Source organism: Camelus dromedarius, chromosome 5 (assembly GCF_036321535.1).
Source record: "Camelus dromedarius isolate mCamDro1 chromosome 5, mCamDro1.pat, whole genome shotgun sequence".
In the NCBI taxonomy this organism is placed as follows: domain Eukaryota; kingdom Metazoa; phylum Chordata; class Mammalia; order Artiodactyla; family Camelidae; genus Camelus; species Camelus dromedarius.
Genome location: NC_087440.1, coordinates 18,968,647 through 19,493,149, shown reverse-complemented (window position 1 = coordinate 19,493,149; position 524,503 = coordinate 18,968,647). Strand labels below are relative to the sequence as shown.

General features: G+C 42.1%; 15 protein-coding genes, 3 long non-coding RNA genes, 3 other non-coding genes and 4 pseudogenes across 43 annotated transcripts; 17 read left to right on the top strand and 8 right to left on the bottom strand.

Annotated features, from left to right (window-relative positions):
- Positions 1 to 3,372: 3,372 nt before the first annotated feature.
- On the top strand, positions 3,373 to 8,962 carry B2M (beta-2-microglobulin). The gene is made up of 4 exons (XM_031453156.2): positions 3,373 to 3,523; positions 6,640 to 6,915; positions 7,447 to 7,474; positions 8,455 to 8,962. Exons 1-3 carry the CDS (start codon positions 3,457 to 3,459, stop codon positions 7,458 to 7,460), a joined length of 357 nt encoding a protein of 118 aa, XP_031309016.2. The 5' UTR covers positions 3,373 to 3,456; the 3' UTR covers positions 7,461 to 7,474; positions 8,455 to 8,962.
- Positions 8,963 to 15,635: 6,673 nt separating this feature from the next.
- On the top strand, positions 15,636 to 24,874 carry LOC116153457 (E3 ubiquitin-protein ligase RNF4-like). The gene is made up of 2 exons (XM_064485643.1): positions 15,636 to 15,771; positions 20,799 to 24,874. The coding sequence occupies exon 2, from the start codon at positions 21,062 to 21,064 to the stop codon at positions 21,626 to 21,628; it is 567 nt and encodes a 188-aa protein (XP_064341713.1). The 5' UTR covers positions 15,636 to 15,771; positions 20,799 to 21,061; the 3' UTR covers positions 21,629 to 24,874.
- On the top strand, positions 15,652 to 64,511 carry TRIM69 (tripartite motif containing 69). 3 transcript variants are annotated; one of them, XM_010994987.3, is made up of 7 exons: positions 15,652 to 15,771; positions 50,881 to 51,357; positions 52,156 to 52,251; positions 54,808 to 55,041; positions 55,819 to 55,841; positions 55,924 to 56,048; positions 63,915 to 64,511. In XM_010994987.3, the coding sequence occupies exons 2-7, from the start codon at positions 50,983 to 50,985 to the stop codon at positions 64,454 to 64,456; spliced, it is 1,395 nt and encodes a 464-aa protein (XP_010993289.2). In that variant the 5' UTR covers positions 15,652 to 15,771; positions 50,881 to 50,982; the 3' UTR covers positions 64,457 to 64,511. The 3 variants fall into 3 exon arrangements, with proteins under 3 accessions (XP_010993289.2, XP_064341711.1, XP_064341712.1); XM_064485641.1 differs by lacking the exon at positions 15,652 to 15,771 and having other exon boundaries at positions 50,982 to 51,115; XM_064485642.1 differs by lacking the exon at positions 15,652 to 15,771 and having other exon boundaries at positions 51,232 to 51,250.
- LOC135321278 (tigger transposable element-derived protein 1-like) lies at positions 44,671 to 48,899 on the top strand (annotated as a pseudogene).
- Positions 48,097 to 49,705, top strand: LOC135321362 (tigger transposable element-derived protein 1-like; annotated as a pseudogene).
- Positions 64,512 to 69,202: 4,691 nt separating the features above from the next.
- Positions 69,203 to 87,457, top strand: TERB2 (telomere repeat binding bouquet formation protein 2). The gene is made up of 7 exons (XM_010994911.3): positions 69,203 to 69,508; positions 69,611 to 69,692; positions 70,457 to 70,596; positions 73,464 to 73,525; positions 76,689 to 76,774; positions 82,066 to 82,154; positions 87,309 to 87,457. Exons 1-7 carry the CDS (start codon positions 69,445 to 69,447, stop codon positions 87,449 to 87,451), a joined length of 666 nt encoding a protein of 221 aa, XP_010993213.1. The 5' UTR covers positions 69,203 to 69,444; the 3' UTR covers positions 87,452 to 87,457.
- Positions 87,458 to 95,122: 7,665 nt separating this feature from the next.
- Positions 95,123 to 129,495, bottom strand: LOC116153456 (uncharacterized). Its single transcript, XR_004137201.2, has 3 exons — positions 129,385 to 129,495; positions 112,345 to 112,579; positions 95,123 to 95,913 (listed from the first exon to the last, which is right to left on the bottom strand). It is a non-coding gene; the product is annotated as an uncharacterized LOC116153456 (long non-coding RNA).
- Positions 96,312 to 97,002, top strand: LOC105101751 (CDK5 and ABL1 enzyme substrate 2-like; annotated as a pseudogene).
- LOC135321388 (oligosaccharyltransferase complex subunit OSTC-like) lies at positions 111,237 to 111,762 on the top strand (annotated as a pseudogene).
- Positions 129,116 to 165,015, top strand: SORD (sorbitol dehydrogenase). 2 transcript variants are annotated; one of them, XM_010994909.3, is made up of 9 exons: positions 129,116 to 129,334; positions 139,796 to 139,829; positions 142,977 to 143,141; positions 149,069 to 149,228; positions 152,897 to 153,015; positions 155,948 to 156,013; positions 156,844 to 157,019; positions 160,223 to 160,344; positions 161,260 to 165,015. In XM_010994909.3, exons 1-9 carry the CDS (start codon positions 129,272 to 129,274, stop codon positions 161,423 to 161,425), a joined length of 1,071 nt encoding a protein of 356 aa, XP_010993211.1. In that variant the 5' UTR covers positions 129,116 to 129,271; the 3' UTR covers positions 161,426 to 165,015. The 2 variants fall into 2 exon arrangements, with proteins under 2 accessions (XP_010993211.1, XP_064341710.1); XM_064485640.1 differs by lacking the exon at positions 129,116 to 129,334 and adding an exon at positions 129,669 to 129,750.
- An 8,449-nt stretch (positions 165,016 to 173,464) lies between these two features.
- On the bottom strand, positions 173,465 to 192,781 carry DUOX2 (dual oxidase 2). Its single transcript, XM_031453133.2, has 34 exons — positions 192,735 to 192,781; positions 192,095 to 192,171; positions 191,718 to 191,807; positions 191,284 to 191,448; positions 190,507 to 190,694; positions 190,148 to 190,349; positions 189,859 to 190,025; positions 189,382 to 189,442; positions 189,175 to 189,271; positions 188,640 to 188,730; positions 188,261 to 188,363; positions 187,623 to 187,786; positions 186,915 to 187,090; positions 186,580 to 186,698; positions 186,085 to 186,222; positions 185,751 to 185,864; positions 185,344 to 185,546; positions 184,868 to 185,053; positions 183,704 to 183,929; positions 183,532 to 183,625; positions 181,655 to 181,842; positions 181,064 to 181,133; positions 180,561 to 180,644; positions 179,844 to 180,022; positions 179,464 to 179,694; positions 179,231 to 179,330; positions 178,485 to 178,534; positions 178,073 to 178,200; positions 177,712 to 177,865; positions 176,337 to 176,569; positions 175,932 to 176,090; positions 175,433 to 175,588; positions 175,149 to 175,277; positions 173,465 to 174,865 (listed from the first exon to the last, which is right to left on the bottom strand). Exons 2-34 carry the CDS (start codon positions 192,162 to 192,164, stop codon positions 174,743 to 174,745), a joined length of 4,638 nt encoding a protein of 1,545 aa, XP_031308993.2. The 5' UTR covers positions 192,165 to 192,171; positions 192,735 to 192,781; the 3' UTR covers positions 173,465 to 174,742.
- Positions 192,782 to 192,946: 165 nt separating this feature from the next.
- On the top strand, positions 192,947 to 196,793 carry DUOXA2 (dual oxidase maturation factor 2). The gene is made up of 6 exons (XM_010994906.3): positions 192,947 to 193,414; positions 194,512 to 194,569; positions 194,869 to 195,003; positions 195,249 to 195,462; positions 195,823 to 196,037; positions 196,395 to 196,793. Exons 1-6 carry the CDS (start codon positions 193,268 to 193,270, stop codon positions 196,586 to 196,588), a joined length of 963 nt encoding a protein of 320 aa, XP_010993208.2. The 5' UTR covers positions 192,947 to 193,267; the 3' UTR covers positions 196,589 to 196,793.
- A 332-nt stretch (positions 196,794 to 197,125) lies between these two features.
- DUOXA1 (dual oxidase maturation factor 1) lies at positions 197,126 to 207,183 on the bottom strand. Its single transcript, XM_010994908.3, has 8 exons — positions 206,958 to 207,183; positions 206,548 to 206,622; positions 200,912 to 201,145; positions 200,512 to 200,569; positions 199,696 to 199,830; positions 199,278 to 199,491; positions 198,783 to 199,000; positions 197,126 to 198,084 (listed from the first exon to the last, which is right to left on the bottom strand). Exons 3-8 carry the CDS (start codon positions 201,056 to 201,058, stop codon positions 197,831 to 197,833), a joined length of 1,026 nt encoding a protein of 341 aa, XP_010993210.1. The 5' UTR covers positions 201,059 to 201,145; positions 206,548 to 206,622; positions 206,958 to 207,183; the 3' UTR covers positions 197,126 to 197,830.
- A 2,216-nt stretch (positions 207,184 to 209,399) lies between these two features.
- Positions 209,400 to 238,807, top strand: DUOX1 (dual oxidase 1). Its single transcript, XM_031453135.2, has 33 exons — positions 209,400 to 209,510; positions 211,507 to 211,590; positions 211,786 to 211,950; positions 212,712 to 212,899; positions 213,057 to 213,258; positions 213,381 to 213,547; positions 213,964 to 214,024; positions 214,135 to 214,231; positions 215,120 to 215,210; positions 216,222 to 216,324; positions 216,568 to 216,740; positions 217,856 to 218,031; positions 218,241 to 218,359; positions 218,930 to 219,067; positions 219,698 to 219,811; positions 220,547 to 220,746; positions 221,362 to 221,547; positions 223,665 to 223,890; positions 224,146 to 224,239; positions 224,517 to 224,692; positions 226,557 to 226,626; positions 227,059 to 227,190; positions 227,749 to 227,927; positions 228,103 to 228,333; positions 228,908 to 229,007; positions 229,306 to 229,355; positions 230,796 to 230,923; positions 234,563 to 234,716; positions 235,138 to 235,370; positions 235,617 to 235,775; positions 236,946 to 237,101; positions 237,257 to 237,385; positions 238,090 to 238,807. The coding sequence occupies exons 1-33, from the start codon at positions 209,453 to 209,455 to the stop codon at positions 238,210 to 238,212; spliced, it is 4,662 nt and encodes a 1,553-aa protein (XP_031308995.2). The 5' UTR covers positions 209,400 to 209,452; the 3' UTR covers positions 238,213 to 238,807.
- Positions 238,808 to 240,425: 1,618 nt separating this feature from the next.
- Positions 240,426 to 266,222, bottom strand: SHF (Src homology 2 domain containing F). 5 transcript variants are annotated; one of them, XM_064485639.1, is made up of 7 exons: positions 265,912 to 266,222; positions 250,351 to 250,492; positions 247,932 to 248,138; positions 246,363 to 246,503; positions 244,908 to 245,079; positions 244,643 to 244,762; positions 240,426 to 241,215 (listed from the first exon to the last, which is right to left on the bottom strand). In XM_064485639.1, exons 2-7 carry the CDS (start codon positions 250,382 to 250,384, stop codon positions 241,029 to 241,031), a joined length of 861 nt encoding a protein of 286 aa, XP_064341709.1. In that variant the 5' UTR covers positions 250,385 to 250,492; positions 265,912 to 266,222; the 3' UTR covers positions 240,426 to 241,028. The 5 variants fall into 5 exon arrangements, with proteins under 5 accessions (XP_064341709.1, XP_031309009.2, XP_064341706.1 ...); XM_031453149.2 differs by lacking the exon at positions 265,912 to 266,222 and adding an exon at positions 259,299 to 259,828; XM_064485636.1 differs by lacking the exons at positions 246,363 to 246,503; positions 265,912 to 266,222 and adding an exon at positions 259,299 to 259,826.
- TRNAH-GUG (transfer RNA histidin (anticodon GUG)) lies at positions 264,774 to 264,845 on the bottom strand. The gene has a single exon. It is a non-coding gene; the product is annotated as a tRNA-His (tRNA).
- Positions 266,223 to 266,354: 132 nt separating the features above from the next.
- TRNAH-GUG (transfer RNA histidin (anticodon GUG)) lies at positions 266,355 to 266,426 on the bottom strand. The gene has a single exon. It is a non-coding gene; the product is annotated as a tRNA-His (tRNA).
- A 619-nt stretch (positions 266,427 to 267,045) lies between these two features.
- Positions 267,046 to 325,809, top strand: SLC28A2 (solute carrier family 28 member 2). Of its 3 annotated transcripts, XM_064485634.1 has the most exons (19): positions 267,046 to 267,119; positions 268,706 to 268,840; positions 295,727 to 295,854; positions 299,125 to 299,213; positions 311,188 to 311,279; positions 312,625 to 312,808; positions 314,251 to 314,392; positions 315,037 to 315,150; positions 315,498 to 315,575; positions 316,018 to 316,098; positions 316,533 to 316,613; positions 318,009 to 318,134; positions 318,217 to 318,347; positions 318,869 to 319,037; positions 319,245 to 319,442; positions 320,043 to 320,124; positions 321,475 to 321,573; positions 321,739 to 321,850; positions 324,217 to 325,809. In XM_064485634.1, exons 2-19 carry the CDS (start codon positions 268,816 to 268,818, stop codon positions 324,332 to 324,334), a joined length of 2,049 nt encoding a protein of 682 aa, XP_064341704.1. In that variant the 5' UTR covers positions 267,046 to 267,119; positions 268,706 to 268,815; the 3' UTR covers positions 324,335 to 325,809. The 3 variants fall into 3 exon arrangements, with proteins under 3 accessions (XP_064341704.1, XP_064341705.1, XP_031309007.2); XM_064485635.1 differs by lacking the exons at positions 267,046 to 267,119; positions 268,706 to 268,840 and adding an exon at positions 295,283 to 295,455 and having other exon boundaries at positions 295,612 to 295,854; XM_031453147.2 differs by lacking the exons at positions 267,046 to 267,119; positions 268,706 to 268,840 and adding an exon at positions 298,894 to 298,990 and having other exon boundaries at positions 295,539 to 295,854.
- Positions 267,103 to 267,174, top strand: TRNAH-GUG (transfer RNA histidin (anticodon GUG)). The gene has a single exon. It is a non-coding gene; the product is annotated as a tRNA-His (tRNA).
- A 964-nt stretch (positions 325,810 to 326,773) lies between the features above and the next one.
- On the top strand, positions 326,774 to 416,119 carry LOC116153454 (uncharacterized). 8 transcript variants are annotated; one of them, XR_004137197.2, is made up of 8 exons: positions 326,774 to 326,911; positions 340,443 to 340,768; positions 341,366 to 341,481; positions 356,491 to 356,568; positions 389,654 to 389,787; positions 391,109 to 391,250; positions 397,850 to 398,029; positions 416,014 to 416,119. It is a non-coding gene; the product is annotated as an uncharacterized LOC116153454 (long non-coding RNA). The 8 variants fall into 8 exon arrangements; XR_010380861.1 differs by lacking the exon at positions 416,014 to 416,119 and having other exon boundaries at positions 326,777 to 326,911; positions 397,850 to 398,869; XR_004137195.2 differs by lacking the exons at positions 397,850 to 398,029; positions 416,014 to 416,119 and adding an exon at positions 392,768 to 393,057 and having other exon boundaries at positions 326,778 to 326,911.
- GATM (glycine amidinotransferase) lies at positions 384,186 to 396,058 on the bottom strand. The gene is made up of 9 exons (XM_010994903.3): positions 395,875 to 396,058; positions 394,145 to 394,363; positions 388,885 to 389,080; positions 387,936 to 388,126; positions 386,821 to 386,958; positions 386,517 to 386,681; positions 386,191 to 386,254; positions 385,615 to 385,731; positions 384,186 to 385,238 (listed from the first exon to the last, which is right to left on the bottom strand). Exons 1-9 carry the CDS (start codon positions 395,941 to 395,943, stop codon positions 385,126 to 385,128), a joined length of 1,272 nt encoding a protein of 423 aa, XP_010993205.1. The 5' UTR covers positions 395,944 to 396,058; the 3' UTR covers positions 384,186 to 385,125.
- A 628-nt stretch (positions 416,120 to 416,747) lies between the features above and the next one.
- On the top strand, positions 416,748 to 433,482 carry AFG2B (AFG2 AAA ATPase homolog B). 6 transcript variants are annotated; one of them, XM_031453139.2, is made up of 9 exons: positions 416,755 to 416,923; positions 417,388 to 418,919; positions 419,924 to 420,109; positions 425,265 to 425,423; positions 428,113 to 428,322; positions 428,840 to 429,014; positions 430,568 to 430,656; positions 431,720 to 431,845; positions 433,201 to 433,482. In XM_031453139.2, the coding sequence occupies exons 2-9, from the start codon at positions 417,825 to 417,827 to the stop codon at positions 433,366 to 433,368; spliced, it is 2,208 nt and encodes a 735-aa protein (XP_031308999.1). In that variant the 5' UTR covers positions 416,755 to 416,923; positions 417,388 to 417,824; the 3' UTR covers positions 433,369 to 433,482. The 6 variants fall into 6 exon arrangements, 4 of the variants coding, with proteins under 4 accessions (XP_031308999.1, XP_031308997.1, XP_031308998.1 ...); XM_031453137.2 differs by having other exon boundaries at positions 430,526 to 430,656; XM_031453138.2 differs by having other exon boundaries at positions 428,840 to 429,032.
- Positions 433,483 to 438,295: 4,813 nt separating this feature from the next.
- Positions 438,296 to 441,437, top strand: C5H15orf48 (chromosome 5 C15orf48 homolog). The gene is made up of 5 exons (XM_010994901.3): positions 438,296 to 438,430; positions 438,568 to 438,629; positions 438,787 to 438,872; positions 439,796 to 439,856; positions 441,053 to 441,437. Exons 2-5 carry the CDS (start codon positions 438,594 to 438,596, stop codon positions 441,119 to 441,121), a joined length of 252 nt encoding a protein of 83 aa, XP_010993203.1. The 5' UTR covers positions 438,296 to 438,430; positions 438,568 to 438,593; the 3' UTR covers positions 441,122 to 441,437.
- Positions 441,438 to 481,986: 40,549 nt separating this feature from the next.
- On the bottom strand, positions 481,987 to 512,564 carry SLC30A4 (solute carrier family 30 member 4). Of its 2 annotated transcripts, XM_031453130.2 has the most exons (8): positions 512,392 to 512,558; positions 511,777 to 512,281; positions 503,420 to 503,566; positions 490,243 to 490,396; positions 488,815 to 489,016; positions 487,990 to 488,095; positions 487,101 to 487,235; positions 481,987 to 486,485 (listed from the first exon to the last, which is right to left on the bottom strand). In XM_031453130.2, the coding sequence occupies exons 2-8, from the start codon at positions 512,165 to 512,167 to the stop codon at positions 486,331 to 486,333; spliced, it is 1,290 nt and encodes a 429-aa protein (XP_031308990.1). In that variant the 5' UTR covers positions 512,168 to 512,281; positions 512,392 to 512,558; the 3' UTR covers positions 481,987 to 486,330. The 2 variants fall into 2 exon arrangements, with proteins under 2 accessions (XP_031308990.1, XP_031308991.2); XM_031453131.2 differs by lacking the exons at positions 481,987 to 486,485; positions 487,101 to 487,235; positions 487,990 to 488,095; positions 488,815 to 489,016; positions 490,243 to 490,396 and adding an exon at positions 499,313 to 501,428 and having other exon boundaries at positions 512,392 to 512,564.
- Positions 512,565 to 512,771: 207 nt separating this feature from the next.
- On the top strand, positions 512,772 to 524,230 carry LOC116153452 (uncharacterized). The gene is made up of 5 exons (XR_010380858.1): positions 512,772 to 513,132; positions 513,241 to 514,729; positions 516,230 to 516,290; positions 516,370 to 516,488; positions 523,736 to 524,230. It is a non-coding gene; the product is annotated as an uncharacterized LOC116153452 (long non-coding RNA).
- The last annotated feature ends 273 nt before the right edge of the window (positions 524,231 to 524,503 follow it).

The window sequence follows — 524,503 nt, the reverse complement described above, 5'->3', positions numbered from 1 at the left end:
TCAGCTCAGTAGAAATGTGGACAAGTACCTTACCTCTCTGAAATTGTCTCCTTATCTGTAAAAGAAAGACCTACCTTCTGGATTGTAGTATAATTTGGGTCAGCAGCTACACAAACTTTAACATGTATGTAAATCACCTGGGTTGTTTAGAGTGCAGCCTCTGGTCTGCCGTGGGCCCAAGAGTCTGCATTTCTAAGAGCTCCGAGGTGTTGCTGATGTTGCTGATGGCATAACATTTCAAAGAGCTCTGGCACAAATGTCCTACCCATGCTTGTTTCTCTCTTTCCACTGGACCTGGATTTTCCAGCTGTTTGATGAACCCATCTCAGAAAATTGCTGCGTGAGATCCGCTGAGGTGGAACCCAACTCACCTGAGCTTTAAAGTCTTCATATTTTCTCCCACTTCAATATCCTTCTTTATCTTTCTGTTCAAGGACTTCATTCTTCTTTTGCCTGATAAAGATACAGGTACTTGTGCTTTTAGGTATTTTTGTTTATTGTTGTTCTTTGGGGGGGGGTTAATTAGGTTTGTTTATGTATTTTTAAATTAATCAATTATTTTAAAAAATTTTAGTGGAGGTACTAGGGAACCCAGAATCTTGTGCATGCTTAAGCATGCACTCTACCCCTGAGCTATACCCTCCCCTTAGGTTATTATTTTTTTTAAAGGAGCTTTATTGAGACATTATTGACACACCATAAACTACATTTAAAGTATGCAACTTAACAAGTTCTACTACATGTATACACTGGAGAAACCATCACTGTACTCAAGATAACGGACATATCCATCACCCTCCAAGTTTCCTTATGCTCCTGGCCCCTTCCACTGCCTGGAAACCAACCATCTGCTTCTGTTACATAAATTAGCCTGCCATTTCCAGAGTTTTAAATAAAAATAATTGTACAGCATACCCTCTTTTTTGTCCGGCTTCTTTTTTCTCAGCCTAATGATTTCATCCATGTCATTGTATCAATAGTTAATTTCTTGTTTATTGTTGATATTATTCCATTGAATGGAAAGCTACCACAATGTGTTCATTTACCTGTTGATGGAAGTTTGGGTTGATTCTAGTTTCTGGCTGCTACCAATCAACCTGCTTTGAACATTTGTCTACAGGTCTTTGTACAGAATTGTACACTGTCATTTTCTCTTTTCTCTTGGGTAAATAGCTAGAGGGGAGTGGTTGGGTCATATGGCCAGTGTATATTTAACTTTAAAAAACCTCTCAAATTCTTTTCCAAAGTAGTTGTACCTTTTTACATTCTTGACAGGAGGGTATGAAGTTGAGTTTCTTCCACATTCTGGAAAATATTTTGAGTAAACATTCATTGTAAAAAATTTTTTTTAGAAAAATCATTAAGCAAAACAAACAAACAAACAAACAAAAAAACAAAACAAAACTATCTGCCCATCCCACTACTGGGAGATAACACTAAAACTGCCATGTTTGTAGATTTCCAGCAGTTTGCCCTACTAGGCAAACAGTGATCTCCTTTTCTTTTATATCTCATTTTCACCTTCACTATTCAAGACACATCATAAATGGAAATCCAGGAAAAACATGGAAATTCCCCAAACACAAAAAACTGAAAAATATACTTCTTTCTTCACTGTTTTTTAAAGTGTTTTTAAAATTGATTTTCTAAGTGAATAGGTCAGATCCTATCTTTAAAAAATTTTAGTACTACAGCGTTTGTCTGTGACCACTAGCTCTGTCTCTTCCTATATTCCTAGAGCACCAGAAAAACAATTCAACACCAACATTCCAGGCCTGAAGAGCCTTAAATGAGTTAACCACAAGCAAACAAAAGGGAGAGGCAGGAGTGTCTTTACTCATAACTTTATGCCTAGCAATTATTCTTTCATTTCAAGAGAGTTACAGACAGAGCTGATAGAAAAACTAGGTAAATAACATCAGTAATCATAGTACACTTGTTAAACATTACGGAGCACTCACTATGTGCTAGGAACTTCTTGGGGGCTCTCTCTGCATTATTTCCTTTCATTAAGCCTGTTTAGAGTATCTGCTTTCTCTAGTTTAGACGCAGCCCCCACAATAGGGATTATTAAATTGTCTAAAATATGTAAAAGGAATCCAGATGACATTTGTTGTGCTCTTTAGGGAAGCACAACCCAACTTCCTTACTGCAAACCGAGGTGATTTCCATTATTTCTGCTCCTCCTCGCCTCCATGGTTCACTTCCTCTACTGGCTGTTCCTTTCAAAAGACCGTGGACTTAGCCACCATGTGATGGTAGCATCTTTTTTTTTTTTTTTAAAGCAGTGGGTTTTGTTTGTTTGTTTTTGTGGGTTTTTTTTTTTTTAAGGTATCTCCTGAGTGTAGGTTTTCTTAACGAGTCTCTCTAACATTTATAAGGTCTTAGAGTCCGTAGGTTTAACATCTTTGGCTGGGCCCAAGGCAGATGCAACTCAAATTCCCACTAAAACTGCAGAGCCCTTTATCTTCCAACTGTCATTCCAAGAATGACAGCGGAATCAGGCCAGAGTCTTTGCTTTCTCGTCCATAAAAATGAATGGGGCAATTTCTACCTCCTAGAGTTTATTCACGTATTCGCTCGCATGTGCGAACGTTCGTCCGTTCACTCGTTCCTTCTTTCATGCAGTTTATTGAATACCCACTTCGTGCCCACCACCATTCTAGCGTGGTAACTCGCAGAGAATGATGTCCCTCAAGGGGTCTGTAAACGTTAATGCTCTAAGCATTTACTGCTTTTATACTCAGCGGGCGTTTCCCCACAAATCAACGAAACACAAGTTACCTAAACAACAGCGGTAAGATACAGGGCTGACTTTCTTGGCACAGGGCTTTCCAAAACGGAACTTTCCCCCGAACAGATTCAGGGAGCAAAAAGTCCTCCTTCATTTTGGACAGTTCTCTGAGCCGTCCTCAGAGGCATAAAGGTTCCTGGAATATTTTTTTCTTGCCCAAACAATCTAGAAACCTACAGGCTGTTCCCAGGCTGCAATTGTGAACCCGAGTTCTCAGTATGCCCAGCACTGTTCAATCTCTGTCCTGTTAACCTTCCTGAGCTTCAGTTTCCCTGATTGAAAACCGTAGGTTCTAGGCTCCTAACTAGATAGGGCATGGTCAGCTAGTCCCAGAGTGCTGTTAAAAAGCGAGAGTGCTGGCTGACGTTCTAGGACGGGCGGCCTGCGTCCCGAGCTCGGGCGCGCACCCCAGAATTGGGGGCGTCGATGTACAGACAGCAAATCCACCAGCTCCAACACATTCACTCCCAAGCATCACGAGACTAATACGAAAATGAAACTGAAAATGGGTTAGTCCCTCTTTCTAACCTGCTCTGGCATCGCTCGCTAGGAGACGGGTGACCGCTGCGCGGGCAGGGTTCTGATTGGCGGCGAGAACGCGCAATATAAATGCGAGCGCGGAGCCCTGCGCTCACTCCGTCGCCCGCGCTGCTACAGTAGCGATGGCTCGCGTGGTGCCCTTGGTCCTGCTCGGACTGCTCTCGCTGTCCAGCCTGGACGCCATCCAGCGTGAGTTTCGCCTCCTCCTCTTCCCTCTTCGATCAGCCCATCGGGTCCCGCCCGACCCATTTGGCACTCTTGGCACTAACTCTGTACACCTCGGTTCCTCTCCCCAAAGTTTCCTTCCTGGCTTGGTACGCTAGTCCCTGGGCTTGTCTTGGGATGGGGAAGCGGTTGGCTGGGCGAGGAGAGGGGACGGGGTGAGAGGCCGGGAGGCCAGCTGCTCTGGGATGGGAAGGGGACCTCTGGCACGCTCGCGCTTCGCGGATCGAGACAGAGTTTCGGGGTGTTGACACGCTTCAGAGCAATCGAGGTGGGGGAGGGGTTCCCTTCCGCTTGTCCTCGGGACCTCTGGCTCCAGGCGCAGCTGGAGCTGAGGGCAGACAGGCGAGTCTCAAAGGGCCGGATTAGGGGCTGTGAACGCGTGGAGACAACTCCTGGGCTTTTAGAGAGGCTCCGGCAGAGTATATAAGTCCGCTGGGAGCCTGAGGGCCTCGAGCTTCCTCCAGGCCCCCGCCAGGTTCGCCTTCCTCTCCGCGCTTTCCTTCAGGTGGGCACAAACCACAGCGAGGAATCCCCACTTGACATTTGTGGAATGCCTTGAGGTGTCTACAAAGCGCTTCACATCGTTAATTCTCTTGTTCCCATTACAAGTCACTTTTAATAATAATCATAAGAGCTACCGGTTGACGCTGTGTGCGGGGGGACGCTATGTGCTGTCATTTAACTGCGAAATGCGTCTAGATTGTAAACACGATGCCTTATTAATAGCATGTCACAGATGAGGAAACTGAGGCACGAAGAGTTGAAGTAACATCACACAGGGGGTAAATGGCAGACAATGGAGCCTGACCAGAGAGTTTGGAGGAGGTGTGCGCTCTTTGCCTCTAATCTGTCCGTTTTTCAGAACCGCGTCCCTACCTTCTGGGGTGAGATTCTTGGGAGCAAGCTGGGTGGTCATGGGCCCCTGTTGCCTTTTCTTCACAGAGTCCTTCCTCTTTGGCTCCTTGCCTGGTTCTTTCCAAGATGAACTGAGTCTCTACTTTCAGTTTTGAGTAAGAGAAGGTTTATCACTCAGAAAGGTTGTAAACTAGAGATGAGTAATTAACATGGTTACCCACGCTGTCTGTTGTGGACACTGTGGATCTTGAGCATGTTTTAAATACCCGGCAATATACTGGACCCTCTCATTCTTTTCTCTCACAAAAGCCTCTGTGAAACAGGCTTTTTGGGGGCTTTTTTTGATCATGAGAAAAACGTATTTAAAATTTATTTACAAAATAAAGCATAATGTATCATCACTATTATCGATATTTGGTGGTGACTACAAACTTCTTTTGAAAAGTTACAAGCCGACATTAAAAACTATCTTAATTTGAAATTTTCCAAAGTAATACATGTCTGGAAGATACACAAGACCATTTCTGGAAGATATGCAAAAAATAGATAATGGTGATTGCTTCTGTAGGTCTTATTTTCTGCTCTGTTTGTGGATTTTGTTTGTTTCACTCTGGGCATAAATTAATTTTTCATTTAAGCTACAGATGCTCAAATCACTCTCCCCAAAACACAAGGCCAGAAAGTGACTGAACCCAGATTCAAATCCAGGACTGACTGGTACTCCTCCTGTTGGAAGAGATTATTGTGATGTTCTTGCAAAAACCTGCCTGGCTGCCTCAATGAGAGAATACCAAGTGGGATGAAACTCTGCTTTCTTTACTGTAGCATTTATTATGTTCTGATTATTAGAAGCTCAAATGCTAAGAGGTTTCTGATTTATCGTCACTTCTACTATGAAAAAATATCAGGGCTTCGTGGCATTTCCAGCCTAGCTACTGGTGGGGCTGGTGACCTTTCCTTTGATGATAGGATGTTTCTACACAGATGTATCTGGTCAGAGTGGCCTGGTACTCCTCCTAACCCCACCACATCCTAGACATGGAGGAGGAGCTGCCCTTTATAACCATGTACCTTGAAGGTGTTTCTATTTAAAGGTGGATTATACACAAGTCAGTATGTATATTTAGTAGCAGTAACACTTATCTTCACTTTGGAAGAAAAATATAGAAATACAGCTTATAACATTTTCTTTCCACATCCCTGAGGATGGTCTAGTCATGCATCCCATTTTGGAAGCCACTGTTCTGTAGCATTATGTGTACTCTCAACCTGGCAGATTATGGCAATCATGTGAGAGCGCTAATTAGAAATAGGAATCCCATTCTCACATGCACTACTCCCCTTGGTCCTAATGGAGAGTAAGTTGTCTCCCATTTGCCACAGTCCTCACTCTTCCCTCTTATCTTACCCAGCCCAACTACTTCATTTAAGGTATCTGCCATCTTCTGTAGACTTTTCAGTTTTGTGTCTTTGTTTTTGAGCTCATGAAATGAGGTACACAATCGGATAGGGGTTTGGTGTATAAACTCGGGGCAGGATAAAGAGGCTGTGTTTTGTAGGAACGTACTTTGAATTGACTCTCAGGTCTCTGAACAAGGAGGTAATAATAATAGTACCGTACACTTGCAGAGAAATGCTGTGTGCCAGGCACTGCACGAGGTACTTAATACATATTGAGAGGTCTGATGGGTGTGGATCTAGGCAGGAGCCAAAAATAGAAAGGCGTAAACATAAAAAAAAAATGGATGGGGCTGGAACGGGGTACAATAATGTGAGTTGTTTGATATGGTTATTATGGAAGCTGTGCGAAGTGAGAAATGCAGCTTGACAAGTAGAGTGGAGCCAAATCATGTAAACTCATGTGTGATAAAGAATTCTGTGGGGGCTGAGAAGCCATGAAAAGTTCTTGAGGGCCTCCAGAGAAAGCTTCTTAAAGATTCAGCACAATGTCCAGTGACAGAAAAAGATCCCACTAGACATCTGCTAGGAAAAGCCCAAAGGCATGTGTAGGGAAATTATGTGGGCAAGATACTAAGTCATGGTTTATCCCTCAAAATCGAGGCTGCCTTTTGGAAAAGTGGAAGCTCACTGGGCCCAATTTGAAATGGAACTGGGAGAAATAGATGATCAGCTTTAAATGCTTGGTGCCCGATCTGGCTTTAGAGCAAGGCAGCCCCAAGTGAAGTACTCTGCAGTTTCATCTCTCTTTCCCTGACACTCCTCAGGTACTCCGAAGATTCAGGTTTACTCCCGTCACCCAGCGGAGAATGAGAAGCCAAATTTCTTGAACTGCTATGTGTCTGGGTTCCACCCACCACAGATTGAAATTGATTTGCTGAAGAACGGGCAGAAGATGAAAGCGGAGCAGTCTGACCTGTCTTTCAGCAAGGACTGGTCTTTCTATCTCCTGGTCCACACTAACTTCACGCCCAACGCAAGAGATGAGTACAGCTGCCGCGTGAATCACGTGACTCTCCAGGAACCCAAGATAGTTAAGTGGGGTAAGTGTTCAAGTGCTTTTCTTGGCTGCTGACAGTTGTATCTGAATTACAGCCACAGAATAAAGCTGCTTTGATATAAAAATATCTGCATCCTAGGAGGATCAGTGAATGTTAGTAAAGCTCTGATTGGTGGCACCTTCTGAGAGACCTCTGCACAGCATGGTCCTTGAGACAGTGCTTTCCCTGCAGCAAGAGCAGGGAGCAGAAGCAGCACTTGCACAAATGCACACACCCTCTGAACTGTTCTTCCCTTGTGGCCTCCTTGGGCTTTCCTGACAGCCTCAGGGATACTTAGCACCAAGGAGAGTCCCAGGGAGGCACAGGCCTTTGTTAGGGTAGCACTGTCCAATCCTGGACTCCTGTGGAACTCTCTGGCTGGGGGAAGATCTGAGGCTAGCAGGCAAGGTTAGGTCCTACCGGGTTGTTCTTAACAAGACATTCATGGGCAGGGACGGAGGGCTCTTCTGCTTGCCTTATTTAAAGGTAAAACTTACTGATTTTCTTCTTCTTTCTCCCTTTTCTTTTTTATAGATCGAGACCAGTAAGCAGCAGCATGGAGGTGGGTTTCTAGCCTTTCTAGCCTTAAGAAAATCCTCTTTAATTTCACTATCCTGGGGACTGATACTGACAGCTGTAGTATGACCACCCTCATTGTCTGGAGGACATTAATGAGGGTAGCAATTCAGCAGGCAAAGAAGAAACTCATGGGGTCACATTCCTTCTGTGGAGTGGCATGAGGAAGGTGTGTGGCTCTGACCCTCTAAAGGGAGGACAGAGGAGCTGCAGGTGTGGCTGACGGGACGGAGGCAGCGGTTACCCATGGCACCTGCAAGAGTTTGCTCTTTTTTCTGCTATTTCTACATTGGGCATCTCTGGGCCTTCGAAAGTGAACTGTCCCTTCCTCTGCGTGGCAGTTGCTTTATTATTCAGCCAGAAGAGAGGAGTGACATGGCTCTGTAGACATACCGTTCCTTTGTGTGTGGGCAGTGTATTTGCCTCTATAGCTCACAGTCCAATAGAGGAGAGAAATGGAAGCTGATTGTTGTAACTCAGTGTAAACATTCTATGACAGATGTAGCTTGCAAGGAGCTCTAGCAGCATGAATCAGGGAGGAACTGGACTTCTCTGCATCTTCAGTTGGAGTCCAGAGGCAGAAAATCCAGCTTTTCTGGGAAATTCTACTCCACAGGGTTCATTGGCACTAAAATCTATTCAAATATCTGTTATATTCCAGGACAGGGTAATTAATTTAAGAGAGCTCGGGTGACTGTCCCAAGGTCATATAGTTACTAAATGGTAGAGCCAGGATTTGTACTCTAATACCAGCATCTTTCCTCTAAGGTTGTGGGAGAACCAATGGGATTAACTAATTGGAGATGGTCTTTTTAATATATCTGGTAAATTGTCTGCAGCTACTTTTTTTTTTTTTTTTACTAATGGTGATTTATACAGCACAAGTTAGATAAGTTTGCTGGTGCTATGTGCAATCCAAATAAAATAAATGTATTTGCCAATAACCCTTTTTTCCCTTTTTTTCAGGTTTGAAGATGTCACAGTTGGACTGAAGTAACTCCAAATTCTATTTTCTTTCTTTTTAATAATGATATGCTTTATGCAGATAAATTGGAAGTTATATTGCTGTTATCACAAATACCATCTTCTTTATAATTCTTCTTTGTGCACTAAGTCTCCATATTTGATTCTTCTTGGCATGTATCTGTAGTGGAGGCACTGGCAGCTTAAAGGTGAGAAGGAGAGAATTCTCATGTTCAGCATCAACATCTTCATCAAATATAAAGTCTCCAGTGTCTTAGGTACACAAAACTGGAAAGATAGCTATGCATATTTAGAGTAAAACTCCAATTTGTAATTTTGCTTAGAATTTTGGAAAGTTTTAGAAAGATAATTGTCAGAATTATTGGAAATTTGTTATAGTGGATGATGTTTGTCATATATAATCATATTAACTTTTTACATCTGTTATGAGACATGGCTTTGCTGATTTGATTTTATTTTTTTCACCAATTAAAATAATCTTAAAGCTTAATGTGTTCAGTACTTATATATCATTCCCATCCTAAGCCGTTTCTTCAAACAGTGAAATGGTCTTCCAGTGTCACTTGGACAAGACTGTAAACTCCTGATGTATAGGGTTTGGCTCACGGTGGAAGGGGCATCAGTGATCTGCATTTTACAAATGAGGAACAGCATCCTCAAGAAGTTAAATGACTTATCGTGACACAGCTCTCTGCTGGAAGACCTGGCTTCTGTCTTTTAGCCAGAATTCTGTTCCCTATGCCAAGATATGAGAAATGTGCAGACTCTAAGAGGTAGCAAAAGTATCTGGAGGAGTTCATATTTTAGCAAGCAATATACTTAAATGAAAAATACTAGATTGAGGGGAGTAGACAGTATAGCTTAGTGCTAGAGCAAATGCTTGGTGTGCAATCCCCAGTGCCTCTGTTAAGGGGAAAAAATATACTAGGTTTTTAAATTTTAAGGTACAATTTACACTTGATGTCCAGCTTTGTGCATTTTAAAATTCGACTATGAATTTGAGCTAGTTAGTGCTAGGTACTGACAAGATGAATAAAACACAACACTGCTCTCGAATTGCTAAGGAGAGGCAGACATGTACTCCACAATTGAAATATATCCTGATAAAGAGTATAGCATAGTTATGCCCAAAGAACTAGATGACAGGAAAATGTGTTCAGAGAACAAAAAACTTTAGGTAGATTGTATGCTAGTTCTATTTTTATTTCTTATGGAACTTCCACACTATTTTCCATAGTGGCAATACCAATTTACATTTCCACCAACTGTGTATAGGGTTCCTTTTTCTCCAGTATTTATCTATCTTTCTATTTAGCTAACTAACTTTGTTTATGTATGCATAAACAAAAACTTCAGGTAAGTATTAGGGAAGCCATTTGCTTGAGCTGAGACTTGATGGGTAGTGATTCTTCTAACTGGTAAATGGGGCCCGAGGTAAAGAGGTAAAATTATGAGAAGTATAGAGGTATGACAGCTGTGGATAATTCCAAACAGTGGAGTAAGGGTGCCTGGGGGAAGACTTGTAGGTACTCAGCTGAGCAGATTGAGGGGTAACTTATTTAGACTGGTAACTCTCCACCCTGGATGCACATTAGAATCACCGGTGGAACTTATTAAACAATACCAGTTGTAAAAAATAAAGTCTATTTAAAAAAAAGCAGCTTTCCAGGCATCAGTCCAGACCAACTAAATCACAATCTGTAAGTATGGAATCCAGATTATCAGTATTATTACTGTATGTTTGTTTTTTAAAATTAAGACCTATGTTTTTTGAGCAGTTTCAGGTTCACAGCAAAACTGATGGAAAAGTGCAGAGATTTCCCATATACCTCCTGCCACTACACGTGCATAGTTTCCCCCATTATCAACATCCCCCACCAGAGAGGTACATTTGTTACAATTAATGAATCTACACTGACACATCATAATCAACAAAGTCCATAGGTTGTTGCTCTAGGTATTTTGTTCTAAGGGTATATACTGTGTATAATGACATGTATACATCATTATGGTATCAGAGTATTTCAGTGCTCAAAAAGTCCTTTGTGCTCTGCCTATTAATTCCTCTCACCTGTGGCAACTACTGATCTTTTTACTGTCTCCATAGTTTTCCCTTATACAGAATGTCACATCCAGAATCATACAGTATGTAGCTTTTTTCATACTGACTTCTTTCACGTAGTTATACATGTTTAAAATTCTTCCATGTCTTTTCATGACTTGATAACTCATTTTTTAGCTCTGAATAATATTGCATTGTCTAGACATACCACAGTCTATTTATCCATTCACTTACTGGAGGACATTTTGGTTTGTTCCAAATATTGTCAATTATAAATAAAGCTGCTATAAATAGCATGTGAAGATTTTGGTGTGGACATGAGTTTTCATAGTATTGTTTGTTAAAACCTGTAGATAGTTCTTATGTACAGCCAAGGTTGAGACCCATTGGGTTAAATCATAAAGAACTTTTTGTTCCATGTCATTCAACAGAACTATTTTGTGAAAAGCTGCTTTGCTGGTTGATGATCTAGGGTAATGCTCCTTTGGAGCATGCCTTTCTTTGGAACATGCCTTAGCCTCCCATTTCAGAAGAAGAGACCAAAGTGGAGAAATACTGGGGTTTAATTAAGCTTATTAAATATAACTGCAATGCAAATTAAAAAGTCTCAATTTCAGTAATAAAGAATTAGATTTTATATACTGACATGGAAGAATACCCATGCTATATTGCTGAAACAAAAAAGTAGTTTCTAGAAAACATATTGTAAGCCATTACATATACACATATGCATTTTATATTTGTATTACACACAAATGTAGGTCTGGTAGGTGATGCCTTAAATTCTTGTTAGTGATTACTCAAGGCATGGGTTAGGGGTAAATAAAGAAGAGAGAGCTGACTAGACTGTTGGAAAACCAATTTGCTAAAAGCCATTTTCCTGAGTTTCAATTGGTGTTTTTCTGAAACCATACATATGTAGGGGCAGTAGTCGGGGGAGGGATTTTGGGGTGGGATAGAAGTGGAAAAGTAGAAGGGGAAACATGGTAGGCTCAGACCCTAAGCAGTGGTGTTTCCCTCCTGCTGCTCACCATGGCCAACAGTAGGGCCTATGTCCTGCCCTTCTGTCCTGGGGGATGTGGCAGCTGAGCCAACCCACCACCTACCGTGGCCTGGCCAGATGGAAGAGGGTGGAACCCACAAGACCCCCAACTCTCTCAGGCAGATAGCTGGTCTCATCCTAGATTGTGTTGGTGGAGGGCCCAAGGAAGCTGTCCTTAGCTTGATGCAAGTTGATTATTTGAAGAATTACTTGGCTAATTGATATACACATTTTTTTCTTTTAGAAAATTGATTTTAAAATTATTCTAAAATTGTTCCCCTCATCATGAAATAGTGAGAATAAAGAAAAAAAAATCATAATCCCCTGCAATCTCCTATAACAAGATTACCACCTTCGGACCCCATTGGATTCTCTCACCGTGTACCCATCACACTTCATTTTATGCTATGGCTATTTTTAAAATTTAATCTTTGTTAAATTGTTTTCCTTGCACTTCCTTATAATTCCTCATTTAGAAGAATTTAGAAAGGTCCAAGAAACCAGGGAAAGACAGCTTATGGTTGAATGTAGGTACCAGAATTGTAGGGACAGTCTGGGGGGACCCCATACCTTAACTGACCAAAGCAAGTGATCGTGAGAAAAAGCTGTAAGGTAGGAGCCATGGCTTAAGGCAATTTACCAAGGTAAAAGAAGAAAAAACATACATGGAAGAAAGAGTCTAAAGAAATATAGAAATGTGAGTTAGAACTTACCAACTTTAACCAGGAACTGCTCTGTTGACCCAAGGACCTACAAGGAAACATCAAAAGGTGAGACCATGGCTGTTACTTAGTGACTTGTGTATAATATTCCTCAAGAATGGTGCTCAGATCTTGGCAGCATGGCAGTCATCCTGCTCATCCCCCCTTTCAGGTGTCAGCATTTGCCTATCTCAGGTTCTCCAAACTGAGGTGCTACCTCTGATCTCATTTATATATATAGTACAACAAACTATATTAGCCTTTTTACTTTTTTCCTCAATGTCTCTAAGCAGATACACCCACAGGAAAAGGTCCACAAATAGATACAACAATCTCTTAACAATGTTTGTCTAGGGGCAGGGGCTAAGATGACAGGAGAAAGATATAGGCAGACTTTTAAAATATAATTCCACATACTTCTATATGATTTAATTTTTACAACTTTTATTATTTGAATATATGTTCATTATTTTTAAAAACAGGAAGTTTATACAGGCAGAAAAAAAAATGTTAATCCCACAGCCCAGAGATGATCACTCTTTAATGTTCATTTTGGTTTGGTTAGCTTTTCTGGAGATTTTAACTCTTGTTCTACTTTTAAAAAAAATGGTCATTGTTACTATTACTATGTTTATTTTTAAAACTTGAAAATAATAATTTTTATACTTCACTTTTTTCACTATCCCCAGTGAAAATAACGGTATAAAAGGAAACAAAACAGAGCTGGCAAATGTTCTTTTCTAGTTTTCATGAACAATTACTCTCTCAATATGTTTGGGCTGTTGCTCTTTACTTATATTTCTTATATTGTAAACTCCTGAGGTAAAACTAAATCTTTGTTTAATAAAGTCACTATTTTGTCTGTGATGTAGCCTAGCCCAACTGAAGACCACAGTGATGTGCAGGCTTCCCCTCCCCCATGGGCCACTTCCTCTTTTTATTGTTTTCACTTAGAAAAGACAGAGAGGACTCCTGATGGCATACAATGCCATAGCATTATTTGAAGTGGTTTTCTAGGTATGCTCAGCTGTCTGCAAGAGTACATATCATTTTCGTTAGCTGAAGAGTCAGTGAATGTCTTTGGTTGAGTTCTTGCAGAGGCAGGCCCTGAGCCAAGGGTCTAGATGTAAGTGATTTAATATAAGAAAAGGCTTCCAGGAGAAACCATAAGGGCATGGGGGATGAAGGATAGGGAATGGGAAGAATCCAAATGAGGGTGTGATTTCAGGAGTTCGACACTCAACCTACTCCCACAGGAGTTCAGAACAAAGGAATATACCTCAGAGTTTGTCCTGCCTTGAAGCAAAGGAGCTGGACTTTGGTATTCCACATCAGCCTGGCTTAGGCTATAGGTGGCCAGGAGTGTGAAGCAGGGTGAAACATAAAACTCCCAGGTACTTTCAGCTCACTCCAGTGCCTGAGTGTAATTTTCAGGTCTGTGGGTAGTGTGCAGGTGCTAACGGTTAGCAGCGAAATATGAAAAAGCTGGGGATGGGCTCACAGAGCATGTGTGGGGCATCAGTACGCTACTGTGAGTTTCCTGTTAACCTCCTCTGCTGGGCTCACAACACATGAAATCCCAAACTTCCATTAAAAGTTCAAAGTTTCTAAGGGGCTAGCACTAGTGTGTGGATGTCATTGAACTCAGACGTGAGTTTAAAATCTAATTCCACAAAAGGAATGGGAAAAGTCATATTACTGTTTTAAGTTTGAATCCACAAAAGAAACCGAAAAAGTGTTAACTATTGTCTTAACTCTGTCACCATATCCATAAAATGGGAGAATCAGCCCTACATCATAAAGTTTCTTCATTTACTTGCTTAATCACTCATTCAGTAAACATGGAGTGCCGATTCTGTGTCAGGTTCTGTTCGAAGGTTATTCTGAGAAGGGGATGGTGATAAGAAGAGCTCTGTAAAATGGAAAGCTGTAGGTAACTGCTTTTACTCCCAGTGGTTATTTATTTTTCACAGCTCACTGGAACGCATAAAATTACCTAAAACTATAGCAAGGAGATACAGGAAAAACTTCTTGACACTGAGCCAGTGGAAAAAAAAAAAGAAGAAATGGAAGGAATTCCTTTTTCTAAAGGCCTTTCGGTAAAAGATGGTCCTTACTCACTCTGGATGGTTCCTACAAAGGTAAGCCTGTAGGCAGAGCTATCTTAGGCAGTCTCAGGATTTCTGGGAATGATCTTGCTCAGAGAATTCACAAAGTCTACTTACATGTTTCAGAGTGTCTAGTTCTACCTCTGTCACAGTTCATCCTCTCAAATCTCTTAACATTTCCTGGCCTTGATTTCCTTACCTGTGGAATGACCGGTTCTCAGCCACTAACTAGTGATGCCACAGTAAGTAAGTAGGTCACTTTTATATTGGAGTTTTTTCTGCTAGATTTCTAGGATAAGGAGTCAGTACTCAAGCTCAGGCTTGGTAGACTGAGTTGGGTACAGTCCCTAGGGCTCCACTGTAGTTTAGAGGTTTCAACTCCAATCAGATCCAACACCTCCTTTTTATAACTGTTTAATGATGGCCCTTTTACTAATTTGATTATGAAGCTAAGCAAACTTAGTATGTGAATATTCTAACCTGTTTTCACTGGCTAGTCTAAAGAAGTGTCAGATGCTTGCAAGGATCTGCACTGGCCTGGGATCTCTGTGACCCAAGACACTGAAAGACTCAGAATTGTGTAATATTGATGGCCCCAATTCAGATATGGTATTGCTGCCTGTGATACGATTCTCTGAAATGGTGAAAATCTCTAGGTAAAGTTCCAAAAACAAACAAAAACCAAACCAAAAATATATATTCCTCTGAGTTGCCTGGTAGTTGCAGTCCTGGAAAATCCAGTGTATATGGGCCTGGCATAGTAAATGATCAATAAATAATTAAGGGAAAAAGTAATATAATTGCAAAATAAAACACACGTTTACTCGTGATTATAAACCCAGATTATAAGCAAGCTTTTCAGAGAGACAGACAGGCAGGAAGGCGTAGGGTGAAACAATGTCTGTGTAGGCTGGGGTTCCCAGCCCACAGTCCTTAAATACCCGTAGTGACCCCATCATTGGAACAACCAAAACAGCCCTATTAATTTCCAAAACCTCTGCTGGAGAGGCGTACTGCCTCCACGGAGAACCATTTTTCTAGAATGTGAGAGTTGCTGATCTAGTGACTAGGTGGGGGAAGAAAAGCCCACAACAACCTGGCCCTTCCCCTTTCTCGGAAAACATGAGACTTCGGAGAAAGGCTTGGGACGGGAAAGTCCCTTTTTCTAACCTGGAACAGCACTTTCTGCCCAGAAACTGGTGACGAGCTACCACGGACTCAGATTTTGATTGGGCACTTGAGAAGCTAAAATAGCGGGTTAAAAGGAGAGGAAAACCCCGGTGTTTTCCGCCATCCGGTGGTTGGGAACAAGCGCCGAGGCTCCCGGCTTCCTGACCTTGCACCTGTGCTTCACTGGGCGCTGCTGCAAGCCTGGGCGCGTCCACCGTGAGTACCCGCTCCGGGGCTGCTCCCTCCCTCTGCTTCTCCCTTTCTATAAATCGGTATATCCTGGCCTCTGGCTCCTTGGATCTTTTTCTCGGTCCAGTGTAGACAGGTATTCGGGTTCGGCTCACTCAGGCTCAGTCCTGAGCGGACCGACAAGCCGCGGAGAGGCCGTAAAGTGGCAGGCCGCTGGAGCGCACGCTTCCTGTTCTATTCCCGTTGGATAGCTACCTAGGCAGGACTGGGCAGAACAGGACGAAACATCTAGGTCACTGACGAGCTGCTGGATGAGTGGTTGGCACTGCTTTGCGGGGCTGCTCGATGTCACCCTGAGGTTTCTCTTTCCCTGGACACAGAGCGGAGGAGGGGGCAGGTGGCTCAAGGAAGTAGCGACCCGACGAAAGGCAGATGTGTGTGTGCGTGTGTGTGGGGGTTGGGGTCCAAGACTAAGGATTGCCTCAGGTCGGCGTATCTGGTGGACCGTTGAGCACTGCACCCTCCTCTGGGCTCCCCCCATTATCTTCTGGAGCTCCACACTTCCCCACCAGGTTCTAGGGCTTGTGTCTAAATTTAGAGAATTTCACAGTTTTGTGTAACATTTCTAAGGCATCTTAGATGTTTTGGTTAAAGCTTTACTAAGATATAATCCACAAACCACTCAGCCGGTTTCAGTATATTCAGAGTTGTGCGGCCATCATCTCAACTTTAGAACATTTTCATCATCCCCAAGAGAAACTGATTAGCCATCACTCCCTCATTTCTCCCCAATCCCCTCAGCCCTAAGGAACCACTAATCTTTCTGTCTCTATAGATTTGCCTATTCTTGATATATCATATAAATGGAATCATACAGTATGTGGTCTTTTGTGATTGGCTTCTGTCACTTAGTATGATGTTTTCAAAGATCATATTATAGCAAGTTATCAGCACTTTTATTCCTTTTTATTGCTGAATAATATTACATTGCATGAATATACCACATTTTGTTCATTCATTTGTCAGTTAATGAACATTTGGGTTGCTTCCACTTTTTGGCTATTATAAATAATACTGTTATAGACATTCACATACACTTTTGGTATGGACATAAATTTTCAATTCCCTTGGATATATCCCTAGAAGTGGAATTTCTGGGTCATATGGTAACTATATGTTTAGCATCTTGAAGAACTGCCAGACTGCCACACCGTTTTAGCTTCCCACCAGCAGTGTATGAGTTCCAATTTTTCTACATCTTTGCCAACACTTATTTTTTTCTTTCAGTTTTACTCAGATATAATTGACATACAGCACCATATAAGCTTAAGGTGTACAGCATGACTTGACTTACATCATGAAATGATTATGACAGTAAGTTCAGTGAACATCTGTCATTTCATATAGATGAAATTAAAGAAAGAAAAATTTTTTTGTGATGAGAACTCAGGATTTACTCTCTTAACAACTTTTATATATAAAACATTCTACTGTTAATTATATTTATCATGTTTACATTACATCATTACACTTAGTTATCTTATAACTGGAAAATTGTACCTTTTGATTGCCTTCATCCAGTTTCCCTTCCCACAACCCCCCCACCTTTGGTAACCACAAATATGATCTCTTTTTCTATGAGTTTGTTTTTGAAGTATAATCGACCTATAACACTATTTTAATTCCAGGTGCACAACATAGGGATTCAATATTTCTATATATTTTAAAAGTCACCATAAGTCTAGTTATAATGTCACCATACAAAGATATTACATAGTCATTGACTATATTCTCAACACTGTACATTTTTTAACCCATGGCTCATTTATTTTGCAACTGGAAGTTTGTACCTCTTAATCTCCCTCACCTATTTCTTTCCTCCTCCATCCCCTTCCCTCTGGTAACCACCTACTTGTTCTCTGTAATTATACCTCTGTTTCTATTTTGTTACGTTTATCCAATTTTTTTTGATTTTTAGGTTCCACATATAAGTGGAATTTGTCTTTTTCTGTCTGACTTACTTCACTTAATGTAATATCCTCTAGGTCCATCCATGTTGTCACAAATGGCAAGGTTTCATTCTTTTTTTATGGCTGAGTAATATCCATTGTATACATATACCACAACTTCTTTATCCAGTCATGTATTGATGGGCATTTAGGTTGCTTCCGTATCTTGGCTATTGTAAGTAATGCTGCAGTGAACACAGGGGTGTATGTATCTTTTCTAATTCGTGTTTTTGTTTTCTTTAGATAAATATCCAGGAGTGGAAATGCTGTATCACCTGATAGTTCTATTTTTAATTTTTAAAGTAATCTCCATACTGTTTTCCATAGAAGCTGCACCAATTTACATTACCACCACCAATTCACAAGGATTCCCCTTTCTTAACACCCTTGCCAACACTTATTTGTTGTCTTTTTGATAAGAACCATTCTGACAGGTGTGAGGTGATATTTCATTGTGGTTCTGATTTGCATTTCCCTGATGCATCTTTTCATGTGTCTGTAGCCATCTGTATGTCTTCCTTGGAAAAAATGCCTATTCAGATCCTCTGCCCATTTTAAAAATCAGGTTTTTTTTTTTAAATGTTGAGTTATATGAGTTCTTTGTATATTGTGGATATTAACCCCTTATTGGATATATCATTTGCAAGTATCTTCTCCCATACAGCAGGTGGCTTTTTCATTTTGTTAATCATTTCCTTTGCCGTGCAAAAGCTTTTTAATCTGATGCAGTCCCATTTGTGTGTGTGCTTTTTTTTTAAGTTGCCTGAGGAGACATATCAAAAAAAATTACTAAGATTAATGTCAGAGAGCTTACTGCCTATGTTTTCTTTTAGAAATTTTATGGTTCAGGTCTTATATTTGTCTTTAATCCATATTGAATTAATTTTTGTGCATAGTGTGAGAAAGTAATCCAGTTTTGTTTTTTGCATGTAGCAGTCTAGTTTTCCCAACATTATTTATTTCTTCTTTTTCTTTTTTAAATTGAAGTATAGTCAGTTTACAATGTGGCATCAATTTCTGGTATACAGCATAACATTTCAGTCATACACACACACACACACACATATTCCTTTTCCTATTCTTTTTCAACATAGGTTACTACAAGATATTGAATATAGTTCCTTGCGTTACACAGTAGAAACTTGTTTATCTATTTTGTATATAGTAGTAAGTATCTGCCAATCTTGAACTCCCAATTTATTCCTTCCCACTCCCTTCCCCCCAGTAACCATAAGTTTGTTTTCTATCCTAACATTATTTGTTGAAGAGACTGTCTTTTCCCCGTTGTATATTCTTGCCTTCTTTGTCCTAGATTAATTGTCCATATAAGTGTGGCCCTATATTCTGTTCTATTGATCTATATGTCTGTTTTTGTGCTAGTATACTGTTTTGATGACTGTAGCTTTGTAGAATAGTTTGAAGTCAGGGCATGTAATGCCTCTAGCTTGTTCTCCTTTCTCAAGATGGTTTTTAATTATTCAGGGGTTTCCATACAAATTTTAGAATTATTTGTTCTAGCTCTGTGAAGAATGACATCGGAATTGTGATAGGGATTGCACTGAATCTGTAGATTACATTGGTTAATATGGTCATTTTAACAGTATTCAGTTATGAGCCCGGTATATCTTTCCATATGTTTGTGTCATCTTAGTTATATTTAGTCCTAGGTATTTTATTTTTTTTTGATGCATTTGTAAATGAGACTGTTTTCATAATTTCTCTTTCTGGTCACTCATTCTTAGTGTATGGGAACACAATAGATTTCTGTATATTAATTTTGTATCCTGCTACTTTATCAAATTCATTGGTGAGTTCTAGTAGTTTTTTGGTGGCATCTTTAGGATTTTCTATGTATAGTATAATATCATTTGCAAAGAGTAACAGTTTTACTTCTTCCTTTCTAACTTAGATTCCTTCTATTTCTTTTTCTTATCTGATTGCTGTGGTTAGTCTTCCAATACTATACTGAATAAAAGTGGCAAGAGCAGGCATCCTTGTTCCTGATCTCAGATAAAATGCTTTCAGCTTTTCACCACTGAGTATGATGTTAGCTATGGGCTTGTCATATATGGCCTTTATTATGCTGATGTATGTTCTTTCTATACCTACTTCATTGAGAGTTTTTACCATAAATGAATGTTGAATTTTGTCAAAAGATTTTTTGAATCTATTGAGATGATCATATGATCTTTATTCTTCAATTTGTTAATGTGTTATATCACATTGATTGATTTGTGGATATTGAACTATACTTGCATCTCTGGGATAAATTCCCCTTGATCATAACGTATGATCCTTTTAATGTATTGTTGAATTTGATTTGCTAATATTTTGTTGAAGATTTCTGTATCTATGTTCATTAGTGATATTGTCTGTAATTTTCTTTTTTGTGATATCTTTGTCTGGTTTTGGCATTAGGGTGATGCTGGCTTTGTAGATTGAGTTTGGAAGCACTCCTTCCTCTACAATATTTTGGAATAGTTTGAGAAGGATAGGTGTTAACTCTTCTCTAAATGGTAGAATTCACCTGTGAAGCCATCTGGTAATGGACTTTTTTTGTTGTTGTTGGGAGTTTTTTGATTACTGATTCAATTTCATTACTAGCAATGGTCTGTTCACATTTCCTACTTCTTCCTGGTTCAGTCTTGGGAGATTGTACATTTCTAGGAATTTGTCCATTTGGAAGTTGTCTTCTAGGTTGTCCATTTTATTGGCATATAATTATGTGTAGTAATCTCTTATGATCTTTGATATTTCAGTGGTGTCAGTTGTACCTTCCTTTTCACTTCTACTTTTATTTGGTCCCTCTTTTTTTCTTGATAAGTCTGGCTAAGGTTTATCAATTTTGTTTATCTTTTAAAAGAACAAGCCCTTAGTTTCATTGATATATTTTTTTAAAGTCCCTATTTCATTCATTTCCACTTGTTTAATGCATAGTTACCAAAAATTTTCAGTATACATTTTTGTCTATATATCTCTATGTATTTTATACTGCTGTCAATCTTAAATATTACTAACATTTAATTTTTCTCTCATGTTTTTCAGTTAAAAATTCAGATTGAGCTTTCTCATATGTGGCTCCCAGAAGACTCACCCCACATCACTGTGGGAACACAGCAGTTGAGGAAGTGGAGACAGGAATGGAACTAGAATCAGAGTTCAAACATATTGGCAAATCTTGGTTCTAAGTTATTCTGTAAGTAAGAGAGTGACTGACCAACAGCTGTGAGACATTGAGAACTTTAGCATTTTCTGTAAACTTTGGCACAGGTCACTTACTTCTCTGAAGACTGGGTCCAAAAAGCACAATGAACACAAGAATGTGCTATGGTAACAGGGTGAACTTCAGACAAGCACGAGAATTCCGTACAGCTGGGGAAGGAGACACAACTCCTGAGGTGATCTTGGAAGCAGAACTGATAGATCTTGGGGAAAATGATGAAATAGTTGACCTTACCTGTGAATCTCTAGAACCTGCAGTGATTGACCTAACTCACCATGACTCTGTTGTGTTTACTGAAGAAAGGAGGAGAGCAAGGGGAAACACAAGGTCACTCCAAGGTCAAACTGGAAGCTGTGTGGTAAGCAGTGATGAGGGGTTAATAAGGGACAGAGATGTTTACATGACCAACAGTGCCTACCATAATGTCCTGGAAGAAAAAACTTTAAAATGCACAGTACCTGGTTATATCCGGTGTCGAATATGTATGGATGGGTACTCGGAGATTGAACTAAGTAAACGACAAATCTACTCTACAGAATGTGGCCACATCTTCTGTAGTCAGTGCCTCTGCAATTCCCTTAAATATACTAAAAATTGCCCAGTTTGTTTGAAAAAAATCAGCTGCCATCAGTACCACCGCATTTATATATGATGTGTGCCATGTTGCTCTGGACAAACAGCGTGGCTAGATTTTTCCATGTCCTTATGCAGAAACTATGGGTTGTTGGAATTCAGTGCAATGAACTCAAAAAACCTGATTTTAAAAATTGCTCTCTGGAGTATATAAAAACTTTCATTTCCCACACACTGTGAGACTACCTTTCAATTCATTTTGTTTAATGCTCCAGGGCTGGACTTGGTTGTCATAGTGTGCCAGAGACTGGTGATTGTCCTCAAAGCAAAATTTCCTCTCTTCCTCATAGCAATCTATTTTCAATTGGCCACATGTGGGTATTTTGGGTCATGTGAATAAAGGCAACATCCTAGAGATGCTGGAGCAAGTAGATCAAAGGAATCTGAGAGACTGACAACTTTGCAAACCAGAGCCACCTACAAGTTTGGGATTTTACTTGAGAGAGAAACTTCATTCTTGTTTAAGCAACCATTATACTGGGTCTTGTTTAGAGCAATGGAATCTTTATTTTAATTAATGGACCAGGCAGGGTGATATCTCCTGGTTTCTCTGGATTTCCTGACTCCATTGGAGTAGAAGGAAGTCAGTCCTTTCTGACCACCTCCCCAACCAGCAGGGTGGAGGTAGGTATACGGGCAGGCATCATGTCCTGCTGGGACTCCTAATGGCCTTTGAAACCAGTCTGAGTTGTTGCCTAGGCACACTAGAATCTGGAACTGTGGTTCTATGCTCTCTGACCTACCGTGTCAGAGAGAGGCTGCTTTCACCTAGGCTTTACAGGTATGCCTGCCTTCCACCTCTGTAGTCAACTAATCAGCAAGTTAGCATGGTTCTCTTGAACAAATATGTCACTGTGTCACCATCCTAGCTGCTGCAGCAGCCTGGCTGGGCCACAGGTCTTGAGAAAAGCTCCTCACCACTGCCCATCCCCCACCACCCCCATACACACATATATAGCTCTTTTTTCTTTTGAAGAAAATCCCATAGGACTCACAATTCAGTCTGCACTTTAGAATTAGAGATGTGATTTTTACTGTGCTCTCTCCGTTTCCCTTAGAATGAAAGGTGCAGTAAACTTTGTTCTTTACTTACAATGGTTGTAGCAGTGTTGCTTTCCTCCATGGAGGCTCAGTCTGCCCATCCTAGTGTTACGTCTGTTCTACACACAGCATTCTCGGGAAGTCCCATATTCCAGACCTCAACTGCTTGACTTGCCACAGGATATGCACGATAAATACGGAATATGCCCTTCTGTGGGTTTCTTTATATGTTCTAAAATGAAATGAGGAAGAAAAATAACATGAAAATTAAAAAAAAAAGGAAAAAAGTTCTAAATATTAGATGTAGAACTTCCTACATTTCAATAGATCATCTTGTGCACTCCAGTTTTGAGACTATTAATTGCTCTGTGACATAGCACAGTGTATCACAAACTTGGCTAATGACTGAAACACCCGAGGTGCCTATTAAATATAGATTCTGCTTTTGCATGTATTGTCGACGTGCTAAAGAAAAAGAGCATACTCTTGCCAGCAGCCCTTGACCGTCCCTGCTGTGTTCTACCCCACCTGCTACATATTTACCTTAACCTGCCAAACTCATATAGACAAATTTGAGTTTTTGATCTCTGCTTTAGGGGAAAAAACAGAGGGAATTCTGACTTTTCGGAAAAACTGAGATAAATTTTACAGACAGAAAAATTCACTGATCTTAAGTATATAATTAGATGAGTTTGGGCAAATAGGTACATTGATATGACCAATCAAAATATAGAACAATCCCATCATTCCAGAAAGTTCCCATCTAGTCAATTCCCATCTCCCACAGGCAACCAACTTTTTGATTATTATCACCACAGATATGTTTGAGGACACTGACTTTTATTACTTCATTGCTAGCCTAGCTCATCAGGGAGGAAAGTTTGATAGGGAAATTTGGAATATAAGCAAGGCAGAGATCAAGGGCTTGTTTTAGTGGGAGCATGACTTGTATTACCTCTTTTCAGAATTAAAGCAAGAAGGTATTAATGATGACACCTACTATTTATTAAACAATAGCTATGTTCCAGGCACAGTACTAGGCACTCCATTCATCACAGGCAGTCAAGGCATACATCTAGGCAAGAGCAGGAACCCAACAAGATGTAAGAGCAAGAGTTGAAGGGAGCTGTCACCGGGCATATTAGTGTGAATACTTTGGCTGCCTATTGTGCATGGCTGTGGGAAGAAGTGAGAACTAAAGCTAAAAAAGAAGAATAAGTCCACATCATGAGTAGAGCATGTGTGCTATGTTATGGAGTTTAGATTTTATTCTACAGTTGGTAAAGAACCATTAAAGGCTCTAAAGGAGAGCCTCTAGAGAAAGATTCTTAAGGATTCAGCATAATATCAGTGAAGGTTGAAAATACTTTGAAAATTGGGCTGGGGTGGGGGTGGAATATGGAGGTAGAATTAGAAGGAAAGATCCTGGTGTTGATTTTCTTCTCAAAGTAGAAGTGACTTTATGAAGTGTATATGAAAAATGATGAAGTAACCTTGGTCTGAGGAATGTGGTACTGCACTGGTACTCTCTTGCCCTTGATGTTAACAGTTTCATTTTAGCACAGCCAGCAGAGTTGTGCAAAGCTTTTTGAGCTATGGCAGCTCTTGGGAGATGACTGTTGATCTGAGGTGGCAATGATAAGAATCCAGGGAGCAGTTGTGGCAGGTTGGATTTAGCTTTCAGGCATCTTTTTGGAAAAGTGGAAGTTCATTTGGCCAGAGTAGAAAGAAATGAGATTGGAAGAGTTTGGATAATCAAATTTATCCACTTAATAACTAACCTAGCCTTAGACCAAGTTAGTCTCACAGTGAGAGAATCTGGCAATTTTCGTTTGTTGTTTCCTGATGTTCCTTGAGGTTACAGCAGAAGACTAAAACCAAATTTCTTGAGCTGCAACATGTCTGGATTTCATCAACCACAGATTAAAAATGAGCTGTTTAAGAAAGAGGGTAAGAGACAGAGTGGAGGAGTCAGAGCCACCTTTCAGCAAGGGCTAGCCTTTCTACTGTCTGGCCCACATTAAATTCATCCCGGCTGCGAATGTTAAATATACCCGCCAGAAGAAACAAGTTACTTTCCAAGAACCTAAAATTGTTAAGATGGATAAACTTTTAGGTCATTTCCTTAGCTACATCAATTAGGTCCCACTGATTTGATATTAATCTGCATACTGGGATGACTATCCCAGGGAGTGTTAATAAAGTAAGTTAGGTTTCCATGATATCATTGCCTCAGTGTCTTGTTTTTTCTCTAAAATGATGATTTCCCTGCAGTGAGAGCAGGGAGCAACAGCAGCACTTGCACAAATGCACATGCACGCCCAACCGTTCTTTCCTACTGGTTTCCTTGGATAGCCACAGAGATACTTAGCGTCAAGCAGAGTCTCAGGGAGGCCTCTGTCTGTAAGGTCTGCTATCCTAGTGCCCTCCAATCCCGGACTTCTAGTAGACAACGTTAGGTCCTAACAAGGCATTCTGGTCAAGGACAACAGGGTCTTCTGCCAGACTTATTTATAATAGTTTTAGACATTTGTTGGTGCCTAGTATTTTGAAAGTAAAACATGGAGTTTCCTTTTTCCATCTCCAATTTCATAGTTCAGTTTCATAGTATTATGCACATGGGTTTCTGACTTCGAGAAAATCTTTTTTGTTTCACTATCCAGGGACTATTTAGACAGCTCTAATAAGCTAACCCTCCTGCGTGGAGGACATTAATCACGGTAGCATTTGATATGGGCCCTTCCCTGCCCCCTTAGCTTTCAGCAGGCAAAAAGATCCTACAGGGCATATTCCCCTCTCCTGTGGAGTGGCATGGAGAGGCATGTGGCCCCTAGTGTGGCCCTGCCAGCATCACTGACCCTCTAAAGGGAGGGCAAGGGGGCTGCCGGTGTGGTGTGACAAGATAGAGGTGGCAGCCATCCACAGCACTTGGCTTCCCTGCTGAGAGGAGAGCCTTTGGAGAACAAACTTCTCTCTTCCTTTCTTCTGAACAAGCCCAAGCCACAGAAACGGCAGCAGCCCTATTCTCCAACCAGAAAAGACAAGGTGCAGTATACTGCTGGGCATAGACCATTCATTAATTCATTCACTCTTCTGCTCAGTTACCTGGTACTTATTAAACTGTGATAGCGTGGTGGGCCTATGTAGTTAAAAAGATGAATAAGACACTCTCCAAGAAGCTCACAGCTAGTTGGGGAGGATGTGAAAGTAAATAGTTAAAATACAATGAAATAAATAATGCAGTGTAATAAAAGCTATGATAGAAATATTTGCTAGGTGTTGTTGAGGCATAAAAGAGGAAATAACTGACTTCTCAGTAGCTTCCCTGGAGTCTGGAGGATGGAAAACTAAACTTTTACATTCAGCTCCATTAGAGTCACTGAAGATTAATATCTACTTAAATCTCTCATTATATTTCAAGACAGAAAGTTAATTTGAGGGAGCAGAAGTTTTGTAAACTGTTTTCTATACCAATGTTAGTGCAATAACAATAATAGCTATGACCATTTACTGGGCACTCAGTATGTGACAGGGGTTGTTAAGCACATCATTTCATTTAATCCTCATAACAATCCTATGAGGTAAGTATTATCATCTCTAGTTTATATGTGATAAAATTGAGGCTTGCAAAAGAAAGGCAACTTTGGTTTATGGCTTTGTTTTTGTTTCCCAACCCTGATACCAATTATATGGTAAACCTGGTATGTAGTTTCTTAAACATCACTGTCCTTTCCTGCACCAAACTTTATTTTTAAATAGTGAAATAAAAATCTGAAGTACCTCTTTGTGAAATGTGGGGCCTCCTGCTCCATAGGTTTTGGAATCACAAACTTTGGAGGTGGAAGAGGAGTCTTAGGAATTCATATCTTATAGATGGAATAACTGATGCCCAGAGGAGTTAAATATCTTAGCCAAGGTTATTCAGTGTTCTGATGGGAGACAAGGCTTTCATCTTCTAGCCAGTATTCTTGCCCCAGGCCAAAGACTCAACAACATGTAAACTTCAGGATTTAGTACAACCATATTTACTGAATTTTGTTAAACGTTTTAGCCAACAACAAAACATTCAAGACGAAACAAAAAAAATTTGTTTTTACTTAGGGACATGGTTTCTAGGTGATCATCAGCATTTCACAGCCATTTATTTAACAAAGAATTTGATCCAATGAATGCCATGTACTGTCAAGGTAAGCAAGACACAGCACTACCCAGTAGTCCACAATTTAGGGAAGGGGCAGATGGGCAATCAACTAATTAAAATAATTATGTACAAGCATGTACAAAGATCTAGGGTACCACAGAAATGAGTAAAGAAATAGTTCCAGCTAGGGGTGTGTCCTACTCCCACAACCTCAGCAGACATTTGGCAATGTCTGGAGACAATTTTGATTCTCACAGCTAGGGTGATTCTACGGGCATGCACTGAGAAGAGGCCAGACATGCTGCTAAACACCCTAAAATTCACAGAACAGCTCTCCAACAACAAAGACTTAGCCAGCCCAAAATGTCAATAGGCCTGAGGTTGAGAAACTCTAGTATGGAGCCAGCAAAATATTTTCTACAAGGGCTGGGTGAGGGGAGAGTGTAAAGCTTGAGGGGCTGGTTTATGGAACAGATAATGACTGGGGTGGAGGAGGGAGCATCCCCAGAAGAAGGGGACAACATGTACAAAGCCACAGAAGCATAGCATATTTGGGCAGTCCCACATACCAGGGGAAGAGTTGTGGGCATTAAAGCTGGACAGCAAGGCAGGAGCTAGACATTCAAGAAAATATACTGAGTTAGAAGAATTACTGTAAGAAAAACTGGTTCCATGATGGCTCCTTAGAGGTCACTCAGGAGCACAGTCTAGGTATGTATTTCTATGAGCTAAAACTGCTGAAAAAAGCTATTTGTAAAGGCTTTTCTCACCTCACTTCCTTAGGGTCTGAGGTTTCCCAGGCATTTGTTACTTTCTCAGAGACAGAGTCTAGGCTGTTTCAAAGGAATGTGAGCTCTGAGAGGTGGAGTAGCTCTCTTAAAGCACGTAAGCTGGTGTCTGAATGCTATGATGAAATCACGAGCAGGGATGAGGTACTTACTTCTCATGCGTTAGACTTATAGTCAGATGATAATGCTTATCTCCTCTTTTGTAGAGCACCCTAGGCCAGGAATGGGGATATGTGACCCTTAAGATTAGACTTCCACTTTGAATCTAAATGAGTTGCCTTCCCCTCCCCAACAAAAAATGGTGGGCAGGTAGGCCATTCTAATCAGAGTTTCCCTTTCTCTTAAGCTAATGATGATCAAAGCAACTGACAAACTGTCACGGAACTGCCAGATCTCACTCTGGCCTCCCCCTTCTCCCAAGCTCCTGAACTTTCCCTCCTTCCCCCATACTCTGGGCCCATTCTTGGCAAGCGAATAGATCACAGACTCCTGGTCTGCAGCCATCCTAGGCCTGTTGAGCTCTGGTCCAAGTGCCTGCCTCTGCCCCCTGGTGGCCTAATGATAGCTTCATGGAGGTGAGTTACCTTTTTCTAAGTCAGCTGGTTTTTCTAAGCAATAGTGTGGACAATCGGATTACAGAAGAGGGTGTAAATATTAGATCATGAAAGAAAATTAAGGGAAATAGTTCACTTGTGGCAGCTTATAACTTCTATATTCTCTCCACGCCTTGAAATAACTGAGAATTTAGATAAGAGAAGTTGGTAGGGAAGTAATGGAACCCACCACAAACTTTTTGAGAAAAATTAAAATAAATGCTATACAAAAATGTACTTTCCTTATTAATGTAATCACGATATTATTTTAGATTGAAAAAATTTATTATGTATAACTTGATTTGCTTATAATATCACATTTGGTATTTTATATTTAAAGCAGAATTGATTAAGCATTTTAAATTGAATTCCTTCCTTTAAGGTTTCATTAGAGCTAAAATAACTGCAGTTTTATTCTGAACTTAGTGTTTTTCTGGTTGTCATACAGATAAAATTTTTATTTACAAGAAAGGTAAAAAACTCACTAAAATTCATCAACAAGAAATTGTGACACATGAGCCCTTATGTTCTGAGCTAACCATTTTCATCAGTTTCCACTTCCTATAAACTTTAATTATATGAGTATTAATCATTAAGATCAGGTTCTAATTTTCTCTATGGTGAGACTTAGACTTGTTCTTACCCTTCTGTCTTTAGCTGTTGAAACAAACAAAAAAGGTATAAGTATTTTGTTTATAATCTCTAGAGGAAAAAATAAATGCTATTGCCTATTCTTATTACATTCTTATTTCCTTAAGGCAAGGTGAGTAAAAACAGACACTATTCCATAGAAGTTAAAAAAAAATCATTTGTGTAATAGCGAGTTTCCTTTTAGCTCAGAATCTCAGGGAGAGTCTGGAAAGGACTGAATTAAATGACTTAAGATCTCTTTCAACTCTAAGAAGTTCTGATAAGTTAAAAAGTTCATAATCTTTCCTTCTTATGTGAAAATGGCAGGACATGTCAAGTATATACCTTGCTTTTATGGTTGAGGTGGCTGTGCAATGTTGTTTATCCTCTATAGATGAATAGTATCTCTCTGCTTTTGAGGTTAATTCTTCAGAAAACCTGCCCATCAAAGTTTAAAAAATTTACTTCGAAGGAGTAAAAGCTGAGCAACAAATGCTCTTAAATATGCAACAAAGGCCCTTTCAAAGCAGCAAATTCCGTTATAAATTTTATTAACCATAATTTCAAAAATCACAATCCAAAACTTCTCACAGAAAAAAAAAAAAAAACTTCAGGAAAAATTAAGTATCTCTTCTACAAGTTTCCAAGGACTTCATCATTCCTTGCCTTTTCTCTGTTCTAGGAGAATGCACAAGGTGAGTGGGAGGAGGGGGATAGGCTTCCTTAGAAAGGAATTCCTGTCAGCCAGGGGCTTTAGAAGGATGAATATCAATCTGTGACTTGGATTTCTCTCCCTCTTGCCTTAAGGTTAGATTTTCCTTAAGGGGCTGGCAGTGGGTGTGACTTCCTAAGATTTCCAGGTAGAGATATTTCAGAATCTTCTTTGGTTTCCAATTCGGTTCCTTCCTCTAGAGCAGTGGAAAGTTGTTCTAGCTATTTTGCCTCACAAATTTAATCCATTTAATAAATTCAATTGCATAAAACATTGACTGGTTCTCTAGTGATTCAGCGATTAGGATAGTGGGCTTTGGGGTCAGATAAACAGCTCAAATCCAGGCTCCACCACTTAGTTACTGTGTGACTCTGGCAAGTTATTTAACCTAAGTTTCAATTTCCTTAAAAATGGGATAATACCTATCTCATAAGTCTATAGGAGGGTTAATGTATGCAAAATGTTTTGCACAGTGAACGCTTGGTAAATATTAGCTAATATGATTAAAATAATTCCTTGATTTATAGCAGAGGCTATATGCTTGAAAGTCAGTGTAACTGGCAAAACTTCAATTGGCAAGATGAATTAAGAATCCGCTCACATCAACAATTAATAACACTAAACATAGATTTTCATCCTTCTAAAGTGTACAATTCAATAGGGTTTTTTTTTAGCATATTCAAAAGGTGTACAATCATCACAACTTTTATCTAATTTTAGAACATTTTCATCACTCCAAAAGAAATTTCATATCATTAGCAATCACTCCTCACTCCCCTCTTGCCCCAGCCCTAGCAACCACTAACCTACTTTAAATATATTTATAAAACATATTAAATAAAATTCCTAAATGGCATCCATTTCCAAAAGATACTGCATTTACAAGGATTAAAAACCAGCTCTGCTAGGCAAGCCTCTCTCTTAAATCAATTGGCCAGGTTCTCCCACAAGTTTTATCTTATACAGAATGTATCTAATTTTAAAGTTTTCAAGATAGTTTGAGTGGCTTAAATGCAACATTTTTTGTCCTTTCATATTCCCTGATAGGTATATTTTTCTGAGTTTGACCTTCTAAGTATATGCTGAGAGAGGGTGGAGAATAAACATATTGTTTTCCTCTTTATTTCCACAGAATTTCCCATTCAGTCTAGTACAAAAATGGAATAATCTTTTAGAAACTCATTTGTTATCTTTGGTTGATGGAATTAAATGAATAATATGTAAAATGATGGTAAATTTAAAATTCTCATTGTACAACAAAACCGTAAGAAATAGGACTAGAAATACGGGTTTGCAACATGTAGAGAATTCTGAATTCTGGGGCCCTTAAAAAAACCACAAAACTTATTTTGGTAGGCTATGGAGAAGAACAGAAGATTTTGGAGGCAGAGGAGGGTGAGCATTTATTTTTCCTATTAGTATTATTAATTAGACTTTGCAACTGATTAGATGATGGAGAAGGAGGAAGAAAACACTCAAAGATAACTTAAATTTCAAATCTGAGATATTGGTGGTGCAATAAATAGAAATAGGGAAGTCACGAGAAGGAATTGATTTAGAGAGAAAGACAAGTTCTAAGTCATGTTTAGTTTCATTTGTGGGCTCAGATTCAGATTTGGGCTGTATATGAAGTTATGGGAATAAATGGCTCACTTGGTAAGAAGAGAGAATACAACCAGAAGAGAGCTGAAGACAGTCCTTGGTGATTATTCACATAGTGAGAAGAGGAAGAGAAACCAGATGAGGCAAGGGAGTGGTCAGAGACAGGAGAACTTGGATAATATCCTATCACAAGAGTCAAAGGAGAGAATCAACACATCAAGGAAAATGAAGATTTAGAGTAAGTCATTAGATGATTGTTTAGCAAACCCCATGGCAAGCTTTAAGAAAACAGTTTTTATAGAGTGCTGGGGAAGGGGGTTACAAGAGCAGAGATTCAGTCAGATTACCGTAAGCAAAGAGGTAACCTCACTTATCCTGAGGATAAATATCCATTCCTCCAAGTCATTTGTTGAGCCCCTACTATGGCAAGGCATTGCGTGGGGACAGGAATCCAGGAAGAGCCAAAGGGACAGTGCTGTGGTTAATGTAACACAGCCACTGTCCACATTTGTTTCTCTATGTAATTCTTGTCTCTACCAAATAACGCTCTCCATACTGTATCTCTGCATTTTTTCCTGCCTTCTGATAACAATTCATCTCCTAAATTCTGTTTCCTTATGATTCTCCATGCCATGACCTTTCTGTCCCAAACTCTATCTCATGGAAATCTTTAAGCTTTTACTTCAACTGCCTATTTCCTGGTTCTCTCTTTGTTTCCAGAGCTAAATTCACAAGAGGTTCTGGTTTGCCCATATCATCTTTTTTCATTGAGTCACATCTTGGGTTGTTGTAGTCTATGGAATGGGTCAAAAACCCACCTGTATTTTTATCACCTGTGGCCTGGGGGGAGTGGAGGCCACATTGTGTGTGTAGGCTTGATCTTTAGCATGGATTATGGTAACAACAGCAACTGTGATTAACACATCTAGTAGGTATTGGGGGTGAATATTAGTTTAAAAATTCAAATGTGCAAAGAATATTGCATAGCCTTTTCTCTAACACTGCTTAATATTAACTTTGAGTCTCTATTCCTGTGGCTGGAGGGAAATTCAACTTGTAATCTTTGAAGAGATATCCATATTGATTATTGCTGCAAGTCCATTACTCATTCTGGTTAAGATGGCATATGGAAGACATTTGAAATATCTTCCTCCTTCCCTCCTCTCAAGTCCTTCTCTAAATACATAAAAGGTTGTTTAATGAAAAAGAATATGAAAATAAATATATGTATATATATGCATGACATTATGCTGTACACTAGAAACTGACACTTTGTAACTGACTATACTTCAATAATAAAAAATGCACTTATATACAAAAAAGGTTGGGTAAATTGTCAAGAACAATTTAAGCTTTGGTTTTCAAATGGTAAAATAAAAATAGTGATTTTTTTCTCCTCTCAGAAATTCATCCTTCTTTAACTCAAAACTACAAGGAGAATGAAAAATAGACAAACTTTATTTGTGATGTAAGTTGAGACTTCTGTAAGCCTGGAGTACAACATATAAGTTAGGACTGCCCAATATAGTAAAAGTCAAACAGGAATGTGATAATGGATGCCTCGGGATGCAGAAATTATACAAAGTGAGAGTGACATAGCTCTCCAAAGAAAGTACCCCAAGACCCACAAGCCCTTGTAATGAACAACGAGAATAGGTAAGCAGGCTGAAGTAGGAGCTTTTTAAATACCCATTTGTCACAAAGATTTGAAGTGTAGGGAAGATGAAGATGAACAAGGACAAAGCCATTTCTGTGGGAAGCAGTCTGCTGGTGAGGAAGAGTGAAGGACAAAGACTCTGCATTGTAACAACCCTGCAATGCTGATCATGGGGACAAGTAAGGGCTATAAGAACCCATGCACATACTGTTTCGTAAAGAAAATAGCCTTAAATATGGTCCTGCCTCCATCCTCATGCAAATCTCTTGCAAACAGCTGATTTAGGAAGAACTCACTTCATTCAATGTTTAAAGAAACAAAAAAAAATTAGTAGCATCTATATAACAAGAGTTGGGGGAAATGTCTAGAGCAAAGCAAAAAGAACTATGTAGTTAAAGAATATGAAAAGGAAATTAAGAGAAACGGAGGCTAGAGTGAGAAGCTCTGGCATTTGTCTGATAGAAGTTTCAGAAAGACTAGGGAGAATAGTGGAGAAGTAATATTCCAAGAGAAAATGGCTACACTAGGTCCAGGCAGGCAAGACCCACGTTTGGGGAGATCAGGAACACAGGCAGTGTGAGAAACTAGGGGGCAAAGGTCTAAGAACTCAAGTCAAAGCATTTCAACAGAATGAGGTGAAAACATAGGTATGGAAAGAGAGCAACAGAAAGTCATCAGCGAGAATGGAGTTTGATGGGTAGTGAGGCAGAGGATTTTTATTTGTGTTCCCTTGGCTAGAAGAGACCTAATTACGATCGAAACTAAGCCCACAAGTAGAGGCAAATACAAATTTATAACTGGGAATGGAAAGTTAGGAATGAAGAATAAAGCAGCTCTGCATATTCAAATTCTCAAGGGGATGTACAGCAGATGGAGACAGCTCTGGTCTTAGGGTTAGAATTCTTTGGATTTCCTTGATTCTACCAGTGACTTAAGTGTCAGAGCAAGTTCTGAGTTCTAGTTTCCCCTTCAAGAGCATGAGAGTACCCATGGACCAATACTCAGGGATTCTGCCTCAGAATATGTCTTCTGTCTATATTTAAGTTTTTCATTCTTTAGAGCACATGATGTGCAAGTTGAAAAATAATCCCTGTACATTTAACATTTCTTTTTCCCCCATAATAATCTCACTTTTGTCTGCCTAAGATCTGATCCTTCAAGTCCCATCTTAGATACCCTAGACATTTCCTTTGGCCACATTCCCTAGTCAAGCATCAGGGGCCCATCTATTATGCTTCCCTAAAACATATTTATCTCCATTATACAAATTATCCTCCAACTTTGAGAAGGCCTCATCTCAGTCCCCATTTTTATATTCCTGGATCTAAGCCTTTCAGCTTTAGCATTTAGGAAAGGATAAGAATACATAGAGCTGGTAATGGTATATGCTGGGAGCAGTGGATGCTGGCATTTAAAAGTCTAAGGTGGGCAAGGTCATTTCCAGAATTCCAGCAGAAAACTCCGTAGAAAGAAGAGCCCAGGATCCTGGAATCTTGGCAGTCAATAGGGACAACAAGGTCCTCCAATTAGCTAAGTCAGGCAAACCCAACAGGGACCCTGAGACTCCAGGATTCCAGTTCTGGTAAAGATGTGGCCTGTGAGATGAAGCTCCAGACTTGCTTCTAGACTAGTCTCTCCTTGCTGATTTTAGAGCAGAGACAGGCTCAACCCATGGCTAATACTCAGATGAGAAGGAATAAAGATGAGTGGAATGGGGAGGGCAGTACCACCCCAAACCCTGGGCAATGAGGGAGCCCTTCCCTTGGCCCATGCTATAAGGCTCCCACTTAGACCCTCCAGCTATGTTTCTCTTTACAAGAAAAGGAGTCTATGAGACTGTAGAATCTACACTCTCTCCTACTTTAAATAACATGTCACATATCCAGGACTCTAAACTCCTCTGTCCAAAAGATTGAGTCCACTGTTAAGGCCTCCATAGCTCCCACAGGCAACTGTGTGCCCAAAGAGCAGACGTGTGCAAGTTGTGTGTGTGTGTGTGTGTGTGTGTGTGTGTGTGTATGGAGCTTGGTTGTGTGGTTTGGGTTTTCCACACACATGCTTATGAGGTATGGGACAGGGTGAGGGGGTTGGGAAGGGAAGAAGAATGGGCCAGAGGCTTCTAGTTGTACTTTGCCTTGACCCACAACTGCTAGTGGAAACCCAGATGTTAGCAGCTCATGGGCAGAGCCTCTATTCTACCCACTTCTATGCCCCAGCAAGTAGGAGCATTAGAACAGAGCTGGAATTATTGAATGTTTATTTCATAAGACTCTTAGATATTGAAATCAAAGCCACTTCTGGTGGCTACTATTTGATAATGGTAGCTATAATAACAGCATTCTGCAAAGCAGGATACTGTTCAGTATAAAAATTCTGGCTCTGGAGTCAGATATAGCTTCAATCTTTTAAAACTGAGGTAAAATGTACCTAACATAAAAGTAATCATTTCTAATTTTTTACTTTATTGAGTTATAGTCAGTTTACAATGTTGTGTCAATTAAAAGTAATGATTTAAAAACAATTTTAAAGTATACAATTCAGTGATATTTAGCTCATTCACAATATTGTACAACCACCATCTCTATTTAGTTCCAAAATACTTTCATCACCTCCAAAAGAAACCCCATATCATTAAGAAGTCATTCACTATTTCTCTTTCCCCCATCGTCTGATAACAACTAATGTTTCCTGTCTCTATGGATTTACCTATTCTGGATATTTCATATAATGTGTGAATTATATGTTACCTTTTATGTCTGGCTTCTTTCATTTAGCATAATGCTGTTGTAGCATGTTATCAATGCTTCATTCCTTTCTATGACTGAATAATCTTTCATTTGATGAAGAGGCCACATTTTGTTTATCCCTTCATCAGCTGGTGGAAGTTTGGGTTGTTTCCATCTGTGGCTAACGTGTATAGTGCTGCTATTAATGTTTGTGTAAAAGTTTTTGTTTGATTATCTATTTTCAGTTCTTTTTGGTATATACCTAGGAGTAGAATTGTTGGATCATATGGTAATTCTATAGTTAACTTTTTGAGGATCTGACAAACTATTTTCCACAGTAGCTGTATCACCTTACATTTTCAACAGCAATGTACAAGGGTTTCAGTTTCTTCATATTCCCACCAGTATTTGCTATTTTCCATGAAAAATGGTAGCAATCCTAATGGGTGTGGAGTGGGATCTCATTGTGGTTTTTATTTACATTTCCCTATTGATATTGAGCATCTTTTTATGTGCTTGTTGGCCATCTGTCTATCTTCTTTGGAGAAATGTCTATTCATTGGAGAAATGTCTATTGAAATCCTTTGCTCATTTTTAAATTGAGTATTTGTCTTTTTGCTGTTGATTTTAAGAGTTCTTTATACATTCCAGATACTGGACCCTTATTAGGTATAGGACTTTCAAATATTGCTCCCTACCCCAGACATTCTGAGTTGCCTTTTCACTTTCTTGTGAAAATTAAACTAAAGTTAGTTTCTTTTCTTGTGATGTCTTTATCTGGCTTTAATATCAGAATAATGGTAGCCTCATAGAATGAGTTAGGAAATGTTCCCTTCTATTCTATTCTGGAAGAGCTTGAAAAGGAGTGATGTTAATTCTTTAAATGCTTGGTAGAATTCACCAGTGAAGTTATCTGGTCCTGGGCTTTTCTGTGTTGGGAGTTTTTAAAATACTGATTCAATCTCTTGTTATAGGTCTGTTCAGATTTCCAGTTTCTTCTTGGGTCAGTTTTGGTAATTTCTGTGGTTCTAGGAGGTTTTTCTAATTCATCTAAGTTATCCAATTTGTTGGCATACAATTGTTCATAGTATTCTCTTATAATCCTTTTCTGTTTCTGTAAGGTCTGTAGCAATATTCCTACTTTCGTTTCTGATTTTCATAATTTCAGTCTCTCCACTTTCCCCTGCCCACACTTCATCAGCCCTGTTAAAGGTTTATCAATTTTGTGGATTTTTTTCCAAAGAATCAACTTTCAGCTTCATTGATTTTTCTCTATTGTTTTTCTGTTCTCTTTCATATTTCTCTAGTCTTTACACCATTCTTTTTTGCTAATTTTGTGTATAGCTTGGTCTTCTTTTCTAAGTTCTTTGAGGCAGAAAGTTAGGTTATTGATTTGTGATCATCTTTTTTACTGTAGGTGTTCATCAGTATAAATTTTGCTGTTAGCACGGCTTTTACCAAATCCCATAAGTGTTTGTATTTGTGTTTTTGTTATCATTCATCTCAAAGTTTTTTTCTAATTTCACATGTAATTTATTCTTTGACTCATTGTTTGAGTGTGTTGTTTAATTTTGACATATTTGTTAATTTTCTAGTTTTCCTTCTGTTATTAATTTATAGTGTCACTCCATTGTAGTCAGAGAAGATAGTTTATATGATTTTGGTCTTCTAAAACCTACTAAGACTTTTTTTGTGACCTAACACATAGTCTATCCTGGAAAGGGTCCTATGTGCACTTGAGAAAAATGCGTATTCTGTTATTGTTGGGTACAGTGTTCTATATATATCTGTTGGGTCTAGTTGGTTTACAGTGTTGCTCAAGTCCTCTGTTTCCTTACTGATACTCTGTCTAGTTTCTATTCATTTTTGTAGATTGAGTATTGGAGTCTACAACAATGAATGTAGAACTATCCATTTCTAACTTCAATTCTGTCAGTTTTTGCTTCAAATATTTTGGTGCTCTATTGTTAGTGGTGTAATGTTTATAATTACTATATCTTCTTGATAGATTGACCCTTTTATCAATATACAATGTCCTTTGTCTCTTGTAACAATTTTTGTCTTAAGTCAATTTTTGTCTAATATTGGTATCGCTCCTCCATCTCTCTTTTGACAAATACTTGTATGAAATATCTTTCCCATCCTTTCACTTTTAACCTGTTTATGGCTTTGATCTAAAGTGAGTATCCTGTAGGCAGCATATAGTTGGGTCATGTTCCTTTTATCCATTCTTTCAATCTCTGCCTTTTGAAGAGAGGTTAATCTGTTTTTATATAAACTAATTACTGATAAGGACTCAATTATGCCATTTGTTATTTATTTTCTACATGTAGTATCTTTTTTGTTTCTAAATTTCTCTATTACCACATTCAAATAAATTTTTTCATAGTGTACCATTTTGATTCCCTTTCCACTTCTTTTTCTATATATTGTTTAGTATTTTTCTTTATTGGTTACCAGGGGATTAAAATTCCTATCTGAATTTTCTAATAATAAAGTGTGAATTAATACCAACTTAGTTTCAATAGTACACAAAATTCTGTTCCTTTCATCTCCATTTCCCCTTTTATGTTGTTGTCACAAATTACATCTTTATACATTGCATGCCCATTAACTTATGTTTATAATTATTGTTTAAAGAATTTAAAAATCATAAGGAGTTAAAAACCAGAAACTAAAATAACTTTGACTTTTATATTTACCTATGTTTACTACTGTTCTTTATTTCTTCATACGTCTTCAAGTTACTTTCTAGTATCCTTTCATTTTAGCCTGAAGGACTCCCTTTAGCATTTCTTGTACAGTAGGACTACTAGTGATGACCTCCAACAGTTTTTGTTTATCTTGGACTGTCTTAACTCCTCTTTCAGTTTTGAAGGTTAATTTTGATGGATATAGCATTCTTAGTTGATAGGTTTCCACCTCCCCGCCACCCACACTTTAAATATATCATCCCACTGCTTTCTGGCTTCCATGTTTTTGAAGGAGAAATAACCTGTAAATCTTATTGAGGATCTCTCTCTTTTTTTTTTTTTTTTAACATTTTTTATTGATTTATAATCATTTTACAATGTTGTGTCAAATTCCAGTGTACAGCACAATTTTTCAGTTATACATGAACATATATATATTCATTGTCACATTTTTTTCTCTGTGAGCTACAATAAGATCTTGTGTATATTTCCCTGTGCTTTACAGTATAATCTTGTTTATCTATTCTACAATTTTGAAATCCCGTCTATCCCTTCCCACGCTCCACCCCCTTGGCAACCACAAGTTTGTATTCTATGTCTATGAGTCTATTTCTGTTTTGTATTTATGATTTTTTTTTTGTTTTTGTTTTTTAGATTCCACATATGAGCGATCTCATGTGGTATTTTTCTTTCTCTTTCTGGCTTACTTCACTTAGAATGATATTCTCCAGGAGCATCCATGTTGCTGCAAATGGCATTATGTTGTCGGTTTTTATGGCTGAATAGTATTCCATTGTATAAATACACCACCTCTTCTTTATCCAGTCATCTGTTGATGGACATTTAGGCTGTTTCCATGTCTTGGATATTGTAAATAGTGCTGCTATGAACATTGGGGTGCAGGTGTCATCCTGAAGTAGGGTTCCTTCTAGATATAAGCCCAGGAGCGGGATTCCTGGGTCATATGGTAAGTCTATTCCTAGTCTTTTGAGGAATCTCCATACTGTTTTCCACAGTGGCTTAGCAAACTGCATTCCCACCAGCAGTGTAGGGAGGGTTCCCTTTTCTCCACAGCCTCTCCAGCATTTGTCATTTGTGGACTTTATTGAGGATCTCTTGTACACAATGAAATGCTTTTTTTTTTCCTGCTTTCACCATTCTCTTTGTCTTTGTCATTCAACAATTTCACTATAATGTATCTTGACATGAATATATTTGAATTTATCCTGTTTGGAGTTTGTTGAGTTTCTTGAATGTATAGATTCATGTCTTTCATCATATTTGGGAACTTTTCAGCCATTATTTCTTCAAATATTGTTTCTGCACCTTTCCTCTCCTCTCTTTCTGACATTCTTGTTATGCTTATGTTAGTATACTTGATGGTATCCCACAGGTCTCTTAAGCTCTGTTCATTTTGTTCATTCTTTTCTCTTTCTTCTATTCAGTGAATTTTTAATTTGTTGCTGTACTTTTCATTTCTAAATTTTCTATATGGTTCCTTTTCATTATTTCTATCTCTTTATTGATATTCTCTATCTGATGAGACATTGTTCTTTTGGCTTTCTTTAGTTCTTTGTCCATGGTTCCTTTAGCTATCTGAGCATATTTAAGATAGCTGATTTAAAGCCTTTGTCTAGTACGTTCAATGCTCGAGTTTCCTTAGGGAAGTTTTCTGTCATTTTTTTCTCCTGTGAATGGGCCATAATTTCTTGTTTCTTTGCTATGCCTTTTCTGTATAAAACTGGGTATTTTGAATACTATATCATAGCAATTCTGGAAATAAGATTCTCTCTGTCCCTGGTATTTGTTGCTGCTTGTTGTGGGTTGTTGTTTTTATACTCCATGACTTTTCTAAACTATTTTTGTAAAGTTTGCTATCTTTGTCATGTGTGGCTCTGAAACCTGTGTTCCGTTAACTTTATGGTCAGTTAGTGTTTTGACAAAGTTTGGCTCAAATGCTTGGCACCAAGAATAAAAAAAAGAAAAAGAAAAAAACTAATCTTCCAGTCTTTGCCAGTTGGCTCTGTGTTGGGGCACTTCTTCAACACTTAGCCAGGCCACTTACATCTCTGCCTTAGCCTTTACTTCTTGCTCATGTGGATCCTGATGGTCAGCTGGAAGTGAAAGCACTGGGTCTTCTCAGTCCCTTTCTGAGCATATATCCAGACCTGGGCATGCACTTGGGCTTCTCAATTCCCTAGTACACATGGGAGCTTTTAAAAGCTCTTGTTCCCGATGTATCTTATTTTCCAACTTCTTCCTTCCCAGGCTTTTTGGGTTTATCCTATTATCCCTTCCTATAGGCTGCTGCATCCAATACTTTTGCCTTTAAGTACCTTCAGAAAAAGCCTCCCAGAAGCTTCTCCAGCCATGGGAACTCTCTGGGTTGGGCAAAACAAAGGGCAAGCCCTTGTTCTGACCCTTGGGGGAGCCACCAGACAGAGTAGCAAACATCACCACAATTCTTTTGAGAATAAGGTCCATATTTCCTCTGGCACTAGCAACTTGCACCTGCCAAAGGGTACACCACCTGCCATCTTCATGGCTTCCACCAATTTGGGGAGTGAGGAATGGTAAGTGAATGATTGAAAACACTATAGTACATTCTTACTACAATGTGGCAGCTTCTTTCCTCCTTAAGTTTTCCCCTAGTTGTTATAAGTTTTTTGGCTAGATCCTAGTGTCCTGCAAAGATTGATTCTGACAGTTTTTGCAAGTTTATTACTTGTTTTTGAGGAATTTTCCCAGGAGATCCCTACTCAATGATGTCATCCTGAGTTGGAAATTTTAATCCACTGTATTTAGTACTTACATTTAAAATTTAGGGCTTAAGCATATTTAGTTAGGCAAGGAAATAAAATGAGTCAGGCAGCTGGTAAAGGCCCAGTTTAATGTTCCTCTGGAGAAAAGTGAGTAATGGTTACCATTTCAATCAGTAGAAAGGATGGGGTCTTTTTTTAGTTTAATGCTTTGTCTGACCTATCAAAGCTACTCTTTTTTTATTGGTTGATGTTCTTAAAGTCTACTGAAGCCTCTGCTGGGTCCCAAAATTGAAATCCCCAAAACGTTAAGAACTACAAATGAGGGGTGGGAAATACTAGATAATTATATCACCTGCTTGATCCATTGAGTTTGGACTTAAGCACCTGAATCTAGATATAGTGAGGGCAGATTTTCTGACTCCAGAGATCAGTTTGAGAGTAAAAAAGAAATCACTCAGAACCTGGGTCCTAATTGGCCAACTGGAAAAGAATCTTTCCTACCCTTTGCTCTTCTTTCCCTCTCACTTTTTCTGTGTTTTATCCCCCCCGCCCAAAAACTTGCCCTTGATTTGTGGCCCTAACCTTACACACAGACAAAGAGATGGGTCATGTAAATGATATAGTTAGAGCAGAGCCAGGAGAGCAACATCTAAAAGAATACTAGAGCCTGAGATTCTATGATTTAAAATGTTTTACTTTGGAATACCAGTTCAAGATGGCAGGCTGCACATACTGTCCACCTTCTCAAAATCTTATAAAAAGTTCATGAAGTATATATAACAAAGAATAAATCCATAACTGTGCTAGAACATAGGGAATAGACAGCAATGCTACCAAGAACTGGGGGATTTTTACACAATATAAAGAAAATGGGATTTGGTGATATAGAAACCAAACTGCTAAAAAATCTGCAACAGAACACTAGAGAAGGAGAAGACTGCTGAAGTGTTAGACTGGACAAAACTTTTACATTACTCTAAGTTCAGTGATGGCTGTAGAAGAATAAGGCTAAAGAAATGTCAGTTGAGTATTAACTGAGAGATTGGAAGATGGACCAGTTCTTAGCTCTGTGTAAACGGGCATTGTATTAATACCAGGTATAGCTGGCAAGAGCTTCTCTCTAAATAAAGCAGGATAGTGCTGTCAATGTGGGAGTGAAATCTGAAGAGAGAACAGGACAGTGCTCCAGGGAACTTCAAATTCTTACAACAGATGTGGAAACTTGACATGCTGAAGGGATGTTTATATGTTGGCACATTCCATCTGATTCATTTAAATCTTCCATTTCACTAACTTCCTAGAAAACAAAGACCTCTAATGTGCCAAAGAGGCCCACAGAACTGCAATATCAACAGATCTAGGCTCTCCTTTTAAAAGACAGATATTTAAGAATCATCAGATATTTGAGAAATACCCACAACATGAAAGAGAAATCTCAAATTACACTAGCAAAACCAATAACCAGCAAAGAAACCAAGTTACTACTAAAAAAAAAGAGAGTTAAAAAAAATTAATCTCTATCTCAACAGAGATTAAAAGAGAACAACTTTATCCTGGAATATTTAAGAATGGAATAACTAGAGAACAAGAAAGTACTCTTAGAAATTAAAAATGATTGCCTTCTAGCCAAAAACAGCTCTGAGAAAAGGTTGAATATCAGAACAAATGCAGCCAAAACTGAATTAATGGGTTAGAATATCAAATTTAAGAATTCTCCTAGAACATTGAGAGAGGGAGAGAGAGAGAGAGGAGCTTTAGACAAAAATTAAGAGACAAAGAAGTTTTTAAAGTTAGTAGATTTAATGTCTGTGTCATATGAAGTCTAAAGGAAGAAAATAGAAGATAAAAAGGAAGAAATAACCAATAAAGTTAAATAAAAATTATCTGAGCTAAACAATGTTTTGACTGGTTAGGCTAAAAAGATCACTTAATACTGAGAAATACTGAAAAGAGAAATAAACTTAGAGTTATCCTGCTTTAAAAAATGCAAATTTAAAGATTAAAAAGAAAATCCTACAAGTATCTAGAAAGAAATTGACTCATTCCTAAAAGAAATGAGAGTCAAACTGGCATTTGATTTCTCACCTGCAACACTAAATGCAAATAATAGAATCAAAAATTCTAAACCTACACAAACTATTGTTCAAATGCTAGGGCAAAATAGGGTTGTTACTACTGGAAATGAAATTACTCCAATGGAATATACTCCTCATTCAGTTTTTCTTTAAAAATTACTAGAAGATATATTCCCTAAGTTCAATTTCTGACAATACTGTGAACCATTTATCCTGGAAAACCTACCACTATAAGACACCTAGAAATGACAGTTAAGATGTAACAAAAATCCTTTGAAATGCATACCTGAGTGTACAAGAAAGTAAAGAGAAATTTCCAAGTCAATAAAAGAATATAGTATGGAAAGCAGTGTGATGGGTTGGAATTACTGAGAGCTGTAGCTGCACTGAGAGCTTTTGTGTATCTCAGAAGAACCCAGATTTAACAAAGTTTAAACACACACCAAGTGGGTTTAAATTGGACCTGAGACACTGGAATAAAGGTAACACATTTGAAGAGCTACATCCTCAGTGAAGGAGTGGTAAAAAGAAACAATAAAGAATCTTAACTATCTTGATCTGGGGTCTGAGTGATAAAAAAAAAAGTCTACTTGGAGAATTTTTAACTAGAAGCTTGCCCTCACAGAGTTAGGCTTAAAATTTACAATTCTCCTATGATCTAGAAACTTGAAACCAATACTATTAACACAACATGGTGGAGGGTTGGTAGTAATCTGGATCTCCAAACAGAAATAAACACATATATTCCCTGTAGGGACGTACCTTTAATCTAGGCAAAATATAAAATAGAAGAGATTTATAAACTGAATTACACCATAATTAAGAACTTCTGCTCATGGGAAGACACTATAATGGGGGTGAAAAGACAAGCCATATAGTGAGAGGTGGAAGAAGACATTTAAAACACAAATAACCAAAATAGTATAAAATAGTATCTGAAATATATAGAGAACTAGTAAGAAGCAATAAGAAGATAAACAACTCATTAGAAAAATGAACAAAAGACTTAAATAAGTATTTCTTCTCTTAACAAAAGAGGATCTACAAACACATTTTAAAAATGCTCAACTGCTTTAGAAATCACAAAAATGCAAGTTGAAGCTGTACAGAGGTACCATTATACATTTGCTGCTCTGGCAAAAATTAGAAAATTTGACAATAAGTGTTGATGAAGATGTAGAGCAACCAAAACTCTTACTCTCTGCTAATAGAGTGTAAATTACTACATTCATTTTGGAAAACATTTTGGTATTATCTAGTAAAGAGTTGCGTATTCCATGACCTAGCAATGGTATTTCTAGGTACAGATCCTAGAGAAATTCTTACACATGTTCACAAAGAGATATATACAAGAATGTTATTAATATCATGTTTGTTTTTCACAAATTGAAGGTCTGTGGCAACCCTGCATTGTGCAAGTCTACTGGTGTCATTTTTCCAGCAGCATGTGCTACTTTATGTCTCTGTATCACATTTTTATAATTCTTGTAATACTGTGAACTTTTAAATTATTATATTCATGAGATATTACATTATATATTATATTATTAAATGTATAACTATATATTATTATTATATATACTATCACAGATATTATATTAGCTGTGATCAGTGATCTTTGATGTTACTATTGTAATTGTTTTGAGGTGCCACAGACCACACTCACATAAGATGGGGAATTTAATTGATAAATATTGTGTGTGTTCTGACTGCCCCATAGATGGGTCATTCCTTTGTCTCTCCCCCTTTCCTCGGGCCTCCCTATTCCCTGAGACACAACAATATTGAAATTTGGCCAACTAATAACCCTACAATGACCTCTAAGTGTTCAAGTGAAAGGAAGAGTCCCCTGTCTCTCACTTTAAATAAAAAACTAGAAATGATTAAGCTTGGTGAGGAAAGCATGTCAAAAGTTGAGACAGGCTGAAAGCTAAGGCCTCTTGTGCCTGTTAGCCAAGCTGTGAATGCAAAGAAAAGTTCTTGAAGGAAATTAAAAGTAAGTTAAGTATGCTACTCCAGTAAGCATACAACTGGTAAGAAAGTGAAACAGTCTTATTGCTGATAATGGAGAATGTTTCAGCGCTCTGGATAAAAGATCAAACCAGCTACAACATTCCCTTAAGCCAAAACCTAATCCAGATCAAGGACCTAACTCTCTTCAGTTCTATGAAGGCTGAGAGAGGTGAGAAAGTTGCAGAAGAAAAGTATGAACCTAGCCGAGGTTGACTGATGAGGCTTAAGGAACCATCTTCATAATATAAAGGTGCAAAGTGAAACAACTGCTGATGTAGAAGCTGCAGCAAGTTATCCAGAAGATCTAGCTCAGATCATTAATGAAGGTGGCTATGCTAAGCAACAGATTTTCAGTGTAGATGAAACAGCCTTATATTAGAAGAAGATGGCATTTAGGACTTTCATAGCTAGAGAAAAAAAGTTAATGATTGGTTTCCAAGCTTCAAAGGCCAAGCTGACTCTCTTGTTAAGGGCTAATGCAGCTGGTGACTTAAAGTTGAAGCCAATCTTCATTTACCATTCTGAAAATCCTAGGATCCTTAAGAATTATGTTAAATCTACTCTGCCTGTGTTCCATAAACAGAGCCTGGATGACGGTACATCTGTTGACAATATAGTTTACTGAATATTTTAAGCCCACTCTTGAGACCTACTGCTCAGAAAAAGATTCCTTTCAAAATATCATTGACAATGCACCTGGTCACCCAAGGACTCTGACGGAGATATACAATGAGATTCACATTGTTTTCATGCCTGCTAACACAACATCCCTTTTGCAGCTCATGGATCAAAGAGTAATTTCAATTTTCAAGTCTTACCAGTTAAGAAATACATTTCATAAGGCTATAGCTGCCATAGGTAGTGAGTCTTCTGATGGATCTGGGCAAAGTAAATTGAAAACTCTCTGGAAAAGGCAAAAAAATGGACAACCTAGAAGAAATGGACAAATTTCTAGAAACATGCAGTCCACTAAAACTCAATCAAGAAGAAATAGATAATCTGAACAGATTGATCACTAGAAGTGAAACAGAATCAGTAATTAAAAAAACCTCCCTGCAAACAACAGTCCAGGACCAAATAGCTTCACAGGGGAATTCTATCAAACATACAAAGAAGAACTTATACTGATCCCTCTCAAACTCTTCCAAAAGACTAAATAGGAGCAAACACTCCCAAACTCATTCTATGAAGCCACCATCACCCTGGTACCAAAACCTAACAAAGACACTACCAAAAAAGAAAATTACAGGCCAATATCACTTATGAACATAGATGCAAAAACTCTCAACAAAATATTAGCAAACAGAATCTAACAACACATAAAAAAAGAACCATAAGCTATGATCAAGTTGGATTTATCCCAGGGACAGAAGGATGGTTCAACATAGGCAAGTCAATCAATGTGATACACTACATCAACAAAAGAAAGGACATGAATCACATGATTATCTCAATAAATATAGAAAAAACATTTGATAAAATTCAACATCCATTTATGATGAAAAACTCTTACCAAAGTGGGTATAAAGGGAACATATCTCAACATAATAAAAGCTATTTATGACAAACCCACAGCCAACATAATACTCAACAGTGAAAAGTTGAAAGCCTTCCTGCTAAAATCTGGGACAAGATGAGGATGCCCACTCTCATCACTTCTATTCAGTATAGTATTGGAAGTCCTAGTCATAGCAATCAAACAAGGAAAAGAAATAAAATGGATCCAGATAGAAAGAGAAGAGGTAAAATTGTCACTATATGCAGATGACATGTTACTATATATAGAAAACCTTAAAGACTCTACACAAAAACTACTAGAGCTGATAAACAAATTCAGCAAGGTAGAAGGACACAAGATTAACTTACAGAAATCTGTTTCATTTCTTTACACAAACAATGAAAGATCAGAAAAGTAAAGTAAAAAAAAATCTCTTTTAAAATTGCACCCCCCAAAAAAAATTACTTAGGAATAAATCTGACCAAGGAGGTAAAAAGACTTATATGTGGAGAACTATAAAACATTGATTAAGGAAATTAAAGATGACTTACAGAAATGAAAAATATCCCATGCTTTGGATCAGAAGAATTAACATTGTTAAAATGGCCATACTACGCAAAGCAATCGACAGATTTAATGCAATCCCTATCAAATTATCCGTAACATTTTTTACAGAACTAGAACAAATAATCCTAAAATTTTTATGGGATCACAAAAGACCCAGAATTGCCAAAGAAATTGCCAATGCTGAAGAAAAAGAATGAAGCTGGAGGAATAACACTCCTAGATTTCAGACAATACTACAGAGCTACAGTAATTAAAACAGCATGGGATTGGCACAAATACAGACATATGAACCAATGGATCAAAATAGAGAGTCCAGAAATAAATCCATACACCTATGGTCAACTAATCTTTGACAAAGGAGGCAAGAATATATAATGGAGAAAAGACAATCTCTTCAACAAATAGTGTTGGAAAAGCTGCACGGCCCCATGTAAATCAATAAAATTAGAACACTCCTTCACACCACACACAAAAATAAACTCAAAATGGCTTAAAGACTTAAACATAAGACAAGACACCATAAACCTCCTAGAAGAGAACATAGGCAAAACATTTTTTGACATAAAGCTTAGCAATGTTCTCCTAAGGCAGTCTATAGAGGCAATAGAAACAAAAGCAAAAATAAAGAAATGGGACCTAATTAAATGTATAAACATAAACCATAAACAAAATGAAAAGACAATCTATGGAATGAGAGAAAATATTTACAAATGATAAGACTGACAAGGGCTTAATTTCCAGAATATACAAACAGCTCATGCAACTCAAAAAAAAAAAAACAAAACAAAACCCAAAACAAAAAACCCAATCCAAAAATGGGCAGAAGACCTAAACAAACATTTCTCCACTAAAGACATACAAATGGCCAACAGGCACATGAAAAAATGGACAATATTGCTAATTATCAGAGAAATGCAAATCAAAAGTACAATGAGGTATCACCTCACATCAGTCAGAATGGCCATCATTAAAAAGTCCACAAACGAAAAATGGAGAGGCTGTGGAGAAAAGGGAACCCTCCTATGCTGTTGGTGGGAATGTAGTTTGATGCAGGCATTATGGTAAAAAGTATGAAGCATCCTTAAAAAACTGAAAAGAGGGTTTTTTTAAAATTGAAGTATAGTTGGTTTACAATGTTGTGTTAATCAGCATAGTGATTCAGTTATACATATATATATATTCCTTTTCATATTCTTTTTCATTATAGGCTATTATAAGATATTGAATATAGTTCCCTGTGCTGAATATCCCACCATAGACTTACCCCATGATCCAGCAATTCCACTCCTGGGCATATATCCAAAGGAAACTCTAATTCAAAATGATACATGCATGTTCACAGCAGCACTATTCACAATAGCCAAGACATGGAAGCAACCTAAATGTCCACTGACAGATGACTGGATAAAGAAGTTGTGGTATATATATACAATGGAATACTACTAAGCTGTAAAAATAAATGCCATTTGCAGCAACATGGATGGGCCTGAAGATTGTCATACTAAGTGAAGTAAGCCAGAAAGAGAAAAACATCATATAATAGCTTACATGTGGAATTTTTAAAAAGGGCACAAATAAACTTATTTACAAAACAGAAACAGACTAAGACACAGAAATTTTCAGAAATTCATAGACATTAGACATATTTTTGCTATAGCTACCAGAAAGGAGAGGAGAGGGTGGAGGGACAAACTGGGAGTTCAAGATTTGCAGATACTAACTGCTATATATAAAACAGAAAAATAACAAGGTCGTACTGTATAGCACAGGGAACTATATTCAATATCTTGTAACAGCCTATAGTGAAAAAGAATATGAGAAGGAATATATATATATTCAGTATAGTATTGGAAGTCCTAGTCATAGCAATATATATAAATGAACCACTATGCTATATACCAGAAATTAACACGACATTGTAAATTGTTTATACTTCAATTTAAAAAAAAACCCTCCAGAAAAAATTCACCATTCTAGATGCCATTAAGAACATTCATGATTCATGGGACGAGGCCAAAATATCAACATACACAGGAGTTTGGAAGAAGTTGATTCCAATCCGCATAGATGACTTTGAGGGATTCAAAACTTCAGTGGAGGGAATACATGCAGATGTGGTGGAAACAGCAGGAGAACTAGAATTAGAAGTGGAGCTTGAAGATGTGACTGAACAGCTGCAGTCTCATGAAATTTAACAGATGAGAAGTTGGTTCTTATGGATGAGGGAAAAAAGTGGTTTCTTCTCCTGGTGAAGATGCCGTAGAGATTGTTGAAATAACAACAAAAGATTTAGAATATTACATAAACTTAGTTGATAAAGCAGTGGCAGGGTTTGAGAGGACTGACTACAATTTTGAAAGAAATTCTACTGCGGGCAAAATGCTATCAAACAGTATTGCATGCTAAAGAGAAATTTTTCATGAAAGAAAGAGTCAATCAATACAGCAAACTTCATTGTTGTCTTATTCTAAGAAATTTCCATAGCCACCCAAGCCTTCAGCAACCACCATTCTGATCAGCCAGCAGGCATCAACATCGTGACAAGACACTCTACCAGCAAAATGATTACCACTTGCTGAAGGCTCACATGATGGTTAGCATACCTTAGCGATACAATATTTTTCAATTAAGGTATGCATATTATTTTTTAAGACATAAAAGCTACTGTACATGTAATAGATTACAGTATAGTGTAAACATAACTTTTATATGCACTGGGAAACCAAACAATTCACATGACTTGTTTACTTCGATATTCATTTTATTGCGGCAGTCTGGACTCCAGTCTGGAAACCAACCACAGTATCTCCAAGGTTATGTCTGTATTCACCAAAAACATTAGCAGGAATGTTCTTAGCAACACTATTTATAACAGCTCTAAACTAGTAACTACTCAAAAGTCTATCAATAGTAGAATGGAGAAAATAAATTATGGTATTCCTACACAATAGATGCTGTACAGCAATGAGGATGAATGGACCACAATTACGTAGAACAATATGGATAAATCTCAAAAATATAATGTTGACAAAAGAAGCCAGAAACAAAAGGAGTATATATTACATGGCTGCATTTATATAAAATTCAAAAACAGGCAAAACTAATGTGTAGTGTTGGAAGTCAGGATGGGGTCAATCTTGATGAGGGATAGTGACTTGAAGCAGGCATATGGGGGTGCTTCGAGGATGCGAGAAGTTTTTGTTTCTTGACCAGGGCAATGATTACACAGATGTGTTCATTTTATGAAAAGTTGTTGATCTGTACACTCATGATCCTGCATTTTTCTGAATAAATGTTACTTCTGTAATGTGTTTTTTAAAAAAGAAGGGGTGAAGGGCATGGAAGATATTACAGTTGATGATATTATGCCACTGACTGAGGAATCTGACTAATTTTCCAATTCTTTGCACATGACTTCCAGAAAACGAAAGAAAAAGGTAATAACTAATAGAACAGAAGTTGAAAGTACACCTTTCAACTGATATATGGAGAAAGTGAATGGAAGAAGTGGCATACAACAAAATACACTTCTTTGGTTGAGCACACTTTCTTATTCTGCTTTTATTTTCTGTTAAAGTTTAATAGTGTTGAGAGTAGTAATAAACCATGATGTTAGATAACACTGAACTTATTGATTACTTTCAAAGAAGAGATTATGGGGCTTTTACTTTGGTTGCACCAATTCTCAGCTCCTTTAGGAATAGATCACACTATCCTGGAATGCTGAAATGAGCAACAAGAAAGAGACTCATTTTAGCTGTTCTTTTCCAAAGGTATCTTCCAACCCTTCCTCCAACATTGACTCAGACAACTACGGTGAAGTGAATGATTTCATCACCCAGATACCCTCTAAAGTGCAGATACAAGATATTACCATGGAGCTACACTGCCCACTGTGTAATGACTGGTTCCGTGATCCACTGATGCTAAGCTGTGGCCACAACTTCTGCCAGGCTTGTATCCAAAACTTTTGGAAGCAGCAAGCAGAAGAAACATTCTGTCCTGAGTGTAAGATGCTGTGTCAATATAGCAGCTGTACATTTAACCTTGTTCTTGAGAAGCTAGTAGAGAAGATTAAGAAGCTACCCTTACTCAAGGGCCATCCACAGTGCCCAGAGCATGGAGAGAACCTGAAACTGTTCAGTAAGCCAGATGGGAAACTGATATGCTTTCAATGCAAAGATGCTCGGTTGTCTGTGGGACAGTCTAATGAGTTCCTGCAGATCTCTGATGCTGTCCGTTTCTTCACGGTGGGTGAGCTCTGGGCCTTAAGCAATTCCTTAGGAAAGCTGGGAGAAATATTTTGCAGGGTTTCTTCTCTCCTTAGAAAGCTCAGAGTGCTCAGAAAATACAACATATCTTCCAAAGTTCTTTCTCTAGAGTTGCTGATTACAGGAAAGCAATAAAGGAGCTCTGGCCTACTCCCTCAATCAATCAAATATTTACCTAAACCCTGCCATGACAGCCTAGATACTATACAGAATATGGACACGTAAGATATTGCTTTTGTTATAAAAGTCTTAAAATTTACTCAGATTTAAAATGAATCAAACAACAGAAACGATATAAGATAATCTACTATTGAGAGCTAAATTTTTGTCACATTTGTAATTCACAAATACATAGAATTTCAGAGATTAGAGAAAACTGAAATAGTTAGGGGATACATGGTGAAATAAAGCTTAAACTGGGAAATCATTTGAATTTGGATAGGGAGAAGGAAGAAACGAGTGTTTTAAGTGAGAACAATGTAAGTAAAAGTATAGATAGTGGGAACAGCATAACTATAGTAGAAAATGTATAGAGTTCTGTTACCTTCCTCAAACCCCTGTAGTTAGCTGATAAGAGGATAAAACTAAGTTTTCCTGCTGCTTGTAAGCTTCTTCACAATTCTTGGAAAAGGCAGGAACTACAATAAAGGGGAAAGGAGACTTCCACAGCAAGAGCTCGCTTTTTTTTCTCTGCCATCCTGGGGCTTTAGGGGAGATGTCCCTCATGGCCCTTCATCTCCCAAGTCAGTGTGGGTTAATTCTATGTGGTATTCCCAGGAGGAGCTTACCATCCATCAGGGTCAACTGGAGGCAACCCTGAAGGAGCTTCAGTCCCTGAGGAACATGCAGAAAGATGCTATTGCTGCTTACAAGGTGAGGAGCAGGGTACAAGGGTTATGAGATAGAACTGGAATATACATTCCTTATAACTTCAGCTATGTTCTATAGGTACTTTCCCACATACTAAATGGCATCTGGGCTATAGATGTAGAAAACAGACACTGCAGGGTGAAAAAATATGGCAGTGGAGTAGGTTCCAAATAGTTGATCAACAAAGAGAGCAGACTGACTTTTCCACTAAATATGCTGATCCTTTTGATGATTTAGTCCCTAGATGATTGTTGTAGGGTTTGTGATCTGTCTGATCTTTCCCAATATCTACGGCAAAATAGGAATTTATTTTTAAAAATCCACTAAAGATGGCTCTGTCCAAAGGAATATCTTTCTTTTCTTTGGGCTTAAAACCAGGTATCTCTGAACCAAGTTCTCTCAGATTGCTGGCTTTTCTCGTCTGATTTGATATTTCCTAACTTCTCCAAAACTAAATAAAACTACTGCTTACACTTTCAACTTCACAGGAGCTCTAGAACAACATTAATGGTTAGAGACTTGGCAAATCAGTTCCTGGGTTGGGAGATAAGTTGGGAGTTCTGTTTCTTCATTAATTATTCTGTGGAGGAGAGTCTTTGGTATTTGGCATAAAGAAGAAATATGTACAGTGAGAGAAAGAAGGATAGATGGAAATAATGATGTCTCGAGAGAATCTTATTCCTATAAGAGTTCCTAGTTCAGCTATTACAGTCAACATTCATTCATTCAACAAATACTGAGTGGGTCAGGCATTATACTAGACACTATACTCCCACTATGACAGGAGATAGATCTTAATGAAATGATCCCACCAAGAACAATAAAAATGACAACTGTGATAACTACTATAAATGAAAATACAAGGTGTATGAGAGCATATAAATGGAGAACCTAATCTAGAAGAATTACAAACTGAGAATTGAAAGGATAAATATTATCCCTAGCCAGGTGAACTGAGTGAGGGGAGTATGAAAGAAATGGCCTGGAGATGTTCTATGCAGAGGAAAGGGCATATGGAAATGTCCTGAGATGGGAAGTTAGTTGCTATATTAAACAGAGAGAAGGCCAGTTAAGCTGGATCACGGTAGGCAAGATGAGACTGGAAGAGGCAGATATGGGGCCAATCATGTAGGCCCTTGTAGATAATGTTAGGAATTTTGAACTTCATCCTGTGAATAATGAAAAGCCATTAAAGGATTTAAACAGAACATAGCTTCATCTCATTTTGAAAATATTAGTCTGGTGGCTGTGTGGAGAAGGGACTGGAGAGAGACAATGACAAGGATCATGGTTAGAAGAGGGCTACTGCTGTGATCCCAGAAAATGATGATAGCTTGGACTAGAGAGGCAGTGGAGATAGAAATAAACAGCTTAAGTATATGCTTTGGAGATAAAAATTACCTGCATGTGGTGATTGGTTAGATGTGAGAGGTGAGTGAAGATATTAAACAGTCAGTGGTATATAGGAATCTGGAGCTCAGAAGTTGGTCAAGGCTGAAAAATAATTAGCAAACAGTATGTATTTAAAGTTGTGAGAGGAAAGGCTATTACCTAGAAAGAGAGTGTAGAATGAGAAGGGTAAAGAACTCAGGACAGAATATCAGGTAATGCGATATTTAGAGCTTGGTTACAGGAAACAGAGCCAACAAATAAGACTGAGAAATAGTGGTGAAATAGGTAAAAGGAAAACTAGAAATATGTGATCTAGAGGACAGAGAGAGTTAAGACAATTTTAAGAGTGCAATTGTAATGACTGACTATAGAATACAAGATGGATAAGAGGAGACATGAAGACAGAAGAAGCTGATGAACAGAAATGGAGGGGTCAATGAATATGAGGATTCAATGAGACCCAACAATTGTTGCAACAGGGGCACCTGAGTAAATGAGTATAAAAAGTTTTGGACATGGTGCAATTGCTGGGAATGATAAATCCTCAGTGTGACTGTGAGAATGAGTAAATAAAGGTAAAAATCACTAGAAATGAGGATGAGGAACTGAGAAGCCAAGTTGTCAGGTGGCTTGCCATGAGGATATTAAGGCCACCTAAAAAAAGAGCTGCCAGTGTAGCAGTTATCAATTTTAGTGCTTCAGACATTGCTCATCTCTTGCTTCTATATTATCCTGGCAGCAGGAATGGCATCTCCCCCAGTTCTGATTTCTAGATAAGGACAGTTCTTCCAACCTCTTTATGGACCCAGTCTAACAGCATCACCTGATAGATACTGGTTTGTACTTCTGGATAGGAGGGTATTATCATTCACTTAAAAATATTTGGTTAACCCCACAGTCTTATTTAATATGACACTGCTTGCCACCTCAGTATTGCAATAGGAATCTAGAGACTTTTGATTATTTTGTGCTAAACCATTAACCCGGGGGAAAGGAGTAAGTCTCCCAAAGTGCTCCTTTTAATATAGTTGAATGTTGATACTCAGCCATTTGTATACATTTTCCTCTTATGGTATTTCCCAAGTTGTGTGAGTGTTGGTGGCGTGGGCCCCATCCCCAAGTGCTAGTTTCGGTAATTACCATGGTGATGATAATGGAGGTTTCTAGGAAAACAAGCTACATCTGCAGCAACACATCTCCTTGGAGTTTCTAAAGCTGCATCAGTTCCTGCACAGCAAAGAAAAGGACATTTTAAATGAGCTCCGAGAAGAAGGGAAAGCACTGAATGAGGAGATGGAGCTGAATCTGAGCCACATTCAGGAACAGTGTCTCCTAGCTAAGGAGATGTTGGTGAGCATCCAGGCACGGATGGAACAGCAGAACTCCTTCGACTTTCTCAAAGTGAGACTCCATACCAACATGATTATGGGTACAAAAGAGGGGGAAAGAGGGTTGGAAAAGGTGTAGAAGCAGGTTTTCCCCTCTAGGAGGGGAAAAAAAACCTACTGTAGTGCTTTTAAGATTCTCTGGGAGGAAAGCAGGAGGCAACTTTTGCCTTACACTCAGTTGAAAGCTTTACTTTCACACTCCTAGGAAAGAAGATAAAATGCCATTAAAATTAGTATGTTTTAATATTTCTCCATAAAGAAACCTGAAGCTTTATTTCTCAAAAATAAGAATGTTGCTGCCTAAGTTGTATCTTTCCTGGCTTTCAGCAATCACAAATTGACCTGTTTGAAAAGCTGTTTGCCAATCTTTGCCATCTGACGCTTTACCTCTAAAGTAGTATTGGTTACCTCCTCAGCACTCAGAAGCTTAATTTGCCAGAGTAAGGAAACATGGCCTTGAGGCTGGAAAACCTATTGTGTTTTTCTCCTGCTACTATGTGGCAGTAGAGGTAAAAAATAACTTAACCTTAATTTCTTTCTTGTTCCCTGTAAAAGAGAACTCTAGAAAATCAGCAAAATAAGCCAGTTTATCCTGGGATAGATGAAGGATACAGATAAGAAAAGGCATATGGAGGATGAGAGAGAGGAGTTGGTGGTGATGGGATGGGGACTATCTTCACACGATCGCAGTATTGACAATCAAATTCTGGTGATGGCCAGTATCACCAGAGAAATTTCTGGAGCTGATGAACAGGCATCTAACCTTTCTATTTCTCCTTTCCTCTTCTAGGACATAACATCTCTCTTGGATAGGTAAGTGTTTCCCTGTGGTATTAATACCCTTCCTTTAGTCCTTGGAGAATGTCTAAGAATAAACGGTTTATGTCTCCTGCAGCTTGGAGCAAGGAATGAAGGTGCTGACATCTAGAGAGCTTATCTCCAGAAAGCTGAACCTAGGCCTGTACAAAGGTCCCATCCAGTACATGATATGGAGGCAAATGCAGCCTACTCTCTCTCCAGGTACTAGTGGGTAATAGCTATTGGCTCCTGGGGCTCCTAATTTATGTTTCATCTGTGGGACCTCTTCTGTGGACCTAATTAGTACTGTAGACAGGAGGAGGAGTGAAGTTTAGCCAAAATAAGGCTAGTTGGTATGACTAAATTTCTTCTTGTACTGTGACCTATGAATTTACAACATTGTACTGGTAAACAGAATCTGATGTCAGAATTACTTCTTGGCCTATGATTTTGTTTGATTATTCTATCAAATGTGGCAACCAATACTTTAACCTGTTTTTTCTGAAACAGATAAGGCCCTGGAGCTTTCTCGCCCTGGAGGAAGAGGTTACTATACATACTTTTTGCATATAATAGGGTCTTTATAGTTCCTCTTGTGCTTGGTGTTCATAACAGAGTATAACATCTTAGGAGATTGTTTAGAGATCTTAAGTGCTTCAAAAGGAAAACCAATAATTTCACTAGATGTGCCTAATAAGAACACTAAGCTTTTGTCATCCTGCAGATACCAAAAGACTGAGCAGGACAAAAAAACACAAATGGCATTTCAAGAACATAAAATAAAATTCTAAATAAAAATCATTACAGAAATAAAGCTCTAGTTAAAGCTTTTTATAGACTTCCTATAGACTCAGTATTATTGTTTGTAGTTACTGATTTAATGAAAATCACAAGTCTATCCTTTTAATTCTTCCAGATAATTGACATTGAAAAAAATCAGTTTACTGAGGTATAATTAACATAATAAAATTCACCAACTTTAACGTACAATTTGATGAATCTGACAAACATATACACTTATTTAAACATCTTTAAAATCAAGATATAGAAAATTTCTGTCATCCCAAAATGTTCCTGTACACCCCTTTGCAGTCAGTCATTTCCTTCCCTTCTCAGCCCCTGACATACACTGATCTACTTCTCTGGTTTGTATAATGAATATTTTACATTTAGTGTGATACATTTTTTATAGTTAATGAACCAATACTAATACACTATTATTAACTAAAGTACATAGTTTCTTTAGATTTCCTTAGTTTTTACCTAATGTTATTTTTCTGTTCCAGGATCCCATCTAAGGTACCACATTACATTTAGTTGTCATGTTTCTTTAAGCTCTTCCTGGCTGTGACAATTTCTCAGACTTTCCTTGTTTTTTGATGACTTTGACACATTTGAAGAGTACAGGTCTCCTATATTTGGTAGGATGCTATATTACTGCAATTTGTCTGATATTTTCCTCATGATAAGACGAAGGTTCTGAGTTATTGGAAGACTACAGGGTTAAAGTGCCATTTTCATCACATTATATCAAGCATACATACTGTCAACATGATTTATGACCGTTGATATTCACTTTAATTACCTAACTGAAGTAGTGTTTGTCAGGTTTCTTCACAGTAAAGCTGCTCTCTCCCACCCTCCCTTTTCCATACTGTATACTTTGGAAGCAAGTTACTACCTGTGGGGGGAGAGGGGAAGGCACAGCTCAGTGGTAGGGTGCCTGCTTAGCATGCACGAGGTCTTAGGTTCAATCCCTAGTACCTTTATTAAAACAAATACATAAACCTAATTACCTCCCCTCAAAAAATTGTTTTTAGAAAGTTACTATGTGCAGTCCACACTTAAGGAGTGGGTAATTATGCTCGCTTCTCCTTAAGGGTGGAGTACATCTCAAAAATTATTTGGAATTCTGCATGGGAGATCTGAGTCTTCTGGATGGTGAATTTTTATTGGATGTCAAACATGATCAATTTTACATTGTTATTTGCTGAATTTTGTTGTAATCCTTTAAGCTCTATAGACTTAATTTGGCATTTAGTGAAGTTATTTGAAATAACTTTGTTCCTTTTGACAGTTTAAGTTTTGTTAAGCCTTTAAGCTTTGTTAGAGTGGTTCAAAAGCAGCCTTTAAACTAAGGCTAACTTTGCCCATTTTTGAAGGTATTACCCTTCTGAGTACTCTGTCTGATGTTCCACATACTGTAACATTTTCCCATTCTGACTGGCAGGATTGAAAACTATTCCCAGTTTTGTGTGAGCTCTAGAAATGGTTCAGTTTACTGCTTTCTCTGGTCTTAACAGGTTTCACTGCACGCATGTGGCAATACTCAGTCACAGACTTGAGAGAACCTGTTTGTAGATGTTTGGAAGTCTCTGTGTAGCTCCCTCCTCTGTTACTCTATTGTGCAAATTCTAGCTGTCTCAGGATCACAATAGTTTTCTTCCTGTACACTCTGCCCTGTAAAATCAAACTTCACTTCTAGCAATCTGACTTTTTCTTTATTTTTGCTGTAACTTTACATCTAAAAAAATCAAATGGAATTTATTTAATATATGGCTATTGTATTTATAATGTAACTGTGGTCAAACCTTGGTAAAATATAATTCATACTTCTTATTTCTAGGCCTCTACTTATTGTGTAGGTTAATATTTTCTCATTTCCTGCCTTACAAATGAGGCTGTTGCCTTAGTGCAGGGGCTGGTACTTTTTCTGTAAAGGGTCAGATAGTAAATACTTTAAGCTTTGTGAGCTGTTTGGTTTTTGCTGAATCTATTTAACTTTGCCATTCCAGTGAAAGAGCAACTCTAAATAATATGTAAACGAATGGCCATTCATGTATTCCAATCAAACTTTATACAAAACAGGCCTGCTGATTGTAGTCTTACCAATTCCAGTGTATGGAATCATTTAAACTAAAATAATTTTAACATATTTCCTTTAGTTTTGTGTGTATCAGTAAAATATCATGAAAGTTCACTCATTCATTCAACATACTCTTATAAAGTGCCTACTACATACTAAGCATTAAGTAGGACTCCAAGGATATAGAAATAAAAGACATAGTTTCTGCTCTACAGGAGAGGCTAGAAGACCAAGTTAGAGTCTGTAGCAACCCTCTAGGTGAAAAGAATGAGAAAGAAAAATGAAGAATAGATTCCAGAGACAGAATTCCAGGAGCTGAAATGTACAGGACAGTAACTGAGAGTAAGGGATGGAGAAAGGTGATGTCAAGGATGGAAATATAGGAGATGCAGATTTTGGAGGGGGTTGATGAATTAGTTCAGTTTTGGTCATGTTGTGCTGACCTACAGGACAACTAAGTGACTATATTCAAATGGGTGATTATTCTAACTGGAGCTTAGGGGAGAGGTCAGGACTGGAATAATCAGTATAAAGTGGGGGTAGCTGAAGCTATTGATGTAAATGGGATTTCCTAAGGAAAGTGAGAACATACAGTCAAGTAGAGAGCATGTTATAAAGAATGCCAACAGATAAAGGGCAATGAAACCCCAAAAGGGCTTGAGGAATTCTGGCAAGAGAAATAAGAGGAAAACCAGGAAATGAAGTTGACATGGTATCTAAGGAAAGAGAGTGTCAAGGAGAAAGGAGTAGTCGTTCATGTCAAATGCGAAGATCAATTTAGAAAATGACTGGAAAAAAGATGTTTTTAACAAAAATTGGTGACTTTCACAAGGGCAATTTCAAGAGTGGAATGAGTAGAAATTATTCTGTATAAGGGTTCTGTAGTAATTTGGAATGAGGCAGTGGTGAAGTGAGTAGATCATCCATTTGAGAACTTTCACTAAGAAGGGAAGATGTATGTGTGGAAGCAGAGACAAAAGAGGACTTTTAAAAACATATGGAAGGGAAGCAGCCTGTAGAAAGGCAGAAATCAACAGTGTAAGAAAGGGAAAAAATGGTGGAAGTAGTAAAGAGTGAGATCTACAACAAAGAAAGGTATTGACTTTCCTCAGTTTCCTCTGAAAATGGAGAGGAGATAAAGATGGTAGAGGCAATTTTATCAAATGGGGTTTGCAGTATGAATGGGAAGAATGGAGGGATTCCTATAAGATGTACTGTAGTTTCTCTGTGAAATAGCAGATGAAGTCTTCTGCCTGGGAGTGAGGAGGTAAGTGGTGGAATAGAGATTTGAGGAGCTGAAGGTTTGAAATTGCTGTTGTAAGGAACTGGAGAGGATTTGATTTGGAAAATAGAGGAGTTCTGGGCAGTGCTGATGGTCAAGCATAGAGTGGAAATAATGAATTTATAGTGGTTTCTGTATGCACAATTTTGTGATTTTTTCCCCCCAAGCAGTGGCCAGGAATTGGGATGTTAATTTGAATAGCTGAATAGACCAAGGTTGGAGAGTTGCATGGCAGACGCTACAAGGATAGAAACATAAGAGGATAAAAGGTTAAGGTTATTGGCAACAAAACTGTCAATGTTAAACTGTTTAGGGAAGGATTTTAAGCCAAGAAGCAGATAGATTAGGATAATAAAGAGAAATCAGGTACTAGAGATGTTAACAAAGTCAAGTAATGGTTATAGGGGGAGATGAAAGTGAGAAAGCTCAAAAAATAAAGAGTATGGCATATCTGAGTTGAAGATATTAGAGAATGAATAGCTCTTGATGGCTATGAGATCCAGAATATGGTCATTGAAATGGACAGCTGAAATGTCAAAGTCACTAGTAGTAAAGTCAAGGACCTGCAAGAATGGAAGAGTAGCTATATCCAAAAGAAAGTAAGTAAGATGACTGGAGATAATGGGCTACATTAGAGGTACAGGAGTAAGGTTAACCCAAAGTGCAGGGGTGTAATCGGGAAGTTGTACATAACAGCATTGAATAGAGATAGAGGGTAATATGAAATGGAATGACAAGAGCCTCAGATGAAGAGTGATTTCTTTTACATGAGGATGAGGAATAGAGTATAGATCTGGAAGCGGCAGTGGTGGTTACTGAATCTCTGGCATCTGAATTTAGAAAATGAATAGTCCTATGAATTGTTGGAGGCTTTTTTTAAAGTTTGTTTTTTGGAAGAACCAGCTGGGTTTATGTTAAATTAAGGAAGTAATCGAAGAATTCTGTAAACTGAGGATGCAGGAGAGTTCATTAGGGAGGTAGTTCCAAAGGGCAGAGTGGAAAGGGTTGGACGGGAACAGTGCGAGGATGGGTGAAGGCAGAAGAAGTAAAGAACAGAATAATGGGATAAGAGTACAGCACAGAATAAATCATTAGAGGGGTCTACATTCTGGGCATCGGCCAAGGATAACAGGAATATGAGGCATGATGAAATTAGCTGGTGTCAAGTTTTCAAATTGAACTCTAATTCAAGTTCATTTATTTGTTTAACAAATACTTACGTGAACACCTAGGAACAGTCCAAATTTTGAAGATATATGGGGAAACAAAACAGATAAAGTTCCTGCCCTTCCAGAGATTACATTCGCATGGAAGAGACAGACAATGAACAAGAAAATAATTTCACAAAGTGATAACCATTGTGAAGAAAATGAAACATGGTATACTCAATAAATAATTATTCATAAGAGAAGATAAAGCGGATAAGAGTGCAAACAGTGATAGATGAACATGCTATTTTAGATAGAATAGCCAGAGAAAAACTCTCTGAGGAGACAACTCCCCTCCCACTACATTTTATTTGGAAATTTCTAAACATAATGAAAAGTTTAAATAATTTTACAATGAGTACTCCTATACCTACCTAAATTCTATCATTAATATTTTATTGAACCTGCCTGAACAAAGGCCTGAATAATGTAAAGGAGTGAATCATATGGGGACAAGGAAAAAAACTATAAAGTCCCTGAAATAGGAATGAACTTCGTATGTTCAAGGAACAGCCAAAAGGCAAAAGTGTTTAGATCAAAAAAAACGAGGGGGTGAGTCATGGGAGATGAGGTCAGAGAGGCGGGTAAATCATGTAGGTCTCATTTCCTCTGTAAGGAATCTGGATTTTATGGATTTTATCTAGGTGATGGGAGAAATATGAGTATTCTGAGTAGGAAAACTAGATGATCTCATTTCTGTTATGGACAGAAAAGGTTGCAGGCAGGCAAGAGTGGAAACAGAACAGTTAAAAAGCTATTGCAGTAGTTCCAAGCCAATGGTATTTTGGAAGTTATCTGTCTCTACATTCTGAGTAGGCTCAGAATATATTTTAAAGGTGGATTTGACAGAACTTACTGTTCGACTGAATATGGCATAAGAAGAAAAGAGAGGATGCAAAGCTGACTCCTAGAAATCTTCAGAGCCAGGACCAGCTCAGCTACCTGGAGGTGTCAGAAACTTGGTGATGAGAGCAGACTGGGGTTCTAAAAAGGTTAGCAGGACTTCCTTATGATACCTCTAAAAAAATTCTAGTTCTCACATTGGAAAGAGTAACAACCCAAGGTGGATGAGGATTTGTGTAAGAGATAAGATTCAGCCTATATGGGAAAATTTCAGGATTCTTCAAAGTCCTCTGTGGGAATGAAAAAATCCTTGGGATTATGGAAAAGACTCAGGCTTTTCTGAGAAGAGAGAGATGGATTGGACTGATCTTGCTTCCAAGGATAAATAAATCCATTAACAACAGAAGTATTCATATATCTTATCTGTGTCCATGATGTGAACATACATAGTTTTTGTCTTTCCTTCATCAAAATTTGTGCCAAGGTTCTATTATCTCACACCAGAATTTGTGTCACCTTCTTGCTGGTATGCTTTCAACCTCTCTTCATTTAGAAATTCTTCTTTATACTGCTGCCCATTGATTTGTCTAAATCAATACTTGTCAAATTATGAAGGAATAGTTTTTAAAATCTCAACCTGCCATGGACTGACACATTTATAAAAGACAATATAAATTAATTACTCAAAAAAGTGGAATTTAAAAATTAAAGATTAAAAAGTATAAGCCCAGTCTTTTAATCAAATCAACTGACATAAATTACTCTGTCAGATATCTATGAAAGAGCTTCCTTTCAATTTTTGTACTATCTTGTCCCAGACTTCTAATTACACAGTTTGTGAACCACACTGTGATTATCAGTGGCATTAATCATTTCAGGCCTTAAAAGTCCCATTGTCTGTTAAACCAAATATAAACTGTGGTGGTGGGGTAATGAAATTTTCATCACATTGAGATTGCAATGCTCATGGAATCACAGGGTGAATGCATACAATGTAGTTGGGAAAACAGGTCTGGAGAGTTCAGGAAAGAGCCCTGGGATCATCATGGTTGAGCTTCATCAGTCTGTAAGTGGTCACTGACAAAATGAGTTTTGGTAAGTGCACTGGGGGAAGATACCTAGAGACAGAAGGGTGCCAACACTGAAAGAACCAGTCATCAGGAAGGAAAGGAGGAAAGAGAGAGGGAAGGAGCGAAGGAGGAAGGGAGAAGGGAGAAGGGAAGGAAAGCAGGACATATGGGCCTGGGAGATGTGAGAGGCCCCAGAGAGGGGAGAGGCTAGGAACACAGCATGCTGAAGGTTGGCCAGGGGAGGGCTGTGCAGCTGCGTGACCCACCACACTTACATGCCATCAGTGACAGGAGAATATCCTGGCATCATTCCTGCTTCCAGAGCACAATGAGGCCCCTCAGCTACCACTCTTCCCCCTTACATGTTTAGGAAGTTGAAAGACATGCAAGCTACTGTTTTTAACCCATTCCTTTTTCTGTCTCTGTTTACCCAAAACATATTGATACATCTCATAGATGTTGCATCAAAACTGACATACTTATCGTCCTTATAAAGCTTTCCTAGGACACACTTACCTAATCTTTACCCTTTCAACATTTGTATTTTCTTATATTTACGAGTACAGATTTATGTTATTTGTATTTTTTATTAGAGCATAAATTGCTTTAGAGTACAGTCTGATTTTTACCACAAATATAAAAATGTCTAGAATATAATCACATGGATATCAAAACAATAAAAAGTATAAAAGTAATTCCCTGCCTAAGAGTATATGTATATGGGGAGATAAAGCACTGGTGTCTATGTAAATACTGTCTATGGGAACCAACATTCACTCCTTTTACCCTACGCCCTGCTTTCTCTTATTTTCTTACCAGGACTATCTCCTTTAACCCTGGACCCTAAAACTGCTCACCCAAATCTGGTGCTCTCCAAAAGCCGAACCAGTGTATGGCATGGTGACATTAAGCAGGTAATGCCCGATGATCCAGAGAGGTTTGACTCAAGTGTGGCTGTGCTGGGCTCAAAAGGCTTCACATCTGGAAAGTGGTACTGGGAAGTAGAAGTAGCAAAGAAGACAAAATGGACAGTTGGAGTCGTCCGAGAATCCATAATCCGGAAAGGCAGCTGTCCTCTAACTCCTGAGCAAGGATTCTGGCTTTTAAGACTGAGGAACCAAACTGATCTAAAGGCTCTAGATTTGCCTTCTTGCAGTCTGAAACTGACTAACAACCTCAACAAGGTGGGCATATACCTGGATTATGAGGGAGGGCAAGTGTCCTTCTACAATGCGAAAACTATGACCCACATTTACACTTTCAGCAACATTTTCATGGAGAAACTTTATCCCTACTTCTGTCCTTGCCTTAATGACGGTGGAGAGAATAAAGAACCATTGCGTATCTTACATCCACAGTAATCTGTCATACTATTGTATAAATTCAGAGCATTATTAAAGAGGCATTGAAATAGTTTACCAGTCTCACTGATTTCTCTTTCCAATTTATGGGGAACTCTCGAATGATGAAAAGAAGATTCACGAATTGAATTCCATTCTCAGAGTTCCAAGTGGATTTCACTGGAGCTTTTCAAGATGTCGTTCTAATTTGCTGGGGTCTACTATGACACAAGGGCCACTCTCATGAGTGTGACCATCATTCCATTGCTACTGGAGCAAAATGTAACTTGAATTTTCGATGCTCACGAATCCTTTTCAAACATGTTCAGAAATTCTATCATCCTGTCTTTATTCTCCAGCATAGTGACTCTAAATAGATTAATTTTTAGATATGTATTCATCTTCCTATTTAATTATCTTTAATATAAATTTTGTAACACATTTCTTTTCTGTAACTTGTTACTGTAATTTTAAAAAACTGTTCCAGAGATTTAAAGAACAACATAGGAAATGGTCTAGGCTTGTTTACAATTTTATCTTGAATTCTCTCAAGATACTTTTTAGTCCAGTAAATCTCTGACTCTTTCTCAGTCCCTTTTTCTTGCTTTACCTATCTATGGGGCACTTGCTTTTCTGTATTCAAATACATTTATGTATTTTATCCACTTTTGACTATGTCCTTTAAATCATTCCTGCCTGTAATTTAAATATCAGTATATTTCATCTTATCCTCTCCAATATACTCATCCTCCAACTTGTTCCTTCTAAGTCTCAAGTTCTTAGGATTATTGATCTCAGCAGTACCCCTTGATGAACCATCCCTATTTCCTTTCCTTGGAAGTCCCATATATCTGGGCTTTATTCTCTATATCTGACAGGTTTTTTGGGGGAAGGGGGTGGTATTTAGGACCTGCAGTATGGCCCTCTAAATTACAACTAGCACAGCACTTTTGGCAGGGTAAAAGCCCCCTATCCTATCTGTCATAATGAGAAGCAATGTACACACTACAGGTAATAGTCATGTAGTGTTGGCATATACAATATACATACATTTATAGCTACTGATAGGTAAATAGTCACAATATGTTATGGCTATATTTAAGAAAACCCTTAAAAAAATTAATTCACTTCAAGCAGAGTGTAATGAGGACCTGTTTTGTGCCTGGAACCTTGTTAAATGATGTGAAGGATATAAAACAAGTATAAAAAGAAAAAATTGTTCATCTCAAGAGATTTAAAATAAATTCAAATCACCTAAAATCAATTAAATAAGAATTTCTAGCAAGTGGGGCTCAGACATTTGCAGTTTCTAAAAACTCTCTAATGTGTGGCTAGGGCAGAGAACCACCGAACTAAAGGAGCATGATTTCTCTTTTTTTAATCTTAAAAAAATTAAACTTAGAGAAAAATTGCATATTTGTATGATAAACTCCCATATACTCTCTACCTAGATTACCAATTATTAAAATTTTGTCACATTTTCTTAGTCTCTCTCCCCACATCCACCCCATATGATTTTGTGTGTGTGTGTATAATTATTACTAATGTTATTTTTGCTGAACTGCTTGAGATTAAGTTGCAGGCATTATAATTCTTATTCCCAAATACATCAGCAAGCATCTTCTAAGAACCAAGGTATTCTTTTACATAATCACAGAATTAAATGATCAAATTCAGAATTTAACACCAACACAATAGTACTTACTAGCTAATAACATTTTATCTTGAATTATGTATATAACTAGTTCATATTAAATAAGTAAATACTTGTAATGGTAGGGTTTTAGGCACTGTAGTACAGAATTTTAAGTAATATGATAAAGAGTTTGGGGGATAGAAGAAGAGGACCTAGTTAAGTCATACAGAGTTCTAGATAAATGATATCTAAAGTCTGTCCTTGGGGACAGACAAGTGCTGTAGAGATCACAGAAAGAGGAGGTCAATATTCACCAGAACAGGAAGAGAAAATTCTAAGGAAAAGATGTGATTAAGTTAGACACAGTGAGAGATGAGTAGGAATGAATATAAATTTGGAAAATATACTTCTTAAAAATGATGTTTTGTGGTGATGGTTGCATAGCATATGAATGTAACAGAAATGAGTGAACTCTAAACTTATAATGGGAAAATTTTATGAGATGCAAATTGTACCACAATAAAATTGTTTTTTTAAAAAAGGAAAAGGAAAAAAACGAATGTTTTATTCAGATCACCAGGGGAATTAGGACAGGCCACAAGTGTGTACATATTTTCCACTATCTGTAGGAGTCCACCTTAATACTTTCTCTGACATACTACCTTAGCTCTCCAGCATTTATTTTAACATAGATGACACAAGTTTATTTCCTCACAGTTTTCCCAGATAATTGGTTATTCTATATCAAATGATTTGAACAATCCGTCTACTTAGAACTTAGATTATAATTAAAGGCAGGAATCCTTCTAATGAGTATGAATTATAAAACACCAGTATGGGACTTTCCTGCTAGAAATAGGCTCTGAATAGTATTCACTAAGAAGCGTGATCAGGGCTATCTCATATACTATTTTCTCTCAGACCACAGGAGATGAGGCAAATAGTGACAACAACAACAGAAATCCTTGTATGAAGTAGAAGATAAAGAGGCCCCATTTGTGTATTGGAATTCACTGAGGTGAGAACCTCAAAGGAGAAAGCCTTGTAAAATACATACAGAAGAGTGTATGTAATGCATATGTAAGGTTTAGATAATAACACACACAAAAATTCACTAATTGACCGTCTAGCTTTGGAAATAGAACAGAATCAAAACATTTGAAGGCCTCCTACTACCTCTCCCAGCCCTGAGGTAATCACTCTTCTACATTTTGTATATTCGGTTTTTTCCTTTTTGCAAATAATTCATGGATGTATCTTTCTAACAAATGTACTGTTCAGTTTTTTCCATTCTACATATATAAATATTCCTGAAAAGTATGGCTTCATCATGACTATTCTTCAAACTTTAAATGAGTGGAATCATGTATGTCTTCCTTGGCTTTTTAAAAATTCAAACTTATGTTATATTCCAGTGTACGAAAATCCAGTAATTTAAATATCCAAACTACTGTTAATAGGTAAGAAGTTGTTTCTAGTCACTATTTTTTTCAGTTGTTGCTGTTGCTGTTGCTATTAGCAACAGTGTTGCCATAAACATTATTGTACATGTGTACCTGTAAATGGGAGCAAGAGTTTCTCTAGGTTTATATCTAATAAGTGCTGGTTCATATGGTATGCACATCTTCGAGTAATGATGAATTGTTGATCAAAGCAATTGTGCCGATTTACACTGCCATCAGCAGTGGGAGTGCCAATTCAATTTTTATCAGTAAGGTGAGTACATAATGGTATCTCTTAGTTTTAGTTTGCATTTCCCTAATTACCTCTGTGGTTGAGCATCTTTTTATAAGTATCTTGGCCATTTAAATTTCCTCTTCTGCAAAATGCCTATATAGGTGTTTGCCCATTTTGCATCATATTGTGTCTCTTATTGATTCGTAGGGTTATTTATATTTTCTAGATACCAATTCTTTGTTGGTTATTTGCACTGCAAAATATCTTCTCCTACTATTTCCAAAAAATCTTTCTCAGAGGCCAGAGATATTCTCCTGTGTTCTATTCTATGTTTTAAAGTTTTGCCTTTCATATTCAAGTGCTTAATTGTTCAATCAACTAGAAAAACAAGTGTACATTTGCATGTACCTAACAACATAATTTCAGTATACATAAATAAAAAATTAACAAGAAGGAATTGAAAAACCCACAAATAAAGCAGGTTTTTACCATGCCTCTCTCAGTAATGGATAGAATAAGACAATATGATTAACAAACTTGACTCAATGAACATATGTAGAACACCATACCAGGCAAACAAGAATATCCAACAGCTGCAGGACATTCTTTACAAACACACATGGAACACTGATCACATACTTCAGTCATAAAGAAAATTTCAACAAATTTTAAAGGATTATAATCACACAATCCATATTCTTTGATATTAATACATTTAAACAAGAAATCAATAAAAACAAGACAACTAAATAATCACATGAATTTGGAAATTTAAAAAATATTTTAAATAATCCATAAATCAAAAAACTCAGTTGGAAATCTGAACATATTTTGAATTGAATGGTAACAGAAAAAGTGACATCTTTAACTGGCACACAGTTTAAAGAAAATTTACAGCCTTATATGCACATATTAGAAAAACAAAGGATGAAAATAAGCCATCTCTTTCAAGAAATGAAAAAAAGTACAGCAATTGAAAGCTAGAAAAGTAGGAAATTATAAGAGCAGAAATGAATGATACAGAAAAGAAATGTATGAGAGTATCAACAGTGTCAGAAGTGTCTGAAAGGCTAATAAAAATGACAAAACTTTGGTAAGACTAAGAAATAAGAAAGCACAAGTAATTAATGTCAGAAATGAAAAAGGAACCATTGCTACAGAGCTACAAACATTAATAAATATTATAAAAGATTTTATGGTGAACTTTATATCAATATTTTTGAAATTTTAGATTAAATCGACTCAACACCAGAGAAATATAGCTTTTCTGTAAGGGGGTTTGGGGGTGAAACTGCAAAAAAATATATATATAATTTGACCACTGGTGATATATGACTATATTAAAGAATTATTATTTTTTAAGTGTGATAACGATGTTGTGTTATGAAATGATAAAATGGTTTTTGCTTCAAAATAATAACAAAGAACAATAACTTTAATACTCAGGGTTTAAAACTTACAAGCACAACAGACCTTCCTCCTCCGCCATAACAGGCAAATCTGAGAGGCTTCTCCACAATCTCAAGAGTCGCTCACCACAGACTAGTAGCGACAGAACCTTCTTCCTCGTGCCTCAGGCCTTTCCCGCCCATTACCCTGAGAACCAATCATGGAGCGTGGCTTCAGACCTGGGGCCAATCAGCGATCTCGACTCCCGGCCGCCCCTCCCCCACATCCTCCCTTGTGAGGCGGCGCCATGTTTCAAGGGCAGCGGGGCTGGTTTTGCCGCAGCGTCAGCCGCGACCTGAGGCAGTTCTGGGGTAGGAAGCTAGGCGGAAGGTGTGGGTGATGTGGTACACCTCCCACTGGTACCTTGGCTCCAGGGTACTTACTAGGCTCACCTTGTGCCTTTGCCTCCGCAGTGGCTGAAGGGGGGACGATCAGTGACCCGAGGGACGCCGACTTCTTGTTCAGCTGCGATGCGTCACACCCGGACACGCTGAGGTACCTGAAGTCCACCTGGCAGTGCCATTTGGGTCATGTTGAGCCAGGAGTTGAAGACAGAAGTTGCAATGCACCAATAAATACTAATAATAGGAAGAGACTGGAAACGCCACTTTTTCAGTCCTAGACGTGCTTGGGGCGGGATGGTGGCGGCGGCGGGGTTAGGGGGCGGGTGTGGAATAGGTAATTTTCTCTCTCCTTTCTGTCTAAATGGCATGGCCTTCTACCTAGCCCTCGAGTCTCTTCCCGAGTTCCAGTTGTGTGTGTTTCCAACTGCCTCTCCCACATCCATGTGGCGCCTTGGAGGGCCCTCATATTCAATATGGTTAAGTCAAATTTCCTGATTGCCCCTCATAAAACCTTGGTAGTTCCTTTTGAATAATAACTCCTACACCCATGAATCCATTAATTAATCCATGGCCAAACACCACGGATTGTACCCCTGTAAATGTTCTTTGTTCTTACTGCCACCACCTTAGTATACACTCTAAGTTACCTCATTTCCTACCACAGTAACTTTCTGAGAGGATGTTCTGCCTCCAGTCTACCTGTGATCCACCTTCGCATTGCTGTCCCATTGTGTTTACAAAACAGAAGTCTGATCACTTTCCTGGCTGCCCCTCCTCACTCCTCACCCCTCACTGCACCAGTCTCCTGAATACCTACAGATAATTCTACCTGCTTCCACTCATTTACTTCTTTTGAAAGGTTGAATACATTCTTGTTCATTTCATAACCTAAAATATTTCCTTCCTTTCTCCTAGAATTTATCAGAGTCTTGATTACATAGAAGATAATGCTACAGTTTTTCATGCCTACTATCTCTCTGCAGTAGCTAATGCTGAAATAAAAAACTCGGTGGCTTTAGGTCATTTCATTCTTCCTCCTGCATGCCTGCAAAAAGGTTAGTGAAGATCTTTCATCTAATCCCTAGATGGCCAAATTTAGCTGTGTTACCCAACTTTACTGATCTTTGTTTTCAGTCAGAGATTTTTGTTTTGTATCAATTAATGTAAGTGGAAATGCATAGACTTCAGATCACTTTTCCTTGGGTGTGTATACTAGCTTTGTTTATTGTTCATTCATGCATTCACGGAGCTGCTACTGTGTGCCATGTTTCAACCCAGGTACTAGAGATTAAGTGGTGAATAAGACAGACACAGATCTTGTCCTCACATTGTTCACCGGCTAGGATCCAACATTTACTAATTTTGTGACCTAGCAATTTCTCTCGAGTTGTTTTGAGGATAAAATGAGATAATATATTAAGTAGGCTGACCTGTGAGTATGCAATAAAGGTGCTTTGCTAGTTTTGAATCTTATTATTTTTCTGGATTTTTTTTTCTGATATTTCAAGATTCAATGCGATAATAAACCCATGTGTTTATATTGTTCTTTATATTATTGAAAGCACTTTCATATTAATTATTTCAGCAACCTTGTGAAGTAAAGGGCAAGTAAATTGCTTCTGAGATTAGTTCTTTTAGTTTTCCCTTCTTGGAACACCCTTTCTTATCCTTTTCTGTCCAACTCCTACCTGTCTTTTATGGGCTAACTTTAAATATTCCATTTTTGTAGGTCTTGCATTATTATCCAGTGTTTCTTTTTTTTTAAACATTTTTTATTGATTTATAATCATTTTACAATGTTGTGTCAAATTCCAGTGTAGAGCACAATTTTTCAGTTATACATGAACATATATATATTCATTGTCACATTTTTTTCTCTGTGAGCTACAATAAGATCTTGTGTATATTTCCCTGTGCTATACAGTATAATCTTGTTTATCTATTCTACAATTTTGAAATCCCGTCTATCCCTTCCCACCCTCCGCCCCCTTGGCAACCACAAGTTTGTATTCTATGTCTATGAGTCTGTTTCTGTTTTGTATTATGCTTTGTTTGTTTGTTTAGATTCCACATATGAGCGATCTCATATGGTATTTTTCTTTCTCTTTCTGGCTTACTTCACTTAGAATGATATTCTCCAGGAGCATCCATGTTGCTGCAAATGGCGTTATACTGTAGGTTTTTATGGCTGAGTAGTATTTCATTGTATAAATATATCACATCTTCTTTATCCGGTCATCTGTTGATGGACATTTAGGCTGTTTCCATGTCTTGGATATTGTAAATAGTGCTGCTATGAACATTGGGGTGCAGGTGTCATCCTGAAGTAGGGTTCCTTCTGGATATAAGCCCAGGAGCGGGATTCCTGGGTCATATGGTAAGTCTATTCCTAGTCTTTTGAGGAATCTCCATACTCTTTTCCACAGTGGCTGCACCAAACTGCATTCCCACCAGCAGTGTAGGAGGGTTGCCTTTTCTCCACCCTCTCCAGCATTTGTCATTTGTGGACTTTTGAATGACGGCCATTCTGACTGGTGTGAGGTGATACCTCATTGTAGTTTTGATTTGCATTGTATAAATATACCACATCTTCTTTATCCAGTCATCTGTTGATGGTTTTATGTGTTTCTTGATGGGTATGTGTCCATCTCTAGTAAGACAGATTGAAGATAGTACAAATTCCCAGTGAGCAGAGTATTAAAAAAAATTGAAAAATATTTCTATAGAAGAGTTTTAGAAACCCCAAAGATTGGGTTCCTTCCATAGTTGATGTCCTGCCGAGACCTAGTTATAACTTACAACAATAAATTGTTCTAAGTGATTATGCAAATAAATGACTGGATAGAATTGATTTACTCAAAAACTGAACTAATGAATACCCATCTTCAGGGAGCTTATATTGTGGAATGACTATCTGATCTGATTTTAAGTTATCACTTCTATTAACTCTTTGAGTTTAGCATCTTACATTAAAATGTATTTAAAATTTTAAATCTGTTTTAAATGAAAACATGCTCCTTTTAAAAAATAAAAGGTATATTTATTTATCTAGGCCAGGATTGTCTAGTAGAAGTGTGAGGGGCAACTGTAAGCCATATACTAATTTTAAATTTTCTAGTAGCTACATTAAAAATAATAAAAAGAAATAGATGAAAATAATTTTTAAAATATACTTTATTTAACCTGACATATATAAAATATTTCAATATATAATCAGTATAAAAATTATTGAGATATTTTACATTCTCTTTTTGATACCAAATTTGAAATCTAGGGTTTATTTTAAACACAGCACATCTCAATTTGGCCCAGCCACATATTTCAATATGGTACCCACATGTGCCTACTCTAGTGGGTACTATTTGGACAGTTTAGGTCTAAAGGAATGTTGACTCTTTGTCCTTGAGTGGGCTACTGTAAACTATTGAGATAATTGATTTAAGATGACCACATAGTCCTTTGTCATGCTGAGCATTGTAGAATTCCAGCACTACCATGCACACTAGACATGTTGGTCATCCAACCTTCTTTTAGCAAAGTAAGTTATTGAATTCTTAAGGATCTCTGCTCTACAAATTTGGGGATTTTATGTCTTTTATTTTGACTGTAAAATTATCTTCTTTATTAATGCTGGGCCTAAAAACACTGACATCTGATGGAGATATATATATTATAGCAGAAAAAGTTTACAACAATTGTTCTCATAATGCATTGGAATCATCTGGAGAGTTTGTTAGAAATGCAAGTTCCTGAGCTTCTCCTCAATGATCTAGTTCAGTAAGAATCTGCATTTTAAACAAGTATTTCAGGTAATTTTGATTCAAGTGAAATAATGCTGACCTAGAGATTTCAAGCCTCAAGCAATTAGAAAATTCTGCAAAGTTACTTTTAAAAAATAGTATTGGATTTGTTTTTATTACAGAAATAAGAAGAAAAATTGGTAGTTTTATTTGGGAACAAGGCCAACATTTTCTGATGGAAAAGGTTAGTAAATTAAGGTACTCAATTAGAATCTACAGTTTCAAAAAATTTTGAAAGCAATGTAATCTTAAAAATGTGTACTTGTTACATGTTAGCACCAATGATTCAAAGGGATTTAAAGGACGTGCTTTTATTGAACATTATCTAGTTTGACCTTGTTTTTATACTAGTACAAGTAAAATTGAGATATTTTTGAATAAGTACAATTATTCACATTAAAATTTTGAAAATTTCCTTCTCTCAGTAATATTAAGGGACTAATAGATACACAGTATTTACTAGTTCTTTACTGCCAGTGTAGATTCTGATTAATTCCTGTGTTGTGCCATTTGTTAAACGTTATGAATAATACCCCTTAATAAATGTTTGCATTACTGAAAAATTTTTGGCTTTTGCCATCCTGCCTCAAATTTGCCTATTCTTTTGACTTACTTCAAAATCTTTATGCACAGCCAAAAGGGATAATTTTAGCATCAAAAAGAATGATGGCAATGAGATGAGAGAGTGTATGTACAGAACTTACTATAGATGGTTCACAATAAAAATAGCTTAAAAAACAAAAATCTATGTTTTTTTAAACCTAAACAAAAGGAATAAATTACTAGTTGTTGGGAAAAAAAGAATAATGCCAGTAATGGATTATAATACATTAAAATTTTGAAAGTCCTGATTCTGTAAGGGATACTCCAAAAGCATAAAGAAAGAAAAAAGGAAGAACAGAGGAAGGAAGGGAGGAAGAAACATGGAAAAGAGAAAAGGAAGGAGGGCAGGAAGGAAGATGTGATGGAAGGAGGGAAGGAAGGAAAGAAAAGATGGGATAAGGGAAAATTTCCTTTCAGAAGAAGAGCTAATAAATGTAGAAAAGATGGGATAAGGGAAAATTTCCTTTCATAAGAAAAGCTAAAAAATTTAGAAAAGATGATACAATAGAAAATTCTCATTTTACCACCCCCAATAAAATAATTGGTTTAGGCAAGGATCATTAATGGATGTTAAAACTATGATCTAAAACTATCACCCCACAGATTACTTATTAATTACAAAGGAGAGCAATATACCTTTACAATAAAACAATCTGGCAGACACCGTCTTAACTAACATCAAATTTGGCATCACCAATGTTGGAATAACTTCTCATTATGTTCAGCTTGATGTGATATAATAAAAAGTACACAGTATTCTCTTATAGTGTTCTTGTTCAAAATGCTGAACTTAATTATGAGTAAATACTCAAACAATTCCAGATTATGGAACATGTCATGGAACAACTGTCTTAGACTCTTTAAAACAATGTCATAAAAAACTAAAAAAAGCAAGAAAACTATTCTAGATTGAGACATAACAACCAAATGTGATGTATGAACTTTGATTGGATGCTGGATTTTTTTTAATTTAAAAGAATAAAAAAAAGAGAGTTTTGAGAACAGTTGGAAAAATTCAAATATGAACTGTATATTAGGTGATATTGAATTAGTGTTAATTTTCTTAATTGTGATAATGGTATTATAAACATAAAAGAATGTTTTGGGTTTTTTTTTAGAAAATGCATGCTAAAGATTAAGGAGTGAAATGTCATTAATATCCACAAATATTTTCAAATGGTCTAACAAAAATAAAAAATGAGAGGCAGAGGGCATGAAGGGTGGCAAAAATGTTAACAACTTGTGAATCTAGGCAAAAGATACATAGTACTTATTGTATTATCCTTTAACTTTTTGATAAGCTTGAAATTTTTCAAAATAAAAAGTTAGAAAAATCTTTATAATATGTGTGAAGCCAAGCAATTAATTTATACATTTTGTATTCCTTTAATTGTTTTTTTCTTCCTCAGGTGTCATCATCTGAAAATAATAGTTCTTTTAGTATCTTTTGCTATGTTGTACTAAGGATCAAATGTCTAATCCTTGACTTGTCACAGTGTTTCCAGGGACATGAGTGGTGATAGAATGGTTATTATTTGACAGTAGTTATTGAGTATACCAAAAGGCCCTTAAAGATCATTAATTTAATCATTCTATTTTAGAAATGAGAAAACTGAGGTAAGAAGATAAAGATCTGACTTATTGCACACAGCCAGATATTAGCAAAATGGAACCAAATTTTCTCAGCTCCAACCCAATCCAATGTTTTTTCTACTAAAAAATTAGTAGAACATACCTGTATTGACTATTGACTCTAGAAATTGTATGATTATATGATAAAGGACTTTGTTCTTTCAAATATTGATTGATATTTAATATTAATGAATTATAATAATGTAATCATAGAATATATGTATAGAAAGTACTTCATTCAATGACAATAATGTGTAAATCTGGAGAGTAGTTTGGGGAACATTATTATTATTTGGAATGACCTAAATTATTACAACCTAAATATAGAAATTTCCTAATGGCGTATTAAGTAAATATATTATGTGATAGGTACCAGTATCTGAGTCACTTTCACATAATCCTTTGGACAAGCTTAATATACATTTAGTTCTTTTGTAACTCCATAGCTAAATACTCCACTTTGATTTTGAAGAGGAAACATAATTTGTTCAGCTTTCTCCATATTTTTGATTTCTAACACGCAGGAAACCTAAGAATTTTCAAGTCAAGGATTTTAAGAAAGTTTAAATTAACACTATTTTGGGTTTCCTTATATTTTTTAAACTAAAAAGTAATATGACCACATTAGGCAAGTTTTCAAAAATTAAGAGAATACAATAAGGACCTACTATATGGCACAGGGAACTATATTTAGGATCTTATAGTCACCTATAATGGAAAAGAATATGAAAAATAATATATATATGTTTGTACATAACTGGATAACTTTGTTGTACACTGACACTACTGCAACATTGTAAATCAACTGTAGTTCAATTAAGAAAAGAAAGAATAAAATCAGTCAATTTCACTATGTAATACAACCATAGCCGGTATTTTTAAAATCCTGGTTTATTTCTTTATCTCTAAAATAGATAATATTTTTATTCTGTGTGTGTACAAAATTTTGTAAGTTTTTCCCACCAAACTAAATGGAATGGACTTAAGTGTATAAATATTTTTGTGATTCTTGGTGTATATTACCAATTAATTTTTTGCTTTTTCAAAACCGGTATTGATTGGATCATTGGTGTGCTTGTTTTTTAAAGTGTGATTTCTTTTTCTATCCACAGCATGATGGAGTAACACCAAATGAAATAAAGGCCCTTAGGGAAAGCAGTGAACTAACAACAGATAACAAAAAAGAATTATCCAAAAGGTATTGAATTCATATACTTCATCAATATTCAATTCAGTATAGACATCTTTGAACACTGTGTGTTTATCTCATTTAATTTTCACAGTCATCTTGTGAGACTGATATCATTATCACCATTGCCATTTTACAGAAAAAGAGATCTAGGATTAGATAGATTAACTAATTTCCCCGAAGTCATACAAACTTAATAATTGAGTGGGGAAAAGCAGGATTTGAACTGAGTCAGTCTAATTCCATAGCCCATGCAGTTAACTATTATGCTATGCTATCCTTGAAAAACTGAAACAAGAATTTTATGTATATTGTGATCACTGTTACATTATTTTTAGAATATGTATTTAATAATAAGGAAATAAACTAAATATTAGCAGTAATTTTATTAGGATTGGAAATTCTGGGTGATTTCCCCCTTTTCTTTCCCAGTTGTTTGTAATGTGGCTACTTTGGTTTAAGAAATTAAAATTAAATTTAAAAAAACAAACATGGACTTGACATTATGTTAGAACCAATCTATGAGAGCTGCCTTTGTTGCAGGCTTATTCATTACCTAGTCCATTCCATATTTTCCAGTTCAGTGGTTTTCAAATGTTTATAGGGAACATTAGCTATTCCAAAGTCTGGTACTTAGCTGATGAAATAAAAATGATCTTCCTTCAATATAAAAATTAATGAGTTTAATTTATATAGTTTTTTTCAATTTTAAGTTTTTCTCACATAATTTTTTCTTATACACTTTGGTACATTCTGTCTGGTTTGTTATAATTTGATATAAGTTGTTATCTGATTAAACAAAGTTATATATTTAATTATTTTAAGTTTAGTAAACTATTGCTTCATGGTTCTGTGACTTGTAGATATTCTACCACCTAAGATTCAGTATCCATATTCTAGGTCTTTGAGATTTCTATGTATAGCGCTCCTTTGAACTTATTATGCTTTTTGAGATAAGAAACCGATAAGGAAAGGAGGAAAAATGAAAATAGAAGAGGTGAGACCATGAAGATATTCTTAAGCAATTGGTAGAGGAGAGAATGGTTATCAAGTGACGGTATAACAAAAGAATGAAAAATAAAAATGAAAGAGTAACTCCCAGTGATTCACTTAACTAGGAAAGACATCAGATATATAGTTTTTTTTTCAAGAAATGATTGTCCTACAAAAAGCGGAAACCATAGGGGAAAGGTTGATAATATGACTACCAAAAATATTTTAAACTTGTACATGGCATTAAAAATACCATAAACCAAATCAAAAGAAAGTATATACTTGAAAAAGCATTTCAGATAGGCTAGTTTCCTTAATATACGAAGAGGGCTTACAACTCTGGGGAAAATATGCCCAATACTTTCCAATAACAACAAAATAGACAATAACAATAATAAAAATAGACAAAGGTAGGTGTCTACCTAGAGCCTTTTTCCTTACGGAACCACCAGAGGGTGCAGAGTGAACATACATAAAATACACTTTGAACCTACTCATGTGGTTTATTTTGTTGGCATGCTACCTACCAGTGATATTGAGCACTAAGTGGTGAACTAGTTATTGAACACTTGCCAAATACAGGACATTTGTGAGCTAAGCAGTTCACAATATTTCATTTGATTCTCACAACCTTATAAGATAGGTAAATACTATTTGCCTTATTTTACAATTGAGGAAATAGTTTTAGAGACCTAAATAATTGATCTAATATAAATAGTGAAGCTCATTTGAAACCAATTCTAGCTGATCTAGAGTCCAAACTTTTAATCACTATGCTATTTCCTTTCCCCATATGTTCCGAAATCTTCTGAAAATGGCATGAATCTTTGTTTATTTTTCTTGTTCTTAATTATTTTATCATAAGTATAATGCATGTAATTTGTCAAAACAGAAAACACAGAAAAGAATACAGAAAATTTAAATTATAAGCAAACTCACCACTCAGAAATCCACCATCAACATTAATACATTTCTTGCTAGTATACAGATACGCACATTAAGTAGAGTTGATTTTAGCATTCTACGGGTAGTTCTCTATTTTGAAAAACCTTATTTGATACTATGATTCGTAATAGCTGTATATGATATTTCATCTTATTGTCTGTTTAACCACCATCCTTTAAAATTAAAAAAAATTATTTATAACTTGTTACTCTTGTGGCACCTTCATAAACATCTTTTTAAAAATAAATCTTTCTCTACTTTTTAGATAATTTTCTTAATGTAAATTCTCAGATATGGAATTTACAGTATTGAGATATGAATGTTTTTAAAGGCCATGAGGCCTATTGTTAGTTGCTTCCCACAGAAGTACACAGTGTTGGTCTCACCACATCCTCGTCAGTATATTGAGTATTAGTAAGAAGTCTTGTGCTAATTTAATAGATGAAAAATGGCATCTTGTTTTAATTTGCATTTTTCTTTGATTAGTAATAGATTTGAATCTTTTTAACTTGTTTATTAGCATTTTACATTTCTTTTTCTGTGGTTTGTTTTTACCCTTTTTCCATTTTCTATGGGGAGTCTTACTGTTTTTCTTATCAACTTGTCTGATATCTTTATATAATAGCTATATTATCTTTTTTGTCACATTATATCCTCAGTTTGTTGTCTGGCTTATATTTCTTAGAGATATGTTTTAAATTTTTACGTTGTTAATCACTTTTCCCTTATAATTTCTCCTATTGCTTTTATGTTCAGAAAATTCCTTTCCCGTTCAGAGATCAAATAGTTTTTTAATTCTGCAGATACTTATTTTGGTGTATAGTAATAGGTGAAGATTGAAATTTATTTTTGTCCTACAAATAGGAAACTTCCACTGGCTTTTTAAAATAATAAATCTATCTACAACTGATATGTAATTTCCCATTGTCATATGTTGTTTTTGTGTCTGGAGATCTATTTTTAGACTATTTGTTTTATTCCCTTACTCTGTGGATCTATTTTTATATCAGTACAATATTCTTTTAAGTTATATAACTTTATGTATTTTAATACCTGACAAGGCAAGTCCCAAACTTGTCATTTGCCTTTTAAAAATCTTTTCTTTACCACTTCATGCTTTTCACTATTTTTCTATTTTCAAATTTTAATTATTTTTAATAGGTAATATATTCATATGATTTGAAATCCAAGATATACAAAAGGGGATACTATGAAATATATTGTCTCCTAGCTAGCCAGTTTCCCTCCCAGAGGCAACCAATATCATCAGTTTCCAGTATATGCATATACTAGCAAATCCAAATAAATATTCTTTGATTTCTCCTTTTCTTCACAAATAGTAATATTCTATAAACATTGCTTAGCACCTTTCCTTTTTTCTCTTAAAATTTACCTTGGAGATCATTCCATATTAGTACTTAAACAGTTTTCACTTTTTTTGTATGGATTTACCATAATTTAACTATTTTACTGGACTTTTAGGTGATTTCTAATTGGATGTTAAAAACAGTGCTTCAGTGATTGATCATGTAATGTCATTTTGCATGTGTGTGAGTATCTGTAGGGTAACTCTGAGAAGGGGAATTGCTAGGTCAAAAGGTGTGTACATTTTATATCCTTGATAAGTCTGTTAAATTGCCCTCCATAGAGGTTAACCAGTTTACAATTCTACTGGTTGTGTATGTAAGTGCCTTTTCTGGGCTAGGGTAACTAACCAACCATTGAGGTTTGCTTGGGTTTGTCCTGGTTTAAATGTTGAAAAGCCCCATGTCTTTGGAAACCCCTCAGTCTAGGGTAAATTGGGATGGTTAGTCACCCTTCTTTCTTCTATACTTTCTCCAACACAGTGTGTATCATATGTTTTGGTCTTCGCTAATCTGATAGAAACAAATGGTATCTCACTCTAGTTTTCTGTCTGACTTGCTCTTATTATGAGTGAGGTTGAGTGTCTTTTCATGTTTAAGAACAGCTTACATTTCCTCTTCTGAACTGTTTGTTCATATCCTTTGCATGTTTTTCTATTGACTGAGTTATTTTTTTTGGCTGAGACCCCTTTGTTTTAGGAGAATGAATTCTTTGTGAAATAAATTACAATTCTTATCCTATTGGTTGTCTTTTGACTTAAAAAATGTTAGGTTTTGTCATGCAGAAATTTTTTACTCTGTGTATTCATTCTTATTAATATTTTCTTTAATACGTTTTTGAGTTTTGTGTCATAATTAGGAAAATCTTCTCTAAGATTATTATTGTTATTTTGCTATTTTTCTTCTTGATGGTTTCTTCATATCATTTGTTAATAATGAAAATTGCTTCTTCCTTTTTGCTAGATAACTCTTCCATTTTACTAGATGTCTTTTCCATTTCTTTCTTTCCCCTCCCCCATCTCTTTTTGCTTGGCCAGAAATTTTAGAGCCATGATAAATAATAGTGATGATAATGGGTATCCTTGTTTAGTTACTAACTTTTCTGGGAAAACTGTTTTTGCTTTATTTGTAGGATCTCATCCTAACTAAGCCATAGTTTTAAAAGAGTTTTGATGAAATCTAACTATTAAACAAATTGAAAATAAAGCCTTTGTTATCACTCAGTATAACTTTAGGTTTTTTAGGAAAATAATGAATTTAAAGATGACCCCAGTTTCTTATTATTGAGGTTTTTATTTTCATGCAATTGTATTATCTATTGGCTATTTGTAGTCTAAATATAGTAAACATTGTTATTTGGCACAGTTAAGAGATAAGATGTTTTAGTTGAAAACTGCTTACCTCCTTAAAAATTAGAATATAATTAATTTTACTCTACAGTGATATTCAGAATAATTTAACTTTTTCTTTTAAACTCAGAAGTCACTTAGTGTACCTCATGATTTTTCCAGACACCATTTTTAATGTATTTTAAAGTATGTAAGTACTAGATAATAGCGTTTCAATTATTTGAACACTAAATAATGGTAAATTCTGTGATTATTTAAAGTAGAGTCTTTTCTTTTTGCTTTTTTTTAAGCGTATTTAAGATTTTATATGTGTGTGTGTGTGTGTGTGTATATATATATTTGATCTAATTATGAAGTGTTAGTAAATTACTATGCTTTCAAGAATATTTAGGGAAAAACCCAGGCCTCTGTTTACTCAGTAAATACTTGTTTATGATGCAGCCAAGAAAACCAAAAATATCTGTATGGGCCCTTATATTACTTAGAAGCACTAAAGAGGTTCATAGTTAACATTTTCACACAGTGAGACTGAAGTCTGATGAAAGAGCATTTAGATTACTGTGTATATTGTCTGGAATAATTTCTCATTTGTAAAACAAATCCAAAAAAGCAAATATGAATATGACTTTCTATATGTTTTATTTTATAGGACAGAAAAGTGTTTTATATGGACTCCAGTTGCAGAAAAACAGATGTACTTCCCTCTTCAGAATTATCCAGTGAACAACATGGTAACAGGTACTTTAAAATAAAATTTAGAGTCAACCTAAGTAGGGAAGAAACAAGGGAATATTTTGTACAGTAAAGCTGTTGTACTAGCCTAGCAAGAAGAGCCCCCTTTTATTATACATGCCAATAGGAGACATCATTCACACATTAAATAGATTAATCTGCAGATATGACCTGTATATGTATTTGGGTTTCCTAGTGCCCAAAGTAAAGAGAAGATAGCTAACTGAAGCTGACATTGAGAGGGTGCAAACAAGAGAACTAGTTGAAATGTGGACCACCTGGATTTGGATAGTGCTAAGTGAGGTAAGGTGAGAAAGTTATATTTGGATAATTTGAGCTGGGTAGTATTCAGTAGGGTCATTATAATTTAAAAAATAGAGTTAAAAACTGTTTCTAAAACACTACAGTTTAAAAAGTATAGGTTTTTGACATTTTATTTAAAAAATAATTTGTGTATTTATCATTTTCCTTTATTTAGCAGTGTCAAAACTATCTCTTGTAACTAGCCTACAAATTCCTAAATGTCTTCTCTCGTGTTACTATTCTGTCTAATCAATTTGTCTAGTCGTTTTTTTCTTCTAATCATTTGAGTAATATAAAATATGCTTTAGAAAAGCACTTTAAAAAGAACTTTTAATGTGTAGTTTTGGGCTGAGTCTTGGAGACATCAAAGAAAACTGCTACCTAACTACGATAGTAGAAAAGTCAGTTCTGGGATTCTTAGGAGCAATAGTGGACTGCAGAGGACAATGAACTAAGTAGTACAGTTGACCTTTGAACAACATGGGTTTGAACTGAGAGAGTCCACTTACATGAGGATTTTTTTTTCAATAATAAATGCGATAGTGCTACATGATCTGTGGTTGGTTGAATTTGTGGATATAGAACCATAGGTAAGGAGGAACCTTGAATCCCCAGGACCAGCTATATATTATAAGCAGATTTTCAACTGTGGGGACAGTTGGCGCTCTTAATCCCCACATTATTTGAGGATTATTAGTCAGAATCTTTAAAGTATAATTTTGACCTTTGGTAATCTGTTGTTGATTTTATTGATAGAACTAAAGTAAAATTTTCTGACGTTTTTATTTGCTCAGTTGAATAATTATTTTCTTTCTTTATATTTGTACATTAAATTTTAAAATAGCGCTTTCTTGGAAGAAAGCTTTATTTTTTAAAACACAAGTCATTTGTCTTTAATCTTGATGTGACGTGATAGAACTTCTTTTTTTTCATGCTCAACTGCTTGTACAGGAAAAAAGAACTTGTTGGGAAAATCAACTTGTGTTAATTGAAAATGTAGAGAATGAGAGTTCTACATTTAGGCAATGGAATCAATTTTTGTGGTTATAACCTGGCTGTCTCTTCCTCAAAATAGGTTAGGTTCAACTCAATGAATGTTAAATCTCTTAAAATAGAACTAATTAGACTTTAGAAAATACAAGTTGGAGCTATACCCTAGAACAGGGTTTCTCAGTCCTGGAACTATTGGCATTTTAGGCCAGATAATTTTTTGTTGGAGAGGACAACCCTGACCAGTACCCACTAGATGCTAGTAGCATCCCGTCCAGAGCCTCTGCTTCCTCTTCCTCCCCATGACCCCCTAATTTGTGACAACCAAAAATATCTCCAGATATTGCCAATGTCCCATAAAATATCAAGGAATTTGTGTGTGTGGGTGTGTGTGGGTGTGGTTTTTGTTTGTTTATTTTTTGCTTTTGACTAGAAATAAATCCTCAGTCTGATAACAATGGTTATCGCCCATCTTAAGAAGTTACGATTAACTGCTACATGTGTGGTTAATAAAAGGGGAAAAATTACTAGTAATTATAAATATCTTGCAGGCAAAAGTCCTCAAACCAAAAAGTTCTGATAATTAAAAGTTTGGAAAGTTGTAATAGATACTGTATTAATTATCTATTTCTGTGTAACAAATTACTCCAAAACTTAGGTTAAAACCATGAACACTTCTTATTTCATAGTTTCTGAGAGCCAGGAATCCAGGAGCATCTTAGTTGGATACTCCTGTCTCAAAATCTCTAATAAGGTTGCAGTAAAGTTGTTAGCCAGGCTGCAGTTATTTCAAGGGATAACTGGGACTGGAAAATGCATTTCAAAGCTCATGCGTATGGTTGTTGACAGGCCTTGGGTTCTTGCTGGTTTTTGGCCAAAGATTTAGACTCCTCACCAAGTGGATTTCTCTGTAAGGGCTGTTCACAACATGGTGTTTGCTTTACTCAGAGTGAGTAATGCAAGTGGGAGAAAGAGTGTGCCCAAGACAGAAGCCACTGTCTTTTTTATGTCCTATTCTCAGAAGTGACATACTATTACTTCTGTCAAGGGCTGTTGGTCATATAGACCAACCCAAGTACAAAGTGGGAGGAGACTATACAAATTCATGAATACTAGCGGACAGGGATCATTCAGAGCCATCTGGAAGGCTGGCTACCACAGACTGGTATGGAGTTGTCCACCAAGAAGGCCTTTCCTAGGGATTCTCTTTTCTTCCTCCCAATTCATTTGGATTGTACAGGAACAGTCATTTTCTAAAATATGAGCTAGCTCCTACCCCTAACAGTTGCTTTAGGAGTGAATACCTGATTTGAGCTGGCCAATCTCAGATCTTTCTCTGTATTTCTAGACATGGAATGCAGCAAGTCACGTCATTCTTACTCAAGTGATCATAGTTCTAAAATGTAAAACTTGAGAGCTATCACCTGCCATGTTTTCTATCATGTAAGGAAAGCCAACTTGTCTCAAGAGAGGAATATGAAACTAACATGCAAAGGAAAAGCTGGAGACCGATGAGATGACCATGAGAGCTGGTTCTAGTTATTTCTGAGGTCCAGCAATATGTCTGCCTTTTTCACAGTTTGGTTGTGAGGTTGATAGGGCAATGTCCTTCCAGTAAACTCCCCTTTTGTTTAAACTAGTTTAAATTGGGTGTCTGTCAACTTCAGCCTAAAGTTCTAAGTACTTCAAAACTGCTACAGTAATCCATTTCTGATACATAAATGTCCTTTTATAACTTACAGAACTATTTTTATTAATATAGTACTTACTTTAAAAATTTCTATCCTCACACGTATCTTTAGAAACTTTACACAGTGTTTGTGTGCAATTAATTTTAAACACTAATATTTTTATGCACTAGTTTATTTTATGCAGAAATCTAGCCATAGACAAAGACCATGAACCATATGGGGTATAGTAATAGTGCTTTAAAAGATTTTCTGAAGTAAATGGCTATGATTAAAATATCTTTAAAGATACTGATCGATTTTATATGATTGGCTTCATTGTTAATTTGTTAATTGTGAATTTATTTCTGTTATTATAAATGATCAAACTATGTGCATAGATATCCTGTTGATGATGTTGGTATTCTAAATTCAATCATCCTTGAGCTCTATCAGAATTTTTTCATATGATATTTACTTTTAAATTAGGTTTCAATTTTAGTATAAACCACAAGCACTTATATTACACTTAAAATATTATCACTCAGATAAGCAACAATAAGGTAGTGTTGCTTAAAGTCATTAAGTCCTTAAGCTCTCCCCATTCTAGGCTTTCTTTTTGACACTCATATCTATTTCAGATTATTAATGATGTCAGAATTACACCATAATCTCTGTTGACTAGCAGTGACATGTATTTTCCCATTAATTTTTATATTAACAGTATTGAACTTTACAAGCCATTAACATAGTATATCCCCCTTTTATTTCTTTTGCTTCTCATCTTAATATATTTTTATTGAAGTATGGTCAGTTTACAATGCTGTGTCAATTTCTCATGTACAGCACAATGCTTCAGTCATATAGGAACATACATATATTCATTTTCATATTCTTTTTCACCATAAGTTACTATGAGATATTGACTATAGTTCCCTTTGTTATACAATATAAACTTGTTGTTTATCTATTTTATACATATTAGTTAGTATCTGCAAATCTCTAACTCCCAATTTATCCCTCCCGCCCTCCACTGGTACCCATAAGCTTGTCTTTTATGTCTGTGAGTCTATTTCTGTTTTGTAAATAGATTTGTCTTTTTTTTTTTTTTGTATTCCATGTATAAGTGATATCATATGGTATTTCTCTTTCTTTTTCTGGCTTACTTCACTTGGAATCACATTCTCCATGGCCATCCATGTTGCTGCAAATGGCATTATTTTATTATTTTTAATGACTGAGTAGTATTCCATTGCATAAATATACCACAACTTCTTTATTTAGTTATCTGTTGATGGACATTTAGGTTGCTTCCATGTCTTGGCTGTTGTAAATAGTGCTGCTATGAACATTGGGGTGCATGTATCTTTTTGAATTAAGGTTCCCTCTGGATATATGTCCAGGAGTGGGATTCCTGGGTCATATGGTAAGTCTATTTTAAGTCTTTTGAGGAATCTCCATACTGTTTTCCATAATTCCCCACCAACACTGTAAGAGGGTTCCCTTTTCTCCACAGCCTCTCCAGCATTTACCATTTGTGAACTTTTGAATGACAGCCATTCTGACTGGTGTGAAGTGATACCTCATTGTAGTTTTGATTTGCACTTCTTTTATAATTAGCGACATTGAGCATTTTTTTCATGTGCCTATTGGCCAATGGCCAGTTGTATGTCTTCACTGGAGAATTGCTTGTTTAGGTCCTCTGACCATTTTTGGATTGGGTTGTTTGCTTTTTTCTTATTAAATTGTATGAGCTAATTTTTTATTAAAGACTTATCTCAGTGTTACAGCAGTGAAGGAAAGTGTTGCCTGCTCTACTAGTGAAGATGAAGAGGTTGTTTGTGAGGTTAGTAGCTAGTTGGATAGGTAGGTCTAAGTGATTACATTCTAAGCCAGATACACTTCCCAGTTATTTTGGTCCAGGTACTTTTATGTTCCATCTCCATCCTGTATATCACACTTTCTGTAGTCAAAGTGGCTAATCAAGTATCTGTGTTTTAAGAGGTGGTAGGAGTGGTGAAGCAGGGAGGAGGGTATTCCTGATAATTACCAAGTTTCATGGAGAATCTTCTCACTGGTATTTCTTCTTTACACTTCTTTTCTAAAAACATTCTTTAGAAATCTTAACTCTAATACATCAAAGACACTGAGGGCAGATAATACGACAGAATTTCAAATATATATATTTTTTATTCTATAGGTTATATATCAATTGATGCCATGAAGAAATTTCTTGGGGAGCTACATGACTTCATTCCTGGAAGCTCAGGTTATTTAGCATACCATGTTCAAAATGAAATTAACATGTCTGCTATAAAAAACAAATTGAAGAGGAAATGTTAAGTTAAATATTGTCCTTCTTTCTATCTGGGCATTTTTTTTTTCTGTAAAATGTTACAAAGATATACATTGGGACAGGGGGATGAGAAAATGGGGAAGAATTTTTCTCTTTCTTCCTCAAAATGTATCTTTGGGAAATTCAGAATTATTTTGGCTCTGTATTTTGACAGGCTGGACTTTTCCCCAGCTTGTAATGTTATGTTCACAAATTCTGAGTGTACAGTTCTTATGGAGTAATTGTCATTGAAGCATACTTCATAAGAAGTTTCAGTCTCTTTCTCTCTCTATCAGATGTTCTTTTGGCTTTAATATTCTATTAATTATATATATATATTCCTAGGTTTAATGCTGTGAATGCTAAGTTTTATGATTCTGGTAGTCGTATTTTGATTAAAAAATTAGAATGTGATAATTGAGTTTTGAATTACTGTTTCTGACTTGAAAAATATGTAAAAAAGTAAAAGCAAAACATTTTAATAATTCAAATTTCTTATGTGGATAGTTTCTGATAATAAATGTATCGGAAGTGATTTAATGTGAACAAGTGTTATGTCATCTGAAATGAACCCACAAGGCACCTTAGAATCAACAGTGCTGGAAAGGATCTTAGGGAAGAGTGAGTCCAACCTGTTTGTTTTAAATGAGGAAATGAAGGCCTTGAGAATGTGTCTTGCCTACAGTGACTAATGAGGGGCTAGACCAGGACTGGAACACAACCCTCTTGATTATCCAGGTCAGTGCTTCCCTGTTCTCCCACATGGTATATGCTATAGGTAGCCTTTGTCAGATATAATAGCAGATCTGCAAAGGGGGCCCAGGAACTTTGAAAATGAAAATGACTGGCTTTTTAAATAAGCTGAAATAGTATTGAGATTCAGTGATTTCAAGTAGGCAGCTTCTTATCTTTATTCATACAGTCATGCTGTATAGAATCTGGTGAGTTTGTTACATTTTTGAGGTTTATAAATGGCATATTATCTGTGACTCTATCGTTTTGTTAAAACTGTACTTTCTCCTACGAAGTGCATACCAGTTGTAGAATTTTCTAAAGAAAATGTACCTTTTTTAGTGTTTGGATCATTTGGATGTACATGGGTCTTGGCCTTTCTCTTAGGACTCAAATTTCATAATACAAAAGTTTAACACTAATCTCAGCATTAGCTGAGAAAGTTCTGTTTTTCCCATATGGTAACTTTTGCTTATATAGCTTCATATTTGTGGTTAAACTCTTTTGAACTTGTAAATTTAAAAAAACACCTAAATATTAACTATCTTTTCCTGAAACATATTAAATATTATCTCTCCCGAATACTATTTCTTAGTCACATTCAGTTGATTATTTTTCTTAAGTAAAAACCAAGCCTGTCTTTGTATCTTAAATTAATTATTAAAAGAATTAAGTAAATTTACACTAAGTTATGTATATTGGGATTTCTTGGGAGTGTTCAAGTATTTTTAAAACATGTGTACTATGTATATATTAACATAGTAAATCAAAAACTACAACAAAAGTGACTCCCAAACAAAAGTGATTGTATAAAGGTCAGATGCAATATATTATCCTTGAAATAGAACCGGATGCAATAAAATCAGTAAATAATATAAGCCTTCCAGGAATTAGAAGCATTTGAACAGTTCAAATAAAATAGACAAAGATGTTTTGTTAAGAATCTGTTGTCCTAATAGGAAGTGAAAAGCAGTATGATTTTTATATTGCACATTTAAAATGTTTCTTTTTATTTGCCTTTGTGTATCTGATAGATATAGCCTCTGGTTCCCATTTTATAAAAAATTATCCCCCACATTAAAACTTTCAGTTCTCTACTTTTTTGCAGATGTGTCTGCTCTGATGCTTTTCACTATTAGGCATAGTCATTCCTCATACTTTTTATTTATGTGTATTCTTAGTTCATCTTATTTATTTCATCCTTTGTGATCAGATTATTTTTCTTTCTAGCTTTTTGTAGGGTTTTATGTCATTAGATAAATTATGAGTTATTGACAGAGTCTGCTACTTATTTCTGAATGTCTATTTCCTTTTCTTCTATGATGACAGAACCTCTCATTTCTATCTGGGCATATACTACCTAGAATAAAGACTATATTCTCAGTCTCATTTGAAATTAAGTATAGCTATGTAACAATGTTTTGGTCAGTTGATACACAGTAGAAATGGCATCTGGGAACTTTTCTTAAAGACATCTGGCACATCCCCTTTGTTGCCCTTTCCTTCCACCTCCATTTTTCCTGCTTTTTTCATCCTGTTGCTTGGAATAGAGATGTGATGGCTACCATTTGAACCATAAAAGTATACCCTATGATTGGCAAAGCAGTAAGACTAAAAGGAGCCTGGGGTCCTGAGGACATTGTGGAGATCTGCCATTGCAGTCCTGGTTTCCCTACCTCTAGACTTTTGTGTGACAGAGAAATACACTTCTTCTTTGTTTAGGCACTGTATTTTTCTGTCTCTTACTGCCAAACTAACCATAAATGAGGCTTAAGGACAGACTACTGACCTTGTTTTATGGGGGAGAATCGTGTTGGAGATAACTAGTTCTTTATATCTGTGAAGTGTTAATGTTGAAGTTATAAAGGTGACCTTAGTGACATCATATGTCTATTTGATTTATAGCAGCTTTCATAAAAATTAGTTCTTTCAAATGGAGTGTTTAGTTACTTTATTACTCAGCAGTGTGAAAAATTGAAAATAACCTCAATGTTTAATAATAAATGAATAAAGTGGCACCTTGAATCAAATAGCATCAATTTAATGGAATAGCTATTTTTTTCTTTTTAACAGCTTTATTAAGATATAATCACATACTATACAAGTCACATTTTTTTTGTTATTTTTTTTAAATTGAGTTATAGTCCATTTACAGTGTTGTGTCAATTTCCAGTGTAGAGCACAATTTTTCAGTCATACATGAACATACATATATTCATTGTCACATTCTTTTTCACTGTGAGCTGCCATAAGATCCTGTATATATTTCCCTGTGCTATACAGTATAATGTTGTTTATACAAGTAACACACTTAATGAGTACAATTTAATTGTTTTTAGCATAGTGACAGAGTTGTGCAACCATCACCACAATCTGACTTAGAATATTTTCATCATCTCAGAAAGAAACCCCTTACCCATTAGGAGTCAATGCCTATGCCCCTCTCCCACACCCATACCCCCAGCCATAGGCAACCACTAATCTACTTTATGTCTCTACAGATTTACCCATTCTGGACATTTTATATAAATGGAATCATAACACATGCTCTTTTGTGACAGGCTTCTTTCACTTAGCATAATGTAGAGTTCATCTGTATTATAACGTGTATCAGTACTTCATTCCTTTTTACTGCCAAGTAGTATTCTATTGTATGAACATACTATATTTTATTTATCTCTTCATCAATTGATGGACACTTTAGTTATTTCCATTTTGGGGCTGTTAGGAATAATGCTGCTGTGAACATTTCATCTACAAGTTTTTGTGTAGATGTATGCTTTCATTTCTCTTGGGTATATATCTAAGAATGGAATTGCTAGATCACATGGAAACTGTGTTTAACATTTTGAGGAACTGCCAAACTGTTTTCCAAAGTAGCTGTATCGTTTTACATATCCATCAGCAATGTATGAAGGTTCCAGTTTCTCCATATTCTCACCAACACTTGTTATTATCTGTCTTTTTGAATATAGTCATCCTTGTGGTTGTGAAGTGGTATCTCATGGTTTTGATTTACATTTCCCTTATGGCTAATGATGTTGAAAATTTTTTCACATGCTTGTTGGTGAGTTTTTAAATACCTTCTTTGGAGAAATGTCTATTGTTGGGGGACATAGTTGGTCATTGTGAGGATGTGACCACCTGGTTGACCCATGAGTTGGCCCTGGGTAATCAGAGGCTTCTCACCCCATTCTCTATCTTTGGAATGTGCTCTCTGTCCACTGTTCCCACAGTGGGAACCATTTTCAAGGATGCAACCTTGAGAGAGTAATGTGTTGTTGAGTCTATCTGGGCAGTATATGTGACTGAACTCAGTCAGATAAGGCCTCTTTATAAACTTGTAAGATTCCGGTGGGTGGGTGTGGAGATCTGCTCATGTTGTGGCCACCCAAGACAAGCTTCATGTGTAAGTTCCTTTGCTTATTGATCCTGTCACCATCTAATCTGGAATGGCCTGCTTTTTCCTTTGGTCTCTCCTTACCTCCATGTACGGGGACCAGGTACAAATTTCACCCAGGAAGCTCCCAAGTTTGTGAACCAATAGCTATTCAAGTCCTTGGCCCATTTAAAATTTGGGTTGTCTTTTTATTATTGAGTTGTAAGAGATGTTTATATATTCTGGATACAAATCCTTTATCATATATGTAGTGTATAATTATTTTCTTCCACTATATGGGGTTGTCTTTCACTTTATTGATGGCAGTGTTTGCAGCCCAAAAGTTTTTAATTTTGGTGAAATTCAGTTTTTCTATTTTTATTTTGTTGATTATACTTTTGGTTTTGTATCTAAGAAGTCTTTGCCTAAGCCAAGATCATGAAGATTTAGTCCTATGTTTTCTTCTGAGACTTTTATAGTTCTAATTCTTACATTTAGATCTGTGATTCATTTCAAGTTAATTTTTTAATAAGGTGTGAGGTAGGAGTACAAATTCATTCTTTTGCATGTGGATATTTAGTTGTTCTAGTACCGTGTTGAAAAGACTATTCTTTCTCCCATTTAATTGTCTTAGTAGGAATAACCATTTTATTTTTCTGATTATATGTGATGTGTTCTTATAAAAACTTAAATGGCATGTTAATAAATAATATAAAAAGTAAAAGGCCCTTAGAATGCCACCTCCAAAGAGAATAACTGTTAGTACTATAAATGAGTGAAGTGAAGTAAGCCAGAAAGAGAAAGAAAAATACCATATGATATTACTCATGTGTGAAATCTTAAAAAAAAAAAAAAAAGGAAAAGAAAGAAAGAAAAGAAAGAGAAAGAAAGAAAGAAACAAGAGGGCACTAATGAACTCACTACAAAACAGAAACAAACTCTCAGACTTAGTAAACAATTTTATGGTAACCAGGGGAGAGGAGGTGCAAAGGGATATATTTGAGTTTGAGATTTGTAAAAGTTAACCACTATATATAAAAATAGATAAAAAATAAACTTCTTCTGTATAGCACATAGAAGCATACTCAATATCTTGTAATACCCTTTAATGAAAAAGAATATGAAAATGAATGTATGTATATATAAGCACAATGGACACATTATGCTGTACACCAGAAACTGACACATTGTAACTGACTAAACGTCAATTAAAAAAAAAAAAGGAAAAAAAATACTCTAAATGACTGGCCTGGAATAGCTGATCTCTAAGGGACCTTCCAGAGCTATGAGTATATAAAATTTTGCACAGTACAAATTATTCCCAGAAATACTATTTAGCATGAATGGTTCCCTGAAGTACTCAAATGAAAGGCCTGCTGGCCCAGTGGCATATCTGTCATCCTGTTACTACTGTATACCAGGAGAATCCACTTGAAACTATTAATACTTTTATTAAAATATGCAGATCTTTCCTGGAATACCTGTTTGTTTTCTATTTACTACGCATTCTTCATTATGTCAAAGCTAACATGCTCAGAATGACACTTGCACTCACCCTCATCACTGGAGAGGACATCACATCTCAATAAAAAAGAGTGGCTAAGAGCACAGAGTAAGACTGTCTTGGTTTAAATTCCAGCTATAGCACTTATCTAGCGGTGTGATCTCGAACCAGTTACTTAACCTGTCTGTGGTAAATGGGAATCATAATGTCAAAATTATAGGGAAATTGTGAGGATTAAGGAGGTAATACATGTAAAGTGCTTAGGACAACACCTGGCACTTAGTAAGAACTCAGGTAAAGAGCTATATAGTTTCATCACTGTTATTACTAGCATACTCTGGTTCCTGTTACAAAGTAGATGATGAATAATCATCAAATTAGTACTTTCTAAACTCAAATTAGGGTTACTGAGGAACCCTAATTAGGAATTACATAAATGTAGGCAGCTCTTTATTATCTCCTGTAAGACACAAAGAGTTCAAGGCAGCTCCATTTTTTCCCCTCAAGGGTTGAAAGATTAAGAGTCCATGAATAACTGAAGGTTTAAAAAAAGTATCAAAGACAATTACATAGTTGAACAACAACTTTGAAAAAGCTTGATTGACAGAAACAGCATCAATGTAATGCATCTCATTTTTTCCCAAGGGAAAAAATTTTCCCTTTTTAGGGGAAGATAGATAGTAGAAATGTTAATTATTTTACCCTAAATATATCAAAAATTACCTTTCAGGTAAATGGACTAAGTACTTTGATTAAAAGATCACTATTGGAAGTTTGGGTTTTAAAAATAATTGTATGCTGTATGTGGGACCAGGGTTCAGTGTGGAGAGCCCTTTGTCCTGGGACATGGGGCCAGCCAGAAAGGTGGCCACCTCTGTGCATGTCATACAACTGCATGTTTGTGGGGAACCTGGTAGTAAACCATTCATAGACCTGCTTCTGGGTCAGGGTTTCCTACATAGCAAAGCAGCTCCCTCACTGCGATCTGTTGAAAGGCCAGCAGCCCTTGACACAAGGGTTTGTACATTAAATTTTAATTTTAAAAAGTTTAGATTTAATGGAGTTCAAATTTGAAATCCTAATCACATGGTCCTTTATAATAGTCCCATCTAAGCAGCCTTATTTTCTTTCCCATCTTTGAATAGTTCCAAATTCCATTTTCTGCAACTGTCAACAAGTCTATGCCTTTGAAATACTTTACATAGTAGCTAAACATTTATGGAATATATAAGTGACAAAATAAATTTTATTTGGGCCAAAAATATACTTCTCTTTAATGAGAGAATAAAAAAATCAGATTATATAAGCACATTTATAGAGCCCTTTGGGGATGGAACAGGGTACCTTCTTACCCCTACATTTTGATCAATGGCCTCATAAGAAATCTGGTGTACAGCCCAGAGTCAGATTACTGACCACACTTGTGAAGTCAGTCACAGAGTAGGTAGATAGGACAGCTCTCCAGAGTGGCTAAAAACTGGAGTCAGGTTTCCCAAGTGTAAGTTCTGGTCAGTAATAAGTTCAGACCACTTATTACTTAATATTTGACAAGTTTTTTAACCTCTCTTTGCCTTTGTTTTATCTTTCATGAAATTAGGTGAGAATTGGATGAGTTTGTATATGTGCAGTATATATACATATACTTGACACATAATATATGCTCAATAAATGTTATCCATTTTGTACACACTGGAAAAGTCTATGGATCCAGACTTAGATCACACATGTTACTTTGTAAATTCTTCCCTTCTTGTTTGTCATAAGGCAAGCCTAAAAAAGTTAAACTTAAATTAAGTGCCACTGTTTCTCCAATACAGAATCTATTCATTCATTCAAGAAATACTGAATGCATGCTGTATGTCATGCTTTGTGCTGAATGAAAAACAGAAAAAATAATTATATGCTATTTATAAAGACATTTAATATACAACGATGTTGAAATGTTCAAAAATATATGTATTTTTATACACATATTATACATATGTGTATAAATATATAATATAAGAATCTTGAAATATTGAAAGTAAACCAGTAAAAAAATGATATACCATGAAAACACTAACCAAAAGGAAACTGGTGTAGCTTTATTAATATCAGACAAAGTAAACTTTAAGGCAATAGCATTACTAGAAATAAAGAATACCTAGCTATGATAAAAGATTGTGTTCATCAGGGAGATATAAACTTTAAATTTGTTCTCAGCTAACAACTTAGCCTCAAATAAAGCAAAAATTTACAAGAGAAATGAACAAAACAAATACAGGATCATATTGATAAATTTTCAAAATACTTCTGTAAGTTATAGACAGCAAACCAAATTATTAAGAATATAGGTTTGAATATACAAACTAATGAACTTGGCTTAATTGACACATATAGAACATTGCACCCTCAAGTTACAGTTGTTAATTCCTTTTAAATATGCACGGAACATTTAAGCATATTGACCGTGTTCTCAATAACTGTTGCTACATTACAAATTATCATTAAATATAGAGCTTAAAATAGCAATTTATCATTATCTTTTAAGGTTCTGTGAGTTGACTGGGGTCAGATAGGTGGTTTTCACGTGGGGTCTCCTATGTGACTGCAGTCAGTAACAGCTGGAACGAGTCATCAGAAGTCTTGACTAGATATCCAAGATGGCTCCTTTAGTCACATGTCTTGGCATTTTGGTGCTCCTTGGCCTCTCTTTCTCTTCTCAGTATATCTCATCCTCCAGAGTCTTTCCATATGACTTGAGTCTTTCACAGCATGATGGTCTCAGGATAGTGTGGTCTCACTCTTTGCATGATGGCCATCTTCCAGGAAGTGGGAAGGCCAGCTGTTTTATCTTTGTTAGTTACAGGGCCTTCCTAGATGAAAGGGGATGAAAACATAGACTTACCCCTTGATGGATCAGTGGCAAAGTCACATAGCAAAAGAATATGTGGCATTGGGGTATTATTCTGTCCATCTTTGTCCATTCTGCTACAGACCATATACTGGGTCATAAAGCAAGTCTCAACAAATTTCCAATAATAGAACTATTCAAAAGTGTGTCCTCTGATAGAAATTATTTCAAGCATCTCTTCCGACCACAGTGGTATGAAACTAGAAATCAACCACAGAAAGAGAAACAAGAAAAAAAGATTGCACAGAGACTAAACAACAACTAAGAAACCAGTGGGTCAATGATGAAATCAAAGAGGAAATTAAAAAATACTTTGAGACACAGTGGCCCTGCGGTAAGCACAAGCGCGTCCTCATTTTCGCTTCCTACATGACCATGGTGATAGAGTATGTGAAGCCCTCCGACCTTAAGAAGAACATGAACGAGACCTTCCAGGAGAAGTTCCCGCACATCAGGCTGACGCTGAGCAAAATCAGGAGTTTAAAACAAGAGGTGCGAAACCTGTCTGAGGAGAGTGGCCTGTAGCCCGTGATGGTGTCCATGGCCTACATGTACTGTGAGAAGCTGGTCCTACAGGGCAAGCTCAACAAGCAGACCCACAAGCTGTGCGTGGGCACCTGCATGCTGCTGGCCGCCAAGATCAGCAGTAACCTGTGCAGGAACGACGTGAAGCAGCTCATCAGCAAGTTAGAAGAGAGGTTTCAGTTCAACAGACGGGACCTCATCGGGTTTGAGTTCACTGTGCTTGTGGCCTTGGAACTTGCTCTGTACCTTCTTGAGAGCCAGTGTTGCCTCATTACTGATGCCTCACGCAGCAGTTATAGCCTGGCCCACCTGCCCCTGCACCCCGGTGCCCTGGCACCCCGGTGCTGCGGCACGCACGTGGGCCCAGGGGTGACTCCAGGCCCTGCGGTGAGGGTGCGCTGGCCTCCCTGGCTGGTGCTGCTCCTCCTTCCCACCCTTGCTTCCTAGGGGGATTCTGCTTTCATTCCAAAGCACACCACACCACCACAGTATCTCTGAGAATCTTCCTGCATTCTCCCAGAACAAAATGTAGGGTATGTTACTGTTTCTTTTCTTCCTGTCCCTGAGACTGGTCTGGCACCAGGACTTTGATTTGCGATGTGCGGTGGTGAATCCTGACTTTGAAACATCTTTTTCCTTCTTGGCATCACCTGGCCTTCTGCAGACTGTTGTAGCCACTTCACTAGCATCTCAGTGGTGATCTGGGTGTCCAGATCTTCCTCAATACACTGAATTGCTGAGTTAACCTGTTGAAGCATCAATCTTGGCTAGTTCTGGTCGGTTTGGAAACTGCACTGTGGAACACACCCACCCTAGCCCTGCCCCATCAGCCTGACTACCTCCCAGCCCAGCCCCTGGGGCTTGTCCGCCCACCTCCCTGCATCCCACAGACAGAGCTCTGGCATCTGCCTCAGCCAGCGAGAGCAGGCTGTGGTTTGTCTTGATCTCATCTTTTACTCTTGGACCTGTTCTTCTGAGAATTGTGTCACTATGAAATCCCAATGCCCCGAGTGTCACACCCCTCAACAACCTCGCCCACCCCGTGCAGGGGCCCACCCTTCACCTCTCAGCTGGAAAACCCCTCTTGCCTGTGACACTTTGGACCTTCAGGATGATGGGACTGCCAGCTCTTAATCTTCCTAAGTAATATTGTGGAGAAAACAGCTTATTTTTTGTCATTTAGGATGTAGTTCTGTGGTTTTTTTTTTTTTTTTTTAAGATAACAAAAACTGGTTAAATGAGGTCTGCTGAAGCTGTGACTTGAACCACACTTGACCCCTGAGCAGGGACAAACTGACCTCACAGCCCTGCCTCCCCAAAGGGCTGGTGCCCGTGCCTTCCCCCTGGGCAGGAAGGAGAAGCTCATTGGCCAGTGCAGCGGGCCCCAAGCAGACCCTGAGGGCAGGTCTGTGCCCACACGTCAGCTCCTCTGTACCATCTCCACTCACAGCCCTGCCAGAAATACTGAAGACCAAGGACTGAAGTTTCTCCCTTCATGGGTCAGCTGCTCTAAGAAAGGACCATGTTGGCTGGGCCATTAATCTGCTTCCCCACTGCTGTCCTATCAACTTGTCACTGGAAGGGCCTCGGGACAGCCTGCCCTACATGCCATACATGAGGACTGGTGCTTTTGCAGCAGGGAGATGCCAGCTCTCATCACTGCACTCAACCACCAGCAACTCGGCCTAGACCCCAGCAGAGGTGCAGGGGGCTGCCTGCAGACACGCTCTCACCGTGTTGGCTGCTGCTCCTCCTTCCTCAGTCGCTCACTTCCCAGGGGACTGCAGGATGGAGCATGAAGCCCAAATCTGTATTCTACCCGTATTGAGGAGTGCCCCTTCCCTGCCTCCCCAATATGGCCCCCCAAACCTCGATGTGCACCAAGGGGGGCTTGGAGGATGAAGCTGCTATGCCCCAGGCAACTCTTCTGGAAAGTGACCTGTCCTGCCACCACAGCGTCTCAAGTCTTAGTGACACTCCTGTTACAAGCACTGCAAGGGACTGACTTCCAAAACTTATGTCCTGGTTTATACTTAACCTTGAGGCACACACTTTGGGAATTTCTATATAAATATTAGAATGGCTGATACAATAATTTAAGTTTGAATATTTATGTAGTGAGATTTAGTCATTTACCAAACCCATCTGTAACCTTCCCTTTAGTGTGTCCTTTTTAACAATGCAAGAGCTGCCACCATGTGGTATTCGAGCAAAGCCAATATTTAAGGCAAATTTCAGCCTAAACCGTCTCCCTCTAGAGCCAGCCCAGCTCTCCATGCATCCAAGGGCCTGGTGCCACCCCCTAAGCCCCCAGCAGGCACTGTGGATTTAAATGTGCTAAGCAGGTTATCAGATCTCAATGTCAAGTTGTGTGTCACGGATCTGTTTGCAAATAGTGATGCATTTGTCCTTTAAGTAAATTTGGTTTTTCAAAAAAAAAAAAAAATCACCTTAAGACAAAGACAATGAAAACACAACCACACAAAATCTATGGGATGCATCAAAAACAGTCCTAAGAGAGAAGTTTATAGAAAACAAGAAAACAAGAAAAATCTCAAATAAACAACCTAAACCTACCAACTTAAAGAATTAGAAAAAGATAAACAAACAAGACCTAAAGTCATCAGAAGGAAGGAAATAATAAAGATCAGAGAGGAAATAAATAAAATAGAGATTAAAAAATAGAAAAGAATCAATCAAGCCAAGAGCTGGTTTTTTGAAAGAGAAAACAAAATTGATAAGCCTCTAGCCAGGCTCATCAAGAAGAAAAGAGAGAGGACCCAAATAAACTAAGAAATGAAAGAGGAGAAATAACAACCAATATCATAGATATACAAAAAACCCAGAAGAGATTACTGTGAACAATTATACGCCAACAAATTGGACAGCCTAGAAGAAATGGACAAATTTCTAGAAACATAGAGTCCACGAAAACTGAGTCAAGAAGAAATAGATATACTAAAACTACTATATATAAGCAACAAGCTTCTGCATAGCACAGGGAACTATATTCAATATCTTATACTAACCTATAATGAAAAAGAATATGAAAATGAATATATGTATGTATATGTATGACTGAAACATTATGCTGTGCCCCAGAAATTGACACAATATTGTAAATTGACTGTACTACAATTAAAAAAAGAAGAAATAGATAATTTGACCAGACTGATCACTAGAAGTGAAATAGAATCTGTAATTTAAGAAACTCAAACTGTAGTCCAGGATAGATGGTTTCTGCGGAATTCTACCAAACATACAAAGAAGAGCTTATACCAATCCTTCTCAAACTCTTCCAAAAGACTGAAGAGGAAGGAACACTCCCAAAGTCATTCTATGAAGCCACCACCACCCTGATACCAAAATCAGACAAAGACACTACCAAAAAGGAAAATTACAGGCCAGTACCTTTGATGAATATACATGCAAAAACGTTCAACAAAATATTAGCAAACTGAATCCAACAACACATAAAAAAGATTATATACCATGATCAAGTTAGATTCATCCCAGGGTCACAAGGATGATTCAACATACACAAATCAACCAATGTGATATACTACATCAACAAAAGAGAAGACAAAAATCACATGATCATCTCAATAGATGCAGAAAAAGCATTTGATAAAATTCAACATCCGTTCATGATAAAAACTTTTACCAAAGTGGGTATAGAAGGAATATAACTCAACATAATAAAAGCTATTTATAACAAATACACAGCCAATATAAGACTCAATGGTGAAAAGCTGAAAGCCTTCCCACTAAAATCTGGAACAAGACAAAGCCACTCTCACCACTTCTGTTCAACATAGTGTTACAAGTCCTAACCATAGCAACAGATGAGAAAAAGAAATAAAACGGATCCAGATAGAAAGAGAAGAGGTAAAATTGTCACTATATGCAGATGACATGTTACTATATATACCCTAACAACTCCACACAAAAACTACTAGAACTGATAAATTAATTCAGCAAGATAGAAGGATACAAGATTAACTGACAGAAATTTGTTGCATTTTTTCACATGAACAATGAAATATCAGGAAAGTAAAAAAAAAAAAACAAAAAACTCTTTTAAAAATCACATCAAAAAAATACTTAGAAATAAACTTGACCAAGGAGGTGAAAGTCATACACTGAGAACTATAAAACATTGATAAAGGAAATTAAAGATGATTTAAAGAAATGGAAAGATACCTCATGCTCCTGGATTGGAAGAATTAATTGTTAAAAATGGTCATACTACCCAAAGCAATCTATAGATTTAATGCAATCCCTACCAAATTACCCATGACATTTTTCACAGAACTAGAATAAATAATCCTAAAATTTATATGGAATCACAGAAGACCCAGAATTGCCAAAGCAATACTGAGGGAAAAGAAAGCTGAAGGAGTAACCTTGCCAGACTTCAGACAATACTACAAAGCTACAGTAGTTAAAGCAACATAGAATTGGCACAAAAACAGACATGGATAATGAAACAGAATAGAGAGTCCAGAAATAAACTGACACATCTGCAGTAAACTAATCTTCGACAAAGGAGGCAAGGATATACAATGAAAAAAAGATAATCTCTTCAACAAATAATATTGGGAAAGCTGAACAGCTGCATGTAAATCAATGAAGTTAAAACACTCCCTCACACTATACACAAAAATAAACTCAAAATGGCTTAAAGACTTAAACATAAGACAGGACACCATAAATCTCCTAGAAGAGAACATGGGCAAAACGTTCTCTGACATAACTCGTAGCAGCGTTTTCCCAGGTCAGTCCCCAAAGGCAATAGAAATAAAAGCAAAAATAAACAAATGGGACCTAATTAAACTTATAAGCTTTTGCACAACAAAGAAAGCCATAAACAAAACGAAAGGACAACCTACAGAATGGGAGAAAATATTTGCAAATTATGTGACTGACAAGGGCTTAATTTCCAGAATATAAAACTGCCCATACAACTTGATAACAACAACCAAAACCCAGTCAAAAATGGGCAGAAGACCCAAACAGACATTTCTCCAAAGAAGACATACAGATGGCCAGTAGGCACGTGAAAGGATGATCAATATGGCTAATTTTCGGAGAAATGCAAATCAAAACTACAATGAGCTATGTCCATCAACAGATGATTGAATAAAGAAGTTGTGGTGTGTATATATATGCAACAGAATGCTACTTAGCCATAAAAAAGAATGAAATAATGCCATTTGCAGCAACATGGATGGACCTAGAGAATATCATACTAAGTGAAGTCAGTCAGACAGAGCAAGACAAAAATATGGTATAACTTATATGTGGAATCTAAAAAATGAAACAAATGAACTTATTTACAAAACAGAAAGTAACTCACAGACATAGAAAAAACTTGTGATTAAAAAAGGGGAAAGGGAGGGGGGGGTAAATTAGGAGTTTGAGATTAGCAGATATAAATTACATATAAAATAGAGAAAAAACAAGGTTCTACTGTATAGCGCAGGGGACTACATTGAATATCTTGTAGTAACCTATAATGAAAAAGAATATATATATGTATAACTGAATCATTATGCTGTACACCAGAAACTAATACAACATTGTAAATCAACTGTACTTCAGTAAAACAACAACAAAAGAATATATCCTCTGACCACAGTTCAATTAAGCAAGAAAACACTAAGAAATAACCAGAAAACCTTCATATTTGAATTTTAAAAGATATACTTCTAAATAATCCATGCATCAAAAAATTAATTGCTATGGAAATTACAAAATACTTTAAATGATAATAAAATATAAAAGTGGGATACAGCAAACAAACTATGTGGGATGCATGCTTTGGGAAGTTAAATACATACTTCAGACAAAAACACAGACTAAAAATCAGTGATCTAATAAGGATCCATCTCAAGAAACAAGAGGAAAAAATCACCAAAAAACCCCCAAGGAAAATAAAAGGGAGGAAATAATATAAGAGGAAATAACTTAAGAGGAGACATTAATAAAATAGGAAACAAACCTATAATAGAAAGGAACAACAAATCAAGAAAATGTTTCTTTGAAAAGACTAATTAAATTGGTACAGTTCAGGCAACACTGGTCAAGAAAAAGAGGAAGAAGTGTATATAACCGATATCAGAAATAAAGAGGAATACATCTAAGGCCCTACAGACCTTAAAAAAATTATGAGAGAAATCTGACCAAATTTATGCCAATAAGTTAGAAGATTTAAATGAACTGTCTAAATTCCTAGGAAATATATTTTACTAAAACTGACACAAAAAAGAGAAAATTTGATTAGTCCTATAACTATAAAGTTTATAAGATAAAAAACTTCCTTACAACCCCATGAGTTACTAGTGTTGTGATCTTGGCAAGCTATGTACCTGTTCCCCCATCTGAGAAATGGATAATAATATAATGTCATAGGTAAAATTCTGTGAGGATTAAATGAGATAATGCCTGTAAAAAGCACTTTGCACATTGGCCTAGTAATTGCCACACGCTCAGTGTATGCTAGCCATTTAGTCTCCTTTACAGCTCTGGATGTGTATAACTGAGTCCAAAAACGTGTTCTGTAGGCGCCCTGGTATGCATGTTCTGAAAGGTAAAAGGGCCTGGTCTCTCTTTTTCTGAAGTAAAAGTGCTCGAGGGCAATAGATGCCTCTGAAATTTTAAAACAAAATTGAAAACAAATCAGTCTTGTTCTTAAATCAGATTCTCTGGTTTCCTTCTGTACACCTGCCTCAATGCCAGTTTTGGAATTTTTCCTGCTGCTGTGGGTGCAACTTTTGTTTGTATGCAGAACTGCCTACATACCTCCAGGCATGAATCCCAACTTTAGTGGCTTGGAAGAGGCTATCACAACTTATAATTTACACTCCAACCCAGCCAATGGCTGTTTGCATCTTCTTTTGTGTCCCAGGTTGGTATCCTATTCCTGTTCTGACTGCTCCTGTGATCCCCTAGGCATGCAGTACTTTCTAGCCAGAATATCGCCCGTGTCTTCTGTGTCACAGAAAGTTCTTTTTGACTTATCTGATCTCTTCTCATACTTTGTCGTTCTGGGACTTTGCTCAAATCTGGTTGTGTAACATTCTTTAGGAGATTCCCCCTGCCTTGATCGGAGGGCTCTTCATTCCTCTAGTCCCTACCTCTGCTGCTATCAGTTTGTGACATAGACCTACCTCATCTCCTCCTGGAACTCCCAGCCTCGCTCCTGAGGAGCTCTTTGCAGCATTGCCCTCTTAAACAAGGGTGCCTGACAGCTGTGGAACCCTCACCCCTCTGATAGCATTTGTTTCTCTGTCACCCTGTTGTAATTTCTTCTGTTCTGCTCTTTGGAGTCCATTTCATTTCCTTGTCCTAATTAGTTTCTTCAACACACCTCCTCTGTATTGTGTTTCTTTCTCATCTGTCCGGTTTTTTAAAGCTATTTCTTTCCCTCCCTCCATTGCAACTATTCAAATCCTGTCCTGCCTGCAAGCATCATCTCAAAGGATAAGTCTGAATGAAGCCTCTTTTACAGGTTCCTCTTTTTGCTCCTCTCTCCACAGGACTCTTAATCTACTTTATAGCACTTTGGGTACTCAACCTAAAATGATAATTGTTTGTGTATAATTATTGTGTATAATCATTTGTGCCCTCTATTGGATACTTAAGGACTTGAGGGCAAGGATGTTTCTTACTCATCTTTGCAGCTCCCACAGCACCCAACATGGTGCCTGGAACATGAGAGTTGTTCAGGAACTATTTGTTGAATTGTATTTATGAACATGAGACCCCAAAGGATAAAGGCAAGTGTTTTCCTCAGTTTCCAGGCTGAGACCAACAGTGCCCTGAGGGGCTTCCTTGTTTAATCAGGAATTGAGTTGTGTGAACCTGGAGGTGCCAGATGAAACAAAAGCTTCCTTAAAACATGTTCATCTGTCTCTTAAGAATTGTATCATTCATTCATTCAGCAAACATCTATTGATGACTAAGTGCTAAGCTTACTGTGAAGAGAGATGTCAGGGAGTAAGACAAATGCCATTAAAGTATTAGTAACCTAGTTTAGGAGTTTGAAACATAAACATCTGACTGTAAGGCAAATTGAAATGCTATGATAAAGTATAGACCAAATTCTCTGAGAATACTAGTCCTTGATTTCAGGAGGGGAAAGAAGAGGGACACTGGGGTAGATGACAGTGGTTCAGAAGAAGAGAAACTTAGTTTTTCCCAGTGGACTCCTATCATCAACATGACAACAAGGCCCTTCAAATATTCTGGCCCACCCCTCAAATTCCTGCACCTGATGGGAGTGGGAGGTAAGGTGGAAAGGAGGAAGCTAGTCAGGTTACTGTAGACCTGTGCTGTCTAGTACAGTAGCCATCAGCCAGATATAGCTATTATTGGGCACTTGGAATGTGGCTACTCTGAATTGAGATATACATAAGTATAAAATAGGCACTGAATTGTTGAAAACTTAGTAGAAAAATAATTTTATATTGACTACATGTTGAAAATAATATTTTGGATATACTGGGTTAAATAAAATGTATTATAAAATTAATTTCACCTATTTTTACCTTTTTACTATGACTACTTGACAATTTAAAATAGACACAGAATTAGCATTATACTTCTGTTGGACAGCACTCTTTTTAAGTCTGTTCCCCAGGTTCAGGGAGCCTAGAAAATTTGGAAAACATTTGAAGGAAACAGATTTTGTTACTGAACCAGGACCCCAGCCCAGTGGTACTTACTAGTTCTGACCTGGATCTAACCCCTAGAGACTTCAGTCATCACTTGGGTCTGGGCTGGGGCAATGCCATGTCAGAGATGGGAAACTTGGTTTTCTCCCTACAGCATTTTCCTGTGACCTTAGTCACAGGGACAAACGTGATAGGGAGTTTGTTTGTTTTCTGTGTTTCTTTCAAGCAGCTTCCTTGAAGCTTCTGAAAAACAAAGGGGGCTGGTCTGGTTGAGTCTTCCATAACAACTAGGCCTTTGATCATTAATCAGTTAGGTTAGTATACTGCTTGCCCAAGGTAAGGGCAGGGTTTGTATCAAATTGTGACTGATCTTTAAATATCTTTAAGACGATATGCATTACTAACAAAAACTCTGAGGTATGAGAATAACAAAGCCTTAGTGGAGGAGCTTCAGCTCCGTTAGCACAATAAGCTGCCCATCACTGCCATCTAGATTCCCAGCTACCCTACTGTACCCTACTGCATTTACCCTTTGGTTCTGACCTGTCACAACCCTCTGACTAATGCTCTCAGATTCTGCCCACCCACCAATAATACCCTTAATACTTTCTCACCTCCAAGCCTTGACTCCTGATATTCTCTTTGCCAGGAATATTCTCCTGTTTCCTTATGCATTACTGTTTCATGATCTATTTTTTTAAATGAGATGAAACTACCACATGTACTCTTTTGTTTTAATCAAGCTCTTTTGCAAGAAATAAGGATTAATAGTACAGCTCAAGTAATGGGAATTTATTTTAAGATGACATATGACAATAAGGAAGATAGGCAACCATAAAAATGCAAGAACAGGAACTCTTCTGGATGCATGATGGCTCTAGGAATCTCGTTAATGGATCTTTACTGTACTGTTATGCCATTTATATGACTTAGTTACTAAAACTTTGCTTATTGGAGGAGTTCCCACTTCTCCTGACTTCCTCAGCATCCATTCTATATCTCTTCTTGACCTCATTACTTTTGCATACTCAGAACATGTTCCCTCATAACTTAGTCCTACTCAAGACCTACAACTTGCTTCTGACCCCACAACTTCCTCCCTCCTTACATCTTTTTAGCTTCAGTTTCTGCCCCTAATTGCCTGCTTCTCTCCTTTATTTCCTATTTTAGATTCTCGAGATCAGCCTGTTGCTGTCTTACTTTTTAGGCAGAACTTTCTCTACTAAGCTGCATTGTTAGTATCTGATCAGTCTGTGGATCTGGCTGACTTTGGGGAATCGAGTGCCCACACATGGTCCAATCAACTGTGAACCAACATGGTGGCCCGAGTTCTCTCTCAGCTATGTCTATGAGCATACCAGTCTCTATGATTGCTGTGTCCAGGACACTTTAACTCATATCATCTTATTTTAATCCTTGTAACAATCGTGACAATAGGTATCATCCTATTTTCTATAGATGAATAATGGAGGGAAAAGAGAGGTTACCCAAGGCAAAACCAGCATTCAATTCCAAATCTTCCCTCAGATATCACCATATAGAAGCCTCAATGAGGCATGTTAAGTGAATTCTATTGAAACAAAATTACAAGGCAGAGAGATGTGAAGGGTAGGACTACTGCTGCCCTCTGTTCTTCCCACAACTGCATAAAGGACAGGTTTTCCTAGGAGAACTCACCCATAGTTGGTGAATGTGTGTGTATGTGTGTGACTGTCCTGTGGGTTCAAACCAGGGATATTACTTAGAATAAAGCCTAGTGGATAAAGTCTAAAACAGATCCATCTTGTACCATAATCCACCTTAAGGTAAATGGTAAATACAGATATAGCATCTTAACCTAATATAAAAATCTAGATTTAGAAAACAAGTCAATGAAAATATAATTTTTTTTTCCTGTTGAACCCTGGGTTATAGGATTAGTATGGGAATGGTTTGAGGAAAAGCCCTAGGCTTAAGGCTCTTCAGATTCCTCTCTATCCCAGAATAAAGCAGTCAGGAAGATTCTGCACATGTGAGTACAGGGTATGTGTGGTGGGGCCAACTGAAGATGGTAAATTAGTTTCTACTTACTAACACACCTCTCCCTGATTAATGAGGAGATGGGAAAAGGTGAGAATTGGGTGAAATATTGAAAGGGAAGCCGTTAGAATAATGCCTGACTGTATTAGTTTACCATGGCTGCTCTAATAAATTACCGCAAACTTAGTAACTTAAAACAACACAAATTTGGGAGATGGCAGAGTAGGAGACTCCTGCCTCTATCCCTCTACAAATATCAATAATTTGACAGCTGTGCAGGAATAAAAACAGCTGTGGAGTTCACTTAAGAAACTTCAGCAACACAGTTGAACAAAAAATTTGAAAATAACCACCCAAAAAGGGAAGGAAGACATCTTCATTTGGCCTCCATCATCCTATCCCCCATGCTAGCATTGCTCAGCAGTAAGACAGAACTCTGCAGCTAGAGCTCACCAGGAAAAGAACAGGTTGAGCAACCAGCTTCCTCAGCCTTTGGGGGCACTACGTGAAGGACCTGCTTCAATTTCACCCCACTCAGACTGGCAAAGCTGAGATGTATAGAGATGACTAGGGACAAGAAGGAAAAGCAAGGTCTACCAGTAGTTGTCAAGCAATTAGCACAACCACAGTTCCCAGTAACCTGCTCTGCAGGTGACCCAGCAGCTTTCAACACTGAAGGAACCAACAGCCTGTATAGCTGCTGTGGACCCTTAGCAGATTTCACTGGCTTTTTCCCACGGGTAGTTGCATTTGCTAATGCCAGCTGCCTGAGTCCTTTTCCCTTGCTTACTGGAGCTCAGGAACCACACTGGCAGCCAGCCCAGGCCTCTGCAGCTGCGACAGTGCAAGATGCCAGACTCAACCTTTGTGGCTGAATCCCAGCACTGCGTGTGCTTGGGGACAGCCTCTCCAGCTATGTGCTTGGTCACCACTGGCCTGATGCCTGTCACCAGACTCCAATCCTATGTAAATGTCCATGGGGAGACAATGCAGCCAAGGGAGAACACACCAATGGCGTGGGGTCCTGCAGCTGCTTGCGGGCCTGGATCAGGCCCTGTCTTCCGCCGCTGGCCTGCACAACAACGCTCACCAGCAGTTAGCCCCTCCAGCTATGTACCTGCCTGCCCTTTGCCCAGTTCCGGTCGGGCTCCATTGCCATGCACCCTTGGTGAGACCCAGCAGCCACAGCAGTACACATAGGTGCAGGTGCCAGTATGTACACAGTTGGCCCAGCCCTTGCTGCCTGCCCTGGTCCCCCCACTATGTGTGTTTGTAGCTATACCCTGCCATTATGGGAACCAGCAGCTGGCCCCCACAGCTGGTGTGTGCACACCACCAGCCACCACTGCTGCTTACCTTGGTCCCTAGCTTCTGAATCTGGAGGCAGTGCTGAAGACCCCAACAGCCCTTGCAGTCTCTACAGACTCCCAACAGCACTTGCCAAGGGCCATGCAGTTGTCGATGATGTGGACACCAACGGCCTGAGTCCGTAAGTCACAATGACCACCAGACCTGGTGCTACCAAAGAGAGTTTATCACCAGTAGACCTGTCTTATTAGTAGAAATGCTGAAAGGAGTTCTTCAAGCTGAGATAAAAGGATGCTATCTAGTAACAAGAAAACATATGAAAATAAACATCATACTGGTAAAGGCAGGCATATAGTTATATTCATAATACTCTAATACTGTAATATGGTGATGTATTTGACCACTTAATATAAAGATTGAAGGATGAAAGTATTAAAAATACCTGTGGGTACAATAGTTTGTTAATGGATACACAATATAAAAGATGTAAAGTGTGGCATTGAAAAACAAAACATAAAATGGGAATAAAAAGTTAGAGTTTTTGTATGTAATTGAAGTTAAGTTGTTATCAGCTTAAAATAGGCTGTAATAGCTATAAGATGTTTCAAGTAAGCCTCAGGGTAACGAAAAAACAAAAACCTTTAGTGGATACACACAAGATAAAGAGAAGGGAATCAAAGTATACCACTATGGAAAAACGTCAATTCACAAAGGAAGACAGCAAGAAAGGAAGAAAGGAACTGCAAAACAGCCAGAAAACAATGAACAAGATGACAACTGTAAGTCCTCTCTTATCAATAATTATTTTAAGTGAAAATGGGTTAAATACTACAATAAAAAGGCACAGAGTGGCTGAATGGATGAAAAAACAAGATCCACCTACATGTTGCCTATAAGAGACTCACATTAGCTTCAAGGACACACATAGGCTCAAAGTGAAGGGATGGAAAAAGATATTCCATGTAAGTGGAAATGAGGAGAGCAGGGGTAGCTATACTTTCATCAGAAGAAATAGAATTTAAACCAAAAACTATAATAAGTGGCAAAGAAGTCCAATATATAATGATAAAGAGGTCAGTTCATCAAGAGGATATAACTGCAAGTATATACATGCCAATTATTAGAGCACCTGAATATATTAAGCAAATATTAACAGACCTGAAGGGAAGGATAGATAACAATACAGTAATAGTAAAGGACTTCAGTACCGCACTTTCAACAAAGAATATATTATCCAGACAGAAAATCAATAAGGAAACACTGGACTTGAGCCATATTTTAGACCAAGTGAACTTAACAGACATATATAGAACAATCCATCCAACAGCAACAGAATACACATTCATCTCCAGCACACACTGAACATTCTCCAGGACAGATCATATGTTAGGTCACAGAATGAGTCTCAGCAGATTAATAAAGACTGAAACTATACCAATTATCTTTTCCTACCACAGTGGTATGAAACTAGAAATCAATAGCAAGAGTAAACTGAAAAATTCACAAATATGTGGAAATTAAATAACAGTCCTGAACAACCAACGGATCAAAGATTAAATCAAAAGGAAATGAAAAAATAAATGGAAACAAACGAAAATGGAAATACAACATGCCAAAACTTATGAGATGCATCAAAAGCAGTGCTAAGAGTAAAGTTTATAGCCATAAATGCCTACATTGAGAAAAAAGAAAGATCTCAAATAAACAATCTAACTTTATACCCCAAAGAACTAGAAAATGAAAAACAGACTAAGTCCAAAGTAAGCAAAAGGGAGGTGATAACAAAGATCAGAACAGAAATAAGTAACTAGAGAACAGAAAATCAATTTAAAAAATCAACAAAATGGAGGAGGATATAGATATAGCTCAGTGGTAGAGCACATGCTTCACATACACAAGGTCCTGGATTTAATTCCCAGTACTGCCATTAAAATCAATCAATCAATCAACCAATTAATCTTAAAAAAAAAAAAGAAAAAATCAACAAAAATAAGAGTTGTTTTTTTTAAAAGATAAACAAGACTGACAAAATTTTAGCTAGACTTGCCAAGAAAACAGTGAGAGGACTCAAATAAATAGAATTATAAAAGAAAAATGAGACATTACCTTGTAAAGAGACATTACAACTGATATCACAGAAATACAAGGATCATGAGACTACTATGAATAGTTATACACCAAATTTTTAAAAAACATAAAAAAAAGAAAAAATTAAAACCCAATAAATTTGACAATGTAGAAGAAATGGATAAATTCCTAGAAACATACAGCCTAGTCTGAATCATGAAGACAGAAAATCTGAACAAACCAATAATATGAGATTGAATCAGTAATCAAAAACCTTCCAACAAAGAAAAGCTTAGGACCAGATGGCTTCACAGGTCTGAATTCTTCCAGACATTTAATAAAGAATTAACACCATTTCTTCTCAAACTCTTCCAAAACCTTGAAGAAGAGGAAACACTCCCAAATTCATTTTATGAGGCCTACATTACCCTGATGCCCAAGCCAGATAAAGACATTACAGGATGTGAAAACTACAGACCAATACCCCTACAGACCAGATGAATATAGATGCACAAATTCTCAACAAAATACTAACAAACCAAATTCAACAGCACATTAACAGGATCATTCACTGTAACCAACTGAGATTAATCCTTGGATGCCAGGATGGTTCAACATAATGCAAATCAAAATGAGTAAGTTTTGAGGGGCAGATCTGTTTCCTGGTGGCACGTGAGGCTCCAGGCCAAGAGCTGCCCCTGCTGCCACTGACATGGAGAGTGTGTACTCAGTCCTGTTCTTAGTGCTTGAATTCCCCAACTTGAAGCTGAAGAAGCTGCCCTGGGTGCACATGCCATCGGCCATGATGGTGTATGCTCTGATGGTGGCATCTTACTTCCTCATCTCTGGAAGAATATGATGTTATTGTCAAACCTCCAAGTTTTGGCTCTGTGACTGATGAACATGGACATCAGAGACCAGTAGCTTTCCTGGTCTACAGAGTAAATGGACAATATACTATGGAAGGATATGCATCTAGCTTCCTGTTTACAATGGGAAGTTTAGGTTTCACAGTCCTGGACCCGTCCAGTGCACCAAACATTATAAAACTCAATAGATTTCTTCTTCTATTCATTAGATTCATCTGTGTCCTGCTGAGTTTTTTCATGGCTAGAGTACTCATGAGAATGAAACTCCTGGGCTATCTGATGGGTTAGAGTGCTTTTTGAAAAGAAACATGTGGATACTGAATTTGCTCCTGTTAATGAAGTTTTAAAGGCTGTACCAATCCTTTGATATGAAATATGGAAAAGGATGAAAAGTAGCAAAAAAAGAAATATCTAATGAAAACATAGGAAGCATATTAAATCTTGGACTAGAATATCTCCTTGGTATCAAAGAGACAAGCTTATCAGTATTTCTTCCTGCTGGCCTATCCCGGTGTACCAATGATGTTAAGTGGCATTTTCTTCTTCTTCTTTTTTTTTTTTTTCATTTCTTAAAGAAAATGTACTTCATTTCTACAGCTACAATATTGAAAAAGTGATTGTTTTTACAACCCCCTTTAAAAAAATGAGTACATTTTGGAGATTTTACTGTACAGCTTGGTGACTACAGCAAGTATATTTGTATACTTGAAAGTTGCTATGAGAGTAGAGTTCTGATAGTCTCACCATAATAACAACACAATGGTAATTATATGAGCTAAAGGATGTGTTAACAACCTTACTGTGTAAACATCTCAATATATATATGTATCAAATCATCGCATTGCACACCTTAAACTTATACAATGTTATATGTCAATTATATCTCAATAAAGCTGGGAAAACACCAGCACACATTTATTCTCTTACTGTTCTGAAGGACAGAAATCTGAAATCAGTTTCACTGGGCCAAAATCAAGATGTCCGTAATGCCATGCTCCCTCTCAAGGCTCGAGGGAAGAATCTATTTCCTCATCTTTTCCAGCATCTAGAGCTGCATCTTTGGTGGCACCTTCCTTCATCTTGAAAGCCAGGAGTGTAGCATCTTGCTTCAGTCCTCACGTTGATAGTAAAAGCTCTCTCTGCCACTCTCTTAGAAGGATACCTGTAATTACATGTAAGATCCATCAAGTTAATCCAGGATAATTTCCCCATCTCAAGATCCTTAATTTAATTACACCTAAAAGTCCATTTGCCATGTAAAGTAACATTCACAGATTGCAAGAATTACTACCTGGATATATTTGGGGCCAATATTCAGCCTGCCGCATAAAGTAAATGCTTAAGAAACATTAGCTATTATTATCACTGTGCTAAGAACTTTATATTTATTATTTCTTTTCATCTTCAGTACAGCCCTATGAGGTAGAGACTATGTTTATCCCTGTCTTACAGAGAAAAGATTTGAGAGTTTACGTAGTTACCCAAAATCAAATGGTAAGTGGAATTCCAATACAAGAGACTAACTCCAGAGCCTCTAACTCTTGGCCTTTATCACAGGCTGGCTATGAGGAGCACATCTGTTACTCCCCTTGCAGTAACAGTGAAGCTCCATCCTACTTTTCTTTCTTTTTTAAAAAATTTATTTATTTTATTTATTTTTAATTGGGTTATAGTCAGTTTACAATGTTCTGTCAATTTCTGGTGTACAGCACAATTTTTCAGTCATACATGAATATACATATATTCATTTTCATATTCTTTTTCACCATGAGCTATTATAAGATCTCATATATATTTCCCTGTGTTATACAGTATAACTTATTTATCTATTCTATATATCCCTGTTATTTACAAATCTTGAACTCCCAATCTGTCCCTTCCCACCCCCCTCCCCCCGGCAACCACAAGTTGTATTCTATGTCTGTGAGTCTGTTTCTGTTTTATATTTAAGTTCATTTGTCTTCTTTTTTTTCTTTTTTTTTTTTAGATTCCACATATGAGTGATGTCATATGGTATTTTTCTTTATCTTTCTGGCTTACTTCCCTTAGAATGACATTCTTCAGGGACATCCATGTTGCTGCAAAAGGCATTATGTTTTCATTTTTATGGCTGAGTAGTATTCCACTGTATAAATATACCATAACTTATTTATCCAGTCATCTGTCAGTGGACATTTAGGTTATTTCCACGTCCATCCTACTTTTCTATTTGAGTCATTTGAGTTGATGCATGTTTTCCTGGGGAAGGGAAGTCCTTCTCCATATATTAGCATCTTTTTCAAGACAGAGAGTCTGTCATGCACCTCCCCTTGTAGTTTAGTGCTATACTTGTACTGAAAACAAATCAATGTTGTTGATTTAACTGCTAAAGTTGGAGACCATAAAGATAATTAGTACTGCAAACAGTACTAATGAAACAGTACAAAATCTACATCCTTATTGTGCCAACCCTTAAAGGTTGACACAGTGAGAGGGATGAGTTGAAACTGAGTTTAGTTTCATTTTCTAAAATTCAGTTGGACTATTGGTCTGGGACATGTAGTGATTAGAACAACTTTTCTTTAGGAAAACATCTTCTCATTTTGTTCCAGGAAGAATACATAGTGGTTGTTTTTTTGTTTGTTTGTTTTTTGTCTTTAATTTTTGTTGACATATAGTTGATTTACAATGTTGTGTTAATTTCAGGCATACAGCAAAGTGATTCAGTTATACATATACATAAATGTGTGTGTGTGTGTGTATATATATATATATATATATATATATATATATATATATATATATATATTCTTTTTCATATTCTTTTCCATTATAGGTTATTACAAGATATGGAACACAGTTCCCTGTGACATACAGTCGGTCCTTTTTGTGTATCTATTTTATATCTATTGTGTGATGTGTATATGTTAATACCAAACTCCTAATTTATCCCTCCCCCAACCCCTTTCCCCTTTGGTAACCCTGGTTTGTTTTGTGTATCTGTGAATCTATTATTGGTTTGTAAATAAGTTCATTTGTATCTTTTTTTTTTTAAATTCCACACATAAGTGATATCATATCATATTCGTTTTTCTCTGTCTGACTTGCTTCAGTTCATATGATAACCTCTAGGTTCATCCATGTTGCTGCAAATGGTATTATTTCATTCTTTTTATGGCTGAGTAATTTTCCATTGTATGTATATATATATACCACATCTTCTTTATCTTTTCATCTGTTGATGAACATTTAGGTTGCTGCCATGTCTAGGCTATTCTAAATAGGGCTGCTATAGACATTCGGGTGCATGTATCTTTTCAAGTTAGAGCTTCCTCCAGATATATGCCCAGAGTGGGATTGTTGGATCATATGGTAATTACATTTTTAGTTTTTTAAGGAACCTCTGTACTGTTCTCCATGGTGTCTGCACCAATTTACATTCCCACCAACAGTGTAGTAGGGTTCCCTTTTCTCCACACCCTGTCCAGCATTTATTGTGGATTTTTTAATGCTGGCCATTCTGACTGGTGTGAGGTGAAACCTCAATGAAGTTTTGATTTGCACTTCTCTAATAATTAGCAACGTTGAGCATCTTTTCATGTGCCTATTGGACATCTGTATGTTTTCTTTGGAGAAGTGTCTGTTTAGGTCTTCTGCCCATTTTTTGATTGAGTTGTTTGGGGTTTTTTGTATTAAGTGTATGAACTGTTTGCATATTTTGGAAATTAATCACTTACCTGTCTTTGTTTGTAAATACTTTCTTCCATTCCATAGGTTGTCTTTTCATTTTGTTTATGGCTTCCTTTGGTGTACAAAAGCTTTTAAGTTTGATTAGGTCCCATTTGCTTATTTTTGCTTTTATTTCCATTACTCTAGGAGATGGATCAAAAAAAATTGCTATGATTTATGTCAAAGAGTGTTCTGCCTGTGTTTTCCTCTAGGAGTTTGATAGTATCCAGTCTTACATTTAGGTCTTTAACCCGTTTTGAGTTTATTTTTGTATTTACTGTTAGAGAATGTTGTAATTTCATTCTTTTACATGTAGCTGTCCAGTTTTCTCTGCATCACTTAACGAAGAAACTGTCTTTTCTCCTCCTTTTTCCCTTTGTCATAGATTAATTGACCATAAGTGCATGGGTTTATTTCTGAGCTTTCTGCCCTGTTACATTGATCTATGTGTCTGTTTTTGTGCTGGTACCATACTGTTTTGATTATTGTATTTTTGTAGAATAGTCTAACATAAAAAAGCATGATTCTTCCAGCCCCATTCTTCTTTCCCAAGATTGTCTCAGCTATTTGGGGTCTTTTGTGTTTCCATACAAAATTTAACATTTTTTGTTCCAGCTCTGTGAAAAATGCCACTGGTAGTTTGATATGGATTGCATTGAATCTGTATATTGCATTGAGTAGTATGGCCATTTTAACAATATTGAGTCTTCCAGTCCAAGAACACAGTATATCTTTCCATCTCTTTGTGTCATCTTCAATTTCTTTCATGAGTGTCTTATAGTTTTTGGAGTACAGGCCTTTTTCCTCCTTAGGTAGATTTATTCTTAGGTATTTTATTCTTTTTGATGTGATGGTAAATGGGATTGTTTCCTTAATTTCTTTTTCTGATATTTTATTGTTAGTGTATAGAAATGCAATAAATTTCTATATATTAATTTTGTATCCTGCCACTTTACTGAATTCATTGATGAGCTCTAGTAGTTCTCTGGCAACGACTTTAGAATTTCCTATGTATAGTATCATGTCATCTGTAAATAGTGACAGTTTTACTTCTTCTCTTACAGTTTGGATCCCTTTTATTTCCTTTTCTTCTCTGATTGCTGTGGCTAGGACTTCCAAAACTATGTTGAATAAAAGTGATAAGAGTGGGCATCCTTGTCTTGTTCCTAATCTTAGGGGAAATGCTTTCAGTTTTTCACCATTGAGTGTGATGTTAGCTGTGGATTTGTCATATATGGCTTTTATTATGTTGAGTTATGTTACTTTTGTGCCCTTTTTCTGAAGGGTCTCTTTTTCATCATAAATTGATGTTGAATTTTATCAAAAGCTTTTACTGCATCTATTGAGATGATCATATGGTTTTTATTCTTCAATTTGTTAATGTGGTGTATCACCTTGATTGATTTGTGGATATTGAAAAATCCTTACATCCCTTGGTTAAATCCCACTTGATCATGATGTATGATCCCTTTCATGTATTTTCAGATCCAGTTTACTAGTATTTTGTTGAGGATTTTCACAAGTATCTTCATAAGTGATATTGGCTTGTAATTTTCTTTTTTTGTGATATCTTTGTCTGTTTTGGTATCACAGTGATGGTGGCCTCATTGAATGAATTTGGAAGTCATCCTTCCTCTGCAGTTCTTGGAATAGATTCAGAAGGATAGGTGTTAACCCTACTCTAAATGTTTGGTAGAATTCACCTGTGAAGCCATCTGGTCCTGAACTTTTCTTTGTTGGGAGTTTTTAAAATTATTTATTAAAGTTCAGTAATGGTAACTGGTCTGTTCATATTTTCTATTTCTTCCTGGTTCAGTCTTGGGGGATTACCTTTCTAAGAATTTGTCCATTTCTTCTAGGTGTCCATTTTATTTGTGTATAGTTGCTCGTAGTAGCTTCTTATGATCCTTTATAGTTCTGTGGTGTCGGTTATAACTTTGTTTTCATTTCTGATTTTATTGATTTGGGCCCTCTCTGTTTTTTTCTTGATGACTCTGGCTAAAGATCTATCAATTTTGTTTATCTTTTCAAAGAACCAACTTTTAGTTTCATTGATTTTTTTTTAGTCTCTATTTCATTTATTTCTGCTCTGATCTTTATGATTTCTTTTTTCTACTGAGTTTGAGTTTTGTTTATTCTTTTTTTTCTCTAGTTGCTGTAAGTGTAAGGTTAGGTTGTTTATTTGAGATTTTCTTGTTTCCTGAAGTAAGCTTGTATTGCTATAAACTTCCCTCTTAGAACTGATTTTGCTGTGTCCCCTAGGTTTTGGATCATGGTGTTTTCATTCTGATTTGTCTCTAAGTATTTTTGATTTCTTCACTGATCCATTGGTTGTTTAGTAGCATCTTGTTTAGCCTCCATGTGTTTGTGTTTTTTTGCAATTTTTCTCTTGTAGTTGATTTCTAATATTATAGTGTTGTGGTTGGAAAAGATGCTTGATGTGATTTCAGTTTTCTTAAATTTACCAAGGCTTGCTTTATGGCCCAGCATATGATCTATCCTGGAGAATGTTCCATGTGTGCTTAAAAAGAATGTATATTTTACTGCTTTTGGATGGAATGCTCCATAAATATCAATTAAGTCCAACAGATGTAATGCATCATTTAGGCCTGTGTTTTCTTATTGATTTTCTGTCTGGATGATCTTTCTGTCCATTGATGTAAGTGGGGTGTTAAAGTCCCCCACTATTATTGTGTTACTGTCAGTTTCTCCCTTTATGTCTGTTAGCAATTGCTATATATTGAGTTGCTCCTATGTTGGGCGCATATATACTTAGAATTATTGTATCTTCTTCCTGGATTGATCCTTTGATTATTATGTAGTGTCTTTCTTTGTCTCTTGTAACAGTCTCTATTTTTAAATCTATATTGTCTAATATACTTATTGCTACTTCAGCTTTCTTTTGATTTCTATTTGTGTGAAATAGTTTTTCCCATCCCTTCACTTTCAGTCTGTAGGTGTCTCTTGTAGGCAACAAATATATGGGTCTTCTTTTTGCATCCATTCAGCCAGTCTGTATCTTTTGGTTGGAGCATTTACTCCATTTACATTTAAGGTAATTATTGATATATATGTTCTTATTGCCATTTTGTTAATTGTCTTGGATTTGTTTTTTAGGTTTTTTTTTTTCCCTTTTCTTCTTTTGTTCTCTTCTCTCATGATTTGGTGACTATCTTTAGTGTTATGTTTGGATTCCTTTTTCCTTGTTGTATGTATAACTATTATAGAGTTTTTGGTTTGTGGTTACCATGAGGTTTTGGTATAGAAGTCTATATATGTATATATACACACACACACACACACACATACACACATGATTGCTTTAAGTTTCTGAGCTCTTAATTTCAAGTGCATTTTAAATACTGTGCATTTGTACTCTCCTCCCCTCATGATTACTGGTTTTGATATCATATCTTAGATTTGTTCTGTGTATCTCTTAACAGCTTATTGTGGATACAGATGATTTTACTGCTTTTGTCTTGTAACTGTCCTCCTAGTTTGTATGTGGATGTTTTCCTACTTTTACTGTATATTTGCCTTTATCAGTGAGCTTTTCCATTTCATAGTTTTCTTGTTTCTGGTTGTGGTCTTTTCTTTCCTGCCTTGAGAAGTTCATTTAGCATTTGCTGTAAAGCTGGTTTGGTGGTGCTGAATTCTTTTAGCTTTTGCTTGTCTGTAAAGCTTTTGACTTCTCCATCAAATTTGAATGAGAGCCTTGTGGTTAGAGTATTCTTGGTTATGGATTTTTTCCCCTCTCATCACTTTAAATATATCATGCCATTTTCCCATAGTGTTTCGTTAATGCAGCATATTCTGATCTTTCTGGCATGATAGAACTGTGTTTAAACTCAATGTAGCATAGGGATGGGTAGGAGATGGACATCATTCAACATAAGGTCAAACCAGGAAATGAACTATGAAGAAAGAGGTATCCACAAGGTCAAAGTGATAAGTATTCTGAGTGATGATGGGGAAAAGCACTGTGTGAAGGAGAAGAAAAGTAGTGGCAGTATGTGATGTGGAAACTGAATTCCTGGGAGATAATGAAACATGATAAGAGAGAAAAAAAAAAGGTTTAGAGCTAGGCAAACAGAAGGAGAAAGAGTTTGATTAATACAAGATTTTGTCTAAAACATGAGAAAAAGAACCAGAAGTAGCCATATAAAAATTAATGGTCCTGTATTCCTTTAGAAGGAGTAAGTGCTAGTACGCCTGAAAAATTATAATCACAGCCTTGTCGTTGATGAATCATGTAGCAGCTACTCCAGAAACCTGAATCACCAAAGTCTCCTGTTCCCTTCTTATTGCCACATAACTTGACTAGATCGGGATAGGAGAAGAGCAAAGAAACTACAAATAGTAACCAAGTATTCTCACCAGTGGGGGTGGATATAGCTCAGGGGTAGGGTGTGTGCTTGGCATGCATAAGGTCCTGGGTTCAATCCCCAGTACCTTCACTGAAATAAATAAAATAAATAAACCTAATTACCACCCCCCCACCACCAAAAAAAAAAAAAAAGGGAAAAAAGTATTCTCACCAGCATTTCCAAGGCACTAGGAGAAGTGAGGTGGACAAAGTCCTGGTCTAGAGTTTAGAGTTCCACCCATATAGCCCTAAGGAGATTGATTGGCTCACCAGTGCCTCCCCTTTCTGTGGGCAAATCTGTGTGGAAGTCAAAATGTCATCAGAAAGTAGCCAGGGAGCATGAAACCAGGGAGTGGGGAAGGGGTGTCCTGGATGGTTCCAATGGCTGATGCCACCCTGCTTCGTGGCCTGATGCCTGTATATCTGTCATCAGGATATCCCATCTGTAGGGACTGGCTCCTCATACCCTCAAGTCAGGAAACTATCTCTCCAGGATGTTTTTGGAAACCAAGTACCCTTTCTGCCAGCACATTTTTCCCTTCCCACATTATTATGCAACTAGTGTAACCTAATCCAGTCCCATTTGGTTCATATTTTCCTGAGATGACAATATATCCATGCCAGTTTAATTTGACCTGAGTGTTTCTGAGACTCATCTACTACACATTCACAATAATCCCTTTGTGTCATTTCTACTGGTGTCTGATCTCATCCCTTTTATATAGGTCTTATTGATTTTATTTTAAGTTTGAGGATACTTTTGAGTGTCAACCCAATGTATTGCTCATATAAATACTGCTTTATTAAATCCACAAATGAACGTTATGGCGTGGTATTATTCTCATTTTAAAGCTGAAAAAACTGACATTAAGACTTGTCCAAACTTCATTTTTCTCAGAACTAGAACAAATCATAATAAAATTTATATGGAACCACAAAAGACCTAGAATTGCCAAAGCATTACTGAAGAAAAAGAAAGAGGCTGGAGGAATAACTCTTCCAGACTTCAGACAATACTACAGAGCTACAATAATCAAGATAGCATGGTATTGGTACAAAAACAGACATATGGGCCAATGGAACAGAAAGAGAGCCCACAAATGAACCCACAAACTTTTGGTCAACTAATCTTTGACAAAGGAGGCAAGAATGTACAATGAAATAAAGACAGTCTCTTCAGCAAATGGTGTTGGGAAAACTGGACAGCAGCATGTAAATCAGTGAAGCTAGAACACTCCCTTATACCATACACAAAAATAAACTCAAAATGGATCAAAGACTTAAACATAAGACAAGATACAATAAACCTCCTAGAAGAAAATATAGTCAAAACATTATCTGACATACATCTCAAAAATGCTCTCCTAGGGCAGTCTACCCAAGCAATAGAAATAAAAGCAAGAATAAATAAATGGGACCTAATTAAACTTACAAGCTTCTGCACAGCAAAGGAAACCATAAGTAAAACAAAACAACAACCTATGAAATGGGAGAAAATTTTTGCAAATGATGAAACCGACAAAGGCTTGACCTCCAGAATATATAAGCAGCTCATATGACTTAATAAGAAAAAAACAAACAACCCAGTCCAAAAATGGGCAGAAGACCTAAACAAGCAATTCTCCAAGGAAGAAATACAAATGCTCAATAGGCACATGAAAAAATGCTCAATATCACTTATTATCAGAGAAATGCAAATCAAAACTACGATGAGGTATCACCTCACACCAGTCAGAATGGCCATCATTCAAAAGTCCACAAATGACAATGCTGGAGAGGCTGTGGAGAAAAGGGAACCATCCTACACTGCTGGTGGGAACGCAGTTTGGTGCAGCCACTGTGGAAAACAGTATGGAGATTCCTCAAAAGACTAGGAATAGACTTATCATATGACCCAGTTATCCCACTCCTGGGCATATATCCAGAAGGAACCCTACTTCAAAAAGACACCTGCACCCCAATGTTCATAGCAGCACTATTTACAGTATCCAAGACATGGAAACAGCCTAAATGTCCATCAGCAGATGACTGGATAAAGAAGATGTGATATGTTTATACAGTGGAATACTATTCGGCCATAAAAACCGACAACATAACGCCATTTCAGCAACATGGATGTTCCTGGAGAATGTCATTCTAAGTGAAGTAAGCCAGAAAGAGGAAGAAAAATACCATATGAGATCACTCATATGTGGAATCTAAAAAAACAAACAAACAGAAAACATAAATACAAAACAGAAACAGACTCATAAACACAGAATACAAACTTGTGGTTGCCAAGGGGGCAGGGGGTGAGAAGGGACAGACTGAGATTTCAAAATGTAAAATAGATAAACAAGATTATACTGTATAGCACAGGGAATATATATAAGATCTTATGGTAGCTCACAGAGAAAAAAATGTGACAATGAATATATATATGTTCATGTATGACTGAAAAATTGTGCTCTAAACTGGAATTTGACACAACATTGTAAAATGACTATAAATCAATAAAAAATGTTAAAAAATAAAAATAAAAAAATAAATGATTATTATTTGTCACATTTAACACGTGTTTGTCCAAATCTTAACCTTTCCTGATATTAAAATTATCTCTTGATATTAAAATAACTCTGCTTTCTTCTTGTTTGCAATTGCGAATTATTTTGTTTTGGGTCTCTTGTTTATAGCATAGAATTGGATTTTGCCTTATGATTCACTTTCTTTTATTTTAATAAATTAGTTTGGTCCATTTATATTTATCAAATTGACATATATTTAGTCTTATTTCTGCCATTATTTGATATGATGCCTCCTATTCATAGATTCTTTTAAAACTTTTTGAAAATGTGGTATGTGTTTTTATTTTTTCTCAAAACTTGGGAGACTTATTTTTTTGTTTTGGTGGGTGTCTTTTTAACTTATACAACTAATATTCATTTCTTACTCATTATTTTATTAATTCTTTAATATGGACAAATAATGAAATTAGTATATTTTCTTTTCTTCTTCTCCTGCCCTCCATAGTCCTCTTTTGTCATAGTTTTCTCATTTATCACTTGGTTGGCTTAAGTTCATCTTCTAGTAGTTACTTCAAGGAAGGCTCATGGAAACAATATTTCTTGAATTCTTCCATATGCAAAAATGTCTCACCGAGCTTTTTTATATGAACCACAGTTGGCTGGATATAAAATGTGCAGGTGACACTTAATTTCCTTGAGAACTTCCTAGGCATTGCTCCTAGCAATGAATATTTCTATGAAAATGTCTAAGCTAAGCTTGAACTTTTCTCCCCTTAGAATTGACTTGATTATTTGCCTAGCTGCCAAAATAATTCTTTATTTATCTTTGAAATCAAGTAACTGCTTCTCGGTGTTGACCTTTTCATATTAACATTTCCTTGGCTATGGTGTGATCTCCATAGATTCAAATATTCTTTTATTTCTGGAAAATATTCTTGAATTATACATTGAAATTATTTTCTGTTCTATTATTTCAGTTTTCTTTATCAGGGAATCCATTATGCAACTACTGTTTCTCTTTTGCCTATTTTTCATTTCTATCATTTAATCTCTAATCCTTTTAAACTTCTCATTTCCATTTTATTTTGTTTACTTTCCTTAATCCTGTCCTCTGTGTTCTTCACTGTGTTTTTGGCAGTGTCTTTACTCCTTTGTGATACTTCCAATTTTGCTTTCCTTTTTTTTTTTTTTTTTTTTTTTTTTTTTGATGGCTTCATTTTATTCCATTTTTCTTCCTGAGGTCTTCCAGCTCACATTTCATTTCTTTCTGATATTTCATGATTGCTTCCTTGAGCTTTTTCATCTCTGCTTTATGCTATTTTTTTATAAAGGCAAGTGGATTATTGAATCTCCCTTTATATTTATCTTTAAAATTTTATTTCTAGAAAAATTGCAAGTGCAATACAAAGAACTTTATGTCCTAACCCATGGAGTATATATTGCCAGCGTGATGTCCCATCAAAATCAGTATATTAACATTGATATATAGTATTACTATCAGCTAATCCTCAGGCTCCATTCAGATTTTACCAATTGTCCCAATAATGTCCTTTATAGCAAAAGGATCCAATTGAGAATCATGTGTTGAATTTAAATATCTTTTTAGTTTTCTTCAGCCTGAAACATTTCCACTGGCTTTCTTTGACTTCCATGACATTGACATGTTTAAAGATTACAGACCAGTTATTGTAAGATGTTGCTCGATTTGGACTTTTCTAATGCTTTCTCATTATTAGATTCAGTTTATGCATTTTGGGGCATAAATATCTCAGTAGTAATGCTGTTTTCTTCTCATTGCATCCTGTCAAGTGATACATAACTACAATTTGTCCCGTTGCTGATGATACTAACTTTGATTAAGGTGGTATATGCCAATCTTCTCCATTATAAATTTACTCTTTTCCCTGTATAATTAATAAATTCTTTGCGGGGAAGTGCTTTGGGTTATGTGACTACTTATCTTTGTCAAACTTTCAAAGTATTACTCCATTTTTATCAGTATAGGGTTGTGGCTTCTTATTTTATTCAATGAGTTATGATCTGTTACTGTTATTATTTATTTTTATGCTCAATTTGTCTCTGATTTGGCCAGTAGAAATGTCTTCAAGCTGGCTTCTCTGACCTGTAATATATGCCATCATTCTTGGAATACTTCCTTACTTTCTGGCACAATAAGGTATTACAGGTTCATCTTGCACTTTTATTTTCTAGGTACTATATTAAGTCATTTCCAAGTAGTCCTAGTTCCTTTTAGTGGAGAATGGTATTTAGAAACCAAGATTTGGGTGTTAGATGTGCTTTTTGCTATTGGGTGTCACTGTTTCCAAGTTCTTTCAGTAGACAGAACTATGGAGTGTGTGTGTACACATACAGATATTTATATCTATATTTATTTTTGTCTATCTATATTGAAAACCATGAGTTCACACTGATCTCTTCAGTTTTATCCAACGCCACACAGAGTTCTGTTTTTCTCTCTTTCCATGTTTGTAAATTCCTTCTCCAACAGTGAGAAAACCTCCCATAATCCTTGATATATTTACTTATTTTATCAATCACCATATCTCCCAATCTCTTATCTCTGTGGCTTTCCCCTGACCTGAGCAAATGCTGTCCCCAGCTTACCCAGGCTCCCTTACCCCACACTGGCCCTGCCCCATGGTCATCCTCTTCATTATACTCAGTCTCCTTCATCTCACACTGAGCTGCGCTCCCCACAGGTGGACTCCTCCTTACCTTTTGAGTGCTTTGACACTACATATTCCTACACTCCCCTGTGAGGATGCCCTTCTCATCCCACTCAGGATCCCACCCCCTCATTGACCCTCTCCACATTAGTGCCTTGAACATTAGATGTCCTCTTCAGTTTTATGACACATTCTTCTATCACAAGTTTCATTTACTCCTCAACAATATTTTTCTGGTAAGTTTTCTTTGTCTGCAGTTTTTCCCTTTTCCTTTCTTCCTGTATCGTGTTTGTATAGTTCCTATTCTAATCCTTTATTGATAAATAATTTCTGAGTAAAGTAAACTAATTCCTGACCAGCTATTTGTAGACATAACATGAAGAGGACAAGGCTGAATTCTAGGCTAACAGGAATTTCCCCTATAACCCAGATTGTCTGTAAGAACTCTTAGCTCCTATTTCTCCCAGCCACAAAGATAGGCAACAGTTGGGATGTTTATAACATGGCCTATCAGTTCTTCCCCACCGCCTCCTTGTCCACAGAATTCCTTATTCAACCCCATCTTGTCTAATTCTCAGAACCAAAATAGTTCTGGGAGTTTCTACCACCAAGCTATGCTCCTTGTTCTTGCTACAAAATGGACTTTGTCCTCAGAGTGAACTCCTCACCTTGGAGAAGAGTGATTTTCTAGCTTCGTCTCTAAGGTCTTCAGCCATAGGCATTCTCACCACATTTCTTCTCACACTTCTGCATTTCCAGCAATGTGAAACACCAGAAGACCTCTGGGTTGGATCCCCTTGTTCACTGTGACCTTGCCCTACTGCTGACTTTTAATGACACCCTCTTCTCCATTAAAGACTCCATGTGTGTGGTTTCTTCAACCTGGGATACATACTCTCTCCTTAACCTCACTGATGTGACTACGCAAGTCTTTTAAGAACAGCTTATATATCACTTTCTTGAGGCAACATTTTCTTGCTTTCAAGCTAGACTGAGTTCCCTTGTTATATACTTTCATCGTATCCTTACCTTTTTCATCATAGCCTTTACCATTATTATGGATAAGTCATTACTTTTGTGATTATCTATTTAATGGCTTCGCCTCCCTGAAGTGGAGATTGTGTTTGTCTTGTTCATTGTCTCCCAAACATCTTGTGCCTGGCATGTTGTAGATACTTATTAGATATTTGCTGAATGAATGGATGAATGATCCCAACCTAATATGGCTTCTACTCCCATCTTTGCATTAAACCTCTTTTCCATGATCACCAATGACTTCCTTGTTGCTAAATCCACAAGGTACTTTTTGGTTTCCACCTTGAGTTCTCATCAGTATTCAACAGTTGGCCACTTCCTTTTTAAGACATTGCCTTTTCCTATCATAGCTTCACTATTCTCAGAATCCTTTGATGATCCCTCTTTCTCTTCCTCGTCCCTCAATATTGGATGCTCAGAGCTTAGACCTGAGCTGTGTCTTTTTCATTCTATGCACTCCCCCTAGATTATCTTATTTTATCTGTTTGCTTTAAATACAGTCTACACACCAATGATTTCCAAATTTAGTGTAGACTTTTCAAGCTTAGACTCTCCCAAACCCTTATATCAAACATGCCCTTATATCACTTGGTCATTTCACCTGTATTTCTCACAGGTGTCTCATACTTGGTCTATCCAAAATTTTCTGCCTGATCTTTCACCTAAATCTGCTCCTTCTCCCTTAGCACTGCCCGTATCAGATAATATAATCTCATCCATTCATTAATCATGTCAGAAATCCGGAAGTCAGCCTTTCCAGTAACTTCCCCTCAACTCTTATGAGCCAATCCCTTACTAAGTCCCATGGAACCTTCTTCAAAAGTAAATCTTGGATCTATCCACTTCACTCTATCTCCACCTTTACATAAGTCCAAGTTACCATTCTCAGCTGACATGTGCCAGTAACCTTTAACTGGTCCCCTTGCTTCTACTTTTCTGTGTCAGCAGCATTGCCACCACTGCCACCAAGCACCTGTCTCCCCTAGACAGTTCTAGACTAAAATTTCTACTTTCTTAGTTCCTTTTCCTAACCCTTCTTAATCCTTTCTTAAGATTTGCTAATGGCAGGTATATTACTAGTTCCTTAGGGAAGCTCATTAATCTCATCCATTGCATGTGGATTTTACCAGTTTAACTCATTGGTAACTTTTATTTCTGAGGTCTGCAGGAAGCCTTATGGTTTCTTTTTGTTTTTTGTTTGTTTGTTTTTGTTGTGTCTTTCTTTCTTTTGTTGTAAATAACCAAGTTTGAGTAATTGAATAGTTGATGACCAAATGGAGAAATCTGGAAATCAGAATTTTATAACTGTTCTGACCTTTAGAACACTAAAGCCCTGCGGCATACTGATTTTTCTTGTTAGTACACTGTGTAAAATTCCAGACCTGAAGTAACCCAGTATCAGTGATAGGATGTTCCCTGGGCTACAGTCTCCTTTTTTCTAGATGTAACTACAGAAGATACACATCTTGTGATTTAATTTTTCAATTCCAAACAAGTTTTCACAGCAGAATTTTATCGACAACTTGTTGAAGTTGTATTCAGTGGAGAGAGTGCCTAAAAGTGCTGTGCTGTTTGGGAAAGTTAGGCAGAGGCCCAGAGAAGCTGTGCTAAGCAGGTCATCAGCAAAAGCAAAGCCAGCATTTTATCCTTCATTCAGTAAAATGCCTAAAAAAGTTTGTTCCTCACCACTGTGAATGCTGGTCTCTGTGAGGAAATTATGTAGAAATGTCGCAACAAGTTGTTTAAATACTGCAATGACAACTTGCTTTTTTATTTTTAAAATGTCACTTTCTTAAAATCCTCATCAACTCACCTTGTTAACTTTTCTATAAACAGCGCTAGTCTGTATATATATATATATATATATATATATATATATATAAAATACCTTTTAAATGTGTCTCCTACCCTTTCAAATCTCTAGGCCTCCAGCCAACAACCTTCAAGACAGTTTCAAAGTGCTATTGCTCAAGAGAAAATATATATACCACTCCAAGTGCAGCAATTGTGTCATCATTTTAGTGATTTTGCTTTGGTTCTGGTGTTCTGTTTTCTAATTTAAAACTGAAGAAGTGTCTCCTTCAAGTAGTCCTCAGCTCTTAAGCCATTCCTGAGGCTTTCTCCATCTTCAGCTTTACTCATTGGAAAGACATGCTGAGAGACTGTGAGGAAACCCCACAAGGCAAGGAGGGGAAGCTGAGTTTTAAATTCTAGTTAGTCACCTCTCCGAGGCCTGCTCGGGAGCTGAGTGCAGGAACAGCCTGGGGCACCAGACAAGCAAGCCAAACCTTGTAGGAGGTGTCTTAAATCAAAGAACATGACAGACTCTGTAAGTCCCCTGCAAAATCCATCCCATTGCCTCCCCTCTTCCCTTTTGGTCATTATTGGCATTCCAGAGTTTGACCCATGTTCATCATCAAAAAATATTTTGGGGGCTCCTACACTGTACAAAACATTTTACCAGGTTCTGTTTAAGAAATGAGTCCTTGGCCTAAGTGGGCTTCCAGTGCATTTGGAGAAGGGATGGTTACTGGTGAAAGTATATGTTGTGTCCCATGTGTGGAGCATGCAGAAAGTGCCACACTGAGATATCTTCAAGGGGTGGGGTGCTGGGGAAAGTCTCCTGGAGGAGGTAAGAGGATCTGGTAGAGTGTCTGAGGAAGGAGGAGAGCTGTAGGGAATGAAATCCCTACACTGTCTTCAGAGACTTCAGAGGAGGAAGAGGCCTTTATAAATAGACTTTGGCCTTTCCAGAGGGCAGCTCTCTCCACTTAGAGTAAAACTTCACTGTTTCTTCAAGGGTAAAGAGGCTTGAAGGAAGAATTTGGGCAGAAATCCTGCTCCTAATATAGGAAGCAGAGCTGGTTAAGAGAAAGGGTCTCACAGCTTCTTTACACTGATGCATCAGGCTCATGGGCTGATGCACCCATTCATTCATTCACTTCTGCTGGTACCAGGCATTTTGCTGGATTCTTGGGACAGGGGGCCAACATGGATGCTACATCAGTGCAGCACCTGTTCCCCACGTGTAAACTCTGCCCCACCTGCAGCCTCAGCAATCCCAATGCTAATAGTACAGACTCTCAGACCTCAGCTCAGGCTGGACTTAACTGTATCAAAATCTCAGTGCTGGTCCTGAGAAAGTGCCCCACATTGCGCATTCCCATTCCTCTGCAGCAGAAGTTTGAGAACGCTGGCCTCAGGGCTATTGCCACTGCCTGCTTTCAGAGCAGATATGTCTGCTTGGATGTGAGGCGGACTAAAACAGTGCCCTGCAAATGGACGCAGCAGCCTAACCTCGCCGCCCCTCCTTACCCTTTCTTACCCGCCTCCCCACCCCGTAGGCTTGCCCTAAGGAGAGAGGAGGGCGGCCCCGCGCCTCCACGGTAGCCCCGCCCCGGCTGTCAGGGACTAAGAAGTCCCGCCCCCGGCCGGCGCACGCTGCCTAGTCCAAGCCCGGCCTCCCGCCCCTCACCCCTAACCCTCCGTGGGGCCGCCAAGCAAACCACCTCGCGACCTGCGGACTGCAGCCTCCACCCGAGAGAGAGCGCGACATGGCGGCGGCCAAGGCCGAGAACCTCTCAGTGGTGGTGCACGGACCCGGAGACCTGCGCCTGGTAAAACTGGAATGGGAGTGGGAAGTCTAGCCCGATCCTGCCCTACTTACTTCCAAGCCCAGCCGCGGTCCCAGGCTCGCCAGTTCCAGCATGTTTCGGGCCCCACACTGTGCGCCCTGGCTGCCCAGATCCGAGCCGGTTACCATGTTGGGGGGAGGGGGGCCGGTTGATGGTTTGTGCTAAGATGCTAAGAGCAGAGTCCATGTCGCGTGCCTCCTGGAACCTAGCCCAGTGGCCGGCACGTGGCCAGAGCCCAGGGAGGCCGAAGAATGATTGAAGCCTTCTTTCTTTGCCAGCTGCGGATTCATAGTCCAGCGTCTTGTCATTGCACTTTGCAGAAGAGATACCGGGGAGACTCTCTGACTTAGGACATGCCTTGAACTTCTCTGGGCAGACATTGCAGGGCAGGAAGAGAGGTGAGGGGGTGATGGGCAGAAGGACATTTAAAAGCTGTGGAACCCGTATTTAATCTCTCTTGCTTGGGGCTGATAAAACCTTCTTTGCAAGATTATTATGATTAGGAAAGTACCTGGTACTTACTAGGGACTCAGAAAATGCCAGTTCCTTCCTCCTTTCCTGTCAGCCCAGGCCTCCATCTCTAGGACTCTTGGTGTTCCCCATGCCTGTCTGTACCAGATATCTGGATCTTGATAGTATCTATGTCTCTAAAGCTCTTTTCCTCCTTATCTCCCTTAGTCCACATCTGGTTCACTTTCTAGCCATTTTTCTTTCTGATTCTGCTTCCCTGTCCCTTTAAGAGCATTTTGTATGTGTCTCCTCCACCCCAGAGGAGGTGCCTCTGCTCCCTGGCTCATGGGGCCAACATTCTGGGAGATGCAGAGTCAGCCCTGTGGTTGTGCCAGGGCTCCCTTGACAAAGTCTGCCTCAGATGGGCCTGGGCAGTGGGTATGTCAGATGAGTGCCAGCCATCTCTGCTCTTCTTTAATACTTCCTTCCCCCTCAGAGAGAACATGCACCAGGATCTAGATTGGAGGGATTCAGAGAATTATCCAGATTAGCAGTTTTTGACTATTTGAGAATCCGTGGTCTCTCTCCCCACAAAATGCAAACAGATTGAGTTTGGCAGCAATTTCAGAGAGTTTATGGACTTCCTTTCAGCCCCTTCATAGACCCTCTAGATGTGTGTGGACCCCAGACTAAGAACTCCTGCCTGGAGCCAACTCACCATTTCCTTAGCTGAGGAAAGTGCCATGTCCAAGGTGACAGTCTTCCTTAGTTAACAGCCCAGAAAAGAAGCCAGAGGTTTAGACTTCCATTCCAGTGCTTTCTGTTCCCCTTAGAGCCTCCACCCAAGGTCCTGAATTAAAGTGACACTATTAATGTTTGTTGCCACAAACACCAGATGGTATTATGAAGGAGAGGAAGTGGTACAGCTCTACACAACTTGCAGAGTGATTTCAAACTCACTCCTTCATTCCACAAAGATTTACTAGGTGAAGGTGCCTGCCATGTGCCGAGCAGTGGGCTGGGGGCCCAGGGAGAAGAAGGACACCCCCCTATCCCCAAGCTGCTCTAGAGAGTCAGACAGATGAAGTAAACAATTAAGACTGTGAAGGCTTTGATAGAGGCCACAGAGAGTAAAGGCCTCACAGGGAGCCTTTGCCCAGGGAAGGGGCCTTAGAGGGGATGGATGCTACATGAGCTGGTTCTTGGAGGGTAACTAGAGATCATTCAGGCAAGTGGAAGAGCAAGTGCAAAGATGAGTGAAGTACAAGATTGCAGGTCCTGTTTACTGGCCCTGTAAATAGTGTGATGTATTGAATGCACTGGTGGTAAAGCTGGAGAGGTCCTGCCTCTCCATGTGTTCAGGGCCTTCCTTAAGGTCATGTACCTAATAATGACCAGAACTATAATTACAACTCCAGAATCTGTTTTGCCTTAATTCCTAAACTCATTACCCAAGGTAAATTCAGGAGGAGCCCAGGTCTGTTTTAGAGTGGGAAATGGTGGAGTTCATTTACTAGACAAAGGAGAGTAGATCAAAATGATCAGGTTTGAATTTAAGATGTCTCTGGGACAGGACATTACAGTGTCTCTGAGAAATTACCTTGGTTTTAGGCATCTGGAGTGCAGGGATGCTGTCTGGGCTGGAGATGTAGATTCAGGAGCTATTTGCTGCTCTACTGAGCAGTACCACACCCCCTCCCCAGGGGGTATTTAGAAATGTATTTGGAGAGGGGGAGGTTAGTTGTCAAAATGACTGAGGAACAGACTGCATTCAGTTTACGGCACCATCCTGCTCAATGGAAATTGTCCTGCCCAGAGTAGTGCCCTAAGAGGAAATCGTGGATGGATAAGCTTGCGTTGCCTGAGTGGGACATGTGGAGTGAGAAGCAAAGAAGTGGAGGACATTATCCTAGAGAGAGCCCCAACACAGAAAGGGAAGGGGCAGAAAGCTGTCGGCCGAGGAGAGTGACCAGGAAAGCTGCTGCCTCAGATACATCTGCAACCCAGTGCAGACCCTCCTGGACCCTCGCCACTCCTTCCCAAGTGCTTTTGTCCCCCAGCACCTCCATAGGGAACCCCCTCAGTAAAGTATCTCTGCCCTTGCACCCCCTCCCTTAAAGCAAATAGGCAAAGTGGTTTGGGGTTGGGGTCAGTGGTTCCAGTAGTAAACCAGAGAGCAACAGGGAAGAACAGTCCTGGGGCAGCTTTGAAGAGGAGCAACCAGCTCTCCTCCCTTTGGGAGAACCAAAATAAAATCGATGTATCCTGGGTGCGGTAGGCTGTGGCCATTTGGGCCACCCAGAGACAGGCTCCCCTGATAAAAATGGTCGGTGCCTCAGAAACTCACGTGAAAGGAGTTGCTTGGGAAAAGGGCCCATTTTTGAAATCTGAAGCAGGAATCTGAAGGGTTCTGAAACAGGAAGTGAGGGCTCAGCTCTTCCCAGTGTTGCTGTCCTGCTTCAGGTAAGGCCAGGGACTAGGCAGCATCCAGGGCAATGGTTCTGCGGGAAAATGTGACTTGGGCCACTTGAAACTTGCCCTCACCTTCCAGGAAGGAAACGTAACACCCAGCCTTCCTCCAGCCTACCTGTGTAAAGCCAGGATTCCCTTTTCTTTCTCTAAGCGGTAGCTGTCAGGAAGGAAAAACTTTTTCCTCATCACAGCAACAGCAAGGGAGGAGCCTTAGCAGCTCCAGTGCTCTGGCCTGCACAGTGGTCTGGACTCTGAGACATTTATGCTGGGTGGTAAATCAGAGAGAGAGAGTGTATGTACACATATACATACTGAGAGATTGGTGGTTTCCTTGTAAGGAGAAAAAAAGAGGGAGAGACTTAAAGCTGTTCACTCCTACACCCTCCTACCCCCATTTTAAATAGATAACATGTGGACTTTAAAGGATCAAGGGGAGAGATGACCAAGCAAGAGACAAACAACTTATCAGCAAACAGTGTCAACTTGCTGAGGTCCTCTTCAAATGGAAACAGTAATGAAGTCACAAGCCAGGTTGGGGCCAGAGTGGGGTTTAGCCTCAGCTCTGCTGCTTCTGATTGTGTGACTTGCCAAATTACTTTCTGCTTCAATTTCCAGTCTGTATAATGGGGGTGGTAGTAGTACTCACCTCTGTGTTGTGTGACGATTGGATCGTGTTGGGGAGGAAGAAATTTCCTCAACCCTTCTAGGTTCTTCTGGCTGGTCTAAGAATTAAATTAACATAAGACAGATTAACAGGACAAAATCAAACAAAATTTTAATAACATGTGTACATGGGAGACACCAGGAAAACTGAAAAACTTGCCAAAATGGCCAAAGGCCTCACCTTGAATGCCATCCTCAGCTAAAGAGAAAGAGGATGTTGAGGGTGGGGAGTCAGTTATGGGAGGTTGCCAGAAAAGCCACAGAAAAAAGGGTAGGGTTGTTAAACAGATTTAAGTCCTTGCGTTCATGAATAAGTTTCTAGAGATTTGGTCATCCTCCTTTTCCTGGTACAGTGAGGGAGACACCCTTATAAATGGATTTCCCTTACAAATGTAAGTGTTGCTTACAAAAAGGTTTTCAGAGATTTTCCCAAGTCTGCTATTTCTTTAAAAATAACCAGCTTAAAATAATTAATATGCCCTAGAGACATATCTTGGGTTGGCAAATTCTGCTCCCCTACACAATTCTCTGAATTACTAGTTCATGGAGTTGGGATATAAAATTAGTTTTTCTCTGCAGAATTTATTTGAGGGAGTAGAGGTGAGGGTGGAAGGCTTTGGTCTTTTAATGCTCTAGGTTTCACTTGAATAGTAAGGGAAATGAAGGAAATGAACATGTTGAGTGCTTGCTACGTTGCAGGCATATGCTGGGTGCTTTAATACTGTGCTTCACAAACTATCTGAGATTTTATTTTTATTCCCAATAAGGCATAGACCAAAATATTTGTATACTGCATTTTGACATTGCAGCAATGTCAAAATGCTGTAAACATTTCTAAATGCTTCGATCAATTTCTGTGCATATTGCATCACCGATCAGCAACAGTCCATTGACCATACTGAGAGCACGTTATCTCCCTTATTCCTGATAGCCAGCTCAACCAGATTTCAGGCGTTAAGTGTTGGACATGGAGAAGAACAGGCATAACACAGCCCCCACGTCCAGGGAGGTGGACATCACGGAGGGGATGTAGTCAGATTTTTGTTTTATGACTAGCTGTATGAGGAGAGAACATGTTAAAGGCAAAAATAACCACTTCAGAATGATGGGTTGATGTTGTTTAATTATAAAAGGCAGAGAAAACAGTGAGTCAGTGTCGAGTTTAAACATTAATCAGAGTACTTTGAAGGTATTTCTTGAGTTTTTGCTCTGTGAGGAAATGTATTATACGTGATGTCAAAAGAATTGCTTTGAATCTGTAATAATATTTTAAAAGTAAGATAATTCCATATTTGTAATACAACACATTCAGAATGTCCCCTCCTTCCATATACACTTTACTGTGAAGATTTTTGGGTGAGGAGGAGGAGGGAATTGTAGAAAGAGGGGATGTGAACACACAGCAACCTGAATGGTCCTGGGCGTCAGGTCCCTCTCCCTGGTTAGCTTTGCTACCAGCAGGCAGACCTATCTGCTTATAGGATTAAATTAAAAGATCCTGATAGGTTATAAGGAGAAGATGGATTAAACCAGGAGATTACTGTGAATGAGGAAATGCAGGCTACTTAACCCTTTAATACCTGAGTTAGACTTAGTAGAGGCAGCCAAGACTGAAAATAGAATCTAAAACTCCTTCCAAAAAAGGGAAAACCAAGTAGTAGTAAATAAACCAAAGAAATACTTCCTTTCTCTTTTATCTTAATTATGTTTCAACAATAAAACAGAACCCAAACCAGATAAACAATAGGAATTAAATCCAGCAAATACTGCCATCTCTGCCAACTGCCTTGGAAGGCCAGTGCCTTTGTCTACAAAAGGCCAAGAAGTACAAAGCTAACATTTTCCCCTAAAAGCAGGAGAAGCAGTAAACAATATCACAAATAGGATTTTAACATTTTATGTAATAAGTCCTAGTACTATTAATAAACATGGTAAAAGTAACTTTGTTCTGGGGGAAAAACCTAGAATTATGGATAAGTGTAGGGGAAATTTCTTTTAAAATTGCATGACAGAGAAATTAAGGAGGAGAAATACATACTCATATATACAGTATTGACGTCCACTTGATAAATCTTTTAGTGTGGCTATTAAAGCTGGCAGTTTTCCCCAAACCACATTTACCCAAAGAACATTAATTACTGAGGAAAAATATGGTCAGGTTTTGTGAAGTGATATTCAGCTCAATATTTTTTTTAAATAAAAATGTTCTGTTACATAGACCTGAACCCAGTGAGCACTTAATCAATCCAACCAAGCATCTAACCAAGCTCAGTTTCCATATTTTTGCTTAAAATAAAGAACCATCTAACAGGTTCATATATAGTTATATTTATTAGACACTTTGAATTAGGAAATTTTTTTAACTTTATTTATCACAGCTGAGAATTAAATAAGCCTGTAACCATCCTATATGGATTCAATTCTAGGTGCTAGGGAAGCACAAAGGAGAGGAAGGTTGCTGAGGATAGGGAAGACTTTTGCTGGAGTTGACTGTTTCTCTCTATGTTCATGATTCATGTTCATGAGTCTCTGTCCCTGACCCACATCTGAGCACCAGTCCCAGGAATACTGCTGCCTATTTAACAACCCCACCTGGATGCCCCAGATACTGCAGTCCCCACACACCCAAACCTAAATCTCCTCAAACTCCCACAGGAATTAGGAAATCATTGCAGATGTCTCCCCCTAACTTCCCACCTCCTATGGATCTTGAAGAAAGAGAGGGATGGGCCAGTGAAGAAATGGCCCCAGGAGGTGAGCGAGTGAGTACAAGGTGATTTGGGAATTTCAGGAAGCTTGCAGGGAGGCAGGCAGCCTGCAACATGAGGGGTTTAGGATTTTTTGCAGGGCCACTGGGCACTTTAAATGAATTTGCATTTTAAAAAGGTTGTTATCAGCAGAAGGCGGCTGGTTGGAACCAGAGAGCCTGGGCTGGAGGCTGGAGACCAGCTCAGTGAACCTTGGGAGAGTGTCCAGTTCTTCTACTTTGACCCCAGTTTGCAGGACCAACGCAGCTAGAACAAAGTCTCTTACTTGGTGAAATGGGAAACCTTTGGATTGTCCTCCCACCCTCAAAACACCCTTCAAGCCCTCACGGGATTGGGGAAAATTGAGGATGGAGGGAAGCAAAAGTAGGATCGCCTGCTCTGCTCTCCTTGAGGGTACAGGGCAGCCAGCCAGCAGGTTAACAGAAGACCTGGCAGGCAGAGCAGGTGGCAAAGGTGGGCTCCAAGGGCCTGGGAAAAGACTGGCCACTTTCTCCCAGCCCTGTCTGCTGTCCCTTACTCTAAGGCAGGAGGCACTGCTTTTACACCCTTTCCCTCAACTGACAGAATCAAGCCGAAAAACACTGCTGGAATCTTACTTCAGTTTTCTTCTAAATTCCAGTCTTTAAAGGAGAAGTTTAGTTCTCTTGATATTGACATGAAAACAAGGGAAATACAACTTCTCTCCCAAACAACTTTTTAAAACTTTATCCTTTTCAAAAGGAAAAGGACAAGATTGTCCTGAGCTGGTTCAACCATACTCTTAGCTAATTATACAGAAAGAACTTTGACTTTATTTATTTTGTAATGAGAGCTAACTTGTTTACTATGAGTCGGGCACTCTCTTTTATAATTATCTTCACTACATAGAGGAGGAAATTGAAGGCACAAAGAGGTTATGTAACTGCCCTGAGGTCACACAGGTCCTGGCGAGGACCCTGGGTTTCAACACGGACAGGCGATTCCAAAGTCTGAGTTCTCCACCACTGCACCACTCAGATTGGCTGGAGGAGGGAAAGGCATCTTCTAATTTCTCTTCACGTTGAGTCCATTGGCTGTGATCCAGGGAAGACGTACTGAGTGTGTAAACTCAGATGTGCAGGTGGAGGTAGCAGAAAGGGGGGCAATAGAATATATTTAGGAAATATCTATTTAAACTAGTTTAAGAAAATATATTTAGGAAAAGTAAGATAACATTTTTAGAGGGAGGCACCTGAGATGATTCCATGTTCCCATGAAGAGGTCTTCCAAAGTATTACCGTGATTTATTTGGGGTGGTGGGGAGAAGACCTGAAGAAGACAGAAAGGAGACTGACTTGAAGTGAAAAATGCTGCAAAACTTACATAACTACAGTAAAGAACAATTACTCAACTTCTCTTTATCCCCTTATTACTATCACTCACAGAAAGATAAGAAATTCTGCACTGGAAACCTTGAATATGCCTGATTACAAAACCTTTGAGAATGAAGAAAGGGGCCATGGGGATAAAAGCAAAAGATGGAGATCTCAGAGGACTAAGAAATTTTGATACATGAGAAATAGTATAAAAGAAAGAATATGACTGCCGAAATCTGAGACAGAAAAGGAGATTAAGTAAACAGGATTGTAGCCAACATAATACCAAGGAGCCACAAATGAAAAGCAAAGGTTTTTTAAGTAACCATGCTGTAATCACTTTCTAAAACATTGTGAGCTCCTCAACCTGCGCTTAGAATAATATTTACTTAATATTTAAGGACTGATGTTAACATGGTCTTGTGCTTAGGTGGCATGTCTCCTGCAGAGAAGGGAGACAGGAGCCAAACTGGGCTGTAAGGGTGATTAGAATCAGCAAGAAAGAGAATGGGAAAGGAAAGTTGGTTTTCAGGGAGCGTGGTGTTTAAGTCCTTTGTAATGTGTGTTCTGATACAAAGGAAAAACCAGATTGTTGGCACAGCACCCCCTAGTGTCAAAGAGAGACACTGCGGCTTTGCCCACGTGGTAAGGCCGAAGTTGATCAGCTCTGTTAAGACCAGTAAACATTTATAGTAGTAATGTCTAGTGACCCAGAGCCAACTTGTTGTCTCCAACTGTTGCTTTGAGTTTGAATCTTAACACCTTTCCACCCTAAATGGGCCGTTCAGACCTGGCCTGATTGGAGCCAAGGATGTGAAAAGTATGCTGTGGAATTTTCTCTCAGTGCCTGGAAGTTGCCTACCAGTGCCTTTAGCAGGCAGGAGGTAGGGGAGAGTGCTGCTCCATGTTTGAAATAAAGGCCTTACTTAGTCTTTAGTTTCGATTTAACCTGCAATTTTAAATTCCACACAGTATAACAGAAACGAAACTTTACACATCAGTCCCTGATATTGTATAATGGCAGATGTGGGACCAGCAACTTTGAGAAGGGTTTTGGTGACAGCCAGCTATCCTGAGTTGCCCATTTCTAGACAGATTCGCTCCCTCCCTCCCTCATTTCTTTCCTTCCTCTCTTCCTCCCAAATATAGCCAGTTTAAGTTACTAAGAGACAAAAAAGCTGCCCTGAGCCTCTTTTCTCCACATCATGCTGCTTTGGGTGCAGCTCCATCATTTATTACCTTAGTGTTACCATGGGCAGATTGCTAAATCTCCCCATTCCTGCTGCATCATATGGAAAAATGCGATATTAGAAGGCACTACATAGGGTGACGATGAACCAAGGTTATGTAAGGACAGCACTTAGCACAGGACCTGACAAGAAGCTGATGTTAGCTAATCGGCATTGCATTATCCCTTTGACCTTTGTTTCACTGAAGACAGGGAGTTCAAATTAGCCTTGAGCTGCTACACAGAAAGGGCTAGTAATCTCAGATGAGCGAGATGAGCAAGAGCCTCAGACTTTCTGTGGAAGTACAATTATGTGGAGTGGTTACTTAACAAGTACAAGCCTCTCAGGGCACTGTACCTTGGTGCCCAAGAGATTGAAGGCATGGTTTTAAGCATGGGGGTTCTTATCTTGTTAGCAAAATAATCCTAGTGGTGTTTATTGCTACCCATACAAGCATCTAGGGGAAGCTTTCTGAGGAGGTTGCTTTGAACAATGCTTCCTCCCATAGTACTCTGCGTGGGGCCCAGCTCCAACTTTCTCGTAACCTGATTGACTGCTCTGTACATCATCCCTGAAGGGAAAAAGGCATTTCCACTTTAAGGGTGCAGTGGGATTCAGCAAGGCAGGCTTGGTTGTCAAGACACACCTGGGTTTAGGCCTCGTTTATCCACTCTGTGGCCATATGACCTTGACCAAGTTATTTAACTTCCCAGCCTCAGGTTCTCACCTGCAAATGATGGGCCACGTGCCATGATGTGTGTAAATGTAAAGCCCCAGTAGACTGTCTGGCACACAGTAGGTGCAGTGAACACTTTATATCCCTTCTCCCTCTTCTTAGCTGCCTTCAAAGAATTAATAAAATGAACATTTGGATTTATCTGCTCTCTGTCCTTCCTCCTTGTCACCAGGAATTTCCTAGCCAGTTGGCATTGGGGACAAAAACCCACCGATCATCATCGTCATCATCATCATCATCATCATCATCATCATTGTCATCATAAATAGCTGTGAACACTAGATTGCTTTTTAACCCATGAGAGTGGCCAAAATGCAGGTCCTGTGTGCTCCCAAGGGACCTCTAAAGCTCCACATGGGAGGTTTTGGAAGACAGTACCAACTATTGGTCTGTGTGCGGATGTGAAAATGAAGCACACACACTTTCTCCAACCTGTTTAGAGACGGAAGGTCTCATATGCAACTGCTAGAAACACTGTCATTGTTTCCTTGTACCAAACAAATCTGTTTCTAAGAATATATTTTCCACATTCCATATTAGAGACCCTGAAAAATCCTTTCTGCCTGAGAGTGCATGTAGTATACTTTTTCTAGGTCCACAGTAAATTGCACTGGTGGGTGGGATGAGGTCTGTAGTTAGAGTCAGCAGTATTCATTGTAGCCCCTTGAGTCTCAGCCTGTGTTAATTCTAAGAAATATTTGAATGAAGCTTTAATTTTAAAAAAATTCAGAATGTTGATAAGGTAAAGTTATTATGCATACTGAATAATTTTTCTATTTTGTTTCCTTTAGGAGAACTATCCTATCCCTGAACCAGGCCCAAATGGTAGGTACTTGGAACTTAATATTTTATTGTACATTGCTCCCTTAGCCCTCTTTTCCTACTGTTTATTACTTTTACTTCCATTAAAAACTATGCTTTTGTTAGGTTTTTAACCTAGTCCATTGTCTACAGCATGACCAGATAGATCCAACCTGGCTGCTACATGAAATAAAAGAAACAGTGATGGAACCAGAGGAATGATAATATCAGACTACTGACTTGTCCCAAAGAGTTTTTGACATAAAATGTCTTCAATTTATGGACCAAAAGCAGAATTGTTCCTCTTTTAACCTAATGGCTGGGTTAGATTACTCTATCCTGTATAAGCTGCTATTTGGGTGGTTAAATCATGTCCTAACCCTAACTCAACCTTTGAAAAGGAGTAAGTCTATAGATCTTAATCTTTTAGTTGCAAAGGGGGAACATCACTCCAGGATGACCAGACCTTCTATCTAGTAGGGGTGGGAAGGGCTGCATGGGGCCCTACCCTGCTGTCCTAATCAACCAGGAGCAGAGAGTGGGTGAGCACACAGGGGCGGGGTTCCTGCCACCTTTGTTCCACCGAGTTGAACTGACATGCATGTTTCCTGGGGTGGTGTCTGTATCTGGGGAGGTCATGCTACCCTGTTGGCTGTGGCAGATCCCAGCTGACACTGTTCCAATCCTTCCATTCCTGGAATCCCACAGCAGGACCCTGAAGTGAGACTAGGGCAAGGGGCAGAGTGTCAATAGGTAATTTATCCACACCCAGCTTTCTGTCCTTGATGAGTTGGATGTAAGCTTCCCCACCTTGCCCCACCTAACCGCAGAACTGTAGATTCTGTGTGAACATCAGGTTGAAAGTAGCTTTCCTGGAACCTCAAGAGCTTTGCTACTCAAAGGTCAGTTGGGTTACTAATTTATGGTGATAAGAATACAGACAATAGCTGTTTCTATCAGTGTTTAGCAAGTAATATATATTTAGGGATTAAGTATTTTTACCAAGATATGTTCAGAGAAGTAAAAGAGGCACCTCACTATGTTCTGAAAACTTGGTATGGACTCCAGAGGTGGGGAAAAAAAGTGGGGGGAGGGTGCTGTTTTGGACCCAAAGGATCCTGTACTATTTCTCTGAAGCAGCATTCTGTTCTCACTTTCTTGTCTCTTGCTGCCTGTGAATTGGAAGGGGAAACGATCATAAATTTCAACTAGAGTTCTAGCAAGTCAAATAAAATCTCTTATTATAAATTGGTAACTTTGAGAGAGGAAACTCTGAGATAATTTTCCTAACTCAAATGACTTTGATTTCAAAATTCACCCTGCCATTTCTTACTCTGTTCACCAAAACAAAGGAAGTTCTACAGAGCCATTCCTGGTGGGTCACCCATGGTTTGTGGCAAGGGCAGAGTATGTAAGACAGCTGACTACAGAGCAGAGCTTTGGGTCTCTTTGTCTTTCTGAGGTAGAGTTTTTTTCTCAGCGAGATATTGGTAACATGGTGAACTCAGACTAGACTAGTAATCCTTTAAAACTTATTTCAGCAAAGGGGCTCAGTAGCATCATTATTTTGAACTTGGAAAACTGACAACAACAATACCACCAAATCTCTCTATATTCAAACCTGTGAAGGAGAAATGCCGGTTAAAATCTTTTGATGGTTTAAATTAAATCTGTGCTTTTGAACAAAACAATGGGCATGAAGAACTCAGCCTGATAGCACACAAAGTATTGCCAATCCCAGATTGTGCCAGCCTCTCTCATGGATAGATAAGAATCAGGCATAGCATATTGTCTGGAAATAGTTATCTCCTAGAAGAGTTTTTTTCTTTTAGGTGGTTGATGCACTTCTTCCTACTAATAATATCTTACTTATGCGTTATGTTAGTCAGAGTTCTCCAGAGAAACAGAACTGAGAGAGAGGTTTATTATTTATGTTTAATTATATGTAAATTTATTATATATGTATATAGAGAGAAGGTGAGGTTATTTTAGGGAATTGATTCATGTGATTGTGGGTGCTGGTTAGTCTGAAATTTGTAGGGCTAACCAGCAGGCTGAAAATTCATGTAAGTCAGTCTTGAAGACAATTCCCTCTCCTTCAGGAAACCTAAGACTTCTCTTTTAAGGCCTTCAACTGACTGGATGAGGCTTATCCACTTGTGGAGAGGGTAATCTGCTTTACTCATTCTACTAGTTTAAATGTTTGTTTTATTGAGGTACAGTTGACATATAACACTGTATTAGCTTCAGGTTTACAACATAATGCTTTTACATTTGTATATGTTGTGAGGTGATCACCACAATAAGTCTAGTTATAAGGTGTTTTTTCTTGTGATGAGAACTTTTAAGATCTATTCTCTTCACAGCTTTCAAATATACAACACAGTATTATTAACTATAGTCACCATGCTGTACATTCCATCCCCAAGACTTATTTTATAACTGGAAGTTTGTACCCTTTAACCCTCTTCACCCATTATACTCCACTCACTCTCTACTCCCTGCCTCTGACAACCACCAATCCATTCTCTGTATCTATGAGCTTGCTAGGGTTTTGTTTTGTGTTTTGGTTTTAGATTACACATACAAGTGAGATCATATGGTATTTGTCTTTCTCTGTCTGACTTATTTCACTTAGCATAATGCCCTCAAGGTCCATCCATGTTGTTGCAAATGGCAGGATTTCCTTTTTTACAGCTGAGTAATATTCTATGGCATGTATATGTGTGTGTGTGTGTGTGTGTGTGTGTATAATCACATTTCCTTTGTCCATTTATCCATCAATGGATTGTTAGATTGTTTCCATATCTTGACTACCGTAAATAATGCTGTAGTGAACGTGGAGGTGCTTAAATGTTAATCACATTTAAAAAATACCTTCACAGCAACATTGTAGCATTTGACAAATCAACTGAGCACCATAGCCAAACCAAGCCGATGCATAGAATTAACCCTCATATGCAGTTATTTTGCCCTGTAGAAGTTTTCTTGCCTTGCAAGACTTAATCATGGTTACTATTTAGCTTGTTTTCCTCTGTGGTCTAAATTTTGTACTTGGTCTTTGAAACCAAGCCCTCTCCTTTGCCCAGAAGAAAAATGCCAGGGTGTCTCAGAGGGTAGAGGGGTTGTTCCTTCCCTCACTTTTTTTATTCTTCCTTTTTCTTTTATCAGAGGTGCTGCTGAAGATGCATTCTGTTGGAATCTGTGGCTCAGATGTCCACTACTGGCAGCATGGTCGAATTGGACATTTTGTTGTGAAAAAGCCAATGGTGCTGGGACATGAAGCTTCAGGAACAGTCGTAAAAGTGGGATCATTGGTCAAGCACCTACAACCAGGTCAGCAAAGCCCTTCAGCTAATAGATTTGTTTATCCATTCAACACACAGTAGTGTTTTATTCCTTTTGATTCAATGCTAAATGGGATTATCTTCTTAATCTCTTTCTGACAGTTCATTGTTAGTGTATAGAAATGTAGCAGATTTCTGTATATTAGTTTTGAATCCTGCAATTTTACAAAATTCATTGAGTTCTAGTAGTTTTTTGGTGGCTTCTTTAGAATTTTCTTTGTATCATGTCATCTGCAAACAGTAATAATTTTACTACTTCTTTCCAACTTGGGTTCCTTTTATTTCTTTTTCTTGTTTAGTTGTGTGGCTAGGACTTCCAATACTATGTTGAATAAAAATGGCAAGAGTAGGCATTCTTATCGATCCCTAATTTAACAGGAAAAACTTTTAGTTTTTCACAGTTGAGTAATAAGATGTTAGCTGTGGGCTTGTCATATATGGCCTTTATAATGTTGAGCTATGTTCCATCTACACCCACTTTTTTCAGAGTTTTTATCAAATGGATGTTGAATTTTTTCAAAAGCCTTTTATGCTTCTTGAGATAATTATGATTTTTTCTTAAATTTGTTAATGTAGTGTATCACATTTTTTTCTGATATCCAACCATCCTTACAACCTTGGAATAAATCCCACTTGATCATTGTGTATGATCTTTTACTATTGAATTTGGTTTGCTGATATTTTGTTGAGGATTTTTGCATCTATGTTCATTAGTAATATTAACCTGTAATTTTCTCTCTCTCTCTCTATCGTGTGTGTGTGTGTGTGTGTGTTTGTGTGTGTGCAGTGTATTTGTCTGGTTTTGGTATCAGGGTGATGGTGGCCTTGTAGAATATGTTTGGAAGTATCCCTTCACCTGCAGTTTTTTAGAATAGTTTGAGGACAGGTGTTAACTCTTCCTTAAATGTTTGGTAAAATTAACCAGTGACACTGTTTCATTATGGACTTTTGTTTGTTGTGAGTTTTTATTACAGATTTCATTACTGGTCTGTTCATATTTTCTATTTCTTCCTGATTCAGTCTTGAGAGACTGTACATTGCTAGGAACATATTTATTTGTTCCAAGCTGTCCATTTTATTAGCATATAATTGTTTGTAGTAATGTCTTATGATCCTTTGTATTCCTGTAGTGTTGGTTGTAACTTCCCCTCTTTCATTTCTGATTTTATTTGGGTCCTCTCTGTTTTTTCTTGATGAGTCTGCTTAAAAGTTTATTAATTTGGTTACATTTTCAAAGAACCATTTCTTAGATTCATTGATCTTTTTTATTGTTTTTATAGTTTCTATTTCTTTTATGGTTTTCTCTGATTTTTATTACTTCTTTCCTTCTAACTTTGAGTATTATTTGTTCTTTTTCTAGTTCCTTTAGGTGTAAGGTTAGGGTGTTTGAGATTTTCTTGTTTCCTGAGGGAGGCTTCTATTGCTATAACCTTTTCTTTTAAAACTACTTTTGCTGTGTCTCCTAGGTCTTGGTTTGTTGTGTTTTCATTTTCATTTGTCTCGGATATTTTTTGATTTCCTGTTTGATTTCTTCAGTGACCTATTTGCTGTTTAGTAGCATACTATTAAGCCTCCATGTATTTGTTTTTGTAGTTTTTGTTTTTTCTTAGTTGATTTTTAATCTCATACCACATAGTCAAGAAAGATTTCAATCTTAAATTTATTGAGACTTGTTTTGTGGCCTAGTATGTGAGCTATCCAGGAAAATGTTCTGTATGCAGTTGAAAAGAATGTATTGTGGTACTTTTGGTTGGACTGATCTGTATGTGTCTATTAAGTCCATTTGGTCTAATGTGTCTTTTAAGGCCAGGGTTTCCTTATTGATTTTCTGTCTGGATGATCTGTCCATTGATGTAAGTAGGGTGTTAGAGCCCCCTACTATGATTGTGTTATTGTCAATTTCTCTCATTATGTTTGTTAATATTTGCTTTGTATATTTAGGTGCTCCTCTGTTGGGTACATGTGTATGTGCACACATGCAAAAAAACACAACCATAATTGTTATATCTTTTTGGATTGATACCTAATAATTATGTAATGTCCTTCTTTGTCTCCTATTATGGTCTTTGTTTTAAAACCTATTTTTTGTGATATATGTATTGCTACTCCAGCTTTCTTTTTATTTCCATTTTTATGGAATACCTTTTTTCATTTACTTTCAGTCTGTGTGTATCCTTATATCTGAAGTGATTCACTTGTAGGTAGCATATATATGGGTCTTATTTATTTTTAATCCATTCAACCAAATTGTTTTTTGATTGGAGCATTTAGTCCAATATCCAATAATTACTTTAATCACAATTAATTATTGATAGGTGTGTGTTTATTGCCATTCTGTTCATTGTTTTTTTGTTGGTGGTTCTTTTTTGTTGTTCTTTTTTTCCCTCTCTTTTATGATTTGATGACTATCTTTAGTGTTATGTTTAGATTCTCTTCTTTGTGTGTTTATCTGTTATAGATTTTTAGTTTGCAGTTACCATGAGGGGTGTGTGTGTGTGTTTGTGTATAAAATCATTTTTTGTCACTGATCTCTTAAGTTTGAATGCATTTTAACAATCCTACATTTTTATTCCCCCAGCCCAATGCTTAATGTTTTTGACATCATATTTTACATATTTTTATGTAACCCTCAACTTCTTATTATGGATATAGATGATTTTACTACTTTCATATTTTAACTTATAAGTGATTGATCTACTATTTTTGCTGTATATTTGTCTTTACCAATGAGATTTTTCCTTTCATAATTTTCATATTCCTAGTTGTGGTTGTTTTCCACTTACAGAAGTCCCTTTAACATTTCTTATAAAGCCAGTTTACTAGTGCTGAACTATTTTTGCTGTATATTTGTCTTTACCAATGAGATTTTTCCTTTCATAATTTTCATATTCCTAGTTGTGGTTGTTTTCCACTTACAGAAGTCCCTTTAACATTTCTTATAAAGCCAGTTTACTAGTGCTGAACTCTTTTTGCTTTTGCTTGTTTGCAAAAGTCTTGACCTCTTCTTCAAATCTAAATGATAGTCTTGCCAGATAGAGTATTCTTTTTTCTCGGTTGTAGGTTTTTTTCCTTTTATCACTTTGAATATATCATGCCACTCCCTTCTAGCCTGCAAAGTTTTTGCTGATAACTCAGCTGACAGTCTTATAGGAGCTCCCTTGCATATCACTAGTTGCTTTTCCATTCTGCTTTTTTTATGATTCTCTCTTTATCTTTAATTTTTGCTAATGTGTCTTGATGTGTATCTCTTTGGGTTGATCTTGTTTGTGACTCCATGCTTTTTGTACCTATATGTCTGTTTCCTATGCTAGGTTAGGGAAGTTTTCAGCTATCATTTGTTCAAATAAGTTATCTGCCCCTTTCTCTCCCACGTCTCCTTCTGAGACATTTATAATGTGAATGCTAGTATGCTTGATGTTGTCCCAGAGATCTCTTAAAATATCGTCATTTTAAAAAATTCTTTTTCTTCCACTTCTGGCTTCCAATTTACTGATCTGTTCCTCTGTATCATCTAAACTGTTGATTCCTTCTAGTGTATTTTTTATTTTAGTTATTGTATTCCAGCTCTATTTGGTAGTTCAGTTTCATTTCCCAATCTTGGAGAAATGGTCTTATGTAGGAGACTTCCTATGGGACCAGCAGCATACTCCCTCTGGTCACCAGAGCTATATGCTCCAGGGGTGCCACCTATATGGGCTGCATGGGGACTTCTGTTATGATGGGCTGCTGTGACTTGGTGGTCTCGTCCATGATCTAGTTGGCAGCCATGCCCTACTTTGTGCTGAGGCTGCCAGCCACTGGTGGATGAGGCTGAGTCCTGGCACAGCTGGCTTTGCAGCCCATGGGGTCCCGGGACTGGTTCTGTGATTGGTGGGCACACTAGTCCCTTGCACTAATAGGCTAGAGGGACAACTGTAAAATGGTACTTGCTAGCCCCAGTGTTCTCAAGGCAGAAGCTCCCCAGAATGGCTGCCACCGGTGTCTGTGTTCCCAGAAAGAGTCCCTGTTAACTTTTGCCTCTCAGGGAGGCTCTCCAAGATTAGCAAGTGATTCTGACCCAGCCTCCTTTGAAATTACTGCCTCTGTGCTGTGTCTCCACCCCTTTAAGAGTGGACTCTCTGTTTGCAATAGCCCTCTGGCTCTCCTGTACACAAGTCCCATTGGCCTGCAAAGCCAGATGTTCTGTCGGGATTTGTCTTCCCAGCATAGGGAGCCCAATGTGGGCTTAGACCTTGCTCTGTGGGGAGAACTTCTGCATTTGTGATTATCCTCCTGTTTGTGGGTCACCTACTCAGAGGTATGGGTCTTGACTATACTGTCTCTGCCCCTTCTATCTGTCTCTTTGTGATTTCTTCTTTAATCTCTACTTGTGGAAAATCTTTCCTGCTAGTCTTCAGGTCATTCTCATTGATAACTGCTCTGTAAATAGTTGTAATTTTTGTGTGCCTGTGGGAGGAGATGAGCTCAGGGTTTCTACTCAACCATCTTGGCCACACCCTCCTACCTGTTTATCTTATTGTCTGAATTTCCTTTGCAAGGATACCAGCTCAGTTAATTATAATAATGATAAATACAATAAAAATAGTTATTAATACCACTATATATTACTACTACTACAATCACCGTCACTACCAGTACTTTTAATGTGCACTGACTACATACCAGGACTCTACACTATCCTGTGGGTACTTTTAACACAAAAGACTTACGAAAATAGCTTAACTTGTCTCTGCTTGGTAAAGGGCAGACCTCTCACAGGTTCTTGTCAGGCTCCTAACACACTCATCAGGCACAAGTGGGCCCAAACTCTGCTAGTACACCCTCTGGGGGGGGGGGGATTGACTGGAAGGGACATGAAGGAATGAAGTTTCTGAGGTAGTGTTAATATTCTGTGTCTTAATTCACCTGATTTTACATAGGTGATTGCCTTTATCAAAATTCATCTAATGGTCCGATTACCTTAAAAAGGAACCATAAACAAGTATTGAACTCTAGTTAGTGATAGGCAGGCTGAAGTATTTGAAACTGACATGTACCTCTGTCTGCAACCTACTTTAAAATGCCCTAGAAGAGAAGATGGATTGATGAATGGAAGAGAGAAGGATAGATAGGATGGATGAATATGTGATAAAGTGAATGTAGCTAAATGTTAATTGAAGGAACTAGGTAGAGGAGGATATCTGGGTGTTCACTGCACAGCTCTTTCAGTTTTGCTGTATGTTTGAAATTTTTCATGCTAAGAAGATTGAAGAACCATTCTAAGCCTGGGTTTCCAAGGGGGCATAGTGAGACATAGAGTAGAAATATGATAGAGCCGGCTATTCACAAGCCTGAGTGTTACTCTTCCCTGTACCAGAGTCTAAGACCTCTGTGGGTCATTAGCCTTAGTGGTTCTGCTAACCAGGAATCACTCGATGCTTAGTTATTGTCTAAGCAGACTGATCATAAGACATGCCATCATTATGGCTCTTGTATTTATAAAGGCCTTTCTCCATATTATCAAAACAAGTGAAGAAAAAGAGTCTGCAAACTCCACACACTAGCTACTTCTTTTGCTGCAGTTTGAGATGGGAACTAAACCTGGCTTGTCTAACAGATGAGACTGGTTCTGTTCCCAAGCTGGGAGGTAGCTGTGGAGCTAGAAGTGCAGGTTGCCTTGTTCTGTCAGACTATGAAAGGGGGCAGGCAGGCCAAACCAGTTTGTGGAGAAGTGGGCTGGTCATTTTCTTCCAGAATTTGAGTACGCACTGCTTCCGATCTTTTCTTCTGGAAGCACTAATGGTCTGGGCTTGCCTGGGGCGCTCTGGGTCCCTGAGGGTAGGGTGACTCATTCTGCCAGATGCAGATGCAGGCATCTGCCCATGAGCATGCATCCCTTCACAGCATCTCTGCCCCTGCCCATGTTTTTCTCTACAGGTGACCGTGTTGCCATTGAGCCTGGTGCTCCCCGAGAACCTGATGAATTCTGCAAGATTGGCCGATACAATCTGTCGCCAACCATCTTCTTCTGTGCCACGCCCCCTGATGACGGGAACCTCTGTCGATTCTACAAGCACAATGCCAACTTTTGCTACAAGTTAGTGCCCGTGGCCCGGCTGTGCCGCCTTCCCCAGTGTTTGTTTGGTGTTCTTTCTTCTAGTTTCCTATGGTGGTTTCTTTGTTCTTTTCAGCTTGTAATTCCAGACATGAGGCATCTCCTTGGCAAGCCTGTCTTTGTTGGAGGCATTGAGAGAGGGTAGCCGGACTAGGGCTAAGATTGACTTCCAGTGCTTGGTTTCAGTCTTTCAGACTAACTTTCCCTCACCTAGGGCAATAATAGAAAATTGTTGCTGAAATCTCTCACCCCTCTGTAGCCATCCTGGAGATAATTCATTGTGGTTGTCCTCCATTATTGTTTTCCACTGAAGCCACAGGAAGGAGAACTTGTAACAGTAGAAACCTTGACAACAACAACAAACAGTGACAGCAAAAACTGGGGTTTCCTGAGGCAGTATGGCGTGGAGCCAGGGCATGAGCTCTGGGACCCTGGATCCACTCTCTCCTAGTGAATGACTCTGAGAAAATGGCTTAACCTTCCTCTGCTTCAGTCTCTTTTAATCACCTGGAGATTAAATAAGGCAATACATGCAAAGTCACAATTATTCTTATGTGCCTAGTCTTGTGCTAACAAGTGCTTTTCATGCCTTATCTTATTTAACCTTTATAAGAATAATGGTGGGGTGGGCACCATTATTGCAGTTTTGTGCAAGAGTTAACAGAGGCAGGAGGAGGCTAATTGACTTGGACACAGAACAGAGCAAGGAGTTAAGCTGGGGTGGCTGTGATTCTCAAGCTCCTGCCCTGTGTTCACTACCCTACTCCAGTTCTCAAAGTGGTTTTAGGAAGTTGTGTCTGGCAGAAGCAGCATGCTATACCTTCTGCACGGGCCCTGGCCCATGGACCTCTGGGATACTGGTATGCTGCTTTCCTTCTGACATGACCAGGTGTGTTTTCCTCCCACCCTAGCCTGGCCCCAGCAGTGGCTCTTTTGGCCAGGATGAGGCTTGTCTGATGGAGGCCAGGTCCCAGCCACAAGGTCAGTCTGACAGATCTGAGTTTTCTAGTACCTACTGGAAGCTTTGAGAGGAGTCACAAGCCAGAGACTTCATGATGAGTTTAAGTCAACATCTGAACCTGCTCTCAGAGAAAGCATGTTCCATGGGTAGAGCCCACCTTTGAGCAAGTGGTTCCTGAACGAGCCCACCTTTTCTGGGCCTTTTCCAAGTCAAGATGTCAAACAAGTTTTTCACGGAAGGCAGAAGAGCATAGTGGTAAAGTTCGAGACTAACCACTGGCCTCTGCTATTTATGAACAATGTGACCTTGAGCAAGTTACTTAAACTTTGTAATCTGTCTCCTGGCCTGTAAAATGGAGATGGTAATAGCATTGAGACGATGAAATACATAGAATTATTGACAGGATTCATTAGGAAGAGCATATCAAGTGCTCAGCAAGAGGCCTGGCACATAGTAGGAGCTCAGTAAACAGTGCCATATGTCATAGCTGTGACCTTATGTCTGGGGGATGGTGCAAGGTTAGGCCTGAAAGGGAGCTTTGCACTGGGGAGTAGAGGGTAGGGTGGTTTATAGATGGTGAAGGAGGGGTGTTCTCTTTGGCAATGGCAAACGGAGGGCTGTGGGGGGCCTCTAGGGGATATTCAAACTCCACCTCTCCTCTCCTCCCACAGTAATTTATGCCTGTGTCCCCAGCCCAGCCTGGGATCCATGCCCTTCTCTCTTGTTTCTCTTTGTGAGGATTTCTACACTACCACAGCCTCTTTATTTTCCTTCCTACCTATTTTCTTTCTATCTTCCTGCTTCCCCCTTGGCTTCTTGATCATCCTTTAACCCTTTTGCCTATTCCCTGAATCCCATTGTGAAAACCACCAAGTTGCTTTGTCATTTTCTGGTGTTTATGAAATCAGGAATGAATAGGGCCGGGAGGAAACTTAGAGTCCTCTCATCTCCTTTCACTCAACCCCCACAGAGCAAGGTTGAAGAAGGAGGACCCAGTAGCTCTCCCCAGGTCAGTGGCAAAAGGACTGGGCCCCAGGACTCTGCCCGGTGTGCCTGCCTCCATGCCAGGCTGCCCTCCCATGCGGCTGGCTATGGCTGCATGTGTAATAAGGCAGCATCTGCCTCATCAGTGAAATAATCTCCCATGTAACAATCCTTTCTCATCACCATCCCCAATTCCATTTCTTCTTGGTGTTTTGGTTCCAAAGGGAAGTGAGAGTGAAGATGAGAGGAGCCACAGGCCACCCTCAGTTTAGTGCCAATACAAGCTTTGGGGGAGGCCCAAAAGTGAGGAGGCAGGAGTGTCAGAGTGTAGTTGGGGATCCTTGAGAGAGTTTGGGAGTCTTTATACCATTTCACTTTAAACTTTCTTCCCTTATACAGAATTGATGGGGTAGATTGGGTGGGTAGAAGGGGTGATGACAGCAGTCATGGCGGGAGAGCAGATTGGGGTGGGGGAAATGATGTGAGAGAAGAAAGAAGGGGTGGTGGGTAGCAGCCAGGCTGTCTGCGGGCCTTGTTTATTCTGTGGGAGCTCATGAACAGAAGGACCAGGGGCATGAGCACGTGGTTTGGCTGCCACCTTTATTTCTTTTTGGAACTTGAGGGTTTTCATGTTCTTGCATGTGGAGGTTTTGGGGACACTGAATAAATACTGAACAGTGAGGAACTAGCAGAAATTAGACATTAACTACAGAACTGCTTGTACCAAGAGGCAGCTGATACGGGACAGGCAGAGGATGTGGAATCAGGAGCTCTGGGTTCAAATTTTGCTTTTCCCCTTGTGAGCCTTATAACCTTGGGCAAGTCTCTTAATGTCATCCTGCTTCAGTTTTGCTTCTGTGTAATACAGGTTAAAAATAAAGCCTGCCTTTCCTGCCTAACAAGGTCATGGTAAGGATTAAATGAGATAATGGAGAAGAAAGCTCTCTAATCTGTAAAGCCTTGTGCAAATGTTTACTGTCATCATCAGTGGGATCGTTAAGAGGGTCAAGATGCCAGTGGACAGGGAAGTGAAAACCAAGAACCCAGTGGTGAAGGTGACACAGCATTTAATCTGCTGTGTGGAAGACAAGCCCTTTCCCCATCTTAACCAGTCCAGTGACAGCCAGGCAGCTGCTGCCATCAGATGTGGTTCTTCTGGAGTGTGTAATATGAGGGACAATGCACAGAGTGATGTCAGCTTCTAAATCACTGTTTTGCAAAGCTTCTAATAGTCAAGATTGTTTGCTAAAATGAAACCAGAAAGGCACTGAATTTGAGAAGCAGATGAGATTCTGGAATATGGTTAAGTTGACCCCTTATGAAATGAATTTTTCACTTAATTAATGACAGCCATGCCATACCTTACCTTGGATAGCATGTTAAAGAATATATGTATTCACTGAAGTGATTTCACTAAAGGAAACTATTTTCAGAGTGATATGGAATCAGATATATCCGGCTTCTAATTCAAAACCTTTGAGCCTCTCACTACTCACTGGTTTTCCACCTTTGGAGCAAGTCATTTAATCCTCCAAGGCTTGGTTTCCTCATCTGTAAAGTGGGAATGATAGCATCTACCACAGAACTATTGTGAGGATTTACACGATTGAATATATGTAAATTGCTTAGCACATTGCCCAGCACATAAATAGCTATCATTATTGTTAACCCAGGGGGACTAATTGTGTGTTGAATGACTCCTCAGGCTTCCTGACAATGTCACCTTTGAGGAAGGGGCCCTGATTGAGCCACTGTCTGTGGGCATCCATGCCTGCCGGCGAGCTGGAGTCAGCCTGGGGAACAAGATCTTTGTGTGTGGAGCTGGTAAGAGACAGATGACACTCCTGTTATATGAGTTCATTAAAGGGTAATGTGGGGACCCCTCTGGCCATCTCATTTCCCTCCTCCAAAGGCTGAAATTGGTCCTAGAATCTTTCTGGGTTGGGGAGGCTTACAGTGTCCCAGTCCCTCAATGACAAGTACTTTGCTAAATAAGTATCTGCATACATGATATATCCTAGGCAACATGACTCCTTTGTTCATTTAAAGAATGCAATTTGATACTATTTTTCAACACCTGACAGGAAACTAAGGAAATACTTTTGGTAATAAAGGGAGGGGCAACTTTTGGAACTTTCAAGTCATCCTAGAGAAGTGGTCTCCTGGTCCTTTAGGAATGAGCTGGGCCCTGCTCAGGGCCAGTGGAAGGAGTGGAGTCCAGCCCACTGTGAGCCAGCACTCAACCCACATTGTGGTTGCAACTAGCTGTTTTCTTCCTCCCTTACTTCCAGTCACCCAAACAAGCCTAACAACCTCAGACTGAATCATTCCAGGCCTATAACTACTGGTGACCCAGTCAGCATACTCCGTGCCCTATGGGTGTGATCTGGTGTTACTAATACACTTTTTTATATGAGGTATAATTGGCATATAACATTATATAGTTTCAGTTATACAACATAATGATTTGATATTTGTATATATTGAAATCGTATATAATGATTACCACAGTTAAGTCTAGTTAATATCTGTCACAACACATAGTTATACTTTTTTTTCCGTATGGTGAGAACTTTTGAGGTCTGTTCTCTTGGCAGCTTTCAAATATACAATACAGTATTATTCACTAAGTCACCATGCTGTACATTAGATCCCCAGGACTGTTTTACTGGAAGTTTGAACCTTTTGATCCCCTTCATCCATTTCATCCACCCCCAGGCCTCACCTCTGGTAATCAGTCTGTTCTCTGTACCTATGAGCCCAGGGTTTTTGTAGCTGAATAATATGGCATTGTATTTTCTTTGTCTCTTCACCCATTGGTGAACACTTAGGTTGTTTCCATGTGTTGGCTTTTATACATAATGCTACAATGAAAGTGAGGGTGTATATATTGTTTTGAGTTAGTGTTTTTATTTTATTTACACAGAAATGGAATTGCTGGACTGCATGGTAGTTGTGTTTGTAATAGAGGAATCTCCATACTGTTTTCCATAGTGGCTGCACCAGTTTACATTCCTACCAGCAGTGCCCCAGGGCCCCCTCTTCTCCATGTTTCTCACCAACATTTGTTATTTGTTGTCTTTTTGATGATAGTCATTCTGACATGTGTGAGCTGATGTCCCATTGTGGTTTTTGATTTGTATTCCCATGATAATTAGTGATATTGAGCATCTTTTCATGTTTGTGTTGGCCATGTATATGTCTTCTTTGGAAAAATGTCTGTTTAGAATCTCTGCCCATTTTTCAGTTGGATTGTCTTTTTGCTATTGAGTTCTGTGAGTTCTTTATATATATTAATCTCATGTGAAATATATGATTTACAATATTACCTCCCATTCAGCAGGTTGCCTGTATCATTTTGTTGATGATTTCTTTTGCTATGCAGGCTATGCAGAAGCTTTTTAGTTTGGTGTAGTCCTACTTTTTCATTGTCTTTGCTTTTAGTGACAAATCCAAAAAATCATTGTCAAGACTGATGTCAGGGATCTTATTGCTTGTGTTTTCTTCTAGGAGTTTTATTGTTTCAGGTGTTATGTTCAAGTCTTTAATCCATTTTGAATTAATCCTCATATACTTTGTGACTGATTTTCTTTGGCAGGGCCAAATAAATGACCACAGGGCTTCCTAAAAGGGGTGATGGGTGTAGACAGACTTGCCTCAGTGAGCCAGCAGACTGTAGGATTCAGGTGACGGATTTTTTTTTTTAATCTGCATAAGTAATACATTTTTACTGTGGAGAAAGTGGTTATATGTACAACATGTGGGCACATGCACACACATGTACACACACACACGAATTCACCAATAGCCCCATCACCCATCAGCCTGAGAGAACTACTGTTAACGTTTTGGTGTAGAATCTTTCAATTTTATTTTTGTTTTATTCATGAGATCATGCTGAATATGTTTTATTTTACTTTTTTTTTAAAAAAATTAATATGTTGTGGACATTTTTCCATGTCAATAGATAAGCATTCTGACATAATTTTAATAGCTGTGTAGTATCCCACCATAGTTTTATCTAACTAATCACCCCTTTGTTTGCTTCAGGTATTTCCCAGTGTTTTGCTTTCTGGGTGACTCACTAAATTATTTTCACAGTGAGTGTCCAAAAAGCAAATCTTCAAAGATATTCTACATAGCCTCATTCGTGGTCTGGTTTCTGTGTTAAAACCATCGTGTCATCTAGCATGCTGATGCTGTCAGGAAGCAGGTGGTCTTTGGGCTGATTCTTAGACACATGAACATGAACATCCTGGGGCTGCCTAAACAGCTGGGTCAACCTAGGATGCCCTCCAGGGTGGTCCTCAGAGGGCACCTTAAAGGATATGGCTCTCCTTTGGGAGGTATGAAGGGTGCTAAGAAGGTATAGAGGTCAAAGACAGAATAGGAAAAATGTATCCAGACCTTTTGGGACTTCTTATCCTCTGAGCAAAAGTGTATTCTTGAGCCCTCTCTGGTTCTTTGACATTATCTCCAAGCAGCACCCAAGAATAAGTGGAAATTTACTAGCTCTGAGGTATGAGAGAATCAAACAGAACACAGCACTAGGAGCAGATTCCACATAGAGGACAATTCCTCTTGCATTCATTTGCTCATGCATTCAACTAACAGTTGTTAAAGTCTCACTATGTGTCAGGCATTGGGATAGATGCTAGAGGTACACAAAAGGTAAGGTTTCTGTCTGTGTCCTAGACAAGGGGGAGAGCTGGTGTTTAATATTTCACAGATGTCTCCCATTTTCTGGTTTATTTAGGGCCAATAGGATTGGTCAGTTTGCTCGTGGCCAAGGCAATGGGTGCAGCTCAAGTCGTGGTGACTGGTAAGTTTTTTTCTTTTCATATCTTCTTGAAGGGGAAGCAGCTCGGCCTACAGTTTGGGGCAAGGACAGGCCTATTCCTTTCCTACTGGGTTTCTTCTAAAGATGCTCCTGTTCTTTTCTCCTGGGTTCCAGGATTGAAAAGCCCACGCAGGGGATGCCCAAGTCAGGATTCAGGAGGAGACCCTTTTTTGAAGCTGCTGGGAGAGGGTGGCTGCTGTGAAGAGGACTTGGCTCTTTAGTGTGGACCTCAGATGCCCAAACTACCCACCTGGTCCTAAGAGGAGGCTGAGAGTGATTGTGAGGTGTGTGGTGTGAGTGAGAGATATGAATGTGCATGTGTGAGGAGAGGTTACCTGTGACACGTGTGGGTATGTGTGTGAAGTGGTATAGTATGTATAGAAGGGTATGTGTGTATGAGCAGGGGGCATCTGTGAGATAATGTGTGTGTGTGCATGTAAGGTATTTGTGAAAGTGTGCACGTGTGTGAGGAGATGTTATCTGTGTGTGGGTGAGCATGTAGGGTTGTGTGGTGTGCAGGGTGTTGTGGATATATGAGGGGAGTGGGGATGTATCAGTGTGTCTTGTATGAGGAAAAGATATAAGAAAGAGAGTGTGTATGTGTGTAGCTGTGTAGAGCTGTGTGGTGTGTGGGGATGTAGGAGGGCATGGATGTGTGGGAGTATGTGAAGGTGCAGTGTGTGTGTGTTGGGCTCAGTGACACCACCACTACACCAGAGCTTCATTGCCATCAGAACCTGTGCCTCCATTTTTTTCTCCCTAATCCACCATCCAGTTTCTCAGTTTGAAAGAAACTTTTGTTTTAACTTTAGATCTGTCGGAGTCTCGGTTGTTGAAAGCCAAGGAAGTTGGGGCTGATTTTGTCCTCCAGATCTCCAAGGAGAGCCCTCAGGAAATTGCCAGTGAAGTGGAAGGCCTACTGGGGTGCAAGCCAGATGCTACCATCGAGTGCACAGGGGTGGAGGCCTCCATCCAGGCTGGCATCTATGTGAGTGGGATGACGGTAGCTGAAGCTGAGGGGCAGCTTCGGGGAATCAGCACAGGGCAGTGAGCCAAACAGAAGTAAGGAGTACTAGGTTTAAGCTTCTCCACTGATTTGCTTTGCTCTGTGTCCTCCCCCACCCCCAAGCAAAAGTAGAGAATCCCGTGATATCTCTGTTTCCTTACCTGTCTTGTGGAGATAAGTGACACTTGTGAGACATCCTCATTGGGGCCTTCTGAGGTTCAAAGTAGGTAACAGATACACATGGGCCTTGAAAAGTGTTAAATGACCCACACCTTTAGGTTTGGGTTGCTGTCATTATTGCATCTGTGATCATAGAACTAGTGCTTTTGGTAAAAATTGTCAACAGGAGAAACAGGGAACATGCCTTAGCTGACTGTGGGAAATCCCCACCTTGTTTTATGGAGGAAAACTGAAGTCTTTGAGTCATTGATACAAAGTGACAGCCATTAATTCAGTTAGTCACAAAGGTGAGGTGGAGGGGGTCACAGTTGACTCCTACTGTCCTTTCCCAGAACTAGGAGCAGATGAGCTGCCAATATCTGATCTACCCGTCAGCAACCTGCCAATAATTTATGGGATGTTGGAGGGGAGTGGCAGGGAGGAATAGCATTGACAAAGTATAAGGAAAAGAAGGAAAAAAGAATAACTTCTAGGTTCCAAGCTCTACCATGGGCCCAGTCCTCTGCTGGGTGCTTCATAAACATGATACCTAATCTGCATAATAGCCCCTAAAACGAGTTCTTACTTTCCACATTTTATGATGAGAGAGGCCCAGTGACTTGCCTTAAGCACACTGCTCCATGCCTGGGCTCTCCCTCCTCCATCCAGCTACCCAGAGAGGAAAGGATAGAGGGGACAAGGAGCCAGTGCTAGGGTGGGAGGGGCTGGGCTAGGGAGAGCCTTAGCAGCTGCCATCACTGGGCACTCCTGCCCTGTCTCCCAGACAGCTTTCCCACAGAAGCATGTGCTTCTTCCTTCCTTCTGAGTCACACTGAGTCATGCACAAGAGCGCTTTCCACACTGCAAGATATTCTGGGAAAAGCTGAGCTGTGTGGCACGGCCCTCAGGCCTGGCACTCTGGCAGACCTACCTTGCCCTCCTCCTACCAAGATGCCTGTGGCACCAGGCGCCAAGGAAGTGGCAGGAGGAGGAGGGTGGAGCAGGTGCCACCCTTGCCCCGTCTAGTTCCAGCTAGAGGCAGCCAGCTCTGTGCTCCACTGTCAGAGGCAGTAGTCAACCCATGTGGGAAGGGGCAAAGAGAAACCAAAACCCACAGGCGATGGGTCTGTGTGTGATCTGTCGACCCACGTCGACCCATGGCAGGTCTTGGGTTCCTGCTGTGTGCCTGGCTTTGTGCCGGACACCTTGAAGGCTTAACGAGTAAAATGTGTCTGCTGTCTTCAAGTTGTTGGCAAATCAGTGACCCCCACTCAATAGAAAGGCAGTAAGGCTTCACAATGCGAGGCCTTTCTTCCTCTTGTGCCCTATTCAGAGGGCATCTGAGAAGAGTTGATATTTCTACCTGTTGATGGCGGGAGCCCAGTTGCCAGGCTACCTGAGGTGGGTGTGGAGGTAAATGTGACACAGGGCCTCACCAGGCCTGAAGCCAGTGCTTGTCCTGAATGGGGAGTGGAGCAGTCATACATGACAGGTGCTGTAGAATGCTACTGGTCACTCTGCCAATGGGCAGGTTAGGCAGAATCACCTTTGGACTTACCTCAGAGTCACTTTTTTGCCACGTCGTGTCTAGATAATGTTCATGAGGAGACACAGCAAATGGTTAAGGTAAAACTGATGTCATCTCCTTGATGTGGAAGTCACACCCACAAAACAGTGGTCCGAGCATTCCTTTGCCTGTGGTCAGTAAGCTACTGGCCTCTTGGCAGCTTAGGATAGCGAGTTTGGTGGCGTTCCTCTTCCTCCGTACCAAGTGGAGAGGAAATGCTGAGTGGGCAGCAGTTTTCCTGGAAAATTTCAGTGTATTCTGTGGCTCACTCACAATTCTAACTCCTCCTCCCACTTTTCCAGTGAAGACAGCAACATTTTTCAGTTGTGAGATACCCTCCCCCTTACTGACAATGTTCTTATGTCACAGGTGGTTTGCACGTGATTGCGCTTCAATAAAAACAGAAAACATGCCACATTGAGCCCAACCACTATGTTACTCCCAACAGCCCTGCTGGAGGGGCACCATTCGTTCTCATACATGAGGAATGTGGCTGAGAGAGCACCATCTGGAGTCCCATAACTCAAAAGTGTAAATGCTGAGTCACCCCTATGCTGCAGGCCTCTCTCCAAGGGTGTATCCTTCCCCTTGGAGACAGGGGCTGTGATGTGCATTATGTTAAGCTCCATTGTTTAGCCCAGTGGTCCCAATAAGTGCTTGCTGCTGTTGACTATAGTGAAAACTCAGTGTGAGTGAATTGTCTATTTTTCTCTCTCACAACATCGAGCACAGTGATCCCCCAAACTCTCTGGAGCGAGGCTAGTACTCATGTGGAGTTATGTGGAGATTGTCAGGAGAAATTTTGCTCTCTGGCCCATTCCAAGGAGGAAACTGATAAATCCATTATGACTTACACCATTAGGATGAATGTCTCTGGAGCAAAAATACTTTTTAATGCTAGCCAGCATGTGTAAGACAGTTTTGAAACCACAGAATACCAGTAGCTCTCCCCATTGGTGTAGTGCTTGATAGTTTTCTCACCAAGAGGGTGCTTCCTTAGAGGTTTGACAAAACTCCTGTCTTGTGGGGTGGGAACTCTGGAGGAGGAACATGTGCTGAGATGAAGTGGTAGCATGTGGTACTGAATTAGTAAAGCTTTAAAGGATGTTCAGAGGCTGCTGAGGGGTCAGCACTGGTTGTAGGGGAGAATCTTACTACTGTCTGGAGAACCTTGGCTGTTTCCTGGGATGTTGCGGACAGCAGAAGATGCTCCTATCGTGCCTCCTTTGGCAGAGTGTATTATTTCAAGATCTTGAAAGACGATGATATTTGTTCTGCTGCTCTGTTGACTTTGGTCGACATGTTGAAGAGTTTAGCAATATAGAAAGAATCATATTCTCTGAAATTTTTGGATACTTACCTGATGCAATCAGAAGATATTTGTATGGTGATAGTGTTCTATAAGTGGGGACTGCGTTTTCTCATCTTCTGGGTTTTCTTATTCTTACTTCTTCTTCAGTCCACTCGTTCTGGAGGGACCCTGGTGCTTGTGGGTCTGGGCTCTGAGATGACCAGTGTGCCCCTAGTGCACGCAGCCACCAGAGAGGTGGATATCAAGGGCGTGTTTCGATACTGCAACACGTGAGTATGTTGTGGGTGAGCCAGGGTGGTGAGCAGTCCCCGCATGGCCTCTGGGACCAAGAGTCTCTGCCTATTTATTCATGAGGGGCACTCCCTGACCACATTGACAGCCATACGATATGATAAGGATCCAAAGAGAGAGCACTCCATCCTGGTTAAAGAAGTGGTGTGGGGGCAGAGCTGCCAGGAGGCAGGGCGGAGAGAAGGAGGGAGTGAGGGGGATTTTTGAAGCATGCTCTTCTTGGGTGTCTGCCATTCATCACCCAGGCTATCTCTTTTCCATTTCCTTAAGTGGCCAGATCTCCATTTTCCCCCTTTAAAGGGAAGGAGAGAAATGAGGACAGCCATAAGAACTCAAGTCCTTTGGTTCCCACTCCAGACAGAGCCCCACCTGGGAAGTGAGAAGGCCTCAATAACCCCCACCATGTGTTCTGTGGCTCCATCCTCTCCCTTGCTGGGGAACTCTGTCCAAGACTACTTTCCCCACCATTAGCCCTTGTGCCCATCTTTAGAGTCTGTAACCATTCCTTCAGCAGAGTGCTGGTTTTCCAGTAAATTCTGCCAAGCCGAGCTGCTAAAGGGAGTGTCAGGATCATCCTGGGATGCCTCCCTGAGCCTTAACTGCCTTTTCACAGTGGCCGTCATACACTTATGCCTTCATGCCAAAGGAATTCTAGGCTTCATGGCAGACATTGCAGAGAAGGGTGGGGATGGGCCTTTGGGAACAGGCTCTGTTCTCCTGAATTATAAGTCATAATCATAAGATCATTTGTACCATTGTTGGCCTGTAGAATTGAACTTGGGGAACCACACAGCTACAAATAAATGAAGCCAAGCTGATCTTGTACTGGGTAGTTTTGGGGCCCTGACTCTTTCCTCCTGAAGGTTGAATGTAATACTTGTGATCTTTTCCAGGTGGCCAATAGCAATTTCAATGCTTGCATCCAAGTCGGTGAATGTAAAGCCCTTGGTCACCCATCGATTTCCTCTGGAGAAAGCTCTGGAGGCTTTCGAAACATCCAAAAAGGGATTGGGGTTGAAAGTCATGCTCAAGTGTGACCCCAACGACCAGAATCCGTGATGTGAATTGGGCTCTGCCCTTGCCCCCACTCTCAGCATCTTGGGGCTGAATGGTTGGCTGGGCAGTCATGGGTTTTGACGCAGAAGTTTCTTTTGAGTAGTAAGAATAATTAAAATAATTCATTATAAACAGAGAGCCTTACACAGAGGAGTTGGTGTGCCTTAAAAATACAAGTAGGGAGAGTTTGGGGGAACATGTAGCCAGAATGACCTGTTCCTGCTGATCAAAGTTCAACGAGTAGAGCAGAGCTTGGCAGGCAGGTGCCAGGAACTTCTTCTTCCTGGAGTACCTTCTTCCTGGAGTACCTGAGTTGAATAAGGAAAGAAACTTGCCCATTGGGTTCCTGGTTCCACTGTGACTGTGGCCAGGTGGGGGATGAGGGCTGAGTTATGAAGAGACAACTTAAAACTTTATCAAGATTTAACTGACCTAGAAGCTGATTTTCACAAAAGTCTGCAGGTCAGTGTCAGTGATGAGGGGTTGTCAGTAGTTTGACTTTAAAGCACGGTGTTTCTAGACATAAGTGCTCTTTGGTTTGATGATTAAAGGGACTCACCTTCCTGAGTCTAGGATGATTTTAAAACCAATCAAACAAATAAAACCGATATCCCATATGAGGTCAAACCCACTTGCATTCCTCAAGTGTGTAAATAGTCAAGGATCTTCTCAGCACTGCTTGAAGAATTGTCTCTTCTTCAACTTTTGAGAATTCTGTGTAACTTACCTCACAAGGTAAAAAATCACCTTCCCATCACTCCTCCAACCCTTTTGCTCATTCAGAGGTAGCCACTGCAGGCTTCTTTGCCACTAGGTAACCAGGAAGCACCTACCTAAGGACAGCCACAGGGGTCCTCATGGGAGACCTTAAATTGCACCTCTGACTAGTCTAGGAGGGTTTGGTCAGTGCACCTGTCTTTCTCTCCCCACAGGATCAGCATCCCTTTCCAGGCTCAAGCTCACTGATGATTACTAGACAATTCATTTAATTCTGGCCATTATAAAGAGAAAACTTTTCCCCTTCTCAGAGCCACTTAAGGTTCTCTGTACTTTTTGTCTGTTTGAATGATAGCTCCAACCTTGTCTATTTTAATCATGGTGTTTTCCTGGGTAAAATTTGGATCCAAATCACATCATGCCATTTATGACTTTGAGATTATGAGTCAAGAATGAGGATATGGTAGCTGTGACATAATTTGGGCTGCAGCCTTTAATCCCTCACTTCAGCTGAGGGTAGAGGGTGAGTTTGAATAGGTTCTGATTTTCGTGTGATTAGGGAATGTCATGACCAGTGCCTGGGATTCCTCAAATTGCTTTGGGTAATAAATTCGGCTTATATTTCTTGACTGCTGCCACCATTTGTGGCTCTATTTAGGGAGGAATCAACTTAGATTACCCATTTCACAAAGGGAAGTATCTGAGATTTTTTAGAGTAATGCATTTTCTGCATCAAATACAATTTCCATTGACTTGAAAATTTACATTAATGATCTCTAGTTCTCATAGCAAGCCAAGTACATGATTATTTTACAACTAAGGAAGTAGAGAAATCAAGTAATTTCCTCAAGATCATACATTGCTTTCCTTTTTTCATGTTGTCTCTGGAGGAGGGTGGGATCTTGAGACTTCTGTCTATGCACAACATATGCACACACTCAGGAGCCTCACTGCCCACTGTGCTTCCTTCTTTGAGTCCTGTTTAGCTAGGGCCAGACTTGCCAGCTGCCTTCTCTTGAAGCTCTCTCTTTCCAGCTCAGTGATGCCCGAAGTTCCTTGAGTATAGCATGAGAAAGCCTTCTTCTCTTTCCAGATGGAAGTCTTCCAATAGAAATGCCCCTAAAGGAGGTGGACCTCACTGTTAAATCCACAAGTAGTAGCTCTTCCTCTAGTTGTGGTTTGGTGGCGAGAAGAAGCCACTGAAACTGAAAAGGAATTAGGAGCTGCAGTGGGAATTCCTGGAAAAGTAGGACTACCAAGGACAAAGACATGAGTCACTTATTTTATAGTAGTGATTGGACTGGATCTTGGCGCCTCCATTTCCTGGTCTATTAACTGGGCTTCACGATGTCTCTATGGTGGCAAATACCAAGAGTGAAACAAGCTGATTGAAAACAGTAGTTCAGGGAACACTTTCCATTTCCAAATCCCCCCAGAGCTCTCAACCTACTGTGATATTTCACAGCTTCCTAAGCAGGGGAAGAGAGAGTGTTTGGTGGGAGAGGAAATGGCGTGGGTGAGCTGCTAGTGAGTCCTACAGGTGATAGGAGGGCCTGAATCAGTGTTACTGAGCTGGAGCCCGAGCTCCCTCGCCTCTGCATCCTTATTGAAATGTTCTCTTCACTGTTTGGAAGGGACTGCACGTAGCCCAGGAATTCAGTTCTCCTGCCACCTCCACTAAGTGTTCAATAAATATTGATTCAGTGAATCAGTCCTGGAACAAAGAATATGAATTCTCTGCAAGCTCCCCAAACTTAGGTAACCCTACTGGCTTCTGTGTGCTCTGTCCCGGTGTATGGCACCAGTCAACACTGAGGACCTCACCCAGCTGGCACTCCTAGCATGAATGGAGGACTGGGAAGAAGTACCCTGGTAGGTGGAATGGAGAGGCTGCCCCATGGGCCCCAAAGGAGGAAGGGGACACAGATCCAGCAACTCCCTCTTGCCCTCCACATTTGGCTACAGTAGATGCTGACGTGAAGTCATTTCTGGATTCCCAATCCTTGGTTCTCAGACCATCCTAGTCTTTGTAGCACAGTCCTGCCTCTTCCTTCCTGGTTCTCTGGTGGGTGTAACACTGGGTCCTAGTGTTAATAAGCCTTGGGGGAGGATTCTGAAATAGTGCTTGCCAGCACTGGTGTCTTTATGGTAGAACAAGCTCCCCCAAATGGCTGCCACCAGCATCTCTGTTCCTAGGAGCCTTCTGCCTCTCTGGGAGACTCTCCAAGATTAGCAGATGGGTCTGACCCAGGCTTCTTTCAAATTACTGCTTTTGCGCTGGGTCTTGGAGTGTGTGAGATTTTGTATGTGCCCTTGAGAGTGCAGTCTCTATTTCCTACAGTCCTCTGGCTTTCCTAAAAGTAAACCCCACTTGCCTTCAAAGTCAAGTATTCTGAGGCTTGTCTTCTCCATGCAGCACCCCTAGGCTGGGGAGTCTAATGTGGGGCTCAGACTCCTTGATCCTTGAGGAAAGCATCTGCAATTGTAATGATCCTCCTATTTGTGGGTCACCCATTGTGGGGTATGAGACTTGACTGTACCGCATCTCTACCCCTCCTACCTGTCTTGGTATGGTTCCTTCTCTATATCTTTCGTTATGGAGGATGTTTTCTGCTAATCTTCAGGTCTTTCTCAGTAGTGGTTGCTCTGTAATAGTTGTAATTTTGGTGTTCCTGTGGGAGAAGATGAACTCAGGGTCTTCCTACTCTACCACCTTGGCCTCTCTCACCACTATGTCACACATCATCATTTTAAATCACCATATCCCATTGTATGGATGTACTACTATTTATAGAGAAAATCACAGTAGTTTGGGTATTTGGATAGTCCATAGGGGTTGGGGCTTACAATAAAGTTGCAATGACTGTCCTCGTGCATACATGTTTGTACTTCTGACTTATTATCTCCTGATGTTATGTTTTAGACTGACAGGGTTAAAGAGTGTACACATTTTAAAAGCGACCTGGTTAGACAAAAAACCAAAATATTGATATTTATACTATCTAAGAAAATCTGACATTGGTTTTGCCCTCATCTATGTGCCATGTGGGAGGACACTGGGGAGTGGGAGTGCTTTCAGAGGCTGCTGAGAACGGAGCCATGAAGCCACTGGGAAACTGGAAGCCTGGGCCTCACCTTCTTTAAATTTGAACAGGTCACAACTTCTTCAGGCCTCAGTCTTTTTATTAGTAGACTCTTTAGTTCCTCTCAAATCTGGGCCTACTGCCAGGACATGACCACAAACAGCCCCTGTAAAGGGCTGGCATAGGCTGGCATTGGTTTCATGGAGAACTGTGGCTGGATTACTATTGAGCAGCAGACCCCATCAATGAATTTGTACTGAAAGACTCACCACTCTGTCAAACCTCAATGTCAGGGTGCTCTGAGAACCATTCACTTTAATAGGTCACTAGGAGGAAGTGAAGTTGATGTGTGTAGAATGTTCTGTTTTGGCTCTAACCGCTCTTAAGTATGCAGATCAATGTAGCATAGATTGAATTGAGGTAGTTATTAAGATGCAAATCTTAGATTCTCAGACCACAAGAGATTGACAGTTTGTAGGACTCAAGGAACTTTGTCTTCTGAGCAAGTGATTCAAATACAATTGTCACATTGCTATTTTAATGTCTTGTCACATATATATAGATTTAATGCTGTCCTTATATAGCTTAACAGTATAGATTTTCAAGTGCACTTGCATATTTGTGCTGTGTGCTTTCAAAAACACTGAAGTGGATCATCTCCCTTGTCACCATTATGCGGGATGAGGTGGGACCACCAGCATTGACAGTCTGAGATTGATGATTCCAAGGAACTTCTGGAAAAACTATTATCAGTAAGCAGAATGAGGAAAACATATGACCTTAGAGAGAATGAATGAGGAAAAAGTTCAGAGGCAAAGGAACTAGTAATCCAGGGCAGTGTAAAGAAAGTGACTCAGCTGTGGCCTTTGGAAACTGGGGCTGCTAGTTCTGCAGAATAACATCTGGGCTTTCAGCACAGCACAGGAGCAGACAGGCTCTAGCCAGAGCTCTCCTGGGCACTCCAGAGTTGGCTTCCCCTGTTACCACATACAAAATTCCCGCATCTTGCTGGACACCAATGGAACACCGTTGCTCTGTTCACTAGTCCCCTGAAGCCATACTGCCTTCTCCCAGAATAGGGTTGCAGAAGGATTGACACTTCCAGGGGGAAGATAGACATTGCTGGGGTGGTTGGCTGAGGAAGAGTTCTTGTCATCTTATATGTGCCTTATCATTAGCCTGACTAGAGGAAAAGCTCTCCTGCATTTGGAATAGGTGGTAAAGGAAGAGGCCAATGTGGTGTTTGGATGTCTTGGGCTCCCTATAGTAAGATGTAGGTACGTGTTAGGCTACTCCATTCCCTTGTGACCTTGAGCAACTCACTTAAATTCCTCAAGTCTCAGGTTCCTCATTCTTTAAGTGGGAAAGATAATACCTACCTCAGGGTTGTCATAGGGGCAGAATAAATAGATTTTGTAGTCCTTAGGTGGTGAATGGCACCACAATTGTGCCTAGTAAATGCTTATGCCCCTGCCCCTCCTTCCCCAAAACTTATTTCTTCATTTGGTAAATGAGCATGGTGGATGATCCCCGAAGCTTTTCCAGCTCTGAGACTGGAGTCTGCAAAGGTGCTTCAAGGTATGTGAAAAGTTCCCAGGGTGACAGAAAAGGCCTCAGCCTGGCCATGACCCAGCATCCCCCTCTCTTCTATAAAAGTATCAGGGCAAGGGAGATGGTGCTAGAAGTAGACATGAGGGCCAGGCATGGAGGAGAAGCAGGAACCAGGTAACTGCGCTCAGAAACTGCCTGTCTGCCTGTCCTGCTCTGCCCCTGTGACCACCCAGAAAGGAGCCCCTGCACCCATGTTGCTGAAATATCGGCCCCTGTCCCTGACGAGACAAACTGAAACTCAGAGACGGGGTCTTGGAGCTTAGACGAAAAGAGACAGCTTTATTACTTGGCCGGGTAAAGGGGACTTACAGCAGGCTAGTGCCTTCAAAACTGTGAACCCACCTCGGGGACGTGGTAGGGTGATTATATAGCTATAGCTCAAACAATAAACAATCAAAAGAATCAGTTTCTAAGTCATAAGACTTAGAGTGGCATCATGATGCTTCCAGGCGACCAATTCTATAGAGGCACTTTTTCAATCTCTGTCTCACCTCTTAAGCACCCAAGGCATAGTCTTGGCATTTAGACTACTTTCTAAGGTTATAGTTCTGTGACCTTCTCCCAGGAGAACAACTCAGAAACCAAGTATAATTATTGCTTTCAATTACTGGAATAAAGCAGAAACAGTAAAATAGCTTTAGTTTTAACAGTGGGCCTGGAACTGTGAGTAGCAACTGGTCAATCAGATTAGTTGACTGTTTTTTAAGGGCAAGCATTCAAGTGAGCAATCTGTTAGCCTAAGTGTGGCCATTTTATTAATTCTCCTTCACCCAGGATCCCTGAGTGTCCCTGTCGGACAGGGCCTCCCAGAGGCCATGGCTATGCCTCACACTTATGTCATGGAGGTACCCCTCACTGGCTGGTGCAGTGCCTGGAACGCATAGAGGGAGCTCTGGAAATGTCTGTAGCCTGATAAGCAGCCAGATCTCACCTTCAGCTCTGAACCATTGCCTTTCTGCCAATCAGCCTGAGCTAACTCCAGAGCAGCTGGGAGTCCTCAGCATGATTTACTGTGTAGAACGGGAAGCCGGGCCTCAAAAGGAGGGGCATGTCTGGACACCACCGCAAGAGGAAGGCTCACCCTCCCCCAGAGACCCATCCTGGAATCCAAAAAAATAAGGCAGCTGAGCTGGATCTCACTGAGGGGCAAGAAGTGAGACCAGCTGCCCTCTCCAGACCTCTGGTTTTAAGGGGGCTTGTGGGGGACTCTGTGGTATGGTGAGAACAACTCTGGACCAGAGGCAGAATCCTGGGCTCTGAGCCCAGCCTCACTAATTTTGATGAGCCATTTAATTTACATGTGCCCCTGGGCATCTGTGAGAGGGTCAATAAAACCTCTCCGACTATCGTTCTGTAAACTGAGCTGCTGTGAAAAAGAATGCAGGAACAACAATAACTGCTAACCCCTGAGTGCTTACGATGGGCCAGACACTACTCTGAGAATGCTAGATATTTTAACTCATTTCGCCTTCACAATATAATCCTATGGGATTAGTGTAGTATTCCCCCATTATAAAGCTGAGAAAATTCAGGTGCAGAGATTAAATAATTTGCCCTTCCCCCCTCTCTCACATACATACATATGTTTGCATATGTGTGGGGGACAATGTCTAGAAGGATAGACACCACTGTTAACAGTAGTTAACTCTGGAAGAGAGGATTTGTGGGTTTTGCGCTGTTTGAGGAGAGGGGAGTAGAGGGAATTCAGTTTTTTACTGTATAAATTCCTCTATTGATTGAAAAGAAAAATTTTACCATGATCATATATGACTTGTGTAATTTAATAAAATGAATAAGGATATCATAACTCACTGTAGCTCTCAGACTCCTGTTCAGAGGGGCAGAAGTGGTGGATGGGCTCCCAAGGCAGAGGACAGGCTCTATTCCCAGAAATTCCTCCTCTGTAGCCAGTTCCTAGGAGTCACCCACTCTCAATTACACCCTATCTCCAACCCCTGGCAGACCCCAGGGCAGCCTGGGCAGGGTGACCTGTTACATCATGGGCCCACGGGTCCCTTGTGAGGACTCAGGACTATGGGGAGGAACCACTGGTTCTGGAAAGGGAGCTGTTTGCCTGCTTTAGCCCTGGGGCTGCAGCCTTGCACTATCTCTTGGTCTTTTAAAGTAATTTTCTTTATCTGATGACCAGCAGAGTAACCCCCCACGCTGGGCAGTCTTTGGCAGGCCTCCCTTTACTTCCTGCATGCCTGCATCTTTTGGTCTTAGCCGTGTTTTGTGGACTCCATGACACTGAGTTCTGTTTTTGAATCAAGTCAAGGGCCTTTCTATTTTCAGAAGAATTCCACTAGTACTCATTCATGCCTCTGATTATGGTGTCTGTGCTTTCATCATCCCTTGGACGTGCCTGGTTACTTACTTCTTTTGCTTCCTTTCCCCTCTGTGTGGGTTCTGTACCGCACTTTGTGTTTCCTGGGTCCTCTTAAATTAGGTCAAAGAGAACATTACCTCATCTTTCTAATTTTTAAAACTGGTTTTTACCTTAAAAAGCTTTAATGGAATATTATTATTCCTACTATTAATTTCTATGAAACAAGTTATATTTTAATCTTGCTTTAGAGAAATGTGGATTTAGGTGTTTCCTCCTCAGCCTTACTCAGCCTTTGGTATTATACAGCTGTCTAAAAAACCCTGTCAAACCTTCCTATTTATTCCCCTAGTAGTTCTCACAATATTGTATCTAATATACCATTTAATTGGACCTCATGCTGTTAGACATGACCTCAGTTAATCTTTCAGGTCATATTCCATTTGGTTGTGTAGTTTACTGAATTATTCTCTTCGGGTTGAACACCCAGATGATTATGGCTACCTCAAAGTGTTGCTAAGAGAATTAAATGAGAGTGTATTAGGGAAATCCTGGGCCTGATTCAGGAGGGAATCCCATTAGTTTGCCAACCCCCTTCTTCAGCCACTGCAGATAATGGCATTCCAGTCCCTAGAAAACTCAGCTCTAACTGCCTCCCCTCCCCATCTAGGGGCCACTGCAGCCCATCCCCCAAAGCCAGGGCCTTCCAAAGGTGTCAACCTCTCTTGAACCCAGACCAAGTGAGATTCTTGTCTCCCATAAAGTGATGTGCTAAAGTGATAATCCTTCACAATCCTTCCCTGACACTGAGAAGGTAGCCGTATCAGACAGAGGAACTAGGATGGAAAGAGAAGAGATTCTGAGATTTCATGGGACCTGGATTTAAATCCTGATTTTGCCTGTTACTTCCTGGATATTTGTGGGCAATTTGTTCATTGAGCCTCAGGTGTCTTCTCTGTAAAATGAAAGCAACACTACCTTCTCCAAAGAGTTATTCCGAAGATTAAAGGGGGTAATTTACATAAATATGTTATAGGATCTAAAACATGTACAAACCTTTAAAAGTTAGTTTCCTTCCCCTAGCCAATTGAACCTTAGATGGGAGGCCAACAAAGCTATTTTCCTAATATAAGGCTTCCATTCATTTGGGAAGAAGAATACAGAGTGAAATTTTAGGTCTGGAAGGGGTCTTAGCCTAATCCTTTTATTTTCTTGGTGAGGAAATTGAGGCCCAAAGAACCCAGGTGATTTCCCTGAGGTCACGCAGTGATTTTAGTAGTAGGGCTAGAAAAAAAACCCAGGTCCTGATCCAGCATCCAGTGCATTTCAGGCAGAAGCTCCTACAATTTTATTGCCAGCCTCTCCTCTCAGAAAAGGGAGTGCCTTCATGTTACAGTTCATCTGAGGTCTTCCCCTGGGGAGGAAAATTATTCCTGTGAAGTCATCTGGAGCGATTCCTGAGCCCTCTACAACTTCCTGGAGACTGGGAGGGGTGATGGTCAGCTCTCCTTGCACATTCCAGGCAAGGTCAGGATGGAGTGACTTCCAGCTGATCTGGGGGCCTGGTGTTCCTAGAGAGCAGGGCAGGCCTCCACCTGCCCCTTTCTGGAGAGATAAGGGAATGAAGCAGTCAGTACAGGATCTGGAACAGAACAAGTCACTTAGTATCACTCAAGCCCCAAACACTCCAGACTCAGAATATGGAGCTTTGCCTTCTGGAGCCTCAACTTCTCTTCATAACAATAATCACAATGACGGCAACAACAATAATATGACCAAGTGCCAGGCACAAATTCTCTCGATACACTATCTTCGCCTGACCACTTGCAGCCTGCTTTTGAGAGGCAAGATGAAGTGGTAGTTAAGGGCATGTTCTCTGGTTAAAACCTGGGCTCAAACCTAAACCCTTCACCATCTGGGCAATATTGGGCAAGTTTTTCTTCTTTGTACTTCAGCTTCCTTATCACTAAAATGGGAGAATGGTAGCATCTACCTCATAGGTTGTTCTAAAGACTATGTGAGTTAATACATCTAAAGCACTCACAACAGCACTGGGCACACACACAGCAAGCTCTGCGTGCATCAGTTGTTAAAATCTTACAGTCACCTTCTCGGGGCCTTCCCTTAATCATCTTACCTAAAGTGTCCCCTTTAGTGACTCACTGTCAGATTCTTGTTTTATTATTTTCAGAGCTATTTATCATGATCTGGAATTGTATCTTCCTTTTCTTTTTTTTTTTACTTGTTTCTTACCTGTTTGCTCCCACTAACATCTAAGTTCCATGGGAGCTGGGCCTGGGCCTTGGACCTAATAGACACTTAGTACATATTTGTTGAATTGAATTGAATTATATCCTTGGATCTTCCCAAACTTTATGAAGCAGATACTCACATTAACCCCCTTTCATGAAGGGGAAAAATGAGGCACCGAGAGTTTCTTTTGTTTGCTCAGTGTTATCCAGCTGGTGACCAAATTGACTCAAGTCAAACCCAGTTTAACTCAAGAGCCCTCACTCTTTTTTTTTTTTCTTAATGGAGGTACTGGGGATTGAACCAGGATCTCATTCACGCTAAACACACAGTCTGCCCCTGAGTTATACCCCCTCTCAAGAGCCCTCACTCTTAACTACTATGCTGAATTGGCTCCTCTTACTTAAAAGTTCTTAGCACGTATTGTCAACTTTTACCCTCTCAATTGGTGCACACGCTGGGTCTGGAAAGTTAGAAAAAAAGGCAAAGAGCTAGCCTTCATGTCTTTCCTACAGAGCTCAGCCTCAGTACCTCTGCATCTTCGTCCACTCCCTTCCCACCTGACTCTGAAGCCCTTCCATCCAATGTCATCTTCATCTTCTCCATCTCCATCGAATCCCTGGTTCCTTCTCCATCACTGCTCCATCTTCATCCCCTTTCCTATGCCTATGAGGCAGGGCTTGGGTTGACTTTGTCCTGGAGCCTGAGACCTATATCTGTGCCCTGAGGTAGAGAAGTTTTTCTTTCTTTTACACTATCAATATAAAAGTTTCTGTGAGTTTTGTCTGAGTCATCCTTCCTTAGTCCTCTTTCTCAGACATTTTCGTGGCCTCCCTTGTTTGCATGTTTTTGAGATTCTGACCTTCCCCTACACCAAATCGTGCAGTTCGTGACCTCGTTTTCTCAATACTGAGGCATATCACCTGCCAGCTGCCTGATCCTGCCTCTCAGTTCACTTCCCAAGAAAACTTGGTCTCAAAGTCCAAGGAAGGTTGGAGCCTGTTAAGGTTCTGATGAAGGGTCTGGCTGAAGAAACATCTATCTTCCCTGTAAGTCCTGGACTTTTACCCTAGCAACGGTTGCCTTCTGGAATCTGGGCCAGGTTAGACAGCAGCTGGGTCATATCCATACACGCCTAGGGCTATCATCTAGAAGCTGGCTGGGGTGTGGAGTCTGGACTGAAGCCAGGCAGGCTGAGTGCCACCTGAGGCTACTGAAGATCATGATGGCACATCTCTCTGTCCTGCTGGACATGCATTTGGCATTGTCTAGGATCTGGACAAGAATGATCATGGAATCTTCAGGAAACCCATACTCAGGCCCAACCATGGCGAATGGATAAGGGTGAGTTGAGAATATTATGGGCAACAATGACAGCCATGTTAACAGCATTCTTTAGTCCAGCAAGGATAGATGACTTAGGATGACATAGGTAAACATTCTGAGTGGTCTTTAGAAAGGAATGAGGAAGGCATTGATAGGCCAAATTTGGGCTAAGTCTGAGCTAAGGCTGAGACTTAAGGGAACAGAGTTTGGGATTAATGGCTGGTTATATACCCAGTGAGGGGCAGGAGGGCTGGAGGCCCATAACTATGTAGATTAGTAATTATCACACATTGCAATTGTATAATATATTCTCGTACATTTTCCTATGTGTATTTTTCTGGTCCAGTATCACTATCTTCCTAATATCTGCACAGACATTTTAATACATGAGGAAACAGGGTCAGAGAAGTGAAGAGATTTTCTTCTGTAGCTACTTATAGGTAAAGTTGGCACTAGGATCCAGTTCTCTTGGCTCCTCATCTGGTGTCCTTCCAGTTCTGTCAGAGAGATTCCTTCAATACAGAGGGTTGGAAGCTATAGGCAGAAGAGGTAGGCTAAGACCAACAAAGAGAGGAGCCTGGGGCAGGAATGTGGAGCTGGCCTGAAACTCTCCCTGCCACAGGTCCTGTTGGCCAGAGGACTGTACGACCTAGCAATTTCACTCCTAGATACAAACCCAGGAGGAATGAGTGCGTTATGTTCACCAAAAGATAACTCCAAGAATGTTTATAGCAGCTTTATTCATAATTATCAAAAACTAGAAACAATCTCAATGTCTATCAGAAGGATAACTGATAAACAAACTGTGGTATATCTCTACAGTAGAATATGACTCAGTAATAAAAAAGGAAGAAACTACTGATACACACAACAACAGAGATGAATCACAGAGACACTGTGCTGAGTGAAAGAAGCCAGTTTCAAAGGAGTACATTCAGTAGGACCAGATGAATCCATAGTGATAGAAGTCACATCAGTGGTTGCTTCTAAGAGTTGGGGGAGGTTGACTGGAAGGGAAGTTTCTGGAGTGATGGAAATGTTCTCTGTCTTCACTTGGGCAGTAGTAACACATGTAGTATATGGTAACTTTAAGATTTGTACGTTTTATTGTATACAAACTATACCCCAATTTTTTTTTAAAGCCCAGCTTTTGAGGAAAGAACCAGTTGAAGAAGGAAAAGGAAGGGTCTTAAAGAGTATGGAGGTGATATCTCAGGTTGGCTCCTGTGGAAGGTGACCAAGTGTCCTGATTTGCTGGGGACTGGGGGTTTCCTAGGGTGAGACTTTCAATGCTAAGACTGGGAAAGTCTTGGGCCAACTGGGACAGCTGGTCATCCAACTCCTGTGGAGGTGGGGAACTGAGGGGGGAATCTGGATGACTGGCAAAGTGGCTGGTTCCAGAGCTGAGCAGCTGCTCTGGCAGGCTCAGAGAGGGGCCAAGAGGTCAGGATGATGTTGCTGGCCCACACCAGGAACATCAGGACATCCTGGTTTCTCCTCAGGGTTCCTGATGCTCTAAGAGCAGGAAGGGGCTGGGGGTAGGGCTGGAGGAAAGTTCTCAGAGACTAAGTAGAGGTAGTGAAGCTATCCAAGTTCTAAGCATCAGGGATTTTAAGCTGGGCTCTGAGGAACTTCTCACTCTGAGCCCTCTGTTCACATCAGGTGTCCCCATCCCAACCTCCCTCAAATGCCTAGCAAGAAAATACCAAAGCAGTACATTAATTTGTGGAAGGAAAATAGACATGGGGACCTATTGGAGGCAAATGCTGTTGTATCTTTTCACCTCCACAGTTGTCACAGGCAGGGACTGTCCCCTCCCCACTTTATCTGCCACAGCCCACTGTGGCTTGAGCTAGAAGGATCTTCTCTACCTTCTCAGAGCGTGGGACAGATGGAGCAATGAGGGAGAGGCCTTCCTAGCTCTCCAGCTGAGGCCTGAGATGAATTCTGACAGAAACTGCTGGTAGGGGTAGTCGAGGAAGAGATCAGGAACCAAGAAGGGTGGGCTCAGAAGTTCTCGTAGTGGTGCACGAAGTGGGCCTGGTCCCGCCTGTTGATGAGTTGACAAGCCTTCTCTACATTCTTGGTCATCCCTGGAGGGCCACAGCTGAACACTCCAATCTTCCGCACCTGCCAAGGGTTGAGGGGTGGGTAGTGGTTGCAGAGGAGAGGCCTACAGGCTTGAGATGCCCACTCCATGGGAGGGAGCTGCTTCTCAAGCCTGGCTGGAATGACTAGGGCATCAACCCCAGACCCTCAGGAGGAGGCTTGAGTTGGGGAGGTATGGGGCAGGGTTTGAAGCTGTCCTCCAACGTTTGACCCCATCCTGGTGTCCTCTGCTCAGGACACAGCTGCAGGCTTCTTTAGGGCAGGATGTCCTGGCAGGGGAAGGCTGGGTTGGGGTGGGACTGACCTTTGGGTGGACCTCCTGCAGGGAGTTGAAGAAGGGCTCGAAGGGGGGGCGGCCAAAGTGGGTGACGGAGCGCAGGCCCGTGAACAGACTCCGGTTCAGCACCTTCTGGAAGTGCCGTTCACAGATGTACTGGAGGAAGAAGTAGAGGAGGAAAGTCACAGACAGGCAGAGCCAGCGTCAGCTCCTAGTCCAGGTGGTGGTCCACCCCCTAGCCTGGCCATCCTGCCTTTCCCTGCCAACCCACATACCCACTGAGCTGCCTGGCCTGGCCAGCCCTGACGTACCAGCATGGTGGTCCTGAGGTCGAACTTCTCAGCCAGCTGGGTGATGTAGATGTGCACGGACACCAGGTCCTGGTGGTCATTCTCCTCCACCTCCCGGATGATGTCAGCCAGCCACTCAAACTGCCGCTGGGTCCGTGTCACCCAGATGAAGTAGATCTGGGGACACAGGGCTGGAGCTTGGACTTAGCTCTTCTCAAGGTTCCTCCAACCCAGATGCCTTCACCTGAGAGGCTGGGAAGCCCTAGACCATCCAAACCTCTGGCAGGACCCACCAACTTGAGCCAAGGCTTCTAGCCAACAGATCCCAGCAGAGGCCCTTCTGACTACACCTCCTACCCTCCCTCAAATGTTTAGCATCTGAACAACTGGATATGAATTGTCCCAGAAGACCCAGTGTCCAGGGGCCAGGAGCTTTTTCTCATGCTAGTCTGCTGTGATGTGGGAACACAACTGGGCCATCTGTCCCCATTCCTTTAAAGAATGAAAGAGAGACACTCACCTTTTTACAGAGCATTTGGCTGCCCAAGGATGACTTGAAGACCAAGTCCTTGAGGATGGAGGCAAAGGGGGTGACCCCAATGCCCCCTCCCACTAGCACTGACACCTCAAACTTGTGCCACTCTTGGTGGCCCTCTCCAAATGGTCCATCAAGGTACAGCTGTAGGGAGGGAAGTGGGTTTGAGTTAAGTTCAGCACCACCACAGTTCTGAAGCCAGAAATGGGAGGCAGGGAAATGCAGGTGGCTTTATGGAGTGATGGAGAAGGGGGCTTACAGCATCACCTGGAACAATCCATCTCTGGATAGAGGGAAGAAAGGGACACAGTGGGGAGTCTGGTGCTGCAGGACCAAGGCCTGCTAAGGGGATGTGGGAGCATGTGGCACATCTGGCCTGGGTCTCAGCACCTTTGGATATTTGGCACAGCTGTCACCCGTCTGGGGCGAGTAGATCTCCCTGAGGCGGGTGGTCCAGGGCCCTGCTGCCCGGATGTGCAGGCTAAGCGTGTCCTCGTGGGGCGCAGAAGTCATTGTGAAAGGGTGGTACTCGTTGGTCCCCAGAGCCAGGCAGGCGATCCGCACCCACTGTCCTGACTTGTACTCGAAGCCTTGGGGCCGCTGGAACTGCAGGTGTGTCACTCCTGAGGGTCATGGGCAGAGAGAGGCAGGGATCAGAGGGCTTGTTCCCGGTAGGTACCCTGTCCTCTCCTCCTCCCTGAGGCACAGGGAGTAGTCACATGATCTGAATGAGTAGGGCTTTTGGAACTGAGAGTTGGAGGATCCCCTTTCTCCTTCCTGGGTAACTCAAGAGTTGAGCTTCTCTGCTCCCCTGTTCCAGCCCCTCCTCTCCTCCTGAGACTTCCCGCGAAGTCCCAGGCCTGACACCACTGTCCTGGGTAGCAGCCTACTGGGACACGGAACCTTGGGCTCTCCAGGTACAACTTCACCATTTGAGGGTTACCTTTGTGATAGGCCATATCTGTACACCTCCTGCACTGTCACTTATCTAATGTTTTTCTTTAAATTGACTTACTTTTTCAATTCAATTTACCTTGACAAGAAACTTTAGATCACTAAGGTGGGTGGAAAACCAGTATCATGTGCTCTAAATTGAAGGCATCACATTTTATCAAATTTTAGCTGAAAACTCTTTGTTGCTTGACCACGACTGAGTCTCAGGTCTGTTTGTGTGGAAAAAGGAGATTTGCAAGTGCTGGAGGGTGCAAAAGGCTGCTAACACCATGCTGAGACTTTGCTTCTTAAGTAATTCTCACTGAAGTAAAGTTGAAGTGAGGGTGATTTTCTTACTATGTGAGTCCTGAAGGTTAGATGGCCCCATGACAGCTGAATCATCTTCTGCCAACCTCAGTAGTGATTCAAATCCCCACTCTGGCCAGCACTGACTCTCAACAACAGACTCTTGCAGTCTAGGCCATTTGTCTGTCTCTGAATGGGGTTATTCTGAGTGAAAGAATGGGAGACGGATGTATGGTTCCCAGCCCTACACCCAGGCCACACACGTGGGGGTCTTTTTTGTCCCTAAACTTTCAGCTGCCTCTTCTCATGGTTACTTCTTACTGTCTGCAAGTCCTCCTGTCCTCCTGTCCTCCTGGGGGGAAAGTACAGCCCCTTTGGGGATGGCAGGTCCATCAGGAAAGTTGCAGGGGTCTGAGAGAAGCTACTAGAAGCAGCAATGGGGGTAAAAGACCTGGGGAGCTATCTCCCCACCTCCCATGAGTTGACCTTCAGGGCTCCCCACCCAAGGTCAGGCTGAGCCTCATACCTGAAGGCAGCAGCTCTGCCTTCACCACGCTGATCTCCACCTTCTTCCGGCTCAGGCTCACCAACTTGTCCCCCGCATAGATTAGTGCCGGGACCAGGAAGTAGATGTGGAAACGGGGCAGCTGGATCAGAGCGAAGCTGCCGTGGATGATTAGCTGGAAACATGGCCAGTTAGTGTAGTTCAGGCCCAGCCAAACCCCCTTCCTGGGCTCTGGGCCTGGACTGGGTAGCTGGGGCTGCCGTAGCCTCCATACACTGTGGTCTCAGTCTGAGATCTTGGGTCCAATTCAGCCTGCTCCCTACCCCCATCGTGAGTGTTCATCTCTGCCCCATGGTCTGGCCCTGCCCAGAGAAGTCCTCACCAGCACGTAGAGCAGGATGTAGAGGTGGTGGGTCAACCAGAAGCCTCGGAAACTGCGGCGCCGGAAGTTGTGGGAGGCGAAGACATACATGATGGCCAGGACCAATAGCAGAAGCACTCCTGTCATACCTGGGTGCATCAGGGACAAGGTCAGAGAGTAGTCTCAGGACCTCAACCTGGGCTGAGAATACAACAGAGCATTTCCCCCATTCTTCCCTCCTTCCCTGACCTCCCTCGTTCCTCCCAGGCTCCCAGAACAGCTTGCCCAAAGAAGCTGGAGCTGGGCCTTGCTCTGGAGGCTGGGGAGGGACTCTATGACCACTATAGACAAGTGTGCAGTCATGAGAAGATGAGGACAAAAGCAGAAGTCCTCAGACAGAACCCCCAGACTCCACATACAGCCCATACCCTACCTGGGACTGTCTGGAAGAACCACCAGTAGAATTTCTGGGGAAGCTTGGACCTGTGGGGTAAAAGCACATAGAGCCTCAGGCTGGGGCAGGAGGGGCTTCACTACTGTCACAATGTGACTCTGTTTCTGCTGGCCCTGACTGCAGAAGTTGCTGGGCTTCTACCCAGATGGCCAGGGAACCTTCCAAAGAACATGGCACCCAGCCTCCTGCAGTTCCACCCTCTGATCTCACAGCAATTATTCCTCCTGTGTTACCCAGAACTCTCCTACTGTGTGGCTGACCTTTGCTTCCTTGAGTGCTTGGTTCATACTCTGTAAGCTCCATGAGGACAGGAAGCTTGTCCCATGCTCTATACCATGTTCTAACAATGCCAGGCATAGAGTAAATTCTCAATAAATATTTGTTGAATGACTGCACATATCTTGGCATCCCTACTCTCTGGCTCCTGGATGGACACATAAGATGTGCTTCATGAATGTTTGCCCAGTGAGTGGATGATAGGCAAGCTGTATGTCAGGTACACATGGGAAAGAGTCTCCAACTTCACCTCCAAACTCCTTCCCTGGCCAATCACCTCCAACTTCCTTTCTGAGGGGAGAGAATTCACCTCTCAGCTTCCCCAAGGCACTGGCTTCTCACCCTCACTCAGTGAGAGAGTGGAGGGTCTAGAGCCATCTACCTCTTTTCTATTGTACCCTTAGGCCTCCTGCCCCAGTGTTCCAAGGGGAACCCTCCCCAGAACTGACCCATCATTCACGAAGACACTGGGGAAGATGCAGGCCAGCAGGCTGAGTGGGCTGACAGAGAAGATGTAGACATTCACCACATGGCCAGCACTGTGCAGAACTAAAAGGGACAGACCCTATTAGAGTTGCCTCCCAGGGCTGACTCTATCTCCGACTCCAGTCTCCCCACTGCCTCCCCCACAGCTAGACCCAGGGGGCTGCAGCAGTGGTGAGCCTGCCCAGGAGCCACGCACTGGCCAGGACAACGGCAGCCATGGCGATCCAGCGATGGAAGTCCACGGCTGCGTCGAAGGGCACGTAGCGGTTGAGGAAGGTCTCTCGCAGGAAGGTGATGAGGTTGCGGCACATGGTGAGCAGGATGTAGGAGAACATGAAGGAGACACTGGCTGCCGTGCCCCGCGACAGTATGATGCCCACAAAGGTGGTCTCTGCGATGCCCGAGGGTGGCGAGACAAAGGCATAGTCTGTGGGGAGAGGAGGTAGATCAGCACGGCCCAGAAGCCTGGGCCTAAGTCAGAGCACCTGGGCTCCCCCATCCAGACGCGGAGGTGTGGGAAGAGCAACCGGAAGGCTCTCACATCTCCCTTCCCACTGCCCTCAACCTGGAACTCACAGTAAGCACGCTCTGCAAACAGTCCGGCACAGATGGCTGAGAAGACTGCGATGCACACTATGTGCCGCCGGTAGTTCTCCACGAAGCGCTTGTACTGCTGCAGCTTCTGGGCCACGAAGCCCCGCTGCATCTTCTCCTGCAGCGCCTCTGTGTACAGCCGGGGAGCGGACACCACTGCCCTGCAGCAAAGGAACGCAGTCGGCCTGAGGTCGGGGTGCCCCGGCCTCTCTTAAATGCCACCCTGTGAAGGAGACCTGGTGATCTGGCAGAGGTCAGGGTGGGCCACAACAGGTGAAAGGAAAAGCATTTTGAGGGTTGACTCCCACTTTGCTAAACCTTTACCTCTCATCTTTATTTGCCCTATCCACTCACACTTCTGTCTCCCCACTACTTCACCTCCTCTCCCTCCTGCCTGTTCTGTCCTTCCCTCTTCTTCCCTGCACAGGTCTCACTGCTCTGCCCTAAGCAGGCAGGAGCCAGGAGACCCCTCATTGCCATCTTGGTGTTGTATCTGGGTGCTAGGTGCCTTGCCTGAAGATTAGGGGGCAGAGTTTGGAAGAGGTTTAAGAGTCATTCAGCCCTATAGCCTGCCACTCAGGTCAGGGGCACATGGAATGAGACTCAGGACGGTCCCTTGTGTGCGGAGGTGTGGGCAGGCCAGAGACCCTGAGACTTCTCCCCATGTCTCCTTGGGCCAGAGGTCAGGGAAACACTTACTTTTTGCCAAATCTCTTCTTCAGCCCAGGGCCTCCCAGCTCTGGGGCTTCTGAAGCAGGGAGCTGTACTCCCTGAGGGCAGGAGCTGAGGAAAGGAAAATGGGGCTCTTTCTCCTCCTGTCTTTGCAGCCAGGTGAACTGCCAGGTCAAAGCTTGGGTTGGGGGGGGAGATCCTGGGACCCATTTCTGCCCTCAGAACCGGCCCATAAAAAACTGGTAAAAGAGAAGCCAGATGGGAGGCAAGGCAGAAGGAATGAATATGATCTGGTCATCTGTTCTGTAGAACGATTCTGTCCTGGAGGAGCAGGGAGAGAGCCAGGCTGCTGAGTAGCAAGGGGTATGTGTGTGAGGCAGCTGGAATTCAGGCTGGGAACGACCATGTGCCAAGAGTTGCTTTCAGAAGGCAAATGTCTGACTCAGGGGCTGATTCTGACAGCCCTACTTCCTTCATTTCTCTGCAGGGGACTCAGCCAAGGTGCCTCCTAGTGCCCGATTACTGCTCACCGTTCCCTGGGAGTCCGAGTGATGAATGAGACTCGACAACTGATGTTTGGTTTAAAGATGTCTCCAACACCTGGGGAGACAAACAGGAAGCTGAACAGGCTTCCCCGGGAGCACGGTGAGGGGAGGAGACTGTCCCTGAAAGGCTGCCACAGCACTTGCCAGGGACTTGGTCATGTCCTCATCTCTTCCTCCAGCCTTCCTGCCCATACCAAGCACCCACTGTACACAGGACAGCCACTGCTAGACGACGTGGTGACTTTATGCAATTAGAAAAGGGGACCCCCTCCAGCCAGATGCAACTCTGCAGATCCTCTGTGTAAAGAAAATAGGGCCTCTTCCTCTGGCCAGACACACCCCAAACCAATATGCATCGCTGATGGGCAGCATATAGGCAGGATTCAGCCCACCCTTGATCCCTCAGGGGCATCTTTGTGCATAGACTGTGCAACTGTCTGTGACGCTCTTGATTACACATGCCTGACTCTGTACTGAGCACCAAAAACTAAGAGAGAAATAAGACCTGGGTGCTATGCACCAGGAACTCTCATTTTGAAGGCACGCCTTTCCCTGACTCCTTCCAAACACACACACCTCCACCTCCACCTTTAACACAGAGCTGTGTGCGGCGGAGCTCGCTGTCGTGGTCCCGCAGCATGAAGTGGAAGTCCTCCCACGTCAGCTCCTGCTTGTCCTGGAAGCCTGACTCCCGGAACATGGACTCCACCACCTCGGCCAGCTGGGCCTTGGACAGGCAGTTGTTGGAGATCTCGATGAAGGACCTGGGGGAGGACCAGAGAGAAGGCAGCCTGTCACCCAGCCAGGTCAGGTTCAGGCAGGTGTAGGGTGGGGCAGACCCCAGATTATCTAATGTGCTTACCAGTGACCCGGGAAATGGTACTGAGAAGGTGTTCATTCAGCCTGCAGCTGACACTAAGCTGGGTGGGGTGACCACAGCTCAAGAGGCAGAACAAAATTGAAAGTGATTTTGCCCAATTAGAGAAAGCAGCCCTCAAAGAGAGGGCATCTACAACTGGGATGAATGTCCACGTAGTGCAGGGACGTGTCCGGGTGTGCCACGGCCCTCTAGCGAGGCAGGCTGTCTGCCCACTCTCTTGCGGTGATATCTCCCACACCAGCTCTGGGTTCCCCTTTCACAGTCCGGTGGGGGCACAGACAGCTGAGGGTGAGGGGAGATGTAGCTGCAATGGTTACTGTTTCCTTGTGCCAACACCCCAGGGCACAGGCAGGAGTGCCTCCACACCCAACGTTGACAGCACCCATGGTGGCAGTTACAGTGGCCACACTCTTAGACTGTGCTTTAGGACAAAAGCAAACAAATGTGCAACTTCGTGTGAGTCCAGCAGGAAAAGACCTTTGCACACATGACACAGCAAGCACTGTCGTCACATTAAAAAAAAAACACATCATCCCACTTGCTCAGGATGAGACTGAGCAACAGCCTCACTGAGTACAGGACAAGGAGATGGGAGCTCAGCCCCTGGGGGCAGGGGCCCTCTCCTAGATTCCCTACAGACCCGCCTGCAGCAGCACACCCAGCAAGGGTCAACTGCAATCCACTTCACCCTTGCCCTTTTAGAAGCCCACTTCCGGTTGTGGTATCTGGACTGTAAGAGGATGTGGCAGTTAAGGGGAATCCTGAAAGCAATGAGAAGACTTAAGGGGGTAGAAAAGTTCAAAGGATCTGGGCTGTCTTATGCATTTTATTTATTCGTTTGCTCATTTGTTTCATCTGATCCTGTTAACTATGTCTTGAATGCCTGCTATGTGATAATCACAGTGTGGATTCAGTAGGGAACAAAGAGAGATTGGAACCCTGTCTTTATAGAGCTGCAGGCCTCTGTGTTACTGGGGCACTGCCTTCAGGAATAAGAAGTCTATGAGCTCAAAACTGGTCTTTATCAGCACACCACAACCAGAAATGGCTTAAGAAGCAGGAAGAGAGAAGGGTTGAAATACAGAAGAACCTTCAGGTTTCTCCTCCTGCCTGTCGTGGTGATTAATGTTGGCAGAGTGACCAAAGGCATCCATCCTCCAGGCATCATTCGTCTCACTGTGTAAAGCACAGCATTAGGTGTGCTGTAGAAGAAGAGTTAGCAAAGGCATCCCAAAGCTGTTAGTGGGCTTTGTTATTGGTCATCACCAAGTTGGCTGTTTTTTGTAACTAGGGAGAAGCTTCTGGCTGGTGTTGACAGTGCAGACATAGACCCTCCTGGAGGCAGGCGCCTGGCCAGATAAACTTTTTTTTTTTTTTTTTTGTGGCCAGAGAAACTTTTGAAGCTAGATGCTCTGCGTGCCTAGGATGCAATATCTAGGCCAGCTCTCAGTGCAGATGGCCACATAACCTCCTCACCTCCCTTCCTCTGACCTGACCTGTTTTCCTATTTAAAGTATCACAAAGTCTTAGGGAGGGGCCCATGCCATACTGCACCCCACATCGCACTCCATACCGCATCATGGTGAAGAACTCATCCTTGGAAAGGAAGCCATTCCCATCAAGGTCGTACATGGTGAACATCAAGCGGGACTTGTCCTCTGGGGAGCCTGGGAAGAGAGAGGAGGATGCTGGTCACTTCTCTGCTGAAAGACGTCTGGCTCCTGGGATGGTCCGCCACCCCCTACCTTTCATGAAGACCACCAGGACGTCCAGGAACTCCCGGAAGGACAGGTAGCCATTGCCATCCTTGTCGGCCAGAGAGAACATGGACTCCACAAACATGTCCCGGGGCTTGAGGCCCAGGGACTCGGCAAACTCGGCCCGGCTCAGCTCACAAGTCAGGGCCTCCCGCACCTTCTGTGATGAGTCCAGGGGCAGGGCCCCTGCATCCGCCTGGTCAATGTCCAGCACCTGCACTCGGGCAGCAGCAAAGAGAGGGAGAGAAGGAAGTGAGGCCTGGGTTGGAAGCAGTTCAGTGACCCCTCACATCTCCCCAAAGTCCAAATCAGAAAGAATGAGGCCTGGTGGCTGCTCCTGGTCCTTCTGACTTGGGTCTCTGCTCTCCTGCAGAGGGGGTGACTCAAATCTATAGCAGCTGGCCCATTTTCTCCCTGGACCCAAGAACCAGGATCTTTAGACAACGGGAATGGTGCCCCGTCTGTTGCAGGGGATGGGGTAGGAGTGGAGAGGGGCATAGTTTGGGAATGCAAAATGAGAAAGCCTATACTGGGGACAGAAGATGCAGTAGACACAAGTGGACAGGCAGGAAGGGGCTACAGATGCATTGTCTTGTCAATTCAGACAGGGCTGCCATGGGCCTGATTTTAAAAGTCATACACATATAACTACCATTTGTTAAATGCCTACAATGTACCAAGCACTTGGGCCAAACACTATACGTAGAACAGCGTTTTTCAAACTTCAGAGTGAATCAGAATCCCCTGGGTTGGGGGGCTTGTGGGCCCCAACCCCAGAGTTCCTGATTTACTAGGTCTGGGGCAAGAGCCTGAGGATTTGAATTTCTAACAAACTCCCAGGTGAGACTGCTGCTGCTGGTCCAGGGGCCACACTTTGAGGACCACTGATGTAGACTCTCTCTGCATCCTCACAACCCAAGGGATGGATACTACTTTAGTCACTGTTTTATACATGAGGAAACTGAAATACAGAGGAGAGATGATGTGTAAGGTGATGCACTAGGAAGTGGCAAAGCCTGGATTCAACCAGGGCTGTCTGTCTCCAGCCCACAGAGCAGAATTTAGTTCACCCCACTCGTAGGGTCCTGTCCAGCCCAGGTCCCCTCCAACCCCTGAGCTGGGTCACATCTCCAAAGGGCACAGTCATGGCACCTGGGCAAATAGGTGTCTGAAGAAGACCTCCAAGATGCAGGCCCGCTGCTGCTTGGTCACAGCCTTTTTGAACAGCTCATTCTCACCCATCTCAGCCACGTTGAGGCCCAAAGTCCAGTTCACACAGAAGTCCTGCAGATGCTGCACGAAGGTGCCTCGCTCCTCCTCCGAGTTAAAAAGCAGCACCTGGAGGGAGGAAGGCCGCGCCAAGGCTTGAGCTTCTAGTTCAGCCTCCCCTCAAAGGGCCTTGCATTGGGGGAAGGAGAGGAAAGCTGACCCCCAATCCAACCACACTCCGGCCAGGTGAGTGTCCTGAGGGGTCAGAGGGAGAGTTGCCTGGGGTCTGGGGACCTCTGAGAGAAATGCCTCTCCTTAGGTGAGCTCTGTAGTTGAGGAGGGGGTGACCTGAGAGGACTCGTGGTGAGACGGGAGGTGTGTGAGGGCAGCCCAGGTCTGGGAGGCCGTCTGGGCCGTACCAGGTCATACTCCTTCGGGATCTTGAGCAGCAGGGTGCGGCTTCCATGGTTGCAGGACAGGATGAGGTTGACCTGCTGTAGGGGCTGCAGCTGGATGGTGCGGAGCACAGAGAGACGCCTGTCCAGGACCTGCAGGCACCTGTCTGGGAGGAGCTGGATGGTGATGGGATAGCTCCTCTCCCTGGGGCCCGGCCACTCCATCGCTGGGGAAGGGACAATGGAACAGAGTGGTTCAGCAGAGGTCGCCAGGCTCCTGCCCTCAGGCAAGTTCCACTATACTGGTCTGAGCAGGTACCCCAATGCCTGGCTTTCTCCCCGCATCTGTAACCTAGTTCTCCCAGCGCCACCCCCCACCAATCTGTCCCCTTCCTCCTTCCCTCCCTCCCCCCTTCTCAGCCCCATCTCACCTGACAATCCATCTTCAGCTGCTTCCTTCTTCATACTCTCTTTGCCTTTCCTTTGTAGCTTCTTGCGCTCTTGGCCCCGGAAATAGGCCACCACCCCAGAGATAAGCAGGCTCACTGAAAGGGTCAGAAGCAGCCAGTGGGGAGGGGAGCCTCTCACCTACAGCTTCACTGAGGCTTTGGCTGCTGCTTCTCCCTTCCCAGGGCCCTCTGAGCCTGGCTTCAAATGGACAGGGGAGCTAATTCTACGGACTAGCAGATAATGAGGGACAGGGACAGTCTGTGGTCAGGAGGGGAGCCAGGAGAAGAGAGATGGGCAAGGATGTGAAGAGCTTACCTAGCGGAAGACAGCAGAGAGCCACGATGGTGATGCCAAAACCAGGACCACTGCCCTCGAAGTAATGGATCATGGTCAGGGGCATACAGGAGGGCAAGTCTGTGGTTGTGAGCTGCTGGGGCTGAGGGCAGGGCGCGCCTATGGGAGAGGCACAGAAGACCTCAAAGCATGAGAATCCCACTCCCTGGCCAGGCATCCCCCTCGCCGCTCCCTCCTGTAGAGGACCAGGCACCCCTCTCCTTCCCCAGCCCACCTCCCTGGAACTTGTTCCCTTCAAAAAGTCCTCTTCCACATTCCATCTCTCAACACCCACCCCAGCTTGATCACAAGTGCAGCCTGCAAACCAGTCCAGCCTCTGTTGGGGGAGGTGGCCTAATGCAGGCCTCCTTGACCAACACAGAAGTGCTTGGCTCCCTGCACAGCACCAAATGATCCCCCATCCAACCTCTGTCCCTTCTGTGGCTGCCATTGCTTGTATTCCCCCAAATCACCCACCTTCATGCCAGATAAAGACATTGGGCTGCAGGACACTGGAGCTCACATTGGTGACAGCCACCAGCACGTCCCGAAGAGTGGTGTTTCTGATTTTTCCAATTTCATCCATGGAGAAAAGCCTAAGTTGGAGAAAGCCAGGAACTGTTCGGATGGGAAGGGGATACAGGTCTCCAGCAACTTCAGGCCCAGAGACCCAGATGAGAAAAGACACCCAGAGAGTGGGGGAGGGGTGGTGGGCCAGCTGGAATCAAGGGCCCCTGGGGGCTGTTTACAGGCAGAGATTCTGGGGCCCAGGCCAAGGCAGAGTCTGAGGTCAGAATCCAGGCAGGCCTCACCCATTCCTGGTGTTCTCAAACCAGTAGCGGTCGCCATCCCGCAGTCGCACAAACTGATCAAGGACGATGGCCTTGAAGAGAGGTCCAGGGTCCCCATGGCTCTCCAGGAGCCCCCCAGGGAGTAGCTCCAGCCGGGACAGGTCCTGGCTGTACAGGGCAGCTGTGGCCTCCAGCACCTGGGGCACCACAGGAGGTGAAGAGTGTGTAAGTATGTGTGTGTTTGTGTTGGGAAGGCAGCCACTGCTGCCCCGTCCCTCAAACATAGGATCCCATCAGCTGCCTGGCTTGCTGATCAGGTCTGAGGGAGTCTCCTCTTCCTAGGCAGCCCCCCTCAGGTGGTGACAAATCTGGTGGCAGGACCATATCCTGTGACCATCACTACCCACATTGCCTGTCCCCAGTGATTAGCAGCTTCAGGGGCACCCAGCTTGTGGAGAGAGATCCTGAAGAAACAGGACAGTGGCACCCAACCCAGGGGCCACTCTGCAGGAATGGTACAATGTAGCGCTAAGGATACTGTGGAATCTGATGGCTGAATTTAAATCCTGCCTTCAAGACTGACTTACCAGCTACATCATTGCTGAAATGGAGATAATGACACCCTATAATATTCTTGACGTAGATTAAATGAGTTACATATGTAAAGGACTTGGAAAGTATCACCACAAGAAAGCTTTAGCTGTTATAATTATCATCACTATTCCTGACCTGAGGGTCCACATTGGGGTTGAGGTCACTCCAATTCTGTGGGGTCTTCAACCCCAAGGCTTCTAGGGCTTGGGTATAGCTGGGAAGCCCCATATCTCGGCCACGTTGGATGCTGCTGGCCACGTAGTCAGTGCGGGAGAACTTGGCAGGGCCAGGCCAGTAATCTAAGGAGAGAGGACAAGGCTACAGGCTCAGTCACCCTAACCCTTCTTTGCCCAGCAACCTTGAATTGGGCTGTTGGCACTGCCCATACCCAGTACTCCTCAGCATGTGACCTGCCTTGGGGTGGGGTCAGTGTCACCATGTGTGACCAGGGGCAATTTTTCTGGAAAGACTCTTCCCCTAAGACTCTGGACTGTTCTGGTCACCAAGCAGTAAATTCCTTGTCTCACCTCCTCAAGAAGGGGCTGGGTAAAAGAGACCTAAGCACCAGAGAATTGTGGTGCCACCCCTCCCCCAACATACTTAGACATGGGTAATTTAGAATAAAGCTTGTTTTCTTCTAATGGCTGTTTGCTGTGTGTTAGTATCTGTGTTCCTGCATTGTAGGTACTCTACATCTGTCTGTTGACTAACCCAGAATGGTCCCCGGGCTCCTGGACCTCTGAGCCTTCATTCCCTCTGCCTCCAGAGCTCACCCCTCAGATCTTCAACCACTATATGGTCCTCCAGCTCCGAAATCTGGGAGGCCATTCCCAGCAGCAGCTGAGTCACTGCCTGGGCATCGTTCAGATTGGGGTTCTGGAAATAAACAACATATTCAAGGTAGGTTCTCAGGCCCCTCCCCCAAATCCAGTGCCTCTCACCCAGGACCACTGTAGTACCTCAGGACAAAGGGCCCCTGGCCAGTCCTAGACTCTCTTGAGTTTTTGTCCCCAGATAATTTTCTGATCACTCTACCCTTCATCTCCCACCACCCTGGAGCAGCAACAATCCAAAACTGGAATTGTTGCTTTTCCCAGCCTGTGTGACAAGACTGAATTTGACCACCTTCCCTGCCCCTGAGCCCAGGCTGACCTCTCGAATCCAGTAGCTATTGCAGACTCTGAGAGCTTGGGAGCTGCCAAAACCCTCGTTCTTGACCATCTGGAAATGACAGCTGGCGTTTCTGAAGAGGGGAATCAAGGATGCAGTAAGAGAATTCAAGGAAGAAGCTGAGATGGGGTTGAGTTGAGTGAGGGACTTAGAGGAGATTTGGCCAATACAGAGGAGTGGCCCCTGAATGTCCCTGAACATGGCAGGGATTTGCCAATGTGTGAGGACTGAAGGTAGAGGTTGCTCTTTGTCCACACAGGGGAGGAAGGAGAGGAGGGAGGAGAGTGACCCAGCTGCTGGACAAATCCTGCTCTACTCAACTGAAGTTCAGACATTAAGAGGAACTGGAGGGATTTCCCTTTTAAGACCGAACCTCCTACCCCAGGGTTCTGTTTCAGGGCACCAAATTCTGCTTCTCTCCCCCCATGAAACTGTGGGAGTGTATAAAAGGCCCCAGGCTCCCAAGGCTGCTGATTCTTCACCTCAGCCTGTGCGCTGCAGCCAGACCCTCCCTCACCTCATGTAGACACCAGGGGGCACCATGGTGGAAAAGAACTGCTCAGAGGCTGCCAGGAACTCTGGGGAGATGCTGGGGTCCAGGAAAGGGCGGTATCCTGGGAGGAGAGAAGACAGGATTACTAAAATTTAGCCCTTAAGCCAGGCCCCCACAACACCTCCAGAAAAGCTCCTGCAAGATCTCCATTCTGCCTCCCCATCCCCTCACCTGTGTATGCTGGGGGTGTTTGCTGCAGGAAGCTGGGCAGCCACTCATACATGGCGATGTTCTGAAAGTCAAGACAGGGGAAAGGGGAGGCCAGCGCTGGAGCTGCTGGCCTGGAGGGACCTGAGACCAAGAAAGGCTTAGGTGGGAGGACAGGACAGGTGGCAGGGGCAGTCCGGGGAGAGGCAACTCAAACAGGAGAGGTGCGAAGGTTCCTGTCCCCAACAAGGAACCAGGGGATGGAGAGAGCAGGCAGCTAAATAATCATCACTAGAAAAATCTCCTGCATAAGTAGCGCTTTTCCTCCTCCTCATTTTCAGGGGCTTTCTTAGACGGTAGCTGTCTGGGGAGGGCTCTTTCTGAGTGGGGGTTGTCCAGGGATGGAGGGCTCTGCCGGGGGAGCGGAGTCTGCCGGGGGAGCGGAGTCGGGGACAGGGACGTGGTGGTGGGGTGCGGGTGGGGGAGGGACGAGCAACTGACCTGGTAGGTGGCGATGACCCTCTTGCGCGCGTGCTGGAACAGCTCCTCGTCCCCCCACAGCGGGTGCTGGCGGGCCAGCTCCTGCGCCCACACGTTGTGGTAGCGGAACCACAGCAGGCCCAGCGCCTGCAGGAAGGGCTCGCGGTTCCCTCGCTCCGCCCCGAAGGCTGCACGCGCCGCGGGGACGCAGAGGAGGAGATGAGCGCACGTGTGACCCGGGGGGGCGCAACCTCGCCCACCCCCGGCCCGCGGCCCCGCGGCCCCCCACCCCCGGCCCCCGCGGCCTCACCGTACAGCCCCCGGGGCCCGCGCTGTCCCGTGGCGGGGTCGGGCGGCGTCCACATGAGCAGCGGGTCCTGCGCGTCCCGAGGGAAGGCGGGGTCGGGCCCCGACGCCAGCCGCCCCCCGGAGAAGCTCCGCAGCTCGTCGCTCCAGGAGTGCGAGGAGCCATAGATGGCGCTGCCGTCCAGCCAGCCCGTCACCTCGTTGGTCTGCGGGGACAGCGGGAGGCTGAGCCGGGGGTCGTGACGCCGAGGCGGCTCAGGGAGGGCGAGGGCCGGCCGGGTGTCCGCGGGCGGGGGCGGGGGTGGGAGCCTGTCCCCAGCTGCCTCGGGCCCAGCCCCCCGCCCCGCAGCCCGCCCCGCTCACCAGGTCCCGGGGGTTGCTGGGGCTCTGTCCGGTCTCGGGGTCCCAGCGGCTCCTCTGGAAGGGCAGCACGACGTCCCCGCGCTGGTCTGGGTCGAACACGGGATCTCCGGGCGGGATGTGGATGTTGAGGAACTCGGCTGGGCAGCCAGGCTTTTCCACGCTCACCAGGTCCGAGAGCACGTGGTAGCCTGCGGGCGTGGGGTGCAAACTGGTGAGAATCGCTACACCCCACGGCCGGGACTGACGCCAATTCCTTAAGAGCCTAAAGGCAGATGTTCCAGTGCAAGCTCTGCCACCAGCTCTAAAGCTCTTTCCTAATTTGCAAAGCGGTGTTATAATACCCTCCTTACCCACCTCATAACGTCGTTGGGAGAATCAGAATTATGCAATTAATGTAAAGGCTCCCCCAATTCAGTCCCCATCTCCTAACAGATCCTGCCTCTCCCTTCCTCTTCGCGAAGAGGTTATAATCGTATCTGGAGGAAATCAGTGACTGGGAACTCAGGCCCCTCAGAGCTATAATGGGAGTTTGTGGAACTCCTGGGTTTGGAGTAAAGGGTAGGAGAAAGATTAGGAGAGCAAATATCCCTGAATCAACACCCTCAAATTCCTCCAAGATGAAGAAAGGCTTGAAGTGCTGCTTGGTGGAGGCAGGAATTGGCTTGGAGTCTTGGATCGGTCTCATGTGGTCTTGCAGAGAGACCTCAGGGGCCCCCTCTCTCCAGGCGCTGAGCTAAACGCCAGGTCAGCACCAGTGTTCTCCCACTTTGCCCTCACCAAAGAAGACCCCCAGCACTGTGCGATTGCGGCGGGATGGCTGCCCGGCTGTGCCTCGCATGGCGGCGTCGCTGAGTCGGCGCGGGTTGGGCAGCAGCGGCTCCCCCAGAGCCTGATACACGCCGTCTGCGTAATTCGCTGGTACAAGGCGCTGCAGTCGGGAGCCTGCGCGAAGTAGGGAGCCAGGCTCTGTTAGAGTCCGCCGTCCTCAGCAAGCCCACAAACCTCGCCCTACGCCCCCTTCAAACTCCCCACTCCCACTGACGAGACTCCTCCCCAGGTTCTCCTGGCCCCAGGAGTGCATAGAATTTCGCTGCGCAGGCAGCCGGGCGGCTGGTGGCGCGCTCTCCCGGCTTATTCCTGGTCTCCCGCGCCCCTGCCCTCCACTAGCCATGCCCTACCCCGGCCCGCGCACCCCAGACCACAGGACGCACCCGCAGCGCCACGCTCGTGGTGCCTCAGGTTGTTGAACCAGCCGTCATAGCGCTGAACTTCCCAGGTCAGTGAGAGTGCGTCCTGGCCGCCTGTGGGTCAGAGTGGTCCCCTCAACGCAAGTCTACCTGCGACCAGTCGGGGACCCGAGTGCTTCGGCCCGTGCTTGTCCAGCCCGCTGAGCGTCCCCAACCCGATCCAAAGTGGCGATACCCGCGCGGCATCTAGGCTGCCCTGGGAAGTTTCCCATCTGGCTGAGCAGCGCAGCAATCCGACTGGATCTTCCAAGCTCAGGGAGCCGCTTGCCTGCACCTCTCCCTTCCCCAACTCCCAGGGGGAGCTGGGTGACATCCCGAAGCAAGGGGAGCCCGGGACTTACCCACTGGATCCAGGAGTGCAGTCAGCAGAGCTCCCAGAAGCACCGGTGCCTCTGGCCTTGAGCGGAGCATGATGACCCTGGGGCGGGGGGGGGGGGGTGGATTAGAGGTGGTAGGTGAGGGACAGGGAGTTGGCGTCCCCCCATGCCTACAGTTGGCACTTCTGGAGCTTTTAGAAGCATCACCAAGTCCACTCTTTAGGGCACTTAGCAGCCCTGCAGGCACTAACGCTGGTCGTCACTCTCCAACCCTGCGAAGAACTAAACCCCGACCACACACAGGAACCCAGGAGGCAAAAATCCTCTGGGACTTGTCAGTCCCGGTCAGGACTTTAACATCCCAGATCCTGCACAAAGCCTCGAACCCCAACCCTTCAGAAACTGCCTCTCCTAGAGGAGACAGGAAAAGGAAAGTAACTAGTGAGCTGGGAGCCCAGGACCTGCAGTCCCTCATACCCTACAGTGAATGCCTGTGCATGAATACCGGGGATGAGAAGATCAGACCCCAAGCTCCAGTCCAGCCTCTGGTTTAGTGCCCCATCGGGGTCAGAAGTATTTCCTCTTGGGACCTTTGCTTCTCTGCTCTGCTCCCTGCCTCTCCTTTAGCTCGGCAGGTTCTCAGCCTCCCCAGCTGCACTCTTACCCCTTTCTCTGGCTCCTCTGAGTCCAGCTGTGCAGATGTCCACTCAGGCCAAGCCAAAGCTGGCTGTGAGCATCTGGACCCGGCCTCACCTCTTGCTGTGAAGGCGGGGCTCTTCTTATTTGCATAGAGACCTCCGCCCCTCATTTGCATGATCCTTCCTGCTCCAACCCGGCAGCCAAACCCCTACATCCGCTCTGCAGGCTGCCCACGCTGCTATAAAAGGGGGCCAGGTCCCTTGCGACTTCCAAACGCAGAGGGATCTGCAGAGCTGCGAAAGTAACTGGCCATAGCTGGCGAGAAATAATTTCGCCTTCCCACCCACCCGACTCCATCCCAGCCAACTCAGAGCGCCTGAGGGCTGCCAGTGGCTGTGCTGCCTGAGAGGCAGGCTAAGGGGCTCAGACTTGACTTGCTCATTGAGTCCAGTCCTTGCACTCAGAGGACGGGGTAAAGAGAAGTGGGGTCCTAGCTCGGAAGCCAGGGACGCACTCTCCCCGCTGGAGCAGACCCACCCAGCACATCCGGGTTGCAGCATGACTCTGTGGAACGGTGTGCTGCCTTTCTACCCTCAGCCCCGGCATGTTGCTGGCTTCAACGTCCCGCTACTCATCGTCATTCTGGTGTTCTTGGCCTTGGCTGCCAGCTTCCTACTCATCTTGCCTGGGATTCGTGGCCACTCGGTAAGGGGTGCTAGAAGTTCGGGTCTGGGGTTGAGGGCGTCATGGGCAGCTTGTCTCTGGAGGACCCAGGACATATAAGACTGTAGCGTGATCCTTTATGAAGAGTCAAACGAAGCTCTGAACCAGAGGAGCATAGGTGGAGCACATCCAGAAGACTGGTCCAGTAAGCACCCGCTTCCCAAGGATAGAGAGAGATCCTGTACAAGACATCCTAGGTACTGACCCCAGCTAGATCATTCAGGAGGCTGCTGCAGAGAGTGGGTGTCCAGTCCAGTAATCCTGGGGCCAATTCTAGTCTTCACATGCTTCAGGGGTCTCCTGCCTCTCCTCAGAGTGCACCCCTACTCCATCCCAACTTCCCGATGATGACCTTGGGGCCAAGAGGACAGAAACCAGCAACTCACACTGCTGCGTTTCACCTGTGCGCTAGGTTAAGCTATATGTGTATGGGTGCCCCCATCCCAAGATCTCAGAGATTTCTGCACAGGATTCAAAGTTGTAGCAAACAGGGTACTTTTCATTAGACTTCCCCTCTCCTAGAACCTAAGTTGTTGGTTTTTCAAGCCTAAGAGGAACTAACATTGCCAAGTCTTGTGTTGTTTTTCTGGGAAATTGGCAAACCTAGGAATATCTGAGAGGCTGTGTTCCCACCTTCTCGACTTGGTGACCAAACCCTGAGGACCTCTCTCCTGGGGGGAGGTGATCCCTGCCTGCCTAGCACTTCTGGACTCACTGAGCCTCACCATAGTAGTGACCTGAACAAGAGACAGGACCAGGACTAGGAGCCAGAGAGTTGGTGGGGGGAGGAGGTGTCGGTGGTGAGAGAACACCAGGCAGAGACAGCACAGTGGCAGGATGGACTGGGAAATGAGGCTGGGGAGGCAGAAGTACAAGAATCAGAAATGCCAGTGTCTCAGAGAGACTTGCATGACTTGCCTTCAGCCTTTAAAGGTCAGGAAAGTAACTGGGAAAAGGGAGCGGGGGCAAGAGGGGGAAGTTGCTGGGGCACTAAAGGTCCTGGTAGTGTGGGGGCAAGGGAGGTCTTGGGGACTCTGGTTGGGCGATACCCAGGCCTGACCTGGTGCCTGTTCTTGCAGCGCTGGTTCTGGTTGGTGAGAGTGCTTCTCAGCCTGTTCATAGGTGCAGAAATTGTGGGTGAGTACGCGATGCAGCAGATGGGAAAAGGACCTGGCATGAGGAAGGAGGTGGCTAGAGGACACCTGGGAAAGTGGAGAACTGGGGTTGGATTCCTGCTCCCTCTTCCCATTCTCCTCCCAGTGGGCTCTTTCTAGTGCCCACTCTTCCACCCTTACCATGTATACCACATTGGACTCCCAGACTGCCCCTCCACCTCTCTGCACAGTGTTCCACCTTCCATCACCACTCTCCCAGTTCCATCTCTCCAATCTTCTTCCTAATCCTTCCCCTCCCCCTCTGTGTGCCTCTCTCCACAGCCGTGCACTTCAGCGCAGAATGGTCAGTGGGAAGAGTTAGCACCAATACATCCTACAAAGCCTTCAGTGTGGCACGCGTCCGAGCCCACGTCGGTCTGCACGTGGGCCTAGAGGGTATTAATATTACACTCACAGGTGAGGGGGCTCCGGCGAAGTGAACTTCTGGGGTTTGCAGACAGCACAGTTGAGGGGAGGGTGGCAGGGGCAGCTGGTGGACCTCCCAGATCCCACAAGTTCAAATAGCTTTTTGTCCTCGTAGATTTGTGTTTTTCCCAACCGCTGCCAAACCCATTTCTCTCAGATCCTCACTTTTCCATTCTAATCCTGTCAGTTGCCCGTCCCGGCTGTACGCAGCCCGGTGACTCCGCCACCCTCCGCAGGAAACCCAGTGCAGCAGCTGAACGAGACCATCGACTACAACGAGCAGTTCATCTGGCGTGTGGGCGAAAATTATGCTGAGGCGTACGCGGAGGCCCTGGAGAAGGGGCTGCCCGATCCCGTCCTCTACTTGGCGGAGAAGTTCACGCCGAGCAGCCCCTGCGGGGTTTACCGCCAGTACCGTCTCGCGGGACACTACGCCTCGGCGACGCTGTGGTGAGCGCAGAGAGAAGGCACTTTGCGTGCGTGCATGTGCGTACGTGCGTGTGTGCGTGCGTGTGCGACGGGGGTGGGGGCGCGAGAACCGGAGCATGTGAGCTGCAGTTACAACCGGATGTGTTTGAGGTGGAATAACCGCCTCGCGGGGAGATGGTCGCGAGGTCCGCACAGACGGCGGGAATCCGGAGAGACCCAGCAAGCGCTGGGAGCCGGCTGCTCCCCTCGGGGGTTCCCTGCGCCTCCGCCTTCCCAGCCCCGGGCTTTCGTTCTGGGGTAGGGAAGTAGAGGAAGCGAGGCTGTGGGAACCGGGGCGGGCTGGGAGGATCCGGCTCAGCGCCGCTGGCCCCCTCCCCGCAGGGTGGCGTTCTGCTTCTGGCTCCTTTCCAACGCGCTGCTCTCCATGCCGGTCCCACTCTACGGAGGTCTGGCTCTCCTGACCACCGGCGCCTTCGCACTCTTCTCCGTCTTCTCCTTCGCCTCCATCTCCAGCGTGCCGCTCTGCCAGCTCCGCCTCGGCTCCTCCGAGCTCACCACTCACTACGGTGCCGCCTTTTGGATCACGCTGGCGACCGGTGAGGTCCAAGGGGACGGGACCCGGGTGGCTAGGGGTGGGGACGGGATTTATACTGGTGTGCGCTTTCCAGCTTACGTGATAAATTCACGTATATTATCTAATTTGCCCTTCTCGATAGTTCTTAGAGGTAGGCACTGTTTGCCCGTTTTACAGATGAGGGGAAGAGTTTTCAGAAAGTTTCGGTATCTTGACCCAGTGAGCAGGCGAACCCGTGTACCATGTATTCCGTATTAGAGGTCTTTCTGTGGTGTGTGTGCTGGGGAGGACATACAAACGCCTCCAATAGATGCTGATGGGGAGGCCGGGGTCTGGGGCCCTGACCGCCCCTCTTTACCCCTTGACCGCGCCACCTCAGGCATCCTGTGCCTCCTCCTCGGAGTGGCGGTGGTGAGTCTCCAGTACGCTCGGCCCAGCGCTCTTCGCACCTTCTTGGATGGAAGCGTCAAGGACTGCGATAGTCAGGAGAAAAGAAGCTTGCCTCTCATCCTCAACAACCCACTGCATAAGCAGTTCGGGGCCTTGGACTTAACCATGAGTACTAACCTGTGAAAGGGACTCAGTGTCGGATTCCTACTCTGCCTCCATCCCCTATCCCCTGCAGGCCGGCAGCAGTGCGCGCCAGGCCTGGGCCTGGAACGCTCCGGGAGGAGCACTGCACTAGGGGCGCGGAGCGAGAGGCCAGTGGCCTCAGATGTGTCGCTTGCACCTGGGAAAGAGTCTCCCAGGGTGAGCTGTAAATAAATTCTTTCACCTTTTGTTTTTTGAAAGCTTTCCCCCATTATTTTCCATAGCTTTTCAAGGCTGTAGGGGGATAGGCACTTTGGAGAGACCTCCCTGGGCTGGAGACAGCCTAGTACACTTTTTCTCTGTTTTGTCATGGACACCGGTTTCTCCTTTTCTAAAGAGTCCAGAGTAACCCGCCAAAGGCTCTGGGAGAGGGTGCCCTCTAGTGAGCGCAGAGAGGAATCAATCTTTCTGATCTGCTCCAGGTAGATGGTAGGTAGGGGACACCCACTCCCTATGGCCCAGTGGGATCCCCTCTGCTGGCTCACCTGAGTGGGCTAAGAAGAAATGGAGTTTTGGAGCTTATTCACTAACTTCAGTTTATTCACTAAAGGGGTAGTGTCTGATGACCAAGGTCGATGTCAGCAAGGCATAAAAATGTAAATCCTTGGATTTTTTTTCAGGTCGTTGGCAAGTCCTACAATCTTATTTGGCAAATTTGAGAACTGTAGCTCCAAGAGGATGTGGCAGAGTCAGTTAATATTAGACCTGGGACAAGAAGTTTGGTTTCTTCTCCCTTGCAGTGCTTTCAATGTACTGAGAGATCACACAAGCTGGGGAAGTAAAGGAAGAACAAAAGGGACCCAGGAAAAAGGAGCACAAGAGATGCAGGGGGATGAGAGGGACCGTAGGAGCATCACATTGTAACCCCCCACACACATATGTCATTATGTGGGCAAAGCTGGGTTTCAGTAAATGGCACCTCAAAGAGACAAAGCATCAAAGGAGGGCAGGGTTGCCGTACAGAAACAGGGGCAGCCTCTGCTGTGTCTTATCATGGCAAGAGGGCTTATGGGCAGCTCCAGTGTCTGTTCAATACCTTAGGGATTTTTGTTACGTTTTGTTTTTAACATTAATAGGTAGAGCCTCTTCTTCTATTCTACCCACAGATTGGGCTGGGAGCCTGATACAGCCCATCCTGCCGGCAGTTCTAGTGGATTGGGGTGGGGGCGTTTCAGTGAAGTCTGGAGCCAGATGAAGTCCAGGTGGCCACCAGGGAGAAGAACCTTATAGGGCACAGTTGGGCTCTCTGGGGTGCTCCTCACAGTGTGCCTTAGAGGAAGCCTCTGACAGAGGAATGTCCTGGGGCTCTGGACTCTCAGCTGTGGACCGATAGCGAGGGCTCAGGAATCCCACTTCCTCAGGATTCCCCTCCAGCACAGCATGCTCTCCGACACTCTGGCTGAATAAAACCTTCAGCCTGTGGGGCTGTATCCTGTGGGCCACCACCATGGCCAGGCCCAGCAGCACACAAAGCAGTCCTGGAAATGAGGCAACAAGCATCCTGCCTTAGTGATAGTAACACCCTCCCAAGTACATCTTCTCCTGAGAGCTTCAGAGCAACTCTAAGGGAGGCCTGGTGTCCCTCCTTCAGGGCACCTTGCGCTCAGAGAAGTGACTGACTTAGGGTCATGTGGTTAATGTGGCTCTGTTCTGAGTTTTTGGACTCTAAATCCAGTGTTCTTTCAGTTACATCACAGGAGAGAGAGAGGGAGAGAGAGAACTCTGAAAACAGAGAAACCTTGGGGGAAGGGCAGGACACCAAGGAAGAGGCATAAGAAAGGGCATGAAGGGACAGACACAGTGGGACAGGAGAGGAGCATAAAAATGCACGGCAATTTAAGGCTAGGTGAGGCAGGTGAGAAGAATTCTAGGAATGGGGGACACAGAGGAGTGTTTGAGGGAAGAGGAAGGGGACATGAGATGGAGGATCTGGGAAAGAGCTGGGTTGAGAGGGAGGGGATGAGGGATATGACTCAGGGGAGTAGGCCTGTATGAGGAGGGAGGGGCTGTGGGATGGAGAAGGGGAAACCCAGAGATGAGGGATATAAGAGGGAGGGGGCTTTAAAGCAGGGAAAGGTATCCTGGCCCCCAGAGGCAGACCCTCAAGCCCCTCCACATGATGGGCCCTGGCCCTGACCCTGACCCTCCGATACCTGTCTTCAGGGCTGGGCCTCACCTGTGGTCAGTGTGATCCAGAAGGCAGGCCCACGGTGAGTGTGCAGCATAGCGGAGCCCAGGCGCAGGGGACAGGGTGGGGTGAGTGACGTGGCCATGGAGAAGAAGAACAGTCCCAACAGCTGGAAGATGCCTGTGGCCAGCAGCATGTGGCTGCCATAGACCAGCACGGGCATGGACAGCATCACGTTGGCCAGCAGCCAGCAGAGGAATGCCACCCTGCCACCAGAGGAAGAGCCAGGACCTGGTAAAGGCTATCACAGGCACCTCTACCTTGTTTGGGGTGAACCTTTACTTGAGGGGCCCAGGTGGGGGATCAGGGACCCAAGGACACCCCAAAGAGGTGAGTTAGGGATTCCTGCCTGTGGGCTCCCCAACCACCCTGGTGACTGGTGCCAGACTATATCACACCAGGGATCTCCATTTGAGAGGAGGAGGGATGGCTAGAAACCCCATTCCTTGGTCTAGGCCAGCAGAGCCTCTGTCCCACCCTCACCACAGTGTGGCCGAGGTGTAGTGTCCTGCCAGGCGGTACTGGCCATGCAGGCCACATGGGCTGTTTGGACTGAACTTCTCGGCCAGGTAGAGCACGGGGTCTGGCAGCCCCTTCTCCAGTGCCTCTGCATACTCCTCAGCGTAGTTCTCCCCCAGGTGCCAGGTGAACTCCTCGTTGTAATTGATGATCTCGTTCAGCTGCTGCACTGGGGTCCCTGGGGAATGGGGCAGCTGTGCTCAGCAGGGACCCAAGGGCCAGGGTGGATATCTGCCTGGGTAGAGGCTTACCATGCTGGGAAGAGGTACAGGCGCTGGTCTCAAAGAGACTTCCCCTTCCTACCATTACCCCATCCTGTAACTCTTTAGACCACACCAAACGTAGATCCCAAAGACACAGAGCAGAGCTTCTTCTCCCTCACCTGTGAGCGTGATGTTGATTCCTCCCAGCCCAATCTGCAGCCCCACATCAGCGCTGATCCATTCCGAACTGAAGGCCTTGTATGACATGTTGGTGCTGACCTGGCCCACAGACCACTCAGAACTGAAATTTGCAGCTAGGGTTGGGGAATTGAACATACAGGAACTTAGGGAGGTCTGGGCTTGGCTGGGTTAGAGTCAGAGCTACAAGGGGACTATGTCTGTTTTGCTCGTAATCGTACATCCATTAACTAGCCCACGGCCTGGCTCATAGCCAGTTTACCAACAATATAGATGGGATGGATAAATAAATAAATGGGTCAGAATCCAAGATTTTTCCTGGTCATACTCCTCTTACCCCTTCCCTCCCTTCCTCTCCCCATTTAGGGAGAGGTACTCAAGCAGCTGGGGGGAGAAAGCATTAGCATAATAAACCATGCTGGGCAAGCACAGATAGCTCCAACACAGAGACTTTCTCTTTCTCCTATTGCCTAATCCCCACAGCAAAACAAGCAGCCCTCCACCATTCTCTCCCTCTAGCCTCCAGAGACCCTTTCCCCCTACACATTCATTTTTGATCTGCTTTCCTCTGAATAAAAGTGTTAGGAAGGTTGGAGAGATGCATCCAGCATGGTTTTCTGGGTCTGCACCTCCCAGGGCAAAGGTATCAGTGAGGGAATAAGGCCTCGATGAGGAAGGTGTATGGGTAGGGTCTGGACGCCCACCCTGAGGCAGCAGCTGCCATGGGGAAATGAGAGAGGAGAGACCGGCTGCTGGGGGAAGCAAACTGGATGGAGGCAGCTGCATCTCACACTCACCAAGGATCACAGCTCCGATGAATAAGCTGGTCACCACCCGCAGCATCCAGAACAGCCTCTGCGTCACAGGGTGGGTGTGTTTAGGATTGGGCTTCCAAGTCTACCCTTTCTCTTTCCAGACTCAGGGGGGGTACCCTGAAACTGAGGTCTCTAAAACTGAGATTAAAGTGCCTGGCCCATAAGAGATATGCAATAATTATCTGCTGGATCCATGAGTGGGGAGCTCTCTGCTGAGTCTGGAGGAGGGGATCAGGGCATGGGTGACACTTTCTCAGGACTAGAATCTCTTAACTGAGTCTGGTCATAATCAGAAGGTCTGGCCCCCTCACCTAGAGCCTAAGGTCTCTCTGGGGCTGGGGACTCCAGGGCTGGGGTTTCCAGGGCTGGTTCTGTTTCTCACCATTTTGCCCCGAATGCCTGGCAGGATGATGATGAAGATGATTAGTGAAGTCAGAAAGATGGCGATGATTACAGCCAATGTGGTGTCCATTGGGAAGGTCGGCTTGGGGCCAGCATAGAAGGGGAATGTGTGTCCAAAAGTGGCCATTTTGGTGGGGTTGTGCAGAGGAGGCAGATGCTGTACAACCGTAGGTGTTTATCGAGTGCCCTCGTGTGTCAGGCACTGTCCTTGGTGCTGGAGATATAGCAGACAATAAACCAGACCCCTCTTCTCTGGAGCTCTCCAGACTCCACTGTTACTACCATTCCACTGCCCCTCAGCCAACCATCTCCCCGTGTTTTAGCTGTGAGAGACTGAGGGTCTTGGCAATCAGTCTCTGTCACCCCATGTTCCCTTCCCAGCCCTCAGGTCCCCTAAATCAGTGCCATCGTTACCCTCAAGGCTTCTTGACTTCCTTTGGGACTGTCTTAAGAAATATAACTCTCTTTTATCTCCTCAGGCCTCTGGCACAATCAGACAGATCACAGAACATAAAAAGAGCTATATTTACTATCAAGGGAAGGCCTAAGGGTGAAAGATGGTACAGATTACAAAAAGATTGGCTTTTCTCCTCAGTCCCTAAAGGAACAAAGGCCATACAGCTCTGCTAAGTACGTCATCATCTGGCTGATTCCCAGGCCTAGCATTGCCCATACTGGTCAGACCAGCTTTCTCGAGCCCCCTGGCTCCTGCTCTGGCAAATCCAGAGCAATCAAGCTGAACTGAGCTCACTTCAATAAGCACTGAAGGAGCCCCTGCCCTCCACCAGGCACTGTGCCGGGGCCAGATGTCCTTCCACCCACACATCATCAACAGCGGCCTGCTTCCTTCTTTTAAGTTCCCAGGCCTCATTTCAGCTCAAACCCTGCCTTAGCTCTTTTCTGTCTATCCCCTGATCTCAGAGCTAGTTTGGCTCCAGTTTGTCCCTTTGCAGACAGGATGTTGGGAAAAATGGCACCTGAATTTATTGTGTTTTATTAAATCCAGACAGAATGGATTGGAAAACATGCTATTATTTTATGTACTACAAAGAAAGAAAGAAAAAAACCCACCGCCAATTAAACCACAACAGCCATTGCTGGTAAGACACACCTCAATTTCATAGATATCAAAATGTGAAAAAAATGCATCTTATAATCAATGAACTCAGCTCTTCATTTTCCTGTGTATGATCTGTACTGGGGCCTTGGTACCCAAGAGGCTCCATAATCTAGTCTGACCAGGTAGTGTCTCATTAAGTGATACAGTGAAAGAATAAGCTTGGGAGTTAAGCAGCTCTGGATTTGAATTCTGCCTTTGCCTCTGCCTCTTGCAAGTTACAAGATCTCAGTAGAGACTTAGTTTAACTTTAAAAATAGGGATGATGATAACATCTACCTATGTCATAGGGTCATTGTGAGTATGAAGTGAGATTGTGCCTGTAAAGTGTTAAGAATACCTGGAACACAGTAATGTTAATAAATGGAAGCTACCAGATTGGGAAGGAGGGGGCATTTCATTACTCCATTTATCTCTTTTGCCAATCCTTCTTGGAGGGAACCCCAGGTTGGAAGAAGTTCTGGGTCTAGTTCCAGTTCTTCACTGATTGTATAACTGGACAGGCAAATGACAACCTCCCTGTTTCCTGGCTTCCTCCTCTGCAGTTGAGTATGATGATCTCCAGGTCCCATTCCAGTTCTACATTCTGTGAATATGATTGCTACACTGGAGCTCCCAGGCTCCCCCTCTCCTTCTAGGCTGGCCACCTCCTGGTGCTATTTTTGGGGGTAGCATGGTATCAGGCTGAGACAAAGGGACAGACAGTTTAAACTTTCAGTTCTGTCTTTTGGGTAAGTCAGATAACATCTGAGTCTCATTTTTAACATGAAGTTTTGCTTTTTTCTTTACTTTTCAACTCTCCCATCCCAGAGAAATGGGTTATCTCTTTTCCTCTTGGGCTCTGATCTCACTCCTGACTTCACCATCACCTTTCTCATCGGTTATCCCCCTTTCTTTTGGTGACTTTCCAGCTTCTCTTTCTCTGCTGACTCCTTCTCTCAAGGCTGTGCTTAAATTTCTCCTGTCTTAAGAACACACACCAAAAAGGGACCATTTCCCTTAACCTTTTGGGTCCCCTACAGCTACTACCTTATCCCACTCTAACCCTTTCACAGCTAGGCTGTTTGGAAGAATAGTCTATGTATTTCCACTGCCTTATCTCCTCAACTGAATGAATCTGGCTCCTCCTCATCCTCAACTTCTCCATTAGGTTACCAAGTGCTAAATCTAAAGGGAAACTTTTGCTTTTCATCATTCTTGATCTCTCTGTGGTATTTCCTCTTTCTTTAGACTTCCTCCCTGGACTTCCACGACATCATGTTTTCCTGGGTCTCCTGCCTTTGGCCATCCCTTCTATGGGCCCTTGGCTAGTTCTTCCACCCCTCTTAAATGTATATGCTCCCCTGGATTCTGTCTTGGTTCTCTTTTTCTAGCACTCTTTGTGATTCCCTATGCAGGCTCATCCATTCCCATGGCCGATGGTTAAATCTATGTCTCCACACAGACCTACCTGGGCTCCAAACACAAAAGGGCCAGTTATTCTGTGACATTTTCACTTGGCTGTTCCACGGATGCCTCAAATTAGACACGTCGCAAACTGAATTCACTGTCTCCACTCTGCTTTTTATTCTGCTTTCTTTGTCTCTTCGGTGGCATCACCACCTAATCAATCAAACAACCCAGAGACCTGGACCATCTAACCTCCTAAATATTTCTCGAAACCATCCATGCATTTCCTTCCTTACCTCATCCTATCTTGCTTGGTGCCAGAACAATTTTTTTAACAAGCAAATACAATCATTTCACTTCCTTGCTCTGGGTTAAATCTGACCTTCTCACTATCACTTGCAAAGTCCTTTGTGATCTAGTCTCACCTACACTTCCATCTCCATCTTTTGCCCAGTCTAATCTCTAGCGCTACTAAACTACTGGCCTCTCCCAGAATCTGACATGCCCTTTCAAGCCTTCATGCCTTTGTATATGCTATTTCCTCTGCCTGGAATGGTCTTACTCCCTTGGCAAAATCCTCTTTACCCTTCAAGTCTCAGCTCGTGTTTCCTCCTCTGACGTCACTGTGCCAGTGTGGATGTTTCTACCTCTAATGTTCTGATTGCATTTTGAACATACCTCCAAAATCACAGTAGTCACACTGTACTCTAATTGTTGGAACACTGAGAACCTATTAGCTTTAACTTCCTTAAGGGTGAGAACTTTGTCTTCCCATCTTTGTATCCCCTACATGCAGCATATACTTACTAATCAGTCTGTGGATGAAATAGATGAATATATGAGTGAGTCCCTCTCCCTGCAGGCGGCATCTACTGTTTTGCACACAAGAGGGAGCTATGTTCCCTCATTGCCCTATACGATGCTTATTCAGTATTAACTGAGTATCACCAACAAAGGGCTAAGGACTGGGCAGGAAGGGATTTTTAGTGTTGTCAACTTTTAGTGCTTTCACAGAATTTTCAGAAAGCCTCTTCCAATAGTTGGAGACTCCAAAACATAAATGGTCATGTTTAACTGAATCTGAAACATACATTTCAACTCTAGCTGAAAATGAGTTAGAATTTGTGGATTAAATTATTTTGTAAAATATGTGATAGTGATGCTTATTTTAAAGCAGATGTTTATTGGTCTAAGAATTTTCTTTATTTGTGACACTTAGACTGAAGCTATTATAATGTTGATGGAAAGCTATGTTTTTAAGGAAAGGCTATAAAATGTAGAATATCTTGGTTATTAAAATAGGAAGATAAAGCAAGTTTGAATACATAGTATTCAAGTAAGAGTACATGTTATATGCTGGAATCTCAAAAACAAATAAAAATAAAAGCAAATAATAATGGTGTAATGTATTTTGGTCAGAGTCATATATTAGCATTATTCCTGCATTTATTTGAAAGGAAGGTTATAAAATATTTTATAAGAATGGCTCATCCCTATTAACATGGTACTTCAAAGAAACACTAACAAAAGGCTTTCTGTACCTTAGGTCCAGAAGAACACTGTTAACTTATTTCCAATTCTCCAAAATATTTATTAAAGATGACTAAAGCAAAAAGACACTTGGTGAATAAAATTTGCCTTGTTTAATTCCTTCTTGTTCAGTTTAATGAATTAGGTCTTCTGTAATATACATTGCCCAGTTTAATTTTTATGACCCTGATCCTAATTTGGTTTTAATTATTAAGCTAACAGGCCTCCTGCATGAAGAGGTGGGACTGAAATGAAAAGTCCCCACACCTAGCAATCTTGCTTTTCCTATAAAGTTTGTGATTTCCCTTGGGAACACCCCTCCCTGGCTTGCCAAGGAAGGTTTGACAGTAAAATTCTTTCTAATCTGAGAGAAATCTCATGTTAATCTTCCCTAGCTGATAACCATGATTGTTATGTGTACACAATGTACATTGATATAAATAAGCACAAGATACAGTCAAACATACACCTATGGGTTCATAGAAATACAGACACAAGAAGGACGGAGTTCCCAGTAACACAGACATCTAGACAAAAAGGCCCTCCATCAGAGGCCCCTGTGAGAAAATTGGGGCACTTTCTCACTGAGTGGGCCAAATCCCCACACTTTGGGGTCCTCCTTTCTTACTTGACCTGCAGAGACCTTTCTTACTTTCCCTTTCTGAACTCCCTTAAAATTGTAAAGCATTTCTCTCGATCAGTTGTGTTTCAGACACAGTAACCCATTCCTTACCTACCACGGGATGAAGTGAGGTTTCCCTGTGTGTGTATATGAAGGATGAGCAAGAAATAAAGTTACTGTCTTTAAGGAAATATAGCCTAGTATAAGCTCCAGACTTGCACATTCATAGTTCTTATGTGCTTTCTTAACGCTCCATTGCCTCTCTGGCAGCGTCACAAGAATTTCTTCTTGAAGTCTTCCTCTGACTGCCTCCCCCTTCTGGAATCCATAAAGACTACTAACTCTTTACAAAGGGAGAGTGGGTGACTTGCCTGGAGTTGCCAAAACTCTGATTGGTGATTCACAGGTACTAGAATGTGATGGTTTACTTCTCTGGTTGGGGTGGACCCCATTCAGTTTATATGGTTCTGGATGGCTGAGGGGACCTTGTCCAGACTCCTGTCCAGTCTCTTTTCTTCAAGAAGGTGTGTGGGCATGTATACATGTGTTTTTGCATTAAAGAAGGAGTTAAGTGGAGAAACAGAACAAGATCTGAAAAGTGGGTCGGCACAGGAATCCCTAGTAAGGGCTGAGGTGGGTAGGGAGCCCAGGGGTGTCAAATCATGCCAGCCAAACTATTTAGGTTTCAGTTAAGCCGAGATAAGGATTCGATGTCTGTAAACCTTGAGGCCTTATTAAGTTGTGATTTTGTCTGTTTGTTGTTGCCTCTTCTTAGTTTCTCACCAGACTTTCTCTTTGAACTCCCACTTGATCTGAACTTGGTGTGGGTGGACGTAGGAAGTGCGCCCCTAAGGGCAGGGGCGGGGACGGCACTTCAAGGACCACTCCAAAACCCCTGGACCACACCTACCCCAGCAACCGCATCCCTGCCCCTCAAACCCAGATCACTGTTTCCTACCTTCGCCTCTTCTATCAAATGTGTGCCTGGCAGTCCACGCCACCCGCTTCTCCTGGTGGAACCTCACACGCAGCACTCCCAGGGGTAGGATAGAGAAGGAACCAGATATGGACGTTCAGTAGTCAAAAGCGCACGCCCTTTCTCACGGCGGGGCTCCCTTCCAACCCCCACTCTTCTAGGCTGTGACCGGACAAACCGGGTCCTGGATGCTTTCCCGCCCTCCCACCCGCAAGTCGCTCTCAACCTTCCCAGACCGCACCCGAGGCTCTGCGGCGCTGCGCCCGCCCCCAACTCCCAGACCCTAGCCTGGGACAGAGAAGGGACGGGTACAAGAGAACTGGCCCCTCCGCAGCCATCCCTCTGACCCCTCCTTCTCCTTGCCCAGAACCCCAGGCAGTTTCAGCACAAACCTAGCAGTCAATCCGGGGTCCGGCGGGGCGCGGGCGGGTCTCGAGGGCGTTAAGACCCCCGAGATCTCACGAGGAACTCAGAGCAGGGGTTACCACAGACTCTTACGGGTCTTAGGACGCATGCCTTGCTCCGACGCTTGGCCTGGTCTGCGGGCGTTGACTATCCTCTTGGTCTTAGAGCCCAGTTCCGCCAGCGTGGAGGGGATGTGGGGAGCACCTCCCCCGCCCCCTCGCCCCGTCTCCCCCGCTTCCGCCCTCTCCCCAGTCCCAGCCGACCCGTAGAAGCAGACTTGCCCTTTTCGCTGTCCACGCGGCCTCATTAGTCGAGCCTCGCCACCGACTGCACATCTACCCCACCTGCGCCCTGGGAGCCCGTGCCGTCTCACCTTGTGCGCCCGGGTCCCCTCGGAGCACCTCAGCGGTTCCCCGGCGCGCAGGCTTCTATCCCGCCCCACCCCGCCTCGCCCCGCCTCGCCCCGCCTTACAGCTGGGGCGCGCCGTCCCCTCTTCACCCCCCAGCCCCGCCCGCCCCGGCGCAGAGCCTGAGAGGGACCCGGACCCGAGCGGGCGTCGCGGGCCCAGCGGAGAGCCAGGCGGGAGCCAATCGCAGTCGGCGCTGGAGGGACTCCGCGGCCTCAGGTCAGACCCAGGAGGGCTCTTCTGCCGGCGGGCCCGGCGCGCTCCGGGGGAGGTGACGGCGGTGGCGTGTGGCCCAGCTCTGCCACGTTTTTGAGGGAAGGGGAATTCTAGCTCTGGCCCCCCTGCGCCTCTGTTCGTAGCCTGAGGCTAAAATGAGCTGTGTAAGGTCCTATCCTCCACCCTGCCAAGGTTTTGGAAGACTGGATTCTTCGGGAACTGGGAATGTTGGGTGACCTACTTTGCTTGGGCCTAGGGGCTCTCTCTGGAGCTCTTCCTGCCGCATCATGCCAGGGAGAGAACTTCAGGACTTTACAGTCCAGGCTTTCCCCTTCAGCCCTCCCTTGGGACCACTCTAGGACTTTAGGCTGGAAAAGCAGCCCTGTGGGGCAAGAACCAGGCAGCCTGTGTTCTCTACCTGGTCCTACTGCTACGTAGGGTTTCAATGCCCTGTCATGAGATTGTGCTTTCTTTCAAGGTTTTGGGGAAGTTACCCAACTAGTGTTGCTGTGTAAACGGTTGTGGCTGCCCACCCAAAAGGAGTGGCTGTTAAGCATGTCCACATTCCCCTTTAGGTTGTCCCCACAGCCTGGCCTGAAAGCTCACCACATGCTTTTATTAGTTTCGTGGTACTGGGACTGGGGCCAAGAATCCTGAAGACACGGTGGTTGGGGAGAAGGGGCAAGACATCCTAGACCAGGGAAGGGCCACTATGGCCACTTCAGCATGTCCAGCCTTAGGGCTTCAACCATCCAAAGCCCTGCACTTCACACGCTATCAAAAGCTTGCCTCTGGACAGTCTCTGAGGTGGAGCGGCTGGAATGCTGAGCTTTTGAATTGTGACTGGGCCTAGGTTTTATTCATTTGTTTAATGGGAGATGGCAAGTGGGAAGGAGATCATCCTCTGGGTTTCCTCTCTGTGACAACAACCTGTCCAGGAGCCCTGAGGGTCTGGCTAGAGATGAGGCTTTCCCTGAGCTCCCACCTTCCTCTACCAGATAGTTCCCCAGCTCCGCCCACCTTCAATCTCCACATTGCCTTTAGGAGGTCTTGGCTGGCCATAGGCATTCCTTGTGCCACTCAGGAGTCCCAGTCTGATTCCCCTGCTGCCTCTGTTTCCCTCTGTGAGGTCATTTGTTGGGCTGGGAGAGAGAGCAGGAAGCCAACACCAAGCACATGAACATCTGGGGCTGCATCCCTTCTGAGTCTGCTCAGGGGAGCCAAGCTTCAGCCCACCCTCTCTATATCACATTTACATAACACCTGTCACTTTTCTTGCTTTGAATTCAACCCCATTCTCACATTTGATTCTGGCAACTAGGCTAGGAGGTAGACAGGCAAGTTCACTCCCATAGTTCAGGCAGATTTACTCCCATAGCTGGAAGAGGAACGCAAGGTCCAGTCCAGATAAGTGACCTGCCTAAGATCATACTAGTTGGCTGGGAGCAGTGCATCATCCTGGCCTTAGAACCCAGTGTTCTAGCCCCCAAGCAAGGCTCTGTCCAAGGAACACACACTGAGGGAAACTGGGCCAAAGCAAGGTTTTCAGTTAATCTTAGAAGGTAAAGTCCAGGAAGGCAGGGATTTCTGCCTGCTTTGTTTATCAATGCCCAGTATGTAGTGGGTGCTTATCAAGTGTTTGTTAAATGAATAAAAGATCCTTGAGAGAGATTGAGTCTCCTGCTATTTGCTACACTATGAGGCCTGGGCCTAGCCCCACGCCTTGATTCATAGGGGCCTCCAGAGGCCCTGGACTGATTCTCCCGAACTGCTGAAGCTCATTCTCTCTGTCCTTTGTCTTTTTCTAGGGTCTTCATTTTAGGGTGTTCTAACACCTGAGCCCTATTAACATTTTCATCATGGGCTCCTGCTTGGCTCTGGCATGGATGCTCCTGGTTGGGCCATGGATTCCCCTGGGTGAGTACAGATTGGAGGAGAAGCATGGCTGGAAGCAGAGGAGCCCAGCATCCTCTGGGGTCCCCCTGAACAGAAGCTGTGTCATATTCACCTCTGCCTCCCTGGTCCCTAGCTGACACAGCACCCTGCACATGGTACGTGCTCATTTCAAGCATGTCGACTAGATGATTGGATAATGGAATGAAAAATTTCCCCAAATATACAGGATTAGGCAGCCTCCAAGTGCTGGCTCAGCTCTTCCTATTTTATTCCTTATGGTCTGGGGCCCGTTCTCTCTTCTCTCTCTTCTCTTTCTTCATAAAGTAAGGACCCCTGACCCTGTAGAGAAAAAAACTGATTAGACACACAAGACAACAGAGGATCTTGGGATCAGACTGGACCCAAAGCTGAACGGAAGTCACCAATGTTTTAAAACGATTTGGGAAAAACAAAAACCAATAAGATACACAGGAGTTTCATCTTGTTACTTCAGCTTTGGATGGTTTCTTACTAGAATCTGAGGCCATTCTCTGTACTCTAGGTCTCTGAGCAGGAAAAGTGGGCTTACAGTGCCACAAATTAGGTTAAAAAGAACCAGGCCCTGATTCATCAGGTGGGGGATGCAAGAGGAGGAAGCAGAGAAAATCTGCGGAATGATCAGTCCCAGCTGGAGGTGACAGGATGGCTGGACGGCCCCTGCAGCTTCTCCCTTGCCAAAGCTGCTCACATTCCCATTCCTCCCAGCCCTCTCCTTGACTTGGCCTTGGATTTTTTTTTTCTCCCCAGCTCCTGCCTCTTATTCCCAAGAGGCATTCTCCCCCATACCCTCCCCAAGAGGTGGCCTCCTTGTTCTGCCAGCAGTTCATCTTATCCTAGAGATCACATGGATGTGGCTCCCTAGTTCCTTCCCCAAGTCCTGGGTCCTTAGTTGAGTACTTTGCTGAAACATCAGGGCCTGAGTTGTCTTCTCTCTCAGACCTAGTGAGTATGTGTGCGCTCATGGGCATGCTCCGAGGGTGTGGGAGCTATGGGGCAGGAAGGTAGCTCTGAGATCCTGTCCTCTGTCTGAATGGAGAAACAGTCAAGGAATGCGTCTCTCTCTGGCTGATGAGAGTCCTTTTCTTTGCTCTGTTCTCTGGGGTGAGCAGAGATGGAGTCTTCACTCTGTAGCCTCCTATTTTGGGGAAAGGAATCTGGCTGGTCACCTTCTCCACTGACCAGAAAGAAGCCTGTGCCACCTCTGATTCTGGACCCTTCCTTCTGTCCCCACTGCCTGGGTTCTTTCCTCAACAGCTGAGTGCTTCCTCCCAGACCTAGTTTTTGGCAAATATAACAGGGTTGAGAAGAGGAATTACATGGGGAAGATGTCACCCCAGAAGATGAGGGGGCAAGGTGATCCACATGACCATTCAGTCCCTGAGCCCACCCAAAAAACTGGGAAAAAGACCGGAATAGCAACAAGCCCAAAGCCACAGCCCCATGGCCCACACCCTTGCTCTGGACTCTGCTCAACGGGACAGGGCCAAGCCCTGCTTCATACTGCCGCTGCCCAGGGATGAATCACAGAATGACATATCCTTCCCTGGGTGGAAGAGTGACAAGCCCTTTCACTGTATGACGTTTTACGGCTGGGAATAGTTTTGGTCCTGCTGTGTCCCCCAGGGAGCTAAGGTGTGAGGACAGCAGAAGGCTTATGCACCCCTTTCCCCATCACCAGTGTTCTCCTCCAGGCTCCTTTTCCTCTCTGAGGCCACTTATCAGCACACCCTGCACCTGACCACACTACTTCAGTCCTCCCCACCAAATTTTCCCCACTAAACAGCTTAAAGATTGGGCTTGACTTTGAACATCACTTTGCCCTTGGGGATCTCCCTCAGCACCCTACCTCCCACACTGTGCTGGATGTCCACTTCCTGCTGCTCCAAGTGCCAGGCCCACAGGACCCATATCCTGGAAGCCTGCCTGTCCTGCCATGCACTGACTTGCTCAGCTGCCCCTTCCCTCTGTTCTCACACAGGAGCTCAGAACCCCATTTCATGGGAGGTGCAGCGGTTTGATGGATGGTACAACAACCTCATGGAGCACAGATGGGGCAGCAAAGGTAGGTGAGAGCCAAGTAGAGACAGAGCCTCAGGGTGAGGGTGGTACCCACCGCTAAGAGGCAAGGGCTGGCATGTACCAGCAAAGGCCCATCCATTCCTAAGGTTTTAGGATCTGTGGTATGGAAGGGATCCTGGGAGAGAGGCCCAGGAGCCCCCCTGAGGATTCATCCTTGTCCCCACCCCTCCTACCCTAGGCTCTCGGCTGCAGCGCCTGGTCCCAGCCAGCTATGCAGATGGTGTGTACCAGCCCTTGGGAGGGCCCCACCTGCCCAACCCACGAGACCTTAGCAACACGGCCATGAGGGGCCCTGCAGGACGGGCCTCCCTGAGAAACCGCACAGTGCTGGGGGTTTTCTTTGGTGAGGGCCTCAACCCCTGGGAAAGGGATGCCAGTGGGGTCATCTGGACACTTCTATGTCTGAGGGAGGTGTCGGAGTAAGAGAGATAAGTGATGGAGTGTCTGAGAGAGGAGGGTGAGAGATGGAAGGCAGTGGGGTGGGAGCAGGGGAAAAAGACGTCTGGTTGGGAGAGGCATAAATCTGTCCCATGTTGAGCTGTTGATGAGAGTGGGGACAGAGGCAGGAACATGGAAATAATCTGGTAGGGACTCTTGGTTGGACCCTGTTCTCACCCTGCCCCTGTGGCTCCTATGACAGGTTCACGGCAGGGTTCTGATTTTGGCGAGAGTATTGGGGGGGGGCAAAATGGGGGTGTATGTCAGCCCAACCCCAGTGACTGTAGGTGGTTGGCTCCCAGCAGAAATGCCTGGTTTCTGCAGGCCATCCACCTTGCCCACACCTGCTTGCCAGTGTCTAAAGTCCCACTGAGGCTGGCAGGCCCTCTGGGCAGGCTGCTCCCAGCAGCATGTTGGAGCCAGTGCTGCCAGCCCTATGGCCTAGGCACACTCACTGGGCACCTCCCAGTTACCAAGGAGAAGGCCAGATTGACAATGAAAACAGTTTGTACCAAGGATTGGAAAGGGGTGGGGAGGTCAAGGCTTAGACTTGCCCATAATGGCAGCTGAGTCTTTTGCAGCTTTAACGGAGCCGGTGCGGGAAGCGCTAAATACCTGGCTCATGGCCCTCAGCTGGCCCTACCATGCCCTCCCCCTTGTGGGCAGGCTACCACGTGCTCTCGGACCTGGTGAGCGTGGAAAAGCCTGGCTGCCCAGCCGAGTTCCTCAACATCCACATCCCGCCCGGAGATCCCGTGTTCGACCCAGACCAGCGCGGGGACGTCGTGCTGCCCTTCCAGAGGAGCCGCTGGGACCCCGAGACCGGACAGAGCCCCAGCAACCCCCGGGACCTGGTGAGCGGGGCGGGCTGCGGGGCGGGGGGCTGGGCCCGAGGCAGCTGGGGACAGGCTCCCACCCCCGCCCCCGCCCGCGGACACCCGGCCGGCCCTCGCCCTCCCTGAGCCGCCTCGGCGTCACGACCCCCGGCTCAGCCTCCCGCTGTCCCCGCAGACCAACGAGGTGACGGGCTGGCTGGACGGCAGCGCCATCTATGGCTCCTCGCACTCCTGGAGCGACGAGCTGCGGAGCTTCTCCGGGGGGCGGCTGGCGTCGGGGCCCGACCCCGCCTTCCCTCGGGACGCGCAGGACCCGCTGCTCATGTGGACGCCGCCCGACCCCGCCACGGGACAGCGCGGGCCCCGGGGGCTGTACGGTGAGGCCGCGGGGGCCGGGGGTGGGGGGCCGCGGGGCCGCGGGCCGGGGGTGGGCGAGGTTGCGCCCCCCCGGGTCACACGTGCGCTCATCTCCTCCTCTGCGTCCCCGCGGCGCGTGCAGCCTTCGGGGCGGAGCGAGGGAACCGCGAGCCCTTCCTGCAGGCGCTGGGCCTGCTGTGGTTCCGCTACCACAACGTGTGGGCGCAGGAGCTGGCCCGCCAGCACCCGCTGTGGGGGGACGAGGAGCTGTTCCAGCACGCGCGCAAGAGGGTCATCGCCACCTACCAGGTCAGTTGCTCGTCCCTCCCCCACCCGCACCCCACCACCACGTCCCTGTCCCCGACTCCGCTCCCCCGGCAGACTCCGCTCCCCCGGCAGAGCCCTCCATCCCTGGACAACCCCCACTCAGAAAGAGCCCTCCCCAGACAGCTACCGTCTAAGAAAGCCCCTGAAAATGAGGAGGAGGAAAAGCGCTACTTATGCAGGAGATTTTTCTAGTGATGATTATTTAGCTGCCTGCTCTCTCCATCCCCTGGTTCCTTGTTGGGGACAGGAACCTTCGCACCTCTCCTGTTTGAGTTGCCTCTCCCCGGACTGCCCCTGCCACCTGTCCTGTCCTCCCACCTAAGCCTTTCTTGGTCTCAGGTCCCTCCAGGCCAGCAGCTCCAGCGCTGGCCTCCCCTTTCCCCTGTCTTGACTTTCAGAACATCGCCATGTATGAGTGGCTGCCCAGCTTCCTGCAGCAAACACCCCCAGCATACACAGGTGAGGGGATGGGGAGGCAGAATGGAGATCTTGCAGGAGCTTTTCTGGAGGTGTTGTGGGGGCCTGGCTTAAGGGCTAAATTTTAGTAATCCTGTCTTCTCCTCTCCCAGGATACCGCCGTTTCCTGGACCCCAGCATCTCCCCAGAGTTCCTGGCAGCCTCTGAGCAGTTCTTTTCCACCATGGTGCCCCCTGGTGTCTACATGAGGTGAGGGAGGGGCTCAGATTTTGTGTGTTTGGAGGGGTGGAGGTGTGAATTGAGAAAAACCTGCCCTCAGGGAGCCCTCAAATCAGGCTCTTCAGTTTCCCCCAGGAAACAGTGAATATGGAGGAGAAGGACAACAATTGTTTAAAAAGATGCGTCATTGTTGGTTTTAAGCCCTTTTATCTCTGTTTCCCTGCAGCTAGTGTAAATATTAATCCCCCAATTAAAGACAAGCTAATTGAGGCTCAGAGGGTGAATCACAGAGCCCACAGGTCTAAACCTCAGGTGTTGACCCTACACTGGGGGCTTTATATCTATAAGCACAGGACATGGGGCTTCTAAGTCTTTGGAGAGAATTACGATAAAAATGTGTGAGAGTTGAAGAAAAATATTGGCTCCAAAATAGTGAAAAAGAGACTTTTAAAATATATATATTAAATTAAAAGTATATAAAACAAAGCATATCAGCCTTTTTTTTTCAATTACATTATAATTTAAAACAATTCATAGGTTAGATTTTTTTGTTCTGGAACAATTTCTGGACATGGCTGATGAGGGCCAAGAAATCATAGTAATTGAGTTATTCATAGACAACTTTAAAAGAACAATGAATAATTCTTTATATACATACATATACATACATATATGGAGAGAGAGTGAGAGAGGGAGGATGAACTGTTGCAAAATATGGGATACATTTTTAGATGTCTGGTCTGATGTGGGGAGAGGGACCTTCCAAAAATGAGATTGTTTAAGACCTACCCCGATCACACACCACCTCAAGGAAGCAGTAGCCTGGGCCCTTGGCTATAGCCTCGGAGACCAGATCTGATGCCTGTCTTTAGGACTTCGTAGCTTCAGTCACCAACCCCCCTGCTCCTTGCATTTCAGAAATGCCAGCTGCCACTTCCAGGGGGTCATCAATAGGAACTCAAGTGTCTCCAGAGCTCTCCGGGTCTGCAACAGCTACTGGAGCCGAGAGGTCAGGGCTGGGGGCGCATATGTGAAGAGGGGTGTGGGTGGGTTTGTGCGTCTGAAGCTGTGTGGTGAAGGTGGGCAGTAGGGCTAAGGCAGCAAGCTGGGATGGGCTAGGGTGGAGGAGGCAGCCTGGGGCACCCCAGCCGGCTCCCCTACCAACGTCTGAGATGACCAGGTAGTCCTCCACCCCCACCTCAGGGCTGTGTGAGGCACAGTGGGGCCTGTGCAGGTGTGGCTCTACATCCATCACTTCTTCCTAGGTTCTTCTTCTCCCTTGACAACTCTTGGTCCCCTGTAGGCATCAGAGAACCCTAGCCATCCCAACCCTCAAGGAAACTTCCCAGTTAGACATAGCCAGGGCAGCATGTGGATGTGTGCAGGGGGCGAGAGGAGGGAGGATTTCTGAGAGATTACTTGGGATAATCTAATAATCAAACTAGGACAGTGTGAGTGACGAACATTAACTACTAATTTAAAACTAAATTAGATTCTTTGTGTAGAGTGTTCGTAAGAGGGGAAGGCAGGTGGGAGGAAAAGAGAAAAGGGGAAAGCATAAAATCTGTCATGGAGCTGAGTTGAAAGAGACCTCAGTGTCCTGCTAATCTCTTTTTACTATTTTATTTATTTTATTTTATTAGTCCTTAATGCCCTTTTTATTAAGGGCAGGACACTGAGTTCAGAGCCATCCTGTGACTTGTGCATGGTCACAAGTCACAACTGGTTATTAACAGAGCAAGAAACAAGATCTAGATCTAGTACCTTTGTCAACCACACCCTCAAGTTTCCTGACACAGAAGAGATAAAGTTTTAGGTGCCCTGTGCATGTGGAGACCTGTCTCCTAGCAGTATGGGCTTTGGATTGGGACATCACTTCCCCAATGTGGGGAATCAACCTCTGGAGGAGGAATGCACCCCCCCCACCCAAGTTTGGGAGCAAACAGCAGGACTGGGTGGGCCAGGACACAGACTGTGGGCCTCATTAGCCATGCCTCTCTTTTCTTCCCACCCCTCAAAGCACCCAAACCTACGAAGAGCTGAAGATGTGGATGCTCTGCTGCTGGGCATGGCCTCCCAGATCGCTGAGCAAGAGGACCATGTGGTGGTTGAGGATGTGCGAGGTGAGGCTGAGGCTGAACCTGCAGACTGTGCACCCCGGCCCCCGGGAGGAGGTTCAGCTGAAGCTCCAGAGCCAGGCAGGGACAGGTGCCCAGGGCTGAGAGCCTGCACTCTCACTGCTGAGAGAGCTTCTGACTTGCTGACTATAGCTCCCTCTGTATGGCTCAGGTCCCCCTGGGGCTGGGTGGAGTCTGGGGCATGGGCTAGAGGAGCCCCGCACAGACTCTTCAGTATCTCATCCCCAGATTTCTGGCCTGGGCCACTGAAGTTTTCCCGCACAGACCACCTGGCCAGTTGCCTGCAACGGGGCCGGGATCTGGGCCTGCCATCTTACACACAGGCCAGGGCAGCACTGGGCCTGGCTCCAGTTACCAGATGGCAGGATGTCAACCCTGCACTTTCCCGGAGTGACAGCACTGTAAGGAGGGTTCGGGACCCAGGGGGCAGGATGGGAGGGCTGGGGCACACTGGGTCAAGACACAGAAGATGGGTAGCAAGACACAGACACCAGAGACAAGCACCTAGTGAGGGGGCAAGGCTCACCGAGGTTGCTTCTCCCAGTATCACACACCAGGATGGAGGTTACTAGACCAGCAGGATTCAGCTTTAGACGCTGTGACTGTGCAGATGCAGCAGAATGTTTATTGAGCATCTCTTGCATGCCAGGTACTTAATAGGGTTCATCTCATTTGCTCTTCCCAACAACTCCTTGAATGGGTATAGAAGATCCTTGACTCAGGAACAAGTCACTGTGCTCTCATGTACTGATACTCAAGCTGCTTTTGGGGAGTCAGTTGTCATACCCTGAGGTTTTACACCCTGAGCTATCACCTGGGCAAGTGGCATCGCCTGCCAGTCCACAGACCAGTTTTGGATGCCTTGCCATCTCGGCACAGCAGTGTTTCTTTCTACAATTGGCTGCCTGTTTTATTGCTTTTGCCCTTACTGTTTTATAAAATTGTTGGAAAGTGGAGAATTGAAGGACCGATAAAGAAGTGATATGCACATGGGGATTTTAACCTTTATAAAATCAATAGGTAGCTAGCACCACCAGCTGCAAACCTTTAACTTCAGCTGGGCCTCACTGGGATCAAACTGGCCATGAGCTTATTATTTACACTGTGGAGAAAACTGAAGATCAAGTAGAAAATACTGCTCGTATATTATTGAACACTGTCTCTAAAAGGCAATGTATATCCAGGGATTTGATATTTTAAAACTTTTTTTTAACCTCTGAAGAATAGAAACCTTTTATAACGCATCATTCTACCATTTAACTTTTGTGCTATTTTGGCACTTCAACTTTTATACCTTTTCAAGAGCAAGTAACAGGGGACTGACTTTATAAGATAGGCGGCTGAATCTGTGAGAGGCTTCTCATAAATGAGTTAACTTATGTAAAGCAGTCAAAGCAGTACCCAGGGCACAGTAAGTGAGTTATTGTCACTGTCGTTTACTATGACTATCTCCGGGGCTGATCCCTGGAAGCTACCTCCAGGTCTTTCACTTACTCCTGTCCCTTCTTGGTCCCAGGTGCTGGAGGCCACAGCTGCCCTGTACAGCCAGGACCTGTCCCGGCTGGAGCTACTCCCTGGGGGGCTCCTGGAGAGCCATGGGGACCCTGGACCTCTCTTCAAGGCCATCGTCCTTGATCAGTTTGTGCGACTGCGGGATGGCGACCGCTACTGGTTTGAGAACACCAGGAATGGGTGAGGCCTGCCTGGGTTCTGACCTCAGACTCTGCCTTGGCCTGGGCCCCAGAATCTCTGCCTGTAAACAGCCCCCAGGGGCCCTTGATTCCCAGCTGGCCCACCACCCCTCCCCAACCCCTCTGGGTCTTTTTCCTCATCTGGGTTCCTGGGCCTGAGGGCTGCACCTCTCTCCCACCTCAATGGCTCCCCACCTCTCCCACCCCCAGGCTGTTCTCTGAAAAAGAGATTGCAGAGATTAGGAACACTTCCCTACGGGATGTTCTCGTGGCTGTCACCAATGTGAACCACGGTGCCCTGCAGCCCAGCGTCTTTTTCTGGCATGCCGGTGAGTGGCCAGGGGACACTTGATGGGGCTTGGGGTCGGGTGCCTCACCTCTCCTCAGCTGTGGGCTTGGTTCAGTGTGGCTGAATAGTAGACTCTAAGGAGGTAGTGAGCTATAGTTCCGCCCTTGGGAACTTTGATTCTGGGCACCAGGGTGACCAAATACAGCTGTGTAGGTTCCCTTCCACATAACTCTAGTGTGCCCAAGTGAGGGCAGGACTGAGATGCAGAGAGACCTGGTGAGGAGGCTAACTTTTGGCCCGGAGGGTTGTAACATTAGGAGGGCCGAGTATAGTGATATCTAAGAATATCCTAATCGCACAGCAGTGATAGGGAAAGGGCTATGTGTGTGTGTGTGTGTGTACACATGTGTACGTGTGACAGAGAGACAGGATGACTTTCATTTTTCACCCTACTTGTTACCCAAGAAGGCAAATGCCACATTCTTGGTACAATGGCAGGGCTAATCAGCCCCCTCCTCTCTCCCTTTCTGCCACCCTCACCTCCTTGGTGATCCTGTGTGAGAGCTTGTGGTCCCGCATCCTTCCAGGGCTGAGGCTTCTCTCTCCACAGGAGACCCCTGCCCGCAGCCAAGACAGCTCAGCACTGAGGGCCTGCCAGCCTGTGCTCCCCCCGTCATGCGGGACTATTTTGAAGGCAGTGGATTTGGCTTTGGGGTCACCATCGCGACCCTTTGCTGCTTCCCCCTGGGTAAAAGTGATGGGCAGGGCGGGGCTGGGTGAGCGGGATAAGCCTGGGGGTCGGATTGGAGGGTTTTCATCTAGGGTGGTCAGACAACTGTGCAGAGTACTGTTCTCCTGGGCAGATGAAGAAACATCAGTGCAGGAGGGAAATGAGAAGTGTCTGACCTGCAGATGAGTCAGCTCCAGGGAGAGTTGCCTCCCTTTTCTTCTGGGGTCCACCCCCAACCCAGGGTCCAGATAGGTGAGGAGCCATGGGCGGTCCACAATCCACAGCAATCTGTGGGCAGCTCTCAGAGGCAAACCCCTGCTTGAGACCAGGGCTGGGATGTAGATGCTTGGGACCTAGCCTTTGGCATGGCTGTGTGTGGGCTGACCAGCAGCCTCGTGGAGCAGGTCCAGTCTCTGGCTGGGAAGGGACCTAAGTGGTGGAAGCAGGCTTTTTAGATGCCACTCAGAGCTCCCCCTGAGATGTAAACAGCTCCCCTCGGGGAGCTTCACAGTTTGATACAATTGAATGGGTAACCTAGGAGGTGGGGAAAGCAGATAGTCTTGCCAAGGAAAGGAGCCTGAGAAAGAAGCCACTGATCTCCCCAGACACCCACTTCCTCTGAGCATCCTTCTGCCTCTGCCCTCTCAGTGAGCCTGCTCAGTGCCTGGATTGTTGCCCAGCTTAGGAGGAGAAATTTCAAGAGGCTCCAGGGCCGGAACCGCCAGAGCGTCATGTCTCAGAAGCTCATGGGGGGCATGAAAGGTAGGCCTGGGGCTGGCGAGGGTAGAGGTGGGAGGATATGACTCTGGGCTACAGCCCCTACCTCCCTCAGCAGCCTAAGGAAAAGGCCTCCCTTTTCTGGGCCTCCAGGCAGGCCAGGGCTGGCAGGAAGAGCCACAGGGGCATGAAGTAGAAGCTGGACCTGGAGTCCTCCATCTGCCTTAGCTCTTCCCAAATAAAGGAAATGTGATAGACTGGTGGGGAGGAGTCACAGGACCCTGCCTACGTGTCACAGGGTTACTGTGATGCACAAATTCCTGAGAATTGCTGCTTTGTGGCGTCTCACACTAGAATCTCAGGCAACAGAGAAGTAATTAACGAAGGTCTAGAGTCACAGTCACTGAGGATTGGAATCTTGGTTCTACCACCATGGGCTATTGGACCTTCAGCCAGTTTCTTAATCTCTCTAAATCTGTTTTTTTTTTCTTCTCTGTAAAATGATAATAATAATAGCACTTACTTCATAGATTTATGAAGATGAAATAAAGTAGCTCATGCAAAGCACTTGGTACCATGTTGGGAACATAGTAAACATGTAGGAAATGGTAGTTGATATGCTTATCATGGGCTAGAGGCACAGCAGGACTGTCAGGGAGGGGATGACCCTCAGGACCCAAGAAGGGGCAAGGAGCTTGGAGGCCTTGATCTAACTGCAGCCCTGAGCTGGCCCTCCTCCTCCCCATGGGCCCTAGCTGACCCAGCCCCATCTCTCTCCAGCGTTGGAATGGCAGAGCCACAAAGAGCCCTGCCGGCCTGTGCTGGTGCACCTGCAGCCTGGTCAGATCCACGTGGTGGATGGCAGGCTCTCTGTGCTCCGCACCGTCCAGCTGCAGCCCCCGCAGCAGGTCAGCCTCATCCTGTCCAGCAACCGCAGACGCCGTGCCCTGCTGCTCAAGATCCCAAAGGAATATGACCTGGTATGGCCCAGCTGGCCCCTGGCTCCTTGTCCACAGCCACAGCCAGGGAGGCGGCCAGGCAGGGTTCCTGGCCTCTAGTCCCTGGCTGCAATACCTGATAGATAACTGGGAAATGTTTGTCCTGCTCTGAGCCTGTTGGATGCCATGATCCCCACAGCCCCTTCTTACTCTTGGAGACACAGTCCACCCCTCCCTTTGTAAGGATGCCCTGGCAGGTCCCAGCTGGGAGTCCTTGGAAGAAGCTGGCCCCTCTTTCCTGTGCCCTGATTGCAGGATCTTGTGAACCATTAGGGACTTTGGAGGGGAGCTCAGCAGGAGGCTGATCTTCAACTCTGACTCTAGCTCACGGTCCCCTCCATCCTCTGCCCTTCCTGCCTTCCCCACCTTCTCTAGTATGGAATAGAGAGGGAAGAATGGCTTCATACATATGCCTTTGAATGCCACTTCTGTACCTATAAGCAAGGCCCTTAACCCCACTGAGCCCAGGAAATAACAGTATCCCTTTTACATGGGTACTCTTTCCAGTCCCCCCTTTCCCAAAACAAAATTCATGGAAAGCTCTTGGCCTTCAGAGGCCTTGACGTGTGGTTGCTCTCCCTCGTGCTCCCTCCGTAGGTGCTGCTATTTAACCTGGAGGAAGAGAGGCAGGTGATGGTGGAAAACCTCCGGGGAGCTCTGAAGGAGAGTGGGCTGAGCTTCCAGGAGTGGGAACTGCGGGAGCAGGAGCTGATGAGGGCAGCTGTGACACGGGAACAGCGGAGCCACCTCCTGGAGACCTTTTTCAGGCACCTTTTCTCCCAGGTGTGTTCGTGGGATCAGATCAGTCCTTGCATGTCTGCCTGTGGCGGTGCCCTTACCTATGTGAGGCCATGGGGTGACTCAGGGAAAGGTAGAAGCCCTGAGTTCTCAGCTGATAACCAACTCTACTGTGATTTTGGCTAAGTAACCTGACCTTTCTGTAAGGAGATGCTCCTGCCCCCTTCCCAACCCTACTCTCATCTGTGAGACTTCCTCCAAGGAGGCAGTGCTGGGAAGGGGTTTATCTATATGGGTCATTTATTTCTCTCCTCGGGGCTGCCCAGCCTTTCTGCCCTCACTCAGCTCATCCTGCCCAAATGGCTGCAGAAACCTAGGGTGAGACGGGCAGCCAGGGGGCAGTAAGAGCACTCAGTCGGCCGCCCCCTGGTGGGGAGTGCAGCTGCCAGAGGGCTCCGTGTGGCATTAATGCCCACCTTTCAGACTTCTGAGACTATTGGCAGAATGTGGGGAAACAAGGTAGGACGAGAAATGTAAGGACTTGAGTCCTTATCTGGCACGAAAATGAAGGCAGCCTGGGAGCAGAACAGTGGAGAGGAGAAGCTTGGGAGATGTAAGATAAATACGGCGTGGCCCCGCCGAAGGAGTTTATTAGCCCACTGGGAAGACCGGACAAGCACTGAAAGGAAGATAACTGGAGAAGAATGACAGCCACAAAAGAGATCCAGGATATGAGTGGTCTAGGAGTCCAGAAAAGGTAGCGAGGCTTCAGGCTGGTGTAAGGTCATGGTGGAGGTGAGATTTGGCAAGTGCTCAAAAAAAGTTGAAAAATTTGGGCTCAGAAAAAAAGCAGAAAGGACTGAACAGAGGTGCCCAGTATTGAAGGGAAAAAAGTTAATGTTTGAGCAAGACCACAGTTGGCTGACTAGGGAGAGAATTTATGAGGGACACCACCATTTAATGGTCATTCATCACGTGCAGGCACGTGGCTCACACCTCCAACAACCTAAGTATGCACTAGAACCGAGGGACCCCCAGCTAGGGTGACTCATTGCCAGGGCCCGGGCAGGAGCCAGGCACCTCCTCTCAGTTCAGGATCCACCAGGGCTCTGGAAACTCCCTGTGCTGGGAGCTAAGGGTATGTTACTGTATCCTGAGGGGAGCTGCCAACACTTTCTATCTGCACAGCGCTTTTAGCTTTCAAAACATTTCCCATACAACCTCTGGTAGAGTCTCACAATAACCCTGTGAGATAAGTAGGGCAGGTGAGGAATTGAATGCCGGACAACTGAAGAGACCCACCTGAGGTCATGCAGCAAGCTGGTGGCAAAGCTGGGACATAAACCTGGGTGTCTCTTGCCCCCAGCCCCAGACCCTTTCCACTAAAGCACCTTGTTTGAAGCAACATGCTTTATCTCATGAAGCCACAGCCAGGCTTGGACTAAGGGCCCCCAGCTGACAGGCAGGAAAGACGGGTGCAGGGGCCTGGGGCTTGCCTACTTCCCGCACCATCTGTTCTGATGCTGGGGCAGCTGCCGGGCAGGCTGGAGCTGGTCTGTGATGAGAATCTCCCTTTCCCAAGCCCAGCTTTTTCTAAACCCAGCTGAGGCTTTTTCTTAGTTAAAACTCCTTTGGAGGTCAGAGAAGCCTGCTCCAGCTAGCATTGACAAAGTGTCAGCTGACTCTGAGGATATAGTGGTGTCTCAGGAAGTCCAAAGGGAGATCACTGACCTGGCCTGGAAGGGACAGGAAAGGGAAAGCTGTCAGCAAAATAGGCCACTCTGGTCTCAGGCTGCCTGCGTGTTGTCTGTGTCCCTGCTTCCCTCCATCTCTGTGTCTCTGAGCACTTGGAGGAACAGGGTGCTTCACAACTTCTGTTTTCTTGTGCTCAGGTCACGGTAGTCCTGGGATTTCTCAGTCCCAATTCCAGATCTTCTGTTTGGGTCAAATGTGCACCCCTGGTTTAGTCAGCTAATAGAGAGGCCCAGGGCTCTGTAGAACAAATTGCCCAAGGACCACCCACAGGGCTGATGGGGCAGTGCTTAGGGGAGGGGGTGCTGGGCAGACACTTTAAAAGATAGCACCTACAAGCCTCTACCAGCCTTCAAGTCAAAGAAGCCTTGTCTGTTTTACTCCCTCCCTCTCCTGCTGCCCGAGTGCAGGTGCTGGACATTGACCAGGCGGACGCAGGGGCCCTGCCCCTGGACTCATCGCAGAAGGTGCGGGAGGCCCTGACTTGTGAGCTGAGCCGGGCCGAGTTTGCTGAGTCCCTGGGCCTCAAGCCCCAGGACATGTTTGTGGAGTCCATGTTCTCTCTGGCTGACAAGGATGGTAATGGCTACCTGTCCTTCCGGGAGTTCCTGGACATCTTGGTGGTCTTCATGAAAGGTAGGGGAGGAGAAAGTGTCCAAACAGGAAAAGATGGAAGGGGCTGGAGACTGAGGCTGGAGTGTAGCTTACCTGTTGGAGGTGGGGAAGCACTGGGAGCAGGTCTCAGTCATAGCAGACATCAGGTAGTGGTCAGGAAGCAGAGAGACCCTTTGCTGTGTCCAGGAGCGAGTCACACTAGTGTGAGGCCCCTTCCAGCCAGCTTGAGGTTTAAGCAGGTGGGCTGGTGCTCTCACAGGGCCCTCCTTCTCCCAGGCTCTCCCGAGGAGAAGTCTCGCCTTATGTTCCGCATGTATGACTTTGATGGGAACGGTCTCATTTCCAAGGATGAGTTCATCAGGATGCTGAGGTTGGTCGTATGGGACAGCCAGGAGAGTGGGCTGGAGCAGGGACTTCTAGGGAGAGAGGTGGGATAGGAAGGGGGGAGCAGGAGGGTAAGAGAGCAGGGGCCTCCTCCTCTCACCCACGTAGCCAGAGACTGCTGTAACTAGGAGGGGGTGGTACATGACCCATGAGGGGGGCCTTCCCTGTGGGCTCTGAGGACCTGATGGGATGGCCATGGGCCCTGGCGTGTTGGCCCCAGGGCCCTTGTCAGGGCCTGATGCCTCCCCTCCCACTGGCCCCAGGTCCTTCATCGAGATCTCCAACAACTGCCTGTCCAAGGCCCAGCTGGCCGAGGTGGTGGAGTCCATGTTCCGGGAGTCGGGCTTCCAGGAAAAGCAGGAGCTGACGTGGGAGGACTTCCACTTCATGCTGCGGGACCACGACAGTGAGCTCCGCTTCACCCAGCTCTGCGTTAAAGGTGGGGTGGCCTGCTGGGCAGGGCTGACTTACCCATGAGGCCCAGTAGGTACATGTCTGGGGCCCACAAACTTTGAGGAGCCCACAGAAATGTTTAAATTTCTTTTAAAGTCAGAAGAAAAGAAGGAATGTAATAATAATATGTAATTTTTATTATAGGATTATAGTCTTTTTTATACCAACATAATTATAAAATATATATATATATATTTTTTTTTTTAATGCAGGAAGGCAATAGTGCCTATAGCCCAGAAAAGCCATAGAGCAGCCCTGCTTAGTGGGGTGGGCGGAGTCAACATGGGGTTGGGGGTGGCGGCTAGAATTCTGCTTTCCTATCGAAGGCCCCTGTGCCTGGTGCCCAGGTCAGGGGGAAGAGTGTCTTCTCGTTACAGCCCTACCCGGGCCATACCCACCTCAGCCAGGGTGTCTAGTGTTGGTGGGGTGCTCTGGTTTTGTTTGCCGCTTTACCCCTCAAAGGAGTGCTCATTAAAGGTTTGCTGAGTGTATGGAGACCCACTTCTGTTGTTCCTGCCCCACCTGTGTCTGACTCAGATGGGTCGGGGCTAGAGTCAAGGTGAGGAGGGGGCAGGTGGCAGGCAGAGGGACTGCCTGTGGCTTCCCCTGGGCTGTTACGATGTCTTCACACCCTGGGAATCTCACTGGGGCATGTTGAGACCAAACTCAGTCCCTCCCAGGATTATGAGAATTGGGGGTGCTGAGCAACCCAGATGGGGGTGAGGGGCAAGTTGTACAAGACACAGCCAGGCCTCTGGTCAGGGCTTCCCCTGCCCAGGGTGGGAAGAGAGGTGGTAGAGCGCAGACCCTGCACTCCTGATCCTGCAGTTTTCACCTTTCACTGGCAGCCAGAGCAGCAGGCACCCAGGCCTGAGGGCAGAGCATTTGACAGGTGCCTGGAAGTGAGCCCAACCAGAGTCCTGGGGACATCCAGCCCCTGGAGTGGAGGGGAGGACCAGGCCTGGGGGTTAGCGATTCAGTAGAAGGTTAGCATTGAGTAGTTTTATTTTGCTTTTAATTCTTGTTATGTTTTGTTGTTTCCTCCGTATTTCACTTTGAAACATTTTGAACCTGCAGAAAAGGTGCAAGAACAGTACAAGGAGCTTCCCTTTACCCTTCCATTTTGCCATACCATTTTGCCACATTTGCTGTTTGCTGAACCATTTGAGAGGAGAATCATCTATACTCTGTTTTAAACACTCTGATTTCATTAAATTCAGCTTAATCATTTTTGGCCTCTGGGCTATAGACCAGGGTAATCTTCGGGACTGGTTTAGCATTTAGAAGTGACCTGAAGATTTCCAGGCCTCCTGTGAGAACCTGGATTTACAGCTCAGTCCTGCCCTGCCCCTTGGCACTGGGGCAGCTCCCGGGAGGGTTCCTCCCACCCCTGACATTTTATTAGGAGCATTTTCAAACACAGAAAAGTGGGAAGAATTTTACAGTGATCTCTCATATGTGTACTACCTAGATTGTACACTTAACTCCTAGGATGCTTTAAGCTGGAGGGTATTTAGCAGGGTTCTGTGGTTGAGTGCTTTTAGCAGGCAGGTTGCATATGGCTCCTGAACCCTACCCCAGAAGCCTGATACCAGTCCCAGGAGTGCGGCTGAAGGTGGACACACATTCAGAGGAGCCTGCCTGGCCAACTTTGTTTCAGGCATTCTCTCTGCCTACCCATGGTTGGATCTAGCTCCCACTAGGGCACTGGCTGAGGCTGGGCACCCAGAGGCAGGGTACTGGCCAAGGACCCTTTACAGTGTCTGGACATGGGCTGGGTGCTGTGCATTTGAGCCATCCTCCCAGGCTCTGGGCCCTGAGCTGCTCCCTAGTCCAACTCTATGTTGCAGGGGTGGAGGTGCCTGAAGTCATCAAAGACCTCTGCCGGCGAGCCTCCTACATAAGCCAGGAGAAGATCTGGTGAGCTCTTATCTGGAAATATTGGGAGGAGGACTGAGGTCATGGAGGTGCCTTTCTTCTCCCCAGAATGACTAGGATCGGGGTTGTCACCAGCCCAAGTACTGCCTCCGTGTAAATTAGAAAAAAGCATTCCTTACTCTGGGCAGACAGAGCCCTGCAGGATGGAGAACAGAGAGCCTGCTGGATTTCTGCACTCACTTGCGGCCTGGATCATGTGCCCTTTTGAACGGCAGAACTGTATTGACATCTTGGCCAGGACCCCCAGGACCTGACTCATTCTCTTGCTAAGTCTATGTGGGAATCTTGTTGTTCTCTGGCTGAGAGCTCTGACCTTTCCTCACCAGAGAGGCTCTGGCAGACCAGGGGCAGCAGTCAGGACCAAGTGGCTCAGGTGCCCAAGGTCCTATCCTAACTCCTACATGCCTGTCCTAGCCCCTCTCCCAGGATGAGAGCTCGCTGTCCCCCCAGCAACGTTGATGTGGAGGTAGAGCTGACACCATGGAGACTGCAGTGCCCCACAGCCACAGACCCTCCCCAGGAGATTCGACGGAGGTTTGGCAAGAAGTACGCCTACTCCTCCTTCAGCATGCATACATTGATTGCTTGGTGCCAAGCACTGTGTTGGCACTGGGGGTGCAGGCAGGATGAATAGTCCCTGCCCAAGAACATCACAGTCTGATGAGCTAATCTGGTATGGTAAGAGTTACAGTGTCCCACTGATGAATATTACAGTGGTAAGAGCAAGGAGCTTCAGAGCTCAAAGAAATGCTCACCTCTGCCTGGGAGGTCAGGGAAGGCTTCCTGGGAAGGTGTCTTTTGAGCTCCAGTAAAGGGTGAGAATGGAGCTGGTGGAAGTTGAGAGCTACAGATTGGCAAGGGAGAGGTCTGTCTGAGTGAGATTGGGAACTGAGATGGATAGAGTGCATCCACTGGAATGAACTGACCAACTGACCACTTGCCAGGCCGTTCCGGCGCTGACAGCTGGCTTGAGGAGTGTGGTATTGAGGAGCCTTTGCGGTCTGCTACCCTCCTTGGCTTGAGTAGCTCAATGCTCCTTGCTCCCCTTTGACGAGCGGGCCCGCATTAGCATTCGGTCCTTAGCCAAGACTTCCTGTCTCGCAGGGTGACATCGTTCCAGCCCCTGCTGTTCACTGAGGCTCACCGAGAGAAGTTTCAGCGCAGCCGTCGCCACCAGACAGTGCAGCAGTTCAAGCGCTTCGTGGAGAACTACCGGCGCCATATAGGCTGCCTGGCGGTGTTCTACACCATTGCGGGGGGCCTCTTCCTGGAGAGGGCCTACTGTGAGCGCCGGACAGCCCAGGGGCGGGGCTGCAGTGACTGACAGCCGGGGGGAGGGGCCTCCTGGGGACCCGGGGAGGGCGGGGCGGGGCCCGCTTGAGTGGAGACTGGAGGGCTTGTTGTGGTCCGTGGCTGCCCAGGGCCAGCGTGGACCTCACCCGCCTGGTCCCTCCGTAGACTACGCCTTTGCGGCTCACCACACGGGCATCACGGACACCACCCGCGTGGGCATCATACTGTCGCGGGGCACGGCGGCCAGCATCTCCTTCATGTTCTCCTACATCCTGCTCACCATGTGCCGCAATCTCATCACCTTTCTGCGAGAGACCTTCCTCAACCGCTACGTGCCCTTTGACGCAGCCGTGGACTTCCATCGCCTCATTGCCTCCACTGCCATCGTCCTCACAGGCAGGGCCTGGCCTTCCCTGGGATTATCTCCACATCCTCCCACTCCCTGCTGTCTTCCCCTCCCCTGAGAGCCCTCTCCCCTACTTGTACCTGTCTTGAGTGTGAGTCTTAGATGCGCTTATAGGATGATGGTGGCCCCCGCAACGATGTGAAGTAAGCCCAGGAGCCCCTTACTACCCCACCAGTGCCTCTTCCCACGCTTTCAAGATCACCTCACCAGCCTCCTGCTGACAATTACTAACACCCCAGAATGAGTGCACACAGTGTGTGAGCTCTCCAAGTTTTTATGTTTTAAAACATAATTCTGTGAGAGAAACCAAAGGAATGAACTTACATAGGTCTGGTATAATTTCAGACCCATGTGGCTGTTTTCATATAGGTGTCTGTATGGGATGTATGGGGGGGGATAGGGGGGCAGGAGATTGATTAGAGAGCAGAATCTCTAGGGTCCCTAGCGTCCTTCTTCAGGCCCCCAACTCTGGCTGGCTGGAGTCCTCCAGCTTGGGCTGAATGGGTTAAGCCCCCACAGCGGGCTGGCCCCAGGCTCACCCCAACCCTGTCTGGTCTTCCTTAGTCTTACACAGTGCAGGCCATGTGGTGAACGTATACCTCTTCTCCATCAGCCCGCTCAGCGTCCTCTCCTGCCTCTTCCCCGGCCTCTTCCATGACAACGGGTGAGAGAGAGAAAGAGAGAGAGAGAGAGAGAGAGTGTGTGTGTGTGTGTGTGTGGCAGAACTGAGGGTGGGAGGGTGGGAGGGGCGGGAATTCTTTGCAGATGGAAAGAAGCAAATTCTCTTGGCTCAGAGGAGTGTGTCTGTCACCTTGAAGACAATAACTAACCCAAGCCCCCAATCCAAAGTCTCCAGAAAGGAAAACTGGTGTCTGGGTTGGGGTGCCTCCTGTGGAAGGTCCTTTCTGGAAGTCCCAGACATAATCCTCACAGGATCTGTCCTTGCTTTCCCTTCCCCACAGGTCCGAGTTCCCCCAGAAGTATTACTGGTGGTTCTTCCAGACTGTGCCAGGTGAGAGCTCTCTCTACTCTGTGAATTTCTGGGCCTGGCTCTGAGTTCCAGGCTCTGGGTTCTGTCTGCCACGAGCAGCCCGGTTGCACTCAGTCTTCACAGTGAGGCAGGTTCTGCCCTCGCCTGAGTGCTCTCCTAGGCAGTAGGAGACTGCATTCCAGGCCTTCTCAGGGCTTAGCTGGGTTCCTGCCCCATTTCTGAACTAGTTCCTTCCTCTGAGGAATGAGAGTGTACTCCTCCCCTCCAACACACACCTACCATGACAGTGACTTTGAGGAATGCTGTGCCCTAGCTGCATGGGGGAGGGACCAGGCTCTTTCTGAAGCTTCACAGGCACCCTCTTCTCCCTCCCCCTCTATCTCGTAGTCTGTCTTGACAAGAGCTGTTTAGGGGCTTATTCCTAACTCCCCATAATCACTCATTTTAGAGCTATTAGCTTTAAATCTATTCAAATGCTTCTTGAAGCTATTTATATTTTCAGTCTGTTCCCTCCTTGGGGTAACATATTTTCTACATTCACTCCTTTCTGTGAACACAGCATTTTTTTTTTAAATCCTGAAACGATCTGCTTTGAACTTTAGAGAGTGCTTGCTAATTCCTGCACACTGGGGTTTAGTGGATCAGCCTGTGTTTATGTCCTCCTCACTTTTCAAGGACTTTACAGGCTTTGGCTAGATCCCTTCCTACCTGCTACTTTTCTGTGCGCAGCCCTCTAATCTTCCTCACTGCTGCCTCTCCCCTCCTTGATCACTTGAGGGGCCATTCTCTGGAATGGCTCCCAGTATTGCCCTCCTGTGCTGCCGAGCCTGGGATCTCCTGTGAGAGGAAGGGCCTCCCACCAGCTCTGGGCTGGACCTAGGGGGGCTCTGGTGATGAGTGGGGACAGCGTGGCCTCACTCACTCACTCACTCACTGATGGTGCCAGTGCTTATGCTATGTGCTGTGGCTGCAGGGTGGAGTGCTGCTGGGACACTGACCAAGCCTTGGCTCCCTAAGGGCAGGACCTGCGGGGTCCAGAGTTCCTCCCAGAGGGCGCCGAGTGGCTGCCCCATGCATTCATTCATACAGCACACACTTCCACACTTCCATGAGGCCCATGGTGTGCTAGACCCTGCACTAGGCACTAGGATGCAATGGTGAACCAGCCTAGCCAGGTCCCTGTTCTTGTGGACCTGAGATTGGAGAAGGTGACAGACAAAACAATTAATGACACAGGTGCTTGAAAAATAAGTCATAACAGGTCTATGAAAGACAAGTAGGGTCTGTTGAAATGAAAGGTACCTATGATCAGCAGTGTCGGGAAGCGGACGAGGGAAGAATGCCAGGCTTTCCCTACCCCCTGCCTAGAGCTGCAGAGTGGAGAGGGGACCCTAGCACCTCAGAACAGCCCCCTCTGTGAGGCCCTGCTCCTCAGTCCTTTATCCCACGTTGATTTTGCAGGTCTCACAGGGGTCATGCTGCTCCTAGTTCTCGCCATCATGTACGTCTTTGCCTCCCACCACTTCCGCCGCTGCAGCTTCCGGGGCTTCTGGCTGACCCACCACCTCTACATCCTGCTCTACGTGCTGGTGAGGCCTTTGGCTGGGAACCCGGCCAGTGGAGTCTGGGCAGATGTTCCCAGGGAGGCAGTGATGGCTGAGACATCAGGTTGCCCTCCCATGAGTTATTTCAAGTATCCTCTTCACTTCTCCATCTCTCTCTTAAAAGATGGCGATTGTGGGGCTCTTCAGTAGACTCCCCCAATATGCAGCACTTGGAAGACTGACTCCCTGGCGTGAGCTTGCAGTAGCAGCCTTACCAGGCTGATCTACATTCTTTGCAGTCACCCCCACATTACTTCTGCCCAGCCAGTCTTTCCCCACTTTGGGTGGCTGGTTTGGGCTCTTGGGTGAACAGTCTACACTCATGGGAGCATCAACTTTTTTAAGAGAAACTTATCTTATGTGGATTCTGCTACTTTTGTTCTAATCCTGTTTTCTGGGGTATTAGTACCCTAGCCAGCTAGCGAAGTGCCACTTGTAAAGTTAATGAGCTTGCTCAAAATGTCTTCACTTGGACTGTTGATAAAATGGATTTTTGAGATTCCACCTTTCCCTTTTCCATCTCCTTAATCTGGGCTCCTGCCTCCCTTCCTTCAGATTCTTTCCCTTCTTGTCTCCTGCTCCCCTCACCTTCCCCTGGATTTGTCATCAGCTGCTTCAGCAGGCTAGTTCCAGAGATGACTCTGATCTCTGCCCCTGTGTTATGGCTCTACTTGGGCCTACCTCTCTCACAGACACAGGCATTTCTGCAAAGGGCACCCTGAGGGCCTTGCTGAGAAGTTAAACCAAGTCCCAAAGCTCTAACATCCCCACTGATAACAGTTTGGCTGCCAGCATTCAAGAAGTGCAGAGCCCAGATGGCTGCCCTCTCTGTTACCTGGCTCCAGGCAGAACTGCACACAGGGGTCTCCTTTGTCCCGAGACAAAGGGAGAGAGGTCATTATTGTCTGGCTCAGCCTGGCACCATTGTTGGCCCTGCCTCCTCCCAGGTCTGTCTTCACTGGTAGGTAGGAGGTGTGTTTCCTGAGGCTTGCCTGAGGCTCAGCACTTCATGGTCCTGAAGATGACTACCCAGCCTAGGCTTAGGATGTTTCCTAGAGCTGATGATGTTGGTTTCCAAAGAAGTCTCTCTCTTCTTTGAAACCTGTGACTAATTTCTCCCTCCCTCCCCACCTTCCTGATAATGGGTAGAGCCCTAGCATCTAGGTTACTGTTTCTGTCAGGGCCGTGGAGATGATGGTCTTGTTCCTGGTGATAAGGCAGCTTTTTGGAACTAGACAGGAGACCCAGAAGAGTGGCCAGCCTGGTTCCCTGAGACCCCTTTCTGATTTATTCCTGGGGTTCTGGGGATCACCTGGGGATTCACCAGGAAACTTAGTAGCTCTGAAAGATGCAGGCCCCTCTGAGGGGCAGTCCTAGCTCTGGCAACTTGGGAGCATCTCACCTAGGGGGAGATCCAAGTCAAAGCACCCGCTGCCTTTCCACTTATCCCAGATGTGGCCACTTGACCTCAGACAGAAAGAGAAGTTACAAATAAAGGACCCCAGTGGGGAGTAGCCTCTGGGGAAGGATGTCCAGGCTCCTGATCCAGGCTGCAGAGGATGGGGCTAGCACAGCAGGAGCTGAGCTGGCAGGCTGTTCCCCAGGCTCCTTGGTCAACCGTGAGTCTGCAGCAGCTTTGTGGTGTAAAGGTAGAGCCAACACCAAACGGGGTGTATAAACAGGAGTATGATGTCATCCTGACATTGTTCTCAGCCTGGCTGGATGCACAGAAAGCCTTGGTGGTGGGTGTGGGCTCCCTAATGAAAGAGGAACTTGGGAAAAATCCGAGCCAATTCTGGAAGAAGCCTAAAGAGGTTTGAGTTAGCTATGTGGGGAAAGGCTCAAGAATTGGGGAACACTCAGCTGAGGAACAGGGGAGCTGAGTGAGGAACCGGTGTTCAGTTTAACAGCTGTCTGTGGAAGGTCTGATACATACTTGCTCTGTGCTTTGCCCAGCAGAGGAGGGGGAGGCTCTAAGCTCTGCCCTCAGGGGCTGAGGATTTGCTGCAGAGATAAGTGCCCTGCACATGAAATGATCAAAATGAACAGATAATAATACAGGATTAATTGCTGAGCTGAGTGTTCCAGTCAGTTACAAGAGCTCATTGAAGGGAGTTTCATTCGGGCCAAACTGGTTAGGGAAGACTTCTGGCAGAAGATAGGACTTGGGCCAGGCCTTAAGGAGAGATAAGCTAAGGTTTGACAGGGCAGAGTGGAAACTGAAGGGCATTCCAGGTGGAAGGAAGGGCGTGAGCACTGGTGGGGAGGCGGGAATGATGATAGACTATTCAGGGTACAGAGGAGACAGGCCTGGCTGTGGGTGGCCAAAAGGGCATTAGGCGGTGGCAGGATGTGGCATATCTGTGAGGGCTGTCACTGAAATTGAGGGGCTGTGGCTCAGCTAAGAGGCCACGCGACGTGGGAGAGCATAGACAGAGAAGAGCAGAAGGTGAGGAAATCAGGCTTGGGCAACACACAGGATCAGGGGTGGGAGAAGAAACAGAGCCAGTGCCGCAGATAGAAAGTGAACAGCCCGAGACAGGGAGGGAGAACCGGTAAACATTGTTGCACAAGTGACAAGGAGGGGTGGTCATTAGAGCCACAGGCTGCCAAGGGTGGGACCGGATGTGGTCTGAAAGAGACCATGAGCCCTCCGTGAGCAGGTCCTGAGAAGAGGTGGAGGTGGGAGCCAGACTGACCAGACGCAGGAGCAAGCAAGCCGAAGAATGAGGGCAAGTAGTGTCTGACCACGTTAGACAGCTTGTTGGGGAAGGGACCAGAGCTGGGCGATACCTGTCAGTTGTCATGGAAAAGGAGGACTGGTTAAGTGTCCTTTATCTCCAAAGGGAGGGGAGAAATTGGGGAAGCTCCTTCCATTGACTCAGTAGTTACTGAGTGCCTACCATGTGCCAGGCAGAAACTGCTGAGAGCTGAGAGTATCATGGCAAACCAAATGGATGCAGTCCCTACTGCAGTCCGGTGGGGAGAACGACAGGAAACATGTCCACCAATGAAGCAGCACAGTTACCGTGGATGACGACAGTGCTCTGAAGGGACTGAGGAGGTAGCATTTCTGCTGAGGCCTGAAAAATGAAATAGGCGTAACCATGGGAAGAACCAGGGGAAAGGCATTCCCAGCAGAGGCAGCAGCAGCTGCCAAATCTTGAAGCAGAAAGGACTTGCTGTGTTTGAAGAACAGGGAGTGGGAAATGCTGGTAGGTGGAGGCCAGAGCAGCATGAGGCCTCGTGGCCCAACAGAAAGTCCTCTAAGGTTTTTTGAACTGTGGATGACATGATAAAACGATCTTTTAAAACTCACTGGCTGTCTTGAAGAGAATCAGTCACGCAACACAGTGGAAGACCCATTAGGAGGCTACTGCATGAGTGCAGGTGGCTTGGTCTAGGATGGTGACAGGAAGATGCAGATAGTCTTCCTAACATGGATGCTTTGGGGGATGGGTTGGGAGCAGTTAAATTTTGGAACCTGGAAGGAGCATGGCACCTGCTGAGGTGGGGATTGGTTGGGCCAACTGGGGAAGGATGCAGGGATCTAAGGCCTAGGCTGGCCTCGGACCCTGCTGTGGGTGTGGCTCGGGTCTTAGCTGTACTCTTTGCTGTTTCCAGCTCATCATCCACGGCAGCTTCGCACTGATCCAGCTGCCCCGTTTCCACATCTTCTTCCTGGTCCCAGCACTAATCTATGCAGGGGACAAGCTGGTGAGCCTGAGCCGGAAGAAGGTGGAGATCAGCGTGGTGAAGGCAGAGCTGCTGCCTTCAGGTACAAGGCCTCGAGGCTGTCAGGGGGGTAGAGTGGTGGTACTGAGGAAGCTGACAGGGCAGGGGCAGAGCCTTGCCATCTCCTGGCCTGGCCCAGCAGAGTGGGCTGGGGCCTTGAGGTGTCAGGGACAAAGGAGCTGGTTAAAGATAGCTTTTGGCCAGGTGACCAGGGCATCTCTCACAACAGAGGAGGGGGGGAGCCCAGGCAGGACTGCCCTTCGCCTCCTGACCACCAGCCCTGGTGCTGCCCAGCCCCTCCTCAGGGTAGACAAGGCCTCAGAGGAGTAATGACTTCTGATGGGGGGAGGCCTCCCCTGTCATACTTCAAAAGCAGAGCTAAGGTTGCAGGTGGGGGAACTCTCTAGAGGCCACATTGTTGCTGGGTTCAGGATAGTAGCCTCCCGCCCACCTGCCTTCGTCAGGAGTCACCCACCTGCAGTTCCAGCGGCCCCAAGGCTTCGAGTACAAATCAGGACAGTGGGTGCGGATCGCCTGCCTGGCTCTGGGAACCACAGAGTACCACCCCTTCACACTGACTTCTGCGCCCCACGAGGACACGCTTAGCCTGCACATCCGGGCAGCAGGGCCCTGGACCACCCGCCTCAGGGAGATCTACTCGCCCCAGACGGGTGACAGCTGTGCCAAATATCCAAAGGTGCTGAGACCCAGGCCAGATGTGCCACATGCTCCCACATCCCCTTAGCAGGCCTTGGTCCTGCAGCACCAGACTCCCCACTGTGTCCCTTTCTTCCCTCTATCCAGAGATGGATTGTTCCAGGTGATGCTGTAAGCCCCCTTCTCCATCACTCCATAAAGCCGCCTGCATTTCCCTGCCTCCCATTTCTGGCTTCAGAACTGTGGTGGTGCTGAACTTAACTCAAACCCACTTCCCTCCCTACAGCTGTACCTTGATGGACCATTTGGAGAGGGCCACCAAGAGTGGCACAAGTTTGAGGTGTCAGTGCTAGTGGGAGGGGGCATTGGGGTCACCCCCTTTGCCTCCATCCTCAAGGACCTGGTCTTCAAGTCATCAGTCAGCTGCCAAGTGTTCTGTAAGAAGGTGAGTGCCCTCCTCCCACCAGCCCATGGCCCCCTGCTCCCTATCACTGTATCCGTCTGTGTCTGTCTCCTGCCTCTGTTCTTGGTCTCCCTGAACTGGGCAAGGCCAAGTTGGCCTGATACCCAAAGGAGTCAGGCTATTCCTGGATCCTAAAGGACAGAGTTGGTTCACTGAGGCCTCCAGACTCCTTCACTCAGCTATGGGGTGCCCCACATAGGATCTGCTTCTGAGAGTCCCTCCAGGCAGGGTTGGAGAGGGGTGAAGAAACCTATTTTCTCTTGCAGAGGAAGCCAGCGCTTGAAGTACTGTTGGGTTGGGAGAGGGAAGGGCATGCTTGGGGTGGGGCACAGGTGAAACTGGCTCTGCTCTCAGGAGGAAGAGGAGGAGAGGTGGCGAGGTAGGGATGGTGGGCTGGGTTGGCTCCCAGGAACACAGCCCAGGCCCTTAGGCCCCTCCATACCAGGCCCCTTCACCTCAGCCTGGCCGTGGTGGCAGGCCCCTGCTTGTCTTTCTGGGCCTGGCAGGTGAGTCAGGGGCATTGGAATGCAGCGGGCAGAAGCCCAGCCTGTATGCTGTCAGCATTCAGAGGGTGACAGACAGCTCCCCTCCTCCTTCCGAGCTGGCTCTGCTTCTTAACCCACACAGCCCCATTTCACCCCCTCAGAAGCTGGCAGTGAGTCCTCCAGGGCAGCTTTCATTCCCCTAGTCTCTCATTGAGCCCATGCCCACCCATTCCAGGCAGCCAGCTGCATCTTCTCCAGTCTTCGCTGGAGACTGTTCTGTGACCCATCCTTAGAGGGACCCTCTCCCTCTGGGCAGCCCATAGGTTGGGAGCCTAGCAGCCTGAGCAGGGCCCATTGGAGGAAATGGCAGGTCAGGCTCAGCAAGAGGAAGCTGCTTCCCACCCCACAAGACGTTCAGCTCACTTGACAACAGTCCTTTCTCACTGCCTGATGCCACTGCTCACTTCTACCTCTCCATGCCCTGGGGCAACTCCATCTCCTGCCTCAGAGCGTGGCCCTGCCGACCCCATACACTCCACCTCCCCAGGCCCTCTAGGGAGAGGCACCAGCTGTTGGAGAACAGAAGAGTTCTATTGATATGGTGATTCCTGGGATGTAGGGAGCTTGAGATGAGCTGGGTTCTAAGCTCCAGCCTCTGTGTCCCCAGGTCTACTTCATCTGGGTGACCCGGACCCAGCGGCAGTTTGAGTGGGTAGCTGACATCATCCGGGAGGTGGAGGAGAATGACCACCAGGACCTGGTGTCCATGCACATCTACATCACCCAGCTGGCTGAGAAGTTCGACCTCAGGACCACCATGCTGGTACGTCAGGGCTGGCCAGGCCGGGCAGCTCAGTGGGTATGTGGGTTGGCAGGGAAAGGCAGGATGGCCAGGCTAGGGGGTGGACCACCACCTGGACTAGGAGCTGACGCTGGCTCTGCCTGTCTGTGACTTTCCTCCTCTACTTCTTCCTCCAGTACATCTGTGAGCGGCACTTCCAGAAGGTGCTGAACCGGAGTCTGTTCACGGGCCTGCGCTCCGTCACCCACTTTGGCCGCCCCCCTTTCGAGCCCTTCTTCAACTCCCTGCAGGAGGTCCATCCACAGGTCAGTCTCCACCCCACATTCACGTTCTCTTCACCTTTATCATCTGAGGTCTGAGCAAAGTTCCCAAACCTGCTCCATCAGGGAAGAAGAACCCATTGCCTGGGAGACTGGTGGGGTAAAGGGATGGAAAGGGAGAGGTGGGGGTCACCCTGAGGGGCTACGGGAGGCAGCAGGCAACAGGGACTTGCCACCTCTGAAGCCATGCTGTCTTGCCAGAAGGAAGGGCTCAGTGACTGAGCTAGTCCTCACCAAAAATTCAGAGCTACCCTTACCTTTAATACTGAGCCAGCCCTCAACCTGGACACTGAGCTACATCTTCACCGCAAATACGGGGCTAGCCACACTCTCATCAAAACTGGGTTGCCCTCAGTGAGACACTAAGCTATCCCTCAAGTTGAACATTGATTAGACTGTCCCCTATTAGAAACACTGATCTTGTACTTGAAGCTGGCAAATGCCTTGGAGAGGGGAGAGGCTGGACCCACAGAGAGCAAGTCTACCAAAACTGAGCTAGATTTTTAAACACTGAGCCAGCCCTCAGTATACATGGTATGAAGCAAACCTTCATCAGGAACATGGCATGAGTCCTCACCAAGGACTCTTGCTGGTCTTTATATGATCATGGAGCTAGCCCTCCCTTTGAACACTGAGTTATCCATACCTCTGAACACTGAGCCAGCCTTTACCTCTTCCTCCTTCAACAGGTCCGGAAGATTGGGGTGTTTAGCTGCGGCCCCCCTGGCATGACCAAGAATGTGGAAAAGGCCTGTCAGCTCATCAACAGGCAGGATGGAACTCACTTCTCCCATCATTACGAAAACTTCTAGGCCTCCTGCCCAGGGGCTCCACCCACCACCCAGCTGAGAGGTTTGGGCCCACACTTCACCTCTGTACTTCCTGTTTCTGGCTCCTTCAACCATCTTCCCATTCCCACCTCACAACTTAGGTTCAGGTGACCATGGACAGTAACCCCATTTGGGTTCAGGGGCTCCCAGGCCCAGAATGTCTTAGTCTGGAGAAATGGGAAGGGGCTAGAGGTTGGGAGCAGGAGAGCTATTATTGCTTTGGGGCATAGTGACACCTCTTCTTCCAAAATAGGAAAAAAACTCAAAAGGCTGGAGCTGACAAATTGTGTGTGTGTGTGTGTGTGTGTGTGTGTGTGTGTGTGTAGGGGACTGAGCGTGAGAATGAAGAGGGGGCACAGAGGCTGGCATCTTAAAACCCCTTCTCCCAAATCTCCCCCTCCTCTGGGCTCCCCATGTCAAAAAGGTTGTCAAATGCCTTAGAAGGGGTAGGGGGCTGTACCTACAGAGAGCAATTTGTAGGAACCCCCTCAGCACTCCATTCTAACAGCACAAATGATCTTTTCTCCCAACTTTTAAAACATGTACTATAGTCATAACGTGGCCCAACCTGTCTCAGTTCTCAGTTCTTCTCTCCTCTTCCTGCTCTGTCTCTTTACAGATAAACTACTTTTCTGCCCTTAGAGTTTATTTTGCTCCAGGATAGAGTAGGTACTGGCAGAGGAAGCCACTCATGCAGCCAGCTCACTAAAACTGGTCCAGGCAGTCTTTCTGAGCTTGCCAGTATCCACCGAATAAAGGAACCATCACCCCACCCCAAGCCAAATACTCCAGCTAGAGAGCCCTTTCCCTGATCAGGGGCACCTTTCCTAACAGAAAGGCTCTCAGGGCAGCAAGTGTGCAGCTTCTGAGGCCTGATCAGGAGGGGCAGAGAGGTGTGGGGGATGCTGGAGAAGGTTGGCTGAGCACAAAGTGGGGGAATAGTGGGACACAGCAGGAGCCTACAGGGAGCCAGAGTACACCTGGCCTGCTCCAAGACCTCAGTTACTCCCCTGCTCTGAGCAGTGGGAGGGTTGAGTACCTGTGCCTACATGAATCTTCCAGGTAGCGAGATGACAGTGAAGAGACAGATGAGCGCATCAGTTAGCTTCTTTGGACCTCTGTTTTCTCATCTGCAAAATAACTGAATGCCCTCCATGTCTACTTAGATAGGGCAACCTCTGTGAAGGAATTTCTGAAGCAGGACCTAATTTCAAGTGATCCTTTCCATTGTCCTTAGAGAATTCTTACATTTGTCAGATTATATATCATCGATTTCGATAAACCAGCCACTAGATTAGGAAATCAAAAATCCCCTGCTTCACACCACATTGAGGGGTGCAAGTTCAGGTTCTGGAGGGGGCCCTGAGACTAGCCTCCCAGGGCAGCCGTTTCCCGCAGGTGTTAGTTCTGCCCGGTCGTTGGCGGGAGTTTCTGTTCAGCTTGCCCGTCGGAGCAGGAGGACGGGCCTGAGGTGGCTTGACAGCAGCTCTGCCTGGCGGCCCAGTGTTATTTCCAGGGACTGGGCCCCAGGCCTTCCCGGGTTCCAGCAGTGGGCGCGGTCCAGGGCGATCCGGTGGTGTGGCCTTGCGGCTAGAGGCACGGCCAGCAGGGGGCGCGCGCGGACAACCCCTCCAGGCTCAGCCAAGGACACGGCGCCACAGCTGCCAGGGAGATTCGGGTTGACCAGTTGGCCGCAGGCCTCGGGGGCTGTACCCATCCTTCCGAGGAAGTGCGTCCAAGGGTATGAGGCCGGTCTCTGCTTCCTCTGGAAAGGGAACGCAGTCGGTCGCGCCAGCTTTCCCGCCTCCGCCGGCGCGCGGCTTCCGCGTGGCAGTGCCTCCCCGCTCCCTCCCGTCTGGCGCGCTGCCCCTTTGTCTCTCCGCGGCTCCCCTCCTCCCAGACAAATGGCTGTTGGCAGGAAACTGGACGCGCTCTCAGGGAGTTGGCGGTCGTCGGGGCGGCGGGGAGGGGGCGTCGCGCGGCCAGCCGGCTCTGGGTGCCCCCAGCCGGGGTGGGCGCGGCGGCGGGGGATGTTTTGACATCTCGTCAAAGGAAGGAACTTGATGCTTCGAAAGTGCTTTTCACAGCCGGCCTGTGTCTGCTCCAGAACTGATTTATAAATACAATCAGTGCTCGCTCTGCTGTTCCCTCCCCCGTCGGCCCGGGGGGCGGCGCTGGAGGCACTGACGCGGCTGTGCCTGGCAGGAATGGGTTTATTTATTGCCTCTGGCCCGTAGCCGGGGCGGCGCGGGGCCTGCACAAGTTCCCTCCGGCCCTTCCCATCCTTCCCCGCCCCCATGCCATCTCCTTCCCAGGGGTTTGCTTTCCCGAAGCCCCACACCACTCTGGAAGGAGCACACCGGGGTTTGGGGTGGGGGCGGGCGGAGGTGGTCGGGCAGCCCCGCCGGCCGCGTACAGCTCCACCCCGCATCCACCTCTCCACACCACGGGGAAGAAGGTGGTGGAGTAGGGGGTCGCCACCTCTGCCCTAGGGGCGGAAAGGGGCTGGAACTATCGATCTTAAACTCCTCAGGACATCATTCTGAAGCCCCTTTCCTCCAGGAGCTATCCTTTCTTCCCAAGGATCCCTCTATCCTCAGCTCCAGACTGCCTTTCTTACTCCGAGGCCCCAGTAGACCTTCCCCTTTAGAATAAATTAAGGAATCTCCAGCTTCCATCCCAGGGAGAAGGGAAGAAAGGCTCGAGAGATCTTGCAGACCCGGGAAGGGCCACAGCCCTCAGCCAGGGGATGGGCACAGGGCTGGATCCAGATCTGTCACAGTGCCTGGGCCTCACATCTACAGAGTCCGGATGGCCACGGGGTAGAGCAGAGACATGTGCTCGGCCCCCTTAATGGGCAGCTTGCGGCTGGCGTAGTGGTGCACGATTTCAGGGACGCTGCTGAAGGGTGGGCTGTTCTGGCCCAGCACATACTTGTGTTCCTTGGTCCGGGACAGCTTCATATGCATGAAGCCCTGACTGCTCCTGGGAAGAGGAGGGGAGACCTGGTGAGTGGGGCCCTCTCCAGTACCCCCTCTTCCCTCCCCTCCCCTGGCAGCAAACATGGTTGTTCCAAGCCAGCTGAGGGCGGGAGGTGACTAGGGAAGGTTGAGGTCAGTCCAGAATGCAGGGAGGGGATGGAGAGGATTTGGGGAGTAGGCAGCAGCAGGCATTGGCTTTGTGGTGAGGTCACTGGGTGTGCCGAGAATGTGTGTGTAGTGAGTGTACCGGGTGTGTGCAGGTGGAAACGAGCGATCAGCACCACCCCTCACCTAGTCACCCCTGCCCCCCAGCCTATGTGACCAGAGCCAGTTTAGCTTCCCCTCCTTGAGCTGTGCAGAAGGACATCTGTGGTGGTGGTGCTCCTAGTGACTCACAGACACCCCTGGCAGAACAGTGGGTGCAAAGATGTAACAATCAAGGGAATCTTGGTTGAGGTTCTTTCTTGCAAAGACTAGAGGAGGGGGGTGAGCTGCTCTGGGCATTCCCCTCAAGTCTGAGAATACTCAGCTTCCTTGTCCTGGGGACATCCCTTCACCCTCTTGCTAACTGGGCCTTGGGCTATTCCCCCAGCTCATCTGTCCAGCTCTTCTGCCTGGGATGACATCATCGGTGAGGCTGCAGCTCCATTCCCTTCCTCAGAGAGGACTTGCTCCACTGCCTCTCCCATCTCCCCACCACAATCCAGGAAATCAGCATTACTGCCCAGCCCACAAGACAAGGACCCTGCTGCTCAGAGCTCTGGCCAGCTCCCAGCAATAACGTCTGTCCAAACTACCACAGGCCTGGTTAGAAACAGGCAAGGGGGAAATAATGCTTGGAGGAGCCCTGAAGCCTGAGTGTTTCTGCTGGTCAGAGCTGACGTGGGGACCAGGGCAGGCTCAGAAGCTGGTGTAGGAGGTGGGACTGGTGAGGGGGCTGCCTCATCGTGTGGCCCCCACCCTTGAGAGGTGAGGCTGGCAAACCTTCTCCCTTGCTTCCCCTGTCTGGGTACAAAGAGGGCTCTGACTGGACCCATTTCCCTAGGCCCAAAGATGAGAAAGCAGGGAGAGTGGGGAGACTAAAGAGGAAAGGGAAGGGAAGGAAAAAAGGGCCCTTAATCCCATTCTTCCCTCCCCCCTCAAATACAGATGCAAGCCGGCCAGAGGCCCCAGGGCTGGGTGTGTGTCAGGGTGTGGGGGTATCCTTCATCTGCAGGTCTGAGATAATGGCTGAAGCTACAGAGACCAAGCAGGCCCTGGGGAAAAGAGCAAAAGGCCTGAGGAAAATGTATAGCCCCTGGGGCAGTGGAGAGGGGAGGCAGTGAGTGGTCACTACCTCCCAACCCCGCCCTATGCCAAAACCCAGGCCGGAGGCTACAGGCAACAGCATGGGCCCTGTGCTCTCAGTTTGGGGACAGTCCCCTCTCCACGGTCCACTTGGGGGAATTATCTCTTCTGAAAACTGTAATTTTATCTTCTCCCTGAGGGACAGACCTGGCCAAAAAGGGCAACAAGTGGCCAGAAAACTGAGTTGGAAGCTGAGAGTTCAGCCTCCATCTGGATGACTGACCTCCTGGGACAAAGTCCCAACGGTCTGTTAGGACACAGGAGAACCTTTGCCTGACGCTCAGGGAGCCAGGGTGGGACTAGCTGAGCCGCAGGGCCAGGGCTGGCATGGCTTTTGGAAGAAGCTGTTTAATTACCAGTGAAAGCCCTTCCATTACAGAGAGAAGAGAAACCATAATTGTATTTCAGAGAAGCCATTTATATGCAAATGTGGCTCTGGCAGACATATGCTGGCAGAGCCAGGTCTAACCCGGCTGGAGTGGCGTCCAAGCCTGTCTCCCCCTTTCACTCCCCAGCCTAAGGCAAGGCGCAGGCTCTCCTCTGCTCTGCTCTGCTCTGCTCTGCTTAGGGAGCCAGACCCCTAATGTTTCCCCTGGCTTTGGACCATTCCAGACTTAATAAGGGGTGGAACTGTGCAATAGAACGGTGTGGTTCTGGGAGTCAGACTGAACTGGGTTCAGATCCTGCTTTGGGCACTTTATTAGCTGGTGGCTTTGAGCAAGTCACATACCTCTTTGAATCTATTTGCCTTCTATAAAAAAGAGATCAATTTTGTAGGACAGTAGTTGGCTTGAAGATGGTGCTTCTTGGCACATAGTAGATACTCTATGAATCTTAACTATAATTTTTAAAGCAATATACGTTCCTGAAGTTATGTAAATCAAATTTTTGATAAATGATTTTTCCCTAAATGCTCCTTTGACTGTATAATTTGCAGACTCCCTGAGCATAAGAGCTGGAAGAAACCTAAGAGGTATTCATTGACATATTTTGCAAATGGAGAAACTGAGGCCCAGAGAGGTTAAGTGATTTGCCCAGGGTCATGTAACTAGTCTTATTAAACTCAAGAACGAAATGCAGGTTATCTGACTATAGTCTGGTGTTTTTCCATTATCTTTTAGGGGAGTTAAATAACTATCCTCAAACATATCTGTGTAATACTCCCTAGTTCCCATATATTGGGTATGTTTGAAGTGGGGGTATACCTGTACTCTTGACGCCCCCTAGGAAACGTGGTAGGAAGTGGTACAGATGCCCCAGTAGCGATGGGGGATGTGAATGGACACAGCACTCTGACAAGCTGCTACGTGGGGTGCAGGTTCTACCAGACAGAACTCCTGGGTGCCAAGGAGAGGACTGGCCATCCTGCCAGGAGACCCTGGGAGGCTGGTGCTAGTCTGTATATCCATGCCTAGAGTGGAAGGCTGAGGAGGAGGACCTGCCTCTTCCAGGACCCTTTAAAGCTCGGTTGTCCGCCACTAGCACCCAGATCTCCTGCCCACTTCTTCAGTGAACAAGAACAGCTCTTTGTCCACTGCTCCAACCCCCTCCCAGGACCCAGCCTCCATCTTACCCTGTTAAGCCCCACAGGCAAAGTTCTATCTCCTTGCCTGTGCTTCTAGAACATCTTGGATTTCTATTAATAATGATAGTGATAATTTATTAAGCACTTAGCACCATGCTAAGTGCTTATTTCATTTAACCTCCCCCTATAAAGCAGACATTATTATTCCTCCATTTTATAAGAAAGGAAACTGAGGCCCAGAGAGGTTAAGGGGGCCCCAGGCCACAAAGCTAGAAAGTGACCAAACCCTTCTGGGCTGGACTCTACAGCTCGACTGTTTCCCTTAATGGACTCCGAGCTCCTTGGGAGCAGGGGCTGAGCCTCAGACCTCTCCAGATGCCCAGGGCCTGGCCCAGAGTCAGCATACATTCACAGGGGATGAGTTCTCCCCAGCTTGGCTGGAAATGGGGGAGATACTGGAGTCTCCTCCTGTCCTGCTGGTTGTCCTCCCACCGATTCCCCTTGGCAACACCTTGAAGGCTCATCCTGCCTGGAGCCGCCAGCGGGCTGGCCCACTCACTTGAGGGACAGGGAGAAGTCGTTCTTGCTGGTCTCACTATTGCGCACCAGGTAGCTGGCCTCCTTGCACAGCCGGAGCAGGTTCTCGGCATCTGTTCGACTGATGGCCCCGTGGTACCAGCTGAGGATAAGAGAGAGGAAGAGGACATCTCTGCCTGGTCCCTCACTGTCCAGCCCACCCATTCTGGGTGTCCCCTGCAGGCAAGCCAGTGCCGGGGGGTGGGGGGAAGGGAGGGGAGAGGCCCCAGCTGGACACAGACACTCACACCTGGTTTTCCAAAGGCAGTGCTGGGTCTGTCCACTCCCCCAGGGGACTGCTGGGCTCCACGCTTAGGGGCTTGACTGACTTGGGGTTCCCTGCAGAGAGTCGGGGAGGGAGCCGCCCCTTCTCCTCCCGGCCAGGTGACAGGCAGCTCTTCTCAGATCCTTCAAACTGGGCTGTGGGGAACATATCAGTCACAGGCTCTGAGGACCCTAGAGGTAGAGCCCTATAGAATAGCCAGTGCCCCAACCCCATTTCCCAAAAGGGGTCAAAGGAATGTTCTGGAAGGGTGGAGCATGCTCCTGGGCCTGACCAGCTCTAGGGACAGTATCCTGGGTCCATCTCCTGGTGGGGGAGGTGTGGGGCAGGGCTTAGCCCTCCTGTGCCACACAGGGCCTCCCAGTCCCCACACTGTGGCAGGGGAGGGGAGAGAAGCAACACAAGAAACCACTTAAGCTTCTCTCCCTCTGGAGCAGCTGACTGCCTTCCCTTATTTCATACCCCTCAGGGTGGCTTCAGCGCTGATAATATTGTTTCTTTCTCCTCCTCAGAGTTCATTACCGTTCTCCAAATCACCCTGCCAAGCCATTCTGTAGAAATGACTTATCGATCTGAGAACAATTATCTGATTCCCCTTGGTGCCATCCTGACAGGCTAATCCTGCCCAAAGCCGCCAGCCAGCCCACCCCTCCCCCGCCCCCAAGGTCGCTGCCCACAGGCTCCCCTCCTCAAAACACAGAAGCCCAGCAGAGGTAGCTCTGCCCTCCCAGACAGGGCAGGCCTGACTGCTGAGTCCACCCAGGGAGGGCTGAAGCCAGTGGGCCACATGGGCACCAGCACACATGCACAGGTGACAGAGACTCTCCTTCATCCTGTATTTACAAGATACCCACTCACACTCAGGCACGAATGTACAAACAGGTGCTCACCCCTGTTTGCACAGATGCATGCACACCCTTGGCTGCCCATTCTGGGTAAAACTGAATGTAGATGAAGTGTTCAGTGCCTTTTTTCTCCCCACTTAGCCTTTTTCTCTCCCTGTAGCACTTCAAGCCTTCACTGTCTTTCAATCACCAGATGCAAAGATCAGATCTTTCCTTTACTCTAAGGAATGAGACACTTCCTTTGCTGGCATCACCCCCGCCTCAGGAGTTATAGGCATTGCTGAAGGATCTGGTCAGGCAAAGCTCTGCCCAAAGAAGTGAATTTAAAATAGTAGATTTTTATGGTATGGTGGGAAAGATATTTGGAAGGGGCTTCCCTTTGAAGATACCTTCCCCACACCTTTAGGAGAGGGAGGAATGTGTACCTTGCCCCTTCCATCTTCTTCCAGTATGAGAGGGATTCCTCCTGGGTTCTCTGAACTCTGCCCCACTTCTCAACTCCTCCAACCCAATCCCACAAGGCCTGAGGGGTGAGAGGACATGTCACCCTGGCCAGAAGCACCCACAGGACCCACCGCTGCTGTCCTCCAGGCTGGGCTCAGGGAGGGGTGAGGCTGGACCGGAGATGTCCCTGTCCCCGTCAGGCAGGGAGGGGCTGCTGTCCAGCTGTCCCACCGGTGGAGGCCAAGGTAAGTCTTTGATGACCTTAATGTCAACTGGAGCCAGTAGCAGCAGGGAGAAGAGAGACAGACAGGGACAGAGACAGAGAGGCAGAGGTTGAGATGCCAAAACCCAGAGCCAGGACACAGGACAGCCTAGAAAGTAAGAGGGTCAGAGCAGAGGCAGGGGGTGCTTCTCAGGAAGAACAGGACTTTCAGACGGCTGGGTGGGGCCACATTGACCACATCAGGGTGGGAGGCTCAGGGTGGCAAACAGCAGGACCCAGAGTCTTGCTCTGCCAGCCCTACCGGTATACTTTGTTTGAACTCACACAAGCCTCCAGTATCCAAAGGGACCAGGCAGGGAGGAAAAGTGGGACAAGGAGCTGCCCACATCTCCCAGCACCACATCCAGGCACCCCTACAGCCTCCTGGCACCTCCCACCTTGCCCCCCTTCCCCCTTTCCGCCTGCAGCATGGGAACTCACAGGCAGCGAGACTGAGATAGGCTGTCAGGAAAATTCAGACACTGGGGCAGATGTTTTATTGAAATTTACCCCTCACACCCTCAATCCTGAGCCTTGACAATTAGAAGAGTGATGCCACTGGCGGCTGCAGGACTGCTAACGAGGTTTCCTAATGACGAGCATAGATTTTCCCATTAAGCAATCCAAACAGTATTGATTCTCCAAGGAGACTTCTGGAGATAAATGACCCATCCTCAGTGGTGTACGCTTTACAGGAAACAAATTAGAAACCTGTGGTTTCCCAGTCTGACTGCCCGGGTGGGGAAGACGGAGGAGGACATGGGAGTGGAATGAGGTCTAATGGAATTTAGGTCTTTCATGGTCTCACGGAATCAAGGATTCAGGCTCTTGTCCTATCCACTGAGACCCTCTCCATGTTGGACTCCGGGCCTGGGATGAACACAGGAGTGCTTGGTACAAGAGAAACCTGACCATTCAGCAAAGGGGATTTCTCAGAACCTCCCCCTTCCCACTGGGTCCTGCTCCTGAGAAATCCCCTTGGGGCTAGTCACCCCTGGTCTGGCACAGCTACCACTGGGAGATAGCCTTCTAATTCAGGGCTAGTCTCTCTAAAGATTATACATACAGCTGTTTTCATTGTCTGGAGTGTTAAACGCCTTCTTCTGTTAAGTGTAAGTTTTTAATATGTGCCATACGTTTTATCATTTTGTTTGGAATTTCTTTATTTTTAAATATGAACCACCTCCGGAAAGATAGTGGCCCAAGTCTCTTGCCTTCTGAAAGGTAGTGATGCAGTGAGTCATTCCCTGACCCTGCACACAGCGCTGTGTCCACGCTACCCAACTTGCTGCTGTCCGTGGTGCAGACTCACCTGCACTTCCCTTGAGCCCAGCTCCTGGGCCTCCCGTGGCCCCTGTGGTCCACTCCTCCCATTCCCCTGAGTCTAGAAAGCTGCTCAGAGGCCCCAGCAGACATGCCCTCTCCACCAAGGACTCACCTGCAAAGGCTTTGGAAATCCGCTCCTTCTTCCACTCCCAGGGCTGGTCATACTCCTCAGGGGGCCTCTCGTCATCCTCGGGCAGGCGGGACTCTCGGGGCCAGGAGGCCCCCTCACCCTCCGGGCTGGCCCCGTCCTCCTCTGGCTCATAGGGTGTGTCATACAGAGGCAACGGCTGAGCTGTCGTCTCCTTGGAGCCCCGGATCTCTGCCAGGGCAAGGCAGTGGGGAAGGGTGAGCAGTTCCGGCCGCCAGGCTCAGCTCCCTGGCAGTGCTCCCCAGCCATAAGCCTTCAGAGAAGATGCTCCGGCTCTGTGGGGAGCCCACAGACGTGAGGGACGCATCCAGAGTTTCTTGCCCTCAAAACACCTTTAGAGTTCCAAAAGCATGGCACCCAGCAGAGGCAGGGGCAGAGAAGCACCAGAGCGAAAGAAGATAAAAGATCCTGCAATGGCCAGCAGGGACTGGGGTGCTGAGGCTTACACATTTAGGAAACTGAGGCAGGGTCCATCTCCTCCTTGTTGCCCAGATCCATTTATTTCCTTGTGTCCCAAGTTATGTCATTTCACAATCAGGAAATCCTTTGTTGCTCAGATACTGCTGACCACCCCCTCCTTGAAACTCTCCCCTTTGACAAGTTGTTATCACGGACTGTCCTCCTCTGATCACCCCCAGTTTCTTTCCCTGGATCTCCTCTCTCTTGGTCTCTGTTCCCCAGGGCCACGTCTTACTCATTTCTCCCTGCCCTCACTCCCTAGTCTCATGGCACCCTCTACATCTATACATTTCCAACTGCCATAAAGATATTTCACTTCGATGTTTCAAACTCACCACTTTCCTGCAAAATTCTTCTAGTCTATTCTGTGATCCTCTTTTGGGGGTCACTGACCCCGGTGAAAATTTGGTAAAAGCTATGGTGCTACTCTCCAGAAAAATGTGCAAATTTTCACATACAATTCCAGGGCACTCAGGGACCTCCTAGGGGTCCACACCCCTCTGATCTAAATGTGGTAGCCACCCTCTCACTTCCTCCATTTCTGTCTACTACACTGCTCTCCCTGGTCCTGGCCCTCCTTCATTCTCTGAATCCCATGTGTTCATCACCAATACCTAGGGACATTCACCCTCATCTCTCCATGTCTGGATTACTGCTAGGGCGAACCTCCATTCTACAGACTCACATTTCTTGGGTTCCAAGGAATAACACTCCCTGCTGCTCTCTGCCCTCTCCCCCACCTCTCCCAGCAAGGGAGAGCAGCTTATCTGACATGCCAGTTTCTTCCTGTATCTGCCTACTTGCAGAGAGAACATTCTGGTTCTTCTCCTGCCCCTATAGCTGTCCTTCATTGCCCAAGCCTGAGTGGGAAAGTTTAATTCTATGGAGAAGTTTTAAGAGGCCCATTGTGGTCTCATAGCTAAGTAATGTTCTCCAATCAACTTTATCAGTAATAAAGCTGACATTACTATCTCCATCTGTCTGCTTCCTTACTCCTATTTCTCTATTACTTCCAAGCTCAGAGGGGAAGAAAAGGGTGTTAATTATTGATCCCTTAAAGCCTCAACAATTTCCACAATGGTCTACTAACTCATCTTTCTGATGCCCAGTTCTTCTAGTCTGTTCTGTACACCAAAGCCTCAGTAATCCTCTTAAAATGCCATATTCATCCTGTTCCTTTCTTGTTCAAGGATCCATAATGGTTTCCTTCCCCCTTTTGGAGCAAGTCCAAATGCCTCATTCCAGCCTTTGAGGCCCTTCACTGCCCCTCTTGGCCTCTCTCATCTTAGCTCTCCTGTATGCCCAGCACTATGATTATCTGCCCCTGAACAAACCTCCTTTCATCCTGCCTTGGGGCCTTGGCTTAGACTGACTCACCCCTACCTCCTCTTTGGTCACCCTTTTTTGGTCCCTTTCTCTGGATCCTTCTTGACCTCTGTTCCCCAGGGCCAGGTCTCATTCATTTCTCCCTGTCCTAACTCCTTGAACTACTTGCCCAATATCATGTGCACTGCATCTGCATTTCTAGTCACGTGTTTCCAGTTGCCATAGAGATGTTTCACTTTGATATCCCATCATTTCAAACCCATCATCTTCCCTAAAGCTAGTGATTCTTTTCTTGGGATCATTGACCCCCAGCCCACACCACAGCTTGCCCTGCCTATCCCCAGTGCTTCTATTGTCTGACTTTTCATTGTTATGACCTTCTCTACCATCTCAGGTCTCAGGCACTACAAATCCCAGCTCCTTCTCCAAAATGACTGTCTTGAAGGCAATGGCCCCCCTCCCTAGGGATCCGGCAAAGGCTTTCTCCATATTTTCTAGGGACTGAGGAGTCAGTCCTTAGACCTGTGTGACCTTGAGCCTGATCTGCAGATACTCAGGCCTCAGGAAGCAACGCCCCTACCACGACTCCATCACTCACCAGCCATCATCTTTTGGGCCTCATAGGGCTCCATGTAGCCATCATTTTCGGGGACCTTCTCTGGGGCTCCTGAAGCTCCTGTTGGGCCTTCACCAGTTTCCTGAACATCAAATGGATCCGCATAGTCTTCTAGGATTGCCAGCTGCGGGAAGAGAGTGAGGTAAGCAGGCTTCAGACATCTGAGAGACATCTCCACTCCTCTCCAAATGCTCTGTTCATGGCGGCAAGAATCCTGGGCATGCTGCCCAGGAGCATGGATGGGCACAAGCTCTGGCTCTTCCTTTGCAAGGGTCCCCCACTAGGCTGCCAATGGAATAGTACATCTTTCTTTTTTGTTAATTTCTGTTAATTTTGTGCCTCTGAACCATCCTCTAGGCTAAATGGACAGGATGAGGCTCTGGGCCTTAAGGCCTGCCTCAGTAAGGGTCTAGGCAGGACCAGAGCCTGCACCAGGTGACTTAACAGGGAATTAATTCAGAGTACTGGTTATAAAGGTGTTGGAACAGTTCAAAGAGCAAGCAGGAACAGTAGGTAACTGGGGGATTAGCTTGGTCCATGCCTACCATTGTGTTCCCAGATGCTGAACAAATATTTGCTGACCATCAAGGAAGGAAAGGCTGAGTACTGACTTGATGCTACAGTTCGCTGGTTTATCCTCAAAACATCCATCACAATGCCATGTGGGTATTATTACCCCTGTTTTAAGGAAATGGAGGCTCAGGGCAGGTAGAGAACAACATGCCCAAGTCTGCCCCACATAAGTGGAGGAACCAGGATGGGACCTGTGCCCTTTGTGCAAAATCATGCTGCTAACCTGTCACTATTGGGCATCTTGGCTGTCCTGGGAGAGAGACAACCTTAGGACAGCCCTGAGAAAGCTAGGGTTTGGGCTCTGTGGGCTGAAATCCCCAGGGCTCTCGGAGGACAGGAACAGGAAGGGCCTGGCCTTGGCCCTCCCCATCCCACACTACCTCTTTCTCCCACGCAAGTGGCTCATGGCCACCCTTCCGTCTCCCCACTCCCAGCCAAGGCAGTGTGAACCGCAAGCTGCACACCCTGCAGAGGAGTGCAAGGTACTCGGGGTGGGGTGCAGCTGAGGACAATAGAGTCTTTTTGGAAGCTGGGCACTGGCTTGGGGGGGACCTGCGGAGGCAGAAATGGAGCCCAGCCTGCCCAACGCTGCCAGCACCTTGGGCTGGGGGGAGACTGCACACCGGGTTGCCGGGCGTTGACAAGAGGTAGCTCTGGGGCCTGTAGCGTGGGGGAGGGGCTGCTCCTGCCTCTCCCCTATCCCTGTCTAGGCTTTGGTTCTGGGCCAGATCAGAGCCAGCTGGGCAGGGAGGCTGTGGAGGTAACCGCCCTGCCCTGGGTTACAGGACCTGGGACCTCTAGCAAGGTGGAAATGGAGAAAGAAAACTTCCTACCTCAGGGACCCCTTCTGCACCCCCATAGGTCCCTCTAGGAGTCTCTGAAGCATGTCCCAACAGCTCCTACCATCTCATCCTTCAGTTCTTCAGTTCCCACTTGTTTCACCTTGTTCCATGCAAGACCCTCAGCTCCTTTACCTCCCTCGAATCTCTGCCTGCTTCTGAGAAGACCACCACCTCAGATCATCCCATCACCACTACCAGATCACCCACTAGCCTGGGGCTCTTCGTCATTTTTGTCTCCATCTCCAATAAGCACCTGGTTTACAAAAGGCACTAGAAAATGTTTCTACTGGATCACTGCCTAGCTCGCCAGAGCCCTCCACTCCTAGACCTCCTTCCTCCAGAAAGTAGAGAAAAGAAATCCACTCCCCACCACTTGCCGAGCTGCTTCATTCCAGAACAGTGGGCACCCACAATTCCACTCACTTGACCAAGGGGCGCTGGAGCCAGCTCACTGGGTACCCATCCCAGCTGACAGCCAGCCTCACACTCACAGGTGGCAGCTACTCAACAATAACCGAATTACCAAACCTGCTGTCCTTAAACTTCACAATGGCTCTCCACTGTCTACAGAAAAAGTCAAAGTTAAAGGGATTTAAACATTCCAGTTTCTTCCCTGGTCTCTCTCTACCCACCCTGGGTCACTTTGTTACCTGAAAGCTCTATAATCACTTTCTTACCTCAAAGGCTTTCCCTCTGCCTGGATCGGACTATTTTTCTTCAAAAAGCCTTTTATTCTATCCCCCAGGCCTGGTTAGGGCTTCTGTACTGGGCTATCATCACAATGTGTAGTGACCACTTGTTTTATTATCTGTCTTCCTGCAGACTGTGAACTTCCTGAGGGCAAGAACCATCTTTACTGCTAAATTCCCAATGCCTAAAAGTGCCCAGTAAGTATTTATTAACTCAGTTCACATGAAACAGGAAGGAAGAATGGACAAAGGAAACACTTTTCCTTGTTCATTCAGAAGGAGGAAGCATGAATCTGGGTGGGGTGGGGGGGCACACAGGGGATTTGAGTCCCCGGAAGCTGCTTAGTGAGCAGAAGCACCTGGCCCGAATCTCTCCCCAGCCAGCTCCACAGAGGCCCCAACTCCTTCCCTTACCAAGCCCGGTCAGAGCTGCAGGCAGCACCTTTCCCACTGAAGTCCTAGGCCAGTGCCAGGAGCTGCGACCCCTCCCAGGCCAGCATGGGCATCTCCAGCGCCAGCCCACAGGGCCCATGGGCACCCAGGTGGCAGCTCTGTGGGCAGCTCAATGGTTCCTCTGTTCCGTTCCTGGCTCCACACCCTGCTCCAGTAAGCCCTGGCCCCCGCCCTGGGCTGGGGCGCTCAGAGGAGCCACCCACTGGGCCAGATCAGGAGCAGCAGCGGACGCCTGCTGGAAGGCTGGCAGGATAGACACCTGCCTTGGACATAGAGGACCCTGTCAAGAGACCAGGCCTGCTGTCCCAGTGACTTCTAGGTCACATGAGGTGGCAAACCTGTTCAGCGCAGGGAAGCTGCCCCTGTAGGCTTCTGACACCTTCACTCCACCATGATTTACTTGGTTTAGGGGCCCTCTACCCAGCTCTGATGTGCTCACTGCTGTAAACTGCATCCATCACAGGGCCTGGCACACAGTAGGTGCTCAATGCACATTTACCGGCTGCTGGAAAAGCCTCCTTCTCCCCAGACTCCATCTTCTGAAGTGACACAGACTCTCAGATCCCCGTTCATCCTAACTCTAAATGACCAGTAGGGGCTGTAGGAGCAGCCTGTCAGGAGAATTGACATTTGATGGGGATCAAAGCCTCTGGCTCAAGGGCAGAAGAAAGGAACAGGCAGGGAAGGCACCTAAAGCCAGGGCTGATATTTAAGCAAACCCTCTGGTACTCAGAACGCTGGTGGAACACTGAAATATTTCCAAACTAGCAGGTGGGTAGCTGCTGCCTAGAGAGCCCCCTGGCTCCCACACCTCCTGCCAACCAGATCTTCTCCCCTCCTGCCACCCAGCAGGGTGCCTCCAGGACCCTGCTCCTGCGCCAGTTCAATCGGGCAGTGCCCCTCCCAAAGCAGCTGTCATGCTTTGACTTTCCTTCCTGCACAAGCCTCTCCTGAGGTAGCCGGCAGGCCTACCATCTGGTTGGACCTTCCACTCTGCAGCTGGGCCCTGAGTTCCTGACCCCACCCAAGGGGTTTTCAAGGCCAGGGGAGCAAGGGGGACACATGTCACAGGATTTTGGCTCTGCAAGGTCCCCAGAGTCTACTACTGCCCCTTTTCTCCATTTCTTTAGTTTACATTTGACGTCTGGAAGCCTCTGGTTTTTTAATCTGCAGAATGGGGATGGTATTGGTATCCACCTCCCAGGATTGGGAAGAGGACAATAAATGTAAAAAGTCCTTGGCCCAGAGGATGGCATGGAGTCAGTGCTCGATGAACGTTCACCTTAGTGATAATCTCTTCTACTCGGGCATTAAACTCCAGAGTTTAGGTGCTGGTCCAGGGTGCACAGCTTGCAGCAGCAGAGACAATAAAGACAGGGACTCAGGTCTCCTGACAGTGCCTTGTCATAGATTTTCAAGAAAAACTGGGAAATGTAATACCTTCTCTCCTCTACTTGTAGATTTAAAATATACTTTAGCATGTTAAGGCTCTGAGAAGTCCTGCAGCCAAAAGAATACATCTAATTTTCTTTAATTCAGCATTTCTCCAAAGTATTTAACCACAAAATCCCTCTTCCTTGGAGAGTCTGCCAGTTTGGGAAATGGTGTATTATTTACCTTCCCCAAGAATGAACTTTTTGCATCTCCTGTTCCCACTTACTGGAATGCCTTTCCCAATTTTATCTGCCAGGGAAACTGCTTCACATGAAACAAATTTGTTATTATTATCCTTTTCTAATTACAAAGCAATGCTATGCTTGTAAAACACTCGAACATCACAGATATGCAATCGAAGCCACCAACCCTTTTAAGACCCTTATAAGGTACATCCGTGGCCACTTTGTGATTGGGAGGCAAGTGCTGGCCTTCAGCATTCAGGAAATGGTGAGCTCAGCACAGAATGCAAGCCTCATTCCTTCTTTAAGAGTCTCCTTCCCCTTGTTCATTAGCAAGTACTCAGTGGACACTTCCTCTCTGTGGGGTTCCTCTTAGCAGGTGCAAAGGTCCTATGCACGATGCTGGCAGCTAGTCTGGAGCCAGGCTGCCCAGCTGGGAACCTCAGTCCTCCTACTTACTAGCTGTGAAACCACGCAAGCGTGACTCAACATTCCTGTGCTTCAGTGTCCGTATATGTAATGCTGGAATAATAAGACTTTTCCTCATAGGGCTGTTTTAAGAATCAACTGGTCTAACACATATGAGCTGCTTCAAATGGTACTAGACACAAGGTAGAGGCTCAGTAAATGTCCACGATTATATTATTAAATACAAAAAGAACAAATTCTTGAATCTTTCAGGAGCTCACAGTGACAGACACAAAGCTCCAAAAGAGTGAAACACCTTAAGGTGCTGAGAAGCCACGTGGCTGGACCCCAGACCCGCTGCAGGCAGGATGTGGGCCCCGCCTCTGCTCTCACATAGTATCACGTGCGTTCTGTGGGGAGGGCAACTGGAGGAGGCTGCAGGTACCCCACCAAAGCCCTGGGCCCCAGCCAGCTGCTCCCATCCACAGTCACAGGGTCCCAGCTGTTCCTGGCTCCTAACGGATGGAGCACCAGGGCTGTGGTGTCACTGAGTCACTGGCCAAGCCAACAAGCCACAGATGTCTTCCAGAGGGAGCGAGTGCCGCGGTGTGAGGAGGCGGCAGGGGACAGAGGGGACAGGCCTGCCTCGCTCCTCCCCAGTAGCCGCAGACCTTGGCCCTCCTTGAAGGACCAATGGCGGCGGCATAAACAGCAGCACAGACAGCCAGCCTGGGCCACAAAGGGTTCAGAGGTCTAACAAGTCCACAGAGGTCCCTTGACCTGGATCCCCCTCTTTTCCTCCATCTCCATCAGAGGACATGAAGACATGTGTGAGATAAACAGATCAGACCTCCAGACTCTGTGGAAGCCTTAACAAACAAAATTAAAGCAAATAAGCAAACAAACTCACAAAAGGCAAGAACCAGGTCTCTAGGTGGTGAGTCCCTTTCACTTAATGTGTCACTTAATGGTGCACAAACACTCAATGAACACTGGCTAAGGGAGGCCCCCCATCTGCCCGCCTAACCCCAAGGCAGACATGTCTGGTTCGACTTTGGATGCCCTGAATGTATCCTTTACTTTCCTCTTCCTGTCTGCTCACTTGTTTCCAAATTTGGGCCTGAAGGATCTAAGTCTGTATGAATACCATCTATGAGATACAGAATCTATTCTTTAAAGTTCTTAATATTTTGGGCCCTATGAACACCAATGAGAATCTGAGAGCTATGAGCCTTTTCCCAGAAAAATACTCAGGCACCCAAATATCTGCACACAATTTCTGGAGGTTCATGAACCCCAGAAGCCCCTCCATGAGCTAAGAACAAGAGCTCTACTTTCAATTCATACAAGGCGCCTGACTGTCTTATTGTTCACGGCACTTCTCTGTCTCTGTCTCTGTCTCTGTCTCTCTCTCTCTCACACACACACACACACACCCGTATCTTGGCATGATGGAGGCAAAGGACACACTGCAGATGGTCACAGGCAGCTCAGAGCTTCATCTAATCAGGGCCCCTTTCCCATCCCATCCCCCTTTTCTAATTAGACCAGGTTTTCCCTGTTGAAGGTCTGAGAAAAGGGAGCGAAGCAAGGGAAGGCGCAGCAATCCAGCCCCTCTGCCAGAGCATGGCCTGGTGGCCGGACAGGGTCCAGCACCACGAGGGAGTCTTCCTGAGGCCAGATGGTGAGGCTCTGCCTGCCCCGTGCAGGGCATGGCTCCTACTGCTCCCACACCTGCCCTGCCAGGCCTGCCCAGATGGCCACCATGGCACCCCTGCCAACTGCATCCATGGGTCTTGCTGTGGATAGGGAGAAGGCTAATGGCCCTGAGCCCCCTGCCTGGGCCCCTCAGGGTCCTGTCTGAAGGCCTATTTCTCCTGCCCCCACATTCACTGGGCTCATGTCCCCTCAATCGCCCTGGCTCATCACAGATGCATTTCCACCCATTTCATCTAACCTCAAGATCCAACCCCTCTCAGAGAGTTCTGACCCACCCAGCAAGAGCCACTTGGCTGCAGGAAGAGAACTGGGCCAGCTCAAGGCACACCCTGATCCCCAGCCTCATCTTGCTTTAGGAAGTGACCCAAAAGCAGCAAGCCAAGAGGATCTCCAGGGCTAAGAGAGAGGGAACCTAGACTAGGGAAACAGCAGCCACACAGAACAGAAACACGAGCTCAGCAGGGCCTCGGGCACTGGGCCAGCTCACCGTCCAGAAGGACAACTCTATAAGCTCTGCAGGTATGTGCCAACACTTGGGTTTAGGGTAAGGGGCTCAGGCATCTAGTCAGGGCTCTTCCTCAGAAGATTTCCCCAAACTCTGCTCCTGAGGAGGTGGAGCTCCTCTCTCTGAATGGTGGGAGGCCCCAGGTCAGCATTCCTAATTCTGGGGCCAGCTCAGATGGCATCCTGGGTCCTTCTCACACACCATGAAACCACAGATTGTGTGGCTCCTAGGAAGTCCTGCTGGATTTCATTCCTGTCCTTGCAGCTGACAAAGGAGTCAGATACCTCTTAGCCTCCAAGGTCTGAGCAGCCCACAGATCACAGAGCTGACCCAGGGTGAGGCACGGATGCCCTCGGTAAGAAGAGGCTGTCAGTTTCCACATGGTTGTGTGGGCACAGCCCCTTCCTTGGGGGTCTCTGTGGGGAAATGTACAAGGGGAACTGTAGTTGGAAAAGTCCCTGACCCTCAGGTCACCCTGGCAATGGATGGTCACCATTCAGGACATATTTATGCACCACCCCTCTTTACAAGCGTCAGGCACTTGAGAGACATGACATGAGGAGGACACAGTCCCTGTCCTGGAGGAGCCCATGGCTTGGTGGGCAGCCAGTTATGCCATTCCAAAACAATGCAGAGAGGAAAAAAGCCAGGGACAGCTCAGGCCCACATGCCAACAGGCAGTGGTCAGGGAGGAGGAGACTAATGGGTTAATAGTAAGAACAAGGCCTAATGCTCCCTCTGCCTCACTACCACCCCCACCATCATATCACCCAACAGCAGGGAACAATTAGAAAGGAGAGGAACCTAAGGACATGTGAAGAAAGCACAGCCTCCTTCTGCAGGCTAAGGATCCTGGCCCAGGATGGGCAGCCATGCCCCACGGCAGGAACTAGAGGGAAAATAATTCACATTCCTGAGGCTTCTGCTCTGACCCTGATGCATCTCTCTTACCCAGGAAATTGGGTAGAACAGCAGCGCTCTCTGGGCTGAAAGCCTCAACCCTGGAGCCAATGGACTCAGATAACAACTTTGCTCTCCAATCAAATACAACTGTGTTCTCTGCTGAGGAGAGGGGAGTAAGCCCCAGAGCCGAGCTCCCAGGGGTAAGTTAAGAGAGACAGCAGAGCCAGGGCAGCCCACAAAGTTATCGTCTTAGAATTTAGGGCTAGAAGGACCTGAGGACGGCCTTTAGCTGTCAGGGAGGAATAAGGCCACATTGGGGTTGGGTAAGGAGTGGCTTCTCTACCAGGGGCCTGTGAGACACAGTGAATGTTCTCAGAAACAGTGAACGCCCAGCCCTCTTCTCTACCCCAAGCCTGAAGATCCACAAAAGCTCTAGCAATCCTCAGAATGGACCTGGGGAGGAAGAGGCCAAAAGGAGAGGAGAGGTGGGCTCAGCTGCTTAGCCCCTTCTGGGCAACAGGTTCTGAGCACTGACTGTCCTCATATCTGGGGGAACAAGGGAAGGAATGCAGGAGTGGGCCTGCCTGGACCTCAGCGGTCAGCATCCTTGGTGAAGAGCTGCATACTGCCTGTTCCTGCCTCCTGAGAACAACAGTCCACCCGGCTCAAGTCCCACGGGGTAAGGCAAAGGCCAGCTCTTGCTGTGTCCATAGGATGAAACCCAGCCTTACCTCCTTCCTGGGACTTCAGCACTAGCAAGGATGCTTGGGCTCTCTTAACTGGAGGAATGGAGCTTTGTGCTGGTTCTGTCCCGGTGGAGAGGGGGTCAGAGATCAAAGGGCAGTGAGCTTCTGCTTCCAGAGGGCAGAAAGGCCATAAAATGGGGAGAAGTGGGGTTCAAATCCCGTTAGAAAAAGGCTCCTTGATTAGGGCTCCAGGAGCTGCTATGAGAGGAGAGCCTGGGATGGGGAGGGTCACTAGTTCTGGGGCGATAACAGGGGATAGAGGCAGTTTGGGGCACATGTCTCAGATTAGAAGGTCGAGAATCGGAACAAAGGTGGAAGAAGGCTCTGAGCCCAGAGGTCAGGGACTAAGATCGTGTCCACCAGGAACCGTGACACCGAGGGGCCCGGCCAGGGCCAGGCCACCTTTGTCCCTCTTCTTGAAAGCCCCAGACCGCAGACCACCTCTCCTAGCCACCCCCGCCCGGCGTGGCACTCACCCTGTCGCTGCTAGCGGGGGCTCCAGATATCCGCTCCTCCGCAGGGGGCGCTGGGGGACCAGGGGTCTCGACCCGAATAAGGCGGTGGGGAGGCGAGCCGTGGCGCGGGGGCGGCGTGGGGCCGGGGACAGCTGGGGTGGCTAGTGCAGCGGAACCGGACGGCCCTCCGGAGTAGGGGTCTTCGAAGTCGCGCTCCCTCTGCAGTCGGTAGGCGGCCACGATGTCCGGGGGGGGCGCGGGGGGCGCGGCCGGAGAGGGTGCGGGGGCGCGGTAGTCCGGCTCCGGGGGCGCCGGCTTGCCCCCCCCTCCGCCGCCGCCCCCCCCGCGGAAGCCCAGGTGCTCCCGGAGCCACTTGGCCACTCCGCCGCTGCCGCCCCCTCCTGGGCCGGCTCCTGCACCCCCAGCACCCCTGCGCGATCCCCCCGGGCCGCCTCCAGCGCTCCCCTGCGCCCTCGGCCCCGGGCCGGAGCCGGCCGGAGGAGCTCCGCTCAGTAACATGGGGCCAACCAGACTGAGCTAGGGGAGCGCTGTGGCCGGGCGGGGGGCGGGGAGGGGGCGGAGCTCCGCCGGGCGGCGGGAGAGGGCGGGGCTCGTCAGTAACAAGGGAGGGGCGGGGTTCCGCTACCTAACGGGGTCGACCTCCCCCGGCCCCACCGAAAAGACGGGGCGCAGGCTTCCAGCCAGTATGGACAGACAAAAAGTGAAGTGGCGACACCAGGGCAGGGTATGCAATTCCCGGACTGAGGATGAATGCTTCACGTGTCGCCACGCGTGCCTCTGTGGGGGCGCACCTGTCCACGTTTGTTCCCTCTCCCGGGCTCCGACCTCGCGCGCGACGCCGAGAGAGGAGCCCTTAGGCTCCTGGGTTCCTGGTCCTTTGAAGCCCTCCACCCCTCCTTTTCCCTCCCCCAAGGCCTCCTACCTAGGAAATTATATCCTAAAAGGAAAAATTGGGATGGGGGCGCGAGAGGGGCTGTTCTGTAAGATGTTTCTGTAAATACCCCCTCCCGCGTGCTACAGTGGGAGCCCCACCTACCTGCTCCCATCCAACTGCTCCCATCGCATATACTCGATCCCACCACAGGCAGACACATCTCACATCACAGACAATCAGCTCCCTAGAGGCACCCACTTCTCCCCGTGTGGTTTCCACACACGCCCTCCTCACATACAAACAGCCCTTACACAAACGCCTCCCACCCACGGGCGTACCCGCTCCAAACAGGTCCACCTGGCCCTTGATAGCAGCGCGCATACACACAGAAATCCCTTCAAGTCATTTCCTCGGTTTCATTGTCAATCAGATTAGTGACAAAATAGAAACAGACAAGTCAATAAATCAAGTCTAGAAACAGTTCCAGCGTTGTCTATCACAAACCCCTTATCCTCTAGAGGCTCAGATGCTCAAGCAATAGGTATTTTTGTCTTAGAAATAAAGCCAATATCTCCCTAGAAATGTTGTAGCCCTGAAGCTGACACCAACATTAGCTTTTGACTCTGGTAGAAAAGTAGTGGCTTCAAGCTCAGCAACATCCCCCCAGGGCACTGCCTCAGTGTCTCCCTCACTCTTAGGCTCAAATCTGCCTTGTGAGGGAGCAAAGAGCCATGAGAGGCCCCGAAGGGAAGGGGGCTCACAGCTGGAGTACAGTAGGATGTGATGGCAAAACAGAGAATCCCTTAGGATTCCCAGGGCCTCAGGTCTCAAAATATTTGTGGTTTCTGGTTTGTGTATATTCTAGTTGGTGTTACAGGACAGTGCTTTCCACACTTTAATGTGAACACGAATCTCTGGAACTTGTAAAACTGCAGTTTCTGTTTCTGTAGCTCTAGCTGGGATAGAGTCCCAAACTGTAGTTGGAACAGGCTCCCAGGTGATACAGATGCAACTGGTTCCCCCCACCACACTTTGAGTAGCAGGACTGTAGGAGATACTGAAATATCTGATATTGTGCCTGGCTTCATGAAGTCTAATAGAGAAAATAACATGTGTATATTGTAAAAACATGCAGTCTTAAGCATTGACTAACAAAGCAAAGCTGGACATGGAGATAAGAAATACTAGAAGAGTGGTCCAGTTCATCCATATTGGAGGGTCTACTCAATCACCAGATGTCTGACTCAGGAGTCTAACAGTTGTGTGCACTAGCCAAATCTCTGTGGATCAGTGTGAGGGACTCAATGCCACTGATCCTCACTTGTCTTGTATCTGCAAAGGGCATGATGTTTGTCCTGTGAGGATTAGGGGAAATGATGGATATGAACAGTATTTGAAAACTGTGAAATGCTTACAATGGTAGGTGTCAAAGGAAGCCACAGATGTTTAAGAAATACAGAGTTAAGCTGACAGCTCAGAGGAATGGAATCAATCAAGTCTGCACAGAAAACGGCAGGTTTCATGGAGGGGGTAGACCTGAGCTGCGTAGGATTTGGACAGATGACGCAAAGGAGTGAAAGGTTATTCCATGCCCAGAGATCAGCATGGGTTGAGTGAAGGCATTGAAGTGGGAACTAGCATACCATGAAAAAGGAGCAGATTCATAGTGAGGAAGAATAGGAAATAAAGTCAGATGAGGAGGGGGGAGGATATTATAAGGGTAGAGTTTAAATGATAATTAAAAAGCTGTAATACCATGTACGCACCATGAACTTACTCGCTTTAAACTGTCTGTTAATGCACTTTCCTCCCCTACCAGAGTGTGGGCTCCTAGAAATTGGCATTATTGAGGCACCTCATGGTGCCAGGAAACTTGCTAGAAACCAAGGGTACCAAAGTGTGGCCATCACAGCAAGGCTCCTCTGAGACTTGGGTGGAGTTTGCCAGATCCAAGGTCTTGCAGTTAAGCATGTTAAACATTGCAACATAGAATTCTGAAGGGGAACCAGGTGTTCCCATCAGTTAGTGTAGAGTCTGTCATGTGGTGGGAACTGAATAAATGTTGAAATGAATAAAGATCTTTTCTCTTGTTCTTATTTTTATATAGCTATAATTGTGATATATATAATTTTATGCCCTTATTTTTTCCACTTAACATTCCATAATTTCACTATTTTTATTATGTAAGCTTTATTTTCTTCCAACTATTTTTTTTTTCAGAAAATTTCAAACCTATGAAAAAAATCAAAGTACAGTGGAAATCTGTATATCCTTCACCTGGATTCACTACTTTTTAACATTTTGCCACATTTGTTCTATTCCAACTCCCAGTCTTTTTTTTTTTTTTTTTTAACCATTTGATGCAAGTTACAGATATCATGACACTTCAGCTCTACTTCAGCAGCTATTTCCTAAAAATAGGGAATTCTTCTGTAGGGCCATAAGACCATTAGCATAATAGTTTTGTCTATGATCCAGTCCATATTAAGTCTCCCCACAAAGTCATATGTGTGTGTGTATGTATGTATATATACATGTACATATATATAAATATATATTTTTTTATCCTGATTCAGGATTTATCAAGTTTCCCCCATTGCATTTTTAGGTTTCTTTAATTTCTTTAAATCTCAAATAGTTCCACGTTTTTTTCTTGCTAGTTTGTTTTTCATGACATTGAAATCAGTCATTTCTTCAAGGGAACCTTATCCCTTTTAGTTGGAAATAGTATTTAAAAATTGACTTTATACTTTATAAAAGGTTATTTACTCTGTCATCAAGTGAGCATACCTTAGTTTAGTTCAACATTTTATTTGTTGAGCTTTTAGACTATATCCATTCTCCTCCCTTGTAAACAACTCTGTAACAAACATCTTGATCAGGTTAGCTTTTCTAAGTTTAGGATTAATTTCCTTTGGCAAGATTCCCAAAAGTGAAGTTATCGGGAGGAGTGTCCTTTTTTTTCTGATTCTGGATACCCATTGTCCGGTTGCTCTCATGGAAGGTTTTAAAAGTCAACAATGACTTCCAAGTGGTAAGCCCAGTGATTTTGTCTCATTCCTTTTTATCTTTTGCAACACCTAAGTCTGCTGATTTCCTCTGTGCTTGAGAACTTCTCCCAAACTTTCCTTAAAATGACAATATTCTCCTTTCTCTCAAGCCACATCCTTCTCTCCCTCCGTTAACCTTCTAAATTTGTGCATGTCCCAACACCTAGTCCTCAGAGCTCACTTTTCTTACTGGGTACTGAGTGGGGTGTCCTCACTTCTGTTTGCTTGCCTTTGATTGCCCAGTCCTGTGCTAGCTCTCATCTCTTCTGGTTTTGTCTTCTTCTAAGTCTGGTCCTTGCCTTTTGTCTCCAGCCTTGTCTTGGTCCATCTTTGTCCACAACCTTGAGAGGACAAATATATCCCAGTACACTCACATATGCACTCTGTTCTTTGAGATTCTACATGTAGATGGAGCTTCATTTGGACCAAGTTTTCTATTTATCTGATATGAAAGTAGCATGGTTCTGTGTTGCAAGAATAAAACCTAAGATGTAACCATAAAGCAAACTGGGCCACGTCACTCATTTATGGACTCTGTAAGAAACCTCTGTTCGAAAATTTATGGAAAGGTTATACGCATACAAACATAGTATGATTCAATTCTACATTCAATGAACTTGAATTTTCTACCTCTAGTGGTTTGTGATTTATGTTGGATCCTGACAATAAAATAAGAAAGAGATGGAAGTGGAGGGTCTCCAAATGGACTATCAAGTCTAGTCCCAACTCCAAAATTAGGATGCTTCCCTGCCCTTCCAACATGAAATCAAAATAAGGCTGATTCCTAACAAAGCTCAGACTCCCATCTAAAAGTTTTTTTCTTGGCCCAGTAAGGAATTCCTTTCCCTTATCAATCCAAACAGTGCCCCACCCTCCCCAGCCTGGAGCCAGGACCAGGGGAGAAAAAGGAGAGGCTCAGGTGGGTGGAGATTCCTTCAGGGTATGTGTACTCTTCCCTGTAAAGCGAGATTGCCTATCAATGCAAATCTAACACTTCAAGTTCAGTCTGACTTCTCGGGGAGAGCAGGAAGGGAAGAGGACATCTGTATTATGCAAGAAGCAAGGAGGAGTATGTTTGTATACATATATACACATTTGTTGATACAAGGACTGTCACAGAAAGATATATTGGAAACAGGCAATAATTGGTAGATAGGGTGAAGAATGGGAGGGAGACTTTCCACTGGATTTTTGCATGTATATTCTCTATTTTAAAATGAACAAACCATTTTTTTCTGACAATATATGAAAAGGGAAAAAAATCACAAGGTCACAGGGGCGCTATTTTGCTGGTGTAGGAGAATGATTTAGACACTGATTTTCGGTTTATTTCAGAAGCAAAGGGGTTACAACTGTTTGATCTGGAGTCGTATTGAGGAATTTAAATGAAAATCCCTGAACGTGGCGATAGTAGGGGTGGCTCAGTTTTGAAAGCTGAAAGATGTGGCGGTTCATTCCAAGAAGATGAATTATGATTTATACAAAATGTTATGTGCTGGGAAAAAAGAAACTTGAAAAGACAAGCCCCTTGCCGTGCCATTGTTCCCACAATGCCGTGACTCGGATTCGAACCGAGGTTGCTGCGGCCACAACGCAGAGTACTAACCACTATACGATCACGGCGAGCTACCGGGGACCTGTAGGGATGGCCTTCTGATTGTCTTCTTCAACAGTTATAGGCCTCCCCATTCTGCACGTCACCAAAAGGTCCACCTATGGGGCGGGGTTCCCGCCTAAGGCCGAGTCTGAGAACGCGCAGGCGCATTGCTTTCCTGCCAATTGCTCCGATTCTCCAATTTTGGCCCATTAGCCGCGGGAGGTGATGATGCAGTGGGAAAGGGTGGTACCATGGTGAGGTGGGAGTTTAGGGAGGACCCCTTGGGCATCCAGGGACGGGAATGGCCGGAGATCAGAGTGTTCACAAGATATGTAACTCTCATTCTTTGGAGGACGCCCATCTCTCCTGCGCCGGAGAGACCCTTCCAGCGACCCCAGACCTGCAGGGGGCGCTCCTCAAGGCTTTGCCTCCCTGCTGATTTCCCCAGGAGTGACCCAGTGCCGCCTCTGCAGAGAGTGTGGATGCCTCCAGAACTGGACTCAATGAACATATCTATTTTATCCTGCCGTTCCCCTACCCTCCAACACCAACTTCCTTCCTCTTACTCTCCCAAGGACCCTGACTCCTCCCTCTGCAATGCTCCCGCCAGACCCGGTGCCCACCTCCGTTGTGCCCCTGGGCGCAGCTGGGACCAGGTCCGGTTTTTCTTCTTGTCCACACGTGCCCCCGTCCCCAGGGCACCTAGAACCAGGCTGAATTCACAGTAGGCAGTGGCTTTTTGCTAGACTTGAGAACGTGCCACTCGTTCTAACAAGTATCCAGAGAGACCACCCGTCTCTCCAGTGTCTTCTGTTCTAATTACTCGCCCCACCCCACCTACCCACTTGCAGAGCCGCCAGAGGGATCTTGGTAAACACGAACAGAATCCTCTCACTCCTCCACCTCTCACTGCCACCCCCTAGGCTGTAGAAAATTTGTCTACCTTTTCCAGATCATCTTGTGGCCCTTCCTCAGTGTCGTTTCCCATTCCCAAATTACTTGTTTTCATTCATTCAACAGGTCCCTAAGAAGTGCCTACTGTCAGGCCCCGGCCTTTGGGCGTCATGGGGATGGGGAAGAGAGAAGACTTACGAAGAGGAATGATGCCAGTTTCTTTTCGAGACCTCCTTTAAACCTTAGCACACGAGATTATCCCGGCTGCTTGACAAATTCCCTTTCTGCTTTTAAGAAGTGCTTCAAATGTCGCCTCCTCTGCGAAGACTTCGCCTCCTTTTATTGGGAGTCGGTTTCCAGTGCTGCCATAGAAATCTGTACGTATGTCAGTTGCAACACACTCTGAGTGTTCTGTGCTTTGTCCCCAAGAATGGTAATGCGCGTAGCCCAGTGTAACCGAAAGTCTATTTTTCCGAAGTCCAATTTAGTCAGAACTGGCGTAAACATAGTTTTCAACTGTTGTAAGAGAATTGAGATCCTTTTTAAGAATGTTATTAGAATCTGATACGGTAAAAAAAAAAAAAAAAAAATGGAGGAGAGCGATAAAACCTAGGTCCCATGCCGTGCCATTGTTCCCACAATGCCGTGACTCGGATTCGAACCGAGGTTGCTGCGGCCACAACGCAGAGTACTAACCACTATACGATCACGGCGAGCTACTGCGGACCTACGGCTCCATCTTCTTGTCTGAGCTCTTCTCTGTTTAAGGCCACGCCCCCTTGCCATGTCATTGCTCATTCCCGCCCATGTCTAACCTCGCAGGTCCCTGAGTGTACGCAAGCGCAGCTTGTACTTGCTGCTTCGGTATCAGTCCGCAGTCTCCCGCAGGCCGGATCCCACCGCCTCACTACCGCGGGCCAGGCTATGTTCCAGATTCCCCTAACCCTGCGTCTCGAAGGAAGTTGTGCGAGTGGGTCCGAACTCATTTTCCTTCTTGTAGGACTTAAGAGACAGCCCCATCCCCAGCCAGAGCCCCTTTAGATTGTGTGAGCTGCAGGGCACTGTGGGTGTGAGGGGGTCCCAGCGCCGCCATTCGGTGGACCTCGGGGCCTCACGGCCGCACAGGCTGCGTAAGAATCCCAGACCAATGCCTGGCCTCCCAGGAGCCCTTTAGTTTGCAGAGCACTTTCGTGTCCTCTCTTTTACGGTCCGTGCGGACGACCACTGAGACTTCGGCCGGGAGTCCAGGGCGCCTCTCGTCTGCTTTGGTCTCGGCGAGAGGGCCCGAGGGGCTTGGTCGACCATGAGCAGCTTCGGAAGGCTAGAGCGGCGGCCATCCAGACGAGGAGGACACTCGGTGATGCGCTCCTCGTGGCGCTCCAGTAGCTTGCCGTGATCGTATAGTGGTTAGTACTCTGCGTTGTGGCCGCAGCAACCTCGGTTCGAATCCGAGTCACGGCATTGTGGGAACAATGGCACGGCAGGGGCTCCTTTTTAAATCTGGGAGGCCGAGTTCCTCTCTGGTTGTGCCCCATCTTGTAGTTTGAAGTTAGGTCAGGGCCGAAATTATAACGCAGCCAAAAGTGAACTCCGCGACTAAGCTTTCCCTTTCTAATTCTTCATCGGTCAGTGAAGTCAGTCAACCATCATCTACCTTGCTATATAATCTTTTGGAGGCGGGGGGTTATTCCTTGTGGTACTCTCTTTTCTCATTTGGCCCCTGTTAGTAGTGAAACCATACATTGGGTTCTCTAAAAAAAGTCTCATATCGGCTGCAACTTCAATACTTTGGAATGCAGGGATTGTAGGAACATTGTGCAAACATTTATTAAGGCTTAGAAGAATGCAGTGCAGACAATACACTGAGACAAGAAAAATCTGGCGGTTCTGGAGGCGCTGGTTCTCGTAGCCACTGTGAGGGTGCTGAAAAGGAGTTTGTGGCCTCCATCTCCACAGCCTCTTAGAGTTTTCTCCTTGAGGATTTTTTCCCCTAATTGACTTAAGGTTTAAAGCAAATTTTATTTGTTATTTTGTTTTATGAGCACTTAAAAAACCCAAACTCGACAAACCTAGGTCTGTCATTTGGCATTAGGCAAAATGGAATTAAGTTTTGGATTTGGCTCTTCGGTGGCTGGCAGTGGCTGTATCACTGTCAAGGAGGGAATGAGATGAGACTAAGTGACCATTGAGCCTCTGGAGCTTCTCCCAGGGGGCCTGGGGAGGGCAAAGCAAGTCAGGAAGCATTTCTGGAGAGATGGACGTTGCAGTGGGGTTGTGGCCCTTTTACTGACAATCTATCAACAGAGACTTACAGAACAGCTTGTAAAAGCAGGACACTGTGGAGGGCGGCAATTTTCCAGGATCTCCCCACTCCCAGCTCCCTAAACTTGCTGAGTTTATAGCCACACAACAGGACAGCTCAGACCAGCAGAGAGTATAATGAGGGAAGGTGAATCTCAGAACTTGCCCGATTTTGGTTAACTGTTTTAAGTGTTACATATATAGAAAATCAACATCACCAGCAAAAAAAGAACCAGCCCCCGCCCCCCCAATATGACAACTTCTGTTCCTCTGACCACTTACCAAATGACCACACTGAAGATTTTTTAATCTGCAGGATGGAGTAAAGTATTGGGGTGGGAAGCAAGAAAAGGCTCTGACTTTTTCCCTGATGGCCTTGCCCACACCCCCATACTCCTCTCCTACAGGTGCTTCAGTGGACAATGAGCTGCTCCCAGAATCTGGAGAGAAATTCTGAGATAGTCACTTTCTAAGAGTATTATGATTCAAAACACTCAATCAAGAAAACAACAACCATAAACGGGCACCATTGGAGATAACTCACTCTAGCCATTCACATCCATCCAAGGTAACTGAAGTGTACTCTGAGGGTAGGAATGTGCTAAAGAAGCCGAACAGAAGTTCCCAGTTGCAGGAAGAGTCAGAGAAAAGGAAGGTACTCCTAACTTCTGGCTGCTGACTTTCTTGGCAGGTATACAATTACACTGGAAAGGAAAGTTTGCTGTATTCAGAAGCCTGGTAACCTTGGGAGAAGGTAGTCTTGTGTCCCAGAACCAACTCTGAAAATTCTGGTACTAGGCCATGAAAGACTTTAAAGGGAGAAAGGGTAAGTTAATGGCAGTTAATTATTTGGGGAGAGAGTCAGAGGCTTTGTTATCTTATACAATGTGCAGACTTTCTTCTGATTGGTTGTTGGTGAGGTAACAGGGCGGTGTTCCAGGAATCTTGTGCTCTGCCTATAGTTACCATCCTCCACCTGGACGGGAGCCTTAGTTCCTGGGGAAGAATTCAAAGATACAATTTATGTATAGTCCTTGAGGAGGAACCAGGACCTTGCTTTTTGTACTTGCCTTTTTTTTTTTTTTTTTAATTGCTTCTTGACTGTTCCTTGTTTTGCATTCCCTCCCTTTCCGGATTTGCAACTGTTTTGAATCTGCCCTTTGGTTCTCAGGGAAGGTCTTGAAGGCTGAATGAAGACTATTTCCTACAGACAAGAAGTGGGTCATTGAAAGGATTTAAACCCAGGAGGGCCCCACAAGGTCCTGCTCAGTTTCGAGAGCATTGCTCTTGTTGACTAAAATAAATGTGCAGCCTAAAAGTTAAGAGTTAGGTTTTATTTGGTGAGAGGACTTGAGCCGGGATGACAGCCTCTCAGATCACTCTGAGGGACTGCTCCGAAGAGGTAGGGAAGGAGCTAGACTATACAGGAGCTTTACAACAAAGACCAGGTAGTTGGAACATTAAAAGATTACTTATTATCTAAAGAAAAGCAGGCATCTCCAGTTAAAGAATTTAGTGCTTTTCTATGTATGGGAGGAAGCAAACATTTGGGCTGATTGAATTCATTCCTTTGACAAGCATCTAACTATTTAGGGCCAGTATCTTGTCCTTTCTTATCCTTTCCCTCAGAGTGCACCATTGTGAGTGGCTGCAGAGGCTGGGCTGCAAGCTTGTCTTCACTGTGGGGGGTGCTGGCAGCAGTGGCTGATGACTTGATGGTTTCAGCATTCTTTGTTTATTGATATGGTTTGCAGTATTTTTCGTTCACATTCTCAACAAGTTTCTGATTAGTTGGCGTTTGTTCTTGTTACTGTTGGCATTTTGATTAGACTCTTAAGAGTCTGGTTGGTGTGATTCATTTCTCTTGAGTCTCCTTATCTCTGGTTACACTGACAAAATGGGGTTTCTGGACTGGCAAAGCTGAGAGCTAAAGACCCTTGCCTAGGATGACCTCACCAAGACAGCTGCTCCGGGACACCCTCCCTGAGCTGTCGGGCAGCACCCTCCTCGCCTTGACTTCTTGCTTTAAACCACATTTTGTGGTTTCTGATTCTGGGAATGTGGTCCTTTCTCCCACCCCTTTCCAGCTGGAGGTCAGAGCTCTTCTCTAGGTCTCAGCACCAGGAAGGAGGCAGGCAAACCTTGAAGGGGACAAATGCAATTTATGTTTCAGAGTATTTGCTTAAACAATCAACCCCATGGCTTCCTGGTCATACTTGCTGCATCTGGGAGCTGCTACTGCTGCAGCTGCAGGTCACCACAGGGGTGCAGTACAGACTGGACCAGCATCCTTTGGTATCACCTGGAAGCTAGTTTATTTTTGTTTTGTTTTGTATTTATTTTATTTTATCTTATTTTATTTTATCATTGCTACCTGGAAGCTAATTTAAATTCAGAGTCTTGGTCCCAGAACTACTGTATCAGAATCTTCATTTTAACAAAGTCCTCTTCAGATTATTCATCTACACCTTGAAGTTTGAGAAGTGCTGCTCTGATCTAGAGAACTACCTGGCTCTAATAGGGCCTTCATTGTTTTCCCTGTGAGTACTTCAGCTCATTAGAAGGGACCTTCTTGAGTCTACCGGGCCTCATCCATGGGGGTGACATTGAGATTTTAAGGATGAGAAGATGGAGTTTGTTGAGGCAGTAACCGAGGGCCCATGTTGGGGACCATCTAGGGAGGAGGCAGCAGCCCTAGACTTCCACTAGGAGGCACTGTAACCCAGGAAGTGGATGTGGAATGCTGAGGCTGGGTAAGACTCAGTCTAGAAGAAGACACCACTTTGGATGTAACACTGAGTCCATTCCTCACAGATTGTCTGGGTGTGCAGGACCCAAGTTCCAGTTATTCATGTATTCAGTAAACTGGCATCTCTCGGCTCTTAAAGTGCTGTACATGAAGGGGAGCTGCAAAGCTATATCTGATACTTCTACCCAAAGTAGTTTATTTTCCAGCTGGAAAGAAATGCTAGCCCACAGGCAACAGTCAAAAAACAACACAAGAAAGGCTGTAGAAGAAAAAGTCATTTCTTGGTACAGTAGAAGGAAACTCTCCAAACAAGAGCTGACATAAACTTCCAGAATTGTAAAATAATTGAAGTTTATTTTCAGCACTTCCAGCACCCTCATTCTGACCCCGTTCCACTTCTTTGTGTTGTCCTTATCTCATTCATTCTCATTCATTTGATCAACAATATTTATTGACTGGCCAACTATATGCCAGGCACTGTTCCAGGTTCTGGAGTTATAGTAATGAGAAAGACAGATGTGTTGTTCTCATAGACCTATATTCTAGTGTAAGAATCAGAAAGGAAATTGAGACAAAAAATAAATAAGAGAATTTGAGCCAATGGAAAATAATGTGGTATAGTGTCCTCCTGTTCCCTGCCTATTACCCACTCTTGTACCCCCTCAGCTTCTTTTTCTGTAAAAGGATAATGACTGGTAATAGTAAGTGTTGCCTTTTAACAGGGATCTAAATTTTACACTAAGAAGATAAACTCTAACCCAGAGTGGCCCACATGTGGCATAAAGAGCCTTCAGATCTGAGGCAATCTTGTCTAGGCAGAGCAAGGAGGACTCCGTGGTGGCCTGCATGGGCCTGCAGTATAATCCAGTATAACCTAGTGGATTCTGAGGACCAGAATGACCCCACAGGTGGGTCAAGATCTTGCCAAAGACACAAGGAAAATAAAGCATCCACCCCAAGAAATGAGAAAATTTTTCGAAAGAATTAAAAGCACTTTAAGTGATACATTTTAGGAGAAAAAAAAAACCCTGGGACTTTGTTGGGAAATAATAAACTATAAAATAAGTATTTAAAATGTTTTCAATTACATATGAGGCACCATAATCTTTTCAGTGCTTAAGACCTTGGGAGGTTTAAATCATCCCTGTTGATGTCCTAAATCAGTCCCCCGGATCAGAGATGCAACTCTTAAGGAGAGAAAGGGGGAGAGACTCTGAATTAAGATTATATTTCTGTCACTAGGTCGAACTTAATTAGATAGAAAGTAAATCCAGTAAGAAGAGAAATACACTTACATTTTTTGCATTCTTGAGTTTGCCAACTGCACAGTGCACCTGATACACATGCCAAGCAACTAGCACAGAGGTGCTCAATATACATTAGTTGGTCTCTTGTTTCGGGTACTTCTCTCCACACCCAAGTAAAGAAACCATGGGGAGAGCCTGCAGGACTATTCTGTCATGAGGCCTAGAACTCGTTCCTGAGTCAAGAAGATTGCAGGAGCCACCGTCAGAAGCAAAGGTCTAAATCAGTGGTTTCCAAACATTATTCTAGAACTGGTAAGCAGGGATGAATTTTTCATCATGGAATGAAAGAAAATAAGGTTGATGTGGTAAATTTTCCAAAAGGCTAACTGTATTTAATTCAAAGAACGATCCTCCAGGCTAAGGTTGTGCCCTTCCTACTTTTGAGGTGTTAAAGTGACTTTTCTTTTATGAAAGTAGGTGATAATTTTTTTTAAGTGCCTTTACTTGGAAAAATTAAAAATTGGCAATCCAATTTTGACCTCCAAATTTATTTTTGAAGTTTTACTGATCAGTGAAATCTAAAAATACAATGCTCACCAGACAGCTGGGAGAGCAAAATACCAGGCTGAGAAGAAATGGTCCTCAGTTTGTAGGGGGTCTGCAGAGGAATGCTCAGAGGAATGACAGGGCAGAGAGGGGTCCCTGTTCTGTCAGGCTGTGGTCCAGGCCAACACCCATCCACCCACCCAACAAAGAGTAGTCCCTAGTATGATCTGTGCTAGGCCTTAAGGATACAAATTCAAGTAAGACATCCTTACTCTGAGGTCATGTCAGTGCAGGGTTAATCAGATGAGTAAAGAAATAATTACAACTATCCTAGAAATACATACAAAGTGTATTTCAGCTTAAATCATTGATTCCTGCAGGATATGACGTTTGAGCTGCATTCTTAAGACATGCCTAGTAGTTTCCCTGGGAGAGAAGAGGAAACGGTATTGTAGGCAGAGAGAAAGGCAGAAACAAGGCAAGGAAGCATAAGCATTCAGATGGCCACTTAGCCCTGCCACTCTGAGACCCTGTTATTCCCGCTAAGATCAGGGAGCCTGGAAAAATGTCTGGCATATAGTGTGTGCTCAATAAATACTTGGTGACAGCACAGAGACCTTGTGGATTAGCTGCTGTTATCACTATCTGTTCTCTGTGTATTTTGTTGGCGTTAACTGGCCTAACTTTCTGGCTATATTTTGTCAGCTCTTTTTTCCAGAACTTAGAATGATTCCCTATGCTTAATACTGCAGTCAGATATATTACTTTCAAGCACAGAAAGCTTAGTTGTCGGAGGGACTAAGCATCAACTCATGGGCGCAGCAGAGTCTACAATATTCTTCATTGCCTCCGTCTTAGAAGTTATATTTTCAGCAGTGAAGAGTGAATTTTTTCATGTCTCTGACAAGATCCGAACTCAGAGGATGTGAAACAATGGCAGGGAAACATACACAAGATTGCGGGAGTCCAGAGACTTGGGTTCTACTCCAGTTCTATCATTTTGGCACTGTATTAATTTCATAAGGCTGGTGTAACAAATTACTATAAGTGGGTGGCTTAAAACAACAGAATTTTGTTGAAATGATATATGTACCCCTGAGTTCATCATAATATTATTTACAATAGCCAAGATACGGAAACAACCTAAGTGCCCATCAACAGATGAATGGATAAAGAAGATATGGTGTGTGTGTGTGTGTGTGTGTGTGTGTGTGTGTGTGTGTGTGTGTGTGTGTGTGTCTATAATGGAATACTACTCAGCCATAAAAGGTGAACTCTTACCTTTGCAGCAACATGGATGGACCTTGAGGGTATTATGCTAAGTGAAATAAGTCAGATAGTGAAGGACAGATATTGTATGATTTCACTCATATGTGGAATATAAAAAACAAACGAAGACAAAATAAATGAACAAAACAAACAGATACAGAGAACAGAGTAGTGTTTACCAGAGGGAAGGGTGAAATGGGTAAGAAGGATCAACTGTATGGTGATGGATAGAAACTAAATTCTTGGTGGTGGGTGTGCTGTAGGATATACAGAAGTAAAACTATAATATTGTTCATATGAAACATATTGTGTTATAAACCTCAATTAAAAACAAAACAAAACAAAACCACAGAATTTTGTTCTCTTCATAGTTCTAGAGGCTAGAAGTCTGAAATCAAGGTGTTAGCAGAATTACTCTCCCTCCAAAGGCTCTAGGGGAGAATCCTTCCTTGTTTCTTTCAGCTTCTCATGACTCCAGGCTTTCCTTGGTCTATGGCTTGCCTGATTCCATCTCTGCTTCTGTCTCACATTCCTCTGTCCCTTCTGTGTCTCAAATCTCCTTCCACCTTTCTCTTACAGGGAAATCTGTCATTGGAGATGGGGCCCAACCTAAATCCAGGATGACCTCATATGGAGATCCCTAGCTTAATTACATCTGCAAAGACACTTTTTCCAAGTAAGATCATGTTCAAGTTTCCAGATGTTAGTGTTAGGACTTGGATGTACCTTTTAAAAAAATTTCTATTTTTTATTGAAGTATAGTTGATTTATGATGTTGTGTTAGTGTCCATTGTTCAGCAAAGTGATTCAAAATTCTTTTTCAGATTCTTTTCCATTATAGATTATTACAAGATACTGAATATAGTTTTATGTACTATACAGTAAATCCTTGTTGTTTATTTTATATATAGTGGTGTGTATCTGTTAATCCCAAACTCCTAATTTATCCCTCCTCTCACCACTTTCCCCTTTGGTTACCATAAGTTTGTCTTCTATGTCTGTGAGTCTGTTTGTTTTGTAAGTAAGTTAATTTGCATCATTCTTTTAGATTCCACATGTAAGTGATATCCTGTGATATCTGTCTTGAATGTATCTTCTTGGAGGCCACTATTCAACCCACTGTAATCACGTCAAGTTGTATCCTTCTCTGAGCCTCAGTTTCCCCATCTGTAAAATGAAGGAGTTGGACTGGATGAATCACTAAATATTTTATAATTCTCTTAATCTTTACTTCATCTAATCAAAGTTCTATAAACAATATCAACCTAAACAAAGTAGTTATAGGAAATAGCTAATAACTGACCACTACATAATTCCCCAGGGCTTGGCTCCACAGCACAGACAAAAGGTGCTGCAACTGACTTTTGTGCTATGTCTGTAAACCTAGTTTTAGTCTGGTTTAGTCTCAGGAAACTGAAGCTGGTTCTAAGTTTAACAAGTTGCTTCAACAGCTCAGAACCAAATGCCCAAAAAGAAGTAGGGATTTCTGATTCTTAAAGAAAGGCTAGTCCAGAGAAGAAGGTCATCTGTATTTATTCTTCACCTCAATAATTTAACTAAAAAGTTGTCCAGAATAAAATGACTTTTTTCTCACCTCTGAGTTTTGCAAATCTCTGTCGTTTTATATATGGCTAGTGTCATCATTCTATCTTTAACTCACTTGGGTCTCAGAAGGCCACAGTACAAATTTCATGACTCTTAAAAAGAAAGTTGTTGGAATGCTTTATTAATATATAAACCATATTTGTAAGTTTTTTAGATATATATGAATGACTGCTTTGGCGGGGAAACCTCAGAAATTTTTAATGGGATCTATTAAAAAATTTTTTTAATTTAAATTTTAATTTTTTTAATTGAAGTGTAGTCAGTTTACAGTGTTACATCAATTTCTAGTGTACAGCATAATGTTTCAGTTATACATATACATACACATACTCATTTTCATATTCTTTTTCATTATAGGGTACTACAAGATATTGATTATAGTTCCTTGTGCTATACAGAAGAAATTTGTTGTATATTAATGGGATCTAAAGGCAAAGTTGTTGAGTCTATGCTGAGTGATTTAGGGGCCTGCTTTTCCAGATGCCAGCAAGGCAATGAAGGCCCAGCCACTAGACAACAGAGCATTTTAAAACAGAACAGAACAACTGGTGACCCACCCTAAAACATTTCCAAGGTGATTTTAATTTAATTTTAATTTAATTCACGAGCATTTTAGTGTGGTGAAAAGTTGAGATTGGACTTAAGTCTGATAACACTTCATAACAGTTTTATAGAAAACTCTTTTGTTTCCAATAGTTTCTCTAGCCCCTCCCTGCTCCCAAGCTATTGGTTGTGTATCAGTTTGGAAAGGGCAATAGTCTTTGTGTTTAATGGTCAGCCTCATTGCCACGGCAGTGATATAGGTACAGTTGTCAGCCAACAGCATTCTCCTACCTCCTGTTTCTGGCCACTAACTTCCCTACTCCTCCCCACTCCCCTCAGCCTATTCTAACAGAGAGCCCTCCTGCTACCCTCTCCCTACCCTGACCTCACTTCACATGTGACAGAGTGTGTGTGTGTGTGTGTGTGTGTGTGTGTGTGTGTGTGTGTATATTATATATGTATAACTTTAATCACGTCCCATACCCTGGAGCCCTGCTCTTTAATTTCCAAGCTAATCAGTTAATCATTTAAAGTTTTATCTTAAATGCTTCATACTTGTTTATTAACGTTGCTAAGGTATATGCTGTGCCAGCATCAAGTGCTTTACTGTAGTTTTCTATCTGGGAGATAAGGGAAAAACTATCAAGTCAACAAACCTGGTTTGCTGAGTTTAGCTTCACATTCTTATAGACACCAACTCTGGTTCCTAGGCTTTCTCACCCAGGGTTCTTGAACCTTCTTTCCTCCAATTAAATATATCTCTTTATCCAATTCCCTTCAGAGATAGCCAGCTGACCTGCTAAATTGTTAAAGGGTGTTAAAATGTTGTCCTCCTACCCCAAAGTAACATGATCATTTTAATGGAGACATCTTAAGTTCACCTCGTTGATGCTGAGACCCTGCGAACCAAGACAGACTAAGAGAGAAGATTCTCAGTACCACCAGGGCATCATGGCGTACTCAGATCTTCAAAGCATTCTTGTCCCACAGAGTCTGCCTTATTTGTGATTTAATATCTGAGACGTGGCAAAAGAGAAATGGAGTGTGAGAAAAAGCGGTGTTGTGTCCATTTGTGTGGAATAAGAGATACGTAACAAGAAGATATTTGGCTTGGGTAAGAGTGGGCCTAGAAGGTATGTCTGCTCATTTGAACCTCTGACCATAAATCTTTGAAGCATTATAGAAGAAGCAGATGTCTTGTTCTGCTCAGGTTGTCATAACAAAATACCATGGACCAGTTGGCTTAAACAACGGAAATTTATTTCTGCTGGCCAGTTTGTTTTCTGGTGAGGATCCTTTCCTGACTTGCAGATGGCCACCTTCTTGTTTTGCCACATGATGGGGAGAGAAAGTCAGCATCTTGGGGTGTCTTCTTATAAGGACACTAATCCTATAGGATTAGGGCTCTGCCTTTATGACCTCATTAGGCATTAATTACTTCCTTACTATACTTACTATTAATTACTTCCTTACTATAAATATAGTCACATTAAGGATTAGGGGTTCAACATATGCATTTGGGGGAAAGGGACACAATTTGGCCTATTAGCAGCAGGGAAGGCTTAATCCAGACCCCTTGCTCCTTGCCCAGAGAAGTTGTCCTCCAATCGTAAAGCCAACCTACTGTTCTGGAAGTGGGGGCTGGAGGCTGGGATGAGACGTATAAATCTCTGCTAAGAGCTGAAGGGCGCCCTGGGTACATGTAATGATACAGTATTTGTGTTGGTTTCACACATTCTGCTGCCTGGGGCCCACACAGTACTGGATCTCTCAGCACATGAAGTCCCTTTGCTCAGAAACTAATACCTGTGGCCCACAGGTCCACAGCCCAGGGCCAACAGGTGTTCAGTTTTAGAGTCCTAAGGACTCCCTGGCCTCCAAAATTCATTTAGTCAACAAATTTTAAGGAGCCAGGCACTGATCTAGGTACTGGGGAAATAATCCTGAACAAGACAAAGCCTGCCTCCCTCATTTGCTCACCAATTCTTCAAAGCCCTTCAGGGGCACAGAAGCTACATGAGTGCTTCCTGACTTTGGTTTCCAGGGAAGCAGCTGACCCCAGATCTTTTCCTGAGGACTGATTTTAATCAGGCCAGAGAAAGGAAGACAGAGGACGGAGAAAAGGGAAGCAGGGAGGCAGGGCTTTAGCTCCAAAGATCCTCTTTGCTGGCTTCCCATTTATCTGTGCTGTCCTTTCGTGGCCCCTCCTCTCTAGCCCCCATCTGATTCAGGTTGAATTCCATTTCCTTCTCCTACTCTCAGGTGATATGGATAGTGATTTTGTGGAAAGGCTTGACCTATGGACTGAATCACAGGTGGAGTTTGCAGACTTCAAAGCTGGGGCAGCCTGGCTGCCCTTCCCTACTGTGAGAGTTATCTTAATTCATTTCAGGGAAATGCCTACTTATCTTCATTGCAACACTGCTGGCTTTATCAGGAACTGGAGCAGATTCCTGGGAATACGTGAACTGAGGGGCTGAATCAGTGCTCCAACTGCAACACCCTAATCAGCACCGTCTGGGGCATTAGGGGAGTCAGGGGTCGATTTTGGAACCTACCGATTGGGAATTTGTGACTCTACTTGAGAAAATACCCAGCTGTCTGGATTCTTAACTAAGATTTCCCCTTAACAGCAGTTGGGCAAGTTGCTTAACCTCTCTAAGCCTCTATAAGGTTTTTATAAAACAGGGATTTGAAGAAGCAGTAACTACCTCATGGGGGATTCAGTGAGACAATGCATGAAAGGACCTTGGCTCAGAGTTTGGCACCAAGTAAGCTCTCCATAAAGGTTAACTGTTGTTATTAATAATAATTGAGTTTTTTGGTGATCGTGTTAAGACGTGGTTTCTGTGAGCCTTTTCTCAGCACTCCACCCCCCATAGGCCTCTGTCAAGTTCCACTGAGCCCCTTCAGTGCTCTGACGTGGAGCTTGACAAAACCTCAGGAGTGTCTGGGCTGGGCCCCTGGGCACCAAGCTCAAGTGGTCTCCCAGGCAGGCAGCATTCACTGCGGTGGCACGGAGTGTTTCTCCTTTATGAAAGTGTAGCTCCTCAAGGTGCTGTTCTTTGTCTAGCATTTCTTTCTCATATCCTGCAGTGTTCCTAAAATATGTTAATATCCACATCTAATGCTTGTTAAGGGCTTCTGTGTCCTGCAACACTTTTTTAAGGTAAGGGATATTTGGAAGATTAATTTTTTAAAAAAATCGCAGTTACCTTAAATGAGAAAATGTAGCATTGAATTTGGGTATATAATTATTTAAAAATAATTGGTATGTTTTTGGGCTGAATATTTCAGTCACGTGACAAAAGGATTATTTGCTTATTTACGGTCAACAAATTTGCCTCTAATCCCCTAATAATTTATTATGTAATAAATAACTTATTGTCTGCAACATATATAATTTATTCTAAGCAATAGATCTGAACAGCTATTTTCCTTAGGAGATGTACCTTATCACTCCATGCATTTTGTTAAATAAACATAAAGAGATCTTCTTTTGGCAAAGAATTCAAACCTGAGACTTGTAACGTGGGAAAAGGAGCTCCCTCTAATTTCTCTTTATAAGACAGTCAGTGTTGCAGACATAATAATGTTCACTTCCCTTAAGGGAACAGTCGCTCTTGACAAGAAGAAATACGGTTTCAGCAAAGAACTTGTTGCTCCAAATTTGTTTGTCTTTTTAAAAAGCTTAGTATTCTGTTTCAATTCCTACATCAAATATATGGGAGGATATTTATAGTCGTGAGAAATCTGTGATGAGTGAGGTATCTTTGAGTCTTGTATCAGTGAAAAAACGAACTTTGTAATTTCAAAAGTACATGTTTCACTTGTTTAGAAACAAAGTCCAGTTTCTGAAGGATCTCTTTTTAATGGTCAAAATTGCACAGACTAAAGGAAAATAAGAGCTGCACTGTAGTCGTTCCCATGCCAGTTAAGGACTGCTTGTTTATGTGTCCCCACCTCCACACGTGGAAGTCCTAACCCCCAATGTGATGGTATTGGAAATGAAGCCTTTGAGAGGTCGTTAGGTTAGATGAGATCAAGAGAGTGGGGCCCTCATGGTGGGATTAATGTCTTTTTAACAAGAGAAACTAGAGCCCTCACTTGCTGTTGCTTCCATGTGAGGACACAGCAAGAAGACAGCTGTCTGCAAACCAGGAAGAGAGCTCTTAGCAGAACCCAGCCATGCGGCACCCTGTCCTTAGACTTGCAGCTACCAGACCTGTGAGAAATAAATTTCATTGTTTAAGCTACTCAGGCTATGGTATTTTTTGTGGCAGCCCAAGTAGACTAATATATACCAATAAACTTTGCAGATCGTGTTTCTCTTTTATGGACAGATATTTTCACGTGGACAACTATTTGACAACCTGGGTGCCCTTATTCCTGGCTCTGAGGTCATCTCTTGGACCTGAGAACAGATTTGGTACACCACTCTGGATCTCTGTTCTCACAGCTTAATGATGGTTTAGGGCTTTCTGTCTGGCTCTTAGCCAAATCCAAGCTCAGCCCAGCCCTGGTCCCACCCTGCTGGATTACCCCCAGGCGAAGAGTCCGATGATTAGTCATGCTTCAGGAGCTGCTGAAGGTACAATGAAACAAAAGGAACATGGCATGGTAGAATGAACATTGAACCTAAACTTACGGGTAAAGACAGAAGGGAGAGCCATAGAAGGGAAAAGCAAAAAGACAGAGCATTTATTAATCATCCCTATGTGCCAGGCAACATGTCAAAGACTTTCATTTAATTATTTCACTTCATTAAATGAATTCATTAAATGAATTGTTTATTTCACTTAATTCCACAGCTCTATGAAGATGCCATTGTCATCACCCTTTTAAATATTAAGTAGCTTATCTAAAGGTTTTGCCCTAGGTGATAAATGTGAGATTTGGGAGGACAGACAAATATCTCTGTGGGGCTAGAGAGGAAACTGTTGTGTGAGTGTGTCTCTAGAGGATAAGAGAGGGGATAGGGAATGAAAAGTTAGATTTCACCCTGACTTCCAGGTTCTTCCCATGCATTCAGACCCTTTCCACTGCTGCAGGCCAGCTTGGCTCATTGTTGGCTCTGTAACCCAAGGATCAGAAATCACCACTCAAACTGCACTTTCTTATTTTGAAAGAGGGGAGATACACTGATACTTGCCATACGATTTCAGAGGGTTATTGCCAGGATCTAGTATGTCAATATACAGGAGTGAAATTCACACTGGGATAAAAAGCCGTACTGATTCAACACCTTGTCATAGTTCTTATCCCAGGGAGACTACACTGCAGCTAAGGGGATAGGACATAAACCAAGTGTGCATTATACAGATGACCAAAGTGTTAGCCACTTGGATGTCTCCAGAGCCCTCTGGACTACTGGGAATCCCCATCCTCAAATTGTCTTGAACCCCAATCTCCTGTAGAATGAGAATAATCACCATCATTCCCAGTATTTCTGAGGATACTTGAAGCCTCTCTCCTTGTGTCTCTGACTCTGTCTGCACACTTCTACTGAATTCTCTAACTTTGTTGGGTGGGCTGCCTTTTTTTCCCTCTTCAATATCACCTCCCCCCGCCCGCCCGCCCCCCCCCCCCCCCCCCCCCCGCAACCTGGGGCAGCCTTGAACACCACCTGGTATGGTGAATTCTCCACGTATCACTGACATTAAGCTGTATGTGTAGCTGATTTTACTGAAGACTTGAGGGAAGGAGAGTGAAGTTGTAGCTCAGCAAAACAAATGTTAAATGCCCCCCTCCTTAACTGATTCTTAGCCATTGGCACCTCTGAAATGACCCACTGGCCTGCTCTTTACATAGAGCCCCGGCAACCACCATACTGCTCCATGTCTTTCTCTCTTCTCCTGCCCTCTTCTACCTGTTCCTCCTCCTAAGATGCTCCAGTAATCCCTGCTATTTTCCTTATGTAGCACAAAATAGCCATCACCTATTGAATGCTTACTTTGTCCCAGGTACTATGCTGATTGCTTTACATTTCCTCAAATAACATGCATTCTCACTTCCCTTTGCTCCAGACAACCTGGGCACATATCCTAGGAGATTCTGTTTTTTTCAACAAATAATTTTTACACAAATTCTATGTGCTAGGTGCTAAGATCTCTGCTCTACTGGAGCTTCATAGCCAAAGAGCCAATCAAGATAATTTGTTTTTAAAAAAAAGCCCCACAATTTTCAATGAGGAATTCTACTGCTGCTTTTATACAGACTTTCCCCTCCTCTAGGCTACAATACAAAACAACACTGTGACAAATAGCAGTATTAGAGGAAAATACAAATGGTGCCACATGACTGACACATGAGTAGCTCAGGCAATAAAAGAAGACAGTGAGTTCACTGGGGCCTGAAATGAGTCCAAAGGCTTTCAGAACAAGGAACACTCATCTATGTTGGATCTTAAAGATGGGTAGTATGAAAACAAGAAGAGAGGAGGAAGGCATGGGAGGCTGGGGCAGGATGAGCAGTAGAGAGCCATGGTTAAGAGCAAGGACTCTGGACTCAAACTCAGCTCTGTCATTTGCTTACTGTGGGACTTTGGCGAGTTTTTTTCATCTCTCTAAGCCTGAGTTTCCGCATCTGGAAAACTGGGATAGCAATAGTAATTTCCTCAAAGGTGTGTGGCTAGGATTAAATGAGAAAATTACTGAAATGTCTTTCAGGTGTGGAATAGTGCCTGAGATATGATAAGTGAACAATACCGCTTTAAAAAAACAAGCAAAGGATCTGTGTTAGGATCTTTATACTTTAGCTATTAAAATTTTGGGAACACCTTACCCTTCATACAATTTTTTTTTCTTTTACTTTTGTTCTCATTTAGTAGGCAGATTCCCAGTCTTGTGGGCAGATATGTTTATCATCACTTCCATTTTGCAGACGTGGATCTTGAGGTACAAGGAAGTTAAATACTTTGCCCAAAGTCATGAGGTCACTTTGCTCATGGAGCCTCTGATTCCAAATCTTTCCAATCCTACCTAAGAGTAAAAAATCCCCAAAAAAGACCAACCCTGAAATGCTTAACAACAAATAGTTTGGCCAAGTTACTTCCTTGCAACTTGTTTCCCAAACAAGGATAGACTTTCACCAATGGGGTATAGTTAGAGCATCTGAGGGGGAGGGTCAGGTGTGAGAGACTAGCACCAACTTTCCTAGACTTTGTCCACCTCACAATTTAGCCATGGAAAATAATTAGCCAACTATAAATCAATAGGAAATACTAGAGGCCAGGCTTTTCTAATCAGAATGCAAGCCAAAAAGTCTCTCAAGAAGTTCAGCAAATAGAGAATAAAGATTCTGATCACAGTCTTGTAAGACTAATTGTGAGAGGTGGTTGTTGATGCTGACTGTCCAGACCCATGAGCATGCTCCCAGGGCTTCGCTGGGTTCTCTCCAAGCCTCGTCCATTTCCACTGCAAAGCCTTGACTGCTCACCCACCTGCTCCTGACACACACTCACTTTCTGCCTCAGTCACCAGCTCTGCTCTGCAAGGACTGAGGTGGCCCCCACAAGGCCGGATGGAGTTGAGCAAAGGAGGAATGAGAGGGCCTCCAAGTATTCCTCCTTGGTATTTTGAGTTCTTCAGTCATCCTCTTGGAAGCAGGATAATTTCCAAATCTTTTCTTTAGCTGACACAAGATAACATAATGCTATAGCCACTTAACATTAGCTCATCCAATGATTAGAAAGTTGCAATTTTCAGTTTGTTAGTTCTCTGCTTTTCCTCTAAATATAATTCCTTCATTTGAAACAAATTTTCTGCATTTTCTCCAAAGATTGCTAAATGATATTAGCACTGCATTAACACTGGCAGAACCATCCTTTGAGCTCAAGAAGGGGTCACCCAATGTGGGAGTATTTCATGGGTGCCAGAAAGGTCCTGATGATTAAAGCTAGTCTAGCTCCTTGCTTAGTACATGATTTCTTGTTTTCTTTATTATTCACTGTCCAACAAAGGTTTATTAAGTGTCTGCTGTGTAACACTGGAGAAGCACTGTGCATGTGAACTGTGAATGGTGAGTGTTTTGATTGGTTTATTTGGTATTTGTGTTAACTGTGTTACTGGGCTGCTGGGGAGGTTTCTGTCTGTCTAATAGATAGCTGAGGGCATCATAGAGGATACTGGAATTTGTCTGCAGATGATGCAGGAGCAGGAATGGCTTCATGGGTGTGTGACCTTGCAGTCACAGCAGGCCCACTCGCAGAAGGGCCCTGTGCTTGGTTTAATTCTCTCCTGTCAACATCTTGAAATTCTTAATATTTTTTGAACAAGGAAGGCCACATTTTCATTTCACACTGGGCTCCACAAATTATGTAGCTAGTCTTGGATGGGAGAAATTCTTCTAGAGAGAATTCCGCATCTGGGAGTAGAAGTCTATAGGAATAATATATAAGTTGCACAGAAGTGGGCGGAAAAGCTCCAGACACTACTGTGAACTGTAAATTTGAGTCCATAAGTATTTGTTGAATTGAATTGAAGTGAAGTGAGGTGAAAAGCAGTCCACATCGAGCTTTGAGCTAAGTATTTCACGTAAGTTAACTTGATTTAGAATTCTATTGAATGAGCACTGTCATTACCCATGTTAGTTCTTAATGCTATTTTGTTATGACCAACCAATATTCTATTTACAAAATGATAGGCAATATTTTTTATATAAGTGTCTGTTCTACCTTCACCCCTACCCTCAGCCCTCCAGTGTAATCTGCTATTGTTGAGCTACAACTTTGGCTCTAGAAGTCCTGAAAGTGAAGATTTTTTCATTGTGTCCATTCCCATTATAGAACGGAATACTTGTCTTCACAGGCCTTTATTAAAATGCATCTCCCTGGAGGTCAAGACCCTTGTCTGTGTGGGTCAGTACCGTATCCTCAACATCTAAGGTTGCATCTAGCACAATAGTAGGCACTCAGTAATTACTTATAGAGTTCCACTTCTCCACAAGATAGAGTAGCAGGGACCAGATTTACTCTCTTTCCTTAAACAACTAAAAAATCCCAATTAAATATATGGAACAATGACTTTCAGATATTGGACAACAAGCAGCGCTTGATGGTAATCCAGCGCTTTCAAGATGATCCTCAAAAGAAGGGAAATAAGATGCGCCCTATGATTGTCTCAGCTTACTGCCTGGAGTGTTTCCAGGCCATAGCTCCAAGAAGTAGGAAAGAGCCTAGTGGTCTCATGGAGTTCAGAGTTTAGGGAGGTCAAGGTGGATAGAGTTCACAGGGCAGAGTACTGCGGAGGAGAGAGTAACAGAGAAAAATCTGATAAAGATGTGCATGTGAGGAAACCACTGAGGCCTGAGAAAGAAGAACTATAAAAGAGCAGACAGAAAAATCCTCAGAGCACACACAGAACTGGGAAACTACTAACCCAAGTGGAAAGACCTCTTAATTCTTGGGCCGTTAAGTAAAGTTCTCAGAATAGGATTGCCTAGCAGTAGTGCCAAATTAGCCCTAGTTTAAAGGCTGTTTTGGACCTGTGTAACAAAGAAGAAAAGCAAAGTTTGCTAGATTTAAACTGTTTCCAAGAAATAACTTAGCTACATCTCGGAATGAAGTCCAAAAATATTTAAAGGAATACAGAAAATTCAGCACTCAACTACATAAAACTCATATTAACTGTCATCTGACTTAATATTCTCACCTTACTTTAAATAAATTTAAATTTACTTTATGTAATAAAGCATAAAAATAGGGCTTATAGCAAGGGGAAAACTCAATCAATAAAAAAAACAGAAATGACACACGGCAGAGTTAGAGGACAAAATAATTAAAACATGAATTTAATACATTGCATATGTATTAAAATATGTTCAAGAAGGTAGAAGAAGTAGTGAGCTTAATGAGGAGAGAAATAGAAGGTATGAAAAATAGAAGATATTAAAAAAATAAGTTTGAAATTAAACTTCGAGAGATGAAGAGTACATTTGAAATGAAAATTACACTGGATGGGATTAATAGCACATTGCAGATGAAAAGATCAGTGAACTTGAAGACTTAGCAGTAGAAACTATCCAAAATGAAACACAGAGGAACGAGAGAGAGAGAACATTGTAACACTGTATAAGAGATCTATGGCGGGCCTAATAAAACATTTGATTGGATCCTAATATACATCTAATTGGAGTCCCAGAAAAAAGAGAATGAGGGGAGACAGAAAAACGTTTGAAGATACACTATTTAAAAAGGGTATTGTAAAGTATCTTTCATTAAAGTTCATTTTTTTTTAAAGTTCATTTTTTTTTAAAGTTCATTTTTTGGCACGTAGAAATATAGTTTATTTTTGTATTTTGTTTTTGCATACTCCTGTAGAGATCATTCCCACCAGCAGTGTATGAGAATTCCACTTGCATCAGTACTTGATATTGTCATTTTTTTCTTTCTTTGTTAACTTTTCTATCTTTTCTTCTTCTTCTTCTTCTTCTTCTTTTTTTTTTTTTAATTTTAGCCATTCTAATGGATGTATGGTGGTATCTCATTCCACATGCTTTTTTGCTATCTGATATTTTCTTAAGAGAAGAGTCTCTAAGTCTTTTGCCCATTTATCAAGTTGTTTGGTTGTTTTTTTCTTAATATTTAGTTTTGAGAGTTTTAAATATATTCTGGATACAAGTCCATTATCAGATATGTTATTTTTAAGTATTTTCTACCTATTTGTGGTATCTTTTCATTCTCTTTATGGTGTTCTCTTTTGAAGAGGAAAGTTCTTGATTTTGATGAAATCCAATTTATTAATTTTCTTTATGGATTGTGCTATTGGCGTTATATCTAACACATCTTTGCCTAATCCAAGTTCATAAGGATTTTCTCCTATTTTTTTTTCCTTAGAGGCTTTATAGTTTCCAATTTTGGATTTAGGCCTTTGATCCTTTTTTTTTTAGGTCTGTGATCCATTTTGACTTGCTTTGAGAATAGGGCACAAGTTATGAATTGAGATTAATTTTTCTTTTTTGCATAGGGATATCCAGTTGTTCCAGTGCCATTTGTTGAAAACTTTATCCTTTCTATGTTGAGTTGCCTTTGCAACACTATGGAAAATCAATTGACCATATATTTGTGGGTCTGTTTCAGATTCTTTATTTCATTGAACTACATGTCAGTCCTTCCTCTGATACCACACTGTCTTAATTACTGTCTCTTTATAATATTTCTTTGTCTTTATCTGCCTAAGTTGCCATAACAAAAAGCCATAGACTGGGTGACTTAAACAAGAAATTTATTTTCTTACAGTTCTGGTGGTTGGAAGTCTGAGATCAGGGTGCTATCATGATCAGGTTCTGGTGAGAGCTTTCTTCCTGGCTTGCAATGAACCGTGTTCCTACTGCATCCTTACATGGCCTTTACTCTGTGCTCATGCAGAAAAAGATATTTCTCTCTTCTTCTCTTTTTATAAGCCACTAGTGCCATCATGAAGGCAGCACTCTCATGACCTAATCTAACCCAAACTACTTCCACAAGGCCTCATTTCCAACCATCACAATGGGAGTTATGGTTTCAACATATGAATTTTACAGGAACACAAACATTCAATCCATAACAATGTTGGAATCAGGTACTATGAATCTTCCCATCTTGTTCTTCTTTTTCAAAATTGTGTTAACTATGCTAGTTCCTTTGGTTTCCCATATAACTTTTCAAAACAGTTTGTCATTTTTGATTAAAAATCTTGTTTGGATTTTGACTGGGATTGATTTGAGTTTATAGGAAATTTGGAAAAAATTGACATATCAACAATATTGAGTCTTCTAATTCATAGGCATGGTATGTGTCTCATTTCTTTGTTTTCTTTGATTTCTTTCACCAGTGTTTTATAATTTTCAGCATGCAGATTCTACATATGTTTTGTTACATTTAAAACTAAGTATTTCATTGGTTCTTTTTGTGTGTGCTCTTTTAAATGGTACTATTTTTAAAATTGAAATTGTTCACTGATGGAATGTAGAAATTCAGTGAAATTTTGTTTATCAATCTTGTATCCTATAGCCCCAATAAAGTTATTTTTAAGTTCTGGTTGTTTTCGTTTTGTTTTGTTTATAGATATTCTGAGATCGTTTATGTAGAAAAGCATACTGCTGTGTATGGAGATGATTTTTTTTTCTTCTTTCCAATCTGTGTATGTTTTTGGTCTTTTCTTGCCTTATTGCACTCTCTAGAACCTCCAGTATGATGTTGAATGGGAGTGGTGAGACCATTCTTGTTCCTGATCTTAGAGAGAAAACATCTAGTTTTTCATGATTGAAAATGATATTAGTTGTAGATATTCTAATGTCCTTTATCAAGTTGAAAAATTTGCCTTCTATCCCTGGTTTGCTAAAAGTTTTTATCATAAACAAATGCAGAACTTTGTTAAATACTTTTTCTGCATCTATGGAGAGAATAATATGGCTCTTCTTTTTTAGTCTACTGATGTGGTAAATTGGACTGATTTTCAAATGTTGAATAGTCTTTCATTTCTGTGATAAATTCCACTTGATTATTATATACTGATTATTATTATTCTATTATCCTTTTCATGTATTGCTGGATTTGATTTGCTAGTATTTTGCTGAGGATCTTTTTCATGTAGTTCATGTGGACTGTTGGTCTGTAATTTTCTTTTCTTGTATGTTACTATCTGGTTTTTGTGTTAGAGTATTGCTGGCCTCCTAAATGAGTCATCAGTGTTCCCTTCTTTTTTACATTCTGGAAGAGTTAATGAAAACTGGTATTATTTCTTCCTCAAATATTTGGTAGCATTTGAATATTTGAAGATATCTGGACCTGGAGTTTTCTTTGTTGGAAGGTTTTAAAGTGTACATTCTTTAATAAATATAGGACTATGCTGGTTATCTATATTCTCTGAAGTGAGCTTTGGCATTTTTTTTTGTCTCATGGAATTTGTTTTATGTACATTGTTGAATTTATGAGCATAGAGTTGTTTTTATTATTCCCTTATTATCTTTTTAATGTAGTAGGAACTATAGTGAGTTCTTCTCTTATTTCTGATATTTGTAATTTGTTTCTTCTCTTTTTTTCTTCACCATTCTAGCTAGATGCTTATCAATTTAATTGATCTTTTCAAAGAATCGAGCTTTTCATTTCATTGATCTTCTTTATTGTTTTCCCTGTTCTCACTTTCCTTGATTTCTGCTCTAAATTATTTCCTTCAACCTATGTTGGGTTTAATTTACTCTTCAGTTTCCAGTTTCTTAAGGCAAAGCCTTAGATAATTGATTTTAGATTCTTTTCCCCCTAATATAAGTACTGCTTTAGTTGTATCTCAGAGAGTTTGATATTTTTTCATTTCCATTCAGTGAAAGTGTTTTCTAATTTCCCTTGTGACTTTAACTCATGAGTTATTTACCACTATCTTGTCTAATTTTCAAATATTTGGGGAGTTTCAAAGTATCTTTTTGTTAGAGATTCCTAGTTTAATTCCTTTATTGTTTTAGAACATATTTTGTATGACTTCCGTTATTTTAAATATTCTAAGGGTTTTCCCCCCCAGAATGTGGTCTACCTTTGAGAATATTCTGTATACTCCTCAAGTCAATGTATATTCTGCTCTTGTTGGGTGAAATGTTTCAAAAATGTCAGTTGAGTCAAGTAAATTAATGATATTGTTTAGGTCTTCTATTTCCTCATATATTTTTTCTACTTATGCTATAAATTATTGAGAGAAGAATATTAAACTCTCCAATCATAATTGTGTACTTGTCTATTTCTCCTTTCAGTTTTATCCATTTTTGCCTTGTATCCTTTGAAGTTACATTGTCTAGTCCATACACATTTAGGGTTGTTATATAATGTTCCTCTTTATCTCTGGCAATATTCTTTGTTCTGAAGTCTACTTTTTCTGATGTTACTATAGACACTCCAGCCCTCCCCTACCCACTTTCTTTGGTATTACCATGATATGTCTTTTCCCATCCTTTTATTTTCAGTCTATATTTTTATATTTAAAATGAGTTCCTTATAGACAGCTTATAGTTGGGTCTTGCTTTTTTGTTTGTTTGTTTTAAATCCAATCTGGCAATCTCTATTTTTTGGTGTATTTAAGCTATTTATATTTAATGTAATTATTGACATGTGTTGATTGAAAAAAATGCACAACCTACAAGTCGAAAATTATGTTTCATTCAGTGGATTTACTGAGGACTTAAGCCTGGGATACAGCCTCTCAGATAGCTCTGAGGGACTGGTCTGAAGAGGTAAGGAAGGAGCCAATATACAATAGGAGTATTTGCACACACATACAAAAAAGTAAACAAAAAACAGATAGAACATCAAAAGATTACTGCTATTTAAAGAAAGCCAGACATCTCAAGTTAATGACTTTAGCACTTTTCTATTGATGGGAAGATGCAAGAGTCTGAGCTTATTGAAATTACTCATTTGATGTGCATCTTAACTATCTATGGCCAATATCCTATTTTTCTCCATCCTGAATCCCCTCGGGGCACACTGTTGGGGGCAACTGCAGTGTCTGATGGCATGATGGCCTCAACATCTTTTGTTTACCAAAATGGCAGGTGGAAACAACTGAAGGGTGAAACACCTGGCTCACAAACAGCACATTGGCCCACCACGTGACATCACTAGCAATTTTTATTTCAACAAGCCAACCATGGAATGGGGGAAATGAACCCTTCAAAACAAATTTAAAAAAGGAATGACAGACCACCAGCCTCCAACTAACACCCCAAGCCAGGTGTATGTATGTACAGAACTTACACTTACAAGTACTTATTTAATTGGGAATTAAAGGAAATCTCTCTCTGAAAATGACTAAGATGGGGCTCTTTACTGTGTACACAGTTAAGTTAGAGAGAGCTGGCTTGATTAAACATCTTTTCAGAATTCTGACCTTAAAGAAACATTTGGCGGCCAATTGAATAGACTGGGACTCTAAGCAATCTTTGGCTGACTGTGTCAACTCTCAAGGGCTTTTGTCATCTTAACCTTCATTGTATAAGCCTGGTATTAAAGCTAGCTTAAGCTTGTTGGTTTAATCAATACAGACATGTCTTACTTTTATTGTACCTAGGTTTACTGAGGATCGATAAGTTCATGTTATTTCTATTGCAGAGCTTATCAGCAGTAAAAAAAAAACTTAGTATGATGTTTTCATAAGTTATAAAATAAAGGTAAATTAGATAAGAGTTTTCATGTGAACTCTTTAAGAATAATTATGTTTTGGGTCTATCTAAAATAGTTTCTCCAGATTTTTGCTAACTTGAGTTTTGCTAAGTTAAATGATGGAAATTCATTGAATATCCAGGTCATTTCAAATAAGATAAAATACTGGAACATTAATTGCTAAACAGGTCTAAATTTACCTACCTTTGTCTCCTTATAAGAAGGAAACTAAAGATGTTTGAATTTATTAGACACAAGATTTCCATGTTAAGGAAAGAAATTACACTATGACTTTCTGTCCCTAGAGGTTATGGAAGATTCCAGTCAGGAAATGCTGATACGAAAAACAGTTCACAATTACTTGCTGCTTGTCAGTTTTTGCTAGAGATTAAGGTTTTATGGGTTAAAAATTATAATATGTAATTAAAGCTACTAAAAATAACAAGGGAAACATTTTAGTATGCAAGGAGAGTAGTATGGGTGTTTCCAGCGAAACATGAGGAATGGAAATACATTTTGTCAAGGGGGAAAAGAGTGATTATGTCCTAGAACTGGTTGTTTCTGGATGTAAAATAAGGGACAAACTAACATGGATACAGAAAGTTGTGGAAGATTTGTAGAAATGGAGCCCTGAAAAAGTTTTGTGCATGATCAGGCTGGGATTAGATGAAATTTAATTAGGTAAATGGATTTTGTTATTAAAAGTAGGCTGGTGCAGGACTGGATTCTGGTTTCTCTCTGTTAAGAGAACAAAGTTTTCTTGGAATACTGCTTTTGATAGCAGGTTGTGTGAATTTTTTTATCTCTGAGTAATCTGTATTTGTTTTTGAAATATTTTGTCACATTGGTTAGGTTGAGTAAGTATTGTTTCACAGTGACCAATGATCCTAACTGACCAACTTTTTGATATTTTTGACAAACTCCCCAAATATTAAATTCTAACTGAAGTTTTTTGACCTCTAGCTAACTCTGGGGTGTTTCAAAGAAATCTTGAGGCATCTCTGAAAGTAATGTTTAACTAATTACTTGAGAAGCATTGTCCAGTGATTGGAGAAGAACTTTAGGTTGTGTAGTATAGGTAAATGTCATAATATAGATATCCCAAAATTTATATGGAATTCCTAAAAATCTGATGTGTCGTGGTATAATGTTATCAGTCATAATTCTAGTTATTATTTTAAATATTGTATGCCACAGAAATACCCACGTTTCTTGTTGTGAATGAAAAATACTGTAAACCGTTATCAGTAAACAAAGAGTGCTGAAGCCATCAAGTCATCAGCCGCTGCCCGCAGTGAAGACAAGCCTGCAGCCCGGCCTCTGCAGCCACTCACAATGGTGCTGAGGGGACTCAGAATAAGAAAGGACAAGATACTGGCCCTAGTTAGCTAGGTGCTTGTCAAAGGAATGAATTCAGTGAGCTGAAATGTTTGCTTCCTCCCATACATAGAAAAGCACTAAATTCTTTAACTTGAGATGCCTGCTTTTCTTTAGATAACAACTTAATCTTTTATTGTTCCAATTACCTGGTCTTTGTTGTAAAGTTCCTATATAGTCTAACTCCTCCCCTACCTCTTCGGAGCAGTCCCTCAGAGCGATCTGAGAGGCTCAAGTCCTCCCGCCAAATAAAACCTAACTCTCAACTTTTTAGGCCGCATGTTTATTTTAGTCGACATTGTCAATTATATTCTAATTATATTCTAATCAGATCTTTAACATGCCATTTTAAGCCTTTTGTCATTTATAAACAGTCATTGTTTTTACTCTGGAAGCTTTTATAAAATGAAGATCTTCAAGGCTTTTTGACAAATTAAGTTTCTGATAACTTTTAGATCATAATGTTACCCAAAAAACTGAGTTCACCTCTTGGCTGCAGGTGTTGAACCAAAAAATACAACCAAGCCAAAGATTAGGAGAAGGAAAGATTTATTCCTTGCAGCAAGTAAGGAGAACACTGGGGATCTGTCCCAAAGCAGTGCCTCCCCAGTAGCAAAACTGGGGAAGTTTTAAGCTAAGGGTACATGTATATTCATGAGGGGGCTTGAGCAGAGGAGAATTCAGCATAGAATTGGGGCAAAGTTTAACAGAGTTCAAGCTGTAGTTGACTGAAGTCAGATAAGGTCAACATCATTGTTCCATCCTCCACCTGGATGGGAGCCTTAGTTCTTGCAAAACTCAAAGATGTGTATCAGATTGTTATGTACATTCCCTCAGGACGAACTAGGACTATGTTTTATCCCTGCATTATAGTTTCTTGGCTGCTTTTCCTTTGTTCCTGTATATTCCCTCACTTCCCTTAAAGTCATTTATTGCTGAGACCTGTTCAAGGGCAAGCATTGTCGCCAGCCGTAGATCACAAAATGGCTTCTCTTATATCAAGAAAGCCATACCTGATACTCTTTGTCTGGGGACCCCTTACCCTATCTGCTTACAGTATCACTAAACTGGGTAAGAAATTACAAAACCCTAATGAAAAACCTGATGACTTCATCCAGATCAATAATAGTTAATTACATGGGACCGAATGAACTGATAAATATGATGTACAATGTTATGACTTTTTTTCTGAAATATACTGACTTTTAATCTTTGCTTTCCAAGAAAAACATTTCTCTTACAGTAGCTATGACCTACAACAGGTTGTAAACAAAGATCAAACATTTACCTTTTTCTCTCTATCCTATCCCTCCAGAATTTGGCTTCTCCTGTGGACTTGATGGTTTATTGTGACCAGATTACAACCAGTTACACTAATCATTGTTTTAATTTATTCTCTTTGTTTTCAAATTGTTTATGCTTTGTGCCTCTCTCTGCTGTACTGTGACCTTATTAGTGTTACTAGCTATATTACTTATATCTTGTCTATTTTATATTATTTATTGTCTCTCACATTACCCAATGTGTAACCAAGCCTCCGACAAAATTAATGATGGCTAAACATCTTGAGGCAGTTGATCATATACATAACTATACATAGAATAATTGTAATAGTGCTACCCTACATATGGGAAGGAGCAACAAGGGGAAACGCTTCCTGGATCATAGTAGACTAGTAAGAGAGGAGATCCAGATAATTTTATATTATCAACAGGGCCTAATAAAAAAAAAATCACACATTGAGTGGCTTATCGACAGAATTTTCTCCTCATCTAGAAATGAGCTTTCTCAGCATAGTGGGACAAAATTGGTCATGAAATGCCTCCCAAATGTTGGTTGAATTTATGACCAAGAGGAGGTGCTGTTTACAAGGCATGTCACCAGCCACTTTAGTAAACAAAGGATGTTGAGGCCATCAAGCCATCACCCACTGCAGTTTCTTATTACTAGGCTATGGTCCTTCTGGGGTCTCAATAGAATGTCTCATGTGTTTGTCATCTTCACTGGAGCTTGAAACTAACGTTTGTCTCTCCAGCATTGCACACAGTTGCTGAAATCTCTGCTCAGGCCTTTAAGCACTTGAGCTACTGTTTTTCACTGAGCATCTTGGTGTATTGTTTTGAATATGTAAAACTTTTGAGTTTGCCAATGACTTGGAAATTTGGCTGCAGGTTTTTAGGCTCCTTCATGGTTCTCTTCTTTTTATGATTTTTTTTTTTGCCTTCAAAAGGACTACTTGAATATTATTTCTCTGCATTGTGGTTTGAAAAATAAAATGTCCTCAGAAAAAAAGCTAGGATGAATGTGGAACTCAACCCTTGTGCTTCTCTTCTCTGAAGGATCATAGACGTTCAAGTCCTGCCTCCATTGGTTGTTCTGCAGTGCTTTCAAAATGTTGATTTATATATTTGTCTATCTAGTCTTTTTAGTTGTTTTTAGTGGGAGGGTTAGTTAAATGCAAGCTACATTATTAAGACCACAACTGGAAGTTTTGGTATTCTCTCTCGTTCTGCTTGCTTCCACTAGTAATCAAAGGAGAGGTAAAAGCAGAAAGAATAAAATCAGATCTTATTTATACCCTACTTATTTCCCAGAGGGGTTTGTGGCAGGCTGCCTGGTTTTCTGGGAGTAACCCCCAGGCTTCAGGAGAGCTATAAGACCAAGCTTCCATGGCAATGACCAGAGCTAGCCTCTAATCCTGGCTCTCCCCTAACCAGCTGTATGACTTTAGACAAACTGCCCGTCTTTTTTGAATCTAATTTTCTTTGCACCTAAAATAGCATTGGTAGTTCACTTGCTTACAGAAATGTTATGAAGATGAGCAGTGAAAGTATAGGAGAATCTTCTGAAAGACTGTAAAAGGCTGCAGAAACAGAAGCATCTCTTCCTTTTTATCCCACAGCCCAGAAATAGCACAGAATCTGGATTGAGGATCCCAGGATATGGGTTTGACTTAGCTACTAACTAGCTGTTGACTCTGGGTAAATCATTTCATTCTTCCTGATCTGTACTTTAAGAGAGTTTAACTATAAGTGATAATACAAAAAGGAAACATTTAAACAATGAAGCCCAAGCCTGTGAGCCAGCAGTTAATTGATGGGAGGTACCAGCCTGATTAATTATCTTCCTCTTGGCAGTTGGGTGTTTTTCGTAGTACCTGCATCGAAAGGAAACTTGGATCCCCTGGAAATATGAGATGAGTGCTGTACCCAGCATTTAGAAGATGAACATGTATTTTTACACCTTCTATAGAAAAAAGAAAGAGAGAAGAGAGAGGACAAGAGAAGAGAGATGTGATGACTGGCATCGTTTCACCTGGACTGAACAGCAAGCTCTGTACCTATAACTATGCCTGGCTCCAGAACTGGCAGTTATCTAAGGTAAAAATGAAACTCAGAGATAAAGTGTGAGCCATGATGAGTAAGAGAGACTTCATAGTCATGTTGAGATTGCAGTCATATGTCACCTTGAAAATATCTTTTTCCTGAGTTACTGTAAGAACTTAACAATAGTAGTTTATAACTGTAAGTTCATCTACTGTTTTCCAGATTCCTTTTCTATATTAAATTACTTAATTTTCAGAATAATCTTGTGAGATAGCATTAGGCAATTAGGCAGGGCAGGAATTATAGAAGGGGCCCAGGGAGGCAAAATGCGTTGCTCTAGGTTGCAGACTATAACACACATTTACTTTGCTAGGGCTTTTGTGGTGTGTGTGTGTGTGTGTGTGCGCACGTGCATGAAGCTAGGACAATAGAGATACGTTTTCCTATTCTGGTGATTGCTGTCATCATCTACATAGCCAATAATCTAAGCCAGAATTCTGTGTGTGTTGTCTGTTTTTGTTTTTTCCACTTATTTTACAAATATTTATTGATTGCCTAATATTGTGGCAGGCATTTGAGTCGGGGGATACAGTGATGAACACGACAGAGAGCCTGGGCTTGAGGCAATCAGGGTGTAGCGGGAGACAAGTCAACGTTTAGAATACTGTGTGTTCTGTAGACGTCTGCAAGAGCGTGTTGCAGTAGAAGTGCGGAGCAAGAGTCTTAAGTCTCGTCTGGAAGGGGTCCTAGAAAGCTTCATGGAAGAGGGTGGCTTTGCAACAGAGACTTGAAGGCGGTGTAGGGATTTGCTCGGTAAACAGGGGCAGGGTGTTAGAGACAGGAGGAGGAGCAGATACAAGCATAGTCACACAGGGACAAGGGAACATTGGGTATTTAGGGAACATGCAGCTCAGTATTACTGGCAGGTAAGAGAAGGCAGAAACTAGACCATTTTGAACAATTTTGAAGAATTAACTTCCCCCTTTCATTTATTCTCTCATGCCCAATCAATCGCCACCTCCTGTAGATTTGTTTCCTTCTCTCCATCTACTGCTTTGTTAGAGCCTCACCATGTCTGACCTGGACCACTGCTTTTGTCTCCTGACTGGTCTCCCTGTTCCCAGTGTGCATCCTCCCACTCCGTCCTCATCCTGTCTCCCCATTTGGTTCCAAAAAACCCCAAATGTTTAGCCTGGCTTACAGAGCCCACCACCATCTGGTACTTGATTGCATCTCTAGACTTGTTTCTTGATAAACCACCCCCATCCCATTCACATTTCCCCCCTCCATTCCTTAACTAATTTCTTACTTTATTTTGTCCCTCCTTCATTAGTTTCTCAAAATTTCCCTCTATTTATTAGCTAAGTTTTACAACCTCCTTAGCACATCAGGGAAGGCTTCACCTCTGTACCTTTGTTTGAGTTTCTCCCTCTGGTAGTATATCTTTCTCCTTCCCCATCAGTGATCCTCTACTTATCTTTCAAGACTTTCCACACTCAGGGCCAACATTACCAGCTTTGTGAAGCCTTTTGGACACATATGTCTTTCCTCACTGATTTTTAAGTTCCATCATGACAGGGACAATATCCCATTCATCTGGATGTCCTCAGCACCCAAATCAGTGCCTGGGTGATCGTGAATACTTAATAAATACTTGTTAAGTGGATTAATAAAGACTTTCTAGCAGTCGTTTAGAATTGAATCACGTACAGTCCTGCATTCTGTTGTTTTCTAGGAACTGTCCTTCCAGTACAAAGTGAGGGTAAGTTTTCTGAGTGCAGAGACTTTTCTCTTATTTTTCTTTTACATACTCCCCCCATGCCTAGTTCAGTGCTGAGCAGTGCTTCTGCTGATGAGCCTGTGAGGAATCCCTGCAGAATTCTTCAACATGACCTTGCAAAATAGTCTTTAAAACATATAAATATTTAACTTGAGAGCTGCACTCCTCCTCTACAGGGAAGGGCAGGCACAGCAAAGGAGGGCCCAAGGCAAAATGAGCCAATCAGGACACCCCTGTCCCTCATTCCCAGCCCCTCCCTTCAGATTCATGGTCTCTTGGAGCTAAGTTTTTCTTTTTGTCTTTCACTGAGGCACTGGAAGGAATCCTACAAACTGGAGTAAGTAAGGGTGTTGAGGGAGGGCAGGAACCTGATTTGTTAAGTATCTTAACTGATCATATTTAGACCAAATTCAAGTAGTTGTGTGCCTGTATAGGAAGGCCCCAATTTATATAACAAAAGTTGTCTGTTTATGTGTGTTTAATCAAAGTATGATTTAAATGGTTGAAGAGATCACAGTTAAACAAAAAAACCCCCCACTATTCCATAGGCAAGGAAAATTTCTACAAAGTAAAGAAATGTCTAAGATGAAACTAAATTATAAATTTGAATGTTTGTCTGCTAGGGTTGCTTATAGTGAGGGTCAAGTGTTTGCTTATTTTCTTGATTCTATCATTTTGTGCTAAAACTTTTTTTATATGGGATAATTAACATTCATACCGATTATTCTAAATGAAGGCTTCTTTTATTTATCTAATAAGGAGCTCTCTTAGATGCTCCAAAAACATTTTCTGTATTACATTAAGGTCAGGAGGAAACTGAAAGCCTGTTAATCTTTATTTTCTCAGCAATATGTTGGGGTCTGTGGTCTTCCCAGCCCTCTTCCTCCCTTTCTGTTTTCTTCTTACTTAACACAGCTCAGTGGGGCCTCCTGGTGTCTAAACGGAGTAGTTGGCCTCCGATCCTTCCTTTAGGGGCCCGAAAAATGTCCTTTTTAGTCCAGGTCCTGGGGCCCAGTCCAGGTCCTGGGGCCCCAGTGATGCATTCAATGTCCCTCCCTTCACTTCTCTTCTATCTTATTTCCCCTTCCTTAGCTATTCACAATAGGAAGTAGAAGTCTGTATTCTTTGTTTATTATTTTAGAATTTTGTTTCCAATTGTCTCAATTCTCAGTTTGTGAAGAAATCAACTAAATCTCTAAATATTTTTAGTTTTGGTTTTCCTCTGGGTAACTGGCCCTAAAATTTCTCCCCAGCCCCACATTATAGAACAACTAACTAATCTTTCAGCCTTGGCCCTGAATTTGTTTTTTCAGTTGAGGAGAACAGGTGATGGAGAAAACAAATGGAAGAGAAGCCATTGCTGTGTCCACAGTGGAGACTGGCATAGAGAATCCAGGGCTGGAGCTCACGGTAACTCACCAGTTTAGTTTCTGCACAGCTTTGTGGGCTACTGAATGGCCTCACATAGGATCTTTGGCTGCTCATAATCCCCATCACCCCCAGCAGGGCCTTCTGACTGACCTTAACTCTACCTGTGCTTACAGGAAGAAGGAGTAAGTTCTGAGGGAACTAGGAGGACCGAAGAGCAAGGACACAGCCTTGGGGATGGGTTGGAGTCCTCCACTCAAAACAGGTATGGGTGTTCTGGAATTGGTTTATTTAGGAAGGGCCTAGGTAGGCTAGTGTGGTCAGTGGACTCAGAAGAGGTCAAACTTGCCCTGTTCTCAGGAGCTTGTGATCTTATTGTGGAGATAAGGTACTCACAGCCACCTGGTATTACCATATGTATGTATCTATTTTTATGTAACTAATTGTTATATGAACCTGTGCCATAAGTAATGAGTTCAGTGATATCAGCGTTGGTTGGACTGACAACAAAAATAACAATGGGGATAACAACGGCTAACATTTATTGAGTATTTACTATTGTGCAGCATGCTTTATGTAATTAATTCATTTAACTTTCACAACAACAGGTTAGGTACTAATTTTAGACCTTGTCAATTAGAAAATCGAGTCTTAGAAATTAGCCTACCCGTATCATTTTTTAAAAAAAGCTCTTCTGGAATACTCAGATTTGGGGATTAGGAGAAAGAGAAATCAGAAATAAAAAAAAGATAGAGAAAGACCCACCATGAGAGATGATAGAGACAATTAAAAAGTAAAGTCTTAGAAGTTAAAAGAGAAGAAAGTGTCAGGAATGAAGGTGCAGTCAACCCACAATGTTCTGGGTAACAGGAATCAAGGGAGGAGTGAGAAAAATCTTTGATTTTGGTCATGAATATAGTCCCAGAATTAATGTCTATAGAAGCTGTTTGGGTAAAAGAGATTAAATGGAAGCCGTGCTCCATGGTGTGGAAAAGGGTGTGGGGATTTATTTTAAAAGTGCAGAAGTCATACACTGAGAGACTTAGAAGAGGATATTGAATGGTTTCTAAAGGGAATATGTGAATATATGTTTTCTTCTGTTTAAGAATTAACTCAGTAACTACATAGCAAAAAAAAAAGCTTAAATATTTAAATTCTGTTATCTTTTCCAGAACTTCACTTCTATATACAAATTGATATATATATATCAGTTTGTCTGTATGAATATGGACATTATTATTTTGTATTTTTGTTTTTCCACTTATTTTATATATCACATTTCTAAGAATTGACAGTAAGCTTTCTGTAAATGTTTCATGCTTTCATAGTATTTCATACCTTGGTTAGCAGTAGAGTGGGTGATGTGAATTCTAGAGTCAGACTTCTTAGGTCTGTATCTGAACTCTGCCCAGTGGTGTGCTGGTAAATGTTTAGGAGTTGACTCTCCAAGAGTAGCTTTGTCATGAATATTGGTTCATATATTTGCTCACCTTAGTAAGACCCTGGGTTGGCAGACTTTTTTGTAAAGGACTTGATAGTAAGTATTTCAGGTTTTATGGGCTGTAGGGTCTCTGCCGCAACTGCTCAACTCTACTGTTTGAGTGAGAAAGCAGCTACAGATAATACTACACAAATGGGCGTGGCTGTGTTCTAATAAAACTTTATTTGTAAAAACAAAGTGGGATGGACTGGCTCATAGGCCATAGTTTGCCGATTCTTCATCTAGACAAAATAATAAATCAAGCTTTGATTTGTATCACTTGCCTGTAGTATAAATACTCTCATTATGGCTGATTTCAAGCTACTGATGGTATGTCACTGAATGAGGAGTTGGGGAGAGATGTGCAGTGGCACATTATATAAGATTTTTCACCATACACACCCAAGAGAGAACCTCAGAAGCTTAGATAACAGTAAAATGTAGCAAAATAATTAGGAAGTGATGAGTTTTGAGTATTTATTATCCTTGATTCTAATGTAATTTATTTAATTTTATTTAATGAAATTTTCCGTAATGGTTTGCACAATTCCTGATGATGTAGCAATCAGCTCTCCCCAGTTGCTATAAGCCGGCTTCCTTCCACTGCTGACTCTGTCACTTACCAGATATTAGGCAAGTTACTTATCCTCTCTGAGCCTCAGTTTTTATCCTGTAAAGCAAGAATGTTAGTACTTAGCTGAAAGGACCTTGATATATTTTGTCAGATTGTTGTTGGCACCTTAAACTGTGTAACTCTGATGTATAACTGTGTCCAGTTCCCTCATATCTCACTAACTTTATATTTTCTCACATGAAAAATTTGTTACATAGATATAAAATCATGCTTTAAAGTTATAATTTGCATTTCTTTAAATCCTAGTAAAGCTACACATTTTCCCCATTTGATTTACCTTATGTATTTCTGTGTGTGATTTTCTTTCCTTCTTTCATCAACTACAGTAGAATCTGAATTTTGAAACTTATTTTATTTCTGCTGAGCTATTCAAATAGCATCCATATAGATTTCTTGTTTCCAATGTTCCCCACATGCTGCCAACCTACCTTATGTAGATTCTACTAGAACTACCTAAAGCATGAATCTGAACTCCCTTGTTGAGAAACCTCTATCATTCCCCACTGGCTCCTGAACAGAATCCAGCTCCACAGCCTGCCATTCAAGTCTTTCCCACTCCTCCTGCCCCGCAACCATGATTTGTACTTAACTTGATTTTCCAACATTAACTCTTAAAATTTCCTTTCCAGTGCTCCCCTATGCTCTATTTACAGTCAATCATCAATTGCTCCTTTCATTTCCTGCCTCTGTGTCACGCTTTCCATCAATCCTGAGTGAAATGTCTTTTCACGTTAGGTCTTTCTGCCACATGCAACATATCTTTTAAGGCCCAACTCAAGAGCATGTTCATGATATCATCATGAATGGTGGTCCTCCTCAGCCTTGCTGGCCCCATTCCAAAGAGGCCCCTTCTTCCTCAAAACTTCCATAACATTCTATTTGATCCTCTCTAATAGCACTTAAAGCTTTTGACACTGTGTTACAGGCTTATATGTACATTGCAGGATTCGTGTCTATTCCATCCTTTTATCTCCTATAGCACCTGATAGAATGCTCTACCCATAGTATACATGCAAGAATTCCATAATATGCAGAATTCAGTAGATACACTTTTGGAGTAGAATCAACATGATTTGGTAATTAAGGCCAGCCATTCTCAGGAAACACACTCAGACCCCTGTCTTTATCTTATCTTCTCTTACTTCTGATCTTCTGTTCCTTGGGATATCCTTAACCTGATCTTCAGTGCAAATTGATTTTAGCTTCTCTTTCTTTTCATTACTTTCTGAACTTAGCCATTTCTATAGAGCAATTCAGCAAAACACAAACATTTTAGTGAGGATTCTTTCTGTTGTTAGAATTTTAAAAGTTTGGTAGTGGTGAGGGGTGTTTGTTATTAAGAAGTAGTGAACTTGAGCACATTTGATGGTTGAAAGAAGGAGCCAGGAGAGTCAGAGAAAGAGAAGGAATTGATGATGGAAGGGGATAGAGATAGTGAGATAAATAATTGTCAGATAAGCCCTTAGGAGTTGTCAGGAAGTGGAATTGAGATCAAGAGTTGGAGGATTTGCCTTGGTAGTGGGAAGGCCAGTTTTTCCTAAAATGTTAGGAAGGAGGCTGGAAAGCTGTTGGATCAGAGGCATGCTAAAAGGTCTAGGGCCAGAGAGGTTGAATTTCCATAAAATAGAGAATATACTTGCAGAAAGGAAACTAGGCTTCTTGAGAGCATATCTCTTCCCCTCATCCCCACATACCTTCAGCTCTATGTCCCCCACCCTGAGTGGTAGAGGTGAGTGATGTTAGGGTCCTGGGGCTGGCTTAGCAGGGAAGCATCTTGTCCTAAGTTCAAGTCTGGCTGGGGAAGGGGCAGCAGACCTGCGAAGGGGCTCTTCTGCCCTGGAGGAGAAGAGTCGTGCACTTTTTCCCAGTTTGTCTTCTAAATACGATTTCTTCTGGTTCTTGACTCCAGAAATGAAGAGTTGGGTCATATTAAAATTTACATTTACATGAATGGTTTTTTTATTCAAGCTAATTACTGGGAAAAAGGATAAAGATCATGTACAAGATCAATGTTGCCTTAAACCTTGCTGAATTTCAGCTATACATTCTGTTCAGATAGGCCTAGACTTCTTGTAGAGACCAGTTAAGTCATCATAACTTATAACAATTAAGTGGAACTTTGGCCCCAAACTGGACTGCCTGAACCTTCTTCAGTGGTTGACACTTCACCTCATTATGTGTGGACTCACCAGTGTATTTCCCTTTAGTAGTTGCTTTAAGAAAAATTTCTTTTCTCAAATTCTCGATCCCACTTTTTCTACCCATTCCAATTTCCACTGATAATTGGTATATAGTCCAATATTATTCCTTTCTAAGAAGGGTAAGTATTTTGTGACTAACACCCTCATTCATCATGGCAAAATCACTTATAATATTATCTTAGAATTTGCTTTGTCTTTGTCCTCTTTTTTTCTCCCTTTCTCTCAGAAAAAGAACAGTCTTCCTCATGCTTTTTAAAGCCAGTCTGCCAGTCTCTGCTTTTTAATTGAGGTATTTAGGCCATTTGCATTTAATGATTTAAATCTACCATCTTGCTATTTATTTGTTTCTATTTGTCTCCACTGTCCTTTTTTTCTCCAACATATCAAATTTATTTCTCCCACTGTTAATTAATTTTCCTAGTCATCCATTAAGAATAGGTTGTCTTTTCAGTGGTTACCAAATATTACATTTCTCTCATCAATTATAGTTACCCCATGCCTCCAATTTTATGAAAATTTTCTTAACAGTATAATTTAGGATTTGGGAAACATTTATTATTTCATTTGTCACTCTTGGTTCCACAAAGCAAAACCAGAGAAAATAAAATGTGAAGGCCCAATTTACAATCAGTGAGAATTTAGCTCAACTGTTTACCCAGATTCTTCCTCTAATCTCTGGATTGCAAGTAAACATAATTTTAAAATTTGAAATATATTTGACATATAACATTGTGCAAGTTTAAGATGTACACATGGCAGTATAGCTTGAAATCAGGAAGTGTGATACCTCCAGCTTTGTTCTTTTTCTTCAGGATTTCTTCGGCTATTTGGGGTCTTTCGTGGTTTCATAAAAATTTTAGGATTGTTTTTACTATTTCCGTGAAGAATGCCATTGGTATTTTGAGGGGGATTGCATTGAATCTTAGATGGCTTTGGGTTGTATGGACACGATAACAATATTAATTCTTCTGATCCGTAAAAACAAGATGTCTTCCCATTGTTCCATTTTTTTAAATCCCTTTTCTCTTTGATGTCCTTTTCTCTTTTTATGCCTTCTTTCAGATAAATTGAATATTTTTAAATGATTCCATTTTGTCTCCTTTGTTGGCTTATTAGCCATCACTCTTTGTTTTACTATATTCGTGGTTACTTTAGAGTTTATAATATATATATCAACTTATCAAGTCTGCTTTCAAGTGATATTATACCCCTTCACATATAGTATAAGAACCTTATAATAGTGTACTTCTGTATGTCCCCTTCTAGCCTTTATATTACTGCTATTTATGTTTATACATTTTACTTCTACTTATGTTACAAACACCATACTACAATGTTATTATTTTTAAACATTAAACAAAAATAACATTGTTCCAACTCAATGTATCTTCCGATACGTTCCAACTTACATGTACCTGCACCTGCATGAATCCATCTTTCCCTCTCCTTTATCAGAAGGCCTACTCTCTCTGAGTCTGAAGCTAACCTCTTTTCATATTTTTTTAATGCTATCCTTATCCACCCCCTTGTACAGGGCCTTTTTTCCCTAACCTCTTCAATTACTCCTTATCCATTAGACCCTCCCCCAATCATAAGTGTACTTAAGTTTCTTTTTTGTTGTTGTTGTTTTTAATGGAGGTACTGGGGATTGAACCCAGGACCATGTGCACGCTAAGCATGCATTCTACCACTGGGCTATACCCTCCCCCTTCTTTCTTCTTATAATAAACAAACACAGAAATCAACTTTACCTCAAACTTGTGCTATCTTTTTCCTTCATGGCCAAGTTTCTTGGAAACATGGGATTTAGTTGCTGTTTATATTTTCTAACCTCCCCATTCACTTCTCAGCCCAGATCAATCTTCTTTTCACCATCACTGCTCAGCTGAAATTCTTTTACTCAGTTGAGCAATGAAAACCTACTTACCAAGTCCCATGTACACACACTTTCATTGGGCATCTCTGCAGCATGACTCTTCTGGCCCTTTCTTTCTGGAAACTCATTTATTAATTTTAATGAGACTACACTCTCCTCATTCTCCTACCTCTCTGGATGTTCTTTCTTGTCTTGTTTTCTGCAGTCTATCATTTGTCTTCTCTTCTCACTCTTACACTTAATGTCTTGATGCATAAAGCCACATCTGAAGCCTGCACCTCTGTTCTAAGCTTCCGACCTCTATATCTAACCACTGACCAAACATCTTCACCTATATGTCACATACCTACTTCAAATAAAACATTAAAACCAAACTCCTGACAGCCTAGATTTGATGCTTTCCTAGTAAGTCAAGCCCTAGGCTGGGCTCTAGGCACACAAAGATAAATAAACTCACATTTCCTCCTCAGGTCTGTTCTTCCTCCTGTATCTCTGTTTTGGTGAATTTTATCACCCTGACTGAGGCACTTATGGCAGGAGCCTCATTGTACAACATCACTTGATGTTGATCTCCTCTCTCAAACATCTATGCCATTCACCCTCTTTTCAGTCCTCCCCTGTACCCTCAGATGCTCCCTCACTGGCTCCCAGCCCATCACCCACCCCATGGCCTCTAGAGTGATCTTTCTAAAACACATATCTGCTCATGTTATTACCTTGCTTAAATTCTTCAATGGCTCTCTGCTTCCTACAAGATAAAATTGAAATTCATTAGCATGATAAACAATCTAAATGACCTGGCTTCTGTTTTCTTTACAATCTTTCTTTCCACCCTCTGTCCACATGCTCCCCACTTCTCAGAGACAGTAAATCATACTGTTCTTTCAAAATGCTAGGCTCACTCAAGTATGCTTTTCCTCTTCTAGAGATGTCTCAGCCCTTTCTTCCAACTCCTTGCAACTTATCCCCTTGGCAAATGCCTTCCCCTTTACCTTTCAGATCAGTTCATCTGTCCTTTTCTTTGTGAGAGCTTCTTGGACATTCACAGGCATAGTTGACCTGCTCCTTCTCTACTCTCTTAGCAATCATTACTTTGGAATTCTGGAATTGTCCCTCTGGAATTCTAGTCTTACATCTCTAATTAGAAGCCACATGGAGTAATGGAGAGATCTGGGTTTTAAATCCTAATTCTGCCACCTGTAGGCAGGCTCAGTTTCCTTGCTTATAAATACTAACCTTGTGGTTTTAGGGGAGGAGGATTGATGAGTTCTCTCAGTACCTGGTAAAAAAAAAAAAAGTGCTTAATAAATAGTATCTGGGCTCTCTTTTCTTCAGAGGCAAACTTTTTCAAAAAGTTGTCCACATATGCTCACACTCACTCAATCCCCTGCAATTCCATTTTCACCCAGCCACTCTCGTGTAAACAGCTCTTTTGAAGAGAACCAGTCACCTCTTCACTGCCATCTTCTCATTTGCCATGCTACCTGATGTTACACAGCATTGAATGTCATTGACCTCTCCTCCTTTTTTTAAAAACATTTTTTATTGAGTTATAGTCATTTTACAATGTTGTGTCAAATTCCAGTGTAGAGCACAATTTTTCAGTTATACATGAACATACATATATTCATTGTCACATATTTTTTCACTGTGAGCTTCCACAGGGCTTGTATATATTTCCCTGTGCTATACCATATAATCTTGTTTATCTGTTCTACATATGCCTGTCTGTATCTACAAATTTTGAAATCCCAGTCTGTCCCTTCCCACCCCTCCCAACCTCTCCTCCTTCTTAAAGGTCATTTCTCTTTTTCACTTTTCCTCTTAGCTCTCCAACTGCCCCTACTAAGTCTGCTGTTTCTTCTTGCTGCCCTATCAGAGCGACTGTTCTGACTTCCTGGGAGGATGGTGGTGAGCCTGGCAGGGACTGGTGGGGATGGAAAGATAGGTTGGTGGATGTGAACTGCATAAGTTACGGGGAGGGAGGTCTGGAAGGGCATCTTGGGCCTAAGTTGCATGTCAGTGCAAGTCCTGAGTGAAGAATTTTAGGCAGCCTATCCCTGCTGGGCACTCCTATCCCCACCTGCCCCATTTCTTTTTCTCATTAGGGCCTGAGCCTGCAATCAACAGCTGAGTGAGCCAGAGTTACTTTGTCCTCAAATTCCTATTGAAATCATTAAAAGAAGGTGTAAATAGGGACAAATCATATCAGCACAGGAATTCCACGATGGGCATTAATCATGTACTAGAAACCTGGAGAAAGTTTTGCTAACAATGAAACTAAAGTGCTGGCCCAAAAAGGCCATTGCTGGAAGAGTCATGACTCTCTCTAATGAGAGAGAGCCTTACCTGGGAAGACTCTACTGCTTTTCAGAACCCCTGCTGAACTTGGAGGGATAAGAGTTCTGGAAGGAAGAAGTTGAGGCTGGGCAGTAGGGCCAGGTGGAAATCCCATCACCTAGGTCCCTCTTGTTTTTGTGGACCTTAGGCGTTGAGTCTCTACTTTTAGTGTGAGTAAGACGCTGACATTTTTTATTGCACAGCAAGCAGAGATTTGAGTACTGTGTGGAGGGAGAGTTCTTTTCCAAGGCAACACATCCATCACAACTCAGCAGTTAAACACCTGGCTGTCTTCTGGTTTAGGTTCCTTTTGCATTCTACCTGGGCTGGTAGCTCTCAGAACCAGTCATCCCCAGGTGCACAGAGCCTCTGCCTCCAGTATAGGTTTGCTGGCCTCCATCTGAGAGACCTTCCTCTTGCCTTCCCCGGTTTTCCAACTCTTATTTGGCTTTTCACTTTGGTTTATTAATAACGTTTTTGCTTCTCAGCCACCATTCTCCCTTGGATACTCTTGGTAACTGCTCTTGAGTCCCTATACAACACTGCCCAGCAACCCTTGCCCATCCAGTTTTAAACCAGTTGTAAACACAACTTTGAATCTGGCAAAGTGGTACCCGGTACAGTACTCACTGACCAGTTCTTTTTATGCTATCATCAAACTTTATCATATAAACTAAAATTTTGGACTGCTTGAAAAAATTCTGGTCACTTCTATTTTGAGGCCCTTACCCTTTACTCAGACCATCATTTGGTACCGAGTTGACCCATTTCCTTTCCTCTAGTTCTGACTTCAAGCTAGAGCAAGCAAAGATTCACTCAGAGCCCCACTGTCAGCAGTCCCTGGAGATGGAATTTTTTGAAAGCTGTCCTAAGCCTTCCACTCTGACTGCTAAGGGATAGTACCCTAGACCCTGGGGATTCCCATATCTCTGTCTCCCTTAGTTAGGGGAGTTTCTACATCTCGTGGAAAGGGTCCCTGTGAAAATGCACAAATACCCTTGCTGCTAGGCCTGACCTACTGTACCCTCTAATGCTATGTTCAGCTAGTCCCACCCACCATCCTTACCCTGTCACGTGAGGCTGAGGCAGGAAGCATGTAAGCGAGAAGGTTATCATTAGCCTCTGGAAAGCCTCCCATACACATACCTGGAGAATTTATTAGTGAGTACAGACATCACAGCAAGTTATGGGCAAGATATCAAGTGTCACCATCTACCAGGGAGATATTTTTCACAATTCAGCCCTTGGATATAACACAGTTACTAACCCTCAAATTGAACTATTATGCAAAGTAATGAGTTTAGTTGTGTTAGCAATATCCTGGGCCAAGCAGGACACCAGGATCATAAACACTTATGCACATACGTCTGTGCACTGCTTCTCAGTTGGTTTAAGAGGGTCTGAGAACTTGCTTTCTCTTTTCCTCTGGAATGTCCCTTCTGGCTTTAACATTTTTTTTTGAAACAGAGGTCCAGTTCTAAATTGATATTCTTGGATCAGGTTGTTAATGGGTTTTGCAGAAATGAGTGTTCTTCACTGACTCCTGGTAGTACCCACAGAACTTTACTTCCTAGGAAATGGTCCAATGTGGTCATGAGGTGATGGCAGAAACCTTTTCTAAGTATGTGGTTTACATTTATTCTTAGACTAGTGCATGCCCTCTCCATTTTGCAATGGCCTTGCTGAACTGGTATTTGACTGGGTATAATTTTAAATCAGCTTCACCTAGTGTTTCAGTTTGGGTCCTAACAGGAAACAGATGGCATACTTAAGTTAGGATAATTAAAGGAGGGTTTATTTACAGAAAGACCATGACAAAGATGTGTGCAAGATACAGAGGAATCATAAGAAATGATAATGCAAGAAACTGAGACTAGAAGCAGTGAACAGTTGCTATTCTTGGGCCCAAAGGGACAAGATATAAGAGAACCCAGAAGGAGAGTCAGATAAGGAAGACCTCCTCAGTATGCTAACCTCAGTCTTTTCATACACTCTCATCTCCTTCTGGGTCCCCCTGGTAGAACCCAACTAGGTAATCCAGAGGGTCATGGAAGCCCATTAATGTGGTCCACATGGAATAGACTCCCAGGGCACAAAGCAAGGTAGAGTGTGGATCTGGGGGAGAAAACTAGAGATATCTGGCACACAGGGGAATTCTAGGATTGGAATTAGATTAAATCCAGGATGATATTCCAAAGATACTGACATCCTTCAGGCACACTGACACCTCTGAGCAATCCTTTTTACTCATTACTTTCTCTGTTAAGTGTGGCAATGTAGCAGAGTTCCTGAGGTTCTAAGGCATCCTCTTGAATTGATACCATCAGGTGGTGATAAAGATTGTTTTCCCCCAGATCACCTATATGTGATTATACATACTCTACTCAGCTAACACAGGGTTGGGCTTCCTGAAGAAAGAATGAGAAGAAGGAGAAAGGAGTGAAAAGGAAGGCTGTGTATAAAGGAGAGAGAGTCTGTTAGATGGGAGAGATGGCACTGGAGAAAGAGCCATGGAAAGCTGCGAACCAAGTCCGCAGGGCGTTTGGAGCTGGTGGCTGGTCCCAGCCCTGGCTAAGCTGCCGTGCCTCAGCGTGATGGCCAACTGGGGCCTTCTTACGGGCTTATCTTCTTTGGAGCTTCTAAGAGTTTGGGAATTAGAGCTTTTTGCTCATGTGACTGCAGTGTGCTGAGGGTACTTAGGAATGGCAGAGACAGGTGAGCCTGGGGTCTAGGTAAGAAGCAGCATAGGACGATGGTTAAGAGCTCAGATTCTGAAGCCAGGCTGCCCGAGTTTACATTCTGTCTATGCTCCTTACAACTTCCACTGCCTTGGGAAAGGTACTTAGCTTCTCTGTTTTCCAGTTTCCACATCTGTAGAATGGGAATGATAATAGTAACCACCTCAAGAGTTGTTTTGTTTTGTTTTGTTTTTTGGGCGTTTTTTAGGTTTTTTTTGTTTGTTTGTTTGTTTTTTTGACGTGAAGAGCGGTAATTGGGTTTCTTTCTTTCTTTCTTAATAGAAGTACTGGGGATTGAACCCAGGACCTTGTGCATGCTAAGCACACACTCCACCCCTAAGCTATACCCTCCCCAACAAGAGTTCTTTTAAGGAGTCAATGAGTTACTGTTTGTAAACTTCTTAGAAAGAGCCCAGCACATGGAAGGCACTATATGAATGTTTGTTAAATTAAACTGGAGTAATTCTACTTGCTGGGCATCTTCTCTTAGGCCCTCCCACCAGGGGATTCTTGAAGGTGGTAGTGTTTTCCTTCTGGTCTGTCAGTGCACATCTCATTGACTGTTCAGGGTTATGAGTTTGTGTAGTTTCTAGGGAGGAATGGGCAAAGTTGTTCTCAGAAGAGTAGGCGTTTTCTGAATCTGGAAGCTGAGCAATCCTTTGTCTTTGGGGAACAAGGAAGGAGGAGGTCCCAGGAGATTCTCCCCGAGGCAGCCAGTGTTCACTTCTGTGATAGGAGATTACTGAGGATATGGCTAGTCCAGGTTGGGTAGGAGTGTTCTGACCTACTGCACATTGGCAAGGTTGACCTGGCCTTTTTGGCATTGCTGGAATACTACCTAACTTCTCCTGGATGAATAGTTTTCCTCAGTAAGAGAAAATTCCTCCTCAGGCCAGGCAATCTCAGTTCTGGGAATCGGTACAAATGGAATGGAGTGATTTTTGTATGTTAACTTCTGGATTCTCATCAGGAAGAGCCTACGACATTTCACGAGGGCAAGAAGTTTCTGCAAAGCACGTGCTGGCTTGTTCAAGAAGATCCTGCTGAGCCTGTTGTGTCTGGGTAAGGTATTGAGAATGAATTCATGGAAATGAGAGACAGTCGCTTTAGAAGTGTGACCTTGTGTCAAGACCATTACTAGATGGAAAGCAACTTTACTCACAAATGGATCTGAAGGGCTAGTTGATGTATAGATCTTAATTACTTGTAGGTGAAATGTAATTTATAGAGTTGCACTTCTAGAAATAAGTAAAATCTGAGAATAAGCTGTTTTTCAAAATATACTATTTGATAGACTTAAATATTTCAGAGAATCTGGGCTAATCTCTTTTTTTAGTGTCTTGATTAGAGGTGGGGCATGGTTCTTGTAGTCTTTATGAAAGAAGCCTGTAGTAAATGTTACTTATTTTCTGGTTTACTAGTAAGATCAGTGATATAAAATATTTTTAAAAGATGGCAAACCTCTATTTAAAATATACTGCCAGTGATGTATGAGACTTTGATGTCAATATTAGAGGCAGCTGGGTTGGTGAGAATAAAAATTATCTTTGGGGTAAGTCAAGGAGCCATGGAATGAGGACTGTATGGCTGTGTTACCAACTAGGGTTCTTGGCCTCCTTAATTAATAGAAATTGGTAAAAGGCCAGACAAGAAATTCAGGCAAGGCTTTATTGGGACTCATGCTGCAGCACGAGGGATTGTAATAAGTAACAGGCTCCTTTGCTCACTCCCTGAGCGGGGGCAAGCTGGTCCCTTAAATGGGGTGAGGGTGGGGACAGACCTGAGAGTTGGGCTGGAGGGGTGGCTTAGGTGGTCTGCCCACCCTCTTGGTGGTGCTGTGTGCAGGGATCACGCGCAGTACCCTGCTTCTGCTCCCGACACTTCACACAGTTATTTTTAGTCCTTTATAGTTTCTCTGTATTCTGTTGCTGGGTTCTGGTGCAAGCATCGTAGCCCACGGTCCCGGGTCCCAGCCCGTCTCAGCTGTACTTCCTAGTGGTAGCCTTGTTTACATGGCTTTCCTCAAGAGGAAAGATTAAAATGACTGGGGTTATACAGTTTTGAGAAAGATGACTTTTTAATAGTATAATAGTATATGCTGGTTAAATCCACTCCAAGGGATAGAAAGAGGATATCAGATAAAATAGAAGGGAATGAGATTTCATCAAGGACAAGTGATAGTATACAGTATTCAGACTAAGTTGGTCTCTCCGTGGGATCCCTCAAGAAAAGACTTAGCTATCTGTCCTGGCCTTGAGAACTGCAGCTCAGTCTGACAACTCGGGCTGGGTGACAAGCTCTCTGGAGGGTTTTTCTTGCCGTAAGTCCCAGACATTGACGACTAGACCCTCATTTGTTCCTTAGGGCTCTGCCTTGCTGATCCTCACTCTGTACTTCCTCTTTTTAGCTTATGCTGCCTACCTCCTGGCAGCTTGCATCTTAAATTTCCAGAGGGCACTGGCCTTGTTCGTCCTCACCTGTTTGGTGCTCTTGGTCCTGGTTCACCGCTTTCTGAAAAAGATCTTTGGTAAAAAATTAACAAGATGTCTGAAGCCCCTTAAAAACTCCCGCCTGAAGCTTTGGATGAAATGGTAAGTAAGATAAGAATTGCTGTATCCCTGGTCCCACAGCTTGTCCCAAACCCCAACTCACTTCTCTTTTCCTCCTTTGATGGTTCCTGAGCTCTCTCTCAGACCCTCGCCTCTCCTTTATAAAACCAAGGCTCAGAGAGCAAATAGCAACAAGCCACTGAGCATTGAACTTCAGTGCAGTTTCTTGAAGCCACGTGTCTCAACATTGCTAGGGGGCAGGAGGGGTTAAGTTTCAGAGAAGAGTTTCTGTCTGTTTATTGTCAGGGCTGATGTCAGAAATGAGAAAAACTGTGCTGCTCTTCAATGAAGTAGTCAAGACAAAGAGGCTCACAGCTGCATTAAACTGTCAAATTGATTTGGTGGCCATGTATTTCTCCCTTAGTTTCCCAGGCAGGCTTTTTTCCCTCTAATCCTCCAGGCTTCCTACACCCACTGAGTCTTATAATTCTCTAGAGTTTGAGGAGCAAATTTACTGTTCAGTGCTGGAGGCTACAGGAGCCATGGCCTGTCTAACTGTAGCACGCACATGTCCTACAATTACAGGCCTGGGGTGAGAGAATAATGTTCAGACTCTCTATATGTTCCTCTTTTCTGCCTAGTCTCCAGTGGATGCACAGAAAATAACTGCTAAGAATGACTGCAACAGCAGTCATTTGGAAAAACAGCCCAGATTGCAGCCTGAATTTTGGATCGTTGATTTATTTGACACTGGAGCGAGAGAGCTTAAGGACTTTATTCATTAGCAGGATGGGTTCTGGAAGCCACATTTAGTTCACTTTAGGTGAGATGAGTTCACAGAGAGCACAGCTCCAAAATTCAGCCTTGACATGTAACCCCTTTGGTGGTGGTTGTTCCTCAGGCATCTCAGTGGACAACGTGCTCTTTTTGTTTTGTTTCTAATCTGTGATTTTTCCTTCTAATTCTTTTCCATTGACCTGAAATGACTCCAACACTCAGACATGAGGAGACCAGTCTGCGTACTGATCAAGCACATTTGGTACATCAAGGGGCCACAAGGCATAAGTCGCTGATTTGTGGCTTAGCCTTTACTCTCACCCTTGGAGTGGTTGGAAATTGGGTATAGATCCGTGGGGAACTTTTTCCTCCTTTTTAAAAAAGTATTTTGGTTATGCATTAGAACAATCTTAAAAATAAGTCTTTATATCGCATCTTACCGATAGGAGAACTCGAGGAAAAAGAAGTCATGTGACTTGTGTCCTCAGATTAGACTCTTTCAGCTTCATTCTGTGAGCAAAAGATTTTGGGGAAAGGTGGTAGCTATGAAACCACCAGATGAATGATTCTCAAGATATGTCTCTGTGTCTAATCTATCGAGTTGTTTCATTTATCCTTGCAGTGAATTTCTCTTTTTTAGAGGTAAAGTTAATTACTTGTTATTCAGTCACTGAGTTGATGACATGGTCTTGAAATTCCCTCTCCAGGGTGTTCGCAGGAGTCGCCTTGATTGGCCTTATCCTGTGGCTGGCTCTAGACACAGCCCAAAGGCCGGAGCAGCTGATCTCCTTCGCAGGAATCTGCATGTTCGTCCTCATCCTCTTTGCCTGCTCCAAACACCACAGTGCAGTGAGTTTTGAGTATGCGGGGTAACATAGTAATACATAGCCAAGGACCATGTGTTACTAATTACAAAGTGCATGTGGCCAGTATTGATTACAAAGTCATAGGATTAAGTTCTTAACAAACTTTGGGATTTGCCCCTTTGACAGTTTTACTCCTAAGTGAAGAAGGTTAAAGTTCTAAGAGGTACTAGACCACTTATTTTCAAACTGTAGGTTGTGATCCATTGAGACTTGGTATCAATTTTGTGGATCTAGGCCTGTGTTAAAGAAAAAACAAACATACAAAAAAAAAAAGGGAAAGAAAGGAAAAGAAGGAAAGAAAGAAAATAGAATACAATAGAGGATCAACTTGCATTGCATATAGTAATATTAAAGTATTGGTTTATGATGCTTTTATATGCATGTGTGTGTGTGTCTGTGTGTGAGATCTAATCTGTAGACAATAGTTTTAAAAACCCTATGGACACATGTGGCTCTTTATGTATTACTGCTGTATTTTCCCCATTTCCTACTTCATCTTACCCCGGATTTACTGTTAACATCCTAGGTTGGTTCCAGAGTACATGTATCCATGTTTAAAACTCCAGCCAGGTAATGAGCAAGTTGAGTTCAGAACTCACATTGGAGTAACATTCTTCTTGGTCCCAGGTGTCCTGGAGGGCAGTGCTTTGGGGCCTGGGTCTTCAGTTTGTCTTTGGGATCTTTGTCATCAGAACTGATCCTGGATTTATTGCATTTCAATGGCTGGGAGACCAGATTCAGGTATGAGAAATTGAATGTGAGGGCTCTGCTCTTTTGGAACCCTAGAGAAAGGAGATTGGGGGAAAGAATGGGAAGATCAGGCTGTGTCTTGTTAATGACAGTGGTGGGAGATCTAGTGGGAGAGGAGAGAATATACTGGGGTACAATGAAGCAGACGAATAAAGAGAACTGAACTGCTGAGTCCTCTCTCATTCAGTGAGTAGCTCACAGGGACATAGCCTGCCCCCATGCTGTCAAAGGGAGGCCAACCCTAGTAGCAGCAATAGGTCCTAATCGTACATGAGGCTGATCCCATCTTCCCTGTGTCTTTCCTGGCTTTACTCTTGTTCTCTATTTTTTTCTTTCAGATTTTCCTCAACTATACTGTGGCTGGCTCCAGTTTTGTCTTTGGGGATATGCTGGTCAAGGATGTCTTTGCTTTTCAGGTCATATCTGTTTTATGGGCAGGAATGAGGGTCGGTGTTGGGGGGGGGGAAGAAGGTGACGAAATTGTGTTTCCAAGAGATCAGCCAGTGTATATGCGAATTTAACCCTAAGAAGATTTGATCCCATCAGTAGAGGAAACAGCATTACTCTCTTGCCCTTTGATCATTATCATACTGAAACTGGAATGAAATAGGGTGGGAGAGGAAGGCTCAGAAAACATCTTCTTGTGACTTAGTACCCATGGCATAATAGATTTGCAATACATTTAAAATTTATTCCTTAACTATTAGCTTATGTTTAAGTGTCCACTGAGTGTCTACACTGAATCAGCTGCACTTAGGGTGCTGAGAACTTAACTTGGAGTCCTAAAGTACTGTCTGCTCATGGACACAAGCACATTCAGGGTACTATCTCACCAGTTGCCCTGTCATTCTCTTATAGTCCTTACCGATCATCCTTTTCTTTGGATGTGTGATGTCCATTCTCTACTACCTGGGCCTTATGCAGTGGATAGTTCAGAAGGTGAGTCATTCCTCTACACAATCAGGAGGTGGGACTTCTTCACGGGATCTGTCAGGAGGTGCGAAGATGACATTTATTTTGGAAAAACACTCATAGGTAGGATGTAGAGCATTAGAACTAATGTGAAAAGACAAACTCTATCAGTATGCCTGATATCAGATGGTCAGGACCAGGCCCCAGGCAGGCTGATAGGCAGAGCAAAGAGAGAAAAGGGGCTGGACTACCGTTTCATATTGAGTTTTAATCTACTTTTTCTGGAAGCCAAGAGTCCTGAGTTCTGGTCCAGACCCTGTTTGTAACTTGCTCTGGGGCCTCGGGCTTGTCACTCTACTTCTCTAGGCCTTAGTTTCCAACCAGTAAAATGGAGGGGCTTTGCTGGATACTCTCCAAGATTCCTGCTAATGTTATTGGTTTGGGTCTTTGTATCCCTTTAGATTGCCTGGTTTTTGCAAATCACCATGGGCACCACCGCCACAGAGACCCTGGCTGTGACAGGAAACATCTTTGTGGGTATGGTAAGCACATGAAGCCTTCTGATCTTCTTTTCTCTGTGGAACACAGTGTGGCAGAAAACAGGTTGAGAAACGTAGGCTTTCCTTCTGAAAAGTCAAATAAATGAAGACTGTATAGGCAGCCAATTACTCTGCTGAAAGAAAACTCAGAAGCCCAAAAGGAACTCAGTTCATTGCTTTCACCCTTCATACCTAATACTACTTACCTGGGTGTACATAATGGGTACATCCTTAACCACAGATCCAAAGTCTTATACAGGAATTTAAGGAAATGTCCTGGTCCAAATTTTATCCCCCTTCAGGGGCTTTGAAAGATGTTTCTTCTATATTCTGGTTTCTCTCTGTGACCTTAGTTTTCTAGGGTCTCAAAGGAGACAATAGCTTGCTTTGCTCAGGGCTAACATCAAATACTTGTTTGATACATTTGACTGTATGAAGTAGGTGCTCAGTATATGCTACTGGCTGATCAGCTCAATGTTAGGGACAATGGTTTGTCAAACTGAGAAAGAATTAGTATTGAGGTCTTTCTTTCCTAAGGCTCTAGGCTGATTAACTATATTTGAAAAGTTCATAGAGTACTTGTGTATACTTCTACCATAGTATGCTACATTTTGCTTAAATTCTCCATAATCAGCTTAGTTTCCTCTATTAGAATATAAAATCCTAAGAGTAGGAACTCTACCTTATTTATAGCAGTGTCCCCAGCATCTCGTATAGACCTGTTCATACGTCTATGGAGCAGCCCTCCATCTCCCAACTGTGTAGTACTCTTAGGTAGACCGTTGTGAGGTTACCGTTTGCCCTGAGACTTGTTGGACGGAACCACCCTTCTGCAGTCCTGCCTGCCCAGGACCACAGGGCAGTGCACTGGGCCCTCCGAGGCCCTGGCGTGTCCAATAAAGTTCTCAGATGTGAAAAAAGCTAAACAAACTGGTGTTACATAGTCAGGCCTTCATAATTTCATACCATTTTCACAAATACTATTTCTTTTGATTCTTTCATCAACATTGGGCTTCAATCATCTACTTGCAATTCATTTAATGAGTACTTTTTAAGCAGTTAATATGTACGCAGTAAGTACACTGTACTCCCTAAAGTCATTCATTAAATATGTAGTTTTAGCCATTGAGAACATAGGAAAGAAACATCATCTCTCTTCTATGGCATTCCAAATTTTAAATAGATGAGACAAACACGTAGGAAAACACATGAGAACACTGCAAGCCAGGATATGATTAGGTGCCAGAGTGACAGCCAGATGCTGGGAGGGCCTAGGAGCAGAGGTCAGTGTTGGAAGGGCACTCACACTGGAGGGGTGTGACCCGGGGCCGGGGGTGGGCACTCTGCCATGAAGTTGCTGCACGCTCTTGAATCTGACCCTCTTCTCCTTATCTACAGACAGAGGCACCTCTGCTCATCCGTCCGTACCTTGCAGACATGACGCTCTCTGAAATCCATGCAGTGATGACTGGAGGGTTTGCTACCATCTCAGGCACTGTGTTGGGAGCCTTCATATCCTTCGGGGTAGGCATAGACTGTATGATCACTCCTGGGTGAGCCCACGTCTGGGATCTGTAGACGCTTATTCCTAAGTCTGGCCTTACAGATTGACACGTCATCCTTGATTTCTGCCTCTGTGATGGCTGCCCCTTCTGCTCTTGCTTTGTCAAAGCTGGTATATCCGGAAGTGGAGGAGTCCAAGTTCAAGAATAAGGAGGGGGTGAAATTGCCCCGTGGGTGAGTCCAATGAGGCATATGATTTGGGAGACGGTGAGGTCAGATGCAGAGTCAAGAGCAGTGCTCTGGTTCCTGGGTTCAATCCCCAGTACCTCCATTCAAAAATAAATGAATAAACCTAATTACCTCCCCCTCCCCAAAAAAACAAAAAGCAAAGAGTGGTGCTCTGGTGGCAGAGGCTTCAAGTCTCCTGGAGAAGGATTAATATGATTCCATATCCCCTCTTGTCTACCTCTGCCTCTAGCTAATCATGTTGATTTTTAAAATTTTGTTTAACCCTCCCACCTGCCTCTAGCTTCGGCATGCCCTTATCCTCTGTCCTTGGTGTCAGTGCAATTTTGTGATGATTAAATCTGATACTGCTTCAGTGTAATCTTCACTAAAAAGGTCACCAGAAATCCCCATCACCTCCCTCAAGCTGGTCTTGCACTCTCCTCTCTCACTCCTGCACTACTGGGGCAGTAGGACAGCTCTTCTCTGAGGGGCTGAGATTACTCTGCCTTTATGCTCAATAAACACAGGAAGGAGAGGAATGTCTTAGAAGCTGCCAGCAATGGAGCCGCAGATGCCGTAGGCCTTGCTGCAAATGTAGCAGCCAATCTGATTGCCTTTTTGGCTGTGTTGGCATTCATCAATGCTGCCCTCTCCTGGCTTGGGGAACTGGTAGACATACATGGCCTCACTTTTCAGGTAAAGAATTGCATTTGTTGGGCTGTCCCTCTAGGGTGTGTTTAAATAGTCTTTGAAATGTGCATGTTTTCCTGACTCACAGTGAGCTAGGAGAGCATGGGGAGGAGAAGGGGGAGGAGGTGAGTCGAGGCTTCAGAGAAAGGCCTTGACTCCTGACCTGTGTTATTTGTTCTTCCGTTTGCTGAGATGTCTCTTTCTCTCACCCAGGTCATCTGCTCCTATATCCTAAGGCCCATGGTTTTCATGATGGGTGTAGACTGGGCAGACTGTCCAATGGTGGCTGAGTTGGTGGGGATCAAGTTCTTCACCAATGAGTTTGTGGCCTATCAGCAACTGTCTCAATATAAGAATAAACGTCTTTCTGGAGTGGAAGAGTGGATTGGAGGCGAGAAGCAGTGGATTTCTGTAAGTGACAGTCTAGAAAAGCATAAACAGGGTGTGGGCAGACAAAAAATGTTACACAAGAGTTTGTCTCACACCTACAGATCCCTTTCCAGGGTCCCAGGCTGAACCACGGAGCAAGAGTAACAGTATGCTTCGTTGGTGCCTAAGCTGCCCTGAGGTCTGTGTGCTAGTCCTCCCCTACATCTGACCTACCTTCTCTCTAGAATGTGATTATTCGGTCTTTACAGTTGGGGCAGTCCAAGCAGGATACTAGTTTGATGGTCTAAGGTCCCCTTCTTCATTCATAAGTTTAAATTGCTATGTATTGAGCTCCTTCGTCCTCTTCCTCTGTCTCTTCCTGCACAATCATCCTCATTCCTAGGCCTTCTTCTGCTTCATAGGCTTCAGCAAGAGGAGCATTGGGTAAAGAGGCCATAGTGGTTTCCACATCATTATCCCTTAGTAACTCCGGGAAAGATTTTAAGAGCATCCTTTCCATGCATTCCTAAGAGTAGTGTGGACAAGATTGGGGGTTCTGAGTCCTCTGGAGCGTCTATCATGATTATATGACTGCACACACGGCACTGAGTTTATTTACTTACTTATTTTTGTTTTCCCTAGGTGAGAGCTGAAATCATCACAACATTTTCGCTCTGTGGATTTGCCAATCTTAGTTCCATAGGAATCACACTGGGAGGCTTGAGTGAGTTAATTCATTTTCCCAGCTACCCAATATGCCAGCCAGGTCCCAGCATCTATAGTGGGCAGTCCTGGTGCCTCAGTACAAGTTGAGACCAGACAGAGAAGCTGATGTGAAATGGGCCCTGTCAGGTGGCAGGTAATTTGGAGGTAAGGCAGCCATGCTACGTGGCTCTGTATGGAACCCGGGCTGAGTTTACAATCTAAATTTCTGTTTGTTTGTTTCTTTTTTTTCCTTTCAACCGGCGGTCCAAAAGACCAATTTTATTTTTATTTTCCCTGTGAAGATGATTATAATGTGATTATAATGACATTATTTTTAGTTTGGCATTAATTGGACATGGTGCATATATAAATAAAGTTATTTTTTTATTCAGTAGTGAAGGTACTTTCTGAAATTATGCTGCTCACCAGTTGATTTCACAGAAGTAGGCATTGCACAAGGAATCAAAAGACAAATAAAAGCAGCAGACACATGAGGCAGATAGATAGATAGAGCGAGTGATGTGAGTGTTGGATTAAAAGCTACAAGTCGCCAGGAGGAGTGAGTATTTGAAGTATGCACAGATACATTTAGACTGCTGAAGATATTGCTAAATGGTGATGGCTAAAGGAAATAATATGAGGAAAATGGAATTGTCTTTGAAGGCAGGGGCAGGGAAAATTACTACCAGATTCTAAGAGTTTGGAAGTTCCACGTTAGAAATAAAGTATAAGAAGAAATATAGCTCAATATGTCCATTTTCTATGGCACTCATATTCTGGGGTAGAATCATTAGGTTAATGTATTTGGTAGCTGATTGAATAATTTAAAGATGAAACAATTTCCTTTCAGTTTCTCTTTTTCCCTTCTGTTAAACCCTTGTCTGTGTTCTAATTCTGATGTCTGATTACCATCTGATTGTGAGATTGCCGTCTACTAGTGGGATATACATCATGAGGCTAAGGTTTTGGAGAATGTTGCCCTTCTTATCTCTCTGGCTCAAAATAGTCCATCTAACTCTGGTCCCAGCTTAAGAGTGCAGATTTTAACTAGTGAACACCTGGGCATTTGCACCTGTCAGGAGCAACCTGGCTTGATTCAGATACATCTTGGGAATGTTCACAGAACCACTGAAGTTAGGGTCAGACACCCAATCTTTGACCTGGGGTATGTCTGAGTTAGTGACCTCTCAGGATTAATGTATATAAATACTTCTTAGGGTACCACTGGCTAGCCTCTGGTGGTTGGTTGTAAGAATGTTATTCATCTGCTGTTTTTTGATCCTCAGCATTCTTCTAAATGGGGGCTCATAGGACATACCCTATTGCCTGGTGGGGAAGAGACTGAGTTATTTTGTTCTGTTGTCTGCAGCATCAATGGTACCCCACCGGAAGAGTGAATTGTCCAAGGTTGTGATCAGTGCTCTCTTCACAGGGGCCTGTGTATCCCTTATCAGTGCCTGTGTGGCAGGTAAGTGCTTCATCTTAGTCTTAGAATATTAATGTAAACATCCATCTCACAGATGCATAGAAAAGGCACCAAATCTATAGTGTTCTCAGTTTTACCCAAAGAATTACGAGCTTTCAGGAACACGTGAAAAATCTTTCTCTTAGCATCTCTGTCTCCTTCATCCAGGAATCCTCTATGTCCCGAGGGGAGCTGAAACTGACTGTGTCTCCTTCCTAAACACCAGTTTCACCAATAGAACCTATGAGACCTACGTGTGCTGCAGAGAGCTCTTTCAGAGGTGAGTGAGCACCAGGATCCCCGCTCCCTCCTCTTACACGCTATCCTTCACTCAGGAGTCTTCTGGGAGTGGGAAGAAATAAGGTCTTGAGGGTAATCACGTGGATGCTGAATGGAGCATAAAAGAAGGGGGATGGGTATTTGTGCTGGTGTAGATCTGTGTTCTTTTCTTTTGTTAGATGCTATTAGTTCTAGCATGGACAAGTGACAGAGTTTACTTGTATTGATGGGGTCCTGAGAAGTGGAGGCGGAGGGGAAGAAGTAAGGGAGGCTGGTCTCACTGATCAGAAGTTATAGATTTATTAGGCTTGGAATATAGATAGGTGGTAGGTGAAGACTTGGCAATGGTCCCAAATGGCTAAAAAATTACGGGCTTCTTTAGACAGGAGTGAAGACCAAGAGGATAAAGTTGAATTGATAAAATCATGATGCATTCAGATAATGTAAAAATGAACTTGTTTACCACTTTCTGGGATATTTTTAGAGTAGTTGTCTGGTTTCGCTTGTAAGGAGTTTAGAAATCACCATGCTATTCTAACAATAAGTAAAAAACTGAACAGTGTGAAAAATCAATAACTCTTCTTGGATCTGTAAAAGAGGTGCAGACACAGGGCAAGCTGCTGACCTCAAGATTAGAGAGACAGATCGGTAAATACAGGGAGTCATGGCTCACTAGAGCAGAGACTCATGAGCAGAAACTGCCACAAAAACCTGTGCTGGGGCAGGAAAACCTGAAATTCTAATTGCTGGAGCCTCACTGAACTTCACTAAAAAAATTTAATAGTATACTCTTTCCTGCTCATTTATGCCTTCAAAACTGCAACCGGCATTTTGCCTAAAGTCACTTACTGATCATCATTAGTATCTAGAATCTGAAAGAGGTAATGTTGTTGTCCAATTCATACTAAATACATTCAGAATGACTCCAAACCAAGCTGATGACAAAGGAATCTTGAACTTCCTTCTTCCTAAGGATGCACCAAATGTACAGCTATATATAGAGTAATTCCCTCTAAGAAAATTCCAGAAACTAGCTGAGTGACTCCTACAACTGAGAAAATAACGACAATGAATTGGGTCGGAAAGACTGAGACACAGCCTCATCGTAAACCCCACCCCTGGCCCAGCACCATATAATGGAAGGGAACTCCCAACTCCGTTTCTCCTTGAGCAGCGAAGGGTTTGGACTGCACATCTAGTGCCCCAACTTGTAAGGCTCCACCTGAGGGATGGGCTTCCAGAACACCCAGCTCTGAAAGTCTGCAGGGCTTGGGTTTCTGAGTCCCACAGAACTATAGCAAACAAGGAAGAGTTCTTAACAGGCATGTGAGCACTCACTGGCTACCTTCCCCTGCCCCCAGCCCCCCAGCCAGACTCAGTGCAGAGGAAGCAGGCAAAAATGTCCATCTCCCACTTTTTCCCTGTTCTCTAAATGTTGTTAGGTCCAACTGGTCTAATATGCAGTTTAAGTCCAATGTTTCCTTGTTGATTTTCTGTCTGGATGATCTGTCCATTGTTGAAAGTGGAGTGTTGAAGTCCTCAGTTATTTTTGTATTGCTTTCTCTTTCCTTCTTCAGATCTGTTCATATTTGTATATGTGGAATCAAAAAAAAACTGAACTCGTAGAATGGAGGTTGCGGGGCTGGGGTGGGGAAATAGGGAGAGGCTGGTATAATAGTACAAACTTTCAGATATGAGATGAATAAGGTCTGAGGACCTAATGTAGAATGTGATGACTATATTTGATAGTACTATATTATGTAGTAGAAATTTGCTAAGAGAGTAGAGCTTAAGTGTCCTCACCAAAAAAATAAACAAATAAAAAGGTAAATATGTGAGATGGTGGATGTTAACTCAGTTAACTCAGTGTTGGGAATCCATTCATAATGCATGCATACATCAAATCATCATTTGTATATGCTCTATATATTACAATTTTATTTGTCAATCATACCTCAGTAAAGCTGCAACATACATACATACATACATCTGGAAGCCTGAGCTATTTTCCTTTCCAAAGAGGAAAGTGGCTTTGAAATACCATCTCACTTTTTAAAATAAATTCAATTTTAAATCACATTACAAGGCATAAATTTTGCTTCAGTGATGTTTAGAAAGGAAATTCCCATAAGGACTGTGGTTAGGAATTGGGCACAGAAGCAGACACATTGTGTAGGGTTTCTTGCCAGTACTATCTTGGGCATGAATCAGAAAATACACTTAATTCTCTCCTATTTATTTGGTTGTGGTCATTGGGTTCATTAATGGGTTTTTGTTTTTTTCACCTGCTTGGTAGAAATTATTGATAAGTCTTGTTGCATTGTTTTTATCTGACCCACTATGCACCTCTCTGGCTTTTCATTTCAGTACTTCTCTGAATGGCACCAACCGTCCTTCTTTTTCTGGTCCCTGGGAAGATAAAGAGTTCAGTGCCATAGCCCTTGTTAACTGCTGTGAACTCTACACCAGTGCTGTCTGTGCTTAAGGCTGGTCTGTTTCCATGACAGTCCCCATCTTGATGGCTTTTTAATGGCAAACGTGTTTACTTAGAATTCCCGTTCTACACTAACTCACTTTGATCCTTAACAGGAAATGTAGAATTTTCATTTTGGTTCACTGTATGTCAGTAATGAAAATTAGCACCTTTTTGGCTGAACCAAATAAGAAGTTTCTTATGGGCTCTGTCTGAGCTTAGATTTGAAATAATAAATATTGCCATATCAAAGAATATCTTGCCAACCTTGCTTCTAGTTGCCATCTTAAAAATTATGGGATGTGGTGTGATTTGGTGTGTAATATGTAATGAGGTTGAAAAACTATTTCTTGGAGTTCTGTGGATGTTTATGGTACTAAAGGTATGCATGAAAGTTACATGAATATTTCACGGTAAGCTTTTTTTCTGGTTGTCACACATTTGTAAACTTGCAAATTCCTTAACATTACACAGTAAACGAAAAGTATTTCCTGTATGCAAATTTGTAAGGAATATGGTTTCTTAGAGGCCCTTACTTTGTTTTAGTATTCTGCTTTAGTGCCATATTTGCTTCACATTTATAGTGAATCTTTTAAAACAGTTCTTTTCAAGGGTGAGGGAGGCAGTTTTGCCTCCCAGAGGATACTTGACAATGTCTTGAAACATAATTTGTTGTCACAACTGGGGAGATGCTAGTGACATCTTGTACTGGGTAGAGGCCAGAAATGCTGCTAAACATTTTATAATGCACAGGTCAGCCTCCACAACAAAGAGTTCTCTAGCCCCAGATGTCAACAGTGCTAAGGTTGAGACACTCTGATTTAAAATATTTAACATATTTCTCATGTCTAATATTATTTATAATATTAATAATACTATAGCCTTAAGGAAGGGTTTCAAAAGGATGTAGGGGTTCCTCAAAAAGTTAAACATAAGATTACTACATGGCCCCACAATTCTGCCTATTCCTCGGTATACCCCAAAGAACTAAAAACAGATATTCAAACAAGTACATGCATGTCCACAGCAGCACTGTTCACAATAGTCAAAAAGTGTAAACAGTCCAAATGTCCATCAATAGCTGATTGGATAAACAAATTATGTTATGTATATACAATGGAATTTTGCTCATCCATAAAAATCATGAAGTACTGATATATGCTACATAGAGAAACCTACAAGAAAACATTGTGCTAAGTCAAAGAAGCCAGACACAAAGGCTTATTATTGTATGATTCTATTTTGTATGATTCCATTTATATGAAATATTCCACATAGATAAATCTGTAGAGACAATACAGATTAGTGGTTACCATGAGTGGGGGAAGGGGGTATAGGGAGTGACTGCTAAACACGAGTATGCATTTTACTGTGGGATGACAGATATGTTTTGAAACTAGGTAGAGGTGGTGGTTACACAACATTGTGAATGTACTAAATGTCACTGATTTGTTCACTTTAAAATGGTTAATTTTATGTTACATAAATGTCACCTCAATAAATTATATATATATTTTAAAACATGGATGTAGGTTCTTGTATGTTCCCTTATCTAATCTACCTTCTTCCACTTCACAATTATCTGAGCTCAGAACATCTTGGTCTTCTTTCCAGACTCCATTCCTATCTTCTCTCCCTTATTTTCTAAGCTTGACATAAAAGAAAACGAATCCTCAATAAACTGCTTCTTGACCTGCACACTGATTTTTATCCTAGCCTGGTTTCTTTCTGAAAGGCAGCAGTGTGCAGTGGTTGGTGGTACTGGATACCAGGACAGATTACTTGGGTTCTAATCTGGGTTCTGCCACTCATCCCAGGGAGATCTTGGGTAAGTTCCTTAACTTCTCTGTGCCTCCGCATCCTCATCTGTAAAATGGAGATAATGGGCCTACCTTACAGTTAAAGGTTGAGAAGTTGTAAAAGAATCAGAACAGTGACTGCTCACTGTAAGCCCAATGTAAGAGTTAGCTGCAATTACTACTATTTAAGGAGCTAAGTTCACAACCATCGATTTATTGAATTACGTGCGACATTTGGTTCACACAAGTAAGAGTATGAGAGGGAGGGATAGCCTTATCTCCTTACAAGGCTAAGGGCCGGCTTTCTAATTCTCAGTTTCCTATTTAAAATAAATGTGGTCTAAACTCTCGCGCTTAGAGGGCAGCGCTGCAACAGCAGGAAGCATGACAACACCATCATCAGCAGAACAATCTTACAAATCGTTGGAGCGAACAGGAAAAGCCAAGAAGGACCGTGACCTCCGCAAAAGCCGCCTGCTTGGGCCTAAAGCCACTCGCAGGCGCACACACAACTGACCGGCGCGGAAGCGGGCCGGGCGGGCGGGGTTAGGTGCGAAGTGCCGGTCAACCCCGAGGCTCACGAAGGGGGCCAATCGCCCTCGGGCTCCGTCCTGGGGGCGGGGCAAACGTGTCGACTCCGCGTTGGGAGGGTGTCGCCACGGCGCATGCGCTTGACTTCCACGACCAACTCTAGCTCTCCATCTCTGGTAGAGGAGTCCCAGCCGGAGAGGAAAGGAAGCTGAGGAAGAGCGAGCAGGAGAAAAGGCCGGGAAGACCAGGAGAAATGGAGGTTGTGGAAGGGGGCTGTGCTGGGATGTGGGAGCAGTAGTGAGGAAAGGAGAGTGGCGGACTGGGTCACTAAATGGGTGGATTCTGTTCTCTCAAACACTACACTGTAAAAGCCTCTTGTGTATTTTGTTACACGGCTGCCATTTTTGCTTGCGTGTGTGGACGTCGTTGAAGACTAGTGCATATAGATCTACCTCATTCATTTTATTGGCTACACGGTATTCCGTGTAAGGAGGTACCCTAAGTTATCTATCCGTTTCCCTATTAATGGACATTTAGATTGACTTATATTTGGCCAGTTATTTCTAAAGGCCTGAGGTAGACAGTTTGTGTTTGACTTCCACTTCTGACTCTACTTTAGATGCCTGACCTACTCTTGATGAAAGGTATTTTATTTTCTTTTTTTTAAAGGTTTTTGAGGGGGTTAGGTAATTAGGCTTATTTATTTTTTTAATGGCAGTACCTGGGATTGAACCCAGGACTAACTGCATGCAAAGCAGAGGCTCTACCACTAAGCTATTCTCTCCCCACCCAGTCCCTTTCAAGCCCTGTGAAAGTTGTCTCGGAAGCACAGTTTCCACTTCTGCATAATGAAGGTGATGATAATCACATCTACCTTACAAGTTGCTAGAAAATTTGAATTAATAAAATATATGAAAGAACTAAATTGCTTAAATGGCAAGGTGAGCACCAAAGATATTCTTTTCACAAGTAGTTCAAGTGTAAGGACCTTAAATAGAGAACATTTACTCCTTTATACATGCACATTTGCTTGGCACTTATCAAGCTCCTGCCATTGCTTAATGAGATTTACAGGTTTCTCCCGCTCAACCCCATCCCACCACCATTTAATCCTTAGAACAATCCTTTAGAAAAGGTACTATCATTATCCCAGTTTTCCAAAGGATGAAAGATAGGCTTAGGGAGATTAAGTTGCTCCCTAGAGTCACATAGAAAGTGACAGAACTGGGATTTGAATCCAGGTTCTGCCCACCTCCAAAGACCTTTAACCACTCTTCTCAAGTCTCCCTGCCTTCCTTCCTTCTCTAATCCAGTGCCTCAGGGCCCACCAGTGTAACCAAGTGAGCTCATCAGCTTCTAAAGTACTTATTATTTTTGAACTCTTTGTGTGCCAATCATTTCCTGCTCTGTGACATCTTTTGTATTTTTGTCTTATTTTTCTGTTTGTCTTAGTGTTGTGTTCTCTTGCAGCAAGTAGAGACATGATTGTTATAAAAGCTGGAAATAACCTCAAAGAAAGAATTGTCTTTATTTAACCAGTTACTTTTATGAGCTCTTTGAATAAGGAACTCCATGAGGGAGGAGACCAAGTCTGTTTTATTTGTTACCGAAGCCCTAGAAGCTAGCACTGTGCCTAGCAAAACAAAACCAAAAAATGTGTTTAATATTTGTCAAGGAACGAAAAAGACAAGGCTCCAAGGGTCTGGGCCTGGACACCTGGGGGCAAAAAATGGGAGAGAAAATGTCCACTAAATGAGAGAATATACATTAAGCACTTATACTGCCTGCTACAAAGTAAGCTAGTCAGTGTTAGTTATTTTTGCTACATAAGTAGGTTAGGTTTGGGGAGGGTTTGGGCAGCAGGTAGAAAAAGGGAAGGGAAAAGAAAGAAGAAATGGAGCAAAATGATGCTGGGCTTGTCTGTGAGGCGATGGCCAGTGAGGACTTCTCAGGCCGAGGTGGGCAAAGGGCATTTAGGAGCAGGAATACTTAATATTTAACCCCACCAACTTTGCTCTCAAATCTTTAGTAAAAGCCTGCTCTACATATGATCTGGTGCCAGTGGTATTTTGACGAATTCAAGAATCCAGGTGGTCGCCAGTGCAGATGTTGCGGCAGACACACTCCAGTCAGCAGAGAGAGAGCACTCAGCAGGAGAAAAGGGCCATAGCTTATAAGGAGATAGGGGAGGTGTCCAAGAAACCTCAGAAACATAGGGAACAATGCTGGCGTTTCTCATTTTATATAGGATGTCGGTTCAAGACCATTCCTATTAAATTTTAAAGGATAGGGGATTCTCCAGTAGTCCAGAGGACTTCTAAGATATCAAGACATCTAAACTTTGAATTACACTGCTGTGGTTATTCTCTGTATGTTGTGTTTATGTCATGTCCTCCCAGCTGGATTGTAAAATTTTGCAACTGGAAACGAAGAGAAATGAGTTGAGTTTGTATGGCATTTTTCTATGTATGAATTTCTTTTCTTTACATGAGCTCATTGGAACCAGCAAAACCTTCTGTGGTATGTATGACGGCATCACTTTTCTCCCCTCCATTTTAAAGATGAGGAAATTCAGGCTGAGAGAGGTTAAGTACACTTGCCGTTGGTTACAGAGCTAACAAGGACCTAAGCCTTCCTAGTACAGTGAAAAGGACATGATTGTATAAGGCTTTCACTATCTGTGTGAAATCTAGCTTTCTAATCTTTCTTCCCCACCTCCTCTTTTAATTAAGATGTGGTTGGTTTACAATGTTATATTAGCTTTAGGTGTATAAAATAGTGATTCAAAATTTGCATAGATAATACTCCATTTATAGCTAATATAAAATATTGGCTGTATCCCCTGTGCTGTATGATATATCCTTGTATCTTATTAATTTTATACATAGTAGTGGGTACCTCTTAATCCCCTACCCCTATCTTGTCCCATCCCTCTTCCCTCTCCCCTCTGTAACCACTAGTTTATTCTCTGTATCTATGAGTCTGTTTCTTTTTTTGTTGTTGTTATATTCACTAATTTGTTATATTTTTTAGATTCTACATATAAGTAATAACGTAGTATTTGTCTTTCTCTGCTGACTTATTTCACTAAGTGTGATACCCTCCAGGTGTGTCCATGTTGTTGCAAATGGCAAAATTTTAATTCTTTTTTATGATTGAGTAGTATTCCATCCAACCTCTTACCGCTGTCTCAAGCCACCCATCCATGTACACAATCACCACGGAGATCCACTGACTTCCCCTAAGGAGTCTATACCTAAGTGACTTTGAAAAACGTACCTAACCTCTCAGAGCCTCTGTTCTCATCACTATACCAATGAAGATAATAATGGCTTCATTAAAGGGTTGTTGTTGTAGGTTAAGTTTCTTAACTTTAAAGCGCTTAGAACTTCGAGATGCTTAAGGAATGTTCTCTCCTTGGTTCACTCGATTTCTCTCTTTCATATGTCCCAACTTAAAGTTCAATACTTTCTGCATAACTCTACCAAGTATTTCCTATATTTCTCTGCAACTTCAGTGGCACTTGGCTTCATGTCCTGGGCCTGTCCAACTCCTCTTCTGGGGCCAAAGGTAGTCTCAGGGTGGGGCAAAGGGCTGGGTTAGGTCTGGCTGGTGGTTGCCGAGGGCAGCCTAAGGCCCCCCAACAGAAGCCCCATGCCAAAGGTCAGAACTGATGGAGCCAAGTCTGTTCCTAGGTAATGGAGGTTATGTAGATCTGGGAACAGGGGCAACTCGGTCATCAAATGGTTTCAAATGAATACCAGTGATAAACACTTATCATTAACAAGAAAAGCACAATTTAGGAAATTTATTAAAAACCACCCATGTTACAGCTTACATTTTTCATTAGACAATAACTTCTATCAGTTTTTAATTTTTAAAAACTCAACTCTGGCATCCAGAAAAGCAAAGGCATATTTTTTGAAAGTCTCAAATTTACTGTTTCAAGGCACATGTCTATCACATTCATCACATAGATTTACCTTGACTATAAAAATCCTTTTCCTATATTTTAAGCAGGAATCAAAACAGAATATTGAAGCCATTTTTAACACAAAAGCCAGCAGTTCTTTTGCTGAAATCATATTTCCACTGTCAAGAGCTGTTGTTCCCTCAAGGGAAGTAAACATTATGTCTGTGGCACTGAGTGTCTCATAAAGAAAAATTGGAGGAGAGAGCCCTCTTTTCCATGGTGATGAGCCTAAGATTTGAATTATTCATTAAGTGAAGGATGTTTATTTATGATTAACCAAACTCAGAGGCTGATGTAACAAAGTTCCCAAAGAAAATATTATCCTTCAGATATTTGACGTTTGAGGGTTCTTGTATGTGTGGTTTCAGAAGCAAATCTATGACTCTGAATGGGCAAATTATCTTTCAGCTACATGGCTGTATTTTATAGAATGAAAACCAGTACCAATTTATTTCCTTAGTGGATTTCGGAGACAAATGTTTGAAAGTTTTTTTAAGGTGGCTAAACAATGAAAGACATTATCACGAGTCATTTTTATAAAGGCAAGATACTCAGCTCCATTACATAGCTGTATGCTGCCTGGCTAGTGGCCACCGCTCCTGTGAATTTGTTGCAGATCCATCTGGCTGCTTGGCTGTCCCGCGCTGCTGCGGGCCACTGCCCGTGGCATTGTTGAACCACTCAGATGTGTCTGGCTCCGTGTCAGAGTGCTGACTGAGTTCAGTGGTGCTTAACAAAGGCTTGGGGGAGGGGAAGGATGCTTATAACTGTCATGTCACATAACTATCACACACAAAAGTTTCATTTAATTACTGCTAATAATAATAGCTAGCATTTGCTGAGTGCTTACTGAATGCCAGGCATGGGGTATTACCTGACTGAGTCCTCAAAAAAATGCTGTGAGGTATCCTGCAGTCAAAAGGCCACAGCCCTGCTGCCATCTGGCCCCCACAAACTGAGGGGCCCCCACAGGTAGTACTGACTCAGAAGAACTGAAGCACCTGAAAATTGGCCAGAATGGGCTTTCTGGCTTCCCAAAAAGCTGCCTGGGGGGCTGGGTAATACAATCAAGAAGTGTAAGAGAGTTTCTTTGTCTAGGGGTGGAGTAAAACTGGACCCAGGAGATACAGAAGCCAGAAACCAGCATTGCCCACTCTTTCTCCTGTGTGATGGGCGGTGCTGAGAAATAATAGCTTCATAAATACTCCCTGGAGATGCCCTGGGTGACCAAGCAGCCAGCTTTGTTTGCCATGAAGCTGTGGCCATCCTGGTAACACATCCTTATATTTGTTTTCACTTTTTCCCTGCTTCAGTTCCTTTCCTCACACCCTCTTCCCTGGAATTTCACCCATCCATAAAGCATTAGTACATGATCTGCTTTAAGCTTTGTTTTCTTAGGCACCCCCCACCCCCGACTTTTTTTTTTTTTTAAAGGCACTAGGAGTAGTCTTTAAAAGCAGACCCTCAAAATGGGATTTTGGAGTTGACTAGCCCACCTATTTGAAGGCAAATAGGAATGATTTTCCTGATAGTGGGATAATCCTGCTGTGCAGTAGTGAGCATCACAGCTACTAAAGCTTTCACTTGTAGTTAAATGGGATGAGGTGGAGGTGGTATCCACTGGGTACCAAATGATTGGAATGCGAAAAATGATAATGAGAAGGATTGGGGAAGAGACTGGCTGCTTTTAACAGCATTGGAAGCCTTGCAAAAAGAAAAAAAAAATAGTTTGAAGCAGCTAATTGCCAAGGTAGGAACACTATGAAAGCCAGAGGACTTCTCTGGCAGCCATAAAGGAGACTCTGATCTCGCTGAGTGAGGCACTTTTGAAAATTAGGTTCAGGATCCAGAGCTGCAAAAGAGATCGAATGCATAGCTTCAACAGGTCTCCCATGTCAAAGATTTTTCCTGTTAGCAAAAATGTGAGACCTTAAGGATCTGGGCAAGAAATAGTTGGGTGGATAAACCTCGGAATCTTGAGCTCCCAATTATCCCTAAATTTTCTTGGCTAGAAAAGCAGTCCATTTCCTTTTGACTGAGGAGAACCGCTTCCCCTTGCCTGGAGATTCTGTATGAACTCACCTGAAATAGATTCATTGCACGAGGACTGTTGTTTTCTTCCATTGCCCCTTTTTTAAAACCTCCAGTCTGATACCCAGTGTCAGAGCTCTGCACAGCCTGAGCAAGGAAGTAGGTCCTGCTCCAGAAGGAGTTCGCCTACATTCTAAAAAGAATTGTAGGACTTGAGAATATGTGAGAATCAGAATAATGCAGGAAGATACTTGACAAAAGTCTGAGTCAAGTTTGAAGAGACTTTAGTTTTAGGTAGAATAAAAGACTGAGATAATCTCTGATGTCATTTTCTCTTGGATAATGTAGGTTGTAGGAAAATAATCCACGAGTGAATCCCCACCTAAACTGTGTTTAAACCTGTAACATTTCATGAATTCATTCATTCTATAGAAGGATGTCTTAACTGACCTCCGAATGTATTCAGAAATTGGCAGTTTAGAGAACCAGTGGGGACAGACCGCTTTGGTAAGCCAAATTCAGGAAGTGATATGCACGAGGACTTTCACTGTTTTGTTAGGACTTCGGGGCAGGTGTGCCAGGGATGGAGAGTAAGAGGAAAATGAGATACCAACAATGAAGGAATAGAATGGGGCTTATCCATCAGCTAGAGCCAGTGATCTAGTTTTGAGCTTCTTTAGAAAGAAGGTTTAGTTTTAGAGAGGAGAAACTTCTGTATTCATGAAAAACTTTAAGAGACTCTGGGATTATTCATTGCATTCCACAACTCAGGGGGAAATAGAGCTGGAGAACAGGTCACTTTTTCTCTTCTTTTCCCCTCTGCCTCTGTGTAGCCTTGAGACCCTAAAGTCTCCAGAAGAGCACCATCATAAGGCTGCATGAAATCATCAGTGACTGCCGCATCTAGGGGAGTGACGTTCTCACAGAGGGCACTGGCAGTACAAGGGAGCCAAGCCTCTAAACGAAGTAGGTGGAGCAAGAGAACTCAGGACACTTGGATGTCAGGACTCAGCATCCACCAAAAAATGGACGAGCTTTTGGTATTAGAAGCTGAGGTCCCAAGTTGTGATAAACCGAGTACTGTGCTCCAAAGATGTCTAAATTCTAATCCCTGAGATCTGTGATGACACAAAGGACTTTGCAGATATGATTAAAGTTAAGTACTTTGGTGTGAGGAGATTATCCTGGATTATCCCAGTGGGCCCAGTGTAATCCTTAAAAAACGGACCTTTCTCAGCTATAGTCAGAAACAAAGAGATGTAACAACAGAAGCAGGGTCAAAGAGAGTCTGCGTTGCTGGTTTTGAAGATGGAGGAAGAGGGCACGAACCAAGGCATTTGGGTGGCCTGTAGAAGCTGGAAAAGGAAAGGGATTCTCTCCTACAGCCACCGGAAAGGAACGTAGCCCTGCAGACACCTTGATTTTAGTCCACTGAGACTTACAGACTTGTAAGGTAATCAGTGTGTTATTTTAAGCCACCAACTTTGTGGTAACATTATGGCAGCAATGGAAAACTACTAAGACAATTCATGTAGTGGATAAGAGGTCTCATGATTTGAGGTTTATGTCAGTGTGACAAAAGGCACAACTCTGTAGGTTCTGTGCAGAATAACTCAAAATAAATGTATAGCTAGAGACAACTTTAGTGAAACTTGAGATCTCTAAGTATGAAGAACAGATTTTCAGTGGAAGGGAAAAAAGACAGGTTAACTACAAAGACACAACAATTAGACTGACAATAAACTTCTCATCAGCAGAATTAGAGACCAAAATATAATGGAATACATTCCTCAAAGTACCGAGGGAAATAACGGTCAATCTAGAATTCTATCCCTAGCTAAGCTGAAGGAGGACGAAAAATATACCCATTCATGTCTCCCTGAAAGAGCTAACAAAGGGTGATATTCTGCGTTACCTAGTAATGCTCTTTGGTGAGTGGAGTTTCACTTGGGAGAGCTCAGAAGGCTGAGGGATCAGCTGACGTATTGTTTCTAAGCATAAAGAAAGAGGCATTCAGTTTTATGGGAAGTGATTGATTTTTGTTTGTTTGTCTTTTGCTGACTTCCTCTCCATTTTATTTTACTTTTCATTTTCAAAATGATTTAAAAAAATTTAAATACACAAAAGAGACTCCCTCTTCTGCCCAGGTGGTATTAACTGATACGAGAAATGTCCTTCTACAGTACACAATTAGAAAACTGAACAAAATATATGAAATGACTATTTTCAGACTTTAGACAATAGTCACCAAAGGACTGCGACCCCTGAGAGAATGGAAGCAAGCAAGGTGGACCCTAAATCAATCCTGCCTTAATGTCGTGCTACCCGGGAAAGATCCATTTCCTGTGTGGCTGAACTTCTTGCAGAAGGTGGGTTCACTTGCTCTTCCTACTTCCTCATCTTAGTCAAGTGCAATTAATTGTCATCACAAGTATTTTATGAAATGCTCTCACTAAAGCCATCAATGAAAACCTAATTTTTAGATCTGATGTACACAGACTCTTTAGACACCCTCTTCCTTTTTAAAAAAATCATCTTAACTTTTTAAAGTGTACAGTACAATAGTGTTAACTACATGCAAATTGTTTAAAAGTTCTGTAGAACCTTCTCATGTTTGAAAACTGAAACTCTATACCCACTGAGTTTCCTCTTTCCCCTCACCTCCCAGCCCCTGGCAACCATCATTCTTTCTGTTTCTATGAGTCTGACTATTTTAGATACCTCATGTAAGTAGAATAATATATTTGTCCCTCGGTTCACTTCACTTTGCATAATGTCCTCAGGGTTCATCCATATTGTAGCATATAATAGGATTTAGTTCTTGTTTAAGGTTGAATAACACTCCATTGTATATATGTATCACATTTTCTTAATCCATTCATCCATCCGTGGACCTTTAGGTTGCTTCCGCCTCTTGGCTATTGTAAGTAATACTGCAATGAACACAGGTGTGCAAACCCATTCCTTCTTGAAATTCATCTCTTTGTTTCCATCACCCCAAACTTTCTTGTTCGCCGCCTCTCTGGCTGCCTGTTCTTTGCTTGCTTCATTAGCTTTTCTTTCCCCACTTGCTCTTTATATGCTATGTATTTTCAAGGATTTCATGTGGGAACTTTTCTCACTCTCCTCCTTCTGTCCTGATTAACAAAGCTAATTCACAGGCTTGCATAGTTCTTCTAAGCTCCTAGACCTGTATTTCTAACAATTTGCTAAACATCTCTACCTGCATGTTCCAGTGATATCTCAAACTGAATATGTCCAGAATCAAACAGAAATCAACATGCGTTTAGTCCTTGTCTACTCCGTCAGCTCCAAGTCATGTTGTAGGAATACAAAGGTGAATAACTTCACACTTCCTTCCCAGGTATGCACCTTCTCCTGCATTCTCCGTGTTTTGTAAATATCATCGCCATTCCCAGTCACCCTGGGAAAGTCCTCTTTGTCACCTCGCATCTCTTTTCTCTCCACATCTTATTGATTCTCTCAAACATCTATTGCCTCTGCCTCCTCTTCTCATCCTTTTCCCCCTGGATCATCACAGCTGCTTCCTAATTGGCCTTCAGTCCATCTCTCCCACCACTGCCATCAGCATGACCCTTCTAAGACACAAAACTGGCTGTGCTGATGCCTTGCTTAAGACTCTCAGTGACCCTCCACTGCCTATAGGCTAGTTCTCATCTCCTGGGCATGGTGTATAAGGCTCTCAATGCCAATGGCTCTATGTATTTCCAATATTTCCTTTCACCATCTTCATACTTTCCCTGTTTTCTAGAAACAGCACATTATGCTGTTGTTGTCAAAATGCTAGGCTCACTCAAGTTTCCCAGCCATTTCCCATGCTGTTTTCTCTGCCAGCGATGCTCCAACGCTGTCTCCAATCCTCCTCCTATGTGTGCTCTTAGCAGACTCTTCCTCCTTTTCAGCTCCTTCTTTTCAACTCTCAGCAGTCACAGCTTCAGCCATAACTACTCTGGGGTTCTCTTTCTATTTCTCTAATCCGAGGTAATCAGGGTGGAGTAGTGGAAATCAGCCCAGACTTATGTCCCAGGTGGCCTGGACTTTAAATCCTAACTCTGCCACCTGCTGGTGGCATCTATTTTGTCCACCGGAAAATTGCGATAATAACTTCTGCGGCACCGGGGCTGTGAAGACAGGAGTAACAGCCCATCTCTGCAGCACCTGGGAGAAGGTGCTGAAGAGGAGGTAAATTTTATTTTCCTGGTTTTAAAAAATTATTTTCCTGTTTTAAAATTCACTCAGATATACAAAAGCATCATCTCAAATTCAATTTTTGTTTCTTTCCAAAGCAGTTCCTCCTCCAGACCCATCTCTTTCCATCAGTAGCTCTGTCATTCTTTCAGCCATCCAGGCTGAAAATCTGTCACATTGGATTTCTCCTTGTTCTTCATCTGCCCACATGTAACCAGCTACTAGATCCTGTCCTTTTTCATTCCTTCTTCCAACATCCTCGTCTTATATTTCAGAACTTCATACCTGGACAATTGCCATTGTCTTCTGGCTGGTCTCAGACACCACCTTACCAATGTCACTCCCCCAGATCCTCACTGGATCCTTATCAGCTATGGAATAAAGTCTAAACTCTTTAGTGTATATTAAAACCTTCCACAACCTGACCATATGGTTGCCAGATTTAGCAAATTGAAATACAGGGTGCCCAGTTAATTTTGAGTTTTAGATAAACAACCAATTTTGGGGGTAAAGGTATGTCACATGCAACATGGAGGATGTATTTATACTAATATATTTTTATTTTTGTGTTTATTTGAAATTCAAATTTAACTGGGCATCATGTATTTTATCTGGCATGCCCACCTGGCCCTAACTTTTGTTCGCAATGAGTAGTAATCACATCACTGATGAATATTATGCCAAAATGAACAAAGCACAAGAGTGTTTCTTACTGGCTTCTTTCAGAGCCAGAATTAAGTGTTTGCTAAAGCTCCATTATGAAGGCCATTAACATCCAGAGTCTGAAGGAAGGACAGTTTTTACCCAGTCAGTTAATACTAGACATTAAGCCTGAATTTCTATCCTCTCTCCCTCAAACGTAAGGAGCCCTGAGGATACCTACCTCAACTTTTAGGATGGAGGGCCACCAAAGAAATTACTTGGTAAAACATGAATTAAATTGCAACAGAGCTTGAGGAGTGAATTTCCCAACAGAGGCAGATTTAAGTATGAAGCATGGGAGCAGAAAGGAGGGAATTAGTTTTCCTAACACATCTTTTTTTTTTTTTTTTTAAGTAATGCAATGGCTCATGTTCATATTTTATTTCAAATTGGTTTGCTTATCACCCATTTCAAACCATTAATAGTGAAATGTTACTTAAGGCTATTAAAAATTATCTATTTGCACTATTAACAATAAGCGATTCCAACAAATTAATAAGAATTAAGTTCCTTACTGGTATAATTTGAGGTATGAAAGGGAAAATACATTTTTTATTCAGCTAGTCGTTGCTGAAGGCTTCACCTCCAGCTACTAAGCATAATATGCTGATACTGTCTTACTGATCTTTATTGATCTGAACCAGTTTGTATTCCTTTGCCTTTTCATTTCAGCACTTCTCTAAAGGGACCATCATTTTCCAGTCCCTAAGTGGAAAAATGATCAAGGTTTAAGTAGGCCACTGTGAGAATCGTTCATTTCCTTACCATTCCTTATTCAAACTACCTTTTTTTGTTTTTGTTTTTGTTTTTTTTGACAAAGCTAGTTCAGTTGCTGCTCTACAATCAACTCACCAAGATCTCTAATAGACAATGCTAAATTTAGGCTTGTTCACAGTATCCTAATAATGAAAAGTTACTGAACAATATTAGAAATTGATAATGGACCTAAACTTAACTTAGATTTGAAATAATCAATATTACCATATCAAATAAATTCTTAATATTTTTGTTTCTGGTAGTCACTCTATGAATTATGTGATGTAATGTAGTATACATGTGCTATGGTGAGTAATGGTACTTGTGGAGGAAAGTTCTACTGAAAGAAAATTTGAGGGTGAGCTGAGATTTATGTGACTACTCAGTCATTTAAAAGGTGAATATAAACTTAGTGAGCAGGTTTTTTTTTTCCCCCTTCCCACACACATTCACATAGCTGCTATACATCTCTTTAAATATTAATACAGAAACAAAAATACTTTCTACTTAACAAACTCCTAAGGGATATCCTGCTCCTTAAAGGTCTTTACTATGTTTTAGTAATTAAGACCCGTTTTCCCCATTTTAATAAGAGATCAATTAGTTTTTTTCCCTTAATATTCTATAAGTTAGCTTTAGAGGGTGATTTCAAAAGGATACCCAGATACTGTATTTACGCTTAATGAACGCACTGCATCCTCAACTCACCAAGCTCAGAAAACACATTGCCAAAGTAAAGAAGCTCTTGGTCTCCAAAGAAGTCACACAGATGGCCAACAGACACATGAAAAGATGTTCAACATTGCTAATTAGCAAATCAAAACCACAATGAGGTTATCACCTCACACCGATCAGAAGGGCCATCATCAAAAAGAGCACAGATAACAAATGTTGGCGAGGATGTGGAGAAAAGGGAACCCTTGTACACTGTTGGTGGGAATGTAAATTGGTGCAGCCACTATCGAAAACAGTATGGAGGTTTCTGAAGAAAACTAAAAATAGAACTACCTTATGACCCAGCAATCCCACTCCTGGTTATACATCTGAAGAAAACAAAAACAGTAATTCAAAAAATACATGCACCCCAATGTACACAGCATTATTTACAATAACTAAGATATGGAAGCACCCTAAGTGTCCATCAATAGATGAATGGGTAAAGAAGATGTGATATAGATATAGATACATATACAATCATATAATATCTATAAAAAAAAAGATGGAATTTTGCTATTTGCAACAACATGGGTGAACCTGGAGGGTATTATGCTAAATGAGATAAGTCAGACAGAGAAGGACAAATACTGTATAATTATCACTTATATGTGGAATCTAAAAAGTAAAGCAAATGAATATAACAACAGATACAGACTCAGATATAGAGAACAAACTAGTAGTTACCAATAGGGAGAGGGAAGGGGGGAGGGGCAAGACAGGGGTAGAGGATTAAGAGATACAAAATACTATATATGAAATAAATAAGCGACAAGGATATATTGTACAGCACAGGGAATATAGCCAATATGTTATAATAACTTTAAACAGAGTATAATCTATAAAAAAAAATCACTATTTTGTACACCTGAAACTAATATAAGATTGTAAATCGACTATAACTCAATAAAAAAGAATCTCTTGGTCTTCTCCATCCTCACTCTTCCTCTTCTATGTCTTCTAAACCTGACTCATAGGAAGAGGGGAAGCCTCAGTAATCTGCTTCTTGAATTGCAGCCAGACTTAGCCTAGGCTCCCAGAGGCAGTGGTGATAGTGGGTTTCAAGTTTGGCTCAGTGGAATCCGACTACCTGGGTCCTATCACTTTACTAGCTGATCATGAGCAAGATGCTTAACCCCTGTGTAACTTAGTTTCCTCTCTGTAAACGGAGATAATAAGTATCTACCTTACAGAGAAATAAGCTAATTCTTACAAAGCGTCTATTAATAGAGGCTGTGGCACAGTAAGTTTGGAGTGTTAGCTACTATTATCATGGAGCTCAGTTCTAGGCTACAAATCAGATTGTTGGACTTCTTTAAAAGTTGGGGCAACATACATGAACAAAGAGAAAATTGGGAGAGGAAGGGGGGTGCTTTCTAATTTTGACTCAATCTCCTATTTAAAGCAAATCTGGGCTCAGTTCTCCTCTCAAGGAAACGGGGCGACTTTAAAACCACCGCCTGCAGAACAGACTGGAAGGTTGGAAGAGGCACAGAGAGCTCGTCCGGAGCTTGGCAGGCACTAGACAGGAGAAGAGCTGGGCACATCCCGGTTGGGTGGAAGAGCTGCCAGTCCTGGTAGGCGCACCGTGGGGACCAATCGCCTTCGGGCTCCGCCTTCAGGGGGCGGGAGAATCGGGACGTCCACGCGCCTTAGGCGGGGCCTCTGCACCGCTAGCCTCTCAGCCTTCAGTCCTGCGTGGGTCGGCGAGCCACAGTCGGCCAGAGCCAGGTGAGCGAGGGAAAGCACCGTGCACGGGGTGGTAAAGGAAAGGGGAGACATGGCAGTCGGCAATGAGAAATAGGAAACAATGGGGAAGAAAATTAGGTAGGGTGGGAGCATGGGAGGGTCCGGAGAACTGGAGAGAGTGAGAGGGAGGGAGGGATGTGGAGGCGTGGCATGGACCAACTGGACCAGGAAGGGAGCGTGCTCGTGGGGAATTTAATGAGTAAGAGGAAAAGTAGGATAACCCACCAGAGTACGGGATGCTGTAGGAGTTTGTCCCGAGTAGGTTAGTAAAGCAAAGCCTGGGAGACTCTTGTGAAGAGTCAGCAGTCATGTTGGCCCGCCTTATTACCAACGTAGTCACAGTTTCTGCAGCAGTAGGCATGCATATTAACCTGGTGAGTACTGAGGTGCTCTCTGGCCCTTTAAGATGAGACTGATAACGGGAGTTTTCCTGGATTCCTTGAGTGGGACTGCCCGTTCTACTCAAAGACTGGACCCTGACAGCCAGATCAACAGATTCGACCTCTGAGTACTGCAAGATCACCCACCCACCCTCCAGTTTTGAGAAAGGAGCATCTCTTCTTACCTCTTCCTTTACAGGATGCTTGACGCTTTGTTTGACTCCTCGGACACATTCTCTGACAAAACTCCCTGAGCACAGTGTCTACTGATTTATCTGCCTCCTTTCTGATGAACTTTCTTTCACTGATTTTCAGGTTAGACTATTTTCTGTACATCCTCCCACCCCAACCTCCGCCTAAGAAACCCATCCTTGATCATGTAGACTTAGAGACTGGTAAACCAGGATTGGGACTTTGGGGATAATCTAGGGGGGAACCCCTCATTTTTAGGTTAAAAAAAAAAAACAGACTCGGAAAGGTGACGGGACATGTATTGTGACTTCAGTAAGGACCAGATGCTGTGCATGTCTTAAATGAATTCTTCAGAAACCTAGGCTGTAGGTACTATTGTCCCCTTTTTAAAAATGAGGAAAGAGGCTGAGTGATTAACTTGCTAACATGTAGTATAGCCGGAATTTGATCCCAGAAGATCTGACTTAAAAACCTGCCTGCCTAACTGAGTAAGTAAAAAGAATAACTCATTAGTGGTAGGGCCGTGATTCCAATTCAGGTCGAACTGCTTTTTTAAAACCACAGCAAAGTTTCCATTTCTTAAGTCTAAGGTTCTTTATATTTTTAACAAGTTCAATTATCTATACTGTATATGAATGGCACATACATCTACTTCATTACCTCAAGTTCATCTCAGTTTGGTCATAAAACACTTTAGTTTCAAGAAAATTTTGTATTTTGGGCTTCCGTGCTACATTTGAAGTTAGGGAATGCTGACTTTACAGTTGTGACTGTAGCGGTAGATTTTGCTATGGCTGCTGTGGAATAGGTAATTAGGCAGGGGTGGAAGTTGAGAAATAAAGCTGGAAATTGTTGGAATGACAATTGCTGGCACTTCAGTGTTTAGTCTGTTAGATTCATTTCTACTCAAGTTCCCCAAGTTTTAGGAGTGGCTTTAAATCTCTAAGTATCACCTTATACTGTAGCCACTAACTTCTGTTTAAACTGAATTTGACACTGGAGTTGTCCATCTTCGGATTGAACCCATGGGTCATGCATACTAAGCATGTGCTCTACCACTGAACTATACCCTATCCCCCCCCCCTTTTTTTTTTTTTTTGGTTTGGAGAGGTAATTAGGTTTACCTGTTTATTTATTATTAGAGGCAATACTGGGGATTGAACCCAGGACCTCATGCATGCTAAGCATGCACTCAACCACTTGAGCTGTACCCTCCCTCCACACACAGCTTTTTAAAAACATAAATGAGACACTGTATCCAGCTAGGGTCTCAGTCAGGAGACAGGAACCACACATTAAATAGGAAAAATTTAATATAAAGAATTATTAACTAGTAATAGGGGATTAAGTATTAAGGGGTAAAGAGAACTCTATACAGTAGCAGATATAGGGAACAAACACTACCTGGGTTGAAGCAGATCGTTCAAGGTAGGAAAGAATTTGGAAGAGGCCCCCTTTCCCTCCAAGAGTGATAATTGAACTTTATGGGAGAGTATATGACGGTTTATGTCGCTGGATGATGAAGTTTGCAGAGTCCTGACCACTGAAGGACTGGCATGCCGGAAACCAGACGTGCTGGAATGCGGAGTTGGAGGGCTGATGAAACTCGCTAGGAAGCCACCGAGATTCTGGGCAGCTGCTCACAGGGATGCTGCCGGAACTGGATGGGAAGACACCCACAGGGGTGCTGTTGAAACTTGAAGGTAGACAAGCACCCAGGAACCAGGAAGCCCACCCCTTCCTCATCAGTGTTCCACCGGCGCCCTCTACTGGTAGAGCTTAAAAATCATATCAGCTGGAAAAGGAAAAATGTATGCAATACTCAGTATCATAAAACAAGGCAAAGAAGGGTAGACCTGGAACTGAGGAGCGATAAACCAACTGGCACAGACTCACAACTTAGCATCTTAGAGAATTGTCCATTTGATGCATACAGTTCTAGCTCATTCATCTTAATGATTACATAATATTCCATGTACCTTAATTTCATCTCTTGGCTGACATTTGGGTTATTTTCAGTTTTTCACTGCTATGGTGAAAAAGCATCACTTTATGTATGTGGCAACTATATCTTCAGGACTGATTTCTGGAAGTGGGATTGCTGGATCAGAGCATATACATGTTTTAAACCTTTATAAATATAATACAAATTGATTTTTTCCACCAGTTTTGTACGATAATGCAGCTTTAGTCAAACTTTCACCAAACTTGATATAAATATTTTTTTTGCCAGTCTGCTGGGCTAAACGGTATTGTGATTTTTACTTTATATTTTCTTGATTCTTACTGAGATTAAGCATCTTTTCATCTGTTGTTGACCATTTGTTTTTCTCAAACATAGGCTATTTTAATTACAGAAGTAGTTTATGTAATAATTCAGTGTCAAAGTATATAAAGTGAAAATGATAGTTGTTAACATGTAATGGGTATTAGGCAATATGTGCCAGGCACTATTCTAAGCTTTCCACATTTTAACTTAAGCACAGTCTGTCAACCATTACTACCTGAGGTAGCTGCTATTAACAGTTGGGTGTGTGGTCTTCTAGACTTTTTTCTAGGCTAACACAGACATGAACATTTATAGAATTTTGTTCCTTGGGACTTTTTGTTTGGTTTTACAAAAATGGAAACTCTTGTTCATTGTTCTGCATTATGCTTTTTTCCCACTTAGTTATGTTTTGGACCTCTTTCTAAGCTAATATGTGATAATCTACCCTACCCTTTTAAACATCTTCATAATGTCTCATTGTATGGAGATACCATACATTATTCATTTCTCTTCTGGTGAATAGTCACTTTGATGTAATTTTTTTCTTTTGCTAAGAGAATCGGTACTGCAATGAACCTTTGTATGCATACCTTTATACACGCATTAGGTTGACCTTTGAACACTGTTCTCTGAGAATTAAAATGTTAGGTTACTGCTTTGTGAATTCTCACATTTTCTTATCTGTCCACTGTATTTCAACTCATAGGGCTTGAATGCACATGTATATGTATGTAATACGTGTTATATATGACACACATATGTGTGTGTATGTGTGTATATATATATATACATACTGTACAGTAGATACATGATGTGTAATTGTAATACAAGTCAGGTTTCCTCGAAAATTACTTAGGTGGATGTAGGCTTTAAAGCATGAATAGTCTGTGTTAGGTATTCAGTGTCTTCCTGTCTTTTATTATAATGGCCTGTCTGTAGGTCCTGATCCTTAGGGTGATAGTTTCCCTTTTCTAGTCATCCCTCTATCCACTTTCAAACCATTCCAAGCTAGCTCTGTCAGACTGCCCAGGTTCTCAGAAAAGCAGGGTTCTTCCCTGCCTCTGTTCCCTGTTCCCTCTGGGTTTCTTGCCCTTCAGTATCTTACTGAATCTGATGATAATCACTTTCTCACCTATTCTGCCAGCATTCCCAGAACTCTGCCAGTTAGAAAATTCTTGCATTTGCTTTTTTTCATGATTATGTACATTCTGTTTCCCTTTTTTGGGGAGCAAGAATATTCACATCCATCCTTGTTTCCAGGGTGAAATTCTCAGTTTTATGATTCCTTGTTTTGCTTTTGCTCTGTGTTTCACTGTGCTTTTATCTATCTTCCCTCCTAAGGCTTTTTGGTGGCTCCTTCAGCATCTCCATTTTTTTTTTTTGAGGTAAATTCACATAGTAAAATTAACCAGTTGAAAGTACACAAATGAGTAACATTTAGAACATTCTCAGTATCATTCAATCACTACTGCTATCAAGTTCCAGAGCATTTTCAGTCCCCACCCCCGAAATAAAGCCCTGTACCCGCTAAGCAGTCATTCCTCTCTCTCTCCTCCTCCAAGTCCCTGACAACTCCAAACTGCTTTCTGTCTCTATGGATTTACCTATTCTGGATATTTCACATAAGTGAAATCATATAATCTGAGACCTTTTGTGTCTGACTTCTTAAGCTCGCATAGTATTTTCGAGGTTCCTCCATGCTGTAGCACGTGTCGGTGCTTCATTTCTTTCTATGGTTGAATACAGTTCCTTTGTATGTATGTATGAACCACAACTCGTTTACCCATTCATCCGTTGATGGACATCTGGACTGTTTCCACCGTACAGCTGTTGTGATTGGTGCCTCTGTGGACATTCATGTACATGTACTTGTTTGAGTCCCTCTTTTCAATTCCTCTGGGCAAACAGTATACGTAGGGGTAGAATTGCTGGGTCACATGGTAATTCTATATTTAACCTTCTGAGGAACCACCAAACTGTTTTTCACAGTAGCTGCACCATTTTACATTCCACCAGCAGTGTATAAGGGTTCCAGTTTCTCCAGATCCTCACCAACACTTACTTTCCACTTTTTAAAAGTAGCCATTCTAGTGGACATAAGGTGATGTCTCATTGTGGTTTTGATTTGCATTTCCTTAATGATTAATGATATTGAACATCTTTTCATGTGCTTGCTGGCTATTGGTATAATTTCTTTGACGAAATGTCTATTGAAGTTCTTTGCCCATTTTTACTTTGGGTTGGTTATTTTTGTTGAGTAGTAAGAGTTCTTTATATATTCTGAATACTAGACTCCATTATATAATTGGCAAATATTTTCTCCCATTCTGTGGGCTGTCTTCTCATTTTCTTGATAATATCCTTTGATGCATGGAAGTTTTCAGTTTTGATGAAGCCTAATTTATCTGTTTTTCTTTTGTTCCTTGTGCTTTTTGTGTCGTATCTAAGAATCTATTCTAAATCCAAAGTCATGAAGATTTACCCATGTTTTCTTCTAAGAGTTTTATATTTTCAGCTATTATATTCAGGTTGTTGATCCACTTTGAGTTAATTTTTATGTATTATGTGAAGTAGGAGTGTGGGTATCCAGTTGTCCCAGCACCATTTATTGAAGAGACTGTTCTTTCCTCATTGAATGGTCTTGACACCATTGTTGAAAATCAGTTGGCCATAGGTGTGTGGTTTATTTCTGGACTCTCAGATGTGTTCCATTGGTCTATATGTCTATCCTTACACCAGGACCACACTGTTTTTAGGTTACTGTAGCCATATAGTAAGTTTGGAAATTGGGAAGTGAGTCCTCTAACTTTGTCCTTCTTTCTCAATATTCTTTTGGCTGATCAAGGCCCCTTGCGCTTCCCTATGAATTTTAGAAGATTGGCTTTAACGTTTCTTTAAAAAAAACTTTTTTTTCAGTATTGTCTCTTCCCTCAGTTTATCCTTGCAAGTGATACCAAAGTTTCCTACGTTATCTTTCTTTTCACAGCCTTTCTCATACTATCTCATTACCTAAAGCCGGATGGTAGGTTCCTTTTATACTCTGGATCAAGAACTAGGTTGCTGCAGGCTCCTTCAACCTCCCTTTTATTCCACCCCTGCTGCTCTTAAAATGTATAAATACATAAATAAATTCTCAGGTTTAGTTATTAAAATATTTTTTCATCTACTCTATGTCAAGATGTGTATTTCTTAACATATAAATAGTTCCTCAGTTGTTGCCTCTTCCATGAAGCCTTCCCAGATTGGTTATTGGGAGAAAAAAGCTGACTACCTCTCTTCTAATGCATTTGGACATGTGATTGAGATTCCTAAGTTTTATTTACTTCAGTATCATTCCCAACTATGTTCACTCTTGCTTTAATGAAAATGCACTTAAAAGCACAGACTTTAGGGTTGGAGGGGACCTTAATATAATGCAGACTTCTAGTTAAATATGGTCGAATGGATACATTCATTTCTCTCTGCTGCCTATCCAAAGTCTTCTAAAAGGGCAATAAGTTCAAAATACATAAACCTATAAGGACAAAGAACCTGGGTAAGCAGATGACAGCAGCCACATTTTGGAAGTTGTAAAGCAGATGGAAGAGTGGAGACTGACTTAGCAGAATGGTAATTCACTAAGCTATTAGTGGGGGGAGCCAGAGCAACCAACTTTTAGAACCTCCAGGAAAGCTTAGGCATCAGAGGTACTAGATATCTCTGAAAGGGGAAGTGTGAACGAGGCGAAAAATAGGGGACATAGCTGCGGACAGGGACACTGTACTGAAAATGGGAATTAAGCGAAAGTCAATATTAGATGGTGTTATCTCAGCTCCTTCTGCAGCTCAGCTCTGAGAACACTGGCATCCATTCCCTCCTCAGTACACCCAGGTGATTGGATAATTCCTCAATGGGAAAACTTTCCAGCCCAAGAAGGGCAAAACCCTGCAATCCTAAAAAGATCATCCTGCACTGATCAGCACAACCTCCTACCGTGCTTCACCCCTGCCCTTGGTGTCATTGCTCCTCTAGGGACAGCCAAGGCTCCCCTCAGTCAGGGAAAGCCCCAACATGAAAGACACAAACAGGAACTCAGAGGACATCGAGGCAATGAAGTTGGCAGGAAAACTTGTTTTAAAAACTCAACTGTGTATCTTTGTAGATATCCTTGTCCCCCACAAAGAAAGCTTTAAAAAGGAGCTTTCAGAAGAAAGGAGACTCTTGTAAATTGGAAGTGCGATAGCAGAAGTGAAAAATTCCACAAAAAAGAAAGAAAATAAGATGAGGAGACCTCTGAGAACTGAAACCATCTGTATCCACACAACTTAACTGTTTATATTCACGAGACTTACTGTTCCACTCATCACAAGCATAATAACTTTATTATTACAGGGAGCATTTTCACGAGGCAATGAAAGATGTAAATAACTTTATTCTGGGAATTTCTTCCCCCCAAACCCATGTAAATGCCAAGCTTACCAATAGGTAGCATCGAGCAACAGTTTACTCTTCTAGACTCTTTGAACGCCTTGTCTCAAAATCCTTGCTTGCTGTTTTCACCAACCCTAAACTATTATCCTTGTTCCAGTCTTAATCAAGCCCTAGCATTGAAAGACTTGCCTTAAACCAGACTTCAAAGCCTCAGAAACAGTGGGAAGGGTGTAGCTCAGTGGTAGAGTGCACGCCTAGCATGCGTGAGGTCTTGGTTTCTATCCCCAGTATCTCCATTAAAAAGTAAATAAGCCTAATTACCCCCCTTCCCTAAAAGAACCTTAGAAACATCTCAGCTTTGCCCTTTCTACTACCCCTCTGAGACTCCATCACCTTTTTGTTCTCCCCTTGCTTCAGTAAGAATAAATTCAACTTTGTCTTATCAAAAGTTGTTTTGGAGATATTTTGGAGGAGCCAACAAAAATCACCTCTCAAAAAGTAGTACAAAAAAAGGCAGAGGGGGAAAATGGGAGAAAAAGGAAAAAAGAATTAAAGTCAATTTAGGAGATCTAACATCTAAGTAATAAGAATTCCAAAAAGGGAAAATAGTGGGGAGGAAAATGTCCTAGAACTGAAGGATGTATGTTTCCAGAATAGAAGGCATGATGGATCAAAGGAGACTCCTACTAAGGTTAAAATCATTCTAAAAAATCAGGAAAATTGAGATGATTAGAAGGCAGAGGGAAGTTCTTGATTGCCTGCAGGTTAATATTATTGCCACCAGGTGGCAGTTATGCCGCAAAGCGTCTGTTTCTAAGATGGTCTTTTGGTTCTTCATAAAATTTCACCTCTTTCCAAAACATTGTAAAGAGATAGTCTCAGTTTGGATTTTTTCCATATAGTCAGGTTCTATCAGAGCTCAGTCTGATTTCTTCCTAAAAGGCTCTTCTAATAGGTCACCATACAATCAGCCTAAAGGGAGAAAACAAGACTCATTTCTCTTTGAGGAATGGCTCAAGTGGCTTTGAGGGGAAAAAAAGATTTTTAAGAGAATGGACTCTGAGCTATAATTGTCTGTGTGGACAGGAGGACTTCTATCATGCAGGGGTTCTACAAAGCAGTTATTTTTCAAGCATTCATCAACAAGTTTTATTGATGCCTACTGTATGCCAGGTGCTGTGCTAGGCAGCAGGAATACCCCATTAAAAAAATCAGATGTGACATATATGTAAACTAAAAAAAAAAAAGTGTAGTATATTGTATATATGTATTTACATGCAATATATTGTATATGTGCAGTCAAGTTGTAACAATTCTACCTAATAAAACTGAAATTTATGAAATAGATTTTCTATATTGAAAAAAAAATCAGACACTGTCTTCACAGAGCTTACATTCTGAGGGGAGAAACAGACAGTAAATAAGTTACATTAAAGCACAGATGTATCTGAGGAATCTGATAGAGGTCAGGGTGGAAGTAAGCAGACCAGTTAGGAAGCTATTGCAGTGGCTTGAGTAGGAGATGTAGGTGACGTGGGTTATGGTGATGCCGTGAGACAGAGAAGTAAGTGAATTCAGGACCTTTTGGAGGTGGAGTTGACAGGACTTGGTCATTGTCTGGACTTTGTCATTTTCTAGAGTAGATGTGTTAATGTGCCCGGATTAACACAAGTGGCTGGTGAATGGGTTGCCATTTTCTCAGGTGGAGAAAGTAAGGAGAGAAAGAGGTTTTGAAGGAGGAGATGGTGGATAGAATCAAGAATTCAGTAATGGATGTTAAGTTGATCTTTCTTCCCAGGCATTCGGGTCCCTGGATATCACTGGTCCAGGCTAGGATGGGGTTTGCTCCAATTACTGTGCAATAGAAGGGCTTGGTCTGGCATATTTAGTTTAAATTGGCTCACAGCAGGCACTCATTAAGTTAAAAATGGCTGTTACCTCAGACCCCTATTTTTGATAGTGTTCCTAACATTTCCCCCAAATGTTTTATTCTGAAAAATTTCAAATATGCAGAGAAGTTGAAAATTAACACAAAGAATAATCACACTTTTTATTAGTTAACATTTTGCCGCATTTGCTGTATCTCTCCATATGTTATGCTCTTTTATTATTTTTTTATTTTTAATTGAAGTATAGTCAATTTACAATGTTGTGTTAGTATCTGGTGTACAGCATAGTGATTCTTTTATACATATAAATGCATATTCTTTTCCATTATAAGCCATTACAAGGTATTGAATATAGTTCCCTGTTCTATACTGTAGTAGGACATTGTTGTTTATCTATTTTATATACAGTAGTTAGTATCTACAAATCCTGAACTCCCAATTTATCCCTCCCCACCCCATTTCCCCCGATACAATGTTTGTTTTCTATGTCTTTGAATCTGTCTCTGTTTTGAAAATAAGTTCACTTGTATCTTTTTTTTTTTTAGATTCCACATAAAAGTGATATCATATGGTATTTTTCTTTCTCTTTCTGACTTACTTCGCTTAGAATAACAATCTCCAGGTCCATCCATGTTTCTGCAAGTGTCATTATTTTATTCTTTTTTATGGCTGAGTAGTATTCCATTGTACATATATACCCCAACTTCTTCATCCAGTCATCTGTCGATGGACATTTAGGTTGTTTCCATTTCTTGCCTATTGTGAATATTGCTGCAGTGAACACTGGGGTGCATATATCTGCTCAAATTACAGTTTCCTCCAGATATATGCCCAGGAGTGGGATTGCTGAATCATAGGGTAAGTCTATTTTCAGTTTTTTAAGGAATCTCCATACTGTTTTCTATAGTGGTTGCATCAAATTACATTCCCACCAACAGTGTAGGAGGGTTCCCTTTTCTCCACACCTTCTCTAGCACTTATTGTTTGAACTTTTTAATGATGGCCATTCTGACTGGTATAAAGTGATACCTCATGTTAGTTTTGATTTGCATTACTCTAATAACTAGTGATATTGAGCATTTTTTTTCCTGTGCCTATTAGCCATTTGTATGTCTTCACTGGAGAAATGTTTGTTTAAGTCTTCTGCCCATTTTTGGATTGGGTTATTTGTTTTTCTGATTTTAAGCCATGTGAGCTGTTTGTATATTTTGGAAATTAATCCTTTGTTGGTTGCATCATTTGCAAATATTTTCTCCCAGTCCATAAGTTGTCTTTTTGTTTAGTTTATGATTTCCTTTGCTATCTTTTTGCACCTTTGGATTTTGCTTTTTTGATGGCAAGAATTATATCTTTTTAAACTTTATACTTTTGTACAATTTAGAACAGTGCTTTCTAACCTTGTGGACTTGAAGGAGTGTCCTAGGAGAGCATTACCCCCACCAATTTGCATAAAATCCATGACCCCCTCCAGAATCATAATTCATGTGTAAAAAGAAAAACATTTATAAATTATTTTTAAAAAGCATCTTTAGGAAACACATGTTATTTTTTTACATGCAGTCAAAGTAAAAGCAGAGTGCTAACTACCCAGAAGCAGCAGTCAGTTAAGACAAGTCTCTAGCTTCCCCTTCCAGCCAGACAGCTACCCGCAAGTGTTTACCAGATGAAAAATCTGACACACCCACCACTCCAGAGATTTAACAACTGTTGTTACAGAGCAGGAGCCAGTGCCTGGTGAAGGACATAGCATTCCCCTCAAAGCTGACTTTCTCACTCCTGGTCTTCCTTCCCCTCCTCCTGTTAGGGCGTGCTGTTTTTCTGCTGTGGCCTGTATTCTGGATTTTCAGAGGACTCTGTCCTTGTTATCTTTGTTTGGGTGATTCTTGTTTTCCTGATCCAAAGCTTTTTATGTAATAACTCTTTGGGGGAATGACATGTCTAAAGTCCTGTGAAAAGTCCCCTGGTACGTCTGCCTGAAATGGTAAGTAAGGAAAAAGTCACACTGTGTCTGGAAGGCAGACTCTGTTGTAAGTTCTTTCAGAGCAACACAGATATAGAATATTTAAACAAAGTAAAATTCTTTGAAGCTTTTTATGTAGCAGAACCACCCAGCTAAGCTAATCCCAGAGTCCTTAGAAATTCACTTCTGCCCACTCCCCACCCCTCCGCCTCCCCACCGCCCCCCCCACCGCCCCTGCAGTCCTCCCAGAGGCCTGTGTCCCAGGGTGTGGGCCAAGTTCTTCTGTAGAGATAAAGTGATGCCAATAAAATGTAGCAAGAACGACAACAACAAAATTCCTTTGAAATTGTGTGAGATAATAAACATTGTTTTAAGATGCTAAGTCTTGGGGATTAATTGTTATGCAGCAATTGATAACTGATACACTGACCCAATTAGATAATTAATCATAAAGTTATAATGATTAAAACAGCTTGGTATACTATGCCAGAAATCTACTTCAATGGAATAGTATTGGGAGTTTAAAAAAGAGAATATGTGTATGGGAATTTTGTATACGATACAGGTATCATTTCAAATCAATGTGGCAAAGATTAATTAGTAAATAAATTATATTAGGATAATAACCTAACCATTTAGAATCTTGCCAAAATAAAGATGACCTCTTGTCTCTGGACAAAGCTTTCAAATGAAATGAATTGGAAGTTTTAGGATACGAAAAAGCAAAAACCATTAAAAAAAAGTTTTATTTTTCCTTTATTCTGTAAGGCAGTGCTGAGCAATATTTATATATTATTTGCATTGCTTTTAGTTTCCTGCCAAAAGTGAGAATATCTCTAGTATTTGTACAGTCCAGACCCCCCGAGGCTGACTTGGTTCACCTGGTCCTAGAGTCGGACAGAGTTTGCATGGTGCAACTGCCCAATTTCCTGGGCAGTGCTGAGTGACAGCTTCAAGGAAAGGAGCGATGGGTTCTGATCTTTTTAATACCTCCACCAAGCAAATACCGTGGGCGCTTGGTTTTAGTGTGTAGTAACTCTCTTAACCTCACTTGAGGCAGTTTCATCAGTGACATTCACACAACTTTGTTCCTTCATTCAAAGCACTAAGGAGCAAGTCTCTCTTAACTTTCTAATAAAAACATTAAATAGCAAATAAGCATTAGCAAAGAGAGATGTGTAACTTTTCATGGGCATTCTGCAAAAATGCATATACTTTTTTCTTATTGATATATATGTATTTACTTTCTGGGAAAGGTCACACAAATCTTGGTAAAAATTACTTCATGATCATAATTCGTTGACTTCATCTTCTTTCCAAAAGAAAATGAAAAAAAAAAAAACCCCTACATCATAATGTTAGGAAATTTACCTACAATTTCCCATAACATTTTTCTAAGAAAATTTTTTGAATACAGTTTTTTTTAATATAGGAAAGCACAAAATGTCCCATTACCCACAAAATGACCCACTACCCAGGTAGCCTCACTGACATTAAAAAAAAAAAATGATACATGAAATGAAATTCAAATATTCCAACAACCTTTTAGAAAAAAAAGGACACTACAGTTAATGTATACTTGGTGGTACAGTGAGTCCCAATTTTAGAAAATGTGTGTGGTAAGGAATGTATCTTAGAATTGATGAACTGTTATTTCTTTCCAGCTTTTCTTCTTTATGTATTTTTTGCATACTTGATCTGTAAAATGTATGTACATTTTTGTGGCCTGTTTTTTCCACTTAATATTATCACATAAACATTATCTTAATGTTATTAAACATTAATTTTTATATTCTTAATGTAATTTATTTATTTAATTATATAAAATTTAATTTAAATATTCCGTTGTAGTTAGTTTAACCACTTCCCCATTGTTGACATTTAAGTCATTTCCAGTGTTTGTTCTTATAACTAATGCTTTCCCAGACATCATTCTGTATACACTTTTGTTGACTTTTAGGTTATGGCCCCATGATAATATTCAAAAGCAGAGTTCTTAAGGCTCTTATTACAACACAACATAAAGATGACTATAAAAAAATATAGAACTGGCAATAGCTCAACTGAACTTGGGGGCCCAACATTTCAGAGTCTTTGTGTCAACCTGTTTGGTTTTAATAAACACAGGTGAGCATAGAAAATAATATTTAATAGATTTTTATCAGAGTCTTTTGGGAATCTACTTTGTGCTAGGCACTGTGCTAAGTTCTATAGAGGCTATGAAGATTGATAAATAAAATTTGTTCTCTTAAGAAGCTTACTATTACTAGGTATGTTATAGTTCACCCACAGCCCATTATGCAAATTTAGTTTCTTCTTGGTATTTAAAGTTTTTCAGAGTCATATAACTGCTTTGCTTTAAGCTTTGGGCCTTTAAGCTACTTTTTAAAAAATTGAAATACAATTGATTTACAATGTTTTGTTAATTTCTGGTGTACAGCATAGTATATTCCTTTTCATATTCTTTTTCAGAATAGGCCATTACAAGGTACAGAATATAATTCCCTATGCTATACAGTAGGACCTTGTTTATCTATTTTATATATAGTAGTTAGTATCTGCAGATCCTGAACTCCCAATTTATCCCTTGCCACTCCCTTCCTCTCCTGGTAACCCTAAGTTAGTTTTCTGTGTCTGTGAGTCTGTTTCTGTTTTGTAGATAAGTTCCTTTGTGTCATTCTTTTTAAGATTCCACATATAAATGATGTCATACGATATTTTTCTTTCTCATTCTGGCTTACTTCACTTAGTTTAACAGTCACCAGGCCTGTCCACGTTGCTACAAATGGCATTATTTTATTCTCTTTTATGGCTGAGTAGTATTCCATTGTACATATATACCCCAACTTCTTATCCAGTCATCTGTTGATGGACATTTAGGTTGCTTCCATTTCTTGGCTATTGTAAATAGTGCTGCTATGAACATTGGGGTGCATGTATCTTTTCAAATTAGAGTTCCCTCTGGATGTATGCCCAGGAGTGGGATTGCTGGATCATAGGATAAGTCTGTTTTCAGTTTTTTAAGGAATCTCTGTATTGTTTTCTATAGTGGTTGCACCAAATTACATTCCCACCAACAGTGTAGGAGGATTCCCTTTTCTCCACAGCCTCTCCAGCAGTTATTGTTTGTAGACTTTTAATGACGGCCATTCTGACTGGTGTGAGGTGATACCTCATTGTAGTTTTGATTTGCATTTCTCTGATAATTAGTGATATTGAGCATTTTTTCATGTGCCTATTGATCATTTGTATTTCTTCCTTGGAGAATTGCTTGTTTAGGTCTTCTGCCCATTTTTGGACTGGGTTCTTTGATTTTTTTCTTATTAAGTCGTATGAGCTGCTTATATATTCTGGAGATCAAGCCTTTGTCGGTTTCATTTGGAAAAATTTTCTCCCATTCCGTAGGTTGTCTTTTCGTTTTGCTTTTGGTTTCCTTGGCTGTGCAGAAGCCTGTAAGTTTCATTAGGTCCCATTTGTTTATTCTTGCTTTTATTTCTATTGCTTGGGTAGACTGTCCTAGGAGAACATTTTTGAGATGTATGTCAGATAATGTTTTGCCTATATTTTCTTCTAGGAGGTTTATTGTATCTTGTCTTATGTTTAAGTCTTTGATCCATTTTGAGTTAGATATGGTTTTATATAACAGAAAGGCATAACTTGCTGTGAATTGTGCTTCTAGTAAGTTAATAAAAAGTAACTGCATCAAGATTTCAGTGAACTCTGTGCAAAAAAAATACTCCATTTATTTCCACTTTAAGGGAAATGATATTGGAATCCAGAATAGGCAAGAGTTGTGGTGTGGAAGATGAGATCCTAGAAATGACTTGACTTTCATGATAAAAACATAGTGAAAGAAAAAAGTAGTCTTCCAATTCAACAAAAATAATTATATGTTTTAATGCTGAAGGGTTCAGAGTGAGGCATGTATGGAATTACGTGTAGGCCATATCAATTTGGTATGATGTTGTTACGGCCATCAGCTATGGGGTTATCCATCCTGAATATTTCCAGGCCTTGAGCCAATGTATTCATTTAAACCAAATACCAACATTACCAGACACCAGTTCTGATTTAATGTAGGAGATATTCCTCTAAGGAAGGTCCCATAATCCTTGCAGGATGACAAAAGGCATAAAGAGAAAAAAAAAAAAAAGGAAAAAGTTTTGAGTTTTTTCTCCCTATAATTGGCACCTAATTGGATAGGACCGGACGTTGTTGATCTGCTGTGTGAATGTTGGGTTCATCCAATTAAACGTGCTGTACCAAGCATCTCAGGTTTGCCAACAATCTCAGGTGCCCAATATTCCTGTCATGGTAGTTTTTTCATTCTCCAAAGAGCTACTTCTTTTGGAAAAGCAGACTAAATGTGAGTACAAAGAACACAGTACAGTCAGTAGTTCTTAACCTTGTGTCATGGAACCCTTTTAGAATTTAATTTTTAAAAAACTATGAAAAGGCACATACATGTAAAATGTTACAAGTTTTCCGAGAGTTCAAGGGCTCCCTTGATTCGTGGATCTCATAGGAGTCCATGGTCCCCTGTTGAGAACCCTCATCCAGAGGTCAGAGAGATTGTATATTAACTGTGGCTTTTTCCCCCCTAGATTTTCCTGAACAATACCATCGTTGGTTCTAGACTTGTTTTTGGACACACACTGATTGAAGAAGTCTTTACTTTTCAGGTATGATCATTTCTAATTGACTCCTAACTAGTCTCTCTGCCTTCAATGAGGCCACTGAGAAGTTTCACATAAGAGAAAAAAAAAATGTGCTTAGGCATTTGAAGTGTTCTTTATTAATCGAACTCTGTTAAAATCACCCTGTGAATTAGTTAATTTTTTTAAAAAATAGACTTTAGTTTTTAGAGCAGTTTTAGGTTCACAGCAAAATTGAGCAGAAAGTGCAGGGATTTACCATATTCCCTCTTCCCCACACCATTCACAGCTGTCTCCACTATCAACATCCCCCACTAGAGTGGAATGATTGTTACAATCATTGAGCCTCATTGACACATGATCACCCAAAGTCCATAACTTGCACTAGCTTTCCCTCTTAGTGTTGTACATTCTATGGGTTTGACAAGTGTATGATGACATATATCCACCATTATAGTATCTTCCAGAGTATTGTCACTGCACTAAAAATCTTCTTTGCTCTACCTGTTGATCCCTCCTTCCACCCTAATCCTTGGCAATCGCTGATCTTTCTATTGTCTCCATAACTTTGCCTTTCCCAGAATGTCATGTTGTTGGAGTCACAGAGTATGTACCTTTTTCAGATTGCCTTCTGTCACTTAGTAATATGCATTTAAGTTTCCTCCATGTCTTTTCATAGCTCATTTCTTTTTTAGCACTGAATAATATTCCATTGTCTGGATTTACCACAGTTTATTTATCTATTTACCTACTGAAAGACATTTGATTGCTTGTAACTTTTAGCAATTATGAGGAAAGCTGCTATAAATGTCTGTGTGCAGGTTTTTGTATACACATAAGATTTCAGCTCTTTTGAGAAAATACCAAGGAGCATGATTGCTGGATTGTATGGTAAGAGGAAGTGTTCATTAACTGGATGGAGACTCTTTTCACAAGGGATATGTATTAGTATGTCAAATCACCACGATGTATACTTTAAATATGTTATGATTTTATGCGTCGATTATACCTCAATGTAAAGCTGAAAAAATTTTTAAAGAGTATTTTTAGTTTTGTAAGTAATTGTCAAGCTGTCTTCCAAAGTGGCTGTACCATTTTCAGTGTATGAGAGTTTCTGTTGCTCTACATCCTTGTCAGCATTTAGTGTTGTCAGTTTTTGGATTTTGGCCACTCTAATAGCTGCGTAGTAATATCTCATTTTGGTTTTAAATTGCATTTCCCTGATGACATATGGTGGGAAGCATCTTTTCATATGCTTAGTTGCCATCTGTATATTTTCTTTGATGATGTGTCTATTAAGGTCTTTGGCCCATTTTTCAATTGGGTTGTTTTCTTACTATTGAGTTTTAAGAGTTCTTTGTATATTTTGAGTAACAAACAGTCATTCATCAGATATGTCTTTTGCAAATATTTTCTCTAAATCTGTGGCTTGTCTTCTCATTCTCTGGACATTGTCTTTCACAGAACAGAAGTATTTAATTTTAATGAAGTCCAGGTTATCAGTTATCTGTTTCATGGATCATGCCTCTGGTATATCTAAAAAGCTATCACCATACCCAAGATCATCTAGGATTTCATCTGTGCTATCAGATCTCAAAACTTTCTTTTCTGAGATTGTTAGCCTTCCACGTGTGCTCTTAACGTTTTTTTTTTTTTTTGAGTCAACATCTGTTCTAGTTACTTATTGCTGCGTAAGAACCTGTGTTCAAACCTAGCAACATTAAAAACAACAACAGTTTTATTACCCTTCTGAAATTCACGTAGGGCATGGTGGGGATGTTCTATGTCTGCTCCAGGATGTCCAGGGCCTCAGTGCAAGATGCAAATGCTGAGGGGTGGTTTGAAGGGCTGGAGGCTGGAATCACATGAGGCTCCCTCACTCACATGCGGTACCTGGGATGGGGTGACATGAAGGCAGGGCTCAGCCGGTGATGTTGACTAGGGCACTTACATGGGGTCTCTCTCTCTAGCTTGGACTTCTTACAGGGTGGTGGCCATGCTCCAAGAGTAAGCTTCCTGAGAGTGACTTTCCAGGAGACCCAAGTGGAAGCTGTGTGGCCTTTTATGACCTCACCTCAGAGTCACATAGGATCACTTCACATCATACCCTGTTGCAGGGACCAGTGAACGATGGCCTGCCACCTGTCTTTGTATTGAAAGTGTTATTGAAACATAGCTGTGTCCATTGGTTTACGAATCTTTCCTGGCTGCTTTTGTGCTACCGTGCAGAGTTGAGTAGTTGCAACAGAGACCATCTGGTCTGCAAAGCCTAAAATATTTACTACCTGGCCCTTTACAGAAAAGGTTTGCTGAGTCCTGCTCTACTGATTAAAGCAGTCGCTGAGCTCTCTGTGTGAGGGAGGGAACAGACCCCATTCTTGGAGGGAGGTGTGTCAAAGGAGATGCAGCCATTTAAAAAATCACCATAGCACCTGTTTGCCTTTTAGATTTTTATCCTTGTTTGGTTTTTAACTTTGTAAGCTATTTATTTATTTATTTTTAATAAGACTGCTTCCTCCCCACCTTTAACAGGGGCACTGGGAATTGAACCCAGGACCTCCTGCACACTGAGCACATGTTCTACCACTGAGCTATACCCCTCAGCCCTTGTAAGTTATTTTAAATTGCTCTTCTAACTATTTGTATGCTAAAGTTCTATTAGAGAAGGTTAAAAAGTGAGAGTCAACAATGTTATTTCGTTTTATTCTTTTTAAACTTGCTTGTGTCAGCTCTAGGGGTAAATATTTGGCCGGTAATTCTTTCAAAAAAGCCTAGAAAGATTGACCCTGTGTTCACAGAGTTAATATCAGGGATAAAGAAGACCTTTAGCTCCTAAAGAAGAAAAAGGAAATGGTAAACAATTGTCCAGACAGTTAAGCCTCCCTTAGTCAAGAAGTTTCAGATTTAAAAATCATTAACTACTTATTCATGAAAATTTTTTTACTTAAATATGCTATATTGGTACCATTTTAATTAAAGCCCAATTTCCTTATCTGTAGGAGGAGGTTGGATAGTCAGTGGCTCTCAACCCAGATTGCATATTAAAATCATGGGGAGCCCAGGTCCCCCATCCTGGATAATTAGATCAGAATGTCTGCAGGTGGGGCTCACATAGGTTTTTTGGGGGGAGAGGTAATTAGGTTTATTTATTCATCTATTTTTATTGGGGGTACTGGAGATTGAACCCAGGACCTCATGCATGATAGGCACACTCCCTTCCAGTGAGCTATACCCTCCCCGACTCACAGAGGTTTTAAAATCTCCTCAGGTGATTTTAATTTACAGCCAGGGCAGAGAAATGTGCCATTAGGTGATTGTAGGCTCCTTTACAGATGGTAAAATTCTCTTGCTGTGTGATTGTAAAGGAGATATGAAAATGGAAAGTTTTCCCATATATTTTTGCTAATGCTACTGAAAAAAATTATTTGGAATGAAAGTTGTACTTTTTAATATGATAACCAGCATAATTTCAACATTTCACGGTCATTTGGACTAACTGATTCAGCATGAACCTAAGCCAGATATTTTGATTTTCACATGTCTTTAGACTTGCTGATTATCTTTGTCATTTCACACTATTCACTTACTGAAGCAGACCTTGTCTGTTTGTTAATGAACATGCTGGTGTGACACTCGTTTTCGCAATGATATTGACACACGTCTGCAAATAGGTACTCACATGCTGTTTCTCAAGCTAAAGTGTACATGTGAAACACTTGGGGAATCTTGTTAAAATGTAGATCCTGATTCAATAAGTCTGGAGTGAGAATATAGCCTAAGAATCTGCATTTCTAACAAGTCCCCGAATGATGGCCGTGCTGGCGATCCATCATCGTGCATTCCACTTCCAGGAGCATAGTATTACCATAGCCATCCAGACTGGCCAGTTTAACTCAGAACTGCAAGTTCGGTCTCACTGATTGAGAAAAAGAATGCGGTCACAGGAAAAAGGGGAATGCTAGAGTCATTTTAAAATGTATTATACAGTGCATCATCACACCTCTTTTTTTTTTTTTTTTAAAGAAATAACCCACTGAGAAAACCAAAGAACTGTGTTGCTGGATCTTCCCACAGGTTTTACCAATAGTTATTTCCTTAGCTGTGTGATATCTGCCCTCTATAAAGAACCCTCGTGCAGTGGCTCATCCTGAAGGTAAATTCAGTGGCTGAGAGCTGATTTGGTTAGAGACAGTAAGGGCTACGTGGTGGCAGTACTTTGGACTGGGTGTTAGACCTTGGATCCTGTCTTTATCACCTCTTGATCTCGTGACCTTGAACAGGTCGATTAAGCTCACTGAGCTTCAATCTAGGCTGATAATCCATGTCTACCATACACCATGCTAAGAAGAGCAAATAAGATTGTTGTGAAAGTGCTTTGTAAATTACCAAGTGACATATATATTTTATTAGTACTCTATACGATTCTTTTTTATTTAACTGAGGTGTAATTCACATGTAACATTACTAGTTTGAGGTGTGCAAAATAATGATTTTATATCCGTATTCATTGCAAAGTTATCACAGTAAGTCTAGTTAACATCTGTCACCATATGTAATTACAGAATTTTTCTTCTTGTGGTGAGAACTTTTAAAATCTACTTTTCCAGCATTTTTTAAATATGCAGTGCAGTATTATTAACTGTAATCACCATGCTGTGCATTATTACATCCCGTGACTTATTTATTTGATGACTGGAGGCTTGTACCTTCTTATTCCCTTTACCCATTTCGCCTCCCACCCTCACGCCAGTCACTCTGGATACCACCAGTCCGTACTCTGTATCTTCCTTAGGGTATTCTTGACTCTAGACTCACATCCAAGAACACACTGTCTTTTGATGCTGTTAACTTTCAACTCTCTTTAATAGCAGGAGCATTAACAAGAATTAGATGATAAATAAAGCACCTGGAGTCTTTCTCGGTCTCCTGGGTCCAGAGAATAAACAGCTGGAGTTTTAAGAGAAGGAAGAAAGTCTGAAGAAGGAATACTGGGGGAAGTCGTGGGGAATTCAGATTCTGTCATTCATTATCCAAGATACTTGACCATTGACCTTTTTCACTTCCTTATGTAGATGGCATTGAGGAGCGTCAGTGATGTTGATAGAAAGTCCTGTACAATTGATTGTGATTAAAAGCCAATTTTGAATTAAAAAATAAAAGAAAGGCAACAGGTTTCTCTGGCTCTTTCAAGGAACTCAGTTTAGAGAAATAGTTCACACCACATCTTTCCTTCCCTCACTGGAAGGCTCGCTGTAGGCTGACAGTCTCCTACCATAGTTGTAAAGCAAAGAGGCTTGGCTTTTATCACTGTAGTGGAATAAAAATATTAACTTAGGAAAAACTAATTCAGCTTCTATGGTTGGACAAGAAGCCTCTATGATGAAATAGTTATGTTCATAAATGACCTCAGGGTGGTAACCTGCAAGTAGGTGAGCGAGTTGACTGTGTGTCTCCGTTTGTAAATAGCAACGAAGCAGTTTTCCCTGTGCTGGTTCAAGTAGCTGTCTCTGCACTGGGGACCCTTATGAAGGACCCGGGGAGTGCATTTCATATAAAGTAAATTCCGGGGGAATTGACTGAATCCAAAGCAAAATTAGCGTGCAGACCAGTAAACTGATGCACGTGGTACCAGTATATAGTTCTAGGGATCTAAGTTCTAGGGTTTAAGTAAGACGGAGAATGCATTTTTGTGTGTGTTTCGTTTTGCCATCTCGCTTGCAGATTACCTGGTTAGTATAGTTTCCTTTGGGCTCAGCAGCCGCAGAAAGTCTTGAGCGTAGCAGGAAACATTTTTTTGTGGATCTGGTAAGTAGCATTTATCTTTTTCATTAGGTAGCCCCCGATATTTTCATAAACACATCTCAGAGTCCCCAGAACTCTGCTGGGTATAGAAGATTTTTCAATAACTTCCTTGTAGGAGCTTCCTACAATGATAGAAACTCATTCCTGCTGTTCAGTTACCTTGAGACCTTCCTGATGGTTGACTACTTAATTCTCCAAATTCTGGTTCCCATAGTAAAGTAACTTGCTCCTTCTACTCCTGGGGTTGTTTCCTGAGCAACATATTGTGTTCTTGAATCTGTGGCTGCCCACTTCCGATCCTGATCATCGTTCTTATCTGCAGACAGGGCCACTTCTAACTTGTCCATACCTTCCAGGCTGATGTTCTCTGAAATCCAAGCCTTGATGACTGGTGACTTTGCTCCCAGTGCGAGGAGTGTGATGAATGTCTACGTGTCTTTTGTTAAGCTTCTGGCAAAAGCCAGAGCACCAGACACTGATCCACTGAGGAATGTCGGCTTCTGATATAATATATAAGGCATGTGATACGGTTATTTATGTGCACCTTCCCGAGTGCTGGATCTGGAACGTGTATGCATTTCCTTACTGGTTTTACAAGTGCTTTGGTCCTTTAGCGAAGACAAAGATCAAAGAATGAGAACTCGGGTAATTTCCCAGTGAATTCCTAGAATATAGGTACCCTAAATGTGGTATTCTTTTGCCCTGCCTGATTTATCCCTGGGAACATTGTCTGAATGCCAATAACCATTTTCAAAGTAGCCGAACTTTCCAGTACAGTATGTTCTGGAAGCCACCATCATAAGGACATTAAGGAACCCTTCCAGTGTTCTGGTCCTACATCCAGTCATGTCCTTGTCAGGAGATTGGGGAGGGCTAGTCTGTCCACAGACTTTAGGGCTAGGGGATCTCTTACCTTCAGGGTGGACCCAGAAGATAAGCCTTTGGGCAAGAGGTTTTGTTTAGTCTTGTGTCTGCTATTAAGGAGCTTGCCAGTGAGAGAGTTTTGCTCTTGGTCATCTGAACGTTTCTTTTTCCTTTAGAGAGTTCCAGGGCATTCTGTGTTGGCTCAGAATATGTGGAGTAGCTGTGAGCTAGAAGAGTTTCACCCTACCCTCACCTTTGTCATCCTACAGTCTTCTGAAGCTTCCCTGAAATTCAAGCATGGGTAACTCAAGGACCTGTGTACTCCCCAAGGATGCCAAAGATTCAGATCCTGTTGTAGGATCCAACTAAAATTTCTTTAATTCTCCCAGTGAAATTTTACCCTCCCAGAACAAACAGAATAAACAAGCATCACTGTGTGACTGGTATATAATATTCCCCCTGTCTAAAATGAAGCTTAGTTCTCGCTCCACACGCCAACACTAGGAGATGACAAGATTCTGATGTGGTTGTAGGAGAGACTTCCAGAAAATATAATGAGATAATATCTTTCAAAGTTTGTGAATTTCTTTCTCCTCTAATATTTTTTGAACTCAGTCCCAGTTTATACTTAGAAGTCATCCTAGATATCCCAGTGGGTGACAGGGCTTTGCCATCAGCCAGGAATTTCAGGATGATAAAGCAGTCTCTTACACTGACCTTGCAGGCTGACCCCTCAACTTCACTTGCTGCCTCTGTAATGACTGAACCTGGACCTTTTGCCTAATTGAAACTGATCGGCCCCGAATTGGAAGAGTCTAAATTCAGGATAAGAAGTAGACAATTGGTAGAGGGAGAAAACAGAGTAGCTTCTACATTCCATTTCACATTGATACCCTATTATGATAAAAATGTTCTTTCTTGACCCAGCCCCTCTGATACTTTACCATACTCATCTTTGGGTAGAGTTTTCTCTTTTTCATTATTTCTAGAATAATATTCCTTCTTATCAGACACTATAGACAGACACCTGGCCCTGAATTCTATTGCTTTTTCCCCAAATTTCCCTGTATAGAATTTTGCAGTTTTCTCCAGCTGAGTTGTCTGAAACCTTCACAGTTTTCAGATAATGTGCATGAAAATAATTTCAAACACTAACAACAGGGAGACACAGAACCTCTTGGAAGCTGCTGCCAGTGAAGTATTTGCCCGGTCCTATAGCAGCTGAGATGCTGGGGATTAAATTTCTCTGAATAAGTTTGTGGCCTATCAGCAGTTGTCCCAGCAGAAGATAAATATCTCTCTGGGATAGAAGAATGGGCAGGACGTGAATAACAGTTCCTTTCGATGCAAAGACATTATACCAGCTTGTGTGGACCATAAACTAGGGGAAAGCATGGTATCATCCCCTCCAGTGTAGTGTGGAAAGCGACCGAAGGGTGATGTCTAGAAATGAAGACAGAGCTATGGGAAACCATAATTTGAATTTTAATTCTTTTCCGTGTTTCAGCCCCAGCTGAAGGTGCTAATGATCACTAAAATTTCTGTAAGTAGAAGCCAAAGAGAAAAAGGAAAAAAAAAGGAAGAGCCACGACTTAATAGCCAGCCCTTTAGAACTGATAATGCATTCCTTTCCTAGTTAGTCCACCCACTCCCAGGGAGTTAGGGACGTCACTGGTCCCCAGAATATCATATGGTCACTTTCAGATCCATAGTGTAAAGAAGGCAGTTTCCCTTGCCTGTCAATAAAGGACAGAGTCACTGTTCTTATCTCTGGCAGTTTCCCATCCCTTAACCTGTGTTTTTCTTAAGCTTTCCCCCTAAGTCGGGATGAGAGGAGAAACTTCGGTGGGAGGAACAGAACTTCTCCCATCTACTTGCTCTTTCTGGGGTAAGAGTTTGTTCTTTGTGGATTTGCCAGTCTGGGCCCCCGCTGGGACCGTGTGAGTGAGCACAGCAGGAACAGCCCACCTCCTTGTCCTCCTGTTAAACCCCTGGAGGACTACAGACAGGTTGACAAACAGGTGTGTTTAGCTAGGGCCGAAGTGAAGGCCCTGGTGGAAGATTCGTTTCTATACAATGAAAAGCGTGACGACTAAGCTTACTCGGCTGACCAGGAGCCAGGAGACTAGAGCTGGTGTCAATTCCCTGTGCTCTTTGTAAGTAGACAAGCACAGGATTGGTAATGGGAGACAGAACAAAAGGATGTTTCTTAAGAGCATGTGGTGTTCTTTGCTGAAATTCAAAGAAGAGAAATCAGTGAGGGAGAGCTGGGAGTTAGATGTTTAGAAGGAATATTTTAAAACAACAGTTTGGACTTTTGCCCTCACATGAAAGGTTTTGGCTTAGATTTGCAAAGCTGGCATTCCAGAAGTTGTTTTATTTCTACCGAGGTATTAATTAAGCTACCACTTGGTGCCATTCTCACAGACAGTGGTTAAGTGGGTCAAAGATTGACATGCTTTTAATTTTTTAAAAGAAGTAGTACTCTGATAAAAGAGCTAGATGTAAGTGATTCCTAGAACTGTCCACAAGAAGAAAGAATTACACATGATTAGAAACGATTTCAGAGAATGCCTAGGTGTCATTAATTATATCCCATACTTATTTTGATATTACTGATCATTGTTTATTCTAGTGTCACCTTGCTTACTTTATTTTATCCAAACCTTAAGAAGGACACAGTTTTCAAATTTACTCTCACGTCTTTTTTTTTTTTTTTTTACCCCATGGAGGTACTGGGCCTTGAACCCAAGACCTTATGCATGCAAGGCACACACACTACCACTGAGCAGGTCTGCTCTCTGACCTCTTCTTGAATTTAGTCTTCTGAGGGCCTTGGCCACAGTTCTGGAACCTTCAGCAACTTTGTCAACCACCAAAGCCCCTCACTTCTTCTGCTGAGACTTTAACAGCGTTAGGTGGATGTTTGCTCATCTTGAACAAGCTCAGGTGGCTTTTCCCAGCGCACCCAGTACAGCATGGCCCTGAGAACTCAGTTGTTTCCTCCCTTGGCGAAGGAGAAGCAGCGGAAGAACACGCCTTCCTGACCGCCCCTGTGGTGGTGAATTCTGTGTCAACTCGGCCAGCCTACAGTGTCCAGATGTTTGCCCAGACACCAGTCTAGATGTTGCTGTGAAGGTATTTTTCAGACACGCTGAACGTTTAAATTCGTAGACTCTGAGTAAAGCAGTTTACTTCCATACTGTAGGTAGACTTCATCTAATCAGTTGAAGGCCTTAAAATCAAAGACTAAGGTTTCCCAGAGGAAAAGGAGTTCTCCTCAAGACTGCAGTATAGAAACTCTACCTGCCAGCCCTAAAGACTTCACACTTTCCAGCCCCTAAAATTACATGACCCACTTCCTTAAAATAAATCTCTCTCTCTCATAGCCTATTGGTTTTATTTGTCTGGAGAACCCTGACTAATACAACCTTTCTAATAAGAAAATTATTCCTAGTGAAATAAGTCAGACAGAGAAAAACAAATACTGTGTGGTATCACATATTTAGACTCTGAAAAAAATGACCTCAGAGGTGCAGGGAACTTATCGGTGGTTGCCAGAGGTGGGGGCTGCAGTTGTGGAGGAGGAATGGGTGGAAGGGGGTCAAAAGGTACAAACGTCCCGTCATGAATAAGTCCTGGGGATGTGATGGCTATAGTTAATGCTGTAGTGTGTATTTGAAAGTTGCTAAGAGAGTGGATCTTGAAAGTTCTCATCACAAGAAAAAAATTGTAACTATATGAGGTGATGAATGTTAACTATTGTGGTCATCACTTCACGATGTATACACATATCAAATCATTATGTTATACACCTTAAATTAGTACAGTGTTATATGTCAATTATATCTCAAGAAAACTTGGGGGGAAAAGAAAGTTATTCCTCTGTCTTCTAGCATTTTTTTTTTCTTTGAAACCAGACCTGAGCTTCTAATCTGCATCGGTTACTTGCATTTATTTATAGCATTTCTTTATGGGTTTCCTTAGCAGTAGCTCTAACAAATTTCTATTGTGCAGCTGCTTTTCTTCCCTTAAAGAACCTTATCATTCATTTACCTTTTCTAAAAAAGAACATTTCAAAATTACATTTAATAGAAAGTAAATTTAAAACATAAATTCAAAGTGATTTACTCATTCTTCCTTGTCACAGTTTTTCCAGATGAAGCTCTTGAAAATATTTTAAGTCTTTGAGGATGTATGTTAGATACATATTCCCCTTTTACCAGAATATAATGAGTTACCTATGGTGGATTGTGGGTGAGGAAGAAGAAGCATATTTCAATGAATTTAAGACATCAAAGACTGCAAGATTGTTAGTAAGAGAGACAACAGAGTACAAATGCCAGTTTGCAAAAGAGAAGGTGGAGCTGTTGGTACTGATAAACCATAAGTCCTATCAGAATTTCTCCTGATAGACTGGCAGCATATAGAACAAATGGCTATCTTCAGTTCCTTTCTCCTCATCTCTGCTGTTGCCTGAGGCCTCAGTGGTGTCCCGTCAAACTTTCCAAGACTTTCCAAGACTACATGAGTGCCTTCTTCACTGCGGCTTGTGCGTCTTAACCTACTCATGTGGCAGGTGCTTCTTTGGGTCTTGGTGACAGAAACCCATAGAAATGTGATTTAGTCCTTAAAGAGTATAGGAACCCACCCAGTTCCCAAGTAGGAGAAAAACATTCAGAACAATCAACAACATTTTTTGAGTTATCCATCAAATGCAAGGCATCTCACTCAAGCTCTTGAGAATGATCAAAGAAAAAAAAAAGAGTAGAAAACACATCTCTTCAAAGAAATGACAAATGGGCTGACTTTCAAAAAGCGGAAGACACACTTTACTACTTCAAAAACTCCCAGAGGGATTTAAATCCTACATTCTGCCTGTGGGAGCCTTTCCGCATTACTTGGGAATCCTCTGTGTCCCCAGGGGAGGCAAGGCCAGCTCTGTTTCTCCAACACCAGTGCCCAGCAGCACCTGTGACACCTGTGTGCACCACAGAGAACTCTTCTAGACGTCAGTATGTCCAGGGCCGCGGAGCTCCCCCTTAGCACTTGCTGGGAAAGTGGACCATTTTGGAGTAGAGAGTAAAAGAAACTTGGGTGAAAATACTTCATGTAGATAAGTGGTGTGTGTAAGGGGAGTGTGATGTCCAGCCTTGTGTTTTTACTTCCTTCTTCCTACCGGAATCAGTTTAAGCATTGTTAAGCATTTGTTACCCCGTTAGTAGAAGTTGCAGGTCTGGATAGAAGCTTCCTGATCTGTCCAAAGGATGCTGGAGCTGGTGGTTGGAAGCTTGGCATTTCCAGAGAGAGAGGAGGCTGGCAGCAGCCCTTTTGCAGCCGTCAGACAGTGGTGAGAATCCTGGCCCTCTGTCTAGGTGTTATAGTAAGCAGGCTTCAACTTTTTCTTTCAGTATTTTATTCAAGAGAAAGAACAGCATCGAGGATGAGTCCAAAGTTTTAGCCTGAGCCACTGGAAGGATGGAGTTACCTTAACTAAATAACCAGAGGCGACTCAGGGAGGAGCAGATTTAGGGGGAAAGATCAGGAGTTCAATATGGGACAAGGGAGAATTGAGACATCTGCTAGACATCCAAGTGGGTACATTGAGCAGGCAGCCGACTATATGAGTGGAGACAAGTCAGGGGTGGAAATGTACATGTGGACATCATCTACCTGCAGGAAACAGGGCAGGATTCCCTGGAGAGAAACTGTAGCCTAAGACAGAGCCCAGACTGAGCCCTGGAGCAGTCCTGTGTCTCAGGTCAGAGTGACAGGGAGAACTGGGGAGGGAGTCTGAGGAGCAGCCCCTGAGGAGAGAGGAGAGCCAGGAGAGTAGGGGTCCTGAAAGCCAGAGGCAGTTTCAAGGAAGAGAAATAAAGTGATCAGCTGTTGAGAACGCTACTGATGAGTCAAGTGAGGATAAAGAAGGAGACGTGCCTTGGATTTTACAACATGGGAGATATTAGTAACCGTAACAAGGGCAGTTGATATGGAGAGGTAGGGGTGGAGGCCTGAGTGAGTGGGTTCAGGAGAGAAGGGAGAAGAATTGTAGACCAGGGAGATGGATGATTATTTTGAGTTTTTCTGTAGAGGAAACAGAAATAGAGAGTAAGCCGGAGGGGGAAGGGAATCAAGAGCAGTGTTTTGTTTGTTTTTTTTAATTATTGTATTATTTAATTATTTTATTTTGTTGGGAGGGAGGTACTTAGGTTTGTTTATTTTTAGAGAAGGTACTGGGGATTGAACCCAGGACCTTATGCTTGCTAAGCATGTGCTCTATCACTTGAGCTATATACCCTCCCTGTCATAAGCATTTTTTTTTTAAAGTGGAAGAAATAATACTATATTTGTATACTGATGGAAATGTCTAGTAGAGAGAAAAAATGTTGATGCGTCATAGACAAGGGAGAATTGCTAAAGCGATTCTCAGAATGTCTCACAGAACTGGAGACTTTCTAACCTTGTGCCAAAGTTTATTCTCACTCTCTGCATAACAAATGCCAGCAGGGCTGGTTAAGGAAATAGCCTCTGTAGGACAGAGTGGAAAGAGTTGTGAGGCTCGTTTGAAAGCCACAATCCCTCCATCCTGGAGCCTGAAGACAGGGCGTGGATGAAAATGCTGGCCCTGGTGTGTCAGCTTTGACCCAAGGATATGTTTTTCTGGCATCTACACAAATACCACCCAAGCATCCTTTCTGTGAGTTATAATAAAACCTCCTGAAGACAGATGTGACCATTTGTGAACCTTTGAAGGGGACAAAATAAAAATCTCCCTTTTTACCTCAGAGATAATTGTTTTTATAGAAAATTAAGGCTGAAAAAATAAAATAATGCCACTTGCAGCAACATGGATGGACCTGGAGATTGTCATACTAAGTGAAGTAAGTCAAAAAGAGAAAGAAAAATAACATATGAGATCACTTATATGTGGAATCTAAAAAAAAAAAAAGACACAAATGAACTTATTTACAAAACAGATTCACAGATATAGAAAACAAACTTGTGATTACCAGCAGGGAAAGGGGGGCAGGTGGAGGGATAAATTGGGAGTTTAAGATTTGCAGATACTGACTACTATATATAAAATTGATAAATAACAAGTTTGTGCTATATAGCACAGGGAACTATATTCAATATACGTAGTAACCTATAATGAAAAATCATGTGAAAAAGAATATTTATGTATATGTATGACTGAAAGATTATGCTGTACACCAGAAATTGACACCACATTGTAAACTGACTATACTTCAATTTAAAAAACCCTAAAAAAAAAATAAAAGCAATAAACAGCAAGGTCCTACTGTATAGCACAGGGAACTATATTCAATACCTTGTAATAGCCTATAATGAAAAAGAATATGAAAAGGATATATATATATATCTGAATCACTATGCTGTACACCAGAAATTAACACAACGTTGTAAACCAACTATACTTCAATTTAAAAAAATTAAATTTTTTTTAAATGAACAAAAGAAAATTAAGGCTGTCTCCTGAATTATATGGGAAGTTTTACTTAGTTTTTAAAAAGGTTTCAGGCATTATCTTCAATGTATACGCAAACAATAAATTTCAATTGAACTATTGATTTGTGGTAAGCTATGAAAATCATTTCTACCAGGGCTTTTAAATATTTTCCCCCAGTTCTCCCTAGCAGAGGAGAGCAAATGCTTACTCTGGGGGGTACAGGGGTACAGCTGAAGTGGCCAATAAAATCATTTAATTTCTTTGAAGTCTCCTTTTTAAATATTAAAACCCATATGAATTTTCCATTTTATACTATAATAACACCATATTTTTAAATATATTAAAATGTTTTAAACATTTAAAATAATTTACAATGTTTCAAATGATCATTTGGGGAAAAAGAAATGTTCTGCTTATCTCTGGTTCAATGAAGAACTCGCTTTTCATGGATTCTGTCCATGTCAGAAAACTGGGCTGAACTGAAGGCAGCTGACACCAGTATCAGATTCATCATCTTGGCAATTTCTCTTCTCTATTTTGGAGCCTCAGTGTCTCTAGAATCCACACCCACAAAAATATACTAATGAAATGGCAACAGTTTTTCACTGCTTTACAGGCTATACAAGAGTAAACGCTGAGGAAATATTTTTAGGATGCTGCTGGAGAGAAAGCTGTGGTGCAGTGTTTTCAAATTCCTGTGATAAACAATTCTGATCGTTGCGTCATCCTGCTTACAGGCCAAGTCACCAGTGTCATATGATCTGGTCTCTCATCTGGTCAGCTTTTTTACCATTTTCACAGAATTCTTGTCAGAGCTTTTTTTTTCATTGAAGTGTAGTCAGTTACAATATGTCAATTTCTGGGGTACAGCATACTGTTTCCATCCTACATATATATACATCTATTTGTTGTCGTATTCTTTTTCATTATCGGTTACTACAAGATATTGAATATAGCTCCCTGTGCTATACAGAATTTTTAAAATCTATTTTATATGTCGTAGTTAATATTTGCAAATCTCAAACTCTCCATTTCTCCTTCCCCACCCCTTTCCCCCTGGTAGCCGTAAGCAGAGCACTTTCATGCTGAAGAAAGGTGACTAATGATGTTTCCTATTTTACTAAAGCTGTAACTTCCACTACATTTCAATGAACCAAGAATCATGAATGATGCAGCCCTCATGATTTCCATCTGACTCTCAATCTTTATTTTTATTATAGCAATTTTATTGATGTGCAGGAAAAAAACACATTAACAGGTTTGCTTTGCAATTGTTATCTGAAATTGTTCCAACTTAAACGAACCAAAAACTATTCAATAAGATGACTGAGTGAGCCTTTATCATCAAGATGAATAGTTTAATCAAACTATGCAAGTTTTGGTCTTTTGTTATCATCTCTCTGCTTGCTAACAAAAAGCATGTCAACCTCGAGTTTGAAACCTTACCCTAGTGTACTTCCCGCGTCCCATATTATTTTGAACCAAATTCTAAATGTCGCGTTATTTCATAAATATTTCATGAATATTTCAGCATACCGAAAACATTTGATTAAGGACGATTAGGTCAGGAAATTGAGTTGATTTGCAAGAGCCAATGGCTTTGTGTACAATCCAAGTAGTATCAGTGATTTATGAGGTGACAAGCTTATAAGGCAGGTAAGTGTCTATTGTACAATAGTTATTTCAGCCTTCTCGGAATCACTGAGAAGTCACATGTTCGAGTTTATCTGCTCTGGTCAAAGTATAAAACCGTGTGGGCCACAGATATCCACAAAACTTATTCTTGCCTCGTGTGGCGTCTTGTATTCACTTACAGAGACTCCAGAGCTAATATAAACAGGCTCCCTGATTACATCCAAATGTCAGGGTTTTTGGTTGCTCTCCACACACACAAATTTTCTACTCTACAGTATGCGTTCAAGAAAAACACATGTCTGACTGACAAGGAAAAGCAGAATTTTGCTGATTTCACTTACACATGTGTCACAGAACCCTTGTAAGAAGCAAACATTTTAAACAGTTTTTCTCCAAAACCTGGAGAAAAACTGACACTCTCTGACAATGTGCCATAGCTTTGAGAACTGTGGTTATAATCCTGCAGGGATAAGTATGCCCCTGCCTGAGAACAGAACGCATCGGAAGCCTTTTTTTTTCTGTATGTATTTATTGGCGAGAGAAGGAAGTTTTTTTCACTCTCTAGGGTAGGATGTGTGGAAAACTTAAAGTCGATCCCTCTCCATGTTCTCAGGTATCAAGGTAGTAATTTCTTGGCGTGGAGGAGAGTGCAGTAGATAATTATTTTGCCTTCCTTCCCTCTTCTTTCTCCATTTTGTTTCCCATTCTTTGAACCAGCCACCAAGTTCATCACTCTTTTCCTGTCTTTCCCCCAGCCTTGTGTACTGGAACAAGGCGAAAGGAGAGGTTTGCGGGGAGGGGAAAAAAGCCCTTCCAGTAGTTTTTCTTCTTAGAGGCTCTCTGCCCCTGCTCTTGAATAATTGTTGATAATTTTATTCATTTTGTAGGTGCTGATCAAAGTGTAATTGTCAGCAGTTGTTATGAAAGAAGTAAGCATACCAAACCCACCTCATGAGACTCTATTGCTGGCAATGCTATTAATAGGATAAAAATATCATGATATTAATCAGTATTCACTCATTCAAGAACTACTACAGATCTATGAACTGCCTACTAAGTGTGAGGTCACAAGGAGGAATCAAATAAAATTTTTAAAAATTGTCCCTGACCTCGAAAAGTTTACACAGGAGATAAAACCTGTACATAAATATTATAATACAAGATAGAATGTGATATGTTCTATGTTGGTACTTCTTTTATTTTTTAGTACTTCTTTTATTTTTTAAACACCTTTATTGTGGTATGATTATTGTACAGTAAACTACACATATTTCAGATGTGCACTTTGATGAATTTTGATAAATGTATACACCCATGAAACCAACACAATCAAGTTAGCTAACATTTCCACCACTTTCCGGAGGTACAATTTTCGAATTCCCAATTTATCCCTTCCCACCCCCTTTACTCCCTGGTAACTGTAAGTTTGTTCTATATGTCTGTGAGTCTGTTTCTGTTTTGTAGATAAGTTCATTTGTGTCATTTTTTTCAGATTCCACATATAAGCAAAATAATATGTCATTTTTCTTTCTCCTCCTGGCTTACTTCACTTAGAATGACAATCTCCAGGTCCATCCATGTTGCTGCAAATGGCATTATTTTATTCTCTTTTATGGCTGAGTAGTATTCTATTGTATGTATGTATGTATGTATGTATGTATGTATGTATGTATGTATGTGTGTGTATATATGTGTGTGTGTATCTTCTTTATCCAGTCATCTGTCGATGGATATTTGGGTTGTTTCCCTGTCTTGGCTATTGTAAATAGTGCTGCTATGAACACTGGGGTACATGTGTCTTTTTGAATTAGAGTTTCCGCCAGATATATGCCCAGGAGTGGGATTGCTAGATCATAGGGTAAGTCTATTTTCAATTTTTAAAGGAATCTCCATACTGCTTTCCATAGTGGTTGTACCAAATTACATTCCCACCAGCAGTGTAGGAGGGTTCCTTCTTCTCCACACCCTCTCCAGCATTTAATGATGGCCATTCTGACTGGTGTGAAGTAATATCTCATTGTAGTTTTGATTTGCATTTCTCTAACAATTAGTGATGCTGAGCATCTTTTCATGTGCTTTTTGGCCATCTGGATGTCTTCTTTGGAGAGATGTCTGTTTAGGCCTTCTGCCCATTTTTTGACTGGGTTGCTTGTTTTTTGTTTTTTTGTTTGTTTGGTTGGGTGTTTTTGATATTAAGGTGTATGAGCTGTTTGTATATTTTGAAAATTAGTCCCTTGTTGGTCACATCATTTGCAAATATTTCCCCCCATTCTGTAGGTTGTCTTTTCATTCTGTTGATGGTATTCTTAGCTGTGCAAAACCTTTTAAGTTTGATTACATCCCATTTGTTTATTTTTGCTTTTATTTTGATTACTCTAGGAGCTGGTTCAAAAAATATATTGCTGTGATTTATGTCCAAGAGTGTTCTGCTATGTTTTCCTCTAGGAGTTTTATAGCATCTGGCCCTATGTTTAGGTCTTTAATCCATTTTGAGTTTATTTCTGTATATGGTGTTAGAGAATGTTCCAGCTTCCTTTGAAATGGTCTGAGACCACCTACTAGATCAGAATCTCTGGTTGTGGGGCTCAAGGATCTGCCTTTTAGCAAGCCTTCTAGTTGGTTCTACACATTAAAGTGTTTTATATGTTTAAACATTTTCTGGGAGAATATAAGAAAGGGTTCCATTCCAGCATAAAGAGAATCAGAAAAAAAAAAAATAGAGAAGAGAATGAGGAAAATTTTATGACTTTTTCCAATAACGGTTAAATGACCAGGAAGAAAGTGTTCTTAGATCCTTCTCTTGATAGTTGACTTTTATCATGTTATTACATTGCAGATAAATCATTTTCAACTGAAGATTAGTTAGAAACTCCTAAACCACAAATTTAGATGGATTTTGAAATGGAAATTTTCCTTTGTACTTGCATTAAGTTTTGAAAACGCTGCTGGAACTGTAGTTCAAGTTTAGAAGATTCGTGTAAAGCAATTTGTTATGACTTGTGATGGAAACAGCACTAGTTACCATCGAAGTGACTTTACCATGCTGTAAGTTTTGCACAAAGGCACTGTTTTGCCTTGTAATTTTAGGCTGAATTTACTAAGAAACATTATCAAGGCTGCAGCAAAAGCTATTTTCCAAAGCTATTTAATGTTCAGTAATAGTAGTTGAAGGGAATTCTCTTACAGAAAAATTTCAGTCTCTGCCTGAACTCAAAAAATTGCGTTAAAACCTTTATCCAAACTTTAGCCATTGAACTGCGTCACGGGAGGGCAGGTCAGGATAGTCAAACGATTCTAAGTCAGCATAGTTATACGATTCTTCTGTCATTTTAAACTCAGTATTGACTCCTTGAATAACTGATAACAGAACAGTATTGGTAACATCTGTTAACCCATGGAGAGCCAAGGAAAACGGCTCAAAATCATTTGCCTTCTTTTTAATTGGCCACTAATGTTGCTCCCAATGTCCTCAACTCTTAGAGCAACTCTTCACACCGAATGGCTAATAGTTTTAAACAGGTTTGGTTTTTTTCTGGGCACATTTCTTCAGCTGCTGCGTTCAAACATGATTTAGTTAACTCCCCAGCAGTTAACAGCTACTCTTGCTTGGCTAACAAATGAGCCAGTAGGAAGCTTGCTTTGTTGCAGCCTTGCTTTCATTTTTTTTATTTTTGTGAAGAAATTTTGCTGTGGTAAGCTATTTATTCCGTTGAAAATTTTCCACTTTTTCCGACTGTTACTCTCCTCTGAGTTGGCACTGTTGTGAGCAGTGCTTTGTTTGGTAATGTCAACATACAGTGGATTCTTTTAGCACAGCTATAATGTCACTGTATAATAAGCAAAATGCTTTGCCATCTAATTGGATCAAAATAACCCACATTTCACCATGCCTTAGAAGCATGACATTTGAAGTCCGGTTTTCGTTTTGACATGACGGGTATGCACTGGCAGTAAAATAAATATATAAAATATCTCACGGATACAGTGATACATAAGGCACTTGAAACACTGTCACATTCTGTGTCAGTGTGATCTGTCAAGCTCTAACCGTGTCAGTGTGATTCATAGCCCACGAGCAGCAGTGCGAAGCAGTGATAGCACCACACAAGGTCTCTGTCGCAACTGACTCCACTCTGCCATCGTAGCCCAAAGGCAACCATAGATTGATGTGAGGAAATCTGTCTGTATCCCATGAAACATTTGTGGGCATGGAGATGTGAATTTCACGTAATCTTCACGTGTCGTAACAGTCTTTCTTTTGATTTTTTTCAACTGTTGAAGAATGCAAAAGCCATTTTTAGCTCACCGGATGTTAAAAACAGGTGGCAATCCATATTTGGCCTGCAGACCATAACTTGCTGAATCCTGCCCCAGCGGATGAGCCCAGGGAAGAATATCTTAAGAGAGAGTCTAGAATATGACACTGGAGGTCTCAGTTCTTTGTTGAACCCAGAGGAAGCAGTTTCTGACCATGTTGTAGGGCAAACTTCAGATATAAGTGGATAAAATGGATGATAAGAAAGTGGATATGGGAAATACAAGCAATGCTTTCATGAAATTTCCCTCTGAAAGAGGGGAAAGAAATGAGAGGTAGTTAGGGAATGATGTGATTTAAGAGAGATTTTGTGTGTGTGTGTGGTTAAAAAAGGAGAGATATGAATATGAACACATAACCTTTATTTTCTCTTTCTGTTTTTTTTTAATAAGGAAAATAATACCTATCTTGAAGTTTGTTAGAAAGATCAAATGAAGTAAAGTATGTTTTGTCCTCAGAATGATGCCTGGCTTATGGCAGGTTCTCAATAACAAACATCAATATTCACATATGCTCATTGTTTTTTGGTAAAACAACAGCAGGGTTCAAGCTTCCCACATTACCTTGCTGTTAGAGTCTTAAACTATCTTTTAATTATTTTATTTTGGCAAGGAGGAAGGTAATTAGGTTTATTTATTTTGGGGGGAGGTACTGGGGATTGAACCCAGGACCTTGTGCATGCTAAGCATGCACTCTGCCACTTGAGCTATACCCTCCCCCTTAAACTATCTTATTTAAAATCAAGACAGTACTCTTACTGAGGTGTTTTGAAAATTGTTAAGTAGAAGTTGACCAATTAGTCAAGATTTTGTGACTAATAGTTTTGATTTTGTAACTTCCTCAAGCTTTCCTCCTTCTTGACTGAGTTCAGTCTACTTAGTCTGTCGTCACGTGGGAACCACTTTCTCCCTTAGATCATTTTCGTTGTCTTTTTAAAACCATACTACAATCCTGCAAACGATTATACAAATGAATCATACAAATCATACACAGATTTGGTGTATCAGTGGGCTTATTTTTATTCCTATTCGTTTTTTTTAACGTAACTTTTTTTCCCCTGTAAGTCATACACGGAGTTACCATATGACCCAGCAATTCCACTCCGGTATGTCTGGGTCCACACGGACACTTGTACATAGATGTTCACAGCAGCATTACTTATAACTGCCAAAAAGTGGAAATAACCTACATGTTCACCAACTGATGAATGGACATAAAATGTGGACTATCCATATAATGGAATTTTCTTCAGCCATAGAAAAGAAAGACATAATGATATGAGCTACAAAGTGGATGAAACCTGAAAACGTTTTGCTAAGTGAAAGAAGCCTGTCACAGAAGACCACATACTGTATGATTCCATTTATGTAAAATTTCCTGAATAGACAGGTCTATAGAGACAGAAAGCAGATTGTTAACGGCCCAGGGCTTGGAAGAACGGGTATGGGGCTTTGTGTGGGAGCATACTTTGTGGTGTCATCATCTGATACCCTAGTCCCTGTGGATATGTTTCTGCTGAAGGTTGTTGTGCTGAAGGGCTCTTTCCCCCTCATGCATCTGTCTGTCTTTAGTGGTGTATAGGACTTTGCATGTGAGATTTTAGTTTTAGGAATAACTTGAAGCTGAGATAGATGTTATATTTCTTAAAAGAAGAATTTTGATTGCTTTTTTCAGACACCTGGGAGTGCCAGCGATTAAGTATCATTTTAATCCAATTCCAGGCTAGAGATTTTCTGGGCTGTCAGATGATTTGAAGCTAGGCTGTAGATAGCACAAGGGCTGGGTCATTTCCACCTCACCTTCATTCCTAGTGCGCCACAGGGTTGGGCTAAGCCACACTGGAGCCTGGGGCAAGAGAAGCATCCATAATACTGATCCTGTCTTTATTTTTAAATTTGATATTTTGTTCATCATGGATTTTTCCATTAATTCCGTTAATTAATTTTCATTAATAATACTGTATTAAAGTATTATTTATGGATTACCAAGTGTTTTGTTTCCTCTAAATTTTGTGCCCAAAGTGAATATTTCACTAACCCTACTCCCAGCCTTGGAATTTTTACATCCTGGGAGTTTGAAGAGACAAAGTTGTGGGTCCCCCCCACCCCGCAATTTCCTGTAAAATCTTAAGAAGATTTTGGGGAAACTCACTGAATTTCTTTCTAAATCATACTATTTAGAATTAACCATCTAAAGACTCACACATGATTAGGAACTGAAGTGGATGAAACATAAACATTTATCCTCACTTCCCCCTGAAACTGCCCTAAAATGATAGTTGTGGAATAACAAGGCAAAACCCCACAAGGACTAAGAGAAAAGAAAAGAAAGAATAGGAGATGAGAGCTGCCCATAAATTTTTGGAAGACAAGGCAGCTGATGGAGGAGTCTGATCCCAGACAGCAGGGTACCGGAAGCAGAGACCAGTGTCTGCAGAGGGAGATCACGAGAAGTGAGCCAGTTCACCATGCAGAAGCCCAACCAAAAAATGTGTTGTTCTCATTATTAACCGCCAGGGGGAGGCAGCCACAGTTGGAGGCAACCAATCAATTCACATGATTGGTCCATAGTACACATTTCCTGTATCACCTCAAGGATGTTTGAACTCTCCCGTGTATTGTCACAGTCTGGTCAGGTGGGCCCTAGTCTTAATACAGCTGGACAAGGTTCTAATACGCTATATTGATGCTATTATGATTATCTCAAAAACTGAGGATCAAGTAAGAGAGGTAAGAGAGACCTTAGCAAGGTCATAAATCATGTAACTGACTGGGGATGACTGATTAACTCCAAAAAGTCCAGGGCCTCGCACAGACTGTGAAATTTGGGAGGACTGCATGAGCTGGAACAACCTATGGTGTACTGCAGACAGTGAGAAATAGATTGTTGCTTCCCACCTCTCAGGCTGTAGGGACTCAACACCTAAGTGGGCTTGTTTAGCTTTTGGGAAAATCGTATCCCTCACTTAGGGATACTGTTAGTTTCTGTTCAGAAGATTACTCAGAAAAGGGCTATATTTGATTGAGGATCTGAACAGCACCAAGGCTTCTTAGAGCTGCAGAAGACTGTAGCCCAGATTATCCCATTAGGACCTTATGCTCTTCATGATGAAATAAAATTAGAAGTGTTGGCTGCCTGCACTCATGCCAACTGCCAACTGGAGTCTCTGGCAAAAGCCCGTAGCTGCTGCTTAATGGTGACCTTGGGGCTTTTGAACTGGGAAAGTACCAGATGCTACTCTGTAGTAGACTCCTTTTGAAGACAGTTACGGGCTTGTTATTGTGCATTTATGGAATACCTCCAGTAACAGAAGGATGTAAGATTATATTAAGGCTTGAAATACCTAACATGTCTTGGGTGATGTTAGAAAAGCATTCCAACATGCAGGACAGTACCTAGAGAAGTTCCGTCCTGCAGTGGATGTGGTATACACAGGAGCACACCCCTGGGAGTTTCTGTGGGAGGGGCTCACTGTAGTCACAAGCATGGGGCCTCTTTTCCCCTGCGCCTGACTGTAGACCCTCCTGAAGAGGACTGACCAGCTGTTATTGGGCTCCTGCTGAGCCTCAAACTCGTAATAAAAATTGGCCTATTTGCCAGCAGGAAAGGCAGAATTTTCCGTTCCTCTGGGGAAGTAGTCCCAGAAGAAAAGTTCCATTATATAGCAGGTGTTTGTGTGTATGTGTGTAGGCTGGCATGTGGATTACACTGTCCCTTTACCTATTGTTTGGGAACTTAAATATTGGCCTTAAAACTTCAACTTCACATACCAAAGGCCAAAGTCAGGGTTGCTCATTCTGTCAGACGACGACGATGATGACAAGAAGAAGAAGAAGCGTATGTACTGCTCCGCTTTGGCTCTCCTAGTTACATTTCATCAGATCAGATCAAAACACTAAACAGCAAGGTCCCACTGTACAGCACAGGGAACTATATTCAATATCTTGTAATAACCTATAATGAAAAAGAGTGTACATATATGTATAACTGAGTCACCATGCTGTACACCTGAAACTAACACAATGTAAATCAGCTACACCTCAAAAAACAAAAACCCAAAAAAACCACTTCACTTCCTACGTATGCAGTGAAACAGTGGGGGAAAATCATGTTCAAAAGGCTTATCATACCACTTGTCACTTGCAAAGTTAACTTAACAGAAAATTGGAATACAATTAAAACATCTGCTTTTAAAAATGAGAGGTAACACGTGATTGAAGGACTAGTCCACAAAATTACAGCGGAGTGTCTTGCAACTTAACAGGAGGGGGATTAAGGGTATATTTCCATTAGGTAACTGGATATAATTAATAAAAACTAGGATAATACTGATATTGACAATCAATTATATTGGGAGATTGAATCCCCCTGCGGATATTGTCCCTGTGGAGGAGAACTGACATGAAGAAAATTCTGACCTGCATCATGGTAGGTTGACCACAGCCTCTTAATCTCTCAGCGGATACATACCATAAAACACAGAGATGGCTGCAGGACAAGTAGACAGACAGACTGTAAAGTTAGTTCAAAAATGCCAGAAAGTTTATGCTGGAATTTTTGGATCGTTCAGCTGTTGCTTAGACTTATACCAGCCCCTTGCCAATGATTACAAATGTGTGGAATCTGCATGTACATTTTGATTTTTCCCTTGATTATATGGTATCGTCAGGCAAGTGATGGCTCTCAGACTAAGAGTGATCAGTTAGTCATAAAAAATTCTTGATTGTGGGTCAGGGGGATAAACTGTGCCGTGAGGGTTAATTTGTGGAGGACTGGAGTTGGCTGGAGCTCTTTTGCTAAAATAAGTACCCACCTGACACTGACCTCCAGTCCAAGCATAAAGTCTACTGATTATTAGTGCTGCTTTGTAACTGTGGGTGGGAGGAGTTTTGGGGCAAGGTGTTGACACTGTTTATTGATAACAGTGAAATTCATGATTTGCACCTGGTCTGAGATACCAAGAGGGTTCTGTCACCAGAGCTAGTTACATAGCAAATATATGCCCATGTGACTGACAAGGATGAGAAACCCTGGTCGAGACTGTCTTGGGCCCCTTGGTTCTGAGATGTTCCTTCCCCTAATGGTGGTTCCAGATCTGAGACAGTATGTGCAGACAGCCCTTACAGAGGGATAACAAATGCAGCTCGGGCTTGGCTGCCCTGGACTCTTTGCTGTGCGATGGCCTTTGGCTCTGATGCACATCCTTACTTTAATACTGTTGCTACATTGTGTCCTTTTCCTGGAATAGATGTATAAGCATCATCATTTTGAGTCCTATGCGTCTATAGCAATCAAACCTCATTTAACTGTTACTGTTAGTGCACTAAATGATGGGAGTCTGAGTATTTTTCATATTATTCTGACATCTTAAAAAAAAAGATCCTCTGCATCCAAAAACTTGGCAAAAAAAATCTGAGATAGAAATAGTCTGTTTTTCCATTCTTTTGAACTGTTGGGTGGTATTCCTATGTAGTTACAAGTTAACACACTATATTGGTCAGATCCACGAACTTTACTTTTAAAAGACGATTCCTGAAAACAATACCTTGCTTTTTAACTAGGAACTGGACCTACCCTATATGGCAATATTAGATATTTGTATTTAAATTAAATTCATGATGACAGCGGGTTCATCCTAATATGCATAGCCGTTTCCTCTAGATGGTAAGTTATAAAAGGCTTGCTGTTCCCTGGGGGGACTGGTAATGGAAGTGGTTGGTGTGTGATCTGGAAACCTGGAATCTACAGCAGAGATGGTGGGCTTTCTGTCTGCTCCAGATCCCAGAGAAGCCACTGGGTTGCAGAAGCGGTGGATGACAGAAGGAAAAGAAACCTGACAGCAGCTGTTGGTGGAGACCAGGCTGCTTCTGTTTCCTCCACAACTTTGATAAGAGAGCATACCCACAAGTGGTGTCAGAGGATCTAAAAATAGGGACTGCCATCTTTGCTGAAATAATTGTCTTAATTAATAACAATGCAAAAGGCCAACAGAAGAGACAAGATGAGATGAAGAGGGAAAAGTCCAGAGTGGCTTGGCCAAATGAGTCAATTGTGATATCGTGTTGAGCCTGCAGTGCCTTTGCACGTCCAGATAACACCCACCGACAGGTGGGAACAGGACCTGGGGCTGAGGATCAGGCCTCGGCTAGACGGTCTAGGCACAGGGCCTCCCTTCCCCTGGGAGTCATCGGTGGACATGCGGAGGGGAAGACCTGTGCACAGATGTGCTCACCCAGGAGGATGTAGGAGAGGAGAAAAGGCCCGAGCACAGGACCCTGTCAACATCCAGCCCTTAATGTAGGAAGAAGACAACCCAGTGAAGGAGCTCAAAAATCAGTCGGAAGAGATGGGAGGAAGTGGTATCTCAGAAACCCAAAAGAGGAGAGACAAGGGAATGGTCAGTAAGGCCTGAACAGTGTCTGCTGGAAATGACACTGAGAAGTCAGGTCAGGCATATTGTCAGTACACTGAAGTGATAAGGTAAAAACCAGATAGCAAGAGATTGAGGAGTCAGTGAAGGTGAAAAGTAGAGAGAGTAGATGTATTCTTGCTGGAGGCTTAGCTCTAAAGGATAATGAAGTTGCCAGAGGAATAATTTTTGTTTCGAACATTATTTTGAGCATGACTGTTTGCTGAAGGAAAACACACACTCAGGCTGGAGTTGTAAGAAAGATGATCATTGATGCAGCAAGTTCCTGAAAGAGGAGAGAAAGATTAGAATCAAAGGACAGTTGTGTGGCTTAGACCTGGACAGAAGGCTCACCTCTTTTCCTGCAGCAGTGAGAGAAGTGTCTCTTTGTAGAGGGTTGAGAAGTAAAGGCGAGTGATGAGAGGAAGACCTGACTTTTCTCTTTAGAATCTTAGCTAGTACAGGCAAGGAGAGAAAGAATTTAACCAGAGAAGGCAAATGCAGGTAAGTCTGTAGGGGGCTGAAGCAGAAAAACTGGGGGAACCGACAGGTGAAAAATGAAACGCCACGATCAGATAAGACAACGCAGAGAAGGTCTGGAACAGCCACTGAGGAGAACGTGGAGGGATGTGTGATGGGATTGCTGAGTAGTATTTAGACCTGGGAATTTATACCCTATGTGTGCGCCAATCCACCCGACTGTAAAGTTTATTAAGCAGGAATCCGTCCAAGTGCAGAACTGACAAGTGTTTCTGTGGTGGATGAAAAAAGATACCAGGATACAAAAGGCATGGTCAAAACCCACGACCACTCCGAAGTCCATCTACCCCCCTTCCTCATCCCCCTCCTGGATTTTTCTTGAGTCAAAACATTGAGCATCTTGAGAACGGAGACATTTTTCTTTTGGGGGGCCTAGGATTAGTCCCTTACATTCAGAAGACATTCAGATATTTTTGAATGATTGAATTAATTAATAATACGTAAAATCTGACTCTGCTAAACATTTCTGAATACAAGTATTAGGTTTAAAATTTTATCTACTAGGGATGAATATATTGATTATTTCAAAGCATTAGAATTCTGTTCCAAGAGCTACATTCCTCAAATTTATTTATGCTTAAAATAAGTAGACTGATGCCAAACTCTAATAAAATCTATTCCGTAACACAAAAGTTTATTAGAATAAAAATACACGTACAGTATCCAACATTAAAAGTATTTCACGTCACATGTAGGTTTTACCTCCATTAGTTTTTTTTTTTTTAATGCTTTTTAAGTCTGTGCTTCAAATAATTTGCACATCTGTAAACAAATCTTAGATCACCAAAGATGCAATGTATCCATTAGATACTGAACATCAAAATTTAGGAATGGGAACTGATGGTAACAGCCTATTGCACTAAATATTTCTGTAAAATTTTGGGCAGAGAAGAAAAAGAGATTAAAATAAATCACTTGAAATGAGGTAAGTTGTATGAAAAGGCTTCTAGTAGCAAATGTTACCAATGTTGAGATGAGAATATTAAAAACGTTCATGGAAAATTCACTTAAATTTTTGCATAGTCCAGGTTATTTTTGTAAAAACAAAAAATTAAAAATTACCCAAATCCCTTATTAGAAAAAGAGACAATTCTGGTTCTACTTAATATCTGTGTACATTCTAAGTCTTTCATTTAGAAAAAAGAAGTGATACAAATATTCAGAGTCTGCAAAAAGGAAAAAAAAAAGTGAAGATTAGGAACAAAATTTTAAGCTGCCTTTTGGAAAGAAAATTAAAAACAGAGGTAGATGGTTAAATGTTAGTGACCAAGTTACTCAAATGACTAATTTTTGTTTTGGCAGACATCCACCAAGTTTTTTATGCTTGAATCCAAATAGTGAAAAACGTAGGAGTAGAGAGTAAGACCTAACACAAGTTATTTTCCTTTTATCAAAGAAACGTAATAAAAGTAAACCAGGCTTAAGACCCCTATTAAGGATATGATTGTTTAAAGCACTACAGTTCATGCACTTTTTAAAGCAGGAGAATGAGCTTTGTCCCTAAACCTCCTAGGTTTATTTGAGGCCGAGCCCCAGCCCCTGGCCCGGTCAGTCGAAGTAGGACTGCAGGGCGCCTCGGCGCCGGACATCGCAGGTCCAGCAGTGGAAGCCTCCTCCCAGGGAATTGGCGTTACGAATGTTAACCTTAATGGTACTGATACCTGCGTGGGAAGAGAGAGACGTAGCTAGTCAGACGGACTGACATGAAGTTTCTCCTACAGAAATCAGCCTGAAAACGGCTGAGTCATCTCTATGCTCATCTGCAAAGAGGTAGTTCTCCACACATGAGCACCAGGAGGTCAGATAAATCATAGAAGTTTGATAAACTTATTGCTAAAGGGGTATCTAAGGAACCTGGGATGCATCTCCAACCTTTTGAGGTTGTGATTGTTGAAAACAAAAATATTGTCCGTCTATGAAATAATAACTTGTTACCTCTAAAATTGAATTAGATCAATCATACATCAGACCTAGCAGGTCATTTCTTCTCATTTAATATTTTCGAATATGGCAACATGTTTCGTTTATTGTACGTACCCAGCTTCTCAAACATCTTTTGAATCGGGACTTCGTTGGCATCCACCATAACACGCTTTTCATCCAGCATTAAGACATTCATGGAAAGCCATTTGGACGACATCCAGAGTGGGTGATCTAAAAACAGCAACAACTGTTAAATCACGTCTGCTGTCATTTTTGTTCAAAGCCAGGGTTCAAAAGTGAGGCATATTCAAGTGACAGCTCAGTTCTTTCAGTGGTTCGCTTTCCCAGTGAAATTTTATTTTAATCCCAAGACTATCAATAAATGTTATGAATCAATCTATACTCATTACACATTTAGATTTCACCGTTTTCTTAAAAAAGTCATTTCTTGCTTTCTGCAATGTTGTTTTATATTGATTTTTTCCTGCCTTTTCACTTTCATTTTCTATGGAAGGAGAGGTTGTGGACACAAGTCCATCCTTGTTCTGGTACCCGCAGTCCCAAACACCAGTTGACGCCTTCCCAGGGAAACATTCTAAATTGCCAAAATGTGGCTGGTGACTAGAGGCGGAAGACTCCTGGCCACTGAAGGAATCATTTTAGGCTGCAAGTATATAAAAGGAAACATACCATCCGGGATGACTGGTGTTGGAGGAGTAACTATGGTCCATCCTGCTTTCTTGAAAAGATCAATCTGCAAGACCGAAAAAAAAACAAACTCAAAGAGGCTTAAAGCTATTCTTATCATTCTTGGTCTCTAATAGCGCCCTTATAATTAATCATTCTTTTTGAGAAGTGGTCTTCTCAACTGCCCATGTTTGATCTTAGGAATGTCGAGCACCGCTAAATTTGTCATTTAGAACCATTAGGAATCATGGAAGTGCTGAAAATAAAAGTGGCAGTTCCTTCAGTTGCCAGACTCTGTGGCTCTTCCAGAGTCCTAAGAACTCCCCTACCTGGTGACAGGGGCGGTCCGGGTTGGAAAGCACCAGACCAGGCCCGATGATATTGAAGGTGGCGTCAATGTGCATCGGATTGGGGTCTTTAAAGGAGATGATGTGCACTCTGTAGTCTGGAGCGAGATGCTTACGCATCCATTCAATGCCCATGTAGTTTGTAACCTGAAAACAAAAGGAAGACATAAATCTAAAAATATTTGATTCTGTGTTTAGAAAACTAAAAATAAGATGAGAATGTTTTAATTTGGGAATATAAAATATAATAATAAAGTGAGAAATTTCCAAGGCAGTCTTTATCAACCTGGCTTCTCTGTGCAAAGATATCTCTTCCAGCTCGAATGAAGTCAGCAGCATCAAAGCATGGCTCAAACTCAGTCGTCACAAATTTTCCCTGAGCAGCCAATTTGTGTCTGTCTTCTACAGAATGGATGGGGTAATCCTAATTGGAATAAGAATGAACGCAGACAGTGCGTTGGTCATGAGGAAATGATTCATAGCACCTTCATTGCCAAGACAATTAGTTCAACCTCATCATTTCCCAAAATACTACCACCCTGTTCTAGGCTAAAACATGCCTGGAGAAGAGGTAGTCCCATGCAAACCAAACCAAAATAAACCAAAACAAAACAAAAAATTAAAAACTACGCATGACAAGTTCCTGATACTTGGAAGCAAGTGGTAGAGAGGCAGTAATGATTCTGAAAATATTCCATGACCCATACATTGAGTTATGTAGCTCTCTACAATACTGAAAATCAACAGGATGAGGTCATTCTGTTCTTTTAGAAGAGGAATTTGGTCCTGAGCCTAACCCATATCATAAAATGGGATGCCATGCATCCCCTACCAAATCTGATTGGTTGTGGTGCAATTGATTCATTACTTACTTCTGTCTTTAAACTCCTAGAAGAAATTTTGATTTTTTATTTCTTTCTATAAATGATCCCATAGTAAGTGATCTAGTAAGGGACATATACTTCCTCTCACTGAGTATGTCCTGGAGACCAAATTCTTCTTCTAGAAGAAGAGAGTGGAGTTCAGCCTAGTGACTTTTCTGTCTCCACCAAGGAATGGCTGTGTGATTTTAGGCAAGTTTTCCTCCCTGCAGTGGAATGATACCACTCATTCATGGGGTTATTGTGCAGAATAAACAGGGCTGAGGATGTAAATAAAGAGCTTAACTCAATACCCAGCACACGGTAAACACCAAGAAGTGTTATTACTACTCTTACCATTATTATCACAATGTCATTTACTCTTATTTTCATCATAAAATAATCATTTTTTAAAAAGGTAGGTGATGTTCTCACTTTCTGGAATGCACAGCAAATACAAGCTGTCAGAGAATCTCTATCTCAGTCTCTGTGGATTAATTAGAAATGTTACCAATAAGCTTGCCTACAGTGGGGGGCTCACCTGGTCATAAAGCTCATCAGCCATTGTGGGCTTAGGAGCCGTTGTCCACTTGGCCCCGCGGCGGAAGTAGTCTTTGATAATTGCTCTGTATGCGCGGTACTCAAAGAAGCGGGCGCGCCAGGCCATGGGAGCCTCGATAATCTCATTTCCCACAACTATCAGGATGTCTCGAGGCATCGCACCATATAAACCTGTCGGGCCACAGAGTTCCACAACAGCCTCAGCGATGCTAACTTCCAAGATAGAAGAGCCTATATAATATGACCTCAGTCTTTGGTTAAAAAGTAAAACAAAAATTACAGAAAACCTGTATGTGTATTTGTATATATTTATATGCACATAGAAAATATGAAATGATACATGCTAGGCTGTCAACATGAATTCACAAATTCTGTGTTGGGATGGTGAAGCCAAGAAAAAAAAAAGAAAAGAAAAAAAAGAAGCAATAATGTCCTTGTTCAAAGAGATCTTGAACCACCAGGTTTTCACCTTTTGTAACTCCTAACACAGTTTCTCAAGGAGTATCACGGCACGAGATAAAAACTGGGCCAAGATCACTTCTACAACTGTAAATTAGAACACACTGAACTCAGGCACAAGAACAATCCCACAGCAATATCAATTAAAAATAAAATGGCAATGTTTCTGTTCCCTTTTCACGTCCATTCTTGAGGAAAATTAAATGGAATCCACTGTTTTTAGGTAAGGAAGTGTTCATAAAGCTTAGGAAAAGTGCCTCTTTCAGGAAGATTCTAGATTTACAATGGAGTTTAGAATGTGTATATCTTAATCTTATCAAAAAGAACCAGACTGTTCCTAAATAATCTTTAAAGTTTTGAAGGGTTATTAGACCACAGGGATCTCTTGAGAAATTATCAGAGCTCTCTCCTTTCACACTGAGAGATGAAAAATTAAGACACTGGCAGCTTAAGTGTCGGACGTCACTTACCCGTAGACTCAAAATCAGGAGTTTTGTACTTCAGCGACCAGTCGATGGGGTCGGGCCTCCTCACTGTCACTCCTTCCATTTTTAAAATATTGCACATTTCTTCAATTTCGGCAACAGCCTTTTTCAAGTGATCTTTGGGAAAATAATGGCCCCCATTCTTCTGGTAAAAAGGCCAGTACTTTTCATATGTGTTGGCCTAGAACCAGAAGAAAGTAAGTGAAGTACTTACAGGAGAAAAACAGAGCTCAGGACAGGCTCGGAGGTGGTGAGCAATAACTTGTGTAACTTGACAGAACTGAGACTGAGACCACATCTGGTCCAGTGTAGATCTCCAGAACCAGGCACACTGACTCTCTGCGAAGACACTCAAGATCTGTTGAATGATGATCTCTAAATTCTCTTCATGTTTTGAGACCTTTGTTCCTTCTGCCTGAGACCCCGTGCCCTACCGTGCACAGCATGTCTGCCCTTAGATGGGCTTGGAATCCACCTAGGCCAGGTTTTTCATGCTTCACAGACAAACAGGACATGGTGCTCCTGTTAGACAGTCTCAATGAAATAAGAAAACAAACAAAATAGCTTAAGGGGAGAAAAAGCACACCTACACTAAGAGAAAACCGTGAGCTGTCCATGCATCCCAGAAGTCTGTCCGAAAAACACCACCGCAGATTTTGTAGGAAAATAGGGCACTGCCCGCTTAAAGGTTAGGGACATATCCTCAAATGTGCTTTGTTTCTTTTAAAAACTCATGACTGATTTTCTCATTCAGCAGAATCACTGCTTGGCAAAATTGTGCGGCAGGGCAAGTCTGCCTCTGGGGCTTCCTACCCTTCCCTGCCAGCGAGTCTCCTCTCCTCAGTCCATCCGAGCTCTCCTGTTGCTTCACATCCATTCACCATAAAAGTAAGTGACCTGACAAGTGAATTCACACATTTTTAAGTAGCGGGCGGGGGGAGTGGGGGATGCTTAACATTTAGAAAGTGTCCAAGGGTTACATGCATTTTAAAAGACATCTGAATGGAAAGCAGTTGAATGCTTTAAAAAGGCTCAATCAATTTGCTAACAATGACTGTTGAATTAGGGTAGGTGCAACAACTGTAAAATACTAGTTTTCAGAAGTATAGAAATCTAGATGGATTCTTCATTCAGATTCTTGTGCATGTGCAAAGTTCTCAAATTAAAGAAATACACTGGAAAATATAGGTGATGCATATGGATATAATTTATCAAGATAGATAAAGCAGAATTCCAATCAGAAGATGCAAACACTAAGAAAAAGCCTCGGACCTTCATCAAAAGATTGGCAAAGCAATATACATTTATATATTTTAAGTTTTAAAAAAATGTTTAAAGCAAGTATTCAAAAATTTTTTCTTATATTGATTTTTCCTTATATTGATTAACCAACTAACTACCAGTCCTGATCATGTCTGATAAGGTTTCCATCACAAATCAATTTCAGATAGTGGTTAAGTACCAAAAAGAAGGAGAAACTGGGTAATGAAATAGACTGCATCTAGATGTCTAGCTCTTTAATGTCAAAGACAATGTCTTTTCCAGATTTCCTATCTCTGTTCAAACATATGGAAGCAGACCTGCCTCTTGTTAGTTTACTATCTGGGTTCACATCAATTAGGCTGGAGCTGAGCCTGCTGGAGATGGAATAAGAACCTGAAAAACAGGTCTTCAGACAGGAAGGATGCCAGTGAAGCTCTGAAACAGGGGTTGGCAAACTGAAGTCCGTGGGCCAAATCTGGCCCTCTGCCTGTTTTTGTAAATAAAGTTTTACGGGAACACAGACACGTGCATTCGTTTACATATTGCCTGTGGTGGTTTTGCACTACAGTGGCAGAGTTGAGAGTGGAGTAGTTTGGACAGAGACCTGTGGTCTGCAAAGCCCAAAATAGTTATTGTCTGGCCCTGTACAGAAAAAGCTTGCCAACTCCTTTCTAAATGATTAGTTGGTTGATTTGTTTTTAAAGATCTGTAGGCAAAAAAGAAACTCAATTTTTGGCCCATGAAAAATGTTATCAGTGCTAAAAAGTTGATAAGAGCAATCCATTCCTTTAAGAAACAAAACAAAATAAAAGCACTCTACGGGTTTCTACTCCTAGGAAGTCCTGCAGCAGCAGCCAGAGGAGAGGATAATAATGACTCTTTATATTCCCCTCAGACACATCCTGGTACTACTCATCCATTCACCACTTCCTCCTTCTCATGCCAGGCACATCGCTTGCAGTCCACGAAGGGACAAGAAGCCTTTGAAAATTAAACACTAGGTTACAGCAGATACACAGCCATGTTGTCTCACTGGACACATTCCAAAGTATCCCATGTGACTATCTGTGCAGAGTAGAGCTTGCTTGGTAAGTATAAAGTAAACTTTCCTGGGAGAAGAAGTTAATTTGAACAAGTGTGAATTCTCTCATATGGCTCATACTTTGGCTAAGATTGGACAAAGTTCAAATGATCAGGCCACATATATTTTCCAAGAGATAGCTGGAGATTATTTACACTTCATTTATAACCCTGCTAAATGAGTTAGCAATCATTTACCAAGTGTCTGCAAGATAAAAAACATTATAATAAACGCTTAGCATGTGACATTTTTAATAATCTGTTGCAGAGATGTGGCTGCATTCCTAGAAACTTTATAGTCTTTCAGAGCCTAAAATCCTTCAGGGGTGTTTGCCAAAGGAATTTTAAATACTGTCTTTTGGAAGGTTAGGAAATCTCAAAAGAAACTTATTTATCCAGCTGCAAACTTATATTACATTAACCTTGATTGACTTTGTATTTTATAAAAGGTCCCTTATCAAGGGCCTTATTTAAAAAGACAAAAGCAAAACAAAAAGCACATATTTGATGGAAAGTATTCATTATGTTTTACAGGATAAAAAGCTATACAGCTATCAAAAATCATGCTTCCTGACAGCTATGTTCCTTACTCCCATAAAATTTCTCTAGCACTTATATCTTCCAAGATAGCTAATTGCCTGTGAACAGTTTGCTATATTATTTTATCTTTCATTTATCCCAAGCTGATTAATATACTGTGTCATTTTTCTCCAACTGAAAGGTTGGGGCCATGCATATCTTGCCTTCTAGGGGCCATGCATATCTTAAATTTAATTTCCTCTCTCTCAATACCTAGTTTCATATGTGGCAATAAGCAGAAATAACCAGACAAATGAATGAAATCATATGCTAATGCTACTATTATTTATTATCTATCCGCTATTATCATTACACCCTCAGTGGACGTAAAGGTCATTGGCAAACTGCATCCCTACAACTATAATGAGTTGTGGTTCTGTCCTTTAAAAATACTTAACGTGTAACTTTTTACCTTGCTATTTAATCTTGTTAGGTAGACAGCAAACCTCTTAATAGCTTCATTTTACTGAGGCCCAGTAATGGGGGCGGGGAGCGGTATCAGGGTCACGAGGTCAAACAGGTAATTAACTGATTAGCTAATAAGCTTTTATCAAATACCTAATTCAGTCCTGATCTCCTGAATTGAGCCTGGCACATTTCCCACAAGCCCATGAAATTACAAAATCTAAAATCATAAATCAAGTGGCAAAGAACTCAGAATAATGTGTAAGAATTCTGATTCCGTACAATCACATGGTATAAAAGTCAATTTTAAAGACAAGTAGAAGGATAAATGACTGCCTGAATTAGAAATTTAATTTCACCCAATTAAAACGGTTAGGGGGTAGGACTTCTTTCCAAGAAAAGAATTTTTAAAAGATCATGCCTTTCTTAAACATGTGAATGATATATAAATTAATCTGTTCATCAGATTTCAAGTATCAGAACCAAAGGTAGTTCCAGAACAATTAGAAGTTATTACTTTTTCTATTACCCTGTCTTCAAGGTCTAACTCAGGAATCGTTTTCTTTGAGAAGACTTCCTAAGTATCCAGCATTTGGTCATCGCTTTTCCCTTCACTCTCCTGGCATTTCAATTCAACTGCCTTGCCAGTTGCCATGAGATACTTAGTCTTTGCTTCTACGTAGACATCGTATCTCTCCTGAAAGAAAGCAAGTTCTTTTGTGCTAATAACTCTGGAGTCCTGATACTAGGTAGGCAACATTTCTGATACTGATGACAGTGATGTAACAGAACTTATTTCCTCAACCCACATTACAAATAAAAATGTTAATATTCAGGAAGAATTTAAGTACACTGAAGCTATATTTGTAACCCATTATTAATGGAAGCTTAGGCTGTGCCTCCAGTGTGGATGGGGACCCTTGTGCACTATACAACCTGAACACCAGCCCACACAGGCTCTGGTTATAAGAATCTATTACAAAGAACATTAAGAGTTGAAAACAAGAAAGATATTACTTGCTGCCAGGGAAATCTGGAAAGCTTTGTGGAAAGTACTACGGGAACTAGTGGTAGTAAGGGGGGCGTTTAAACTGCAGACAAGAAGAGTGCAGGAAGTTAGGTGCAAGGGTCCTAGGTGGGAGCAAAGCCCTGAGGCTTGTTTGGAGAACAGTGAGTAGTCTAGTTGGGCTGATAGAAGCTGGAGGTGGTTTGGGGAGTATACAAATCGGGGAGGGTAGTCAGGAGTTAACAGCAGTAGTCCAGGCAGTAGGGGAGATACTGACCCAAGGTAATAGCAGAGGGATGAAGGCAAGGTTCATTTTGACAAAAGACTTGTTAGATCTTGGAAAATGGATGAGAAGGATGTGACTGAAAGAGTAATAAATGATGAGTGTGTGATGTTTTAGCTTGAAAACATAGGAATGCCAAAAACTAAAAGGAAGGAATGAAGGGCTCAGATTAGCGGAGCAGCTGGCAGTTGAACTCAGTTGTGCCACGTCTGAGGTCCAGTGGCAATATCCAGTAAGGAGTTTAACGTGTTCATCTGGACAGAATTAGAGAGAGAGAGAACCAGACCAGAGTGGAGTGGAGAGAGATCTGGACCAAAGTGAGAACAGCTAAAGTGAAATTCTGTTCAACCCCAACATTCCAAACAGTGAAGGAAGAAGGTGTGAGGACTAGTGAAAGCACTAACATCCCCAGAAAAGGTCCTTCCGAACCCAAAGGAGGGAGCAGTCACTGGTGTAGTGTCAAATACTGCAGAGATGTCAGGTAAGATAACTTAACATCAGCCAGTGCATTGGGGTGGTCCTGAGTAAGCTAAAGTGAAAGCAGTTACAGAGGAGGTGGGAGCAGAAGCTGGACCGCAGAAGGTGGGGAGGGAACCCGCTTCAGAACTGTGAAGAAAGCCTTGCTTTACCTTCACCTCCACAGTGAATGGTGGAACACAGGCATTTTCTGCTCTGCCCACTATCACTTCCTCTAAGGGGTCCCATTCGTTGTAAGAGGAGACAGGGCAGTCCTTGGGCAAAGGATCAGTGGCCTTGTCTTCAGCTGCACAGGAATTCCGGGAGGAAGCTGTAGCTGCCTGGGTGCTCTGGAAAGTTCGCTGCACCCATCCTGTCACAGTTCTTCCAAGCTGCCAAGAAGGAAGAAAAGATTATTGTGTAGTGCGGTAGGGCACTTGGGGAGGGGGAAGTGGAGGTGGGAATGAACACCCAGGATAACGTAGGCCTTTAAAATCTTTTAGGAGGATGTAAACAGAGATGTCAGTGTATAGGTGGGTAGTAGGGTTACAGGAGATTTTTACCTTCGTTTATTTATACGTTATCTTTTTATCTGTTATGTTAATTGGTGTAACTCTTTAACACTCCTAAGGAGATTTTGTCCCCAACAACCATACACTCCCATTTATATCTTGGAGTGGTCTTCTGCAATCAAGCTTGAAGCAACTCCTCTGTGGATAATGGGTCACCCTCTTTCCAGAAAACCGCAGAAAGCTTATGCTCTGTGTCTCCCTGCCAAGACCAGCTGGGGGAGGGAGACTGCTTTCCCCTTCAGTATCAAAGGTTACCAGTATTAGGGTTTCCCTCTCCCTGAAAGTGAAAAATGTAGAAGCATTTGTCTTCATCTTTCAGAATAATCAGCTTCAAACCAAAAATTTCTCATCGCTGACACACACTTCACATCCTTTGGCATTTCAGTTATAAGAATGACCAGTGCCACAGGCTCCATTTTACAGATGGTCCACGGTTCCCTAGTCAAGATAAGGATTAATCAACCCAGATACAAACTAAAACAACCAGAGAGAGGATCTAAGAACTTCAAAAAAGCCTTTTGAAAATGTAGAGCCTATAAACTCTAGAGCAGGGAGGGTCCCTCACACACTAGGTAAACCTCAACCCCACCCCCACCCCCCGCGCCCCCAAATCTATATCCTACCCTGTTAAAAGCCTTAGGAGGGAGGTAGGAGGGGGGCCAGGGTGGAGACCAAACAAGAGGGAATGACAGCTGTTCTGAAACCAGTTGCAGGGGGTAACCAAAGCGCCGGGCTATTCCCGTCCCAGGAGCTAGGGAGGGTCTGAAGGCGCGTGCTTACATACCAGGAAAGCAGAGGGCGGGACTGGGCAGAAATCTGGGTACAGACCGAATTCGCTCCAACTCCTCTTGCGACTCAGGACTCCATGTTACACTTGGAGCGGGCCTGCTCGCTCGCCCTCCGTCCGCGATTCCCACTTTGCCCCTTCTCCCTTCCATCCACCCTACACGCATGCCCAACTCTGCCCACCCAGGGCAATGAAACCCAGTAAGGCCATCCTTTCACTAAGAGATGTTGCTTGCTGGCCCCACCCCGGGCCAGAAGCTCGGCGGGAGCGAGCGGTGGTCGGGCAGGGGAGGGCGGCGCCCCCCGCGCTGACGGGCACCGCGGTCCGAGGCGCGCGGAGAGCAGCTGCACCCACGGGGTGTGGCCCCAACGAACGCCCCCTTCCCCAGGGACGCCGCCAAGTCCCTGGTAGCCAGCAAAGGCTCCTGAAGCCGAGCTTCCCAAGGGGCCCAGAAGGGACACTGTCCTGCAATGCCGGTGGGGGAAAGCGAGGGAAGGAGAGGGGGAGAGCACGAGGCCGCGGGACGAGGCGGCGGCGCACGCACCCGAGAACCGATGTAGTGCACCGCTTCGGCGCCGCGGCTCCCGCCGCGCAGACACCGCACCCGCAGCATCGCCCGGTGTCCCGCTGGTCCGCAAGTCGACTGTGCCCAGAGCTCGGCCGCGTCCGTCCGAGCCTCCCGAGAGCGCGCCCGCAGTGGGGTGCCCGGGTGCGTGGCCCGAGGCCTTTTGTAGCCTCGCCCCGCCCCGGCCGCCCCCCCCGCGCGCCCCATTGGCTGCCGGGAGCAGGTGGTGGGGCCCGCGGAGCGTGGGGCCGCCCCGGGTTGGGAACCCCGGGGGCGCGGGGTCGAGTCCCCCGGCCTGGCCCTTTGTCTGCGTGTCAGGCCGCCCGCTGGCTTGTGCCGCGCTCCGCCAGCCCCGCCCAGGTCCGCCAGAACGAGGTCCCTAGTCTCGGGGACGGGGAGGAGGACGCGACTTCTGAAGAATCATCGTAATGATACAGACGTTGTTGTTTTAAATTTACACTCAAGGATTTAAATAGGCAAAGCGTGAATACAGTAACACGTTTAAATACATCTATGTGCACTGACCCCGTCCTCTCATTTTACAGTGAACGAAACCACCTCAAGTTTAGGTGGCTTCTTAGGGCAACAGCGGGATGGAGCCTGGAGGGGACCAAGTCTGGAACTCGGGTCATCCTCTCCCAGGGCTGCTGCGTGGTCCACCCACTAGCCTGTTAGTTGTTCTTTGGAATACCTGCTGTTTCAAACTGTCCTTGGCCATATTTCCTGGCTTGAGAAACTCAGTCATGATGAATGTGGGCCAGAAATAAGGGAGGACTACAGACAGTTTTTTTCCCCTTCCATTTCATGTATTTAAAATTTTGTTTCAATTTGATTAGGATACATTTGTTAGAAAAGTAGCTCCCAACGGTGCAAATTCTTGATTGCTGCAGATTGGTGCAAAACTAGAGAACTCAGTTTAACGTTTAAGTTCCTAGCAGGAGAGGGAGCAAAGAGATTTGAATATTTCATTTCTGTCCCTACAAAGGGTGTAATTATTTTTAATGAGCTGTCCTTTTAGTTCTGGTGTCTCACACTTGTTTTCCTGTTCACTGATGGAAGGCACCAGTCAAGCAGGATGGCCTGGTGGAAGGAGCCGTGGAGAGGGAATTGGGAGAACTGGGTTCTGGTCTTGACTCTGTAATAGACAACTATGTGTCTTCTTGAGTTGCAATCTTATCGTCAAAGGGAGAACAGTTGCATTCACTGCCCCTGGTACACAGGATTGGCCAAAAAGGAGAGATTGTCCATGTAGAACTTGACGAGGCACTGAGTCATATGAATGTGAGGTAACATTTTATCAGTTCTAACAATAAGGAGGCCTCCAAGTGTGAGAATAGGGTGAAAGGAACCAGTAAATCTAAAGTTCCTGTCTTAGCTCTGCTGCTAACTTGCTGTGTGACCTGGAACTAAATTCTTTCACCTTTCTGGTGAAGATGTCACATTTCTAGTGAAAGTTTTGGGAAATCTCTGACATTTCTCAAAATGTACAAAGCACCTTCTCCCAACAATTAAATGCGGCCACCCCTGAGGTCTCATGCTTCATTGTGGCCAGAGACGTGCTGCTCCACAGTGAAGGGCTGTAAGAGGACAGGAAGTGTTCACAGCAAGTGGTATTGACATCACTCTGTGCCATTTCTCTGACAAACATCCTCATGTCACTCATCAAAAGACACTGTTTTCATTTTGTAGAAGCAAGAATTGGAAGTGCCTGGAAATAATGAGGCCAGGGTATTATTAAAGTTTTACATAAAGAAAACCTCTTATGATAGCCATAGAACATACCCTTATCTCCAGGAATCCAGAGGGAAATGTGTGGCTAGAGCCACCCAAATCAGTTCTACTGATACAAAAGCAAATCAAACACTTAAGACAGCCCCTACTTTTCCTTTCCTATTTATTAATGTATTAATTTTTGTTGTTGTTGTTCTTGAGAGAGTTCTGTAACAATTTTTAGATTGACCTCATTGGTTGGAAGCACAAGTTCGATACTGGTGTGTTCATCTACTGCTGGGCCAACTCTGCAAAGTAGTGATGGTGATACCTGGCAACACCCTGGTCATTGAGATTGCTGCTTTTTTCAGAAAAAAGTGGAAAAGACTGTGAACTCTGCCTTCTTCTCCCTCACTGGCAATAGGTGAGTGTGACACCAATAACTCTGATCAAACCAGTAATTGTAGGATCGTGGTGGTCTCATAATTAATGGTTATGCATGTTCGTGTCTAATAGTAGTGTACTCTTGTAGGTTAATCTACAGGCATAATTTGGGATAAAAGGACAAAGGTTAGAAAATATATCAGAAGCATGGAAAATGGTTCTGCTTTCCAATATCTCCCTCATCACTGTTGCTTTGGGAATATACCCAACTATACCTGGTTTCAGCCAACAAAGTACAGTTGTTGTTGTTGTTGTTGTTTTTAATATGCCCTGATATTAAAACAAGAAGCTAGTAAAGTCATTGGGTCAGAAAAATGAATAACAAAAGAACTTATTGTAAGAATTCATTATTTCATTATCGTGGTTGACATCAGAATCTGTACACAGGAAACAGTCGTAATGTGGTCCTAGAACTTAGAGATACAGATCATCTGTGAAACTGGTAACACACACGCGCACACACACACAGTGGATGAGATTGGCTATCTGCAGAAGTCACCCATTGAAAGAGACATTTGTACCTATAGTTAGGAGCGAGGACATCTCTCAGAATAAATCAGAAAAAAGTGAGATTACTCAAGTTCAAAAAAGGTGACCAAAATATATTCTCATGATTGGAATGTAATTAAAGAAAGATGGAATTTTAAAAATGTTTTATTTGGACTGCATTTGGAAAATATGTCTGGGAGAGTACACGAGACACTGATAACATAAGTTCTTCCTGGGGCAGGGACCTGGGTGACTGAGGGACAGGGGCAAGAGGGAGCTTTTTCACTATGTACCCTATTGTACTTTTACATTTTGAACATGTGAATGAATTACCTAATAAACAAATAAATCTTTAAAACACTGCATTTATAGAGGTATGATTGTCAAAATGGAGTTTTTACAAAGGAAGCCAGAGTGTACAATCTATCAGCCTATTTATCCAGCTCTATGTAAGAGTATTCTGAATATAAGAATACAAGAATCAGAATATTCTGGTCCCTGGAAAGGTGATACCTACTGAGGACAAAAATAATTTCATAGGTTTTGATGAAGTAGCCTTTAAGAATATTTACTTCCTTCAAATTCTGAATTCACCGAGCAACCTTCTCATTCCTGGGAACCTTGACCTGGGGATGGGGTTACCTTGCAGGCTGAGCACAAGTGAGAGGTAGGGCTGACAAGACTTTCCTTGTAAAGTATTGTCACTATTGTAGCTTATCCTTCAAAGTTTGGTGAGTTTAGTAGGTATAGTTCAGTCTTTGGTCTCAAAGTATGTTCTTTTTTTTTTTTTTTTTTTTTCATTTTCTCCTTTTCCTGCCTGCCTAGTCAATTCTGGGTAAACCAATGAAATTCAATTTCTGGACCAGCAATGCTGTGGACTGGCTTGCTCCCGCAGCACTGTGTTCTCCCATCTCACAGCATCTATCACACTGCACTGGAATTGCCTGCAGATCTGTTTGTCTCTCCCTGGGCTGTTGGCTCCAAAAGGGCAGGGAGTCTGTTTTATCTGCCACTGTGTCCCAAGCACAGTGCCTGACAAAACCAAGGCCCTCAATCAGTCGTCTGAAGAAGGAGGTGCCTCTCTGAAAGCCCAGGCTAGGAGAACCCGACCTCACTCTTTGATATCTATTTTGCAGTCGTTGATTTCAGCATCCTTTTTGCCTCTTGAAATTCTCTCGTAACTTCAACTATCCCTACAATTCAGATGATGTCCAAGTAGTTTTAGCAGCTCTTTCTCTCCTGAGTCTCTGATCTACATTTCCAGGTCAGAATGCTAGCCTAGGAGCTCTGGTACCAATTTTCAACCACACTTTGGGCAATTCACTCCCTCTCACTCAGCCTGAGATTTCTCAATGAAAATAAAGGCACTGGTCACTAGATCATTAGTAGGGTCCCTTCAGCTCTAAAAATGCTGTACTTCTACACTGGTATTTTGTTAGCAGCTCAAACTCAGTGTGCCTGCAGTGGAACTCACACCAGCCCTTCCTCTAACTCTTGTCAATGGTTCCATCATTTTCTAGTCGTTTAGGCTTGAAACCCTAGGCATCTTTGCCTCCTTCTCCTGATCTAGTCCTATGTATCTAATGAGTTGCAACATCTTATGAAAGCAGCCTCTGCACTGTCCTCTTGCAGATCTTTTCAGTTTTTATTAGTTGTCAACAGCGGGGTTATTACTGCCCAGCATTTCTCAATGTGGTTCTTTTATCAGATGGCACCCACAAAACTGTAGCTCTAACTAAGTTAAATCCAGCTTTCTTCCAGTGTTTAAAATAATCTCAGCTTAAGTCAGCATTCCAACTGATCTGGCTTTAAGAAAATTGAGGAAGAAGCCCACAGAGTCTGCTTCAAGGAATCTTCTCATTTCTTTCGCCTTAGTCTTCAGATACCCTCTGAAATTTAAAAGCGGTAAACACTATTCTCTTCTTCTAGGTCCTAAGTAAACTTAAACTAAAAGGCAAATGTCACAATGATAATATGTGATAATGTCTTGATACATGAATAGGTGGCAGGCAACTTTTGTTAACAGACTAACAACTGCATCTGTTCCAGCTCAGTCTTATTTTTTAAAATAGCTGCTTTATTGAGATATAGTTCACATAGCATAAAGTTCACTCTTTAAAGAGTGCAAGTCAGCAGTTTTTAGTATATTCACAGAGTTGTTCTTCTATCATCACTAATTCCAGTACATTTTCATCATCTCCCAAAGAAATCCTATACCCATTAGCAGACACTTCCCTTCCAACTCCTCCCAACCCCTAGTAACCACTAATATACTTTTGATCTATTGATTGGCCTATTCTGGGCATTTCATATAAATGGAACTGCACGATATGTGGTCTTTTGTGTCTTCCTTCACTTAGCATAGTGTTTTTAAGGTTGATCCACATGGTGGTAATGTGTATCAGTACTTCATTTCTTTTTAAGGCCAAAAAATATTCCACTGTATAGATATACCACATTTTATTAATCTCTTCTTCAGTTGATGGACATTTGCATTGTTTTCATTTTTGGCTGTTATGAATAATGCTCTTATGAACATTTGGGTACAAGTTTTTGTGTGAATGTTTTCATTTATTGTCAATATATAGGATTGGAATTGCTGTATCATATGGTAACTCCATTTTTAACATTCTGAGGAACTGGCAAACTGTTTTCCAAAGTGGCTGCACCAGTTTTACATTCCCACCGGCAATGTATGAGGGTTCCAGTTTCTCCACATCCTCACCAACATGTGGAAGTCCATCCTTTTTTTTTAAAATTGAAGTAGAGTCGGTTTACAGTGTTGTATTAATTTCTGGTGTGTAGCATAGTGTTTCAATGATACAAATATATATATATATTCCTTTCCATATTCTTCTCCATTTAGGTTATTATAAAATATTGAATATAGTTCCCTGTGCTATACAGTAGAACCTTGTTATTTATCTATTTTATATATACTAATTAGTATCTGCAAACTCTGAACTCTCAATTTATCTTTCCCTATCCCCTTTCCCCCCTGGTAACCATAAGTCTGTTTCTGTTTTGTAGATAAGTACATTTGTGTTATTTTTTTTTAAGATTCCACACATAAGTGGTATAATATGGTATTTTTCTTTATCTTTCTGGCTTACTTCACTTAGTATGATGATCTCCAGGTCCATCCATGTTGCTGCAAATGGCATTATTTTATTCTTTTTTATGATTGAGTAGTATTCTACCGTGTATGTGTGTGTGTATATATATATACACCAGAACTTCTTTATCCAGTCATCTGTTGATGGACATTTGATGTTATCTAATGATAACATTTAGGTTGTTTCGATGTCTTGATTATTGTAAATAGTGCTGCTCATCCTTTTTGATCATATCCATTCTAATGGGTGGGATATAGTATCTCTTTGTGGTTTTAATTTGCATTTTCCCAATGACTACTGATGCTGATGATCTTTTCACATACATCTTCTTCAGGTCACACCTCAGTCTTAGGAAAGATAAAGATTAAAATACCTTTATATAGAGAGAAACTGATGAAGGAAGAAGAAATCTTTCTTTCAATCATCTTTCTTTCAAATGAGGCCAAATTAATAGTTGTTTGAAAATGCAAAGGGGGAATACTTCTTTAAATACATAGCATGGGACTCTGGGGTTAAAAAACCCTTTTATCTTTAAAAAGTGAGAAAAGATAACTTCAAGGTTAAACGATTGAGAGGAAATTTCTCTTTTAGAGTAGATAAATAAATAGTAAATACTGTTCACTCAAAGAATTGAAAGTAGACTTGTAAAAGACATTATCACCAATGTTCCTATCTTTTGAAGAGCCTTTGAGACTTACCTAGAAGTTAGTAGACAATGTAACAAATCTACTATTTTGAAAAAGGTACTTACCATTATAATTTAAATGAACCCACATAGAAAAACTCAGTTAACAGGAAAGATAAAGCATATGTGTGTGGGGGGGTTGGTGGGGAGCTGTCACACAGCCCTGCCCCTAATGGTGCTCAATTAATATTTGTTGACTGGATTAATTTTAAAATCACTTCCACTTTACTTAACAATAATAGCTACTAATTACTGAGTGCTCACATGTGCCAGATAAGAGCTTCATGTCTGTTATCTCATTTACTCATCTATGAGGAGGTATTTGTATGATAATCTCAGGTGGATGAAGAAACTGAGCCTTAGAGAGTTTAAGTAAATTGTCCAGAGTCAAATAGCTGCCAAGTAACTGACACAGCCAAATTCAAACTCGGGTCTGTAAGACTTCAAAGCCTGTTCCCTTACCTTCTGTACCTCTTGATTTTCTCCAGATTCTCAGGGAAATATCAATTGCAACACAAAGTATATATGCAGTCCAATTACTTCCATTATTGGATACTCTCCTGCAAGTTTCATGTTGTGTTACATGCTCCCGTCTATCCTTCAGGAGATTTCTGAGTGTTTCTTCTGGGAGTTATTTATCAGACAGTTGCCCTTCTTAGGATGCCACTGTACTTATAAAGATTGTGTGGTAGAGTCTTTGACAAATTGAACTTCTACAGGTCAGCTGGAGCTGAATGCTGAAGACAGAGAAAGACCAGGACCTAGTATGAGCACTCTAAACAAGCCTAGAAATGCCAAAGATGCTTCCCTGAGAACTCTATGGAGGCAGGAGAAGGTATTTTAGCACAGGTGTAGCTGTTGCCCCTACATTACAGTCAAGGAAGGGAGAACGTCCAGAAGGGGACAGATGCTCCAGAAAAGTCTGCCCCATTGGGATGGTTCTGGAAATAGACTACATAGTCATCCCCACTTGAGTCCAACCTTCAGACTTTTAACAGGGGCTAAAATAGCTCCACTCACCCTGCTGAAAAAGCTGTGCCTCGCATTTTCCCCTAAGTTGGCCCTTCCCTTTCCTAACCCAATAGCCACTAGCACTGGTGGTGCTGGCCATGGATGGGCCACATCTAGTCAGCACCCAAGAGCAAGGAAGGCATATGGCCAATTCTGAAATGATGGAGAAGCTACTGAATCACCATCATCTTGTTACATAATGTCAGTGCCACAGGAATGTCTTTGCCCAGGAACAATTTCAGGTTTTGCAGGAAATATCCTTAGATGCCTCAGTGGTGGGAGGGCAGCTTTCACTGCACTCTCTCTCTTGTTCATTCTTTCAGCCCAGATTTCTCTCCTAGTATTTTTTCAACTCTCTTCTTAAATCTAACTGCCTATTTTCATCTTTGGGCTAGATTCTCAAAAAAAAGAAAAAAAAAAAGAAAAGAAAGAAAAAGAAAAAAGAAACGGATTAAATGACCAACAACTAGAAAATGGTTAAAGAAATTACAACACGTTCAGCATTTGGCTCTTAAGTGAATAAATAAGTTTTCTTAATGAGTATTTTTTATTTATTGGATGAATGCATTTAGGATTTAGAATAAATTAATTTCATCATAGGATACAACAAGCAACCACTAAGAAGAATGTTTACAAAGAGTGTTAATAACCCAGGACGATTCTTATGTCATGATATTAAGAGAAAAAGAACAGAATGTGGAACTATACATACAGGGTTTTCTCAACCACATTGAATATCTATGTATATAAAATCCTGGAAAGAAATCCACTAAAATTTTAATAGTATCTTTATGTATTTATTCATTCATTCATTTATTCATTTATTTATATTCTTTATCTGTGTTGAAGTGTAGCCCATTTATAGTATTAGTTTCAGGTGTACAGCAAAGCAATTCAGTTATACACGTACATACATATACACAGTTTTAATTTATTTTTCATTATGGCTCATTACAAGAAATTGAATATATTTCCCTGTGCTATACAGCAGGTCCTTGCTGCTTATCCACTTCAATAGTGACTATCTTTGGATACAAATTCTTTATATTCTTCTTTCTGCTTTTCTGCAACTTATGCAGTGTTCTCTATGAACCATTACTACATTTATAATCAGAAAAAAAAAAAACCCGTAAATGTCCTTTTTTTTCCTTCTTTAGAAGCAAGGGATTCTGTGTATACCATAAAGAACTCTCTCATTGTCCCAGATGTTCTCCCTCGCAGCCCTGCCCCAAGAAAACTGTAAACACTGCGCTGGGAGAAGCCCTCCCACGGCCACCTGGCTCCTCTGGCGCGCGCACACGAGGTGCTCGGTGGGACCCGGAGATTAGCGTGGGAAGCGTTCTGAGTGTCTGTGCACTTGGCCAGGCTCTCTCAGGTCTGTGCTTGCTGTTTTCACTCCTGCCTATCTCACTTGTTGCTGGCGAGGAATTTTCCAGAACTATCACTCCCCGCAAAAGGCACTTCTCTAATTGGGCCTTGGGAAAGGGAGACGTCACATTTGCCCGTTTTCTGCCCCCGTCTCTCTGGTTGGCTTGGGCAACGTCCCAGGAGAAAGCGCTCACCCCAGCCCCATCACGATCATTTATGTGACAGAACTTCCCCCACTGTCATATCCTGGTCTCATTAAGAAAGATCTGCCCAGAAAACAAAAAATAAATTTAAAAAATTAAATAAATTAAACAAAGCAAAACAAAAAGGTATAGCCCCCCGCCCCCCTCAAACACACACACACACACACACAGAAAGTGAACAAAAAAAGTAAAACAAACAAAACAAAACAAACAAAAAGGAATAAACTGGGAAAAAGAAAAGTAAAGAAAGGCCTGACTAAACAGAATTATTCACAGTCTGCAAGCTTGGGGTCAAGGAAAGAAACAATTTTGAACTTTTGCTTGGGAATCCTAAATTTCAGTTTCTGCCATGCTGTTCAGAATTTAAAAGTGAAACTATATACTGAGGATTTCAAGGCCTGAGCCACAAATATTCAGCCATAAGATGGAAATAAAACCATTTGAAAGGCATGAATTTTTAATGAAGGCCTGATTTAGAAACGGCAGAATATGACAGCCAACGCATGGCCTTTTCTAGAAAGTTATGTTGTTCACGTGACAGCAAGTCAGTCATCCCAGGGGGCAGATTTCACGCATATCAGCATCCTCCAGACTGCAACAGGAGATGGGGTGCTTTTCTGGCCCAGCTCTGTAGCAACCAGACTTCTAACTCAGCTGCCAATTTATGGCTGGGAAAATTTAGTAATCCCAGATTTCCATACACAGACAATTAAAATAAGTGTTTACTACTAGAGGACTGGCTCTGGTTAGACCAACTTGTTATATTTCACAGGCTTCCTTGGTTCTCAGATCCAAAGCCTTTCCCAGGCCCTGGAGGCAGAGTGAGGCAGTGCCTCCCTGTGCACCAGCAGGCCTTGTCAATACCTCTTTTACAGCACTTGCCACATGGCTGTACCAGCTTGTTTACAGATCTGTCTCAATCACCAGGCTCAGACCTCTGGAGGGCAAGGGCTATATAGCTCTTGTATCTAGCACAGTGATTGCCACTTAATAAATGTCTGTGGAATTATTGCCTAATCAAAATGTTAATTGTTCCCCTCAGAACTGATACCGCAATTTAAAACAATCTTATTTGAGAGAGGCATATTTCTAGAATTTCAGAACTGGGAGGGACCTCACTGGGTCGCTGGGATAACCATGGCTCAGAGAGCGCCAATGACCCATCCAAATCCATCAGACATTGCTGCGATCATGCCTCAGTGCAATTCTCTTAGCGAGAGTTAAATGAGCTTTAGGAAAATGGACTTTGGTTTTACATGCTGGGAATCCAAATCTGTAAACCTTTAACTTCCAGATTTAGCAAAATGGTGTTACAGGCCTCAAAAAATGCTTCAAGTGCGGATAGTATAGGCCAGCATTTCACGCAAGTCTGCCCTCTAAACTTGCAGAAGCTGTGTATCAAGAGGAACCTTACTTGAATGTATCCAGACTATTTCTGTGAGTTGTCGGAAATTTTCTTTTGTTTTCCATTATAGGTTTTAGATTTACAGAAAAATTAAAGATAGTACAGAGTTTCTTTCCTGTCACCCAGTGTCAGTTTCCCCTCCTGTTATCATCTTACGTTAGTTACCACAGTACGTTTACTGAAACTAAGAAACTAACACTGTGCATTCCTATTAACTAAACTCCAGATGTTATTCAGATTTCACCAGTTTTTCCACCAATGTCCTTCTTCCGTTCCACGATCCCACCCAGGATACCACATTACATTTATTTCTCATGTCTTCTCTGGTCTCCCCTGATCTAGGATAGTTTCTCACTCTGTGTTCTTCATGACCATGATGATTTTGAAGAGTACTGCTTCGGTATTTTGTAGATTGTCTCTCAAATTGGGTTAATCTTATGTTTTCCTCATGATTAGACTGGGGTTGTGGGGTTTTGGAAAGGATGCCACAAATGTGAAGTACCCTTCTCAGCACATTACAGCAGGAGGTAAATGGTATCAATGGGGAGGCTGACGTTGACCCAGGTCACTTGGTGAAGGTGGTACTGGCCAGCTTTCTCCACTGTAAAGTTAGTATTTTTCCTTTCCGTTCTCTGTTCTTTGGAAGTGAGACACTAAGATCAGCCTGGAAAGGGAAGAGAGGTTTCTCTTCATGTATTATTTGGAATTTTTTGTTAGGGAGATTTATCTCTTGTCCTCCCTTTATTTTTATGGAAATTTTAGTTTAATAGATATATATATAGCAATTTCTTGAATTTGTGGGAAGTTAAACTAAAATTGTAATTGTATGAGACAGTCAGTTTGGGCAGATACAAAATAAGCATATGGAGTTAGCATATGAATTTGAGAGATAAACATCTCTTTGGGGGACACCAGTATGGCTGAGAAGGTTCATATCAGTAAACATTTCCAGATAACTGAAATTTATCCCTCTAATCACCAAAACTTTTTTTTATATATAAATTTCTCCCATTCTTCTAGCTGCCTTTCTAAGATGTATCATATGCTCTTATCTTTTTGAAGAAAATATCCTGAACACAAATTTAACCTTTTTATAACAATTGATCATTATACTGAAATTCACAGCAATGATAATGGTTAAACTGGATGACCTCTAAAGTTTTTTTCCAATCCAAGTTTAACAACTATCAGACAAAATTAATAAAGCTATGTCCCCAAATCACCAAAGACATCTTGTTTTCAACCTAAGGTTTTTTTTTTTACCTTGGGTTGAGGTACACTGGTCTCGGCCTTACTTCTAGGTCAGAGAGAAGCACCAGGGGTTCACACAAAAGCATCCAGGAGAGTACATACAGATCACTCGGGGAAGTTGTTGTTAAAAGGCAGATTGGAATCTAAGCCTGAGATTCTGCATTTCTAACAACCCCCCCCAGGTGATGCCAAGGACCTGGGGAGCCCTACATACAGAACTTTGTCGTCTGGCTGTTGGCAAAGCTTTAGAAGGCCAGGACGTTCCTGAGACAAGGCAGAGCTTTCCTCTCATACTGCAAAGAGCTTTGAATAGACATGGATCACTCACAAAGTACAATCGGAGTTTAGAAAAGGAAGGAGCTAGGTGACAAAAATAAATAATTTATTCTTCAGATATAAGCCAAAAGGAGGAAAGAGAATTCTCTTCCTAAAGAATGCAGGAAGACATTCAGAGGCAGACATTTCCCAGACTCCTGTTTCCTCTGATGTTGCAAAGAAGTACCCAGACCACATCAGAAGGACAATAAGCTAGTTTTACGTAATGATCAGTTTTGTGGAGAGAGGTCCGCTTCTAGAACTTGAGGCTTCTTACTCTAAAATTACACTTGAGGATTTTAGGACAGCACTATGATGTACATTTTCTATGATTGCTCCTAGTATTTTCTCACGATCAGAAGGTAGGTTTAGCTGTCCTTCAACATCTAAGCCACAACAGTCAAACCCTTAGCTGCCTTCAAATTAAGCTAATGTGACATATGGAATCTACTTATTTAATAGATGAGTCATCTTTCACCACCCAAAGGAGATTGGTTCCAGGACCCCTGTAGGTACCCAGTTCCGCAGTGTTCAAGACCCTTGTATAAAATGTTTGCATATAACCTATGCACAGCCTGCCTTACACTTTAAATGATCTCTAGAGTACTTATAATACCTAATGCAATGTACATGCTATGTAAATAGTTGTAAATACAATGTAAAAACTATGTAAATAGTTGCCAGAGTGCAGCAAATTCAAGTTTTGCTGTCTGGAACTTTCTGAAATTTTTTTCCAAATACTTTTGACCCGTGGTTAGTTGAACCCACTGATGCAGAACCTGGGGATACAGAGGGCTGACTGTACAATGAAATTATAATTCTGAGTGAAATGTAGTATCTTTATTAGGGCAACCCGTGAAGGGTTTCTCAACTGTGAGAAGGCTTTCATGTCATTGTATCTATTACAGCAGCCTGTCTGAGAGAGTTCTGGTCAGAAATGCAGTACTGAGGAAAGAACACTGTGCATGCTGATCTGGAGGCTTGAATTCTAGCCCCTGCTCAACCAGTACCCACTGGGATAATATTAACTGCTTGGACAGGTCACTTATCCTCTCCAGGAACTGTACAAACTAGATGATCTCAGAGTTTCTTTCAAGTCCTCGTTTTTTCACCACTCCATTCCTGTATCTCAGAAAGATAGTGTGCATACATTTCAAAATAATGCTTAGCCCTGTTTACGGTGTCATTAATAAAGCTGATTCCGCCAACTTTATGTCTAACTCTTGAGCAAGTAGCAGCTTGAGTGTTATATCAAGTAATTATCAGAGGAAAAATAGATGAGATTTGACCTCATTTCTTGTGTAGGTATGTTTGTGGTTGTAAGCTAGCTAAGCTAAGAGATTAGTTAATATTACACAGAGTTATTGCTAAACTCTCCTTTTCCCCAGATAATGACTAAAAAAAAAAAAATCAAAGTTTATAGCATGAATTATTACCAGCTGGTAAGATCCTGAATTTCTCATGCTGGTAACAAATATTATATTAGAGTTGATTTTAGATTTAAAAAAAATATTCTGAGCTCATTGACTGAATTTTAAAAGGTAAAAAGGAAAAATGCTGACTGCTGCCTGAAAAATTTTAGCTTGGTAAATATGTACTAAGACAGTGGCAGGCACCGTGGGAGAGCGAGACACAAGCCAGCAGAGTAGTAAGAGCATGGGCTTTAGATCTGTACTTCCAGGTTTGAAGCTGACTCTGTTGCTTACTAGCTGTATGACCTTGTGAAGTTGTTTAAACCCTCTGGAACTCAGCTTTCTTGAATGTAATCCAGATAATATGAGTACATAATTCATAGAGTTGTTATGAAGATTAATACATGTAAGGCACTTAAAACACCACTCACTACAAGTTAGCTATTGTCATTATTATGAATAGGAACTGAAATGGGGAGAAGGGGAACTAGTCAAGACAGGAAGGCACGTTTGGTCACATTAAGAAAGAAAAAGATGCTGAGAGCAGGTTCAGAAATGGGGAAGATAGTGGTACTTGCCACATCTGCTTCCTACATTGAATGTTCTCTGTACATGACCAAAACACTCTTGTATATAACTCTTCACTATTTGCATGTGTGTGTGTGTGTGTGTAAAATATTTCAAAGTGATTTCATATTTATCATCCCACTTGATTATCAGCAGTCTAGGGAGGTAGAATCTCTTACACGATCTAGCAATACTGCTGACTCTCTCAGAAGCAGGGTAAGGCAAGCACAGGATGGACTCTCAGCACCAGAGCACAGTGCAGGAGAGCACAGACAGCACAGCAGGCCACCCCTTCCCACCTGGACTCCCAGAGGTGCTGCTGGGCTCCTTACATGTCCCTAGAGATTTAATGTGAGGCTATTTGGTTTCCCAATTGTACCTTTCCTGAAAGGATTATATTTGATCATCCTTATATCTTCACATTCACCAAATGTACCTCATGTGCCTTGGCAGTAAGCGTATTTTGCATGCCTTGCATGGCCTTAGCTATGTATCAGGAAGTAGCCATTTAAAACACTTTCTCAGAGGGGAGGGTATAGCTTAAGCAGTAGAGTACCTGCTTAGCATGCAGGAAGTCCTAGGTTCAATCCTCAGTACCTCCTCTGAGAATAAATTAACCTAATTACCTCTCCCCTCTCCCTGCCAAAATAAAAGAAGTAAATAATATAATAAATAAATAAAATATTTTTAAAAACCCACTTTCTCTGTTTAACCCTGAGAGATACTTGTATTGCTGTGTTTTATTTTGATTGTTTTTGTTATGATAGCAAAGCAGTATCCTATAGCATGGGCCACAAAAGTATTTCAAATAGAAGAATTAGGGAACCAGTAGAAGATGACTACATGGTGATGGTAGCTAGTAACAGGAAACATGTATCAGAGAAGTTATTAACTTATTATTATTAATTAAAATAATAATTAACAATGACCACTTACCATGTGCCTGGCAGTATGCCAAGTGTTTTGTGTGAATGTACTCAACATGATATTGCAGTATGCCCAGTATATAAGCAAACAGTGGAAGTTCAATAAATATTTGCTAAGTAAATGAATCTATCAGACAGGAACTACTTTTATCCATTTTACAAATAATGAACATCAGGTTTAGAATTTTAAACTTTGCCCAAGGTCACATAACTATTAAGCAACGAGTAAACAAACAGTTTGTAAGCCCAAATTTGATTATAGCATAACATAGTGGTTCAGAATGGGAATTTGGGAGCCAACCAGACCACCTCGTTTTGAATTCTAGCCCTGCCACTTACTAAGTGTATGACCTTTCTGTGCCTCAGTTCCTTCATCTGTAAATTAGAAATAATAATCCCAACCTCCCAATGTTATTGGAAGGATTACATGTGATCATACATGTAAAGCACTCAGAACTGTGCCTGGCACTTCTAAGTATAACTGTTACTATTTAGTAGAGCCTTATATTACATACCAGTAGAGCTTTCCACTTTTCAAAAGAAACTTCCATGAACTATCTCATAATATCCTTATAAAGTAGGCAATAATCATTACAATTAATACAATAGTATCTCAGGGAGTATAGTCTATAAAAATATTGACTCAGTATGTTGTACACCTGAAACTAATATAATATTGTGAATCAACTGTACTTCAATTTTAAAAAGTAATAGTATCTCACTTAATCCTCACAATAATCCATTTTATAAGAACCAGGCTCAGAAGGGTTAAATGGATTGCTCAAGCTCACACAGCAAGTAGTTAGGCCCTGTTAGGAAAAGGAAGAATGAAAGATGAAAGATAACTAACACACAGTGTCAACTCTTAAAATGAGGAGGGAGTAGAGGGAAGACAGGAAAACAGCTGGCTCACTCCAGGCATAATGACGCCATGTGCCATGTGTAAAATGACGCCATGACGCCATGTGTAAAAGGGGTGCAGGTTACACGCTGAGGAAAGCCAGAGTTGGAATTGGTGAATTCTGTCCAGAGGTGGCATGTTTGCCTAGAACGTATTGCAATGGCACCAAAGCAGGTCAGACACTGTTTCATGGTAATGAAACATACCGAGTCTACTTAAAGTCAGAAAAGTTTGAAAGTCTGGGAGTAGCAGAGCAACATGGAAAGAAGTTTCCCAAAGAAAACTGAAAAATGCTTGAGCATTCATGGCCTCTCCCACACATTTTTGGACTTAGGAGGGAAACACTGACCTTCACTTCCACGGACAAATGAAGTATTCATTACTAAGGATAAAGTGAACAATGTGATTATTCTGAAGAAAGTTCCCTATCTGCTTGAGAAGACTCAGAATGTGTATCTTCCTTCCTTTATCTTCAGTTTTGCTACTTTGGAACCCAGTAGATCAATTTCTTCTGGAGTCGGTCCTCCCATTTTGAAGTCAAAAGATTATGATATCTCCTCCCCTCCTCTTGCCTCTCCTCTCCTCCCCCCTCCTCTCCTCCCCCAGGGCTTGTACTGTTCTAGCAAGGTCTTACCAACCAATATGGTATAGTGGTGCAGCAAAGATATTTTCATCCCCTCTGCCTACTCTTGGTGCCTTGGAAAATAGAAATGAAAGATTTCATTCCATTCTTGCATGGGGAGTAGCAAAGAACTAGAGGAAACTTTGTTGAAGTAATACCTGTGAATTACTATGAATAAACCATTTGCAGATAATGTCTTCCCTATTTCTGTAGACTAGCCTTGTTTCTGGCTCAGATTCCAAGATCAGATCTTACGTAATATTGGGCCACTTTTGTTACCAAGTCTAAACTCGTTCTGCTCGCCGCAGGACAGGCCAGTACATCAGGGGACGAGGTGCTGGGGCAAGGAATAGTGACTTTATGTGGAAAGCCTGCAGACCAAGAAGATGGCTGACTGGAGACCCATCTTCTCCAACTCAGAATTCAGGCTCCTTTTATACTAAAAAGGGGAGGGGATATGCTTGATTGTTGCAAACTTCTTGGGTAGAAGTTCTTTGTTCTTGAAATCCTTTGTTCTTGCAGCTGTCCGTGTGGGTCAGATCATGGTATCCCTGTAAACCTCCAACAAAACAAACGTTATTTTCTATTCTGAAACTTGTTATCTTTATATGAATGGAAAAGTGTTAATATCCTTAAAGGTTAGAGCCTTGAGAATGGGCCATCCTGTCTATTTCAGGCTGTAGGCAACTTTCTTTTACAAAAGGTGCAGAACCAGCAAGACTAAGCCTAGGAAATGGGGCACAGGGTTAAAGGCAAAGGAACAGATCTAATATGGAGTCAGATTTGTTCTTTTCTATTACACTCTTAGAAAGCTTTGGATGTTTGAAAGATCTAGAATTTATTAAGATAAATATAACCCCCAAACCGGTCAAAGTACAGTAGTCCCCTGGCTGGATTAATATAGTGGCAATGTGAGGAGAGACTGGAGGGATGGAGTTTAGTTGAGGGGCTGTGGCAATAATCCAATAAAAGTGCTAAGGGTTCCTATTGATAGTAGGAAGAGAAATGGAGAGATGAACATTTAGATAAGTCAGCAGCACGGGGTTTTCCAACTGCGTGTTATATTCAACCTTAAGATACAGTATTTGAACATTAGCAATGATTGTGGCAACGATCTTGAATTTTAACAGACTCTTATAATGATTGATTTAACTGAAATTTTTTAAATGGCAAAAGAGGGAGAGATGAATGATAGAAGTGTCAGGAGAGGTGGCCTCAGTCAGGGGCAGGGGCATCCTCCTTGAAGATTCCCCTTGAGGTCTGCTTAGGTCTACCCTGATTAGCATCTGATGTGTCTGGATAGAATAAGATCTAACCCACGTAGGAAAAGAGTTACCAGACTCTATTCCCTAATTTGAGTCAAATTCAATTCAGTAAGTATTTATGGAGCACAACTATATTCCTGTATACTATATACCATAGATACATATTGTTAAAGTTAGTTTCTGTCCTTAAACAAGTTAACATCTACTTGGAGTAATAAAATATCTATCTATGTAAAACAATAAGAAAAAATAGCATGAAAGTGTCAAAAGTATGGTATAGACAAAACTGGCCTTCTTTTAATTTCTTAAACACAGCAAGCATGTTCCACCCTCAGGGCACTGGCACAGGTTTTCCCTCTCTGGTACCCAGACCTGCACCTATCCCCAATTCTTCTGCCTGTTTGTTTTTATCCCTCAGGTTTCAGCTTAAATGTCACTTCATCAGAGAGGCCTCCCCTGCTTCCATGTGTTCAAGTAGCCCTTTTTGTTTTATTTTCTTTCATAGCAATTTTTATCACCTTTAATTATCTGGTTTGTTTACTTTTGAGTCCTTTAATGTCAGACTTCCCCCACTTAACTATAAACTTCATGAAGGCAACAGAATTACACTTTTTTTTAACCACCATATATATTCAGCCTCTGGTACAGTAAGTAACACAGAGTAGATGTTCAACAAATATTTGTTTAATAAATAAATGAATATTATTACTTTTATGAGTTGAACAGTTTGAACCAACAACACAGGGGATAATTATTTTAAGGACTTATTTCTAAAAAATGATGAAGCAAGCAGTTTCCTGAAAATCTGCAAGACCAGCCTTTCAGAATGTTCTGTGAACTATAGTCTGCAGGTCATTTGTAGTCCAGTGAAGATTTCTCATGGCTCTAATCACCTCCCTTCCCTTGACTCTGTATCTTGTCAAGAACAGTTCTAGCCTTGGTATATGAGAAAGACTAAAGGTGGAAAAATTTAAAGAACAATTTTAATGATGACCTCTTTCAGGGGATTTTCATTATATACTTTAAAAGAAGAAAGTCTGTTTGGCATATTAAATGTCTGAGGAAATAAGTCACTTGATGTATCTGCATGAACATGTTGAGGTGAAAGCATTTGCAAATCATGCCTTTTCAAGTGTGGTTAACTGTATTTCCAGACACATCTATTACAACTCATGATCATTGCTACTGTTCAAATATACTAGGGTTGAACATAACATGAAGATGGAAACATAAGAAAGACTAGCATTCATGGATCCTTAGATGACTCATGCTACTGGCTTAACCATTTTCTTTAGATTTTTCACAATTGTGGCATGTTTCACATCCTGAAATATAATATTTAATGTGATATTATTGATGCCGAAGGCACACAGATAGTATATAATCATTATTCTAAAAAAGAAACAGGTTCCAACTTTTTTTTTTTTTTTAATTTCTTTCTTCAGCAACCATGGGGGGAAAAGTCACAGCAGGACTTAGAGGCAAAGGCAGAGACCCCAAACCAGCTGGTTTTTCCTTTGCAGGCTGGAGCAGAGTTTGAACCAGGCCAGACCACTCCAACTATGGCTGTAGCCTGCTCTCTATGATCTGGTCCCAGGTTCACTGGTTGCAAACTGGCTTCACTTCATCCAAGGGCCTAGCCTGAGCATGGCTTCCTCAAGTTTGAGCATCCCTTGCCGCTTCTGCTGGTGGTACTGGACTGGAGCATCCATTTGGTCTATGAGGACGTTTCTGAATGAGACCAACTATCTCTTTTTAATTTTAAATTTATTGCTAATTCAGAATGTTTATGGTTAATTTAGTGTTAGACTGTAACCTTGAATGTAGCAAATGAAATCAAGAAGAAACTATTTGTTAAATGCATCTCTTCAGGAAAATCTCACCAAAGATTTTGTTTAACAGGCTATTAGAAACAATTCAAAGCTAGAATTATTTCCAGACAATAGCAAGATAAATTCAGTTTGTTTGGATTTTGAGCTATCACAAAATTTTGGATTTTGAGAGTCTCATTTTGATATTTAATATAGCAATTAAGTTATAACTTGGAAAGTGAGTTCTACATGGCCTGGGACAGGTGGAAATTATGTGAAAATAAGTAACTACATACACAACAGATTGTTTCATACACCTGGGTTTGAATCTTGGGAAAACCTAGAAGCCACAGTTGAGAGCACTTCAAACTCACCAACCTTGTAGCCTTAGCACTTATTTTAGTTCTGGACTCCCTCTAGTGGTTCAACTTTTTGGTACTCTTCAGTTTATAGAATCACCACATTTTGGGTCATATTCAAAACAAATAAATAAAAGAACCACTCAACTCCTATTAGAATGGTTTCCCACAAGGAGGAAACTATTTCATTAAATGGTATGATAAGCATGTATGTTAAGATAATTGAATTAATAGTGTTGCAAATGGTCTGCCCTAAAGGGACACAGTGGATTTCACTGGCTGACTGGAAAAGCCAGCTGTAGTTCTGCTGAGAATGTGTGGATAAGACCTGAAAGTCCAGGAACAGGATTCCTGATTACTATTGTTTGCAGCCTAAGGTGAGAACCAAACCTTTTAAAGAGAGATAGAAGTGAGTATTTCCTGGATATATAGGTCCTACAAGGTCAGATAATTCTAGTTTGACCTTGTATAAAGTCAGCCTTTCAGACCAACCCAAAACAACATGTGGTTTCCTTCACATCATATCCCTAATATTGCAGCCTCTACATCTATTTTATACCAAGTTAAAAAAATTCTAAGTGATTTAACTTTATTTGGTTCCCTAGATTGGCTTTGGTTATGCCCCTTGGCTATATCTTTTAAAAGTCTCCTACTTCTTCCACATAACTATATGCAAAATTTGAAGATGACTCTTGTGTTCACTCCATTAAACTTTCACTTCCTGGCCAGTTCTGTACTGTAGATACACATAAATCTACCAACCCTTTTATATGATAGCCCTTTGTATATTTAAGACAGTTATCATGTCCTCATTAAGTCCTCTTTCTCTTTTTTGGATCACCAAAACTTAGAACCAGAATAAAAGAACCTCTGTCAGGTAAAGGCATCATGATAGAATAACTCAACGGGCATTTTATTCACATCTTCGGAGGTAAAAACATTGTTGTTGTTGTTGTTGTTTTTATTTCAGGACAAAGCTGTTATTGAAAAGTCTGAGTTTGAAGTCTTTGTTCTCCAAGGAGAATAGAAGCAAGTAAGATTAAGAGAAAGAAGAAAATAGGATATAATAGGTGATTTACCCATTTCAGGACCTCCTCTTAGTATGCTGTCTTCTGGTTCCTTTTAAGTTGTTCCAGCATAGGAGCTAGAAGCATACAGCAGAGACCAGGTAAGTGACGGTGAAATCCAGAAGTCGGTCATAGTGTCTACCCTGACGTTTGGGTAGAGTGAGGCCAGTGACGGTCATTGGTCTGAAAATCCCAGATCCCAGTACTTTCCATTGAAAATACGTCGCTGTAGAGTCTGCAACTGATTATTTACTTAAGTGGGGTCGGGGTGGGCGGGGGGGAAGCAACCAAACCCCAGTGACTTAAGCACTCTATCTGCAATCTCAACTTTGTAATCTCATAAATGTGGGTTACAGTGAAAGTGGGAAAAACAGAGGTAGAGAGATGTGAGTAGGATAAAAACAAGGCATATTATCTTGACTTTAATACTTACCACACGAACAGAAGAGGTTATGATTAAGTTGTCAAAGAACATTCAAAAGAGAAGTCAGGAATCTGAACAGAATGTATCGGTGTTGCACAAATACGTCAAATGACCTAGTTTTCCTTCTTTCCCCTCTTCAAGGGATTTAAAGTGCTACACTGCCCTTCTCTCTTGCTGTGTTGGTGCTTTTCTATACGAAGGGCATGTCTGGACCTCCCTAACAGGTTGGAACCCAGCATATCGAAGGTGCCTACAAGGCTGTATTTCTGAGTTACTCCAACTCATCTAAGACGTGAACACCAGTGCACTCCAAAATACTGTGCCCCTGAGCACAGTCGAGGTTTCTTAGCAAAATGGCGAAGTCTCTAGGCTGATAACTCCTGAAGCACAGATGGTGATGTTTGAGTCCGGAGCCAGGGAAGAGGGCCGGATCGTCGACTTTCTGATTGGTCCTGAGCAGCAACTGAATATTCCCTGACGCATGCGCATCGCCTGCTTCCGGCGAAGGAGCTCGGTGTACCGGCTTTTCCAGCCCGGGTGGAGTTCCTGCCCTGCCTTACTCGGGCCTTCCGTGTGCAATGGCTCCGGACTCAGGTCCCTTTCCCGAAGGGCCTCTCTTAAAGCTGCTACCCGTAGACGCTAAGGACAGGGCCACCCAGCGCTGTCGCCTGGGCCCGGCCGCCCTCCGCGCCTTGGGTGCGCACCTGGGCTCGGTGGTGAAGATCTCGCTGCCTGACGGCGGCTCCTGTCTCTGCACCGCTTGGCCACGGCGGGATGGAGCGGACGGCTTTGTGCAGCTGGATCCGCAGTGCGCGAGTCCCGGGGTGGCAGTGGGGGCGCCGGGGTCCCGGGGGAGTCTCAACCTCAGCCGCCTCCGCTTAGTACCCTGCCCGCCTCTTCGGCGCCTTGCCGTGTGGCCAGTGTTGCGGGAGCGGGCGGGCTCGGCCGGTTCTCCGAATCCAGCCGCGGTGCTGGAGGCGGCGCAGGAGCTGCTGAGGAATCGTCCAGTCTCTCTGGGCCACGTGGTGGCCGCTCCTCCGGACGCCCCCGGCCCGCTGACCGCCCTGCACATCGTCAGCGGGGTGCCCAGCCCGGATCCGGCCGGGCTGGTCACCCCTCGCACCCACATCGGTCTCAGCGGGGTCTCTCCCTCGGAAGCGGAGCCGCAGCCCGAGGTGCCCCTGGGGGGCCTTTCGGAGGCAGCCGACTCGCTACGGGAGCTCCTCCTCCTGCCGCTCCGCTACCCCAGCGCCCTGGCCTCACTGGGGCTAGCAGTACCCCGCGGGGTGCTCCTGGCCGGCCCTCCCGGAGTGGGCAAGACCCAGCTCGTGCGGGCTGTGGCCCGGGAGGCGGGCGCAGAGCTGCTGGCCGTGAGCGCCCCAGCGCTGCAGGGCGCCCGGCCCGGGGAGACCGAGGAGAACGTGCGTCGGGTCTTCCAGCGCGCCCGGGAGCTGGCCAGCCGCAGGCCCACCCTCCTCTTCCTGGACGAGGTGGACGCCCTGTGTCCCCGGAGGGGCGGACCGCACCAAGCCCCCGAGAGCCGCGTGGTGGCCCAGGTGTTGACGCTGCTAGACGGGATCAGTGGGGACCGCGAGGTGGTGGTGGTGGGATCCACCAACCGGCCGGACGCGCTAGACCCAGCGCTGCGCAGACCTGGGAGATTTGACCGAGAGGTAAATGCGCTCGGCCAGTTAGCCCATTGCCCGTACAACTTCGGTCTCTTCTGGCCCTGGTTGGCTGCCCCAAGGCGTTTGCCGCTTAGGTTTAGGAGTCGGTGAGGCTGTAGTGGGGCTCTTTGTAATGCAGAGAACCCATTGCCTGGTCCATAAATGATCTATGAGCCAGGACTTTTCCCCCTCCCTTATAGTAAAAGTGTTCTGCGGGGCAAGGTGGTCTTTAGGAATTAGTTGTGCAGGTCCTGAGGATGAGTACTATAAGCAGTAATGTTACTTTTTTAGGGAACTAGGACTTGCTACAAGCGTATTAAAACTCTTACGGATTTGAAATGAGAATTTAAAGTAGGATAGCCTCAAGAAACAAACTTGTTGAAATAAGGGAGAAGGCAGGAAAGAACTAAATCAGAGCAGATACTAACTTTTACAGATTTATTCATTCCTTGTCTGGACGCCAGCATCCACGATTGCTCCATGAGTTGCCAGGAAGGTTGAGTGTTCAAAGCTGTCTTATTTTATAAATTTCAGTCCTAAACTGATTCTTGATTTCTTTTAAATAGTTTGAATAGTGGTTATTTAAGTGATGTTTGAACTTTGTGATAGGATTCTAAAGAGACAGGTAATTGCACACTTTAGCATAATCTGTTTAGAACTTGAGTGGATTTCTTCCTTGCACCATCTAGGACCTGTCTCCTGAATAAGTTCCATAAGGCAGGGACCTAGACTATCTGGTTTACTGTTGTATCCCTGGCTCCCAGAACTTGGTAGGTTCTCAAAAATAACAAATAAAAACTTACTAAATAACATATAATTTTAATTGTACAACTTTCTAGCCAGTGTTACTCCTCTGGAAAATAAGGATTTTCAGATATTCTGAATTTAAGATATGCTTAAGAGTACATAGTAAGAGTTCCAGGTTTGTGAACTAAATTATTATACATGTTTATGAGGATAAAAATAATCTTTTGTGCAGTAAACTTTTTCTTTTCTTGCTTTGCATATAGGTTGTCATTGGGACTCCCACACTTAGACAAAGAAATGCAATTCTACAAGTGATTACCTCAAAGATGCCCATCTCCAGTCAAGTCAATTTGAGCCTCCTTGCAGAAATGACAGTTGGCTATGTTGGTGCAGACCTGACCGCACTCTGTAGAGAGGCTGCCATGCACGCTCTGCTTCATAGTGAGAAGGTATTGGTTTATGACCTATGTTAACCCTTTTATTAATGTAATGAGTTAATTTGGGGATTAAAAAAAAGTGGTAAGTACATTTTATTGAAGCTTTTGATATCTTTGACAGCTGATTCTCACATATATTTTTACGTCTAAACTCCATATAAATAGTGTATGACTGAATGTAGGGATCGAGGGCTGTGTTCTCCAGGATCTGCCAAGGGCATTTTCCCCTCTCTCACTGAACCTTCCTAATGCTGAAGGCCAGAGCAGCCAGGAAGAAGACAGTGTGGCCCCAGAAGAAGCAAACATACTTCTTCTTAATTTTTAGTTATTTTATTTTGAATCTATTTCAGACTTAGAGAAAAGTTGCAAAAACAGTACAAAGAATTTTTGTATATCCTTCAGCCAGATTCTTCAAATGTAACATTTTATCACATTTGCTTTATCATACTCTCTTCATGTGTATGTATGTTTATATATATATGTTTATACTCTCAAGTGTTTTTGAAATATTTGACACTATACTGCTGCCATGATGCCCCCTCAGCATTGAAAATTTAAGTGTATATTTCCTAAAACAAGGACTTTAACCACAGTACAGTTACCAAGATGAGGAAATTGACACTGACACAGTACTTTCATCTAATCTATATAGACCTTATTCAAATCTCACCATTTGTACCAAAGATTTCCTTTGTAACAAAAATTTAAAAAGGAAAAAAGAAAAAACTATTTTTTAATCCAGGATTACATATTGCATTTAGTTTTCTTGGTTTCTTAATCTTTATCTAGAAACATTCTTCCATCTTTCTGCCATTTTTTTTTTCTGACAATTTTTGAAGAGTACAAGTCAGTTATTCTGCAGAATAATCCTCAGTTTGCAACTGATTGATGTTTCTCTGATGATTTGATTCAGCTTTTGCATTTTTGGTAGAAATATCACAGAAATGTTGCTGTGTTTTTCTCATTGCATCTATTGAATAGCAAATGATATCTCTTTGTCCTATTACTGGTGAAATTAACTTTGATTTCTTGTTAAGGTGATATCTCTGAGATTTCTCCATTGTCAAAATACTATTTTTCCCTTTGTTATTATTAAGCATCTGGTGGGGGAAATAACCTTTTCTAACCCAGAAGATTGGGTACTTGGAATTGTATTAAATTCACCTGTGACATACAAATCTTTTATTTCATGGCTGCCTTTCTTAAAAATAGTTAGGATATTAGCTTAAATAGTTTTCAACACTATGGATTGAAAAATCTGTTTACTCTGTATGTAATATGTTATCCTGAATCCCTAAACCCATTCAGAAAAAAATTAATTTCAGCATGCTGAGGATTCTGGGACTTTTTAAATCTCTTTTATAACATTAAAATTGTCCTTTGATCTTATAATTTTTAAAACCCAATTTTGAGTTGGTTTAAACTGTAAGAGGATGATTTAGCATTCTACATTTTGAAAACCTTTTTGTTTAGGTAATTTATATCCTTCCTCATTTCCTTTTCCATTATTTTTACTCTGACAGTGAAGGTGGGGAAGGAGTTATGTGAACTTGTAAGTCTTCATCTTTTGGATTTAGAACCAAAACTGCTTGAAGATTTAATGACAAGTCCCATGTGTAAAGATGTGAGAATATATGCCTCTTGAGAGGAGGACAAGAGTGTGGGAAAGGAGGTTTACATTTAGCATTCCCTCTGCTTTGAAGTTCCAGGTTTGACCTTAAGCACCTTGGCTTAGGTGGACCAGCCAGCTGCAGCCGTCCTAGTAGCCCAGTGCTACTTCAGGAGGGGCCTGCCCAGCATAGTTCCCACAGGTGATGACTGAGTTCATAAACAACCAGGGGAAGTGGAAGAAAGAAAGGCAAAAAGGAAGAAGGGACAGAGGTATCTGGGAAGGTACTGGCTCCATCTTTTTCTTCTTTCCCTTTGCAGGCAGCTGAGGGGCTGCTGCCACCTCTGTGCCAGGGAAGACAAGGGACACATTCAAGTTTGTTCAACTTTTTGCCAAGTGTTCCCATGAAAGCATTAGAAATATAGTTTAATAAATAACAAATACCTATGGTGTAGCACAGGGAACTATATTCAATACCTTGTAATAACCTATAATGAAAACAAATGTATGTGTATATGACTGACTCCCTATGCTGTACACCAGAAACTAACACAACATTGTAAATAAAAAGAAGAAAAAGAAATATGGTTTAACACATACACATAGAGGGGAAAAAATTTTACCTGCCTGAAAGGATCATGAAAGTAAAGTGAAGTAATGTACATACAAGTGATCTTGAAGTATTAATGGGATTTTCAAATATCAGTTGGTATTACCTAAGAATTAATTAGTATTCAGTTACCCAATATCTAATACTGCTAGCTAAAGGGGAAGAGGCTATTTTAAGGAATTATTTAATAGTGTTCTTTGTGAGAAATTAAAGAAGACTAAAAAATTATAAAGAAAGTAAAAATTGTCTGAAATCTCACCTCCCAGGGATTAAAACTATTAACATTTTTAAAGGAATGCTATTCAAAATGGCCCTATATATACAAATTCACTTACTTAATTTTATATAAATGAGATAAAATAGTCTGTTATTGAAAAGTGGGAATTTAGAGACAACTAAATGTTCAGAATTTGATGTAAGAGGGCAGATGCTTGAATATAATACAGATATAACGAATAGAAATAGAAGTTTTTAACTGTCATAAAAATTCTGCTACACTGGAATGATGAAGGAAATTGCAAGATGGATTCTCCAAAACATAGTCTTAAAGGGAAGATGGCCTTTCTATGTATAACATAAAACCTAATAGCCAAAAAGAAAATGATTTATTAATTTGACCATTTTGGAATGACAAAATAATACTATCGGCAAACACAAGACATGAGATAGACTGGAAAAAATACTTTCAGCGCATGACAAAAAGACTAGTTTCCTTGATATAGAAAGAACTCTCACAGAGCAGTAAGGAAAGACCAACAATGCAAGAGAAAGTGAGTAACAGATATGAACTGGCAGTTGACTGTCAAAAGATTACAAATGGCTAATAAACATGAAAAATCCTCAGCTTTACTTTGTTTAAAAATTAGTCTTTTTCAGTTCTTTTTATTTTTAAAAACTTATTATTTTAAAATAATTAAAACTTCAGGGAGAGTTGTGAGAGAACTTCGGCTAAATCGTTTATCCAAATTCACTGCCTTTTAACATTCTGCCAAATTAGCTTTATCATTCTCTTCTTTTTTTCTCTTTTTTTTAAATTGAAATATAGTCAGTTTACAATGTGTCAATCATTCTCTCTTTTCTCTCCTTCTCTCTCTCTCTCTCTCTCTTTCTCTGTATAGTTGACCCTTGAACAACACAGCCCTGAACTGTGCCAGTCCACATATCCATGGCTATTTTTCAGGAATAAATACACAAGTACTACATGGTCTGCGATTGGTTGAATCCATGCAGATGCAGAGGAATGGGGGTCAACTCTGAGTCAGGATTAACCCCGTGTTGTTCAGGGGTCAACTATGTGTGTATATACATTGGTTTTTGTGAATCATTTGAGAATGGGCTGCATCTGTCATAACCTGTTACGCCTTAATATTTTTAATGTTCATTTCCTAAGAATAATCATGTTCCCGTACATGACCATTATATGTATAATCATTATATTCAGGGAATTTAACATTGATCAAAATGTGGTCAGAGCTACAGTCCATATTCTGATTTTGGTAACTGCCTCAGTCTTTTTGGCATGTTTTTCCTCCAGTACAGGATCTAGTCCAGGATAATGTATTAACACAGTTTTATTTTCTTTCAATCTTGAACAGTTCCATAGCAATTTCTATGTGTGTGAGGCATTTGACATTGACATTTTTTTAAAGCTGTAGCTCAGTGATTTTATAGAACGTCTGTCAGTTTGGGTTTGTTTGTTTCTTCATAGTCAGGTACAGGCTGGCTGTGCATGCCTGTTGGGACTACTGCGTAAGTGATAGTGTGTCCTTCTTAGGGTGTCACATGTGGGGGCGCATGATGTCCACCTGCCCCTCATTGGTGGTGCCCCTAATGGGTGATTGATGTGATCAACCATCCAAGGTTGTGTCCAGTTTATCTACTTCATAGCTGCTGTTTTTCCCTTTACAACTAGTAAGAAATCTGTGATGAGACCCTTTGAGACAATGCTAATATCCTGTTTCTCATCAAGCTTTCCCTCCCCTAGGTTAGCATCCATTGATGATTCTTGCCCCAAAACAGCCTTTACTGTGGTGGTTGCAAAACTGATTTTCTTTAAAAAATGTGTGTGTGTGGGAGCAGTAATTGGGTTTATTTATCTATTTGTTTAACTAATTTTTTTAATGGAGGTACTGGGGATTGAACCCAGGACCTCGTGCATGCTAAGCACGCATTCTGCCGCTGAGCTATACCCTCCCCCCACCAAACTGATTTTCTAATTCCATTATTCCCTCTACCTCACTCTTGATTGAAGAAATTTAATTAACACAATAGTACCATTTCCTCTGTCACACTGGCAGAAATTTAAAGCTTGGTAATGTCCAGCGTCAGGAGAGGTATGGAGAGAACAGCTTCATATTGGTGCAGCTTTGAGGACAGCTTAGTAGTAGCTGTGAAAATTGTAAGTGTACATACGCTTAAGCATAGTAATTCTACTTTGAGGAAGTTGTTATATAAAATACTTGAACATATGCACAAAGACTTTTAGTTGCAGCTTTATTTTTAATAACAAAAGACTGGAAACAACCTTTATTCAACAGAAGGATTAAAATACTCATATGATAGTGTATTATGCAATTATTAAAAAAGTGAGGTAGAACTGTATTAATTGACATTAAAAGATTTCTAAGATAAATGAAAAAATACAAATTAATATGTACAGTATGGTCCCATTTGTGTCTCTATTTGAAAGGATATACTTACATCATAAGACATACTGGAAGAATAAAAAGGAAACTGTTGACAGTCTCTGGGGATTAATATTGGTGGGAGTTGAGGGGGAGACATTTAGTTTTTTGTACCATGTATATACATTTCTTTATAAGGATAACAAAATAGATGTATAAATTCAGAAGAGGATTTAACATAAAAAGTAATTGTGTTTGTGTACCACAGAAAATGCCCACCTGATTTTTTGGTTTGAATTTGCTTTTTGGGGTGGATTTCTTCAGAACCAGGACAATCCAATGATTGATGAAACAGACTTCCTTGAAGCTTTTAAAAAGATCCAACCCTCATCATTCCGAAGTGTCATTGGACTGACGGACATCAAGCCTGTCGACTGGGAGCAGATTGGTGGCCTTGAAGATGTAAAACTGAAGTTAAAACAGGTGAGACAGAGAATCTGCTTAAGCCAGTAGAATATGACAGTTTAGGTGTAATGCACTTATGGTGAAAACAAGGTACACTGAAACTTCTTGCAGCCATCACTAATGCGATCCTAACTTCCAGGTCCAAGGGTTGCTTTTCAGTCCTTGTCTAACTGGACTCTGTAGACATGAAATACCATTTTTCGTGCTTTCCTGCCTCACCCTCTTCTTGTTTGCTTTTTGGAAAGGGAGAAGTCAGACCATCTCCTTAATTTTTTTTCTTTGGAGGGGGAGGTAATTTGGTTTACTTATTTGTTTATTTATTAGAGGAGGTACTGGGGATTGCACCAGGACCTTATGCATGCTGAGCAGGTGCTCTACCAGCTGAGCTATATCCCCCTCTTGTTTGCTTTTTGCTGTAAAGAGTTTATAATTTAGAACAGAGGTTAGAAAACTTTTTCTGCAGAAGGCCAGGGAGTAAATACTTTAGGCTTGTGGTCTATGTTGCAAGCACTCAATATGTAATGAGTATTTGTATTCTGATGAAAGTTTATTTATGGACACAAGTCATAATTTTCCACATGTCACAGAATACTGTTCTTTTTTTTTTGAGCATTTAAAAATGTAAAAAATGATTCTTAGTTCATGGACTATACAAATTCATGTTCTTAGTTCATAGGCCTGAATTTGCCCTGGGACTGGTAAAAGCACAAAATTATAATAAACAGTATGGCCTTGATGGCCGCTTGATCCTGATTCTCACAGCGCACATTGAAGGACAGGGACACAGCTCACCACATCTTACCTGCATTGCAGTTTCAGAAATTGATTTTGCCAGTTCACCTTCGGGTGATCCTGCCATAAGGAGGTAGGTTTCTCTAACCACACGTACACAAGATAATTTATATGTTTTAACTAAGAGCTGTATCTACAGTGAACTCTGTGTCCATGGATAAACACATTTATAAGATGCCCTAATTTTTTATGTGCTTTGTCTCATTTAATCTTCACAATATACAGGAGAGGGGTTAGCTACACCTTCCTATTAGAAACATTCTAATGTTTCTTAAAAATATGAAGCTTTCCTATTTTCCTGAGCACTCCTCTTCCCTACCTTAAATGTTAGTTCTCCAAGCTCCTGAGAGTCCTCTTTTTGCATTTTCTGAGTCAGTCTTTGATCTCCTTAATGTCCCAGTCTTCAGCTTTCCCCTGAAACTGTTAACCCAAAAATCTATATCCAGCACAGATAATTCTTCTGATCATCAGAAGTACTTAGCCGCCTGCCTCCTAGATGACTTCCAGGGATCTCAAACTCAGCATGTCCAAAGTCCAGCGAGTCAACTCCACCTCTACACTGGCTCCCCTGCCTCAGTGAATACTGCCAGCCACCCCTCCCCTAAGTCAGAAACCTGTCTCCTACACGCGTGGGCTCATGGCGTACATCATGTCTCTTCCCCTCTGAATCTCCCCTGCGTAAAATGCAATTACATTTTATGTTTCAAATCTATCCCTTCCACACCATCTCCACTGTCTGTGACACATCAGCCTTATAGTCTCAGTCATTGCAAGAGACTTCTCATTGGTCTCTCTACCTCTTATTTTATTTCCTTCTAGTCCATTCTCCTTCCTCAATGTTGATGAAATCTTTCAAGGCCATTGTGAGCCGACTCCTACTTCCGCTTCAGCGCCTTTGCTCCTTGCCTCCCCCATCCTCCCCTCTGTCCCACTTACTGTTGGGGATGAGTCGCGCTGTCTCCTGTGTCTGTATGCATTGATCCCTGTCTGTGGAGAGCCTTTCTCTGGCCTGGTTGTTAGTTCACAGGCCTATCTCCCGAACTAAAATACGAGTTCCCGAGGTGTGGGGTCTCGCCTGTCCTTCTTTGTAGAAGCATTAAATCAATAGTTAAGAGCTTGTGTTCTTGATCTGCACTGTCTGGGGTCAGTCTTAGTTCTGCTGCATCACCAGCCATAAGGTAATAAGACCTGGGCAAGTTACTTAACTTCTTAAGCCTGAGTTTCTGCATCTGTGTAATAAAACACCTACCTAAAAGGTAGTGAGAATTTGTTTACTATTCAGTTAACGTGTATTGGGTGCCAACTTTGTGAAGGTGTCATTCTAGGTGCTGGAGATCTGCTTACATTCTAGCAGGAGCAGAATGACAAGCTCAACATGGAAAAGAATAATTTCAGATAACAAATGAATCAGTGCTCCAAAAGTGAAAATGAGTGTAGTGTAGGGTGCCTGGCAGGGGAACGTCTGCTTTAACCACAGTGGTTAGGGAAGACCTCTCCAAGGAGGTGACATTCGAGTGGACACCTGAATGATGAGGGATAGCACACAGAGGTCTTAAAGGAGCGTTCAGACAGAGAGACTGGTAAAGGTAAAGGCTCTGACATGGGGACAAACTGGGGTGTTTGGGCGATAGTCATGTTATGTGAGGCTTGTTAGCATTGGTAAGGTAGGAGTTGGATTATGATTTTATTCTAAGTCTGATGAGGAGTCATTGAAAGATTTTAAGCAGAAAGTGATGTGACCTGACTTAGGTTACAAGATCACTGGCTGCCGTGTGGAGAATGAGGCACGTTTCCAGCTCACTGCAGGCACCTGAGAATTGCTGAATGAATGAATAAATGAATGAATGAATTTACTGACTTATTTGATGTTTCATCATTATACTAAAAAGAACTGTCTCTTTTTGTGTACTTACAGAGCATTGAATGGCCTCTGAAATTCCCCCGGCAGTTTGTTAGGATGGGCCTGACACAACCAAAGGGGGTTCTCCTATATGGTCCCCCTGGCTGTGCGAAAACCACCCTGGTCAGGGCCCTGGCCACCAGCTGTCACTGCTCTTTTGTTTCAGTTAGCGGAGCTGATCTCTTTTCATCTTTTGTTGGAGATTCAGAAAACATCTTGTCTCAGGTTTGTTTATTTTTCCCCACAGTAGTTAAGTTTGCTTTTGAATTTTTATTTCATACCTTAAGGATAAACCTTATTTAAAAAAAAAAAACAAACGCTTTTTTTTCCCTATTAGAAAAATTATACCTATTTGTGTGTAGAAAACTTAGAAATTATGGAAAAGTGTAAAGAGGAAATCCTCCATAATTCCTCTACCTTCTGTTAACGTTTTGGTGAATTTCCTTTGTCTTTCTGTTTCCTTGGGCATAAATATAGATATATTAATATCTGTATTTTGTGATTTTTTTAACTTAATAATACTCCTAAAATTCCATAATATTAAAAATCCTTTGAAAATATGATTTTTAACACCTAAATAATGTGCTGTTTCTTGTTTTATTTATTCATTCCACAGTTCTTAGACATTTAGAATCTCTTTTTGTATTTTAAAAATTATAAATAGTAATGCAGAAAACATACATTCATATGAATAAGGCATGATGTGTATAGCTTTTTAATATTTTCATTTTCCTAACAAAAGGTATTTCGACAAGCAAGAGCAAATACTCCAGCAATTGTGTTTTTGGATGAAATTGATTCAATCTTGGGTTCTCGATCAGTCGGCAGAACAGGATGTAATGTTCAAGAGCGTGTTCTTTCTGTTCTCCTAAATGAATTAGATGGGGTTGGACTGAAGACTATAGAGAGAAGAGGAGGTAATTCAGATCAACATGGTAAATACAAGGAGCTGGAAAAAAATGAAGAGGTATTTATTAGCCAGAATACACCAAAAATCCAGGCCAACGTTACATAGAAAGCATCTACACTAGCTTCTCCTGTGCTGGGTTCATCTCATAGAAAGAGTTATGTAGTTGCAGCTTGACTCTTTGGAGCTGGTAAAATTTGTGACTTAGCTGGGAAAGGTGAGGTAGATTTTATAATAAAGTACCTTAGACATACACGAATGTGAATTTTTTCCTAAGATTAGAAACATAACTTTACATATTGCTAATAGAAAAGGGAGTTTCTTATTTCTATATCCTGGAAAACCAGTGTTTATCCATTTCTAAATTTTTGAATGTGAAATGAAACAAAACAGATTATTATTTCCAATAATCTTAGTAATTGAAAATTTCATTTTCTTGAGGAATGGGTTTCCTTGCTCATAATGAAGTTAAAGTGACCTTTAGAAATCCCCCTCCTCCTTTCTGAGTCTTCTCCAGATTGAGTCTGGTATCCTTAAATAATCCCTGACAGATTTTTTGTTTCTTTTGCTGTTTTATTGTTTCCCATTTTTAAAATTGTTCCATGAATACAGAGTCTTAACAGCTCCTTGGGAACATATACCACCGAAATTTGAGGGGACCCGTGAGGTTTTCTAATCAAATCTCCTCGTGATGCAGGAATTCCTTCTGCAGTATCTGACAGGTGTTTACCCAGCCTCTGCTAAAATACTTGCAGATATAGGAACTCACCTCTTTGAGAGATCACATTACTGGAGAACTGCTCTGATTATTCAGTTCAACAATTTGGAACGCTTAGCATGTGTAAGGCCTTGCCCTGCCTGCTTTTAGATATTTATTTTCATCCTGGATTTACATACCTGCAGTTTATGTTAATTGTCATATTTCTGCCTCTGGAAAGAAAAAAACAAAGTTAAATAAATCTCCCTCTTCAAGAACATAAGAACCAAGACTTTTCATAGTCATACATGTGTTAGTCATATGCTTCTGTCTTTTCAAGTCATCCAGTTAAATTGTAATCATTCACTGGGGCTCAGGTGCATTCAGGTCACCTGATGGATGTTCTCTGCTGTGATGTAAGGTTCTCGCATTGAGAGATGCCCATCAGGATTGGTCACTCCCTTCACCCTGTGCACAAAGTAGCTCTTTGTTTAATCATTTGTTTGTGGGGTACCTTGATATTGAGAACGTGGTCTGGATAGGAAGTGTAAGCATTCTAGTCCCAAGAAAAAAATTCCCCTGTTTAAAAATGGGTCTTCTGATTTGTAATTTAATTAATTGATTAACTTTTAATTAATTTATTTTTGGGGGTAATTAGGTTTATTTATTTAATGGAGTTACTGGGGATTGGACCTCGTGCATGCTAAGCATGTGCTCTACCACTGAGCTATATCTTCCCCTTCTGATTTGTAATTTAAAAAAATACATTTAATAATTAACAATTTATTGACTTTACTTTGTGTTGTATATTTTCCCTCAGCTAGAGTTTCAAGAAGTTTTTAATAGCAATGTCATGATTGTTGCAGCAACAAATAGACCTAATGTGTTAGATGATGCCTTGTTGCGGCCTGGAAGATTGGATAAGATCATTTATATTCCACCTCCAGATGAAAAGGTAATCATTGTGCACATAGACTCTGTGAGCACTAAGAAGCTGGCAGAATTGAATGCCCCGCTGGATGTAGTGTGTAGTGTGGTGGGTGTCTTATATTGGATTCTGCATTTTCCCTTGCCTGCTAGCCCGTCATAAATCATCATTTTCCTCTGCTTTTGCTGGGTACTCTGGCCCTTTTTTCAGAGAAACATAAGCCTAAAAGTTAGGTAGTAACTTCAGTTTTGTGGAAGACTCAAGATACTGAGTTTGTTGAGTTTACTCAACATTATTTTGCAACTAGAAAGGAGGAATCCTCAAGTGTTAAAAGGGGTTAAAAGGGTTTTGGAGATTATCTGGATCAAAGTCCTTATTTTACAGTGGAGAAATCTGAGGTTACAGAGGTTATACAATGTATCCACAACCAAAGAATCAGTAAATCCTTTGCCCTTAACATCCAGAGCCATAGCAGGGAGTGAAAGACACAGAAAAGGAATTTTTTTCCTTCCTTGGGCTTTTATCAAATTTTGAAGGGATGAAAAAAAAATCTATTATACATATATTTTTTAATTTTTTCACCTTTTTTTGTTTATAATGTTTTTGGGGGGAGTAGTCATTAGGTTTGTTTGTTTGTTTGTTTATCTTTAGTGGAGGTACTGGAGATTGAACCCAGGACCTTGTGCATGCTGAGCATGCGCTTTACCACTGAGCTATACCCTCCCCCTATTATGTTTTTAAATTGTGTCTGATAATTTATGTATTTGCTTTTAAATCATGTCTGAGGCACTGTTTGTACCCCAAAGAGAGATTCTTTAAGACTCTTAAAGAGATTATGGTTGGTTATTTTAAAAATTGATTTAAAAAACATTAAAAGTTTGTCGTGATGTCACTGTTTTTACCATTGTTGTATGAGCCACTGACGGATTATTCTTTCTTCTTCAGAAGAAGTTGTTCTTATTGTCTGATTCTTAAATATTTATACTTTCTCTGTAATATAACAAACTCCAACTTGAAATATTTTAATAAAGCCCTGTGTCAAACATGAATGTTATAAGCTTATAAACATTATTTTTTATTTTTGTTCCAGGGCAGGCTTTCTATTTTGAAAATCTGTACAAAAAACATGCCAGTGGGGCCTGATGTTTCCTTAGAAAAGCTAGCAGCAGGAACCTGTTTTTTCTCTGGAGCTGATCTTGGAAACCTCTGCAAAGAAGTAAGTTAATTAGTGAAGCAACCTGTAGTCCAAAACATTTCTTCATTTATTCAGGTCTTCATTCACTTGGCAGTATTTACTGAAAGGCAGCGCCGTGTAAGGTGAAACAGGCCTGGGCCGCTCCTCCCCTGACAGGGCTTATAGGTTGATGGCGGGGGCGGGGTGCAGAGAGCTTCTACTGAATTGGAAGTACATAGTGAGTCAGGGAAGTTTAGGGTGCTGAAGGGGCACCTAGGAAGGACACCAGTCCAGACTTGAGGGCGTCAGAGAAGGCTTTCTGAGAGAGGGTGTATTTAAGTTGAAATTGGAAGGATGTTGAGGGAGTTAGCCAGACGAAGGCAGAAAAGGGGAGTGTTTGAGGCAGAGGGAATCAAATGTGCAGACAGCTGTGGTAAGAAATGACATTATTGAAGAGGTGGACAATGGCCAGATCACACAGGTCCTCGTAAGTCACTCTGAAGCATTTAGACTTTTTTTGTGGGCAAAAAAAGCCATTGTAGGTTTTTCCCTTTCAGTAAACTTGTATTAGACGTAACAGTCAGAAACATGCACAGAACAGAAGCACACAGTTGATTGAATTAACATAAAGTGAACACACTTGTATAACCACCACTTGGATCAAGAAGGAATGTTGTCAACACTCCAGAAGCTTTCCTTGGCCCTTCCCACTCTGTCCCCAGAGGGAAGCATGCTCCTGACTTCCAGTGCTGCAGACTCGTTCTGCCTGCTTTTGCACTTACGCTTTCCTGTCTGCTGCTTTAAGTCAAAACTGTTTGCGATGTTCATCCGTGGTTTTGTGTGTAGCGGTAGTTTATTCATTTCTATCGCTTATGATATTCTAGTATATGAATATACTACATTTATATACACATTTTATCTTTGAACATTTGTTGTTACTACTTTTTTGACGCTGCTATGAACAGGCTTGTACGTGTCTATTGGTATATGAGTGTGTTTCATATACATACGTACCTACAAGTGAAATGCTGGGTCGTACAGTACATGTTTGATCTATTCCTTTATGATCAGTGCTGTGTCCTGTTTAAAAACTCCTACTCTGAGGTCAGGAAGATAGTCTCTCATCTTTAAAATATTTGTGTTCATAATGTATATATTATTCTGCAGTTTGCTTTTTTCCCCCCATTTCAGGCTAGAATTTAATGTAGACGAAAAGATGGTCTAGTAAGAGGACTTTTAATCACTTTAACTTTCTAGCTTAGTGTTTTTACTGTCATGAATATTGAAATTCTATGAAGTGAGACTGAGATTTTTGTGTTCAGATTTTAAAGTATTACCACGTATTGTAAAAGAACAATGAAGCGTATTTATTGTTTCCTGTCGTTTGTGTCTTGTAGGCCGCCTTGCTGGCTCTGCAAGAAAATGGACTAGAAGCAACCACAGTGAGACAAGAGCATTTTCTAAAATCACTGGAGACTGTAAAACCATCCTTAAGTCGCAAGGATTTGACTTTATATAGAAACTTATTTCAGAAACCAGAATTTTCTACCTTAGAAGATGTTTGAAAATTACTTTACGTGTAAACTACCAAAGGATCAATTGAAATGTGAACTTGCGCTACAGTTGACATGTTCACGCTCCGTGTGTTTCCTATAAATAAAAAAACTTGCTCCTGATAAGCTTTCATACTTACAGAAAAGCTAAAAGAATAGTACAAAGAACTCTTACATACTCTTACCCCAGATTCACCAATATTTAACATTTTCCCACATTTGCTTTCCCCCCTCGCTCTCCCCTTCCCCTTCTCCCCACCCCTGACAGTATTCTTCTGAACTATTTAAGAACAGATTTTACACATCACGCCCCTTCATCCCTTTAATACTTCAGTGTACATTACTTATAAATGAGGGTATTTTATGTGACCACAGCACAGTTATCCAATTCAAGAAATTGATAACATTTTAATCTACTGACAGTGAATTTCACCCGCTGTCCCAGTAGTAGCTGTTTTCCCATTACAAGATCCGGTCTAGGAGCATACATTCCATTTAGATGTGTGTCCCTTTAGCCTCTTTTCATCTGAAACAGTTCCTCAGTCCATCCTGACTGTGACACCTTTAAGAGTACAGACTATCGTATAGAGCAGTTGGTCCCTGATTTGTGTTTGCTGTGCCTCACGACAGAGTCGCATCATGCATCCCCACTGGAGCACTGAGTGCGTGCTGCCACGTCCTCAGACCATGGCTGGCGGCACGTGACATCTGCACATTACTGGTGATGTTAATTTTGATGACTTGATATTGTCCGTTTTCTCCACTGTATAGCTAATAGTTTTCCTTTTCTAATGGTAAGTATTTTTAAGAAGATAGATATATATAAATTCTTATTTTCCTTTATTAAAAAAGTAATAATGCTAGAAAATATAGATAAACATGAAGAAAACACTTGGATGTTTAATCTTCAGGTCCCTTACACATGTATAGATAATTTTTTAAAACCAGAAAGCGTGGTCTTACGTAACTCTCGTTTTTCTCACCTAACACTATCCGCTGAGCATCTTACTGAGCCCTTCTTCTACAAGGTGCCATTCAAGGTGCTGGAGCGTAAGGGAAGGACAGACTCAGCGCTGAAAGGGTGCTGGGAGCACGGACCTCAGACAAATCATGCAGTGAATTAAGCACAAGGAGACAAGCTTCAGAAGTTGCTTAGGTGCAGTCAGAGCTTGGTGCATAAACCATACAAAGTCATAAATGTTAAGCAGTTGTTGGAAAATTTCCTGTTTCTGACTGGAGCCAGGACTATTCTGAAGCAAAACCTCACTATTTGGGATAATTAAGGAAAAGACCTCTCTTATTTATAGGTACAAAATATAATGCAATTAAAATTATTCCAGCAAACTGACTCCTGCTTTTGAGTAGTAGGGAAAATACCTAGAAACTTTATTGGAATTCCGAATATTTCCATTCTTCTCTGTCAGTTTTTGCTCTTACAGGACAAGGCGGCCTTTAAGCCTTTGCCGTCTCCTACGCCTGAAGCACCCTGGCCTGGACCCTTTCACTCAGACTCTAGCTGTGGGTCCCTTGTTTTTTCCTAGAAAAAGTTCCTAGTGGTCACCCTGGAAATTTAGTACCCACATTTTGGTTAGAAGGCTGAGTTTTGATTTGAAAATCTCTTTGTTTTTATCTGCAAATCCCAAACTCCTAGTTTGAAAATGGCTTTAAATTGTGGCTATAACCTCTCAATAGAATTTTGGAAGCTCCCTGAGGACAAAAACCACGTGTCTTCTCTCATTGAATAACTCAGTTAATGATGAGGTCAAAGCAAAGATTTCTTTGACTCAGTTTCAATGTGATGGGAGGATGACTCTGGGCGGCTTCCAAAAGCCGTGTGTGTTCTGAATTGGTGAGAAAACACTTAAGCTTTTAAGTACCTGGGATGAGTGAACAGCTTTCCCCTATACATTGAGCTCAAACTCCTTTCTGAGCCACATTACAGCATTAAACAATATGGTACACGCCAAGACCATCCAAAATTTAGCAAATCCAGTATTTGTGAAACCTGAAAACTAGGCAGCTGCTGAAGGATGGGCAGAAAGAATTCCAACAAAAAATATTTAATTAATATTTTTCTTAAATTCCTAGGTTGGGAACCACGTAGCCATGGCTCCATGCCCCTGTAATCCTAGGCTGCAGCAGCTAGAGAAGGTTCTAGAAGTTTCTGGCAATTGGGGTAGGGAGGGGAAGCTCTACCATGGGATTTGGGGCTTTGGAGCAGCCACAGCAGGTAATGCTGGTAAGTATCCTGAGTGGGTTACTTTGGAGGCTGCCAGGACTTGAAGGCTGGGAACTGTGCCTGCTAATCATCCTGGGAAAGACCAAACTATATTGACCTTGCATCTCCCGCAAGCTCCATAAAACTGGGCTTAACCAAGAGAGGAGAGGAGAGTGGCTTTCTGGACCTAATTCTCATTGTGGCCTTTATTTATTTATTTATTAGCATTGACAACTCCTTTTATTTTTATTTAGTTGGGAAGCAGGTAATTAAATTTATTTATTTTAATGGAGGTGCTGGGGCTTGAACCTGTGACCTTGTGCATGCTAAGCTTGCACTCTAACATTAAGCTTTGCCTCCCCCACTCCTTGTGGCCTTTAAAACAGAAAACCTGAAATTTCCTGATCAACACTAGTGAGATACTCTGCATGATAAAGACCCTTGTGGTTTCTTCCCCTCAACCTCCCCAAACAAGTCCAGACTTGAAACAATCATTTTCTTTTGCTGATGCCTTCTTGTCCCACCCTCCTGCCTATAAAAACCTGTTTGCACTACCCCTCAGAGTGCCCTTCTAATTCATGAACCGTTTAATAAAGCTAATTAGATCTTCAAATTGACTCCACTGAATTTTAACACTATATACAATTTATAAATTTAAAAAATGTTTTTTCTGAATATTTTCAAACACTTTTAATAATACAACAAACTCTCACATATCTATCACCAAGATTGAATAATTAATATTTTGCTAAACTTGCTTCATTTTTTAAAAGTATTTTAAAGTAAATCCCAGACGTCATATTTCTTCCTTAATTATCTTCATATATAATCTCTTTTAAAAAATTTAAAAAAAACCATAAACATAATACCATTATTACACCTCAAAAATCAACAATACTCCTTTAATACTATTTCATATCTGATCTGTATTTAATTTTCCCTAATTGCCCCCAAAATGTCCTTTTACATTTGTTTTCTCTATTTGTATGTTCAAATACACTCACCTCTGGTAAGATTTCTCAGATCCACCCACTTCAGCCAGGATTAATCATCTGTCTTTGGCACCAGATCATGGGCACTAAATTGTAAGAAACGTTATGTAAGGGAATTGTGTTTTTATTATCTTCTTAACATGCCTCATTCTCAGAATAACACCTAAACTACTACAAAACTGTATTTTGAAAAGAAACAACATTGGCAAAGCAGGGCTCTGAGTTTAAGGTCAGTACTAGGCAAGAGCTACACGTTTTAATTTTAATTTGTGGGCCATATATATTCCTGTAAGATTTCCTTTTTCTCTTCTTTCTACTCTAGAAAAATTTATCTTTAAGTAACAAAATGAGGCTTTTTTTTTTATAATCTGACAAAAGTAGCTTAGAAATTCTGCAGAAGGAGCATTAAAACGCTTTTCTGATTCTATTCAATATGAACCACAGAAAATGTTGGATTTTCTTTGCAGTAATTGACAAACATCTCCACTTACAGCTTGGGTTACACAACAAAAATCCTTGTCAGAGTAACTGAGTGAGAAGTTATATTTATGATCTGCTTTATAGAAAACAAATCTTTGCAAAAAATAATTACTATTTATTGAATGCCTACTACAGGCAAGGCAGAATGCTACATGCTTTTCACACATTCTAACATTTCTTCCAACTCCTGAGCTAGGTTTGTCTCCATTTTACTGATAAACTGTCTCATAAAGGTTAAGTAGTTACCTCGAAGTCAGTCTGCTAATAAAGTGTGATAAGGGGTGGGGTGGGCTCTGAGCTCAGGTCAGTTTGAATGCAAAGCCCATGACTTGAACTAAGATGAGGTTGAAACAGCTTGATCTAGCCCTTCAGAAAACATTAAGACGTTTCCGTTTTTAACGTTAACTCATAGTTTGAACTTCAGTTTTAAAACAATCGTTTTAAAATAACTGGGCTTGCGCTCTTGTCTTAATTGTAGCAGTAAGAGCGGGGTGCAAAAAAGAACAGTGATGTTTATTCCCAGACAGACCTGGGTTCTGATCACATCTCTGCCACTTACTGGCTATGTGACTGCAGTATCTCCGAGCTTAAAAAAACATACCTTGCAAAAATGTCTAGAAGATTCTGGTACGCTGGCACAGAAACCCTGATTTAATTATTATTCCCATGGTTCTGCAGACACTTGCACGCTATGTGTGAGGCTAGGCTGCTACTTTAGGAGCCAGCTAAATGGGGGATCTCAAGATGAAGCAACCTACCGGGTCATCTCAGAGATCTTCTGCTGGAAACCTCTCCAGCTGATTCTTTTTCTTCTCCCTCATCCTTGATTTTTTTAAGGGAAAAAATCAGAACACTGTGGGAGTTATTTCAAAACGAACTTTCAATTTTAATTACCTCCATATGTGCGCTACCTCACTTTTAATGTGACTGGACTAATTCTAGTTTACCTGCCTGCACCCAGGAGCCTCCCATAGGATCCCCGGCTCTGTGGCTCCTTTTCCGGGCCTCCTTTTAGAAGGGCTGGTTTTTCACCAGGCCTTGGCAGTCAGAGCGCCCCTTATTCTCAGTTCCACCCTCTTGCAGGCGCGCCGACGCCCAGCCCGGGCTCGGCAGGTAAGCACTGCGGCGGGCGGCAGGGGGCGCTCGCGGCCGGCTGCGCGGCGTCTGCGGGCACGGAGCCCTGCAGGGGGCGCGTGGTTGCCGGGCAGGGAAAGCGAGTCAGGGCCCTCACGCCCCTCGCGCGGCCCCGCGTGACCAGAACGCTCTGGCCGGCCCTTCCGGAGCGGGTGTGGTTCATATATAAGGCAAGGAGACCGAGGTCCGGGTTCAGTTCTGGGCGTTAGCATCGTCCTCACGCGCTGCCTCGCCCCGCCCGGTCCCCAAGGTGAGCCGCCCTTGGGCGAAGGTGCTGGGGAGCTGCGCAAGGATGACTTTGGGATACGTTGGCCGCTTCGGCGCTCACCAGATTGGGTCCTAGTAGCTGAGTTTTGATCAGTATCTTGGATTTTTTTTATTTTCTAGATTTGACGTTCTACACTGAAGTCATCATGGGTTTTTTCCAACTCCTGATGAAAAAGAAGGAAGTAAGTTTTTAAAGCAATTGAAAATCTTGACTAAAAATATTAATTTTTAAAGAGCAGATGATGCAAACTTTGAAGATATTAAAAATTGATGTATAGCTATTCTGTTGTATTTCAAGTGTTTGACATTGAATCATAGGAATATTTTGTTCTCTATTAGCTTATTCCTTTGGTGGTTTTCACGACGCTGGCAGCGGGTGGAGCTTCGTCTTTTGCTCTTTATTCTCTTAAGAAAACCGATGTGATGTAAGTAGGCTTTTATCATTTATAAAAACGTTTTTGAGCAGTGTTACGTTGACCTTCAGTTTATGAAATGCGTATCAGTTTCCTGTTTTTCCCCCGGGATAAGAATGTCAAATTGTGAGCTTGGAGTCAGGGCTAGAAAGCATTTAGATATCAGAAGGCTATTAAATGATGATATTAACACAATTAGGCTGTTCCTTGTATCTAAATATCTCTTCATCCTTTGGCCGTCCTCCTTTTCTCCTGCAGCAGAATAAATTTTTTTTTTTAACTGAAGTTTTGAAATGTCAAGTTCTTAAATGGTCTTTTGGGATATACATCATTAAACTTAAATCATCATTTTAATGAAATATAAAATTTTCAGTTTATTAGAAAGATGTTTCCTAATGTGGTAGAGTTAATAGATTCAGTTGTCTGCAATGAACTTAATCTCAGCCCTGGATATAAGATAAAATGCCATGTATTCTGGAATATGAGGAAGAAAGAGACTTGAAACTGATCTTGGCCGGGTTCAGGGCTGGAAAGGGCAGTAATGCTAGGATCTGGCAGAGAAGCCTAGCGCCCCGCAGTTTACCACATACAGAGTTCAAGCCCAGCCCTTCTGCCCCTCCCATAAACCCCGGTCAAGAGCATATTTGCTCATTCTGAGCCTGGTACTTCCACCTTCACTGCTCTTCAGCTTACGAGAACATTCTCCAGTCTAGCCCAATAAATGCAATACACACCTCCTGCCCTGCAGAGGGATTGATTCTCAATGTTTGAGCCAAACTGTGAAGCTTTTAAAAGGAATTTCCCATCAATTTCAATTAACCATGAGAGCCTAAGTATGCAGTCTGAGCCTGTCCCTAGTGTATTTATAAATCCAGTGTTAGAGTTGGTTTAATTTCACTTACTTTAATATTTAATCAGCTTTCTTTTGCTTTTAGCATTGATCGAAAAGGAAACCCAGAACCTTGGGAAACTGTGGATCCTACCGTACCTGGAAAGGTATTGCAAAATCAAAATGTGATTTACACTTAGCCCAAACCTTAACATCTTTGTCAGAGAGATAGATTTAGTCCCTTTCACTTTCAGGGTGCCATTTAGTGTGGTGTTAAAGAGAGTGCTGTGGAGTTGTAGAGATCTAGTTCAAATCCTTGCTCCACTACTCACAGGTGATTTTAGACAAGTTGGCCTTCTGAGGCTCTCAGAATCTATAAAATGGGCTCAATAATAGGGCTCTATCTCAGAGCTTAGAGGATTAAAGAAGATAAAATCGATGAGAGCCCTTTAGCCCAGTGCCTGGTCCATAAATATGCACTCAAATATGAACTTCTATTGTTACCGTAACAGAATCTCATTTTACCCGTTATTTATCTAAAGTAAATATACGGGCCATTGTGGTTAAAAAAAAAAAAAAAGAAAACAGGAGCGACATTCTCTTTAAGCAAAACTAGCTAATATCCACTGATTCAAATGAGTTAATTTTAAGACTATTGCAAACATTTTTTACATTTTAAATATTTTGCAAGTAAAGTCTAAAGTCTGTTGGGATGAACACTAGTTAGGTCTGTCAAGAAAGTTGTTTTTTTTAAAAACAAACTTTCAAATAACACAGTTTGACTTAGGGAAAGACATTTAGGATCTTTAAAATTACCTACAATTCCCCGTTCCTGGAATAATAGAAAACTTGTGAGAATAAATGAGGATCTCTGAATGCGAGTACTTTGGAAGTCAAGGACTGTCCACGGCACTGTCCCTTTTCCCTTATTGTGGAACTTTGATCATCTGTACCTTCGCTGAGTAATTACAATGAGGAAATTTTAAGAGCCTGCTGTGTGCCTGCCTCTCTGCTCGGAGCATTATACATCCACACACAAGAAGCAGACACACGTTTTGAGCTTATAGTTCTCATAAAACCATAGGAAATTTTAAAATCTAGAACCTGTTAAGTGAAAGTAGGGTAAATGTATGTGACCTTTCCCTCTGATCCGATAGTACTCAGGAACCCAGAGTCTTTTTAGAGGGACAGAGTGAAAGAAACCAGCCCATATTACTATTTTAGAGATGGAAAGAGATGATTCTTTGACTACAAATGCTATGCTTTTCCCAAAGGGCAGTGTGGACAAATCCTAAAGGGGATGTGAGGATGAAGGACAGATCCTAACAAAACAATTTTATTTTCCTGCGTTTCTTTTTTAAAGCTTATAACCATCAACCAAGAATGGAAGCCCATTGAAGAGTTGCAGGTGGTCCGAAGTGCGACCAGATGACCAGTCCTCGCCTTTTCCTTCCACTCTATGAATCTAGTGGAAACACTTCTGCACAAACTAGATTATGGATACCAGTGTGCGGAAATGCTTCTGCTACATTTTTAGGGCTTGCCTACGTTTTCGGACTCTGGATGAGGAATTATAAAGGTAGTGCAACAATAACCACATCGTCCAAAACTAAGCTCCATGTTTATTTTCTTGTTGTAAATTTGAGTTTTACATAGTGAAGTTTTTGTGTTTATGATGCCTGTTTTCCTTAAGAGGTGTAAAATTTTGTGAATTTAATTGTCTGCAATAAAATACCATTTGAGCAAGATTTCTTAAAGATTAGATACACATTTCTATGGAGAAAAACACATTTTGAAGCGTGGTGCTTCATCTTTGAAAATAACACCCAGTGCAGATTTCTGTGTAAACTTTCTTCTAAGTTCATTCATTCACCAGAAATCTATTGAGCATCTACTATTAGTCTGGTATGGTTCTCGTGCAGCTGAGATAAAGCATTGAACACAACCAGTTCTGGACGGAGATGAATGAAAAATGGTAAGTGAGGAAAATGAAGATGAGATGGGGGTATGAGACGCGCATGAGGATTGTCTTGGAGGAAGTGCTGGGATGCTGGTGGTGCTAGGAAACTGGGGCGTGCTGAGATTGGCCCCTTTGATGCCAAGACTAACAGTGGTGCTCCCGAGAGACTTGGGGAAGGGAGGATGGAGAGCACCCCACAAATCTGGGCCTCCTCTTCACTCTGACCAGTGGTCACTTGGAGCTCGAATGTACAGTCAAACCCAGCATTCCGTGGGCTCCCCCTCAACTGTTCTTGAAAATGGGACCAAATAGAAAAGTTTTTCATTTACTTTTTCTTTGAAAAATTGAGATACAATTCATACACTGTAGTATTCCTCCATTAAAGTGCATAATAGAGTGGCATTTAGTATAGTCACAGAATTTTAGAACCATCTCCACCACCTAACTGCAGAATATTTTCATCACCCCCGAAAGAACCCTGTACCCATTAGCAGTCATTCCCTCATTTCTGACCCCTCTGCCCTCAGCCTCAGGCAAACACCAACAAACTTTGTCTCTAGGGATTTGCCTATTCTGGGCATTTCATATAAACGGAATCACATTGTGTGGCCTTGGTGCCTGGCTCCTTTAACTTAGCATAATATTTTCAGGATTCATCCATGTGGTACCGTGTATCAGTATTTTATCCCTTTGTATGACTAAAATTCCCCTAAATGGATATGCCACATTTTGTTTTCCACCGTTTGACAGGCATTTGGATTGTTTCCACCTTTCGGCTGTTCCGAATAATGCCGCTGTGAACAGCCATGTACCTGTTTTTGTGTAGCCATGTATTTTTAGTTCCCTTGAGTATATACTTAGGTTCATTAACTCTTTTAAATAAAGATCATAAATCCTTTTTTCTTAATTTCTGTCTGAATATAATAGAAGTTTAAGAGAAGGGCTAAATTATAATCACCTTCACGGCAATAAAAACTTCACTAGACCTTACTAGAGACTTGGCAATTCTGAAAGGATTAAAGCAAGACTACTTCTGCAACTTCTGCTACTTCCTTATCACCTCAAGTTTTCCCCTGTGAAAATCTCCAATCGTTAATCTCAAGAAATTACATGGACCAAGTAGGAAGCACAGTTTTATTTGTTTAAGCTTCTAAAGAGCAATGTACCATTTAGGCAAATAAAAATGAACAAACAGCCTGGGATGACCGGCCAACTGGGAGAGCAAATTGCAGTATTTTGAGAGGGATGTCTGTGACTTTCAACTTTGAAATACAAAACTGTTTGAAATACAGTGGCTTTAAGGGGAGGGTATGTATAGCTCAGTGGTGGAGTGTGTGCTTAGGGTGCATGAGGTCATGGGTTCAATCCCCAGGTACCTCCATTTGAAAATAAATAAACCTAATTACCCCCTCCAATTTTTTTTCTTAAATAAAGTGGAAAAAGAAAAGAGAAATAAAAATTTAAAAATGAAAGAAAGGCTTTAAGGGGTGAGCCTGGCAGTGGAAGGTACCATGCTGCAGGTTTGGGAGGGAGAAAGGCCAAAAGTAATACTGACACTTCAATGTCAAAAGATTTAATTGATTTTTTATTTTTTTATTATTTTATTTTTATCATTTAATTAACTAGTTTATTTTGCAGGGGTGGTAACTAGGTTTGTTGGTTTGTTTGTTTATTAATGGAGGTGCTGGAGATTGAGCCCAGGACCTTGGGCATGCTAGGCATGCGCTCTACCACTGAGCTGTACCCTCCCACCTGCCCTTCCCCTGATTTTTATTTTTGGTAATGTTCTTACCATTTTCCCCAAATGTTTTATTCTGAAGTTTTTCAAATATGCAGAAAAGTGGAAAAATTAGTACAAAGAATAATCACACTTTTTATCAGTTAACATTTTGCCACATTTGCTATATCTCTCTGTATATTATGCTCTTTTATTATTTATTTATTTATTTATTTGAAGTATAGTTGATTTACAATGTGCTAATATCTGGTGTACAGCATAGTGATATATATATATATATTCTTTTTCATTATAAGCCATTACAAGATATTGAATATAGTTCCCTGTGCTATACAGTAGGACATTATTGTTTATCTATTTTAAATATAATAGTATCTACAAATCCTGAACTTTCAATTTATCCTTCCCCACCCCCTTTACCCTGGTAACCATAAATTTGTCTGTAAGTCTGTCTGTTTTGTAAGTAAGTTCACTTGTATCTTTTTTTTTTTTAGATTCCATGTATAAGTGATATCATATGGTATTTTTTTTTCTCTTCCTGATGCACTTCACTTAGAATGATGATCTCCAGGTCCATCCATGTTCCTACAAATGGCATTATTTTATTCTTTTTTGTGGCTGAGTAGTATTCCATCATATATATACCACAACTTCTTTATCCAGTCTTCTGTCAATGGACATTTCGGTTGCTTCCATTTCTTGGCATTGTAAATAGTGCTGCTATGAACATTGGGGTGCATATATCTTTTAGAATTAGAGTTTCTTCTGGTTATATGCCCAGTGGTGGCATTGCTGGATCATAGGGTAAGTCTATTTTCAGTTTTTTAAGGAATCTCCTTACTGTTTTCCATAATGGCTGCACCAAACTACATTCCCACCAATGGTGTAGGAGGGTTCCCTTTTCTCCAGCATTTATTGTTTATGGACTTTTGAATGACAGCCATTCTGACTGGTGTGAGGTGATACCTCATTGTGGTTTTGATTTGCATTTCTTTGATAATTAGCAATATTGAGCATTTTTTCATGTGCCTATTGGCCATTTGTATGTCTTCATTGGAGAAATGTTTGTTTAGTTCTTCTGCCCATTTTTGGATTGGGGTTTTTTTTTTTTTATTGAGTTGTATGAGCTGTTTGTATATTCTGGAAATTAAGCCCTTGTCAGTCACATCCTTTGCGAATATTTTCTCCCATTCTATAAGTTGTCTTTTTGTTTTATTTATGGTTTCCTCTGCTGTGCAAAAGCTTATAAGTTTAATTAGATCCCATTTGTTTATTTTTGCTTTTATTTCTATTGGCTGAGTAGACGGTTTAGGAGAACATTGCTAAGATTTATGTCAGGTAATGTTTTGCCTGTGTTCTCTTCTAGGAGGTTTATGGCGTCTTGTCTTATGTTTAAATCTTTAAGCCATTTGGAGTTTATTTTTGTGTCTGGTGTGAGGGAATATTCTAACTTCATTGATTTACATGCTGCTGTCCAGTTTTCCCAGCACCATTTGCTGAAGAGACTGTCTTTTTCCCATTGTATGTTCTTTCCTCCTTTGTTGAAGATTAATTGACCATAGGTGTGTAGATTTGTTTCTGGGCTCTCTAGTCTGATCCATTGATCCATATGTCTGTTTTTTGTGCCCATACCATCCTGTTATATCATTATCATTCCTAGGAAAATTAACATTAATTCAGTCCTGTCACCTAACATAAAATCCATTTCTATTTCCTCTAATTGTCCTTTATAACTGTATTTTTAAGTCCAGAATCCAAGTTTCACTTGTTGCATTTGGTTGTTAGGTTGTTGTACTGAGTACGTGATGGATATGTGGTCATGAAAGTGATTCCCAAGGAGCTTGTGTAGTAGGATTGCTGTCTCTGCAGAGCTCGATCTGAATAAGATTCTCTTGGATGTGGACTTTGAACTTTTAAAATTTGAACTACAATAATGACATTTTCATATAATTTAAGTGTTTAGGAAGTCATACGGTCATTGCCCATTCACTGTGTGGTAGGTGTTGTGCTGGCCTCAAGGATCTGAAGTGGGAAAGGGAGACGCACCTGTGAACAGATCCAAGCAGTACAGTGACAATGAAGCAAGGACAGAAACAAGCACATGGTACAAAGGAAGCCTCCCCCAGAAAGATGGTTCCCTGAAAGCCTGGTTTCTTCAAAAAACAATAATTAGAAGTCAGCAAGGCAGTTGAACTAGAGGAAATTTACCAAGGCAAAGAGGGCTAAAATCTCACATCTTCTGTAAACTTGGAGTGGTTTAGTACGTGGAATTTAATATTGGCGTTAAGGTGGGGTGGGTGAAATGTGTAGGGCCTTTTATGCTAGTATCTTCTAGGCACAAAGGAACCAGAAATGGGTTTGAAGATGGAGAAGGAGATAATACAGTTTCCTTAATGGAGTGTTGGCTATATCAGCTAGAGGTGGGGTGCGCACCAGAAGGAACTTTTTTGGTTGGAGGCCAGAGACCAGCTGCTGCCAGTGGTCCAAGGTACAGGTGAGTGCCATAACTAACCAAGGCAGTGGCAGAGGGAATGGGAAGAAACATGATTGACGAGAAGACCTCAAGGCTTATTGGATGTTCCTAGGGGAGGTCCGAAATAACTGCCAAACTTCTCACCCAGGTAGCTGGGTGGGTGGTGGTGCCAAGACAGGGAATACAGGAGGGAGGAAATGGAATGTTCACGGGATGGGGAGGTAAGGAATGAGTTAGCCTTTGAAATTATCCACTGGAGAGCCCAGGGAGCTGTCTAAGAAAACTGGAAAGGGGTGTGAGCTGGAGACAGTTCAAGGGATGTAAAAGCCAGGGCATGGGTGAAGCTGCCTGCAGAAGGCAGAGGGCATCTAAAGTGATATAAAGACTGAACAGAGAGGAATGTTATCATGGAGGACGGGTTTGGTCCCAGACAGTGATTGAGAGAAATAGTTTCAGAAGGAGAACCAGGAGATGCCTCATGGAGCCCAGGGAAGGAGTGCCCTTCCCTTGTTGGTTCCAGTTTTTTCCAGATATTGTTCCAGCTTGCAATTAAGCTAAAGCCCAGAGTCCTTTCAACTTTCTGGCCTTGAGCCTGAAACAAACACCTATAATTCTCTCTTTCATAAAAATAAAATGTGAATACTCGTTCATAAAAAAAAAAGACGTAAAATAAGCTTTCTGAATAAAAAAAAGTCACTCTGTATCACTTAAAGCTGGAGTGAGGTCTAATTAAATATTCACCATTATTTTTTATTTTCTTGGGGAAATTCTCTGGCATTTTAGTGCAGACTTTGTGGTAGAGAACGAAATGACAGGCTCTGGAATCAGACCACTCTGCCACTTACTACCTGTGTTGCTTTGTACCTCAGACTCCTGGTCTATGAAACTGGGTTGATTTGTACCTGCTCAGGTTAGTTGTGAAGATGATGTGGGATAATAGAGCATCTAACATGGTGTTTAACATGTGCTAGTTGTTCAATAAGTATTCCCTTCTCTCTTTTAAAAAAAGTGATTATCACTGTAAAGTGGAAAGCTCTTCATGTGTTTAAAAATTACATTCTTTTCATGAGTGAGAACATTGCCTGTTTGGAATTCACACATACCTACTTCTGGTAATTGGCGCACCTTTGGTTCACAACGCCCAAGTTACAAACCTTTGCCAGAGCACGAACACACCCAAAGATAAATGCAACTCACCTTTACTCTCACCTACACAATACCTACCTAAAGATAAGAATCCCTGCCTATATGCCTACAGAGTTGGTCTTACATCTAGAAAAGACATAATAACAAAAATAATTATTTATATGTAGGCTATAAAAATATGTCCTTAGAAACAACTGTCTATATGTAGTAATCACTACATTCCACAAGCACATCACATATTCCAAAATGACGTGGTTTGAACAAGGAAGGGGGGTGAAGTTGAGTGCCTGTACCTAAGAGAGTTATAGGAATTGGGTGGTTTTTCTGGTAATTATCCCTTATAATAGCTTCCCCCCCCATGCATACAACGTTGCCTCAAGCAATTATGTAATTTCTCCCTAGAAACTAAGGCTTAGTTTCTCTTTTTGTTCTAGTAGTGTTTTACTACATCATTTGCCTCTGTGCATCTGTGCCTCTGTGCAATTTTCAAATGAAAATTAGAATAAAATTAAGGAAAACCCCCAATTTTATAACTCTTGCCGACACGCTAAAACCGACTTGCTCATTCACCTGGTATGACTTATAATACATGTGTAATCAGATACTGCTTATTTGGAGAGAGGCTATTCTGTTTAAAAAATTAAACTCCATTTTTTGGGTATTTACATCAAGTAATACACGTGATTGTTCCTTTTCTCAGCTGTGTGTAATCATGAAATTGATACTGTTCTCTTGGTGTTTGTTAAGGTTGTATTGCTTCAGGCAAAGTAACCTGCTCACATTATTTTATAATGCTTTTGCTTATCTGAATTCTCCTTTATCAACATTAACGAGAAGGGGATTCATACCACAAGGTAAATGGGACCTATTGTTTGCTTGTTATTTTGCAGACAAGTTCATTGAGTCAACCACTGAACATTTCTCAAATTTTGTTTCAGATTTTTTTTTGAAGAACCACCATTTACTTTTTAAATTATTTTTTAAATTGAGGTATAATTTAGATATAATAAACTGAGCAAGTCTTAATGATTCAGTTAGAAGAGTTTTAAAAATTATCTGCACGCATGAAACCATCATGCAAAACAACCTACTGAACATTTCTATCCCCCCAGAAAGTACTCTTGTGGTACGGTTTACTTTTTAAATTAAAACTCACCAAACTGTACACTAAAAAAGGGTGAATTTTATGGTATGTGAATTACATCATCCAAAAAAAAATCTGCTCCACATTTATTTTCTATCTCACCTTAAGAAATAACAGAGGCTGGCATAATTTTTCCACCACATGGCGTAATCTCCCCACAACTATATATGTCATTTTACTTGCTTTCTTTTCTGAAAACAGGAAATTGGAAGGTACTGAAGATTGTAAGAAACACACCAACAAGACCAAATGGGCCAGGACTTGCAGGTGAGTCTGTCCCTGCAGTGATAACAAATAGGCTTCCCCAGGCTCCAGTGTGGAGAGACCTGGGAGCAAGTCCGGACACGGGGTTTACTTAGTGTCTTTGTGATGCAGATATTACCACCCGCAGAGGAAGGGCCTGGGCAGAATACAAGGGTTACCATAGCAACCACACCAACCCGCTGTCAATCCTCTCCAGGGCAAGGCTGTAACCGAGTGAGGCAGGAGAAGGTACTGTTGACTTTACAGCAGGATTAGTATACGCTTGGCCAGCTCCTCTGCCTCGGGGGTGTCAGAGCCTACCCAGAGAGCAGGGAGCCCTCCATGTCCCCAAACCAAGTCCTCCCAAAACGACACCGGGAATCTGGCTGGTTCTTTCAGTAGAAATACTGTTCTCACATTTGAACTGTGCATCAGAATCTCCTGAAAGGCACATTAAAATGTGAATTGCTGGGCCCCAAACCCAAAGTGTGTGCTCTGGTAGTTCTGGGGTGGGACAGAAGTATTTGGGTTTCTAACGAGTTCCCAGGTGAGGCTGAGGCCGCTGGTCTGGGGACCACACTTTGAGAACTGCTGTGCTGCAGCTCCCTGCTCCTTTGAAACACTTGGTAATCAGTGGGGGATTCTCACCCAGCCGTAATGTCGACCAGTCCTGAAATGTCCCTTAAACTCTTGCTATCAGGAGAGCCGGGAGGGCCAGGTGGGGTGTGGAGACTCAAGGTGAGCGTGCCTCTCCCTCTCCTGGCCAGGCTACCCTGGCTGCCTGTTCCATCACACGGATCCCAACACCCTAACCTGAGGAGGGCTGGAGTAATCAGGTGTGGGGCTCCACACAGATAGATGCATTTGGGAACATCTTCATTTCTCTGCAGAGATGACACTAGCTGACCACCCATGCCGGGACAGACGGCAGTGGTTCTGCCAGTAATGGTCAAATCTTACATTAATTCAGCTTCATGGTGGACACAGTGGGCAAGCAGACAGGTCAGCACCTGACTCCAGGCTCTGCCAGTCAAGAGCTGGGTGACCTGGGTGTTTCCTAGCTCCTCAGCACCTTGCTTTGCAAAGGGGGATTCATCTTGGGGAGAAACCTGCACTAAATACTAGTAGGCTAGTATTTAGAAATGTCTTCACTGAGCTGTCTCATCCCTCATTATTTCCATGTAGTCCTCCTCGCCCACATTAAGCCAGGAGGTCCTCGCCTCTGGGTGAGAACTGAGATGCAAAAGCTGCCCTACTCCAAGTGCAGTGGCGTGAATTGGCAGCATCCGCATCCCCGGGGAGCCATGCAGACCCTGGGACTGCTCCCCAGATGTACTGAAACTCAGTCTCTGTCAGGGAGGCCCAGGATTCTGAGTTTCAACACACAGCCTTTTCAGGTTATTACACACAGCTAAGGTTTGAGAAGCTCTGGTCTAGAACAGAGATCAACACAGATGCTTCAAAATCCATAGCTGAGACCACAGCCTGCCTGAAAGCCAGTAGGCATGTTGGGAGAGAACGGGTTTTCCTTTGGAGGACAAAGCTTGGGAAACTGAGCCCAGAGTTTATGTTCTAAGCCACAGCATCAGGAAGGTTTGCGGGTGATGGAGTAGTGCTTTCTACAGCCAAAAGGAAGAAGTTTGTTCAGCAGGAAGGAGAACGGATGGGAAGGAGATGAGATCAGATCTTAGAGGACTGCAGGGCTTTCAGTCCCCTTCTCAAAGCCCCACGAGGCCCTGGCTTGAAAAGGCTTATTATGTTGGTCACACTCTCTCAGAAGCTCTAAGTAAGAGACAAGAGTTACAGTCAAGAGAAAAGTCAGGGCTGTGATAGAGCCACTGGCACCCCAAGTCACTGAGGGAGTAGAGATGGAAAGAAGACAGGAGAGAGAAAGGAGACCGGAGCAGAAAGCCAGGAAGAAAGCAGAGGGCGGGGAGGCAGCACATGTCCGGAGCCTGCAGGATTACTGTTACCAGCTCAGAGCCCTGGGAAGGGGCGGGGCTCTTAGAGGCACAGCATCAGAGGGCACGGTCACCATCCACCTCTCACTGTTGACAGTTTGGTGTGTGCCTCATGTGGCTGGTCTGAGGGTCACTCCTCCAGGCCTGCCCTAGACCTCGCCCTGAGCGGACCCCGGGAGGGTTCCATCTGGGTGGTCCCCTGTGGACCCCTGGCTCCGGAGGAGCTGGCACTGAGAGGGGAAGGGGCTGGGAGGTGCCAGGGCTGCCCAGCCCCGTGGTGTTGGGCAATCTGGGTGCGTCCCTGAGGTTCCTGGAGAGCTGGCTCATTCCCTTTACTAAAAACAACCTGATCCTCACATGGGAGGTCAATTTCAGTTTAAGCTGCTTTGCACAAACTAACAAAAAAGTCTTTTTCCCCTTAACTGGAAAACTTACACCTAAGAGTTTGAGTATGGCACTGGGTGAGGGCTGTGTAGTCAGAGGTGTCGGTTTTCCTCTTGCTCTGAAGGACCTTGGAGGAAATGACTTGAGCAGGCAGTGTGTGCCGGCGCCTTGTTAAGCCGGCTTTGGAATGCGGTCCATAATGGATGGGTGGGTGGAACCTCTGCAAGCCTCTTCCTCCAAGAAGCCTTCCCTGAGCCCCGGGCAGGCTTTCTTGCCAGCACTTCCATAGTCCCGTGGCCCTTTCCTTCAGTAATGTTCTCATAGTGTCATTTTATGTGCAATTGGGAAACTGATTAATTTCCACCCCCACATAACTAGAATGCCATGAGGAGCGATTTTTTTGCTTGTTATTGGATCGCTAGCCACTGGCATGTGTGCCTGGTATGTAATCGGCACACATCACAGACATTAGTTGAATAAATGAATATTTAAAAACCTGGAGATTAGGTATGCTAGAGGTCAATTGTGGCACAGGTCTCTGCAAAAGGATTCGTCCCTGGGTTGAATCATTCAGAAAACACTCAAGGAGCATCTGCCATGTGCCATGTAAAGGTGATGGGGGAGGGGGCTTACACAAAAGTAAAGCAAACAGGAGCTCTGCCCTTAAAAATAAGCACAGGCTGGGGGTGAGGCCACCCTCTGCTGTGGCCCCTCTGGTGTCTTACCCAGTTGTTCGCAGTGTGAAGGAAGCCGCTTCCACGTGGTTGTGGTGCAGGGAAGCCACAGGGCACATCCCAGCCCCCCAGATTAGAAGAATAGACATGGCCATCCCAAGTGAGGGCCTTATGGTCAGAGAGCCCAAGACTCATCTAGATTTAGGGTCAGAGAGGCAGGACAGCTGTAGCCTGTGATGGTAAAAATACTGGCTCTGGTACTACAGAATGAACAGGAAAAAAATGGCCTTTTTTATATCATCCCCTGTTACTGTTCATCACTTTTTTAAGAGAAGCATAAAAGAGACATTTTCTTAATTTATTCAAGCATTGCAGAAATGACTACACTGCGCTGTACTATCAGAGAATTCCAGTAGAAAGAAGCCTGTAACTCTGTGCCTTCTTATGTTACCTTTATTATACAGCATAAAGAAATAGAACTTTTTCTTTCAATAACAAACCAGGAGGAGCGTATAGCTCAGTGGTAGAGTGTGTGCCTAGCATGCACAAGGTCCTGGGTTCAATCCCCAGTGACTCCATTAAAGATAGATAAATAAGCCTTATTACCTCCCTCCACCCAGAAAAAGGTGAGATTGTAAAAAAAAAAAAAAAAAGCTTGAAGAAAAAAATTTTAAAAGCAAATAAAATGTTGCCATCATAAGATCATTCTTTAGTAAATTCATTTTAAAAGTTAAAAAAAAAAAAATTCTCAGCACTGGGAGAGATCTCAGAGGTAGCCTAGTTTGCTCACCCTGGGCCCCCAGACGTGAACCAGCTCTGCTGACTGAAGGACCATGTGATCTGGGAGAGCCCCATGCTCCCAGCATCTGAAAAGCTGGGAAGGGATGGCACCTGCCGCAAGCACTGAGGTGAGGACCCAATGAAATGATGCTCACAGCACCTCTGTGAGGGACGAGGGCTCAAGGCAGTCAGCCAATGGGGGCGGTGTCCTGTGTGTCCTACACACATGTGCCCCGCTGCCAACCTCCATCCCACTGGCCCAGCTCTCTGTGCTCCTGATGGGGCTCTGGGGCAAGGTCACCGCTCCCCAGTGGGCAAGGGAGCTGAGGTCACTGTCTGCTCTCCATCCTTGTCCCTGAGTCACTGCCTGGGCCTGAGAAGGGGAACCCCAGCTTTGCTGGCTGCAGCCATGCCATCTGAGGATGGCTCTGGGGATCCCTTGGAGCCTGCAAGTGCCCGGGGTCCAGCATATGTCCAGGGCAGCAGTCAGATCAGGAGCCAGGAGCCAGGAGCCCTCCCCGCTCTGCTGCCTCTGCCCCACAGAGCCTGCCTCCTGGGATCTGTGAGGTGTGTGGTGTTTTTCCAGTCCCTTCCAGCCCGTGACAGGTCCACAGCCCACAAGCTGCCCACCCAGGGTCCTCACATCAGCTGCCTTCACCATGACCCATGGCTCATGGCTACTGGCTCCGTCATACCGAAAGCTGGCTGGCATCCAGGAGAACCCACGCCACCTCTGATGGAAACCATGGAATTTCCCCACTAAGGTGTCTGTGGCAACTCCAGTGCCACAGGAAGGTCACAGCTGGTGAGACATCAAGAGAATGTGAGGGAGGAAGCACCAGCCCTGTCCACACTGTCTGGGTCCCCTCCCAAGGGGACAGGAAAGCTCAGGGTCTCCACAGCCAGGACCCTGACCCCACCAGGGAGCATCTCTGCTGCAGGTAGGTCTCACCTCACACACCTGAGACCAGACTCCCCCACTTAGAGCAGAGTTCTCAGCCCTGGCTGCACCCCAGACCAAGCACATCAGGACTTCTGGAGTGGGACCAGGTGGGCCTCAGTGCTTTTTACACTCTCCACGTGTTTGCAGTGTGCAGACAAGGTTGACGGCCACCACTTAAGATAATAAAACACTTAAACCAGATCTTTCTTTGGGTGTGTGGGCTCTGAGTTTAAATCCTGCCTCCCTTACTTACTAGTTGTACTATTGCAAGTCTTCCCACTTCTGAAAGCCTCAGTCTCCTCATCTGTAAAACTGAGGAGACTAATCAAAGTGCCTACCTTGTGGGACTAAATGTGATGGCCTGCCTATGACAGCAGTGGTCACTCAGTGCCGGCCATTTCCTTATGAGTCACACTCTGCCTCGTCTGTACCTCCAAAATGTAAGCTCCTGTGCCTGCTCCAGCTTTGACTTCCCAGTACTTTGTCTGTACGGTGCTTTGCACACTGCCATACTCAATAGACATTTATTAAATAAATGAGTTGGAAGGGGATCCTTATGTAATGTTAGGACTTGCTTCCTAATTTAGCTCTGGACAGAGTCCATATATTGATTTTGTTTAGCCTTTTATTCTATTTTTTGAGTGTCTGCTATGTGCTGGGCTCCAAGAATTTGAAGATAAAGACACAGTTGCTGTCCCTGAGGTATTGAGACTCTGGTGGGGACAGAGATTCATGACCTTGTATTTTCTTTATTATCTATAAAGTTGGTACAGAAGCGCTCCAGGCACAAGGAAGAGGAGGAGGGAGAGGTGGAGGAGGAGGGAGAGGTGGAGGAGGAGGGAGACATCTGTGCAGAGGATGGGAGATATTTTTTCCTGGTCTTCTTTTAATATATATATTAAAAAAAAATATATATATATATATTTAAGTTTATGTTTTTACTTTTCTCCTTAACGGAGGCACTGGGGCCTGAACCTGGGACCTTGCACATGCCAAGCACGTGCTCTACCACTGTGCTTTGCCCTCCATCCCTGGAGATGGTCCTTGAGGTTGGTCTTAACAATGAGGAGTTCGTCATAGGGAGAAGCAGGGAAAGGTGTTCACGGCAGAGGGAACAGCACCTATAAGCCAGAGAGGCCCGGAGGACGGTGTGATGCAGGAAGGAGTGTGGGGTCCCCGGTGGTAGGAGATGAGGCCGGACCGGCAGGTTGTGGCCGGAATGGGGAAGGTTTGCGGGCTGGGCTAAGGCGCCGGGGCCTCATGCTGTCAGGCGGGGAGAGTCCCGCGTAAGTGAGCCGGGAAGGTAAACAGGGCACACCTGGGCCGAGTTTCCTTCTTTAAGGCGGTCAGGCAGCCACTCCTCAGCCAGGTGAGTCCGGCCTCGGAGACAGTGCGCAGCCCCTGCGCCGGGCCCCCGTCTGGGAGAGCCTGTCAGGCTGGGCCAATCTTTGCCCTGACGCGGAGCTGGCAGAGCGGCAGAGGAAGGAGGTGGGTGCGGGCGGAGGGGCCGGTGGGGCGGCGGTGACTCCTGGCAGTTTCATCTGTTGGAGGCCTAACTTCCGGGTTCGACTAGCTGGGAAAGCTGGGACAAGCTACCCCCCCACAGGCCGGCAGCAGGGCTCAGCAGAGGGGCGCCGGGCTGGGAGAGGCCCAGGAGGCGGCCTTTCCTGTTTGTTTGTTCTGAAGCGAGGCTGCCCTCACCTACCCGCGCACTTCATTCCCTCTCGGGACCTCGGCTCCCCCAGCTGTGAAGGGGAGGGCGCGGACCCGGTGATCTTCCAACTCCACGGTTCCAAGGGAGGGGGAGGCTGAGGGAGCAGCCTGGGGACTCTGTGGCTAAGATGCTGGGGGTGGGGGACTCCCAGACAGCACAAAAGCTCTTCTAGAGGTGACGCAAGGCTTTTAAGAGAGGGTGAGTGACAAGGCTCGCCTCCCTACCCGACCTCTGCTGCTCCTGGGCCTGCCCGCAGCTGCAAGGCCCAGGCAGACACGGGGGACTCCGGAGGTGGGCAGTGGACGTGGTCCCCAAGGCCCAGGGGGAGCCCAGCCGGTCGGGAGGCTGCCCTGAGCAGCGCTAGGATGTGGGGAGGAGGGGAGGGTCCAGCAGCTCCCGCCCCCTTGGGGTTCCCCTCCTCCCTTCCCGGCGCCCCTCTCTCAGCCCACAGGAGCTAAGTCCAGGGGCAGACACTGGGCTCCGGGCGCAGGGTGGTGGGTGACAGCAGGAATTCAGTGGGGCTCCTGGGCTGAGAGCCCGTGGGAAAGATGGGGACCCCCCTGCCCCCTCGCCCCCCTGCAAAGAAAGCCAGATTGATGGCAGGCGCCCCTCACCCTATAGCCACCTCTCCCTCCGTGACTCACCCCTCTTCACTAAGTCACAGTCACCCTAAAAGTTCTTGGCTTCACAAGCATCTTGCTTTAAGAAGTATTTCTCTGTTACCTTGGTTAGCACTCAGCTCCAGCATTTCCTGATACGTGAAATCAATGTAAATAGTCTTATAATTAAAAGTTTTTTAATGCAAATACTCACACGTGGCTCAAGAGGAACTAGCAGTCATTCACAGGAGCCCTGTGCTCGGCCTGGAGGACACAGGGCCTTACTCAGCGTCCTTGGGGCTGAGAGCCACCTTGGAACCACAGGGAGGTTCAGAGAAGATTCCTGAGAAGAGAGAACCTTGATCTGAGGCGGAAGTGGAAGGGGTTGGGGGATAGCCGTACAAAGATCTCCAACTGAAGGAGAGGCCACATCTTTGCATCTGGGGAGACAGAACCGCCAGAACAGCCTAGGCAGGGCCAGGAGGCAGGCACTGCCAGGAGTTGTGGTCAAAGCAGGGAGTCGAGGAGGAAATGTTCTGTTTCCTGCAATCATCACAATGATAAGCATTTGTCCAAGTGTCTGTTTAATATCTGTATCCCCTGCTAGGCCACAGGCTCCAGGAGAGGAAGTGGTGAGCACCATGTCCTCTCAGGACTCTGGTGCCCCGCACAATGCCTGCCGCCCAGTAATTGTTCAATTAAATTGGTGTTAAGTGAACAAGTAAGTGAGAAATGATCCTAGTGTTAATGTGGGTTTGATCAGAAAGGGCGGAGAAGCCAAGCTAACGAGAGGCTGGACATTATCTTAAGCGCAATAGGGAGCCACCAAAGGTTTACATAAGGGAATGACCCGGTCAGCTTTGTGCTCCAGGAATCCCCTTTTGGCTTTGATCTGGAGACAGAGTCCACGTGGCAGAGGGTGGTGAACCAAACTCAAGCTGAGGTTGTGGAGGAGAGGGGATGTGCTCCAGGGACCTGGGGAGTGACTGAACGTGAGAAGTGAGGGATACTGAGGCAGCAAGGAGGGTGCCCAGATGTCTAGGTTTGGCAGGTTTACCACCAGGGTCCAGTAGGACCAAGTGCACATCCTGTGTTGTCCTTACCTTGGGGCACTCTTACAATTTATTGTAACTTTATGTGACTTTTCCCTAAGAAGTCCCTGAGCCCTGGAAGACCAGAACTGGGCCCTGCTCTCCTCTGCATCCCTCGTACCTGGTACCCTGCTGGGCCCGGCACTGCTCAGTGGGTGTTTAATGGGTGAAATTTTGATTGGAAGTTGTATATGCAACTTTAAGGGTAGGTGATATTTTTAATACATGCACTGTTACAGGCATCTTTCAAAATGTGAGGCACATGAAAGAAAAAGTCATTTAAGTTTGGGAAGCAGTGGTCAGAGGCCAGCGAGGCAGGGTGGGGGAGGAAGAGGGGTTTGGAGAGATGGAGGGGGCTCCCCTGAGCTGTGAGGGTTGCTGGACCAAGGAGGCCATCTTGGTTTGGCACCTTCCTGAGTTGGGAACCTGTGGGGAGCAGCAGGTTTGGAGGACTAGGTGAGGAGTTCGGGTGCCTGTGGGACAACCAGCTCGAGGTAGCAATAGGGGTGTTTCCAGCAATAGAAGGCTTTGGACGCCTGAGGGGTGAGTGTATGGTGAGAGGTGGTCAGGGGTGCCCTGGGGAAATTTTAAGGAGGGTGCTGACGAGTGAGTCAGGGAGTCAGGGAGTCAGGGAGGATGGAGAAGCCCCAGAAGCTGCCACATCAGGACTGGGAGCAGGTGACTTCCTGTCTGTTTCCTCCAGCCTCCCCATCATTACCCCATCATTCTAGCCTAGGACAGGCACCAGCTCTGCAGGCCTTCACCAAAACCCCAGCTCCATGGGGCTCAACTTCTGTGTCTTCTGGGCTCATCTCCCTTTTGTGGCCACAAGGATGCCACATTCTGTTTCTCTTCTGTCTTCTCCAGGCCCGCCTCCTGGGCTGCTACCCTTTCTTCCACTCTGTCACTTAACGTATTTCATTTCTACTCATCACCCTCCTCACATCCCAGGCTTTTCTCCCCTGAGTTCCTCCAGATAGTCCTACCCACCTGCCAGTGAGCCAGGCTCTCCCCTTCTGTGTTCCAGGGGAGCCAAGGGTGTTTCCCAGTGTCTTTCCGCTTCCTCCCCTCCCTTCCTCCCTGTCTGCCTGGCAAAAGGTCAGAGTAGGCAGCAGCAGGCGGAAAACCCAGGGCTGGCCGTCCTCCCAGCCCCCACACATCCAGGTCCCCAGAGCTGTGGGCGAGATACAGGGGTGCGCTGGCAACTGTGTAACAGGCACTTGGGGCAAAAAGCTCTGATTGGTTGCATTTATTGATTTCTCGAATACAGAAATGGGAGGAGGTGGGCAGCAGCACACTGTGGTTGATACTCCCAGTAAGCAGGCACAGGAGGCGTGGACAGCCTCAAAAGCGTGTGTCATTACAAAATGCAGTAATACAATCAGGAAGTTTTAAGTATTTGTTGCTTTTTAAAAATATAACTTATTCTCTAGTGAGACTATAATCTAATTGTTAAAATAATGATCATTTAACAACTGGTTTGCAAAATTCCTGAAAATTTAACAAGTAGCTCTTACAGGCATTACAAACCAACTCCAGCAAACCACTGAATGCTACTTGGGCCAGGGGATAGGGGGAGACTCCAAGCCCCAAACTTTAGGGGACAACGTTGACACTAATGTGCATTCTTGCCTGGCATCCTCTCCCCCCCGGGCTGTGGGTGCCATCAGTGTGGGAGGCAGGAGACGGGCAGTTAGCCTAAACATCCCCCTTTAGAGACAGACCCAAGAGGAGCGGAGCCTGGTCCTGGGCACCCATCCCACCCACGGGCGTGCACTTTCTTGTCCCACCCAGTCCCCAGCCTCTGGGCACCTACCCTGGCAGCCCCCAGTGCCAGGAGTTTTGCGTGATGCAAGGTCCTTTGCCTTTGCAAGTGTGAAATCCTGGGAGGGTTGGAACTTCCACATTGCTCAGAAACCCGGCTTGCTCAATCATCCCCAGTGAAGAAAACAAAAGAGAAAAAGCCTCTCTTTCTGTGCCTCTCTTTATGTCCATGGGCTGTAAGGCAGGTATTGCTGGGTCTGAATAAATGTGGGACAGAGAGAGTTTCAGGGGTGCAACCCAACCTGCAGGCATTTCTGAATGGTGAGAATGAAAAGTACCAGTGAGTTCATTCGACTTTGTAAATGTGCCAGGCTTTGCTTCAAGTCTCAGGGACATCAGAGGTGGTGACACCCACAGTGCTGGAAATCTTGTCTTGGCTGTCCCAGGAAATAAGCTGAGTCTCTGGCTTGATATTTCTGTGTTCTGGCCAATGACCATTGTGAAGGCTGGAGAGAAGGGGTCACCTCACCACATCCCAAATATGCCTCGGGCCCGTCTTCCTGTCCACTAAACGTCCTCATAATTCCCCTTGCTCATAATCACTGTGCATCACAAGCCAACCCATCACACCTGCCCCGTCAAGCTCCCTATTGGAATTGCACCTCTATTCCACATTCTCCCCTGGGGTTTTCCTTTGAGGGTGGGTTTTATGCGCTCTGAGTTCTAAGTTCAGGAAGGCCAGGACTTTGTCATTCATTCATTTATTCATTCAGTGGGGAGCAGGGCTGGGGAGGAGGAAGGAGGCTGGAAGGTCTGTCCACAACAGAGTTAGGGGTCAGCTCAGGGGAGCCTGCACCCTGAGTGGAGACGGAAGGAGAGGCAGAGGGAGACAGGCTTCCCACCAGGTCTTTGAGGCCCACCAAGTCAGTTTTAGGCAATCACAGGATATCATTAATAAAAACAAAACTGAAAAGAGGAATCAGGGAAAGAAAGTGGTAAAATTGTCCCCTTGACCTTGCTCCTCTCCCCTCTCAGACCTTGTGCTCGTGGGCACCTGCCTTCTGTAAACAGAGGAACGGAGGAACCGTGTCCACGTGCCACGCATCGTAGTTAATTCTGTTTTCATCTTCCTGCAGGTCACTCTCAGGCTGTTTCCACGGTTTTCAATTGGTACCCCGCCCACCTCAGGGCCTCCTCGCCTCATCGTCTTTCCTGCCTTGTGGTAAAGACCTTTTTATTCATTTATTATGAGCAAAAGACATTAATGTGTTGTTCTCACCAGCAACACCCCCCCCCCCAGTTCTAGCTGTGTTTCATTTAGCTGTGTAATGGTTTAAAGTTTGATTTCTCACTTTGCTTGTAAAATCTTTTGAGAGAATCAGGCACAGCCAATGGAAGGCTCAGGCGCAAGGCTAGGTCGCCATCTACTGGTCATATCTGAGTATGACAAAACAAACTGAACTTGAATTGAGTCTCTGTTTTGTAAGGATGAAAATGAGTTGATTTAAAAGTTTAAGATGGAAAACGTGTGTGCAACAACACATGAAACTGTCAAAGAATTTCTGCCAGAATCTGTAAATAACTGTTACAAGTTAATATAAAAAATATTTCAATAGAAAAATGAGCATAAGACTTAAAGGGGCACTTTGTAAAAGAGGATATCCAATGGACAATGAACTTATGAAAGATGGTCAGCGTTTCGTTCTTAGAGACTCTTGGGAGAGGAGGAGAGGTGGAGGAAGGCCCAGATACAGTGGAAGCCTAAATACTTCTAGCAAACTACCCTTCTAGGTAATTCAGATTTTATTCACTAGGGGGAGCACTTTCACTTCACTTTAATTTGCATCAGGAAGATTCAAATTAAAACCACAGTGAGGTACCACCACTTATCCTCCAAAATCATTAAAAGTAAAAGACTGCCAATGCCAAGTTGGCAAAAATGTGAGGCCATGGGTATCCGCATACACTGCTGTGGGGAGTGCAAACCAATACAATTTTGAAAAACTGTTCTGCATTATCTAAAAAAAGTTGAGTTGAACAAAGACTTACTCTATAACATAGCAACCCGACTCCTTGGTACATACCCAGCAAAAATGTGTACACATATACACTAAGAGGTATACAGGATTGGTAACAGCATAATTGTAAATAGCCAAACAATTCAAACATCCATAAAAAATAGGCTGGATAAATAAATTGTAGTATATTAATATAATAGAATACCTAACAGCAAAAAAAAAAAAACAACCAACCAAACAAAAAACACAAGCAAACAAACAAACAAAAACTGCAGCAACAGCCTAAATGTATTTTACAAGCATAATGTTGAGTGAAAGAAGTAAGACATAAAATAATGCCTACTATGTGATAATGATTATGCAAAGGTCAAAACCAGGCAGATCATTTTATAGCGTTAGGTATAAGATAATGGAGCGAGAATGGAGGCAGAAATTGGGACTGGGCTGGGCGGTTGATGTGATATTTCTTGACCTGGGTAGTTACGTGGATGTGTTCACCTTGTGATCATTTATGTTTGATTTACGCTCTTAAAATACATTTAACACTTCAGTTATAAAGTTAAAAAATAAAAACGTTAAAGGTGGAATGGTAGAGTGGGATTCCTAACCAGGAGAATATAGGCAACAGCATGGAGAGAAAGTATCAGAAACTCAGGGAAGGAGTAAAGCAGATGTTGGTTGCAAAAAGTCTTCAGGTAATTCAGATTCTTTCTTTCCACTAAGGAGTCTGCATACCCCCACCACCTCTCTCTGCCTTCCTTCCCCCTCAGAATTCTTGCCCTATGCAAACATTTTGTTTTGGCTTTTTTCCCTTGAATTTTTTCTGCAGGGAATAATTTGGTCAAAACGTACAGCTATTTTAATGTCTTGTTTGATAAACTTTGCCAGATTGTCCTCCAGGAAGACTGTACCAACCTACAGCAACTCTAGAATGTCCCAAAGTGTGTGTTTCCTCAAAGTCTTCCAAAAGTAAACTTTAAAACAGGATTTTAAGAGCTTGTTGATCGAACATTTGCAAAATGGTCTGGAAGTGGGCTAATTTACACTTCCTTAATTATTAGTGAAATGAAATATTTTCCTTTAAATGCTTGACCACAATTCCTTCTTATACACACTGCCTGGTCAGTGTGTTCTTTGCCTGTTTAGGAGTCTGCTTTCTTTATGAGTCTGTATTTGGTCTTTGTATATTTTATTAGTAAATTTTTATCTGTCACAGTTGTCACAGTTTCTCTCATTCTAATGGTTTTTTTTTATCTTAATTTTTATTATTTTTGTTGTAAATATACTTGAATGCTCCTGTGGTTACTCTTTTCCATTTTTCACTCTATTTTTCAAATTACTTCAATAGTAGGTTTTATATATATATATTTTTTCTAAATTAAGATAAATATATATTTCTTCTAAAAATGTTTTCCAAACCAGTTTCCTCTTATCTCTTTGGATGTTAGTGCATTTTCTGAAGGGGTTCCATGGTCAAATAAATTTGGGAAACAATGAATTAGACAAAACTAAACAACTTCCTTTGTTACAGTGCTTATCAGATCATAAATATGGTAATTTATTCATCGAGCGAATGTTTATTGAGCACTACTGTGAGACACTCTAGAGGCTGAGAATACAGCAGCAAACAGAGGCGAACACATGTTGGGTATTTCTGGCACCTGAGGCAGATTTTCTGCGGTGTGTTTGAGTGAAACGCGTTCATACATCACCTATTAATCTTTTACACGATTCTGCAGAATATCCTGATCTAGAATTTGTGTGACAGGAATTGAAAGACATGAATCAACTTCCATTCTTCCTAACAGATTCCTCTATACTCCTTAGCAGAATTTGTTAAATACATTCTTCTTTGTGTGGTTTTGTTGTCCTCCACTCATTGAGTATAAATTTTTCATAATTGTGGGATTTTGGCATAGTTGTTTGTTTCATTGGTTCATATTTCTCAGCTGTGTATTTATAATGAATGAACTAACTGTGTCCCCAAAGGGACAAGAACTCTTGCTTTTCCCACCTTTAATTGCTGCTAAGATGAAATGGTGCCCTTGAGCCTCAGTTTCCCCAGGCATCTGCCAGCAGTAGCCTACACCTCTCAGCAGAAGCAGGAGAGCAGAGGGTGTAAGGTCTCTGGGCCCCCATAGCCCATCCAGCCACTAGGAGGGCTGGCCCTAGCTGGAGGGGAGCATTTGGAGGCTAGAGAGGCCGAGGAATGGAGGAGAAACTGGTAGTTGTTCAGGGCTTGTTACACAGTCCAAACTCGTTTCGCACAACAGGCCAGTAAATTGGGAGATGAGGTGTTGGGGCAAGGAATAAAGACTTTATTGGGAAAGTCAGCAGACCAAGAAAATGGCACATTAATGTCCTGGAGAACCATCTTACTCGTCAGAATTCAGGCTCCTTTGATACTAAAAAAGGGTGTGGTTTGTTGTTGCAAACTTCTTGGCTTTAGAATCCTTTGTTCTTGCAGCTGTCCACATAGGTCAGGTCATGATGTTCTTGCAAACCTGCAAGGAGGCAAATGTCACTGTCTGTTCTGCAGCCTTTTATCTCTGTATGAATGGAAAATGTTATACCCTTAATGGTCAGAGACTTGAGGATGGGCTATCCTATATATTTCAGGCTAGAAATACAACATTCTTTTTTTACAAAAGGTGCAGAACCAGTAAGACTAAGCACAGGAAACAGAGCACAGGGTTAGAACTAAAGGAACAGATCTAATATGGAGTCAGATTTGTTCTTCCCTATTACAGGCTTGCTATGTGCCGGTCACACTGTTAGCAGATAGTGAGACCCCTAAATTAGGAAGCCCACTAAAATATCAGTCCTTGTCACTGGCTATGAAAGAATTCATGCAGCAGAGGCAGAGGGATGAAGTGAACAGCCACTTTATTGCTCAGAAGGGGAGATGGAAGGAAAATGCTCGAGTGGGGAGCGGTCAGCCAAGATGTCTGGTAGAGACAGCTCTGGCCCAGTTCGGGCTATGTAGCCTTTTTTTGGGAAGCCTCTGCGATCATGTCCTTTTTCTGAGTGTGATGGAGCCAATCAGTTCATGTTCGAGCTTTTCAGTCCTTGTGTGGGCTTTTCTGGTGGTTGTCATGGCAATCGTCAACTGTCATGGCGCTGGTGGGTGTGTCATTTAGCATGCTAATATGTTACAGTGAGTGTATAATGAGGCTCAAGGTCCACTGGGAGTCACATCCTCCATCATCTTGGACTCCGTTGGTTCTAACCAGTTCTTGTTTCTTCTCTGCAGCTGCCTCTTGAGACTTAGATGAGAGTAATTGGTCTCTAGCTGATGGAGAGGCAGGGGTGTAATCCTGGGGACAACAGCCTTGGTGACAAAAAGGAAAGGTGCTTTTAAGCAGAATGCCTGCAATCTGGTGGACCCAGCATCCCTCCCCAGCTCCAAAAAGAGCCCCATCTCCAAAGATTCTGTTCTGCCATGAAAGTTTTAAAGGGAAATGAAGGTATAATCTCAGTTAATCATTGAGAATAGGCCATCAGAATCGTTGCCATCCTCCAAAGCCTGCAGGCTTGTCCTAATCAATTACCTGAGCCTGCTCTTCTGTGACTCAGGGAGGCCTGGGAGACTTCAGCTTTTCTACAAATAAGAGGTGGGGTTGGGGTTGAGGGGGCCACAGGGTTCTGCTCCGTATCAGCACCACACGTTTCACCTTTGGCGATACTCAGCAACCCTAGCCGAAACATGGAAACTGAGGTAACTTGCCAGAGTGACTACACAGCGCAGAGACTGATCCAGAACGAGACAGCAGCTGTGTGGCCCTGCCCTGCCGGCAGGGTCCTCCGCTGCCCTCAAGGACAGACTGTGTCTCTTTCTTTCTGCTTCTGTGATTCTTTTGCTCATAATTAGTTGCCTTCACAGTTTGGATTAGCAGAAAGGAAAAGGCTCAGCCTCCCCAAACCCTGGGAACATGTGGGCACAGAAAAAAGCACCTCAAAGGAGGAAGCGTGAGCTTGTTGCTGCCTCTCCCCTCTCTGGTGAAGAAGTCCACAGAGAGGCAGGTGGCGCCACGTCAGCTCCAAACAGGTTGTGCTACCGAGCGTAAGTTTGTGTGCCCGACACACAGTGAGGCCAAACAAACTGAAACATTGGAGCCTGCAGCAGAGAAAGGTTTATTACAGGACCAAGCAAGGAGAGTGGACGGCTCCTGCTCAAAACACTTGAACTCCCTGATGGCTGTGGGGGAGAGTTTATAGGCAAAATTTGGAGTGAGGACTGCAGGATGTGTGGCTTGCTTCTGATTGGTTGGTGGTGAGGTAACACAATGGTGTTCCTGGACTCAGCCTGAAGTTACCATCCTCTGCCTCTACCTCTGCCACAGTTCCTGCAGAAGAACTCATGCTGTTATGTATATCCTTTGAGGAGGAACCAGGACCCTGCTTTAATCATTACACTATTGTTTCTTGACTGTTCCTCCCTTGTCTCTGCATTCCCTCCCTTCTCTGATTACCAACTGTTTGAATCTGCCCTTCAGACTCAGGGATAGTCAAGGAGGCTGAATGAAGCCTATTTCCTACAGATGAGAAATAGGGGACCTGGGAAGGATTTGTACCCAGGAGGGCTCCACAGAGTCCTGCTCAGTTTCACTTGTACTTGGTGGAAACAGTCTCACTCCTACTTCTGCTCCCCAAGGAGATTTTCCAGGGGTTGAAGCCAGGAATGTATGAACTTCCCCAGGCTGATCATGGGGTGGAAGGACAGGGCTCCAACCTTTAAGGAACAGGAGGAGGTGAGGAAGCCAGAGGAAGTGGCCGAGAGGTGAAAGGAGAACCAGGAGAGACTGCAGGCACAGAACCAAGGAGGTGAGTTTCCAGGACGTATTGGTCAGCAGAGTAAAAATGCACAATCTGCTCCTACCATCTGATTCTGCAAATCACACTCTGGAATCTACCTAAAGGAGCTGAAAACTATGTCTAAACAAAAACCTGCCTTGGATGTTTACAGTCATTTTATTCATGATTCCCAAAACTTGGAAGCAATCAAGATGTCTTTGAGTAGGTGAATGGATAAGTAAAATGTGGTACATCCATACAATGGCATAGTATTCAGCACTGAAAATAAAGTGGTAGCCACTAGCCACATAAAACTATTGAGTGCTTGAAATGTGGCTAGAGAGACTTGGAAACTGTCGACGGAAATAAAATCACACGATGTGAGAGTTGTGAGTTAAGTTTTATTTGAAGCAAAATGAGGACTATAGCCTGGGAGAGAGCATCCCCCAAAACTCTGAGAAACTGTTCCAAAGAGGCAGGGGAAAACTCATATATGATTTCAGTGAAGAGGTTACGTGCAGCCAGGTACACGTTTAGGCAGAGGCTGCTGCTAGTCACCAGGAGCAGACGTCATTGTTAATGATTTTAGTGCTTTTCTAGACAGGAGAAGATGCAAGAATCATAAAATCTTCTCCTGAAAATATCTAACTATCTGAAGGCCTGTTCAGCCCATTTTCCCAGAGCATAGAGGGCCTCATTCCTGATGTCCATCCTGAACTCCTTTCAGGGTGTGTGGGAGGTCAGTGGCTGCAGTGGCTCGTGAGTTAATCCAAGCAGCGGTAGATGGCAAGTGCCAATTTTTAGTTAGCAGGGCTCCCTCATGGTGATAAATTTCAACCGTAGTTTGGGAGGTATTTCATGACCATTTTGTCCCACGGTGCTGGGAATGCTTGTTCCTAGGTCAGGCAAGGATTTCGTTGATAGGCCGCTCAATGTGCTATTACAGGACTAGGCTTTATTAACAGCAGCAAAAAGTCTCTGGACCACCTGTCTTACTAGTCTGTTACCGTCCAGGAAAACATTCCCTCTTGTTGCTTCTTCCCACAGCTAGAGTCACACTATTACAATCATTGGTCTCATACAGAAGTGTATATCTATCTGGTCTACTGTTTCAAGTTGCCTAGTCATTATTTCATTAGAGGTTCAGTCACACATTTGGTAATGCAAGAAACAACAATTTTGTAAAATAGGCAAAATACAAATAATATAGTTAGCAGTATTAGTAAGGTCATAAGTAAGAATTTAAGCCAAGAACTTCCACTAGGGGCAGCTCATTGTATCCCCAGGTCATCTGACAGTCTGTTCTGTACCCATCCTTATCTGTAAGGAAGATGTTATAAAACACATTGCTCGTAAGATGCCCAGCCAAATTTCCTAGTGTTATTAGATTGGTTATCCTTAGTATAATTTAATTTTTCCCAACATAGGGGAACCTTTAAACTTAAATGTCCATTGCCTGGTGTTAACCATATAAGTCCTTTCCGTAACTGTGGGAGGTTATATTCTTTGGCTGAAATTGTGCTTGTTGCTTTGAGTGATCTTAAAAGAAAATTCATATTTATGGCCAGGCTCAGAGCAGGTATTATTGATTGGCCATGTGAGGGATCCCACCTAGTAATGTCAATAGCTTCCTAAATAGAACTATAATTTCTTTCTTCTAGAATAAATTTCCTAAAGGCTATCTAGTTAGAGCCCTGGAGTGGGGAAACCCACCAAGGTAACCCAGAAGTACTGGATATAAGTAATTGACCATAAACCTAACAATTAGATTAACTTTAACTCTGCATAAGACTGAAATACATTTAGCTCATAAGCAAAGGTGTGAACAATTATCAAGGTAACTGGTGTACAGGCCTGGTCCGGTGTCTTGGGTCAGCTGTCTACCTCAGATGTCATCTTCTCATCCTAGTCTGGTAGCTTCTCCTTTGTTTGAGCATTGTTTTAAGGTGATTTTAAGGTCAGCAGTCCTTTCTATAGGCCAGTTCAGTGCGGAGGCCTTTTGTAAGCAGGAATATTAATCCAAGAGTCAATTCCCTTCAGTCCATTGTACATGAGCTAGTTAAGAGTACCTGACAAAGGTGCTTCCATCTCGGCTGGAGATAGTCCTTTAAATCCTGTCGTTTCCAGGATGCATAATCTCTTGGTTGCAGGTCACAGGGCACTGGCTTTCCGTCCAAGAATAGATTTCTGAGATAAGCCTCAGAAACAAACTTAGATTGTCCTTTCAATAATTCAATTAAACTTTGCAATAATATAACCAAACAACAAGGAACTATCTGGGAAGTGAGTCTTAGGTCATAAATACAGACCTCCATGAACAAAACTAGAATTTAATATTCACTGAAACATAAATCTTTTCTTTCTAAAGTTACCCATATTTATATCAAATACATCCAAATCAAGATTAATTTGTCCACAAATTAAGTCTGATTATTTGATCATATAGGCTCTTCTACATTGGCTGTGCTGGAACTTTTCATAAGGAGTCTCAGACTGAAATTTTCATAAGGTCTCCTAGGGCCAGGAAAGCCATGTCAAGGGTTTGTCACAGATTTTGCCTTACAGATTTAGGTGAAGACTTTTCCTTTCAAGGTTCTCAAAATACCTTGAGATTCCTATACCTGGTAGGACGTGGTCTTCATAATTTATCTGATAAAGCCACTGGGAATCTAAGCGTTTCCAATCTCTGGAGGGATCAGATAGAAAAGATAACTGTTCCAAGTCTGCTTACATAGGTATCATTTACCAAATTGCTGTGAGTCATAATTAACTTAAGGAGAAGTGTTTCTTTATATCTGGAAAACACAGATTAAACGCTAGTAATGTTTTTTAATTGAAAAATAAATAAATAAAAGCTAGTAATGTTTCAGGCAGGAACCATAAAAATTACAGCCATTATTCAGCAGTTCACTCAGTCCTATATAACTAATCCTGTTTGTTAACGGTTTTATGAAGCCAACAAGTTTTCCATTAGAATTGTTTCAGTTCTTATCCAGTCCAGTATTATGGTCTGACTGTTATCAGAAACCTGTACTTACCAGAAAAGCCTTTTCTATAAACCTTGAAGAAGAGGCATTTTGCAAAGGCATCAGAGTAAACCATAACTATTTATGATGGTAAAAAACTTAAGGCATGGTTAAAAACCTTATTACAGTGCAACAGACAAGAAACTTAGGTGCTGCTTACAATGCTTTAAGATAATAACTAGAATTATGATTGGTAGCATTTACCAGGATATGCCAGATTTTTTAAAAAAGAATTCCATATAGATTATAAATCAATTAAAAAAAAGAATTACATATAATTTCTAGAATATATATATTAATAATGTTTTTCCTACTATAACCTAAGAAGGTTACTTATCTGGTAATACTTGCCATGCAATTTAACATACCAAATGAACCTAATTAATATCTCTTTTTGGGATGTTTCCAGAGCCCTTTGAAGCATCTCAAAGTTAGCCAGAGGTCAAAGAAACTTCTTTAAAATTTGATTTGGGAAGTTTGTCAAAAAATATCAAAAAGATTTGTTTTTTTTTTTTAAACACTTCGGTAGGATTATAGGTCACTGTGAAATAATACTTATTTCTTTAGCCAAAGGGATAAAACATTTCAAAGGCAAATATGGAAACTTATAACAGATTTACAATTAAAGGTAAAAGAAAATTTATACTCTATTATCAAAAACAGATCAACATTTTAAGAAAAATCTCCTCTTATCAGAGAGTAAAACTAAATTCAAATTTTGCATCAGTTTATTTTTAACAATCAAATCCATTTACTTATTTAAATTAAATCTAAATTTAACTAGTCCTGATCATACACAAAGCTCTCTTCCTAGGGTTTCTTTTCCACTTTCTTTATCCACATTAGTTTGCTTCTTATTTTTCTCCATCCAGAAACAACCAGCTATAGGACAAACCTAGTTTTATTTTCCCTTAAACTAAATGCAATTCCATTCCTCAGACCTTCTTTATGGAATCAGACATCCTACTTTCCTACTGTATACTGAAAGTTTCCTTTATTTTTCTTAGTAGCTTTAATTAAATTTTAAAAATAGAATCCTCAACTCTTTTTTTAAAACATTTTTTATTGATTTATAATAATTTTACAATGTTGTGTCAAATTCCAGTGTAGAGCACAATTTTTCAGTTATACATGAACATATATATATTCATTGTCACTTTTTTTCTCTATGAGCTACCATAAGATCTTGTATATATTTCCCTGTGCTATACAGTATAATCTTGTTTATCTATTCTACAATTTTGAAATCTCAGTCTATCTCTTCCCACCCCCTACCCCCTTGGCAACCATAAGTTTGTATTCTATGTCTGTGAGTCTATTTCTGTTTTGTATTTATGCTTTGTTTGTTTCTTTTCTTTCTTTTTTTTTTTAGATTCCACATATGAGCGATCTCATATGGTATTTTTCTTTCTCTGTCTGGCTTACTTCACTTAGAATGACATAGAATCCTTAACTCTTAAAAATCTCAATTTCTAATGAAAACTAAGAACTAAGCAATTATGAATATCTTTTACATTAGTATTCTGTAGATTGGCAAACATAAATATCAATAATAATTTATAAAACACCATGTGCTTTCTTGTAGAAAATACCTTATTTGGGCACTAAACATTGATTAATAGTCCTACATAACTTTAGCTTTTCTGCAAAAGGAAGCCAATATTCAGTAATTCATGTTTCATTATCTTACTATATTTGGGAATGATCTCGTTATTCAATAAACTTCCACCATTTAACTTAATTTAGCACAACTCAAAAATTTAAGTTACCAAATATCTGGAGAAATTCTTTTTAAGTAGACATTTCTAAAATATATTACTCCTAAAGAATTCATCCAGAGGCTCTTATCTCATTTGCATTCACTTTACTTTTAAAAATTGCACCATGCCAAATTATTTTTCTTGCCCACAAATTTGCAACAGATACAATAGGATCTTATATGACTTCTATTAAACCTAGTTACAATAAAGGTATTATACTTAATGTTGATGAGTCTAAAGACATGCCTATATTAATTAGATCAGCAAGCTTTAACTTTAATACCAGGTATTAATTTAATACTGAATATTTCCCAGTTCATGTGAACCTGAAATTCATTCTGGCCAGTTTCCTTTTAAATTTCTGAAAATTTATATAAGCACTTAATTTCCTATTAGGCCAATTAAGTAGAGCTCATTTACAATTTAATTTTGATAATACCATCCAAAGGTAGACACATATGATACACACATAGACATATAGATAGACACAGAGATCTCATAGCTTCATTTTCTAAACTTGGTCATGAATCAGGTATTACAATATAAAATACAGTAGTTTTAACAGTTGGAACAAGCTAAATTTAAAAGGCTTCATCCCCCCCCCCCCTTTTTTTTCTTCTTTCCTGCCGTCTCAGGAATTAGAGATGGTCTAGGTAAGATAAATGTTCCTGAGAGCCTGGTCTTAAGGCACAGGGAGAGAAAAGCAAGTTGTCCTAGAAGTGCTTGTTCTCTCAGTGTCAGAATTCTGAAAGGATTTTCTAGGTCTGCTTTTAGTATCTGGGAGAAGTAAGTGGGACTTTCAATATAGCCCTCTGACATTACAGTCCTCATATATTGCCTCTCATTCCAAGAAAAGGCAAAAAGATACTGATCATCTGGATGTACAGGAATACAAAAAAATAAAAGTGCTACAGAGCTCTATCACAGAAAAGAAGTCACTGTTTTTAGGAATATGGACAGTAAGGCATCAGGGTTTGGCCCTACAGAATGGCAATATTTTAATGGGTCAGGTGCGGAATGTATTCTTCCAATGTCGGTAGAATCAAGTGCCCACAATTCTTTAGGTACTAAGCCTAGCAATTTGCCTTGTTCAGTGTCATCCTCATCATGAGTCACAAACATTATACGACGAAGGATGTCTGGTCCTTCAGATCTAGGAACATTTCTCCTTCAATAGTAAAGGAAATACAGATTTCATGAGTTTCGAATAGATCTCTGCCTATCAGGTGAACGGGAGCGCTTTCTACTAGAAAAAAGGAGTGCCTTCCTTTATGTTCCCCTAAGTAGCATTCTAAAGGTAATGATTTAAAAGCCTTAATAGGTGCATTAGAAATCCCTACCATCTGTACAAGGAATTACTCTGAAAGAGAGGTCCTTTAATTTTTAGTAGGGTTCAAGACTGAAAAGGTGGCCCCTGTATCCATCAGGGCTTTAATTGTTTCTCCTTGTACAATCATTTCTACTTCTCCTATGGTGTTAGAGAGGGGAAGGGGGAAGACGCCCCATGTCCCCCGAGAGCAGCCCTATTCTTGTTTAACTTGTAATTCTGGTCTAAAATCCAGTTTTCCTTCTAGGCTTCTTCTTAACTTACAATTTATTTTCTGATGCTCTGGTTTTCTGCAGTAAAAGGGAACGTTGGTTTTCTCTATCGGTTGTGGATTAAATGGGGTCGGTTAAACTTCAGCTGGCATTGAGTACTTAATTAGCACAATTGAAGGTTCATGATTTTTTTAGATATCCTCTTTTCTTTTTTTTAATGGTCTTGAGAAGTTGGTCAGCCAGTATAAGAAGGGCGTTTGTAGGTAATGTGGACCAACCTAGACTGTGTCTTTTGACTAGAGTAGTCAATTCCTCATCTAAGCCTTCCAAAAAGGCAGAGTTAATTAAAGGATCATTTTGGTGATTAGAGAATGATTCAGGTGTCAAGCCAGAATAGTCCTTAAAAGTTTTTTTTTAAACCTTTGATAATAGTCCGGAATTGGTTCATCGGGTCTTTGCTTGCACTGCTGAATCTTTGTCCAATCTGTACCTTTTTGGAAAAAGCTCTGGGATTAAATCTGAGTAATTATTGAGCTAATTCCTTGTATTCAGTGTGAGCCTGTGGACTATGTAATTCAAAGTCCATTAGAGGTCGTTTCCAACCTGCTTTCTCTGTCCATTCCCTTGGTTTGCTTTCAGAAACTAATTGATACAGATTTGAAAACCAGGGCTCATAGGTCTGGATGGTTAACTCAGACTCCTTAGCAAACCCCAATGGATTCTACCTTGGATTGGAAAATTCCTTAGACAAGGCTCTAAGTTCTGCTTGGGTCCAGGGTGTGTACATGAGCACCGAGGACGGTTCACCTCTCCCTGTAATAGATTTCTCATTAAGGGGAACTATAATCACCTCTGAATTTTTATCCTCCTTTACCAGGGAAGAGGGAACAGAAGGAGGTGGAAAAGATGGAAGAGAAAAAGAGATCGTGTCTGGACCAGGCAATTCAGATTGAAGAAAATACGTGGGAGAAGCAGAGGGAGAGACAGTGTCAGTGCTAGCAGCCTTTTTTAGTTCTGATACAGTTTTAAGCAATTCTTGTTGGTTTCCTACAAAGAAGTTACTTTATCATTTCCTCTTTTAGAAGCTTCTAAATACCAATCAAGTAAGCATTCCATTCCGTCCGTTTGCTCTTATGGCTGGCTTTTTCTAACTGTGCACGCAAAAATATCAATTTTGGAATATCAAAAGAACCCTAAATTGGCTATTTTAGATTGAAATCTCCTTTAGCATGGTTTCCCCAATTAAGTGGGTACTTGTAAGTATGAGCTCTGTACATGAATCTGGCTGGGATGTTAGTCGGAGGTTGGTTTTCTGATGCCCTTTGTTTCTTTGTTTGAAAGACTCTATTTCTCATTTTAAAGTTGAATTTGTCAGGGATAAAAGTGAAATTTTATCCCTGACAAATTCTATTGAGGTAGCCAAACTGAAGAAAAGCGTCTGGTCTCTCTTGCCTAGCCACTCAGTCCAGACCTTGGTATCTTTCAACCAGGCCGCATGGGTATTTTCCTGGTATCTTTCAACCATCCCCATCCAGCACATCTCCACTGGGTATGTCTCTCCCCCCAATATCTCTTGACTGGAGGGCCAGGTACCTGGAAACACCACCAAATAAAACTCAGGATCATCAACAAATATGGGAGACCTGAGAACCAGGGGAGACTCACCCAGATTCATCTGGACTCTCCCAGGAGGTGGATGGGTGCAAAGGGCCTCTGCTGGTACCAAGGCTCCGGTTCCTCATAGAGTTCAGGCAAAGGAGAGAAGTCTGCTCTGGGTCCCTTTGTGGGGTCGCCAAGACTATTGACTGAAATAAAATCACACAACATGAAAGTTGTGGGTTAAGTTTTATTTAGGGGCAAAATGAAGACTATAGCCTGGGAGACAGCATCCCAGAAAGCTCTGAGAAACTGTTCCAGAGAGGGAGAAAACTCAGTGTTATCTATGATTTCAGTGAAGGGGGATGTGCAATCAAGCACACATTTAGGCAGAGGCTGCTGCTAGTCACGAGGAGCAGACGTCACTGTTAATGATTTTAGTGCTTTTCTAGATAGGAGGAGACACAAGAATTGGGGTCATAAAATCTTCTCTTGAAAATGTCTATCTGAAGGCCTGTTTAGCCAGTTTTCCCAGAGCACAGAGGGCCTCATTCCTGACGTCCATCCTGAACTCCTTTCAGGGTGTGTTGGATGGCAGCAGCTGCAGCAGCTCATGATTTAATCCAAGCAGAGGTAGATGGCAAGTGCCAATTTTTTAGTTAATACTACCGAGTGCTTGAAATGTGGCTAGAGTGACTTGGGAGCTGAATTTTTAATTTTATTGAATTTTTTTACTCTTGTTTTTAATTGAGATATAATTGACATACAATGCCTTACACACATTTAAAGGGTATGATTTTGTAATATTTGGTGTATTTGTGCACCAGTGAATCAGTCAGCACCATCAAGACAGAGGACACACATATCATTCCCCAAATTTTTTCCATGTACCTTTGTAATCCCTCCCTTTCACCTGTCCTTGTGTCCCTCATTTCCTGTTTATAGAAACTAGGCTTCATTCAGCCTCTTTGACCTTCCAAAGGGCAGATTCAAACAGTTCCTTATCAGGGAAGGGAGGGAGTGCAGAGACAAGGGAGGAACAGCTGAGAAACAATAGTGCAGCTTTGGGGCAGGGTCCTGGTTCCTCCTCAAGGAATATACATAATAATACCTTTGAGTTGTTCTGTAGGAACTAAGGCGCCCACCAGGTGGAAGATGGCAGCTTCAGGCTGAGCACAAGACTCCCGGAACACTGCCCTGTTGCCTCACCACCAATAATCAGAAGCAAGGCACACATCCTGTGGCCCTCACCCCAAATATAGAAGCCCATAACAACTTCTCCCTGAAAACCATCAGAGAGTTTGGGTTTTTTTTGAGCACGAGCCACCCATTCTCCCTGCTTGGCCCTGCAACAAACCTTCCTCTGTTCCCAACGCCAACGTGAATGAAGCCTATCTCCTACAAACAGGAAATGGGGACACAGAAAGGATTGGTACCCCAGAGGGCCCCACAAGGTCCTGCTCCATGTCATGACTTCCACTCCCCTACAGTCTAAATGTATTCATTCGTCGTTTATTCGGCAGTGATCTCTCGAGGCCCACTTTGCGCCACTCACTGTGGCACAGTGCTGACAGTCTAGTGGGCTCAGTTTAGTTGGGCTATGGGTGTGTTCAACTTTGAAGTCCACTGAGGAATGGTAGGAAGAATCCCAGGTGATGATAAAGTAGAGTAGCTCAAGCCTGTTCAGATGCTGTGGAGGTGGCCCTGGGAAGGCTGTGGGGTGAGGGTGAGGGTGAGAGATGAAAGCCCTCCCTATCTTACTCATGAAATAAGGCCTACTGTCCTACTGTGCAAATAAGAACCGGGTACAGGGACAGGTATGTTTGGAGGATCAGGCTGTAGTTGGTGAACTTGGTGTTTCAGATTGGAGGGACATTCGTTGTGAAGTGGGGGTGGGAGGGAAGATGAGGACATGTGCTGAACTCATACTATTACTAGTCGTGCCTGTCCTAGGGACATGGTGGGGGGACATCCCCCTCATGGGGCTCCCTATCCTCTGAGCTCTCCTCTGTCACTGTGATGTGATGCACACACATCTCTTTGTAGGTCTCCCTGTAGAGAAAAACAATTTTTAGACCCTGAGTTAGGAGGTGTGGGTTTATTGAACCAAGAGGATTCCTAAGAACTTTTAGGTTCTTGTGCCCATCCATGGTTCCCCAGAAGCAGCCCTAAGCAGAGGATTTTGGTAGAAGGAAGACGAAGCCCTAAGCAGAGGATTTTGGTAGAAGGAAGACGAAGGGTCTATGATAGGATGTCATCTTTGAGCTGAAGGCATGATCTGTGCTGGGATGGTTATGAATGACTCACTGGTGAAGCAGATCCTGCATCTTAATTGTATATTTAGGTCTGTGACTTTGAGCCTGTTTGTAGGGTGTCAGGAAAGCTTCTGCTGGAGCCAAGGAAGCCCGGGAACCCAAAATAGGAATAATGACAGCTGCAGCCACCATTGAGTGAGCACCTAGCACATGCCAGGCCCTTTGTACACATCATCTCATTTAATTCTCACAACAGTCCTCTAAGTTCAGGTAATAGTATGATCCCCCCACTTTACCAATAAAAAGCTGAGCCTGAAGATGTCAAATAATTTACCTAAGATCACACTGAGTGAAGCTGGAGATAAGTTCAAGGTCAGTTCTGCCCCACGTACAGGAAGCTGGTATGAATGAAATGACCGGATATAAAACCCCTGATAATAGTTTCTTTCCATCCTCAGGTTAACATCCTTTGCTGAATAAATGATACCTGAATTAGACTAAACTAATTATATGTGTCCTGCAGGGACACTTGCAATTTCTCAACCACGGAGTGGGAAGTGGAGAAAAGAGATGACATTTTATTGAGCATCAAGCACAGTGTAGACGTTTTATGTATGCAGTTTTGGTTCAGCCCTAAAGCAAGCCTGTGAGGTCCAGGGTGTTATCCTCTTGTACAGCTGACAGCTTCAAGCCCTTGCTATGATCACACAGCTATTAAGTTCACAGAGCCGAATCTGAACCCACTGCAGGCTGGATCCAAACCCTCTCCTTTCCACTGCACCACGCTGTCTCTTCTTAGTGTCTCACCAACCAAGTATGCAAGAGAGGAGGCAGTAAGGCACAGCCCTTCAGGGTGTTTATTTGAAAAACATGTTAGAAACCTCAGGCAGCTCTGGGAGACATAGGGACAGAGTTAAGGTAACCTGTCTATCTGGTTGGACAGTCACTGATGAAACAGGCACATTCCTGCTATGCCCCTTGTTACCCACTTCCACCCCTCTCCGCCCCCGACAGCTGCCTACGCAGGCAGGTCTTTGCTGTGGCCCAGAGCAGCCACCCCCGGCCCTCTTAGAGCAGCACGCAATACTGCACTAGATAACCTATGAGGTCAAGCTCAGTGCTGATCACATGGTAAAGGGTAAGAGAGTGGACACTGGGGCCAGACTGCCTGGATTTGAATCCCAGCTCAAGGTTAATAACTGGAGGTGAGTTTCTTAACCTTTCTCTGCCTCAGCTTCCTCATCTGTAAAACTGGGGTTATAATAACTCACAGGGCTGTTTGGTAGGGTTCCTGAAAACCTGAAAAGCTTTCAGAACAGTTAATTCCCCAAAATAAAAATGAGAATGTCTCTGCTTGAAATGGATTAAGAAAAGATAAATATTTGAAAAGCTTTTGGAACACTGCCTGGCAGGTATGGTGCTAAGCATTCAATCAATGCTGTCGTTGTTGTTATTGTTTTTTTTATTCAGACAGCCAGACTGAGGACCAGCTAAATGTAGTAACCCGTCCAATGAGACACACATAGCAAAGCCCCTGCCTCTTAATCTAGTGCGCTTGTGCATACTTGCCTACATGCTGTAACAGTGAGGTCATTGATTTAAAATCCATCAGTTCTTTGAAAGTAGTGTGAGCTGTTCCCCCATTTCAAGCTGAAAATAGTCACTTTATTAATTCATCTTTTAGAAAGAAAGAGTCTTTTATGAAAACAAATAAGCTGTTATCAGTAAGACTAGAATTGACAGGAACCAGCTCAGTCCTTCCACTGGGCTCCAAGAGAGATTATCAGACTCTGTAAGTGATAATAACTGCTGGCTGTTAAAACCAATTTAGTTGCATAACTGTCTGGGGGTATTTCAGAAAAGTGTCTAATTTCTGTTGCAATCCTAAAATGAAAAGATAAAGAAAAGCATAAACACTTGCATGGCTGTAGTATAATTATACATATCCCACATACAAAAAAACCAGCTGGTCATTGGGAGATGGCCAATCTGGAATATCTTTACAGAAGAGCAGTTTTATGATAGAGGTTTGGATACCTTATGAGGTAAGGAAGAGATCAGAGCACTGACAGTGGTGGTACTTAGGGCTCCTTAAAAAAAAATCTGTGCATATAGATAATTAATTAGTATAGTTTCCAACCGTGGGAACATTCACGCAGCCCTCCTGTGTCTCTAATGCTGCAGACTCAAGGAGGAGATCTGGGTCCCCCCCCAGGCAGTTTGTGGGTAATCAGACAGTGGTGGCTCTCCATGGTGACAGTGACAGTGACCGAATGAGGGAGGGGAGCAGAGGAGGGGCTCCTAACTCACTTAGGGACAGCAAGGAAAACTTCTTGGAGGAGTTGATGCTTGAGGACAGACTTTAAGGATGAGATCGTTTTTATGAGTTAAATAAATTGGGGAAAAGATCTTCCAGATAACAAAGGGGGCAGAGGAGGAGAAGATAAGAAGGTTAGTCTTGTTCTGGGAGCTGCAAGACTCGTAGTGCTCAGTTAGTCAAAAAAAGTGCATTTGTGAAGAAATGCACTTGTAATAATGATAGCTGACATTTGAGTTTTGTGTATTCTTAGCACTTTCATTATGTGGTTCATTTAATCCTCGTATATGTCACATTAGGTAGAGACATTTCTTATCCCCATTTTCAAATGGAGAAACTGAGGCACAGAGTTCAGTAACTTTCCCCAGTTCTCACTGTTAGGGAGAAAGCCAGGATGGAAACCCGGGCAGCCCTCTAGAGTCCCTGCCTCTGTGTGAGCTCACAGGGAAAGCATCTCTTTGCTTTGGAGCTCCCTAGTAACTACCCCAGATATCAACTAGACTTTACCGACTCCCAACCAAGATGAGATCAGCTTTAACCCGTAATTCCATGACTTGTGGGGATGCCTTCCTGGTAATTTCTATGAAATAACAGAGGCTTGCGTTTTGTTTTGTTTTGTTTCCTGTGGGTTCACACTCTCTGTGCAGTGTTTCTGAGCTCGCTCTTTGTCTCTATCCTTTTTGGGTGATGGCTGACTGGTGGGCACAGCCCTTTCTTAATTTATAGCTGTCCTTCCCTCCCCTCAAACTGTGCATGAATTGACTTAAGATTTGGGGGGCTGCTGTGACCAGTGGGTGCTATGGTTTGTTGATTGTAACATGGAATACCCTCCCCCATCCCCTGCTTACAAACAAGACCAGGTGTGGACTGGGAAATGCTGTGTTCTGGACTTAAAGGACAGGCTGACTATAGAGGGAAGGCCAGGAGGAGTCCAGCCCCTGTGGCTTGGATCCCAGCCTTTCCCAGTCATGGCTGTGAGGGCTGAGGAATAAGGAGAGGAAGGGCCAGTGAAGGGAATGTGCTGAGATGCAATTAAGTGCCATTCTGGTACCTCAGAAAACAAGAACTCAATGAAGAAATAGCATAAACTTTGGGCTACTTTTTTGCTAAGCTTGCATGTAATCATATACATTTGAGTTGCATTCCTAAACTATTATACTTCCATTACTTTTATACAACTGTTATCTAAAACTTGGTTATGGTTTTAACTACATTAGTCTACATTGCATCCCTTTTGTATTACATGTTTACTAGTTATAACTGTATTTAAGAGTTGTCTATGGCTTCTATTCCTGCATTACTGCTCTACCTATATGACTTTGATCACTTAACCATTTCTGATCTCAGTTTCATTTGCAAAATGAAGATTATAGTGTTCTTTAAGGTACCATCACAAGGATTAAATACATAAAATGTGCATGGCACAGTGTCTGAAATGCAGTCAGGGCTCAATACAAATTAGCAAATATTATTTCCTCCGTTAACCAAAGGTTGACTGTAGTTTGGTATGGCTGATACATGGGAGGTAGGATATAGTCATGGAGAGGATGGAACTGTGGGTGGGGAAGTAAGCAGTCACCAGATTAAAAGGAGTTTGTGTGTTTTTACCGAAAGGATGGGTTTTATACCACAGCCCAGTTTCTCAAGCCATCCCTTATGGGAGTGTGATCTATCTATAGGGATGACCGTATGGCCCAATATGCTCTCCAAAATGGCAATATTGTTTCATTTCTTGTTTAATTTTAAAAATAAATAGGAGTTTCATGTTCTAGTCTGTAACATGCTCAGTGGTAGGGAGGCAGCCTTCAAAGAGTAATTCTTAGTTGAATGAATGATTATAAAATGATGGCATCTGGAAGCCAATCTACTCTAGAAAAAAAAAATTTTTCCAAACAATTGAACAAACATCTTGAGATGTCTCAATTTCAATATCATGGTATCTAAGATGAGAATGCTTCTGAAACCGAATGTATATCAATGGTTAAAACACTGTAACTTCTGTAATACTTTTCTTAGGGGTTTTAAAAATATCCTGGGTTTTGGAAAATATTCTTACACAAAGAATCAAAAAGAGGATGGAATAGGCTTGTGTTCTGTTAATACTGAAACTCCAGTCAAGCTGTAACGGATTAAAAGCCTGTTGGAACTGGGATTTGTCCTATAGCCTTCACAGCTGAATATGATAGATTAGTGATCAAGTCCAGGAAACTCTTATCTTCACCCCAGTTCTGAAGTTGGAGCCAAACATTCACTGCTCAGAGATAAACATCCCTGCTACCTTTATGCTGTTAGCAGGTTTCCTCTGGACAGGAAGTGGGGGAAAGATGACAGAAGAGGATGGGGTCAGAGCTTTATTCCTAGGAGAGTCGAGAGAACTGAGGTGGTCTGTCTTGCTCTAGGGCCAGCCTTGCTTCGGGAGGTCTCTAAAAGTTTCCTGTTAAAAAAAAAATCCTACTCTCTTACCAAGGAATATTTCAATATATTTTAGAGAAAAACCTACCCATATGCATTTCTTCCATAGTGTCAGCATTTTGTTAAAGTGAACAAAAGTGTTAAAAAAAAAAACAACCCTCAAACCCACAAACCAATATGCAGAAACTGGCAAGTGAAACACAGACAACAGGAATTTGAAAGTCAAACCAGAACAAGTCTTTGAAGAGTCCAGGACAGGAGGCATGGAAGCTATTTGGTAATTTACAAAGTATCATCCTCATGTTTATTGTGTAATACCCACAGGCCATACTTTACAGTTTATATTCTATAAATGAGAGCCTTAAACAAGAATTGTGCTTGAAGATGATGAGATCTTAGGTGGCATTTCACTGAGCTTCCTAAAACATGATTCACATAGAGATAGTTAGTCATAAGGCGTCATACTTCCTATTTATGCTTAGTTTATTTCATAGCTTGTAGCAGTTATAATAGATCATACTTGGAATTGAATGATAACCGAAAAATATTATTCTACTATTAAAGCTGAAAGTTTAGCATAAGAAAGCATAAGGCTGTTACCCCAAATTAGGATTTATTTTAGCATCTGACATGGACCCCAAAAACGACACATCAAAAATAGAAATATATCTAGGTATATAATCAAAGAATATGTAACATCTCAGTATTTACTAGTATAACTTATCTAAAACTGTATTTTATTACTGTTTTCAGAAAGTTTAATCTTTTCCTAGGTAACTGGCAAACTTTAAAGAACATACTATTTTAAAAGCCTGATAACCAGTTTTCAATTTACTTAGCAGATAAAATGCCATTTTTCCTTTGTGATCTCCCAACTGGCCACAAACTACATAAGGTACTCAACACACATACATTTTTATTAATTTCATTTCTGTCATAACTTAAGTGAGAAATTTAACAGGCAGGTGAATAAGCTTTATGTTGAGAAGGATTAAGTGATCTTGGTGATCACGTTGCTCCGGGTAGAAACATGGCTTTGCTGCTGAATGTCAGGTAGAACATACGGTACGTAGATAATACTGGAAACCTTGCTACTCTTTCCCTGTATTTCTGCCCCAAACTCCAAGGGGCATAAAGAAAAGAAAAAAGGTAAAGGGAGGAAAAGACCCTTTGGTGACTCAGCTGGCTGGCTGATCGACCCGCACAGAGCCTTCCGAGCAGGCGCTAGGAGAGCTTGCTGCACCCACGAATGCTGCTAAGGCCTTAAAAGGGTACAACAGGGTAAACAGGGTGCACCAGAGGCCGGCAGACTTTTTCTGTAAAGGGAACAGACAGTAAATATCTCGTGTTTGTCGCAACTACTCAACTCTGCTACTGCAGCATGAGATCACCACGGACTATGCTTGGCCGGGTGAGCGTGGCTGTGTTCAAGTAATACTTTATTTACAGACACTGACGTTTAAAGTTCACATAATTTTTACATCATTAAATATTACTGTCATTCTGATCCCCTAACCATTAAAAAATGAGAAAACCATTCTCAGCTCTTTGAACCGTGCAGACAGGCTGTGGCAGACAGGCCTGTGAGGTGTGATGTCTGACCCCTGGCCTGCATTCCTGGTCACCGACACTTCAGGCCGCTGCACTCAGACTTACCCCTGGGCCTCCCCAATCCTACTGTTGCAGGAGCTTCTTTCTCTCCGTTCTGCCATTGTCGCTGGGGCTGCAGGGACATTAAAAGTGACCGATACAAAAAGATAAAGGTCCTTTTACTCTCTTTTATCCTATCTGGAAGACTTTTTTCAGGTTTAGTTCTTATCTAAGGGGGCATTACAATTAGATGATAAAACTAGATAGGTTGAAACCTATTTTCTAATGCTTTTCTTTCTAAGAAGTTTATGTTTTAAGGCCCTTTATGATTATTCAGTAAAAGAACCCTAGAAATTTAATTTAAGGAACTGTACACTTTCATTTTTAATAAACCACATGGCAAAACAATACTTTAATAAATGTATAGGAAATTACAATTTGAAAATTGCAAATACAGTACATATATATATATATACTATACTTTGATCTTAAATTACATGGACAAACTCCAGCTTCAAAATCTTTCTAAAATCAATCATATGCAAAATACCTGGTTTCTGAAGGTGTATATGGAAAAGTATATACAATTTCTTAAACTGTGATATGGCTTACTGATTAACATATACTTATTTAGAGAAACATAAGCTTTCCAAATATACATTATCTTTAGGTGCAAAGCTGACATACTGGCACATTTCAATTTTGTGTTGCAGTTATTTCAGAATATACTTAATTGCAATATTCAAATGAACACTGTCATGGGTTAAACTGGGAAAACCTCCATAAATGTTTTCCAATCTTACCAAAATTCGGAAAATGTTTGTTGGTCCTCACAGTACCACTGAGGAACAGGTTAAACCTTTTAGAAGTGAGAATTCAATGGCAGACTGGCCTCCATGTGTAACCAAGCTGCACACACACAATTCATTCAACACTGAGGAACTCCACAGCAATTCTCTTCAATTTGCCTGCTACCAACATCACAAGCAATACCCCTGACTGGCGATCTGTAAAATAAATCTGAAGCCCTGTGAGCTGTGATTCACAGGACATGTTTGCAGCCAGGGTTTGTGAACAATATTTTGGTTAGAAAGACGATGTCTCTCAGTCTGGCACTCAGGGTTGCTTCCCCTCAACACAGCACATAGTGAGTGTCACTATTCATTTGTGACTAATACCCAGCCGCTCATGAGCGAAGCTCGGCTCAGAGACAAACTGAACCAAACGAACCAATCTTGTCTCTAGGAACACATTCTGTAACTTGAAGTTTACTATATGTAAGCTAGAGTGAGTCAACAGCAAAAGTGCCTAAGACCTTATTCCAAAGGGGCTCAAATTCTGTAAGAACGCCTTATTTGTTATGGTGAACCAATTAATATAAACACATAGGAAGAAAATAAATTTAGCTAATTGTGCTTGTTTCAGAAGTGAATGCTCATCTCTTCTAAAGTAGTGAGAATATTCTGTTGTTTGAGAAACACAACCTGGGGTCTTATGAGCAGTGATTTTCGTGTGTGGTTGTATGGTGTGTCTACTTCCACCACACTTATTCTAGAAGGTCCAGCATGCAGAGAACTCTGGATCAGGAAAATCAGCTGTTAAAAAAAAAAAAAGGTCCTTCCCCACCCAGAAATACATTTGTAAGTGGTGCTTTGTCTCTGAAAGATAGTTTTTCTTCACGTTAAAATGAAAGGGAAGCTCACGTATCTGATCCTGCCTGTGTCTATTCTGGGAAAATTCTACTGGAGAGAAATACTCTCAGTGAGCACACCTGGATTCAAGAGACAGGACCACAACACTGAGATTCCTATGAGCAGGAAACTTAGTTATAGAGACTAGGAACAAAGCACTCAAAGCTGAAAAGAAAACAGTAAAGTAAGAAATCTAGTGATTTGGCAAACAGCACTGACGGGAGCTGCAAGTTGTGAAAATCTAGGTTCACATTACACAAGGCATAGCTAATGGAAAAATGTATGTAGGAATTACAATTGCTCTGGGTTCTGCATTTCAAAGCCCTCTGAAATATGCCTTATTCAACTACATTCCCCACATTATATTTCTAAGGCAGCATGGTCCTTCACGAAACAATAGGTCTCTTCCCTAAAATAAATCAAAATTCTGCATCTGGCTAGAGTTGTAAAACACAGGTTATGTACACAAGTAACTCTGATTATTTGCAAATGTTAACTGAAATACATCACACTGAAGAACTGCCCAGATTTTATGCTGTGATCTGTTTTCCCTGTGCAAAATTAACAATGCTAGGTGTTTATACAAACTCAGCCACTGCCTTTCCCAGGACAATGGAGAGCCCTTTCTCTGAGAGCTGGCTGAGGAGTGTAACTCAGGGCTGTGGCTCAGTGGGTAAATGACAGACCAGCTGTGTAGTCCCTAGTTGTATCTGCTAAGTTCACATCCTTCTCTGTGGGTCTTGTCAAGTTACAAAAAGTTAAATCAGTCCCCAAATCTTACTGAACCAGTAAAGTACCAGTACAAAATCTGTAAGTCCTTGCTACAAAATGCAAAGCACAGGAAACTCCATGTGTACCTCACTTAACGCAGAACACTGTAAGATTTACAAAAGTTTTCAGTGTTTCTGCATTTTACAAAGGGATCCTTTCAGTCCTCAAATGCGTTTTAGACTGTTTCATCAAACAACTTTCCAAGGAATGGGTAGATACGAAAAGTCAGATGTATCTATTTAAGATAAAGGAAAGTTTACAAAAAACAACCTTTGCAGATAGGAGGAACAACTGCAAATATGAGAGAACCCACTAGCATATAAGGCATATTCTTTTCCTTTCTCTCGCTAAGTACTCAAAGCCCACAAATGCCCAGATGCCCATGGAAACGTCTCTTACTTATTCTTACTTGCCTTCTGTATTTTAATTTTATATTTATTTTGATTTTAACAGTTTATATGCTACTGAAATTTTAGAAAAATTCAAATCATTTAAAATCGATTCACAGTAAGAATCCTAAAAAGTGAATTTTCAATTCAATTCAATAAGCACTGGGTTTTATTGGGAATCATTAATCCTCATCAACCCTTACATTGGGTACTATCAACTCTTAACAATTTTTCAGGTAAATCTAGGTTTTATCTTAGGTTATTTGTAGTGAGGTACTTGGTAGAAAGATGAGATCTGTTTCCTGTTCTCCACTGACATGAGATTTCTTCGGTGTGCCCATCTAGGATTTCAGTTCACAGCTTGCCTGGTACATTGCTACTCTACTCTGATTCTGAGGAATCAAAGAACCATACCTATTCTTGGTATAAGAAACTGTTCCTCTTGAAAATGGATTTCTAATGTGCGTAAAGGTAATCACAAAACCAACTGCTGCAAAATTAAACATGAATATTCACACCTGCCTCTTTAACACAACTGTTACCAATTAGTTGCATTTGGTTTGAAAACTTCTATGCTTAGCCTCCCTACAACACAGATTTAACGTCCATCCCAATTCCCCTGCTTTAAAAACACACACAAAGTCAAAAACCCTTGAGAATTTTGTTTTCCCAGAGTAATATCTTCCTCCAATCCCTCTGGGCATTTCTGCTATGGTATTATTATTGGAAAAACTGCAAAATTATATCGTAGGGTTTTTGGAGTCCATGGAGAATCCCTAACCCATACGACCCAGCCAAAGTTCTCCCTGGAGGAATGTGGTTAATCTACACGTGAGAGGTAGAGGGCAAGCCGAACCTCAGCTTTCCAGAGTTTTACCCTGAACGGGCACACACAGGTTAACTGGTATGGAAGCAAGAAGCAAGGTAGCAAGCAAACCTTCTGTACAAAAGGGAAGGGAGTTCTTAAAAGGACAGAGGATCATTGTCTACCTCTTGCAATTTCTTGCTGTTCTTAAAGATAATTCCATGAACAATAGAAGTGACTTCAGGAAGACTTAAGTCTGAAACACCACACCCCATCCTCATGCTTATATTTTGTTTTAAATTATCACATATAATAATTTGAGTTTATGATTAACTTCTGCTATTCAGAATAATACTGATAATATTCCCTAAATAATTTAATGTCAGTGACCACAATATGTAAAGATTTGATGCTGATAAGATTACAAATAATCAAAATCATTTGAGATTCAAAACCCTGTAACATCTGGAAAAAGCAGATTACAAATTATAACAATACCATTAAGACTTATTTGTGAAATAAATCATTCTGAAACTCTAGGAATACATGCTTATTCCACTTTCTGGATAATTAGTAGTGCTTTCTGAAATCTGTTGAGAAATAATTTTGGTAAAAAGAGAGCTTGGGTGTCAAATTCCAGTAGCTGGGTGTGATGATTACATAATAAAAAAAAACCCCGCAGTTTTCCAGCACTGGCTTGATATAAAATGGTCCTTAAAAAGGATTTTTAAATGCAAATACTGAATTCTTGATGCTTCCTTTAAGACAGGTACTGTCATAATCAATGAAGTACAGTCTTGGATTGTCTTCTGTGAGGTATCTATAAGTCATGTCTCATTCTGTAAACAGCATTTTAGAAACATCTTCATCTGAAAATCATAGAGAAGTCTCATTTTACCATTAAACAGAAACTGGCACCGTCAGGCTGGAGTGACTGTTCTGAGAGACCGGCTTGATATGGACACAGCTGTCAGGGATTCCATTTCTCACCGAGGTGTGCATTTATTGCTCTTACGTCTGTGACTGCAGGATAAATAAGGCAGTAGTCCCCAACACATATAAAATTAGGGACTGGATCTCTGACAGTTCGCACAAGTTCTGTCCACTTCTTGCCTGTAACTCTGAAGCTGAATAGTACATTTATACATGCCGAATGTGTTCAATAATAAATGCTTTGCTTTGGACTGTACTTCCTCCCATTTAGATGAACTTCCAGGAACTGCAATGTCAAGAAAATATCATTACTCTTCATTGTACACAGTTCCACGTTAGTGAACAAGACAAAGGGCAAAAACCACCTTACTATACTGTGAATATATTTTTATTAATTTGACTTCTACCCTCTTGAAGCTATTCTGTTAGAGAAGTACATCAGTTTACAAAGCCAGAATGACTCCTCCTTATTCCAATCTCTCCAGACCACTCTTGGGGAGAGAAAGAATACTAGACATCAATCCCAAGTCTTTCATCTTTTGCACTTAAAAAAAATGCCTGTACTATTTTGATTAAAAATAAAAGCATCAATCTGTGAAATGATTTAAAGAAATAAAAGTGAGAGTCTAGCTTTTCTTATGTAGAAAAATCATGATAATAAATACACTTAATGCCTTTCATCTAAAGGCAAAATCAATTTGTAGTATCTCATCCCAAAGAGGTAGGTAATTATTGATCTGTTATTAATATATTGACCTGCAACTCACCTTTTGAAGAGCCTCACCCTTCCCTTAAAACAAATATTTCCAGCAGAAAAGTCATCCTACTTAATTATAAGCACACATGTTTAATTCCAAAGCTAGAAGTCCACCAACCCCAGCATTTACCGTCAGCAACATACTTAGCTGTATGTGTACTATGGCAGTAGGTTTTCCTGAAGTGAGAGACCAGATATTTAAATCCTCCACTGAATATACATCTTCTATTTTCATCAAGGCTTCTCTGATATAGTCTACATTCAAATGGCTTGGTACACCTATTTAGAATGTATCATTTGTAAGTAAAGGTTATTTTGAGAAAAAAGTTAGACAGTACATTAAAAAAAATCCACATGGCTTTACCAAACTCAATTTAAATTAACACTTCAATAATACTTTAAGATAAACCATGCACATGTATAGCAGGATATACATATAAGAGGTTAATAAGTACTTCTAAAATGTTCATTCACTCTAAAAAGGATTATCAATCAACCCAGAATACTTCATATAATAAAAAGCTAAGATAGACAAAAAAAGAAAGGAACATGCAATGATGATAAACCTACTATCGAGAAATCATAGTTAAATGCTTATACTTAATATCAGTAAGGCAGGGTTGTTGAAACTATGACAGAGTAGCAAGCTGAATGGGAATTACGGACTTAATAAACTACTAAACATAGCTGCATTAAGAATCAAAAGACTTGTCCTGGTCCACAGTTTATTAGCTGCATGACCCTAATCAAGATATGTTACCCCTCTGAGCCTCAATTTTCTTATTGGTAAATGGGGATAATAATGTCTGCCTCATGCATACTTTTCTTGGCTATTGTAAGGATCAAATGGATGACAGATGGAAGAGTGCATCAACTCTTACATGTTCTCTGCATGTAAAGTGGTGTTATTACAGCCTAGTAAGTATCAGTAAAAAAAAAGAAAGACATGGCTCCTACCCTCAAGCATCCCCTCCAGTCCCAATCTGATTTAGGGAAGTAATAACCCACAATGGGGATATTAGCGAGATCTTACCTTCTAGTATTATAACTACTGTGTCCCATATGATGCGAAATGTTGTAAAAGCCACAAGTAATGAAAATACGTATGTACAGATGGGATCAGCAATCTTGTATTCTGGCTGAAAGGTGATAGATCAAAATTGTGTGATTAAATACAGACAGACAAAAACCGGTCTGTAAAGCTAAGTAAGGCATACTCTGTGCCCTGTTCTTTAGCAGAACTGGAGCATATCTCTAAAACTTGGATAGCTGCAATTGAGAAATGTCTTCACTCTTTCCTAGACTGTTTAAATGCCTTTCTTTGTGAAACCTATTTCCAAAAGTTTAGTCATTTGTTCTACTGTTTTCCTCTGTGCTTTCTCTTAATCTTCCACCCAGAACCACAGAATATCAGAGCAGGAAGGAGTTTTAGCCAGCCAGCCATCTATGTGGCCTAAGCCTCTCATGTTAAAGAGGAGGGAACTCAAGTTTAGAGTTGAGAGACTTGCTCAAGGTCAAAGCATCAACAGCAGGACCAAGACTAGAACCCGTATCTCTGCATTTCCACTCCAGTGCACAATCCAGTATCTAGCTGTTCAGTGACAAGGCTTAAAATTGGGTTCTTCAGTAAAGGCATCACCAAAGCCAACTGATAAGTTACCCCGTGAGGTGATACTACTGTGTTTAGTGCTAACAAAAGAGCAATACTGATGGCTCAGGTGGCTCAGGTGAGCTTGCATGATGCAAAATGCATAGGACTGGCATTGGTATCAGTATACTGATCCGAGACAACCACCTTTAGTTTTACTGTTGAAATTAAACATGTGTTTTAAAATAGAAAAATCAGCAATCACAGTACCTTGAATCGTATGATGTATGCAGCTATTAGCACACCAACGCTCTGCACCAAATCCCCCAAGGCATGTACAAAGGCAGCTCTCACCGCCAGGCTATCCTGCCCGTGGTTGCGTCTACATCCAGAACTGGTGGAAGGAGAATTTGAAGGCAGGGAGTGGGAATGGGTGTGATGGTGACCAGACTGGTTCAACAGAAACCCCATTCTGTTAAAAATAAAAGGAAAGATTATTATTCTTCCTAATATTATTGATAAAAATATGTGTCACTAATCAGACGCTAAAAGAGGCAACATGAGACTCAGTCATTGTGTAAATATTTGAGCACCTGTTATGTATCAGGTACTGTTCTAGGTGTTGGGGTCAATACAGTGAGTAAGACAGACATATCCCTAGCCCTGTGGAACGTATGTTCTAGAGAGAGGGCAGAGAGTTAACAAATAAATACATAATGTAATGGCAGGCAGTGTGAATGCTTTGAAGAAAAGTAAAGCATTGCAAGGGGATGGACAGTGATGGGGAAAGTGGTCAGAGGAGGCCTCTCGCAGATTCTGTCTGAGCAGAGACTTGAGTGAAGTCAGGAAGCAAGCGGTGGTGGAAGAGTGTTCTAGGCAGAAGGAAAACCAGGGCAAAGGCCCTAAGATGAAAATATGCTCTATGTGCTTAAAAAGAGCAAGACAGCTACTGTGGCTGGAATAAAGTGGCAAGAGTGCTAGGAGATGAGCTGAGAGGTACGCAGGAGCTTACCAAAAAGGCTATGGTAAGAGCTTTTGATTTTACTCTAAGTACAAACACAAGACCCTAGCGCTGGGATTGGAAACCACGGTCTTTAGACCATATTTGGCCCACTGCCTGTTTTTGTAAATAAAAAAATCTCATTAAAATAAAAATATTATAAAAGTTAAAAAAAACTTTGTGCTACTTGTTAATCAAACTTCAGCACACCTGAGTAAACCAGCAAGGAACTTCTAATTCCAATAGTGTTTTATTAACATTCATAAGAAAAATTCATGTACTACATAACTTAAAAATATACTAAAATATCATTGCATGTTACCGAATGCATATATAATAGTCTCTAAGTCCACAGTACTTGGAAGTATTAATGTGAAAACAATATAGAGTATATGACACTACAGTGGTGGACACATGTCATTATAAATTTGTCAAAACTTATAGGATGAGTTTAACACCAAGAATGACCGTATGTGAACTAGGGACTCTGTGCGTGATACTGACGCGTCAATGTAGGTGCATCACTCGTAACAACTGTACCACCTGATGGGGGATGCGGTGAATGGAGAGCCTCTGCACGTGTGGGGCCGGGGACATGTGGGAAATCTGTGTACCTTCTGCTCAGTTTTACAGTGAACCTAAAACTGCTATTAAAAAAAATGAAGCCTATTAAATTTTTTTTTTTAAATAGAACTTACATGACGTTAACTGCAACTCCAACAGCTGCGGTAATGAGCATTATATCTCCATTTATTTCATATTTCATATGGATAGTTCTTTGGACAGCTTCATACAGGAGGAATCCCATAAGTATGTACACAAGCAGCACACTAATCATAGCTGACAAAACCTCTGGAGGGAAAAATATAAAAAGTAAATATATTTGCAGCATGGTTATTATACTTCATACATACTAAATATTGTACAATCTCTTATTTATATATTCTTTTCTCTATAGAGATAAAAGCACTATATTATTTTTGTCATGTTATTTTTCTTACTTAAAAAGTATCTAATAGTTTGATTCAGATCCTCCACTAATTCACTTCCACATTTCCCACCCACCTCTCATTTCTTAAGGATCAAATTATGTATATTTACAGACTAAACACATGGTAAAAAAAAAAATGAAAAAACTGAGGAAAAATTTGTAACACACATAACCACAGACTAATTTCCCAAGAGATGAGGACACTTACAAGTTAGTAACAAAGTGAACAACCTATGAGAAAAATGGGTAAAGGACACAAATATTAGTACACAGAAAATAAACAGAAATGGCCAATTTATCAAAATCAATTATAATACAAGGAATGCAGATAGGTATAAGATTCCTTTCTATCCCTTACTAAATTGGCAAAGATCAAAGAGTTTGACAATAGCTTGAGTTAGCAAGGATATACTGGTGGAAGTATCAAGTAGTACTATCTTGAGAGCAGTCAGTAAAACTAATCAAAATTTAAAATGCACATATTCCTTAATTCTAGAAATCTAGCCAATAGAAATGCATCCATATGTATGCAAAGATATCTATAAGGTTTTTCCACTGTAGCTTTGTCTATAGTATCAAAAAATTTTTAAACTTCATTTATTTTACAATATCATATTTTTAAAACTGAAGTATAGTTGATGTACAATATTATATGTTACAGCTACACAATATAGTGATCCACAATTTCTAAAGGTTATACTCTACTTATAATTATTATAAAATACTGGCTATATTCCCCACGTTGTACAATGCGTCCTTGTAGCTTATTTTATACCTGATAGTTTGTACCTCTTAATCCTCCACCCCCATCTTGCCCCTCCCCTTTCCCTCTCCCCAATGGTAACCACTAGCTCCTTCTCTACATCTGTGAGTCTGCTTCTTTTCTGTTATAGTCACTAGCTTGTTGTAATTTTTTTAGATTCCACATGTGATATTTTACAGTATTTGTCTTTCTCTGTCTGACTTATTTCACTTAGCATAATGCCCTCCAAGTAAGGACCATTTATTCTAATTGGCCTGCCTCCTCACCATTTCTCTCCATGTCTTTTCCATTTCTGTTTTCTCATTTAGTCATTTATTCATTCAGCAAATATTTGTTGAGCTCCTGCTATATGTCTAAGTGTGATATTAGCCACTGGAGACATAACGTGAATAAAACACCTAATCCCTGCCCTCTCAGAGTTTGTAGTTTAGTGGGAAATAGCAGTTACAATACAGTGTGAAAGTGCTTTGAGTGAAGGAAGTACATGAGGGCACTGTGAGAATACAGCATCAAAGATTTAAGGTGACATCTTAAATGTCCACCAGTGAGGAACCTAATGGATAAATCATGGTATAGACATGTAACAGGATACTATACAGCCATTTACATTTTTAAAAAAAGGAAAAAATCATTCAAATTGATAATCACAAAAAAGACAAAATGTCCACTGACAGATGATTAGATAAGGAAGATGTGTGTGTGTGTGTGTGTGTGTGTGTATAAAGGAATTCTACTTAGCCATAAACAAGAATGAAATAATGCCATTTGCAGCAACATAGATGGACCTAGAGATTATCGTACTAAGTGAAGTTAAGTCAGAGAAAGACAAATATCATATGGTATCACTTATCTGTGGAATCTAAAAAATGATACAAATGAACTTATTTATAAAATAGAAACAGACTCACAGGCGTAGAAAACTTATGATTACCAAAAGGCAAGAGGGGAGGGATAATTTAGGAGTTTGGCATTAGCAGGTACAAACTACTACATATAAAAGAGATAAACAACAAGGTCCTACTGTATAGCACAGGGAACTATATCCAATATCTTATAATAACCTATAATGAAAAAATTAAAAAAGAATACATAAATGTATAACTGAATCACTATGCTGCATATCAGAAACTAACACAACACTGTAAATCAACTATTCTTCAATTTAAAAGAATTTAATTAAAATTTTTAAAATTAAATTTTAAAAGGAAAATAAAAGACAAACTATTACAACTGGGAAATGAGACTAAGAGCGTGGGGAATTTATTTTCCACTTTATTCTTTTTGGTAACATTTGAGATGTTTTAAGTTTTTACCACAAAAACATGTACCTTTAGACTAAACAGAAACAAACACATTTTTTAAGGCATGTAAGTATTCATAAATACACTTTGACCCAGCAATTCCTCTTCCAGGAATGATATACATACTCATGCCAATTGAGCTGCATATGTGCAAAAAAGAGATATGTTGTGAAGCTCTTCATAAAGCATTGTACATAACAGCAAACAATCGAAAACAAAGTGTTTAGTAGGGGCCTTATAATATGGAATACTATGCAGCTATAAAAAAGCATAAGGCTATGTTCTGATAGGAATCTCTAAAATACAGTATTATGTGAAAAAAGAAAAGTACACAATAGTATATATGGTATGTTAGCATTTGTGTGAAAAGAAAAAAGAGAATATATAAATAATGATCTGCACCTGCAAACTCTAGAAGAATATACAAAATACTGATTTAAAAAGTGATTATGGGGAGAATGGGTGGCTAAGAGACAGGGATGATTTTGCACCATATATGCTTTTATATGTGAGTAGAAATAATTTTATATCCTTTCAAAATAACCAAAAATAGGACAATGTAAAGTACATTTTAAAATAATTAACTAACATTATTATATAAAACTAGTGTTGACACTCAAAACAATAAAAGCAAGAAAAAGATAAATTTTTTTCCTTTAGAGAAACTGGATTTAACCCTGTTAAGTGCTACAAGTTAAAACAATCTGGAAAATTATTATCTGGGTCAACTCATTGCTCGAAGGTTTCAGGCTAAGTGTATTGGACTTTGATACAGTTTTATTCCAGCTCATAAATTACAACACAGAAAAATTTTCTGGCAGTAATAAGCTGTTTCCCGAAGACATCCCATTAATGCAGCCAAGACTTGAATAAAATTCTGTGCATCTACAGAATAGATGTTGGAATAAGACAAAAAAATACAACTCCTATTCAAAACTATGATTCACCTATTCCTGACATACCAATTACCACACTTTGAAGAAGACAGGCCTGAAGAAGGTAGAGAAAAGACCAAGTGAAATATACAAAGCTCTGGAGAGACTACCATATCAAGTCCACACTCTAAGTCCCTTGAGGATATGACCAAGTTACAATTCATGTCACATTTACTGTAGCACTCAGTAGAAAGGCTGGCAGGTAGCATGTACTCATACATTTATGGATCAATCTGTAGAATGAAGTTAGCATGAGAAAGGGAAGATGAAAGCCTATTTATTACAGGTAAGAAGGTTAAGCTAAATATGAATAGCAGGTTATTTACTAAATCTAAAAAAAATCAATAAATAAATAGTTAAAAGAAAAGAATTAAGTCAAATGTAAGACAGAAAACACATGGAATTTCTTGCCTTAAGTTATAACTGCTGATGGCAAAAGACATATATAAATAAAGAATAATTAAAACATTTAAAACTAAAATCTCGTGTACTAATGGTAGATTCCTTTTACTCACAAAGAGAACTTTAATTCTCTCTAAAATTAGTGTTTAAAAAATATTAATCCTTCTCAAACTCTTCTATAAAAAAAAAAAGAGAACTTTAACCACGTGTTAAGGTTGAAGCTAGCTAGCAAATAGGTCTCCATAGTTTTGAAGGAGCCTTAATCGAATTTTTAATATGAAATTATAAAACAGTACAGTTTATAAAGATTCACAGCTAGGGTAAGTATAGCTAAGTGGTAGAGCACATGCTTAGCATGCATGAGGTCCTGGGTTCATTCCCCAGTATCTTAACAACAACAAAAAAGATTCACAGCTATACAATTTAATGACACAGAGATGTGATTGCTTACGAAAGTCTAAAACCAATAATTAAAAATTCCTTCAAAATCTTATATAATTAGGTTAACCATACTTTCCAGTTTTCCCAGACAGTTCCATTTTATGCCTGTTATCCTCGAATAATTATTGAAAGTGCCCCATTTCACTCTCAAAAGTGTCCTGGTTTAGGTAAGTTACACTGTTACCCTAGTGGGTCTGCCAGACAAAATACTGGAAGCCCAGTTAAATTTGCATTTCAGATGAACAACAAATAATTTTTCATTTATACTTATGTATGTCCCATGCAATATTTCAGACATGCTGGCATCCTGTGTGCATGCACGTGTGTGTGTTTGAGAGAGAGAGAGAGAGAGAAGAGAATGTGTGTCTGAAATCTGGCAACCCCCACATCCCAGTGATAATTTTCCTAAACACTGAAAATTATCTTTTTATGATCTCTCATATAAGGCAAAAACCACATTCAAAATAAAGTAAAATGAAAATCAAAGTAAAGCATAAACAAAGTTCTTTGACAAGGCAGATTCCCACGGTTAGAAGGCCCTAGGCTCCTGCGGCTGAAAACTCAGTTTTCCAAGACACAGTTTTCACCTACATGAGTAGCACAAAAGGGATCCTAATGCCTGCCCATAGTTAAGAGTAACTGAATTCAGCTGATTCCTAGAAATTCCCAAAATGACATATTAGGATACTGCTATCAAAGATATACCTTATTTAGCAATTAATAGGAATAGTTCCCTTGGTGAAAAGCAAAGACATTTCATCTATTATTTTTTTTTCTCTAATCACCTGTCAAGATGTCTTCTAGACAGAATACTGATAAATGCAAAGGAAAAAAAAGAAACAAAATTTTAAGTAGACTTTTAAGGCTGAGATTTACAGTGGAGAAGTATAAGGCACAGTAATATTGTATAGCTAAAAATCCTAACTAGTCATGTGATCATTCTGATAAAATGAACAAAAAGTTCTTTCATTGTGAATAAATTAAACTTTGATGAAATACCATGAATAGGACTAAGCAGTGTTTAAAATTCTTTTCATAGTATTTTTAACATGATGGAATGCAGATAAATATAGGCAAGATTTTTTTCCCCCCACAACGTTTAAGAGAGAAGGAAGCTTTCAGTCAACAACCGAATTATGACTTGCTCCAATCTTCTCATTATGCCCTGCTTCCCAGGGTTGGTATCCGGTCACGAAACATACAATAAAGTTTTTCAAGACAAAAGGAGTGTGTAACGTGGATTTTTCATTTTCTAAAAGAGACTCAGGAACTTTCACAATTGAAACCCTAGATTTCTGTGAAAGTTACTACTCCATACACTTTAGATAAACTTGACTAAGTGGAAATTTAGCATAAATGAAAAACTCTTAAAAGAGATTTTTATGGAAATTCTAGAAAACCATTTTAATAGTAGTTCTAACATATTTTGCTACTTTATCCTACACACAAAAATTTATCTCTCTCCACCTGGCTGAACTCTAACATTGGAGGATGGAGTGAAATGAATGATTATGTGTTTTTTATTATTACATCAGTTGGGTCTTTTCATTCAGCTTAAATATAAACAAATATTTATAGTCAATGAGCCAATTAAGATCAAAATATGCCCTGAATTTCACATACAGAGAATAAACAGTTTTGATTTGAATGGCTAATAAATAGAGCAAAAATTAAATGGGTTAAAACACAGATGATTATCAAGTTTTGATAGTACTATAAAATATGAAAAATGTTTACTGTACATTTTAACACATCTGTACATTGCCAAAACTGGAGGTTTTCAAGGTTCATGTGAAAAACACTGAGCCCTTCACTGTCATTCTCTGTCGTTCTCCACCATAGAACCTTATTCTTTTTCTTCTTAGCAGTTAATATGATTTATGACTATGTTGTGTTTGTGAACATGTTTACTGCCTGCCTCCCCACCCTATACTATTACTCAGTCATTCAGTAGGTAACTATTGAGCACCTATTTGGTGAATGAGTAACAATCCACTTTAGCTATGTAAACCACACTCAGCCCAAGCATATTTACTGTTTTATGAGTGCTGTCTAGCTGTACTGGCCTATCATAACTGTTATCTTTGCTAACTGTAATGCCAATAATGTGTATTTCCCTTAAATTATGTAACACTTGTCTTTCTATTGCCTCAAGGAACTTACACAGCAAACATCTGAAGTTCAGGCTATTTCTTTTTTCCACATTCTTCTGATAGCAGACAGGAAGGAAAAGGGAAAATCGGTGGGCTGTGCTGGATTTGCCTGGGACTTCCCAACTAGTACTTGTGTTTCAACTCATTCACAGACAACTCTGCTGTGCTCAGGATAAAGACATCATACAGGATTTCAGTGGCCCGCTGTTGCCACCAGAATGCCAAGCTAAACTGCAAAGTTTGTCTTCAGATCCTCTCACCTCCTGCTCTAAATTACCTCCTATTTCCTGCCTTCTTACCACTCCCTCCACCCCACACCCACGGTGCTCAGTGCTCTCAAGCTGACTTTGGCTATCCAATGTTGCCCATCTCACTGTTTTGCTCCTGCCTCGTTAAAACTCCCAATTCTAGCATGTGTCTATTCTTTTCCCACAGCTGTTCATGTGATATGAATTAATTCTAGGATGTGAATATAACTAATAGACATAACTCTTGTCAGGGGTGGGAGGAGGTAGTTAAAATGAATCACTTGGGAGAAGAGGATTTTTTTTTTGGCTGCTTGTATGGGGGAAGAGATTTTTTAGCTCAATATGTTCTGCTCCTTTAGTAGGTATCAGGGGGAAAATAACAAACTATGTAGAGTTAGTATTATAACCATTTAGCTGCCTCAGGACAACCATCCTCTACACGAGTCTGCCAAGGTGTCTGCTCTGGAGAACGACACACTGCTACAAAAGATTCCTGCCATTAACCTAGGATGATGACATGCACCACCAAAGTAAAATCTTGCTTTTTATTTCAAATACAGAAAACCCTGCTCACTACAGTCCCTTCACATGATCACTATCTTTACCTAGTCCATGCAGACTTTTCAGCCCAAGAACTGGAAGAAAAGCTCTCTCTATATAAAGTCAATCACACTCATAATCCACAGAGAAGGATAATCATAGAAAGCAAGGGATTGGACTGTTCTCTTCAGAAAGCACGTCCCCTCTGTCTGAGAGACAGTGCTACTTCTCCTAAGGATTTGTGAGATTCTCCGACAGTGTGGTTTCATTAAGTTCCAAGTTTTATTAACTTCCAGAATAAGATGACATATCCACAGTCAAATAAATCCAGGCATTTAAAAATAACTCACATCTGGTTCCTACCCTGCTCTCCCTCTTCCCAAAAGAGCTGCCATTATAGTGCACTGTAACATAATAAAGGAAGAAAAGAAAAAAAAAAACCTCAGTGATTTTACACACTCTGTGAGTTCACATGGAAGAAAGGAAGGTACCAACAGAATGGAATTGGCTCCTGGGACAGCCAGTTGGGCTTACCCCACAAATCTAAAACTACCTTTTTCTCATCTTGACTTGAGTGATTTTTTGCTGAAATAAATTTTATTATATTGCCCAAAACATTACCAAATACCTGAGTTAAAAAGCACATCTTTAAAACTTGTTGTTTAATCATGAGGGTGAATCATCTTCCTTTTCTCCTACTACCTAGCTGAGAGAGTTTTGCTGAGAGAATGAGAATTCTGATAAGAGAAGGCAGGCAGTTTCAGAGCATGGAGCATTCTGAGAGACATGAGAAGTGTGGAATAGATGACACCTTAAAAGGGAAGGAAAAGAAGACAGAAACTAACTTTTACTGAGAATTTACTGTGTGCCAGCTACCATGTTAGGCACTTACACCACCTTACCTTATGTCTTTTTTTTACAATTCTGCAATACGAGTATTATCATCCCAATTTTATAGCAGAAACCCACACTTTCAATTATATCAGTCTCCAAAAGGTCATGTAGCTAGTAAAACTGCAGATCTCAGATTTGAACCGAAGACAAATTGACCATCAATTCTTAAAAAATGGTTAAGTACCAAAATAAAAAGGACCAGCCCCTGGCTGAGACAGGGAAGGAGAAATTCCTTTCTGACTGATTTCTTAATTAGTCAAAAGGACCTATAAGCCAGGCTGTACCACCCAGCTACATTATAGATCACACAAATTTTTATAGCTGTGAACATGACCAGTTTCAGAATTACAGGTAAATGTTTTCAAGTCTCAAATACTTTTGTCCCAAAATTTCAAAAATACTCCTAATCCCAGATTGGAAATTGGTTTAATTTACCCCAAACACAAATGATTTGAGGATTGTGAGCAATACTAAGTTATCTGTTTCATAGTTTTTATATCCTTATTTACTCAGCCTGAATATGCAACAATTCGATTAATAATCTCTTATACAGCACCGATTAGCGCCAGACCCATAGAGTTTAATATTATCCGTTCCTGTTCCTACTTGATTCATGGTCTCAAAGGAGACACTGTTTCATAAGAGTATCTATAAAAATATGATAAATGCTATTAGGCATGTATAGAGTGTTATGAGAAAACAAAAAGAAAATAAATTTAGGGAATGACACTACTACTATCTCACTATCACTCACAGACACACACCTCCAGTGTGCTGCCTTTGCATAGGAAAGTGTGGCAGGGAGCTGGCTGTGAACATATATGTATTTGTTTAAACTTTCAAAAGGAAATGCTGGCAGGATAGGCCAAAAACTAGTTAAAATGGTTGCTAATAAGGAGTGGGGTGGGAGGATGGGTTGGAGGGGACAGGATGAAAGCAAGGCTTCTCTGAATGAATCTTTTTTTTAGAAGATAATTTTTAACTTTTGTGACGTGTTTTACATATTTACAAAATAAATCAACAAAGTAAAAACCAACCCTTGTCCTACCACCCATGCCGTAAAACAAAAACGGAGGAGGAGGAGGAGGAGGAGGGGGAGGGAGAGGAGGAGGAGGAGGAGGGGGAGGAGGAGGAGGAACAAAGTTCAACAACACAGTAACAAACAAGAAGTTTCTTAGGGGGATTCCTTCTGCAATGTTCTTGAGGACTTGAATCCTCAAGTCTTGGTATTAGAGGTCATAAGAGGTACACTATCTAAATGTGTCCAATGTAAACATACCTTCCTCTACAGAATTTAGAGAGTACTCATGAAGCAGTGGTATTCTGTGGAACACAAGGACAGCCAGCGCTTTGGTTTATAGCTTTATTCAAGTCTACCTATCTTTGTTATTTGTTAATTTTTTATTTACTAATTTTTATTTTTTACTTTATTACCTTTTTTGTTGTGTTTTGGAGGGGTAATTTGTTTTCTTTCTTTACTTACTTTTTAATGGAGGTATTGAGGATTGAGCCCAGGATCTCATGCATGCTAAGCACCCACTCTCCCACTGAGTTATAATCTCTCCCCACTTTGTTGTCTTTTTAATCCTCCCCAAATTATCATAAATTTTTCTTCCTTTATTCCCACCATTACTAGAAAGAGCAGAATAAGTGAATAAGTTCTTACCTAGACATATCCTCATAAGATTTTGGAATACAAAGAAGAAAAAGAAGAACCTCAAAAGGCCCTTCTAGTGTGAGGGCATGACTCTCTCCTTAGCTCTGGAAAACACTTACCTGTTTGTATCTTAATTCTCTTCCTTTAATTTTTTAGATGAATTAAAATTCAAATAACATAAAATTCATCATTTTAACAATTCTGAAGTGGACAATTCAGTGGCTTTTAGTATATGCAAAGGCTGTGCAACATTCACCACTGTCTAATTCCAGAACATGCTCATCACCCCTCAAAAGAAACTCTTTACCCCTTCAGCAATCACTCCCTTTTATTTAAAAAAAAAAAACAAACTTTTTGTGGAGGGGGGATTAGGTTTGTTTATTTATTTAATGGAGGCACTGGGGATTGAACCCAGGACCTCATGTGTGTTAATGTGCACACACTACCACTGAACTATACCCTCCCCTTTTATTTTTTAAGTCTCTTTTTCTGAGATTCTTAATAGTACAACTTTGGACCTCCCAGATTGATCTTTTATAGTTTTAAACTTTTTATTGCTGTTTTTTATTTTTTTGTTTTATATTCTGGGAGACCTTCTTGATTATATTTTCTAGTCCTTTTACTGAAAACAAAATTTTTAAAATTTCAGTAATATTTCAACTTCAAAGAGCTTTTTCTGTACGTTTCTTTTCCAAAATGTTTTACTGCTTTATTATTCTGAGTTAATTAATAAGATAATTTTCTTCTTTTCTATAAGTTATCTCTCTTTCCAGAGGACAAATTTTTGTGAGTTTTTAAAAAAAACTTTCTTACTTTCATGCTGCTGGTTTTTTCTCACTTCCTGAAAAATCCTTGGTTATCCATTCATATTTAGGGTAGATGGATAGGGAAACTATCCTGCACAAAAAGGAAATGCTGGAAGGATAAGCCACAACTATTAAAAATGGTTACTGTAAGGGGTGTAGGGCAGGGCAGATTAAGACAAGTGTTATTACTTTAGTGTGAGTACATGGGGAACCAAACTCTAAGGCTGCAGAACCCTGAATTCTAGCACAAAAGAGATTTCTTTTGGAGCATCATCATTCACATTATAAGCCTCAGCTTTCTCCAAACATTTTGTTCAACTTCTTTCTAGAAGAACCATCTGGTGTTTTACATGGGAGAAAATGCAGACTACATGAGTGGAGGTGGAGGTGGAGGTGGGACGTAAGGGAGGGACATAGTGGACCCGTGGGAGCAGCTTCCCATTTAGTCATTCAGTTTATCTTGTTTTCAGCCCCCGTACTCATTTTTGTTCATGTCTGTCCCTGAGTCTTCTTTGGAGATCCGCTGGGCTGATCCATTCCTACCCCAGCATTCTCTGGGCTGCAGCTTTTTGGCTTCTTTCTTCCTTCAACCCACTCTCATCGACTTTCCAACTTCCAGAAATTTCTGGAAATTTCTTGTTTATTGGTGACCCAACCATGTGCTTCTCTTTGTTGTTTTGGTATTTGTGTTATCTCCCAACGGATGCTCGGATCCACTGATGCTGATCTCTGGTCCACCATCTTGAACTAGTACTTTTAAGGAGAGGGGAAAGTTTGACTTTCTACAGAAACTTGCAGAGATATAACAGCACCACTCAGTTCTATTTTCTACCATCTTTTCATAGTGCTTGTTATCTATGACTATCTAGGTAAACACTAAGTAGGTTAGTATTTAATAGAATTTTCATGATTACGAGTTCTTGCCATATGTAGAACTTTCTATGTTCTGTTATTGCATGTTTCTGGGGGAGAATTCCGTTGTTTTCATTAGAATTCCAAAGGGCTCTATAACCTAAAAGAGGTTAAGAACCATAGGACTAAATGAATGCACTCTCTCAAATAATGTTAGAAGGTAGAAATCCCCATCCCATGATGCTATGTTTGAGTTTTGATCTGAAATTTCAGGTGTTTAAATCACAAAAAAATTAATGTTTGAAAAAATTTTGAAGTTGCTAAAAAACCCCAAGGCAATCAGTAAACAAATGAATGTATAACGTGTCAGCCAGCAGTGGGGTCTCTTTCACAACACAACCAAATGCAATTTGCAATATGCAGTAACTTGACAAATACTAGAAAGACCTCACTCAGGGCTTCACTTCTCTTGTACAGCAACTGAGGGTGCTGAGGGGTGGGGACGTCAGAAAATTTCCCAAACTGATGACCTGGATAGCTACTTGGAATAAAGCTATTCAGGCACAATGTCAGGTTTTACACTAAAAGAGCCAGCTACTAAATTTTAGAAGACCTAGATGTTGAGTTAAGATTAGCCTAAAAAGTAACAAAGAAGGGGAAGAACTGATTGATATACAAGCCAAGAGTGTCAGTGTCTCTACAAAATAAAACTACAAGATATTAACTCTGGTTCCTTAAGACAGGTTTTGCTGAAGCTACCTAAATGTCAAATTTTGGGTTCTAAGCAAATGACATCTGGTCATATGGCACTAATTCAGGTAATTGTTTTATAAGTATTTTTAAAATAAGTAAAAAAATAAAAAAGAAACAGTAACAGCAGAGAGGAGTTGTGTAGACAACAACGTATGATTTTAATCTCTCTTAATTAAATATTAATATTTGTTCAAAATAGGGAAATAAAAATGTATGTGTATTGTTAAAGAAAAAAAATCCAATGACACTTGTTAAAACATGGTAAAGAAGACTTTATTAAAGACAGGACAGGAGAAGCTATTAAGATAGGTATAGGGACCACCGCAATGGAATTTTGCAGTGGGGGAAAGAGTTTGGGCTCGACTCTGAAAACTGCACAGCGTGTGGGAATTTAGAGCCAAAGAGCAGGTGAGAGTCAGTGGATGGATAATTACTAACAGGAAATATCAGGGGTAAGCAGTAGTCTGGCTAAACTGACCTAACAGAAGTCTTGCTGAAGATAGGCCTGGGTGATGAGATATCACCTGGGGATAACCCGTAAGATACTGAGAGTAGGGGCTCTGTTAAATTAGCTTAGCAAGGTTCTTGCTAAAATTAGATTTTACAAGGACGTACACAGATGGGCCTGGGGGAAGGTTCAGGAGGTGGACAAAAGTTTGGTCAAGCAAAGAATCTTTGTTAGCATTTACAGTTATGTTGATACCATGGTCACAATGAAGGTCAGCCAGCCGGTATGTTACACACATTATAGTAATGCTTAAAATTTGGGCTGCACTAGCTTAGTTACAATACCTGAAGTGAAAGAAAGAAGCTAATGCTCACTAACAAATTAAATCTATATGGTTTTGCCTCGTTCAATAAACTGAAGGTAAACTTTTTTCTGACAACATCTTCAGGACATAAGGAACAACATTTAAAGATTAATGATTATCATAAAATTTTACATGTGTGAACTACTTAGCTGACTGGACTGAATGCACCCTGGAAGATACATATCTGAATAAATCTTTTTCATCCATTTTCATTTACTTTGTTCAAACAGGGCTATCACCAGAAAGATTTCAGATAATCAAAGGTTATAGTTCATTGTGATTTTACCATAAAATTTTATAAACCAAAAGAAATGCCCAATTACCTACCTAAGCGGTGAAATCCAAAGGTGAATCTTTTGGTTGGTGATTTTGAAGACAGCCACAAAGCAAGCAGGGTCAGTATGATGGCACTTAGGTCAGTTAACATATGAAGTGCATCTGTCATGATTGCTAGGCTATTTGCAATGTATCCACCTTAGAGTAAGGATGAGAAGAAAGGACTAAGTTAATTAAAATAATAAGTATAAGCAATCAAACCAAAGATATGCAACATCCTACAAAACATGAACTTCTAATTAAATACTTACTCTATTGCAATTAAATCAAGGTATCCTGAAGTTTTATGCAAAATATTAAATATGCATATTATTTTTCCAGTAGGAAGGTAAATTTCTAGGAATAGATTCTTGGAGGAGTCAATGGCCTTAATTCAGAACCTCTAAATTGGGGGCTAACACAAAGAGAAATTTTGTGTTTTAGCACTGCAGTTTTTACTCAACGTACTAAGTCTACTATTAGACAGTGAAATTATAGTATCATATCTAAATATTATAATATTATAATAAATCTGAATAAAGGTAGGTATTCACTTGTTTGGGAGGGTTTGAACATAAAATTAAACTGAAGAAATTCATAAAATGTTCATTAGTTCAAAACAGAAGATAAAAATTAACCCAATTCTCTTAGATATAAACAGCAATGTCTCCTAATAGAGGGATAAAAGATGGTATTTAGAAGTACAATTTTTATACTGGTTTTCTGGTATATAATAATAGTGTACATAATACATTTCATAATTTGGGTGTGTATGTGTATATATGTATATTTATATTTATGTACTTTATATATGTATTTCCATTACTGTCAACCAATTTTCCTATCACCATCCATTGAATAAGTTTTTATAATATAACACAGAGTATTCAAACTTTTATGTGTATCAGAATCACCTGGAAGGTTTGTCAAACTACAGACTTCTTGACCCCACTCCCCAAATTTCTTATTCAGTAAGGTCTGGATGGGGCCTGAGAATTCCTATTTCTAACATGTTCCCAGGTGATGCTGATGCTTCCGGCCTTGGAACCACACTGAGAATTACTGTTATAACATATAGCAGAACTTCATGATCAGGATGTTGTGACACAGAAGTGTGCTGAGCCACTGAGTCCCCTATTCCTGGGATGGGTGTGCAGAGCCAAGGGCAGCAGAAGAACTGGGGCTGGTGATCTTGTGGTTACAGCCATTTACTCCAGTGTGCTCTATACAAACGTCATTTTGCATTGTATTCCCTGACATGAGAAAGCTGGAAGTTACTGAGAGAAAACACAGGCTTGGTGGCTTTGAAATATCAGAGACTCTTAGCAAGTTACTTACCATTTTTGAGCTTCAGTTTACTCATCTATAAAATGAGGACAGTACCTTAAAGCTGCACTGTCCAATAAAACTGAGATGATGGAAATGTTCTATCTGTGCTGTCCAATGGAGTAGCCACTAGTCACATGTGGCTTTTGAGAATATGAAATACGGCTAGTGCAACTAAGGAATTGAATTTATTTAATTTTAGTTAACCTAAATTTAAAGAGCCACATGTTGGTGATCACCAGCCAAAAAAAAAAAAAAAAAAAGGCAGAGTAAGGACCTCTGAAAGTCATCTCCTCCATGAAAGCCATGAGAACATAGACAAAAATTGTCCAAATTAGTGTTTTCAAAATTCTGGAAATTAGCCAAAGGCTGATATAGGTAGCATTTATTCAAGAAAAACAGCTGAATCTTGGTAAGAATCTGAGCTCAGTGAAATTTTAACTTGCCTTATACCAATCTCCTCCTCTTCAGTTCTACTGTAGCTTTAAAAACTAACAAGCAGCAATCACAGTGAAAACCTCAGCCTGGCAAGCCACTGCAAGGGATAGGATGGGGCTTGAGCTCCTTAAAAGCCCCAATGCCAGCGAATTGTCATTATTTGACCTGTCCGGTGGTTCCCTGGGAGATTAAACTTGCAAGGCTCTTTTTATTGGCTTTGAATTGGAGCTTGGCCCTGGTGCAAACTCCAGTGAGTGTCAAAAAATAATCAGAGGCAATAGTTTACCAATGCATCTGCCAGAAGCAATAAGTGTGTTCCCTGTGTTCTGAAATTTTACAGTGATGTACCTTGGTGTGGGTTTATTTTCACCCAATTTGGGATTTTGTTGACTCCTTCTATCTGAAATTGTATACCCTTTGGTTCTGGGGACATACATTTCTTAAACTATGTTGCTAATAACTTCTTTCCTTCTGCTCTCTCTATTCCTAAAATTCCTATTATTTGGAGTTTGAACTAACATACTAATTTTCTTGCCTTTTTTCTCCCATTATCCTCTTATCTTTTTGCTCTGTTCTGTGAGATATTACCTTAATTCATCTTCTAATGTACTTGGAATTTTAAAAAATTATGTTTTTATTATTCAAAAGCTCCCTTCTCTACTCTGAATTTCTTTTAAAAATTAGCCTGTTCTTGTTTTATGGATTCATGATCTTTTATCTCTGTGGATACATAGTCTGTTATTATACTATTATATCTGACTGGCTCTTACATAGGTTTTAATGAGCTTTCCTTATCTTAGCCTTCCTCTTTACCCACACTTACAGGGTTACCTGGTACAACCAGTTCTGAGTCTACTTAGGGTTCTCTAGTGCAGTTCTCAATTGTGATCCTCAGGGTCAGCAGAGTCAGCATGTCCTGAGAACTTGTTAGAAATGGAAATTCTCAGACTCTACCCCAGACCTACTTAATTAGAAACTCTGGTCCAGCCATCTGTGTTTTAGTAAGTTATCTAGGTGTCTCTGATGCATCAGTGTACACTGGATTGGTTCTTGGCTTCCCCTACCGCTCGTTTACAGGAATTGGCTTTCTTGGGAGTGTTAAACCAGTTACCTCGCTCATCTGATTCTTTTCTAGTTTGTATTGCTGTTGTCTCCTCTCCAGTTTTCCCCATCTGTGTGGTGATACATACACACATACACATATATGTGTACATACATTATCCATATGTGATATGGATATATAATATCTGTATGTATATACAGATATATACATATATTTTAAAATCCCTTTGTTGTAGTTTAAGAGAGTACTACTAGAAGCATAAGTTCATTTGCCATCTTTACCTGGAAGTCTGCATTCATTCTTCAAGATTTTTCATTCCCAGTAAAATGCAGTTGTTAAAGCAGTGAATAACTGTTACTAAATCCAAAGGATATTTTAGTTCTTATCTTATTAGACCTCTCAGCAGCTTCAACTTATTTATTTCCACTTTAAAATACTCTTTTGAATTCTGGGATACCTGTTTGCCTTCTGCCTGACTTCTAAAGTTGTAGTTCCTCAAGACTTGGGCTCTCTAGATACTTTTTCCATTCCTATGGTGTTACATACTGTATCTCACTCTATCCTGACCCCTCTTCTGAACTATAGACTTATATATAACAGCTCACTAGACCTCTTTACTTGGCTATTTCACATACATATGATACTTAACAAGTATAAAACAACCTTTGAACCCATTCTTAAATCCTGCTCTGTTGCCACAGATGGGAAGATAATACCATGTTCTTGGATCAGAAGAATCAGTATGATTAAAATGGCCATACTACCCAAGGCAATATACAGATTCAATGCAATCCCTATCAAATCACCAATGGCATTTTTCACAGAGCTGGAACAAATTTTTTTAAAATTCATATGGAAACACAAAAGACCCTGAATAGCCAAAACAATCTTGAGAAAGAAGAACAGCGCTGAAGGAATCACACTCCCTGACTTCAGACTATACTACAAAGCTACAGTAATCAAGACAGTATGGTAGCGGCACAAAAACAGACACATAGATCAATGGAACAGGACAGAAAGCCCAGAAATAAACCCATGCTCTTATGGTCAATTAATCTATAACAAAGGAGGTAAGAATATACAATGGAGAAAAGACAGTCTCTTCAATAAGTGATGCTAGGAAAACTGGACAGCTACATGTAAGAATGAAATTAGAATAATATCTAACACCTAAAAATGAAACTCTAAAAATGCATTAAAGACTTAAATGTAAGACCAGATACTCTAAAACTCCTAGAGGAAAACATAGGCAGAACACTCTTTGACATAAATTGCAGCAATATTATTTTTGATCCATCTCCTAGAATAATGGAAATAAAAGCAAAAGTAAGCAAATGGGACCTGATTAAACTTAAAAGCACAGCAAAGGAAACCATAAACAAAATGAAAAGACAACCTACAGAATGGGAGAAAATATTTGCAAACAATGAGATCAACAAGGGATTAATTTCTAAAATATACAAACAGTTCATACAGCTTAATATCAAAAACAAAAACAAATAACCCAATCAAAAAAATAGGCAGAAGACCCAAATAGACATTTCTCCAAAGAAGACATACATACAGATGGCCAACAGACACATCAAAAGATGCCCAATATCACTAATTATTAGAGAAATGGAAATCAAAACTACCATGAAGTATCACCTCACACCAGTCAGAATGGCCATCATTAAAAAGTCTACAAATAATAAATGCTGGAGAGGGTGTGGAGAAAAAGGAACCCTCCTACACTGTTGGTGAGAATGTAAATTGGTTCAGCCACTATGGAGAATAAGGAGGTTCCTTAAAAAACTAAAAATAGAGTTATCATATGATCCAGCAATCCCACTCCTGGGTATATATCTGGATAAAACTATAACTGTTAAAGGTACATGCACCCCAATGCTTACAGCAGCACTACTTAAAATAGCCAAGAAATGGAAGCAATCTAAATGTCCATTGATAGATGACTGGATAAAGAAGATGTGGTATATATATACCTCAGCCATAAAAAACATTACTCAGCCATAAAAAAGAATAAAATAATGCCATTTGCAGCAACATGGATAGGCCTAGAGATTATAATATTAAGTGAAGTAAGTTAGATAGAGAAGGACAAACATACGATATCACTTATATGTGGAACCAAAAAAAAAATGATACAAATGAACTTATTTACAAACCAGAAATAGACTCACAGAAATAGAGGGCAAACTATGGTTACCAAAGGGGAAAGGTGGGGGGGAGGGATAAATTAGAAGTTTGGGGTTAATTTATACACACTACTATATATAAAATAGATAAACAACAAGGACCTACTGTATGGCACAGGGAACTATATTCAATCTCTTATAATAACCTATAATGGAAAAGAATCTGAAAAAGAATACGTGTGTATATGTATAACTGAATCACTTGGGTACACCTGAAACTAACACAACATTGTAAATCAACTATACTTCAATTAAAAAAAAAACACCCCCAAAAATCCTGCTCTGTATTTTCTCCCTGCCTCATAAATGACATACATTTCCATACGCTCAGCTGCCTAGGTGAGAAATTTCAGAATCATTCCTGATACTTTTCTCCTACCAACTCTCACCTCCAAACCATTAGCCAATTTTGTCACTGTTATCTCTATAATGTTTCTCAATGAATACATTTTTCTCCAACCATTCTAGTTCAAGTCATAGTCATTTCTTGTCTGGACTTCTGCAAAAATTTGCTTGCTTCCATTCCCGTACCCTCCAATCCATTCTGCATATAAGAGTCAGAGTAATCTTTTAAAAAGATAAATCCTATCATGTCAATCTCCACTTAAAAGCCTTCACTGGCTTCCCAGTTGTACTTAGAATTAAAAGACTAGACTCATTTAATATGGTCTATAAGGACCTCCCTGATCTGGTCCCCTTGCCTCTTGCCCTCCTGCTTGCTATCTTCTGGCCAAACTGGATTTCTTTTTAGGTCCTTTTAAAGACTTGAAGGTTTTAGTACTTTTGAACTTCCTTTCTCTTTGCTTGGAAAACTTCTCCATTCCCTTTGCTTGAGTAACTCCTACTAATCTTTTTTTGGTTTAACTGTACCTGGCTCATACATAAACCATATCCTACTGGTTACTATGTCCTATAGTATCTTGTTCTTTTTTTTTCACAGCACTTAAGACCATCTGCATTTTAAATTTACTTGCGTGTTTGTTTAACATTTGTGTCCTTCATTACAGAAGGATATAATATCCTTCAAACATTAGATTAAATGTTTTAGATAGTAGGGATCATAATAATTTTGTTATCCACTGTATATCCAGAGCACCACTGCACAGTGCCTGGCATATGTTAAGCATTCAAAAAATAATTGTTCAATGGAAAGAAGAATAGACCTTGCCTGTGGTCTTTGAGCAAACCCAAGATTCAAAATCAAGTCTCCTCCTTCAGATTTTTAAATTATTTCATTTAAAAAAATTACTCCATACTTCCTACATAAGATGCTTTATTTCTAAGAACTTTTGACACACTTTAACAAATGCTGTAATTTAACTCAATGTAACATTCTGAATAATATTGTTAATGCCTATCCTAAGTACCAACATCTCTATATTGTTTAACAAAAGATTTTCATATCTGAAAATGAAGTTAGTGTTCAAAAGGAAATACTTATTGTAGCTTTCACAAAACATCATTTACCAAACAGGAGATTTCAAAAATCTTAAGTCAGGACAGTTATATCTTAGTAATTTTTATAGGTGTAAACTCTAGATTAATTTTAAGGGGGAAATTTTAATTAATGTGATTTTAACTTCAAATATTAAATATTAACTCCAAGAATCACTAAGTCAAACGAGTCAATATTCGAGCTGTGTGAATTTGGGCAAATCATTGAATCTTAGTCTGCTGAGACCATGCCTTATCTGGTCACAGCTTCACTCATCTTTTATTTCTTTATAGCTTAAGCATTTTTTTTTTCTTATTTTTCTTTTTGAGGGGGGAGGAGGTAGTTAGGCAGCTTAAGCATTTATAATTCTCTAACAAGAACAAACCAAACAAAAATTTTTTAAGTGTTTACTCTGTGCTAGTCATTGTGCTAGGTGCTGGTAATTCAGCTTATATTTCAGTGGAAGCTAATAAGCAAATATGCAAAGAAGGTCATCTCAGAAGCTGAAGGCTTTTAAAGTTGGGGAGAGAACACGGGAGAAGAAAGGTTAACTTTAGGCAGTCAGAAAGGTCTCTAAGAGGTATCTTTTGAGATGAGACATGAATGACAAGAAACCAGCCAAGAGAAGATTTGGGAAAAGGCAGTCTATGTAAAGCAGTTTTTCAAACTGCAGGCTTGTGAACCATGAAATCAATTAAGTGGGCTGAGACCATAATTGTAAAAAACAGTAGAACACATCCCATGAAATGAAACTTTTGTTTCAGTTATATTTAGACCTATCTGTAGGTGGATGTACACACATACATAGGTACATTATGCATGTTTACATGGGTCATAATGTTCTGTATTTCTTACTATAGTGAGGTCAAAAAAGTTTGAAAGCCACTGAGGTACAGGGACCAGTATGAAGGCTTTATGGGCAGAAAGAGAGCTTTGTGAGTCATAGGGAGAAAGGCGGCCAGCATGGCTGAAGTGATCACTGGGGAGGAGTGGTACGTAATGAAGTAGGAAATGTATATGATTTTCCTGTACATAACCTCCAGACAGCATCTTAAATCTGGACTGTCACCTCTGTTCTCACCATGGTTCATCATTAAGAGACAACACTGGAGAATAATCTCCCTGCTTTAATGTCACCTTGTAAATTGTCACGAAGAGAAGTTAGCGGTTACACTAATGTGGCTGTGAAATTAATCTCTAAACTATGAATGTATTTTATAGTAAGAATGTATTAACTTGAATAATTTAAAAAATGAAAGATAAAACCAAGTTCATGAAACCTGGGGGAGCCCTCTGGCTTTCAAATCCTTCCAATGAAAAACTTTGAGGTTAGCTGGTAGTATTTAATTTTGCAAATCTCTTGGCTATAAATACAAAAGGAAATAGTAAGACCACTTAAGTCAAATGTAGAGGAAAAAAATAAAGACCGTGGGACTCTTCAACTACCCACCTAATAAGTCCTCACAGCTTATTTAACCTTTGGGCCCTTGGATTTCTTGTGTGTGGGGGAAAAAAAGGTGGAGCAGGTGTTCAGTAAGGGTTACACTGTAAAATTTCATGATTCTGCAATTTTAGAATCATTTACTATTTTAAACTTTGCAAAAATTAACTTGGTCTTTTATCAGATTTATTTTTTAAAGAGGATGTTACATGATATACAATGGAGATAATGTCCCTAGTTTTATAGGAGATGACACAGTGTTTGGAGCACTAGATCAAAAAGTCAAAGTTATCTCTGGAAGTTTATGTTGTACCTAGGTTGATCTGCACTTTGGAACCGTGTGGCCTTTTACATCACCAGATCAGTACCTTGCTAAATAACAAGTCCTGAAAAGAAAGTTTAAACCCCAAATCAAGTGACAAAGACCCTCCAGGCAAGGTAAATGGAAAGTGAGTTGGCAACACAACTCACCTACGAGTTCTCCAATCATGAAAAGCAAGTAAAGAACGGCAGCAATGGTCAATCTGGTTTTCACCTTTCTCTGCTTCAGCAACTCTCTCTGTTTGCTGCAGTTGTCACAGGGGTCCACCTTCAAACTCAGCTGACTGTTGGTCAAAGGTAAGTCCTGGTCCAGCAAGGAATCATCGTCGGCCTGGAGGGCCGGGTGCGCCCCGTTAACAGGCCTTTCCGGGGTTTCAGCACCGTCATCGGCCACCACAACTCGAAGTTTGTTAAACCGAGAAAGACCCTCGTCCCCCACCTCGTCAGAGAAGTCAAAGGCGCTGGTGTCATTTAAAAACAGCGGCGCATCATCCTTCCTCAGCAGAGATTTGAGGCGCTTCCACGCGCCGGACCCGGCCATGGCAGAGGCTGAGCGGCCGCGGCGCCGAACCGCTCGGTGCAGGCAGCCGGCCGGCGGCTCCTACTTCACCCGAGCGCCAGTTCCCGGTGGCCCTGCCGCGCGTCCCTCCCCATCCTGCGGAAAACGAAACACATTATCGATTAAAGGCGCCCCAACCGAGCCCGCGAGTCCCGAAGCCCCGGGCGGCGGGGGCGCCGGGGCTCCGAAAGGGGGCAGCGCTCTACCTGGGGCGCAGCCGCGGGGCCGCCGCTCATCTCCCCGCCCTCGGCCGGCTCGGCGGGGCCGCCTCGCACAGCTCGGCCCGGGACCGCGGAGGAGCGGGGCCGTCCTCGCTCCCGCGGCGCCCGCGGCGCCCGCAGCTCCAGGCCGTCTGCCCAGGTCTGACAGGTTCGGGGCCGGGCGCCGTGAGCCGCCGCCTGTCCCCGCCCTGCGCGAGGCCGCGCGCGTGCGCCCGAGCGGCCGCGGGCGAGGCGCGCGAGGGAGGGGTGGGCGCGAGGACACGCAGGCCGGCGGCGCCGGGCTGGGGCGCCCACGAGGGGCGGGGCAGGGGCGCGCGCCGTGTCGCCCTGCTCCGCGCCGCCCTGCTCCGCGCCGGGCGCCTGGGTGCGTCCTCGTCTGCCCGCCTCCGCCGAGGGGGCACTCACGCGAGAAGCCCCAGCCTCCGACGCGGCCCTTCCACTTCCCGAGGCTGGGAGGCTTGAGCGGATGGAGCTGGGGTCCTCGGGCTAAGTGGGTAGATTCCAGCGGTCCCGCCCACACGGGGCTGGGCGTTGCTGCCGGGAGTTCGCTGCAGCGAAGGAGGGCCTCGAGGCTCTTGGGTTGAGATCTTGGTTGCAGATGCTCGGCAGAAAACGAGCTAGCGCTTTCTTGCGAAGTGGGAAACCGAGTAGCTTTTTTCTCCTCGAGTTGCTGCTTCTCTGGCAAGTTGGCAAAATTCACTGCACAGTCAAGTTGTAGAGGGCAAGGTTTGTGGTCGTCAGCAGTTCCGTGTCCTGCTTTGTATTTACTATTGTTTTCCTGCAAATATATGTTGTCCTCTGTGTGCTCACTGCCACGTTCCTTTTGCCTCCTAGGTATTTACAATATGGATTAAACCCAAGCCCAGAGAATCTAGTAGAGGTCTCTATACTGGCTGTTGGTTCTTTTTAAAAAGAAATAAAAAGAATTAAGTTTTTAGTAGCTTCTAATTTACATCTAAATTTTCATGACAAAATGAAATGACAGTAAGCCCCACCAACCCCTTCTCAGGTGATTCTCTGGATGGGTTTTAGGAGATTCGGAGGACTTAAAATTACATGCAAAGTTCTGTGAGCATATGTATTTCCTTAAATTCATTAGCCTTTATCGTATGTCAAATGGGGTTAAAACTCAAATAAGATTGAAAACACCAACACTTTTAGAAGAACTCATAGGTCAAGCCCCTAGCTCCTACTTGGAGTTGAATTGTAGTGCAAATTCCCACTTATCCAGTGTTTGTAAGTGTATGTTTTGACAGCAGTCTACATGAATTACCAAATTTCAAGTTATAAAAAAATAAAATGTCATACGAAAACATCATTTTCTTCTGAATGCAGATGACACTTTAGAATCTTTCGCATGCTTCTGGTGCAAGAGCACCAGCTGCTTTTGGGATCCAGGGCAGTCCTTCTCTTTTTAATACCCACAATATTCCTGCAGAGCTGGAGCCCTGGGAGTCAGGTTAGGAAACCTGGATCAGAGATCCCATAGTTCCCTAGACCCAGAATATTCAATAACCAGGATAATGGAGGAAGTTTCATGAAGGTTGCTTCCTTAATCCCAAATAACTTAATCCACTCAGTTTGGGAATAGTTTATTTGTTGTTTTTACCTTTAGTTTGTTACATTGCCTAAAATTCTACTAATGAGAGATGGAAATCAATAAAGCAAATATTTCAAGAATGCAGTCACTCTTTAGTATAGATTTTGCACATAAGATTCCATTTAAGGAATGAGGATAGATGTTTTCAAAACAAGATGAGGCAAGAGCATGGATTTTTTGGGGGGTATTTACAGTGAACTTTGTCAGGAAAAGATGTAGTTCTGCACCCCAATTTAATTTTACTCTTTTGTATGCTAAGTACCTAGGGAGAGTAATGAGAGGACAACAAAAACTACAGGGTGCTTTTAAGATACATCCTTAAATTCTGTGATATGCTTCCCATCAGTAGGTAGAGCTTAATTCCCCCTCCCATTGAATGTGGGCTGCTCTTAATGAATAGCTTGTGGTCCATAATGAACAGAATATGGCAGAAGTATCAGTGTGTGACTTATAAGACGAGGTCATAAAAGGCACTGCAGCTGCCTTCTTGTTCTCACTCTTGGATCACTGGTACTGGGGGAAGTCAGAGCTACCACATCGTGAGGAACTCAAGCAGACCCATGGAAAGGCCTGTGTGATGAGGGACTGAGGCCTCCTGCCAACAGCCAGATGAGTGACTCATATTATAAGTGGATCCTCCAGCCCCAGGAGAGCCTTCAGGTGACTGCAGCCTGGGTAATGCTGACTGAAACCTCGTGAGAGATCCTGAGCAGAACCACCCAGGTAAGCCACTCCCAGATCACCCACACAGAGACTGTGAAGTAATAAATGTTTATTATTTTAATACAGTAAGTTACGGGGTAATTTGTTATGCAGCAATAGATAACTAATATACTCTATATCATCTTTCCTCTGTACCAGGAAAGACACTTATTATTTTATCTCACGGGCTCTTGTTCCTAGGCCTGCCTTAGGCTAGTGGCAGGAGTTCTATCATTGAACTTTAAAATGGGCTTACTAAATAGACTTCTGTGAATAGTCTTGGAATGTAACCACCATTTTCAACCTTATGTGTACGTATTCAGAGTTTATAACAATAGACAAACTTTTGAAACATAACTCATTTATAATCTGAGTACTGCCTGCAATTCTGCTAGCTCAATATGCCATTCTTTTATAAAAGACTTCATACTTCCTAGCTGTAGTATGAAGAGCTTTTTCGTGTGGGCAAATGGAACAAGTCTTGCCAACCATTTAGCATTTCTTTTAACCAGGTAACCCATAATGCACAGATTGTTTAGGTAATAGCAGAGGCCTGTCAGTTCATTTGCACGACCCGTATCTTGGGGCAGTTTACTGGAAGAGACACAAAATATCCTGTGTCAAAACCTGTTTTCTGGCCCCGATAGCTCTTGGAACAAATGACAGTGCTAAAAATAATACTACAGTTAACATTTACTTAAGACTTGTTTATGTGCCAGGCATTTTGCAAGGGACCTGATTTACCTTAGCTCATTTAATCCTTACAACATCACTCTGAAGAAGGTAGTGATTCAAAGCATAGGTCTTGGAGTCAGACTGCTTGTATATGAGTCCTGGCTTCACCATTAAGTGTCATATAATCTCTGTGAACTATTTAACTTCTTCATGCTTCAGTTTCTTACCTGTGAAATGGGGATGAGAATGGTGCCTTCACAGGGCCTGTCAGTTGATGATGAGGATGAATGCATGTAAAGCATGTAGAACTTAAAATACGAAGTTCCTAGAACATTGTCAGTGCTCAATCAATGTCAGCTATTGCTGCTTTTTTAAGTAGATGGAAACATGGAGTCTCAGGGAGGTTAAGTAAGTTGGCCACAGTTGTGCAGCTAGCAAACACAGCAGGAACTCAACTCCAGGTCACTTTGGTTTCAGAGCTCAAGCTCTTAACCATTACTTTATGCTGCCCCTCTTGGTTTCTTTCTGCACATAAATGGGATGATCTGCAGAAAAGCATCTAGACTTCTTGGGGCATGCTAGGAGAGATCCCTGTTTCATATACCAGAGATCTGCCAGCCTCTGGAGACCTCAGCATCATCCTGTGAAATCCTCTTAGAAATGAAGGGGAAAAAAGTGGTAAAGTTTAAAAAAACTGAAATATGGGAAAAGGTGCTTCGTCTACTTGGTTGACAAGTTCAAATGCTGTATATTCCCCAACCCAAGAACACTTTTCTCCATTGGAGTAGGTGGCTGTTGGAGGTTCCCATAGGATGTTTTTGGAATGTGTTCCCTCATCTTTTTCAGGAGGGGATGAAAGCTAATGGATGTGTATCAACAAGGGTTAGTGCTGTGAGACCCAACTATGGTGAGTGTAATGATTTCTTCTTTCTATCGATTACTCTAGTAACAGAGTGGCTGGAGATTCAGTTTAACCTCTCCTCTAGGGAAAGAGAAGAAAGACCAGAAATAGATTGCCCAAGGACAGGTGGTTGCCTTCTTGGACAGGGAGGGGATCAAAGAGAAGATCCCTGGCCCTGGAGACCATCTACCCTGTCACCAACCTGTGAGTCAAAACCTACACTCAATCAAATTCATTGTTTTCCTGCTTTTTCTTTTTAAATATATATTTTTATTGAAGTATAGCCAGTTTACAATGTTGTGTCAATTTCTGGTGTACAGCACAATACTGCAGTCATATAGGAACATACATATATTTGTTTTCATATTATTTCTTTTTCACCGTAGGTTACTACAAGATATTGAATATAGTTCCCTTTGCTCTATGGTATAAATCCTCCTTTTGTTTTTGCCTTCTCTTAGTTTTGAAATTAAACTTCCTGTGGATTTCTCTAACCATGTGTGGCTGAAATGAGAGGGAGTAGGAGATCCCCGCTGGGACGGTGGTATAAGTACTAAGCAAGCCAGTCCTGGGGTCTGGAGGCAGCGACTGGGCTAGGGGAGCTTGAAGATGAGGGTGGAAGGCTGACTTTGGAAGTGCTTCATCAGAGACAAGGGCAGTGTGAGAACTGGAGAACCTGGTTATGCTTCTGATTCTGCCAGCCATTCACTGTGACCTCTAGCAGTGTACCACTGCTAGAGAGCTCATTTTCTTGTCTGTAGAAAGTGGAAAATCATAGGTGTCCTACCTATTTCATAGGGACACTGTAAGAATCCAGGGTGACTTTGCATGTGAAAACATTCCCTCCCTTACTTTACTAGTGAGAACTGTTAAGACCATGCCATCTGAACCAAAATGCAAAGCAAGGATACAGGCAAATGCTGGTCATCAACTTTCCTCCACTCGTGTCTGTCCCTACTTAGGATTGCTACACTCTGTCCTTGGTTTATTAACGTGTTTTGACTCACTTAGACCTCCAAATCACCACCACACACCTTTCACCATTACAATTCCTTTATGTCTGTCCTAAGCCGTGTTTGTGTCCAAAGCACCTAACATCGTGCTTAGAGCAGGAACCCTGTAGATACTCGTGGATTAATAAATGAAGATATTTTAGTGATAGCTCATTTGTAACTTTAAATTCCCCTCTAACAAACATTTCTATTTCTTTAAGCTGGTGTATAAAGTCTTTTCTAAGAAATTCTTATTGGTGAGATCAGTGTGTCTCATAATGATTGGAGATGATAATACACTGGTAGTCAGTTTATATTTACACTAGATTTATTTCAAAGAACTTTATAATGTTTATGAATGAAGCTGGGATGGAGAAGCAACTGCAGACAAAGTGACTCTTTTGTGTCCTCTGACAACTGGTGGCTTTAAACAATGAAGTCCATTGTGTAAGAATTCCCTCCCAGGGTTATTGTGAGGATTAATTAGATTAAAATCTACAAAGTGCTTTGACTTTTTCCCAGAATTCCTTTATAAATAAAGATGGCATTAATTTGTTTTAAATCATCTTTGTATTGGTCCTCCCAGAATTAAATGAAACAAGTTCACCTGCTATTTAACTCTCTATTCCCTGAAGCAAAAAACCCAAGACTGAGCCAACCTAAATTACCTTTAATGATTTTAAGCGACCAGCACACACATGACTGAGCAGAATTTAGTATCCTAATCACAAAGATCTTGATGTATGATGCACACGACCCAGTAATGCCTAGTAATCACTATGCTACATGGTCATTAGATATAAATTACTGTAATTATTACAGCTGTTTTATACTGACTAACAAAGTTTGGCTCTCCTCTTTGTTATTTACATTTTAATAACTCACGTTCTGCTCACTTACAAATAGGGTTTAAGGCAGCCTTCCCTTTAGTGGTTCTTCCCTGTCTCCAAACATAGTAAATCTCACAAGTTTTCCACTATACTAGGTACTTTTTAATCCTCATTATCTATACAGAAACACATACAGACACTCAATAAAAGGCAGGAGTCCTCCATCTGATTCTCCAACAGTTGAGGTTCCTTGGGAACCACTCCTCCTCAGTCTTGTGGTCTCCTCTGTCCCCAGTGACCCACCCAGCCCATGCTGTCCCTTCCCCTGACCCAGAAGGAGCCACTCTGCACATTCTAGGTGATGGGCTTGAAGTAGCAGAAATTCCGGAGCAGGTCCCCATGAAGTTGGGGAACAGTAGTATAAGAGGTCTTTTAGGGCCCAGGGTAGGCCACCTCAAAGGCGTATTTTGAATTAAAGTTACTTGAGAAATCGCCAGTGTAAGAAAGGACACTCTGACTCTCCTTTCTGTCTCCCTGAAAGCAGGAAATAAACCTCTCATGTGAAAGGTGCACCCCCTGTGTGTGGAGATGGAAGGGACACCCTTATCACCAAAGATAGGGAATGGGGCTGAGAAGCCTATATAAACAAACCACGTTACTGCTTGCACTCACTACCCCAAGCCCAAACTGGGTTTAGATTCTTCACTAACTGGGTGCCCAGAACCCAAGTTTCTCTGTGCTGTCAATTCCTTACAAATTTATCGTTTCTTTGTCTAAAAAAGTATAAAAACTGCCTGCTTTGGTTACTTCTTAGAGCCCATTTCTCTGGGACCTCCATATGCATGAGTTAAAATTTGTGTCTTTTTCTCCTGTTAATCTGTTTTATGTCAATTCTATTATTAGTCCAGCCACACAAACTCAGGATGGGTAGAGAGGGAACTTTCCCCTCCCCAACAAGCCTATTGCAAAAGAAGAAGCCGTCAGGCAGGTGACCAGCTGTCCTGGTTTGCTTGGGCTGCAGGGGATTCTCAGGACATGGGACGCTGGGTTTACTGGGATGAGTTTACCTCACGGTGAGAATAGATCCCAGAACCCTGACTATTCAGGTCCCTGAACCCTGGCTGAGTCTTTGCTGGGCGGGGAGACTATCTTACCTGAGAAAGACACCTTGTTCCTTTTGGGCCCTGCAGCACTCTGGACTGGGTGTTCTCAGGAAACTCTCTGGACGTTGACTCCCGTTACATTGAAAAGGAAGAGGTCAGTGGTGTCCAAAAGGGAGGTCAGCCACACCCAGGCTAGGCCCCTAGTGACCCTGTTAGAGCCACCAAGGTCCCAAGCTCAGTTCTGTAGCTTTGCAGGTATAGAAACGACCCCTGAGGACCAGGCTGGGGAAATGAGTGTACGTAATCCTTCCCCAGAGACTGAGTGAATCACTGTGTGGTTAATAACTTAATGATCCTGGAGGAGACAACGCTCCTGTTGCCCTGGATGTCCCCTTCACAGGACCAGTGATATGAGATACCAGGTTACCTTGGAGCTAGAGCAAAGGTGACAGGGAGCTTTATGTGATACTGTTTCCTGGCCGCTTGTGCTCCTGTTTTCCTGCTGGGAAACAGGAGGCATCTAGCTAACTCCTATACAGTCTTCAAACCCTATAGATGCTGCCCATTTTCCCTCCTTCCTTCTTTCCTCCTCTTTCTCCCCTCTCTCTCTCCCCTCTCTTCCCTCCCTCCCTCCCTCGTTTCCTTCCTCCCTTCTTCCCTTTTCTTCAACAACTATTATTTGAATGCTTATCATATGTCAGTCATTAAATGAGGCCCTGGAACTGTTAAGTTGAGTAAGACGAATTCTAGATGATAACCCATCCCCCAATAGTCCTGATACACACCACACATTCTAAATCTTTATCACGATTATTTCCCTAGATTACATGCAGACTGTTGATCTCTGTATCTCCGTGTAACTTTCAAGTGAGTGCAAAATGATGTAGCCTTTCTTCTCAGTTGAATTTTAGTTTGTCTTTCTGAAATCATTCCCCAGTCCCCCATCCTGTGAAGTCTTTAGATCACTAGTGCCATCCATCATGTACTAATTCTTAAAATTTAGGGCAGGAAATTCACATACTATTACTCTAGCTGCCTTTAGTCCTTGTCATTGTGCTTAGTTCTGAGTTGCGACCTCACAGCTCAGAGCCCTGTCTTCATTTTATGAATAGTTTGGATATTTTTATCCCAAAGTGCATTACTTTGCACTTGTTCTCGCTAAAGCTCATTTGTCAGTTGTCTGACCACGTGCTCAGATTTATGGGCTCTTCTGACTAGCCCAAGGATCGGCAAACTTGTTCTATAAAGGGCCAGATGATACATAATTTTAGCTTTGCAACGATACCCTAGTGTCAGTGGCAGTTACCCAGCTCTGCTGCTGTGTTGTGAAAGCAGCCATGGACGGTAGTAAACGAATGAGCATGGCTGTGTTCCCATAGAACTTTATTTATGGGAATGCGAACTTCATGTAACTTTCACGTGTCACAAAATATTTGTCTCTTGAATTTTTTTTTTGGACCATTTAAAAATGTGAAAAAACATTCTTAGCTTGTGGACTGCACAGAAATAGGTGCTGGTTGGATTTGGCTCTCCGGCTGTAGTTTGCTGATCCTGGTCTAGAACCATCGCTAGTTAGAAGTGTTGTTAGAGAGTTTACTGCGTACTCGTTCCACCTGATCACTCAAACATGTCAGTGAGCTGCTTCCCAGCATAGATGCTTGAGGATTCAGGCTCTTTACTTGGGTCCATCAATCCCTGCTTCCTGATGTACTAATATGGCAGCCTAACTGTCCTCATGTAGGTGGGGTGCAGCTGGGGTCCCAGAACCCACCAGCATGCTCTGCTTGGGGCTGCCCAAGCCTCCCAATGGCTCCTGTTAAACTGCATTGGATTTTTCAGAATGGAAATCTGACTGTGTCTCCAGCCTCCCCGCACCCCCGGCTCAATCACTATGAACAGAAGCCACGCTGAACTTGCATTGTCTGAGGCCGTGACCAGAGCCCTTGTATGTGCAGGTGCCTTATTTGGAGTGCTTTTCTTCACCACTCCTTTACCTGATTAATTTTAGGTAAACTCTGGAGCCACTCTTCCCCATGGCATGCACTGCACCCCAAGTCTGGATGAGTCCATTTGTTACATGAGCTAATGTCTCACTTTGTCATTTTATTTTCGTTAGTGGCATTATTTGACTAATGGCTGCCTCTAACTCCCTTGTTAGACTCTGCACCATGAGAGGGGGTTCTTTCTATCTTTGCTTGCCGCTGTATCTCCTGCACCTGGCCTTGTGCCTGGCACTAGCAGTTATTCAACAAGCTCTTGTTGCACAGAGGAGCCAGAGCCATGGAAGACTTCAGCCTACTGTCTGGGGCATTGTTGTCTGGGACAGCCCCTCCCCACCCCCTTTTACTAGCAGAGCAAACTGGCATGAATTACAAGATCTCTTTGAGCCTCAGTTTCCTTCTCTGTAAAATGGAGGTAATAACTTCAATCATTGGGTTGTGATGACTTCAGTGAGATAATGTGCCTGGGTCATGACTTGCCCCAGTCATGGTGAGATGAGTGTTAGTCCCCTTCCCCCCTTCTCTTCATGGATGTCAGCTCCATGGTTGCCTGATGTCTGAATACCGCTTGCCCAGATTCCCCCAGCGCACAGGTCTCCACCTTCCCGATGAGAACTGCACTGTTTCCTCTTGAGAAATCCAGACTCAGAAATGTGATGACCACGCCCTCCACTCGTCTGCTGCCTTTCCAGGAGCTGTCACTTGGGCCCTCTGGTTCCCTCCCCCGGCTGGAATCAGCTGGCCCCACCCATTGTTTTTGCTGCTGAGCCAGTTCCTTATTGCCTCACACAAAACATTCCAATCTCTTATTTCTGCTTCTCCTTTGGAAACCTGGTAAAGGTTTCTTCAGGTCTCAAGGTGGATAACATTAAACAATTCCCTTTTATCTACATGCTAGTGACTCCTCAAAAATTATACTAATTTGTCAAGTTTTCTCCTTAAATATTCCATCTTGCCATCCTTCTCTGAAGTTGATTTTGGGTAAGTGTTTAGCCTGCCTGTTTCACAAGTGAGCCATAACTTCCCAGGTTCCCTCCAGAGTTTCTTAATGATAATGAATGTGATCATGTAATAAAAATGACAGTATTTTGAGCCCAGTATTTGTCCACCACAGTGCTAGGAACCTTACATTCATCATTTAATTTCATCCTTATAACAACCGTGCATTGAAGACACTATTATCCCCATTTTGCACATGGGATAAATGAAATTTTAAAGGTAATTTGTTCAGAGTCTCACAATTAGAAAATGATGGGGTCAATATTTGTCCCCGCCAAGTGCCCATCACCTTTTCACTCGGACGTTTTTCTCCCTTCTTATGCTTGGTGGTTGGTGATGGTGGTTGGGAAGGTATGTGTGTAACATTCTCACTTTTCTCTTCTCCTGGGTGAGCAGCCATTTGTTATGACTGGTTACCTATTTTGGCGAATGGTCCTTCAATGTCACATTAGAGTTCCATCAAAACTCACATAGGTCTTGAAGTATTACCTTTTCATTCAAACCACTCATCCTCCATCTGTCCAACCAATATTTAACAGGCTGTTAAGTTATAAAATGTTATATATGTAAGATGTTAAAATGTTGTATGTCATAAATACTATAACAAAGTACCACAGACCAGGTGGCATATAAACAAGAGAAGTTTACTTCTCACACTTCTGGAGGCTGAGAAGTCCAAGATCAAGGCACTAGCATGGTTGTGCTCTGGCGATGGCCCTCTTCCTAGTTCACAGCTGGCCCTTTCTCGCTGTATCGTCACTTGGTGGAAGGGGCCAGGGAGCTGTGGGGGCTCTCCTTTATAAAAATACTAATCCCCTTCATCCACTCTCATGACCTTATCACCACCCAAAGGCCCTTCCTTCTAACACCATCACATCAGGCATTGGGATTCCAACTTGTGAATTCTGGGAGGGCACAAACGTTCAGAGGTAAAAACCAGATACTGGGCTATGTGCTGAACATGTCTTAGGCAGAAGAAATATATCCCTCATTTTTTTTAAAATTAAGACGTTTGGGAGCTAGTAGAAGAGGCATGTGTTGGGGAGCTGTGGAAGTGGAGAAGATGGAGAGAAAGGAAGGGAAAAAGAAGGGCTTTATGAAGTTACTGCCCTGGGGACCCACGGGTCAGGAGGAGGTCACTGGGTATGATGGGGAAGACTGGGAAAGATAAATGAGAGTCTTACACACTAAGATAGAAGTGAGGAGGTGCAGCCAGCAGAATTTTGCTCTGGTGTGAAATGCTGCTCCTGTTGGTGGTGGTACCTTACGGTTTTTAGTTCCCTTCCCAACAAGCTGGTACTTTCCTACGTCTCTGATGTTCTCATTTACTCTCCTCCAAGCCAGCATAGATGCTACTTTGGCATTTTGTGTTCTCTGCATAGGTAGCATCCCTACTTATCTTGAGACCCTACCAGAATTGCTATGGTGACGGTTTTTTAAACAAGATTTACCATTTTTTTCTTTATTTAATTTACTTATTTATTGGGGGGAGGAATTAGATTTATTTATTTGTTTATTTATTTTTAGTGGAGGAACCGGGGATTGAATCCAGGAGCTCCTGCATGCTGAGCACACACTCTGCCACCGAGCTGTACTCCCCCCTCTACGTTGACTATTTTACTGTGCTTCATTTTACTGTGTGTGTGTTTGTCTGTGCACAGTGTGTGCATGTGTACACACGCGTGTATAGACTTGTGCATGTGAGCAGTGAGGGACCTGGATTGTTGTAGTTCGTTAAAGTCACGTTCAGACAGAGAGATCCTGGTGACCAGAAGAGTCATTCAGGTAAGGCATTCACCTTAGGTGAGGTCACTGTGCCTGAGAGTCAGAAACTTGGTTTTGTTGGCATCCTAAGAATGCATTAATTTCTCATTAACCTGGATCACAGAAACTTATAAATACTAAGCAGAATATGGTGGTTATGTAAGAAGGTTACATATGTTTCAGAGATCCCTACTGAAGTATGTGGGGATGAAATGACTAAGCTCTAGCATTTGCTTTAAAATATTTTAGCTTTTAAAAGTGCAGGAAAGTGAAGCAAATGTGGGAAAATACTGATAAATGATTTAACTAGGTTAATAATTATTTCATACTAGTCATTATCTAGTCTATAATGTTATATATATTCATTATACTATTTCCTCTATTTCTGTGTGTTTGAAATTTTTCTTAATGTAAAATTTAAAAATATAAAGAAAATGGCAATAATTTACAGAGAAATAAAAGAGTTTACCTGGATGTGCAAGTTACCTTAGCCAGGAATACAACATGGAAAGCTAATTTGATTTAAGACTG

What these genes read in the sequence shown, in the direction of transcription:
- B2M (XM_031453156.2), top strand. Translation starts at nt 3,457, where the DNA reads ATGGCTCGCGTGGTGCCCTTGGTCCTGCTCGGACTGCTCTCGCTGTCC. An exon ending in CAGCCTGGACGCCATCCAGC is followed by an intron (nt 3,524 to 6,639) that starts GTGAGTTTCGCC and finishes GACACTCCTCAG; the next exon opens with GTACTCCGAAGATTCAGGTT.
- LOC116153457 (XM_064485643.1), top strand. Translation starts at nt 21,062, where the DNA reads ATGAACACAAGAATGTGCTATGGTAACAGGGTGAACTTCAGACAAGCA.
- TRIM69 (XM_010994987.3), top strand. Translation starts at nt 50,983, where the DNA reads ATGGAGCTACACTGCCCACTGTGTAATGACTGGTTCCGTGATCCACTG. An exon ending in ATGCTATTGCTGCTTACAAG is followed by an intron (nt 52,252 to 54,807) that starts GTGAGGAGCAGG and finishes GGAGGTTTCTAG; the next exon opens with GAAAACAAGCTACATCTGCA. An exon ending in ACTCCTTCGACTTTCTCAAA is followed by an intron (nt 55,042 to 55,818) that starts GTGAGACTCCAT and finishes TTCCTCTTCTAG; the next exon opens with GACATAACATCTCTCTTGGA.
- TERB2 (XM_010994911.3), top strand. Translation starts at nt 69,445, where the DNA reads ATGTTTCAAGGGCAGCGGGGCTGGTTTTGCCGCAGCGTCAGCCGCGAC. An exon ending in CGACCTGAGGCAGTTCTGGG is followed by an intron (nt 69,509 to 69,610) that starts GTAGGAAGCTAG and finishes TTGCCTCCGCAG; the next exon opens with TGGCTGAAGGGGGGACGATC. An exon ending in TCCTGCATGCCTGCAAAAAG is followed by an intron (nt 70,597 to 73,463) that starts GTTAGTGAAGAT and finishes TTTTTATTACAG; the next exon opens with AAATAAGAAGAAAAATTGGT.
- SORD (XM_010994909.3), top strand. Translation starts at nt 129,272, where the DNA reads ATGGCGGCGGCCAAGGCCGAGAACCTCTCAGTGGTGGTGCACGGACCC. An exon ending in GACCCGGAGACCTGCGCCTG is followed by an intron (nt 129,335 to 139,795) that starts GTAAAACTGGAA and finishes TGTTTCCTTTAG; the next exon opens with GAGAACTATCCTATCCCTGA. An exon ending in AATGCCAACTTTTGCTACAA is followed by an intron (nt 149,229 to 152,896) that starts GTTAGTGCCCGT and finishes ATGACTCCTCAG; the next exon opens with GCTTCCTGACAATGTCACCT.
- DUOX2 (XM_031453133.2), bottom strand. Translation starts at nt 192,164, where the DNA reads ATGCTCCGCTCAAGGCCAGAGGCACCGGTGCTTCTGGGAGCTCTGCTG. An exon ending in TGTCTTTATCTGGCATGAAG is followed by an intron (nt 186,223 to 186,579) that starts GTGGGTGATTTG and finishes CCTCTCCCATAG; the next exon opens with GCGCGCCCTGCCCTCAGCCC. An exon ending in TGCAGGAGGTCCACCCAAAG is followed by an intron (nt 174,866 to 175,148) that starts GTCAGTCCCACC and finishes AACCCTTGGCAG; the next exon opens with GTGCGGAAGATTGGAGTGTT.
- DUOXA2 (XM_010994906.3), top strand. Translation starts at nt 193,268, where the DNA reads ATGACTCTGTGGAACGGTGTGCTGCCTTTCTACCCTCAGCCCCGGCAT. An exon ending in TACGCCTCGGCGACGCTGTG is followed by an intron (nt 195,463 to 195,822) that starts GTGAGCGCAGAG and finishes CCCTCCCCGCAG; the next exon opens with GGTGGCGTTCTGCTTCTGGC. An exon ending in TTGGATCACGCTGGCGACCG is followed by an intron (nt 196,038 to 196,394) that starts GTGAGGTCCAAG and finishes GCGCCACCTCAG; the next exon opens with GCATCCTGTGCCTCCTCCTC.
- DUOXA1 (XM_010994908.3), bottom strand. Translation starts at nt 201,058, where the DNA reads ATGGCCACTTTTGGACACACATTCCCCTTCTATGCTGGCCCCAAGCCG. An exon ending in AATCAACATCACGCTCACAG is followed by an intron (nt 199,492 to 199,695) that starts GTGAGGGAGAAG and finishes CCCATTCCCCAG; the next exon opens with GGACCCCAGTGCAGCAGCTG. An exon ending in TACACCTCGGCCACACTGTG is followed by an intron (nt 199,001 to 199,277) that starts GTGAGGGTGGGA and finishes CTCTGGTGGCAG; the next exon opens with GGTGGCATTCCTCTGCTGGC.
- DUOX1 (XM_031453135.2), top strand. Translation starts at nt 209,453, where the DNA reads ATGGGCTCCTGCTTGGCTCTGGCATGGATGCTCCTGGTTGGGCCATGG. An exon ending in CCTTTGCTGCTTCCCCCTGG is followed by an intron (nt 219,068 to 219,697) that starts GTAAAAGTGATG and finishes CTGCCCTCTCAG; the next exon opens with TGAGCCTGCTCAGTGCCTGG. An exon ending in GCCAAGTGTTCTGTAAGAAG is followed by an intron (nt 235,776 to 236,945) that starts GTGAGTGCCCTC and finishes CTGTGTCCCCAG; the next exon opens with GTCTACTTCATCTGGGTGAC.
- SHF (XM_031453149.2), bottom strand. Translation starts at nt 259,796, where the DNA reads ATGTTACTGAGCGGAGCTCCTCCGGCCGGCTCCGGCCCGGGGCCGAGG. An exon ending in CCCCCGCTAGCAGCGACAGG is followed by an intron (nt 250,493 to 259,298) that starts GTGAGTGCCACG and finishes CTCTTCCCGCAG; the next exon opens with CTGGCAATCCTAGAAGACTA. An exon ending in CTGCCTTTGGAAAACCAGGT is followed by an intron (nt 244,763 to 244,907) that starts GTGAGTGTCTGT and finishes TCTTATCCTCAG; the next exon opens with CTGGTACCACGGGGCCATCA.
- SLC28A2 (XM_064485634.1), top strand. Translation starts at nt 268,816, where the DNA reads ATGAAAGACTTTAAAGGGAGAAAGG. An exon ending in AGACTTTAAAGGGAGAAAGG is followed by an intron (nt 268,841 to 295,726) that starts GTAAGTTAATGG and finishes CACCTTCTATAG; the next exon opens with AAAAAAGAAAGAGAGAAGAG. An exon ending in GAGTCCTCCACTCAAAACAG is followed by an intron (nt 299,214 to 311,187) that starts GTATGGGTGTTC and finishes GATTCTCATCAG; the next exon opens with GAAGAGCCTACGACATTTCA.
- GATM (XM_010994903.3), bottom strand. Translation starts at nt 395,943, where the DNA reads ATGCTGCGGGTGCGGTGTCTGCGCGGCGGGAGCCGCGGCGCCGAAGCG. An exon ending in TCCTGATTTTGAGTCTACGG is followed by an intron (nt 388,127 to 388,884) that starts GTAAGTGACGTC and finishes GTGGCCCGACAG; the next exon opens with GTTTATATGGTGCGATGCCT. An exon ending in AAAGATGTTTGAGAAGCTGG is followed by an intron (nt 385,239 to 385,614) that starts GTACGTACAATA and finishes CTTCCCACGCAG; the next exon opens with GTATCAGTACCATTAAGGTT.
- AFG2B (XM_010994902.3), top strand. Translation starts at nt 417,825, where the DNA reads ATGGCTCCGGACTCAGGTCCCTTTCCCGAAGGGCCTCTCTTAAAGCTG. An exon ending in TAAAACTGAAGTTAAAACAG is followed by an intron (nt 425,424 to 428,112) that starts GTGAGACAGAGA and finishes GTGTACTTACAG; the next exon opens with AGCATTGAATGGCCTCTGAA. An exon ending in CAGAAAACATCTTGTCTCAG is followed by an intron (nt 428,323 to 428,839) that starts GTTTGTTTATTT and finishes TCCTAACAAAAG; the next exon opens with GTATTTCGACAAGCAAGAGC.
- C5H15orf48 (XM_010994901.3), top strand. Translation starts at nt 438,594, where the DNA reads ATGGGTTTTTTCCAACTCCTGATGAAAAAGAAGGAA. An exon ending in CTTAAGAAAACCGATGTGAT is followed by an intron (nt 438,873 to 439,795) that starts GTAAGTAGGCTT and finishes TTTTGCTTTTAG; the next exon opens with CATTGATCGAAAAGGAAACC. An exon ending in ATCCTACCGTACCTGGAAAG is followed by an intron (nt 439,857 to 441,052) that starts GTATTGCAAAAT and finishes TCTTTTTTAAAG; the next exon opens with CTTATAACCATCAACCAAGA.
- SLC30A4 (XM_031453130.2), bottom strand. Translation starts at nt 512,167, where the DNA reads ATGGCCGGGTCCGGCGCGTGGAAGCGCCTCAAATCTCTGCTGAGGAAG. An exon ending in CATACATCATACGATTCAAG is followed by an intron (nt 488,096 to 488,814) that starts GTACTGTGATTG and finishes ATCACCTTTCAG; the next exon opens with CCAGAATACAAGATTGCTGA. An exon ending in CATAGTACACATACAGCTAA is followed by an intron (nt 486,486 to 487,100) that starts GTATGTTGCTGA and finishes TTGACATTGCAG; the next exon opens with TTCCTGGAAGTTCATCTAAA.